Genomic DNA, 576,716 nt, shown 5'->3' with positions numbered 1-576,716 from the left:
CACGCCTGGGTTCAAGTCTCCCCAGCAAGTCTGCTGAGAATAAGTTAGACAGGCTTGGGCAAGGCAAGCTCTTCAGGCTTCATCCTGAAATGCGAGTGACAACAGCTGCTTCCCGGAGTCATGGTGAGATGAGGTGGCGTCACGTGAGTGCAAATGCCAGCACCTAGTAGGTGCTCAGGAAACTGCACCCCAGACCGTCCTGTTTCCTCCCTGAGAAATCAGTGTGATGGGTGAGGCTGCCAATCAGGTCCACACTGGACACTTTCCATGACAGTGGTTTGTTGACCTTCTCCTCTTGGTAAAACGTTACATAGTTGTTAGGCCACGTGTCACACCTCTCTGGACTGAGATAACGTGTGGTGAAGGGTGACCGGGTTCCCATCGTCCAGCTGGGGACACTGGTCCCGCCTTCCCTGCCCAGGGGAGCTGTCAGGAGGAAGGGGGAAGGGAGAGAGAGCTGCATTCTTGTCACAAGCAAAGCCTGGCGGGAGGGACAAGTGTGTAAGTGCCTACCTGGGCCCCCAGCACTGTGCACACCTAACACGGCCTCTCCTCGGCTCCACCCCGCAGCCTAAGTAAGATTTCCCCGTCGTTCACTTGAGAAAATCGCGGCCCAGGAGGATAAGTGACTTGCCCGAGATCACACCCTGACTGAGGGGCAGAGCCAGGGTCCAGACCGTGCTCTCGGTGCCCCGCAAGCCTGTCACCACGTGTGGCCCCTGCGGCCAGAATCCCAGCTCGAGTTGGCAACGGCCTGACACACCGTCTTGCCCAATCTCCCAGCTTGAGGCTGAGGAAACAGGTGCTCAGAGAACTCAGGGCAGCAGTGTAGAGCAGCTGGAATCAAGGGCCTGCGCCCCGCCCGGGGTGGGGTGGCCTGGGAGGCGAGCGGGTGACCCTGGGCCGCTGACCACAGGCGCCCGCCGGCCCTGACTCAGGCACCAGCATCACTGTGAGTGGGAGGTGAGGCTCAGGCGGCTTCTCCAGTCAGAGCAGATCGGCCATCCGGCCAGCAAAGCACCTACTGTGTGCCAGGCCCTGGGGGCACAGACCAGAACAGCACACACCCGGGCCCTCTGCGTGGCGGGTGACAGTAGCCCCACAGCGGGGGACACAGAAGCTCAGGGGGTGGCTTGTCCAAGGCCACACTGGGCTTGGCGGCAGAGCTGGGGCCGGAACCCAGCCTACCGTTGGTGGAGGGAAGAGGGACTCCAGCATTTAGGAGAGGGAACAGACCACGGCTGTGTCATTTAGCGTCCAAACGGGGACACTTTTGAGAGTAAAAGGAACGGCTATTAGTAATGACACTAGGACAACGGGCATAAACGCGGCTGCCCCAGGCAAACTGGGACACGTGGTCACACGAGCCATGAGCCTCCGATGTGAGAGGAGATTTAGTCACTGGATCGTCACGTCAGCCCTGAAAGGTGGTTGTTAGTATTACATGTCCATCTGTCAGGTTCAGAAACTGAGGCTCAGCGGGTGCTAATACCTGTTCAGAATCCCCCGGCCAACAGGCAGCTGCAAAACAGGGTGAGCAGATAGAATCTGGGTACCGAGAAAAGAAAGGAAAAAGCAGGCGAATAGTCAGCTGGTCCGGTCACCTCCGGCGGGTTTGGGGTGGTTTCCGTCCATTGCGATTGGGCAAGCTGGGGACTATTACAGACGTTTAATATTCCCTGCAGAGAAGGAGCCCGGGGCAGCCCAGGACAGCAGAGGGCTCCGTGGGATGGGGACAGGGCAGAGGAGGGGTGTTGCACAGCCAGGAGGCCCCCCATTCCTGGAGTTTCAGGGACGCTAGAAGGAGCCACTGCATGCGGCTTGGCCTCGCTGTGTGGTGGCCCCTCTGGCAGGGAAGCCCTCAGCTTCCTTCCTTTTTTGTCTAAGTAGGTTCGAAAGCAGCCAGTCCAGGGTCTGAGGGCCAGGAGGGCGCCAAAGGGAAGCAGCACCCTCAGTCAAGGCAGAGAAAGGCAGTGCCCCAAACTGGATGGGACCAGGACAGGGACAGGTAGAGGTCTGCAGGCCAACCTGGGCAGAGCTGGCCAGACCCGGTCAGACCCGGCCACGGGAGGCCATGCCAGCCCCTCCCGCTACAGGGCCGTGAGGGGCCTGGGCATCTGCTGAGGCCCGTCCACAGTCCCCCCCTCAATTCTGGGGCCCGGGTTCCCTGCTCCCCTTGCTTCACCTCCCAGCCCTCTGCTTTCTAACAGGAAGTGCCTTCCTCTTTCTATGTTTCCCCCCTTGGCCGGTACCCAGCAATCCCCAGCCCAGAGTCAGGGTGACTTTCAGGAAACTGTCATTGTGAAAAACCCAAACCACTCCCAACTGGCTGTCTCTAACCACCTGGGGTGAGGTGTCTGTGATCTGGGTAGGCGAGGCGGCCGAGCTGTCAGGAGGGCCCTGACTACCCCAGGAGTAAGAGCCTGCAGACATTGCAGCTACCTCCCCGGACTGCCACCCTCACACACACACACACACACACACACACACACACACACACACACACACACACAGACACAGCTGAAGGAGCTCCAGGGCAGGGTGCAAAGACTCCCTGCTGAAGTGAGATTAAGTACGAATAACAGTTTCCATTTATTCACCTGTTGAGCGTTTAGGACTTTCCAGGCATTTTATATATATTGTCATTAACTGAATTGCAACTCTGTAAAATAGGCCTCACTTGGTAGAGGGTATGTATATGTATACCCATTTTATAGATGGTAAAAATGAGGCTCAGAGACATGAACTGAGGTGCCCAAGGCCACACAGCCGGTACAAAAGCCAGCATGCTTTCACAACTGTGAGGTCTGTTTGGATCAAAGAGAACTTCCCACCTGTGTTCAGACCCCAAGCACTCTTACACGCACCCAGCGGTGTCTTCTCTAAAGGCACGAGGATAACTTGCAGCTTTCAGATGCCGCATTACTCCTCAGACTGTCACAGTCCACACAGTGTCTCTGGTCACAAAAACTGCCTTCACTTGACCTGCCAGATTTCAGACCCTCACAAGAAACAGCCCCTCAGTGGTTTTCTGGTTCAGCCCCTCAGCTTGAGTCCAGCAGGTAGTGTTTGAGAGGGTATTTCATAACTGGGGATCCGACCTGGATTGGGAGAAGTCAGGGAATGCTTCCTGGAAGAAGTCGCATTGGCTCCAAGAGCTGAGGGATGCTCAGGTATGGCCAGGCAAAGAGGTGGGATAACGTTTCAGGCAGAGGACACAACACATGGGAAGGGCTTGAGGAGCAGAGAGAAGATCAGTGTGTCCAGGGCGGGCTTGGAGAGAGGGAGGAGTAGCTGGGGGTAAAGTTCAAAGAGTGTTCGGAAACCAGCAACATAAGGAGTGTAACCAGGCTGTAACCGGAAACCTCTGAAGACTTTTAGGATGGGAGGCAAGGGAGTGGCTCTATCAGATTTGACATTTTAAAGATCGTTCAGGCAGCTGTGGAGGAAAGAAGTAGAGCAGTGGTTCTCAGCTGGGGTGATTTTGTCCCCAGGGAACATAGGGCATGTGTGCAAGACATTGTTGGTTGTCAAAACTGGGGGTGGAGGTGCTACAGGCATCTGTCACCCATCCTGGGTAAAAGCCAGGATGCCGCCAAACACTCTACAGGGCACAGGACAGCCCACCCCCTGCAACAAAGAGTTGTTTGACCCAAAATGTTGATAGTGCTCAGCTTGAGACACCCTAGATTAGAGGAAAGCAAAAAGGAAGCAAGGAGGGTGGTAAGCCTGGCAGGAGAAGCAGGAAACGTGAAGTAGGGCATCAGCTATGAAAATGGAGAGATCCGTGCCAGCAGGATTGGTGATGGATTAGACGTGGGGAGAAATGGAATCAGCCTTCAAGTTCCATCCGTTCTGCTCCCATGATGCCTGTCACTTCCATTCTCTCCTTTTCGCTCCCACTGCCCTCTTACATGGATGATTGCATTAGCTTCCCAACTTGTCTCTCAGCCTCCAGGGACACCCTTCTTCACTCCATGACAATGCCAGAGTGATCTCTCTAAAGCTCAGCTTTGGTCAGGTCACACCCTCGCTCTACAACCTTCCATGGCTCCCCAAACCCAGGAAAATGAACTGACAATGCCCACTTGGCATTTAAGTCCTCCCCATCCTCCCTCACTCATCCCCAATTCCACAGCCCTGGTGGCACACACTTTTGGTTGCTTATCCGAAATGCATCTCCCCATCTTCCTAGCTAACAGAAACCAAATGTTGTTTGATAATCTATTGTCTTCTACACACATGCTTCCCTAGACTTCCCTAGTTCTCTTGCCGGTAAGCAGGAGATAAAATTCTGGCCTTGGAAACATGCAGAGGAAAAGAGGAGTGGGAACTTCTAGGGAAGGTTTCTTTGCTGATCAGTAGACATTCATGTGAAGAAACAGTCCCCCGTCCTCTGCTAGACACTTTCATGTCTGTACTAGGTCCCTGAATTACCAGCAGCCCTCCTGCGGTGAAGAGTCGTGGCCAAGGCAAACCCTGTGAGATGAGGGTGGCAGAACATGGGAGGGAAAGAACAGGGGTCCCTGGCCAGGTAGTCGAGGCACCATATCGTCCAACCTGGACACTCCCTACTTCGGGGCTTCTTCTGTATGAAAGGACTTGAGGTTGTCTGTTGCTTATAGCCAGACACCCTGATAGAAAATCACTGACTCCAAACCCAACTCTGCCCTGGGTTCTAAATTCATACTCTGCTTTTCCACTTCTGTGCCATCATTCGTGCTGTTCCCTCTGCCCATTTGTGGGAATCTTATCCTTCCCTTAAAGACCGACTCAAATGTCACCTCTGATAGGAATCCTCCCAGGAAGTCACTGACCAGAAGCCGCGTCTCTGTCACCTGCACTTGATCTGCAGCTTCACTCTAGCGCTCATCACTCTGCGCCTCTCACTGGAGTCCTTTGCCTTAAGTCTGGTTCCCACTCCTAGACTGTAAGCTCCTAGATGGTAGAATCCATGCCTTATTTATACTAGGACATCTCCCTGCATCCTGAGGGGTATCTGCCTACCACTTTCTCAGCTTCCGACAGTCCTTATTCCCAACTATATTTGTTTCCTATTTTTACTGTAACAAATCACCACAGACTTACCAGCTTAAAACAACACAAATTTATTATATTACAGTTCCGGGAGTCAGAAGTCCAAAATGGGTTTCAAGGGGCTAAATGAGCTGGATAGTCTTCCTTCCTGGAAATTCTAGGAGAGAATCCATTTGCTTGCCTTTTCCAGCTTCGGAGGCCACCTGCACTCCTTGGCCCATGGCCTCTTCCTCCATCTTCAAAGCCAGCAATCACATCCTCTGCATCCATCATCACCTCTCCTTCTCTGCCTCTGGCCCTCCTCCTTCCCTATTCTAAGGACACTTGTGGTCATGTCAGGCCCTCCGGATAATCCAGGATAATCTCCCATCCCAAGAGCCTTCACTTAATCACATCTGCGAAGTCCCTTTCGCCAGGTGAGGCAACATATTGACAAATTCCAGGAATTAGGGTGTGGACATTTGGGAGAGGGAGTGTTACTATGTCAAATGCACCCACTAGGGGCCTTAATGAAGCCACCAGGAATTCATTAGCAGGGCAGTAGGTAAACAGCATCATCGGGATGAGGATGGAGATCTCAGGGCCAACACAAGCTCCCAGGTATCATCCTACAAGTTTCCGATTTGACATTTCTTGGTATTTAGGCAAGTAGAGCCTCATTAGGTGGAGGTCAGAAAAGACTTGAACCAGAATTGGGAAAAATAAGACAAAAGGCAGCTGAGGGACGGGAGAAGGATATTAAGTCCCTGGTGCTTAGACTTAAAGATTTGAGACCCATCATCTCCAGAACAGAAGTGGTCCTAACCCCAGGGCTGGGTCTCAGGGGCCCCAGGAGAAGGAAAAGCCAAGACATAGAGGCTGGAAACTCGAGAGGGCCTGTGACATTTAAAACTTACCTGTCCTCCATCTCATAACCCCAAAGCAAGGCTTTCTGTTATCAAATAAATAAGGCCACCATGAGGCATTCGTTGGCTGGTGACAAGTTATTCATACTTTGGTAGAAGTTTTCTGGTAAGTAAGAACCATAGCCCAGGGCTTCCCTGGTAGTGCAGTGGTTAAGAATCTGCCTGCCAATGCAGGGGACACGGGTTCAAGCCCTGGTCCGGGAAGATCCCACATGCTGCGGAGCAACTAAGCCCACGCGCCACAACTACTGAGCCTGCGCTCTAGAGCCCGTGAGCCACAACTACTGAGTGTGTGTGCCACAACTACTGAAGCCCACGCACCTAGAGCCCGTGCTCCGCAACAAGAGAAGCCACCGCAATGAGAAGCCCGTGCACAGCAACGAAGAGTAGCCCCCGCTGACCGCAGCTAGAGAAAGCCCACGTGCAGCAACGAAGACCCAGTGCAGCCAAAAATAAATAAATTAAATTAATTAATTAAAAAAAAAAAAAAGAACCATAGCCCAAAGAAGAAATCTCATGTGGCGGAAATTCAGTACCATGACAGGCTGGTGGCAGGGCCATTTTGCTGCCCCAAGATGGCATGTATGGTCGTGAAGCCCCACCTCAGTTGCCTGGTCAGGACTAACGCCTGGTCCCCCCTTGGCGCTCTTGGGCCTTTGGACTTCTCTGAAGCCACTTCCAGGGCTGTGTGCCCGGCAGACATGGTGGTCACCTCCCCTGAATGGACCCCAGCAAGGGCAGGTAGCTGCACCCTGAGAAGGCCTCTCTGTCCATTGAAAAGAGAGGGAGAGACCGTAAGTAACAGTTTACAAAGCTCAACAGTAGTTACCATCAAAATAATCAAAGGCAAAACACATTGCCTCCAACTCCCCTTTGAAGCTATTTCACAAACTGAATTCCTTTCCTTTGATCACCTTTCCCAATCCTCACATATTTACCTTGCAGGGGAGACTGGTACCCACCCCCCCCTGGTGGCGTCCACTCAACGCCTCCCCCTTGAGCACCTCAACACGACCCTCAGCTCACCTCCAGGACCAGTAGCACCTTCAACAGACCACGGGTTCCAGCACGTGAGCCGAAATTCTCACAATCACCCTCTGAGGAGGCCATTGGGCTCCCATTTTACAGATGAGAAAACTGAAGCTCCAAAAATTTAAGGGACTTGCCCAAAGTTCACAACCAGCTAATGAAGAACCAGGCTGGTATTGAAGTCCAGGCCTCCAAGCCCAGGGTTCTGTCACCACGTGAGGAGTCCCCAGACTTTTGGCCTCAGGCCCTCTTTACTGTCTTAACAATCACCGTGGCCCCCAGTGAGCTTTCATTTTTGTGGGTTCTATCTACTGATATCTGCTCCATTAGAAATTAAAATTTTAAAAATTTTCATCTTTATTAATTCACCTAAAATAACAAGAAACCCATTTCACTTTAACATAAATAATACCTTTTCATGAAAAATAACCCTATTTTCCAAAACAAGACAAGAATTACTGAGAAGGGTGCCACTGTTTTACATCTGGTAAACCTCCTTAATGCTGAGCTTAAGAGAAGACAGCTGAGCTTCCGCCTCTGCTTCTACATTCAGGATTGTGCAATACGCTGTTTGGATTAAAGTCTATAGGGAGAATCCTAGGATCTTACAGAACCCCTGCAAGGGTCCCGAACCAGACTTTGAGAATCACCACGCTACATCGTACTACCTCATTTCTGATGCTCCAAACCCAAGTTTCTAAACGTGTGCTTTGCACAAAACAGATGCTTAATGTGTTTGTTGAGTGAATAAAGGAGCAAGTCCAGGGCAAAGCTGGGGGAGGAAAAGGTCGAGTCTTAGGTCAAAAGTCATCCGTGAGCTTCCATTATTGAGGCTCTGCCTTCATGGGGTGGAAGGGGAGAAAGAGAGTTTGCAAAACGTTCCACTTTGGGGCTGCTGTGAAAGGTTGTATAGATTGTGGACTCTTCAAGAGCCTCTGAGAGGGTGTGTGGAGGCAGGAATCCAGCCTAGGTTCTGTTCGCCAAGCCTTGTGCCCTGTAACAGGGCTAAGGAAGGGGTGCATTTTCCTAATCTGTCCAGTGCTGCGGGGTGTGCTAGCAGCAGCCGAGGCCTCACCCCGTAAGTATGAGCCTCCCAAACACATCTGGGTGCAGCGAGGGACAGGCAAACCCCAAATTCTTAGAAAGGGTGCCAGGAGATGCTGCAGCCACCCATGGGTTGAGGCAGAGACTGGACACAAATCCTCATTTCTGTGCCTCTTACACAGCCTGGACCTGCCTTTGGACCAACCACAAACCCAGACAGCAAGGGGCCCTAGCAGTCAGCCCCATGGATTGGCACCTACTGTATATATGCCGCCCTAAACCCTGGGAAAGGACATCAAAGAAGCAGGCAGCACGGTCTGCTAGTCTTTACTGTATTGCGGTGGTTCTCAGTGCTGGGATGTTTTGTCCCTTGGAGGACATTTGCCGATGTCTGGAAACATGTTGAGTTGTCACAGTGGGTGGGGGTGAGAGCGCTACTGGCATTTAGCAGGTGGAACCCAGGAATGCTACTCAGGATCTTACAACGCACAGGACAACACCACACAGCCAAGAATATCCAGCCCCAAATGGGAATAGTGCTGAGTTTGAGAAACCCTAGTGCAATGAAAAAACTGTGGGCTCTAAACTCAGAGGTCCTAGGTTCAAATCTCAGCTCGGCCACTTTGTAATTCTGAAATTCTGGGCAGGAAAGCGACTTTCCTCTTCTGTAAGATGAAGGGAATAACACCTAACCTGCCAGATTGTGGTGAGGATCGAATGAGGGAGGGGGTTGCTTCAGCTTTCCAAAGGAGGGCAGTGATCTCAACCTCTGACTCAACCAAGCTAGGAGTGATAGCGACAGTAACAATAACCCTTGTATCCTGTGTCTGCCACCGGCTGGCACTCTGCTGGCGGTCAGGTGAATGACATCGGTCTCTGCTTCCTTTCAGGAAGCTCAGAGCCCAGCAGTCAAGTCAAAGTTCCATGGTTGCAGCTATTTAAGTTGACATGCATGTGAACAGAGACTGGAATGTTCAAAAATAAGAGGGCTGATGGGTGGAGAGGTTTTTTTCTCTATTTTCCAAAAAAAGAAATCTTTGGTGTTATTTTTATGTTGTTTTCCCATCAAAAGGAGAAAGCGGGAGGGGAAGTGAATTCAACTGGTTTTGAAAAAATAAAACATGTAAATGATTGAATCTGAACACATGTGCCCTTCATTGTAGGCCTTAGTAGTAGCCTGGGCTTAAATCTAATTTCCTCACATCGAATCATTTTCTAGTGTATGATTGATATTTGACTGGCTCGTTTGTAAAGTGAAGAACAATCCTCCCCTTTATTTGTCTTCTCTGAGCATCTGCACCTTCCTACTGTGTAAAGCAGGACCCACCTGCAGAAACCAAGTGCCCTCTAAGCGCTGATGGGTAGCAGGTGTGTGTGGTGGGTGGGGGCAATCAGAGAAGGCTTCCTGGAGGAGGCAAGGTTTGGGCCACTTTTGTGAAAGCAGCCATCAGTGGGGAGGAGGGAAGGCGAGCTGAGAGCCAGAATGACATATGCAAAGGCTCAAGGACAAAAGCCCCACAATGACCAGCCCTGGTGGGGGGAGGGGGAGGCCTTGGAAAGATACTCAGAGCCCCCCAACCCTCACACCCCCGGGGCTGCTTGGCCTCCAGAGCGCTCAGGTGGAAAAGTCAGTGGGCCAGGTAGAAATGAGTCACAAAGCTTTCATCACCGCAGTGCCCTTCAGTCTCTCCCTGGCCTGCTGCTGGGAAGCTGGGAGCCCACCTTCTCACACTCACAGTCTCCCACACCCACCCGCACCAGGAGGCCCAGCCCTGGCTGATTCTCCACCCACCCCCACCCCCCCAGGACGCCCTGGGTTTCCTCTGCCCCCCAGGTCCCACATAAACCCCAAACTGGGGCATCCTGAACAACGAACTTCCCCTCTCTGAGTCTCAGCTTCCTCGTGTTGAGAATGGGGTTGATGACATCCACCTTCTAGGGTTCCTCGATGGAACCATGAGGAAAGTGCCAGACAGCCTGCCTCACACCCACTTCTTCTTGAGGAGGGGTGCATCCAGCCCCAACTCCCATACCCCACCCCTCCCGGCTGTCTCCTCTGTGGGCCTCTGCCCTGAAGGGGCCAAACGCCACCCCCTACCCCACAAGCTCTCTTGAGAGACCCTGCCTGAAACACAAACACAGAGGGACCTGCGACTTAAAGCTGAATACGAGAGCAAGTTTTTGATCAAGACAGGGATGGGGGAGCAGACATTGAACATCCCTCCCCTCCTTGCTAAACCCCACTCCCCATATACATTCACACAGGTTATAACAAAAATCCCCTTGGCTAGGCACCAACTAAGTGTTGGGTGCTGTGCTGGGCATTTACACACAGCAGTGCACGTGTCCTGAAAGGACGAAGCAGACGCACATGGAAACCAGAGCTTAGAAAAGGTAAGCAGCTTGCCAAGAGCTCCGTGGCTAGCAGAGTTGGACTGCATGATGTCTGAATAAAAAGGTCGTGTTCCTTCTGCTGGACCACCTTCCCAACTACCCTCTTACCTACCCTGCAACCCATCCCCACATCATTTCAGTCTCCCATTTGGGGAAGCGGTGGGGTTGGACCGATCCACACCCACACCCACCTCCTTCTCCCATGCCCTCCTCTAGTAGATAGGTGGGAAAACCAAATAATCAACTTCTCCATCTCCCTTGCTGTTAAGGGGTTACCATATGGCACGGTTGTGACGGGTAAAATATAAGCAGAAGTTTGCTGGGAAGTGAGGATGCATCTGGGAAAGTTTATGACTTTCCTAATAAAAAGTAAACAGCCCCAGCTGGTGTGATCTCTTGCTCCTTCCTCCTGCCTGGCCGATGGGCATGATGCCCACCTCATAACCAGAAGGCTGAAAGTCAACACACCGAGATGGCAGAGCGCGAAGATCAAAAAAGCCTGGACCTGGATGACGCCGTTGAGCTTCTGCACCACCTCTTGCCCACCCACCTCCAGACTTCTTGTTTTGTGAGAAAAATAATCCCCTTATTATTGAAGCTGCTATGGGTTGAGTTTTCTGTTACCTGTTGCCCAACACACTGTTAATACACTATTCAAGTCATAATCCTACACTCCAGCCAAAACACATACATACCCCCAAGCCCCACCCTAGCACCATCCCTTAATACTACTGACCCATATAATCACTCTCCCACTTCCCACAATACACCAAGCAGCCCACCCTAACCCCAGCACCCAGTACACGTGCACACCCTTAAATCACATGCCTGTCTCCACAGGGAGCTGAACAGTTCATCCCATCATCCACTCCCCTCATCCACCTTCCCACCATTCAGCCTGCGCTAATCACCTCTTCCCTCACCATCCCCAGCCCCCAAGCTTTATAAACTGCCTCAGCCATCATTCAGCTGCTCTGGGAAGAAAAATGCTTTCTCCCAAAGGCCAATGGAGAGTCTAGTCACGTTTGTATTTTCTGAGTTAGGACAGGTTTCTTTATCTATCTGAGATCATGCACCCCTCCCACAGTGCAGAGAAATTCTCCTCTGTGGGGAAAAACACAAGAAACAAACAAACAAAAAAAACTTCTGCCTTCTCTTTAAGAACTTTATTTCAAAACACCGGACCATGTCGATCATTTGACAAACATGGTGTTGGGCAATGCCTCCAGGGGCCAAGAGAGACTCTCAGGGAACATCCCTCCATCAGGGTGAGCAACCTGAGTTGCAAAGGGCTTCGAAGTAGCTGAGTGGCTCACTCACTTTGATGAGGAACGGAGGAATGGGAGAAAGAGGAGGCAGAGTCCAGACACCCAGACACAGCACCCTGCTTTGTAAGGCCACCGCACTGAAGACGGCAGGACTTGTTACTGCCCTTGGGGTGCAATGGCAAGAGGTTGGTGGCAACCCCACCTGCCCACAGCATTTCACCACTGGACACCCCATCCCTTCCGATCCAGATCCTGAACTTCTACGCACCTACAGCACAGTCTTGTCACCCACCCACAGCTCTGACTGCTAAGAGAGAACTGGCCTGCAGGCACAGACCCAGGCCAGAAAGCCCCAAAGAGGGGACTGGAGACCAGGGCAGCACCAGGGCAGAATCCCTGTGCCATCGCTTCCGAGTTACATGATCTTGGACAAGTTACTAACTTCCCTGTCTCAGCTGTATCACTGTAAAATCTGGATACTAATAGTATCTACCTCCTAAGACTGCTTTGCAAATTCAAAGAGATTATATAAAACACTGAGAAGAGCACCTGGTGCATGTGGGCATTTAGGTACGGTGACAGGGGACAGGCATTCAGCGGCAGAAATGTCTCACCTCCCCAGGAGACATCTGCCTTCACCCTCCTGAAAGCTGAGATAGGCAAATAGCTGGGGAGCTGGAGACCCCAGGTTAAAAGGTCTTGCCCAGTTATAATCTCAATCCGTGGATTAAAGACAGAAAAAGTGTATAAATGAAAGCTGACACCAGGATTTCTCTGAAGGAGAGAGCTGTTTTTGTTTGGGGTGTGTGAGGAGGGGGGAATTATAAATACCTTGATGGGTACTTGCGAGGCAGGGTGAGCCCGGGAGGGGATTTGCAGGGGAAGACCAGTAAGAGCGAGGTGTTTTGCCTTAGAAATAGTAAGACTTGGGAGCGAGCAAGGGATGGGGAGGGTGGGGGACAGGGGAGAAGACGGGGCTCCTCCCTGTGAGCCCCAGAAGACCTTCAAGAGCATCTCCTAAAGTTTCAAAATCTTGGGGGTTTGGGGGTACCGAGCAAAGAGATGGTCTAAGACTCACACTGAGGATGATGAGGTGCAGGATGGAGGCTCCATCTGGAAGCAAGAGAAGTTGGGGGGAAGCTTTGCGTTTCCACCGGCAGAGGGAACGGAGGATTTGTGAACTGGAAGACCAAAACAGCAAGGTGTGTGCGATTGGCTCTCAGGAAGGAAAACTGCATTTGGAAATTGGAGAAACGGAGGCAGAATCCAAGGGGCTGAGGAGATGGACCATGAAGAAGCATGAAGCTTTCTTCCCCAGGGCACCCATCCTTAAAAGGACCATTCCACATCCACGTGGGATTGCCCAATCACCCTTTTTCTCTGCTCTTTGCCAGAAACCCAGGCCCCAAGGATTCCAAAAACAGAGAGATGGCCCCAAATTTGGCCTGGGGGAAGGGATCAGCCCCTTCCTGAGACCATCACCCAGGACCATCCCTGTTGCAATGGTGGTCTCGTAACAATAGCTTACAAACACGGTTAGGCAAGTTGCTTTTGCGTGATGGGACTATCTTGAGTAAATAGCATCCTATGTCCCCTGCCAGTCACTTGCTCAAGACATTGCTGGACATTGCATTAGAGTCACTGACACACGGAGTTTTGAAAATGAAAACAGGCCCTCTGGTTTCTGATCAGATAGCATTTAACTCATTCATGATTGCGCCAGGGTTTCCCAAGGCTCTGGGGCCACAGAATGGATATTGCTACAACGCAGTCAGAGGTTGGTGGGGACAGTTGGAGCCTCAGGCCACCTACAGGATGAGGCTTCCAAAGGTGAACAGGCCAGTTGGGGTCTGCATCACCTTGGCCCCAGTAGCCCCCATGTGGCCCTTCTCTGGGCTGTTTAGCATGTTGGGCTAAACCTGGGAGCCAGGTTCAAACCCCAGGGGGTTAGGGGTAAGTTTTGTTCCAGTCCATCAATTTTGCCCCTTATTCTGGGGACCTGTCCTGATGATAGAAATCCCGAGTTGAAAGGGGTGGATAAGATGTATCTCAGGCATCTATTGCTATGCAGCAAATCAGGCCAAAACATAGTAGCTTGAAACAATGACTGATGATTTCTCACAGTTCTGCTGGTCAGCTAGACAGTTCCTCTGTTGGTTTTGTCTGGGTCCGCTGAACGGTCAGTGGAGTGGAAGGTCCAAGATGGTCTTCCTCATGAGTCTGCAAGATGGTGCTGGCTGTTGTCTGGGGCACCTCAGTTCTCCTCCATGCGACCTCCCATCCTCCAGTCGGTGAATTGGCTGCCTTACATGGGGATTCTCAGGGGAGCATCCCAAGGGGCAAAGGTGAAAGCCACAAAGCATCCGGATGCCTGGGCTCCAGAACTCACACAACCTCACTTCCACCACGCTCTGCTGGTCAAATCGACTCCCCAAAACCAGCTCAGGTTCAAGGAATCGCGAAATAGACTCCTCCTCTTGATGGGAGTTGCTGCAAAATATGTTTTTCAATCTACCACAAGGTAAGAAAATATTGGGTTGGCCAAAAAGTTCATTTGGGTTTTTCCATACGATGGTACGGAAAAACCCAAATGAACTTTTAGGCCAACCCAATATAAACGGCTCCATGGAAAAATTTCCTCACCATTAGTAAATAGTTTGGCAAAGTTATATTTTCTGAATCAAAAATCCAGATTCCCAGACTGACAACTTTCCTCTGGTCCGTGAGTGCGCATACAGAGGTAAGTCAACAAGCTCACATCAAGTCACATCAAGGACGACGTTTCTCTGTCCTGGCTGAACGTGAAAGTCCCTTGAGAGGCGTTTCCAAATCCCAAATTCCTGGTACGCACCCAAGACCTGCTAAATAAGAACTTATTAGGGGCGGGGCAGTGGGAGGATTTGGCCTGGTGATCTGCATTTTCAAAAGTTCTCCCATTGATTCTGATCCGCAGTCAGGGTAAAGAGCTGCCGAATTAGCTAACAAGCTTTAAGGGAAAAAAGATCAAGGAAGGAACTCTAGAAATATGGGCTATGAGCCTATCATTTATAGAGAGGCTTCCGGTTAACCCAACCTAACAGGTCACTGCTGGGGCTACTGGACCCTAACACGAGGGTCTGGAGTGAACAAGACTCAGCCCCTGCTCCCAAATTAGAGCCATCATGCACTGCGCGCCAAGCCCTATTCTGTAGACCTTCCGTGCATTACCTCCTTCAGTCTCCACAGCTCCATGAGGTGGGTCTTGTCATAAGCCCCAGCTTACAAATTGGGAAACTGAGGCTCAGAGCAGTCGCATAATTTGAACCCAGTCACACAGCCAATGAAGAGGTAGAGTTGGAATTCACCAGCCCACCTGGCTTCAGAGTCCTTGCCCTTAACCTCTAGACCACCTGCCTCACTCAGAGCACACCATCCGGGGGGAGCACTCCATCCAGGGGGAGCACCCCGGGCAGGGAAAGGAAGGGGCCGGGAGGTAGGAGGTCTCTGTTTCTCCGGTCCACTGGCCCTTTTTAAACCAGTGGCTCTCAACTCGAGCTGCACATTAGAACCACCTGGGAGGCTCTTTTACAATAGGGAGGTCCTGCCCCCAAATATTGTATTCTCTGCTCTCGGTGGTGCCCAGTTATGGAAGTTTTTGAAAAACTCCACGAGGACATTCTAGTGCACAGCCAGAGTTGAGGTGAAGACAGAGGCTCTGCAGCTGGGCTAGAATCCCTGCTTCTCAGCAGGGAGGATGGCGGCCCCAGTGTTGGTGACACTTGTGACCACCATATCTCACCAACTTCCAAGAAATCGAACAAGCTTAAGCCAAAAGGGGCCCCTCCCGATCAACCAGATAGATGGTCCCAACCTTGGCCGAGCACTGGCAACAAATGGGTAGCTTGGAAATGATCCTGATGCCCCATGCAGATATTCTGATTGAGTTAGTCTGGGACGGGGTGGGACGTCTGTGTCTTTATACCCATCCCCCGAGTGGATTCTAATGTGTAGCTGGTTTGGAACTACTGATCCAGCCCCAGAGGCTCAGTTCATAGATGAAGAAAACAAGGCTCAGAGAGAAGTGACTTGCCCAAAGTCACACGGCATGCTTGCTCCAGAGGACGGACTAGAGCCCAAAGGTCTGGCCAGCACTATTTCTATGCTGTAGCCCATAGAGTTTGCAAAAGTATTTCACATACATTACCTAGTCGGTCTACAGCTTGCCACACTGTGTTGCTTCCTGCCACCATCCTCTCATTTCACAGAAGATGAAACCAGGGCCCAGAGAAGGAAAGTGACCTGCCAAAGCCCCGCAGTGACAGAAACCAGATAAGAACTCTTATCTCAGGTCGGGAATGTGACCGCACCTCTAGTGCCCACAGCCGGTCTCCTGCCGACCAAGCTCCACAAGCATGTGGGGTTCTCCTGAGACTCTACACCATTAGCTGAGTTTGGACACCCCCCCTCCCCGCGCCCAGGACAGGCTGTGCAGGAATCTCCTGGTGGAAGTTGCCAGACGCACTGGCAGCTCTACTCAATGATAATCCCTTACCCACTGTTCTGGACACACTGAGCTTCCCTATTTACAACACACATTTGCATCTATTGTCTCTGAGGTGTATTCATGACAATCCCTATTCTACCAAAGGGCAGACTGAAGCTCAGGGAACTTTTAAGACTTTGCCCCAGAACCAAAGCTACACCCGGACCCAGAACCAGATCTGTGGGCTCCAAGTCCAGTGCTCTGTCCACCTGAGGCCAGTCCGGGGGGTCTGGGCATGGGATTTCCTACTTTGTGCTTTATGGAAGTGTTTTCCGCCTGCCTGGACAGAGGGCCAGCGGAGCTTATAACCAGGGGTCAGGAGGAGAAGGGGGGAAGGGGGATGCAGGAGAGGTGCCCTGGTTTGACCAGTTCTGGTTTCTGGTTACCTGTTGCCAAAAGACAGATGTTCACCAAAGTGGTAGGTGCAGAAAGCAGACCTCACTTCTCACTTTAGATGAAGCCCAAAGCAGGCAGGTGATTTTGACCTTCCTCCTTTCTTCTCACCTAATCATTTGAGGATGAGGAAGATCGAAGCCTGCTTTCTCCCTGTCCTCACTTCCTGACAGTGGCCAGACACAGCGGGTCAGGGCTTCAGGAAGGGCACAGGATAGGTGGTAATTTATTTTACTTATAAACACTGATGTGACCCTACTCTAAGTGCTCTGAAATTAACTCATTTCAATCCTCAAAATAACTCAAGTAGAGGATACTGCTATCATCCCCACTTCAGAGATTAGGAAATAAGGTACAGAGAGGTTCACTCACTTGCCCAACAGCACACAGCTAGGAAGAGAAGGAGCTGGGATTTGAACCCAAGCAGCCTGGCTCCAGATGCATCTTAACTGACTATGGTTTACTGTACAACGTCGACCTGGGTTTCTGGCCTAGGCCAGTCTCTCCAGGAAGGTTCTAAGCACAGCGCAAAGCAAGACCTTACACCCTGCTGGCTCTTCAATCTGTATGAAGACAGCGCGAGGACTCCCCATTTCCCGGGGGGTGTTGTAGAGCATGCAAGCCCACACGGATGCCCATTTCAGGCCCTGGCCATGCCCTCCACCCTCCTTCTCACGTGACTGCTGTGATTAGAGTCTGCAACTCCAGTGGTTGGTATGATAATTCCCATTGTACAGGAAGGAGCCCTGAGGCTGGGGGAGGATATAAGTGACTTGCTCAAAGGTACAAAGTTAATAAATGGCAGAGCTTGGAGTTCGACCTTCACCTTCTGCCCCTCACTCCATTTGATTCTTTCCAAGACCCCTCAGAAGGATTCAGCAGGAACTGTGCTCACCATAATGGGAAAACTAAGTTGCAAAGTTATGTGATCGGTATGAAATTCCAGGCCTCTTAGCTTCTGAGAGGGTCCTCTGCCACCTCCCGCTGCCACCATTGGTCTGTGTGTGTTGTTGCCATTTCAGTAACCCCATTTCTGGGATGTGGGAACACACGTTAACCTGCTTGGTGTACGGTTCAGCAAATGGCCCAGTGGACACTTGGTCTTAAAGGGAACAGGTCAGGTCTTGCCTGGCAGCTAGGTTAGGGCCCGAGAGCCCTTCCTGCCCCTCTCAGGATGTCCAGAGGACCCATTCCACCCTCCTGGGTGGATGGTGGGACCAGTCACCAAGGGAAGAGGCAGGGTGCAGAGGGCCATGTTCTAGTGGAGCCAGAGCCTAGCAACGCCGGGCACAGGGTTCTGAGTAATCACAACAGCTAACAAGGGTTGAACACTACGTGCCAGGTGTCACTCTAGGTGTGTTAAGCCTGGCATGACCTGGGCTGTGGGCTCTACCGAGCACTTAGACGTCGGCTGCCCTTGGAAGCAGTGGGACCTGAGGATCACCTGTCACTGCAGCTGGCAGGGCACCTGGCTGTTTCTGGAGGGTCTGCCGGTGTCCAACCACAGCCCTGAGATCCTGGGCCCTGCCCCCCACTCACCCTTTCCCAATCTCCATTTTGCAATCAGTCAGCCTGACCCAGTAAACATCCGCGGCCTGAGGAGAACCCATCTTCCTGACCCTTTTCTATGTGTTTCAAAAAAGAGTCCAGGGGTGTGGCGGAGAGGGCCCCAGCCATCCGTCGGGAGGCCAGGAGAAGGCCCCTGGGTCCTGGCCGGCCACACTGCCAGAGCATCCCGACCAGCCCCGAACCCAGCGTGGAAAAGGGAATCACTGGAGAGGAAACTGGGCAGTGGTCTTAGATAGGTATCATTTGCCGTGCCTCTAGGGCACCTTAAGTGAATAACAGTAACCGAAAAACAAATAATTCTATTGAGAAATGGGCAGAGGACTTGAAGAGACAACTGTCCAAAGAAATCGTACAAACGGTCAAGAGGTCTCACTGTTACTAATTAGGGAAATGCAAATAAAACCACAATGAGATACAACCTCATATGTGTTAGAATGGCTCTTATGAAAAAGACACGAGATGACGGATGCTGGTGAAGATGTGGAGAAAAGGAAGCCCTCGTACACTGTTGGTGGAAATGTAAATTGGTACAGCCAGTATGGAAAACAGTGTGGAGGTTCCTCAAGAAATTAAAAACAGAACTACCATAGGATCCAACAATTCCACTGCTGACTAAATTTTCACTGCTGAGATGAAATCATTAACTCGAAGAGATATCTGCACTCCCATTTCACTGCAGTACTATTTAGAATAGACAAGGCATAGAAACAACCTAAGCGTCCATCAATGGATGAATGAATAAAGATGTGGTATATATATTCAATGGAATATATTTAGCCATTAAAGAAGGAAATCCTTCCATTTGCCACATGGGTGAAACTTGAGGGTATTATAATAAGTGAAACAAGTCCAAGAAAGACAAATACTGCCATGATCTCACTCACATGTGGAATCTAAGAAAACCCAAGTCATAGAAACAGAACAGACTGATGGTTGCTGGGACAGGGAGGTGGGGAAAAGAGGTGAAAGTGATCAAAAGGTACAAACTTCCAGTTAGAAGATGAATAAGTTCTGGGGATCTAATGCATAACATGGTGACTGTAGTTAACAATATAGTACTGTACACTTGAAAGTTGCTATGAGAGAGGTCCTAAAAGTTCTTACCATAAAAAAGGTAATTATGTGAGGTGAAGGATGTGTTTACTAACCTTATTCTGGTAAATTTCACATTAGATACATGTATCAAACCACCACATTGTACACCTTAAACTTACACAATGTTACTTGTCAATTATATCATAATAACAGTGGGGAAATTTTCCTTTTGAGAGAGAGAAAGAGAGAGAGAGAGTGTGTGTGTGTGTGTGTGTGTGTGTGTGTGTGAGAGAGAGAGAGAGAGAGAGAGAGAGAGAGAGAGAGAAAGTGTATCCTGGAAGCCAAAGGAAGAAAGCATCTCCCGATGGCAGATGTGGTCAGCTTCATCAAACGCTGCCAAGTGCCTTGACCCTGTGCCTCTTTTTCTGAGCCGTGTTGCTCCTGAGTCCGTTCAGGTAAGCTAGTGACTCCCTTCAATTCTAAGATTCGCTTTTTGTTTTCAAATGCTAACACTGAAGGAATCAGGGTACCCCTTGCAATCAATATTTGTCCGCACCACACACACCAACCTTGCCAATAAATAAATAAAGAGATAGATAAATAAATAAAGGCTGTTACTAAATCAATACAGCATCTTATAATGAATGGGGGTAGGGATATGTTGTCATGACAACCAGGAGAGAAAGGTGCTAAAAGAGAGCCAGAAAGAGATCTACCATTTACTAGATGTCTACTGTGGACCAAGAACTGTGCTTGAATTACATTTTGTCTCATCAAACAGCAAGAGAGGGAAGAATCTACAAGGGAAGGAGAAACACTTTTCCAGTTTAGCATGATAAAGAATCAGAGCCTTATTCCTGAAAAGCAACAGGCTCTCCAGCTCAAAAAGAGGAAATGCCAAGGTCACATCGGTTTGCCCATCCCTCACCCTCACTCCCATCCCCCCAAAACACCACTAAGAAGTGGCAGTCTCACCAAATTCAGTGTTCTCTCAGAACTTGTAAAAAGCTTTTAATACATAAACACAGCAAATGTTTCGCAAAGTCATAGGTGTTCACAAAAACCAGGGGACACATTTTTAAAATAGGTAGGAGATACACCACTTGGTTTCCTGAGAGCTGTGCTTAAGACTCTTCCCAAAGTTTTGGTTCATTTCCACTTGACTAACTAAGTCACACTGACTTGCTCTTGGGCTGGGTTTGCTCAGATCTTCAAACTGCTATCTTTAAGTAGAAGACTCTCTGGAGTTGGAGTACCTACGATGAGGGCAGAGATACAGGGAAGTGGACTGGGTTTGTTTTGCCAATTTGTAGTTGCTTACTCACTGTAAAGTGAAGTCAGTAGCTTTGTGAATGACACTGATCTTTGGTTTTCTCTATCTTTTTTTTTTTTAAAGCTCCAGCATAAGCTGGTGTGTCACTAGTCTTGACAGAACTTTACAGGTGTGGCCAATTCCAGCCATAGAGAACAGGAAATAGAGCCTACACTTTTATTCTCTTCAGAGCTAGAAATAAGATCAAGCCAAGATCAATAGTGAAAACACACTTGCCCTTCTCTGGGATCAAATACCCTACAAGGACTTGTCCTTGGCAAGTTTCTTCTTTTCCCTACTTCCAGGGGGCGGCATTTCCCTCCTGACCTGGGAGGTGTACCTTTTGATCATTATCAAGCCATCTGTCAGCGCCACTCTGCCTGGCCCCAGAGTTTCTCCTTCCCGCAGGGCCCATCTCTGCCTCTGCAGCTATGCCAAGATCATCCTGGAGACGCAGACTGTCACAGAGAGCAGCTGTGGGGGTCAGCCACCTCAGGAACTGGCTGGGGCACCCCAGTTTTCCCAAGCAGCACATCGATGAGCACACCAAGGGCTGGGTCCCACAAGGGCTGCCTTCCCACTGCGACTCCCAGGGCCCCATCATCTCTCCCATCTCCCAGTGAAGCAATCTACATAATTAGCCACATTAATACCCAGGCCACCCGAGGCCACCTGTCTCAACCTGGGGCCCAGGTGCCTGTCACAACGAGCACGTAAATGATTATTCAGCTCCCTTCCAACCAGCTGCACAAAGATAAATGGGGTCTCACTCTGGGATGGCTGCCTAACACCTTGTTCCCCTGGGCTGGGCTCTGTCCCCAGAACAGGTTTTTCCGGAAAGCCGACCCCTGTGCACCACAAGGGTACTGTTCTGACATGGCAGTTGAAATGCCAAAACAGCCCCAGGGATTCTGGACTTTGCTTTGGCTCCGGACATTCTTTGAAAGGCCGTTTTGTTAACCAACATCTTTTGAGCGTTTTTGTATGGGCAAGACACTCTCAGGGTTACTGAAATGCTCTAAGCAAGATCCTCTGACCTCTAGTTTCCTACCACTTCAGAAAAGTGGTAGGAAACTCTTCGTAAATCTGCAAAGACAAAGGGGTGGGTGGGGAGTAGGGCTAATTTCTACATTGACTGAGCACGGAGGGAAATGCCACCCCTGAAGGTATCACTCTCCCCATTTTAAAGACTCAGATTGGTTAAGCAGAACCAGGAAGGGAATTCTCTAATTCTCTAATAATTCTCCACGTGACCTAAGGAGATTTACTCTCCCTCTCTGAACCTTTAATCCTGGGCAAATCCAGGGCTAGCTAAGTCACTAGCTTAATTCCTCTACCATTGTCAGTGCAGGTGGGTCCACCTCCACAGCCCAGATATTACCCAGGACTCAGCTGGCCCTTCAAGAATGATGTGGATAAAGGTGCCCACAGCCTGCTGGCTCTGCCCCGGGGAGGGAGGGAGGGCATACCACTGTCACAAGCAGTGGGGGACCTTAAAGGGCAGACGAGGACTGGAGGGGCAGGGGGAGGGGAGAGTAAGTTTCACAGGCAACAGAAAAGGCTCAGAGGTGGAGAAACAGGCAAGGTAAATTGAGGCTAGAGGGAGAAAATGGAAGGGACTCTCAGATCTGCGGCTCTGCCAAACTCCCAGATCCTCCTTTTCCAGATTTTTCCATTCCCCAAGAGATGAAGCTGCGTTGCTCAACTATTGCACTCAGTTTCTCATGGGTGTTCCAAGCCGTTCTCAGAGATGTTATCAGCCCTGGGTCGTGGATTACCATATGAACTGACTTCGAGGTGGGACGGGTTTGCTGGATACTTACTCATTGGTACCCAGCTGCATGCATCTCCCCTTGACCTTTTCTCTTTCAAAGCCCATGCCAAATGCTACCCGCAGCATGACTGCACCCTGCAAAGCTGCATGGGGTAATAGCTCTGCGCGCAAATGCAGGCTCAACCATTTAAGAGCTATGCGTCCTTATGCAAGCTATAAACCTCAGTTTCCTGAGCTGTAAAATGGGGATTAACCCTAGCACCTATCACAAAGGTTCCCTGTGAGAATTAAATAAGTCTAACACGTGCACGGTCTCTAGAATAGCACATAACACACAGTAAATACCTCATCAATGTTAGCGATGGCCAGTGATTGTGTGTAGCTTTCCTTTATTCCCTCCTCTGGGAATCACTGCATCTCTGTATTAGCATAACGCCTTTGCCAGGAGGTGCCTGGGAGAGATGTGCTGAGTAACTGATGTTACTTGGGTTGGAAAGCCTGGGACAGCATTGCACAGAGGGTATGTGTGGGCTTCAGGTCCCACGGCCTGTGCTTGAATTCCAGCCCTGCTACTTACAAAGAGTGACTTCAGCAAGTTACTTAACCTCAGTTTCCTCATCTGTAAAATGGAGATTAAAATAGTTCCAACCCAAAAGGATCTCTGGGCAGATAAACAAGAGAATGCCATGGAGAGTTTGTCAGAACACAGGGACCAGGGCATGGTGAGGGCTGGTATTGCTCTAACGCATGTGAACTTGCTCTCCCAGGGTTTGCTGTCTCAGACACGAGCTGCAGAGAACAAAATAAAGAAAGTGGCGGGTCTGGTGCCTTCTTTGTCCCCTCTCCTTCCCACTCCAAAACAAAACACCTCCTTCCCTTAGTCAATCAGGTGGCCGTGGGGAGGTAACCTTCAAGCACAGAGGACAAAAGTCCTTGTTCTGTCAAACACCGTCTGCACGGCCTCGGGCAGGTCCCTGCATATCTTCAAAGCACAGATGCTGGTAACCACTCCGCCAAAGAAGTCAGTCACATCATTAGTCTACAGGGCCTTCCCTGAAAAGAGCCAGAGAAGCTCCTAGGTGTTGGCTTCTGCACAGCCTTTAGTGATCACTGCTGTGTCCTGCCCTGGGCTAGATGCTGGAGATACAGCGCTATGTGGGGCCTTCAAGTCCTTTCTAATCTCCTGCAGGAAGCAGATGCTTAAGGAGAGAACTACACTAAAGAGTGCCGAGTGGTTGACAGGCTGAGCGCGTCCTCTGAGCAAGGCACTACGCCGAGAGCTCCACGGAGATGACCTCTCTCCACCTCTCAACATCTCTGTGTTGTCCATGCAATTCCTATCACAGCCATTTTACAGCTGCAGAAACTGAGACTCAGATAGATTACACAATATACACGGGGCCACACAGCCAATCAACTGCTCTGAGAGAGCACAGAGCAGGAGCATGTAACCCAGCAGGAGCAGAGGGTTTTCTGGGAGAGAGGGCTGCCTGGAGGAGGTGATGTCTGCATCTTGCAACATAAGGAAGAGTCAGCAAAGGGAAGGGGGTTTGGGAAGAGTGGACAGCCAGGGCAGGAGCCAAGGGAACAAAGAGCTGTTCTTTGTTCACACTGTTCCCTGTGAACAGTACAAGAAGCATATGATGACGGGTGAGGCTAGGAAATAGGGGTCAGGTGACTGAAGTCTTGATTGCCAAGCTGGTAAGAATTGGGGGTTTTATCTGGAAGGCCATGAGGGCCTGCTGAAGGGTTGTAAACAAGAGAACGACATGATCAGGTTTACAATTTTGGAAGCTCTGCTCACCTGCCCTCATAAACATCCAGGCTTCCTGAGCTCCCATCTCCAAGAGGGAGTCTGCAAAAGGTTAAGGGCACCTCGCAGCCAGTACAAGGCCCATTTCCTTTATACCACCACGGTTTGAGCCCATTCCTTCAACTCCACACCATGTATTGACCAAGCTACTTTATCTCTCTGAACCACAATTTCTTCATCTGCAATGTAAAGTAACAGCAGTTCTGTGGTCAGAACCTGGGATTACATCTGTAAATGCCTAGTCCAGCACCTGGCCCATTAGACAGGCTCAGTAAAGGAGTTTCCTTCCCCTTTCCTTTTCCTGAGATGCATTCTTCTTGTTCCTAAGCTGAAAATAAACAATTTCTAAACATGTTCTTTGATTGATTGACTGATTGATTGGATGTTTGATATTTTCCACAATCAGTAGTTTTGACTCTCCATGAGCAACTCCAAAGGCCTCTGACATGGTAGTGACTTTGAATTTAGCTGAAGTCTGGATTAGAATTACAGAAACAATAAAGCTGGTGAGACAGGCAAGGCACTTAGCAAATGGGTCTGACCATATCAATCAGGTGAAGACTGGGCTGCTGTAACAAAGAAGTCCAAAAATGCAATGGCTTAAATAATACGGAGGCTTCTCTTTCATGAAACAGTCCTGAGATGAGCTGTCCGGGTCAGCAATGAGGCTCTGCTCCACTTGGTCATTCAGGGACCCAGGCTCCTATGTCCTATTGTTCCACCATCCCCTAGACTAGACTATCACTGCTGTCTGCCTGGTCCAAGTTGGGTCACCATCACAGCTGGGTTCCAGTTGCCAGAGTAAAGAAGAGTTTTGTCCAGTAACTCAAGTCTCAGATGCACAAGTGGCACACATCACTTCCACTGGCAACCACTCAGGCCCATGGCCACACCTAACTGCTAAGAATGCTGGGAAATGCAATCTAGCTGTCCATCTATGTGCCCAGCCACGATTCTAACAACAGGACAAATGGAAGAATGGATTTTGGAAGCCGACTCACAAACAGAATCTGCCTCCCTGGCTGACCATCGAGCATCTGCAGAATACGAGACTTTGTTGTAAGTCACTATAGGTACTTTACAGATGCATTTTGTTCACCCAACACAGGGGTTTACGGTTTGGGGGAGTCGATAGGCCATTAGACAGGATATTGTCTCTCCAGCTCAGCTCTAGACCTCACCACTCCCTATTTTTATAACCCAGTCCAAATTCACAATTATTTTATATTCTTGGCCCTGTGGGCATTTGAGTCTGGGGCCCCTGTTCTATAACATAAATTATAATTATTATTGAGGCTGGGATAATATTATGGAGATGTTATGACTGAGATTCATACCACCCATCTTGCCACTTATTGTGCTGTTATGTGCCATATCCTTTTATCCCAGTCTGCTTGCTGCTCACCAAAACCCATGTTCTCCTCTTCACCCTGGGCACACAGCTAGACTACATTTCCCAGCAGCTAGGTGTGGCCATGTGACTGAGTTCTCTCCACTGTAACATGAATAGAAGTATTACTCAGGCCTGGCCCATGAGACTTCCATGTACTCTTTAACTTCTGGTTGAATGGGTGGTTAAAATGACCCCCAGGGTGACCTTAGAAGCTACATCTGTAAGATGACAAAACCACTGGAAGCCAGCATCCCCAGGTGACTGCATGGAGCACAGCCAGCACCAACTTGGAACCACCTTAGACTGTAATGTAACCAAAAACCCTTTCTTGAGCTATGATACATTTGGGGTCTATTTGTTACAGCAGTTAGCCTATCCTGACCAATACACTCCATTTTATAAATGTAACAATGGACACACGAAGAGGTCAAGACATCTGTTCAGTGTCACAAAGATAACGTGGGAATGCAGGAGTTCAAACCCAGACCCACCAATTTTAAAGCCGGTGTTCAAAATAACTTTTATGCCTCATTTTCAGCCAGGTTTATTGAGGTATTAGTTACATGCAACAAAATTGATCTTTTTTAAGAGTACAGTGACTTCCCTGGTGGTTAGGAGTCTGCCTGCCAACGCAGGGGACATGGGTTTGATCCCTGGTCTGGGAAGATCCCACTTGCCGCGGAGCAACTAAGCCCGTGCACCAAAACTACTGAGCCTGCGCTCTAGAGCCCACAAGACACAACTACTGAGCCCGCATGCTGCAACTACTGAAGCCTGCGCGCCTAGAGCCCGTGCTCTGCAACAAGAGAAACCACCGCAATGAGAAGCCCGCGCACCGCAACAAGGAGTAGCCCCCACTCGCCACAACTAGAGAAAGCCTGCACGCAGCAACAAAGACCCAACACAGCCAAAAAAAGAAAAAGACTATAGCTTCATGAGTTTTGACAAATGCAGTCATGTACCCATTAACACAATCAAGATATAGAATATTTCTGTCATTCCCAGAAGGCTTCCTGGGCTTTTTGGCAGTCAATCCCTTTCTCGTCCCTCTTCCCCCAGCCCCTGACAACGATTCATCTGATTTCTGTCTCTGTACTTTTGGAATCACATGTGTGGCCTTTGAAGTCTGGCTTCTTTCACTAATTGTAATGATTTTCAGATCTACCCGTGTTGTTGCTTACATCAGGAGTTTATTCCTTTGCTGGCTTCTTTCACTAATTGTAATGATTTTCAGATCTACCCGTGTTGTTGCTTACATCAGGAGTTTATTCCTTTGCTGAGTAGTATTCTGATGCATGGAGGTACCACTATTTGTTTGTCTATTCACCAGCTAATGAAGATCTGGGTTGTTTCCAGGTTAGGGCTGTTACAAGTACAGCTGCTATGAATATTCACATACAGGTATATGTGTGGACTTATATTTTCATTTCTCTAAGGACTGATGGATCAGACAGAAAGTATATGTTTACTTGCATAAGAAAGTGCCAAAGTGTTTTCCAAAGTTGTTTCCCAGATTTTTACAAAGATGGCACCAAAAGTGAAAAAAGAAGCCGTTGTTTCTACCAAAACCCAATCCAAAGCAAAGGCTTTGACGACCAGGAAGACAGTGCTGAAATATGTCCAAAGCCACCAAAACAATGAAGAGCCATATGTCACTTACCTTCCAGCGGCCCAAGACACTGTGGCTCCAGAGGCAGCCCAGCTAACTAAGGAAGAGCATCCCCAGGAGAAACAAGCTTGACCATTTGCCATCATCAGGCACCCTGACCATGAAGTTGGCCAAGAAGATCAAGTTCACACTGGTGTTCATCATGGATATCAAGGTCAATAACCATGAGACCAAACAACGCTGTAAAGAAGCTCTACTACCTGGGCTGGCCAAAGCCAACACTCTGACCAGGTCTCATGGTGAGAAGACAGTGTGCATTTTATCCCTCCCTACAATATTTTGGATGTTGCAAAAAAAATTGGGATCATCTAAGCTGAGTCCAGTTGGCTAATTCTAAATATAGCACGCTTTTTTTTTTACCATCTTAAAAATAAAATGCAGTCATTCCATTTTGCATTCTTACCAGCAATGTGCAAGAATTCCAGTTGGCATTGTCAGTCTTTTTAGCTTTAGTCATTCCAGTGTCTGTGTATTAGTGTTTCATTTTGGTTTTTATTCACATTTCGCTGATGACGAACAGAGCAGAGCATCTTTTTATGGACCTACTGGCCATTTGTACATGATCTTTGGTAAAGTGTTTATTAAAAATTTTTTTGACCATTTCTTAATTAGATTGTTCGTCTTGCAAATATTTTCTCCCAGATTGTGGCTTATCATCTCATTTCCTTAATACTGTCTTTCAAAGGGCATATGTTTTCATTTTGATGAAGTAGAATTTATCATTTTTTTTCTTTTATGGTTTGTGTTTTCTGTGCTGTCATTTTTTTTTTTTTTTTATGATTTAAAATTGCGTTTACACCTCATCCAGAGAGCTTTCTCTGCAAGATGAAATTGGATGTTTTTAGAAGGTTAAATTTACACATCAGATTTACTTTGACGGGGGAGTGAGGGAGTGGCTGGGTTTTCATTTGGTGTGTTGTGACTTTCTGAAATTTGTGTTTATGACAGTAACCACCAAATGAGAAAGAAAAAATTAGGGCAATTTGAAAAGGCAGTTCAGAAGTTTTGTGAGCACAAGACTCTCTCAGCAGAAGCCTGATTCAGGAGGTAACAGAGGAGGGAGTCTTGCTAAATGAGCAGAACGCAGCAGACAAGATCCACGGGCCTGGCACCAACTATTTTAAACCTGTGGGCAGGTCTCCAACCCCCGACCTGCACTTGACCAAGAGAAAATGATTTCTACTGCTTAAGGAGGCTCCCTCCTGGAAGGGCCATTTATTCCCTCCCACGCTGGGCAGACTTTAATAAGCAAAGCACACAGCTTCTTGCGAACAGCCCAGACAGGAGGATTAACTCATTCTTTCCCCTGCAGTTACAACCAGCCAGATAGTTCTGGAACAATTTGAGTCCCAGTTTAACAGGAAGGGCCGACAGTAGACAGCAGATTTCCCATGGCTCTCGCAGTGTCCTGCTGGCTGTGGAGCCCACTGGAGCCTGTCCAAGGAATTTCAGGGTTGACATTACGTGGCTGCCAAGACTGCAACTGCTGACCCGGGCTAATTCGAGACAGTGTCTGTGCCTGCTGCTGTGTATGGGTCCATTCTGCAGCCATTCCCATCAGGGCCTCATCCCAAAAGATGGCATAAAAGGTCACATGGTCTGGACTCATTGGAACTAAAAGGCCATCTGTCTAAATCTGGATTTTTAAAGAAAGAGATACACAGGGTAATGAAAAAGAGAGTGCCCGAACTTTGGTGTCAGGAGGCTTGAGTTAAAGCTGCCCTACTTACCAGCTGTGTGACCGAGGCAATGCTTTCCACCTCCCTGGTCCTCCAGTTCCTCACCCATAAAACATGGATTGACGAAATCACAGAAGAGTCCATGCAATGACCAAAAGCTACCCAGCTCAGTCAGTCCCTGGCACACAGTGAGTCCTCAATAAATGTGAGTCCCCTTGCTGTACCTTGTCTCTTCTTTCCCCTACAGATAGTTTGTGAGCAAGTCGGTGAAATAAACAGCTGGAGTTAATACTCAGCCCCTTCGAATGTACATTGGTGCAGCCACTATGGAAAACAGTATGGGGGTTCCTTTAAAAACTAAACATAGAGCTACCATATGATCCAGCAATCCCACTCTTGGGTATGTATCCGGAAAAGATGAAAACTCTAATTCCAAAAAATACATGCATCCCAGGGTTCATAGCAGCATTATTTACAATAGCCAAGACATGAAAACAGCCTAAGTGTCCATCAGCAGACGATTGGTTTAAGAAGATGTGGTGTATATACACACTGGAATACTACTCAGCCATAAAAAGAATGAAATATTGCCATTTGCAGCAACATGGATGGACCTAGAGATGATCATACTAAGTGAAGTAAGTCAGACAAAGAAAGACAAATATTGTATGATATCACTTATATGTGGAATCTAAAAAAAAAATGATAAAAATGAACTTATTTATGAAACAGAAACAGACTCACAGACATAGAAAATAAAGTTATGGTTACCAAAGGGGAAAGGGAGGAGGGGGAGGGATAAATTAGGAGTGTGGGATTAACAGATACAAACTACTATATATAAAATAGATAAACAACAAGGATTTACTGTTTAACACAGGGAACAATATTCAATATCTTACAATAACCCGTAATGGGAAATAATCTGAAAAAAATATATATGTATAAATAACTGAATCACTTTTCTGTACACCTGAAAGTAACACAGTATTGTAAATCAACTACACCTCAATAAAAAAGAAAGAAAAGAAAAAATACTCATCCCCTTCATAGTTGTGAACATGGACATATTACTTAACCTCTGTGTGTTTCAGCTTCCATATTGGTAAAGAGTGTTCTGAAGTGAGTGACCTGGGCTGGAAATATTGATCTGGGCAACATCAACAGTGGAAGGAGAAGAAACTGTTTAGGTGGCATGTGTTTCAAGAAGAGGAACAAGGTGAGGTCAGAACAGGGGATACACCAGCACTCAAGGGTCAGCTGGAGGATGGGGTGGAAGTTGAAGAAGCCAAGAAGAACGACAAGAAGTGTCCGGGGAAATGTGGATGCCACAAAGAGCGCCAGGAAGAGAAAATCTAACACATCTCCAGGGCGCTTGGCTCTCGGGAGCTTATTTATTTCAGGGAAGTGATGGGGGTAAAGGTAGTGGATTGAGGTGGGTGGATATACGAGTTGAGAATGAGGGGAAAGAAAAGGAACTACAATTAAAAAGCTAAAGCCAGGGGACTGGGACTTCCCTGGTGGCACAGTGGCTGGGACTCCGTGCTCCCAATGCAGGGGGCCTGGGTTCAATCTCTGGTCAGGGAACTAGATCCCACATGCATGCCGCAACTAAGAGTTCTCATGCTGCAACTAAGGAGCCCACGTGCCGCAACTAAGGAGCCCACCTGCGGCAACTAAGACCCAGTGCAACCAAATAAATAAATAAATATTTTTTAGAAATAAATAAACAAAAATAAAACTGAGGGACTTCCCCTGGTGGCGCAGTGGTTAAGACTCCATGCTCCCAATGCAGGGGGCCTGGGTTCAATACCCAATCAGGGAACGAGATCCCACATGCATGTGGCAACTAAGAGTTCTCATGCCACAACTAAGGAGCTGGCAAGCCACAACTAAGGAGCCCTCAAGCCGCAACTAAGGAGCCCACCTGCTGCAACTAAGACCCAGTGCAACCAAATTAATTAACTAACTTAAAAAAAAAAAAAAAGAAGCTAAAGCCGGTAGGGTTAAGTCGTAATGTCAAGACAGGAAGAGCTTGATGCATTAAAATGTCACAGGAAGGAAAAGGAGAAGATAAGGACAGAAAGTTACAGAAAGACGTCAGGAGCGAAGAGTTTGTTGGGTCAGCATGGGAAGCCAACGTCCAGGTCACTGCGGTATTTGATGAAACCCTTCATGGCGGGGGGGCGGGGGGGACGTGGTGTTGTATGAACTTGCACAACATTGACTCCTGAGTGATAGGGAGCAAGGTCAGGGTAGTAAACAGCCCTGGTGACCCTGTGACCTGGCACGGGCCCAAGGAGTGAGTGCATACATGGGGATTCCACCTGAAGCTCCAGTCTCCAGAAGGTGCTAAGAGCAGGGGGAAGATTGGAGAGCCGCTGTATTTGTCCATGGACTGCTCAGAAGGCAGCAAGGATGAAGTCCAGTCATGACGGTGGGCACTCTCTCCATTCCCCCCCCTGGAATTTGAGAAACCTCATGCGCCGTCAGGTACAGCAGGGCAAGGGGAGGAGCAGAGAATCTGAGACTTGAGGAGAAGGCTCAATCTTCTGGGGTTCCACAGTAGTAGTGGTTTTGACTCATATCTGTCTTGTCCTTTGCAAAGTGATTTCACTGGCATTATCTTAATTTTGGAAGAATGAGTCCCATTTTACAGAAATGGGAAATAGTTTTGGGAAAGTTCAGTGGCTTGCTCAAGATCACAGAGTGGGGAATGGCAGGGCTGGGATGGAGACCCCTGTTTCTGTGATTCATGGTCCAACTCTCCCCACCAGGGTGCTTCTGAAATCAACCCAACCAAACACACATTTCTTAGGCACCCTTGTGTGCTAGGCACCACATGAAGGCATTGATGATGAATTTCATGAGTGGCAGACATGCTAGTTGTTGCCCAATACCCACTCCACACTCCTTGCTGCTACCGAGCTCTGATTTCACTTGAGGTAACAAAGTGTCTTTGACTGGACCAAACCACACATGACAATCCTGCTCCTCGGTTTCCTGCAACTTAAGGGTGGTAACATGACCCATTTCTGGCCAATGAGGTATAAGGAGAAATCCCCCAGGTGGGGTTTCTGGGAAGATTCTACTTTCTCCCTCTCTTTTTTTTTTTTGGCTGTGTCATCTTAGATCCCTGACCAGGGATTTAACCCGGGCCACAGCAGTGAAAGCACCGAGTCCTAACTACTGGACAGCCAGGGAAACTCCCCTCTACTTTCTTCAGAAGAGGGGACAGACTCAGCTGTGTCTCCCAGTCCTTCTGCTTCCCTAGTCCCCTTTCCCCAGCCTTGCTTGTAACCTGAGGCCTCAGGATGGCCACCTTGCATCCTGCAACCATAAGACCACAGCAGGATGTGGAAGATGAAGAGGAGAAACAACTCAGATCTCTGGTGGCACCATCAAACAGCTGAACCAATGCCAGCATCCCCCACCTCCAAACTTCTTGCCATATGAGGAGAAAAAAATATCTGTTTACTCCAGCCATTGGTATTGGATTCCTATTACCTGCAGATGAATGTATTCTAATTGATAAACAGGCCCACTCAGGGAGGCAAGCCCTGAAGCCAAAATCAATAATCCTATTGGATTATGTTTATTTCTGTGTTTACTGATTCCAGCTGTGATGGCTGATTTTATATGTCACCTTGATTGGACCACACATATTAGTCAAACATTATTCTGGTTGTTTCTGTGAGGATGTTGTTGGATACAATTAACATTTAAATCGGTAGACTGAATAAAACAGATTGCTCTCCCTAATGCTGGTGGGCCTCATCCAATCAGTTGAAGGCCTGAATAGAACAAAACCTTGACCATTCCCCCAGTGAGAGGGAATTCCTCCTGCCTGACTGCCTTTGATCTAGGACATCAACTTTTTTTACTGCCTTCAGACTCAAACTGAAACATCAGCTTTCCTGGGTCTCCAATTTGCCAGCTGCAGATCTAGGAACTTGAGAGCTTAGATAATTATGTGAGCCAATTTCAATAAATAAATAATAGATGATAGATAGACGGATAGATAGGTGAGAGATAAATCCTATTGGCTCTGTTTCTCTGGAGGACCTTGAATAATACATCAGCTGTCTTTTATTTTCTACATACAAACTTGTATATAAATAGAGCAGTTATATTCATAATAGCCCAGAAATGGAAATAGCTCACATGTCTATCAACAGGAGAATGAACAAATTATTATATATCCATACAATGGAACACTACTAAGCAATAAAAAGGAACCACTGCTGGTATACATAAAATCATGGAAGCATCTCAAAAGCATTACGCCAAGTGAACAAAGCCAGGCACAGAAGACCACATACTGTATGGTTCCATTTATATGAAACTCTAGGAAAAGGTGAATCTGATATACAGTGGTTGTAAGCTGATCAGTGGTAGCTGGGACCAGGTACAAGGGAATGTTGTGTGATAGAAATGTGTTCCCTGTCATTATTGTAGTGGTGGTACATGGGTGTATACATTTGTCAAACTCATCAAACTATATACTTAAAGTGGATACATTTTATTTATGTAAATTATACCTCATTTAAGTAGATAGCGCAAAACAATGTTTTTTAATTTGAAGTGGGTCACATAGATGGAGATAATCCAAATATATATAAACAAAGAAATGCAGGAAAGAAAGTCTGAATGTAAGATAAAGCCAGGGAGAAAGTCAATTCACAAAGTACGTACACATCAATCCCTTGACCAAGTGAAGCTACAAATTGGGATTTGAGCTTCCCAGAAGCCAAAGCAAAAAGAGAAAAAGAAATACTCTCAAGCTCTCACATGTCCATAGGAGAAAAATCACAGTGTGTGTAAAATAAAATTGGACCACAGAGATATGGTGCCTTCTGAGTGTGGTGGGAACACAGAGAAGGAAGTGACTAATTCTGTTTGGGAGAACCAGGAAATGCTACAGAGATGAGGGTAGGAAAAAAAAATAGCTAATGCTGACTATTTGGGGAGCGTGGATGTGAGAGGGGTGGGATTGGGCTTCTGGATGGGAAACAATCAGCTTAACTCATTTCCTAGATGTCCTTCAACTCTGAAGTTGGGGGATCAGAGGTTTCATTCTCAGGAAGCAGGAAGAAGGCTGGGGCCCGAGCCTATGTCTCTGCAAGGCCTGAGGAAGGAACTGCTACCCCACAGCCAGGAGGGGTGTGTAATTTATTTACCCACCAGTTTGCCACAGATCCAGCCAAATGAGGTGCAGACCCCAGCTGGACCTTGTCTGGAAGGCCTTTGCCAGGTCAGCACTAACCCTTTTGCTGCTGGATTGTGGGGTGGCGGGGGTCCCTGAGGAGGGTCGGAGCCGTGAGGGAGGCAAAGGGCTCAGCAGCCCATACAGAGCACTTTAGTATTTTAGCAGGCGCAGCCAGAGTCATGCCTGATTATCACCAGCTAATGAGAATTCCTGAGCTTGGTCAACGGCCCACGTTCAGGAATTTGCTATTCATGAGAAATGTCAACTTTATGAAAACACGCCCTGTGTGTCAGCTCTTTTTCCCACATTCAGGGTTTACAGCTGACGAGAGTTGGTTTCACATGATTTGCTGATGGGGGAAGAGGTCGTAATCCAGGAAACTGCTCTGGCAAATCATCCCTGAGCCAGCAGAGCCTTCTGGAACATTCTTTTTATTTTTCCCCTTAGAACCCACTTGGAAAGGGAAGTGTTGGGATTTAAGCAAGGCTAGAGTGGAAGACTTGGTGCCCAAAGGGATACTAGAGCAGACCGATGAGGCCACCAAAACCTGAATTCATTTTTCCCAGTGTACATACGAAATGACTACCAGATTGAGAGGAATACTGGAAACTTCGCAGGAATCCCACGGTGAGGAGAATTGTTATTCAGGAATATGATGTTTCATGATATGACATTACTTTCTTCATTTATAGGATTGAAAGTATAAAGTCTGCTCTGTATAATATGCGACATTTCTGGCCCTGGGTACATAACGGGACTCATTTCAACAAAGCACCAGCCCCTTGGAGAGCACTGCCCCACATCTGGTCCCTTGACTTTCTTTTTTTTTTTTTTTTTTTTTTTGGGGGGGGGTGAGTGGGAGAGAATTTTAATACATTCACCAAATTAAAGGACAAGAACATACTGTAGACACAACTTAAGACAATTTAGAATCATAAAATGTGAGGTAGACTGACTAGTGAAATTCACCAAATTTTGGTTAAGAAAATTTTACAGTAATAAAGTAACACAGGTGCTTCCTTTTCTAAAAATCACAAAAAGCATTTGCATAAGTTACAGCCAAAAAAATTGAATACAACAATTCTCATTGTAATTTTAGTTTACATTCAGTATTAACCTGTGTGAACTGTCATATGTGGCAAAGTTCAACAGGTCTATAGGTCAGTTATTATGCAGGCCTAGTGAACACATTCACACCACAATATTCTTAAGGGATGGCAAAGCTTGAAGTGTAACATACCAAGGTACGTATTAACCAATCATGGTGTCCTGTGCTTGTGCAGTTTTATCCTTGCAGGAGAATGACCTAACATTCCCTGAAGAATTATACTGATAAGGTGATTTTAAAAGATCCAAACCTTAGTAAGATAGGCATTGAAAAGAACAGGCAGGTCAATTTGAATTCTCCATCATTGTGGTGATGGTCTTTTGGCTTTATTCTGGCATTTCTCTTCCCCAGAGTTAAATAGTATTTAAGAGATCATAATCATTTGATTTTTCAGAGTGCAGCCCTAACTAATATGGGGTCCCCTCAGGTCAAGTAACTACTTTAAAAAATTTTCCTTAGAATATGAAGCCATAAAGCCTGAAGAAACCCTGAGAGGCCATCTGCCCCAGGTACAACTGTTTTAGGATTATTTCAAGTATTTTATTTGCCCTATATAGTAAATATTTTTGGAATATTGCACAAATAGTGGGTTTCTTGATATCATCTGCGTTAGGCCCTTTCAACAAAACAGGAACAATTGAAATACATTCATATCTAAATCAGCCTGCTTCAGAACGTACCTCTTTGCCAAAAATTCTGCTGTACTAAAATTGAGTATTTTTAAAGCATCTATAAGGCAGGTCCTCTTTCAAGGTCAGTTAAACATGGAGTTTAAAGGAATTGTTCATTTCAAGATACATTTAAAGCATCATAAGTAGCTATATTAAAACCAAAGAGATCTGAAACCATTTTCAGATTAGTACATGCCATCTTTTCACTAGCTGTAAACTCCTTGTTATCACAAACTAATAAAGCTGGTCAGTTAACACTATTTGTTCTAAGTAAATGCAGGCTTCAGGCCGTAAATATGACATCGATTCAAGTTAAAAATGGCCATTTAAAGTGGGAATAAAGTGGTACATATGGGCTAATGAGAAAAATGCCCTTGACTTTCTTTTTTGCTCCTAATCTGACTTCTGAACCAACAGATAATTACCTTCATAAGGATAACAATGCCATCCTATGGAATTCCAGCAGGGCCTGTCCAGAGGATATATATTCTAGGCCACAGGCTGGGAAGGGATATTTCTGAAGGTGAACTTCCTTACATGCAGAGACCCTGGATTTTCAAGGTTTGGAGTGATAACTCTGGATGGAGCCAAGCACAGGAAATACTAAAGCTCTACAAGCACTCAGAGAGAACAGGAAGGGCTGGACTCCCACTGCCCCAGCCCTCCTCGAGGGCCCGGCCAGCCCCTGCCAGGTTCCCAAAGGACCGCGACAGCATAGAGCCAACTAAATCCTAATGACTGGGTTTGTATGGCACCCCAAGGTTTTCAAGGGCTCTCAGCCAACCTCCCACAGCCCAACAAGGAAGGTTCAGAAGGCTTTACTGAGATTGGGAAACTGAGGCCCAGAAAATTGCCCCGCGTCACACAGCTAGTCAAGGGGGAGATCGCCTAGTTATAAACAGCTTGGTCTTTGCAGTCAGAGGAATCTCGCTGAAACCTTGGCTGGCTGCCCTCAGCTTATTACCTCACTCCCTGGAGCTGGTTTCCTCCCCTGCAGTATGGCGCACGCTCCAGGAGCAGGGTTCTGGGGCCACACTGCCAGGGGTCACAGCTCCACCGCGTAACAGTTGTGTGATCGTGGGCAGGCTACTTACCCTCTCTGTGCCTTGGTTTCCTCATCTCTAATGCGGGGATGATACCGGTACCCATGGCACACACAGCACAGTGGCTCTCACAAACATATGTGGGGAGAAAGAAGCCAAACCCAAAAGGCCATAGGGCGTGATTCATTATATTTGGTATTCAAAAACGAGCCAACTGCTTAATGAGCGTAGGGTTTCCTTGTGGAGTGCTGAAAATGTTTTGGAACTAGATAGAGCTGTTGGTTGCACAACCGTGTGAATGTACTAAATGGCCCTGGATTGTGCACTTTAAGGTGGTGAATTTTCTTATATGAATTTCACCTTTAATAAAAATAATTTTTTAAATGGGCCAAACTCGTCTTCAGTGCTACAAGTCAAAAGAGTGGTCACTTGGGGGTGAGGAGAAGATGGGAGGGGACATGAGGGAGCCTGCTGGGAAATGTCCTGTATCTTAATCTAGGTGCTGGATGATCACAGAGGTAAAAACTGATCGAACGCCATGCTTGAGATGTATGCATTTAGAGGGTTGTTGTGAAAATGAAATGAGGTCATCCGCAGCAAGCCCTTTAAACAGCCCTAGCACATCATAAATGCTCAATAATTTGTAACTCCCATTAGTATGATTATCTCATACTGTTAGGAGGATTGGATGACACAATACACACAGCTTCTTTAGTATTAGAAGCTGGCTTTTCATATGGCCCCCAAATAGAGGCAATTTTCATTAATTTTAATTTGAACCCAAACCTTCTGGCTCAAGATTCATAGCATTTTGCAAAGCAGTGTGCTGCCCACTCCCGGGGGTTGTTTTGACATTAGCTTTGTGGAAAAGAGCCAAGGACTTAAGGATTAGGGGTTGGTACAACATAGCGCTGCCTCTGGATAAACTAGGTTACCTCCCCCAGGCCAGCTTGGGTACAAAGCAAACTGTTTGCCATCACACAGGCAGAACTTGGAAGGGAAATGCATCTCTCGCTCGCCCAAAGTCTGATGGTGTGCAGGGAGAGACTGTCCTTGCTAACTCCTGCTTCCATTGGCCCCTGGCAAGCAGAGCCCACCCTGCTCGTTAACATGCTCATTTTATTTGCTTCCTATGCTGCCCGATTTCTTTTGATTGGCAAGCTTTATACAAAGCCCAAAGAATGACACCCCCCGTCCACTGGGTCACCAAGTCCCCGTTACATCCTTACTTCCCCAGGACCTGAAAGGTGTGACAGCTTTCATTCATTGTGTGTCTCTCCTTCCAAACCCAGCTCTCTGCAGGCATCAGTGCTGCTAGGGCTTGGTCATCTTTTCAGCCCAAGCATAGCTCCTGGAACTTAATAACAGGAACTTAATAAATGTGTGAGGAAGGAAGGGAGAAAGTAAGGGGCTCCCTGGCTGGGCAGACCTTTGAGAACAGAATGATTTCCTTACCTTCTGATCCCAAGAAGATTCATTCAGAAACAAAACCCTGAAGCAGAAAGAGCTTGATCTCAGGTGGGAAAGGCAATGGCTTCCTGGTTTATTCTGAGTCCATTTAGAAAAAGTTATCAAGATCCAGAAATTGCAGTAATTGTTGCTTTGGGGGTGGGGAGTTGGGGGGGTGAAATTAGGTGCAAAACAAAATGTGTAATTTTTTTGTTTTGTTTTCATTTGGGGTTCAGGTTCTCATCTCTTATCAGCATGGTGATTTCGTGAGCATATAATGTCAACCACAACACATTTTCATCTAAACTTAACTGAATTTAGATCTTAAAAATAAGTGCAACCCTTTACCTCTGTGGTCTTCCTCCCAAAAACCCATAACTCCAGACTGATCATGAGAAAAGCATCAGGCAAATCCCAATCGAGGAACGTTCTACAAAATACCAGACTGTTACGCCTCAAACCTCGTTAAAAGGTCAAACTCAAAAGGTCATCAAAAACAAAGAAGGTTTGAGAAACTATCACAGCCAAGAGGAGCCTTAGGAGACACACACAAAAAATGGAATGTGCTCTCTTAGATGGAATCCTGGAACAGGAAAAGGACATTAGATGAAAAACTAAGGAGATCTAAATAAACTTTGGATTTTTAGTTACTAACAATATATCAATATCGGTTCATTAATTGTACAAAAAAGAAAAAGAAAAGAGTCCCATTCTAATTTAAGACATTACTAATAGAGAAAACTAGGTGTAGAATATATGTGAACTCTCTGTGCTATCATTGCAATTCTTCTGTAACTCTAAAACTATCCTTAAAAAATGAAATTCTTTTTTAAAAATGTTCTACAGAGCATTGTCCAAAATGTCAGTAACCCAGTCCCACTCACGACTCCCCTCCAAAATGTACCTGGTCATCAAGACTTTAACACCTCAGAGACGCCATCTCTCTTGTGTTTCTTACCCCCAAAGCGCCAGACCACCATTTAAGGTTAAAGACAATTGGGGGTAGGATGGAGAGATGACCCCTGCCTGGGCTGCCCCCCATTCCAGAAATTAAAATGACTCTAATATGTTTAGCTACAAACTATCAATTTGCTTATTCCAGGTATCCAAACTTGACAATTTAGTCATTTAGGAGAGCTGTTGCAATTTTATTGCATGCCAAGCATCGAGAACTATCCATGAGAAAGGCAGATAAGGTCCCTTCCCTCCTGGGGATTCTGGTTACATTCCAGGATGCATGACAGACAGCTGGGCCAGGGAGGGGATGAGGGTGTGACGGTGACCGAGAGACCCTCTGCTCAGGGTTTGCTCCAGGTGCAGTGATGTGTGCTCAGGCCCCATCCCCACCCTCTGCTCTCACCTCTCTTCAGACCAGAGAGCTGGTTAACTGAGGTTTGATACAGCCTGCAGCATTTGGGTCAGAGATTTTTCCAGCCCAAGTGACTGGGGGCTTGAATATGATCCTGAAGGCAAGGAAAGGTTTCTTCAGGTGGCTCCATTACTTTGGCAAGTCATTACCAGCTCTTCCTTAGACAAACACTCCTTGTGTGTCCAGTGAGTATGAGTCACTGTGCTAAGTGATGGTGATCGTGCAAGATAAGTCTCCGGGAGCTCAGAGTCTAATGTGAGACACAAAACAGAAAAAGGGATGTGAGTCTGAAAACAGGCTGAGAAAATACAGCGTGAGGAGGGTTTGCGTATAGAGATAGAGATCTGCAAGGCTTCCCCAGGCCAGACCCCATGAATAAAGTTTTTTTTTTTAAATCAACTTTATTAAGGTGTCATTTACATAAGTAAAATAATCTGTTTTAACTGTTCTATGAGTCTGACAAATGTATACACCTGTGTAACCACCACCACAAGCATGATCTAGAATAATTTTATCACCTTAAAAATTTCCTTTGTTAGTTCTAGGAGTCCTTTTGCAGATTGCATAAGGTTTTCTATATAAGTGGTCATTATCTGTGAATAAAGAGCGTTTTACTTCCTTCTTTCCAAAAAAACCAAAAATTTCCTATGTGCATCTTTGTACCCAATCCCTGTCCTCTCCACCCCAACCCCTGGAAACCACTGATGAGTTTTGTTATTATAGTATTGCCTTTCCTAGCACTTCCTGGAATCATACAGTCTTTTGTTTCTGGTCCCTTTCATTTAGTCTCATGTCTCTGAGAGTCATCCACGTTGTTGTGTATGAGTACAGTCCTTTTTGTTGCTCAGCAGTACTCTGTCATATGGATGTACCACGGGTTGTTTATCCATTCACCAACTGATGGACACTTGGGCTGCTTCCAGTTTGGGGCTATCCTAAGTAAAGCTGCTATTGACCTCAGTCTTAAAGGACCGTGAGGGTTAGTCTAGAATATTCTAGAAAAGAAGATCAGCAAAGGGAGGAGGAAAAAGAAAGACTGGAGAAAGAGACAGAGGAACAGCCATGGCACCAATACGAAGGGAAGACGTTGAAAAGACACGGCATGATTTTCAGCAGGAGGATCCCTTGATACAGCTTGCTGATTGGAGCCTGAAGATGACCTACGAGGACTGGATCTAGTTGTTTGTGATATGCACCAAACATCCAGGAAGGAAGGTTCAATGAGAAGTGGGAAAAGATCTGTCTGAGTACACAGTTGGCATACAATGGCTGAAGCCATGGGTGTTGGTGAGATCACCCAGGCAAAGCACATAGAGTGAGGAGTTATTTGAGGGCTCCTCTGTCTCCCCCATGGGCATAGAAGAACCAGGCTGAGCATAGTACAGTGGTTAAGAACATGGACTCTAGGGCCAGACTTCTGGGCTTCAAATGCCAGCTGTGTGACATGGGGTAAGTCACTTGGTCTCAGTTTCCTTGTCTATAAAATGGTTTATAATACACCTACTCATGGGGCTGATATAAGGATTAACTGAGTTCATTCATGCATAGCTTTTAGAACACCATCAGACACTTGCACATGAGAGGTGCTACTATTATTAATGTGTATTAAGGTGTTAGCTATTATTAATCCAAAAAAGAAAAAAAGTCCAGGGTGTAGGTAGCAGGGAGACCTAAATTTGAATGCCATCTCCATGCAAGGCAAGCTGAATGACACTGAGAAATCTAACATCTCTGAGCTGAAAATTCCTTACCTGAAAAATGAGGATAATACTTCCTACCTCACTAAGTTTTGGAAGGAGTAAATGAGTACCAGATCAAAAGAAGAAACAATCAAAGACTTCTCCCTACAGGGTTAATCTCTGTTCCCTCCTCTGCTCCTTTATGTTCCCCTGGAACACTATGTTTTTCATTTCCAGCACTACCCTCACCACTATAGTGGACTGTTTCCTGGTTTATTAGTCAGGATGGTCTAGGTTATGCTGCAGTAACAAAGAGCACCGGATTCTCAGTGGCTTACAACAGCCCAGGTTTACTTCTCACTCACCCTATGTGTCCAGCACAGATTGGTTGCCCCTCTGTTCAGCTTCACTCAAGAACTCAATTGGACAGTACATCCCATTTTGTGGACATTGCTGGTCATCATGAGAGAGAGAAAAGAAAAACACGTTAAAGAAGGTGTTGACTTTTAAAACTTCCACCTAGAAGTAAAACACATTTATTCTTTTGACATTTCATTATTCAAAGCAAGTTAAACCACCACACGGGTGTTTAACGTGGCAATGATGTGCAATCCTACTCAAAGGGGACAGGAATACTCTATCACACCTGGGCCGCTAAACTGAGAGCCTCGGGAAGACAAGAACCGGGCACTAGTCACAGCCACACCCCCACCCTGGCATAGTGCCCTTGAGGGTTGGTGAATTAAGACTGAGAGCGCTTCCATTTGGCCTAGGTTTACTCTGCTCCAAGGTGGAAAGCCCTGCTCCAGTCACTGCTCCTGTAGAAAGGGGAGTGAGCCTGCTGTCATCAGAGGGCAAAGCAGTCCCCCTTCCAGGTCACCAGAAGCCAGTGCGTTTGCTGACCAGTGAAGCAACTCCCACAGCCACCAGCTGCTCCCCAGTTCCCCAGGGGACCAAGCTCCTTTTGTATGTGGGCACAAGATAATAATTCACCACGTGCTTTATAAGCATTGTTTCATTTGGCCTTCAAAACACGCCTAGGAACCCTCTGATGCAGGCAGGTAGCAGCAACCCCAGTGGGCAGATGAGTCCATCAGGACAGTGGAAACCCTTGTGCATGGCTTCCTCCTTCCGTCTGTCCATCCTCTGGGGAGACCCCCCTCTGTCCTCTGCCCTGAAGCTGCCTTCAGCCAGCCCAGCCCACAGGGGTCTGACCTCCAGGCCCAAGATTCCGATGGCATTTGCACGAACACCACACAGCACAGCCTTTCATGCCACACTGCTCTTCATCGTGGTCTGAGCACATGTCGCAGCTCATCCATCTCCGACTGAGCGCCCGCTGCATAAGAGGCCAGGCCTGCATCTGGGCAAGTCCTCTCCCCCTGCCACCCACCCCCACCTCCCCAACCCTCATACAGACTGCTGCCATCCATGCTCCCCGGGGTAAGGACAGCAACCTCCCAACCCCTCTCCAACCTACGATCTTGCTTCCTCTCGGGCATCCCCTTCTACCAGAGTCACCTGCCTGAACACAGGTTGCTGACATCACTCCCCTACCTCCCAGAGGTCACCAAGGTCACAGGACAAAGGCTGGATTCCCCAGCCTGGCATGTGAACTCTCTGGGAGCCAGCCCCAGCCTACCTTTTCAATCTGACCCTCCGTCCTGCTGCCCCTGCAAATATGACACTCCTGGCTGACTTCACTTCCCCCTCCAGAGCCTGGGTTTAATATCTGCTCTATCATCTACCAGCTGTGTGACCACCGGCAAGTTATTTAACCTTTCTGACCTACCGTAAAATAAAGATAATAATAGTATCTACCTCCTAGGACTGATGTAAGGATTTAATGAGTTTGGATTTGCAAAGCATGACAGGTCTTGGCACAGAATAATGCTGGGTGTGCTGTTATTATTCCTACCACTGTTCTCTCCCTCCAGGGTCTTCTTCCCCAGCCCCACATCTGCAGAGTACAGGCCTCTGTCTTTCAAGACCCCTCCGACATGCCACCTCCTCCACAAATGCTACCCAGACCCCCCAGAGCCCCATGGTACTGTCTGCATTACCTCAATATCATAGTTATTTCTGTTCACCCTTCACCAGACATCAAGGGCCTGTAGTTAGACACTGAGGCTCCTTCCCCTCTGTGATCCCCACAGGCCCCAGAGGAGTTCTTGGTACATAGTGTGGCACCATGATTAGTGAAAGTACACAGGCTCTGGGGTCTGACGGTCTTGAGTGCACACCCTGGCTCTGACTCTACTAGCTGTGCAATCTTGGGTAAATTACTTAACCTCTCTGAGCTCCAATTTTCACCTTAGGAATGAGGATGACCATCTCGGTCTCATAGAGTTGCTGTGGGAATAAATCCGATAACCTCTGGACACCCTGGCATGGTGTCTGGCACAGAGGAGACCCTCAGCGAAGATTAGTTTCCTTTTTACCTTTAATCATGTGAATTCATATCTTCCACAGCTTGAGCGTAAGCACCTAGAGGGCAGGGATCATGCCTTCATCTTATAAGATGAAGGGAGAATTTGTGAGCTCGTACAAGATGCTCCCCAAATATTTGAGCATCAAACATCTGAGTGGTCCTGAGGGAGGTCAGCAATGCGGGGACTGGGGCAGGGGGCGGTGCAAGCAGGAGGACTGGAATGAATTTTTATTTGTCGCTAACTTTCCCCTAGGCAAAGCTTCTGCACCATACCTCCTTCTTTTTTTTTTTAATAGATAATTTTAATAAGTCTATATTCATTTTTAAAATTGAGTCAATAATCAAAACCTTCCAAAAAAGACATCACCAGGCCTAGATGGTTTCACCAGCAAATTACACCAAATATTAAAGGGAAGAAAGGCTACAGATTCTCCATAATTTTTCCAGAAAATAAAAGCAGAGGAACACTTCCTAATTCATTATATGAGGCTAGTATCACCATAATATTAATCAGATCAGTTTGCTGGATCGTGCTGTTTAGAGTATCTGTGTTCATATGATTTTTTGCCGGCTTGATCTATCAGTGACAGAGAGATGCTAATGACTCCAACCGTATTGGTCCATTTGTCCATTTCTCTTAAATTTCTCAATATTTTCCTCGCTTCCTTCTTAAAGTGGAATGAGTTACGCAGCTCCCAGGGCCTTCCTGTCCCACAGTCACCTCCTGAGGCTGTGAGACACTGAGGCTCCAGAGACCAGCCGGACCCAGCAGAAGCTCCCTTCTGGCTGCAGGAGGGAGAGGGGAAGTCATCCCATCCAGGTTCCAGCTCTGTTTGACTTGCTGAGCATGGCCGTCCCCGTAGGCTGCATTCTGTGGCCTCACGCCAGCCTGGTGTGTAATACGCTCCAGCCACCCTCTCATTACCTAATGCCTTCCTAGTCTGCAGTTTACACAAGATGAGTGCAAATCTCTGAGAAACACTAAGAGAAACACCCGACCAGGCACTTCCCCGGCTGGCCTGCACCCTGCTTTGGGGCTGGTGGTTTCATCGTGGAGATGAAACCGCCAGATGCTGTTCGTTACCATGTGGGCCACTTGGTACATGACTTGGAGCTCCACTTCTCACACGACGCTCCCCCCATCTGTACCTTCACCCTTTCTCTGTCATCACTCACACTGGACTAAAAAGTCTATTCTACATGGAATGGTGGGCAAAGCCTAATATCTTTCAGTAAAGCAGATCTTTCAACCAATGGTGCTGAAACTATTGGCCGATCAGTATGGGAAAAAAGAAAAAAAAAAAGCCTTGACCTTTAGTTCATATATGAAAGTTCACTCAAAGTCTCAAGATAGATCACTGACCCAGATATAAAACCTAAAACGATAAAACTTTTACAAGAAAATAAATGTGGGATAGAATCTTTGTAACATTGAGCTAGGCAAAACTTTTCTTAGAAAGCACATGAACCATAAAAGAAAAAAGTGGTAAACTGGGCTTTAAAAAAACGTAAAACTTTACCTCCTCAAAAAGCATTCTTTAAGAACATGAAAAGACAAGTTATGTTCAGGGAGGAACTATGTATTTGCAAAACATGTATTGGATAAAGGACTTGCATCTGGAATATGAAAAGAATTCCTACAACTCAATAAGAAAACAAACATCCCAACTGAATAATAGGCAAAATACTTGAGCAGATAGTTCACCAAAGAAGAGAGGCAGAGGGCAAATAAGCACTGGAAAAGATGCCAGACCTCACTAGACATTAGGGAAGTGCAATTTAGAACCACAGCAAGCTACCACTGCACGTCTACTAGGATGGCTAAAATATTAATGAATTGATTAATTAACTAATTAACTGACAATACAAAATCTTGGTGAAGATGTGGAGCAACTGGAACACTCCTACATTGCTGATGGGGATGCAAAATAGTACGGCCACTCTGAAAAGCAATTCAGTGATTTCTTATCAAGTCAAACATATGAGCCAGCAATTTCACTTCTAGGTATTCACCCAAGAGAAATGAAAACATACATTCACACAAAGACATGTACATGAATGTTGATGGCAACTTTTCTCATAATAAGCCCAAACTGCAAACAACCCAGACGTCCTTCAATTGGTGAGGGGGTAAACAATAGGTTTCCATCCACACAATGGAATACTACTTAGCAATAAAAAAGAACGAACTAGCATACATACAACAGCATAGAGAAATCTCAGAAGCATTTTGCCAAGTGAAAGAAGGTAGACATAAAAGTTTATATCTGTATGATTCCAAATCTCTAGAGACAGAAATCAGATTAATGATTGCTAGGGGCTATGGATAAACAAGGAGAGTGACTACAAAAGGCACAGGCGAACTTTTGTGGTGACAGAAATGTTTGAAATCTTGATTGTGGTGGGACTCACACAGGTGGAAGCATTTGTCAAGTCTCATCCACGTGTACACTAGACAAGGGTCAATTTTACTGTAGGGAAATTATACCTCAATGAATCTGACTTTTAAATAACAGAAAGTGGAATAAAATAAAATGCAAATCTGATGGAACCTGTCCTCATCATGAAGATAAAATGGCACCAGTAATTGTAACAGTCAATGTGCAGCAGGCACTATCCTAAGAAATTTACACCCATCGTTTCATTTAAGCCTCAGACAATCCTTGCAGGTTCTCAAACACAGCAAGCACTTTCCTGTCTCAGGCCCTTTGCACTTGCTGTTCCCTTTATCTGGAATGTTCTTCCACTAGATGACTCCATCTCCCACATTCCTTGGGTCTCTATTCAAAGTCACCTGCTCAGAAGAGACCTTCTGTCCCCATTCTATCTAGAATAGTCCCTCAACCTATCACTCTGTATCCCTTACCTAGTTTTACTTTCTTCCCAGATCTTAGTACTACCCGCCATTACATTGCACATGTTTTGTTTCTATCTCTCCATAAGAATGTCATTTTTTCATTCGCTCCTTCTTCCATTCCAACACCCACTGCGTGCCTACCCTGCGGTATGTGTGGGCAGAGCAAAACTCCCCAAGGCAGAAAGTTCCCACAAGGCCGAGGTAGTGTTGATCGGTCCTGTCTCCCTCCCAGCACCCCCTCTGGTAACCTGGGAGGGGTCTCTGCAAGGGCCTCGCCTGTTTAAGAGTCACAGAAGTTGCAGCATGAAAAGATCACTGGTCTTGGAGTTAAGACACCTCTACGCCAGCCTGGGAGACCCTGAGCCAGGCACGTCACCTAACAAGGTCTCAACTTCCCCACTTGTAAAATGATTAGAAGCGTGTTCTTTGGATGTTAGCATGAATAGGAATCCCCTAAGAAATTGATTTAAAATGCATGTCCTTTCCCAAGAAAATGAGATTCAGCAGATCATTGGTGGAGTCAGGAAATCAGCACTCTTAACCCTCACCCAGGGCAATCTGACAGTCTAGGGACCAAATGTTGGATATTGATAGTTTCAAATAATTTTTGAGCTGCAAAAGTCTTCCTCCAAATATCATTTTATGTAGAAACCATATATCCAGCACATAAATCGGAGAAGCTCTGGGCGGGCGAAAGGAACAGGATGATGCTGACTCCTTCTCAAGTGTTTCTCCCTCACACTCCCGCCAACTCACTATGCAGTGGCCCCAGGCACCCCAGCGTTCCTTGGAACACAGCTTGAAAACCACACTCTAGAGCTCTCTGATTCAATCATTGCACAGATATTCACGAGCATCCACCACTCTAGTCATTCTTCCAGGTACTAGGTATCCAACAACAAGAAGAGATAAGTCCCTGCTCTGACAGATTTCACATTTTATGGAGATGGCCTGCATGCTTGCCATGTGCCAGCCACTGTTCTAAGGGCTATTCGTGTATTAACTCATTCAATTCTCACCACATCCCTACCAGACAACTACTACCGTTAGCCCCATTTTACAGAAGAGGAAACGGAGGCCTAGGGAGATTAAATAAGTTGCCCAAGGACACACACTAGAAAGTGGCAGAGTCAGGATTTGAACCCAGAGATTTTAGCTCTGGCCAACATGTCCTTCTGAAATCCTGCCCAGTTCTCAGAACCTCTGCTCTATGAGCCCAGGAGATATGCGTGAGCCCACCTGAGGCATGTAGGTGCCTCTGCCTGCCTCACTAAGTGTGGGTTCAGACAGAACCCTTTAGCACCCAGGCCCTGCGGGGTTAAGACTCCAAGACTGGGCTCCAGGTGAAACCGGACCCCACATGACTTCCAGTTGACGCAAGTGGCCTTCTCTACCTGCAGGGACGCTGAAAGTCTCATCTCTGGGGTGTGGAAGAATGTTCTCTTTGGCCCGGGTGCTGAGTTTATTCTGGTCACCACTGCACCGCTTGGCCAGCTCTTGGGAAGATGACGGGGTCCAGCAGCTCTGCTGGTGTTCCCAACTTGACAGGATGACATTGATGCATCTGCAACCAGAACGTCAGCACCAAATTAGGAAGCAGCATGGGGACACAGCCAAGTGAATGCTGAGTAAGAGTAGAGAGCACACGGACTGGCAAACTCTTCCAACAGGAGGCTGGGGAGGGAGCTTAGAGGTCATTTACACACAGGCCACTCATTCTGCCAACTGGGAAACCAAGGTCTTATTTCAGCTGTGTTCTCAGGCTCTTGCCGTTGCCTCTGAGGTTGAGAAAGGTGATGGGACTGGAGGCAGGCAGACAAGTCCATATCCCAGTCCTGTCTTTAGTGAGCTCTGTGACCTTGAGCACTTAACATCTGAGTCTCCGTTCCCCATCTGTACAAAGGAGATGATAATATCCCTCAGAGATGCTGTGCGGATTGCAGGAGATAATTCATTCAACACACCCAATGCCCAGCAGCTACTCAGTAATATTAGTTCCTCGCCACTCCCCTCTCCTGGATTTACCCAAAATATACCCATTTTCAGGAATGACCTCACCTTAACTGAGACTTAACAGGTCTCTGTTTGAAAATGGGTGGCAATCTCATGTTACCCTAATTGGTCAACAACAGCAGCTTCAGCCAGGAGCTGGTTGAAAATGCAGAGTCTCCGGCCCCACCCAGCCCTGATGAAAGAATCTGCATGTTAACAAGATCCCCAGCCCTACTCATGAGAAGCACCACTAAGCATATTTTTTTAATGAGTTGACTTACTGCTTTTGACCATCATTGACCCCAGTTGTTGGTAGCCAACATTTGTTGAGACTTTGATACATGGCAGGCATGTGGGAAATGTTTTACGGGCATGATCTTATCTAAACTGCACAATCTCCGGAAGTGAGAATGCTCACTAACCCCACCCATTTCACAGATAAGACAACCGAAGCTGAGGTGGGTGAGTTCCCTCCGCGGTGAGTTCTAGAGCCACACTTCAAACCCTGGGCCTCTGCAACTCCATGCTCCTCACTTTGCCACCCTGCTGGCTAGAACTAAGCTACCTCTGCCTCTGCAGAAACTGGGCATGGGTTAATTTTTTAAATCCCTGTTCTCCTGTGGGATCCCAGTGAGTCCTCTTGGGTATCTGTGAAATGGCAGTTTCAAGTCCCCCCGGGCTCCCAAGGTGGGTTTTTGAGACCCTGGAGGAGCCGGCCAGCTGGACAAAGTCAGAGAAGCCAGACTGCTCTCTGCTCACTTGAACTGACTAAGGCCAAGGTCAACAGGCCCCCGGGGGAAGCAGGTAGTGGGAAGGCTAATGCTCTGGGCACCGCCCTGCTCCCCGAGACTGGCCCTCCCATCTAAGCTGCCCCCTAGAACAGTCAACACTTTGACCTGGCAAGCCTGCAAGCCAGAAGGAAAAGAACAGTTATGACAAAGGAGAGAGGGGGACGTGTAATAATGACAATGGGAACACTAATCTCTGACCGAAATCCCAGGCCAGGCCCTTTGTGTGTTTTATCACCAATCCTGCCTGCAGCCCTGCAGCTCTGCAAAACACTTATTTTTATGTACCCATTTTACGGATGAGGAAATGATGGGTCAGAAAGATTTTGCAACTTGCTGAAGGTCACAGAGCAAGTAAAGAGGGAGGCTGGGATCCAAATCCAGGTCCGTCTGACTTCCCAGCCTGGATTCTTTCTACTTTGAAGGGATTTGCCTGAATTTCAAGCCACCTACGAGGCACCTTGGCCTAGACACTGAACAGGTTTCCTTCATGTAACCCTCACCGCCACAGCCTTGGGGATAGGTGGCATTATTATTGCAACTGAGGCAGTGAGCAGTCACGTGACTTGTCTGGGTCATACAGCTAATTAGCTATGGAGCTGGTATTTGCTACCAGGTCTCTCTCACCCTGAAGTTCAAGCTCTTTCCTCTTTGCTGCCAGCTCGGGGAAGTGTAAAGTGTTTTACCCCAAGAGAGCTCAGGGTCTACTGACATGATAGGACTTTAGTTGTGGGAATAAATATAAAAGATGAACATCTGCCAAAATGGGGGAGCAGGTCACTCACATGTTAAGAGCATATTCATTAGCGTGAGACTCCCTATGTTCAGATCCCATTTACTAGCTGTGTGACCTTGAGGAAGTTACTTACCCTCTCTGGGTTTTCATGTACCCACCTGTAAAATGGGACAAATAAGAGTGCCTTCCTCACAGAGTTGTTATAAGAATGAAATGAGGCCTTGCCTGTAAAATGCTCCGGCAGCGCTGGGCGGATACCGAGTACTCCGTACACGTGGGTTCCTATCATCACAGTTATTCTAATTATTCCCTTTCTGTGTTCATAACTGGCACAGGGCATCCAGCAGTGTGTCGAAAGCATATTGAGTGTTCAGGGGCTGTCCGTGAAATGTCCTCCACAAATTCGCTTCCCCAGTGAAAAGTGAGAAAGATGCTCGTCAGCAGGAACTTGGAAACCAACTCTAACTGCAGCTACTGAGAAAGAAACTTTCGGATACAAGACGAGCGTTGGCTGTGAATTGGTTGTTCTTTCCCCTCTCTCAGCCTTGGCTTCCCCATCCATAAAATGGGGGGAGTGTGGGTGAACCTGCCTCCCGGCTGCTGGCAGCTATGGCTCCACAGGGAGCAGGTGTGATGGCTCTTCACCTCCCAAAGGCCTCCTCGCGTGTAACGGGGATGGGAAGTCCGTGTGGAGTGTACTTGAACCCTGACCCCACGGGCCCTCGTATTCCAGCCTTCTACTGGGTATGTGCCTGCTGCCTTCTAGCTAACGAGGCATGGAGTTGAGGTCATGACTGAGCTGCACAGCCACGGGCCTGGCTCGCCGGGCTGTGCTGACCACGTGCGACGGCCAGGTGAGGAAACTGCTGGGGACACTCAGGGAGTCACTGTCTGAAAGGACAGACCTCAGAACCGATGTCTTCAAAATGCTGTGTCCTCCGTACAAAATTTTTCTGGCTCATTCCATGGAAGTGCCTGACATTGATCTCATTTGGGTCCGGACTCATTCTAGAAGGTCACGCACAGCACACCAGCTGGCACCCAGGAAGCTGAGCTGCAGGGGGCGGGCACGGGGGTGGGAGCTTGGTCAGGAGTGTTCTGGCCGCTGTTTGGCTGTGGCTTCCCCGGTCTCAGCCTTGGTGCCCCCTCCTAAAATGGGGGAAGTGTGGACTAAATCGTGTTTTTTATAATAAACTTTTTATTTTGGAATAATGTTAGATTTACAGAGAAGTTGCAGAAATAGTACAGATAGTTGCCGAATATCCCTCACTCAGTTTCCCCCGATGATATCATTTTACATTTCCGTGGTACATTTGTCCCAATTAAGAAACCAACAGTGGCACATTATTACTAATTAAAATCCAGACTTTATTTGGATTTCACTCATTTTCTCTCTAACGTCCTTTTCCTGTTCCAGGATGCCACATTGCATTTAGGACTAAATCGTTTACAAAGTCTCCCAGTTCTAAAAACCAAGAGGCAGTAAGCCCTCATGGTTAAGGGCTCTGGATGAATGCTGTGCTGTGTGACTTTGGATAAATCCCTCACCCTCTCTGAACCTCAGTCTCTTTATCTATAAAAAGGGGATGAGGGCTTCCCTGGTGGCGCAGTGGTTGAGAATCTGTCTGCTAATGCAGGGGACACGGGTTCGAGCCCTGCTCTGGGAAGATCCCACATGCCGCGGAGCGACTAAGCCCGTGAGCCACAATTGCTGAGCCTGCGCGTCTGGAGCCTGTGCTCCGCAACAAGAGAGGCCGCGATAGTGAGAGGCCCGCGCACCGCGATGAAGAGTGGCCCCCGCTTGCCGCAGCTAGAGAAAGCCCTCGCACAGAAACGAAGACCCAACACAGCCAAAAAAAAAATAAACAAACGTGGGGTTAAAAATAAATAAATAAATTAAATTAAATACAACTTTAAGAAAAAAAAAAAGGGGGGGGGTGATGATACCAGTACTGCTCTATAGGGGTGCTGTGAGGTAATCATTCATTAATTCACGTGAAGCACTTAGCACAGCTCTTAGTACACCATGAGCGCTCTGCTGATAAGTCTCAGCAAGTAGAAATCATAGACTAAAACAAGGAGTAACCCAGCATATGGTACACTTCCTGGCAAAAAATCTCCTAGCACAATGGCTGCTCCAAAAAGAAGATATCATGTTGCTGGTCTAGCACATCAAACCCAAAGTGTAAAGCACAGAACTGGAAAAGGCAAAGATCTGGAGTCAAACAGGCCCAGGTTGGAGTCCCATCCACCTGCTGCATGAACTTGGACACACTGTTCAGCCTCTAGGTCTCGGCATCCATATCTGCTAAATGGGAACAAATCATTCACTTCACAGGGTTGCTGAGAAGATAAAATGAGACGCGTGCTGTAAAGCATCTAGCAGGATTGAGGTGTGATATTTGTGAAAGGGACCATCTTTCTCTTTTCCTACCTTTTCTAGGAACCGTAAGTCATTGACTGCTACCGGGATCTTTAAAGAATCCACTGAGATCTCACTACCAACCCCTGGGAAGTTCCCAGGGGTTGGTAGTGAGATCCTACTCCTCTTTTTTTTTTTTTTTGGAGGGGAGCCAAAGTCATATTGAAAAGCCAGTTCCATAATCTTCATTGCTACAATGCCTTCTCTCATCCAGAATGAAATTTTCATTCTAATTTCACGCTGCCTGTGCCTAGTTTTAAAAGGAAGCATAAAGCTATTCTGATGGTCCCTCTGATGAAGATTATTGTAGGGCCCGTTTTCACAGAATCAGTCTGTTTTCACAGAATAGCAGCTGAAGAGGCCGAAGAAGTCAAAGAGTATCACTCCTGTTTAAAGATGAGCAAATGAGAACCAGAGAGGCAGATCTGCTTGTTCAAGGTCAAATAGTGGAAGGGCTTCAGAGCTAGGAAGAGACCCCAGTCACAAGATTCCTGCTTCTGTGCTCTCGGCTCTCTGACTTGGAGGCCCATTAGGCTCTGAGCTGCTGGAGGACATCCCTCCATTTCTCCATCCACACACGCACCCACCCACTCATCCATCCATGTATCCATTCACCCAACCACCCATCCTTCCACTCATCCACTCACCCACCCACTCATCCACCCATGTTGGCATTGGACACCTTCCTGTGATAGGCACTGAGCTGAGTGCTGGGAGTCAAGGGTGACAAAGACGGTCACAAGTCCCCGACTTCATGGAGCTTTCTATTCACTGAGCTAGGACTGAGTCTTGGTCATCTGTTTCCCAAGGGTCTACCACAGTGCCTGGCACATGGTAGGTGAACAGTAAATGTTTTTTGAATAATGGATCTCTCATCTTCAGTAATGCTCCCACCTTTATAACTGACGTACTGAATTGTTGTGAAGATGTTGAGGGGGCTAAAATCTCAGTATCTGTATTTGTCTTGAACCATCTTCTCCAGTCGTCATTCTTACCAGACGAATTTAAACAGCCGTGTGCAGACATAGCCACAACATTAGACAAGGAGTAAAAGAGCTGAGTTTATGTCCCAGCCCTGAGCTGCTTACTTCTAAGTAGCTCCTGAAAGACATTCGAGCCTGTTTTCTCATCTATCAAATGGAGCAAATAATATTTGACTTGCCTATTTCACTTGGCTGCTGTGAATATAAAAGGAGAGAGAGAAGGAGAGGGAGAAGGAAAAGGGGAGAAAAAGAGTGAAAACTTCTAGAAAGTACAACATGAATAAACAGTCATTGAGATGTTACTTGAATGATTTATGTTGAGGGTACAAGAGAAAATAAAAGTGATCAGCTTTTTAACCAGTGCTCGGTACACTCTCCTTCCAACCTTCTATGATGTAACTGGTTGTGATTGCCCCAGATTTGTTCCAACCTTTGAAGAGATTAAATTTATGGATCTGTGGCATCACGTGTCATCCCAGCCAATCCTGACCCATATTTCTCTCCACTTCGTTCATGCAACGACAGTACAAAAAGGTGCTGTAACCTTAATTGCTTGCAAAGTATTTTGAAATCCTTAGATTAAAAAGCTCTGTGAAGTACAAAGTATTAGCCTTCTGTGTGCCCAAGGAGTTGTGCTGAGCCTCGCCTGGGTTCGTCAGGGCAGGGAGAAATTGCAGTGTATGTTCTGAGGACCCAGGAACTTTGGGGTTTAAGGGTCTTCTTCATGGAATGGCCCTAGATCCACTCCCAGCTTCCTAGTCTCTTAGCTACTCAGGCATCTGACCGTTCTTTGTGTTGCTTCGTGCTTTTTCCATTTCTTAAGTTCCTGGGTCACGAGGCCTGAGTTGCACTTACTTTGGTGTCATAGGTCTCTTTCCTGAGTGATCTCAGCCTAAGTCCTAGAAAAGGGCAATTGTGTCATCTGTAATTTCTGTATGCCTTTTCGTTTAAGCCCAGAGTGATGACTTAATCTTCATTCTAACTTTTACCTTTAGAACTTACAGTTAAAATTCTGTCCCATGCTGGTAACCCTTGGAGGAGGTGTCAGGTAGGGACTGAAATGGGTAGGAGGGGGCTCCTGGGGTCCTGGCAGTGTTCTGTTTCCTTGCCCTGACTGTAGGTTAGGCCAGTTTGTTTTGTGAAAATTCAGAGCCACACACTTCTACGTGCATTTTCCTATATATTTGTTACACATAAAATACAAAGATTTTTTAAAAAATCACTCTGGATGCTAACTGACTTCATATAGAATAAATTCTGATGTGATAGTGAAGCTATACACCTAATCAAATCAAAATCCTTTCTCTTTCTCTGCCTTTGTAATTCAAAATAATGTTGCTTTCAGTTTTCCTTCCTTTAGTTCCATTTTCACACTTACAGGAAAAAGGGAAAAAAAGGAAGAGCCTCAATTAGCCGTTTTAATTAAGTCTAATGGGGGAGGTAAGGGGGGAGGTTGGTTCTCAACAGAAGTCCTGTGATACCTCCAGGGATGTATGTGGACCTCTGAAACTACAACAAAATTCTGTTGGATACACATGTACATTTTTCTGAGAAGTGTCCGCAATTTTCATCAAATTCTCAAGGGTCCCTGAACTAAAAAGGACCATAAGTCAGAGGGACTCGTACAACTCAAGACTTTTTTATGTATGCTCCTCTTGAAATGTTTCTCGACTCTAAATTCAACCCATAGCCCTCACCAACCTGATTCACCAAATTGGTTTCACCCATCAAAATGAATTTGCCCACTTCAATGGAAAAAGTGAATGGGCTCAGCTGTCAAAGGTCATACATAATAATCATCATCTGTTTACTTCTCCATCTCCTCCTCGAGATTCCAGGCCCTGATGCCAGAGACCTTTGCACCCTCAGCATGAAATTGCACCAGGCAATGGCGGATTGGACTCCAAAGAAAGTCACTGCACCTATTTACGAAACCAGATTTATTAAAATTTCTCTACAAGTCAGAAACAGCCGTCTCACATATATACACATGTACAGGAAGGATCTAGTGTTTCGAAGCCCCAGCCAGCCCAGAGTCCTTAGCCGGGTCATGTATCACAGATACAACATTCAAGCAACCACGAGAGCGTTAGTGGGACAGAGGCTTCTGTCCTCCCTCTTCTCCAAGTCCCATGATTCTGTCAAGGTAATATTGCCAATGATCATTCACATTTCACGTGGTCTTAGACACGCAGGTTATTCAGACAGACACAGACAACAGAACAAGCGTCAGAGCCAAAACAACAACAACAAAAATCGGACATATGTATAAAAGGTACACTATATGTACAAAGTACACAGTACGTGAGGTATACACGGTATTCTCACAATGCATGTTAGTAGTTTGCCTAGGCGTAGCCCTTAAAAGTGACTGCCTGTTTTTGTGCCATTTCTCAAAATACAGTATGTTTGGTTTACCCGTTTAATCACCTGATTTCAGTACTGTCTGAGACATTTACTGATATTTCATCTGTACTTGTTTTTTTAATGCAAGTTGTAGTTTCTTTGTTAAGCTCTATCTTTTGTAGGTAGTGCGTTCCCATCTCTGGAAGCATTCAAACAGAGGTTGCAGACCCATCTGTGAAAGAAGCTGTGTGGTGGGGGGGTGGATTTCTGCATTGGGAGGTGGCAGAGAAACAAAAGAAGTTGGACCAGATGACTTTTAACGTCCCTTTCAAGTTTAAAGATTTGGGGCTTGCTATTTCATCCCAGATACTAATGATACAGATGTATTCATAAACCACACCACATCTGAAATATTAACCACCTGTCATGCAAAACTGCAGACCATACCCACGGGGGTGGTTAAAGTATAATTCTGGAAGTTCGTCTGAGAACCATCTAAGACTACCCAAAATTCACTTTCTCTGAAGCACAAAGATGTTTAACATTTGCTCTTGGGAGAGGGAGTGGAGAGCCTTCTTATCTTCTCCTCCTAGACAAAATGCTCCACCCTGAGATGGTCTTGGGGAAAAAAGTAAAGGATAAATGCTAACATATTTGAGGGGAACCAAGAAAGCTAATGGTTTCCAAGTGCTCAAATCCTTGTTAAAAGTCTCCAGTCTCTCTGTCTGAGCTCAGAGTTCTAAAATAGCCAGGAGTTTGAATCTTTTATGATACTTTTCCACAGTTAGCTGGTAAGTGCTTTTATAGTGAAGGGGTGGGAGGGCGCATTTCAAGGTCAGAAAGAAGGCATTAGTGCAAATGAGGCCTTGGCAGGGAATGGAGGAGAAATTCTGGGTTCATGGTTCAGGCAGGCTCCTAGGCCCCGGAAACAGTCTGCTCCAAAAAGATGAAGAAAGGGTGAGTGTTAAACCAAACCAGAAAAAAACCGCTTTCCGATCAGAGAAGCTAGGGTAGCAAAAGTCTGGCTACCAAAGACAAGTTCAAAGATGGCAGGTTTATTGGCCCAAATTATTTGTCACCCTGTTAAAAATATGGTTATCGCCCAAAATGCCATTGTGCAATTCATTTCCTCTCCCTTTAGAATGTTCATTTCACTTGATCACATGCTGTAGGACATCCATACTCCTTGCCACCTATAAAAGATGCGGAACCCCCAAATCTGACAGAGGGACAGTTGGCGAAGGTTCGTTAAGGGCAACAACTCTGCAGGGCAGCCAATCAGAGTGTATGCTGCTCTCCTCCATAGTCACTCATCAGGACAGATAAGAAAGAGGGCGCCATGTTGAATTCAGCAGCGACAGTCTTTATGCCATCACGTGTCTGGCTGGCCAGACGCCGAAAGGCCTGTCCATCTTTAGAAATGGAAATGCCATGTGTGAGAATTATGAGGTTTCTGAGGTTTGGGGATTAGCAGAAGAAGGAACTGATGTCACTGTCCTCCTGGTACTCTGGAACAATCTGGTCGGAAGTTCCTATTTCTGAGTCGACGTAGCCAGGTTCCAAGACAGACTCGAACCAGGGATGAAGTAAGATCTCTGGAGCAGTGAGTCTTTCTGAAGGCTCCCGTCTCAGGAGGCTGCGAATGAGGCACCTGGCTTTGGGGGAAATGTGGTCAGGAATGCAGAACTGTCCACGTCGGATTTTGGAGAAAAGGGCACTGGGGTCTGAGTCATGGAAGGGGTAGCGTCCCACCAAAAGGGTGTAGAGCATCACCCCGAGGCTCCAAACATCCGCCGCCTTTCCGGAGTAGGTCCCTGTGGTGTTGAGGATCTCGGGGCTCACGTAGGCTGGGCAGCCGTGTTTGTCTGACAAAGCATCATCTTCTCCCTTAATTATGTGTGTATCTTCTAGACTTTCCAGTCTGAGCTGGGTTCTGTAGGAGAGAGGAAACAAGCCATTACTTCCAGATCAGCTACTATGAAAAACAAGGCCTTCCCAATAATAGCGCCCACAAGTACCCATCGCAAAGGCCCGAGGAATGCTAGTTACCCCTTCATCCAGTTAGCAGTGCCTTGCATCACCCAGGAGGACTCAGGATTTCACAAACCAATACAAATTGCAATAAACATTAGCAAAGTATTGAGAGAGAGCCTGGGGTGGAGGGTATGATGCAAAGCCCCAAATACTATTCATTATGCTACAGCTTATAAGACATATCCTAATAGGGGTTACACAATTTACAAAGTTCACATTGCAGCAGTGGGAGCCTGTCTCAGGGGAATGCTGACATTTCTCCAAAAGCTATCAGGGAAGAGCAGTTTATCCTACTGCTTCAGGGAGAGCCTGGGCATCCTACAAGCCGATCTTATCTCTTATCATGCCACTGACTGCCAGGGCTACTTGGACCCATTGCTTGGCATTACAGAACACGGAGCCCAAGGTCACTGTTACTGTGCACAGGTTGTTAGCACTCCTGCTCACATCGACATATATACGCACAGAGGGAATTCTGTCCACCTGAGCCCAAGCCATGATGGTCATGATGGGAAAAGTACAAGGAATGTTAATTACATTTACTGGGATGTTTAATTGCAAAGAATGCTTAGCCTGGACAGAGAGGACAAAGCAAAGCAGCTGGTGGATTTGAAAGATGCAGGAGCCCTAAAACGCCCACGTATGTGTGCACATGCACATACAAACACACACACACACACACACCCCCTAGGATGGCACATCAACACCTGAGCTCATTTACTCAGGTAAGGGTTTATCTGTTCAGGTAACAACTAAGGTTTAAAACATCTTTAGTTAAGGCTCTCTGATGAAGCTGCAGGTGCCTCCTTGTTCAGATCCAGCCACTCAAGCCTCTTGGCTCCCCCAAAGCCCAGAACCATGTGGGGAGTCTCCAATATCTGGTGGCCACTTATGCTCTTCCCAGCTTCTCTGAAATAGCCCTGTTTCAGTAAGTCACTCATTGCGAAGTTAGACGCAAACATTTGGTACAGGCTACTGGGTCAATTCCTTTTCCTCTCAAAGGTCTAGTTTCTTTTTGTTTTTTTTTCTTCTTCTTCCTGCCTTCCTGTTCCCTGGAGTGTAGTATACATGTGCTAACTTCAGTATGTCCTCAGCCTGACCTCCCCCCCCACCCCCCCACCCCCCGCCCGTCGTTACGTAAAATACCCATTGGTTCTGTAAACGGAAAATATGACTCAACCCACACTGTCTGCCACTGATTGGCTGCTGTAGTACTAAAACCCTGCACCTGTGCTGGTTACACGAATAGCGTCAGCTTGCCATTGCTTAACCCTCGGGTTGCCAAACTCCACGCACATGACATTGGCCTGTGCAATGGCAGATTACAACAGTAAGCAAGGAGGTGTGTAAGGTGTGTTTCAGAAAATACATCACCATATCAAAGGAGTGTGTTCCAGGAATTGGAAACTTCTTCACTGTCAACACTTTGCTTTTCTTTGCTAATCAGTACGATCCAATGACTCTTGCAAGGTCAGACACAAAGCCATGCTTTCTGGCAACTCAACCCTGTACTTTTTCATAGGATCTGAAGTTAAGGGTAAAAAAAGCACAGGTGGGGTGAGCCCTGCATGAATACCTACAACAAAGTAACACACACCCACCTGTGCAATTCTACAACGGTACTGCTTTTAATCTTTCCACAAGGGATGTGGCCCACCTCTTAAAATCAGGTAAGGTTTATCTCCTGTGGCTTCCTGAATTCTCAACTGAAACCTCAACTCTGAATCTTAATGTCACATTATTGTCTTATCAAGCTCATCTTGTTCTTTATGAAGTAAGCCATGATCTATATTTAGCAACCAATTCTAGCCAGCTTCCATTTCTCATTCAACTGTGGCTATCTTCTGAAGATGTATCCAAACAAGATGTCTAAACAGTCACCGGAGAATGGGGAGAAAATACTGGGGGCCAAGCCTGACACATAATAGGTGTGGTGTGAAGGAAAGGGATAGGTTTCTGCAAATACTACAGTCTGACCAGCTCTGTGATACTTACTAGGTACAATAAATAAATAAATAAACGGGAAAAAAAAACAAGGAAAAAACCCCACTCGGTATAAACAAGGATTTGAAGACATCCTCTAGGAATGGATGTTGTGAAGGGCAGACTGACATTTGTACCCCAGAAGAAATGACCTTTCTGACAACGATGGGGAATAAACCTGATCCTGGGGTGGAAGTGGGGAGGGCATCCTGTCCTCACGTGACATCCCATAGATGCACCAAGGTGTCCCCAGGCCACATCCACAAGGGTGCAGGATAACCAACTTTGGCCTCGGCTCCTCTGGAGAGAGGATTTCTAAAGACTAACTCTGGGACAACTGAGCCCTTGGTGTTGTTTTGAACCAACACCCTGCACCTAACTGCTCGACCTGCACCCTCGTTTTGGTGTCAAAAGGCACAGGAGGGGCTGTGGAGGCCGCTCACCTCTCCTCCGTGGAGAAGACAAATTTCCTAAGCTTTAGGTCCCCCAGCACGATGGCTGACTGGTGGCAGTGGGCAACGGCAGAGACGATCTGCTTGAAGAGCCGGGCAGCCTCCTCTTCCCGCAGCCTCTTCCGGCTGCGCACGTAGGAGTGCATGTCCCCAAAGTCCCTCTCAAAGAAGACATAGGCTTTGGTTTCCCCAAGGATCACTTCCACAATGCCAGTGATGTTCCTGTGTGAGGGCAGCTGGATGTAAGGCCGGATTCTGTCCTGGTAGTGTTTAATGGGAAACACCTGCAGAGAGAAGGGGACTCACTTAGGAGGCTAGAAAAGCAGAGGCCGCCTCCCAGATCCTGGGCTGGGCTGCAGTTCTCAATCTTTGGGCTTTGGATGAAAGTAAGGCTCCGTTCACTTACCCCAACCTCCTGCAACCCCTGTTAGTTCTGCAACCCCACCTTATGCAGCCTGGGCTACTCCTAACACCCAAAAGCAGTAGCATCTAGGGCTAGCAAATCTCCAAAGAGCTACCACATGGATGGTTTGAAAGAAGTCTTCTATGTATGGCCTTCCGGCTCCAGAGAGCTAAGCTCCTAAGTCCCCACCCTCTGTGGCCCTTTCTCGTTGGCAGGTAATGCTGTGCAAAGTGGCTGATAGAGGTCCCCCTGGGATCTCCAGGAGCAGCCCCTGGAAATGCATGACCTCCTGCAGACCAGAGAGAGCACAGGACATGGTGACTGTGCAGCCTCCAAGTGGAAGAACATACAGCTGGAGACCGTACAGCTCTGTCATTACTCAGAAGGAACAGATGACTCCAAGAGCAAGACTGTCAACACAGCCCTAAGCAACCTACCTAGGCTGACTCAGGTATAAGCAGTCTTGAGTTAAAATTCCCACAGGAGGGATACGGGATCCTCTGGGGGGGGGGGGGAGTTCATTTGTTTATTTATCTCCCCCCCCCCACCAACTCCCATCCCCACTGTCACTCAGGACAAGGGTAGCATCTTCTCTAAGAAGCTGGCTGGTCTCTTTAAGGGCCTTTTGTTTAGTCCGGTTACTCATATCCTAGACTCAACTGGAAACGGTGACACACGGGCTGTCACCATCTGGATTCAGCTATTATCTGCTCGGAGGAACTGGAAGGGGTTGCACAATGACCAGACCCACCCCACCTCTGACGCTGGGTTGCTCTGGCACCAGCTCGAAAAACCTTTCCGCTGCCCCCCTCCTCCCACCCCAGCCGACATTCACACTCTCTGAGCTCTGCTCCCCAGCCACCCCGAAGAAAAGATTTTTTCCCCCCTTTAAACTGGGCTTGATCACACATGTGAAGTTTCGTTCGGGTCGGACAGTAGGTGGCAGCAGCGAGCCCAGGGAAGGGAAGCTCGGGGGGTCAGGTGAGTTGCGGAAAACCAAAGAGCGACTTAAACTGAGGGGTGACCCTATCTTTCGGGTGAAAACGAGCAGCCCGGAGGGTTCTCAGGGATGTCTGAGGCCCGGGTGTCCAGCTCGCAAAGGGTGCATGGCCTGTGGGAATGTTCTGCGTCTATGGGCGCTGGAGGAGAGCGCGGAGGATCCTGTTTCCACGAGTTGTATCCCCTCCTGGATGGAGCCCCTTAGGTTCAAAGGAAAATCGCGGGCCGGAAAAGCAAGACATGAATGGAAGCGAGGGTTCCTAGTCGGTGTGGGCTTTCCAACATTTCTATTCCGGCCAAATCCCCCCGCCCTCGCTGGAAGACCCTCTCAGACTACTCTCTGGGGAGGACAGGGTTCCGGTTCCAGCGCGGGTTCCAGCCGGAATCCCCAAGACCGGAGACCAACACGGACTTCCCGCCCCCTTACCACCCACGGCTGAGCCCGGGTGCCTCGCAGCCCCAGCAAGAGAGTTGCCAGCTGCTCCAAGCTCCAAGGAGGCACCCACAGCAGGGCGCCCTTCCAGAACGAGGGGCGGGGGAAGCGAGGAGAATGGGAAAAGGGGAATGGCATGGCCCTGGAATCCATTTCAATTCCACAACTTATGTGGAACGCCTCGCACTATAAACTAGGCGCTAAGGAAATAATACAGATGTAAAGCAACTGAGCACCGCACTTCCTCTCGACCGCCAAGCCCCCACTATACCACTCCATCCGAACCCCTCAATCCCCCAATAGGGTGACCCTGGTCAAATGCTGCCTTACCGGGCTCAAATCCCCTTATCCGCCTTGCCCCAAACCCAAGCCCTGATGGCACCTTCGGCCCCCGGGCGACGGCGGGCGAGACCCCAAACACCTTTGCCTGCCACCGTGTCCCCTCACCCCGCGACCCCCGCCAGGTCCCGGCCCCCTGAGTGCCTACCTTGCAGCGCAGCTCGCGGCCGGTGTGGAGGCACAGCGCCCGGGACACATGCTCGCGCTCGGCCAGGGGCAGCAGCAGGTAGTCGGCGATGCGGCTGGGCCCCGGCGCGCTCCCGGAGCCGCCGCCAGCCCCCGGAGCGGCGGGCGGAGGCTGCGGGCTGCAGGGAGAGCCAGGGGGGCTGAGGTAGTCCGGGGGGCTAGAGCACTCGGAGAGACGTGGGCACTTGGCCGCCACGGCCGCCGCGTCGTCCGCGTCCAGCAGGCGTTTGGCCGGGGCGCCCCGGCCGACCGGGAGCAGCAAGGCCGGAGCGCGGGGCTGCGAGACACCGCTCATAGCAGAGCGCACGGGACCGACCCGCATCCCGTCCTCGGCCGGGGCGGCCCCGGCTTTGTACGTCCTCGGATCGGCGCGGGAAGGCGCAATGTGGTCGGCGCCGGCGCCGCGACTTACTCCAGCCCGCGGGATGGAGGTTGCAGACGGAGCTTGGTTCTGCCCCCACGGGGGGCAAAGCTGGAGCCGCTCCCGGGCGCTCGCGGTACACGCGAGGACCACGGTGGCCCTGCGTCCGGGGCAAGGAGGTCGGTTCGGGTCCCCGGATCCCCGTGGGTACCGGCTCGGGGCGCCTCGCTATTGTTGTAGAGGCTGCCGACAGTCGGGGAAGCAGAGGCGGCGGCGGCCTCCGAGGTCCGGAGCAGCGAGAACAGGATTCCGCAGGCTCGGCGGAGCCACGGAGCAAATGCACTTCCCGAAGCAAGCAGTGTCGGAGCGAAAGCCGGACCAACTTTTCCGCGGCGCTCGGGATCCTACGCGCTCCGGGCTCCCGGCGTGAGTGTGCGCGAGACAGACGCGCTCGGAGAGGGTGACTGAGTGTGAGTGAGTGAGTGTGTGCGCCGCACCGATCCCGGCCAGTGCACTCCTCCTTCTCCTTTTCCTCCACCTCCTCCGCCTCCCGGTGACTCACGCTGTATACACATACACTCACAGGCCGGGCTGTGTAAACAGTTGGGAAGCCGGGTTGTGCAATGAGGTGGCTGCGACGACTCAGGCCCTGCCGCCGGGCGAGCAGTCACCGGAGCGGAGGGGAGGTGGAGCTGGGTCGGCGGAGGAGACGGGGGTGGCCCGACGGCTGGGGATGCTTCGGGCTGAGCGCGCTCCGGCGCAGGTGGCGTGTCCTGAGCCCGCTGGGGCGCGCGCACACGCCCCCCGGGATGGTCTAGGCGGGAGGAGGCGCGCGCCCTCCCGCAGGCCGCGGGCTCAGCGCGAGAAGCCGGAGGAGGGGGCGGAGGAAAAGTTCCCGTGACGTCAGGGTCCCGGGGAAGTGGGCGGGAGGGGAGGGGCCGTGGGGGGCGAAGCGACCGTTGATTGGTGCGCGCTCCCCATTCACACCGAGCACAATGGACTGCGGGCGCGCGCACCAGGGCTCTCAGCACCCGCCGCTCGCTGCAGCCGCGGGGTGACACCTTTTGCCCCGGGGATCCCCCCAATTCCCCGCGCCTTGGGACCTCCGGTTGGAGCCGTGGGCGTCGCCGAGGCCCGGCGGTAGTCGGAGGAAGGGAGGAGAGAGAAGGTGATGCATTCCAGAATCACTCATTCACCCCCACGCGGTGGTTCCGGGGAAGACCTGCGCGTGGTAGTGGATGTGGCTTTTTTTTTTCCTTTTCCCGCCCCCTCCCAGCTCTAATCCCCAGCGTCTGTTCGCTTCCACAAATAGAACCTTCTGTTGGATGAAATAAGAGCAAACACTGGGCCTTCTGCGCTGCCTCCACCTCCACGCCCCTCCCGCGCCTGCCGCCCGCCCGGATTGCACGGAAATAGCTCCTCCGGGCTCCCGGGCCGCCCCTTCGCGGTGACTCGCAGAAAGAGCTTCCTGAGCCGGGGCCGGTGGGAAACAAAGGATGTGGGGAGAGGGCGGAAGGGGCCCACGTGGCCGTCGCCGAATTCCTGCCCTCTCCCCAGACTCCACACGCGCAGCAGGGTCTAGGACGCCGGGGCCAGCCCGGTTCCGTGGTGGCCGGGTAGCGGAGTGTAAGTCATTCTGGCCACCGACAGAGGTGCTGCCTACACCCGGGCAACCCTGCCAGGGCGTGTGCATGCACTCGTGCAGCGTGATTTGGGTGAGCTCGAGATGTGTGTCAGACCCTGCACAAAGGTCCGTGAAAAAACAACCTAGAATCTGTCGGTTTTCTTACTTTCGAGAACCAGGTCAATTTGGAGTCCCTGGACACCCAACATAGATAACTGTTATCAGACAGTCCCTTCTGTACTTCTGCTAAATACTTCATTTTCTAAAACCAGGTCGAGCCCCAAGGATAAATCCTTTTCCATATCAAATCTCCATTCGTTCAACAAATACTAATGAAGCATCTGCTAAACTAGACGCTAGGGATGAGAAGATGAAAACTAGTAATAAGAGCTAACATTAATTGAGGTCTGTAAGGTGCACTTTACACACACTGCAGTTTTACAGCCACCCAGTGGGGTTATTTTTTGCCATTTTTCACACAGAGGAAGCCTGCAAATATTAAGTTACTTGCTGTGGTCAAATAGCTACTGAATGCACTCAAGCTCTTAAGCATTTGTGGGAACTCAGGGGAGATTACAATTTGTACAGAGAAAAGAGGAGTTAGGGAGGATTCCCCCCAGAAGGCATTTGACCTGGGGGGATGTGTGGGATTGTAAACGAGTTGCTGGGGGGGGGGGCGGGGGAGGGTTGGGGGGGAGGGCAGGGATGTGGGGAAGGGTAGGGTCAGCTTAAAGAGGCCAGGGTGGCTGCAAGGCTGGAGCGGAGCTGAGCCTGCACGTGTCATTGGGGAAAATGTGAAAAGCTCCAATGCCTGCCTGCTGAGAAGGCTGCACTTAATCCCGTAACCAGGCGAGAGCCCACCAGAGGTTTTCCTTCTTTCAAGTTCATTTTGTGCTTTTTATTTAAGATCCATTGAGCTGCCAGCTGGGCATCAGCACTTGGATGGCAAACTCAGCATGGGCCACCAGCATCTTCCTCCAAGGTGTGCACCTCCCTCACTGCCTCTTCTGAGAGAAAGTCATCACCACCACCCATCCCCAGGGCCAGAATCTCTGGCAGTCATTTCCCCTTGAATCCACCCTTTTCCTATCCCCCACTCAGTTGTCACTGGGTCCATCCTAGACCTGCTAGCTCTCACAGCCACCCCCTGCCGTCCCCTCCTCAGCTTCCTGGAGCTGCCCCTTGCAGACTATTTCTCATGCTCCCTTGCCCACTGGCTTACAGCCCATTTTGCCCAGAGGGAGGCCCTGGAGGGAGAGGGGAGGGTGCTGCTTTGGGCACTGGCTGCACCTCCTCTGTGGCCCAGGCCCCACTAGCCAGCCCCTCTGTGTAGCTGTTGCCATGTGCTGCCAGATCTCCCTACAGGAATGAAGGATTTATCCACCCATACCCACCCACCCTCCACCCCGGGGCTGCTAGGAGTGCCTTTTGGGAGTTTTGGAAACTGCCTCAACTGAGAAGGGCTACCTTGCCCCAAGTTCACACTCCCTTCCCAGGAGGTCCACATCCAATGACAGGTGATTGTGAAGTCCAGCCTCCTCGCCCGAACTTGAGCCAACTCTGAAGGGCAACCCAGCTTCAGCCCGCCCATTTAGGGTCAACTGAGTTCTTCCTTGAGATTGCCTCCAGCCCAGCTCTTCTCTCCACCCAGTCCTATTCCTTCCCTCCCCTTCCACAGGCACTCCCTGATAAACCTCCTGCATGCTCATGTCCATCTCGAGTTGGCTTCCTGGGGGACCCGACCAAGGCACCGCCTCCCTCTTCCTGGCCCTAGCTTGCTCTAGGCACTCTGGCTCCTGGGATCAAGTGACACAACTTTCATCCCTCCTCCCCTAGGGTGGAAGCAGCTTCACAATGTTGATAACCTCTGGGTGTTGTTTTGTTCTATGTTTGTTTCTGCTCTTCCAATACCTTCATAACTAGTTCCTCGCTTTAATTTTTTTCCACTGAACTTCCTGGCCTGGGTTCCATTTTCCTGACTGATACAAGCCCTGTACCTTTCCCATGTCAATCCACTCTTCTCTACTCTCGTGATCTTAGTTCAGAACCTTCTCCTGGCTTTCTGCAGTAAGCTGCTAACTGGATCACTCATTCACCCTTTCAACATACAAGGGCACCTACTCTGCCAGTGCACCTACTAGGCGCTGGAGATATAATGGTGCACAAAACAAAATGTATCCTTGAGCTCTTTAATCCATTCCCCACTATCAGAGTACTTTTTCTAAAATTTAAATTTGATCACATCAGGCCCTGGCCTAAAAACCTGGCAGGGACCCTCAGATGATAAAATCCAAACACCCTCTTTCCTGGCCCTACTTCCCATTCCAGTCTCACCTTTCTTGTCTCCTCACTAACAACATACCCATGCCAGCTCCTGGTAGGGCCCTAAACAGATCTTGCTAATTCATACCTCTGCATTTTTGCCTGTGCTCTTTCCTCCCGCTGGAATTCCCTCCCCTCCCACTGCCAAGCTGATGAACTCCTATTCATCCTTCAAAACCCCACACAGATTTCCCCTGCACAGCAGTCAAATTTAAATGTCCTGCCAAGTGCTGTTGAGTCCTCCATCTAGCTTTTTCTCATGGCACTGTCCACTCAGCTGTGTTCCAGAGGGCAGAGGCCATTTCTTATTCAGCCGTGTGTCTCCAGTCCCCAGCCCAGTGTCTGTTATACAGGAGGGGCTTAGTAAGTGACAACCAAACAAATGTACTCAAGGGCAGAGGGTCACCCACAGGGAGGGCCTGAGATGAGAGACAGGGATGGAGAACAGGCATTTGGGCCAAGACAGGGGACTGGAGAATAGGGCACAGATTTCAGAGTTGAATGTCTAGCCCTGGAAGGCAACAGGATATGGAAAAAGAAAGGGCTGAAGCTTTGGGGGCCTCCAGCCTGCATGCCTGGGAGGACAGACATGTACTCTTGACAGGTCCTGAGATCAAGTCAGCCAAGCGGACAAGTGAGCTAAAAATTTCCTTACTTCATTGCTGGGGCTTTCCCTGCTGGCAAAGTCTGGACTGAACTTCCATCAGACTTTTCAGATATTTACTTGAGGAAGTCAGTTACTCTTTATAGGCCTCAGTTGCCTCACCTGTGAAATGGGCATAACAAAGGCCTGTTTTTCCTCCCCTGCAAGATTCTTATGGGAACAAATAGCTATAAACTATTTGTCCTTATGAGTTATCTACCCATACACAAATATGATTATCAAATATGGGCATGCCTTGATTTTGAACTAAGTTCACTTAGTCAACAAATATTCGTTATCGGCTTACCATATGCTGGAGTTGGAAAAGGCCTTTACCATGAAAATCCAAATTGACAAATACAAATATATAAGTAAATAGGATGTGAATTAGATAGTAATTCTTCCTGTGTTAAAAGGGTTCTTTGCTTTATAAAAGGGTCTACCACGTGATGCCATTTAGCAGGCTCCTTTGGCACATTTATGGTGTGGTTCGGTAAAAATATAGGAAACTTGAAAGCAAGAATCACAGATGGTTGTGCGTGTGTGTGTATGTGTGTGTCCCCTTTGTAGCCTCAGCACAATGCTCACTGGATGACATGTTGAACTGGGGAAAAAATTGATTTACCTCCAACGTCTCAGGAAAGCACATATTACATAATGTGGGGAAACCTGTATTGACTTTCTGGGGACAAAGTTGGGCTACTGATGAGCTCAGGCTTGATTCATTTTCATTCATGCCCAGGTAGGTGCCTGGCAGCGCCATTAGGAAGGTTCTGAACATCCTACCCATTCCAAAAATATTGGGACATATTTAAGAAAAACAATATTAGTGTTTACGATAAGGTTCCAAAAACTGGAAAAGAGATGAACATTTACTGAGTTCCTCCCATATGGTAGAACCTTGTCTATTTTCTTGTTTAACGTTCGAAATTATCTCATAAACTAGTTATTACCACCATTTTACAGATTCACAAGAAGGCTCAGAGAAGTCGATTAGCTTGTCTAAGATCACGCAGCTGGAAGGTGGCCTGTTAGAATCGGAACCCTGATCCAGCTGACCTCAAGTCCGGCTCTTTTTGCTTTATATGCCACCCAGTCTCCCAATGAAGAGAAAGTTTATCCATATATTTCTCCTCCTGTATCTTTTTTTTTTTTAGTTCAGTAAAAATCTTTATCTTTTAAGAACTTACCCTTCCCCCACCAAACATTCACATACACAGATAGAAAATTAACATTCATAGAGCCTCAAATCTGACCTTAACATGATGATTTCATATTACTTCTTTTTTTTTAATTTTCTTTTTTTTAACTATTAATTTTAAGAGCACAGGAAGCCTTAGGTCTTCCAGGCCTCCCCCTAACATCTGTGGGGGGCTGGATGGAAGTGAAAATGAGAGTCTGTGACCTGATGCCCCTTCTCTCCCCACCGCCCCAGCTCCTGCCTTCCCCCTGTAAGGTCTCCAGGGCACACCTTGGCCATGCCAACATCTACATCCATGGTGCTGCCCTTGGCCCTTCCTTGACCACCCACAGTCCTAGAGGTGCCCACAGCAGGTCACGTTGGGAAAATAGACGCAGGAAAGGACTCTTGGACTCTTGGACCCTAGAAGCATGTTCTGGGCATTGGGGCAGAGGATTCCCCAGTCCTGGGTACCTGGAATTTGGTCTAGGCCAGCAGGTACAGGCTCTATGTAGGCACACCCCCTGGCCATCTGGGGACAGATGCAGTGGGCAGAGGGCCAGGTCAGGGCTGGATCGCCCAGGTCTAAGAGAGAGGCACTGGTCCCCATGACGGATTCCTGGGATCTCCACCAAGACCTTCTCTCCCACCTCCTCATATGCTCATTTCTGCCTTTTGCCTTTAAAATGCTCTTCCAGTGACCTGATCCGTAATTAGCATAATCCCTGCCCTTCCGGAATGAGCCTTAGTGGAAAAGGCAGAGTAAACAGAAATATAAACAAATGGCTGCAGTCTATTGCCTAGAAGGCAGAGAATAATTTGGCAGGGAGAGGAAGGAAGGATCAGGGCAGACTTCACAGAACAGGTGGCCTTGGAACACCATGGACGATCTATTACTTATCTCCACGGATGGCATGTCCAGGGTTTACATGCACTTGTCAGGGTGGCTGGACCGGAAGCCTCTCGGGGACAGCGGCTGGAAGTTTCCTGGATCCAGGGGCGAGCACAACTCCACAGCCGCCTGAGATGACGTGGTGGAACAGCCCTCACTTTCTTCAGAGTTACTTGCTGCACCTTTCGTCTGTGAGTTGTCCCTGCCCACTGGCTCTTGGTTCATTTTTGCTTTAATTCTTACAGCACATGGACAATGGCTAACCCTCTCTACCGCTTGGCTGGGGAATCACCTCCCTCCCCCGGCCCAGCCCTTCACTGCTGACCTGGTGAGTCACTTGCCCTCACCAAGATCACCTGTAGGCTGGGAAGGGGTTGGGGGACAGACACAAGGCAGCATGTTGTCCTAATACAGGTGAAAACGCTTTGTCAACTATTAAGCTTCGTGCACATGTAAGGCATTCATTGTATTGCCTGTGGAAAGGGCATAGGTCTTCGTGTCAGAAAAGACCTGGGTTCAAGGCCTGGCTTTGCCGTTAGCTCACAGTGTGAATTTGGACAGGTCACTTCCCCAGTTTGGGCCTCACTTTTCTCCTTTTTTGCACGAAGATGTTAAACGGGTGGTTCTCGGGCTGGGTTCCTTGGAACCCTGGGCTTCATGGCGGTACCTTAAGAAGAGAGTGGGAGGACTTCCCTGGTGGCGCAGTGGTTAAGAATCCGCCTGCCAATGTAGGGGACACAGGTTCAAGCCCTGGTCCGGGAAGATCCCACATGCCGCAGAGCAACTAAGCCCATGCACCACAACTACTGAGCCTGCACTCTAGAGCCCGCGAGCCACAACTACTGAAGCCTATGCGCCTAGAGCCCATGCTCCGCAACAAGAGAAGCCACCGCAATGAGAAGCCCGCGCACCGCAACAAAGAGTAGTCCCCACTCGCCGCAACTAGAGAAAGCCGGCACGCAGCAATGAAGACCCAACACAGCCAAAAATAAATAAACAAATAAATAAATAAATAAATTTATTTAAAAAAAAAGAAGAGAGCAGGAAACTGATGTGGGATTCTGGGCTGCCCATTCCAGTTTCCATCACATGTTCCATGTCATGCCGCTTCTGTAAGATCATGTTTGAGAAAAGGCTTCCACTGCTTTGGAGAAAAAGAGTGTGAAAACCAGTGGCCTTTGTATCTCTGAGGCCCCATCTCTGCTACTGATTCTTTTATTTAATGTCAAGGGTTACAAATCAGAAGCCCAGAGGCCAGATCCAATCTGCAGCATGTTTTGTAGGTCGTTGCAGTGATTATGCACCGTCTAGTTTACCACAGTCCCCACTGTTCCTTATTGTCTAACACTTGCCACCTCACATATACATTAGCAGCATGGCCCCTGGAGCTCTTTGAGCTTGCATCCTCAAAAGTGCTCCCTTGAGATCCTCTTTTCCCAAGAGACGCTCCAGATGGCAAAAAAGAGAAGGGTCCATAGCCTGGAAACAGATGTTCCCCACCAGAGGGACTGGGGTAGTCTAGGTATAAGGGGTGCCCCTCTTTCCTCCTGTCTGCCCAGCCCAGAAGACCACTGTGATAGGTATAAAAACATAGCTGCAACTTCTTTGCCACTTTTTTCATTGAGAGGCAGAGTCTCTCGAATCTGGACAGGCTCAGGACTGCTTTGACCAATCAGGTACAATGAAAGTGCCACTCTGAGGCTTCCAAGGTTGGGTCACAAAAGTCCATGCAGCTTCTGTCTTGTTCTGCAGGACACTTGCAGTTGGAACCCTGTGTGGCTAGGTAAGAAGTCCGTCTCCCCTGAGAACACTGTGCTGGAGAGGCCACAGGTAGACCCTCCAGAAGAAAGACCCAGCTGAGACTGTCCTGCAGCTATCCCAGCCCAGGCGCCAGACAGGTGAGTGAGGAAGCCATACTAGGGGTAAATCCTCCAGCCTCAGCTACCTGCTTCTTCCCAGCTGAGGCCCCAGACATCACAGTGCAGACAAGAGCCATCCTCACCTTGCCCTTTCTGAATTCCTACCCCACAGAATCATTTACCCCCTAAGTTTTAGGGTGATTTGTTACACAGCAATGGATGACCAGTATACCATTCTGAATCTGTTCTGGATAAATTAGGAGGTCTGACAGGCAGGGCCTCACCAGCCCATAGGACACCTTTAGATGCTGACTAGAAAAGGGAGCTCCCTCCTCCGGATGGTCACAACCCCACACCTGGCAGAGGGCTTGGCCAGCAGAGTGCAGGCTGGATTTCACAACCAGGTGGCCCTACTGCCTAGAGACACTTTCTTCTCTTCTGCTGGGATCAGCATGGCTGAGCTGACAGGAAGGAAGGCATTTTCTCAAAACTCAGATAATTGCCCCATGAGCTCCTTGAGCATCTCCCAGGATTTGGGGAGGCCCCTAGCAAGGCCTCAGACCTTGCTAGCACTGCCTCACAGTGAGTCATCTTGACATATAAAGCATTCATCAAACACACACACACACACACACACACACACACACATATCCTACGGGCTTCTTTTTCCCTTTTCTCATTAAAAAAAACTCCACCCTACCGTGATCTGATCTGAGATCTTCAGGCTATTTTGAAGTAATTCATCTTGCCTCTTCAAACATACCATTTTCCCTCACTCAGCTTGAATGAGGCCCTGGTGGCAGCCAGCCAAGCCCATCTACCTTCATTCTCAAAGAAAGCCTGGCCCCGTGTGCAGGACTGTTTGGTTTCTGGGATTTCCATTTAAAAAACTCGAGGCCTGTGGCTCTTCTGCAGTATTCCTGAGGAAGGCTGCAGGCAAGAACTGAAGGGCGGAGGGGGCTGGGGCACATCACGTGGGGTCACGGGAATTGCAGGGGGTGGGAGGGCCATCTCAGCAGTGTGGCAGAGAGGCCTGCCGGCTCCCTGCCATGGCTCTGGCCTCCCGGCTCCCAGCGTGGAGGTCTTTTCCCCTTTGGTCTAACTGGCAGCTGCAAATTCAGTAGGGGCAGATGTCAAGGGGTTTGCAGACTTTATAACTCATCTTATGCAAACCTGGTGGACAAAAGTCTGGTTTTCTGAGAAAGACTGCAGAGGGGTAGTCGTCCACATAGCCTGTGGGTTCAGGCCACCTCCTTCCCTGGGAGACTGTCCAGTCAAAGATGATTTGCCTTTATTGGGGAAGAAGACCCACCTCTGCTGGATACCCACTCTATGTGCTTTGCATATGTTATGTCGTTTATCCTCACAACAGCCCTACAGATTGATATGATCATCTTCACTTGTCAGCTGTGGAAAGAGAGGCCCAGAGAGGCTAAGTAACTTGCTTAAAGTCACAGCTAGAAAGATTGGGAGCCAGAGTTCAAACCCAAGGTTGGACCATCTCCAGGCACTTGTCCTTCCCTTGTTCCTCTGCTCCATTCCCTGATCTCTCTCTCTCTCTCTCTCTCTCTTTCTCTCTCACTCTCCCTCCCTCCCTCACAGTCTCTCTCTCTCCATTTCTCTTGAGGAAACCATAGAGTAAGTGCCTCTGCTTAACCTATGGGTATGGGGTGAGACTACACGTAGCTTCACCTGTGGGCTTGAGGGAGGGCTTACCTAGTGCATGTAAAACACAATTCAACTTATCAAAACTTGTTTCAAGACCTTTGGAGAATATTCCTACTTTGTATATTGGGGTGAACCTGGGCTGGGGCTCGGGAAGGGGTCTTTGTCCTTGGCCAAAGTCAGCCTTCAATGGGCCCATACTTACCGAGCTCCTCCTGTGCACTAGGCATCATGATAGACACCAGTAGTGGAGGGCAGCCCTGTCCTCGGTGAGCTCCCAGCGGAATGGGAAGGAAGTCAGTGGCACGGAGCACTGTGGTCTGAGCAAAACGAAATAGATAATAGAAGAGGGACACACAGGAAGGAGAGATTAGTTCTGCCAGAAGGCTCCTCATGGGCCAGGCTCTGGAACCTGACATTGTCCTTGTAGAGTCTGGATACACGTCAGAAGCAGATTCACTTGAACCGGGTTCTGTGAACTCGACACATAGTGAGAACTACATTGATAAAGGCAGGCATCCGGCAGAGCAGGATGTACGCATCAGCAGATCAATGAAAGCATTCCCTTTGCCTGGACAAGCCGCCCACAGGAAGCCACATTATCGGAAAGTTACTTGCACAAATGGAATCCACAAAGGGGACTTGGCAGTATTAAGAAGTCTATGTCAGCCAGGGTAGCTCGAAGCCATCTCTGACCCTAAAGGGAAAGAAAGTCTTCTGCAGGAAACATTTGCCATCAAGTTTGCTCTGGCAAAACTCTCTCCACCTTAGAATAAAGATGATGTATTAGTTAAAGCAAAGCTCTACTGCTTTACCAAAGATAGCCAGAAAGAAGCTGTGCGAAGACTACAGAGACTGTTTCTCTCCCCTGTAACTTTCCGAGGTGACCATTAGTGATGGACAGATTTTTAGGGACCTAGGTTCCCTCCATGTTGGGGCTCTAGCACATCATCCACATGGTCAAGGCCAGGTCTCAACCACATCAGGTCCTCTCTGGCTAGGGGGGAAGGGTGGGTGAAGGAGGCCCACCCACTACAGCCTGGAGAGGGCACATGTGTCCTGCGTTCATATTCACATTCCATTGGTGAGAACTTGGTCACATGGTCCCACCCAACTCCAAAGGAAGCTGAGAAATGACATGTGTCCTGCCATGAGCCCAGGAAGATGGAGAGAGTAGGTGTAGGTGGACCCCTGACTATCTCTGCTTCAAATGGCAGTTAGGGTGTTTTTCAGATGTAACCAAAACCTTAATTTAAACCAGCTTAAAGCCAGAGGACAACTTTGGGCTGGTTCCAGGGTTGGCTGATTCACCGACTCAACCCTGGAGGGTGCCAGGTACCACCCTCATTGTCGGCTCCAGCAGGCCTGGGTATCACATCCCAACATGACAGTTTTCAAAGGAAGAAGAGAGCATCTCTCCCTGTGCTCTCCCATAGGAGAGATGAGGGTTTCCCCAGAGACCCCCACTCCACCCCCAGCAGACATCCCCTCGTATACCATTGGCCTGAATTGGGCCATATGCCCATTTCTGAACCAATTACTGCTGCTGTAAGCTAAATTGTGGTCACCCTCCCGCAACACCCACCAATTCACATGTTGAAGTCCTTGATCCCCAGTACCGAAGACTGTGACCATATTTGGAGATGGGGCCTTAAAAGAGGTAATTAAGTGAAAATGAGGTCATATGGGTGGGCCCTAATCCAATATGCCTGATGTCCTTATAAGAAAAGAAGATTAGGACACAGATAACACGCATTCCAAGGGATGACCATGTGAGGACGTGGTGGCCATCTGTAGGCCAAGGAGAGGGGTCTCAAAACAAACCAAACTTGCCAACACCTTGATCTTGGACTTTGAGCTCCAGAACAGTGAGAAAATACGATTCTGTTGTTTAAGCCACCTGGGCCATGGTGTTTTGTCACAGTAGCTCTAGCTAACTGGTACAACTGGCAATCAGAATGGATCAATCCAGTTCACTCCCGGGGTGCAGTCGGTGTGAGACACAGCTCATGGGAGAGGGAGGTCCGGGCTCTGAAGAAGGAAGCTGATGGGGGGGACGCTGGGTGAACAGAGGGCGATGCCACTGATAGCCAGCATGGCCGCCGTGCACCCCACGGGTGCTGCTTGACCCCTGTCCTCGGACCAGCTCCCTTTCTGTGCACTCCAGCCCCCTGCCATCCTTCTCCAAACAGGCATCAGGACAACTGTCTCATTAGATTTCTGCTTCCCAAACTACCATCACTCTCCAGTTCTCTTTCTAGAAGTTAATGCAGTTGACCTTGCTAGGAGTTTGGCAGGGAAGGGGGCGAAGGTCCCCCAACTCTTCTCTCACACCTGTATGGTCTGCCCCCTGGTTTCCTCCGCTGAAGACCAATCCCACTTTAACTCCGACGACAACCTCATTTCCAAGTTGCTGGGGAACAGAGGGGTGTGGTGAATGTTTAATAAGCTGTGCAGCGCTGTAGTATTTGCTGATTTCCATGGTGTAAATACTCCCCTGTGGCCCATTCTAAAGGACCCACATGAGGCCACTGAGCACAGAATTGGGAAGAGACGTGCACAGTGGCAGCCCCAGCCCGCTGGTGCTTAGGAAGACCTCCCCATTGCCTTCCGGGATGACTTTTATCATCTGAAAGTCCAGTCCCTCATGATGTTTGTGGGAAAATGGTTCCTGGGGGAGGAGAGGGTTAAAAACGTTTTATGAGCCCGCGAGTGGGAACCTGTGAGCAAACAGAGGGCATGGGAAAATCCTGAGGGTGTCCGGTGGGGCATCCTGGAAGGGCTCCCTCCCTCGCTGTTCCCAGGCTGCGAGGATGAATGCCACCGTAGAGAATGAAGTGGAAGTAGGGCTCAGCCGGGCCCAGGCAGCCCAGGACTGTCACTACCCGCCCCCGGGGAGGCTCCCTCCCCCACTCACCTCTGTACAATCGCTTCCTCTGTTCCCCAGCTCCGCTTCCCTCAGGGTCCCATCCAAGCCGGACTCATGATAAAGGCCACCATTGACGGGCACTTCCTCTGCGCCAGGCACTGGGCCGGGCCCTCCAGACCCATTTTCTCGTTGAATTCATACCACTGACCCACAGACTTGGTGGGTATAGTCCCGTCCCAAAAATAAGGTTCACGGAGGTCAGAGGAACGGTCTCAAGGTCATGGTGGCAGGGCCGAGGTGACTGAAACTGCGGGTTTTCCATGGTGCTGCTAGGGTCAAACAGGCCAGGCAGAGTCATAGAGTAATAATAACAATGACTGTGGCTAGAGCTTACTGAGGACTTAATTTAAAAAGTGAGGGTGAAAATACACATTGATCTCCTTATGCGATCAGGGTGAATTTGTCTCCCGTTCTGCAGATGAGGAACCCAAGGCTCAGAGAGGGTGTGCAGCTTGCCCTGTGTCACAGCTGATTAGTGGCAGGGCAGGACTGAGGACCCTTTGAGGTGGGGTGGGGCAGGGGGCTGCTGCCCAGTCCATCCATGTCCCCCACCCCACTTCCCAGGCTGGCTTTGGTGTCCTCGTTCTCGTCCTATCCCCCCAGAGGACCAGCACTTTTCTGGGGGTGTTTGGGTTAGATCCAAGGTCCAGCTGGTCCTGCTGCAGGCGCTGTCTGGGTGGTGGGAGAGGAAACACCTATCCTTCCCCGCAATGCCCCACCTCCGGCTGGCTGAGCCAGCACCTGGGTGGGAAAGAGGGTAAAATGGCGCCACTGAGAGAGTCTTCCTGATGCAGTAACTGATTGCAAAGCCCTTGCATCCCTGAGTGTTTTATGGAGGGTGGTAATTTCCCACAGCAGCAGGAAACCCCAAACTCACCTGGCTGCCAGAACAAGGCCCTGCAGGTCAAACGCTAGTTCAGAAATACAGTTACCCCAGGCTGGGGCCTTAGAAAAACAGCAAGAACACCACCACCAACCCCACAGTTGATCCAATTCTTCCACACCCCTAATCACGTTTAATCAACAAAGTCCACTCAGGTGGGAGGGGCAAACCCAAGTCTCAATTTACAGCCAGCAACATCGGTTTGCGCAAGGTCAGCGGATGAGGAAAGGGCAGAAGTAAGGCTCAAATCTGACTTCCACACTCTGGGTCTAGTGCTCATTTCTCCACAGTTGGGGGTGATGGGTGATGCTGTCAGGAGGGTTCAGAGGCAAACAGAGGTGTCAGGGTGAGAACAAGTACAGGAACCAGACTGACCCAAGTGCAAATCTTGGCTCTGCAACATCAGGCAGGTTACTTAACCTCTCTGAGCCTTACTTTCCTCCTCTGCAGGTGAGAGAGTGTTGCGGTTAAGAGTCTGAACTCTGGAATCAGAATGCCTGGATTTTGATCCTGGCTGTGCTACTTACAGCCTGTGTGACCTTGGACAAGTCACTTAACCTCACTATGCTCATTTCCTTATCTGTCAAATGAGCAATTTTAAACCCACCTACAGGCTTGCTGTGAGGATTTGCTTAGCTAATACCAATAAGGCTCTTAGCACAGGCCTGGCTTATGGTAAGCAGTCATTAATGAGTAACCATTGTTGTTATCTACAAAATGGAGAAGAAAAGAGCTTTTGGAGATGAAAGGAGAGAAAGCACATTTCCTGTGTGTGTGTATGTATGTGTGTGTGTGTGTGAGTGTGTGTGTGTTTGGAAGGAAGTTCAGGAAGGTTCTTCACAGATGGAATTGGAACCTTCTAGAAAGGAGGAAGAAGCAGAAGGGGACCTGGGCTGGCCCTGGTCCTGCTTTGGGATGTTTCCTGCTGAAACAACCACCTGGCCTTCACCTGTGTGCTCCATTGACTCTTTGCTATGAGTCAAGTGCAGCTTCTTTCCAGCCACTCCCCAGTCCCAGCAACAATTCCTTTGGGAGAACAACCTAAGGCTAGAAATCTTCCTGCCCAGAGTAGTGAAAGGGTCCAAGTGTAAATACACACGGGCCTCAGAGTTTTGTAAGTGTCCTGAGTACGTCTCTTCAAGAAGACACGGCCAAGGGACAAGAGCTCCAAGTCTCATCAGTGAGTCTGAACCCAGGTGTCTTTCAGACATTCCTCATTCGGGTCCTTTCCAAGTTCTCTCCACTGGGAGGAGGTTCTCCGGATGTTTATGCTGATGGCAGGTCAAGATTCAGAAGAAGAAACCGAACACGACTGGGACCCAGGTTTCGAAATTCCCCCATCAAACATCATTTCTGCCTTCTTAATTCTTAGCTATCCCTGACTCTTTCCTAGTTGCCTCAGAGGCCTGACAACTTGCCATATATTAGTTAGATGTTATTTAGTTTGCAAGTAGCTGGAATTATAGTATTACATAAGTACAGGTTTATTTTCTCACATAAAAAGAAATTCAAAACTGAACAAGGACTGTTGTTATTTTGGCAGCACAGTGATGTCAAAGCCATACACACCATGATTCTGTTGGTCTTTCCCTCAAGTTGCAAGATGGCTGCTGCAGCTCCAGATATCACACCTACCCTCAAGGCTGAAAAAGGAGGGAAGGGCACAAAACAGTGGCACTATTGGTGTCAAATATTTCTGTATCAGTCATTTATTGTCACTTAAAATACCACTGTAAAACTTAGTAGCTGGAAACAACAATTATTTATTAGCTCATGTTTCTGAGGGTCAGAGTTTGGGCTGGGACCAGCTGGCAGTTCTCCTACTGGTCTATTGGGCTCACTCATGTGACAGCTGTCAGTTGATGGCTCAGTAGGAGCTATATTGTCCAAGATAGCCTAACTCAAATATCTGGTATTTGATGCTGGCTATTGGATATGTGATTACAGAAGCAGAGATCAGAGTGATGCCATTGCTGAAAGGCGACCACTACCCAAGGAATGTGGGTGGCCTCTACAAGCTGGAAAAGGCAAGGAGCGGATTCTTCCCTGAAACTTCCAGAAAGAACAAACACTGCCAACACCTTGATTTTACCCCAGTAAGACCAATTTTGGACTTCGAACCTCCAGAACTGTATGATAGTAAATTTGTGTTACATCACTTATTACAGCAGCAGTAAGAAACTGTCTCCCTCCACTGCTCTCTCATTCTCTAAGGTAGAGGTTAGCCAACTATGCCCCTGCTGCCTGATTTTGTAAATAAGGTTGTTTGGAACATACATTCCTTTCCGTATTATCTGCTTTCACGCTACAACAGCACAGTAGTTGTGACCGAGACTGAATGGCCCACAAAGTCTAAAGTATTTACTATCTGGGGGCTTCCCTGGCAGTCCAGTAGTTAAGACTCTGCGCTTCCAATGCAGGGGGCATGGGTTCGATCTCTGGTCGGGGAACTAAGATCGTACATGCCAAGGTGCTGCCAAAAAAAAAAAGTAAAATATTTACTGTCTGGCCCTTTATAAGAATAGTTTGCCAGCCCCTGTCTGCTCTAGGAGGCTTGCTGAGGCTTCCTTGTATGGTGGTTTCAGAATAGCAAGAGAACAAGAGTTTGCTTCAAAGTTCTTGGAAATTCAAAGCCTTGGAAGTCCCACAATGTTATGCCCTTTACATTTTGGTCAAACAAAGCAAGTCACAAGGCCAGCCACAGGGGTGAGAAATAAACTCCACCTCTTGATGGAGGAGCAGCAAAGTCACATTGCAAAGCAGTGTGGGTCCAGGAGCAGGAGATATTGTCCTGGCCATCTTCAGCCAAGGGCCTCAGAGCCCCCTTTCACCAGGAAAGCAAAGCCTTCCCACAGACTGCCATCCAGACATCCTTTCAATCTCATGGGCCAGAACTGGGTCACGTGGCCACTCCCAGCCACTAGGGGAGCTGGAAAGCAGGAACAGGATTCTCATGATTGGTTTAGGCAAATGGCAATCCACTACTTGGCTGGCATGCTCTGTTAACGAGGAAAAGGGAAGGGATTTAGAGAGGCAGATAGCAAAGTTTGCCCTATGTGTGCTGTCTGGGTGGCCTTGAACTTCTTGAATTCACTCATTCAACACATAAACATCCAGGGCTTCCCTGGTGACACAGTGGTTAAGAATCCGCCTGCCAGTGCAGGGGACACGGGTTCGAGCCCTGGTCTGGGAAGATCCCACATGCCGCGGAGCAACTAAGCCCGTGCGCCACAACTACTGAAGCCTGCGCGCCTAGAGCCCATGCTCCGCGACAAGAGAAGCCACTGCATTGAGAAGCCCACGCACTGCAACGAAGAGTTGCCCCCGCTCACCGCAACTAGAGAAAGCCCGCGCAGCAATGAAGACCCAATGCAGCCAAAAATAAATAAATAAATTTATGAAACAAGCATCCAAATATCAGAACCTGCTATGTGCCCATTTCGAGACAGGGCTGGGGGAGGGGAGGGCTATAATCCCTGTGCTCAAGGAGGCTGAAAGACCCTGGAGAAACTCTTACCCGTAGACAGGAGAAGGTGTGCACAAAGATTTTCACTGCAGCCCTATTTTTAAAGGGAGTAAGTAGAAGCAACAATGCCTCCATCAAGGGTGGATAAAGAAACTCTAGTTATATGATGGGTGCATTTATAGCAGATAAAATAAATGAAATAAGTCCTCACACGTAAACCGAAATAATTCACGAACACGTTAAGTAAAAAAAAGCAAAGTGCAAAATAATGTGTGGTGTATAATGTCATTGATGTGAACTGCAAAACATAAAACAATGGTATAAATCGTTTATGGATAAATACTGTATAGTAAAAGAAGATAAACATGGGAGGGGGAAGGGAGAAAGAATGGGTATATAGCTGAAACTCTAACATTTTATTTCCTTAAAAAATAGATAAAATCCAAGAGAGAGGGAGGTCATATAGGTATACATATAGCTGATTCACTTCATTGAATAGCAAAAACTAATACAACATTGTAAAGCAATTATACTCCAATAAAAAAAAAGATTAAAGTAAAATTAAAAAATAAATTTAAATAGCAAGGGACTTCCCTGGTGGCACAGTGGATAAGAATCCACCTGCCAATGCAGGGGACATGGGTTTGAGCCCTGGTCCGGGAAGATCCACCGTGCTGCGGAGCAACTAAGCCTGTTGCGGCACAGCCACTGAGCCCATGTGCCGCAACTACTGAGCCCGCAGTGCTGCAATTATTGAAGCCCACGTGCCTAGAGCCCGTGCTCCGCAACAAGAGAAGCCACTGCAATGAGAAGCCCGTGCACTGCAATGAAGAGTAGCCCACGCTCGCCGCAAATAAAGCCTGTGCGCAGCAATGAAGACCCAACGCAGCCAAAAAATTTTTTAAAATAAAAAAATAAAATATGGTGAATGAACTGACAATGATCCTTAAATATAAAATAAATATGAAGAGTATGTTTATTAAAAAAATTTAATAGCAAAGCAAAAAATAAAATCTGAAAAAGTTTTTTAAAAAGTAAAAAAGAAAGACATACAGATGGCAAACAGGCACATGAAAAGGTGCTCAACGTCACTAATCATCAGGGAAATGCAAATCAAAACCACAATGAGAAACCACCTCACACCTGTCAGAATGGTGATTATCCAAAAAACAACAAATAACAAGTGTTGGTGAGAATGTGAAGAAAAGGGAACCCTAGTAATGTAATGTGGTAATGTAAATTGGTACAGCTGCTATGGAAAAGAATATGGAGATCCCTCAAAAAATTAAAAATAAAACTACTATACAATCCAGCAATTCAGCAATTCTACTCTTGGGTATTTACCTGAAGAAAATGATAACACTAATTTGTAAAGATATATGCTCCCCTATGTTCATTGCAGCATTATTTACAATAGCCAAGATATGGGAGGGACTTAAGTGTCCATTAGTAGGTAAATGGATAAAGAAGATGTGGTATGTACATACAGTGGAATATTAGCCATAAAAAAGAATAAAATCTTGCCATTCATGACAACATAGAAGGACGCTGAGGATATTATGCTGAGTGAAATAAGTCAGACAGAGAAAGACAAATACTGTATGATTTCACTTATATGTGAAATCTGAAAAACAAAACAAATGAACAAACATAACTAAACAGAAACAGAGTCATAGATACAGAGAACAAACAGGTGGTTGCCAGAGGAGAGTGGGGTGGGAGGAAGTGAGAAATAGGTGAGGGAGATTAGGAGGTACAAACTTACAGTTACAAAATAAATGAGTCACGGGTATGAAATGTGCAATGTGGGGAATATAGCCACTACTAATGTAATATCTTTGTATGGTGACAGATGGCAACTAGAATTATCATGGTGATCATTTTGAAATGTATAGAAATATGGAATCACTCTGCTGTATACCAGGAATTAACATAGTGTCGCAGGTCAGTTATGCTTCAGAAACAAACAAACTCACTCATAGGAAAAGAGGCAGATTTGTCTCTACCAGAGGTGGGAGGTGGGGGAGGGGAGATTGGAGGAAGGTGGTCAAAAGGTGCAACCTTCCAGTTGTAAGAGAAACAAGTACTAGGGATGCAATGTACAACATGAGAAAGATAATTCACACTGCAGTCCGTTATAACTGAAAGTTGTTAGGAGAGTAAAACCTGAGAGTTCTCATCACAAGGAAAAGAAATTTTTTTTCTATTTATTTAATGTTGTATCTTCATGAGATGACAAATGTTCACTAAACCTACTGTGGTGTCATTCCATGATGTATGTAAGTCAAGTCATTATGTTATAGACCTCAAACTTATACAGTGTTGTATATCAATCATGTCTCAATAAAGGAAAAAACATAATTTTTTTTAATCTTTAAGAAAATTTTAAAAATAAAAATAAAATTGTATTTAGTAAAAAAAAAAAAAAAAATACTGGGAATTCAAGAGGACAGCTCCAATGAATATGAGGGTGTTTTTGTTTTGTTTTCTGAATTTTTTTTTCTGTCATTTCACTGAGAGTTAAGCTAGAGCTCAATTTTGCCATCAACATTAGAGTAGGACGAGCCAGAGGTCAGCCCATGTTCTGTCACTGGTTCAAATCCTTACTTCTAAGCCTCAGTTTCCTCTTCTGTAAAATGGGCTTGTGGCAGAGTTGTCCAAATGAGAAACGGACACAATAAACATTTTGGACTGAGCTGCTCAAAAATGTACCTTGCCCACCTTCTTGCCAATTTCTCTTTCCTTCTCCATGCCTGGAACCTAAGATCAGGGGCAGGGAACCCTGAGGTAGACCATGGCATCTCCCATCTTCAACCAAAATACACCGTCTGAGAGGAGATTCAACTGTCATTGCCCCAGGGAGGGTGTCCCCAGAATAAGTGACACCACCAGGGCCAGTGGATGCTTCGGTGGGAATTGGGGGAGATTATGGACCACCTCCTAGATAGCGAGGGGGCACCCCTGCACCTTCTCTTTTGGGGCTGCAGCAGGGATTTCCCTCGAGAAGACGCTCTTTCCTCCTTCCCTTCTGACCAGCCCGTGGAGTCCACTTGCCTGGCGTTTCACATCCCCGAGGCAGCTTCTACCCCTTTCAAGCGCAGTGCCCAGGAGGCCCAAGTCACCTACCCCAGAGCAGCCATTGTTTCCATGGTGTCCCCTGAGCCTGGGCAGAAGCCAGATTTGGGGGGAGGCATCGAGAACATTCCCAGAGGTCCCTAGGCCATCGGTGGCCTCCCACATCCACAGAGCATGGCTCCAAACACCACCATCGTCATCGTATCAGCCATCGTCATCCTTGCCAACGTCTGCACAGCCTTCCTGTCATGAGCACCCTCAAAGTGGCAGATCATTTGTGGGCATGAGGACACTCAGACTTCACCAAGCCCTGTGAGGTGGGCTCTGCAGTCTCTCCCTCCTGAGCGGCTTCAGAGTAGTTAAGCTAAATGGCCAAGGTCACACAGCTAGTAAGAACAGAGTTAGGACTTGCCCTAGGGCATCAGTATCCATCAGGCTGCAAAGCCAGCACTTTTACCTCTTACAGTCCTCACACCGTATTGCCTCTCTTCCCCGGGGAGAGGCAGGATGTGGGGTCTGAACACGCTTCCCCCTGGGGAGGCAGGGGAGGCTGAGCCTTCTCTGGCACTGTCCTGAGGGTGACTCACAGCCCTCAGCCAACTCCTCTCAGGAAGCACTAGGTTAATTGCGGTCCATTGTTGCTCTCTCTGCATAAGAATAAGTGTGAGTAACTGCGGAACAGAAAGGAAGCAGTTCCTGAGTAGGGGACACAGATAGAGGAGGGGGAATTCTTGGCAAAAGGAGGTGTCCCTTTCCGGAGCCGGGAGGCCTGAGCTCCACCTCACCCGGGGCAGAGAGAAGAAGAGAGCCAGGGGGCCTCTGCCCCGCACTCAGGGATGCCCTGAAAGTATATTCCGAACACCCTCCATGTGCCAGGCATGGGGAGACGTGCAAGAGTGGGGACTGGGGCCGAGGCAATTCTGAAGCCCGATGGCCAGGAGAGAAGTTTGAAATCGCTTCTGTGGGCAGAAGAGAGGGTACTTGGGAAACCAAGGAGGTTGCCGGGCAGGGTTGAGAAGCAGGAGTGATGGAGAACACAGATCTGTGGAGCAAGGGAGGGCCTGCGGGCACGGACAATGCGACTGCACTGGGGAAGGAAGACATGAGTCCAGATTTACAGAGGCTCTCGACGCCCTGCCAGCCTGCTCCCACAAGGCGGGACACATACGTGAGTGGCCACTGGAATTAAATGAGGCGGCCTGGTTTCCAGAGCAGGTGCTGCCACTTGCCTGGAGTGGGGGAACTTGAATGAATCAGTGCACCCTCTGTGGGCACAAAAAACACAGACATCAAGGACAGCACGCCTGGCTGGACCCCAATGGTCAATGGCTCAGAGTGAAGCCAGAGGGAGGGAAAGCAGATGGTCAATGGGGTGGCCTAATGCTACTTCTCAGAGCATTCACCAAAAGTCTTTGTCAAATATAATAAAGTCTGGACCCCTCCATGCCCTGCCTACTCTAACTTCATCTCCTAGTCATGTTCCAGACACACCTTCTCTATATAAATGAGGCAGCCACTTTCTGTCTCAGGGCCTTTGCACATGCTGAGTCTGCTTCTAAAAGCCTCTTCCTCACCACCTGCCATTTCTCCTCCCCACCAACTCCCACTCATCCTTTAGGTTTTAGCTGAGATGTCCCTTCCCCAGAGAGACCTCTCTGAACCCCCAAACTAAATTAGCTAAGTCACTCTGTTACTCCTGCTCCCAGCATCCAATGATTACAGTTCCTCTATGTCACTGACCATCATAGGAAAATTATCTGTGCAATTGTTTGATTAGTGCCTGCCCCTACTCCCCACCGCCCCAGACTACAAGTGCCATCAGGCCAGCAACCACATCTATTTCACCTACCAGTGTCTCCTCAGTTACCCTTTGTTGATAGGAAGAAAGGAAGGGAGGGAGGGAGGGAGGCTAACTGGAATGGTGGTGGAAAGAAGGAAGCAGGGAGAGACGAGGGAGGGGTCCCTGGCCCGAGGCAGCAGAATGGGGCCAGCCCTCCGTGGGGACAGCACAGGCCACCTACAGCACATATACCCCGTTGCTCTCTGCCCTCCCTAGCAGTGTTCAGCCATGGCTGGGTGCCTCAGGTGGGAAGGAGGAGACAGAGAAGGGCAGGCCAGAGTCCACCTCCCTCAGAGCCTCACCTAGAGCCCCTGGCCTGTGTAGCCCCTTCAGAGGCAGCCTCTGAGCTCTGCCCCACAGCAGCTCAGTATGGAGAACAAGATCTTTAACTTCTGGGAGCCTCACCTGTCTCTTCTGTAAAGCGAGATAAAGCACCAACCTCCCACTGACTCTGAGCTCTGGGAGACGGAATGAGATGGTGGCCCTAAGGCACCCAGCACCTTACCTGGCCCAGCACGTGTTCAGCAACTGTGAAGCCCCCCTGGTCCTGGCTCTTCGCTCTCCTCTGGCCCGCTTCTCAGCCCTCCCGACAGCCACCGCCTCCTGCCGATGAGTGTCTGTACTCAGGGCCCAAAAGGGAGAGAAGAAGGTAAGAAAGAATGTGGGTAGCTTTAGGGAACACTTGACAGTCAGGATTCCAGAGTCCTGCCTATCTTGAAGTCATGACTGCCCCTCTCCAGCTGTGTGACCTTGGCAAGTGAATTAACCACACTGTGATTCAGTTTCCCCATCTATAAAGTAAGGATCATAATAGTGCTCATCTCAGCTTTAAATCAGGGAGTGCCACCCACTTTTCCCTTTGCTCATTCCCCTGGCCTTGAGTTCAGCTGCTGGCTCCCTTAGAGTTACTGCTCTGTAAACCCAGGGAAGCCCTCAGCCCCCGTTCCTTTTCCTGGTTCAGTGAGGAAGGGTCTGGGAAACAAAGCTTTGGTCTGGGGGCTGGGGAGCCCTGGGCCTCCTCCTAGCTTTTGTACTAAGTCACTTCCCTTCTCTTGGCCTCAGTTGGCCCCATCTCTCAAAGAAAGGGGTTCAACTTGGGGGTGGTTCGAAACCTAAACTAAAAATTAGAATTACTCGGGGGGGAGAATTTTTAAATAGCTATGGCTTCCTTCTGTTTAATAACCTGCCTTTTCCACTATTGTATAGACATCTTTCCATTTGAATAAATGTAGTTCTATGTAACTAAAAAATAAAATACAAATGAATAATAAAATTAATCTCCCTGTTTCTTTGTACTTTTAACAATATGTCACCTAGACAATTTAAAATTACACACATGCTGGAATCTAAAAAAACAATATACATGAACTTATTAACAAAACAGATACAGACTCACAGACATAGAAAAACAGACTTACGTTTACCAAAGGGGAAAGGGGGTGGGGGAGGGATAAATTAGGGGTTTGGGATGAACAGATACACACTATTATATATAAAATAGATAACCAACAAGGACCTATAGAGCACAGGGAACTATATTCAATCTCTTGTAGTAACCTATAATGGAAAAGAATCTGAATAACCTATTATGGAAAGAAAACTGAATCACTTTGCTGTACACCTGAAACTAACACAACATTGTAAATCAACTATCCTTCTATTAAAAAAAGAGCCCCCCACCAAAAAAATAAAATAAAATAGAATTACACACACGCTCACATCTGTGGCTTACATTGCACTTCCTTTGGACAACACTGGTCTAGTTGACTCCTTAGGCTTTGTCCCACTTAGATTAGAGGATGGGATGACAGCCCGTCCCTTCTCGTTCAAAAGTTCTTCCTCGGGGCAGAAGGCAGCTGCATTAATTAGGCTTTTGTTGCATAACAAACCATCCCAAAATATAGTGGCTTAAAAGGAGCATCTATTTAGCTACCAGCTCTGTGAGCCTGCAATTTGGGCCAAGCTCAGCTAGACGGTTCTTCTGTCGATCTCAGCTGGTCATACTCAGTGTCCAGAGTCAGCTGGGCAGCTCTGATTCCAGGGATTAGCTGGCTGTGGCCAGAGTGACAAAGAAGCTGAGTCTGTGTCTCTCATCACCCATCAGGCTAGCCCAGGATTATTCCCACAGTGGTCCTGAGGTTCCAAAAGCTAGAGAATAGGAAGCTGCAGGACCTCTGGAGGCCTAGGCTCAGAACTCACTCCATGGCACTTGTGCCACAGCTACTGTCCAAAGCAACTGAGAGTGCCAGCCTAGATTCAAGGGCTGGAAAAACAGACTGCCTCTGTAGTGAGAAGAATTGGGACCATTTTTGCAAACCACTTTCACAAGCTGAGTGGCCCCAAACTAGGAAAGGACTCGCCTTGTTCCCCAGACACTGCTCTCTGCCAGGACCTCGTTGTGACTTTCATGGCCCTTAGGCAGTTTGCCTCCATGGGCCCCTTCCTCCATAAAATAAATTAACAATTAACGTTATATTTTATGACTACATTGGTATAATGATGGACATATTCATTTTTTCTTCTGATTTTAAAAGAAATGAAAATTGAACCATTTGCGTGGGCCCCTAGAAGTATACTGGGCCCTAGGTATTGGGTGTCCTGTGCCAGACAGACAAGTCGGTCTTGCTCTTGGTGGCCGAGCTGGCACAGGGCACCCCAGGCCTGAGTGGCTCAGAGGCCCAGCAATTGCTCAGCTACCTGGGTGACGGAGGAGGGGGCAGGTGTCCTCTGAATGAGTTACATATTTCCCCAATTAACTGTGTTTCTAACACCTTATGAGAACATCAGTACTTTGTCCTTCCTTCACTTAAGTGATGAGCCACTGTTAGACTCCCAGGGAACCTCCTGGAAGCCAGGTGGAACGAGGAAGTGCATTCAGGGCCTCAACCGGTGATAATGACATCAGTACCCCTCCCTTCTTGTCAATCACTTTGCAGTCTGCAAAGGGCTTTCCCACACTTCCCTGCCTTTGAACCTCACACCATTTCTGCAGAAACTGAGGCTAGGAGATGTAACAGGACTTACCCATGTAGAGGTAGAGTCACCAAGTAGCCCAGGTTCCCAGCCAGAGCACGCTGGGCTTGTTCCCTGACACCGATGAATCCCAGGTGATGTGACCCTGGTGGTAACTAGTATGGCCCACGGCCCTGGTAACCGGAGCTTCCTGTCACACGTGAAAGGGGGCCGGCCACAGAGCTCAGGCCTCCACTGAGTGACTCGTGAGAAGATTCCCTGATGGGCCAAGGGTGTAGGCCACGTGAATTTGGGGTGGGGGAGGGCTGGGTGATTCTTTCTTGAGGGAATAATTTATGGCAGCTCTTCAAAATCCAAACTTGCTTTTTGTTTCTTCCCAGATATGTATACTAGTCTGTTTTTTAACAAGGCTATATTATCACTATTCCTATTTATTTTAAAATAATTTTATAAATTTATTTATTTATTTTGGGCTGTGTTGGATCTTCGTTGCTGTGCGCGGGCTTTCTCTAGTTGCAGTGAGCAGGGGCTACTCTTCATTGCGGTGCACAAACTTCTCATTGCGGTGGCTTCTCTTGTTGCGCAGCACGGGCTCTAGGCATGCGGGCTTCAGTAGTTGTGGCACGCAGGCTCAGTAGTTGTAGCTCACGGGCTCTAGAGCGCAGGCTCAGCAGTTGTGCCTCTCGGGCTTAGTTGCTCCGTGGCACATGGGATCTTCTCGGACCAGGGCTCAAACCCGTGTCCCCTGCGTTGGCAGGCGGATTCTTAACCACTGCGCCACCAGGGAAGTCCTATTCCTATTTATTTAAAAAGCGTATTAAAAAGGACAGAGCTTGAAAGGCAGATGGCCCTGTCTTTTCTGCTCTCTTCCAGCGGGGCAGCTGATTTAACCTCTCTGACCCAGTTTCCTGAACCTGAAATGATCACCCAACGCCTAGGGCTCCTTTGTGAGGATTAATGAGGAAAGATGTGGCAAGTCCCTAGCCCAGACCTCAAAGGCCAGCGGCAGGGTCCGGACTCTCTTGTCTCCGTTTAATTTGCCCAGGCCGCCCATCCAGCATCCATGGGGGCTGAGATTACCCCAGAGCAGGGTAGTCTCAAAACCCCTCCCCACTGCCCTGTGCCCAGCCATGCCCACGTGGCCTCAGTTCATCACCTCGGACCAAGGTAGAATAGGCATTCTAAGCATCGAGGACATTCTTCTGTGACAACATAAAAAATGGGGATTCTTGCCCCTCAGAGTGCCTGGCAGGGAGAGTGGGGTCCAGCCCTGCCCCCCAGGGCCAGACCTGTGTAAACTGAGATGCAGGGGGAGGGTGGAGGGCGGGAGCAGCTTGGAGCCTGCATACCAGTCATACTTCCCACAGGCGCCTGCCCGCCCAGAGCCATTCCAGCTAGCTGCTATGGACGTGAGAAGGTCCCCCTCTCCACCACCCCGCCTCCCCTCCCTCCAAGAAACCACTCTCTTCCTGGCTGGCCCCAGTGTCCCTCAGGCCGTGGTGACAACCTGTTTCCTGCCATGGCAGCTTTGGAGCCTTACGTAAGGTCAGATCCCAGAGCAGAGGAGAGGGCTTCAGCTCAATTCAGTGCTGCTGCCGACCTGCCAGACTCAGGGGTATAGAGACAGACTGGACAGCCAGGCCCCTGGAGTCATCTGCAGATGAGCTCAGTAGAGCGTGGAGAGGAGCAGTGGGCCCTGGAGGCTCAGAGCAGGGCCACCTAATAAACGCAGCTGAGATGGGCTTAGGCAGGGTGAGATCAGGGAAGGCTTCCTGGAGAAGGTGATAGCTGAGCTGCATTCTGGTTATCACACAGAAACTGGGACGGGCATTCCAGGCAAAGGGCTCAGCCTGAGCAGAGCCTTGGAGGCAGCATGGCTGGCTTGGTGAGGGGGAGGGGAGCAGGAGAAAATGGGGAGGGGGTAGGGATACACTTGGAGGGGCCTGAGTGTCAGAATAAGTTGTAGACTTTGTCCCAGGGGCCCTGGGAAACAGGCAGGGAGGGTTGGATGGCCATATCTGTGATTCTAGGTCTAACTCTGGCTGCCTCGAGGGAATGGACAGAAAGGGGTAGGAGTCTTGGAAGCAGGGAGGTCCCTTAGGAGCTGCTGTCAGAGGCCAGCCAGCAGGAGAGGGCAAGGATCCCATGAAGGCAGTGGCACTGGCCAGGGGGTAGTCAGAGAGGAGGGGACCCGGATCTGGGTGCCTCGTGTGGGGAGGGGCGAGTGAGGAGCAGGGGACCCAGGGGAGCACAGCTCCTGACTGGCTGGGCTGAGAGACTGGCTCCCCACCTGGAGGGCAAGCCCATTTTCCAGACTGCGTCGGGAGGTGGGGCTGGAGATGAAAATCTCCTTGAGGTACCAGCATGCCTCATTTTATTGCACTTTGCTTTATCGTCCTCGCAGATACTGTGTTTTTACAAATTGAAGACTTGTGGCAACCCTGCATCAAGCAAGTCTATCGGCGCCATTTTTCCAACAGCGTTTGCTCTCTTTGTGTCTCTGTGTCACGTTTTGGTAATTCTTGCAATATTTCATCTTCTTCCTTGTTATTATCTTTGTCATGGTGATCTGGAATCAGTGATCTTTGATGTGACTGTTATTGTTTTTTTGTTTTGTATTTTTAAATTAAGGTATGTACGTTGCTTTTTTTAGACATAATGCTATTGCACACCTAATAGCATTACACAGTACAGTGTAAACATAACTTTTATATGCACTGGGAAACCAAAAAGTTCGTGTGACCCGCTTTATTGAGATATTCTTTTTACTGCGATCTGGAATCGAAACCACAATACCTCCGAGGTCTGCCTGTGTTTGTACAGGACTATGCCGGCAGCTCCTGGGTGTCTGCTGTGAGAGCCAGAGCTCAGGAAAGCCTGAGCTGAGGACGGGGCTGACGGCGGAGCTGGGGGTTGTGCAGAGCCCCCAGGGTGCCTTGCACACGGTAGGTGCTCCCTGCAGCCTGGGAGTGGATGAGACTCAGGGAGACCCTGAGGATGGAGCAGATAAGGGACGGCCTGGGAGGGGCAGGTCCTCAGAAGGGATACAGGTGTCCCTCCAGGGCTGCACCACCTGATTCGAGGTGGCGCTTGAATGCAGCCTTTTCATTTTCATATTTATGTGTCAGTTTTCATGAACATTAGAAAATAGAGAACATCATGCCTTTTAAAAGTCGCCTCTTAGAATTGTTTAAGTGAAAGGGAGGATTAATATCATCAAGTGCTGGGACTTCCCTGGGGGTCCAGTGGTTAAGACTCCGTGCTCCCAATGCAGGGGGCACGGGTTCGATCCCTGGTCGGGAAACTAAGATCCCACATGCTGCATGGAGCGGCCTAAAAAATATGTGTGTGTGTGTGTGTGTGTGTGTGTGTGTGTGCACACGCGCGGATCATCAAACACTGATGAGGATGTGGGGCAGGGTGGACGTGCATCCATTGGAGAAAGGGGACAACCACTCAGGAAAACCTTTGACATCTACTGATGTCAAGCTCAGCTCAGCCTGTGGTGGGCGCCCAACAAACGAAGAGCTGGTGAATGAATGAAGCAAGCGAGGGGCCCTGGCATTCACGGGGCAGGCAGGGGAGGAGGGATCAGAGAGGTGGGTAGACACCCATTGGACATATTATATGATTTTTATTCCTTCTTTTGATCCTCTTTGCCACAGTCATTCATGTTTTCTTCTACTCACAAGTATTTCTGCAGCACCTCCTGTGTGCAGGCACCATGCCAGGCACTGGGCATCCGTTAATGACCAAAAAAGGCCCAGTCCTCGCCCTCATGGAGCCGACAGATTGGAGTAGAGATAGAGAAACAAGTAGACAGGTACACGGAGCTGTCACGTTCCCGCTCAGATGTCTTCCTGGGTACTTCCCTGGAAAGTGGAGTCATATCAAAAATGGTAATTACAGGCCCTAAAGCCCTTTCACTCTGCGATCCCATCCACCTGTCACCACCTCCCTGAGGGTTGAGGCAGCTATGATTATTCCCATTTTACAAATGAGGAAGTAGATGGCAGGAGAGGGAGGTGACCTGCCCGAGGTGACACAGGCTCTCCGTTACACCTGCTGTAGCCCAACCCTGGGCCCCTTATGTAGGTTGGTAAAACCTTCGGGGAAAAGTATATAAGGAAGCTGTAGGGGAGCAGGCCCTGGCTCTATAGATTTGCTTATTCTGGACATTTCAAGTGAATGGAATCATATCAGACGTGGTCTTTTGTAGCTGGGTTTTTTCTTTTTTTTTTTAATTATAAATTTATTTATTTATTTATTTATTTATTTATGGCTGCGTTGGGTCTTGCTCGCGGGCTTTCTCTAGTTGCAGCGAGCGTGGGCTACTCTTCGTTGAGGTGCACGGGCTTCAGTAGTTGTGGCACGTGGGCTCAGTAGTTGTGGCGCACGGGCTTAGTTGCTCTGCAGCATGTGGGATCTTCCCGCACCAGGCTCGAACCCATGTCCCCTGCATTGGCAGGCGGAACCCACTGGAGTTATGCAGCCAATAAGCCAAGAATACCTGGAGCCACCAGAAGCTGGAAGAGCCGAGGAAGGATTCTTAGAGCCCTGCTGGAACTTTGACTTTGGATTTCTGGCCTCCAGAACCGTGAGAGAATCAATCTCTGTTGTTTTAAGCCACCACATTTGTAGTAATTTGTTACAGCAGCCCTAGGGAACTAATACATGGGGTGATGCAGGTTCCCAGGGTTTGGGAAGGAGGAAGCACCCTGCTTTCAGCCTGCAGACCCAGACGGGGCAACGCTGCAGGGAGAAAGCTCTTACTCGGGCTGGGCCCTGCCTCTGGCTAAAAAAACAGTCGCCGGTGTGTTGCCACATGAGGATTAGTCAAATAATGATGAGCTTTGACTTCCCCTGAGTAATTTTCGGTCGGGCTGGAGACTGAGGCCTCCAGAGGGGGGAGTGGAGTCGTTGCCCGGTCAGCCATCAAGGAAGAGAGCATCAGATACCTCCCAGAAGAAGCTGAGCTCTGTGGGAACCTGCGAGAAACCCAACCAGGCTCACGGGTGGCACACCCCAAACACGAACCAGTCCGGCCACCAGCCTTACACACTGCACTCCACACGGTGAGCTCACCCCCTCTCCGGCCACAAAGCTCTCTAAGGGGCAACCCCGCTGGGGGCAAGGTGAGCCTTGCCAAGCACTCTCTAGACTGTCTCATGGGTCCAGCCGGTGGGGGTGGGGGGAAAGGCAGGCAGGGTCGTCCCCTCCTCAGAGGCTGGGGGAGCTCCGTGTGGCAGCAAACTCAGGAGCTTTGGAGTCTAATGAGCCAGGGTTCAAATTCCAGCACCACCTCTTAATAGCCCTGTGTCTCTGGATAACTTCAGTCCTTTCACTCAGCCTCAGTTTTCTCATCTCTAAAGTGGGGACGATGAGACCCACATTGCAGGATTGTTTAGAAAATTAAATGAGCTGTCATATGCCAAGTGCCTAGCACAGAGCGGCTGTTTCGATCACTTGGCAAACACGGGTTGAGCACCAACTGTGTGCCAGCTGCTGGTGAACAAGCAGGTCGCTGCCATGATGGAGCAACCCGATAACAAGGCAGACACAGCCCAGCGTGGGAAGGCTCTGGTGGGAGGGTCAGGGGGTCAAGAGGAATCCCAGAGGAAGTTGAGTTAGAATCACATTTCTGTTGTGACAGAAAGATTCAGGGATCAGCTCGAGGTCATAGGGCAAGTAGCGGCCAGGTCAGCACTCAGACCCATGCTTCAGACTTCCACCAGCTGCCACCTCTGCTCTGGGCCTGGCAGTCTCTGAGGTCCAGGTGTGCGGGATTGGGCCAGCTCTACGTCAGAGAGTCAGCCCACCTGGAATATCACCCTCAGGCCTCCACCCTGAGCGCTGGGCATCTGACCCACTGACGCCCCACTGTCCCCTGACCAAGGCCCTGGTACTCCGTGTGATAGAGACACCCCAGTTTGTTTATCCATTCACCTGTGGATGGAGAGTTGGGTTGTTTCCAGTTTGTGGTGATTACTAGTAGAGTTGCTATGAATGTTTGTGGACAAGTCTCTGTGTGGGCCTATGTTTTCATTTCCCTTGAGCAAATTCCTAGGAGGAGAAAGACTGGATAGCGGTAGGTATGATTGAACTTTGTAAGAAATGGCTAAACTGTTTTCCAGAGTGGTTGCACCATTTATATTCTCACGTGTATGAAAGGTCTAGCTGCTCCACTTGCCTGACAACCCTTAGTCAGTCTTTTTAATTTTAGCTACTGTCTTGGTCCACTCAGGCTGCCATAACAAAATACCACAGACTGGGTGTCTTAAACAACAGAAGTTTATTTTCTTACACTTCTGGAGGTTGGAAGTCTGAGATCAAGGTGCCAGCATGGACCAGTTCTGGTAAGGACTCTCTTCTTGGCTTGCAGACAGCTGCCTTCTCACTGTGTCCTCAAACATCAGAGAGAGAGTGAGAGAGAGAGAGAGCAACAGAGCGAGCCCTGGTCTCTTCATCCCTTTAAAAGGGCCCCAATCCCATCATGGGGGCTCCACCCTCAAGACTTCATCTAACTTTAATCACCTCTCGAAGGCCCCATCTCCAAATACCATCACACTGGAGGTTAGGACTTCAACATATGAATTTGTGGGAGATGCAAACATTAGTCCATGACAACCATTCTAATATATGAGTCATGGTATCTTACTGTGGTTTTAACTTGCATTTCTCTGATGATTAATGATATTGTGCATCTTTCAAACCTGCTCACTTGTCATCTGTTTATTGTATTTGGCGATAAAAGATCTGTTCAAATCTTTTGCCCATTTTTTATACTTGTTTGTTTTCTTATTACTGAGTTTTGAGAGTTCTTTATATATTCCGGATACAAGTCCTTTATCAGATACATGATTTGCAAATATTTTTTCCAAGTCTGTGGCTTAGCTTACCATTCTCTTAATAGTGTCTTTTAAAAAGCAGAAGTTTTAAAATTTTGATGAAGTTCAATTTATCCACTTATTTAATGGGTTATACTTTTGAGGTCGCAATTAAGAAATCTTTGCCTCACACAAGGACACAAAGGTTTTCTCCCATGTTTTTTATTCTAAAAATTTTATTGTTTTAGGTTTCACATTTAGACCTATGATCCATTCCGAGTTAAATTTTGTATATGGCACAAGGTATGGTCCGAAGTTCATTTTTTAGCATATGGACATCCAATTGTCTTAGAACCATTTATTTAAAAGACTATCCTTTCTCCACAGAACTGCACTTGCACCCTTGTTTTTTTAAAAAAACTTAGTTATTCATCTATGTGTAGGTCTGTTTTTGGATTCTCTTTTTGTTCCATTGATGTATTTGTCTATCATTAGGCCAATACCACCCTGTCCTGACTACTGTAGCTTTATAACAGGACTTGAAATCAGGGAGTATTAGTCCTCCAACTTTGCTCTTTTTCAAAATTGTTCGGGTCTTCTAGGTCCTTTGCGTTTCCATACGAATTTTAGTTTGTCAATTTCTCAAAAAGAAGAAAGATGTGGTGGGACTTTGTACCAAGTCATTGCTCAAGAAATTGTTCAGGATTTCAGTCTTGACTCTTCACACTACAATAGTGCTTCCTGGTTTACTGGGCTCTTTCATGCCCTAAACTTAACTCTCTCAACAAGCCTGTGACCCAGGCAGGTGTAGCTGGTGTACAATAAGGAAAACTGAGGCTCAAAGGCAAAGAGCCTTTCCCACGGTCACATTGCTAGCAGGTGGCAAATAGGCAAATATGGCAAATAGGCTTTTTTAAAAAAATAAATTTATTTATTTTTGGCTGCGTTGGGTCTTCGTTGCTGCGCATGGGCTTTCTCTAGTTGCAGCGAGCAGGGGCTACTCTTCATTGCGGTGCGCGGGCTTCTCACTGCGGTGGCTTTTTTTATCGCGGAGCACGGGCTCTAGGCGCACGGACTTCAGTAGTTGTGGCTCACGGGCTCTTAAGAGCGCAGGCTCAGTAGTTGTGGCAAACGGGCTTAGTTGCTCCGCAGCATGTGGGGTCTTCCCGGACCAGGGCTCGAACCCGTGCCCCCTGCATTGGCAGGCGGATTCTTAACCACTGCACCACCAGGGAAGTCTGGCAAATAGGCTTTTAATGCATAATGTCAAACTGCAAATCCACAGCTCTCTGTACCAAGCCACCTCTGAGTAGAGTCTCCAATATATTCTTAGTACTCCAGAGTTTAATAAACTGGACAAAAAGGAGCACTCACTGTTTTGGTTACTTTTAAAAAAAATGAGTTTCAGATGTTGGTGCCATCCATGCAAATGTATTTCTGTTGCCCTATTCTGAACTCTTTCCTCTGACTCTCCTAAACTGTGGGTGTCAGTCTGAATAGGAAAACCATATGTCTTTATTCCCTTTTAACTTTCTTTCTTGGCAAGAACACAGCTGCATAAAGGAAAAGGGAGAGGAAATGGGGATACATCACAGAAGGAGGGATTCCAATTTGAAGTAAGGAAGAACTTCCAGATGGTGAAGGCTGCCGATCACTGGATAGAAATGCCAAAAAAAAAAAGAGAGAGAGAGAGAGAACGTTTCCAGCTTGGAAATCCTAGGGTCCACATGTTCCCAGGGAGTAGTGATGGCCTGGACCCTCTCTGTCCTCAAAAGCCATTAAAAGTCAGTTGTGTGGCCCTCTGAACGCCTTCTCCCAGGTATACAATGACAGTCCCACGGGTTCCCAGGCCAGCCCACACTGCCGGTGGGACCCCTCATGGAATTGACGCACCGGGGACCCCTCATGGAATTGACGCACCGTGTACATAACAGTTCAGAGATGCAGGTTTTGCTTTATGTCAGGTTCCCTGCAGTTTCTGAGACAGAGATTTGCATATGGGGAGGCTGCGGGGAGCACTCTTGGGAAGCACATCTGTGGGGCGGGGGGCAAAGGAAGCACATTGGGCAGAGGGAGATGAGTAATGCACCTGCAACAGAGGCTCTGGAGTTGGGGTGGCCTTAAAAAGTTGGCCCCTTTGTGATCCCCTGTCAACCAGCTGCCCCGGGGAAGGCAGAGGGCCTCAGCTCTGCAGCTCGAGCTCTGGCAGCTGGGGAAACAAATGCCTTGGTCCTGGAGGGGCCTGTGGTTGGTGTACCACACAGTCACCAAGGTCTAAGTTTGTTCTGGAACCCATCCTCCTTGGTTCTTCAGCATTTCGTGGAATAAGACCTCGGATGTTCCAACTTAGAATAGCAGGGACACCTCTCCAGAAGCCCTTTCTGAGGCCGCAAGTCCATCATTGCCCCCTCCCCCCAGGAAGGGTGGAGTAAAAATTACATCAATGCCTAAATATCACCACCTAGACACTCTCCTTCTGGGCCCTTCACAAGACTCATTTGCACCCACTTGGATGCATGCCTCACCCCCCCTGCTAGGACAGGGACCTTTCAAGCTGTGCCTCCTCAGGACCTCGGCAGGCGCTGCCCTGAGGCAGGTCCGAAGTAAAGCTCAGTTCTCGGCTCACAGAGCTACTCCCCATGGCTTAGTTTCTTCTCTCTCTCACTGTTTTTTCACTAGATTTTTTCTGAGCTTTTGCTTCCATTTTCACTAATCTCAGGGCTCCTCTTGATATTGATGAAAGACAAGATAATTCTGAACTCTGTAATTTCCTTCATGTCACCCATAGCGATTAAGAAAATCCCTTGGCTGGTTTGTGGACCAGATACAGTACCCACGGGCTCTGTATCTGTGGATGCAACCAACCAAAGATTGAAAATATTTGGGGAAAAAAAGTTCTAGAAAGTTCTAAAATGCAAAACTTGAATTTGCCACACTGGCAACTATTTACATGGCATTTACATGGTATTTACAACTATTTACATCGTATTTATATTTACCTTGTATTAGGTATTGTAAGTAATCTAGAGATGATTGAAAGTACACGGAAGGATGTGCGTAGGTTATATGCAAGTACTGTACCATTCTATATAAGAGACTTGAGCATCCTCAGATTCTGGTATTCCTGGGGGTCCTGGAACCAGTCCTCCCTGCCCCCCGCCCCCCATACTGAGGGAATGTAATTGATGAACCACCCCAGAAGGACCTGCTCCCTCTCCACTCCCCCCCCCCCCCCCACTGGAGAAGATTGTGCTTCTTCTTCCACCCACACTATCAGGAAGCTTCTGGAGGAAAAAGGAGATGCCCCCCCAAAGTATGCTACCCCAAAGGGCTAAGTTTTACCTGAGACCTAGAGGGGGTTGGTCCTGATAGAGCTCCCAAGAGAGGCTGGAGGCCCTGGGGGAGGAGACATTTTCCTGCTTTCCTGTGCTCCTTTCACAAATACCCCGCCATATGGCAGCGCGAGACCCTGCTCTGAAGGAACCCACAGTCTAGCGCATCCCTGTGTCCAAGCTGGGATGGGGACCGCACAGGATGCAGGGGGAAACCAAAGACAAAGTACCGCACGCAGACTCTGGTGGGGCGGGGGTGGGGGGCGGTTTACAGGGGCAGAGAGTCTTCGTGGAGGAGAGAACAGCTAGGCTGAGAGCTGGAGGAGGAGGAGGAGCTAGCAGGTGAAAAGGAGAGGCGGTGAGGGCACAAGGAAGGGTCCAGGCTAACAGAGCAGCACCTGCACAGGCCACAGCCAGGTGAGGGCCTCGGAGCTTCGGGGAAGGCGGAACATTCTGTTTGGCAGAGTGATGGGGAAAGCCATAGACTGATGGGGCAGAATAGATGGAATGGGCCTGAGGGAAACAACTGGCGCTGAGACAAAGCCTTCCGGGGAGAGTCCCGAGCAGCACGCAGCTCCCCCGCACAAACCCCAGTGGGCATGGAGGCCCAGGGCTGCAGCAACAGCGGCATTGCTGCAGGGGTGGGGGGTCTCCCTCGCTGGACCACGCTTCCCTCACACCCGCATCCGTGTGGCTAGGGCTTCCTCACCTCTCCCCTGTCTTTGCCTAAACAGCACGTTCTCCTGCGGCCTGTCCTAATTACCGTATTTGCAACTTCTACACTTTCCCTGGTCCTGCTCTGTATTTCTCCTCGGCCCTTGTCATCATTCACACACTATGCATTTTGCTCCTCTGCCTGTTTATTGCCCAGCTCCCTCACTTCTTGTCTGTTTTGTTCAGAGCCTAGATGTTGGGCACGTAGAAGGTACTCAGTAAAGATTTATGGGATGAAAACTGCTCATAATAGCTCCTATTTATCAAGCACTTATAACGTGCCAGGCTCCACCTTCACACTTTACATGCATTCCCTTATTTATCCTCACAAACACCTCTCCCCCATTTTACAGATGTGCAAACTGAGGCCGAGGGCCATAAAGAAACTTGCTCCAAGCACACATCTAGTCAGTGGCAGAGCTGGGATTCAGACTCTTAGATCGGGCATCTGCAATTGCTACTGCTGGCTTCCCTCGGTAGACGGCTTTAGCATTTCCAAGAACAGACGATATCTAAGAAGGGTGTGTGTTTTTACATCCCTCCTCATTGTGTGCACACACACATAGTTCAGAAAACAAATTTCGACAACTGCATGTTCAAATTCAGAGGGCAGATTTGCAAATCCAAAGCAGTAGCGTTGGCTAAGTCCTTGGCATGAACCTCCAACCCGCGGACGTTGGTCAAGAATTTTTCGGTAAATCTGTTGGGTGGAACTCCTGTGTGGGGTGGTTCCCAGGCTACCCCCGGGAGCTTGTTAACTCCTGCATCCCTCCCAGAGTTTCAGGCTTTGCCTCAGCGCCAAGAGTCCAAACGGGAGGCTGCCTGTGGGGGAACTGACAGCAAAAGCGTTCTTTCTCCCTAAGAAACAGTCTCACAGCCATGGCCATGCCCAAGTGTCTTATCTGAGCTGTGAATAAACAACAAGGACAGAGAACAGTACCCTGACTCATTTCACCCTTTCAACCTCTGCTCAAGGGTGTGAGGGGTTCTTGTCCTGTTATCTCACAGGTGGAGGCTGAGAGGTCAGGGACTCTTGCCAAATCCCAAGGCCAGGCTTGGGGCCCTGGATGGGGACTCAGCCCAGGACATAAGCCCCCAACCCCCTGTGTGTCCCCTGGAAGGTGTCGGCCAAGCTGGCATCCGTTGTGAGGTCCAAGCGCATCTCCTGCAAAGCTCCTGGGTCTGAGAGGGGAGGGGTCAGATTTTATCTGTGCTCCCTCACCACTTCCCCCATCAGCCAAAGCCCAAGCTTTGAGTGGCTCTCAGTTGGTTTCCCTGGGAGAGAAAAGGATGACACAAATGACTGTTTTTCATTTCCCAGACCCCACCCAATGCACTTTTAAGATGTGGAAATTTTATTAAATCCCTGGGCACAGCTTCTTTTTACATGTTCTGTGGTTTAACTGTCCCTGGGTCTTTTTGCTTATGGTTTGAACTTTTTTCCCTCCCTCTTTTTTTTTTTTTTTTAAACTTTGGGTTTATTTATTTATTTATTTATGGCTGTGTTGGGTCTTCGTTTCTGTGCGAGGGCTTTCTCTAGTTGCGGCAAGTGGGGGCCACTCTTCATCGCGGTGCGCGGGCCTCTCACTATCGCGGCCTCTCTTGTTGCGGAGCACAGGCTCCAGACGCACAGGCTCAGTAATTGTGGCTCACGGGCCTAGTTGCTCCGCGGCATGTGGGATCTTCCCAGACCAGGGCTCGAACCCGTGTCCCCTGCATTGGCAGGCAGATTCTCAACAACTGCGCCACCAGGGAAGCCCCCTTCCCTCCCTCTTTAAACCTGAGAGTTTTCTTTCTCCACTGTCTCTTAACTGCACCAAGTGCTAACATGCCTAGTATTTGCTACAGGCCTTGCACACTCGGACAGTCAATACGTATTGACCCGCGTCCAGTGGCTCCCTCTGTGGGCTCGAGTCCCCAGTAGGAGTCTGGGCTCTCATCCGCCCGACCTCCCCTCACTCCTGCCCCACTGGGACCACACGGGGCATTTGCTTCTGCTGGTGCCCATGACCTTTGCTCCCTCCCGTCCATCCAAATTTGTCCCTTTCTCATGGCCCAAGGTGAGTCTCCCCGGTCCACAAAGTCTTTTCTGACCACTGATGCCCACAGGGCTTTGTCACTCCTCTTACATCCTGAAGGATTGTGTCTGCCTCACCGAGCTGGTGGCACAATTCGACTCTAGGATTATCCTTGAAAAAGATGTAATGAATTATAAAGACGTGAATGTTTATTTTAGAAAAATGAACTACCCCACCCTCAAACCTGGTCCAAACCCCCCAATCCCAGCCCCCAAGGTAACCCATTATAAATTTGGTTGATACTTTGCATTATTTAATTTTCATGCATTCACACACATTCAAATGAACTGTCTTGAAAGCAGGAACAGGAGCTGAGGCAGGCTTCCCTGGTTCCCCAAGCATCCAGCCAGGCTTCGGCCATTAGTGCTTAATTCCTTCTACATGCACTGTCTCCCTGGCTCTGGACAGCCAGCCCCAAGAGCAGGGGGTAACACCTTCTTTTCACAGGTGAAGCTACAGAGACACAGCAGACTTCATGGAGTCACCTGAGGTCACAGAGCTAGCGAGAAAGAGAGTGAAATTGGAACTGGCGTCTTCTGACAAGCCCAGCTGTTCTGGGAAAAACTCTGAAGGATGCTTGACTTCCCTACACCTCACTCCCCGAGTGCCCTGCTCTGCAGAGCTGAGGTTAGCAAAAAACATGTTGCAATCCCTCTTCGCTCCAGGGGCAGCCAAGCCGGGGTTCTCATCTATGACTTGATACGGGCCCTGGGTGGCAGTCCCTTTCATGCCTCTGGTTCAGCGTCCACCTGGGTGAATCATCAACCATCAGCCAGCTGTCGCCTCACCTTTAGCTCGGTGCGGTGTGAAGCTTGTTTTCTTTTGCTGGTATTAAACAGTCACCTCTGACATGTGGTGAGATGCAGGACGTTGCCTCCAAGGCAAACACGGATCCACAGGAAAAACAGATTTGTAGAATACAAGTGCTCTAGGGTGCCAAGAGCTGGCTTCTCCCTACGAAGCTTCCACGGCTGGCAGGGATGTCACCTGCCCTCAGGAAACAGATGGGACGTGTGGGTAAGCTCCTCGTTACTGACTCTGGGGAGAAGCAGGAATGCCTGGCTGAGCGCTGGGGGCGTGAACCAGACCAGGCAGCCCCAGGGGCTCAGAAAGCCCTGTTCCTGGGCTCACGCTTCTCATGTGAAACTCAGATCTGTGGGTCAGCACAAACCTGGTCTCGGGCCATCTTTCTGCAGTGCCTGCTGAAATCCCAACCACAGTGGGTGGGCGGGTACCTCTTGATGATTAATTGCCAGAGCTTCATAGTGGTGTCAATGTCCTCTCAAGGGACTTGATTTCAACGCTGGCAGCCTGTGGAGGGTGGTTCTTAAGAGAACCCTGGTGAGTGTGGGAAGGCTCTGGGCCCTGGCCTGGACCCCTAGCCCCACTCTGTGCAAGAGTTTCCCAAAGGGCCACTCGGGATGATTGTAACTGCTTCAAGATACCTATTTCTTTTATTTTAAGAATTACCTATTTATTTTAATGTGTTTTAAAAGATACTTAGCACATCAAACCCGCAATTTCATGTATACTATTACTTAGGAGGAGGCTAAACGTTTTTTTTAAGTTGGCTTGATTAAAGTAAAAAATTAAGCAAATGATAGTACAGGTTATGAGAGTGTGGCAAAACTAATGGAGGAGCTTGAACTATTGGCGTTTGGGAAACACTACTTTCTTGGAGAATCCAATATTCATGCCAAACATATGGACCAAGCCTAGATCCAGATGAGGGGAGGGTTAGAGATTTCTCTCTCTGGAACCACATTAGTCCATTTCCAAGCTTTCAACGTGTATGAAAGCTAGATTGGTAAGGGAAAGCGAGTAAGATGGTTTTTTTGTTTGTTTTAGTTTAATTGAGACTTTACAGTATATGGGGCCCTGGGGGATAGAGATGAACAGATGCCACCAAGTGGGGCAATTAAAAAGAGTCTGTGTAGTGAAATCTGAAATGGCAGGGAGGGTGTGACGCATAGAATCAGGAAGAAGTGGGTCATCAAGCTTTCAACTCAGCAGATGATTTTTTTTTTTTTTTAAAGTAAAGAAAGAAAAAGATGTACAACTCTTTGTATTTACCTATGGTCTTTTTTTGAGCTTTTGACGTAAGAATGTGGTATTGAGATAGCTGTAGCTCTACTGTGTATACATATGTCATTCTGTTTGGCTTTATTAACCCAACATGAATTCATTTGGGCCTTTCCTTATAGATCAGATGCCTACAGTCCTCACGTGAAGTGTGAATCACAATCAGCTGGAGAATTCGTTAAAACGCGGATTCCTGGACCTGCCTCCCAGGATTCTGACTCAGTCGTCATCTGCATTTTTAACAAGCTCTTCAAATCCCTGGATAAAGGTGTTCCTGGGCCTCCCTTTGAGAAACCTTGAAGCTTGGGGAATATACATGGTCCAGATGTGGAGTCCACCCTCAGAACGCAGTCGAGGGAGGGAGATGAGACACCACAATAAGTCACAAGGTAGAAGGTACCCAGTGCAGCTGGAGAGCATGAGATAAAGTGCAAGGAAGCTCTCACCACCATCTCCGACACCCAGGGGTGCTGAAGCTTGACCCTCTGTTCTGAGAAGTTTCCACACTTTTGCTGGATTGTATTCCAACCAACCTTGAATTACATATTCATATTATTACTTCTACCTCTAGCAGAAGAATCATTTCAGTGATGTAGGAGCTCATCTTTCATTTTGGTGAAGGGTAGTGGGGAGGCCAACACTTACTGCGTCTTTGATAGAAACCAGATTCGGGTGGCAAGACCTGGGTGCTCTTCCGAAGCTGTATGGAGGTGACATGCAGCCTGAAACAAATACAGCCTCCAATACCCCACCCTCTACTGCTTACCAACAGAATCAAGAAAGGGGTCCTGAAGGCTCCTTTGAAGGAAGTTAGAGATCTTGTGAGAAGCTGAGGCAAGACCAAGAGCTGGGACCTCCTCTCACAATATCTGATTCATCACCACCCACCGCCCCTCCTTGAGGGCCCATGGCCTAAGAAAAGGGAGTTAGACCCAAGTGTTAGAAGACTCTGGGGACTCCATCTGAGAGGATCTGAACCACTAAGGCTGGTTCCCTCAGGGACTTCACACACTTACTTCATGGTTTGGCCCAGGACTTGGTCTGCCTTCACCCAGCAGTTCTTTCCTGTCAAACCACAGCCCTGACACAGGAGAATGTGCTTTGGAGGTTCTGGTTCCAACCCCGGCCCCATCACTCACAAGCTCAGAGACCTGGGAAAAGATTTCATCTTTGGTCATCAGTTTCCTTATCTGAATCCAGGGCAGTTGGGAGGATTAATGGGATAATGTATGTGAAATGTGTCAGATGAACTCTGACAGACGCTAACTACCATGGGTCTGGGAGAAAATTTATCTTCATTAATTTATGCATACTCCTTCTTATTTAATCTTCCAAGGACATAGAGAACATTCTTTTTTTTCCCATGTCCTCTTTACTAATCAGTGAGCATCTGTGAGGTGCCAAGGCTCTGTGTTAGGGGCTGGAGATGTGTGAATACAGCACACCCCACCAGAGGATGCCCCAGAACTGTGGGAGAGGGCCACAACAGAGACAGGTACAAGTGTCCACAGGGCTGTAGACCTTCAACGTGCCCTGGACTCCTGGGTGGTTGAGTGAAGTGTTCCAACCCTGTTTAGAACAATGCTTTTAAAAGCATAAGATTACAAAGGAAACCAATAATACTGAAATATAGTTATGGAACCATTTTGAAAAATGAATTTGTGATCTAGTAGATATGGTTCTCTTTTAACACAGTAAATGAGATCTAGCAGATTTAGTAAGTACTGTGTTTTATTTCTTCACTTTTTCTGCTTCCTATCTGTCTTCCTTCCTTTGGGGGCTCCAAATACGTGTGTGCTAGTTTGCTTGACGCTGTCCCTCAGCTCACTGATGCCCTGTTTACTGTTTTCTGTGACCTTTTTCTCCCTGTGTTTCCATTGAATAGTTTCTATTGCTGTATCTTCAACCCCACTAATCTTTTCTACTACAGTGTCTAATCTGCTGTTAATCCCACCCAGTGTAATTTTCACTGCAGATATATTCTTTTATTTCTAGGAATTTGATTTAGTCATTTTTATATCTTCCATGTCTCTCCACAACATTCTGTGCTTTCCTCTACCTTTTTAAAACACATGGAGTATATTTTTCGATAGCTCTTTTAATGCCCTTGTCTACTAATTCTATTATCTGTGTCATTTCTGGGTCTATTTCTATTGAATAATTTCTCTCCTCATTATGGATCATATTTTGCTGCTTCATTCCATGCCTGGAGCTTTTTCACTGGATACCAGACATTGTGAATTTAACATTGCTGGGTGCTGGCTTTTTTATTTCTTTTATATTCTTTTAAATATCTTTGAGCCTTTTTCTGGACACTGTTAATCAGAGACAGTTCAATCTTTTTGATCAAAGGTCAACAACCGGCAGTCCAGGGACCAAATCTGGCTTCCCTTTCTGTTTTTGTATGGCTCATGAGCTAAGAATGGTTTTTATGTTTTGAAATGGTTGAAAAAAATCAAAAGAATATTTTGTGATGTGAAAATTTTATTAAATTTTCAGTGTCTATAAATAAAGTTTTATTGGCACACAGCCACTAGCATTCATTTCCGTACTGTCTGTGGCTGCTTTCGTGCTACCATGGCAGAGTTGAGTGATTGCAACAGAGACCAAGTGATCTGCAAAGCTGAGAATATTTACTGTCTGGCCCTTCACACAAAAAGTTGCCTACCCTTGCTTTTGAGGCTTGCTTATAAGCACTGTTAAGCAGATAAATGCATCCTTTAGTCCAGGGCTAACTTTGCCCCACTTTGGCTGGTGGGAGAAGGAACATCTTGGGCCTGTGTGAGCTCTGGTTTTTGTTCCCGCTGATCCTCTGGGAGGTTCTTTCCCAGCCTCAGGTAGTTTCCTCACAGCCACGAGCTGATGATGACTCAGCTGAAGACTCCAGGGGGACCCTCTGCAGGTCTCCAGAGCTCAATCTCTGAGCAGCTCTCTGCTCTGCAAATTCTAGCTACTTGGCCTCCCTGATCTTCAACTCTGTCTCCTCAACTCAGACAGACCTCCAGGCTCCAGCTAGGTCCCTCTCCCTCTATGGTAGCCTGGGAACTCTTTAGGCAGGAAGCAAGGGCAGCATCCAATGTCTGAAAACCACAATTTCATACATACTTTGTTCAGGTTTTTAGTTGTTAAAGGTGGGAGGTAAATCCAATTTCTGTTAGTCCATCATTGCCAGAAGGAAACTAAGTACTGTATTTTAAAAGAAGAGATGAGTATAAATTTATCTTTACAGCAGCAAGAATGCTATGTGAAAATGTCATTTTTATTGGTGATGAAGTCACAGATACTGTTAATTCTACTGGAGTTCATTGCCTGCATTCATAATTGTAGGGAATCAAATTCCGACTAGAGGTTAGTAAAAGTAAAGATGTCCTTTTTCTCCCCGTACTAATTCGTAAACCTTCTGAATTTTATTCACAGTCTCCTGGCGATCCATGGTTTCCTGGATAAGGGCTCTTGTACTGAGATGCTAACAGTAATTTTTTTCTTCTGATTACCAAAGAACTTTTAGTTGGCCCTCTTATGGAGCTTATTGTCAATTGTCTTGCAATATTTCAAAAAGTCCCATGTTTTGTGTAAAACAGAAGCCTCAGTCTTTTTTCTCTGTGGGCAAAAACATCCCAGTGCCTTCCAGCATAGCATCCATGTTTCATCATCCTGAGCCTTGTTTGTGCTGATCTCTGGACTCATCAGCGTCGCCGCATTCCTTGTGAACCGTGGGGGCCGTTATCAGCTCAGGGCCCATGCAAAGCCTGACGGCCAGAGTCTTCCCTGACTCTGAACGACAGCTTTTCCCGTACATTCCAGCAGCCTTCTGACTTCTTTCTTAACAGCACTGCACTTCTGGTTTGTATTCTGGTTATGACGGAGGATGGTCCTTGGGCTGCGCTTCCTTTCGTAAGTGTGTCTTGCTTTTTCTTTTTGTTTTAAAACAAATTCTGTATTTGTTCATGAAAAAAAATCCCCACTAAACGTTCCTTTCTGTGGTCATAAATGTTTATGGTCTTGTTATAAGTTTGGGTCATTCTGCCAACCACTAAATGATTACAGGGTCGTTTTTGGGGACTCAGTTTCATCCTTCCCAATGGCAGGATGAACAGAGAAAGGAACTAGCCAGGGTTTTCACTCCATTATACTTAAAAAAAATAATAAAAGTAGCTAATTAGAACTATTGATTACTATTAGTGATCACTGCGGTAAAATGAATCTACAATTGGGAGATTAAGACATAGAAATAGGTAAAATCAAGTTCCTTATTGTTATCAATCCTATTTAATCTTACCCTCTCATTAACCCTTAACAGATTTTTTTTTTTTTAAGAAATTCACGTTCTTTTATTTATTTATTTATTTATTTATTTATTTATTTATGACTGTGTTGAGTCTTCGTTTCTGTGCGCGGGCCTCTCACCATCGCGGCCTCTCTTGTCGCGGAGCACAGGCTCCAGACGCGCAGGCTCAGTAATTGTGGCTCACGGGCCCAGTTGCTCCGTGGCATGTGGGATCTTCCCAGACCAGGGCTCAAACCCATGTCCCCTGCATTGGCAGGCAGATTCTCAACCACTGCGCCACCAGGGAAGCCCCAGATTTTTTTGTTTAAGTAATTGCTTCTTTTTTCTTGGATTTCTTGAGGCTTGAATAGAACTCTTTTTTATTTCACGTTAATCTTTAAGATGCAAAATCGCTTCTCAGAATATTGATAGAGATGTGGTTACCAGCTGAACTGGGGAAATCAATGGCTGTTATAGCTGTCCTGTCTTTTCAAATGACCAGGAGGAAAGGCCTCCCCTCCCTCTCCTGTAAAGCAGTGCGCCCCTCAGCTGATTTATATCATTTATACCCCATAAAATTCACCTGTTTTAAGTGTTGGATTCAATGACTTTTAATAAATCTAGAGTTGTGTAATCCTCACCACAATCCAGTTTTAGAACATTTCCTTCACCCCAAAGCAATTCCATCCTCACCTCCAGCCTCAGGCCACCAATAATCTACTTTCTGTCTTTATAGAGCTATCTTTTCTGGACATTTCATGTAAGTGGATTCATACAACATTTGATCTTTGTGACTGGCTCCTTTCACCAGCATCATGTTCAACCATGTTATAAGCATTGATACTTTATTCCTTTTTATAACCACATAGTATTCCGTTTGTATGGACCCACCGCTTCTGTTTAGCCACTTACCAGTTGGATATCTGTATCGTTTCCACATTTTTGCTATTATAAAGCATGTTCCTTATGAACATTTACACACAAGTCTTTGTGTGAACATAGTTTTGACTTCTCTCGGGTAGATACCCAGGACTGGAACTGATGGGTTGTGTGGTGAATTCATGTTTAACATTTTTTTTTAAAGCCAAACTTTTCAGTGACTGCACCAATTTGCATTTCCACCAGCAATATATGACAGTTCCTGTTCCCACTCAGCTTTAACTGCCTTCTTTTCAGAATAGTTACTCCCTTCCACAAAATTTGACACAAGATAGAAGGCAGATTTCCAAAACATAACAGATTTCCAGTACCACTGGGTCATCCACCCTCAGGATTTATCCCCCATATCCCAATCAGAAGGTTTCACAAACTTTTGATTAACTTCTTTTGAATCTTGTGACCTGATTTGCTAAAACCCAATTTTTACTTACTCAATAATTTTCCTGTATTTCCTTTCTTTGTGCTACTGTCCCCCATACATGGCACTCACATAACCCTTTATGCAATTTATTTTTTTACATATCTGTCTACCCCAACTAGACAAGAAGCGCTCTGGAAGGAATATTTTTGTATCCAAAGTGACTAACACAAAACATGGCATAAAGTGGGCCTTAAAAAGTGTTTGCTGAATAAATACTTAAAGATGCAACATACACATTGGGTTCAAATATACTCTAATTTCCAAGTCAGCTTGTTTTCCTTCAAAAGGGCCATATACTTTGCATAGGACTGATTCATTGAAGAGGAATCTTAGGGTTTAAGAAAACCTTGGCAAGAAGTCCAAATCTTTTAGTTTATGTGACAAATCTGAGGCCTGGATCAGTAAAGTGACTTGCCCAAGGTCATCTGCATGTGCTGGTTAGGAATATGCCATTACTTCTGGAAGAAACCCTGCCATGAAGAGAGCAGGTGAACGGAAGTGTGGGGGAGACAGAAGTGGGGCTGGTCTGTGGGTAGAATCCTGAAGGCCAGGCCTGAAGTTCATTCGGTAGGAAAGGATATAGAATTACCCAATCAGTATTCTAGTAGATTAACATGGGAGGGGGCAGATGTGAGGTGGGAGACCAGCTGGAAGGCTAGAAAACAGTCTAAGTGTGAAGCCAGGAGGGAGGGCCTGGACTTGGTGGGGTGTTTGCAGAGGGGAGGAGGGGAGGAGCACTGGGCTATGCAAAATGCACCGATGACTGGAAAACGGTGCCCCCTCCCCTGGAAATGGCGGTCTCAGGAGCAGAAGTAAGGAAGATGGGATAGAAGTGCAGGTCTGCTGATCATTTATGCATCCTCTACGGCCCTGTGGCAGGGAGCCCAGCGGGAGCCCAGTGGGTGAGAGCACTCCCTCTGCACTCACGGTTCCATCCCAGTATAAGCTCTACCACCACCACTCACAAGCCAGTGACCTCAGGCCAATGACTTAATGACGCCAAGCCTCAGTTTCCTCATCTGTAAAATGGGGCGATAACGCTTCCCTCTAGGGTTGTAGGGAGGATTCACTTAGGTGATATGTTTAAGGCACTTAGACCTGAGCCTGGTGTGTGGCCAGCGATCAGTTCCCAGTGGCCTCGGTTCCCCCAGTCCTGTAATCTCTCTGTCCTCACAGAAAACTTGAATTGGGGCATGTTCAGTTGGGAGCAGTGCTCCCAGCAGGAGTTGCTTCAAACTGGACACTCCATGTTTGAACTTCTATATAAGGTGAGAGAGAAATCATCTTATTGTTTGGAGTTTGTGGTAATGTTTTAAACTTACTCAATTGGAAATTTCTTAAAGGAACTAGCAATTTTTTTAAAATGCCATGTTCACACAATTATCCAAGTCCTAAACCAGTCATCCGAAAGAAATGATTTAGCTACAACATCTGGTGCGGTTTTCAAATGTCACTCATGGGGACTTGGGTGATCTCAGATAAGACTGGGGCTGCCCTGGGGAAAAGGGGATGGAACTCCCACCTCCTCTTTGACTAGAACTGCTCCCCTTTCAGCTGTCATATTATTATTGGGTTTCTCAGTAAGACAAATACGATTTCATTTGAAAAAAAGGTTTCACTTTTTTGGAAAACTCTTGTAATAGCAATTTAACAAATATACCAGATTGATAATGACAACCAAATGGTGAATCTTCAAAGATAAAAATAAGTTTTATATAAAACTTCAAATTCGTTAATTGGCTGGACAAGTATATGTTTCTGGAGACTAAAGAAGGAAAAATGTCACAGGATACAAATACCTTTTCCGTAGTAGAATGGTGTTTGCATTTTTCTAACCGATATCAGTGTCCACACCAATATTCCAGAATTCTCTTTAGAAAGAGTAGGGGAAAATGCAAATCCAACCTTGGGCAAGCATTTCATGCTTGTCCCTATCTGTTTAGGAAACAAATTATTTCACAAAAGAACCACATTCCATGAAAAGTATGTTTGTTCTGGCTTAAACATAATCATTTCCTCTGGAAGTCTGATTCAGGTAAAGCATCTTAAGAAATGCAAAATTACTTAGTTTGTAGACAACTGAATGTCATACTCCTTTCTGAATTTCATGAAAGTGTTTTCCAAATTAATTGTGCCATTTTAGACTATGCTTTGAAACTCAAGTGTGTTATTATTTCATGGCCTTTACTGCCTATTAGATATCAAATCCAGTTACTTCCTGCATTTTAGTGAACTTTTTTTTTTGCACAAACATGTATATGCTTGTTTATTTACAAAAGGTTCCATTTTTAAATGTGGACTTGGAGTATATTTTTAGATTCTAAATAAATCGATAGGGAGGAGGAGAGCATACGATTAAGAATCCAGACCCTGGGACCAGATGATCTAAGTTCCCATCCCAGCTCAGCCATTTACTGGCTCTGTGACTTTCCACGGGTCACTTCACTTCTCTGTGCCTCATTTTACTTATCTGTAAAGTGGGAATAATAACATCAGGCTGTGAAAATGATAGGAGTTAATATATATGTAAAGTGCTTCGAATAGCACCCGGTATACAGTAAGTGCTCAATAAATGTTAGCCATTATTAGTTATTCTTGGTTTCCTAGTGTAGTCAGGGTATGCTTCGTTAGGTTTAATTGATTATTCTAGTTGATAAAAGGCTGCTATGGAGACTATGAATCGATTAGCACTTTTTATACAAATGGAACATAAATCAATGTTATTCAATTTAAAGACCCTGCTGGTCATAAGTCTACAGACTTTTGGGGCTGAAGGGACAGTACAGAACATCTTATTCAATATCTTTATTTCGTGGCTGAAGACCCCCCAGCCCCAGGGGGCTGAAGCCACTTACCGAAAGCCACGGAGCAAGGCAGAGAACAGCCAGGACGTGGTTGCTTCCGATGACGCTTCAGGATCTCAGAAGGCTGCAGCAGAGTTTCCATTATGGCATCAATTATCATCGCACTGATAAGCCAGCTACTGGAGCATTCTGTGCCCATCAGAATGACAAAAGCATTTACATATTTGGAACTGTCAATATACAAAGTAAATATAGGTAAGGGAGCTGGCTTTGCTTTACACCCTCATGCTATTCTTTACTATCCTGATAGAAAATGCTTGCAGTTGGAGGTGTTTCTATGTGTTTGCATTTCAAACATGCCTTCCAAGACATTTTTTCTGTTAAAACTATAATAAAAAACAGTCTGAAGGATTAGAAATAGAGAAGTCTGGCACCACCCAGGCTTTACCACTGGAAGCATTTACACCTCGGGAGGCGCACAGATAGGACACACACAGATAATCAAAGTTTTATTTAAAATTGCAGAACACTTAAAAATAAACAATATAATACGCTTGAATGTTTACTGTAACATAGAAAAAGGCTTCCTTCAGTTTTACCCCAAAGTATGCTATGCAGCCAGTCGAAGTGCTCTGACAAGCATCGCTCTCTACAGATGGCTGGGGTAGGAGGTAGGCTGCGGAGTTCCCTGCAGGCAGGGGGCTCTTCCTAGTTGGACTGACGATGTTTTTTCTTGTTGTGACTCTCAATCGCCCTTCTCAGCGCCTCATCCTGGATGAGATCAGACATTCTCACGTCTGTGTGGCTACAGCCAATTTTCGGGCAACTGTGAGGGATGAGAAAATCAAGTCAGGCCACTTCACCTTAATGCCTTCAGCATAAACTTCTCTCACACGCAAGAATTTAAGCGAAGGCATTTTTTTTTTTAAGTGAATGAAAGATTCTTTAAATTCTATAGTGTTTTACAATTTTCAAAAGTTTCACACAGGTGATTTCATATGATCCCATAATAACCCCTTTTTTTTCTTCTCACCCCTATCTTGCCCCTCCCCCCTCCCTCTCCCCACCGATAGCCACGAGTTTGTTCTCTGTATCTGTGAGTTGGCTTCTTTTTTGTTTTATTTGTTTGTTGTATTTTTTAGATTCCACAGATAAGTGATATCATACAGTATTTGTTTTTCTCTGACTTATTTCACTTAGCATAACGTCCTCCAAGTCCATCCATGTTGCTACAAATGGCAAAATTTCATTCTTTTTTATGGTTGAGTAGTGTTTAAGGGAGGACATTTTACCAAAAAAGGAGCACACTTAAAAAATCAGGACCGATGTGCACTCATTCATTTGTTCACCGGGTGCCCACCTGCGCCAGGGCCTGTCCAGCACCGGGGGCAGGGCAATGCCCACTTCACAGCGCTCACTTTCCAGTGGGGGAGACAGATCTTCGCTAACTCAACCGCATAGATGCTTGCTGTGAGTTCATGCGGCATTAAGTGCTGCAAAGGCTAAAGAGCAGGGTCAAGGGAGAGGGTGTGAGCTAAGGGGCTTATCTAGAGGGGGTCAGGGCAAGGCTCACTGGAAGGTCTTATCTAGAACAAGGGCTGCATGAGGCTCGGGCTGGGGCAGCAGCACGTGTAGAGGTCGAGGAGATAGCCGCTTGGTGCCCGAGAGTAAAAGCAAGGTCAGTGTGGCTGGAATGCCCAGGGCAAGAGGGAGGGCATTTGGACATTTGGTTGGAGGGCGTGTGGGGCTTTGGATTTTATTTTAAATATGGAAACAATGGAGGGGTGGAGATAGGGGAGGGATGGGATTTGGCTTACATTTAGAATACATGAATCTGGCTGTTTAATACAGAACACAGGCAGAGGGGAAGCAGGGAAGAGAGGGGGATTGTGCAGCAGCCAGCAGAGAGAGGGCGGCTTGGATGAGGGTGTAGCGGTGAGCAGCTTTGGGATACAGCCGAAAATAGAACCTATGGGACTTGCTGATGGACCCGATGTGGAGGGTAAAGGAAAGAGCTGAGCTTTGTGCAGAGTCTGGCCCGAGCCAAAGGGGACTGGTGGTACCCTTCATCTCCATGGCAACAACTGGAAAACCGGGTTGGGATGGAGTCAGGCAGGAGTCCTGGTTGCTACATGTTCCCTCTGAAATCCCCACTAGTCCTCGCAGTGGAGAGGCTGAGTGGGCTGATGGGGACTCAGGGGAAAAGCTGTGGCTGAAGAAATCAGTGGGTGAGTCACGGTTCTGTTTGGATGTGGTCTCCTCTGAAGGCAGTGGGCTGGATGAAGTCACCTGATTTCTTCTCAACATGAACCAGACTCTGGTAGAGTAGAGTGCCCAGTTTTGGAGTCAAGCCAACCTAGGTCTGAATTCTAACTCCACTGCCTACTTGCTTATTATGAGACCACCGGCAACTCACTTTACCTTTTGGAGCCTCTGTGTCCTCAGATTTACAAAAGGGGCAGAATCCCAATTTCCCAGGGCTCCAGGCAACACAGAGCTCAATAACTTTCATTCCCTTCACCATCTCCTAGGACTATCACCCGTCTCCTGATGAAAGCTGCTGATCTGTCTATAGATTGCATACCTCCAACACAGACGGGCGCACATTTGTGCATTCATTTGACCCTTTTATGTGATTGACCCTGTGCTAGTTCTAAGCACCCAGCTGTAAAATACAAATATAGGTTCCTGCCCCACACAGAGCTCTGGCCCAGTGATCTGAGACAACCCTCCAAAAAGCACAGATCAAAAATAACAAATTCAAGACAAAAGCTATAAACCAGAAGGGGAAGAAAGCAGATCATGGGAGCTCTAATTTGTCCAGCAGTAGAAAGCTCAAGAGTTCAACACAAAAGTGAAACTTTTTCTTGGTCTTGATTTCTGGACCAAGGCATCTTTATATTAGAGGAGCATTAATCAATGTAATGAATAATATGCTTGCTAACAATATTTATATTTAAAATACTGAAATGTGTCCTGTATGGTTGGGGACATGTGTTAAAATGTGATTAAAGAAAGGCAATCATATGAAAGATGATAGGGGTGATTTGGCCCAGGTATGATGATTTGGCTTTGCGTTAGGGGAAGGATTGGAGGTGCTTGAGAAATGCTTTACACTGGTTTAAAACACCCTGCTGTCTCAAAGTGAATTCTTTCTTTCAGTATGAAAGTAAATAAGGTGAGATTATGAAAAGGATATGGACACTTTCCTGACTTCAGCAAAGGCATTTTTCATCACTTCAACTTCCATGACATGGAAATGCAACCTGAAGGCGGTGGCTGGGATGCCCCTCAGTTAGCGCTTGTCAACCCGCTGATCATTCGCACTGACTGCCAGGCTGTAGTCCCCCAGCTTCACAGAACAAAGTCTTTAGCACCAATAGTCAGACAGTGAATAAGCTGTTTTAGGGAAGTGGAGAGTGGGGTGGGGAGGACTTCCTGATGACATCAGTGGTTTTAGTCAGTAAATGAGAGCATTCTGAGAATGTGTGGTGGGATTAACCACACCAGTCAGCTGCAGAGCTGCATGCACATTATCCCAGGGCCACCCGTGTCACACAAAGAGGTCTGAGCTCACTTAGGGTATCAGCCCAGGGGACAGAGGCATTAACCAAAAAGCCCTCCCAATGGGAGCCAGAAGGCCTAAAGACACAACTACAGGCTCAAGGGTGAAAAAGACCTGGGCTCAAGCCTCCTGGCTGTGACACTCTGGGCAACTGATGTCATTAATGGGCCTCAGTTTCTTCCTCTAGGAAGGCAGAGCATAGGGTTGTTGTGAGAATGAGTAGGATGCGTGCGACAACGGTCCAGGAATTCACTCAGGTGCTCAATAAGCTGGTTCCTGCTCTAGGACACAACTTCCGTTCTCTAGAACCTTGTGGAGAAGAACCGGGCCCACCTACAATGCTGGCAGGAGGCAGGCGTCGTGGGAGCACAGGGGTGGGGCACCTTGCGCAGCACAAATGGGGGTTCCAGGAAGGCTTCCCGGAGGAGAGGTCGATGCAGGAGAACCTTGTTTCTCACCCCGTCTCAAATAAACAAACACAAGTCTCTAAAGAGGATAAGACAAGGTCATAATGACATGATACTGAATCAGGGCACTCCTCCCCTGGAGAAAGAACACTCTATAAGCATTAGTGCATTCATCCCCACGACATCCTGGTGAACAAGATAGGCATGGCAACACCCAGTCTTAAGCTCTCGCGTCATTGCTGTGCAAGAGTCAGACCTACAGGCCTGGAAGGAGAGGCTGGGTCCTGAACTGGGGTCACTGACAGGGCAGAACATTCCACTGCAGCAGTGGGCAAGCGTGTAAGTGTCTGCTGAACAAAGGGACCAAGTCGTAGGGGGTCCCAGAGGCTGTGGGGACCCTTGGCCTCAGCATCAGCTGAAAAGTACAGGATTCTGGGTCTTACGAGCTCCTGGATCTGGGCCCCAAGAATTCCAAAGTCCAGCCCAGCTCTAGAAAGCAGGTCTGGAAATGTGAGTGGGATGGATTCCCATCATACCTAAACACAGAGTGTAACTCTATCCTACATCCTCTGAGTCTAAAATAATGTGTCACTGAGCAGTGAGGTAAGTAATACAAACATGAACAGTCTTGACCTCAATAACCCGACTGCTATTTGTTCAGCACGCTGTAGTCCAAAAAGAGCTTTCTCCTAAGTGCTTTGCTTCTCCACTGCCAAGAAATTTTCTGGTCCAGACCTGGACTGGAATTCCCCACTGTTCCTTTGATCCTGAAATTCTGTGAGATGTCGCTATTTCCATTTTACAGATGAAGACACTGAGGCTCTGAGAGGTTAATGGACTTGTTGGTAAATGGTTAAAATAGGGCCTCCAAGCGCAATGCTGGAGTTCTGTTATTCAACGACACATTTCTGTTCAACTTAATTGTACTCTCCGTGCTCTTAAATGTGACTGTTTGTTAATACAGCCTCTGTTCTTAAACAAAAAAGGAAAGAAATGACTATGGATAATAGGAAATGTCTTATTAATATGAAAATCATAAGGCAGCTTTATTAGTAAGATAATAAACAGCCTGATTATTAAGAGATGTGTTTTAAGAAACTATTCTAGGGCTTCCCTGGTGGCGCAGTGGTTGAGAATCTGCCTACCAATGCAGGGGACACGGGTTCGAGCCCTGGTCTGGGAAGATCCCACATGCCGCGGAGCAACTGGGCCCGTGAGCCACAACTACTGAGCCTGCCCGTCTGGAGTCTGTGCTCCGCAGCAAGAGAGGCCGCGATAGTGAGAGGCCCGCGCACCGCAATGAAGAGTGGCCCCCGCTCGCCGCAACTAGAGAAAGCCCTCGCACAGAAACGGAGACCCAACACAGCTAAAAAATAAATAAAGAAAGAAAGAAATTTATTAAAAAAAAAAAAAAAGAAAGAAACTATTCTGACTATTGTATTTAGTTACGGCTAAAGTCTCAACACTGTTGACTTTAAAATGGAGTCAGTGCCAGTAACACAATGTACCTGGAACTCCTGTCTGACAAAACATAGTTGGAACCAACAAGGAGGAAAAACTGAGATTCCTCAGACTGGATGTGTCACAGACACTTTTAAACAAAGGGAACCCGGAACTGCTCATTGCCCTAACATGCGTCCTGGGAAACAACACTAATTCGTGTTTAATCAGGAACCTCTGGAGTAGGCTTTGAAGAGGCCCTGGATTCTAACCTGTTGCCAAATACAATGTATCTCATCCTCAAGATCCTGTCACTCCAGCACTGGCTCCTGTGATACTCAACTCGCTTATCTCTCATCCCTTCTCTCCTGGCTACGTCTCAGACTGCTTTGTTGGAGTCTTCTTCCTTTGATTGCCCTTTCAAAATGGCAGAATGCTTTTTTGTGGGTCTATGTTAGGTGCTGGGGGAACACGGTAAGCAGAGCAGAGCTAGATCCTGGCCTCGCGTTGCTCAGAGCCAGGCCAAGGTCCCGTCCTTGGGGGTTCTCAGCTGGCTGTCACATCTGGTCCAGAGCTGTACCTGTGCTGGTCTGACTCTTCTGTATCAATAACCTTACAGTCAACATCTCACACTCAGAGCTCTCTCCCGAGCTCAAACACCCACATTTTCTGTGCCTCCTGGATACTTTCCAGATGGCTGTATTGCTAGGACCTCAAACTCAGCATGACCCAAACTGTGCCTCTTATAATCCTTCCTAAATGTGTTCCCCTTACGACCTCTCTGTTGGCTAATGACATTGCCATCCTTCTAGACATCCTTCCAGTTTAGAAATGTCAGTCATCCTTCCACTTGTTCCCTTCAACTTCCGGCTACCAAATTCCGTCCATCATACCTCCACGATCATGTGCCTCCTCACTTCCTTCCACCTATGACTCCTGCCTCAATCCCAGCTCTCATTATCTATAACTTACTCTACTGCAAAAGCATCTAAATTGACATCTCCACCTCATGCCTTTATTCATCCATCTCTTGAACTGCTACTGGAGTAACTTCCTAAAACCCAGGTTGACTCGCCTTATTCCCTCAAAACCCTGCAATGTTCTCTCATGCCCACAGAATAATGGTGGCAAGAATGATGATGAGGATAATGATGATGGGATAAAGTTTACTGACCATGTGACAGGTACTTTAAGTGCTCTACATATATCTTATTCAAATTTCAAACATACCAATGAGGCAATTACAACTATTATCATCAATTTACAGATGAGGAAACTAATGAAATCATGACATTTAACACCCTCTACAATGAGTATAGAATAGAGAGAGAATTTACATACACCACTCCCCTATTGCTATTGTCCAGAACATCCTTCTAATCACCGGCTAACATGCAATAACTGTCGCTGTACCTACCCTCCCCCAAGTGGAACAGACTCTGAATAGGGCGAGCCTCTTGGCTAGAAAGAGTCTTCTTCACCATTCTCTGAAATCCTTCTCATTTTTCAAGGCCCAGCAAAAATAGTACCTTCGCTGTAGTCCTTCCAGACTTCCTCCACTTGGACTTAACTGTTCTTACTAAGCTATGAGAACCTGCAGAGTTTGTGGAATCTGCACCCAAGTTATAGAAGTATGACAGAAAAATACCCACCTTTTCCAAATGACGGGTGTTACTCAAGTGCTTCCAAACATCATTTACAATTCAAAAAAGGCAAAGGACATTAGAAAGTCAAAGTATGTAATCAAGAAGATGCATTTAAATGTGAGCCTGCTCTGGGAGTTGCTCCCAGCCATCCTGTGACTTGGGAGAAATGTGCTTTTGTATCAGTGCCTGCCCTTTTCAAATCTGACTCGAGGAGAATGTCACGAACTTTAAGGAAGAAGAGCTGTGACGTAGAACTATCTGGGAATACCTATTCTTAGCAATTATGTCAACAAATTAAAATTTTGTTTTTCAGAGAATAAACATAGAAAAAAGTTAGGAGAAAAAGAAGGCTTAGAAGTCCAGAAACAAAGAAAATTACACTCACAAGGGAAAATGAAAGGTTCCTTAGGGAAATATGATATCTCAGTTGTAAGCTGGAAAGTCAAAACAGATAAAAATGTGCTCAAACAATCTCGATTTTGTAATCATTAGGCAGTTCTTCTAGAATAAATAGGGCAAACTACTTGACTGAATGACCATCAAGATATCTGCAGTCTCAAATGCCCTATCTTTAAGTCCACACCCAGATGAGGAGTGGTGGGGAATTCCAGTTCTAGGTCTGGACCAGCAAATTTCTGGGTGATGGAGAAGCAAGCCACACATCAAAGGGACTGTTATCACAAGTCCATTGAGAACTGGTCACACCTGCAATTCCATTCCTTCCACAAATCTGTGATAAAAGCACAAGAAATGCCAACCAAGTCAAAGCTAGGCTAGCCAACCCAGGCTTCTATTTAATTATAGAAACAGAGCCATGGTCCTCCAGGGTTGGAGCATGTGTGCATGTGTGTGTGTGCGTGTGTGTGTATGTGTAAGAGAAAGGGGTAGAAATATATATATAAAAGAAGGATTCTCTAAACATTCCAATTAAACATTTTTTTCTCAGTGCAGTCATCCATGAATTTACTTAAACCATTTGGGAAGTTATTTACGTAATTAAAGATACGAAAAGTTTTCCTGGACAATCAAATCTTGATCATCAAGACCAACTGGATACGAATTCTTATCTTAGAATGATGACTTAATATATTTTTTAAACAAACTACCTGTATTGCAGGATGCAAAAAAAAAAAAAAAAAAAATTTTTTTTTAACCATTCCTTCTTGTTTGGGTAAGTGCATATAGAAAGGGGAAAAGAAATCTCTCGGTATGACAGTTCTCTACTTTTTTCAGGCTCCAGCACAAATTCATAAAAATTCCTGTTATCTAATGATTAACATTACATCCAATTCCTTTTTCTCGTGTTCTGAAGGTGTGGTTGAAGCTCCTTCAGTTTCTTCCTGAACAGATTACTAATTTGTTCCCTCATGTCCTGTTTTTCCATGTTGACACTATCCCTCCAGCTGAATGGACTTCACGGGAGAAGTTTAAGTGCCTTTTCCTCCAGCGTGAACGCACCGCCTCGGACTGACCACCCCCTGGGAAGGTGTCACTTCCCTTCCTGAGGCAACTCACCAGGCCTTTTTCTTCCGCTTGTGCTTGGACTCAATCATGCGAACAATGGCTTCTTCTTCATAGGTGTGGCCACACACTTTATTTTTCACTGGCTTCTTCATTTCCAACTGCAATCAAGGAGACATCAGGCTTTCAGGAATGATAGTGATCAGCTTCCAGTAACTTCTCCAAGCCAACAATTATTTGGCGCTATGTTTGCCTAGACCTGGGGCTTCCGAGGTTTAACCTCCCCATCTCATGGCTCTAGATAACTCTTAGGGCAGGTGACCACATCAGAAAATGCAGGGAGACCAGTGGCACCAATGACACTTGGCCTGTGGGCCAGGAATTTATTCCTAGATCCCTAAGGGCATCATTGACTGAAAACTCCTTCCCAGGTATACTCTTCAACTCTCATCCCTGTCCTTTCCTCCCTCCTCAACTCTAGACATGAAACGAAGTCAGAAAGCAAACAGGAACACTTTGCCTCTATGAAGTGAATCGCTTTTTCTTTCAGGGGAAGGAGGAGAAAACAGTACCTGTGTAATGGGGCAGATGAAGTTGGTCTGACTTTGGGTCACAATCATATCTTCATCAACTCCTTCTGTGCCGTCAGCCTCTCTGTCTGCTTGAAGACCATCTAGAGGGAAAAAGGGAAGTTGCTGAGTCTTGTTGGTCTAACATGTCAAGGACAGGAAGGGATGGAAGGGTCTCTTTGGTGTTAGCCCCTGTGCTAGGCGCTTGGATGCATATTAACTCTTCTGCAGGGGAGGCAGGACTCTGCCCATGTTTGGTAAGGAAACAGATTTGGAGCAGCGAAATAACTTTTTCAAAGTTACAGAGAGTGAATTTGTGAGGGAGTACTGTTCACTAATCAAGAATGTGGCTTTGGAGTCAGAAGGACGTGGTTATCTTTGTCACTTCCAGCTGTGAGACCTAGTGCTAGCAAGGTCTGTTTTTAACGTCTCTATTAACTTTACTGCAAAGATTAAGAGGTGAAGAATTTAGTGTGCTCTGCACAGCTCCTGGCACGAAGACACATTCAATAAATGATAGTTACTGTTGGACAGTACAGGGATTCTCAGACTTTTTGGTCTTAGAACCTTTTTGTACTTTTAGAAATTATTGAGGATGCCAATAAACTTTTAAAATGTGGTTTATATTTATCAAGATTTGCCATGTTAGACACTACGACTTAGGAATTTAAAAATATGTATTTATTAATTCATTTAAAAAGAACAATCCCATGACATGTGAACATAAATGACATTTAAAAAATTAAAAGTAATTATATTTTCCAGAACAAAAAAAAGTTAGAGATAAGAGTAGCATTGTTTTACATTTGTGAAAATATCTTTAATGTGTGGCTTAATAGAAGATAGTAGGATTTTGATATCTGTGTATGCGTCCAGTCTGTCATGATATCACATCACATAGCCTCTGGAAAAATTCACTTATGAAAAGAAACAGAGTGAAAAGGGCAAATGACATCTTAGTATTATTATAAAGATAGTTTTGACGTTGTGGGTACCCTGAAAGGCTCTCAGAGTACCCTAGGGGTTCCTGGCCCACACTTTGAGAACCGCTGAGTAAATGAGTGGTAGGGCTAGCTTTGAATATAACTTATTTGATTCTGATATCTGTGTTCTTTTCATGGTCCTTGTCCCTCACCAAGGGAAACTAGATAATAGATGGCTTCTGAATGGGGTACTGAGAGAATCTCATATGAAAGCCTTTCTTTCTGGAGAAGGCAGACTTGTCATTCTGCACTGAAATCAAAGATCAGTAGTGTTTTAAACACAAGTGTGACAGTGCAGTGACAGTGTAGTCCTTCCTCCTCCTTTTTCCCCTCCCTTTCTCTCTTCTCTCTTCCCTTCCTTCTTTCATTTTGGCAAAATATTGAATATAGACATTAAAAAGTGCCTCGCTTTTAATGTGTGAGGGAAACCCTTTCCTTAAGTTGAGATGGTTCTGCACATCTTTTAGTTCCTACAACTGCTGGCCCTGGCCTTCCCCCTTGGCCAGATGAAGTATATGCTGGAAAAGTACTACTGGGGGCAGGAAAAGGGCCACAGAGCACTTGTTCAAGGTCACCCAGTGAACTTATGGCTGAAACCCAGGGATTCTGACCCCAATTACTCTGTTTTTTTGGTAGGGGTTTCTCTTTGTTTTAGCAACTAGTGCTATTTATATGCCAGCTTGTTGTATTTTCTTAGAGAAATGTCCCCCAAACAGCGCTTATTCCTTGAAGAAGGCAAGAGTGAAGCCCTCAGAGCTTAAGATTTCCCAGACAGAGCATTTTCTAACCATTGGTCATTAAGGTACAATGCCTGGGGCCTTTCAGCTTTTCAAGGGTCGATAAAAAGGTCTGAGACCTTGAAAACCATTTACTGGTTTCAAAACAGGATAACTACAAAATGGAAAATAATCAATTTTAAAGGTCTATAAAATGTAATGTTGGGTTAACTTCATTAATTGTTGATTTGGTAATCAAAAGTATTTCCTTTGGAAGCAATATATACGCTGGATTTAGGTTTTAATTTAATAATTCCCAAGTATGCTAAGATAATTGCTGAGAAATTAATAGCCAATTAGAGGTTAAATCACTTACTTGTAGCCAACCGTTTTCCAAAGCAAAATTGTAAAAATATCTTCAAAAATTTTTGCCAGCAATAGAATTATATTTAATGTGGAAGTTGCCATAGTTCAGTATGTTTGCTATGATGTGAGTTGGGGCTTCTGAAATAATTTTCCTTCGATCTATGAAGAGTCTCTGTGCTTCCCAGGACCTGTCTTTGGTATGAATAGCGCAAGAGTCAGACTCTTAAAAGAGTCCTCTTATCAACCCAATGATTCTTCACAATGGTTCAGGAAAGTTGGACAGGTAAGGAGAAAAGTCAAGGAGCAGAGCTGAGAGCTATTCTGATTCTTTGATTCACTTTCCAAAGCCTCCTCTTGCGGGCTGCTGCCGCCCATTTCTGATTGTGCGTTTGACAGTCAAAATAAAAGTATCTCTTTGTCCATTTCTTACAGGGCTTACTCTGAACTGATAGATTTCTGACTGTATATGTTATACTGTGGAATTCACCAGAAAATCTGTTGGATGAATAACAGGGTTCAGCCAATGTGAAAGACTGTGGGTTTTTCTTTTTTTTTAATTTTCTATTTTTAAATTTCAAAAAGTAGAGGAAGCAAGAAAGCACAACTCAAATGCAATGCCAACCACTAGGGAAAGCTGAGTGGGGAACTTAGAAGCTGTAGGTGGCTATCAACAGCAGCGATCACGAAAGAAGAAGGTGACATAAGTAAGACTGGGAAAGAATGCCAACAGTGAGTAATAGCCCAAGGACCGAGAGTCTAAAAAGAGAAAGAGCCTCAATAGCTAAACTTCTCTTGAGCTAGAACATTTCCTCACCCGAAATCTATATTTATAGAAAGTGATATTAACGTTGGGATTCTACAGTGTGCTAAAACAAAAGGTCACATCTGGCAATAAATACCACTTACACTAATCTATACAGAAAGACAAAACTTTTTGATAAGCCCGCTGAAAGGAAGACTGGAGAGAAAAAATCCAGATCGTCTACTAGAATCACAAAAGTTTTAAACTGAGGCTATTTATCCTTATTCTCTCATTTCCTGGAGAAAACGGAGATCCAAAGACATTATAGGTTTTGTCCAAAGTCATGCAGGGAGTTAGTACAGAAAATCAATGTATAGCTCTACTTTCTTGGCCTGCTTAATTTGAATACTAAAACCAGTGTATAGTTTCTGGGAGCCATCCCTCCCTCCCCCAGATTATTATTTTATTAATAATAATACCTCAAGTTTACTGACTGCTACATAGCAGCTACTATGCTAAGCACTTTATATACATTATTTCATTTAATCTGCACAAAACACCCATGAAGAACAACTCTATTGTTATTCCTACTGAATAGACAAGAAAGCTGAAGCCTCCACAATATTTTTAAGGCAAAAGTAGAAAATATCAGCACTATAATAAAGAAATAAGCGGATTAAATCTGTTTGGTATTCAAGAGATCTCAAAAAAATTTCTGATTAAAAAAGGAAAAACAAGATGATGAGTCACACTGTTTTCCATATACATAAACAAGGCATGTTGTCAGAAGTATACGCGCCAGCTGTCAGCTTCCGCCCAGATGGGCAGATCTCAGACCCACACCTAACATCCATGCCGGGGCCCAGGGCACCCAAGCAAAGTGCTGAGGAGGGAAACCTGGGCATGAACTAATATCTACAGAGCACCCAGGAGGGATGTATCAGGACTGAGTTAGTAACTTGAATGGGATTTTTTTGATGTCATAAAATAAAAACCAAAAGGAGAAGACATGAAAATGCTTGTAGTAGTAATTAAGTAAACAATCAAGGATTTCCAAAAGTCTACGAATATTCCCCAGTGATGTAAGATTAGGAGGTCGGTGAGGGCAGTTATTGGATCCCAAGATGTGGGTTCATGGTTAGTCAGTGATGACCGCCAGTGAACAGCTAAATCCTCATCTCAGTCGTCCTCCTCCTAGGTGCTCAAGCCCAAACCTTTGGAATCAATCTATCTATCTATCTATCTATCTATCTATCTATCTATCTATCTATCTATCTATCTATCTATCTATCTTATTTATTTTGGCCGTGCCGTGCTGCATGCGGGATCTTAGTTCCCCAACCAGGGATCGAACCAGTGTCCCCTGCATTGAGAGCGTGGAGTCTTAACCACTGGACCGCCAGGGAGGTCCCTGGAATCATTCTTGATTATTCCTTTCCCTTCATTCCTCACATCCAAACCACTGTCAAGTTCTGTTGACTGGTTCTCAACTATATTCCCTAAATCGAAATCTAGCCTCTTCTCTCGATTTCTACTGCATCTTAGTCCAAACCACTACGGCCTTCTGCCCAGACCTCTTCAGGCGCCTCCTAACTGGAATCCCTGCTTCTTACAGGGGTCACCACCTCCTCCCCTCCACCCCCGCCTGCTTCTTACAGGGGCCTACATAGACAGCTCCTCTGACCAGTCCCCCTCTCACCCACCGTGCTCGAGTCCCACTGGTCTTTCCTCTGCTTCTGGAACATGCCAAGCTCTTTCTCATCTTTGGCTGCTATACTAACCTGCCTGGAATGTTCTGCCCTCCGGATCTTTGCTTGTCCTACTCCTTCTTGTCATTTTAAAATGTCGGTTTAAATGTTGTCGCCTTGGAGAGGCCTTCTCTGACCTCGTAAGCTAAGGAAGACACCAGCCCTCCTCTACCCCGTCACTCTGTTGTGACTGCACAGCGCATCTCTTTAAGTGCTACTTTCTTGTCTGTCTCCCTCTCTTCTACTTTCCCCTACTCCTGTTCTCTTCCAGGAAAGCAGGGACTTCGTTGTCTTGTTCATTGCTGTTTCCTAGATTCTAAAATGTCCTTGGCATGTAGTGGTAGGCGTACAATAAGCATCCCATTAATAAAGTGCTTCATCCAACAAGGCAGGAGTGGGCATACTTTTCACAAGGATATACTTAACATATTTAACAGATGCGGCAACACAGACACACACAGACACAGACACACACATGTCTCACACAATGATGATTTTATAGGTTTTAGGCAAATAACACAGAGGACTTCACTCTAGCTTGGGGTACAGCCTTGGACCCTGAATTCCATGTCAAAGGCAGCAAGTAAATGTTACAATTATAGCAGGCCGTGTGGTAATTACAAAGGAGAATCCAGACACGGTTTTGTGGTCAGAAAATACACTTGGGCCTGGCCACACACAGCCCTAATATTAGTCACTTGTCTGTCTTCAGGCAACCCAAATTTGGCTGACAGACAGTTTTACGCCAGCTGGGAATAAAAAGTTGATCGCTATGTGCTTTTTCAATTAAGCCTCGACATTTTTCTCTTAAAAGTTAGTAGCAAATATTTTACAAATATTTGTTGCCCACCTGAAATGCTTATTGGACTGCCTGGATTATTTTACTTGCACTGTTCTGGGATGGCGTATTTGGAGCGGCTGAGCTGGTACATGGGAGATCCCCTCCCTAACCTGCAAAAGAAGGTTGATTCTAAGTTGGAAGCTCTGCAGTCACAGTGTCTGCATATGTGTCTGTGCCAACTCCCGACTTGTTGCCCCACCAAGCAGCCCACAGGCGGGGTTATGAGGGGCCTCATCTGTGAACTCGGACATGTCTTAGACTCCAAACAGAAAAAGAAGTGGGTCAGCAGGCTCAGTCTCTTTGGCTTGGAATTAACAGGATTGTGTGTGTGCGCGTGCGCGTTGTTTTGGGGTCTACTCTACTACTAATGGGTACCTAGCTTTGTTCTTACTTTCTTCCTGGGATGAGTGGCCTGTCCTGAATGCTTCTTAGTTTCTTCCTGGGTTGAGTGGCCTGTCCTGAATGCTAGCACTTTGGTTGGGTCAAGTTACCATTGAGGGAATCCTAGTTTTGAAATTCTCTGGCACTGGCTAAGAGCTAAGACTCTTCTGTGTGTGAACAGCTTTTGCAGAATTAAAATGCAGATCATGTCCAGAAAGGCCCTACAGAATTAAAAATTTCCTAGGTGTTATAATCTTCATAGGATAGCAAAATTCAACAGACACAATTTCAACAAAAAATATTCAGCAAAGGTAGACTGACTTAATAATCAGAACAATGGATAGAACACAGTAAGGATCCGATAAACGTTATTTATCATGTATACATTTTATTATAAACCAATGCTATATAACCGTAAATTGTTTCTGCTATTGTTATTTTTATCATTACTTTGTGCCAGGTTGTATGCTTGGTATTGGCAAAAAATAATCCTTGCCCTCAGGGAGTTCAGTCACACAGGACAGATATATACAACACAAAGCAGTCTTGTGAGGGCTATGCACATACAAGATACTGTGGAAGGAAGCTCCCAGGAACGAACAGGGTCAGCCTCTCTGAGGAGCTCATAATTGATCTGTGACAATGAGGAGGATCTTTCAGCTCACATTGTCTGAAACAACTCTGCTGCCCCCTTAAACATGAGCATTGAATTCGCAGCTACCTCAGGTCAACACTTTGATCAGTATTCTTCCTTCTTCGGTTAGCTATAATCTATATTCATCTCAGATTCTACACATTTGGAAGAAGCTATATATATCCAATACAATTCAATCCAACCCAATCCAATCCAATCCAGTCCAACCAAACACAATCCAACCCAACCAAACTCAACCTAACGCAATCCCTGCAGCTAATCTCCTTCCTTTGAAATCCTATAACACCTACTGTATATACCATACTCTTTTAGCTTAAATTTCTTCATTATTCAGTTGTTTCATGTGGATGGAACTTCTTTTCTAGGTAGATTGAAAGCTCCTTGAGGACAAGCATTGTGTGCTCAAGCCAAAACAACTCAACTCAAGTTGTATTCATTGAACACCTGCTCTGTGCCAAACACTACACAAATGCCCGTGGATATGAAGAGGATTAAAATCAAAATCACGTCTGGTGGGAGAGACAGATACAAACACTTATATTCTGTGCAATGAGTGAAATAACAAACATGTTTTGTACAAAGAAGAAAAGTAACCTAGAAGATCTCGGAAGGTGGGGTGAGGAATCAAGGTGAACCTCCCTGAGAAAGTGATGACTAAGCCAGGCTCTCCAGGGAGGTGTGATAAGAAGAGGGAAGGACACTCAGGCAGTGAGGATTAGAGTGTTTAGGAACATGGGCTCGGAGACAGCTTGCCCGGGTTTAAATCCTGGTCCCAACACTTTATCAGCTGGGTGCTCTTGGGTGAGTTACTTTACCTTTTTCTGTTTCCATCTTCTCAGCTGTAAAATGGAGTTTACAATGTACTTCACAGAGAATGAACCTACTTCATAGAGCTGTATGAGGATTAAATGAATTAATGTATGAAAGATTCTTAGAAGGGTGTCTGGCAAATAGCAGGGGGTCGATAAATATTGTTATGATTATTAATATTATTACTCAGAATTCCCACGGAGCTAGCATAGAGTGGGTACCTGCAACATATATGCTCTATTAAATAAAAACGATGTGCTATGGACTCACCCGAAGAGAAACCACAAGATTGCTCGACCCAGGATTCTGAATGGGATGAGCCCTTCCATGCCCAGGGCAGAGGGAGGCCTCAATTAGTCCAGTTGTAGTTAGCTGACCGGGCACTATCAACATCTTTAGTTTCCTGGCCGCTTTCACTTCCACAGCTCTTTCAACAAACTCCTCTAAAGATCTTGAAAGTAAACTGAATGAAGAGTTTCAGCTTATAACCTCCAAGTGAGCTGAGATTTTCATAAGATGTACCCTGTCACATTATCATGCACTTGTTAATTTATCTGCTGTTGTTTTAGACACGGTCTTTGTCCTCAGCTGACATCATGTATTAATTTGCCTCCATTTCTTTAAATACTGTCAAAATACGTCATATGTCAAAATACGAGGGTTTTAAAGTAATCAGAACCTGGTGCATTCTACTGGTGGGACAAAAACCAATCCTTTGAGATCTGGTCATACAATATCCACTTTAAGTCAATAAATACTGAAAATATCCCCAAATTCAGTACATGCATTTAGTACTTGTTATGCAAGTACAGAGAAGGTTTGATGCCCATCTCTAGGTTTCTAAGCAAAAGCAGACCACCGAATGCACACATTCTATTTCTTTGCTTTGGGCAGTTAACTAGAAAACCACATGATAGGAAAACTGATTTGCCAGCATCAAGAAGGTATACAACTCTCAATTGTTTAGAACCATGGAAGAGTATGAAGCAAGCAAAGATCAGAAGATGAGAAATCCCATTTGGGTCCATCTTATGTTTCCTTATTTTAGAGGGCTGCAAATACCACCTATCCAGGTACCCAACACAGTAGATGCAACTTATTCCTATACGCTTTCCAATCTCTATCTTTAAACTACCTTGACTCTGTCTCCTTCTTTTCATGCTCACTGCTGCTGTCCTAATTCAAGTCCCCAGCCTTCCTATTTAGAATATTACAAAAGTTCTTTATTTATCTCTCTGCCTCAGTCTCTCCCCAACCTCCTTCTACACCCTAGCTCATCTTTCTAAAGCCATGGCCTCCTAAGCACAACAACAAGACTTTCCATTAGTTGGCCCAGAGCATCTTCATCTCCCTCCTCAATCCCATTCCCCATATCCATTCCCAACTCATTACAGTTTGCTCACACTTGCCAGGCTATTCTGCACCTCTGCTAGCCCTTCCCCTAGCAACCTGTGACCACACTTCAAGACTAAATTAGTTCAAGTATTTCCTCCGTGAAGCCCCAAAGCAGAGGTAATACCTCCTTCAGCCCCCAGGATATCTTTGTAGATGCTGTAATCATTTGTTTACTTCTCTATCTTCCCTACTAGACTATGAATTCCTTGAGGGAAGGAACTCTGCCTTATTTATCTTCATATTCTCAGGGAGCCAGGCAAGGTGCTGGAACTTAATAAATGTCCACTGAGTGACTGGGTGCCAAAACAAGAGAATGCTTTGATTATTGTTATATATAAACTGACAGTGATAATAAGATGAAAACGGTAAAGAAGACTGTTCTGTAGGCAAATATTTTAGAATAAGACAAGCTGGTCTTTGATCTAATTACTTTTTTCCATAAAGGGAGCCATTTTACACCGTCTAGGTCATTCCACTCTCCATTCTCTGTTCCAAAAGAGAATGCAAAATCAAACTACCAAAAAGCAAGATGATAGAGGTCGTATTCCAAGAAATAAACTATTCCACACTATGTCTTTATATCATCTCTGATTCTATTCCCTTGCCCAGAGGAAAGTACAATAATCATCAGTTACGAAAAATGTGTAAATCATCTTAAGTTTATTGAGTTTAGCCAGAGTGTACATGTAGTGACATTCAAGTACAGCAGTTTTTATAACAGAGAAAAACACTGGGGAAATCTAGATATTTGACAGACTGAGAGTTTCAATGAACTGTGACATCACCACTCAAACTCTGACAGAAATTAAGAACAATCTTTATCATCAGAAAATGCTTATAACAAGAGGTGGAAAAAAATGAAATTAAAACTATATATGTAGTGTGATTAATTTATCTTAAATATGGTGTACAGAAAAAAGACTGAAAGAAAATATGACAAAATATTGCAGTCCACTGTGTCCTGGTGGCATAACTACTGTATATGTGAACTGGCAGTAGGACATTTTTTAATTTTTGAAGAATAATTATTTCATTTGTACTTTTTGTAACCGGTACTGTTTATGAGACCAAGTAATATTTAAGAAGAAAGTAGGACTGATGGCAATGGGGATGGATGGATTTGTTTATTCAGTTTGTCAAACTGAAACAGATAACGAAATCAAGTCTAGAGTTCATAATATTTTAAAAATGAACTTTACAATTTTTAATTGCTCAACTTTAAAACTGCAACACTTCAGCTTTGGGTAAGACAGGGACTGTGACACCATTTCCATCCCTGATACATTCGAGATTTATTATCCTAATGACAGCTGTAATATTTCAAACTTATCTGCTCCCCTCACAATGTAATTTATATAACATCTTCTCTTCTATCTCCTCTAATTTCGAAGCTCTAGACAAAACAAAAATGAAATTGCTGTGTAGAATGCAAGACTTTAATAACAGAATAAAGCCAGCACCAATATCATACTTTGTTTTGTAAAGCTTCTCGAAATAAATGATAAATTTTGATCTTCAGACGATAAAAGGTAAAGAGGCACTGAAGACGTCCATTGTGGGATAAAGCTCAGTGAAGGGGGAATTATTTGTCTTACTAAGTGAGGGCAGGCCTCAATTCTAATCAGGCATGTTACTCGGTAGGATTTACCCAGCATGGTAGTTACAAAATGCCTCAGAATCTGGCATTAATTAAATATGCTTATTTTTCCTTTCTACATGCATCTGATAAAGAGTATCAAGGTTTATTTTTGATCCATTTAAAAATCCTTCTTTATGGTGGCACAGTGTAATCATTTTTAAACAAGAAAAAAAAAAAAAAAAAAGAATAGGACAAAGAAAGGGGAATAATCCCCAAAGTGCATTCCATATGGAAGAAATTTAAAAAGGTGAGAGCCCGAGAGACCAGATCTAGTGAGGCTCAACGATCCTGTCAGCCGCAAAGTCAGCGAAGCCACCCAAAACGCAGCCCGGCTCCCAGCCTGCAAAGTGCGCAGAGCCAATCGGGGCTTCCGAGAGCGAGGAACCCACAGACGCTCTGGGCCACCTCGGCATCTGTTTTCAGTTTTCAGGGTCTTGTCTGAAGTTAGCCTAACAGAAAACATACCAAAGGGGGAAAAAAATCCCTGCCAACTGGAAGGAAGAAGAAAAATGACAGAGAGAGAGAGAGAGAGATGGAGAAAGAGAAGGAGAGTGGGGAGGAGGAGGAGGGGAAGGAGGAGGGGGAGGGAGGGAGGGAGAGAGAGAGAAAGAAGAAAGGAAGCAGGGGGTGAGGGCTACGGGGCACCTTCCACACCACAGAGCCCGAGGAAAGGCCCTGGCGGCGCTCACACACCTAGGACCAAGTCCTGTGGCCAAGCCTTCTTTCTGCTCCCCCCGCCCCCGCCTCCTCCACTTTCCACCCTCTATAAAACCTTCCGCACATGCAAAGGAAGAAGACACATGACTTCAAAATCGGGAGCAGCTTAGGACACAGCTCTTGTGAATGCGTACAATAGATCTGAGTCATTTGTTCGTTTTGTAAACATGGAGAAATCACACTTTTAAAGCTTCCTCGTCTGTGACATTCACAGCACTTGACGATATGCTTAGCATGGAACATTTACTCTTTTCCTTATCCACACCTAAAGATGTCAGGAGGGATAAATTTTCTTTCTCACTGAGAGCTCACATACTCCAGGGCAGGTGGCAATTAGGAGCGAGCTCGCTAAGGGAGGCAGAAGTGGGCCTGACAGTGGCTGAGGTGGCTATGAACTTGGGCTGGGCCACGCAGAAACACAGAGAACTGAGCAGCAGCCCAGGAGAGCATCTCACCAAGGCCACTGCCTTCCTCTGGGAAAGCTTCTCACTCAGGGGCTCCCTCATCCCTCCCAAACTTAAATCCTCAGTAATTACCTGTTTCTGCCACTGTCTCCCTGCCTAATCCGTAAGCCGCTCAAGGACAGGGACCACCTTTGCTCATCATCTCTGCATCACAGTGCGTGGCGCATGATAGGGGCTCAGGGTTGATACCTGGCATCCAATCTCAAGGGCGGCTTAAAAATTACACCATTCACCCCCTAGCTCTTCTGCAGAAAAGCGGTTCTGCGCAAGACCCAGAGAAGAGCTCTGTAAGGCATGGACTTCCGTGGGGTGGGTTAAGTCTAGATCTAGGTACCACGTGGCTCTACCATAAATTGGGGGATAGGTGTTGAAGTTCCTTCAGGCGAACACTGTCTCTTCTCAACTATTTCAGTAGGATACAGTGAAGATGAGATGAAATGTTTTGCCCTCTCTAGAAAAAAGGACCTAACAAATACATCCAGGCAGTAACAAGAACATCATGAGGAAGGAGAACCCTGGAGACAGTTTCTGAAAGGGCAAATCAGGGCGACTAGCTGATCTTGTTCATTTTCAAAGACTTTGGGGGGGGTCCAAGTTCTAGTGCTACAGTGTACGGTCTACGGACATTCACGAGCTCCAAAAGGTAGCACTAATGGGAGTGAAAGATGGTAAGGAGGGACGAAACAAAGGAAGGAAGGAAGGAAGGAAGGAAAGAAGCAAAAAGGCTCTCAGAACTTGCTTTACAAACTCTATAGGCAGATGGAAAGATCTCAGCTAACTACCTTTCTGAGCTTCTAATGAGGGTGATGCTGTTTGAGCCACAGTCTCCAGCCTAGAGTGTGGACCTGATCTGGATTGTGCAGGAAGTAGTGAGAGAGCATCAACTCATTAGCACACATACCCCAACATTGCAGAAGGACAAGGCTGTACAATAGCTCTCTGGTTTCCCTGAGGACAATTCTCTTCCTTAGCTAAAAATTGAGACAAAAGCCAAACGTGGTGAGACAGCTGGTTAAGTGACTGCAGAAGACTCACCCTGAGTCCCTCAACCAGCAGCCCCGTGAGGGAAAAGGTAGCAGGGAATTCAGGGGCTGAGAGAGGAGGAGCCTAAAAATACATAAAGGGTGAACATCAAGGAGGAAGAGACTTTGTGCAGGGGAGGTAATCGGCACACTAATTACAGGGGTCATAATTAGGAGCGATGGAATGAAATTAAGAAAAGGAAAATTTTAATTGTCAGGAAAAACTTGGTTGGGCTCATCGTGAGGGAGAGATGAGTTCTCTCATAATCTTCACACAGTCTGAAGGCCATTCATCTGTACAGAGTTGGTTCAGAATGAGCTAGAAATTATTTAAAGGGAATTTTATTTTTGTTACCAAAAGTAGACGAGGTTACTTGATGACACACAGAGGGCCTCTCGTATTTAATTTTATCATTCTGTTCCCTCTTCTAAATTAAATTGTAAAATAGCTAATGATAAAAAAGCCTATGACTATTTCATTCCAAAAATATGATTCAACATGTAAGGAGATTGAAACCGGCAAAGTGAGAACAAGTGAGGAGAATGGAATACAGTCAAACGTGCTTCAATTGACAACAGACTTACAGATGATGGCAAACTAGAAAGGAATAAGTACTAAAAATATGATTGGTTTCTCTTATTTTTCAGAACGAATTCAGTTACTTTTTCAGAATTAATACAAAAATGGCAATTAAACTTAATTAATCATTGTCAGGACACGGTAAAGAGCTTTCAAATTTTAACCCAGTTTCAGGATGACAGTCTGGTAGCAGTCTCACAGCTGTCAGATAACTGAAACTTGTAGCCCTAAATAGGGTTAAACCTTAGGTTGTAAGAAGAGACTACAGTATTGAAAGCTTATGTATTGGGAATAAAATGTCAAGAAAATCTATTTTCTCTTCCTCATTTGGGGGCTCAAGGAATGATTCATGTAACTTTCACTGAGTAAATGTCTGCCGACCACTCCTGTTTCCTAGGCGAGGAGGATGCAAAGGCCAGGGGTTGAAATGGACCAGAAAACACATGACTCTATCCTGGTGGCCTGAGTACCAGGATGGACGTGAGCTTAGGGGGTCCGGGGGAGCTTACCGGGAGGCTTCTAAACACGACTGCAGGAGGGACAGTGATGCTGGGAAGAATCTTGAAGGAAGAGGAGGTAAGATGAGCAAAGGCAAAAAGGTGAGAGAAAGCAATGCTTGCCATTCCATCATCCTCAGCGGATGGGTTTAAGAGCAGCAGCTCCAGTGATATGTACAGATACCCTATTATGTATATTACACTAAAGGAAGCAATATTAAAGTCAGGTTTTCTGATATTACTGATATTTCCCCAGTATTATTATTATTTTTTAAGTGCATCCTAAAATGTAAGCTACCCAGGAGGTTGTCTGCTTGCTTCTTCCTCTTCCACCCACCCACCCACCACCATGAACTGAGGGCCTGTCATCTTGGTGGGTCCTGTGTTCACCAACATCAGTAAGGCCGAGCAGAGCTCCTGACCTAAATGACTCACTGTCTAGTGTCAGGGGAGAGAGTGCCGTTAAAATACAGTGGAATAAGTTCTACGAGCTTCAGCAATGGCTTCCAGAGGAGAAAGGGGATTCCAAGCGGGGTGGGGCGCTCCTGCAAGGCCTACAGGCAAGAGAGGTCCAGGTACATTTGGAGAACTCTAAGTGCTTGGCTCAGGGATGCTGGGGGAGAGGAAGTTGGGAGTGGATGGGACATGAGGCAGACCTGGATGACACCAGACACTGCTAAGCAGTGAGCCTTCCAGAGCAGCAAGGTGTCAGGGCGCCTGTTAGAAATTTTCCTCTCTGTATGTGAATTATCAACATGTAACATTTTGGACAAGATTTCTCGGGATAAGTTATGTCTTGTGATGAGGTACTCTGTGTTCTCCCCAGTTGTCTGCTCACCCTTGCCCCTTCAGGTCAACTGCAAATTCAGGGCTAGAGCTATACATAAGTTTTCAGAGACTCTCTTAAAAACCTCTGGTCTGATTTCATGTCCAAAGATGTCTTGAGCATTGTGATGGCCTGATTCAGTCCTTATCAAAAAACCTTTTCCATAAACATTCAATTTCACCGTACACACTGTATTTATTACTCCTGTAATGAATTTCATTTCAAATCCTACTTCTGCCAACAGGCACCACATTTTGAAAGGACAGACAGCCTGAAGGCAGATTCAAAAGTAGAGTTTACAGCACTCAGGATTTTCTAATGCAGGCTTTCATCTTGTATAATGTTAACTATATAATTGCTAACTTGATTTTTCTTTTCTTCTCTGTGTTGCTTCTGAGGTTCTGATGAAATGTTTGCTGCCATTGCTAATGAAATTCAGAAAAGGACTGTTGGTTTTTTTACTCTGCTTGGGAATTTTGATGCAATAGATGTTTGCATACTGTTGTCAGAACAAATAAGATTCGTTATTCCTAAGTGCAAAGGGAACACGGCTTTTCAAAAGAAAAGTGAGAAGAAAATTCAAGCAGAGAGGACTTGGGGAAATTTGGCAGGAAGAAACTTTTGTGTTCTGCTGATCTGATGTATGAGAAACATTTTCAAGAGCTTTTATGTAAAAGGCAGTTTCTTTTTTTTTTCCAACCCAACATCTAGGGTAGAAAAACACAGTGCCTTCAAGTGAACTGTTTGCCAATTAGAGGAAAACAGTACTTTGGTGGATAGTAAACGGGAATGACTGAAAGTTCTGGGTTCTGCCACTTGGCAGGTCATGCCACTTAAGCTATTGTTCTTGACCTTGTTCTTTCTCCAACCTGAAAAATAAAGGAATGAGAATAGGAAGGAAGGTGGACTCTATAGTTCTAAAAACCCATTCCAGTTTTAAATCCTTTATCCTTATAATCACTATCAAAGTTTACCAGTATCTGAAAACCAAAAAAACAAAGATTTTCATGAATATTCAGGTAGTCAACTCAAATGACTCCTCATACTAATTCCAAGGCAAACTTGTTGCCTTCAAGAGTCAACCTATTTGCAAACCAAACTTGCACAACATCCTAATTTATGTTACAGAAATAAGTGGCCATTACTAACCTAGCAAATAAAATTTGGATTTCAAGTGATGAAAACATGTTTCACTATGACCGATGTTAAGTATAAATTGAGCAACAGAGATGGTTACCCAAGTATAGCAGATAGGTACAATGCGGTTATTACTAACATTTTGAAAACAGTATTCAGGAAGCCTTATAATCACAGCATTATTTTCCAAGAGTCAATGGACTACAAAGAAGAATTATGTTCAGACCTGACACATACTTAGAGGAGGAGCAGGGCTGTAAGTCAGCAACAATAACAGAAATTAAGTCAGTAGCTGAAATACATTTTCCCACACTTCTTACTATGCCACAGACACTTAGGTATTTTTAAAACAAAACATTTGTCCATTCTTCTTTTCATACTCCAGATTACAAAGTCCTCATATAGACAAACCTCATTTCCCCAAATTATAATTATTTTTTCACCAATTAGTTGCAATTCACACAAACCCATAATCTCACAAACATTAAGTAGCCCACCGGTCATTGAAAAGGGCAAGGAGGTCAGACCTGGGGACATTACTGAAGATAGATGGCCAAATCACTGTATTAGTTGGGGGAAAGGATTCCCATAACTTCCAGATGTCTTGCTGGTGTGAATGTCTAGGTAGCCAACAGGACCATCAGTTTAAAAATGTGAAAACCACACATTGGAGCCAGTATTTTTCTTGGAACTATTATTTGAAGAGGTACCGATCTGGAAGCCCAAAGACTAAAATGTGGCTTGCAAAGAATTTTCAAACAAGGAACTCACATTCTCCAAAAGCACAAATTGGATGCAGCTAATATTTACTCTTCCATGTTCCAGACAGTAAAATGCCACACATGGCAAATGAACCGTGAACCTGACCACGTGAATTTCCCTGCGGTCAACATCTCCCATTTCTGTTCCGCAGCAGTTTCACTCAGTGAGACCACCAGCCTCGTCGTCACTTCTCTGCATCCATTCTGATCCTCATCATCCTTTCATAGCTTCCGACTCTGCACATAACCAGTCCCACCCACCGTCTCCTAGCCAACTTGTGACTGGGGCAGTGAGGAAGGAGCAAGGGCTTCAGAGGCATATCTAGGTGGATCCTGCCTCCCCTAGCTGTCTGATCGCTGGAAAGGCACCACCTCTCAGAGCCTTAGTTTCCTCATCTGTAAAATGGGACAACATTCAACTGGCAGGACTGTTGTGAGGACTGAGAATTTAACTGAATACCTTATTTAATTTGAGTAAATTGATTATTTAATGTACGCAGCACATAATAAAGCACCCATCAGGTCTTCTCTCCCTTTCTTTTCCCTTGGATTCCAGGAGACTGGATGTGTTTGCTTTTGTTTTCTGCCTCAATTCTTTCGTATCTTCTTCAAAACCACTTCAATGATCCCCTCTTCCTGGCACTGAGGTCCTGTCAGAGCTTAACTTTCCCTGTTCTTCTCCCTCCACTACAAGGTGCTGTGTGATAATATACGGCCCCTCCTAGTTTGTTATTTTCCTAGTCCTGACTATTCACTTCCTTGTTATAGTGTCTTAGTACAGCGCCATATGCACACAGGGCCATAAATGATGTTTTCTGAGGATTTAGCTCACCCAGTGCCACTATATTATTTGTTTAGAGGATACATCAACCAACCTATTCACTTTGAACTTTCCCCTTCAGTTGAGCAATGCTTAGTCCTCAATCTGAAACACCCTAAATCATCAGTAACTCTTATTTTATATGACATCTGCTTATCTTTCTTCTCTGAGTCTTCCTCTCCTCTATCTCATTGTATCATGTCCCATGTTAATGATCTGACAAATAAGTAACCTCTAGTCATGTTCCACTTGTCCTCTCTGGGGCATGATTCAGACTACTCCAAGAGCTGGTGTTGGTTTCCCACCTCTCAGCCTGTGCAATATCCCCTCTATTGTTCCTTTCTTTGTTTACAGACAAAAAGGGACAATTTTAATTACCTCCTGGCTGGATGTCTATAACTTTCCTCTCAGTGTTCTCAGAGAGACCTCATGGAAGGAGACAACATGAGCTTAAATCTTGCCTCCCTCAGTACTTTGGTGTTTTTGAGCGAGTTACCCAATCCTTCTGAGTGTGTTTCCTCATCTGTAAATGGGAAAACAACACCTGTGTGGTAGGGTGGCTCTGAGGATAAAAACATTTTGCGTAAAATGCTAGATATGGGCCTTGACATATGACAGCTGTCAAGAAATGGGGGAAAAGATTTTTCTTGAACTTCCAGAGCTGCTTCCCATCACCCAACCACTCCATCCCACCCCATCCCAGACCTTTTAGTGGCAGTAATTTTGAGTGTTTGACCTTCCTCTCATGGTCACACTGTGACTTCCCTCTGTGGTACAAAACAGGCCCATGAACCTCACCTACTGCTTCAAGACTTCTTTCTAGGTTGTTTCAAGTTATTTCATAATCCTTTTTGGCCCAATCCTTCTCACACACACTCTGCCCACCATCCCCTATGCCCACATTCTGAGCTCTCTCATCTCCAGATGTCCTTGAAATGCCAGCTCCCAACTTTCCTGATTAAATATAATGGACACTGTTACCTTCCAACCCTTGAGAAAAACAATTCTGCTCCAGCATGGGGAGGTGGAGAGAATGCTGGTCAGATCGGTAACCTGCTCCCAACCTGCTATGTGACCTGGGCTAAGGCACTTCACTTGTCTAAGCCAGGGAGGCAGACTGGATGTCTCCAAGCTCCCTCTAGGCTCGAAGATTAGATTCTCTGAATTCGGTATATTCGGATGCCCAGTCTTGTCTGCCTATCTGTGTTGTTCTGCTGCTGTGTGAATAAACTTTAGGCCCCTTAGCCTCAGCACTGTTCTCAAGGGCAGAGACCATTATCTGGGTAACTCACTTAGCACAGCCTGGAGCGAGGTGCCACAGACAGTACTTAACACATGCATTTAGATGACAATGATCAAAGCACCTCCAGTGAGGCACAGACAGCTGCCACTAGATGACTCAGACCTCTCTGCAAAATGGCTTAATTTAGCACTCTTTCAGTCTAAAGAACAGGCTCTGAGTGAAGAGCGAAGTGAACTGAATACCCTTTAACTAATTTAACCTCCCAGTGGCCCTGTAAGGTCAGGAGTTTTTATCTCTGTAACACAGATGAGAAAGTACAGACGCAGACAGCTCCATCCACTCCTCCTGAGTCACCAGTGGACCCAGGGGTCCGAGTGAGTAGTGGAAAAACCCTAGACTGACTGGGAGGGAGACCTGAGTTCCAGGCAGGCTTCTGCCATTAGCCATGTGTGTGATCTTGGAGGTGGCAGTTTTGGGGCCTTACTTTCCTCATCTGGAAAATGGCCTTGAGCAGTGGTTCTCAAGCCTGGAAGGGTATCAGGACCACAAAGAAAACAATATTAGAAACAAATCTAGACTCCCGGGTCCACTCTTGGAGATTCTTATTCCATGGATCTGGAGTGGGGCTCAGTACACTTTATTTTCTGCATGTGCCCCGCTATGGGAACAAAGATCACTGGCAGCTATAAATGCCTATGACACTGGAGTCACAGCTTAGCGTTCCATTCAGACAACTTTGTCTCTTCCAAGTTCCAAGGCCCATTAGATCATCTAATCCTTCTCTTTGTCTCTTGAGGAGAGCCCAAACTGGACTATTTCCAAGCATATTACATGGGAGCTTACCACATGCAAGAAAACCCAAAGAATTTTGAAATCAAATGTTGGTTCATGAGACTCACAGGGTCAGTAAAGAGGTAACCTTGTTTTGATAGAAATCCAAGCTAAAGTGCAGCAAGTCCTGCGTAACCAGCCTGAAAGGCTGAAGAGGAACGGGTAAAGGCAACAGGCTTGCTGTAGCAGCCTAAGAAGCTTCTTTTCAAAACAAAAACCTGTAATACATCTGGATCTGCTTGACGAAAGCTTAAAGATTCAGTGAAAGTCTTATTAACAAGGGAAGAACGAACCCAAGAATCAGTTTGCTTTGTAGTCTGAGCGCTCTTATCTACTGAAGGATTACTATGTGTGCCAGGCCCCGTGCTAAGCATCTTACACACATTACTCCATCTCACTGAACCAACTCTGATGCAAGTATTCACATTTTGTTGAAAACTGAAGTTCACAGAGCTAGCCAAACCCAGGTAGATTTGACTCCATAAACCACGTACTACTACAAACATGACCTTAGTATCTAATAAGCTTTAGGTCAAAATTTCTAGAATATCCAACACTGAATAGGAAAGCTCAGCAAATCTGCCAGGTTTCTAGGAATCTATGAATTGGAGACAAAAGTATGTCTTTTATGGAATTCTCAGATGTGCTTCACTTAGAGGAATTTGGACAAATGGAAAGAAGGTAATAAATATAATTCAGAAAATTTGAATCCACCTCCCATTCTTGATGTTGGTTTGATGGTGTGAGTGCGCTTGAAAAGGCAGTTTTCATATCTGGCTGTGGGTTCCATATCAGCAGAGTGAGGGTGATAGGAGCTACTTACATGGCAGGGATGTTGTGAGAATTAAATAGATTTAAGTCCACAAAGCAGCTTTGATCTCTTTAGAGAAAGGTGACAAATAAATGAATTAGGGAACTATTATTTGTCCTTCTAAAGGCCATAGCTGACTGAAGCTTATAAGAAGCACCCTAGAGACCAGACATCCTCCATCATTTTCTAAACTTTCCAAATTTTACCCCTGCAAATAAATCTGTGATTGCAAGAGGTGGACCAGACTGTAGGCTGCAACTTCATTATTGATTGGAATTTGAAATACAGTAACAAACTAGTGGTTACCAGTGGGGAGAGGGAAGGGGGAGGGGCACGGTAGGGGTGCGGGATGAAAACTATTGTGGATAAAATAAGCTACAAGGATATACTGTACAACACGGGGAATATAGCCAATATTTTATAATAACTATAAGTGGAGTATAACCTTTAAAAACTGTGAATCACTATATTGTACACCTGTAACTTACATAATACTGTACACCAAGTATACTTCCAAAAAAAAAAAGTACAATAAGCCTGTCTTAAATTCTTTCCAAGGGGATTTCGGTTCTGAAACTCAATTTGGACTCCGTTGAAGTAACTTCTTAGAACACGGTCTGATTTTTGAAGGTCGGCCCCCAAACTGTGCTATTAGAAAGTATTCATAGAAAAGTGTACAAAAAGCATTGTTGTTTTCTGTTAAAAAGCAAAGCGGAAAATACGTATTTTTTAAACTTCAGGAAGAAGAAAATTTATAGTTTTCGTCTTTCGCATGCTGTTTTCCTACCCTATTTGAGGTTACTCTTTCCCATTACACGGCTCTTGACATTTACACAGCGTTTTACAATCTTTTTATTATCTCATGTTCACAGGCACCCTATGAGGGAGAGCCCTGGGTACTGATAACCCTTTTACAGGTGAGGAAACAGTCATAGAAGCCTAATGACTTGTTCAAAATTATGAGAAACCTTTCTTCCTTTATATATAAGACATTTTACCACCTCCTTGAGAGTGTCAGCACAAACTCAAAGACAGAACACATAAAGGGAACAAGGTTTGGGTTTCTCTTTTAGTGGACTCAGTATTACATTAAAACTGAAAGGAGCCTGTGGTCATCTAGTTCAAACCCCGCACTTTACAGATGGGACCTGGAGAGAGGTGAGCGCTCAAGGCCTCATGCTCTTCAGAGCCAGTGTCAGGACGCCCACCGCTCATCCAAATCCCAGACCCGCAGGCTTCCCATGTGGACTGCCCCTTCTTGTTGGGATGTGAAACTCTAAAGGGTTAGATCTAAACTGTTTTCTTTAGCACCTAGTATACATTCAAGGCTGAAGAAATGAATGTCATTAGATGTGGAATTAAATCTAGAGTCCTCCAGGTGCCAGCTTATCACTGGTCCGTGAAGTACTCAAACCTCTGGAGCAGATCTGTGTTCCTCTGAGACTAGCCTTCTTTCCCGAGGTTGGAGATTATCAAAAGGGCAGTGAAGCAGATTGCCGTACTTCTCATGGTGGGTCACAGAACGAGTTCTGCTTTTCCCTAGCAAGAGAGCAGCTTTATTTCCACCCCTCTGAAAGCTACATGCTCCAAATCCTTAAAGCAACCCATCCACTCCTGTTCCTACGTCATCATTCCTCCCGGTTCAGCTTACCCACTTTTGACTAACTCCTAACCTCATTGGCCCCAAAGTCAACAGTTTAGGTAACGGTGGTTCTTTTGTAGGGGTCTGGAGAGAAGTGCTAATGATGACCATTCTTACTACTAATATCACCACCATCACTACCTCTACCCCCCATCATTTTATTGAGTGTTCACTGAGTTCCATGCCCTGTGCTAAGTGAACACTCTGTGTGAATTAACCCAATTCATTATGTGTCTCACTACAACTCTATGAGGCTGGTTACAAATATACCCATTTTACAGACAAGGAAACTGAGGCACAGAGCGGTAAAGTTGCCCAATGTCCCACCGCTAATTCTGGTCCAAGAGGCCACACTCGTTACCACTCTCTATACTGTGATGGGGTCACAAGATAAGGAAGAGCCTCCAGACTCTGAGTTTGTCCAGTGGTATTGGAACAAGCCGGACAGGTGTGCTGCTGGAGAATAAGATCATCTGGCAATGAAGTTGTCTATAATCAAAGGTTGATGTGGATTCCAAGTGGAAATCCACATAAACACCTAACTCCAAACTAAACAAAGCGCAGTATTTGTTCAAAAGGAAATGTTCTTGTTAACTAAAAAGAAAGGAAACAGGATATTAAAAGACAATGGCAATTCAAAGGGGTTGTGGCAGCTTTGAAGGAAGAGCCAAGCTGAATAGCCCTGCTCACAGCCTAGGGTTCCTGCAGTGCTGAGCTACTGCAGTTCCCGGGGCTGAACAAACGCGGGGTGCAACAGCAAGGCTGCGCTGGGCTTTCAAACACTTCCAAGAACATCTTTATTGTCTCACCGAGAGAACCTATTAAGAAAGGATGCCCTGATGTGGACTGAGGTCAGCCTGGTCTTGCTACACTTCAGACTTGGTTTCCCAGGTGGCGATGTTACTGAGAACATCCTTGATGCTGCAACACGATTCAAGAGTGGTTTTCTCTGCATCTAAGCTCACAGCTCAATCTTGGGTGAGTCTGAACAATGCTCTTCACTTTTCTTTGGCCTGCAGACTGTTTGTCTGAGGGGACAGGCACGACATAGGTAGCAGAGAAGGCACTGAGCTGGGGTCAGGAGATCTGACTTCAGGTCCTGCTGACGCAGTAACCAGACATTTCCTCATCTATGAGAGCATTAGAACTAGATGACCTGGAATACTATTTCTAACTATAACATTTGAAGACTGTAACTCCCCCGCCACTAAAAAGAAAGAGGAAAACCACAAGAAAATGGAAACCCAACTGACTGGAATTAATGGAAAGACTGATACTGTTTCGGATGAAACAGTGATGATGGGTATCCTATCACTGATTCACGCAAGAAAACAAACAGTAAGGTTGAGATTCTGTGCACCAGCCTCTGAATCATATGGAGGATCCTCAAGACCACATTTTGAAAATCCCTGAGTTGGGCTTTCAGGAGAGAACTACTCATCACCACTTCTGGCCTGGCAGCTAATCAGGTTCCCAAACCAACAGGGCTCAAGCATCCCGAATTTCTCCAAGGAAAATGTGCGTCAAGATACCCCTTTGCCGGGCACAGAACCCAGTCCCGGCTCTCGAGGTGCTCAGTCATTCACAGGTTCATAGCTCTCCATGTGCTTTTATACATGTTTACTTTAATTTCTTTTCACTAGAAGCTGATGTGACAGGCATGGAAATTGATCTTTAAATGGGGAATATCATTATTATACTTAGCTCCACTTCACCCTTGCATTAATGCATGATCTTATAAACAGTTTAGGAATCACTTGTAAAGACAGATGCATCACGAAGGTCTCTACCATTGGGTTTAGAACATGCTACTTGCAGACATGATTCTGACAGTCAATTTCAACGTGAGAATTTTTAAAAAGATCAAAAGAATCTGTAGAAAAGGGCCAGTGAAGGGTCTTTGGGGGATGCCTGCCTCTTAAAAGTGACTAACAAACTTGAAAAAATGACCAGTGCTATTTCCTTAAAAGTTAGTTTCACTAAAGCAAACAGTTTTTAAAAATGTATTTCCTTGTGCTGGAACACCTCACCCATAATTAGAACATTTCACAAATACGGCAATCTTTTATTGAGGAGGAGCTCTTTAATACATACTAATCTCAAAAGATTCAAAGGGAGTTCCCAGATTACCTATTTATAATCCATTCAGACACATTTAGAGATGTTGAGAACCTTTGTTAAACCCATTTGTAATAATCCCTATGATAATTAGTTACCTAATACAGTTTTGCCTTTAAATCCTTTGACAATTATATACATATATTTCGTGGTTACTTATCCATACTGGAGAAATGAGTCCTTCAGGTCAAACGTTCCAATCTATAATATTCCTAAAGAAATATTACTTTCAACACCTTTTATTTCTGGACATTCTGTGCCCAATACTTGTATAAAAAATACCCCCAACCTCCTTACTTCTGCACCTGCTTTCTTGTAATATAGCTGTCCCTCGCACACAATACTAAGACGTTTGTTTTTTAGCTCAATGTAAAGGGCCTTTTGAAAAATAATACTCTCTCGCTTCAACTTGACCAAGAAATGAGGCATAAAATATTTATTTCGGACAAACCCATAAAATCAATTTCTTAACCCGGAATAATCTTTAAAGTCTCCTTTAAAGGCAACATTCTGTAATGGTTCAAAGGAATAAAAAACAAGTATTTTTCAGTTGGTAATTATATTCATTTGGTGATTATATTTTAATCAATAATTCCCAATTGTTGTTTTTCCCTTTCCTTTCTCTTTCGCTCTTTTAAACCAGAGTTTTCTTTTTAGACTTATTTTAAAAAATTATGCATGCATATGGTTAAAAACTCAACAGAAGTGAATAAAATGAGAAGTAAAAGACTCCCTCCCTGTCCACAGCCCACAATTCCAATCCTCAGAAATAACTACTGTTAGGTTTTTGTGTATACTTCAAGAAATCCCTTACACACACACACACACACACACACACACACGTCTAGTGTTCATTCAAAAGAGAACCTATGTTAATATATATTGTTTTGCACCTTGATTTTTACATCTAATAATATATTTGGGGGATCATTTCATATTGGCACATGCAAGTTGACTTCATTTTTAAAAATAGCTGCTTAATATTTTCTTTTATAGGTATCTAGAATTCACTTAATGAATCCCCTAATAAATAACATTTAAGTAGCTTCCTGTCCCCCTCTTTTACTGAGGTATAACTGACATGCAACGAACTAATATTTAAAGTGTATAATTTGGTAAGTTTGACATAGGTATGTATCCGTGAAACCATCACCACAATCAAGATAGTGAATCAATCATTCCCCAAATTTCCTTTTGCCCTGGGTTATCCCTTCCTTCCACCCCTTCCCACTCCCCACTCCCAGGCAACAGCTGATCCATTTTCTGCCATTTTAGATCAATTTGCACTGCAAAGAATTTTATATAAAGAATCATATAGTATGTGCTTTTTTTGTTTTCCCTGGCTCCTTGATGCATATATCAAAAGTTTGTTCCTGCTTTTTTGCTGAGCAGTCTTACATTCTATGGATATACCATAGAATGTTTATCCATTCATCAGTTGATGGACATTTAGATTGTTTCCAGTTTTGAATGACTACAAATAAAGCTGTTATGAACATCTGTGTACTAGAAGTCTTTGTATGGACATATGCTTCCAATGCTTTTGTATAATACCTAGGAATGGGATGGCTGGATCATATGGTAGGTATACATTAACTAAACTGTTGAATTGTTTTCCAAAGTGGTTGTATCATTTTACAGTCCCACCAGCTGTGTAAGAGACTGACATACTCCATATCCTTGCTACCACTTGGTCAGTTGTGTCTTGTTTTGTTTTTAAATTTTAGCCATCCTAATAGGTTTGTGGTGGTATCTCATTATGATTTTAATCTGTATTTCCCTAATGACTAAAGAGACTTTACATGTACTTACTTGTCACCAGCATATTTTAAGTGTCTGTTCACTTCAATACTTTCTGTCCATTTCAATATCTTTTCAAAGTTTTTTTTTTAAACATATGGATAGTCAATTGCTACAGGACCACTTGTTGAAAAAGACTATCCTTTCTTCACTGAATTGTTTTTCCATGTTTGTGGAGAATTAATTGGTTGCTTGTATATGGGTCTACTTCTGGACCCTATTCTGTTCCATTAATTTGTTTAACTGTGTCTATCTTACTAGATTTTCTTGATTACTATAGCTTTAAAAGTCTTGAAGTCAGACAGAATAACTTCTCTAACTTTGTTCCTCATTTTCCAAGTTATTTTGGCTGCTCTAGGTCCTTCGCATTTCCAAATGAATTTCAGAACACGCTTGTCAATATCCACGCCCTCTCCCTCCTCCCCCACCAAAAAAAACCCTTGGGATTTTCATTGGGGTTGCTTGAATCAACAGATCAATTTGGTGAGAAACGACTTCTTAAGTAAATTGAGTTTTCCAGCTTATTTACATGGTGTATCTCTCCATTTATTTAGGTCTTCTTTGACTTCTCTCGGCAGTGTTTTGTAGTATTTAGTGTACAGCTCTTGCACACTTTTGTCAGATACATTTATAGGTACTTCATATTTTTTGATGATACTATAAATGGCATTTAATAATTTTCAATTTCTGATAGTTTATTGCTGGTATTTAGAAATATAATTTCTATTTATTGATCCTGTATCCTGCAAATTTGCTAAACTCACTTATTGGTTCTAGTAGCTTTTTTGGAGATTCCATTGGCTCTCCTGCACAGATGATCATGTCATCTTCAAATAAAGAGTTTTACTACTTTCTTTCCAATCTAGATGCTTTTTATGCTTTTTCTCACTTTATTGCACTTGTTAGAATACCCAGTACAATGCTGAATAGAAGTGGTGAGTAGACATCCTTGCTTGTTTCCTGAGAGGACAAGCTTTCAGTTATTTTTTTACCACAAACTATGATTTTAGCTACAGGTTTTTCATAAACACCATTCTTAGGTTTAAGAAGGTCCCTTCTATTCTTAGTTTGCTGAGAGCTTTTTTATCAAGAATCAATATTGGATTTTGTCAAATGCTTTTTCCGCATCTATTGATCCGTTAATATGGTAAATTACACTGATCAATTTTCAAATGTTAAACTAAATTTGCATTTCTGAAATAAATCCTATTTGGTCATGATGTATTATCTTTTTAATATATATTTGGATTCCATTTGCTAAAAATTTGTTTAGAATTTTTGCATCTATGTTTATGAGGAACATTGGATTTGTAGCTTTCTTGTAATAACTGTTTTTGGTATCTGGGTAATGCTGACCTCAAAGAATGTGTTGGGTAGTATTTTTTTTTTTTAATTAATTAATTAATTATTTTTTTTTTTGGCTGTGTTGGGTCTTTGTTGCTGCACGCAGGCTTTCTCTAGTTGCGGTGAGCGGGGGCTACTCTTCGTTGCGGTGCATGGGTTTCTCACGCGGTGGCTTCTCTTGTTGCGGAGCACGGGCTCTAGGCGCGCGGGCTTCAATAGTTGTGGCACACAGGCTCAGTAGTTGTGGCTCGAGAGCTCTAGAGTGCAGGCTCAGTAGTCGTGGTGCACGGGCTTAGTTGCTCCGCGGCATGTGGGATCTTCCCGGACCAGGGCTTGAACCCATGTCCCCTGCATTGGCAGGCAAGATTCTTAACCACTGCGCCACCAGGGAAGTCCCAGTATTTTCTTTTTTGATTTTCTGTAAAAGTTTGTGTAGAATTGGTATTATTTCTTCCTTAAATATTTGGTAAAATTCATCATGAAGCCATCTTGGCCTGGAGCTTTCTTTGTGGAAATTTTTTTTTTTAACTGCAATTAAATTTCTGTAATAGATGCAGCACTATTTAAGTTATCTATTTCTTCATAAGTGAGCTTTGGTAGTTTGAGGCTTTAAATGAATTTGTCCATTTCATCTATGGTGTTGGATTAATCGGCATAAAGTTGTTCATAATATTCACTTATCCTTCTAATACGTGTAATGCTTATGCTGATGTAACATCTCTCATTCCAGATACTAGTAATTAACATAATCTTTCTGTTTCGCTTTGTTTTTTCCTCCTTGGTCTGGCTAGAGGTATATCAATTGTGTCGATCTTCTCAAACAAACTGCTTTGAGTTTCACTGAGTTTTTCTACTGATTATCTAATTTCTATTTGACTAATTTCCACTCTGATCTTTATTTTTTCTTTCATCTGCTTACCTTTGATTTCATTTGCTCTTCTTTTCCAGTTTTTAACATGGAAACTGAGGTGAATGATTTGAGAACTCCCTTCTTTTCTAATATGAGCAGGTGTTTAATGCTACAAATTTCTCTCTATTGCTTTAGCTGCACTCCATATATTTTGATATGTTACATTTTCATTTCATTTAGTTCAAAATACTTTTAAATTTCCCTTTGATCTCTTTGACTACAGGTTATTTAGAAGTATTTAGTTTCCAAATATTTAGAAACTTTCCAGATACCTTTCTGTTACTGATTTCTAACTTATTCCACGGTGGTCAGAGAACATACTTTTGTAACTTGAATCCTTTAATTTTATTGAGACATGGTCTCTTTTAGTAAATACCACATAGGCACTTGAAAAGAATGTATATTCTGCTGTTGTTAGGTGGAAAGTTCTATAAATGTCAATTAGGTGAAGTTTGGTGATAGTTTTCTGTATCCTTACCTATTTTTGGAGTACTTGCCAATCAGTTGTTGTGAAATCTCAGACTATAATTGCGAATTCACCTATTTTTCCCTGAGGTTCTATCAGTTTTTGTTTCAATAATTTTGAAGATTTTTTATTAGATGCATCAATGTATGCCCTCTTGAACTGACCTGTTTCACATTATAAAATGACTCTCTTTATCCCTGGTAATATTCTTTGCTGTGAAATCTACTTTCTCTAATTAATATAGTCACATCAGTTTTCTCTTGATTAGTGTCAGCATGTGCTTCCATTCTTTTACTTTTAGTCTATTTGTGTCTTTAAAGTGATTTTCTTTTTGTTTTTTTTTAAAGTGAGTCTCTTATAGATAGCATATAGTTGGAGTCTACTTCTATATCTAGTCTGATAATCCCTGTCTATTGACTGCTATGCTTAGACCACTTATATTTAATGAGTATTGATATGATTGAGTTCAAACCCACCATCTTGCTATTTGTTTTCTATTTGTCTTATCCGTTCTTTATTACTTCTTTCCTCTTTTTCTTTTTTTTTGGGGGGGAGGGGGATGGGTGCTAGTAACTTTTGGATTAATTGAGTATTCCCTATGATTCCACCTTATCTTCTTTGTAGGCTTATTAGCTATAATCCTTTGTTGTGGTATTTTAGCGGTTGCTTTATAGTACATATCTTTAACTTATCACAGTCTACCTTCAAATGATACTACTATACTACTCCATCTATATTATAAGAGAATTAAAACAGTATACTTCCATCTCTCCCCTCCTGGCCTTTGTGCTATTGTCATATATTCTATATTTTATTTCTACATCTGATATAAACATTGTTGTTATTTCTGCTTTAAAAAGTTAATGATTAGGGACTTCCCTGGTGGCACAGTGGTTAAGAATCCGCTTGCCAATGCAGGGGACATGGGTTCGAGCCCTGGTCTAGGAAGATCCCACATGCTGCAGATTAAGCTGAGTACAACTCAACTCAACTAAGCCCGTGCGCCACAACAACTGAGACTGCGTGCCACAACTACTGAAGCCTGCACAACTACAGCCTGGGCTCCACAACAAGAGAAGCCACTGCAATGAGAGGCCCATGTACTGCAACAAAGAGTAGCCCCCTCTCGCCGCAACTAGAGAAAGGCCGCACGCAGCAATGAAGACCCAACGCAGCCAAAGATAAAAATAAAAAAATTTATTTAAAAAAAAGTTAATGATTAAAGAGGTTAAAATAATAAGGAAAAAAATGTTGATATATACCTATATAGCTATCATTTATGGTGCTCTTTATTTTTTTGTGTGTAGAACCAGCTTTACATTTGGTATCATTTTCTTTTCCCCTGAAGGATTTCCTTTAACATTTCTTGTAATGCAGGTCCTGCTGATGAATTTTCACATTTTGTGTCTGAAAAAGTCTTTATCTCATCATTTTTTAAAGATATTTTAAGATATTTTTAAGAATTTTAGATTGACAGTCTTTTTCCTTGCAGTACTTTAAATATTTTGCTCCACTGTTTTTTAGCTTGTATTTTTTTTTTTTTAATGAGAAATGTGCTGTCATCTTTATATTTGTTGTTTTGTATGTAATGCATCCTTTCCTGCTCTTGTTGCTTTTAAGATTTTTCTCTTTATCACTTGTTTTAAGCAATTTGATTACAATATGCCTTGGTGTAGTTTCTTTCATGTATTCTTGTGCTCGGGGTTTGTTGAATTTGGATCTATGAGTTTATAGCGTTCAACAAATTTGGAAAAATTTCAGTCATTATTTCTTTAAATATTTTTTTAGTCTTCCAATCTCTCTCCTTTCATTTGGGAACCTCAATGACACATATATATGACTCCTTGAAATTTTCCCATAGTTCACTGGTGCCTTTTTCACTTTTTTAAAGTCTGTGTGTGTGTGTGTGTGTGTGTGTGCATGTTTGATTTTGGATAGTTTTCATTGCTATGTCATCCAGTTCATTAGTCTTTTCTTCTGCAATGTCTGTGTTGTTGTTAATCCCATCTGTGTCTTTTAAAAGATGTAAAAAAAAATATCTCCTTACTTCATATGGGCAATCTTTCCTCTAGCCTTCTGAACATATGGAATGCAGTCATAACAATTATTTTAATACCCTTGCCTACCTATTTTTATATCTATGTTATTTCTGGATCAGTTTCAATGGACTGATTTTTTTTCCCCCTCATTATGGGTTGTTTTTTTTTGCTACTATGCTTGCCTGCTAATTTTTGACTGGATGCCAAGCATTGTGGGGTGACATTTATTTTTGTCTTCTAATAAACGTTCTTGAGTTTTGCTCTGGGATGCAAGTTAAATTAACTGGAAACAGTTTTGTCCTCTGGGATCTTGCTTTTGAGATTTGTTCAGGGCGACCAGAGCTGTGTTTAATCTATGGTTAATTTTTGCTCCACTACTGAGGCAAGACTTTAACAATACCCCTGAAATATGAAATTTTGTCCTTTCTGCCTGTTGAGAACAGACATTATTCCCATCCCTCTGTGAGTTCCAGGCACTGTTCTCTCTGATCCTTTAGATTGTTCTTTCTCTGGCCTTGGGTCATTTCCTCATATGCATGCACTCCTCTGTACTCAATACTCAAGGGAGACCTCCTCAGCTCTCCAAGTTTCTGTCTTTGCGCAGCTCTCTACTCTAGACTAACTATCTTGGCTTCCTTGGACTTTTAGCTACATCTCCTCCAATAAGGGAGACAACAGGGATCTGCCTATGTTCTGCTTCTTGTACTATGGCCTGGAGACTCTCTCCAGGCAGTAAGCTGGAGCAATCAGTGGTTCATTTTCTTTTCCTGTCTTCAAAGATCATTGCTTTCTGATGTGTGATGTACAATGTCTTAGGAGTTATTGTTTCATATAATTTGTCCTTTTTTTTTTTCTTTTTTTTTCTTTTTTAAAGTTTCAGGTGGAGGTAAATGTGGTCTGTGTTACCTCATCTTGATCAGAAGCTGAAGTCTTACTTCTAGTTTTTGGCTGATATAATAGATGTGGCAATATACATCACTGCATACATACCTTTGGTTCTGTGAGTGGATTTATTTGTTGAATAAATTATCTAAGGTGTCTTTGTTAGGTTAAACGGTAGGTGCATTTTAAGTGCAAATGATTTTGCCAAACTGCCCTCCACAAAGGTTTTACAATCAATACTCTTACTGACAGTTTTTGAGAATGCCTACTTTCCCATATACTCTACGACACTGAGTATTATCTAATGTGTACATCTTTACCACTCTGATAGGCAAAAAAGTGATTTTATTTTCATTTCTTTTGCAAGGTTAAACATCTTATTATATGCTTACTGGTGACCAGTACTGCTTTTTCTGGAACTATTTATGTCCTTTGAATTTTTAGAAAATTGATTTTTCATTTTCCTATTGATTTGTAAGAACTTGTGCAGGAAATTAACCTTCTACCATATGAATTACAATTTTCCCCTTCAGTCAGTTGATGGTTTCTCTTTGACTTTCCTCAGGTTGTTGTTGCTATTGTTTTTTTGCCATGAGTAATTTTCAATTTTTTTTTTATGTAGTCCAAGTTATCAATCTTTTCCTGTATGGTTTCTGGAATTTTCATAGCTCTTGGATATACACATGTACATGACAGTAACAGGAGTTTATATCCTAAACTCATAATTAATAAGTGAGACAGTTTAGTTCCTTTTTTTTTTTTTTCAGTAAACTGAAATTAGATATCAGTTTGCTATACTGAGTTCATGTTTCTTATGCTGATTAAGATCTCTGTTGGGCAACTGTCTTTGATTAATAAAACACAGAAAATACAGATGATTACTTATAAATACAGTTTGGTAAACAAGAATTTCAAAGCATGGAGGAGAGTAGAGGTATAAAAAAGGGATCTTTTGGGGAATCACTGGCTTTAAATCATAGTCTTATTTTTCCCAGGATGGATGCATCTTTAGGGTTTGCTGGGAAGCTGGAGGGATGATATGAAACCAAAACTGATGGTTATTTTCAGACATGTTGGTTGGTTATAAGATAGTTCCTAAAGCCTGGTGCCTCCCCTAAAAACTCCAGCAACTTCTCCCCCGCTGTCCCCACCCTGCCTCCCATGACCAATGTACTTACTGCCAGTGTCATAAACATATTTAGAATAGACTTTGTACCTTGTCATACTTTCTTCATAAAATTGCCTAATTGTTTTCTGTAAGTTCTATTTTCCCAACCAGGCAGTCAGCCACTTGAAAGCAGGGCCTTGGGCCATATGCTTACCACAATATTGAGCTTAGATATACATAGCTGAGTTGTACTCAGCTTAAGCATGTGCTGTTAAAGGTAGTAAAACTGTGTAGAAACTACCAAACCAGGAGAACAGAATCTGAGAAGAAAGTATGCTATTTATTGCCTGGGGATGACACTTGTCACCATCAGGCATTTGGCAAAAATGAGGCTACTGTCCAACAAAGGAAAATGAATGCAGTGAGGCCTGAAAGGAAGACCCCTTCCAAGGAAATATAATTGCTAAATAGGCCAAGTTCTCTCTTAGCATAGTTAGAGTGAATAAATTACCAAGGGACTGAAAACTGCAAACCATTATACTTCCATAGGGAAAATGAGCTAACCTTTGTGAGGGTCTATGACATGTGGTGGTGAAGGAGGAGGAGAGCTAACATTGAATGCTTATCGTGTAGCCAGCACTGTCCTAATAAGCACTTTCCATGAATTAGCTAATTGAATCCTCTTAAGTCCATGAGGAGGATACTATTATTCCCATTGTACAGGTGAGAAAACTGAGGGTCAGGGACATGCACAATTACTTAGGTAACACAAGAAGGCAGCGTGATTTGAACACAGGTCTTTCTGACTCCAAGTCCAGCCCTTGATTATGCTACGGATTATGCTATAGACCATGCACCTCATTTCATCCTCAGAGGAACCCAGATAGAAGCTTTCCCACATTGTTGATGTGGCAACTGGAGTTCTGAGGTAAGGGAACCGCCTACGGGCCATCCAGGTCTTTCTGACTCTAAACCTCATATATTCCTCGTATGTGGAGCCTCCTGACCCCTACACTCCTCCACTCTGCTTGTCCCAGTCCCTCTATCCCTGTAACTCTCCTTCTACCTGCTCCCAACGCACACTCTAAAAGGAAAAAGGAAAAAGGTCTAGTCACATGAGAAAAGTCAATGATGAAGGAACATGCTATGCATGGTCATTCTTGTGTGTCTGTCTTGGCTCATGTGATTTCCTGTGCCTAATTATATCTTCTTCCTTTAAACCCATCCATGTGAGTCTACTTACTCCTTTGAGGCCCTCCTTGATTCTCACCTCCCTTCTTGAATCAGTTGCTCTCACTCTGCCCTTACATACCACTTTGCTTGCACCTCTGCTCCTATAGTACTTCTCACACTCTGCCCGTTTCTCCATCTAGACCCCATCTAGCATCTTATTTAATCGCGGTATCACCAATAGTTAGCACAGTGCTCAGGCATGGTGCACAATGAAGGAACTCAGTAGCTTAAAAGAAAGCCCACAGGTCCCTATACAGCACTTGCTACTGAAAAGAAAGCAACTGCCAGGATCACAGCCCCACTTCCAAAGGCATAAGAAAGACAACTGGCAGACAACCACTACCTGGGCTGGGTTATTTTCAGGGAGGGATTGAGTGTCTAAAAATGCAAGTCTCCTTGAAAGGAAACTGCAAGCTTAGAAAGGCACCTTACTGATTTATGGACTCTGTATGAGCTTTTAATGGCACAGAAGAGTTGGCCTGCTGCTCCGATATCCACTCAGGCATTAAAAGCTTTGCTTCTAGTTGCTAAAGTATTTTGAACAAATCATCTCCTACATCCATCCAGCTCAAATCTCTGTATGTTTGCTACCTTATTCAAATACCAGTCTTTGAATACCCCATGCCTTTGAATACCACATGCCAATCTTTTTCACTTTCCGCTATTCTAAATAACTAGAAATGTGGTATAGTAAGTTGCTCACACAGGGCTCCCCAGGAGGTATTTGTTGGAAGATGAGAGTAAGAAAGCATCAGTCGCTTTCTGCCACTATTTGGTATTGGTAATTGCTGGTAAATTGAATCTTGGGTCTATCATTTTGGGTCTCTTGGATTTTTCATTTTCTCCTGCAAAACCAGTATCTCTTACCTGTCGAGAGAAGGAAAGTAAAGTTGTGGGGTTTCCCCTTTCTTTGTCGTCACACTTAGCCGTGACCCACTTTGTCTGTGAAGGAACAGGGGGCGTTAGGAAACTACTCCTAACTACAGGGGGCACATGTAGCACAAATGCTGGGGTTTAGGGTGAATGCAGAAGAGCAGTCACAAAGCAAAACTGATTTTGAGGATTTGCTTCAGTGTCCTTAGTTTACGTGGAAGTTGACAACACGAGAGGTGTAGCTGGCAAGTCACGAGGTCCTGCTCTTTACAGCTAAGAGTACAGCCTATCTGTCATCAAACACAAATTTGGAAGTTGCAGCTGGCTCAGAGTTGGCATACAGGCTTTTACTATTTCTTCACAGTGTTTTTCACATGCCATACTTAGAGTTGGGATAATTCTGAAACACACTAGTAAGAAGCTTTCATAAAATGAACACAACTGCTAATTCTTTTCTCCCAGTGATGGACTTTTATCAGAGCTGCCCCTTCCTACCTTTCAGGTCCTACCTCACCCCTCCTGCCTTATGCTCCAGCTACATCTGCCTCCTCATTGTTTCTGGAACAATTCATTCCAGCCCCAGGGCCTTTGTACATGCTGTTTCCTCTTCCTTTCTACCTGCTGAGTTCTTCCCTGTGCTCTATCCCTGACAATTCCTTCTGTTTCAGCTCGAGTCACTTCCTCTGAGAGGCTTTCCCTAACCACTCTTCTCAAACAGGCCCCCTACTCTTTATCACACCAACCAGCTGTCTCCTACTCACCCCACCCCATCCTGTCACTGGGCAGAAATCTCATTACATAACCCTTGTGCCTGAAATAGATCTGTTTCCTTTTGTCCTGTCTAGTATATTTAATACTACCCCAGTCACCATCCTTGTTCTGGTGGCACTATGGATGCAACATGGATTGACACTTCAGAAAGTTTTCTAACAATGTCTTAAAACAAAAAAGGTTTCTGTTAACTCCAAGTAAATCAAGAAATTAAATTAAGAAACCACTTTCCAAGCATCTGAAATTTTATTTTAATGTTTCTATTTCAGTATAGCTCCTAGAGTGTAATAAGTACATCTTTTGAAAAGCACAGAACAGAGATATTAGTTTATTAAATGTTTTAAAGACTTGATTATTTCTAAAGTTTTTCTAATTCCTTCTGTAACTCTATCTTATTTTCAAGAAAAACAATCCTCTCTTGATTCTATTTCACCATTGAGATTCACACAAACCATTCCAAATTTCTTAATTTCCAAGCAACACATTAAATTCTTCAGACTTCTTTCAAAACAGCTAAGGGGAAATCCCTGATGATTTCAGCTGACAATTCCTTAATCAGGAAAAGACTTTAAATGCCAATCACCAGAAAAGTTACAATTTACAGGAAAGAAAGGGGAAATGCTGACATATTACACAACAAAGCACGAATAAAGCATGGTTTATGAATTGAATGGCATACTCATGCTGACAGTTTTATCAAGAATTTCTGGTGACATCATAAACTATGTTGGAGCAATGAACTGGTTCTATTGTCCATGTTTCTGAGAGTCTAAGGTGAAAATAAGATTCCCTTCTTTGGAGATTTTATGGGAAAAATGAAATAACAATTTGTGTACTTTTTTTCCCCCTAGACTTCTACAAAGACTCTGGGTTTTAAATGAAGCAAAGAACTGAGCTGAAGGGAATTCTTATTTGATGCCTAATTTCATCCAGAATTGAGGAGTGCCCTTTTCGTCAAGGTTTCTATTAGTTGGTAGAGGAAAGGAATGATCTGCTTCTGCCTCGAGCTGTGGGTGTTCAGATCAAAGTTCTCTGCAAGGGCAAATGCTGCAGCAGTAGGGTCCCCAGCACAAATCCTCCCCCAAGTTACACAAAGAAGATAGTTTGAAGGTAATAACTACCAGGATGTAACTCTGACCCCCCAGTGAATCTGGTAAAATCAATTACTTTCAGTTGTAGTAATTATGTAACATATTAGAGATGAGAACACCATGAGCAATGGGTTTTCCCCCTTGTAGTCTATATAAATTCATCAAAAAACTATACTCTCTATTAATGCTTTATTGTAAGTGATTACAAACACAAGGCATTTCATAAACATTTTGTCATTTGCTACACTGTAATTCAGCAGAAGGAATGACACAAAAATTATAATCTTCAGTAAATGAACAGGAAACAAAAAAAGAAAAGCTCCTGAAGGCTGAAATAGATCAGTGACTCAGTCCCAGAGTCAGCCTGAACCTCCATTCAGATTGGGTCTTAAGCATTTACTCATTAGAATGGTATTGGCCGAGAGTGAAAAATGACTGGAGAATGAACGAGATACTGGTAAGTATACAGAAAACTAAGGAAAGGGGCTGAGAGCGACTGGGGATTTAAACATAATTATGGAAAACTTAGAAATAAACTATGATATCAGCCTTTATTTCGAAAACCATATTGAACATCCAAAATAAAAAGTGATTTGCGAATTTCCATGTAACCAAATAGCAATTGCTGTCACTTATTGGGCACTCAGCATTTACTAGGTACTGCCCCAGTAAGTCTCCACACATTATCTCTTTTAATCCCCATGACAATTCTATAATGTTCCAATTCCCATTTTAGGGATTAAAAAAAATTGAGGAGCAAAAAGGTTAAATAACTTGCCTCAAATCTCACAGTGGAGGCCTGGGAATGGAACTCGCTTCTGACTCCAATCTGAGTTATTAACCAGTGATGTATCTCCTCTATTTGGGCATTTTGGAGCTAGCCTCTCTGAGTATCCTTTGGGGCTCTAACAAAATGTTTCAAGCATTTTCTGATGCTTCATCCTACTGATTACACAATTAGAGTTTCCCAATAGAAAGATACTATCTATTGTTTCTGTTTAATCACACTTCAGTCCACTGCAGTTGCTGCTGCTTAAATAGGGCGATGTCCCACCTATCAGAGTAGAAATGAAAAAGAAACTGGCTTCCAACCTGTTTTATTATCTTTCTGAGGTTCTCACAGCAGAGCTTTAACATTTTCTTCTTAAAAACCTTGTAATCACAGACTGGTGCTTCTTGTTTTGACAGTCCAATCTTATTAGATCATGTTCTAGCTCAGTGTAGGCCTTGCTCAATACTCCGAAATTTCAGACCTACCAAAGCTACTAAAAACTTTTCAGTTGAGGAGACCCCGACCTCATGTGAAACTGGAGTCACGGGAATTTAAAGGAACTAATAAAACATCTCTATGGTAAACTGAAACAGTGATGACAATGGAATGAATGACTAATATTCACATATGACTTTTTTATCCAAAGCCCCCAGCGTTCAATGCATTTTTGAAAACTGATTAAGCTTCTGCACGGTAATAACAATGCTTTGTACTTCCATGACACAGTTCTTTCATGGACTGCCGTGCGCTGGCCTCATGTTAGCACGCTCTAATTGCCCTCAGGTGGCTGGCAGGTGGTACAAGAAATGCACTCTTCGTTTGTTCCATCTTCAGAATAAAGAAGTGGTACAAAGGAAGAAGAATTCGAGCTGGGGCAGATTTCAGCAACTGACGTATGCACACTCGCCTGAATGGGGGGCCTGCAGAACCATGCGGGAGGGGCTAGCCATGCAGCTCAGAAAGAGAGAGAGGCAAATGACTTCCCAGTAAAAGCAATTTACAAATACTTCGGCATACATCACCTTTGTGTTATGTGGCCCCATGACTCAGTGGAAGTGAAACGTGTACCTTATTTCCCCTCTAGATCTCCACGTTCTCTTCCCCAGAGCCAGCCTATAACCTCAAATCTCTCAGCAGCCAAAAGGAGATGACTAAGGACAAGGCCAGAGGGTTCAACTTTGGGTTGTTGTTTAGCCTGTATTACTGGTAGTAACCAGAACAGCATAAAATGCTACCATGAAAAAGGTTAGAGGACAAAAAGACTGTTCTCTGACTCAGGGAAAACATCAGGCAAGGATAATTGTCAACTGTGTGATTTTTAAATAAATGACACAATGAATGGTTTACTTGTGATTCTTCGTCTTAAATCAGAGAGCAAAGGCCCGAGACTCAGTGTTTAGCATCTTGTTACATTTGGGTCATGGAATGTAATGAGAAGATTTTTCACTTTTCATTTGGGATTATATTGTGAAGAAAATGGCACCAGGCTCTAAGAGATTTATAAACGTCAACGCCTCTGGGGCTAGGAAATGAGCACGAGTAAAGGATGTGGGCCAGGTGGGGACCATGCAAAGTGGAGGGGCCGACGAGGGGCAGCTCTCCCACTCAGGCAAACTGTTCCCCATGGGAAGAAGGGAAGACCCAGCATTGTCAGACCTGGCATATTTAAAATAAAAAGTTGGAAATGCAGATTGTTATGTGAAATCTCCCAATTTTTGTATGTTGCAACTAACTGTTATATGTATATACAACTATGTGGGCCAAAACAAACACATCTGTGGGCTGGATCCAGCTCACAGACTCTGCTGTCTGACCCCTGTGACCACAGTAATGGTTTTTAACCCTTAAGCAATTAAAAGGAAACAAGATCTGACACATCCTCCAGGGAGTAAACTACACTGTTGCTTGGTCAAAAGGCCCTTTATAACTCCACTGTGTGGGGTTTTAGAAATAAGTCCAAGAAGTTGATGATTCTATTCTACTAACTGTATCAAGTGTACAACTTTGCAGCTTCCTGTTGTAAGGAGGTCAGTATCAGAGGATCTTAGGGCAAGTTAGGGAAGTGGTTTAGCAGGGAGATGTTCTGTGGCATCACAGTATGAGGTCTGAAGCTGACTCCAAGCTGGAGCTCATACCACCTATTTAAAAATCTAGGATTTGTTCTCTGCTGCTCTGAGACAAAGGAGCCCAAGAACTGTGTCAACCAGGGGCTTTCAGTTGGCAGCTCAGTAGGACTGACAGAAAAGTTCAGCTAGAGAGAAAAGAGTCGTATCCCCCTTCTGATCTGACAACACACTACGGAACAGAGACAGCACGATGGCTGGTTGGCTGGCTGCCCATCTTCCTTATACACGAGGCACCACGCCATATACCATGCCTTCAGCTATCTTCCCATCCTGCTCCTGGAAGATTGCTAAACATAGCCATTGCACATGTGTTTGGAAGGGAGGAGGTTTCTATTTTAAAGGAGAGAAAGTTCCTTGTCTCTGGCTACGGGGCTTGAAATTGACTACCCGCTCAGTTAGTTCTATCATGGACCATTGATCCTCAATGTTAAAAGAGAATAAGAGGAGATAAATGCTGGACTCTTCCCTCCACACTAAATGAAAGGAGAGCTGACCTATGACTGATTTGCAATGGGTTGGGGAAATCTATCCTCAGTGGCCTGGCTACCATCTTAACATGCTGTTTTATCCACTAGCATAATATAGTAATAACACTAACACCAAACCTTTATGGATTGCTCACTACATATGCCAGGTACACGTGCTTACTATGTATATGCCAGGTACAGTTCTAAGTGCTTTATGTATATTAACTTATATTCCTCACATAACCCTAAGGATGTAGGTACTATTATTACCCTCATTTTACACATGTGGAAACGGAAGCACAGAGAGGTTAAGTAGCTTGCCCAAGGTCACAAAGTCAGTGACTGGTGGGCTAGGAATTCAAACCTAGACAGTCTGGCTCCAGGGCTGTGCTCTTAACCATTATGCTAGATAACCTCTCAAAAGGAGGAATGAATATCAAGGTAAAGGCTGTAATTTGAGACTGAGCTACTTAACGGTACAATATGAAGGCTTGGTAATTTCCTGTTCTGATGGAAAACAAATTTTCTATTTCCACATTTTATGCAGGTGTCAGAGCAATTATACATCCAGGAAAAAAAAAAATCTAAGAAATTTCAGTGTGCCCATTTGACTCTCAATATTTGTTACAGTGGAGTGCATCGTATCATTTTATATGCAGAGATTCAGGCATTGTGGGGAGGAGAAAGAGACCGAGAGACAGGATCTAGATTGGACAGTGGGGTCCCAGAAGGGGCATGGGGTGGGCGGCAGCAGCCAGCTCTCTCTCCGTGGTGCTAGCTCCCCGTGTGCCTCCCTTACTGTGCAGGTCTTGTTGTGTGGCGTGCAAGTCTGTGATTAAAAGATAAGTGTTTTCTAGTATAACATGGCTCCTCATGGCAAGCCAACGACTTCATCTGGTGCTCAACTGAAAAAAAATTGCAACCCTTGAGAAAAAACTGTCTGTGGGAGACTGACTTAGCGATGGTGACTCAGCCTGCCTCAAAGACTTGCAGAAGTCATCTTTTGTAGATTTAATTTTTGCCTTACACACCTAAAAAACCCAGCTTCCTGTATAACCTGTAAGCAAAATAATTTCAGTACATATTATCTCAAATTTTCTTGTAATCATTCTCAAGTATTTCTCCAGAGATATAATCTTTAGTTATTTTTAGGTCCAGCAATTGTTTCTTAATTATAAACTTATTCCATATCACGACCTGTGATCCTAATTCCCTGGCTATTGACCCCCAAGTCTAGCTTTGGAGCCAATCTTTCACAGGACCCTAAAAGAGCATTCTATAATAACACAGAAACCTATACTGTAATTGATAATGACTTGTTACTCTTTAATTGCTTTTTCATTTATGGCTCTCAACTAGACTACAAGCTCTGTGAAGGCAGGGACCAACCTCTAATAATGACTGACACGTAGTGGCACTCGATATCTAACTAATGAAAAATAAAAGGCAGTCAAATTTATACACCAGAGCACAGTGCTATACTTTGGCCAGAAAAAATTCCACTGCAAATAGGTATATGAGTGCTTCTAAACTCCTCAACTAGGTGAGCATTCAACGTCTCACCTTCATTTCCTCAGGGTCTGTTTCTCTTTAACCATACATCCCTTGCTGGGTGACCTCATTCACTCCCCCATGCCAACCATATGCCAACAACGCACAAATTTCTTTATCTCCCCCCCACCCCCTCCCCTGAGCTACAGGCCTGATTTTCCAACTGCCCTCAAGATATCTCTGCCTGACATAAGTGACTCAAGGTTAACGTTTCCAGAACTAAGTTTTATCTTCACCCTCCCAACCCTACTCCATTTCCCCTTCTCTGGAGTAAAGGCTTATTTCTTGCTGCAGTTTCAAGCGAGGCTTTGGTGTCAGAAAAACCCATGTTCAAATCCTAGGGAGACATTGACTGGTTGTACAGCATCGGGCTTCTCTGAGTCTAAATTTTTACAACAGTCAAATCGCCCGATATTACCTACTCCATAAAGTTGGCATGATGACTAAATCAAATGATGTATTAAATTCCTTAGCTCAGTGCCAAGTGTATAGCTTCAGTCTGCAAGAAAATAGTGCCTTTTATTCTTCTCTACACTAGTTAATTCAGTATCTCCATAAGCTAGAAAACTTCAAAGGCATCCTTTACTTCCGATGAGGCTTCTACTCCCTCTTGATTCAAATAGTCCCCAGGTTCTCTCCATTTTATGTTTAAAACCTCTCCAATCTGGGTTCGTCCTGCATCTCCGCTGACACAGCCTTCACCCAGGCCCTTGTCTTTGTCACCATTTATTCGCTCATTCATTTCCTTGCTTTAAGTCTCTCTACATTTAGCTCACACATCACAGTGACACCAAAGTCATCTTCCTTAAAACCTACATGAATCATGTCACTCCCCAGCCTAAAAACCTTTACTGGCTCCCAGAGGTACAATCCACATCCATCTACACTTCTTACGAACGGGGTGGGACTATCACTTACACAAAATGACTTGTCGAGATCTTTATATATATTTTTCACTTACTCATCACAACAATGCCAGTTTTTAATGAAAAAAATAAATTTGGAAAATGAGGCTATTCACTAGCCACTAATGGAAGTCAAACAACTTGCCTGTGTCTAAATCTTGTCAGAGATTGGAATTCACAATCAGGTTTGATTCTAGCCTGTATATCTGTCAGTACAATGAATTCACAACTTATCTAGAGAATGAACTCTAAAGTCAAATATAAAATAAAAATCTCATATGACTCAAAGCCAACTTGACCATCTCTTAGAAAAGCAGATCAATATCTCTTTCCGTGTTGGAAAGAGTGCTGTTTCTTTGGCTGATATAAGATTAAGTAGTTGATGGGCATCTCCTGTACTATTTCACTGTAGCCCTTGTCTCTCTCCATTTTTGCTGAGTGTGAACAGCTGAATCTACGTACAGCAATTGAAATATAGGGCTAACAGAACACCTAGATAGAGTGCACCATAACTGAACATTATCTGTCCCTCCCAAACAGCTGGAGGCGGGCAGAGACCACTTAATTTGCACATATTAGGTGGCTAATTCATACACTTGGAGAAAATTAATCCCCTCTTCTTTATCTTACAGTTCAGCTCCTTCAAGAATCATCACCGATTTCAAAATAGCTGAATATGAATTAAGAAGCTGATTGTGTAGGTCATTATTTGGTCTCACAAATTGCAAAAGAAATGATCTCATTCCCAACAAGACTTCTGTCTGTCCTTTACGTTCTGCACTGCAGTTTGGTCTTGAACACTCAACCTGACTTTGGGGGTGTCCATTCAGTTGAGAACAACTTCTTTCAGAGTGAGCAGTCTGAGTTCCCACAGGCTCCTGTGAGTCAAAGCTGAACTGCAGGTTCATGGGTGGGGACACCTGCTCTGAAAGCTGCCTCATTTTCTGGTCTAATGTGGTTAGGAACAGGAAGTTGAATCTTTGGTATTTTGGGTTTTCATTCTACCCTGCCCTGCCCTTAAAAAGCATTCACCCACACCAGGGTCTTTAAATGTGGAGTGACCACATTTACATTATCCATTGGAAAAACCAAAGACGCTGGGAAGTGTGAGGCTGGAGCTTCGACACTGCGTCCTACTGCTTGGTGTCCCAGAAAAGCACTTCTGTGGGGTGAGCGCCGTGCACTCCGATTCTCCGTCCCTGATTTCTGGAGTCCTTTGAAAGCACGGACACCGAGTTTCTACCCAGTTCCTGGGCCCTGGTCTTGTGGAGTGGTCAAGTAGATTCTGAAATCAGTCTTGCTACAACCAATCTGGTGGCAAACACATCCATACGCTCATTCAGTTACAGTAGAGCATCATGAAGTCACACAGATTTGGGTTCCAATACTGCTCCAGGCAGCCTCCCTAACCCCACTTAGCTCAGTTTCCTCCCTGGGGACAGTGTCGTTTGCCTTACATCATCATTCTAATCTGTTCTCTCTCTCTGAGCGAATCAGATAACACAGGTGAAGCACTTCTACAAGCTCCATAAACAGTAGTAGTTGTTAGAATTCCTCCTAGTTCTCACTCCATATTGACCTCAAAGTAAAAGTCAAAGTCTCCACAATGGTCTATGAGGCTCTGTGAGATCTGCCCCTTGTTGCCACTCTGATTTCATTTCCTATATTTCTTCTCCTTGCTCATTCCACATGGCCCTCTTGGCCATTCCTGGAACATTCTAGGACTATTCCTTTGCATGGACTGATGCCTCTCATTTTTCCCCAGGTGCTCAGAGCAGTGCCTGGCAGCTAGGAAACATCCAGTAGATATGTGCTGAATGAATGATGAATGAATAAATTGCCTTGGATGGTCAACCAATACCTCATAGAGAATTCAAGCTCAGCACTAAATACCTCACTAAACTGCACAGGTATCGATATGTTTAGGTCCCCTTCAGAGAGAACTGGACTCTGTCCGCTAACAGTTGACAAGAAACTGTTCCAAGTGCTTTCTATGAATTAGTTCATTTAATCCTCACCCCCATTACTAGTCCTTACTTGAGCGAAAACAAAGCACTGAGAGGCGAAGGAATTTGCTGAAGGTCACCAAGTTAATAAGGGATGTAGGCTGGCTGTCTATTGCCTACTATTACTTTTGGCCAAGGGACCAACCTTCAGGGCTGATGACTACTTTGAATGGTGCTTACTGTCCGACTCTGGCTGATTCTACAATTCCCTTGGGCTGCCAGCCATACAGACGGGTGATCTCCCCCAGGGCCCCCTTTCCACCAGCCCGTGCCGCTGGAGTTCCAGCACGCTCCCCAGCCAATCCTGCTCAAGTTACGATGGAGGAGGTCAGGCCAAATGGGTAAGGCAGACTGTTCATTTCAGGGACAAAAAGGCCCAAATGGTTTTGTTTGTTTTTTTCTTATAACTTATACTTCACAAAATCAGCTAATCATTGAGACACAGAAATGAATTTTTTCTTTAACAGTCAAATAAAGATAGGATTTGAAGTCAGTGAGTCAGGACATTATTTGGAGTTGACGCTGCTGGTTAGGTAGGATGACTAAGAACTGCTCAAGAGGCTACAGAAGCCAGCGGGAAGGTCCTCTTCCTCTTCACCTGGCACATGCTAATCCATCCTTATGACTCATCTCAGCACTCCATGCCCCAGGAAGCCTTCTTGGATGAGCCCCATCCTCACGCCCACGCCCCCTCCCCCAGGCTAGATTAGGTGGCCCTCCCCTCTACTCTCAAAGCACCCAGTATCTCCCTCCACCATAAGGTTTGCTGAACTGTACTGAAACCACCTGTTCCCGCCTTCCCCACAGACTGGACACTTGAGTGTGGGGACAGCGTCCACTGCATGCTTGTCTCCGCAGTGCCTAATGACTAAATTCAACAGACGACTGTTGAACAGAACAGTGTCACTCTACTGAGATACCACGACCTCTGACGTCTCCGAATCTGCCTTGTTATCTTCGATCTGGCTTGGAGTGAGATCTGAATGACAAAGCCCTTGAAGTGACCCAGTTACAGTTCAAGAAAGGCATGACTATGGGGTCAGAGTAACAGTCTTCAAACCACATGGCATTCTCTTGCCATACACTCAAAAGTTCTCCAGCTGTTCTCGATGAAATTAATTAGCCCCTCATTCTCCTTAAATAAATGCATAAAAGGAGTTGTGACATTTTCTCTAGGGGTCTTCCTTTCTCTTTCAAAAAGGCAGCACAAGGATAAATTATCTCCTCGTGATTCAGCCAACACTTACGATGATAACCCACATCAACCAAAATATTTATAACCTCCTGAGTCTCACCGTGTACAGATTTAAAAATTCAAAATGTTTGCAGGTGATGCTATTCATATTTTTAAAGGTTTGCTTTCAGAATAGTTCACTGGGTCAGAGTAAAGGAGCTATGAAATAGAGGGAAAAATAATGACACACTCCTCGTTACTAGCATCAGCTATTCATGAAATGTGCTGCTTTGAGTATCCATGCAGATAAATATTTCAGCGATAAATGGAGCAAGGAAGTGCATTTTAAGTATCCGAGGAACAACCCCCTTGGGATTATGAAGTCAGACTCTTTAATATCACCCCAAACTTAATCCTACCCATGCTGACTAATTCTGTAATGAATTCTGTAGTTATCAAGAAGATTAATTAAAAAAAAAAAAACCCACCCTGCTTATTCTGAAGCAACGTTGACATGAGTCTCAAACCGGTGACAGCAAACCACATACCACTAAGTATTTTAAAAAAAAAAAAAGCAAAACCAAACCCACAGATGTTAAGAACCACTGGTCATGTTCAATGGTATTCCATTTAATTCTTCTTCCATTTAATTCTTATCTTGCTCATTTTTAGAGATGAGGAAACTAAAGTGAAGGCGGCTTAAGGAAACTCCGGGCATCGCCTGGCTTATAAGGTACAGCCGCAGGACTAGATGCTCTGGCTGAGTCAGCAGAGCCTAGGGGCTGAGAGTGGGGTTTCTGCAGCCAGAATGCCTGATTTCAAATGCCGGCTCTCACACTTACTGGCCCGGTGACTTTGAGCAAGTTCCTTAACTCTGTGTCTCAATCTTCTCATCTGTAGAAACGGGGACATCAGTAGTACGTATTTCAGAGGGCTGCGGTCGGGATTAACTGAGCTAACTTACAGAACGTGCTTGCAACAGTGCCTACAGTCAGCATCATTTCTGCTCTTATCTGACTGCAAAGCCCGTGCTTTTTCTCCCACATCGACGGTTAACGTTACAAAGCACACATATTACTATTTTGAAACATTTCATAATTGCCTATTGTAAATAATAAATAAATGTTTGTTAATTAAGATATTCCACCCTAGTTTGCACCTTGTTTCATTCCAGAAAGGTCAGTGGTGAGAAAGGCAGGTATCACAGAACACAACATTTGGCTCAACAAAGGAAATCATTTTCACCACTTAGAACTGCCTGAAAATGGAAGGAGCTGACTGTCCCAGGAGGTACCTCAATCAAAGATGACTACTTAGTGGAGATTTTATAGAGCAGATTAAAAAAGGGCTACCTTCGCAGGAGAGGGGAAGGGCTGGGGGAGATAAAACTCTGGGGAGTCTGTTTTACACTGGAGAAGATTATTGGCTTAAAGAGCTGCCTTTTGGCAAGCCATTTTTATAGGAATCTTACTTCAGCTACTTTATACTCAGACACACCTTGAGTAAAAAGCATGAATGGTATGAAATAGAGGCTGTTAAAAATGGGTGTGTAGGAAGCGTGTGTGTGTGTATGCGTGTGTGTGTGTGTGAGAGAGAGTGTGAATGTGAGATGTTAATTAATTCATTGATTTTAGGATATCACAGTAAAATGGCCCAGCAAAGTGATCATAGTAATTTAATTAAATAAGTGACTATAAATAACTTTATGCTTGCAAAGACAAAGAAAATACTTCCTGAATTTTTAAATATACCCTATATTTTCTATGCAAAATAGGTAATCAGAGGTGCGTGGCTTTCTCAAGGAAAACCAGTATAATATTCTTTTTTATTCTAATTTCTTAACAGAAAAGAGCAAGCAAAATCTCGGATCCATTTTTGTTCCATGAAAGATACACCTTGCCTTTTCCTATAGGAATAACCAGCCTTGGGTTTGCCTCTCCTAAGCAGTTATTGCTTCACGTTTGTGTGCAAGAATGTAAAAGATGGAAAAGAAATCTTAGAAGCTTTATTACAGTGGAGGATTACTGGACTGAATTTCAACATTATGACATAGTATGAGTGTGTTTCGTGTTTGGAAATTGCAATCATTGTTGCTTTTGTTGTGGTCATCCATTTACAATGCTTGGTGTCAGTCTATTTATCTCTTGTAAAACTAAAATACAGTGTGTGTGTGTGGAAAAAAAAAAAAAGAAATCTTAAAAACTTTAATAAAAACTACCATGACAGGGACTTCCCTGGTGGTGCAGTGGTTAGGAATCCGCCTGCCAATGCAGGGGACATGGGTTCGAGCCCCGGTCCGGGAGGATCCCGCATGCCACGGAGCGGCTAGGCCCGTGCGCCACAACTGCTGAGCCTGCGCTCTAGAGCCCGCGAGCCACAACTGCTGAGCCCGAGTGCCACAACTACTGAAGTTGTGGCGTGCCTAGTTGTGAAGCCTGCGTGCCTAGAGCCAGTGCTCAGCAGTGAGGGAGGCCACCGCAATGAGAAGCCCGCACTCCCTGCAACTAAAAGGAAGGCCCGTGCGCAGCGACGAAGACCCAACGCAGCCAACATATAAATAAGTGAATTAATTAAAAAAAAAAATAGGTTCTTAAAAAAAAAAAACAACAAAAAACACAAAAAAACTACCATGACAAAAATAAAAACAAAAAAACAAACTCTACTACAGCAAAACTCATCAATTTTCTTCCCTATTTGAGGTCTGCTATCCCATTCATTCATTCATTCATTCATTCATATTCTCTCTCACATTTCTCCATTGCCCACCCCTCTACCCACCTTCTGCTATTTCTAGTATGTGATTTGGTTGAGGAAAGGGGAGGCTATAGTACTCATTAATATGGCATGTACACAGGGGAAGTTGTTTGTTGGAGAGCTCAGGGTGAGAGCTCTGGATAAGGCAGGCACTAAATTTCATTAAACCTCAGTTTGTAAAATGGGGATATAATAACAGCACCTATTTCAGAGGGCTATGGAAGGAATTAAATGAGATAATCTATGTAAAGCTATTAGTATACACTAGCACATAAACCAATGCTCAGTGAGTGCTAGCCAGTATTATTTTTTATTACTCAAGGGCTAATCATTTGCAAAAATAAGACTCTAAACTATAATTCTTACTTTAATAAACACTCTTTAGTTCTTCTTCGATAGTTCTAAAGGCACGTCGGCAGGGATACGGGGTAGTTTAAGATCTTCATTAGAGGCAACAATTATCATTGGGTCATCATATGCTTGAGTTTTAGTCAAAATAATATTTTAATTAATAGAATGCTCAAAACGGAATTTACTAAAGCTTCAACAAACAAACATACCCAGCTCTATAAATGTATAAAGTTATTACTTCCCTTTACTTTGGGGGGGAGACAAAATTCAAGCTCTGCCCATAAGCCTGGCTGATACTTCCAATCTCCCCTCCTCCACCCCAAACCAAGCTACAAAAATGCATATTAAAAGTTAAGGAACAAATAAGGCAGAACATATGATGATATATTATGAAGGGATTAATTATCCACTCTTAGTTCTTTTTCTTTCCTTCCCTCCTTTGTTCCTCCCAGACCTTCTCCAAGATGTGCTAACTGGAAACAGGCATGTAGAGCCTAACGGGGAGAATCTGGATCTATGTGGTCATTCTCTCTATGGGTCAGGGAGGATGACCAGGATACCATTAGGATCTCTTTTTTGGGGGATGCTTTCTGAGGGATCCTGAGACCTTCTCTGAAGAAGGCATCCTCTCATTCTGATCAACTTTCTATTTTTTTTCTTTTCTCACCAAATGGCCTTTGGGGATGTTCTTTTTACATATCTGCTAACTGGCGAAATCAAGATGGTGAAACCCTGATACCTTCTAAGCCCCTCATTTTTTTTTTTCTTTGACAGAAAGACAAAGATAACCACAGTAGGAGCCTCAGTAGGCAAAGAGATGAAAGGTACAACTGGTACAGAGTAAAGTCTAGGCATGTAAGCAAAGGCTAAAAATCACAGTGCTTTTACTGGAAACAAGGGATATGGAAGCAACCGAAAGTCATAAAACAGTGCTTCCCCTCTTCTGCAGCCAAACCCCAATGTCATCACAGCAACATGACACATTCAAGAAAGTCCAACCTATTTTAAGTAGTTTCAGGTGACAGATTATTGGCCCACAATGAGAGACAGACTGATGGATCACAGAGGAGAAAAGTTCACTGTGCTGTGAACCACACTGCTAATCTAGACTGATAAAACCGGTGGAGACATGCATCTCCACTTTCAAGCGTTTACTGGATGACATCACACTGTGGATTTAACCAAAGTGCTGTCTAGATTACCCAGCAAATGTCACATAAGAGTACTTGAGTAGCTTAGATAAAGGTCTCAAAACACTGTGAATGAATTCATCCTGCAAAACAAATTTCCCATATGAGTTCATAATCTGAATTCCATGTCATTTCACTTTGTATTCTTTCAGGTATAACTCAAACCCCATAAATGACATTCGTCTTGCATAGAACAATGGTTTTGTTTTAGAAAGTCAAGCCAGTAATGTAAGGCAGTTTCCATTATGTGCATAAGAAAGCATAAGGTTGAAGCTTTTGCCTTAGGTTGGTAAAATAAATATTACAATATTAATCCATCAGGGAAACACACATCAAAACAATGAGATACCAATTCGCAACCACGAGGATGGCTACAATCAAAGAGACAGATAATAACAAGTGTCGGCGAGGACGTGAAGCGATTGGAACCCTCACACATTGCTGGTGGGAGTGTAAAATGGCGTAGTCGCTTTGGAAAACAGTCTGGAAGTTCCTAAAAAGGATAAACATAGAGTTACCATATGACCCAGCATTTACACTCCCAAATATCACGAGAAATGAAAATGAAAACATATGTCCACTTGTACACGAATGTTCATAGCAGCATTATTCATAACAGCCAAAAAATAGATACAACTCAAATGACCACCAATTGATGAATGGATAAATAAAATGTGTTCTATCCATACAATGGAATGTTATTCAGCACTAAAAAGAATGAAGTTCTGATTCATGCTACAGCATGGATGAACCTTGAAAACATTATGCTAAGTGAAAGAAGCCAGTCACAAAAGACCACATATGCATATTTATATGAAATGTCCAGAAGAAGTAAATCTATTAAAGACAGAAAGTAGATTAGTGGTTGCCTAGAGCTGAGGGGGTCGGAGGAAAATGGGAAGTGAATGCTAATGGATACAGGGCTTCTTTTTGAAAATGTTCTAAAATTGATTGTGCTTGGTGCTTGGTTTCACAACTCTGTGAATATATTCTAAAAGCCACTGCATTGTGTACTTTAAATGGGTGAACTGTATGATAGGTGAATTATATCCAATAAAGCTGTTAAAAAAAGGAATATTAACACATCAGACAGAAGGAAATATGGTCATCCAACTACAGCAAGGGTAACTTCTGTCACAACAGTCAACGTGTAACCTATCAGCTAAAGGCTCAAGACCTAAATAATGGCCTTCATAGTTTCAGGGACCTCACTAATGTTTAAGGTAATCCTGCTACCTCTACAAACCAGTATCCTTGATGATTAAGCATCCCTCCTGTTTGTATTCCCTGCAATAATTAGCATAAAGCTTTCTACATAGTGGATGCTCAACTATGATTTATTGAATGGAATTCAAATACATTTAAAAATAACCAACTGGAGTTGGTAAATAAAAATCAAACCAAGAATGCTTTCCCCTACACGGGGAAAGCTGATCAGCACCAATACAGCTATATGCCAAATTAAATCTGGGGCATCTAAAATGCAATCTTGTCTCCCAAATTTTAGTCAGTCATTCCTGGTTACAAAAAGATTCATGCTCTTCATTTGCCTGGGTTGCATTTCCCTGAATAAAATCTGGAACTTCCTGGGCAGGGGTTACTTCCAACGTGGATTAACAGACAAGGCCCCTGAGGGTACAAGGTGGGACAGTACTCTTATTTCCTATTTATTGTCAGGGAACCCTCAGGTGGTCTTTTGTGGTTGTTATTTTGGGTTTTTCCTATACTCTAGCCTGATGTTTAAGAGGATGAGCTCTGGAGCTAGTCTGCTTGGATTTAAATTCGAGTTCTGCTCCTCATTGACATCTCTGTACCTCAGTTTCACTCTTTGCAAAATGAGAATAATTATAGTACAGGCCACAGGAATTTCTGTGAAGATGTAAAGTACTTCAAATGACGCCTGGAATATAGTAAATCTCAATAGTGTAAGCTATTATTGTAATAGAGTTTAGATTTGCAGAATCCTTGAAACAGAACTCAGGCATAGCTACTGTTATCATAGAGAGGAGCATATGGTATCAGATATAAGCCAGCCCCACTGGGACAGGTCAAAGTAAAACTATGGAATCTCATTCTTTCCCAGATTTCTGGTTGGGAAATGCTACCCCAGGTTTTCAGCAAGTATGACCTGCCAACAGTTAAATTTTGTTTTTCATGTTGTAAAACCCTCCTGGAGGAGATGATATTCTTTGATGGGTATGTCACTATCATAACTGTGCTTTGGGCGGAAAGACGAGAACTACCACACTGTGATTAGATATGGTACTCTTCAGAATCTGTATGCTCTTAATTTTCTTCTGGATCTTCCATCACTGACAGGGAAGCACATAAGTGGCCTATAGAAGCCAACGATAATACCAGTGGTATGAGGCTTCTGAGTGACAGTTCCTAAATTCCTTTTTTTTTTTTTTTTAAGACAACTTGTTTGAAAAAATTTAAAATTTTATCAACAAAATTCTTTTGGAGATACAAAGGGCTTTTTAAAAAAATTTATTTTTATTTATTTATTATTTTTGGCTGTGTTGGGTCTTCATTGCTGCACACGGGCTTTCTCTAGTTGCGGTGCGCGGGCTACTCATTGCGGTGGCTTCTCTTGTTGCAGAGCATGGGCTCTAGGGCGCGCGGGCTTCAGTAGTTGCGGCACGCGGGCTCAGTAGTTGTGGCTTGTGGGCTCTAGAGCGCAGGCTCAGTAGTTGTGGAGCACGGGCTTAGTTGCTCTGCGGCATGTAGGATCTTCCTGGACCAGGGCTCAAACCCCGTCCCCTGCCTTGACAGGCTGATTCTTAACCACTGCTCCAAGAGGGAAGCCCCAAAGGGCTTTTTCATGACATTTTTTTTTCCACGTTTCCACAGCTTCTTGAATCTACATATTGCTAGTGTGGTAGACACTGGGAATGTTCACCTATATCCACATTCTCCTCTTCCTCTTCGGTCCCTAACTGTATGTTTTTCCAGCCTTTCCATAGGTAGGTGTGGTACATGTGATGCAGTCCTACTCAATGAAATGTGAGTGGAAGTGATCTGCACTTCCTTGTCTAGATCTGGCCCAATCTCACTCTTTCTCCATGGACCAGCCTGAATGGAGGGGACTCAGAAGGAGCCACAAGGTGGAAAGAGCCTGGGTCCTTGAGTAACTTTATGGACCAGACCCATTCTGTCCCAATCCAATCTGCATTGAGCTTTACATAGGGAAAAATATACAATAATAAGCCACTGGGGTTCTGTAGCTGTTTATACAGAAGCACCTGTTACTCTAATTAATATAGCTAGGTAAAGGCTTAGTTATTGTTTAGGGGAGCTGGTTTGCTTCCAGAATAGTTCTTTCTCTGTTAGATACTGGCAACAAGCATACTAATAAAACACATTTCCTACATCCCTTCTCCTTTAGTCTCTTTTACTATCACTAAAATCACTGGATACAATCTTTCAGTCATATCCACAAAACACATCCTGGTGTTTTGTGGATATGATTGAAAGATCATCATCTGATCCTGCCACATTCTTCTTTAGAGAACATGTCTTTTGCATTGGATTATTTGTAATCTTAATCCAGATCTCTTTGCAGAGCTGGCCAACGTATATCTCTAATTGTGCACTCGATTAATCACTCACCATCTCAGAGAATTGTTTTATAATTATATCAAGTTCTGAGTTAGGAGTTGAACAATCACAAATTGTCAGATAAAAATTAAAAGATATCAGCAAACATTAACCACATTTATTTATAATTCTTCACGTAGTTCTTTATAGCAATCTTTTAGTAGCCCATGTATTTAATGTAAACCACAATTTCTTTGTGTGTATTAAAGTTACAAATGGAATGAAATGTAAATGGAATCTTTTATGATTACTGTCTCCAGCCTCTTGGGATGAATAAACAAAGTTGGTATAGCTACCTTGGGTTTTAACAACATCAACGACCTTCTGAAAGTTTCTATTCTTGCTCGCTAACTACTCCTTTCTCTCTCTCCCCTTTTAAAAACGTTTTTAATGCTTACTACCATATAGCTTTTTAAAAAAGTTAATTAATTAATTTATTTATTTATTTATTTATTTTTGGCTGTGTTGGGTCTTCGTTTCTGTGCGAGGGCTTTCTCTAGTTGTGGCAAGTGGGGGCCACTCTTCATCGCGGTGCGCGGGCCTCTCACTGTCGTGGCCTCTCTTGTTGCGGAGCACAGGCTCCAGACACGCAGGCTCACGGGCCTAGTTGCTCCGCGGCATGTGGGATCTTCCCAGACCAGGGCTCGAACCCGTGTCCCCTGCATTGGCAGACAGACTCTCAACCACTGCGCCACCAGGGAAGCCCCTAGCTTTTTATTTGCTTGTTTGCTTACTGCCCGCTTTCATTACCAGACTGTAATTCCCGTGAAGGCAGAACTTATATCTGTTTCTGTTCATCCAGTAAATATTAACTGAATGCCTATTGTCAGGCATTGCTTCAGGTACTAGGATTAAACATAACTGAAGATTAAGATTAAACATAATTAAGATATAGTACCTGGCCTCAAGGGTCATACAGTTTGGTGGAGGAAACAGGCAATAAGCTTAAAAATGATATATACTGGGATGAGTGCTACTATGTTGTACTTTTCACTTCATGCTTCCTTGGTTTTGGGCGGTAGTCAGGGTTGTCTGTCTAGCTCGTAATGGCCCATCCTGCCTGAGAACTGCCTCTTTTGCATTCATACGGGTGCCAAGGTAACCACGTATGTATCACATGGCTCTGTCCCCTTGACCACAGTGAACTTCTGGCCTATGCTATATAGAGCAACATCTCTCTTCTGAGAGGTTGGAATTGGAACTGAGAGATTCTAATTCAGTCTGTGCTCTTCAGCTGAAATGAAAGAGGATATATAACTTAGAAGGCTATGCCGTGGCCGTCTTCCACCAGATGGCCAGGGAAACTGAGAAAGCTAGTCTAGAGAGAGAGAGAAAAAAGAAGCAAGTCACGTAAAGAAGTAGAGATGGGAGATTTTATGGTCTGAGGAAGACCTAAAGAGCCCACTTCATATTTTGGTTCTCATCCCTTTTCCCATGAAACACCCTTCCTTCCTTGTAGCTTTTTTTTTTTTTTGCTGAAGCTATCTTGTGTTAGGGTCTTTTGCTTTCAATCATGTCTTAACTGAGACATTTCTATTTAATATGAAATACTAATAGATTCTATTTAATCTCATTCATTTTCATAGCATAAGACATAGGAGCTATTCTCCAAAAAAAGTAGCTTTTCCCCTATGTTATAAACAATGCATCTGTTGGATTTTAATACTTACAAATGCTAACAGTGCTTCTAAGGTGTTTGCCTAGAAGTTTCCCATTTTCCTCACCAGTGATTTTAAAAAGTAGGCTCATTTCCATTCAAGGGCAGAACATCAAAGGCCAACATTCTTTAAACTCTGTGAAAAACACTATCACATGTGTACACCAGCTTTTGTGGCTAGTTAACATTCAGGGCAGAAAATAATTCTTCTTATAAACATCAATGGTGTATTTGTACTCATAAACAAAAAGGCTTTGATAATGAATGTTTTGATTTAAGCTCAGTAGTTGATCAGCTAGTCTGATTAACAACTGTTAACTGGAGACACCAGAATTTGAACACACCTAAAATACATGGCTTTAAGGTCTTACTCAAGAAAAGAAACTTAAGCTTTATATTTGGGGGAGGGGGATGGGCAGGGAAAGGGATGGATATACTTGAGAGATTTCAAAACAGCACACCCACAAACATCTGCTACTTTTAAAGTGTATTCTCGCATTATTCCTCAGAGATACGTCAGGCACTGTGAACGTAAGGAGTAAGACTTGGTCTCTGTCCTAAATGAGCTCACCGTTTACTGGGAAAGACGGACAAGGAAACAGGAAACCGTAATGCCCTCTGGCTAAGCGCCACGCTAGACATACCAGCACAGATGAGAGGCATCTAATCCATCCTGAGGTCGGCCTTTGAGCTGAGCCCAAGAGAATAAGCAGGAGTCAGGCAGACTACGAGTAGAGGCAGAGACAGATGTGCTAAGAGAAAGGAGCGTATAAAGTTCATGTACAAGGCAAAGATGGGGGAGAGAAGAGGGTCTACATGTTAATATCCAGTAGTCTTGTAAGAGCTGCACGAACAAGGTGCTTGGGATAATTGTCTATATTTTCCTCCAAAGCTCCTGTTCCCAATGCTGTTCACGTGTTCTGATTACTCTAGAAAGCTTGATTCAGTTCAACAAATATTTATTGAGGCCTTAGTAAGTTTTAGGTTGTAGCCTCTGGGAGCATGATGATGAATAAGACTAGGGCATAGTATTTGTACTAAAGAAGCTCAGCCTAGTGGGGAAGGCAGATAAACGGTATCTGGAGAGTGTTAAGACAGATATGTGCATAAAGTAAAGGGGCAATAAAGCTTATAATGGGTCTTTAAGAATGAATAGGAAGACACTAACCACGTTAACAATAATAAAAACAAAAGTGAGAGAAGTATTTCGGACACAAGGAAGAACATAAGACAAATGCCAGGAGAAAGGACCAGGGCATAGGGAGACAGCAGATTTGAGAAATTATCTAGGAGGCAAAATAATTGAGATATAATTACTGGGGGTGAAGGAGGGGAGTTGGTCTATTAAGACTCTAGGTTTTTTACTTGAATTAATGACCCATTAATTGAGGCAGGGATTGCAGGAGGAAAAGCTGATTTTTGAAGATAAAAGGCCATGTTGAAGCTGCAGTGCTGCGTCACCCAAGTGGAGAGAAGGGTAATAGGGCAGGACCTTGGCTGGAGATGTCACCCAGCAGCATAAAGGTGGGGGGGGGGGGCGACAATAACTGAAATGACACAAGGGAAGTCAGTAGAGAGGACGGCAAGCGGCCAGAGGCACAATCCTAAAAAATATTTTAGTTGAAGGCAGAGGGGTCAGGAAGCTCAACAAAGGAGATGAAGTAAGGAGCAATGCACTTCTAGCAGCATTAAGTCGTCAAAGATTTGAAACAAAGCAAAGAAACTCAGTAAGATACAGACTAAAAATCGGTGCAATCTGCAGGTTGCTGGAGATTTGTTCCAGAGAGGTTTCACTGGCGCGGTGGAGGAGACCAGGTTGTCGTGATGGAGGAGTGAAAGAAGAGAGGAAGTGGTCCCTGGGTATTCAGACCACTCTTTTAAGCAGCTCGCTGGAGAAGGGGAAGCAAGGAAAGATGCATCAGCAAATGCAGGATGATCTCAGCCTCTCTCTATTATCTATCAATCATTGTAAAGGTAAAGATGGAGAGACTCGAGTGGGTCTCCAGGCTGAGAGGAAAGCCGGCAGAGATGGAGAGACTAATGATACTGGGGAAGAGACATAACTGGGGAAGGAAAAGGTCCCAGAGGAGAAAGTTGTCCTAATTACGTAATCCATGTTAACAAATTTTAGCTTCTAACTGTCTCTAGCCAGGAGAGTTGTCAAGCAGTATGTCGTAGGGTCAGGCATCTGTGGGAAGCAACAGAGCAGGCATGAAACAGTGACACTGGGCTTGAAGCAACATCAGAGAGCAAGAGACAAACTCTGTATCTTATCAATCTGAAAGTTTCTTACACGCTCAATAAAGCCCTATAGAGAAGCACTCAGGTAGTGAGATGAGAGAAAGTTTACCTCCTCATCGGTGTCTCCTGAAGTTCTGGGATAAACAATGAAAACTATCCCTCCATCCAGGGGATTACGGTCACTACACAAACATGATTTTGTTAGGAGGTAAAGGAGTCAGATCTGAGTTGGAGTCTCAGCTTTGCTAGAAACTAGTGACTTTGGAGCAATTTCTGTGCTCTAGGCCAGGGTGATGCTGTAGCCCAGAATGTGAGGCTTAAGCAAGTTCTTAGACATGGAAGTGTCTTGTAAAACATAATGCTCTACGCAAATATACGGTGCATGAGGCACATATAATGACGTTATTTGGAGTCTCTGAAAATTGGGCAAACCTGGAAGAGATTGCCCATTGAATAGTTTTTGTCGTTACCACTGTGAAGTCATGTATCAATACAAAGGAAAGTAACTGTTAAAGCAAAGACCTTCAACTTTTGCTGATGATTAATTCCTTTTGATTTTCTGGTAGCCCTGTGATTCTGAGAAGCCAGAAGCTTAGGTATTGATAGGGAAGTACAAATTAGTTACTCCAGGCACTGGAGGGTGGGGAAACTAGTGCTACTAGTGGCAGGGTGTCTGGGGTCAGTGTGCAGCAACAGGCAATGGAGACTGTACAAATAAGACTTCAAAGTGCATCCTAATGGTTAACGGCTCAAGTTGTAGTCAAGACAGAGCTGGGTTTGAATCCTGGCTCAGTCACTTATTAACCATATAATCTTGGACAATCCAACCTCACTGAGCTTCAGTTTCCTCATCTGTAAATTGGGATAATAACATCTACCCTTAGAACGTTGTAATAATTAAACACAACACTGGGTAAGTATCTATGTAAGGGTGTGTGTGTGTGTGTTTGTATGTGTGTGTGTATAGAATTCCTGGCATATTATAAGTGTTCCATAAATAGTAGCTATTATATTGGACCTGTTGTTACAGGTTTCGTAGACTCTTGCATTCTTTTCACATATAGCTGTTATTTATTGATACTTACTAAGAGCTTTACAAGTACAGTGTTATCTAAGCCTCCATCTTTAAAGTATAAAATCTACTATGTCACTTAAAAACTCTGTTGAGAGTAAAAACTGTATCTATCTTTTTTTTCCTCTGGCTCCTCAGGGTGTAATAAATTACTAAGCACAGAGTGGGTATTTAAGAAATATTTGTTGAAGGAAGGAAGGAAAAAAGGAAAGAAAGGGAGGGAGAGAGAAAGAGAGGGAAGGAAGTAAGGATGTCGAGAGTTGCTAACTCAGGTGCTATAAAATTCAAGGGCTGAGAAAAATAGAAACAAGGCATTCTTGAGCTATCAAATGTGATGAAAAATAGCTTATAAAAAGCTATTTTCTTGGGCTGATGTGATTATTTTTACTCCTCTAAGCTCTGGTATTTCTCTCCATCTGGCAAGTGGGAATGGACCAGTTATATTTCAAGTTTGCTACCTTAAGCAAAGATTGCTTAAGATAAATATTTGGTGCTTTCCAGAGCAAATCATACCATTTTAGTTTTAGGTTATTTTAATGATAAGCTCCTTCAGATCTAGTTCCATTGATACTCTGTAGTACAGCATAGACGTACATTTGACTCCAATTCCAACTATATTTAGAATCCTTTTCACATGGCATCATTCAAGCAGATGTGAGGCCAGCTGTTGCTATTCTTTCCTAGAATCTTACCGAGATGGAGATTTCAGTAAGATTTTTAAAAATAAATTACACAGGTGTTATCTCCGAGCCCATTAGCACATTAGCTATAAATAGAATATGTACAAATGAGGCTCTCTTTCCACAAGCTCCAAGACGGGAACAGGGTTTTCACTGTTCTGTTCTATCTATCTTCATTTGGTTGTATTAAGCTATTTTTTATTTTTCACAAAACAAAAAGAAAGTGCTCCCTGGACTGTGGTACTACACTTTTTGTTGCTGTTGTTGTTAGTAGTTACACTAATATTATCACAGAATAAAGTGATGCCGTAAAGTCCTCTCTTTAGATTCAGACTCAAGTCACATCCACTGAGCATGGCACAGAAGCTCTGTAGGTGCCCCCATATCCACTATGTCATTTTTTCCCCAAGACATTTAAAGACACCAAAACAAACTTGAAAGCTGTCTTCAAAAACGTGGGAAGTCAGAGAGACAGCTGAAATCCTAAAAACAACTGAATCTAAGTATCTTGGGGGTGGTACAAAGATCACTGGTTCAACAGTCCTGGATATGGGTGGAATCTCTAATCCTGTTTCCTCATTTCCGAGACAAGGATTAATGGATTGGTTGGTCTCAATATACTGAGCCTCCGCCAGATCTCTCATGCCCTCATGTGGATTATAGCCTTAGCTCTGTATCTGCACGTCATCCTAAGTCTTAGGCACAGTTTGGACTCTTCTAAAGCAAGTTGAATAAAGGAGTTGTGAGGGTTGGGGAAATATTCTCTCCTTAAGGGGTATTTTTTTTACAAGTGGAAGTACCCCAAAGTAAACAAAAATTTTTTTTTTGAAAAATAGGCAAAATCGGCCTTGGGTTCCCCTATGATCTACACATTGATTGTGCTGTGTCCCCTCCCCATGCTGTTATGTTGACGGCCCTTTCCCACTATGAAATAATACTTTTCATCTGTGTATCTCTTTATGTGTTATAATACATAATTACATTTAATCTTCACATTATCCTTATCTTACTGATATTCACAGAGGTTGATTGATTTCTAGTTGGTCACACCTACTGAAAGAGGCAGAGTGGGTGCCTAAACCCAGTTCTCTTGATTCTGAGTTCAGTGCTTTTTAAATTAAATACAACAATAGTAGCGGTAGTTAATAACTTACTACGTGTCAGGCATTGTGCTAAGAGCTTTACATATAACATTACCTTATTTCTTCATCATAATAACTTTGTGATATAGATATTATTACTATCCCCACTTACAGATGTGCAAAGTGAGACCACAGAGAGATTACAGAATATGCCCAAGGTCACACAACTATCAAGATGCACAACCAAGATTCTAATTCAGGTAGTTTGCTTTATGACTTGCTCTTTCAACAGCTATGCTAGATGGCCTTCCTACAATGGCATAGCTGCCCTCATCAAAAGTGTTCTCATAATTTCCATCCAGAATGTAGGTAAAAATTTTGCAAGAAGGAGAGTCCAGGGCTGCCTAATATGGTTCTACACTGGAGCTCCAAGTCCTACGTAACACAGGTCATCCTGCTCTTGCACGGTGGACAGACACTTTGAAGGCGTGGGCTGTAGAGCATCACTGGCATCACTGTCGGTGCCTGAGCACAATGTATGATCCATACATGATGCATAGTAACTGCGTGCTGAGTGGAATTCAACGGAAATTACCAAGTCTCCATTGACATACTCAAGTGCTGACTTTCTCAGAGTTATATCTGTGTTTTAAAATTAAGAGACAAAAGCCCAAAATCAAAAGGATAAGTTCTGACTCAAATCAAGGAAATTAGTGAAGCAGAGGTAATATGCACCAATCACATACTGCCTGCAGACAAGTTTTGTTCGGCTACATATTGCTTTTAAATTTCCAATCAACAGCCAGTATTTAAAAATTAAGAGATTTCATTCAAAAGTCCCAATTTTCAAGTGCTCTAGAAAAACTGCAAATTCTGCCACTAGACTGGGCATCTATTCTCTAGCTCGCCAATTTCAATGGGACCAGCTCTACCCATTTGCTTTCCTCCTTGGCCCCTATAGGGTCCTGAGTTTGTAAACTATGAGCTAGACAGAGTGTAAAGGAAGATTTGGAAGGGCATCAGAGCCTTCTAAGATTCTAAATCACCATTTTGATATACCCAACAGACTACTCTGCCAGCCTTGCTGTAAAGTACATTGAAATTTTAGTCATTTAGTGACTGAGATTTCATCTTTGCTGCAGATAAACCGACAGGTCTCTCTCAACTCGGTTTAGTTGTCTACAAAACTAGAATGTCTCCAGCATTACGGCACCATCACAAAAGTTACAAATTGGGCCAGCATCCTTTCATTGGCTCCAGGTCAAATGGCCCATGCTGTTGTTTTGCAGCGCTCTGCACAGTGTGGGCAAATAGCTAACTATATCTCACTCACGCGTTTTAAGGAAGAAAGGCTGTCACTGGTCAAAACTCTGATTAAGGCCACCTTAATCTGCTTATAACTGTCACATGGGTTATAGGCAAAATGTTGACATTTGCACTCACTGACCCCTTCTGGGTGGGCAGGATTTTCTTCCTGAAAAATTCTGTGGTCTCTGCAGTTGTGCTACTATTTAGGAAGACTGGAGCTTAGTAGAGCAGCAGCCAGGGAGGCAAGTATGCATTTGAGAAAGTCTTAAATTAAACATGTCTATTCAATCCAAATATAGTTACAGATAAACTACACCAGGATAAAATGAGATTTCCCTTACCAAATTTTGGATTTTATAATGTAGTAAAAATATTTCCTCAATTAGTCAGTGAATTACTATTGAATTCTGTGCCTTAGTTAAAGAATCTACAGGACTTCCCTGGTGGCGCAGTGGTTAAGAATCTGCCTGCCAATGCAGGGGACACAGGTTCGAGCCCTGGTCCGGGAAGATCCCGCATGCCGCGGAGCAACTAAGCCCATGCGCCACAACTACTGAGCCTGAGCTCTACAGCCCGCGAGCCACAATTACTGAAACCCGCGCGCCAAGAGCCCATGCTCCGCAACAAGAGAAGCCACCGCAATGAGAAGCCCACGCACTGCAATGAAGAGCAGCCCCTGCTCGCTGCAACTACAGAAAGGCTGCGCTCAGCAACGAAGACCCAACGCAGCCAAAAATAAATAAATAAATTTATTAAAAAAAAAAGAATCTACAGACATTTAAGTGCTTTCTCCTGTCTAGGTCCCAAACAAAAACCTAAAAAAACATTTCAGGAGCCAAAAGCACTGCTAGAATTACATATTCGGTAACATTTTATATTATAATCAGCTAGACTTCAAATAGAGACCTTCTTTTTCTTAAGGAGGTTAACAGAATCCTTTCTGAATAGGATTTTTTGTTTTAATACCATGTATAATGATAGGGAATATGTAGTTTCTTTCACTGTTAAAAAAAAAACCCTGCTTGTTAGAAAGTCTGCAGTCAACTCTGCTTTATTGCTTAGAATAAGCAGTTTGCACACAGAACAATAAAACTGTTTAATAAAAGAACATAATAGGCTTAGCAGATGTTGCAATCAGAACAGTTTAGGTAAATGGTTTTAAAAGGACATTTCATCAGTTTAGAAATACTCTTTCGAAAATCAAATTCAGTCGCTGAATTTATGCAGGCTCTCTCTGAGGGAATGTTTGGACTTATTTTTCTCCAACAGAAACACAAGACTAAGTTTACAATGAACCAACTTCCAGCAAAGGTAGACTGGAAGAAGGCTGACTCCTTTAACTAACTCACACGACCCATGTTCCTGCTTGTGTTGCTAATAAAGACACCTTGGTTTTTCTTGGTTTCTTCAAAAAAATCATCTTTACCATTTGTTTCCCGGATAGCTTTTTCAGGTATTCAAGAAAACTGTCACTTTCTTAGCAGTAAGTCCTTCAACATTTATTCAACCACCTCTACATGAGGACATAAAGACAGTTCCTGCACTCAAGGAACTTATACTCCAGGAGGAAAACAAAAAGTGACAAATGAAATACATGCTCGTTGGTACAGAGTTCGAGCCATTGCTTGCTAATTTATGAAGAGTATAGAAGACTGTGCTGGGTGTACTATGTCATTTCTCTGCAGATAAACAATGCCACCTTCACAAGGGCAAATTTTTTTAAGGCTGATGAAAGCCAAGACTTTAGCTCAAAGGAAAAACGAAGTGTTAACAATTTAAAAATGTCACTTCACGCAACTGATTTACTGCGAAGATAGGCAAGCAGCCAACATTTTATCTTAAGATTTTTAAAAAATATTTATTTATTTATATGGTTGCGTCGGGTCTTAGTTGCACTTTAGTTGTAGCACGCGGGACCTAGTTCCCTGACCAGGGATTGAACCCAGGCCCCCTGCTTGGGAGCACGGAGTCTTAGCCACTGGACCACCACGGAAGTCCCCAAGCAGCCAACATTTTAAATGTGCATGTTTATTTGCTAACAACAAAGTTGGATGACGTACTTGATTATTTTAATAAATTATAAATTATGATTTAACCCTGCTTAGTGTTTCAACTCTAAGCTTCAAAAAAAAAAAAAAAGAAAAATCAAAGTAGCAATCTTCCCCTCTTAATGCATCTTTCTGCCCTTACAGCTTGGTAAACGTTCCAACCTTAAACACTTAGGTTGTATCTGGTACAAGTTTAGCAGACTTTACTCATTCCAGTCTAGTAACTTGATTCTAATTAGGCCTCTTACTTAACAAAATGCTTGAATTGTCATATACTCCGAGAAAATTTATTTGAGAGAAGTCTTAGCATGGTCATTATCATTCTTAAATAATAAGACCATTTTTCACAAGGAAACCACTCTTCTGACAGTGGCAAAGAAAATGTTTAACGTTCACGCTGCCACAATCAACCATTTGCAATATGTACGGGGAGAAAAAAAACAACCCTTGATCTATCTCAGCAATGCATCTGTGCTCCCTGCCTCGGGCTCAGTCATGGCTCCCTCGGCTCCCAGGTGCACTGAACCACATCTATCAAAATATTTACCCAGAAAATAGTTTTGTAAAAAGAGTGGAATGTCCTTTTTGATGATTTCCTTTGAAAAATACATATGTATTTAACTGGCAACTATAAACTTTCAGTGAGTAGATCACATGAATCCACTTATTTAAAAAAAAAAAAAACAAACTCCCTTCATGGTGGTTACAGTTGATGTATTCTAATAACTATACCAACTACTCAATGCATGTAATAGGCTTTACATTTTCACCTTGGACTATGGCTCTGACCTCCAGCTGACTGTTCCTCAATTCCAATCACAGCCTGGTTCTCACTGTGAGTTGAATCCTTACTAGAGATTTAGCAGGGAGGTAATATTAGGTATGAACCTCCAGCTTAATAACATACGAACATTAGGCATAGCTAGTGAAAGCTATGAAGGTCTACAGCAGTTTTTGAACAAGTTAAAGCGAGTATCAGCTTCTCGGATGGCAATTTATATTACGGAATGAAAAACAAAAGAACATCCAAAAAAAAAAAAAAGAAAAAGAAAAAGAAAAAAACCCCTCCTGGTCTAAGCAAAAGCATGTCAAAAATCTACCTAACTTTTAAATATTCAACACTCATGTTGCCGACCAGGGTTCTTGGCCTTCCTCCAATCAACAGAAATTGACTAGAGGCCAGACAAGAAATTCAGGCAAGGCTTTATTGGGGCCCCTGCTGCAGCAGCAGGAGTGAGAACAAACAACAGGTTCCCTCGCTTGCTTGCTCCCTGAGGGGGTAGCGAGCTTGTTCCTTATACAGGGTGAGGGTAGGGGTGGTTTGCTCACCCCTTTGGTGGTGGTGTGTGCAGGGGGGCATGCGCAGTACCCTGCTTTTGCTCCTGATGCCCTGGTTTTGCTACAGGCTCTTCAAAAGCGGCAGTTGGGTTTTTTGGTCTTTTTGTATCTTTTGGGTCCAGAATTTGTCCCAACTGTGCATGCATGCAGTTATTTTTAGTCCCATACAGTTTCTCTGTATTTTGGGGCTTGAGAAGAGTTGTGTCTGGGTGCAAGCACTGCAGCACTGCAGCAAAGGGTCCCAGGTCCCAGCCTGTCTCACTCATTGCTGACGAAATGCCTCTACCATACTGTCCACAGGGTCGCTGCATAATCAGCATCTACAACAATGGTTCAGGTCAGCACTTTGAGTCACCCTGACAGTGACGGGCAAGGGGAGAGGTCAGTCCCCACATGTGTGAGCATGGCGTGTGCCTCTGCTCCCCAGTTGCTCCCACATCCTGGCCTCACCAGCCCTTTGCTTCATTAACTCCAGCCTTCTGCCCTCAAGACTTCTGTGTCGCCCTGGACTTCCTATCCTCACAAGGAACCAGACAGGATGGCAAGTAACCCTGAGAGCAGGGCCAGGACAGAGCATTCAGGAAGCTCTTACTGGTACCACCTGAGAGCCCCAAAGATTGCTGAGTATCTACATAGGAATGTGGCACTCATTCTGCATAAGACGGGAGAATTCCCTTCACTTTTTTTTCTTTTCATCAATAAGATAAAGTAGAACAAAACAGAATAAAAGTAAGATAACAAAATATTCATGCTTCCTTCCCTCCATAACAACAAAACCACCATCATTTAACTGCAATCAATTAAAATCCAGCAAATACTTCTAGGGCTATGTGCGTAGCATCGTAAACCCAGACGATTTATTTTTAAGATCTCAAGTATGTTTAATTTTTGGAACCCTCTCCCTCCCCGCCAAAACATTGTATCAACCATACTAAAAGCTGTATTCATAACCCAAATTAAAAATAATTTTATTGCCAAAATAGTTTTGCAAGAATTTTTGTAGTCTTGTTTTTTAAATTATTTGGCCATCGGCTTACTCATTTAATTTATAGTTTGCTATGACTTCTCAGTAATCACTGCTAAATTTAACATTTTATGAGGATGACAAAATATTTGGTTTTATATTTGTTTGCTTTAACACTTATTTTTGATCCTGTACTTTTTTGTGTTTTAGAGCCAATAATTTTTCTTTCGAGATCGCCAACATTTTTGAGGTTCTTGAAAAGTACAATAGCATTTAGTCATTGTGCCCCTAGCGGTTAATGAATACTGTGATGGCCTTGACCGTAATAGCTAGAGAGAGGCCATCTGAGGAGGAGACGCCTTCCTCGGGAACTGGCAGGAAAGATACAGGGTGAGCATAGAGGGAGGGAGCACAGAGGGAGGAAGAGGATGGCTGATAGAGCTCATGTCACAGAAGTTCAAATTCAGTAAACCAGCAGACAGGATGTCCGACCATTCAACAGTCACTTTGCGGACGTCCAACAGGAGACACAGATGCAGAAAGCACTTTCCCGCCCCTCAAGGAATTCATCGCCTAGTAGGGGAAACAGGACTTTAATACAGGATGTAAGGCAGAGTGTGAAAACTGTTGTTAGAAAGACCTCAAGTACCATGAAAACAAAGAGGAGGGAGCTATCACCAGAGCCACCAAATGGCACAACTCCAGGGGCTGCCATTCACAGTGTCATCTATGTGAATGGGGTCCCCTACATGTGTGTAGAGCTGTGGCCGTGGCTGAAGGGATAATAAAAGGCATTCCAGAAGAGACGGCATTTGGGCAGGTCTGTGAAAGATATTTCACAGGCTCTTCCATTTATTAGCAGAGTCACTTCTATGCGCTTCCATCTTCTCATCTGGAATAGAGCTAATAATACTGACTTCTCTGGGTCATTAAAGGAAATGAAAAGATACATGTGCAGTACACTACCTGTGCCAAATCCATCCTTCCTTCCGTTTTTCTTTCCTTCTTTCTTTATTCAGATGCTCGTTGAGTTTCTACCATGTGTATTCTATCAGGCACCGTATAGACAATGAAGAACAATACACGAGTTTGCCTTCATGAAACTTACAATAAAACGGGGCTACTCTGTTACTAATTATACTACTGACAGTGATAGGAGGAAGGTGGGCCACATAGAAGAAGCAGTGAGAGCAAAAGCAAGGAAAAGGTGTGTCCAGAAAACAATCAGGCACCCAGTTTTTCAGGAGTAAGGAGGAGGGTTTTATGGTGTTAAGTTCCTTCGTTAGTGGTAAGACTCATAGAGAAGAGTGGGAAAATGACTCAGCAGCAGCAAGTCAGGGAGTGGATCAGAGTGACAAATAGGTTTTATTTCCTACCTCAATTCTCATCCATTGGTAATGGCTTCCTGGAAGGTTGTATCGAGAATGTGCTCATGACTGTCAATGTCCGCCGCAGGTACTGCAGGGGCTGGGGGTGGGTTGCACATTCTCTGTCTAAATAACCTGGGCAGCCTGTCTTTGGAAAAAGCCATGTCTGGAAGAATCTGTGTGATTTCTTTAGCAGAGATCTAGAGCACTAGAGCAGGACAGGAGACCCAGAGGGGGAGGGAGACCTCTGGCTGACTGAGAGCACAGCAGAAGACCAAGAGATCAAAGGAATATAGGGTGGTGGTGACTGCTTTAATGAATTGGCTTAGTGTGGAATTCATGTTGGGCCGAGTCACCAAAACGGAGCCAATGGATTAGAAAAAGTGAAAGAGGTTGGGTTTTGGAGACAGAGAGTCCTGTGTTCAAATACTAGGTCTTCTAGGGGCAGGACAGGAATAAAGACGCAGACGTAAGAGAATGGACTTGAGGACATGGGGATGGGGAAGGGTAAGCTGGGACGAAGTGAGAGCGTAGCACTGACATATATACACTACCAAATGTAAAGTAGATAGCTAGTGGGAAGCAGCCGCATAGCACAGGGAGATCAGCTCGCTGCTTTGTGACCACCTAGAGCCGTGGGATAGGGAGGGTGGGAGGGAGTCACAAGAGGGAGGGGATATGGGGATATATGTATACATATAGCTGATTCACTTTGTTATACAGCAGAAACTAACACAACATTGTGAAGCAATTATGCTCCAATAAAGATGTTAAAAAAAAATACTAGGTCTTCCAATAAAATGAAGCTAATTCATTGGCTGGCTGTCCATGGGCATGGTCTTACATGTCAGATACCATGAGAAGATACAGGGAGGAATAAGGAGTGGTTTACCTCTGGGGGAGTTTGTTTTTAACCCAAAGTTATAATGTACGATATGAAGTATGCCCCAAGAATTAGGTACAAATGACATGGGAGAGTCAGGGGACAGGGAACAGGGTGGGAGAGAAATAGGGGAAAGTGTCACAGAAGCTGCAATGAGAGTTGCATCAAAGGACATCAAAATTTTTTTCTAAATGGAATGAAAAATATTATTCTTTGAGGAAGGAAGCATATGTGAAAGAGAAGAGAGGTGTGAAGAGTCCTTCCAGCGTAGATGCCAAAATCATACAGGATAAAAGCAAAAATGGGAAAGATGGGGGAAAAAAAAGAAGTGAGTCAGGTGCTGAAGCCACCTGGGATAACTTATCATTCATTTATTATTTTTATTGTCCTCAGACTGGCCAAAAAAATTTCAGGACCAACCAAGCACAAGCAGATTCTTATCATTAGAATTCTAACCCTAGTCAGTGATAAACTGAAGATGCATTTATCCTATATAGAAATCAAACTAATTAGGCAATTAAATATGCACAGAACTGGAAATGTCATGGCCCCTGAAACATTTGCCCAATGGAAAACTGGTAGGTGACATCCAGTTAATTGAGAGAAGAGCTTGCCTCACAACTCAAAAAGCAACTAGTTTTTAAAAGCTAGTCTTGTCTTTAAAAAATTAACTGAACTAAAAATAAAATCACTAAGTTGACAGGAATTAAAATGAAATTAATACAAGGAACTTTCACTGAATTTTTAAAAACCCTAAATTTACTTTGGAACCCTCTCAATTTTAGTAAATAAGTTAAAACATTTTTTGGTTTCATTTTCATTATTTTTGTTTTGAAATGTTGAAAGCTTGAAGCTTTCCTTTGTGCTCAGGATCTCTCACCTGCCAAAAAGTATGGGTTATGCTTTGCCTGTATATTGGGGGTGAGTGGGGAGGGGTGTAGATACGCCTTTCTTGAACACAGTTTGAGAGGCCCTGGTCTCAAGAGCTCTGGAAGTCCTCTGAGAATGACATCATCATTTCGGTGACTCATCTGCGGTACAATCCATCTTGCAGAAGGAGAGGAACCTGAATGCAGCATGAGTTATGCTAGTCAGGGCAGCAGAGGCACTTGGGGCCGGGGTGGGGGGGTGTACCTGAGAACACCTGGGCCCCTACTAGCTCCAGGTAGGTGGTCAGAGGACCAGCAGGTTACCAAGAAATGGCCACATTCATGAGATCTCAGGATTCTAACACTTAAAATGCAGCAACCCAATTTCACAGGTATAGAAACTAAGTCATGGGAAGGGCACCAGCTGACCCCGATCCACAATGAGTCAGAAACAGGGCCTGAATTCAGAAACTGGTCTCCTAACTTCACCACGCATTTCCTAGCCCACTCTACTAAACTGAAAGACACACTTCAGAGGATAAGCTGATGAATCACGATCATACTGTGGTATAAATAAAGAATTAAATAAAAACCAGTTGCAACCTCAAGTATGTCCATAAACTGTAAGTCGGAAAGGTAGTTTTAACATACACTTTCCAATTCTTTTGAACTAAAATCAAATTTAGGATGCTGTAGAAAGGCAGTTCAAACAAAAGCTAATTTTGTTTAATGAACTAACCAGGAAGGCATTGTGAAAGTATTGTGCAACTAAATGCTTAGCCAATTACTGTGAGATCAAATAACTGTTACCATAGTTACTGCACACTGTTTTCCATAATAACTTTTATCACTTCAATAAATCTTTGTGACGCAACAAATATAAAGTTTACTGTAACATGACTATAATGTTTTGGAAGGCACACACTGATGACTGACCTACCGAAATTACCTTCCCATATTTGTCAGTGAACAAGGGGTGATACTGTGTCTAGTTGACTCAATATCAAAATGTTTCACTGGCTTCTTTAAGAGGCTGTCATTCCTCAAGAGTTGAATTTACCTGGTCCAGTCATTCAACAGAAAAATCAAAAGGCCCTTAGAGCATTACATCTTGTCTCTGAATGAGAATAAAAATAACAGCAGCCATTAATGAAGCCCTAATTGTCAGGTTCCATGCCAGGCAGTTGACATACATCATCATCTAATCCTTCTTACACTGCTGTGGGATAAGGATCTGGCCCAGTGTCATCCAGCACCGTCTTGGAAGAGATTTCAACCCAGGTCTGTCTAGCTCTAGCTGAAAAGTCAGTTTTCTTTCCACCACACCACACGGTTTTTTGTTTTTTTTCTTTTTTAAAAAATTTATTTATTTTATTTATTTTTGGCTGTGTTGGGTCTTCGTTGCCGTGCGTGGGCTTTCTGTAGTTGTGGCGAGCGGGGGCTACTCTTCGTTACGGTGAGCAGGCTTCTCATTGCAGTGGCTACTCTTGTTGCGGAGCACGGGCTCTAGGCGCGCGGGCTTCAGTAGTTGTGGCACGTGGGCTCAGAAGTTGTGGCTCGCGGGCTCTAGAGCGCAGGCTCAGTAGTTGTGGCGCACGGGCTTAGTTGCTCCGTGGCATGTGGGATCTTCCCGGACCAGGGCTCGAACCCGTGTGCCCTGCACTGGCAGGCAGATTCTTAACCACAGTGCCACCAGGGAAGCCCAACAGTTTTATATTTATATAAAAAACACAATTTCTATAATAACTGTTTTCTTGCTGCTGTGTATAGTGTTACACCAAAGTGCCACAGGAGATTCCCTGACACAATGCCTGGCTGGTCTGTTAGCTGTAATGATGTCGCTTCACTGCATGTCATTGGAAAATGGAAATTCTTTCCCTGGCTACACTGGAGTTGAGACTTGGTTATAATGACTATTTCCAGTAACCCCTGCCCTCCCACCACCCACATGCAGGGCTTAGTCATTTTGCCACTTTCACTCTTTCCTGTATCCTGCCCTTTTCTAGATTTAAATGCTGAGATTTTTGAATAAGTGAAGTGACAAACATAGTCTAATAAGTTAAGACTGACAATAAACTTGTAGTATGAGTACGATAAGATAAAGGCAGCTGAAGACTCAAATATCAGTTCTGTCAATGTGAGACTATATAGCCTTGGGCAAGTCACTGAGTATCTCTCTGGGTTTTCCCATCTGGAAAATGGGGGAATAATCCCCACCTACTAACTCACAGGGATATTATGCAGATTAATTATTCAATGTGGTTGAATTCTTTGAAGATACAAAGTGCTAAGTGTAATAATCATTATCAGGGTGAAACGTAAAACGTACATACGATTACAGAGTATTAAGAAGCAGGACCGAAAGCCACTATCAGAAGGGTATCCCACTGCAGTAAAAGCAAGCACTTTTATACATTCTCCAGAACCCTGATGTAGGAACTCTAAGGCTCCTACCTTTGAAACTTGATTCATACCTATTCAGCACTGTTCCAAAGGTCTCAGTTTTAAGAGGCCAAAGTCATTTCATCGTTGGTTTCAACGGAACAGGTAGGATTAATGTCAGGGACTGACTCAGCCTTGGATGACGCATTGGCTGTAATCTCCCTCCTGTTAGAGATAGCCAAAGGCTGACACCTCTGTCTTTTGTCCCCCCACATTGCCTGGGGAATTTAAGTTGGAGACTTGTCCTTGACTCTACCCTGTCTCCCCATTTCTTCCATCCAACCGGTTACTGCCATCTCCCAAATCTCTCCCCAATTCAATTACTTCCCTCTTGGCCCATCTTGATAGTGCCTTAAATGAGACCCTCCTCACTTACCACAATGACTACAACAGTCTTAGATCCGTTTTCCTGCCTCCAGTTTTCCCTCTCCCTTCAACTGATTGGTCATCCTACCCTGCAGGTAACACAATGCTAATCAGGACTTGCTTCTGTATAAAACAATTCAACACACACCATTGCTTTCAGGATAAAATTCAGATTCTTTTGCAAGTGATAAAAGAATTTTCCTACACTGTCTCTAACTTCATTTTTTTACCTCTCTCCTATGATCCTCTAGTCACTCTCTCCCTTATAGCTAGCTCGCTGCTTACTGCTACTACATCTACTACACTATGATGATACTCTTGTTACTTGTAAAGATACTAGTCCTGAAGAACCCTAAGGGCAGTGGCTGGCCTTTACCTCAGCCTGCCATAAACTACATATGTACCCAATAAATGTTAAATGAATGACGGACTGAAAGGCTTCCAGAGGACATGGTAACCAGTTATGTCAACTTTTTTTGTTACGCTCTCAGCTTGGTGAAAGGCTCTTGAGCAACGAATTTGACTGATGTTTTTAAATACAGATGATGATGATGATAACTTATACAGAATATCTTGTTATTAAGACTCAATTGAACGAAGTTATCCTTTGCAAGACAGACCTCAATGATTCAAGTTTGCCCTTTAAGCTTTCAGATTTGGTCAGATTCCATGAACTACTGCCAAGAAGCAAACACTCAAAGCATAATACAAGACCCTTAATGATTTTGCAGGAAGCTGTGATCATAGAATGTTCACACCTATCAGAACCCCCGCTGTAAAAAAAAAAAAAAAAAACTCTTCATCAAAGTTTTGACAGGGACAGGAAATACATTAACCAAATAGTGAGTGGCATACAGAGGAGTATAATTTTAAAGTGGTATGGTTTTGTTTGCTCCCCAGATATAGGAGAAAAAGTGAATGAAAAACAGCATCTTACTTCCCGGCTCTGGAATGCTACTGGACACATAAAACCAAATCAGTCATACATAAACCAGCTTCTCTTACTTAAAGTAAGAGCACCAAATCTTAATGGATCTTAATCCATTTTGGAGAATGAGCAAAGACAGCTGTGCACAAGAAGCTCATATTTTGTGGAAATAAAAAAGAGAATTATGAAACTTAAAAATACATAAAAAATAAGACATGCTCTCTCTCCCCAATATCTGCCAATTTTTAAAAAGTCTTTGAAATTGATCGAATATGAGCGATTTACATGTCCACCAGTCATCCAGGAACAGTGTCATCTATCGAGTTAACGTCAGTTAAAGTTCACGCAATGGTCATCCAAGAGAATCACCTCTTATTTTAGCTTCCTACTTTTTGACACTCTTCCTCCTCCTGGATCTCAATTTTCATCTTCTAAGCTCAAGATGACTCCTGTGATTACTCATTAGTTTTGATCTGCAGGCTCTGGCACTGCTGGCCACATCATTCTTCCTGAAATTACTTCCTCCCTTGGCTCCTGCAAGACTATGGGACCTTGCACCTCCTCCATCTCAGACCATTCCTCCTATGACATTTCTTCCTCTTTTTAGCCAGTGGATGTGTGTCCATCTCAGCCCTCTGTGTTGTTCCTGCTAAAACACCAACATTATAACTGGATACACAACTTCTAAATAATTCACTTTTAGCCTTGACCTGCTTTCCCAGTTCCAAGTCTGTACCCTCAACAACCTAAGGGATATTTTAATTGCTCATCACACCACTGCTTCAAAGAAAACATGCTTGAAACTGAATATATCATCTTTTCCTTCACACCCCAAACAGTTCCTTTTGCATTTTTTGGTAATAGATTGACCATTCTTTATGGCACTCATGCTAAAAACTTGGGGTCCTTTTTTTTAAACTCTTCCTCCTTCTAACAACCAATGTTAAGTCCCAGTGCCTAATTCCAGTGTCCTCTGTCACATACCTCACAGCCACCCTTTACTTGCTTTTCTAATCTTACCAACCAAAAATACTGCTCAAAGATACTTGTTGTTTTAACACACAAGTAAGTACTCTTCCTGTCTCCAGTTTCTTCTCTTTCCTCCATAATGCCACCAGGTTAAACTTCTAAAAATATTAACTTGACTAGGCCCTTCCCCACTCAAAAGTTCTTCTGTAGTTCAATATCACCTTTATAAGATAAAGTATTGACTTCTTAGCCTAGCTTTCAACTCCCTCAGCAGTTTGCTCCTGAACTTCTGGCCTCATTTTTCACAATCTTCCATTAAAATACCATAAGAATAAAAGCCCCTATACAGATCTATACTCATTAAAGTAAATCAATAAAAACAACATATGCTTAGGAAAGGGACCCCTTTCTGCTTCTGTGTCTCTTCTTCAAAGCAAATATTCAATGTCTTTATTTATGAATCAGAGGTTTTTATCCTATGATATTCCCAGAGACATCTCTCCTCATCCTTCTGAATAAACACTGGAGTATAATTCCAAGGTCTGTTTCCTTGCCCTCAACTCCCTTTACCTCTGCTAAGACTTAACTGGAAAGAAAAACAAGTCTATTGCTGCTCTGTCTTTCATTTTTCCTTCTATTTCTAATCTTAAACTCCCAGCACTTTCTTTTTTTGTGTACCCTAACAGGTATACTGGACCTGAAATTCTCTAGGATGCCCATAAATTGTTCAGAAGTAAGGCCAAGTGTAAGGAAAACGATCAGGGACTTCCCTGGTGGTGCAGTGGCTAAGAATCTGCCTGCCAATGCAGGGGACACGGGTGTGAGCCCTGGTCCGGGAAGATCCCACATGCCGCGGAGCAACTAAGCCCGTGTGCCACAACTACTGAGCCTGCGCTCTAGAGCCCGGGAGCCACAACTACTGAGCCCACGTGCCACAACTACTGAAGCCCGCACGCCTGGAGCCTGTGCTTGGCAACAAGAGAAGCCACCGCAATGAGAGGTCTTTGCACTGCAAAGAAGAGTAGCCCCAGCTCACCGCAACTAGAGAAAGCCCACGCGCAGCAATGAAGACCCAACACAGCCAAAAATAAAACAAAAATAAAAATAAAAATAAAAATTCTGTCTGGAAAAAGTTGATAAAAGAAAAAAAAAAGGAAAATGATCAGATGGAAAGAGTTTTCTTTTTCTGTTCTTCCCAACTATATAGGAGGACCCTCTGATACACACTTCAGAAAAACAAAATCTTTAAAGAAAAAGATCATTTACACCTCCATATAGTCCTATGCACTCTCCTCCCATAGATGGAGAACATGGATGGTACTGTTTGTCCTTATGATCATACACCATTTTCATTATTTAAGAAACTTCACTAAAGAACAAAGTCTGCACAGAACATGAATGGAATAAAAAGTCTACAGTGAACATAAAATGAAGATTAAAAAAAAAACTTCAGTGAAATTTCACAGTTGTAGCAGGCCACTGGGCTATGCCTCAGACTTGCCGGGACTAAGTCCCATTCTTGCTTTCAGGGCTTACGCAAGGGAGAGACTGGGAAGTCCTGATCTTGGGGCATCCATCATGGTCCTGGGTTATATTTGTCCGTGTGTTCATTTGACCAGCATCTAAACATCAAATATGTGCCAGACACTGGAAATCCAGAGACAAAGTATAGCCCTTGCCTTCAAAAAACCATCTAGCTGGGGGTATCAGAGTACCAGAACACTACATGGTAGGTAGACTGAGGCTTTCATTCATTAAGAATAACTTTAGTGAGTGTGAGTTGTTAAGCACTGTTCTAGGCACTGGGGAGACAGCAGTGAGTAAAACACAAAAATCTCTCCATACTCTAGAGCTAATATTTGAGAGGGATTCTTGAGTGCACCTAGGATTGGGTTTGCTCCAGGAAAGATCAGACCTCTTATTGCATTCCAGAACATAAACATGGTAGACGTAAAACCTAACAGTAAATCAAACATGTAGCTAGAAGTAATTTTTTAGTTTCCTCATATGATGATTTATTCCATGATCCAACAGGGATAAATGGGCATTCCAATGTCTAAGAGAAAAGACCTCCCAAAACATTATAGGACCAAGTGGACATTTCTGTACAAATCCTTGGAAAACTGCAATTAAGGTAATGATTTATATTTGGCCACTTTAAAATTTTAAATACAGTATATGGATTGAATAATATTTGCAAATAAGCTTTACTAGCTGTAGATACCATTCCTCCAGTTACCTCATTATGATGTCTCCGCCCCATGGACAGAAAATAGGGTAGTTGTCTGTGTATAGTAAATTGCTAAGGCTGACCATCATAAACATACAGATCTAGTTCCGGAGAACAACAAATACGTACTTATCCTCAGCCCTTTTCAAAGAGGCAACAAAATGATCACAGCCACTACCACGGTCTCAAAATTACTACTTGTCTTTATATAATGCCTGATATTTTTTTTCAAAGCTCTTTCAAAATCACTATTTTATTTGACTCTTTCATCAAAGCTATAAAATAAATAGGGTGAGCATTATCACTTCAGAGATGAGGAAACGGACACAGAATGGGCCCTACCTAAAGTCATACAGCTTACCAGTAAGTTTAGGAAAACAACTGGATTCTCAGTAAATGGCTCATCCATTACACCAGACTGTGGAGCTATAAGCATTGAGTCCCCAGGCTTCAAAGTACCTGGCACAGAACTGGCACATAGTAAACCCTGGCTGTCTTATTTATCTGTTACCCCAGGTGTCTAGAGCAATATTTGGTGAATGAAAGAATAAACAACGGATGGATGGGACTTCCCTGGCGGTCCAGTGGTTAAGACTCCATGCTTCCAATGCAGGGGGCATGGGTTCAATCCCTGGTCGGGGAATTAAGATCCCACATGCTGTGCAGCGTGACGTGGCCAAAAATAAATAATAATAAAAGGATGGATGAATAATAATAAATGGATGGAGGAGGAGTGGCCAGACTAAGTGAGGGTCTGACTCATACATCAGCTATACAGACAGCAGCTTTCATAAAATTACATAAAATTGATTTCACAAATGCTTTTCAAAAGCTTCTAAACTGCTTTTTTTAACTTCCGTACCTGATTAGTTTTAAACCAAAGTAGATGGTTTTCCCTGACCTATTTTCAAAGCTAATCTCTAAATCCCTTGGTTACAAAATCGTACGGATTAAATATTTGTTCTGTGAAAATGTATAATGGGTCAGGCAAGAAAAAATTCAAAAGTGTAAGTATACAGATTAAATTTCCAGAATTCAAGATAATAACAGAAGAGTTGCATTCAAAGGCCTTCAGTGTGAGGAATCTCCAATGAGAGTTTAGTTGCCAATATTTCAAAAGCTACTCGTCATAAACCCAGTTACATGAAAATAGTTAACAGCAGAGCACAGCAGCCAAACTGAAAAAGGGAAAAACAGATGCTTGCAGAAACAATGAAGGCTTTATGATGTTGGATCTAGACTACATTTGAACACCTAACATGGTTTTCTGATAGAAAACCAGAAGTGCAGCATTTCCAACCTTGTGAACTGGATCACCCTTGCATGCTCTCCCCAGATTAACAAAGCTGGGGTGCAGCTTACATACACTCGCTCTGCACAGTATCCAGCACAACGGTGACTGTCAATAAACGTCAAACAACTAATTGGGATAATTCCACAAAAAACTGCAGGTAAGACCATAATTCTGCGATGACTGTGGAGTACTTGGGTTGACCCACAAAACAGAGATTTTTCTCCCCTTCTTCACTAAAATGTAAATATTAGGATTTCTTTGCCAGCGCTTTTGTCTGCAGGCATCCTCAGCACCTTGTGCTCCCCTGCACCTGCGGAGTAAGATCATTCATCTACGGGCTAATAGCAGCCGTGCTTTGACTTGACTTAACGTATCTGTGCTGTGTGGTATACTTGGAAGTAAAGAACTAAACCATGAGAGAATAGGATGGGGCTCTCCTAGATCCAAATCCTCATTTCATACAGGAAACTCAAGCCCAGAGAGGGAGAGTGTATTATCCCTGGTCCAGAAGCCAGTAAGTGAGGGAGCCCACAGGACTGGAATCCAGATCTGCTGGGGGGATGCACAAAAATGGCATATATATATATATATATATATATATATATATATATACACACACACACACACACACACACTATATACATATACACACACACACATGTATGGCATATATATATACTATATATATATACTATATGTATACATATATATGGCATATATATATACTATTAGATATTATTATATTTAGCCCCAGTGAATCAAAGTAACCACACTGTAATCATCTTTTTGCCACACTGCTGTTTTGGTGAGGCGCTGCTACTCAGATGACTTCATCTTTAATTTTACCCTCTTGGTTCCATTCTGAAAAACACATCTGCACGCTGGGCTACCACCAGTGACTTAGCCAAAGCAATGACTCTCTCAGGTAAAGTCACATTCAAGGGCCCACTTCCTTCCACAGTCACACTCTGATTCACCATAGAGGTATCTCCTCCCATATTCCCAGATTTGAAGCCTAAAGTCGAGAGTAGTGTAGTATGATGCATTCCAGCTCTGACTTTGGCCTCTAGGAAGTCACTGAGTCTTTCTGGAACATTTTTAAATAAAATATTTAAGGAGCAACTTTCATGGCAAGTATTATGTATCTGGCACCGAACTACGGTGTGATAATAACAACTAATTTTCTAAAAGTGACAGGTACTCTGGTAACTTTATGATCTCATTGGATCCTATTAACAACTCTCCCCCAAAGGGTGGTTCAATTATCTTCCTGTTTCACAAATAAGGAAATCAAGGCTTAGTGAGTTCTCACATTATTTTTTTCTATTTTACAGGAGAGGACCCTGAGGGTTAAAGAAGCTTACCCAGAAACTGCCTAACATTAACTAGCTAACAGAGCTGCTAGGAAGCAGCAGAGACAGGATTCAAACTCATGGGTGGCTGACTCCCAAGTTGCTCCTTAGGAATGAGGCAGCCAGGAGTAACGCTGGCAGAAAGCTCTCTGCTCTCAGTCTCCTTTGGGGACCACTTTAGCTGAAGAGAGTCACCTTGCCCAAGATTATGCCCCCTATCTGGGGTGACCAGCATCCAATGGCCGGTCAATAAGGTATAAAGGCCTGGCCCCATTTCCCCCACTCAGGACAGCTCTGAAGGGTCATCCATCTTCAGAACTCCCTGCAGGTCGGCGGAAGCTTCTGCTGAGGCTGTATCATCACAGCCTGCCTGTTCCCTCTGCCCAGTCCTGCTTCCTTCGTTTCCCTTCCAGGGGTGCTGATCCCCAGAGCAGTCCCTGACAAACTCCTCCATGCTCATCTCCACCTCAGAGTTGGCTTCCCAGAAAACCTGACCCGCAATATCCACATTCTTTTCACTTTACCAGGCTGCTGCCTCAGTTGTTTCATCTGTAAAAGGGGAGGTTGGATTCGATGAACCCAATTTAGTTTTAGCTTCAAAACAGCAGTGTGGCATAGGTGAAAAAGGTTAGGAGTCAGAGAATCTGATTTCTATTATCATCTCAGCCACTAACTAGCAGCATGACCTTAACCCCTGAGATTCCCACTTTCTAGTCTGTAAACTGGAATGACATGATCCATCTTTCTTTCACAGCTGTTGAGAGTACCAATTTATAAACTACAAAGCCCATATTAACAGAAGCTACTATTTTCATGATAATTATTACCGTTAAATTTGTGGGAGCTGCTGTAACAGGAGTAGACCAGCAAGGACTAAAATGCTGCTGTTCTACAATTCTCTGGGGACACCCAACCAAGGTCCTTGGCACCCCACCGCAAAGCTTGTGGCAGCCCTGTCCAACTCATATAACACCATGTACATCTACGCTTATGGTATTCCTCCAGTCTCAAAGGACTGTCCTTGACCCTGTGCCCCTTTATCTCCAACTGGATGTTACTGCATGAATCACGCCTTCTTCTTCTTTTTTTTTTTTTTAATATTTTTATTGGAGTATAGTTGATTTACAATGTTGTGTTAGCTTCTGCTGTACAGCAAAGTGAATCAGTTATACATATACATATATCCGCTCTTTTTTAGATTCTTTTCCCATATAGGTCATTACAGAGTATTGAGAAGAGTTCCCTGTGCTATACAGCAGGTCCCTATAGTTACCTATTTTATGTGTAGTAGTGTGTATATGTCCATCCCAATCTCCCGATTCATCCCTCACGCTTTCTTCTTCTTCTCTCTTCAACTTCCTTCCCTTTACTGGCATGAACCCCTTGGAAATTTACCTATTTTCTATCCCCGTAAAACCACCAGTCGCAGCAGCAGCACCACCAAACGCTCTCATGTCCTTGTGTTCTTCTCCAATTACGCTTCATCCCTTGGCTGTACCATGTGTGACTTTTTTTTACTTCCCATTCACTTAATCATTGATACATGGCTTTGCCCTGCCTGGTTAAAGTCATCAATGACTTCTCATCTATCCTCATCTTACTGGACTGGCTGATGACATTTGACACACAAGATAATCCCCTCCTTGAAACTCTACTCATCTGGTTTCTGAGACAACTCTTTCTTGGTTCTCCTGGAACTTCTTGGATTTTTTTTCCCCTCAAATCTGTTGTGAGCTCCTTTTCCTTTGACCATCTTTTAAACCTCAGGGTACTCCTAGGGCTTCATCCCTAGGAGCTCATCCATTTAATAATTTCAACTACCATATTTGTGACAGTGACTGTCAAATCTTTATAGTTTAAATCTCTGAATTTTTGACTTGTATAGTCTTCCTTATGCTCTCCTTTGCTCCCTTCTGTGGCACTGGCATCTAGCTGGTCACCTAATTTAGAAATCTAAGTCTTCCTTTGCTCTTTCTCTCCATGGTTACTAAGTATTATCCTTTCTGTCTCCTAAATACTTCTTTTCTTTTTAACCCCCTAAAAATTTCTTTTTTTTAAAAAAATTAATTAATTAATTAATTAATTTATGGCTGTGTTTGGTCTTCGTTTCTGTGCGAGGGCTTTCTCTAGTTGTGGCAAGCGGGGGCCACTCTTCATCGCGGTGCGCGGGCCTCTCACTATCGTGGCCTCTCTTTTTGCGGAGCACAGGCTCCAGACGCGCAGGCTCAGTAATTGTGGCTCACGGGCCCAGTTGCTCCGCGGCATGTGGGATCTTCCCAGACCAGGGCTCGAACCCGTGTCCCCTGCACTGGCAGGCAGATTCTCAACCACTGCGCCACCAGGGAAGCCCAAACCCCCTAAATATTTCTTGAATCTATTTTCTCTTCCCCATCCCCACCACTATAGTGTTAATTCAGGCCCTCACTGTCCTTGTCTACACTTCTGCAGTGACCACCTAACTGATCTTCCTGCTCCCAGTTTCAAAACCCTCTAATCTATTTTCTCCATGGTCGTAGAAGGATCTGTCTAAAACACAAATTCTGATCAGATTGCTCTGGTATTACCTAGAACAATAACAGAAACACCAAATTGTCTGGTTACAGTATGCCTTCATTGGCAGCCTGCCATGATTCAAACTTTACCAACCTCCCTGGCTACTTCATGCGTACTTCCCATCCCCAGCTTTATGCTCCAGCAACACTCAATGCTCATAACTCCTCATGCACACCACACTGCTTCGTGCCTCTACTTCTCGTCACACTGTTTTCCCTTCTGCCCAGAACACCCCACCCTTTCTTCCCTGACCTGGCTAACCCTTCCTCACTCAAGACTCAGTTGACTTGTCATCTCCCTGAGGAAGTCTTCCTTGATAGAAGGATTAGGTGTCTCTCCTCAGTGTTCCTGTGATACCCAGTGCACGTTGCCATCACTGTAACTCTACTTTGCTTCAAAATTGCTTGCACGTCTACCTCCTTGTTCTGACAAAAAAAACTTGGTGGCTTAACACATTAGTCATGTATTTTGCTCACAAATCTTCAATTTGGGTAGGGCTTGGTGAGAATGGCTTGTCTTTGCTCCACGCAACGTCAGCCAGGGCAGCCCTCCCGAAGCCGGAGGATCTACTCCCAAGATGATTCATTCATAGAACTGACAAGCAGGTGCTGCCTGTTAGTTCCTCTCCACCTGGGTCTTTCCACAGGGCCATTTAGGCTTCTTCACAGCATGGTAGCTGGGTTCCAAGAGTGAGTGTTCCAAGAGACAGGAAGTGGAAGCTGCTAGTGTCTTAAGGCCTGGGCCCAGAAACTGATATAGTTTCTGAGTAGAAACAGAATAGACTTCTGCTATAATCTATCTTCAGGCAGTCACAGGGCCCAGATTCAAGGGGGGTGGGGGTGGGGGTAGGGGGTAGGCAGAGCTCTAACTTTTGACAGGAGGAGTGTCAAAGAACTTGGGGGGGCCATGTTTTAAAACCACCATACTCTTCTATTGGACCATGAGCTCTTTTAGGACTCACGGTCATGCCATGTGTCTGTTGAATGAATATATTCATTCCTGGACCAAACTACCTTCACAGAACTTCACAATAACTTGCACCAAGGAGGCTGATTCCAGACCACTCAACAACATCAATTAGCAAGAGGAATAAGGCTCAAAGGAAATTAGTCCTACAGCATTTTAGAAGTTGGAGGGATTTATAAGCTAGTCAAGTTATAGTCTTTCATTTTACCCAACCAAATCAAACCAAAACAAACAAAAAACCTGAGGTGCATAGACAAAAGAATATGGCAAAGATTCTGTGTGGGTCAGTTATATAAAAAATAGCAATGCTTCATAATTTATTATTTGTGGGAAGTACATGCTATTTATTTGCTCACTTTCTTTCTTTTAGCAAGTCAGAGTTCATTAAACCTCGGAGTCCGAGTGATGAGCATTGTTAGTTTTCTTTCTTTTAAAGGAGGACACTATTTACTTTTGCAAATTGGGTCCCATTTACAGCTATCAGTGTAATTCAATCATTTGATGATGCACTATGTGTCTTGGTAAAATGTTTTGTGGCACACCGATGACTCAAATACTATGCACTGACATGCATCTAGACACTAAACAGAATAGGCAAGAATGCATAAACCCTAGTTATTAGGCATCTTTAAACATGACTGATTCAAACACAAATGTGAACTGAGGTATTCGAGTTTGAATTATTAAATGTAATTATTAAAGTCAAAGGAAATGAAATAATTTGATATTAATAAGGTTCAAATTACAAGCCTAATTCTAAAAGTTGAATTTTGAGCAAATTAAAAAAAGAATTAATTTGTTGAATACAGAGAGATAACTAATTATAGCTTTAGAAACACACAGTTAGACCTGAAAAGATTTAATTTCTTCTAGGCTGAGAAGCTTCCAAAACACTAGATAATCTTATACAAGTTACAATGACTAAAACTACCAAAAAAAAAAAAATGGTGGGAATTGTCAATTCACTGAATACATAGAAGCATTTTACCAAGAAAGTAGTATCAGTTTTCCCCAAAGGAATGAATTTTTTTTTTCCCTCGGAGTTCTTTTCCTGCCTAGCAGAACATTTAGGAAATGTAACTTCCTAAATGCAATTACCTTGTAAATCAGACTGCCTATATGACTGCATTTTAAGCAATGTGGAGGAAGGGCGCAATGCTAATTTAGCAATAAATAAATAATAAAGATAAGTCACATGGGATGCTGGTTTACTACACAAACTAAGAGGTATATTTATAACATTATCTGCACTCCCTACCCAATGTTTATGCAGTGACTACATCTTGCCCAATACAACATCTGAGAAACAACAAGATCCCCAGGAACAGATCAGAGATAAACTGGAAAAAAAAAAAAAAAAGAAAAACATAAAACTCTTGCAATCCATCTGAGACATACTGCAGGAATTCCCAAACACCCATCCACAAAGGCTGCGTCTTTTTTGTTTAGAGCAAAAAGAAAGGCTGCCCCTCGGGGTTAATCATTATCACAGTATTTTATGTACCAACTATAAGCAAGGCTTTGGGTTGGGCACAAAATGGTTCAGAATCTGTGTACACCTGCTAATTTAAATTCTCTAGCAGGTAACAGTTGAACATTCTTCAAGACAAGGCAACACGGAGCTTACATAAGCTTCCAACATATTTGCCTATTTCAGATGGAACCTAACTTTACTTAAAGAGACGTGACAGTACCCTGGGGTGGGAACAGAAGGACAGTTATTTCTTTGCAATCTGAAATAGCAATACAGAATACAGTAATGATAGCTACAGTTGACTGACAGCTTACTCATTTGCCAGGCACAGTGTTAAGCGCTTTATGTGTATTTTTCATTTACTCCTCACAACAATCTTTAGAAACAGGTATCATTTGTGAATCCTTGCTTTACAGGTAAGAAAAGCAAGGCTTAAGGCAGTAAAGAGATTTGCCCAAGGGATAGGTGAGGATGATCTGAACAGCCCTGCTCTGCTCCAGGGCTTGAGTCCTGAACTTCTGAACTGCTCACTCCACGTGTAACTATCCATTTAATCTAATTTATGCACTGCTTATATAAGCTATACAGGTGAAACATATGCTTTCATTATAAAATAATTTAGAAATGGATAAACACAATTGATTTTTAATTGATTGTTAAGTTAACTACCACATTAAAATACAGTTGACCCTTGAACAATGTCGGGGTTGGGGGCACCGACCCCCTGTCCAGGTGAAAATCCAAGTGTAAGTGGACCCATTCAGCTCAAACCTGTGCTGTTCAAGAGTCAACTGTATTCCTTCAGTTATAAAATGTCCCATTATTTTATACAGTAAGCAAAAAATAAAAAAAATAAAAATCCATCAATTATAAGATGATAATAAGACATATGCCAATCTTAGAGATATTAAAATACAAAAACACTTGTCTTAAAACTGATGAAGTACAGTGTGTTTATTTTACCCGCTTGTTCCTCTTTCTTCTATCCCTTTCCAGTTTCATACATTAGCTTCTCTTTACTTGCTTTTTAAAGGTTGGTGTTCCCAGAATTAGTTCCATCCTCTCTTTTGCTGACTACTCCCTCCCCCTGGGCAATCTCAGCTATCTGCAAGGGTTCAACCACCTCCTGGTAAGGATATCTGTAGCTGAGTCTTTCCCCAGACTCCAGACCATATTTCCAATGGTTTCCCTCCAAACTGATAGTGTGTTAATCTCTTAAGCTCAGTATGTTAAAAAACCAAACTCATGGTCCTAACCCAAAGCCTGCTTCTCCTTCTGGGTTCTGTCTGGTGGTTAAGGCATAGTGGAGTATACTGTAGGAAGAAAAGACTTTAGACTATAGGTCCAAGTTCAGATCTCAGCTCTGACACTTAGCCTTCTGTCAGACCTCAGGCGACTGATCTATCATTGCTCAAAAAGTCTGCTTCTTTATTTAAAGAGTGGGGTTAATAACTTTCAGATGGTGGTAAAGATTAAATCAGCTAACTTATGAAAACAACTATCACATTGTCTAATACATAATAAGCCCTCAATAAATGGTTGCTATTCAGCTGTTATTAGTTAATGAGATCCTCTTCTGCCTAGGAACCTAAGTTAGAAATTTGGAAATATCACTACCTCCTAGCTTTTATTCAAGGTCCCTGTCTACTCAGGCACCAAATGCTACTGATCCTACTTGAAGAAATATCATTCCTTCCCTTGTGTGAAAAATTTAAGTTTCTTCTTTTTTGCATTAGAATTTAAACATATTCAAGTCTCTTCCATTTAAAAAACACTGTCTTGGGGCTTCCCTGGTGGCGCAGTGGTTGGGAATCCGCCTGACAATGCAGGGGACACGGGTTCAAGCCCTGGTCCAGGAAGATCCCACGTGCCGCGGAGCAACTAAGCCCATGCGCCACAACTACTGAGCCTGTGCTCTAGAGCCCGCGTGCCACAACTACTGAAGCCTGCGCGCCTAGAGCCCATGCTCTGCAGCAAGTGAAGACACCGCAATGAGAAGCCCACGCACCACAACGAAGAGCAGCCCCCGCTCGTCGCAACTAGAGAAAGCCCATGCACAGCAATGAAGACCCAACGCATCCAAAAATAAATAAATAAATAAATATTTTAAATAAAATAAATAAAAAATAAAAAACACTGTCTTCCTATTGAGGCCTGTGATATAATTTCCCATTGTTCCAAGTACCTCAGAAAAATTTAAGTTTGCTTTTTGAAAAGATCTACATATTTCTTAAGCTCATTTCTGGGCATTTTATATTATTATTGAGAATTGGATTCTCTGCTTGTTAATTTTGTCCCTCCCTTCCATTATACTTTCTAATGGGTATGGCTGGAATATAAGATAGCTGTTGACGTTTGTCTTTGTCCTATAGTTTACTGTCTTACTCCCTTATTAAACTTTTTAAAATTAGGAAACAAAACCTTTTTACCACAAAAACTTTGAACATATATATAAATAAAAATTTAAACCACTTGTAGTTTCAACATCGAAGATAACCACTTTTAATAGCTGTGGAGTGAGATTCTTTTCCATATGGCGTATCAGAGATTTAAGTTTATTTTATAAAAATGGGGATCATATTGTATATACTTTTATTATAATATACATAAACATTTAGTATATGTAGGCTAATATTGATGTTATAAATAACATTGTTGTCAACTGTCAACGTAAACCTCACTATTTAAAGATCAAGATTCAGACTGATTTAAAAGATAAAAACTAATAAATGTTTGGAAGTGACATGACAAATAAGTGATAATCAGAAGAAATTATAGCTATAATAATTTCAGATAAACCTCAATTCATGAGAATAAAAGTGAAAAAAGTAAAAGAGAGTTATTTTTAATTAATAAATGTTCATCCACAATAAGGAAATAATAGACTTATGCTATAAACATTTCAACAGCAATCTATCAATAGAGATACACTACACTTATTTTTAAAAAGAGAAGGATAAATAGAAATTCAATAGTATCATGAGATTCCAACAGCATCTCAGTCCTTTTCAGATTAGTTAGAGGGCTAGAAAAATCTGAGAGGATGTAGAAGGCTTGCTGTTTTTGAAAAATCCATTGTGAGCATCTTCACATTTCCATAGCAATAAGCATACATATAAAATAGTTTCTCAATGTTTTTTAAAAGTCCATGCCACCTTTAACTAAACTTAAAAATCTCAATCCTGCCTTTAATGTTTAAAATATATGTTTTTTAATCCCAAACTTAAAATATTAAAACAATGGCAGATTTGGGGGAAATATTTTTTTAAATTGAAGTAGAATTGACCTACAATACTATGTTAGTTCCAGGTGTACAACATAGTGATTCACTATTTCTATACATTACAAAAGGATCACCACAATAAGTCTAGTTACCATCTGTCACAATACAAAGTTATTACAATATTATTGACTGTATTCCTTATGCTGTACATTTCATCCCTGTGACTCATTTATTTTGTAACTGGAATTCTGTACCTCTAAATCTCCCTCACCTATTTAATTCATCCCCCCACACCCCAACCCTCTAGCAACCACCTGTTTGTTCTCTGTATCTGAGTCTGTTTCTGTTTAGTTATGTTTGTTCATTGGTTTTCTTAGATTCTACATGTAAGTGAAATCATACAGCATTTGTCTTTCTCTGTCTGACTTACTTCACTTGGTCCATTCATGTTGTTGCAAATGGCAAGATTTCATTCTTTTTATGGCTGATTAACATTCCATTATACGTGTGTGCGTATGTAATTTATCCATTCATCTACTAATGGACACTTAGGTCGCTTCCATATTTTGGCAATTGTAAAGAATGCTGCAATAAACATAGGGGTGCATATATCTTTTCGAACTAGTGTTTTTGTTTTCTTCAGAAGAATATCCAGAAGTGGAATTGCTGGATCATACGGTAGTTTGATTCTAATTTTATGAAGAACCTCCATACTGTTCTCCGTAGTGGTTGCACCAGTTTACAACCCCACCAACAGTGCACAGGCTTCTCTTTTCTCCACATCCTCTCCAGCATTTGTTGTCTTTTTGATAACAGCCATTCTGACGGGTGTGAGGGGATGTCTCATTGTGGTTTTGATTTGTATTTCTCTGATGATTAGTGATGAGCATATTTTCATGTGCCTCTTGTCCATCTGTATGTCTTCTTTGGAAAAATGTCTACTCAGTCCTGCCCATTTTTTAGTTGGGTTGGGTGTTTGTTTGATGTTGAGGGAAAAAAATTTTTGCTTAAAAGCTCTGATCAACATAAGCACTGAGTATTCCAGCCTGATGAAAATGTTTGCCTTCTAACCTAAGTGGTGTGGGAAAGAGAATTCTACGTGGGCCATGCTGATCAAACCACTTTGCTTTCATAGTCACGGATGGAGAAAAACCAGCCTTGCAAATATATGTGGATGAAATGAGTGACATTCAAAGTCCACTAATTTGTTTTGGAGTAAACAGGGAAATATTTTACTCAAAAATTCTTCAGAGTGATTTTTCTGGAAGTTATTTTGGCAACTGAATAAAACTTCAGTTCTAAACACTTGCCACAAAGACCTTCCAGCACAGACTGCATATATGTGAGAAAAGTATTCCTCACAAGCTCCCAGTGGATTTTCAGCTGTGAGTTGAAAAGCTGTCATCCAAATTTATTCTTCACACAGATTAAGTTAAATTTATCTCCTCCCTGAATCTGTTTTTTTGGATAATGTTAATAAATCAGAAAATTAAGAGACGTGTTTGGTACAACATAATGGTTAGGAAAGTAGACGCTGGCCCTAGACTGGGTTGCAAAGCTGATTCTGCCAATTATTAGCTGGGTGCTCTAGGGCAAGCTACTAAGACCTTCCTGTGTCTCTGCATCCATACCTGTAAAATATGTAAAATACTACCTGTACCTATTTCAGATGACTGTTGTGAGCACTACATAAGATAATACACGTAAAGCATCAGAACAACATCTAGCTTGCAAGAAGCACTTGAAAAATGTTCGTGAGTCTTATTAGTACAGCTGGACTTTGGCTGCAAAAACTTAATGTATTAAGTAATAATGTTGGGTTTTACCCCTTGAACTTTCAGTTTTTTGTATATAAAACTTTCAAATACATCTTCCAAATGTTATGCTTTGCTGAATGTTTGCAAGTTTGAAGCAGTTGCTTTTGTCCTTATCGTCTCAGAAACAGAGAGACATTATCCTTCTGTTCATTAATCTTTCCAAGCACTTTTCCTTCTGACATGATTGAAAAGGTCTAACAGAACATGAGGCAATATAAATATTCATTGATTACTTCTTCTGATAGTTTGGCTTCAATTTTTAACATTAAAACCTTCAATTCAGCTGGAATGTATTTTAATGTAAAATATAAACTTTGGATTTAAAGTAGTGTCATTAAAACATTATCAGTGGTTCCAAATGTTTTTCTTAAATAAGCCAACTTTCCCCCACTGATTTGAAAATCTATCGCACACCAATATTTTACATGTGCTTATTACAATATTTGTCTGTTTATTTCTTATTGTTCCCTCAGCGGAACTTATGTTTCACAGAGAAAGGGGCTTGGTTACTTCGGTTCACTGCTGGATCACCAGAGCAATGCTTGGCTCATAGAAATAAATGGCTGGAAGAGGCTTTCCTCTTTTGACCTCAACATGATTACTAATTAATTGATTTTCTAATGATAAATGCTACATTACTGAAACAAATCCAACTTTATCATGTGTACAGTTCTTTCAATATGCTGCCAGATTTTATTTGCTAATATTTGACTTAAGATTTCATATATCTAGTTTTATGTGAAAGTGTTCTTAACTTTTAAGAAAAAGACAAAACACGGAATTCGGTCATAAGTCATCCTAGTTTCCTAAAATAAACTGGGAAATGTTCCGCATTTTCCCATGCTTTAAAATAGATTAACTAGCACAGAAAATATCCGTTCCTTTAAGATCTGACAGAATTTAACGATAAATATGTCTAGGATTTGCACATTTGGGGAGCAAAGAATCTTTCTTTTAATCTTCTTTTTGTAAACGTCATTCACAATTTTGGCCATTTTGAGTCAATTTTGGTTATTTTTTGTTTTAAATCTATTTTCAGTCATTCATTTTGCAGATTTAATTCATTGTCATAAGGTTAAACATATTACTCCTTTCAAATCTATTTTTTAAAAATTCCCTTTGCATCTATGGTTATAGACCTCTCATTTTTCCTTTTAAAGGTGTGCCTCAGGATCATATTATGGTTGGATTTTTTTTAAAAAGCGAATCCTTGTCTTTTAACAGAACAGCGTAGTCACTGTGTGGTAGTAAGTTCAGTTTTAATTTAAAACTATATTGTTTTTTATGCTTCCAAAACTTCTGCTTTCCCCCTCATTTTTAGCCAGTTGATTCGGAAGTTATTCATCCTCTTTCTACTCAAGTACTGCTTGACTTTACTTTCTTTATCCTGTATTTCTTCCGTTTTAAAAAATATTTATTTATTTATTTGGTTGTGTTGGGTCTTAGTTGCAGCTCGCCGGCTCCTTAGTTGTGGTATGCGAACTCTTAGTTGAGGCATGCGTGTGGGATCTAGTTCCTGGACCAGGGATCGAACCCGGGCCCCCTGTATTGGGAGCACGGAGTCTTAACCACTGCACCACCATATCCTGTACTTCTTAATAGATGCCAATAAGAAAGTAAGTTTCTGAAATCTCCTTGCACTCTTCCATCTTCCTTCTGCTTGCCAAATTGTTGAAACACTTTATAATAGCAGATCCCCATTATTATCAGTCTGTTACATTATTCTTTTCTGAGGACTCCTTTATCATTAGTACTATGGCTTACTACTATATTAACAACTCTTATTCACAATTAATTCCCTACCACTTTAAAAAAAAAAAAAAACACCCTGCTATCATTTCTTCCCCTTATCAGGTTCTTTATTCTTGCTAATTACTTATTTGGTGCTTGCATGTCTTCGCATAATTTTCTTTTTTCCAGGGCAAGTACATGAGTGGGATATTCCGCAAATCATTCAATGTCAAAGATGACCTTTCTGATGCCCTTTCAAGAAAAGATGCCTCAGCTGGCTGTAAAATTTGAGTAACAACCCTTTCCCCTGGGTGTCTAAGGTGATGCTCTGTTGCTTTTTGCATATAGTGTTACCAGGTAACTGGATACAAATGTATTCTCCTTCTTCTGTGGATAACATCTTCTCCCTCACTCCACTCTACCCCGCCCGCACACATGTGATGCTTATAGTTTATTCTTTTTTTAAATACAACAATTTTGTTAGAATATATTTAAAGATTGAATTCTTCATCATTATTATTCTCTTCACTTAATAACAGCTTTCTTGAGATATAATTCACGTAGCATAAAATTTCATTATTTTTTGCTGGCTACCTGTGATGTGAAGATTCATGATTCCCTCTAGCTAAGGCGGTGGTGAACGTGTGAAATGTAATTTGTAAGCTCAGGTCATCATCTTGAACCAGAAGCCTACCCTGCTGCTGACTGCTGCTGCCATACTGCTCCTCCTCCTCCCATCTGTTCCACTGGCTCCATCTTGGAACACACTTCACATACCCCTGGCTTTCTCACTGGGTTCCTCTTCTTTCTCCATTGTTTTGCCAGGTCCAATCCTCACCCTTCCTCTCCTCTCATTCAATACACTCTTCCTGGGTAATCTCATCCACTTCCTGACTCCAACTGTCATCTCTATCAGTGGTTCTCAAGCCTCTCCCCGAACACTGTTCATATGGAAACATTCTACCGTCAGTTACATCTCTCATTAGACACAGCAATTCACAACTGCAGGGACATCCTGGGATCTCAGCAGGTGCACTTATAGCTTGAAGAAGCAACTTCTCCTGTCTAGGGACCTTCAGTCGGAGACACGTCTATTCCATCTCTGGAGGACAGCATCAACATCCACTGAGCTGTCCAATCTAGAAGCCTGGAGGTCATGACTACTAGACTTGAAGACAGAGATGGTGTCTCTACAGCTCACCACCATACCTCACAGAGTGTCCAACACACAGCAGCACAACAAATATTTGTTGAAGGAATGAATTCAATCACTAAATTCTGTGGTTTCTAATTCATATCCTTTCAACTCATCCTCTTCTTTTCACCGGCACTGTTAAGGTCACTATTATTGGCTACTGGTTACTACTGAAGTCTCCTAGCCTCCAGTCCTGCTTCCCCCAACCCATTCTCCATGCTACAGTCAGTTATCTTTTTCAGTTATAGCAGTACTTACCATCCCTCAACTTAAGGCCCTTTAAAATCAAACGCAAAGTTCTCAACAGGCATATAAGTCTATAATTCTCTTGACTTTGTACATAGCATTCCTTCTACTTAGAAGAACTCAGGTATCATTGTAAAGAGAATTTCTTGATGCCCCAAAACTGAATTAAACATTCATCTTACGTGCTCTCTGAAGTATCCTGTACTTTCCCTGCTGCTGCACCTATTCTGTATTGTAGTTGTCTGTTTACTTGTCTGTCTCCTCAACTACACTGTAAATTTTGATGGGTGCGCCAATGTCCTATTCACTGTACCTCAATGCCCTGCAGAGTTCCTGGCACAGAGTAGGCATTCGATGAGTATCTGGTGAATGAATATATTTTCAAATATCACCAGTGACCATGCAAGTAGATAACTTTGGAATTTCATCATGGGACAGGGATTCTGAACCCAGTTGGGATCCATAAATAGGTACGAAGAGGGCATGAACACCATGAAATTGTACCCAACATTCTACGTGTATGTACATTTTTGAGGGTAACTTTCAGACTGCCTAAAGAGTCAATAATCCTAGAAACTTAAGAAATATTACCATTGGAGTTTATTTGGTTAGAAAGGAATATTCTAAAGTATATTACAAACGAACAAAAACAAAATGTAGATACATACACACAACACAGACAAATATACACAGAGACTGACTTAATGATATCAAGGCTTATGGTGAACCTTTTACTGAAAAGGGACAAGAATCAGAGAAGTTAGACAGCTGCAGGAGGACTGAAGAAAACCAGAGGATGCCAGAAAAAGAATTTAGAAAGGTAGAACAGAGAATGAAAAAGAAATTCTGTCTACTCTGCCATTTTATACAGGGTCCTTACGCAGCCAGCGTGTGAAAGGTCAGGGCTTCATCACAAAGGATGTCAAAGTCTGAAGATATCTGTAGAGTTCTGAAAATTGCATCTTCAGTTTGCCATAATGCTGCCTAACTTCAGGAGAGTTCTGTCCCACCACTCTAGTTGTCTTTGCAGTTCTGTCCAGTGGATTCCTGTCTAGACACTGACCTTCAACAGAAGGAAAGAAAGAAAAAAGGAAGGCAGCGGCCTGGGCTTATGAGAAAAGAGGGGCAGGGAGAGGAGTAGGTCAAACGCTCATTACTATTCAGGTGACCATCTTTCTCTGACTCACTCTATTCCTTTGTCTTTATTTAGGATAAAGTTTATGCACTTCAAAATTTGCAAGAATCTTGACAAGATATTATGCACTTTGCTGATTTCCACATATCAGCATATAACATACTATACTGCCTATTTTGCTTTAGAAAATGCAAACTTTCATATCATAAGATGTTGTTACTAATCTACTAAAGTAGGACAAGTACTTCAGAGGTGATGATAGGCTTGATTTTGAGTGTTCCGATGTTACCCAGCCTAACTTCCGATACCGTAGGGTCCACAGCGTAAACCTGATCTTTCATTCACAGCTGTCTCTGGCTGTGAAACAAACTTTGCTCACATGGGTATGAAAAATGGACCCTTTCCTCGTTAGCATCATCTTGCATCCAAAGAAAATGAAAGCCAGAGGATGGTGAATTTGGTCAAAAGGCCTGAAGAGTTCATTGACTGGTTAATCAGCATCTAAATAATCAGGAATGGCCCACAAACCTATAAAGCAATTCATCCCCATACTATTTAACATCAGTCTACAAGAACAGCTCTGAGTAATATACAGATACAGGAGCCTCAAGAATTTAACACAATAATCCAATAGTGTCTTATTTTGCTGCAGAACTCCATTGTATAAAATGGACAAAACTGTGATTGTCAAAACAATAGTTTCAAAGAACCAAGTTTGTACAAAATAAGTCTTTTAAAGATTCTATATTTACCTGTGCTATCTGAAATCTTTGTGAGGTCCTAATCTACTAATAAAAGATATATTATTTTGAATCAAATTGATAACTGAGGATTGCTCTGGGTACATTCCTGATAAATTTATGGTGAAATTTAGTGATCAATTATTCTGGCTGGAAGTTGGGGTGAAAGGGGAGGAATAGGAAAGAAAGGGGGAAAATTACCATTTATCAAAGTCCCACCTAACCGTGTACTTATTTGATGCAAGAATCAATTAAAAAAAAATTCCAGGATTCACTTAAGAGTTGTAGTTGAGTTTTGCCCTGTTATCTACTCTGATATCCTTTTTGGCAAGACACTGCTGTTAATGATTTATTGAAATCTGGTTTACATTCCATTATACTCATAGGTAAGCGGAACATGGCACTGAGAAGTTGTGCTTCATTTTTTCCATAGCAGTGTGTGGGATTCTGAAACCCTTTCAAATGCTACTGGGACTATTTTGAGGAAAGAGGGAAAGATGAGAATGGAAGAAAAAAATTCTATAACCTCGTTCATTGCCTGCTCTACTTGCATCCTTATCCTTAATCTGGTCGAAATCATTGTGTCCTCCATCTTCTTTAGGTTTCACTGCTGCAAGAGAGACCCAGGTTAGGAAGTGACTTGAGTATGACGCCAGGATCAATGTTGACAATGAGATGAGAGCCAGAAGTGAAGCCAGAAGAGGCTGTGAAGCCAGAACTGGAAATGAGTGTTGGGGGTCCTCACCATGTGGCATCTACAATATACATTCCATTCGTCCATACAGGTGTGAAATTTACAAAACCAAACAAATAATACTCACTCAGAGGATAAGGGTCTACTGTCATTGACATAGTATTATTTGGTACACTCTAGCTGAAATGTGTACATTATTAAGATGTTCTTAACATGTTACTTCCGGGACGACTTTTTCTGGTGAAGTGTGGAATGGAAAGGGAACATAAAGCAAGACGACACGGATGGGCATCACCTGGGAAATCCAGCAGTCCGCTCCATCAGATGCCCACAAGGTAGTATTTACCTTGATGGGCCTTGCAGACTCTGATACCCGATTCTCATTGACTGGACCCAGGAATGCAGACTCATGCTAACAAAACTCACAAGACACTGATGTATTAAAAAAAGAAGGCGACTTTATTATTTACAGTGAACAACAGAAGAATCAGGCGTACTGAATCTGCATCAGTTTGTACCAGCCTGATAGTGAATTATCTCCTTGGGAAGGCAAATTACCAGAGGGAAGCTCGGTGCGCATGGAAGCAGAGCAAGTGGAGTTAATTATGCAGGATTCCAGTGCAAAACGGCATGAGGCTCTGCAGCTCTGTACCACAGGGTTATCCACCTGCCAGGCAGGTTGGATGCTTGCCTCAACCTGGCAGGTGCTACTGGTCAGACAGTGCTTTGTTAGGTATCATGACAATTACATTAATAGCTTTTCTTTTTCTCTGTTTTGGAGACAGAGAAAATGCTCTTCTGATGGACATTTTATATGTTTGTGTGTTTTAAAGATGTCAATACCCTCAATTAGGTTGCAGTCAAATCTTTCTGCCCAAGGAGTCATTATGTCTCGTAAGATCACATTGCCTCTCTTGGCTTTAATCTATTAGCTGTTCATTTCTTAGTTTAATTTTCAGAGAGTATTTTCATTTTCCAGCTTTCTGGGATCAAGAGGGGCACCACATGGCAGACTCCACATTTGCCTACAGGTTCCACAAAGTGTCAGTTAAATTCAAATCGACCTGTATTCACTGTGCCAACTTTACGCCCACTGCTGTGCCAGATGCAAAATAATATTCAAAAGTATAACAAGAGCCTCTAAGGAAACATATCTACTAGACACCTACAGTCCTAAGTTCTTCTTAAGGTACACTTTTCATTCATTTTTCACTAGCGTTTATAGATCCTCTCCTATATACCAGGAGTAACTAGATATAAGAAATACAAAGATAAAAATTGTCTTGTTCCCTTTAAGAGCTTACAGTCTAGCAAAGGAACAAGACATTAAAAAAAAAAAAAAAAAAAAAAAAGGTACTTTGTCAAGTGGTATGGAGCCTGGTGGAAAGCATACTTTTATATATAAGGGCAGAGACAGAAGCCATAGTTTTTAAAAAATCTATTTCTAAGAAATACTAAATAATGATTATTTTAAAAATGTAACAACAGTGGTTTGAAGCACAAAGTGTAATAAGTTCCTTTCTCGCTTCTTCCCCACCCCTATTCTACCTCTCAAGGTTGTCTTCAGTAGTTGGAGAATACTCTTTCACATCTTTTTCTCTGTATTTGAAAAGCGTACACACACACAAACTTTTGCATCCCCCAAACACACATATTTTTACACATAAACATAAATTTCTATATTTTATCAATGCGTGAAATTTATATATTACACATTCTATTTATATAATATACACACACATGCACATATGCATTTATGTAATATACACACATGTGAGATCATATTATTGTTTTATAACTTGTTCTTTTATGTTTAATTTTTTGTTATAAATTATAACATGTATACAGAAAAGTACACAAAACAAATACGCTAAGTTTGAAAAATAAATTACCCCACAGAGCTCCCACCAGCTCAATAAACAGAGAATTCTGAGTACCCCAGAAACTCTGCACTGCCCCCAAAATCATTACGCTAAATTTTATGTTAGCCATTTACAAGCTTTCTGTGTAGTTTTACTACCCACGAGGCAGGCAAAGTCCAAATTTGCCTGGATCAGCAAATGTCCTCAGGGTAAAAGCAGCTTTAGTTCTCTAAAGAACTCTCGCTGAACTCTTGCTTTTCCTTATGGTTCCTTAGATTTTCAGGCCTTTGCTGCTCTGAGGATGTTTTCTTATACATATTCAACAGTTTCAATAATTTTCAGCAAGATAATTGTTCAAATAACTTAGCCATATTTCCAGTAACAAAAATTGGTGTCACTTCTCAATTTCTTCCTGTGTTACAGGTTCTATGTATAAATGTAGATTCTTATCTACTAGATCCTAACTCCTTAGGGGTTATGAGAAGTAAACATCTTGGATTTCCCACAGCATGAATAGTGAAATATGCAATAAATGCACAAAGACCAAAGAGTAAAGGAATGGAAAAGAGAATGGATGTGTAATTACTCCTGCCCTTGAGGAGTTTCCATTTTCTTTTTGCGAGGGAAGATGAGATGTATATGTATAAAACAATTTGACATGAAACAATTTGAGGCAATAAAGAGATATGTTTAAATGAAATCACTTATATTCACTGACATGAAGAGATTTCCAAGATATATTGTTAAGTGGGAAAAAAAAGCTGTAGGATGGTGTAGGTGCATAAAATGTATCTAAATCTATAGCTATCTCCATGTGTGTAATTAGGGGTGTGTGTGTGTGTGTGTGTGTGTGTGTGTGTGTGTGTATGTGCCTGTGCATATTCTTGCTTATACACAGAAATACGACCGTAAAGACACATTACAGTGGTTACTTCTACAGACTGGAATTGGGAAGCCAGGAGTGATCTTTTCACTTTCAAATATCCTATATAATATTTTTACGTGAAGCATATATTACTTTTATAGTTAGGGGGAAATTTTAGAATTCTATTCAAGGGCAAACATATCCGACAAAGGATATCAAGAACTAAAAACAGCCAGGAAGACAGACATTATTGGGGAAGGCTTCTTTGAAAAGGTAGGACTTGAAATAGGTCCTGCAGGACTGGTAGAGTTTAAGTTAGAGGGCAGGAGTGGGGGGGAAAGTGGGCTTGGTGAACAAGAGTTGTGCTGTGAGCAGACATCAGGGGAGAAATTACAATGGTACCCAGAGAGGACCGTAAGGAAGTGCATTCACCTGGCTAAAGCTAACTCCAGTTTACACTGAGAGGTAGGATTAAATGGATGTAGAGCCAGGGCATAAAATGTGGAACGTCATTAATATTAAGAGTTTAAAATTGGCTTGATGGGAAACAGAAGTCATTACAGGTTACTTTATGAAGTAGTAATATGAGATACTATTAACCTCATGGAGTAGTTTGTGTAGAGGGAAATCAAATGTGAAACATCCCTGGTAATTTGTAAAGTGCTAGATCAGTAACTATTGGTTTTACTAAGTAAGTTATTAAATTAAGAGTCCCATTTTAGGGAGACCATCTTGGTATTCCTGCACAGAATGCATTACAGGGGGAGAAAGACTCAGAGCAAGGAGATTGCTTAGCAGTATCATATACTTGAAAGAGCTTACCCAGTTTACACAATCTGAAAAATGCAGATAACTGTCCTACCTCACAGGACTGTTTTAAGAATTAAATGTACATACAATGGCATGGTCAAAATGGATCAGTTCATTTCTTCTCAAATGCTATTATTGTCCAGATGTACATTGATAAAGATCAGAACTGATGCCCTGGTCGTGGGAATGGAAAAGATAAAGCCAGGAGATTTTTCTAAATAAGTAATCAATAACGATCTATTTATTGGATGTAGAGAATGAAAGAGGAAAAGATAAAGACTTCTTCTTGGTTTCCATCAGGGAAGACTGGCAGAATGGTGATGTCCCTGATAGAAACTGACCTAGATCTGCCATCTACAACATTTTTGGAGTTGTGACACTCTTACCATGTGAGTTTCACCTCCTCCATCTCTCTGTCACTCTCAACCCACAACCCTCCCCACTTGGGTGTAAGGGAACCTCCCTGTATTAGTACAAATATGGCTTGAAATACTTTAAAATAAAAGTGCATTTATATTCATTTTATTTTGGAAAAATTTTTTCAAGAACACATAAAAACCTCAAAACAATTGAGACATGCGAAGTTTCTGACTATTCAATGGTTGCAGTGGGCAAAACTTAGCAATACCTTGTTCAAAATCAAAACAAACTCTACATTTGACTTTAAGGAAGAAAAATTCTACGCAAATAAAATTTGACAGAATTAAATATCTTTAGGGTTTAAAATTACGTGGATTTGTATTTTTATCATATTAAGTCCCAAATCACAAAATTATGAAAATCAAAAAAAGATCAATATAAACTAATATAAGTGATGCTTTAAAAATTCTTTTCTTCCAAGTGGATTTTAACTGCTGAGCAGCATGTTATAACCCTGGGCTGTAGTCTCAAAGCAGAGTTTATTATAGTTTTAACAGTATTCCAAAAGTTTCAGCTGGATACTTTTTGTTGCCTAGCTAGAGGTCAAAAGCTTGAGGATTATTACATGATAGAAAACAAAACTTCAAAAAACTTAAAAAGTGACCTGTCATACTTCAGACTCTTTACTTTGCTGTAAGGTCACATTTCTGAGGAAGATGACAGAGTTGGTGATTGTGTAACTAAGCCTCCAGAACTACTTACAACTCTGGAATGTGATCATTGTTTTGCAATGGAGTTGGTCACCATCGTATGAAAATCTTGGGAAATAAAATATCTTGTTTACCTGCTAGTTCCTGTCAGAGAATAGCTCATTCACACACGGTACCACAGTACTTTAGTCTAAACTCCCAACCTGCATTGCTTGGTACTAATGATTCTATTTTAAAAGAATGTTAAGAATATTTCTACATACTTGAAAAGGTAAACAAAAGAGGGAGGAGGGTGGGGGAAGAGAGAGGAATGGGAGAGAAGAAAAGAAATGCATCTTTGCTTCACAGTAACGTGGCAAGGGGGAGATAGGAGAGGATGCAGATGAAACGAAATTGGCTCAAGCTGCTACCGCTTGGTTGAAGGTAGAACTGAGTGCACAGAAGCCCATCTTCTGTGTCTACTTTGTATGTTGAACAGTTCCATAATAAATAGTTTAAAAAAAAAAAAGAAAAGGCACATACTTAATTTTTGAAGATTGTCTCCTAACTTTTTACCTAAAAAGGGATAATACAGTACTATTAATAGTACTGCAATAAATATGTCATCTTTAGAACACTGATTTAAGATTTCAAGAGTTCCTGAGGCTTATCTGCCCAACAATAACAAAATTTATGCCAGATAATAATCCTTGTTCTGCACATCGTACTCACATAAAGCACTCTCACATCCATTATCTCAGCTGCTCTTCACACTAACACTCTGAGATCTGGCGGGTAACATTCTAATTTATGAAAAATACAAGGCTCAGAGAAGTTAAGTGAATTTCGTTTCTTTCTTTAATTCATTCCACAAACATTTACTAAACACCTGTGTCAGGCAGATCTGTCCTAGGTATTAGGAATTAAAAGACAAAGAAAATGCGATTCCTTTTTTCAAGCGGACAGATTTATAAAACAATTAAATGACGATGTGATTCACGCTACAATGAAGTGTTTTTCAAAACAGGATTTTAACTATGACCTACAGTAAGAAATACATTTTACATTACAAACCCAGGACACACAAACATGTTTAAGTGAAACAGAAGTTTTATGAAACACTACTCTTCCTATACATGATTCACACTGTGGTATTTTTTAATCTACCCTATTCAGTATCTTTTCTTTTTAAATAAAATCCTGGTCACGACCTTTTACAATTGGGTTGCTGCTTAGAACATTTCATTATTCATTAGTGGGTGTGTCCTACAGTGTGCAAAAGTGTCAGGATGAGTATGATCAGAGTTCTGTGGCAACACAAAAAGAAACAAAACTGTTCTAGGGAAAGAAAAGGGCCTGAAAGAGGTTAGTCTCTGAGTACTTATCAATATTAAAATGGCAGAACCAGAACAAAGGTCTTAAGAGGCTTTAATCACTTTGCTCTTACAATAATTGTGCTGTTGCACGCTGGCCAAATACAAAGCAGCAACAGACTGTGAACTCACTGAAAAGCTACAGAAACAAGTTGTTTTCTTGAAGGGATGTCAGCAATCATTCATTCATATTTACTAACTCTTCATTATGTGGCACAGCACCTCCTGTCTACTGGATCATCCTGCTACGACCTGTAAAACAACTATAAACATCCTGAGACTGTAAGGTTTACTCTGTGACTAACAGTCCTAAATATTTGTTTTCTCAAAAATTCTCTGGAAGAAAGACTTAAAAACAAGAGACCAGGATAATATGTGTGAGATGTAAAATCAGATACTGTAATTTTTATCAACCACAAATCTATACTGTGATTTTGTTCAAGGCCTTAATCTTGCATCTCAGAGTCTCAAAAATTTGCTGTCCGTACAGGCAGTTGTGTAGCTGCTGTGTACAGAGCTCAGGGAAGAGAAGAGGCAGCAAGAGCACTAATATCTCATGCAGCTGCCCCCTGCTGTCTAACAGAGACAGGGTCAAGATCAGGGAGACCCATCGATTTGATTTTGCTTTGTCATTTCCTCCAATAGGAAGGTTTCCATTTTCAGGTACTTGTTCTGAGAATCTATTTTGCCCAAATGCACCAAAGACTCATTTTGTGAACTTGACCTAGTCTGGCAAGTCCTTTGTGCCTTTTATCCAATAAGCAATAAAAGAGAAAAGGTGCTTTTCCACATCAGCATGTGCTCAGCTTACAGGAGTGCTACTATTCCTCGGGCAGTCAATAAATATTCATCAAGGATACTGATATTGACACTGAGCAGAAAATAGACAAAAGGAAGAAAGTTAATTGGATTTCATGAAATGTAGACGAACTACAGCTGTTTCTCATCCCTACTTCCCCAAAGGGAAACATGGTTTGAATATCAATGATAAAAGATTTTGTTGGCTGACGTATTCGTAATTAAAATCAAACCAAACTGAACCAAACCAAAAACATCAACCAGCATTTGTGCCTTTAATCATATAATTGGAGGGTCTTAGTAAATTGAAAGTATTCTGGGTTAGGCCTTATAGGTATTAACTCAGTAACAGAGCGATGGCCAGAAGGAAATGAGAATTATAGTTTTGAGAAAGTCACTGAAAAGCGTAAGCCGTTTGTAAAGACATTCTGAGCTTTGGATGAATCTCTCTGTTTGGAAGACACGCTTAGGGTTGATACCTTTGAATATTCTAAGAAGTCTAAATAGGTGAATGAACTACAGTCTAAAAGACCTTCATGTTTTAGACTACACAAAAGATTTATTTTAAGAATACTCTTTAATTTAGACCACCAAGTATAAGAGTTTCAAAACTCTGTAAAAATTTAGTTGAGAATCCAATGATAAAACACTAAAACAATCAACCACCAGAACATAAGCTTGGTATTGTTCTCCTTCTATAATCTTTAGGACTCACTTCCAACTTTGTATGAAGCCTCTTCAAGGGACTGCACTACTTCAGGCATCTTGAACCCATCATGTCCAAAACCAAACTCTAATTCGCTTCTACCCTTTCTTTCCTCCTGCCAACCTCCCAGAACACCCATTCTTCTTAATTAATTCCAGTGATCCCTGAAATGAGTATGCACAAGAAAAATCCACAGGAGAGGGGGTTAAATACTAAAACTTTCATACTGGATTCATGCTCAAAAGTATTTAATTATTTAGAGTATGTGATTTTTAAAAAGTTGAGACAACTAATCTAATCTAGGCCTCCTCACTGCCTTCAGACCATCAGTCTACTAAGGGCTTACATTCTTTCTCAAAATCTCTTCCACTTCTTTTCCTTCCATTTCCACCACCTCTTCAGTAGCTCAGCTTCTCCATGTCTTGCTTGGATTTCTGCAGGAGTCTTCCATCTTGCCTCACTTCTTGCAATATCTTTTTCCAACTCATTCTTCACTCTGCCACTAGAAGTATCTTCACTAGTCAGATAATATCACTCATTAAAAAAAGAAAAGAAAAAAAGCACTACCTACACAATATTCCAAACACTGGAATGTGGTTTTTACAACTTTCTATACTCTTAGCTCAACCTAGGAAAGTAGTGGGGAAAAAAGCATGACTTTCCGGCCTAGGTTTGAGTTTTGGCCCTGCCTCTTACGAGCTTTGTGACTTTGGGGGAAATCACTTAGGCTTCCTGACCTTTTATTTCCATTTTCGAATGGTGATATTAATAGCTCACAAAACTGTTACGTAAATCAAATGAGATCATCTATATATGAGAAGGAACGTAACACAGAGCCAGACACACACTAATCGATCATCAATTGTTTGATCCCTTCGTGCTCTAGGTTCGCTGCTTCTACTGCCCTCTGCCTCGCTCCCATTATACCTGACCCCACGACCCTGGCACATTACACACCAACCCATGTGCAAGACATGTTTCCCTCAAATATGACATGCGCTCTCAGGCCCCTGTGGTTCTGATGATATTTTACACCCTCTGCCTCATATGTCCTTTACTGCCGTCTCAAGTGAAATTCTACCCATGCCTCAAGGCCCAGCTCAAATGTCAACTCTTCCAGGAAGTCTTCCGTTTATTCCACTGATCAGAATTAACCACTTTTCCTTCATGTTCTCCCTGCACACTGCTTACAGCTTTACTTTCGTATTTATTTCTTTGCATTAAAATATTACTATTATATTTGTATTAAATATAAAATTATGTTTACATATGTTACCTGCATGAATTATAAGCTTCTTGAAGGCAGAAAGCATGATTTTCTTCTTTTAATTCTCAGCAATTAACACCTTGTACTGGAAGGGATTTAATAAAGGTCTGCCGATTGAATAAATAAATGTATCACAACATTTCCAAAAGGAGTAAATTTTTACCAGAACAAAACACCAATCACTTGTCTCAACTTTTGAAGTAATTTTTAGAAAACAACTTCTACCTGAAAAATATACTATTATTTAATCTTTACAATACGTAAATTAAAAACAAGAAAGAAATGACTTTAAAATGGTAAATTTTTGACATTTCAGACTCAAAGAACAAGATATTATTTTTAAACTATTAAACTGATAATATCAATTGTCATCCACTGACAGCCTACTAGTGAGTGAATATTAACAGAGGGTAATGATTCAAAGAGGAAAATCATGATACACACATAAATGGAATATTAGACATCAATTAAAAATCATATTTTCAAATACTTAATGAACTCACACTGTACTGAGTGAAATAATCAGAACACAAAACGGATCCCAATCTTGCAAGGACATATTTTATAAGAAAAAAAGACTAAGGAAATACAGAAGACATTAATATGTGGTTATCTCCAAGTGGTGGGACTACAGGCAATTTTTAGTCTTTCATATTATCTAAATTTTCTACAACCCATACATTTGTATAGTTAGAAAAGTAGTTTTCAAAAGGATTGAACATCAAGAAATTCTAATTAAAGCTTAACCAGATTTGCAAATACTAAAAAAGTTATTAGCCCAGTAAAAGACCTCCTGCTTCTTAATATTAATTGCAACATATTTGTGTAGACATGATCAAACACCGAGAGTTAATGCTGTAGTTTAGAAAAAGATATTAAGAAAAGTTTTCCTTAATTCTAAACAGAAAGCAGAGTAAGTAAACATTTGACTAGTCATTCAGTAGACAGCAAAGCACCAGCTCTGGAGGGGGAGAGACTTGGCTGGCTCCAGCTCAGCAGCTTGTCAGCCGTGCTACTTGCTTTGTCTGAGCTGTAGTCACCCTCTCCACAGATGAGAGAAAATCCCCATGCTTCCTCACGGTTACCTGCAGAACCCATGCGGACACCGTTAAGGAGACCTCTACCTCAATGTCTAGGACATGGAAGGTCCTCTCCTATCTCGCGTCTCACAGATCTGGAGACTGTCCAACCCGATTGGAAGACGGACGAGGATGAGTACAGGGGTTCATTCTGACGTGAAGGGAACCTGAAAGGTTGGTTAGGCTTGCTGGGTAGTAAAGGCTGATTCTAAAAGAGACCCTGAGTGATTTTGGCGGCACCAGCTGTGGCTCTGAATGCGGCACTCCCTGGTGGACCCCTCTGCAAAGTGGGAGGGGGCCACTAAAAGGAAGTTGATAGAGGTGGGTGAGCGGGTGAAGACAGGGGACTGGGAAGGACACAAATAGATGAGAGAGAGGGAGGAGAGAACAAGTTTTGGAGGGCAGTGCCACTGAAAGTGCAGGGAAAAGAGGAAGCTAAGGGAGAAAGTGGAAATTACCAGATTGTTGAAGAGGGAGGAGGAAGGGGGAGAGAGAAAGTTGTCTCTTCCTCTCCACTGTCTTCCTCCCTAAAGTTTCTCCCCCATTCGTGTTTATTCCTCTGCTTCTCCCTCTTTTCTACGCCCCCCTCAACTTCACTTCCAAAACCACACTTTTATTCTCAAGAGTCACTCCTACTCCCTCTCCGACAAGTGGTATTCCTTTCTCCAGGAGCCAGGAAGTGAAAACCTAGAAAAACACTAGAGTGCACTGCAATGCCCCAACTGGCTTCCCAAACCCTCAAGGTCCCCAAGCATCGAGGATAACATCTAGAACTGACCCCGGCTGCAGGTATGAGGGGGCACACAGCATAGAGAGAGCAGCTGTTCACCTCCCTACTTTCTGTTCCTGGCCACCCCGTGTCCTCATTTGCACTATCTTCAATCACAAAGGATGCACTGTCTTCAATTACAAATGACCCACGCGAATGTCCCATGATTAGAATTTACTCTCTGATAATTGTATGGTCACCTTCTTTTCCTGGCAACTTTATAAAATGTTATTTTAAAACGTCAGGATCGGACATGTTTCAAACAAAGAACACACAAAGACTGGGCCACGAGAACATTTAGTCAAAAATCATAATGTCCTCAGGGTAGGAATGCATTTATTTCCAAAGTACATCACCTCGACTCCCAATATGTCAGTTTAATGTGCCAAGGAAAAGCTCAAGACAAAATGCTTGATCCTGGTTTTCTTGAAGAAAATTTTATGTATTCTTTTTTACAAATAAATATAAAGGTTGTACTGAATCAAAAGTGTAAATAAAGTGTTACATATGTGGGTGCTGAGTGGGGGCAACTTCAGAGACTGAAGGATATACTTTGATAAAACTGGAACAAGTCTATGAAAAAATCATCTTTTGGAAATCATTACTTGAAAAATAAGAAAACGCTAATATTGTACCAGGAAATGCATTCAATCCCTAGTTAAGGTGTGTTATTTTATACCTCACCAAACAGTATGATAACCTGTTTACAACTGCCAAAGGCTGTGCCCTCTCTAGTGAAAACTCAAGTGTCCTTGCAAACAGCTCTGTTCAGCAAATACGTATGATATGCTCCCATGTTAAGAGAACACTTCCTTGTAAAATGTACCAAGAAATAAGAAAGGGAGCATCTTACTAAATAAAAACAAATGTACCCCAAAGCACAATATGAAACAAATATTAACTATCGGGGACCTCCCTGGAGAAACTTCTTCCCTCACTGTACCTTTAGACCCTGCATTGTAGGGGATGCGGGCAAACTACTGGTTATTGAGAACAGGGTGGGCCGGTGGTTTTTACTTCTTCCACTTCTCTGGCAGCTCTCAGGAACTGAGACAAAGCCGAGGCAGAAACAAGAGCTGCAGGGCTCTGAATAACTGGTTAGTAGTGTTGACTATAAAAAAGGAATTGTTGGGTTTGAGGTGAATGGAGTTGGAGGGACAGAAGGAGGCTGTCAGAGAGCTTAAAAGAGCCGCAAGATGAGAAGCAGCACTGTCTTCCATTGAAGGAAAAGGCTTTCCTGTTAGCTGAGTTTTTTCCAGGCACTGCCCCACGGTGCCTCTCTGAACGGCAGAAACCAACACTGGTTTAAGAGCTGATTTTAGTCTCTGAGGTAATGTGAAAGAACATTAGGTTCTCAGACTCAGCTCATTTTAGGGATTAGCACATATAGCCTAAGAAAGGTAATGCTGGGTAAGCAGTCAACCTCTCTCAGATGTAGCCCACTTATGAAGCCACTTCGTTCTAGCAATAGATTTTAGCAAAAGTACTCCAAAACAATCACTAATTAAAAAAAAAAAAAAATCTCACAAAAGAGATCATATTATCACTGGTGTGCTGACTTCCCGTTTTCTCCTACTTCTAAAGAGTTCTTTCTTTTTCCTCAACAAAGCCAGTCAACAAGAGGCAGTTTACGTAATGGCTAAGGGCATGGACTCTGAAGCCAGATTTTCTGGGTTTGAATCACGAATATGAAGTTGGGCAAATTGCTCAACTCAATATCCTCAATATCCTACTCTGTAAAATGGAGATGATACCACCACCCAACTCACAGCACCTTGAACAGGGCTGGCTACACAGGGAATACTCAAAGAAGGTCAATGATTGTCACTAGTTTAAAAAAAAATGTTACTACTGCAAGGTAACAACATCCTTGTACCTAGACTTTAAAAAAAAAAAAAAAAGCATATGACTAATGTATTTAATAACTTGTACACCTGCCTTTCCAAGTTAAGAATGTACTTCTTGAAGGCTTACTAATTTTTTGTGTCAAATATCTCACAGTTTCCGGCATATAATAAGAGATCATAAATGTCTGAGTACAGGAATGAATGAAAGAAAAGGAACAAAGCTCTGTGGATCAAATAAGGCTGTAATATTTGCCGTATAAATAAATTCAGATCTAGTGAGCTTTTAGTAAGTGCCTACTTTATGCTAGACCCTGAGCGAAGTCTTTATGTTGTTTTAATTAATACATTTCTATGGAAAAAGACACATCTATGTAACTGCATAATAACAGAGTGGCTACTGGGCTGTGCTGAGACTCATTTAGACTAGGCCCTTTCAGTTTACAACCCAGAAAGGGCTGGTTACCTAAACCTTGCTGAATTAATTTTCAAGCCATACAAATCACTAACTCATTTATATGCCGCCAAAATGTAGCAGCAGAGGGACCACATGACCAAGACACAAGGGAAGGCTATAGCAGGCCTGGCATTCTCTCCTCTAGATCTAGGGCAGGGCGATGGTACGCCTTTGGGGTACAAAAAGCACCTTGGGGATATTTTTAGCACCCATAAGGCCCAAGTCAGAAAGCCCTGCTTTAAAGGATCTCTTTAACCACAGAATAAGGAACTACATTATTACATTCAGGACTTGGCAGCAACTCCATTTCCAAATGTTAGTTCTTCATGAAATCGTTACGTATCTCAGGGAAATTTCATATCGATCTCAGCTCTTTTACGTTTTACTTTACTTGGAAGAAAATTCTAAGCCAGCATAAATGAATAAGTGGATTTCAGTCTTCTGAAAGGGCTTTTTGGGTGTGGCTGAGATAGCTAACTTTGCAAACTTAGCAACACAGGATACATTATGAGTAAGTCCTTTCCTTTTTTTTTTTTTTTTTTCCTAAATAATGATGCTAACTCACCAGATCCTTCTGAAAGAGGTCCTTTTATTAATTTCAATGAAGTCAAGTACAGAACAAGCTGTAATATGAAGCACCATTTATGCAACTATGTTGAAATTCTCTGCCAGAGTTACATCTCCTCATGTAAGAATTTTATGGTAAAACAATTTCAAATATCAATCATTAGCTTAGGCTCATTTTGGTTTTAGGCTGTCTTTCTATACAAATCATTGAAATCCTAAGGCATGGTGATAGTGCCCTTAAATAGAAAAAAAAAAAAAAATCCTGTTCCCCACAGTTTATAATAAAAGAGCTGAAACCAAGCCTCAATTGAAATTATATTGTTAGGCAACTCCAGAAACTAAACACAAAAACATGTTAAAGTAAAGATTGCAACATCAAGGGAAAACCATCCTCATACATATAGTTTTAGATTCCCAGCCATTCCTAACCCCAGCCCACATGAGATCAACTGAACCTTCAGAGGCTTTCCTGCAGTGAGCCAACAAGCCAGTCACTCCTTTCTCAACCACACGGGTTACCCAGGGAAAGGCATGCAATGCATTTAAAGGGCCAATAGAAATCCTGTGGGTGGGTTTGGTCTGCCTTTCAAAACCAATGAACTTCCCATTATATAACCTTTAATAACAAGAGAGAAGTTTACAGTCATACACCCAACTCAACTCCAAGGCTGCATGCCTCACCGTACTTTTTTTTTTTTTAGAAGAAGCAGTAAGAAAAAGTAAAAGAAAAAGCTTTCTGAATGGCACAATCCATCTTGTCAAGTAATGTCGGAAAATTAATGAATCCGACTTGGTACAACTTAAGCTTGTTTTTTTGCAATGATTTTCATGGCAGTCTGATGTTTTCAATCAGAAAAGCCCAAGCATCTAAAACAAAACCTCCATGACATTTTATTAATTCTTTATAAAATAAAGTAAGTCCTTAACCACAGGAGAATTCTGAGAATCTGGCTTTTCCAGAAAGCCCAAGAAAAATACTTTAGTTTCACCATTCTCAAATTCATTTGACTTTGAAACAAAATAAACATATTACTCTATTTAATATCTTGCACAAGCGAATTCACAAGAATGAAATGTGTTCAGAGTTCCTAGAAAAAAATGTAGCAATACAGGCTGCCAACTTGTTCAATGTCAAGCTCTAGGCAGTATAGCCGCACTAGCAGTAAATGACTCAGAGTGAGTCACGCTTAAGCTATTTTTGCTTTTAAAGTACTGCCAGGCACTGTGTTAATATTCAACCCAGAGTAAATTTAGCCCAACAAGAAAACAAGTGTTTCCATGGTTGCTTCTTCACAGTGTTTATGGTATATATGCAGCCATTAGGCACAGGAATCTAGCCAGATAAATTAAGTAGGAATGCTCATCTTTCTTTTATATCCAGGCTTTGGAACACTGGAAACACTAAATGCAACTTAGGCGTTTCTTTCATCTCCTTCTGTCTATCTGCCCCTCCAGACCCCTAATAGCCAACTACACAGAAAGGATACTATTCATGATTCATTTAAAAGTTTGTACCATTAAAGTACCTTTAGTGGATTGTTGTTCATGGATTTTATTTGGCTCCTTGTTGTTTATAAATAAACAACAAGGACCTACTGCATAGCACAGGGAACTATATTCAATATCTTGTAATATTTTATTTTATTTTATTTTATTTGAGTCACAACCACTTACACTTCTCTGATGGTGCAGCCACAGGGGACTAAAGTGCTTAAAAAGTATCTAGCAAAACCAGCAGGAAATGCGGACTATGGATACCAAATGGAATCATTATACAGTATCATGTACAGTGAATGGTCAGAGTCTGGTAATATGAACACTCACAGGGTGTTTAAAGAATACTGGTTGTTCTAATTCGAAAAGATACATGCACCCCAATGTTCATAGCAGCGCTATTAACAATAGTCAAGATATGGAAGCAACCTACGTGTCCATCGACAGATGAATGGATAAAGAAGCTGTGGTATATATACACAACGTAATATTACTCAGCCATAAAAAAGAATGAAATAATGTCATTTGAAGCAACATGAATGGACCTGGAGATTATCATAGTAAGTGAAGGAAATCAGAGAGAGAGAGAGACAAATGTCATATGATATCACTTATGTGTGGAATCTTAAAAAATGATACAAATGAACTTATTTACAAACAGAAACAGACTCACAGATATAGAAAACAAACTTATGGTTACCAAAGGGGAGAGCGGGGGGAGGGATAAATTAGGAGTTTAGGATTAACAGATATGCACCACAGCATATGATATCAATAAACAACAAGGACCTACTGCATAGCACAGGGAACCATATTCAATATCTTGTAATAACCTATAATGGAAAGAATCTGAAATTCTCACTCTGAGAAATGAATGGCTAATATCTGACTGATCTAAAAAAAATCTCAGTTTTTCAGAATATGCTATTTCTATTGCAAATGCACATGGAGTTCTTACACTTGAGTAGCACAGTGACTACGAAATAGACGCCAGGACCTTCCCCTAATTAAATCCACCTGTCTATTTACAGCTGTTAGAATCCTCAGCTTTATCTACAGAATCCATGTTGCAGTCGTATACCATGGTTAGCTATTCGGCTCAGCAAAGAAATATTACAGCTAGCTATCCCAGCCCAGGTTTTCAAAGTAGGATGCATGCACCCCAGTACGCAAACTCTTAGAACTTTTATTTAAAATTAACTTTTGTCTAAAAAATGAGGGGAAAAATAACTTTGTTTCACTAATAATGTATATACTGACATTATGCAGACCGTGTATTAAAAATGAATGAACAAAATATCAGGAGGTATATGCTCCTCCCGATGGGGGAGAACAATCAGAAATATGTGGAGACCACTGTTTTCATGAACACAGCCGCCTGAAGGACACAGTCTTCTCCTCTTCACGTTATATCCCTGTAGATGTTTGTTTGTTTGTTATATTTAAATGGTCACTGGCACAAAGAAAGTATAGTGGAAAAGCTTAGGTCAGAAAGCAACTGGAGAAGATAGAGAAATGGTAATCCGAGCAAGGCTAGTCTGGAAAACAGCCACACAAAGCACCCAGTAATGACAGCACTGGGCACAACGATGGTCCCTTTGAGTCAAAAAGCTGACCAGTTAGTTCTGGCGTGCATGAGTGGCATCTTAATTCCCACAGAAAGCATCTAGCGCAAGGCTTGACATATAGTAGATGCTTAATAAATCTCTGTGGAATAAACAGATAAATTACAAAACTGTATCCCTACAAAACATCTCATTTGAAACCCATGTATTCTAAAGCTCTGTATTTGTTACCTCTCTGTTTACTGTACAGGTAACTTTCACAATCTAAAAGCCTAAGGGCCGAAAAACAATTTATCAGAATTTCTTGCTTCCTGACAACCTTGATCACCGATTTCACTAACTCTACCAATACCAGGGATCCTACTTATCTGTACTTGAAAGTTCCATATTAAGAGGAATATAAACAGTAACTAAATCTTCACAGAAGGAGCATATTAAAATTTAAGCAGAGGCAAAGACGGGGAGGGATGAAGAGTTGAAGCATGAGATTTTCGGGGCAGTGAAACTATTCTTTATGATATTATAATGGTGGATACAAGACATTATGCATTAGTCAAAAACCCACCGACCATTTGATCCAGTAGTTCTACTTCTAGGTGTAAAGACTTGAAAGCAGGAATTATAAATAGATATTTGTATACCAACATTCATTAGTAGCATTGCAGCCCTACGGTGGAAACGACCCCAGTGTTTATTGACGGATGAATGGATAAACAAAATGTGGTATATACAGGCAATGGAATCTTAATTCAGCCTTAAAAAGGAATGAAATTCTGTTACATACTACAACATGGACCTTGAAGACACTGTGCTAAGTGAAATAAGCCAGGCACAAAAAAGACAAGTATTACATAATTCTACTTATACGAGGTACCTAAAACAGTCAAATACACAGAGACAGAAAGCAGAACAGTGGCTACCAGTGGTTAGGGGTGGGGACGGTAACATTTAATGGCTATAGTTTCATTATGGGGTAGTGACAAGGTGCCAGAGATGGATAGTTGTGATGGCTGCACAACAAGGTGAATGCACTTAACGCCATTGAACTGTATGCGGAAAAAATGTTGGAATGATAGATTTCATGTTATACATATTCTACCACTGAAGCCCCCCACAGAACAATATAATACAAAGAGTGAATTCTAATGTAAATGGTGGACTTTAGCTGACAGTAATGTATTAACATTGGTTCATCAACTGTAACTGACAGACCACACAAATATGCAAGACGTTAAAAATCGTAGCTGCGGGGGCGAGGCAAAAATCTCTGTACTATGTGCTCAGTTTCTCTGTAACCCTAAATCTGTTCTTTAAAAAAATAAAAAGTCTATTAATTAAAAAGAAAAATCTAAACAAATGAGGTTGCTCTGTGGCAAACTCCTTTCTTTCATGTTGTGCCCTGCACTGACTCCCCAGTGATCTGTTTCCTTACCCAGGACCCTTAGTCCCTTTGTCTGGACCCTGGGCCCCCCGCCACTCAGCCTCTTTGCCTGGTTCCAGCGTCCTTTTCTGCCAATTCTGATCTCATCCCTTTAATGTTGATGTATTTCCTGGTGTCCTAGAGGCCCAGATTCTGGGTTCTCTTGTTCCCATGGGCCCTGGATGCTAATACGATTTCCCAGTTTGTCTACCTTGCTCTGACCTATGACTTGTCTTGACCTCACTGTCTGTGTATATTCTGGCTGGAAGTGACCGGGCTACTACTGACCCTTGGTACTCTAAACCTTGATATAGTTCCCTAATTCTGTCTACCAACCTTGTGCTTATCTTGCTATCAAGCCCAGCCCAGCCTAACGGTAATTAAATATGAAGAGTGCTCGAGGGTATGATATTGGTACGAAATGAAAATATTCAAAAACATTTCTTAAAACTAGAAATAAAAATGTTCTTTATTCAGCGTAAAATGCTTCTCTATTAAACTCTTAGGGGCAGATTTTTATTCTACCTTCTAATTTCCTGCTTTAATTCTATGATCACAGGGTATCCTAAATATAAAGCAAGAATTGCAAACTTAAAGGGCTACCAAGGAAACACAGTTAAAGTGTACCAGAGATAAGACAAAAGGGAATGGTCAGAATAGTGACTGAGAAGCACAGAGACAGAGACAGAGACAGAGAAAAGAAAGGGGGCAGCATGAGTGCCTTATGTAGACTCTACTGTTTAAGACATTGAGTTTGAGCCAAACCAGTCCATGAAATGTTTATTTATCAAAATACCAGAGAGAAGCTTAGGCCTAGGAAGGATATGGGCATTCAAATCACATTTCAGAATGGTGAACCCTTTGGCCAAGTGAGGATGCAATTAATAACAGGACTAGTTTCATTACATTGTTGGGATGGAGATAACCCTATGAAGGCTGATGAGACTTTCTTCTAAGGCCTGATGCATTTTGCTTCCAGTGCTCTCAAAAAAGAAAATTGTATGGATGAGAATAAAGGCTTAAAAAGAAAAAAGAGCACAAATGTCTCAGATTTCTTTTTCATAAAGGGGTTTACTCTTTTAAAGCCAAATACTTAAGTTCTCTTCTTTCCTATCCTCATTTTATGAAAGGGAACTGAACTATGACCAGTTGTTATCATTTACTGCTAAAAGCAATTTTTGGATCAGAAAATATTATTACACTTTGATCCCAGAAGTTTTAAAAACAGATTAGAGAATGTTCTTCACTTTGAGTCCATGACATGAGACAAATGGAACAAAGTCTCTGCTTGCCTACCCTGAGCATTTGAAATGAGCAGATGAATGAGAAAAAGGCACACATTCCTCCGGGCACATGGGGTACATGCCTTGGAGATTAGAACACAGACCGGTATTTAGTCACCCCTTGGCACCTCAGCCAGGTGCTTCTGTGTAGTGTGTAATAAACGGTACAACTGTATACAACAAACCTCTCCCATCCCACCGTTAGAAATGTTATTTTAATAAAGGAATTAGTTTGATTCTGTGAGTCAGTACTTTCTAGCCCGCTGTGTCTCTTTATCTGATCAACAATCCCAAATTTCCAAACTATCTAAGCTGTCAAAATAATTCATTCCCTGGCAACGACTTTCAATGGTTTGATACTGAACCACTTACCCGAATCCTTCCCTGCCTCAAACTTCAGCCTGGCTAACAACTTCACTGCCCGCTCTACTCTTTTCACCTTGCTGCCTGGAGGGGTGCACGTGATAACCTCGTTAAGAACTAGGCCTCCCTGCCCAGCTATCCGGCTCTTGTGGCCTCGGCTCTGCAGCGGCACCCCATTAGCTCAGCCAAGTCCCTGAGCTTCTCCATTACCCAAGAAAGGCATCTTTTATGAGATTCTTCCCACCTACCTCACCTAGCTCTGCAGAGTAGACCCAGAAAGGCTCTCTCTAGGGCTACTAGGAAATAAGTCATGAAATCTTATTGGTATCTTTAAGTGAATTTGTGTTAGCATCTCTGACAAGGTAAAAGCCAGTACTAGTAAATAGGCTGGGTTTGAGTACTGAGAATGAGTTGTATATATAGTAACGGACACCTGTCATGTTAATTAGAATATTTAACACAAAGGCAGGAAATAGTATAAAATAAATTACATAAATAGATAGATTCTGCCCACTTAGGATAACATTCACAGAGCACTATGACATGTAACTAACTGGGGGGGGGGGGGGGGGGAACAATGCAAAGATGCATGAAAGAATGAGTGTATTTTTCATGCCAAAACTTGGGATACGTGGTCTGACAAGTATATGTCAATGGAATAGAACATCAGAAAGTAGAACTCTCCTAAAAGTTAAGGAACATAGTCAATGAAAATATAAGATTATTCAAAATTGCAAAGAGTTGCTAACGTATGGGAGATAGACAGAAATGTTCTAAAGGATAACAAACAATATGAAGCAGAATAAGAGCAGTTTCCCTGGGTAATGTACATGGCAAAGACCAAAAGGTTTAATAACACCTGAGTTGGCCAGTATGTTGGAAATGGGCTCTCCCATACATTTTTGATGGGAATTTAAATTAATATAATCTTTATGAAGGGAAATTTGTCCTCCAAAGTAAAATTTTTTTAATTTATATATCCTTTGACTCAGCAACTTCGCAGGATTTATCTTACAGATACAGACCTACTTGTGTGGAATTTTGTATATATAAGAATATCCACTGCAGTAATGTCGGTAACAAAGAACAATTATCCCCACCATCAGGGGACTGGTTAGAAATTACGAGCTGCTATGTAGCCATTAAAAAGAATGAGGAAGCCCTAATGTACTGATATGGAAGAATATCCAAAATCTATTAAGTGAAAAAAAAAAAAAGCAAACTAGAACAGCGTGTCTAATATGCTACCATCAATATACACTCACACAGATACACACACTTCTAACAGGGATAACAAAAGAAAGCGGCAACAGTAACTGCCTCTCAGGAAGGCAAAGACCCTTCTTTTCACCACACAGTCTTTTGTACTTTGTCTATTTTACACTATGTGCATATATCACCTAATCAAAAGATAAAAAACAGTCAAAAAGGCCAGGAATATATATGTATATAGTGCATAGAAAAAAAGACACAATCTCGGGCAGCAGTGGTCATCAAAGCTTTCCCACAGAAGGCACTGTAGTGAAATCAGCCTGACGGGGAGTAGCTACGTGAGGCTGGGGAGGTTTCCAGGAGGACAGACTGGAGAGACAGAAAGAAACAAGAGGAAACCATTTTTTCTCTGCAAAGAGAAGGTGGATCAGAAAGAGAGACTAACAGTACACAGACACCGAATGCTACCCCCTTTCCCACACTCCTTCTATAGTACTTCTCTCTGATAGGTCATGTGTGTGATTATATAATATAATCCATTCAGTTACTGAATGTCTACTATGAGCCAGGAACTATGCTAGATGCTGAGGACACGAAAATTGATGAGACTCAGTCCTTGATCTCAGTAAGCTCTCGATCTGATGAAACTGCAAGTCATAGAGTAGAAGAATTCCACAGAGAAAAACCTGATTAGCATGTATCTACGAGCAATTATCTATCCATTCTACATCATGTGGTGATGATAATGCTGGCGATGAAAACAACAGCTAACACATATAACATTTACTGTGTGCAAAACACTGTTCTAAGTGACTTTCATATATTAATTCATTTAATCTTCACAACAACCCTATGAAGTGGATATACTCTTATTATACCATTTTAAAAGACAGAGAAACTGAGGCACAAAGAGTTTTTTTTTTGTTTTTAACTTATCCATAGTTACACAGTTAGTGAGGGGCTAAACCCAGACTTGAACTCAAAAAGTGTGACTCTAGAACTAAGCTATGAACTACTATTAGCGAACCTGAAAGAATAAGTGCCGATCTCAGAATAATAATACGATCTCACATATATGTGCATAGGACTTTGCAGTTTACAAAATACTTTCATGTGTTATCTCATTTTCAATATATAGCAGCCCTGTGATACATTCTCTTTGAAATGAACACATATTCCAGCTATTAAAATAAATGAAATAATAAAAGCTATTATAAATTCTCAAAATTCTCATCACTGAAAATAACTGTGGTAGTAGAAAAGTTTCAAAGAATTCTATACGAATTCATCACATGGTAAGGCTCAAGTTAGTATTAGTCAAGCATCACTGCTTTCATAGGACAAGGCAATGAGAGACTAGACAATGGGATTTATGTATTTTAAATGCCATTTAAACAGTGAAATACTGGCTCTGATTTACTAAAATAAAATTATGATTCTTAGAGTCTATTATTAATTATACAGTTATGTTGACCACTCTGGCAATTAGTATATGTTTAGATATTGTACTATTCAATTAGCATTAAATAAAATGCATTTTTTAACATGGCGGGATTCTGACTTAGAGGCCTTCAGTCATAACCCCAATAAAATGCATTTTAATCAGTCCTCCTCAAAATTGTTTAAATTGTTTAAATAGAACAAAATAGAACAGAAAGTTTGAGAAGCAAATTTACTTGTCAAATTTAGGAAAGGAAATTCCCCAATTAATTTCTACCAACTTAGCTCTTAAATAGATCCAGACATGCTTGTAGGAAGTACCCGTCCACTTTACTCAATGGGGGTTTCCTTACTTTTGTTAATTTTGGATTTCCTTGTCAGCAGAGACACACGATATTTATTTCTACTTTTCCAATCAATATATAAGTAAAGTGAGCACTACTCAGTGAAAATGAAGTGTGCATAGCCCTTATAAAGTAAAATAAATATTCTCTACTCAGTTTTCCAACCAAGGTACACAAATATCAGATGAAAGAAAATTAAGCCTCGGCACAATTGGAGGGGAAAAAAAAAATTGCCAGCCATCTTCCCAGCACAATGTCTTCTACAGTATTATCGCACGCTCTTTAATATTTGCCACTTTAAAAGGCTCTCTTTAATTAAATAATTACTTTCTTGGGAAAACACAACTCAATCCTAAATTGAATAGGATTCTCACCTCTCCACTTAAATTCTACCGCTTCTTCAAAGTCTTGTTCAAAACTCATTTTCTCTATGAAGCCATCACCCTCTGGTTTCAAAGCTCTCTCCCTCCTCAGGTGTTAATTATATGAATCACATATCCTGGCAGTTGATCATTTGCCTCCTCCTATTCTTTTTCTAACTCGGCAGCACTCAGTTTATATTTCTCTCATGGCACTTATTACTTCGCTTTGAATCACAGTGACTTTAAGTATCTGTTTCTTTGCTCCACCAAAAGGACAAAGTCACAGCCAGCTGTGTGCACTATCTTTGATTAAAGCCCAGTCCTCGACACATCAATAATAAATGCTTGTTGGATTGAAGGGATATAAATTTTGCCCATTTTGTAAGAATACAAACTTCTTGAAACAAAAGAATACACCACATTTCTTTTTTCTCTATTCCTAGATACCTGGCCTAATGCCCGGCACTAAATAGCCATTTTCGAATATAAATTTGTTGAATGTATAATCAACATATACCACGAAAGTAAACCAGTTGTAATTTAATTTTACTTATGCTAAATTATCTCTTCAGTTGCTTTGATATCTGAATAAACACGTCCCTGATCAAAGGGATGACTCAAAAAAGTGAGGTTACTTCAATTACCCCTTATTTTGAGGGTTGCATATTGAGAAGAGAGGTTAGTAACACACACACACGGTGAAAACCTGGCCACAGTACTTTCTATCTCCTCCCATTAAGAAGCAGTTGTCAAAAAAAAAAAAAAAAAGAAGCAGTGTCCACTCTCCCATCCCTTGAATCTGGGCTGCCTGGCGATTGCTTTGACTAATAGCCTAGCAAAAGTTACACTGTGCAGTTTCCAAGCGGAGACCTCAAGAGATCTTCTGCTTCTGCTCTTATCTCCCTTCTACCACTCTGTGGACAAACCTGAACTAATCTGCTGGAGGATGAGACTGCATGGAGCAGGGACAAGCTGTCCTAACTGAGGGTGCCCTAGACCAAGAAGCCCCAAGTCAACCAGGCAGCTGGCCGCAGCTGTGTGAGTGAGCCCAGCCAGACCAGCAGCAGAGTCACCTAGATAAGCCCAGTCCAAATGGCCAATCCACAGTATCAGGATCCAAATAAATGGTCTGTCAAGTCACTAAGTTCTGGGGTGGCTTGTTCCACAACAAAAGCTGACTGACAGCTGGAAACCCAACACCATTTTTTAAAACTGAACACTTACGTGGTGTCACAATGCCGATTGCTATTCCACAGCAGTTTTGAACTTTAGAGCCAATGCAAATCATTTCTATATGTTTAATTGTAATTGAATAAAATATTCCAATTATGACTAAAGCACAATTTCTAAATAAAAAGTAATTGCTAGCTTTTTGATTGATTTAAAAAATATATTATCTAGGGGGCTTCCCTGGTGGCACAGTGGTTGAGAATCTGTCTGCTAATGCAGGGGACACGGGTTCGAGCCCTGGTCTGGGAAGATCCCACGTGCCGCGGAGCAACTGGGCCCGTGAGCCACAACTACTGAGCCTGCGCGTCTGGAGCCTGTGCTCCGCAAGAAGAGAGGCCATGATAGTGAGAGGCCCGCGCACCGCGATGAAGAGTGGCCCCCGCTCGCCGCAACTAGAGAAAGCCCTCGCACAGAAACGAAGACCCAACACAGCCAAAAATAAATAAATAAATAAATTTATTTAAAAATATATATATATATTATCTAATAAATGAATACAACTCATCTCTATCCCCTCATGTACCATGAGAATTTTTTTTAAAACTACACACTGTGTTTCTTGCTTCAAAATTGGATAAAAATCTTTATTTTTAAACACCCCTATCTGGGAGGGGCAAAAGAAGCAGTGAAGCAAACTCTTAATCAATACTACCAACAAGAAGGAAAAACACAGAAAATCAAAGGCAATGGCTAATTCTGTCCCCCAATCTTATTAGATTATGGAATTTAGTTTATGAATTTTGAAATACGAAAAATATGAATAATTTTTGGTTTAGGACTGAGAAGTTTGTGCATCCTTGGTAACAGGAAATTCAACTAAAGTAAGAAAATGATACTAAGAAGAGAAACTCCTTCTCCCTTTAATGTCTTTGGCCCATATGCCCCTTGGTCCTCCCTTCAGCCACCGGGCATCCCTTGCTGGCTCCTCCTTTCCTTCCTCTCCTTGGCTCTCTGGGACTCCTCCCCCTGCATGGGTCACCTACTCCCACAGCTCCAGCTGTTGCTCAGGAACGTGTGAAGAGCCTCTCTCCTCCTCTCCTTAGCTCTGGTCTAACACCAGCGCCTTCCTCATTTCCAACCATTTGTTGAAGATCTATGCCAAAACCCAGGCCCTTAAACTCAATATACTTGACATTTGAGTCTTCCTCCCCACCTGAAGACCAGCTCTTCCATGAGACATCTTGCTGCTTTTCATGGTATTATCTCTTCCCCAGTTACCCAAACCAGAAACCTCAGAGCCATCTTCAACTCCTTATTCTCTTACGTCTATTATTGTTTTAAACGAGTGGACAAGTCCTACAGATTTTACTTCCACTACACCTCCTGCATTTGTCATCTTTTCCAATTGCCCCACTGTAATTCAGAATGTCATCAGGGGGCTTCCCTGGTGGCTCAGTGGTTAAGAATCCGCCTGCCAATGCAGGGGACACGGGTTCAGGCCCTGGTCCGGGAAGATCCTAAATGCCGCGGAGCAACTAAGCCCATGCGCCACAACTACTGAGCCTGCGCTCTAGAGCCCATACCACTGAAGCCCGCACTCCGTAACAAGAGAAGCCACCACAATGAGAAGCCCGCGCACCGCAACAAAGAGTAGCCCCCACTCACCACAACTAGAGAAAGCTCGTGCACAGCAATGAAGACCCAACGCAGCCAAAAAAAAAAAGAAAGAAAAAAGAATGTCATCAGTACTGAACTGGACCACTGTTAACAAGACCTCTTCCCACCCCAATTTATCCTATATACCACAACCAGACTTATCTTCTTACCGTTTGAATATAATCAGATGGTTCACCTAATGAAAAACTTAATGCGCCTAACCCTAACCCTAACCCATGACTTACTAATTAAACTATCCTATTTAAGGCAACAAGTAACTCCATAAATCAGTCCCAACTTACCCTTGTAATCTTATGTCCCAGGTACTTATGCTCTAACTGGATTACTTGCTGGTAATCATGTCCTGTGCCTTTTTCCACTTCTGTTCATGGCTTCCAGTATTCTCCTACCCAGTAATGGTAATCACAATACATATGCAATATTTATACTGCTTTAAAATTTAATATTACATTATAAAGCATTTTCTTAACGTTTCATTTTTTAGATAAGTGATTTCCCCAAATCTCTTGATTGTTTCCAAGTTTTCCTATTGAATATCACTGAGAAATATCTTTGTATAAAAGAATTTGCTTTTGGGGTTATTTTATTAGAATTAACTCCCCAAAGTACAATTACCAGAAAAACATTTTAAAGAGTCTCACTATATATTCTGTACCTTTAATATTCAGTTGATTATAGTTATCTTAAATTATTACTGTATTACCAAAGCTTAAGCTTGATCCTCAGATACAGTTGGTATATCTTATAACTACATTGTTGGAATTTATAACCTATAATTTTAACACGCTTCTCCCAACGCTCTGCCCCTTTGGGGCCTCCACCTCTCCTCCAACTTCAAACTCTAGTCTCCAGCTCATGCAATTACCAGAATTCAGCTGTAGGCCAACAGCCATCATAGCAAAACCAGAATAGCTTACTGCTTCTCAAAGCTTGGAATTCTGAAAACATAATAATATACTTTCTATTTTTAGAGGTGGGGTCCTGGGGGAACTTGCTATTCAAGTCAAATGAGTCAGTCAAGATGAGAAAGTTAATATATTTCAGTCAGTTTGTCTGTGCTGGCATGCACCATCGCCTAAAGCAGTGAACACAGAATATTTTATTTTAAAGGACAGTATGCATACATGTTCAAATATCAGAGTAGAAACAGGATACTTCAGTACTGGTTTCCATTTTGCACACTATTTGAACAAAACAATCAGCCTATTTCAAAGCCGCTATAAACTTTACTTCAAATTCCTCTCTTGCCAAATAATCTCATATGCTAACCTTCCTAATCTTTGCTATTAGATATCCCTCTCCAGATTAAAGCTTCTTTAAAGGTCTCACATGATACCTGTGCGCTTACTCTACCGTGGGGAAGACCCCAAGAAGTCAGTGATGTCTGTATTAAGGCAGAAGGGTAGACTTCGCTGTAACCAAGTGAAGGGAGAGGTGGATAATAAGCAGAATATTCCATGAAGAGATCTGGTAAATGTGAAAGTCTGGAGGTGAAAGAGAACACAATACTTTCTGGGAACTGCAAGTGTTTGGATCAAAGGGCTATGGAGGAAAGTGGTGAAAAAGTAGAAAAAAACAAAACAAAACAAAAAAACCTGGTTGCAAAAAGGGCCTTTATTCTAGGAGGGTCGGGGGAGCCTCTGAAAGACCACAGGGTGGACAACCACGGCCAGATCTATACTTTAGAACGATCCATCACTCTGGCAGAAACTGACAAGAGGCCAGTCTGGAGCAGGGAGTGCATAGGCTGAGAGTAAAATGGGAAATTGAGCAGTAGTAGCGGTGGCAGCAGGAAGAAACGGAGAAGGGCTTGGCAGAGGTTTCTAGCAATGGGACTAGATAGCACATCTTGTTAAATTGGCTGAAAATTCTTACTCATCTCTTTGTAGGAATAATTTTCTGCTTCTGCTTTTCGTTAATGTAAAATAAAACCACTGTCCTCTAAAGCAGAAGGAAAATATACCTAAATAAGCAACTACTATATTTTCTTGACTCTATACTACTATCAAACGTAAGAAGCATCATCAACTTAATGTTTTATGTGTGGGTGGAAAAATCAATGCTATCACGTGAACAGGAGAGATGGAGGTTACTAAGCCTGATGGTTGGGGGAAGGAATTAAAAATTCTTGAGTCTAACTTGAAAGTTTCCTGCTTTATGCAGTTGAAGTCAATGAATAGTATCCCCCCTAGGGAAAGAGGAAGGAAGTACCTTCCACCAGTAAGCAGCCAATGGTCAAACTGGGCAAGGAAGGTTGCCAGAAAGTCTGGGAACACCTCCAGCCAATTGGCAGCCACACTTAGTACTCAGAGCACGGTTATTGCCCAGATCTACCAAAGCAACCTTGATGAAAAGGGACACAATGCCTTACTCTATCCTCTCGTTCCCAGGACTAGTGTGCATCAAAGGATCTGTCGTGGAATATCTGTCCCACGGAGGGGAAAAAAGCTTCCATAAACTAAGTTTTAACCCCCCTTTGCAATCCTTCAATCATTCCCCAAATATACATGAAGCACTGGTTCCATGCCAGGTGCTGTCCTAGGTGCTGCGGACAGTACCAATCACCGCGGACAAGTGCTGCTCTCGCTCAGGTGACATTCCAACCAAATGCAAACTGCATGATGAAGACTAAGCACCCCATACTAAAGAAAATTGATTAATTTATCTGACCTGGAAAACTTTATTATTTTATTTTAAAAAATAAAGTGACTACATTTATTTTGGAAAGCTCTACTCAGTACCTTTCATCAACCCCTTCCACCCCACTCTCATTCCCTCTCCAAGTTCTTTGAGTCAAGTCCTAGGACCCTGTGATCTCAAGTGACCAGTATGCTTTTTCTCTCACTCCCCAAGACATTAATTACTTGCCTGTGGTCCTGGTGCCTAGCCCAGTGTTCTGCGTAACAGAGGTGCTAGTTCACTAAAAAATATAATTTGAAATAAGTCACCAGGTGATTTAAGAAAAAAAAAGCTAAATAGCCAGGTTCAAACACAAAGCAGATCCTCTGCAGTTAAATGTACAGTATATCTGTAAGAGAAGCCCTAATATAGTAAAGACTCACGCAGGACACAGTCATAATAGCTGCAGCTCCTTTTCATCTGCTCCATTATGTCCACTCATGATGAATATATTTCACCAGACGCAGCGTGGTTCATTATGTGACTAGGGCTGTTCCTAACACTTCACTCCCTGCCTCCCTAACAAGAAAAGGTTGCCAAAACCAATATTGTACTGAAAAATGATTTGTTACCTTATCAACATTTTTTTTGTTCACACCCTTGTCAGTGACAGAACATTCCTTAACTACTTGACAACCTATTTTATCCTTCATTAAAATCTCTTAACACTTTTACGAAATGACTAAAACACTCTGAGCTTGTTTCCTTGCACGTGAGGGTTTATGCCAACTGCTAATGATGTATAAAATGTAAAACTTTGGAAATAAAAATTATTAAAGTTATGCCTTTAAGCAAGTTAAAAAAAGATTAGGAAATTAATATTTGGGAGAGTATATTACAGTTTATAAAACACTTTCACTTTTCATTTTAAAATATCTGGTTTAATCCCTATACAACTCTGTGGGCTAGGAAGCATTATTATTATTATATGACCTACACTTTACAGAAATGTAAAATTCTATTGATTTGATCAAAAATACAAACTGTTATTTGGTTGAGCCAGAATCTGAATGTATATTTTCTGATTCCAAATTCCAGGATCTTTCTATGGGTTGGACAGTCTCTGCCCTTAACATTGTTATCAATGGCGCTGATTAAATACATGACTTTAAATAGTTATCAAGAAAAAAGGATTTCATGACTAATATTAACAAATACAAGGCAAATAACTCTGAAGGACAATTCTTGAATATAACAAAAATATGAAAATATGATCGTTAAGGCTATCAATTATGCATATGAATCGACAACTTCGTTTTAGAGCTATTAAGATGTGTACCGTATTCCACCTAAACACTGTAAAGTGAGTAGATGCTAACTAGGTGCCGAAGACCAGAATGTAAGCTCCATAAGCACAGGGACTTGTCTATTTCCTTCGCTCTTACATTCCCATCACACTCAATAAACACTGGTTGAACGAATGAATGCGAAGTACAACATGGAGAACAAAAATGAGGCTCTGAGATATAGAATTATAAAGTTAGTTTCCATTCAAACCCAAGACACCAAGTACAATTTAATTTATTAGATAAGTACTGAGTAATTTATATGTGCCTATATCTATGCTGTGTATTTTTGGATCTTCCCTTTTAGATAACAAGCTACATGAGATCTGGAATTAGAAGTCAGATTTGTGTCCTCTACAATGCCTAGCTAAACAACCTTTGGTAGATCATTTTCAACCTTGATTGTACATTAGCATCGCCTGGAGAACTTAAAAAAAAAAAAATGCCTGGAGTCCCATCAGACACCAACGAAATCTGTATCTCTGGGGGGTGGGGACTGAGCTCTAATTTTATTTTTAAGGTGCACAGCTGATACCGATATCCAGTGATGGGTAAGTGCCACTACTGCAAACTAATGGTCCTCAAACTCTGGCTTAGTGGAGAATCACCTGGAGGGCTTGTTAAAATTCAGCCCCATCCCCAGAGTTTCCAATTCAGTAGCTCTTGAGTGCACCTGAAAATCTGTGTTTTTAGTAAGTTTCCAGGTGATGCTGACGCTGCTGGTGTGGGAACGGACTTTGAGAACCACTGCCACAAACTATAATGATTCTTGAATGAATTAAGGGATAAATGTTCGAGATACATGAATAGAAAAACATGAACGTTATATGAAAAATTTAAATATAAAAAATGATCTTCATGCTCAATATCATTGGTCGTTAGAAAAACGTAAATTACATTCACAATGAGATAACATTACATACTTATTAGAATGGCTAAAATTAAAAACAAAACCAAAGTAACCCAAGTGCTGGTGAGGGTGCACAGCAGCTACAACTCTCATACGCTGCGAGAGGAACGCAGGAGGGGACCGTATTGGAAAACAGTCTGTCAGTTTCTTTTTTAAAGTTTCTAAAACTTTATTAAGTGAGAGCTGAAGTCTAATGAAGATGAGATACAGTAAGTCATCCTTAGATACTTTAAAATGTGTTTAAGTAAAATATATTGAGTGAACTTTCAGATACAATTGAAGAAATATTGTCAGTAATCTTTGTGTTAAAAAACATCCTGGATATAGAGAGAAGTGCTGGGTGACTTTAGATTTACCAATGTCACCATAATATTTTTTCAAAAGGGGATGAAAAAAAAGTTGTGGTATTAAATATTGCCAAATTTCACATCAGTCCCCAGGAAAATTCTACAAAGGACTGTGAAAAAGATGATTTAATAAATCACTTAAGAAGCTGATCATCAATATAAACAAACATACAGGCATAAGGAATAAATTCTCATGGACTAACGTAATAAGAGGATTATTGACTAGATCAAAAGAAACTTACAAATACTGGGAAAGTATCTTAATTTTCAGTAATTCATGTAAGTACTGTAGGGGAGGAAAACTTTTCTTCTTCCCTTCTAGGTTCTTTGACTGGTCTAATAACTAAGTTGACATAAGACAGATTAGCAGGAGAAAAACAAATTTAATTTTGTATGTACGGAACCTATAAAAATAAGACTCAAAGAAGTGACCCAAGCAGGCAGCTTTTATACCTTTTAGACAAGGAAACAATAAATCTGTGAGAAATGGACAAGTAAAAGGGGTTTGGGCTTGGGGTAGCAAGTTAGTGAAGGAGTAACAAGGTGTTTTTTGTTTTGTTTTTTTTTAAGGAATTCCTTTATTTTTTTTTAATTATTTATTTATTTATTTATTTTTTAGCCATGTTGGGTCCTCGCTTCCGTGCAAGGGCCCTTTCCAGCAGCGGCAAGCGGGGGCCACCCCGCATCGCGGTGCGCGGGCCTCCCACCACCACGCACCGCCCCCGCCCCGCTGCGGAGCACAGGCTCCAGACGCGCAGGCCCAGCAGCTGTGGCCCACGGGCCCAGTCGCTCCGCGGCACGTGGGATCCTCCCAGACCAGGGCTCGAGCCCGCGTCCCCCGCATCGGCAGGCAGACTCCCAACCACTGCGCCACCAGGGAAGCCCTAACGAGGTGTTTTTACACAACTTTCTCGGCCCTAAATTCCCTATCTCTGGTGAGAAGGATGCCTTCTACCTCTGGTATAGGGAGGGTACCCTTCAAGTGGGAGATTTATTTCCTGCTTCCAGGGAGGGGCAAAGGAAGTCAGCGTGTCCGTCTTCCCTTGGTTGTTTCTTAAGTAACTTTAATTTAAAATAATCAATGGAATATTACTCAGCCACAAAAAAGAACAAAATAATGCCACCTGCAGCAACATGGATGGACCCAGACATCTTCATACTAAGTAAAACAAGTCAGACAGTGAAAGACAAACATCATATAATACCACTCATATGTGGAATCTACTTTTTAAAAAAATTATACAAATGAACTTATTTACAAAACAGAAACAGTCTGTCAGTTTCTTATAAGTTAAATGCATACTCACCATAAAAGCCAGCAGTCCCATGCCTGAATATTTAAGAGAAATTAAAACTTATATTCACATAAAAGCCTGTACATGAATGCTTATAACGGCTTTATTCATAATGGCCCCAAGCTGGAAACCACTGAAATGTCCTTGAACTGATGACTGGATAGATGAACAGATAAACTATGGTACATCTATACGATGGAATACTACTCAGCAACGCAATGCAACAACAAACTGTGGACGAAACTCAAATGCATTCTGCTCGGTGAAAAAAAGCCACTTACAAGGCTACACCCTGTATGATTCCATGTATGCAACATTCTGGAAAAGTAAAAACTATATGGAGAAAAAAAAAAACACAGTGGTTGCCAGGGGCTGGGATGGGGTGGGTGTCAACTACAGATGGGTACACATTACATACTAATCGAACGACTATAACACGTCAATCTTCCAGCCTCAGGGACTAATAACTTGACGGGACAAGACAATTCTTTTCTTAAGCATTATGTGCATTGTCCCCAGGACATTTACTCCTATTCTCGGTTCGGGCTGCTTTCTGGGCACGGATGGCATCACACTCTCTCAAAATAAGCCACCAGCAGAGAAACACCCATAGTTCAGTCTGTTTAAACTTGCTGCTGACTCATTTCTCCCTTGATAACTGAACCTTTCTTCCCTAATAACTTTAATTATAGCCATCTCTCATTCTAAAGCTTCCCGTTTCCTCGGAGATGTATTTGTTATCCATGTGACCTCCTGACTGTGAGACACTGGGTAAATATGCCACCTCCAGGATTCAGCCTGCTAAAAACAGAACCTGCATTTTTCACACATTCCTCTCCCGCACGTGGATGTCGCAAAGATTAAAAGGGATGATGTATGTGCATGGGATTATTGCCGTTATGCTTGAAATACATTTCATGGAATTTGTTCTAAACTTGTGGTGCAATAAATATCCTATTCCTCTCTCCCTAGCACGGCAACTGTTCACACCGGAAATGGCATTCTTAGGCACTATTTACTGGGATCTGGAAAAGGAGGGCTTAGTTTCAAGTCTCACTCTGTAACTTACTTTGTGACCTTGACCAAACCACTTGCCATTTGAGTCACACTTCTTTATCTATAAAATGGGCTTCAGCTACTTCGTGTTTCTCTAGGGGCTACCTTGAAGGCAATATCAAGCACATACAAAGTTCTATATAATGCCTGAGATGATTCCTACTCCTTGATCTCTAAATGGAAGTGACTAAGCAAGAGATTCTCTCTCAGCCAGATGAAACAGATTCCATCAGTGTCATCAGAGGACATCAATGTAGATCTATAACCTGGGAGACCCAAACAAACTCTTCACTACTCAGGAGTCCTAGGACACATCAATTTTTAGAGATGCATGAAATGCTTGAATTGAGAAAAGAGAAAAAACATGGAAGTGTTTTCAAGAGTTGGTGTGGTATATAAGGGAAAGAACATGAACTTTGGTGTCACCCAAACCTGGGTTTGAATTTCAGCACTTATGATCTTAGGGAAGTTATATTACCTCTCTTTGCATATTTTCTAATCTACAAAATGGGTACAGTTCTCTCATAGAGTTGTGAGAAATAAACAATAATGTATATAAAGCGTGCAAATACCATACCCCTTGTGAGAAATAATAATGTATATAAAAGTATGCAAATTCCATACACCTTCCATAGGTAGGCCCTCAAACAATGCCTGTACGTTATTAATTCAACAAGCACTGATTAAATACCGTATGTAGTAGGCACTATACAAAGCCTGGTTATTACTTCTAATATTACTATTTTCCAAAAGGACCAGGGAAAATCTAGAGTGAAGGCGGAGCAGATGGGCATCTTTATTGTTTATTACAATGCACACGTAGAAAAGCCAATTTTTCACTACCAAAGAGCTCCCTGATAGCTTAATGCCTAAAACTGACTAAAACTCTACCACAACAGAATCAATCTAATTTGAATTAATTTTTTTCTTCACTAATTATCTGGTACCTCAAATCTGCTTTAAAATGTAAAAATTCCTAGGAAATAACAACTTTATGAAACAGAAGAGAGAGGATAGTTACACCTCTTCCTAATACTCTCTCTCTACCCTTGGCATCTCCTGTCTTCTGGTTCTACTGTTTACTAGCTTTGTAACCTTGGGCATATCACTTAATCTCTCTGAAGCTGCTTCATCATTAAGATGGGAATGGTAGCACTTAGCTACCACTTACATAAGTAAAGACCTACAGGAAAGAGAAACCGTATGGGGTGGGAAACACAAAGAAAGCAGAAGGGAGGAGAGAGCCACAAAAGAATCAGACCGAATGACTCAAAGAGGAAGAGGGAGAGAGGCAAATACACAAAGAATGAAACATCAGCACAGGGATAAATTTCACTCAATGAGCATGAGTCCTCAGGCCAGGGATGCAATCCAGCCTGAAAGAGTCAATCTCTGTTGTGAAACTTATGACTTTTAGCATTTCTCAGCAATTAATGGTCACCCAGCAAATGAATGGTGATGGTGTCATCAACATCAAAGAAAAAAATGAAGATCAACTGAGGGCCACAGAGATGATAAAAATGTCTACAGAAGAGCCAGCAAACTTAAATTTTTATAAATTTGCTTAAATGTTCTAAGCAATCACACGAAAAGTGAGCATCAATTCCTGAGCATCATGCTGCTATGGTATTAAAATCTATGTATTACTACATATACTATACATTTACACCAACATATCACTATAATGGGTTATAAGCACAAAGTCATGTATGTTGTCTTTTCTGAGTAATTTAAAAAATAAAGAATTTTCGAAGACAATAAAAGTTGTTAACCTTTGCTGCTGATTTTAGATCCCAACTCTATACATGCTAATTTTCTTCCTCTTCTTTTCTTCTTTGCTGATGACACAGTATTGAAGGGAAAAGAAGTTTTATCATCAGACTACCTTAACTAGGTTCTGACCCTCTCTTTCTAGTTGAATAATTCTGTTCTGTAAATATTACCTGAGCTCTGATTAGATGAGGAACAAAAGAAACATAGAGGTGAATAAGAAACTGTTCCTGCCTTAAAGGGTCTTGGGCTTTGGTTAACTGCCGGCCAGCAACACACGTTGTTTGGATAGACAGTTATACTGTACAACAAAGAAATTTACAGGTTGAAGGGGATCAGGATTAAGTCAGGTTGATCAACACCTGGCGTAGTTTAAATGCATCCAACGGATTTCTAGGCACAACCATTTTCCCTGTTGGCACCACCTTTGTTTCTTCCTCATCTCTTTCCTTCCAGGCTTCAAAACTCACACACAACTTCCCAATCTTCAAAGATGCTAATCTTCTCTTACCTCCACTGCTCACCTGCAACTGGGTTAGGGACTCCCATACCTGGCCCTTCACCATAAAATCTCCACCTGCTTTTCAAGAGAATCCACTGGGTTTCTACTCCACATTCCCAAATGACGTCAAATGCACATTCTGGCCTTACTTTGAAGTGTGTTGAAGCAAAACCATCCCTTTCTCTGAAGAAATCATAATCTACTGTTAATTGGCCAAATTAATGCTGATGTCCCTCGTTAAGTGCATAAAATGGCACTGAAAAATGGTATTATGAGAAGGCAAAATCAAAGATCGCAAACTGATTTTGCACAGTGTTTTTAAAACTTAGTAACTGAAAAATAATCAGCTAAGCTTCTGGGTTTTCCAAAAGAACCTGAAGATCTGGCAACACTGGGTCCACCCTTACTCATAGCAACAAGGGACTGGCACAGGTGGCAGGGGTCTCCTTTAAATACAGCATAAGCTCTCAAGTATATGACGGTTCTCCTGAAGACTCTTGTGACCATCAAGGATCCGTGCTATACATACCATGTGCCTAGACCTCAAGGAATACAGCAGTAGGCAAAACACGGAAGTGCCTACCCGATGGAACTACACTGCAGCTTTGAATAGATGCTGAAGGGGTAAGCAACCCATAAGGAGCAGTAAAGTAAAGGTATTCTGTTGTTCCTAAGAACTCCCTATCTAACGGGTTCCTTGAGTGAATCCTTTTGTGAAGTGAATGGCCACTCCCTATTCTATCAGTTTTGAGAGCTATAATGAGCATGTTTCAAGTGAAGGTACATAGTTATTCTGTGAACCCATATAATCACAAGATTACAGTGTAAATTCCTATGTCTGTATAGATATATCCGGATACAAATATCATTATCACTGAAATTGATTTCTGAGTTTCACTCATGGATTCAAGTATCTCTGTATCTTATATTCTGCATATCTCCTATATGACCTAAATATACTGTTAAATTTGTGGTGAACATCTTCAGATTAGCAAATTTGCATTAAAAAAGACATGCTCTTATAACATTTAAAGGTACCATCAAAATTACATTTCATATTAATTTATTTTAATACTAAAGATCTCAGATTCACAGTAAATTCTATTTTGAACACAAAGTGAAGCCCTTAAACTGTAAGGGTTTCTAACTATGAATTATTGTCAAATGCCCTCAATGTCTGCCTTGATGACCTACACTAAAGCTTCTGATGCCTGCTAATCATATAATGGGTAAATGAATAAAGGACGCCAAAAAGATTACTTGATGACTTGAGAAAGTGTCTGTATAGAGGTGTCTGCACATCCTAATTAAGTTCTCCTGATGTTAAAAATTGCAGGAGACCATGAGTTGTAATAGTGTAAACTGTTTAGGTAAAAGAGGCAAGGAAGAGAGAACATTATGTGAACACACTGGTCAGATAAATGAAAATAATTTCATGTAACAAAGTCTGGTTCTGTCTGCCCTAAACCAAGTCATATTGTTCATTTTACAACTTGGGTTAGTAAGAACATGATTACCACTTAGGGAAATAGTTTTCTGTGAAATTATCCCCTAGCTCATGTATCATCACCACCGCCAAGTATAAAAACTATCTTCAATCACAATCTTGATTTACATGACTCCAAGAATTAGAACTAAGAAAAATGGGTGGCATTGGTAGGGAGACCAGGCTACTTACTTATTAAGTGACTCAAACCCAGGTCTTCTGGCTGCTAAACTCATATTCTTTCCACTATGCTGTACTAGCTCTTTCTCAATAATAACTTAAGTCTAAAGTAAGCTTTCAGAGTTTGCAAAGATCTACTATCTCATTTAATCTTGGTAATAATCCTGTGAGGTTGGGGCAACATAATATCTCTAATACAGAGGACACTGGGTACCCAGGGATAAAATAATTTATCCATAGAAGATGGACTGAATGGCTGGCAATATCCATAAGACGGAAATAACTACTAAAAAACCTTATTGTGTGCAACTGAAGTATGTGACCTTTAGAGTAAGCATATTCTTAAATGAGTACAATGTATCTGTTACCCTTATATTCTAGGGATGGTAAATACCAGATATCTGTACTGTTCCTCTTCTTTTCCACCGTAATCCTCCAGCACACTCTTTTCTGCTAGGCCCGAACACAGCCTCAGAATCTTTTTGAACACACAGTTCCAGGCAGCCCCTATCAACCGACACAGATAAAATCTGCATTCCTATTCTGACTCTCTCCATTTAGGGCCCACATTATATAATATTGTGGAATATATAATATTCTCTAACATCTTATGGAAAAACCCAAAGGAACTTTTTGGCCAACCCAATATTTGTTTTTGACATTTTGTCTCTGCTTTTGATTGGATATTTGTTTTCATGGCTCTCACATTATTTCACATCTGTATATATTGTCTTCTCCAGGTACCAGGACTCTGCCTTATTTTGATCTCAGAGCACCAGCTGCAATGATTCATACACAGCAGGCACACAAGGTGTTCTGAACACACCTGAGACAAATGCATGGTATTTATGAAAAAAATCTGAAGTTAAAACAACGACAACAACAACAAAACAACAACAACAAAAACCTTCCCTTGTTTCTGATTTTAATTTAGGCCAGGAGTTGGTAAACTTTTTCAGTGAAGAGCCAGACAGTAAATATAAGTTTTGTGGGCCAAATGGTCTCTGATGTAACAACTCACCTCTGCCATTATAGTGTAAAGTACCCACAGACAACATGTGAATGACTGTGTCTACATTCCAACAAAAAGTTATTTATGAACACTGAAATCTGAATTTTATATAATTTTCACATGTCACATATTATTCTTCCCTTGACGTTTTCCCCCAACAATTAAAAAATATTAAAAAAAAAAAACATTCTTAGGTAGCAGGCCATAGAAAAAGAGGGGGTAGGCTGGATTTGGCCGATGGGCCATAATTTACTGATCCTTGGCCTAAATCTGTGGTTTTCAAAGTGAGAACTTCAGGTGGTCTGCAAGATCCTTTCAGCAAGTCCAACAACCTGTATGTGAAGCCAGATTTTCTTTGTATGCTTCAACCAAAACAGTGTACAACAGACTGACTGCAGAAGCAAATATGAGGATCCAGCTGCCTTCCATTAAGCCAGAAATTGACGAGATTTGCAAAAATGGAAAACAATGCCAACCTTCTCACTAATTTTTCTTTGTTTGGAAAATATATGAACGTTATGTCATAACGTTCTTTGTATTAACATGTAATGGGCTTATGACTGATTTTTTGAAGTGGATTAATATTTTTTAAATTCCTCAGTTTTGATTTCGAATTAGATGCCAACAGCTATAACCCATGGAAACAAAAGCTGTCTGGGGGGCCCTCAGTAAACTGTCAGATGTAAGGGGATCTTGAGACCAGACAGTCTGAGAACCGGCTGCTGAGCTACAGCGGGGTGAACGGATTGCTGCCGGCAGGGCAGCCTAGGCCGAGTGGGAGCACGTCCTCAGGTCAGGGCACCTGGCAGACGGCCTCATTTCAATCTCCTTCTCGACTTCCCCCACCTGAGAGTTTCCTGGCATTTCTTTCATTAAATCCTGATTTGGTAAAATTTAATCCCATGCAATTTATGTCTTTGTAGAACAAATCTGGTGAAAATGTGGGGTGATTTTCATGAAAGAACTCCTCTGCTATGTGCAGACCATAAAAACGCTTTAGCCTTTGTCAAAATAGACAACTAGATGCAAGTATCTCTCCCTGGCTTGTCTTTTCCAATCTTTAATAAAATAAAAATTACTATTCTAATTCTTTGCCTTCAGAACATCTCTCAAAATAAACAGATTCACTGGCTTCTTTATAAATCATAGTCCCTTTGACTTGGCTCCACAAAAATTGTAGAAGCCCGGTGCTAATCAGCATCCTCACTGGCGTTAAATCTAAAGAAATGAAATCCAGTAGGCATGGTGCAAGTTTAAATGATAGCGCTAATAATAATGCACAAAAAAATCACATTTTGCAAGTAAAGTATACGCATCTTATAGGGCATCTTAAGAGAGTATTAATATTTTGCTTGTTCTACCATTTGAGACTTTAAAACTTTTTAAAAGACTACTTTAGAAGAAATAAAAGGGAAAGCTGTCTTAATTCTAGTGTTATCATATGTAAGGAAACCTTACATAATGGAGCTCTTCTTTCAATATAAGTTTACTTTGTCGTAAGTTTTAACTGTCTAGACAAATGATGTATACTGCTGGCCTGGGGAAACCTCTCCCTCACCCCCCATTTTAGAGAGAATTAAAGAAACAGTAACTATAATTCCAATAATAATCATTTTGTTGAATTATATATATATTTTTTAATATATTCTTAATTAGAAAGTGTTTCCACATGAGTATATGATTCTAAAGCCCTTTATACTTTTCTCTTATGGAATAGTAACTTTGTAAACAATAACAAAGTGGGAAGAAATTTCTGTTTTGGGGTATTTGTCCTTTAATCTGTATTATAAAATATCTAAAAAAATCAAGAATTATGATCAGATGGATGCTAAATCTGCCATAATTTGTGATTACTGGCTCAAAGTAGAAAAATAAAATACATTTGGCTATTTTGACCAAGACCAAAACTTTAATTCCCTAGCATCTTAAGATCAGAAAGGCACTAACAAATTATTACCTGTTTGGGGGATTATTACCCATTTGGGGGAACAGTGCAAATTATATTAGGGAGATTTTGGTAGCTGTGTTGTTCAATGAAGAACAAAAAAACGGATTTAAAATGTGGGAAAAAGTGCTTACTGTTTAAATCTACAGTAAAAGCAAAAGTCTCATCATGATTGCAAAACATTCCAAATTGTGAAACTTAAGTTATTTGTAAAATAGACAAAAGTAAAGCAGCTTCCTCAGTCATTTTTTGAGATCTCAGCATCAATTTAAAGAAAATGCTTATATTTAAAAGAAAGCCTATTTCAACATATGAATCCCTATACTAAGTACAAATATGAACACGAAGTAAATTTATATCTTATATCATGCATTCCTGTTCCACATGTATGCACAAATGAAGGTGATATGAAACGAAAGTTTTAAAAACTTTATTTGCCTCAATTCTTTAAGGAATAAAAGAGCCTCAAACCTAAAAGAAAGAACAACAGTTGATGCTAGTATAAAAACAATAAAATTTACATAAAATTGTTACGTGGACTATATGGAAAAAGGGGGGGAAAAAAGGACATATGTACTTCACTGTATAGAAAATATGTATTTCTGCCAACACTGTCTACAAGATTTTTTGGGTACAACTAATAATTTTTTCCACTCTCATTTTTTTTTTTTTTTTAAATAATTCTCCATTATCATTTACTGGTTCAGGTACTCTTTATTAATTAATTAATTAATTAATTTTATTTTTTTTGGCTGTGTTGGGTCTTCATTTCTGTGCAAGGGCTTCCTCTAGTTGTGGCAAGCGGGGGCCGCTCTTCATCGCGGTGCGCGGGCCTCTCACTATCGCGGCCTCTCTTGTGGCGGAGCACAGGCTCCAGACGCGGAGGCTCAGTAATTGTGGCTCACGGGCCCAGTCGCTCCGCGGCATGTGGGATCTTCCCAGACCAGGGCTCGAACCCGTGTCCCCTGCATTGGCAGGCAGATTCTCAACCACTGCGCCACCAGGGAAGCCCCCACTCTCATTTTAAAATCAAAATTATGTTCATTAAAAACCTGAGTATAATAAAGTTTCTTAGGAAGGCAACAAATTCTAAAACTCACGTGGAATTTATACTACCACCAAGATAGAAGGGATCAGGAGAATTCTGGTCTCATATTTGAGAAGACACCTGCTCCTGCTACTCTAAAACAGCAAAACTAGAATCAAGGTATGGTTGTTTTAAAGCTTGGCACAGCAGTTTAAAATTTGAAAAAACACCACCGTTATTTTAATAAAATAGCTTTCAGTTTTATTGTCCCAATTCCCCTCCCCAGCAGTGGGACAATAACAGTGCACCTTTCTCTACCTGCTGGGGAATTTTCTTAGCACTTTGTGGAAACTGTTGCTTTTCAGAAATGGACAGGCTGATGTGAACCAAAGTTAGACAAAATACAGAATTGCAACAACAATAAAAAAGCAATTTAGAAAGAGGATCAAGCCAAGCAGATAAGCGAACTCTATAAAATCAGATTTCTGGGACTGGTCATCCAGTCAGTTCCCTAATTTCAAAAAGCCAAACCAAAGCAAAGCATGCTGACTTACATTGCTTCTTCAGTTCTTTCAGCTGTTGTTTAAATTGTGCAAATTTCTCATTATTTTGAAAGTCTGCATCAGAATTCTTATTCTGTAAAGCCAAAAACTTCTTCTCCACTAATAATTTTAGATCGGGTATTTTTTCTGGACGTTCTTCTCTTACCTGAGGAAGACAATAAAATTACTTTAGTTAAATGTTAACAATGACACAGTCTTGTAACAGTATTTTTCTCTCATTTCATTCAAATAAAACTACAGTGAGGTAGAAAACAGAATTCCCCCCAACAGAGAACCAGAGAGGCTGGGACTTGTTCCAGAACAGACTGCTAGTGAACAGCAGAGGGAATCATTCATCCCATCCCATAGTTTGCTTTCTTAAGCTATGCCTTCACTGCCCTGCTAGCTTGCTGTGTCCAGACAACTACTGGGGAAAAATTTCACACCAGTGCAACTGTGTCCTCCACCTTCACCAGAACCTGAACATCATGGCTCCTTCCTTTTACTTAGGTCTGTTCAGTCCCCTCTCCTTCCTCCCGAGGGCTCATTCCATCCTCCATTCTCTTCAGCACTCCTCTTCTCTGGTCCCTGGTCCCAGCAGGTGAGAGTGGCTCCTACTTCACAAAACAGGTAAGATTTCAACCTTAAACTTCCACCACCTGCTGCCACAAGGAAAAAGTGCCCCTATTCTGTTCAAGGCTAAACTCTCAATCTTTATTCTTTTTTACCCCTCACAATATTTTATTATAAATTTTTCAAACAGGCAAAAACGTTGAAAGAATTGTGCTTTACCATTCAAAGTCAAAAGACTATCTGCAAGTCCTCTGCTTCGATTAGCTTTTGTCATGGAGGAAAGAATTAGACAATCTTCTTTTGTTCAATTGCTATGCATTTTAATTAGCTGAATCGAAAATGAAAATTAAGCATGAAACCAAAATGCCTAAATCCATATTTAAAGTACAGAGTGTAGGAAATGACTGTCTACTCATTGTACTGATGAAACTCAACCAGTGCTGGATCCACCATCAAAGAGAGGTGTGAAAAAACATGGAGAGGCCTTAATGACAAGTTATACGTAATTAAAAATCTAAACCAAGTCCTGTAAGGCTAAAAAAACAAATAAAGCTCAGTTTGGCTAGAGAAGGTAGAAAGACAATTTAATAATGCCTTATATCTCAAGAATAAGAGCTATTATACGTGGTGACTGGCTATCCTCTGCCTCTACACTGGATAGAACAAGTTCAAGATAGTAGCATGAAGAGGTCAGAGTAGATAGATAATAGAAAATAAATTATGAGTTTTTAGAAAAGAATTATGGGCTCTCTTTCTGGATTTATAAAATAAAGTCAACTCACATCCACCTGAGATGTTAAGGGGAACATTACAGGCAGGCATACAGGTGAACCTTCTCAAGGCCTTTGATCAGTATGAAATTATTATTTAAGCTGCAATGGTCAGAGAAGATCTGATCTGAGCAGATTATCAACAAATGTGGATGTTCTCTTCCAACAAAGTCTCTAACCCACTCAGCATACTTCATTTCCTTCGTTCAACTACACCACAAGCTGAGGAGCTGGGTAGAAGAGTGCGGGGGTGAGGGATGGAGAGGGTAGGCATTTTGAGGTTGACAACACAGCAACCTGAAGTATGACTAGGAAAACCTGAACACACCAAATTTAGCAATTCAGAGTACTTTCTCCCCCCACAGCGGAACCTCAAGAGAACTGCTCTAAAGCACATAAATTCACCGCGGCAAATATCTTCTCTGGAAACTTGATGCTGCAGTTGGCGTAGCTATCCATTGCAAAGAGAACTTACTGTACTCTAGCTATCAAAATGAGAGCCTGGAAAATACTAAGCTCATTACCTGTTTAAATCAATGCAATAAATGGGGATTAAACTATATTTTTAATGGTTTCCTGCTTTGTCTGTATCTTCAAGATAAACAGATACATAATCCCAAAAGGGGAAAGAAAAAAGCCATTCTTTGAGTAGTTAGTTGATTCTAAGTGTTACCTAGTCTGAAAAAGGTAAGGATGGCCCTCTTCTCCTAGGACAAATGTAAAATACCTCAAAGAAATTTGAGGTGGGAGGAGAGGATCTATTAGATCCTCAGTCCATTCCCTTTCCTACGGATAAAGCTCCTAGATACAAGACACAAAACCTCAGTTTTAAGTCACTGGGTGTATTAGTTTGGTAGGGCTGTCATAACAAAGTACCACAGACCAGGTGGCTTAGACAACAGAAATTTATTTTCTCATAGTTCTGGAGGCTAGAAATCTGAGACCAAGGTGACAGCAGGGTTGGCTTCTCCTGAGGTTTCTTTCTTTGGCTTGCAGATGGCCATCTTCTCCCTGTGACATAGTCTTCCCTCTGTATGTGTCTGTGTCCAAATATTCTCTTCTTAAAAGGACCAGTCATTGGATTAAAATGAGGCACCCCAATGACCTCATTTTAACTTTCATTATCTCTTTAAAGACCCTATGTCCAAACACATTCTGAGATATTAGGGGTTAGGACTTCAACATAATGAATGTTGGGGGAACACAGTTCAGTTCATACACTGGGTTAAAGAATTTTGAAAACAGAATTTTAAAAATAGCTTATAACATCTTATGGAAAAACCCAAATGAACTTTTTGGCCAACCCAATAGATTGTTAATCTTTACACCATTATAATTTTTAAATGATAGACACTACTGAGAAGTAAACTTATCAGACACCATACTTACAGAATGAGAATTTAATACTGCCCTGGGGAGAGAAAAGGTCAGGTTTTTAAGTACCACCTACCTACCCAGTGAGTGCCCTCTCTGTGCTAAGCTTTGTAGCTAAACAGGAGAGAGGACCAGAAAAGTTGATTGGGAGTAGGGTGGTGAATAGCTTTGGGAGCCAGGCTATGGAAGTGAGGCCTGACCTGAGAGGCAGCAGGGAAAGACATTAAAATATTCTAAGGAATAAAGTAATAATACCATGAGAACTTTTCTTTCTTTTTTTTAATGACGGCTGTAGTTAAAGCATAGAGGATGCACTAAGGAAGGGAGAAAGAAGTTATTGGACTATGTTAACTAATGGTAGAGGGGCTGGCAACTTGAACCAAATTGTAACACTATTTTTGAAGCAGAATCGCTGAGTCATTTTGTGAGAGGAAGAAACTGATAATGACTTCAAGATTTTTAACATTTAATATGGGCAACTAATTAAATTTAAAATGAGAGCATGTGAAAAAAGAGAAGAGAAATGCAAAAGGACCTCTTAAGGAAAGAAAAAAAGAAAAAAAAAAAGCAAAGAAGAAAACCAGGAGTAAGGCACGTCCAAGAAGAAAGGAAAAGAGAAAATTCCTTAAGAGACGCTTGTCTCTTGGAAAAAATGGCTTGGAAAAAATGATGCCAGAGAGCTTAAGTAAGATAAGGGCTAAAAAAGAAACCACTGGATTTAATTACCAGGTACTTGGTACACTGCACTGGAACTATTTATCTGTTTCAACCTACTAGCTTGCGAAGCTTCTCTCGGGCAAGGATTATTTCACTGGTGCCCAGTGTACTATCTGTTGTACAGTAGGTGCTCAAATGACCTTGATGAACTAGTGAATTACAGGGATGCCAAATTCTACTGTAGTGACACGAGAAGAGGGACTAACGGAGTTCCGTGTGAGCAAGTGAACAAAGTCTGGCAGCAAGGGAAGGAGAAAGAGATGGGAAGCAGATCGTGGGAAAGAGACAGCAAAAGACACTTGTTTATTTGTACAGAGGTCAACAGTAGCTTGGAGTGAAGCTGACATGATGGAGGAGAAAGAACATGGACCTCAGGATCAGGCAGGTCTGGGTCCCTAAGTTGTGGATTTGGGGACAGTCCTTCTAGGCCTTGGGTTTCTCTCACTTCTTCATTAGGAATCAGGAACACCCATGTCAGTGCCATGGAGACTTAATTACACAACGTTTGTGTTTAACTCGGCACACAGTAGATGTTAAATTTTCTTACTCTTTCCTTCCAACTTTAGCAAAGAGCTTTCAACATGTCTGTGGACTGAGAAGAAGCCAGTGGGGAAACACAAATCAGAAACACTAAGAGAAAGCAAATAACAGATTTCATTTGAGAAAATCCTTCAAGTACTAGGGCAAAAACTAGAGAGGGGAGAAGACCAGCTGCGAAAGCACAACAATAGTCTTTACCAGAGGTCATAAATGCCCACGGGGCTGGACAAGCAAGGATCTGAGGAAACCCCCAAGAAGTGTAGGACAACAGGCAGTGGTGAGGACGGTGTCAAAGTAGCCGGCAACAGCCCCAGGTGAGAGGAAGCCGCTGCACAGCTCCGGGTGACGGCTGCCACGTGAGAGAGCAAGCCCAGGTTTCTAAAGAAAAGTTACAAATCTAGGTTTCTGTGAGACCTTTGTTTTTTTTTTTTTTTTTGGTTTCTAAAACAATGTATAGTCCAAACAATACATCAGCCTGAAGTCAGGAGTTTGAAACCTCTGTTTAGTGCAAACAAGATATTTTGGACATAAAAAGCAAAGTAGTATTGTGATGCGCAATCTTTGGAGGTTTAGTGCAATTCCCAGACTTCTACTTTAGGAATGAAATATGGTCCTTTCAAATAGGACAGAGAATAATGGGAAGGATGGGTGTGGGGAAGAAAGGGGAAAGTAAAGGATTCCATTCTGACATGCTAATCCCAAGTATTAATGAAAAACTTGGGCTCTAGACTTGAGATTAAAAATTAGGCTCTTCTGCTAACTGAATGACCTTAGAAGAGTTACTAAATGCATCTAACCTTAATTTCCTCACTTGTAGATAGAAAATAATGACAGTATTTCCCTCACAGTGTTGTGGAGAGGAATAGATGGGATGAAACAATACAGCACTGATGAGCTATCTGTCACAGAGAACAGTCAATGAGGAGTAAGTGTTATTGTTGTGTTTATCATTATATGTATCTCCAGGGTGGCTGGATATCCAGGCCCGCAGCTCTGTGGACTGACATGAACACCCAGGTGGAGAAATCAGGGTATGGATTTTAATGGACACCATGGAAATGAATGGGATTACCAAGGAGATGAAATAAACGGAAACAAACAAAAAAAAAGAAGTAAGGAGAGAACTCTGGAGAATACCACATTTATGGGATAGCTAGAAGAGTCTAGAAAGAAAAAGTGCAAGAGTTAAGAAGACAACCAAAAGAAAGTGTCCCAAAAGTCTAGGACGTTTCAAGATCGGTCAAATGCTGCACTGAAGTCAAGCTAAATAAGGATTGAGAAGTGTCCGCTGGACTCTCTGATTGGCTCACTGAGGACTTTAGCAAGAGCCCAGATGCACACGCACAAAGTGCTGACTCCAAAATATGCAGATTTTTGTTGAATGAATTGTTTCAAAAACATGGAGCAGTGATAGGACAGAACACATAAATCGCCAAATGTTCCAGAGACTCTCCAACTAACTGCTCAGTTTGAGCTCAAAATCACTTGTGAATGTTTAGCTACATTTAATTGGAACCCAACACTCCTGTGACTACAGTATTTCTCTGATGTCAGCAAAGGAAGGCAATCACAGAGCTGACTGTAACAATGAAGTCAGACCTCTGGTGGCTCTGTCCCTATGAACAGAGGCTCAATGTTTTAGGAAAAGAAATAATGGTAGGAACAAAAGGCAAACTTGGTCCTTACCCATACTGAAACTATGTATTATTTTCAACATGCTTTAAAATAAGATTTTTAATATTTATATGATGATAATACACTTCATTTCTTTCAAACAATATTGTACACATATGCAATTACTCGAAGTGTACCATTTTATTGCCACAGGGCAAAGTCAAGGTCTCCTCCTCCATTATCGTTATTGCCTGATAGCTATTATTTCACTGGGAGGGGAGATCACAGGAGCTAAGGATATTAATGGGCTGAGTCATTCATACACTTTTGAATCATATGAGAATCTAGTATAAAATTAGTCACTCTTGTAACTGAACCAAGACTCAGATGGATTTACTCTCTCCAAAACAGCCACTGTTAGATGTTTAGCTCCCAAAATAACATATACCTGATGATTTACATTTTGGAAATCACACAGCCTTTAGAAGTTTATTATAGGTACATAAAAGTGATTAAGCACTATGCTTTGTACGCTAAGTATGCCAAGTTCTAATTCATAGTCAGCCTGATCTAAGGCTATGGGACCTACTTTCATGGGAATCCAGAGAGAATTGCCTCAACTGGTCCTAGAACATTCATTCAACAAATATTTAGAGGCCCAACTGGGTACCAGGCATTATGCTAAGCAATGAGACATTTATGGAGGTTGGCCCACATTTACGACACACCATCAACCCAACTGGTCATGCACAGGGTAAATTTATATAGGCCAACACTGTCTCCACCTTTATATAGCAAAAAAGCTTGGAAAAGTTTTCAATGAAAGACATGTCCAGGCTAAGAATCATTATGCTTTCACTGACTATAACCTAATTGCAATGGAGACACATTATATTTTCTACAGAGTTTACTATACTGCCTTTGCCCTGTTAAAAAAAAAATACATATATCACACACGCTAATGATGACCAGCATGGATTATACCCTTCATCTCATGCCCGTTTCTGTTGTCAGTTGCACAATCTGCACTGAACTCTGTTGGACCCAGTTATTTGTAGTTGAGTGAGTTTCCTAGTGCCATTATATAGTTTGACTTCTGACAAAAACACTAAAGAGGGAACACTTCCTTGTTGAACATTATGACACATTGAATGGACTTCTCAGTTTGCCAAGGTGTTGTAATACACCATTACTGGGCAGCGGCCAACCAGACATGGAAACATCTTTCCTCTTTCAAGCCCTTCAGAAAAAAATTGAAAACGAATAAACTTAAACCTGTGAGAGAGTGCCATTGGTCTAGTTCTAATGGGTTGTCTAACAGATGGCAGTTGAATGAGGCAACCTGCCATCTATGTGCATCTGTTACTAAACATTTATGCTGTTGAAAATTACTCCAATAATTTCTCATGGCACCAATCCCACTGTAAGATTATGACCAACAGGAGTCACATATTTATACAGTACAGTAACAAGATTCCCATATTGGGGGGGGGGTGGGCTGGGGGCAAAGGAACCAAACTTCTGATATGTCTCTCTGGGCTTTGTTGCTGTTGTTGTTTGCTCGCTCTTTCTTTCCTTCTCTGGGCAGAATTCATAGAAATATGCATTATTTATTTATTCATTTATTCATCCATTCAATAAATATTTACCAAATGCCTACCACATGCAGGCATTGTGCTAGGCATTGGAGATTCAATAGTAAACAGCCTAACCTGGTCCCTGTTGGTCTCATGGGGTTTGGGGTATAGTGGAGGAAAACAGTACTATTCAAAGAGTCAAACAAATACACTATCACCAGCTGTGAGAAGTGCTGTGAAGGAAACGTATTAGATGGTAGGAGAGCATGTAACCACAGAAATATAGAGGACATCATTTCATAGGCAATCTTTTTATGCACTGCTCCATTTAAACACAGGTCATGCTGAGGGGAGGGCGAGATGAGGATTTTCATTGTTGTTATTAACAAACACTTTGCAATTGCACAAAATCTTTCATCTGAGTGGTTCAAAGTCTTATATACCCAAGTGTCATTATCCCAATTTGACAGATGTGAGCAACGGGCAGCTCACAGGTTAAGCGTCTTGCCCAAGGTCATACTGAGTCAGTGACAGATGGCTGCAACTCATTCAAACCCCCTTTCTTTTTCTCCCTTGGGACTTGCACATTTGGGACCTGTCTAGAGTGGGGGGAGTGAGGGAGGGGGAGGGGCAGGGGACTGTTTGAAGAGAATGAAAGAATGAATAGGGGCAGTCAAGCTCTAAGGGGGGGCTCTGAATTAGCTAACTGATTTTACCACATTTCCTTACAAACAATAGTGCAGTCACAGGGGATTGGTTCCAGGAGACCCCACATATACCAAGATCTAAGGATGCTCAAGTCCCTTGGATAAAATGGCACAGTATGGTTGGTCCTCCCATTCCGCAGGCTTCCTTTCCGCAGATTTAACCAACTGCAGATGGAAATTTTGATCCACGGTTGATTGGATCCAGGTTGCGAAACCAGTGAATACAGAGAACCAACTGTGTGTTTACTGAAAAAGATCTGTGTATAAGTGGACTCTTGCATTTCCAACCCCTGTTGTTCAAAGGTCAACTGTACATTTCCTGAATGCTTACTAGGACAGGCACCTGCTAAGCCTGACATCATCATCTCAGTTGCTAATCCCAACACCCCTTGGAAGTTTGTTAGAAATTGTTAGAAACCCCCTTTCAACTTAACTTTGCTTTGCATGTGCCTCCAAGTACCAACTCAGAATGAACTTTTATACCTCATCTTAATTTTATGAAAACATACTTGACTTCAGGCAGATATCCTCAACCTTTAGTGGTCATTTGTTAGCTCTCACGTGAAAAGACACTTATTCTGAATTTGAAATTGCCTTTCCTGTCCACCAAGCCTCTGTCATCTACAGAATTACTCAATGCCTTATTTATCATTATGGTATCTCACTCAAGATTTTAGAATAAAAAGTACAGCAATGGGTTGATGCTAATGGGATATACTGGTCTCACCAAGTACCCCATTACCCAGAAAGATGATCTCCTAAAATGCTAAATCATCTACTGAAGATTCAGTTCCAGTGCTGCCTGGGAGACAGCACCTCATGAGGTTAATGTCCCACAGGATGCCTGTAACCAGTAAATAATATGTGACATTGTTTCTCTGATAGTCAGAACACATGGACCCAGGAACCAAGGGATGAAAGTAGAATTAGCTGTAAATCTTCTCCCCCTCATCAAACCTAATGACCAACTTGCATTTTTTCTCCCATGGCTGCAACTTGAGTTCTGCTGGTCTAATAGTCTTAGTACCCAAGAGAAGAATGATTTCACCAAGGGACTCAACAATGCCTTCACTGATTTGGAAACTTAAATAGCAACCTAGTAATTTTGAGCTTCTCATGACACTGACCAGACAGACAAAAAGTGAGGTTACAGACCTGGTTGGGGCACTGAATCTGAATTATCAAGGGCAAACAGGATTGCTGCTACAGAGTGAGGAAAAGGAGGTGTGCATCTGGAACCTGGACTGTCTCCTGGTTTTGCCATGTCTAGTGGTAAAAAATAATGAAAGTCCTTAACAACTCCATACAGGTAGAACCATCAAGAACACAGATATCTCAGGAATGAAAGCCTAGGTGTTATAGCCAGATAAAAACCTACCTCATTCGGGAGTTGGTTGAGGGTGAACATGAAATGGGTATTGGAGAAGGGAGTTAAAATGCCAACTACGGTTCAGGACCAATAGGAAAAGCTAAGTATCCCGTCATATTTCTTCCTTGGTCTGACATGTACATATTTATGTTTTTAACTAATTTCTCCCTTTCCTTTCCTCCTAACATTTTATAAAAAGTAAGCTGGTGGCTCACTAGTTACAGAGTACCATAATGGAACAGTATGGACATAAAGGAGTAAGTGTGGCCCAAATATCCTAGACTTGGAAACATTAACTTAAGACATTATATCTTTCCCCCTTTGGGGGGAAGACAGAGCATATTTTTCACTTTTATGAGAGAGGGCTGCAATATGTTAGTAGGAAGCATTTTCTTGTTGCACGGTTTGCAAGATTAAGTCTGGAAGGAAATCGTATACAGAGGCTGAGCAGCCATACTGGTCTAGAATCTTTTGAACCTTTCCTCTGTTTGGGGAATTTCCCACCTTATGAGTGGTACCTCACTGGGGCAGGAACCAGAAATTCACTTTCTCAGCTTCCCTGAAACAAGAACACAGACATGTCAACTTGGCCCTTGGCCTGTGGGACTTCAATTCTTGAGAATGACATGAAGGAGGTGCCTTGGAACCAGATTACCTAAGGATTTAACCTTTAAATCCCAGCTCTGCCTCATACCAGCTGTGAAATCTTGGGCAACCTCTCAGAAACTTGATCTCCCCATCTATAGCTCCACCAAAGTCTTTGCATTGTCATGAATGCTAAATGGATTAATGCATTTAAAGAATTTAGAGCTTTGAAACGCAAATACAGTAGCCACTAGCCACATGTGGTTATTCAAACCTAAATTAATTAAAATTAAATAAAATTTAAAATTTCGTTTCTCACACGGTCACATTCCAAGGGCTCAAAAGCCACACGTCGCTAGCAGCCACCTTTTTACAGTGCAGATACAGAACATCTCCATTACTGCAGAAAGTTCTACTGACAAGTGTTGACTTACAGAATACTTCCTGGCACTCAGTAAGCACTCAAATGATAATTGCTCCTATTATTAATAACTAGTATTGCTATCATTATTATTATTTTACATTACATCCCCAGAACTTATTTATCTTACATCTGAAAGTCTGAGCACTTCTGAGCACTTTCACCCAATCCCCCTCCTTCGTCCCCTCCCCTCGCCTCTGGCAACCACACTATCATTATTATCACAATAGCAAGTTTAAGATACAGCTGAATTTAAAATCTAATGGACAAGCAGTTAAATGTGGTCTTCTAATAAGAATTAGCAGAGTATCAGTAGCAACAACTGCTCTCAATTTATAGTTTATTATGGGCAAGGTACTGAGCTAAGCACTTCACAGGGATATTTTATTTAATCTTCCCCAAACAAACAAACAAACAACCTGAGTGGTAAGAACATCCCGATGTTACAGATTAGGAAACTGAGGAAAGGAGTGGTGTAACTACAAGCACTGAAAATGCTCATCAGTATGGGATCTGGGACTCACTGGATTGGCAGGTCTGCAAAACTACTAAATCCATGACAACTTCTTCTTAGACTTCACTACAGAGTTACTGAGTGCCCACTAGGGGTCATGCACTGCGCTAGATGCTGGGAATACAGTGGTAAACAGAGACCAAGGCTCTGCCCTCACAGACTTTTAGTTCTAGTTGAGAAGAACGGTCAGAAAAGAAAAGATATAATTAGCTGGATGGTAATAAGTGCTATCGAGAACAGTTAAACAGGGTGGGGTAGGTGAGCTCCTGTATGATGGATGGTTAGGGAAGGCTTCACTGAAAAGATGACATTTGAACAGAGACCTGAAGAAAATTAAAAAGGGCAGGGTGGAGTGGTAGGAGATGAGGTCAGAAGTGACGATGGAGTAAGGGGGGCCAGACCAGGGAGGCCAACGTGGGGCCTTTAGCCTCTAGGCTAAGAGAGATGGGAAGGTTTTGAGCAGAGGAGTGAGAAGACCTGGTTTTCTTTTTTAGAGGATCACTCTGGCTATTATGATGAGAACAGATTTTAGGGGAGGAAGGGCAGAAGCAGGAGACCGGTTAGAAGCAGACCAGTTAGTAGGCTACTGCAGTCATCTAGGCAAAAGGAGACAATGGCCCACATTAGGGTAGCAAGAGGTAGCAAGTAGCAAGAGGTGGTCAGATTCTAACTATATTCTGAAGGTAGAAACAATGGGCTTTATTGATGAACTGGATATGGGCTGTGATACATTAAGGAACTTAGGACAACTTTGGGTTTGGCCTCTCTAGATGAAATGGTACAGTTGCCACTTCCTGAGATGGGGAAGTCTGGAGGAACAGCTGGTTTTGGAAGGTTAAAAGTGAAATGCCTATGGGAATGAAATGAAGTGGGAATGAAAAGAAGACGGCTGTATATCTGAGACATGGTTTTGGAGAGAAGATAGGGTTATAGTTACAAACGCTATGAAAAACATAGCATTTTTCATAGTGTATGGTGTGTTTTTCAAAAGTGTATGGTGTATGGTGTGTTTTCATAGTGTATGGTGTGTTTCTCAAAAGCGTATGGTGTTATGAGAGCACAAGATACATTTGGTGGACAGAGACCGGGTGATGTCAGGGAGGGCTGTTGAAAAGGAGCTAGACTAAGTTTATGAAGGGCAGGAAGGAGTTAGCTATTTGAAAGTGAGAGAAGAGCACTCCCAGCAGAAAGAATCATGTGTACTAAGCCCAGAAGCAAGAGAACATGCCAAGAACTAGCATAAAAGAATGGCAAAAAAATGAGGCTACCAAGTTAAGCAGGGTTACAGACCAGGTAAAGACGTTTGAATTTAATCCTGAAAGTAATAAGGAATAAGTGAAGAGGGCAGAGTTGTGAAAAAGGCAGGCAAAATAATCAAATTTCCAATTTAGAAACAGTTTTTGGGCTACTAGCTAGAAAACATACTAGAAGAAAGCAAAACTTTATGCAGCAAACTATTCACGGGAGACTGGAGATTGTGAAAATGGGGATGAGGTAGGCAAACTCATTTGAGAATCAGTAAAATTTGGTGACGCAATGCGAGCTATGAGGAGCCAGGAGAAGTGGGATAATAACCAGGTTTCTGATGTGGGCAACTGCGGGGAGGATGTTGCCATTTCCTAAGTTACAGAATCTCAGAAGAAAATCAAGGGCAAAACCCTCTGAGCCATGCTGAATTTAAGGAGCACACTGAAGCGAGAGATCAAATAGATGATTGAATTCATGTGTGTGATTCTCAGATGCATGCTCTGGAATGGAAATAAGGATTTGGGACTCGGCCGCACAAAGACAGTAATGCAAGTTAAAAGCTCAGGAAGAGAGCGCAAAGAAGACAAAAGAGTCAAACAGGTAGGAATACCAAGATTTTATGGCTGGAGAGGTGAAGTAGGGTCCCCCGGCAGACTCTGCAGAAGTGGCCGGAAGCAAGAAGAAAAGTCAGACATGTGTTGTCATGAAAGTTAAGGGAACATAACAATTCAAAAAGGAGGGAGTCCTCCATAGTGGCAAAGTCAAATAAGAGAATGACTGAACGATGTCCTCTGGATTTTTCACCAGGTGTGTAACCTAGGGCCATTCCCTCAACTCTTTCAGCCTCAGCTTCCTCATCTACACAAGAATGTTATGGTACCCGCCGTACCCAGTTGTTGTGAGGATACATGGTGATGCATACAAGGTACCTAGTACAGTGTTAAACACACTAGGCACTTAAAAGAAAAAAAAAGCTCTATTCTCAGTGCCCCACATCTTATGTGATGTCAGACAGGCAGGTCGAGGTAACAAGGAGAAAGGGGGTTGAAAGCATGAAGCCACATGGAACCAACGGCCTCGGAGTGCACTATGCATTTTGAAAAACAGGAACGGGGAGAAAAGAACTACAGTCTTTTTCCTTTTCTTCCTCTCCTCTCCCAATGTTTCCTTTCTCCGCACTAAATGCAGTTTATAACGCAGAAATTCCTGACAGCCTGTCAAAGGGACCTTTTAAGCATACCTTAGTATTTACACAAAGAACTGTGTTCAGTGTAGATATTTACCACAATCATCATGAGTTTGTGACACAGATGTTATATTCTTAAGAAGGGTGGCTTAAACTCAGGGGCAGTCCCCAAATAAATAAATGAATAAATGCTCTGTAGAAACTAAATCTATCGATTAGTGATTTCAAAATTTCTTCCAACAGTTTTTGACATGATAAGCCAGGTAATGTTTATCAAATGAAACATTCTAAGTACATGATTAAGGAGACCTTTGGACAACCAAACTGACTTTCAGGTTAGTTTCGACACTGACAAAATGATAGTCAAGGAGAAGTTTCCCAGATGGCGTATACTTTCCTGTCAAGGATTAAGGTTCTACCCTTTCTTGCTCTCACCTCCTCAAGGACATGGAACTGGGAAAACTGTCCCAATGTTTGCTTCTCTAATGGAAAAAACATGTGCTTCACAAAAATGAATTTCACTGATTTTTTTTTTTTCATATCTAAACTATTCCCATCCTTCTAGCATGATTTCTTTCAAAACCTCTTTGCTTTAGGACTGACTTAGCAATTCTCTCAATACAGCTCTCAATGCACAAAGCCTGTATTGTATAGCCCCTCCCCTACCTGCTTATTTTCTGTTACATCCATCAAAATCAAGGCTCCTAAGGAAAGTCCTAAAGACCGGGGATCTTGATTTTCTTATACTCATTTAGATAAACTTTTCCATTCAGCTCAGCAGTGGTTGGTGACACTGAAGCTTATTTTGCTTTAGAATCTGAACAATGAAAGAAGTATCTCTTGCTCCAGTCTGTGTGTGTGTGAGTGTGTGTGGAGGGGAGACGACAGGGGAAGGGATATACACACTTGGTGCTCTCTCTCCTGAAGAAAGCTAAAGACCTGGGAGGAGAATGGGGCAGCAGTGCTCAGTTTCGTGGAGCATTCGAGACCAGAAGACCAGCCTTTGGCACCTGGGCCATTGAGGAGTACCCCAGCCATTACACGCTTGCCGAGGTGAGGAGAGGAAGAACTTCTCTCTCACGTTCCATGTCTTTCCTGGGTCCTCCAGTAACTCCCTCCATGAACTAGAGGATCTGAATAACCAAAGGAACAAATTCACCATTTCTGTTGTAACCAAAGAGAAATGCTAATTGTTTTCTTCCTTCTGTTCTTGCCAAGTTTCCATCAGAAAACCCATTTAATGTGACTATAGGGCCTGAAAAAGAAATAAGCAAAATATCTATTTTTGCTTGTATCTATTTGCTTACATCTATTTTGCTTATAACTATCTATATCTAAATGTAAAAATATCTATTTTTACGTTTTTAAAAAATCCATAAGTTATCTTCTAACATTCTGATAAACAGTAAGTTTGATTTCAAATCCCTTGTCTTTATATCATACCACATATCCATAGCACAGAATGAGGGCAATCCAAGGATACAAGGCCGGATCCTTCTCTCAGTTATCACATCTCACCCAACACAGTAAAGACTGACTGTGGAATTACTAATAATCCAGCGGTTTATTAATGCTCCTTATCCTTTATCTACTCCATTCATTCCCATCTAGCCACCTATCAAATTCTCTGATGTTGCCTTCTCTATAATTCATATGGCTTCCTTTCATTTGAAATTATTTCCCACTACGAAAGCTATCAAACTGACTTTCACCTTCCATTTTGTCACCTATGAGAAAAATTTCCTGAGTAAATGAATTCTCTCCATCTTATCTAATCGAAAGCCACTGTACCACAAGAAAAAAACAATAAACAGGTGCTTCATAGTACGTAGAGCACTTTTGAGAATAATTTATATAATTTGATTCTCACTGCCCACAGAGAGTAAATAATTTCCTTGAACCGAACACCGAACAGATAACAAAGCTAAAACTACAAGGTGGCCACCAAGTCTGAAAGCATAGACAATACGATTTCATAATGGGCTATAATATTATATCATTAAGCCATTTATTGCATATTCACCTATGTTTCCAGACTTGGTGGCCACCCTGTAAAACCCAGATCTTCTAGCCATAACCTGTTGTCCTTGGTCCCCTGCACGTTCACTCTGAAGCACTAAAGAAGGCAGCAGTCAAAGGAAAATACCATCTTTAAATTGGATGATATTTAAAAATTTATAAACCAGGTTTCACAGTCTGTTCTCCAACTTAACTTCACAAACGCATTGTGCACGGAGATTAAAAGAAGCAATTAATATTCTCTCAATGCCTACTATATAAAACCTCACTTCCTGTGAGGGCACACGTAGTTAAGAACTCTACCTACATTATCACACTTAATCCTCACAATAGTCCCGTGAGGTATCATTATCCTCTTTTTACAAATAAGGAAACTGAAGATTCTAAGAGGACAGGTCACTAGCCCAATGTCACACAGTTAGGCAGTGGAGGAGCAAGGATGAAGCTATGTTTTCTGATTCCAACTGCAGTATTATTTCCACTACCCCAGTGAAACATCCTTTACATGTTCCATAAAATGCCACTTACTGACCATTTCACCGCCTTCTTCCACAGAGAGACTTCTTCCTCACTGCTTCTAAAAACTAATGATGAGCAAATCTGTAGTCTAAGCTGGCAAGAAGAAAAAAGTTCCTCAACATTGCCTGGCACATAGCAAGCACTAGAGAAATGTTAGCTAGGCTTACTATTATTATGGAAAGACTGACTATTCCATCTTTCAATATAACAGTTCCATATAACAATATTCTTTTCCTCAAGCAGTTCTTTAATACTAACAGAATCCCTCCCTATGCATGTCAAGTCAGTGTGAAGAGTCATCTTCATTCAGACTAAACTTTTACCTTTGGGAAATTTACAGTTAGATATGTATAAGATCATAAGCATATTTTATAACCAAGACCACAAAAAAACACTCTTTCTCCCAACTAAAACTACAATTCAAAGTGAATTCAACGAACTACATCTTTTTTTATATATATATTTTTTTTTTTTTTAAGATTTTTTTTTTTTTGATGTGGACCATTTTTAAAGTCTTTATTGAATTTGTTGCAATATTGCTTCTGTTTTATGTTTTGGTTTTTTGGCCCTGAGTCATGTGGGATCTTAGCTCCCCGACTAGGGATCGAACCTGCAGCCCCTGCATTGGAAGGCGAAGTCTTAACCACTGGACTGCCAGGGGAGTCCCACTACATCTGTCTTGAGGCATGGAGATGTCATGAAAAGAGCCTTGAATGACATATCAAAAAACCAAGATTTAATCTCACCTCTTAAGACTAAGCATGTGACCTGCACATGACCCTTAACCTTCCTGAGGCTCAGAGCCCATCATCCACCTTACCTAGCTTGGAAGGTTACTGTGATCATTAAAGAGGCTCAGTAGTTGTGGCGCAGGGGCTGAGTTGCTCCGCGGCATGTGGGATTTTCCTGGACCAGGGATCAAACCCGTGTCCCCTGCATTGGCAGATGGATTCTTAACCACTGCGCCACCAGGGAAGTCCCATCCTTTTTTTTTTTAAAGGGAAATTTGTGTCACATAATATAGGATTCTTTAAAATAGTGAAAATAGTGAAAATCCTTATGTGCTGTCCTCACCATATCAATTTAATTATTTCTTCTCTTCTTTATTTCATCTTAAAATAATCATTCAATTATCTTCTAATAGAAAATGATATTTTGGACTTCCCTGGTAGTCCAGCGGTTAAGAATCCGCCTGGCAATGCAGGGGACACGGGTTCGATTCCTGGTCCGGGAAGATCCTACATGCCGTGGAGCAACTAAGCCCACGTGCCACAGCTACTGAGCCCGCGTGCCGCAACTACTGAGCCCACGTGCTGCAACTACCGAGTCCGCATGCTGCAACTACTGAAGCCCCCATGCCTAGAGCCCGTGCTCCACAATGAGAGAAGCCACCGCAATGAGAAGCCTGTGCAGCACAACGAAGAGTAGCCCCCGCTCGCCGCAACTAGAGAAAGCCCGCGCACAGCAGCGAAGACCCAGCACAGCCCCCCAAAACTTAATTAATGAATTAATTTTAGAAAAAAGGAAATGATATTTAGAAAGACCAAGTCATTGTTACTTAAAATTGAAAACAGTAACCAGGAATAGTTTAATATGATTGCATCACGTGACACTTTTTTTTGGGGGGGGGCAGTATCACAACACATTCCTATTTATAATCTCATTTTATCTACAATTGCCCAGTGAGGTAGGTAGGGCAAATACCATTATTCCTCATTTTAGAAATGAGGAAGCTGAAGCACAGAAGTTTCCGTGACTTGTCCAAGGTCATAGCCTGGCAGAACAAGGATTAGAAGTCAGATCTTTATTTCCCAGCCCAACGCTCTTATCAATGAAACATGAACTGCTGAGAAAAGGGGAGAAGGAAGTGAAGGGGATTGTGATTTACTGAGATTTCTTGACTAATTTCGTCTGGCTTTGTGAATTTTCATTAATTTCCTTCTTCATTGTTGCCTGATGAGTTAGTCACTAAAACCATAAGATCAGAAAGTATAAATTGTTTTATATTATTTCCTCATTGTTACAGATAGATGTTCAAGTTTAAGTGTTTCATAATAAAGTGACTCAGAGACGAAGCAAGCCCAATCTACATTAGTCACTTGTTGAACTGTTACATGAGATTTCTGCAAAACTCTTGGGGCCGGGGCAGGGGTGGGGGCAGAAATAAGCATTTACCAAAAGGATGACTAAATTAAGGACAAAAGGTGAGTGTAAAACTTACACATTTTTTCCTTCCAGTTTAAGCTGTGGCATGAGAAAATAAACGCGAGGAAACAAAACACAAGTCACCTATTACCATTTATTCTGAATTTAGGAGGTTTAGAAGAGTTCACCAGTTTAAATCAGCATGTGGTGGACATTTTCGAGACAAGAGAAAGAAGTTAAAAGTTAACAGGACAGAACACTGAGCCTTTGCCTTTATATAGCACTTCTACCTCTCAAGTGCTTTCACATAGGTTATCTCATTTCTTAATCAAGAACTTGCTCTGTCATAGGTAGATGCAGATATTACTAGGTTCATTTTGCAAACGTGCTTAAGGTCAACACAGCTTTTCAGTAGATAGGTGTAGAAAAAAACACAATAATTAAACTGAACAGTAACACCAAACAATTTACTACGGTAATGGGATCATACACACTTTACCTTACAAAGCCAAAACATTTTCATTCCACATTCTGGCAGAGCAATACCATTACTATTATAGAAAATGTGGCATGACATATTCTAATTTCATCTATATTATTTATAGGTGCTTTAAGTAATACGTTAAGTATTTCCTCTAAGAAAAAATTGAGCATATGATATTTTTGCTTAGGCTTTTTAAAACACTGTGTAACTACACCTCATGAGCCATATTTAATTTCTGATTTTGTAAGAGGGATGCTCTGAATACACCCAGCATTTAGTCCATTTAGAGCTCTGATTTAGCATTTCATGTGGTTTTACTGGCTTCTGTGTCATGGTAGGGGCTAAAATAAACCTCAGGGTGACAGAGAGTAACCTGATGGGTGGAGAGGGTTTGCTCCTCACTACCAGTAACATTCCAAGAATCACAAATAGATGAGACAATTGGAAGGCATTGAAGCACGTGAGACCCCAGCGGGTCAGCCAAGGGGAAAGTAAAAAGCAAGCAAGTCAGGACGGCTGGAAATCAGTCACGTGATGCAATCATATTAAACTATTCCTGGTTACTGTTTTCAATTTTAAGTAACAATGACTTGGTCTTTCTAAATATCATTTCCTTTTTTCTAAAATTAATTCATTAATTAAGTTTTGGGGGGCTGTGCTGGGTCTTCGCTGCTGTGCGCGGGCTTTCTCTAGTTGCGGCGAGCGGGGGCTACTCTTCGTTGTGCTGCACAGGCTTCTCATTGCGGTGGCTTCTCTCATTGTGGAGCACGGGCTCTAGGCATGGGGGCTTCAGTAGTTGCAGCATGCGGACTCGGTAGTTGCAGCACGTGGGCTCAGTAGTTGCGGCACGCGGGCTCAGTAGCTGTGGCACGTGGGCTTAGTTGCTCCACGGCATGTAGGATCTTCCCGGACCAGGAATCGAACCCGTGTCCCCTGCATTGCCAGGCGGATTCTTAACCGCTGGACTACCAGGGAAGTCCAAAATATCATTTTCTATTAGAAGATAATTGAATGATTATTTTAAGATGAAATAAAGGAGAGAAGAAATAATTAAATTGATATGGTGAGGACAGCACATAAGGATTTTCACTATTTTAAAGAATCCTATATTATGTGACACAAATTTCCCTTTAAAAAAAAAAAAAGAGGATGGGACTTCCCTGGTGGCGCAGTGGTTAAGAATCCATCTGCCAATGCAGGGGACACGGGTTTGATCCCTGGTCCAGGAAAATCCCACATGCCGCGGAGCAACTCAGCCCCTGCGCCACAACTACTGAGCCTGTGCTCTAGGGCCCGCGAGCCACAACTACTGAAGCCCCCGCGCTTAGAGCCCGTGCTCCGCAACAAGAGAAGCCACCGCAATGAGAAGCCTGCGCACCGCCAGGAAGAGCAATCCCCGCTCGCCGCAGCTAGAGAAAGCCTGCACGCGCAGCAACGAAGACCCAATGCAGCCATAAATAAATAAATAAATAAATAAGGAAAAAAAAAAAAAAGCCCAAAAAGAAATGAAATTTCAGAAAGTTCAAGTGGTTAAAACATCAGGTTGGCCATGACACAAAAGAATGAAAGTCACTATTGCTAGAAGCTTGATGCTTTAAGGGAGAAACAGAATAAAAAGAAATCCTCACCATTCTCTCAATGACAGTTCACTGGGCACTGGCTCCACTTCAGAATGGAAGAGCTTTCCTTACCAGTACAACTGCAAACTCACACAGGGCTTGAAAAATTAAATCCATTTACAGTCTCTCCATTTATACACTTTCTTTTCTTTCATTTGTCAACGATTCATACAGATTACACATTTGAAACAGAGTTGACAACTTGCATATGATACATTTTTCTCTCCCAATATTTGTTCAAATGGGTGCTACTAATAAACAAATATTATTTAAAGATGGAAACGTAAGTGAAGAAATATTTCTCTCTGTGCACTTGGGTATATAATTATGCTACTTATTGAACTATCTTGTTTACATCTTTAAGTAATTTTTGTTTACTTTAGAAAACATCAGATGTTATTCGTGAATTACCAAAGTTTTCACTTAGTTGTCTGGTCCGTATCTCTAGTGTGGCTCCCCCTCCACTGCCATTAACTACCATATGTTAAAGGGAGCAATCTCTTTCTCATTGCTACAGACAGAAGTAGACTTATTGATCAGGGGACTTCACATCCAACTGGCCAAATGCCATGCATCTCACTGGCCTGCTCCCCCGTATTCTGCCCAATCCTTTCGGCTTACAACACTATGAGCACCAAGTTCCCCCCAACATCCCGCCCCCATTACCAGAAGACTCCTTCTAAGGAAAGAAGCCCTTCCTTCAACCTCTCAAGGACATAATCATCTCTGCCCTTTCCCAGTGGTTTCCTGCAGCCTACTCTACTCTCTAAATTTTAACTCAAATTTCCTCTTCAGATACTATTTAAATTTGATCAAAGGAAATGACTTCTCCTTTACAGAACTCTCTGGGCAACTTTATAAATGAGTCTTGACAGAACTGTTTTAGGTGCTTTCATGCTATCACTTTTCATCCTTTCCAGACCTCTCTGACCTATATTCTATCACCCCCACTTTAAGAAGAAATTGAGGCTCAGAGTTAGAGGGTAGAAAAGCCGGAATTTAAGCAAAGGCTCTTCTCCCTTACTCTGAATTTCTTAAGCATGTTTTTATTGTCTGTGTCAAACTATTTCACTGTTAGTACTATTTTGTAGCTATTTTATATACACATGTCAAGAGGCTTTTGTATCTTCATTAGACTAAGCATACTATTGGCACTAACTGAACAACTTAATTATGAGATTAATAAACAAGCAACTGCTTTCAACTCCACACTTTGCAAATGCATTCATTTTACAGTGAATCTTAACATTTGGTGATCCATTCCGTGGTTCAAACTATTTTCCCATCTCTCTTCTGCAGTTAGCCTACACTCTTTCACTGCCCATGAGCACCACTGCCAGATGGTGGGGGAAGGCCAACATCTCAAGATCTTTAATACTTATCAAGTACAGTGAAAAGTTTGACATGGAAGGAGGATCAAGTGATTATCTAAAATAAGGGTTTGATGCTACATACGGACTATGCCCAACGTCAGAAATAAGCAGGAGTTTGCCATATTAAAGAACATTCACATCATTTAAATAATTCAAGTGGGACTTCCCTGGCGGTCCAGTGGTTGAGACTCCGAGCTCCCACTGCAGGGGGTGTGGGTTCGATCCCTGGTCGGGGAACTAAGATCCCACGTGTCGCGTGGCACAGCCAAAAAAAAAAAAAAAAAAAAAAAATTCAAGGAGTTACCTGCCAGAATTGCCCGGTACCACTGAGGCCAAGGTGTTCAATAAGCATTGAGTGTTGTGCTGAACCAGGTCTTTCAAAGTCTGTATGCTTTTTTCTGTCCACACTGCTGCTGTGTCCTTTCTACCTAAACTATCCCCTCCTCTCTTCATTTCCTTGAAAACTTTTCCTTCTCTCCACTTTCCTGAACCAATACCCCACACGGGGGGTCTTGTTTGCTTCAAAGAGAGATAGCCAAGCAACCACTGAACGTTTTTAAAAACTTTTCCTTCCTCTCTTTCACTGTTGGAATAACACAGAGTCTTTTCAGAGGCCTGGCCCTTTCCCTGATCTTCTGCATAGAAACATCTTGTAGGTCCATTTCAGGTAGGGGGTTTGATATACTCCCCAGTTCCCTGGATGCCACAAAATCTCTACCACAAACTGCTGAATCCATCTTTTAGCCTCTACTGTAAGGTACGGGGATTGAGACTATAGAAGCACTTTCCAAACTGGGTTCTGTAGAGTGCCAGTGCTTCCCCCAAAGAGGTTTTCAAATAAGGTTAGGAAATTACTAAATATCCCTCCTTTGGAGAATCACAATGCATAAAAGCATATTAAAGGCTTTGGAGTCTTTAAGGAAATTCTTTTAATCAAGCACTCCCCAAACTTATTTGACCACAAAATCCTTTTTTCCTATTATACTTACTCACATCCTGATTAATTAGTATTACAGAGCAAACTTCTGAAAATGCTGCATTAGAGGCACATTAAGACCCAGTAGACTGTAAATGTTTTTATAATTATGAATAAAATCCAACACTTAGTACCTACAAAACACGAAGATGGATTTCTATAAACTACCCATGATAAGGAGTCTTAATATGGCACGAGACCAGAATGTTCACCTATTAGTAGCTACTTCACTTGGTAACCTAAGAGATTTATATCTGGATTCTTTTCTATAGAGACAACTCAATTAGTGAAATACTATATCCAGACTTAACTCTCTCTGTTAGCATTAGAAAAAATGCTACCAAACACAACCTTGATTTCGGAATAACTACAGAGGGAGTTCTAAAGGAACGGAATAGAAATTAATTACCAGTAATCACACATTCCAGGGCCAAGAGGCTGAAGAGTGAATACCTACGTGAACTTTTTTTCCCCTGGTTAATTTCCACATCTGGGCAATATTCCTAGAGATGAAAAGGCTTATATGTGGAGCATCTGTTAACTTTAACAGGAAAGGTGTTAAGAGACCACACACCATCATGGAGGGCGGGCAGTGGAGAAGAGGGGGACTCCGCAGTACTTTCCCACTTGGCTCCAAGAGATTCTCACTAATTCCACTGTCCTCTCTCACCTTCTTGCTATTCTGCTGACAACAGTCATTTCTCTCATGCTCAGGAATCTTCTGTCCTCAAATGTCATAATCCCAAACAAATTCACCCTCCTTCCTCTTTTGTCAATGATTCACAATGTGAGGTACATTCTTAGATGCAGTCAGAAGATGGTGATAGCCAATAAATCACATCCTCTGCCCTGGAACTTTCTTCCGATACTATAAATTTTTAGCTTTTTAAGTGAGAAATGCTCCCCAAAATCTGGTATAACTAAAATAGTTAACTCCCAACTTACAAGATAGCTCATAAGATTTCAAGTTAAAGCAGAAGATGTTAAGGTAACTTTAAAATAAGCTTTACAAAAGGCAAAGCTTACCAGCTGATGAAGGGTAAAGGGTGAAGAGGCATAGGGAAGTGATATATTAAAAACATTCTAAACTACTTGCATAATGTCAAGGCTGAGGTAAGCTATACCTTTGACCCACCTTGTTCTTTTATTATATCTAAGATTGTGTTGGTTTCAACAACTTATGTGACGTATATTTCCACTCTTCTAACTCTCAACATACTAGTTTTAAAATGCAGATTAAATGTTCAGGTTAGCTTAGCAAGTAAAAGTCACAGTACACAGGAGATATCCATGAACAGATTTATAAGAAACAACACAAGTAAACCAATCCAGCAACTAATTGCCCCTGTTAGGTTAAGAAGAAAAATATCCTCCCTCCCTACGCTTTTGGTAGGAACTGTTATAAAAAACTGATTTAAAAAACTGCAACAGGGACTTCCCTGGTGGCACAGTGGTTAAGAGTCCGCCTGCCAATGCAGGGGACACGGGTTCGAGCCCTGGTCCAGGAAGATCCCACATGCCGCGGAGCAACTAAGCCCGTGCACCACCACTACTGAGCCTGTGCTCTAGAGCCCGTGAGCCACAACTACTAAGCCTGCGTGCCACAACTACTGAAGCCCATGCGCCTAGAGCCCATGCTCTGCAACAAGAGAAGCCACCGCAATGAGAAGCCCACACACCGCAATGAAGAGTAGCCCCCGTTCACCGCAACTAGAGAAAGCCCGTGCAGCAACAAAGACCCAACGCAGCCAAAAATAAAAATAAATAAATAAATTTATTTAAAAAACACGCACACACACAAATATGTGGCAGCAATCTGATTTAAATGCTTTCAAATCTTAGATAATCTATAAGATGCATGTAGCCCAAAAAGAGTAGTAGAAGAAGGTGAAGAAAATACAACACTCTGGATTTTCCATAAAGTAACATGCTGAAGTAGCACCTACTAAAAGAACCATATACAGGTAAAATCTGACAATTCTTTTAAGATTTGAAGTTTGTTGCAGTAAAATTGCACAATTAAGTATCATGATAAAAAAAACGCAAAGTATAATGTGAATCCTAAGCTTCAGTTATTTTTGCTAAACTCTAGGCCTAGACTGCTCATCAAAAAGCACAGAAAATATATATTTTACCACTGACTGCTAATAATATCTGCAACTAATCTGAACCTGTTAGGCCATTTGTCATTTAGCTTCAGGGGACCCATCCTTTCTCACTATGAGAATTAACACTATAAAAAAGTTGCGAAGACCACCCCAACAATAGTGGTGGACCCTTTATCATCTCTTATTTGAAAAAACACATACCTGAGAATAGATTTGAGGATTCCTCGAATTAAGCTGGTGCCCACCCTCTGGAATCTGAAGCCCACGATGGACTCCACGTATAGTTTAAAACCATCACATAAATCCAGAACCAGAAATACACGGTACACAGTATTACCACTGTTTATTCAATACATGATAAAGAGTCTCACTTCAAGAGGGATAACCCATTTGACCAGTGAAATGGCTTTAGAAGCAGAATATTGGTAATGAAATTATTCTTAAATCAACTACTGCCATAACTTGCTTTACTAAGCACAGTTCCTGGCACATGGTAGCCGCTCACATCTATGGATGAATGAATCCTCGACCAACCTTAGGTAGGTTACTCAACTACTCTACTCTATAGACTTTAAACTTTCTATGTATAAAAGTCGGCTTTCTCTGGCTTAATTTTCTCAAATTAAGTCTTTGGATTGATCAAGGCACTCTGAAACTGATGAAAAAAAAAAAAAAGATGCTTCCATTTCATGCAAAAGTCACATAGACAGGGAAGTTATATATCACGATCCCCATGTTGAGGCTCATTTGACTTTCATCTTAGATTCAATTAGATTCAATATCACTTCATCAGGAAGGAGTCCCGTAACCACCAACCTACTCCCCCCGCCAGCAGAAATGCCCCGAGTTATTAACTCCTTGAAAACTTTATTTTCCCTTTGTAGTACACAGCACAACAATCATTAAATAACATCTGTATTGTTCTTTGTTAAATGTTTGTCTCCATCTCTAGGCTTCAGACATTCTGAAGGTGAGATCATATGGGCTTTGCTGATTGACCTCCTCTTTCTTGCACCTAGAAGTATATGGCACACGGATGTTTAGAAAATATTTGTTCAGTGAATGTTTGAGAGCAAAAAGCCAGCCAATTGTGCCCCTTCAAGATACTCAAATAATAAAAGCTTAGAAATCAAGGAAGGGAACGTTAGGTCATCAAAAGCTAATGTTCAGAACATCACTCTGTTCTCAACATGAAACTGAGAGAAGTTTTTCCTCAGCAGTAACAGCAATAAAAGAAGTAAGTGTATCATAGCATATCTATGTGCCATTTTATAGCTTTCAAAACACTTTCATCACGTGTGGTCTCATGACTGAAAGTCTCCAAAGAGTTCATACAGACTTTCTGTTTACGGTTCTACATGCTTTAAAGAGTTGTGACAGGTATATAACACATTTATCCTGAAAGTTTTTATAAATAACTTATAGACTGTCTGGGAATTTTTTTCTTCCCCCTTAGGTGCTCACTGCATAATATTCCCTCTACAAAACAGCTGGGACAAAGTCCCATTTTTTTTTTTTTTTTAAGTTTCAGAGCACTGAAATAAATACTGATTCCAAATAAAGTCTTCAGACATTGTAGAAAATAGCAGCTCTATTTTCTTAAAGGACAAAGAAAGGCAATCTGAGAGCTTCTGTTGGACGCCAAAGGGACTTCCCGGGGATTGTTGGTAAATTGAACCACACCTAAGGTTCCAAAGTAAACTTCTAAAACCTTTTCAGCGGTGTATAACCTTCAGAATTCTGTGAAGGTGAGAGCAGGAGCGAGATCTTTATTTAAATGATAAACTTTAATGCTCTTTGATGATGAAAAAAAATTTTTTAACTTTCTATGACTATATGAAAATTCATAAACAGGAAGACCACGGGGTGGATGAGAATCTTGGCAAATGACATAGGAATGGAAGTACTGCAGCTCTTAAAAATCTATGACAGAGCAGAAGTGAAATGAGACTCAACAGGGGTTCCTACTTTCTGTATTCTTTCCTAATAATCTGACTTGAAACAATTTCTTTGTTTTAGAGATCATAAACACCTCATACTGTAAACTTTACCAGCTTATATCTAATCCTATATGATTCCTGAACTCCAGAGGAGGACAGGTCAAAGCCAATAAAAGTTTTATTTCAAAGCCCCGAAATAAAGTGAGCAAAGTACTTGTTAAGAAAGATCCCGTTCCACCTTCCTCAGGAGTATGTTTGGAAATCTGGGTTTGTAATAACATAATATCTTTATCGCCATCAAATTTTATGAATGTCAAAGTGTTTGATACACAATATCTAATCTGATTCACATAATAATCTTGTGAAATAGGCAGGCCAAGAATCTTATAGATGAAGAACACGAGATTCCAAGAGGTGAAGTTTCTTGACCCAGGATCATAACTTAGAAAATGGAAGCACCAGGGTTGGAAGAATTTCTGATCCCTAGACCATTGTTATTTCTATAGCATAGAACAGCTATACCATTCTGGCCTCTCTGAATCGGCTGTTCATTCTCTACTCCTCATCAAAACAGGCAATAAGATAGCAATGTCCAGAAATGTCCATACTATGTAAAGACTACATAGTATATAAAGAGAGTAAAATATTCCCCTTAAAATAATGGTCATATCCCCACTATGTCCCTATATGGTTTTAGGTTTTAGAAATCTTATTAAACTATGATTTGCTATTCTTGGTCTCATATCAAGCTTATACAGAGAGCACAACTTTGCATGAGAAAAAAACACAATAAACATGTGTTCTCTTACTAAAGACCAGGGACCTTCCCGACAAGCATTAGAATCACTAAATCCAAGTTACTCCATAGTCTAGCATAAGGTTAGGGCTGAAAAGCTGGATAAAACTCCAACTATATTCTTTCCTGATTAGTAGGGTGGGTGTAATGGGATGAGGCCTCAGGATGAAAGAAATGCTATTAACTACTGAATGTGCGTGAGGGTGAGGGTTGCTTTTTCTTTTCTTTTTTTATGAGTGACTCAGTTTTTTGAAGGGGGAAAAGTCCAATTCTTCACGTAAAAATACCTTACGTATCTGTGAATCCTAGGGTTTAATAGAAAAAAAAAAATCCACATTAAGTTCTTCAACTTCCAAAATCTGTTTTCTTATCTATAATGTACATTGTGCTGTTATATTTGCAAAACATCAAGGTTAAAGATAGGAAAGCCTATCAAATAACCTCCATAGAATGTAAGGGTCAAGGCAGGATTGATCTATACAATAAGCCTAACTCTGATCTTTGGTAACGAACACACTTTATTCTATAAAGTCAGCCTCGTTCTTTTAAGGCAGTGGTTTCCAACCTTGGATACATAACAGAATGGGTTTTTAAAAAATACTGGTGCCCCAATCCTTCTCCAGATCAATGAAATCAGAATCTCTTTAGTGTAGGGTAGGGACCGGCTGGTTCTAGGGGTCAGCTGGAGTTGAAAACCTCTGGTCTAAGTGCTTTGCTATCTAGTTTAAAGAATCTAACATGACATCATTTTCATATTTTCCTATGGAAGGAATACTCACAGTCCCAAGACAGTCACAATGGTTAGAAACACCAGAATTGTACAAGTTGAATGAGTGTATTACTTGGATATAAGCAGACATTCTTAAGTTAGTCACAAATGCTACACTTAATAAATATTAACCATTAAAAAAAAAAAAAAACCAGAAAAAAAATTTTAAAGAAAGAAAAAAAACAGAAAAACTGCATATAACCATGAACATATATACTCATTTAACTATAGCTTAAGTATTAAACCATATTCAAAAATTTATCTCCCACTGAATAGTAGCCACTCTTGTAAAACATTTTATTTTTGGAATTTTCCCATAGATATAAGTAAGAAAAAGCAAATAAAGAAACCAGAAGTACAAGACATCCTATTACACAGGTATATGAAATCAGTTCAAAGGGGAGTTTCCACTGCTCAGAGGACAAAGCACTTCTCAGAAACATTACTGCAATCATACTGCTCATTTCTTGCTCAACACAGTACTGCTGAAAAGGATGTTGCTATGTTCCCACCTTAACTGCCTTATGTGTTGTTTCTGTGACATGCTGGAGCCAACAAAGACAAGTTTGGCTTCTGGAAAAACCAAAAGGCCACGCTTCTTTATTTGTAACCTTGCTCTAAAACCTCTCCCTATTACCTGATTCTATGAATTTTGCAATAGCTGTATATTAGTTAAAGCTGGAGAATGAGTAACTAAACCTGGTCTAAATTGTATGCTTAAGCAAATATAACAATAAAAACAAGTCCTACGCAATTTGTAGCATTTTATAAAAAACTACTCACATTTGAAGGAGGCTTGGACTAAAAAATTCGAGACCAAAAAATGCAAGGAAATCTAAAACAGATTTAATATCCTAATTAAACCTAGGTGACCTATCCGGGAAAATATTTAAGATTCCTATTCTATGAACTTCCTGATTAAGAAGAGATTAATAGCTACTACAGTAAGGATAAGAAATTATTAAAGGTTAGAAAAGAATTTTGATTTGTGTTTCTAAGTCAGTGAGCTGTAACCAAATATAACCAGGTGAGTGGTATAAACTTACATGTTTTATTGTAGATTGAACAGCCTTTAAATAATGGTTTAGTTCCCGATCCATCATTGCAAATTCAACCATTGCCTTATCCATACTGTATTCACTACTCACTTCAGCTGAAAAAGAAAGGAAAGCAGTGATCATTTTCCATTTAAAATGCCGTATTTGGAAAAAGCTGTACCAACATAATTTATCAGTCAATGGTCTATCTAAATGATTTTGTAAAGGTATTGCATATTTTTAAAAATGCCTTCAATATATGCCTGCTTCATTCAAAATTCGAAGAAGACGCCCAGTAGAAAAAGTCTCAAAGGTGGAAATGTAGACTCAGACTCAGGAGTTCCAGGCTGTGCCACCTACCTGGACAATCTTAAGTCAACCACTATACTTTTCTCAGCCTCAGTTCCCTCATCCATTAAAGCAGCCCACTTATATATCTGCACATGAACCTCGTAGTATTGTTAAAGATCAAATAAGGAAGATTTCCACTTCTAGTAACGGTAGGTTGGGTTATGTGGACCAATCCTCCTACTGAAGACAACTAAAATGACTGGAGGGCTTCCCTGGTGGCTCAGTGGTTAAGAATCCGCCTGCCAATGCAGGGGACACGGGTTCGGGACCTAGTCGGGGAAGATCCCACATACCGCAGAGCAACTAAGCCCGTGCGCCACGACTACTGAGCCTGCGCTCTAGAGCCTGTGAGCCACAACTACTGAGCCCACGTGCCACAACTACTGAAGCCCGTGCACCTAGAGCCCGTGCTCCGCAACAAGAGAAGCCACCGCAATGAGAAGCCGGCACACCGCAGTGAAGAGCAGCCCCCCGCTCACCGCAACTAGAGAAAGCCCGCACGCAGCAACTAAGACCCAACACAGCCAGAAATAAATGAATAAATAAATTTATAAAAATAAATAAATAAGTAAAATGATTGGATAAAATAGGAAAAAGAGTAATCTCCTTAATCACAAGATAGTAAGAAACAACCAGGGCAAAATTAGGGAAAACCAAAAAAGAGAAGCTGAACGCAGGACATCAAAGTTGCATACCCTCCCCCAGTAAGCTGGGTCCCCACTCGTCAGAATAAAGATGAACCGGAAGTAATCCCACTCTGCTCCTCCAGGCTGCAGGGAGGTTGGCCTTGGCCACTGAGCAGAACAAAGGGAAGAGAGAGAGAGAAAACAAACATGTTTCTGAAAAACTATATCAGCAAGCCACAGCCTGGGTTTGCAGCCTGGGTTCCCCTCACCTGAGTGGTGCTGGGAACCTGAGCTCTGATGTTGGTGGGAGGTGGTCTCACAATGAAAGTACCCACACGTACTCCCCTCTGGAAAAGACACTTTTACCTGAGGCCTCAAATAACCCTACAAATGATTGTTAAGGATAATGAGTAGATTACAGGGGAAAAAAAATAAAAATAAAAACAAAACAAAAAACCTTACAAGGAAAAACACAAGAAAACAAGCCAAAAAGAGTAAAAATCAGCAGAAACAGATCCCCAAATGTTTCAGGTATCAGTCAGAGCATGAAACAACTATACTTACTATATTTAAAAATTAAAAGACCCTCAGGGAACAGGAGACTATAGAAAGCGACTAGTAGATTGGAAAAGCAAGATAATATTCTTCAAAATGTTTTTAAACTTTTTTTTTTTAAGCTCTAGACACAATTTAATAATAGATCAGGAAAAGATAGAGAACACAGGATAATAAAAACGTTAACATTAAAAAAGCTGAAAGAAATGAAAATAAAACTGGAGTCCTTAAATCATATTTGGGGATGCACACACTCAAAGACTCTTCATTCAAATAACTTAGCTCAGACAAATGGCAGTATTTCTTGTCTACTCTGAAGAACAATACAACAGTTCATCTCTAAGTCATGAAATAATATAAAACCCACTTACATTTGGCTTTTAAAAAATGATTTTCCTGGACTTCTAAATTATGCTTTAGTTTTACAATAGTCAATTATAAGCACACTCCATAAAATATCTTCTGGGTTAACACGCTTCTGGTAGACTATCTCTTGGCTTGTAACACCCAGACTTCACAGAATATACATATACCTCAATATAAGCTTTTTTTTTTTTTTTTTTTTTGAGGAGTGGGAAGGGGCAGTGTTTATATAAGAAAAATTTGTATTTATATTCCCCAAATTAAATACATTTTTAACAAAGCGGTATATGAGAAAGGTCTCAAGTCATATTCCATATAATATTGTTAGACTGTTTGAAAATGTCCAAACATCAATGAAAGAGACATGTTGCTTAGCTGTTGCTGGTACCAACGTGTATCTATTGCCATATATACAACAACTGTTTGTTAAAAATCCTATTAATTGCTTGATGATCAGGTAGAGAATTTTAAACAATTTATATCATAATAATGATGGGTTGTGACTTACACAGGCATTTTACTGTATATAGTTACATTTCAGTAAATTGGTTAGGGGTTTGGGGTTGGCCTGTAATTTAATTTTTTCCCATTTAAAATAATGAAAAAAAGAAAATTAAAAAAAAAAAGTAGAAAGAAAGAAAAATAGGTCCCTGGTTTCACACAAGCCTTATCTAGTTAAAGGAAATGATGACGTGTGTGTGTGTTTTTTTTTCCTTTTCTTAGTGGAATCAGTATATTTTATGTGTAATGGATTCTGATACTGGGACCATTGAAAAAGTGGGTCAAGCTGGTAACCTGAGCAAAGACTAAGAGCATAAACTGCTTTTTCAAAAGTACAATAATTAGTGGCAACTTCAACCTAAATAGAAACTCACTGAAGGATGTATCAGCGGCAAAAGTCTTTGAAGTATGAGAAATAAAAATTTGTCAGGGGCTTAAATCAGTAGGAATTGACATAATGTTGGCAACCTCCCTCTGGAATTAAATGAGTTAATTTTTTAAAGCACTTAGAAATACGCCTTCGACATTAAAGTTTTCAAAGTAAGCAGGATGAGGGTTCTCATTATCAAGGTCCCAGAGACAACAGCAAGACTTGAACCAGGTAACAATTTTAAATACAAGGCCAAGGAGACCTTCCCTGCAAAGGAGAACGTGAGCGATGGCTGTCAGTATTTGATGGCATGAAGCCTAAGGGAAGTGCCTGAGGAGGCCAACTGTGGACATGCAGCCTCAGCTAAGGCTCCAGGGCCCAAGAATGTTGGGACAAGCTAAAGAACCTAAGTGATGAATAGTGCGGCCTGAGGCGACAAAGGGAAAACACCAGAGGAGAGCAGGAAGCTACTCCCGAGAAGAACTGAGAGCCACACCGCACCGCACCACACCTGGAAGTGATGCTCAGTCAGATAACTTCAGGCTCAAGCCAGTGTTTTCATCTGCTGGGGAAAAGGGCTTGGAGAGATTAGAGATGGAAGACAAGAGACTCCCACAATGGCATCTGGAAGAGAGGTCATGAGAACATCCATATCAAGCAGTCGTTAACCCCTGTCTCCCTTATTATTACAATAAAGCCTCTTTCTAAGTATGTTATTTGTGTTCATGTTTCAGAAATACCAGGCAAAGGAAGGCACAGGGAATGTGTCCTGTTCCACTAAAGAACTGAGGTGGGGAAAGAGCATAGTGTTGCATCAAAGAGGCTAAATAAAGCCCTGAGGAACTCAGGAGGAAAAGAGGATAAACACCTAAAACAGGGAGTTGTCTGTTGACTAAAAAGTGGCTGGGGCGCTGGGGAGGTGCAGAGAGACTGACCAGCTAGACGTTCCCTGCTCCTTCACTCCACAGTATATAACCCCACTACCAAAATTCTCCCACTCTCACAGGGAAAGCCCTTCCTAAAAATCCATACCAACCAAATCCTACACACCCTTCAAGGGCTGAGCTCAGGCCCTACCTGCTTTTAAACTCTGCCAGCCTAGAAGGATCTCACTTAATTTATCTTAACAACTATACTTGATACTTTGGCACTTTGAACCATAAACAATCTTGTTCTCTTATATGAATTTGTCTCATTTTTCCAAACAGACTTTAATCCATTTGAGGGCAAGAATGATGGATCCAACAAAGAACTATACCAACTCTTCCTTCAATATTCTTATATGGCCATCATATAATAAATTTGAAAATTAAACTTTCACCAAACTAAAAATTGTCCTGCCTCTGATATTCAATTGAATTAAAATGTAAAGAAGACATGTAATATAAACTTATTTGCTTATTCTATTTTCAGTGTGATTTTTCCACAGGAAAAAGGTTGGCACCAGCGCTGAGTGGTGGTGGGGGGGAGATTACAAAAATGATGTTAAAATTCACAGAATGACAATCTCAGAGAGGCAAATATTACTGTAGCACACCTCTGCAAGCCAAAAAGTAACTTCAATGATAAAATATATATACATAATAATAATAGCTGTACCTAACAATTAGTAAGCACTTTATTATGAGCCAAGACTACTTAGCATACCGTGTTTACATTAAACCTCACAGCAGCATTAAGAGAAAGGTAGTTTTAGCTCCACTTTATATATGAGAAAACCGAAACACCAAGCAGTTGAAGTAACCTGCTCAAGGACACAACGGTAGTGAGTGGCTGAGCTAGGCCTCCAACTCAGACCTTCTAGCTGCAAAGTATGTATACTAGCCTCCTGCGCTAAAAGGTGCTTCAACGTGAGAAGGACCAGCACCTCCAACTCCTCCATGGATATCCAGGGAACAAACCCTTGGGGTGGGGGGGACGACTGGGGGGGAAAGTCATGGCCCTGAGCTTCATCTCAGCTCCTGGTGGTCTGTTCCAAGTAGGACACTGGCCAACGCCACTCAAATGCGATCGGGCCCAGTCCGGGAAAAGCTTTCCCAAATTCCTTAGTAGAGGAAAGCGATAACAAAAAGAAAATGATCTTCCCCTTTTAGAAGATTGCTAAGTTTTTTTTTGTTTTTTTTTTTTTTTAAAGATTTATTGATTAATTGATTGATTGATTGATTGCTATGTTGGGTCTTCGTTTCTGTGCTAGGGCTTTCTATAGTTGCGGCAAGCAGGGGCCACTCTTCATTGCGGTGCGCGGGCCTCTCACTATCATGGCCTCTCTTGTTGCGGAGCACAGGCTCCAGATGCGCAGGCTCAGTAGTTGTGGCTCACGGGCCTAGTTGCTCCGCGGCATGTGGGATCCTCCCAGACCAGGGCGCGAACCCGTGTCCCCTGCATTAGCAGGCAGATTCTCAACCACTGCGCCACCGGGGAAGCCCCGATTGCTAAGTTTTAACATTGGTGAAGAGAGTGATCTTTCCCATCAGCAAGGCTAATTGGAGGGGCTATAAAAGTAACCAAGTCACCCACTGAATGCAATGCTAGGAGAATAACTAAGTCAGCTCTAGCAGCTGTTAAGTCAACCTGTACCAGGCCAAGAGCACCAGCAACAACAGAGATGGAAGTAGCAGCCACGCAAGGGCAGCAGCAGAGAACTGTTTCAGGGCAAGGGAAGAGCCCTGGACGGCTTCACACGCAGAGGTACTTCTGAGTGGAGCCCAGAGTCAAAACCATTTCTACTATCCGTGTCTTTGACTGTCCTCCCCTGGCCAAGCGGGGTCTGAGAGTCTAGGAATATTCTTGTTTCTTCAATGTGCCATTCAATGAGCATTAATTTATTACAATCAACCCTTGTTTGTGTTAATCAAATGAACCGAAGTGATACACTTGAACATTCATTTACAAGCCAATAAGTATGTGGGGAGGTCTCCTGGGGAGAGCTCGGAGACTCAGTGAGACCGGTGTGACACATCTGGCACTCTGATTAAGAAACTGCTCCAAGAAGTTAGTTCAATAACTAGCTGAAATACGTCCCCCTAACCCCTGCCCCAGCAAATTAAGTCCTGTAATTATGCTATCTAGGCAGCCACGCTAATCATTAGACATGTCATCTGTTATTCAATGTCAGAACGCACTAACAGCAATATTAGAACTATTACTATTCTTTCATTTTGAAGTGCTGAATAAGGCATTAAAGGTACCTGTTATATAAAGAACATTAAGCAGAAATGGGTGATTTAGTGTTGCAATCAAATTCAACTTAAAATTCATGAGACTTCAATGAGAGGAAGATAATGGCTGAGGCAGGAACACGTACGAAAGCAAAACAATTATATGGAAACTAGCAATCAATGCGGGTTGTCTCAAAAGTGAAAGACTGGGGCAAAATGAGGGAGAAGAGAGAGGGCTGAGAGAGGAGAGGAAGGGAGGAGACTAGCTATTTTTACAGATGTAGGCAGACTCAGGTGAGACAAATTTCAGGTCCCCTGTGGCTAAACAAGGTATCAATAGGTAGTTAAGCCTTTAACAATATGGTAATTCTTATGTAGCACAGTTCAGACTCATGAGAGTTTATCCAGGGTGAGTTCCAAGATTGTCTAGTGTCTATTCCCACCTTATTTGCTCCACATAATGCCACTTTCTTGGCCACTAGTTAAAAAATGGGGATAAAGAAGATTCTTTATCTTGGCTTCCCCAAGTCCAGATGGGCATGGTCAACAGACCAGTCAAGCTTTCCTTCCATACCAGCAACCAGTTCAGCAAGAATGGAAGATAACTGATGCCACTAAGAGATGCAGCTTCTTGACCAACTATTCTAAGGCCCCTCCCAAGCCACAGCTGTCCTAAGGAGCAGCCTAAGCCATGCACTGGAGAGAAATAAATTCTCTTCCCTGAGGCCTAGCCCTAAGGTTTGGGAAGCACAGCTGAAGCAGGTCCGGGAGCACACAGGACCCAGAGCCAAATAAGTTCCCTCAACGTCCTTCAAGTCTTCAGTAGAACTGCCTTCAGTGAAACAAACATGAAGATGAAGACATCTACCCTCCTCCTTCCCCTAGCATGTCCATCCCAGCTTTATCTCTAGGCTCCCTCTCTACACTACTGGATGTCTTTTTCCTTTGCTCTGCTGTTGCCTATGATTTCAGCCACAGGGTCCTTTTCCAGAATTCTCCCTAAGCTCCAGAACAGGACCAGATGCTTCATGCCTTCTTGGTCCATAAGACCTCTTTACCTTTACAACGAGGACACGTGTGCAGGTGTATGTGTTCAGGCGGCACACCCTCAAGACAAATTTCACCTACTTATCCTCTCCAACTTTCTGTCCCTGATTCAACTGCAGTTTTGCCCATGGTCAAGTTGTTTCCTGAAATTTTGTCCTAACCAAACAAAAACCGCAGAAGCAGGTGTTTTTTATTCTACAAAGTCATGTATAGGCATGTCTGAACAGGAACAATACCAATTATATATAGCTGAATAAATTCAACACCATGCATTTTATTAGTAATATACCAAACCTTTCAGACAAAGCAGTCATTTAGTGTTCTTCAGGGGTTGTGACTCCAATTCCACATGAATCACACACTCAGAAGGATCTGATAAATTCTCAGTGCCATAAAGTACATGTGTCCGTTTTGGAAAGGAGGAAGGAAGGAGAGGAGGCCAGAAATCGCCTGATTTATGTTTTAAATTTCCTAGAATAGGTGGCACACAGGGAGATTTTTACTTTCTGAAACAGGGAATAAGTATTTCCTAAACTCTTCAAATTAAAACTTGATTCTTCTATATTTTGTAAGCAAGAAATTTCTTCTTTTTGGATGAACTCAAATAAATGGCAGTATAAACCATATTGCCTCTCCCTCCCTCTGTGGAAAAAAACCCCTTCTTCTTTTAAAATATAGCTCCAACTATCTCAAGCAACATATATTACACACACACCTTCCTCTATAAGTGGGTGTGTGTATGTTTTTCCTGGCAGCCTAGTATTAAGCAATCATTATATATTCATCAGAAGTCAAATTTAATGACTTATTCACTGCTTGAGCAATATTTAAAAGAAACTTGCTTACTTCTCACTACTCTGTACTTTAGTCACCATTATTCCTCCACACAGATATTAGTGTGGTAAAATTAAAATTGAATCCACATTACATAACTGCCTCCCACCAGAAACAGTAGTGAAGAGTGTAACAGTTTATGACACAAACTAGGAAGCAACTGGCTCTTTTATAAGCTCAGTGAATATGGGGGAAATCTTTGTGAAATATTGACCTTTATAATCATCTTTACCCCCCTATACAATTTTCTTATCATAGTCATACAGAAGAGGGAAGTTGTATAATACAGTAACTCAAAAAGCCAGCTCTGGAGTCCATTTACATTCAAATCTAGGTTATGTTACTTGCTAGCTGCGTAGTCTTTGGCACGTAACCTTGAGTCTCAGTTTCCTCTTCTGTATAATGGGTGCAATAACAGTATCTAACTCACAACATGACTAAGTGAGAAAATGTAGCTAAAATGATCAGCACAGGGCCTGGGCCACAGTATGCACTGACAAAATATTATCTGCCATTATAATTATTACAGAATGGATAACTACTCTGCAAATGTAGTTAGTCTAAATGCTGAAAGCACTTTGCCCTTAGAACCAAAAAGAATCAAGTGAAGATCATCTCTTTAACTCTCTCAGCTGTTTCTACTAACTAGAGACCAAAGGATGAAGTTAAACTCACAAGACTGCAACGCTCTATGAGAAGCTTTGTCAACAATCCACTATCCTACCCACCCACACACTACTGTCCATAAACTCACTTACCTAGCAAATGCTTACTGAGCACTTACTACAGGCCAGGCAGAGGGGAAAATGCTTAGAAGCAAGAAGGAGCAGCTAAGCCTGCCCACAGAAGGTTTAACAGGTTTAACAAGTGAGGGGGTGAATGTGTCTGGAAGGGTAGCGTGCATCAGATGTTTACTGGCTTGTGCAGAGTCTAAATAAATGCCCTCGGTCCTCTCCACCTAGGCTGATTTACAGTTTAAACGGTCAAACAAAAACCCTGGGGATGAACAGAGAAGGCATAGATTAAATCTTCACTGAACACTGACTACGTGCCAGGCACTATGAACACACTACTCATCCTTTGTCACAACAGTGTGAAGTCGGTATTAGTAAACATCATTTCAAGATAAGGAAACCGATGCTCACTAGGGCTAAATCATTTGTCCCAAGTCACATGGTTAATAAATGGTAGTCTTAGGAACTGCCCTCAGGTCTGCCCTGAAGCATGGAAGGCATGTGCAGTAGTGTCTGAACTACTGCATAGAAATAAGTAAAACGCACTTCATGCAAAAGTCATGGAGTAATGAATAATCGGTTCTCTGGCTAAAGAAATTCTCCTAAATATTACCTTCTTTTAAGAGTGAGAGAAAGTGAAGGAGAGACTGACTGACTGACTTAAATAATTCTACCCCAAAGCAATGGAGACCATCTTTCATTATATAGATAGATATTTCCTTAGAATGTGTAGTTAATATTCTATAAACCACCATGGTAAAGGTATAACTCAAAATATTGATTGAAGTAAATTCTATGAAGAATTAAACTTAGAACTCAATCTCTGGATACAATCTAGTCTCTACCAGTCACCAAAAGCACTACGAATCTCAGGCTATGGGCATGTATCATTGTAAAACATATCCACAGACCTCTTTTGGCTAGCTATTATAAGCCCCTTGGATCTTCAAGGTCATGTCTGTCTTTTACATGATTTAAATCCTTTTTCTATACCTTTCCTGTCCATTTGTTCCTATCTAATCCCTGGCAGACGGGAAAGAAACAGTGAATTCAAGGCAGCAAGCAGTATTTACAGCAGCATCCCAGCCAACATATTTAATTTCAATGACAACCATTTCTCTCTGGTTTTCAAATCCTTGACTATGCCCAAGTTTTAGTTACAGTGGGAGGGCTGAAGGCCCAGGAGGCTTAAGAAACAAAGCCTGGCTTTGACTTCTGGTTCAACATCAAAGCTCTGGCATGAATTTATGGCAGCAAAGACCAAAGGAAGTGAGGCTTAAACCTCATGTGAACACTGAACACATTAAATGAGAATGTAGGTAAAGCACCCAACAGGATGTCTTAAACATAGTGGACCCTGAATAAAAGAAGGCTATTTTACTGTTAACTATGTGTACTTTGCAATATTCCCCAATACAAACCTTCTATTTCACTTAAGCTAGTATCTATTAAAAAAAATAAAAAACAAAAAAACACAGTGGGGCAAGAAAAAGACAAACTGCCCAATGAAAAACTTAGCAAAGAGATATAAGCGTAAATTCTCTGAAAAGCTTATTCAAATGGTCCAGTATCTATTGAATTATGGAGTCATCGAGTCACCTCACTTTTGCAAAGTAATAGAGCATATAGTTAAGAAAGTAATTAAGCACATGGTTGAAAAATTCAAACAGAACAATAATGTGGTGTCTCCAATCCCCAAATTCTCTCCCTAGAGACAATCATTGTCATGAGGTGCTTGGGAATGCAATCCCATGGAAATATTCTACGTATAAGGCATCCTCTCTTAAAAAGGTCTACAGAAATTAAGATACTTACAGAAGCAGAGAAATAAGAAACTTAAAATGGCCATACTTGGAGAAAGACAAATCTCACAATGCCTGACATTGAAAATCATATCAGTATTCTCCCTGTGCCCTAGTCACCAGTAAATGTGCCTGAATAGAAAGCACCATGAGTGGCTGCTTCAGTTTAGTGTCAAAATAGCCATTCTAAAACAACATAAAGGCAAACAAAAACTTCTGGGAAAAGAACACAAACATATTAAATGCAAGGAAAGAGTAATGCTAAACAAAGAATACAATATGAGTGTTAATGGGGGAACTTCCATTCACTCATTGAACAAATACCTACGAAACACAGATCATGTGCCTGGCGCTGTGTTGGGTGCCCTGGAGAGAGCAGTGAACAAGATAAACACTGTATCTTCCCTCAAGGAACTCTTACAAATTTCCACTCTACACAAAAATTTCTAAAAAGCCCCGATATAACTATGTGGCCTTTGTTTGGCTCTTGGTATTATGGGAAAGCTTATTCCTCTGCTGAGCAGTTCTAATTATTAGAGTTGGTCCAAAGAGAGAGCTGATTCAGGGCCTCCCTAGAATAATTCTAGGCAATGACAACAATAAATCTGAATTGCTCTTTCACACATATTCACTCATTTACACCTCATAACCTCCGTGTAGTTATTTTACTTTCTGTTTTATACGGTTGAGGAAATTGAGGCTCAGAGAAGTTAAGTGATGCCACTGAAGTCATGCCTCAATGTCAGTAGGACTTGAACCCCCGCCCTCAACTCCAGAGCTACAGAAGAGCCACCTGCTGGGCCACACCGAGTCAACTTTTCCAGCTCACAGCCCTTCAAAGATATGAAGGACTATTGAAGGTGGCTATTAAACATCTCCTACTCTGCGAGTCTTTGCTTCATCAGAATAATGATCATCAAGTTCCTTCAAGTTCCTGCCTTCATTTAAACATGCTTCATGTACCAGTGTCCCTTTTTAAAGATGGATTCCAGAACAAAAAAAACAATAATTACAGCCACAGGCTAACCAATTAAGACTATGATAATACTATTATTACATGTGTACCACTCTGATCCTGGGTTGACCTTGTCAGTTAAAAACAAAACAAAACAAAACAAAAAACTCAACAGGAACTGCTATTAAGCCAGACCTCTCCCTTCCTATATTAGTACCACTGAATTTTTCAATTTAAGATTCAAAACTTAAGATTGTCAAATTTCATGTTTCTGAAAGCTGTTACTCCATTTTATTCAGGAGGCGGAGGTCTTTCTGAATTTCAAAATGTCATCTAAATATCAGGTAGCCTCCCCTATTTTCTGTGATCCATAAATTTGACAACCTTACCTTAGTTTTTTTTCCAAGAAGTTAAATAAAATAATAGCTAACATTTACTGAGCATTTACTATGTGTCAGACATTATGCTAAGCAATTTACATGCATCATTTCATTCAATCCTTGCAATAACTGTGGCTAAGACACTGTCATTCCTTTGATGGAAGAAAAAAATGGGCTCAGAGAGGTTAAGTACCTTGAAGCAACATCATACAAATAACAAGCTGCAGAGGGAAGATGCAAATCAGGGTCGATTAAATAACAGAGTCCATTCCCCTAACTGCAGTTATCATCAGTAATCATCATCCTTTTGGCATAACCCATTTCCATGTCATAAGACTTTGCCGAATGCCTTCCTAAGATCTATGCAGAAAGCATCCCTACTGTATCAGGGCAGTCGCTCTGGTCAAAAACAAACAAACAAACAAAACCAAACAACAACAACAAAACAGGGGATGGGGGAGTGGAGAGAAACTAGGATGATCAAGAACAAAACCATCAAGTAAGTTCATAAAATGAGATGGCTACTCAAAATAAGGTTAATGAATAGCAACTACCTTAGACCAGCATATCACCGTACTCATTTCAAATAAATTTAAACCAAGAAAAAAATTACAAATGGGGTCAGCCTACTTCAAAATAGAAAGTTAATTAAGGAACACTTTAATTAAACAGAAATTAAGTCCTCAAAAACTATAAATTTAAGTTCAAGGAGATATGATAAGAAGTTTATTAGATCATAAGACCTATGGTGACAGGGACTGTCATCTCTGTCATTTACCTAACGGTCTAAATGAGAAGTATTTTGTTCTGAGAAACATTTCTTTAAGAGTGGAAGGGCCACAATCACAAAAGGAGGGAACTGTATTCCACATTCCTATCTGTTGGAGGATAATTTCTATGTTAATTACTTTGGGGAAGTAACATATATCTGATTTCATGAAAACAATGGCAAATCAATCTTAAATCACTGACAGCTCCAGAAATAAGTCTATCATAATTTACTACAAGCATTATAGTAACTGTCCCATCTAATCAGCGTTTTTCCTTATGTTTGTACCTCCGCGTAGTACAAGATCCTGAAAAGATGTCTCAGAGATTTTATAAGGTCATTCTTATTTTTCTCATTACTTATCTCATCATTTCTAAGATGTTTTATTTTCACTTTGCCTGACTTAAATCAGTAGTGACTCCAAATACTGTTTCTGTCTTGCCTTCTTTAAAAGCCTACAGATGTAGAGAACAAACGTATGGACCCCAAGGGGGGAAAGTGGCGGGAGTGGTGGTGGTGGGATGAATTGGGAGATTGGGATTGGCATGTATACACTGATGTGTATAAAATGGATAACTAATAAGAACCTGCTGTATAAAAAATAAATAAAATTCAAGAGTTCAAAAAAAAGCCTCTTTATCAAAGAAATAATAATCTATAAACACCTAAACTGACTAGAAATGACTCAGAGAACTCTTTGCTGGATGAAGTAAACTACTTCTGTAATGGGAAGTATCTCCCACTAATGTATCGGTTTCTGGATGACAATTACAGTGAACTGCAAAGTAAGAAATAAAGAACTATTAATATTAAATGAGTAACTAAGTGGCTCTGGAACACTGCAGTAGTATTTATAAAATGGGAGGGTCCAATCAATCACATCCCACATACAGGCACTCAGTCTCTGCATCCAAACACAAATAAACCATATACAAGACCTAATCCCTGAAGTCATCTTGACTCCTCTCTTTAGCACATAATACATTTAACTAGTTCCCTGGTTCGACCAATTCTGCCTGCTCAAGTCAACTATTATCTCCTTTCCAACTACAGCTGCCTTAATTTCAATCTTTATTGTTTCTTTCTCATATTATTGGTTTGCTTCCTTAATGATTTCCTTTTCCAATATCTTTTCCCCTCTAATCCTTTTCCCATGTTGTTAAATTCTCAAGTACAAGTGACGTTACTCTTGTTTATCAAAAGTCTACCATAGTATTTCCACTTCTGGCCAAGACAGAATAATGGGAACCAAGTTTATTCTCCTGCCTGAAACACCCAAAAAATTCAAAATAAAAATAAATGAAAAGTGGTTTGCAAGACAACAGACTTATGCAAGGAAGAAGGAAGGAGAGTGATTGGAACCATATGAGGTGAGACCTATAATTGGCCCATCTTACTATCTTGAGGGAGTTTCCAGGCTGCAGGGCACACAATATCAATCAAAATCTCAGCAGACCTTTTTGTAGAAATTGACAAACTAATTCTAAAATCTATATGGAAATGCAAAGGACCTAGAATAGCCAAAAGAACCTTGAAAACGACAAAGTTGGAGGACTAACACTATCCAATTTCCAGACTTGTTATAAAGCTTTAGTAATCCAGATAGCATGGTACTGGGATAAAGATAGACCAATAGAATAAAACAAAGTCCAGAAATACAAACATACAACATATATGGACAACTGATCTGACAAAGAAGCAAATGCAATTCAGTGGAGAAAGGATAGTCTTTTCAACAAATGATGCAGGGACAACTGGCTATCATATGCAAAAAGAAAAAAACCAGGAACAGAACCTTTGATCTATACCCCCTACCTTACACCATATACAAAAATTTAGTCAGAATGGATCACAGACTTAAATGTAAAATGTAAAACGATAAACCCTGTAGAAAAATTATAAAGAAAATCTTTGGGAACTTGGGTTAGGCAAAGATTTCTTAGATACAAAACCAAAAGCACAATCCATACGACAGCAAATTGATAAACTGGATGCCATCAAAATGTAAAACTTCTGCTCTTCAAAATAATCTGTTAAGAGCTCAGACTGGGAGAAGGTATCACAAATCATATATCTGATAAAGAACTGTATTCAGAATATAAAAAGAACTCTCAAAACTCAAAAAAAAATAAAAAATAAAAAATAGCCCCAAACAACTGGAAACAAGATTTGAATAGACGCTTCACCAGAGATGAACGCCAAATAAGCACACGAAAAGGCACTTAACAGTATCAGTCACCCGGGAAATGCAAATTAAAACACTGTAAGATACCACTGCGTATCTAACAGAATGGCTAAAGAGTACCCAGACCAAGTGTTGGTGAGCATATGGAGTGACTAAAGTATTCCCTTAATATACTCCACACACAGATTCCTAATTTTCAGACAACTATATAAGCAAAAAAGTACATTTAACCATATAATTTAAACCACATTTAATATAATTTAATTTTATCATAGTGACTCAGAAGGGACCTCATAACATTATAATGTCTCTCAGTGTCATCGTTATGGTTTTACTAGTAAAAGATAGAAACATGAATCAACAGAAATCTTTTATGTAACAGATAACAAAGAGACCAGCTTTTAGTCTGTAATTACTTCACCAGAGTATGATTGCTTTTTATTGTAAATCATTTTCTTGACTTCAGTGTTCTCAAAGAGTGGTTGCCTGACATCAGCATCAACATCTCCCCGGAACTTGTCAGAAATGCAAACTCTCAGGTCTGACACCAGACAACTGAATTGGAAACTCTGAGGAGGGGACCAGCAATCTGTATTTTAACAAGTCCTCCAGGTGATGCTGAAGCCTGGTAAAATTTGAGATGCATTGTTCTAACGTATGTTTTAAAGTTAAAATGATAAATTGCTTTTCTCTGAGATTCTTTCTGAATTCAAAGAATTTTAAGACAAAAAAGGAAATGTTACTTCAAATCCATGTTTCCAACAAATCTATAACTCAGCCAGCTGTTTTCCTGTTTTTATACTCCTGAATTATTTTTGGCCCTTTATTAAGCTAGAAGACCAGAACTGAATGTAAGATCCCATAAATAATGCATTCTACAAAACCCTTTGTTTTAAAACAAACTTTTCTACTTAAATATCGCAGTCATTTATTCACATCTATTTTTGCAACTGCATCCAACATTCCTTGCAAATTTACTGGATTTGCTTCTAATTTCAGCCACAAATTGTCACCCCCAGTGAACACCTGTGCAACTTTTAACTAGGTTCATCTAAATGGAATGGACTTGAAAAATAATTCTAGTTATAAAATTTTTAATTGTTTCATAAAGATACTCAAGAAACAGAATGAAAGTGGAGATGGTCTTGAACTGAATCAGGACAACTGGGGCTGTCGATAATTTGCTCAGAGACTTTGAGTTAATAACTTCATCTTTCTGGGTCTCAGTTCCCTCACTGTAAGAGGGAGTTCATGACCTGAAAGTCCATTTCAGGTCTAAGAGTCTATACATCTGTGATCTTACTCTTATGCTCCATGTACTGTACTTTTACATTCATGTGACATTGTCAAATTATTTTAAGTATTTTTAAACAGTTTTAAAATTGTTTTAGGATACATGCCTCTTCTCAGGATTCAGGAATATAACTCTAACACCGCTTCCTTGAGAGCTGAATATGAACAGTAACATATGAACACATGCAAACTTTTAGTTGTTGAAGCACCAAAATGGCAGTGTGACTTTAACAGTCTCTTATTCTTTCTTAGATGGGTTAATTTATCTCTGAAACTATGGGGATGGCTGGCATGAACTCCTAAAAGCAGAGATTTCAAACATCATTAACAACATGGACTCTGGAGGCAGAATGCCTGGGTTTGAATTCCGAATCTACCACTTAAGAATTATTTGTCATCTTGGGGAGGTTATTCAAACTTTCTAAACCTTAATTTTATCAATCTTCTGTTAAGAGGATAATAATAGTATCTTCTCCATACAAATTAAATGAGCTAATCTTCTAAAAGCACTTAGCACAGAATGAACACTCAATAAGCATTAGGTATTTCTATTAACATTACTTGCCAAGTTGGCTCTCTGATCAGAAGGCATCAGAACTCATCTGCAATTCACTTTGTAAACACAAGTATACAGCTACTTTGTGCAAGGCATCTCACCCTCACTACAGGAGGAGAGGTTCTCAAACTTCAGGATGTATCAGAATTGCTTGGGATGCTTTTTTAAAATACAGATTCCTGTGCTCTGCTTCCAGAAGCTCCAATTCTGCAATTTTGAATAAGCATCCCAGTTGTTTCTAAGACAGGCTGCTGAGGACTACAGTTTGAGAAACATTTCTGTACGGGTTTCAAAGAGAAAGAATGTCTCCCTTCAAGTACTTACAATCTCCAAGCATTTTTTCCATTTCAGAACTCACTGCAGCTACCACAGCGCTGCTCCTGTTGGCTGTGTACCACATACACCTAATATGGTCCTTTCATGTAGATTCCACTTGCCATCACTTTAAGTTCCAATATCCGTGTCCTGATTCAATGACATAACATAACTCTTTACCTTGTATTTGAGATATGCCTAATCCTCTAAACCCTACCACCTCCAAACCTGTGACTACTGAGGGCTCCTGATATATAGGCTATTCCTGACCTCTGAACACGGTAGATTCATTAACCCTGGCTGCTGACCTATAAACGTGACTATGGTCTCATTCGTAGTCCTGGTCTCAGAATAACACTTCCAACAATGCTGTCAGCAAACATGTCTTCAGTATAGTACACATTTTCAGACAGAGACTGCAGTGTCAAAACCTATATGAATTTAACTCACAAAACCTTAATGCATACAAAAACAACAAGAACAACAACAAAGCAACAATCAGGGATCGGAAGGATCCTGGGATGGAATGTAGACTATGACAAAGGAATTTTACTGTATTACAGATGTTTGACATAATAAGCTCACTGAAGGAAGTGGGGGGAAAAAGGAGCTGACCCAAGTAACCTTGAATGGTGTTTTGACTGAAAACTGTTAATACTAAAGACAAAAAGAACTGTACATAAGCATTGTATGCTAGCTGATGAAGCTGTCCATCATGGAGGTATGGGTTAATAATTCGGAAACAGCTTTACATGTATATTGGGGTAAACAAATAAGTAAACGGTGGTGGATAGTGGGAACCAGATCTCTTAACATTGAAGAAGGAAGTTACAGATAAACAAGGGAAGAAGACTACTACAATTTAAGCATGTGGTACTAGGTCAGAGTTGAAGACATCAGTATGAACACATGGTTACCTTAATATAAATGCAGATGGACAGATACAGAAATAATGACAGTTATGTGTGTACACATATGTTAGTATACATACATATACTTCCTAACTCTGCTGCTGAAAGGACCTAGAAGCAGTGACATTCTGGTAGCAACAAGCATACCCAGAGCCCAGATCTTAGTTTCTAAATACTATTTTCTGATAAAAGGAACCAGAACTCCTTGGAGAAACAGCTGATTTGGGGGCTGGGACAGGGAAAATACAATTCTTTATAAGAGAATTCCAAATAATTTAGGTTGCTACTTGTCCCTCTAGGAGGTGGAGCTTAACTCTCCCCGCTTGAGTGTGGGCAGAGTTAGACTTGCTTCCAACAAACAGTATGTAGAAGGAGAAAAAAAAAAAGTAACTTTGCGGTAAAGAAACCTGATAAACACTACTGGGGCCAGGTGATGAAGGTCAGTATCACCAGTAAATCATGTTGATGACATGTATCCCCTGGTATCATGTGATGAGAAGGGCACTAGACTTCTGTGGTCTTCTTGCCAAAAACACATAACCCAGATCTAATCATGACAAACCCAAATTGAGGGACATTCTACAGAAAATCTAACCAGGATTCCTCAAAATTGTCAAGGTTATAAAAACCAAGAAAAAATGGAAAAAAAAAAAAAATAAGAAACAGATTAAGAAGTGACTAAGGAGATGGTGACTAAATGCAAATGGTGACTAAATGCAATATGATAGCCAGGACTGGATCCTGGACAATGTCTTGAAAAAAGACATTAGTGAAATCCAGAAAGTCTGGAATTTCCTATTTGGTTTAGTCAATAGTAATGTACCAATGTTGTTTCTTAGTTTTGACAAACGTACCATGGAAATGTAAGATCTTAACAACTGGGAGACCTGGATGAGTGTATATGGGAACTCTCTGCGCTATCTGCAACTTCTTGTAAACCTGAAATTATTCCAAAATAAAAAGTTTATATTTAGAGAGAGCGAGCACGTACACACAAAATGAGGTGAAAGAGAGACAGCCAAAAGAGGTGAAGCTACACTGAGAAAAGTCTACATGATTAAAAAAATAATTCTTAACTGTTGTTATTTGGTATAAAGAATTTACTTGCATTATAATTAAGGCATTAGCTAGATAACATTATTACTGCAACTTTCTCTCTTGGTATTCAGAATCCCAACGAAACACATACACACACACACACACACACACACACACACACACAGGCGAAATCTTTTCTCAACACCATCTTCAAAATAAAAAGATTAAACAGACTCAGGTTGCAGTGTGGCAAACATACTGAAGCAGGAATCAAGAAGCAAATTGTCAACTAGTTCAACTATCTTAGACAAGTTATTTCCTCTCTCTGGGCCTCAGTTTCCTGATCTGTAATAGAAGTAGGTTAAAAAAGATGTTTAAGGATCCTTTCCAGGCAAAGATACAACAACCTCCTTGAAACCAAATCCTGCTAGGTTTGCTCCTACCCTCCAGTAGCTCCTCCTCAATCTCCTCTGTCCGCACCAACCCCCCCAGAATGCTGGCCCAGGCCCTCTTTTCATTTAACATGTTCTCAGAAACAAATATGTATTTCACAGCTTCAAATCCCACATGTAGGCTACTTCCAAATCCTACCTTTACCTTGAACTCAAAGACCAACTGCTTATTGGTCATCTCCACTTGGAGACATGTCTAAAACTGAATTCATTTCCCCCCCAAAATTTGTCTTCCAGTTCCCATTTGTCAGAGGCAGAATAACAGCCCCCCAAAGATGTCCATTTCCTAATCCCCAGAACCTGTCAGTATGTATGTTACGTGCAAAGAGAGAATTAAGGTTACTAATCAACTGACCTTGAGATGGGGAGATACATTGTCCTGGGTTACTCTGGGTGCACCTAATATAATCAAAGGGGCCCCTATTAGTGAAAGAGAAAAGCAGGAGAGTCAATGTCACAGTGATGCGGGATGAGAAAGACCTGACTGGCCATTGCTAACCTGGAAGATGGAAGGAATGTGAGGAGCCTCTAGAAACTGAAAAAGACAAGAAAATGATTCTCCCCTACAGCCTCCACTAAGGAACACAGCCCTTCCGACACCTGGATTTTAGCCCAGGGAGACCCATTTCAGACTTCTAACCTCCAGCTCTGTGAGATAATAAATTTGTGTTGTTTTAAGCCACTAAGTTTGTGGTAAGTTGTTCCCACAGCAATAGCAAAATAATGGCCACCAGGCTAGGAAACCGGGCCTTTCTTAATGGGGATGCTTCAGTCAGAAACTTGAGTATCACTGTTGACTCCTTCCTTTCCCTTAATCTCCATATTCAGTGGATCACTGAATTTCATCAATTATCCCTCCTTTGTCTCTTATGAATCTGCCCAGACCCCACGCCACCTTCCTAGTCCAAGTCACTACTATCTAATGCCTGGGACCGCAACAGCCTCCTGACTGGTTGGTCTACCTCTATGCTCATTCCTAGGAAGCCATTTCCCACATTATAGCCAGAGAATTAATGCAAAATACAAATTATCTTATTCCGATTTTAAAAACTTTTTAATAGCTTCTCACTGCCCGAAAGATAAAGTCCAAACTCTTTAATTTGACTTATGAGAGCCTTCTATCCCTGTTCTGGCCCTTTCCTATTCTCTCCAGCCTCTGCTCAGTACACAAATGCCATGTCTATTTTAGTCACTGCTATATTGCCAACACCTAGCACAGGAAGTATTAATCCTTTTGGTCCTCACACGAATGCTACCCCCTAACTGAGAGGTAGAGTTTATTTTCTCTATCCATAAATTGAGGCTGGTCCTGTGACTGCTTTGACTAATTAGACACAGTAGAAGGGATGTTCTGGAACTTCTGAGCCCACATCTTAACAGGTCTGGCAGCTTCTGCTTCCTTCCCCTGGGAACGGCTACTGTGCTGGGAGAAACCCAAACCATGTGGAGAGGCTACATGAAGGAGAATCCTAAGGCTCTGGTCAATAACTCCAGCTGAGCATCCAGTCAACAGTCAGCACCAACTGCCAGCCATGTTAAGGGAGCCACCTTGCAAATTTTAACCCAGTCGAGTCCCCAAATGGCTGCCATCTTAACTGACCTCACATGGAGTGGAAGAACCTCCCAGCCCAGTTCAGTCAACCCACTGAATCATGAGACATTAACAAAAGAAAGTTTACAGTTTTAACACATTAAGTTTCAAGGTAGTTTGCTTTACAGCAATAAGGGCATATGCCAACGTGGGTTTATACTGTACTCCTGGTACCAATTTCATCTCTTGCTCCTTAACAAATTACCCCAGTAAGCTCCATCTCTTGATATGAGGAATAGCATGCAAGCACAACGATGGGAAGACTTGCTGGGGGCCATCATTGGAGAGCAGTTATACAGCACATGAGAAATACTCAATACCTCTAATAAATGTATGAGTGCCTGTCCTATCTCTTAAAACCTCATTTCTTTTCCAGATCCAGAGTTAAAATGTACTCTTAATGAAAAAGAGAAGTTAAATCAGTCACCTGTTTAACTCTAACTGATAAATTCAAATCTGGGCAAATATATTTTCTGAAGGTTCTTTTGAGAAATCTACTCCCATGGTGCTCAATTGCGACCAATTAAAAGCATTAAATAAATATAGAACAAAAGTATATTAAAATCCCTATTCACATGGCAGTCATCTGCTCCACTTGTGCTATAACTGTACTAAAATGTGAGGGACAGATTATGTGAAGGATTTTGATTATGTTTTGAGAGGTTCCCCCACCGGTGATATTGCCAAGAATGGTAAGGATGAGAAGCAAAAACAATATCATTGGAGTGAAAATGCAAACATTCGTTAAATACCTGAATGAGAGGTAAATTAATGGAACATACAATCAGTTAACCAAAAAATAAAACAGTAAAGAAAAGAAAGTGCTTCACAGTTGAGCATGTGAAACATCTCTTAGACCTGCATGGTAATCTCTGACACCCATCTGGGTCTATGAGAAGCCTTCTGGGTATTATAGGAATTTGATATGTGAATCTGGTAGGATTCGTTACCGGACTAGCATTGGTATTTCGCTTCCCAATTAGTAAGTATCTAAACACAAGTGCATAGTGCTCTTTGGAAAGATAAGGCAGATATAGGGTAATTCTTTCAAATTCAACAAACTCCAAAACTACCTAAGGACTCTGGAAGGCTCCATTCTAAGGGAGTAGAGAGCACTAACAAAAACTGCATCCTCTAGGTAACAGATTACATAATCTTTCTTTGTAACTGGTTTAAATGTCTATTTTAGTCTGTCCCAAAGGAGCTCTGATCCTTTTTGCTTGAAATTAAATCCCATACTAATTTTTCTGAAACTAGAACACATTTCTGCTTCCGAAACCATCATAGATGTCACTTTTTTCCTACTAAGAAGGTAATGCCCATACTCCCTCTCCCCCTCCCGCTCACAAACACACTTGGCCCTCACTCAACACACGCTCTCAGTGCCATTCTCCATCCCAATAGGAAGGTATATACTTTAAAGTCATTTTTTCACTCATTCTCTTTATAGTTGAAGTAAGTGTTTACAGGCTGACCAGCCAAGGTGAGAAGTAAATCCGGCATGACAAAGGATATAAACTGTTTCAAACTAGGAACAACCGTGAAAAGGAGATATTGGCCATATTTTACACACAAAGAAAAGGAAGCTCAAAGAAGTGAAGTAACTGGTTCAAACTTACACAGCTAGTAGATAAGAGAACTTGCATTTTTAACTCAGGGCTATTTGTACAATATTAAATTTGTACAATACTAGTTTTATACAATACTAAATCTCAACCAAGAGCTCCAAAGGATCCACCTTTCTACTCTGCAAAGGGCCCAAATAACTACTAACAAAAACATTTTTTTGTTTTTATTTGTATTGGTCAAAAAGTAATTGACCCAAAACTAACACAACGCTGTAAATCAACTACACCTCAGTTAAAAAAAAAAAAAAAAAGATCTAATAAAAATAGCTCTTTGGACTCTTTGGAGACTGAATAAAAACTATAGCTGATAGTAAGAAATAAATAAATACATAAAAATAAGAGTTAGTATGTGTTTAATAAAAAAAGGTAATTGACCAATAAAATGTGAGTGTTATGTGCCAAGCATTGTGGAGAGCATTTTAAACACATTATTCAATTCTCACATCAACCCTAAATAAGGTGGGAATAAGGGAGATGTTTGTGGGCACACAATTAAATATTCATTAGATATCAGTTCCTATTTTACAATATTATCCCCTATTTTACAGATGAGGAAACCAAAACCTAAAGTCACTATGTTATTAACTAGCATAGCTGAGTCTGAACCCAGTTTACTTGATTCCAGAACTGGTCCTTAAAGTCCTAAATTATTCCGCCTAGCCAACCAAAGTATTTTGCTGCCCAATAGGGAAAAAAGGGAAAGAAGAAACGGAAAGAAGAAAGGAACCTGGCAGTAACCAAGGCCTTATTACTATACTGTGAGATGTACTACATCTTCTCGATGTAATAGTACTAAAGCTATAACACATGGTGGTAAAAATCTTAGAAAGGCCCAAACTGAAGATAATCTTCAATCTGAACTACTTGTATCTCCCTGAATCTGCCAGGCATTGGGAAACAATTCCTCATGGGTCTCACACCTCTCTGCACATCTTGCAGAAGCATGAATTGCCCTTTTGTTCCAGACTATCTTTTCAAGGATGTTTGCATAATGAACAAAGCTTTGGAAGACTAGATAGTGTCTCCCTCCAAAGCAGAGGGCAGTATAATAAAGATAATGTCTTCCTCCAGAGCAAAAGTCAGGCAGGTTTACTGCCCATTATAAAAATCTGGGTTCCCCAAGCTCAAGGTTCCTCAGCTCCAACCCAAGCCCACCGCAGTATTGCCCTGGGCTCTTCCATATCACCCCTGTAAGGACTCGGATTGGGAGTGAACCTACAGGACCATAATACTCACATGGCTTGATGTACAACAAGAAAGGCCTTTGTCTCTTACCTAGGAGTCTCCTGTCTTCCGCCAGCATCCATGAAACTGTGGCAGGCTAACTTGATAGCGTCCAAGTAGGGTAAAAACCCCAGATCCATCACAGATCTTGATACCAAGTTCTCTGGACTACTTCTCACCTTTGCTTTCCTCAGAGATACCCTCTCCCATTCTATAGGAGGCACTATTCATCTTTTGTCATCATCTTCTGCATGAAATTTCTCCTAAAGGTCCTCAGCTAGAATCTACTATTAACTCCATGATGCCGCCATTGATTCCTGCACACAGGTTTCTATCACAGCACTTCTAAAGCTTTATTCCGCTTGCTTATTTGTGTGCTGTGCCAGTTAATCAATTTATTGCCTCTCAGCTCAAAATTTATCTTTTTATACATGCTCTGTGATAATGAATGAAATTGTTTTAAGTACTTCTCCTTACAGTGAGCGTAATGTTAAGCTTTCTCAATAGAGGGTGCTGCAAGGACACTGCAGGGCTCTCCAGAGAACATTACACTTAATGATGAAAGACTGAACGCTTTTGCCCTAAGATTAGGAACAAGATAAGGATGTCTGTTCCTGCCACTTGTATTCAGTATTAAGTAAATAACTTACTGCAGGTTCTAGCGCCAGGCAAGAAACAGAAATAAAAAGCAAATAGATTGGAAAGGAAAAAATAAAACTATCTCTATTCACAGATGACATGACCTTGCATAAAGAAAATCCTAAGGAATCCACTAAAAAAAATACACACACACACACACACACACACACACGAGTTCAGCAAGGTTGCAGGATACAAGCTCAAAACACAAAACTCAATTGTATTTTTATACACTTGCAATGAACAATATGAAAATGAAATTAAGAAAATAATTCCATTTACAACTGCATCAAAAAGAATAAAATGTTTTAGAATAAATTAACAGAAGAAATGTACAACTAATATTCTGAAAACATTGTTGAAAGAAATTAAATAAGATCTAAATAAATGCAATCTCATCAGAATCCCAGCTGGCTTCTTTTTAGAAGCTGATAGGCTGATCCTAAAATTCATACAGAATTACAAGAGACCCCAAAGACCCAAAACAATTTTTAAAAAGAAGAGCAAAGTTGGAGGACTATACTTCTCAACTTCAAAACTTACTACAAAGCAACAGCTACAAGACAGTGTGGTACAGGCATAAGGATAGGCATACAGAATTCTATCAACGGAATAAAATTAATGGAGAGTCCAAAGATAAACTTGTGTGTCAATGGTCATCTGATTTTCAACAAGGAGGTACCAAGACTATTCAGTGGGGAAGGAATGGTGCTGGGACAACTGCACAGCCACATGAAAAAGAATGAAATTGGACCACTAACTCAAACCATATACAAAATTAATTCAAAATGATCTAAATATAATAGCTAGAGCTATAAAACTCCCAGGAAAAAATTAGGAATAAATTTGCATGACGTCAGATTTGGCAATGGATTCTTAGGTATGACATCAAAAACAGAGGGAACAAAAGGAAAAACAGATGACTGGACTTCCTCAAATAAAAAACTTCTATGCTTCAAAGAACACTAGCAAGAAAGTAAAAAGACAACTCACAGAAGGGGAAAAAATTACAAATCATATATTTGATAATGGACTTGTATCTAGAATATATAAAGACTCTTATAACTCAAAAATAGAAACAGAAATAACTCAATTCGAAAATGGGCAAAGGATCTGAATAGACATTTCTCCAAAGAAGATACACAAATGTCCAGTAAGCACATGAAAAGAAGCTTCACATCATTGTCCATTAGGGAAATGCAAATCAAAACCACAACGAGATTCCAATTTGTACACAAATGTTCAGAGTAGCATTTCTTAATAATATCCAAAAAATAATTTATTAATAATAACAATCCAGCGTCTATCAACTGATGAATGCATATACAAAATGTGGTATATCCAAAGAGTGGAATATTATTTAGCCATAAAAAATGGAACAATTAACTGGGAGGGATTAAAAAGAAAGCTAGGTTAGTTATCATAAGTAAAATCCCATCAAGGGATATAATGAAATAGTAATGGAATCATTTTTAATCAACCTCATTATGGCAGATGGTGCTAGAATGCAGGGGAAGGGTAGATCCAAATGTCAATGAAGCTTCCTCTCAATTTCTGTCTAGGCATAAGTGCCGACTGTAAAAGGTCTTCAAAGAAATTCATGCAAGGAATGCCTCTTGCAACTTGGTCACATGCAGAAGTGAAGCAAGAAGCACATCTGTTTGGAGCTTGCCCCAAGGGCCTCTAGTTCTTCTCCAAACTGGGTTCATAACTCCCACCCACAGAGGGAAAGGCAGTGCCTGAAGCAGAACCCAGGGATAAGCAAATTAGCATTTCCAAGGTCAACTGCTGACAGGCCTAATTGTGTACAGCAACCAGTATATTCTGGCTGAAGTTAAGAGGCTTAGCCTCTCTAGCTTGCTCAACACTAGCAAGAAACTAACTTACCACATCAGTTACAAAATATGGAAGTACTGTAGGTATGGAGTCAAATTAGGATGTGACATTTCGAAAAGAGGCAAATATTAATAGGCTCTGGAGAAGTAAGTGATTTTAAGGGGGTTAAACAATTTTGGGAAAAACCTAAAATACCAATCATGCCAGTGGTAAAGGACTGACAAGTACAAAAAAAAAAAAAAAAAAGGAAAAGAAATCAATAGATAGTATTATCTTGTTTTACCAACTGGTTCAATGTTTCAATGTGAATATTCACCAAAATGGCTAAAAAGCTGCAAAACTAAACGATCTAACTACCATTACAATTTTTTGCCCTCCTCTGATAGTCACTGAAAAGTGAAATGCCCTCTGCCATTTCCCACTGTAGCTATTAAGCATATGAAATGAGGTTAGTCAGGACTGAGAAAAGAACGTAAGTATAAAAATAACTCAATTTTCATAACGATTACAAGTCGAGATAATATTTTAGACACATTAGATTAAATAATATATTACTAAAATTAATTCCTCCTCTTTTTTCTTACCTTTTGTAATGAGGATAGTGGAAAATTTTAAATTACGCATGCCGGCTCACATTATATTTTTATTGGACAGTGCTGCTACATACAAATAACACTTTACACATTTAGTTTCAGGTGTAAAGTACAGAAAGAAAGAGGGAGAAATAGGTCTGGATAATTAAAAAATCTTCTCTGGAATAATCAAATTGGTTTCACCTGTTAATCACCAGCCTAATAAAAGCTCCTTTCTGCTTAGGCAAAGACAAACTTTTATGTCTTTTAAAAAGGACCTGATGTTTCAAAAACGATCCTAAAGCCTGTTCTACTTCTGCCATGAATTGTTATCTTTGCCTAGAATTAAACTAGTCTTAATTCTTCTCAGTGATCAAAGATATATGATAAAGTGCTAGTCTAATTTTAAAATCTGATCGAGTGACTCCACTTCGGTTTTTCCTGTAGTAGTCATTTTCATACCTATTAGGGTCATTGAAACCTAACCCATGCCTCTGCTCCAAAGGTTTAAAAAAAAAAAAAAAAAAAAGAAAAAGAAAAAGAAAAGAAAAAATAGAATCAACACAAAGATTATTCTCAAGCATCTAGAAAAACCCAGGCAGTATTTAGGTACTATACGTATTCTGTTTTAAAAACTAAAATATGACTCATTTACTATTTCAAAACGTGACATCCCAATGTGGATGGGAGAGCTTAGCAAGCAATTATTTCCACACATTCCATCATGTGTAGAAACCAAGCCAACCTTCAGGTTTTTACAGTCTGGGGAAGAAAGAAAATCTGGAGGTGTGGGAATGGCTGGAAATTTACGGAGTGATTGAGACTGCATCATAACACGAGGTGAGGTGAGGCCAACCACAGCTCAAACTTTCCTCTCCATAGCTCTCAAAAAGGAAACTACTCGACTTTCTGACTAAGGAATTCAATAGGAGAGGAAAACACATTTCACACTTTTTAATGTCCCCAAACTGTGCCCCATACATTTGGCCCACTGATAGAATTTAAAGTGGTTTTTAAATGTTACCAACAACAAAATCAAGATCACTAACTCAGAATAATAAATAATAAATATGAGATGTTTCTTTCTCTTTTGTGACAGGGCCTGCATCTATCGCTGGTAAATGAACTGAGTAACCTGGATAACTAGAAATAAAGCCAGCGGAAATGAGCAGTCTAGTCCTCATTCCTGGAAGAGCTGATCTTAAAATGTTGTGATCCTAATAGCCCTACAGTTTTTCTGGTCTGATAGAAACAGCACAATTTTTGTATTTTTAGATATATGGAATAATTCAGGCTCCAAGCTACTAGATTCCAATAATTTAGTGATTGTACTTCTTACACAATCCTGAACCCTGCAATCAACACACACAGATCAGTAAGGCCCCAATGGCTACCTCATAAGAAGTGTTTTGGTGCCACCTAGTGGCACAGGTTTCTCCTGTCAAAGGGGAAATAATGATTAGACCAGGGTTCTCAAAGTGTGGTCCCTGAACCAGCAGCATTGGCATCACCAGAGAACTCGTTAGAAGTGCAAATTTTTGGCCTCATTCTAGACCTATTGAAACTTTAGCAGTGGGGCCCAGCAATCTGTTTCAACAAGCCCTCTAAGTGGTTCCCTCCCATGTTTAAGAACCACTGGGTTAATCAGTCCTTACACAAAAATTAAGTGCAAAGTCTTAAAAAATTAGGTTCATCAATGAACAAAAGTGCTCAATTTCTAATTTCTAAAGACCAAACACATTAACAAAACAAAAATACAATAAAAAAGCAAAAAGCCCCGTGAAACAAAGAAAAGGCATTTATTGGTATCAGGATATCAGGTTACGGCATCTTAAGGGGGCTCACTGAAAAGGGGGAACACATGAAAAGCCAAGGAGGTAGAACACCAGTGATTTTTAAATTGAGTCACCTACCCTAATGATAATAGGGTCCAATGTTTACATTTGCTCCTGTGCAACTATGTTATAAAGTAATCAAGAGAAAAGAGAAAAACCTTTCTCTTGATTACTTGCTAAACTGTTTATTTTCTATTTAGGTCTTAGAGGAGAACTTGGTTACTTTAAATAACAACTTAAACTGGGGTTGAGTAAGAGAAGTCCCATAATGCACCTAGATGTTTGCATTCCTTTAAATTCAACTTGAAATCATGCTCTTCCTCAGAAAACAAAAAAACCCTTTTAATAAATACCTATTTATTCATAATTAAAAAGTTATATGCTTGAAGTAAGAAAACTGGGTCAAGAGATATATGCCCCGTATGGCCACTGGTCCACACAGTCACAATTAAGTATATACCATCCCTTACTCCATGGCTTAAACAGCAAACTTACCAGTTAAGAGAAAAAAATCAACTCTGAGAGGCTAACCATGCCAAACCAAGCCTCCAATACGACAGGTAACATCACAGACATTGATATCGGCGGCATAAAATATAAAGAAATTTCAAAGACTTGCTCTATTGATTAATTTTGATTTTGTCCTTTCAAGATACAAATTTAGATATCCACAGAGACCAACTATTTAATTCTAACATTTTAAGAGCAAATGCCTGTAATAGGATGAGTTTCTGACAAAACTCTTCTTTCCTTTTTCTCTTCAAAACTTCCCTCTACCCACAAGTGAGTTCATAAAAATATGTCACAGAAAGATGGGTCAAAAGTAAAATGTAAATAATAATAATAATTTTTTAAACACGAGAAAAAGATCTTTGAACTGATTTTTTAAAAAGAACTTTCCTCGTTGTCGCTATCATTGCAAAGACGAATCTGTGTTGAGCCACTGTATGGGGCTAAGTGCCATACTACTTTGCCAGTTCAAATTCTCTACTGTTCACTAATTAATTTTTTGAATTTAAAATTTTCTCATTTGTAAAAAAGATGTAAAACCTCATATAATTGCAAGAAGAAGTAGAGAAAATATACCCAAAAAATGCCTCTCACATCACTAACAGCTAGAAAGGATTACTGCCATCAACTGAGGGCCATCAGAAAGAGAAAGGGGCGCCAGATTAATCTAGGTCAAGGGGCTGAAATCAGGCCAAACTGGTTTCAAATTCAAATTCCCTGGCTGCCACTTCGGTGCGTGCCCTATGGTAAGTTACTTCAATTCAATGAGCCTCATTTTCCCACCTGTAGAGTGAGGACAAGACGACCCCTTTCAGTGATTTTCACCGCATGCACCTTTATTTAATAGTATCTGCCTATAGTCAGCTCTGGCGGCGCTCTTTTCCTCACCCACTTCAACACTTTGGGAAACGGTTACATCAGAAGGTGAGGCATGTTCCCAGGTCAAGACTAAATACAATTATGGTAGTGATACATTTAATAGCAACATCTCACACGTATTTCGAAGACACAAGTCAACAGTACCAGGAATCTCACCAGCTGAGGAAAAGGCTGACCCTGAAGTTCCCCCAGCATTCAGGCTTTGTAACCTTTAGAGTCTTTTACCAACCATATCTACCAAATGCAAATACGTTCCAATGTGAGAAATGCGCCGTGGCATGCTGGTAACCTGAAAGACCAGCTCTCCAGTTGATGAGAACAGCTTGATTTGTGGCATTTGCCCATTTCTGTGAGTGGGGTTAATTCTCCTACTATGGCTGCTTCAACCCAACACCCAAATTCCTGCATTACTTGATTGATTGATTGATTGATTCACTCAATAAGCATCTGCAGACGACCTAAAATGTACAAAGCCCTCTGCCAGGCTCTGAAGGTGGGGTATGAGGATGACTACAGATGAATCCTACCCTCAAGGACCTTACAGACCAGACAGGGAAATACAATAAACACAAAAAAGAAATATAAAATATAAGGAGAACATGAAGAACCTCTGAAAACAGGGAAAAATCCCTAACTGATAGCAAGCAGTACATACAATAAAAGTTCAGGTATTATTTATCTAAAGAACCCCTAGTATTGCCTATGCTTTCTACTAGGCAAATTTCAAAACCTCGCTGGACGAAAAACAATATTTTCCTTTTACCAGAGTTAATGAATATGTATGTGCATATGTGTATATCACAGTTCCTCTGCCTCAGCACTGCTGACATTTTAGGCTGGATGTTGCCCAGGGGCTGTCCTATGCATTGTAGGATATTTAGCGACACCTAAACACCTAGAGGCTGGTAGAGACCAGTAGCACACTCACCACCTGCCTCTAAGTTGTGACAACCAGAAATGTCTCCAGCCGTTGCCAAAGGTGCCCTGAGGGCAAAACCACCCACTGCTGTATATACACTACGCGTATACGGCTATATAGATGGGGTCTATACAGGGATGGAGTGGATCTATGGATCCATGGATATGAACCTATGTGCATATATAAATGAGCTAGATACTCAATTAGAGGAAATTTTTATATTAATTTGCCTACTAGGTTTTAAATATATTCATTCACTTCTTGAGTGCTTCCTATATACCAAGTGCTGATAGAGGCAACAGCAGGGGCGAGGGCGGGGGAGTTAGAGGCACCTGGCAAAAATCCCTGCAGTCACCGTTGCTTACGTACAGGTCAGACAGGCAACAAACCAAATAACTATACCAATGATATAGTATGTGAGAAGGTGTGGTGACGTAAGTAGTAGGGAGAAAAATCAAGCAGGGCAAAGGGTTAGAGATTCTGAGAAGAGGACATGTTGCCCTTCTAAATTTCAAGGACCTAATCATGCCAGACAAAACACATGCTCAGATTTTCAGATCATGTGCTTATAGGCAACTTCCTGAGCACACAATCTGAAAGCAAGTCTAAATTTTATTAATGTTAAGAAGAGAGGGAATGTACTCATTTTGTACTCATAACCAGTAGGGGAGTAGAATGGAGGGCTGTCACACCCCCCCATTTCCTCATTCCTACTCTCTGCCCAACCCTAGAGGCTGACAAACCTCACTCATTCTGAAAAGCTCCCATTCCCTGAAGTAAGAACCAGTGAGTAAAAGCATCAGAGATCACCTAACCGCTAAGGTTCCTTTCAGCCTCAAAATGGCATTAACGGATTATCAATATGAATACTGCTGATGACAAAGGAGAGGGATTGAGGAAAAGGAACAGGAAATTTTATTCTGGTAAATCTTTTTGTGGACCTTAATTGATGTTACAAGGCTGTTTTCTCACTTTATTGCACTGCCATAATAGGAAGAAATACATATTTGGTTTCTGCCCCTAAAACCCTTGGAATCATCAAAGTGATAAAAGTCTTTTTGTATTCTAATGAGATGACTGGTGGCTAGGGGTACCTGGATAGCCTCAAGATGGGGGCTGGCTGCCATGGGAACCAACCACACGATTAGAGGGCTGGAGATTGACTCAATCACTAATGGCCAATGATTTAATTGCTCATGCGTGGGTACTTAATGAAGCCTCCATAAAAACCCAAAAGGGCAGGGTTCAGAGAGCTTCCAGGTTGGTGAACACACGGAGGTGCTTGGAGCGAGGCAAGCCTGGAGAGGGCATGGAAGCTCTGCGCCCCTTCCCACTTACCTTGCCCTTTGCATCTCTTCCATCTGGCTGTTCCTGTGATGCACCTTTTTATAATAAATCGGTAATCTAGTAAATAAACTGTTTTCCTGAGTTCTGTGAGCTGCTCTAGCAAATTATAGAACCCAAGGGCAGTAGGGGCAGTCTTATAGGACTGAGCGCTTAACCTGTGAGATCTGACACTAACTCCAGGTAAACAGTCTCAGAACTGAATTGAATTGTAGGACACCCAGTTGGAGAACTGGAGAATTGGAGAATTGCTTGGAGTGGGAAGTGGAGCTAGAAGTGTCACAAGCGCTGTGAGTAGCAGAGTAGAAACAGTGCAGTTTTTCCTTACACCTGGGAAATAAGAAGATATAGGCAAAACAACTGAGCTTTTTGAGAGAGCTGGATTTTTACTATTCTGTAGGCAATGCCTTTATACTTTTAACACTACAGATACCATAATTTTCAATGGCCTTCATTTATTTAAGTTATAATAATATTTTGCTTTTATAATTGACTCCAGTTTTAAAAGCTATATAAGAAATACAAACATTGGCTTCTTATGGTTGTTATTTTTATTGTCTTTGTGGCCACCACCCCACTATTATTACTTTCTTCTAATTTCTGCTTCTACTCAATAACATAATTATGGAATAAAGTATAAGAGCAAGGCCAAAAAGAAACCTTCCCACTTAACTAGAGTCCTGGCTATAAGAAGCAGTTCTCTAGATGGAGAAATTTATTACAGCATAATGAAAATCCATAATGTGGATCTTCCTAAGAAAATAGGTCTTGAGAATGTGAGGTCAGTACGTGCTGGCTTCTCAAACCATTAAGTAATTTTCAAAATAAATTTAACATAAAAGATTTAAGTAAAATAATTACTCCTTTTTCATAAAATTAGGTGATGGGTGATAGGGTTATGGGTGTTCGTAATTTTCTTTTTCTTTTTCTCTCTATCCCTCAAATTTTTAGATTTTTAGAATGCCTTATATCAGGGGGGAAAACTAGAATATTACCCACCTAAGCATCCAGATTCAGAAGTATGCACTCAACTGAATGCTTAAGGTTTGCAAATCTGAAAGTTCAGTTATTCATAAGAAGCACAAATTTCTAAGGCCATGTAATTTTTAACTCTGATGGCTGTTCTTTATTCATCATTAACTCTAAAGTAACTGTCACAAAGTGAAAGTTCTGTTTATTGCCAAGGTGGAGATCAAGGTGAGAAAAAAAGGAATCAGGTTTAAAAAGATGATGACTCTTAATGAGAGTACAAATTCTGGATACACGAAAGAACAGACTATCATTCAATCAATTCACGGTATCACTTCTATCAGTCAGGACTGCAACTCGCTGCATGGAGAGGAAACCTGACCGCCATCACTTAACCAAAAAGGAACTGATTTTCCTGCCATTACAACAAGTCCAGAAATAGACAGACTAGGGTCAGTACAGTGACCCCAAAAGGTCCCAGCTTCTTCCTTCCACGACCAGACTCAACTCTGCCTTTACAAGAAGACACTAAAGTCCAGGGAACGCGTGAATGTCCAAGGCAAGTCATTGAGAACCTCACTAGCAGAATAGGACAAAAGCTGATGGGCTGTTTAAGAAAAAGCATGCAACCTCATTTCGGAATTCAAAAGCGAGAAGGAAAGGAAGAAGAAGAGGGAGAAAAAAGAAAAATCAGATAATGTTAACCTCAACAAAATAACCAAAATTTTCTGAGCTAAATACCACTAAATGTTATTTCAATAGTATCCAACTGCTGCAAATGCCATCAGACGAACACAATCAATTTTCAATAAAGTGTAATGGTTAAGGGCAGAAACTGCAATCAAATCCCTTATGCTCAAATCTCAACTCCCACCACTTAGTAACTGTGTGACCTTTGGAGAGCACTTAACTTCGCTAAGCCTCAGTGGCTCATGTACCCAGTGGGGATAACAACAGTCCTTACTTTGAAGGATTAGTTAGGACCAAGTGAGATATCACTTGTGAAAACAGCACAGTGCCTGCATACCTTAGACGTGTGTAACCAATCAAGCTATTATCATCTTTTGATCATTATGGCCATCATTATCATCACCGTACCTCAGAATAGTTCAACAAACATCCAGTTACCTGACTGACCATAATAACTGAAGTCTTTCTGCTCTGTTTCTTTCAGCAAGTCACAGAAGGAAAAGCAATATAGAGAGTAAAATCCAGAAGCTCTCCAACAAAGTTTTCTCATCTACTGGACCCTTGGGCAATTTAAATATACATCCTTTTACTCTTTTCTTCCAAACGTTCCTCACAAATACTCAGCGAGAATCTGATAAGAACTGTCAATCCTCAGGCACATACATTTTCCACGGAATCGCAGAACATTAACCAAACCTCTGAAGGCCATCTGAAGACACACCCTGACACAGGGGCAGGAAGAGAGAGGACGCAACCTGAGGTACACTAACATTTTAGGGAAGGGCCATTCCTCAAGTTTACTTGACTAAACTTAAAGGGCTTATGAAAATTCAGTTGCTTAAAGATGATGTTGATACCTACAGCTCTGGTAAATTAGGTCAGTACATTCTGCTTAAGAAGACAGAAAAGTACGTAATAAACTTTAAAATCTGAAAAATAAGCTCCGGTTATCTGAAAAATCTCCTAACGTAACAAATTTCATTTCCCAGTTAGTTCAAATAAAGAATTACTACAATACCAATAAATTTAGAGAAAAATTCATAGATAGGGTGGCAGCAAGAGCCTAATTGCCCAGACACCATATGCTGTAACGTAACACGGGGAAAGGTGATAATTTCAAATATGTTAGAAAGTTGAATAGGGGCAAGCACCTGTATAGGAATATGCAACCAACAGGAAACAAAACAAAACACATCACCACCCAAGTTCTTGGCAGCAGGAATCCCCTCCACCAATAATTTAATAATATAGTGACAAGAGAATTGCAGTGCAAAGTGAGAAAATGATCCCTAAGTGATTGTTACCACCTATTTTGTCAAAATTCATTCTAATTTGTGATGAAACTGGGCAACCCAAAAGGTCAACAGAAAGTGTGTCTAATCTTATAAAGCTAAGAAGAAAAGGGAATATTTCTGCTCTGAAGATAGTTCATGGACTTTCCCACTTGCTCTTCTGCACTTTAATTTCTCTCAGTCCATGGACATATTGCCCAAGAAAATAGTCAACTCAAATGCAAACCAAATGACGAGATGATAGCTAACATTTACTGAGCACTTATTAAGTATTAATGACTGCTCTATGTAATTTGTATTATCTCATTTAATCCCCACAATAATGCCATTTACAAATCAGAAATCTAAAACAGAGGTTACAAAACTTGTCCAAGGACACAAAAATAATAAGTGATGGAGCTTCGACAAGAACCCAGGCATTCTGTACACAAAGCTCTGCACTCTTACATTACACTATCCTGCCTATATCACAATGTAGGGGCATAATATAAGACACAAAGCACACAAATCGAATCCTCTTCACCTCAACTATAATATCTTAGTTGAACTTACTTTTTCCACCTGAGCTACTGAAATAACTTCATTAGCTACTTGAGGTATCTCCATCCTCTATAGCAGCCTCAGTATTGCCATGAGGTTATCTTTCTAGACCTGGATCTTGCCACATTCCTCCTCTACTTTAAACCATCCAATAATAAAGTCCTAACTTCTTTTAGGCCCTTAATGTTCAATGTTTAGGCCCTCAGTGTTCACTTAATGTTCGAATAGCATGTATATGTCTTGCTTCCCAGCTAAACTGTAAACAACCTGAAGGAAGAAACCTTTATTAATCATTGTAGTGTTGGCTAACATGAATTACTGATTTAGCAGCATGCAAACCAAAAGCCTTAAATAGACTAAAAACTCATCCACCTTTGCTCCCCTCTTCACATCACAGGCCCTTCTTCTAAGCTCTGACCCTTAAATTTCTAATTGCTGGCTATACTTTTTGATAGTTATTGAATAAACACTACACTAAGAGCACTTTGCATATACTATCTTATTTAACTCCAACAACCTTACAAAATGGGCATTTTTATCTCTATTTCACAGATAAAAAATTAGAAGTTCAAAGAAATTACCTATCTTTGAGCAAGTTATAGAACTAAAGCTGGAACTGGGACTAGAGCCCATATCAGGCTGATTCCAAGTCCTGCAATTAAGTAGCAATATTGGCTCTGTCTCCTAAAAGTCTTTCATCTACTGTTAGAGGCTGAGTTACTTTCAAATTTACTTAAATACCCGGTGTTTTTCTACTCTCTGGGTCCTCAGACGGCACCTCAGTCGGGCGTCACGTGAAAACTGCTCTCCTAACAAGCTCTTGCTCTATTACTCCAGTGGGGGTCATCCTAGGCATCCTCTCTGTAGGGAGTTTCTCCTGTCACCAAAGTCCTGCTCATAAGCACTCCAATTCAGGTTCATAAGCAGCAGTCCTCAGGATGTGGTCCCCAAGGCCCTTCTACAAGGTCCACAGGGTCAAAACTATTTTTATAATAATTGTCAGACCTGCAACAGAGGAGTTGCAACAGAGACCACATGGCTCACAAAACTGAAAACATTTGCTATCTGACCCCTTATGGAAAAACTTTGCCAATCCCTGCTTTAGAGCATGAATCTTTCAAAAAACGATGCTTATATTTCTTTTTAAATGAAACAGATGTTGCATTTTGCATCAAAATGTACTTCTTATTTTAAAAAAATAAAACAAAAACAAACAAAAATGAACTCTGTATCAAAAATACTAAGAAGGCTTCAAAGCAAATCCTGAAAAAAACTGACTACAATCCTCCAGGAGGTTATGTACCAGCTCTTCTCTCTTATGATTTAAGATCTTATTATGAGTTCACCCAGGCCTACCTACCAAAGCCAAATATCCATCACCATCAAAAGGAGACTACAAATCAGGCTGGACAGAGGTAAGACCTTTAGAGGCCACCCACTAAAGATGATGGGTGACTTCTGCTGCCAGCTGTGAATGAATATCTAGTATGGAACTGACCTTCCTGCCATGAGTGACTATAAGGCTGGACAAAATATATGAAGCAACTGCTTTCAGGCAGTGGGACAATAGGCAGAGCAGAATTGGGATGCCTGCGAAAAGGAAAGCAAGCGAGGTAAGTCCTCCAATTGCCCTCTTCCCTGCACAAGGGAGGAGGAATCCAAGCGGAGCACAGCAGTCTTAAAGGACTGAGAAGACAGAGGCTGGAGTTCAGAGAGGGTGAGCAGCAGGTGTTTTGCGAGACAGAGCACTGGAGGGGGGCACGCAGAGAAAGCCCTTGAGGAATCTACACACAGATCCCCTCGAGTCTGATGCTGAATCCTAAACTGAAGAGGAACAATTGCTGTGAGCTGTGAGGTGAACCATTCCCAGAATTCACGCAGGACTGGAAGACATTCAAATTCCATCCAGCAGAGTAGAGCTTTTTCATTGAACTCTCTGGGCAATCAACAGAGACTCCAGAAAGACCAAGCTTTGTAACAAGGCTAAATTAGCCCTAAAGTAAAGCTACACTAGACCTGCCCTAACAAAGTGTAACAACAAGCCTGGGAGGGATCAGCCTAATCCACAAATTACTTAGCTGCCAACCAAAACAAAGGTCAATACTCTTTAAAGGAAGATGACAAAATCCAAAAACTCAACAACATGATACACACAAGTGGCAACAGACAGAGATGACAGAATTAGCAGACAAGGATATTAAAATAGCTATTATAAATACGCTCCATGCGATCAAGCATACAGAGGAAAACATGAGCATAATGAAGAGAGAAATAAGATTCCATTTAATTCTTCTTCATGTCTTCTAAAGCTGAAAAATACAGTCTCTGAAATTAAAAATTCCCTGGATAGATTTAGTCAATTAGACACTTGAGAAGACAGGACTAATGAACTTGAAGACACAGCAAAAGAAACTATTCATACTAAAGTCAGAGAGAAAAAAAGACTTGAAAAAAATCACCAGAGCCTCAGTGACTTATGAGACATTACCAAGCAGCCTAACGTACATGTAACTGGAGCCCCAGAAGGAGAAGAGAGGGGAGAGAAATAGCAGCAGAATTTTTTTTCCAAATTTGATCAAAACTGTACGCCCACAAATCCATAAAGCTCGAAGAACACTGGACAGAATAAACAAAGAAAATCACACCAAGGCACATCACAATCAAATTGCTGAAAAACAGTGATATTAAAAGGAAAACAAAAAGATTATGGTGCTCCCCTGCTTCCATATATAATATAAAATAAAAACAAATTTAATCCAAACAAAGCAAATAACATCTTTCTAGATCTTCTCATCAAAAAATTGTGGTCAAGTTCAGCAAAACTGAACTTCTCTCATTTTTTGTAGAGGCCTTCCTTTACCAGTACCCCTAGCATCAGCTTAGTCTGTCTACTGAGTAATTAAGCATGAACAAAATATAGTTAAATTACTGGAAAATAACTATCATAATGCTGTATACTGTACAGTTCACAAATGTCACATACTTTTTTTTTTTTTTGGCTGTGTTGGGTCTTTGTTGCTGGACGTAGGCTTTCTCTAGTTGCGGTGAGCAGGGGCTACTCTTCGTTGCAGTGCATGGGCTTCTCATTGCGGTGGCTTCTCTTATTGCGGAGCACGGGCTATAGGCACTCAGGCTTCAGCAGTTGCGGTGTGTGGGCTCAGTAGTTGTGGCTCGCAGGCTCTAGAGCGCAGGCTCAGTAGTTGTGAAGCACGGGCTTAGTTGCTCCGCAGCATGTGGGATCTTCCCGGACCAGGGATCGAACCCGTGTCTCCCGCATTGGCAGGCGAATTCTTAACCACTGTGCCACCAGGGGAGTCCCACAAATGTCACATACTTTTGATTGTATGTTCCTTGAGGTCAGATACCTTCATGTTTCAGCCCATAAATTTCTAGTGCAGTCTCTAGTGGCTCATGGGGGTTTGAACACATATGAATGAGTCAATCTCATCTCATCCGCAGTACATCACTATGTGGTATGTAAAACAAGATGAGAAAACAGATGTCCAGACGGATTAAATGATTGTCCCAAGGTTACCCAAAAGGTGAGCGGTATCTTGCATCCCTAGAGCAATGCCACCACTCAGGGTTACGTCAAAATAGACACAAAAGAAATAAGTTTTAATTATTACTTACTCTGAGTTTCCACAAGATTCAAAGCAACAGTAGAAGCTGTGTCCATTCCAGAGCTGATGCAGGACTGGAAGTTTTTCAAGGAGGAGAGTGCAGATTCTACACCACTGAAGGATATAAAACCAGTTGAACCTGAACTTGAAGTGGAACGCCCTGGCATCTTGAAATTATTACCTAAGTTTTCAAACACAATGAAACAAAATTTATGAATAAGAATAATAACTGCATAGGAAAACAGAACCACTATAAACATCTATATGAATGTATCCAATACCCCACAAGTGCTACACAATTATCTACATTCTATATCACTTGAAACGATATCAAAGCATTGTCCCATCATCTGGGCCACCAAACATAATAGATGCATTTCAATATATAAAGAAGATGTACTTCAATATATAAAGGAGGGGGAACACCGTCTTCCAAAGGATTCCCTGATTCTTTAAAGAATTCAACAACAGCACAGTTCCTACATAAGTGTGTCGTAAGTGTGTCAGAAAAAGTACACTGCTCATATAAAGAAAAACATAAAGTGTGTCAGAAAAAGCACACTGCTCATATAAAGCATTCTTCCAAAAAATGAAAATAGTAGCAATAAAATAGTTCAATAAGGGAGAATTTTGAAAACCTGTAATTTTTAACTTATCTGACACATATACATATTGAATTCTGAAAATTATAAGAAAACTTTTATTTCTGACAGTTCCTCTGGGTTCTAAGATTTATAGACTTGGTGAGACCCCAGATTGTTTCAGAAAAAAACAGAATTTGTCTGTAAATTCTTATCTTCTGGTAGCTCACCCACTGTAACAGTTTCAATTATTATCTTCATATTAAAACACTCCCTAATCTGTATCTTCAACCACCAACTCTTTAAGCTTTGGACTACTTACGTAAAGCTCCCTACAAAAAGACATCTTTGCTTAATTCACAAACCACCTGAAATTCAGTCCACTGAAACCATCCAGAAAAGTGGAGAGAATTTACACAGGCTTAGAGGAAAGGCTGTACTGTAGCAAAAAAGGTATTTTCTCAGAATCATACTGATACAGCGTGAATTCAGGTTCTGCCACTGTACTGCTGAGTGACCATGGACAGATTGCTTAACTGTCTCTGAGCTGTCTAGTATCTGTGGCCCTTCCAATCCTCTCCACTGTCACCATGTTTACCTCACAACTGGATTACTACAGTAGTTTCTCAATTATTGGTCCCTTTTCATTAAATTCATCCATTCATTCAACAAATAGGCCTGTCAATCATTAGATTCATTAAAAACGACACAGGGTATAAAAAGGGAAGGTCACAGAGAGGACACTTAAGATGTTAATTTCTATTTTTTGAGGTGTTAGTCTACTACAAACATCCACAATACAACTCATCATCAATTCAAATCATTCAACTAACAAATATTCAGTAAGTATTTTTTGGAACATAGCATAGACAGTCTTAATGAAGGATAAAGGTCCAGGTAGACCTGGGGACTTTAACTTTATCTGTTTTTTTTCTTTAAATGATCTTAAAAATCAAGACCTGAAGCAAATATGGCAAAATGTTAGAGATGTTAAAATCCAGATGATGGAACAAGGGTTCTCATTATGTTATCTTCTGGGAGTTTCTGTGGTGGTAAAATTTCACACTGAGAGAGAGAAGACATGACCGTGTATATGAATGAAAAACCAATAATGACAAAGGAGTCGGGGGTGGGATGAACTGGGAGATTGGGATTGACATATATACACTAATATGTATAAAGTAGATAACTAATGAGAACCTGCTGTATAGCACAGGGAACTCTACTTTACTTCACTGTACAGTAGAAACTATCATGACATTGTAAAACAACTATACCCCAATAAAAAAAAATTTAAAAAAAAACAACAATAATGGTGTTTTGAATATGTGTGTTTTGGTGAAAGACAGTATTTATTTACAATCTCACTTTATTACACCAAACAAGTTGGGGTGGTTAACACAATATAAACACAAACATATGCAATAAGATGGAAAATATGTAAATTCATAAAAATCAGGATCAAAAAACAGATTAAAGGGAAAACCAAGTACATGAGAAAATTTAGGATGTAATCATATAAGCTTTAGGATTCTTTGATTCTACACAGCACTATATTTGTAAATACAAATTTGGCTATGAGATTTCCTGACGAGCAAAACAAAAAGTGAAAATTACAGGATTCTCTTTCTCCATAAAGTACACTAAGAACTCGAGAAAAACAAGGCTTTTTCCATGGCAATCAAGGCAGCATGGATCATTACGTATGAGATAATAAGAGTCATACTGAAAAATGTCCTCAATAATATTCTTATGATACAGCAATAGTAAGCTTCTGAGGACTGCTTCTTAGATTATGTCTCAGGGTAAGCTAAGGACAGGACACTTGTGGCAGATTCCAGCTCAGTGCCCACCAAACCCACTTCCTTTTCAACCTGCTTGTACAGCTAGACCACAGTTTGCAGGCTTCCTTGCAGTTAGGTGTGGCCGTATGATTGAATTCAAGGCAGTGAAAGAGAAGCCATTTCCAGGCCCCGTCCATGAAAACGGCACTCTATCTCCACACTCTTTCCCATTTGTCAGCTTGAAACAGACAAGCAATGACCTTAGAAGCCACATACTGAAGACAGAGCACCACCAAATGGAAGAAGCCTAGGTTCCTACTTCACTGCTTGGAGGAAAACTGCCCACCAATCAGGCTCCATGCATGAAAGAAATAAAAAACTTCAATTGTGCAAAGCCATTTAGATTTGGGGGTATACCTATTATAACACCAACTGTTACTCAAAAAACACAATCCTGCAAAGATCAAACGATATGGTTCAAGTATTCAGTTTTCTAGTCAATCTTGATTCTAGTGTAAGTCTAAATTGTCCAGAGCAGCACTGTCTAATAGAACTTTCTGCCATGACAAAAATGTTCTATAATCTGCATTGTCCAATACAGAAGCTATTAGGCACGTGTGACTATTGATTAGCAGTGATTACTGAGAGTCATAATAGCATGACTATTGATGTGATTAGCGTGACTGAGGAATTGAGTTTTAAATTTTATTTAATTTTAATCAATTTAAATTTAAGTAGCCATATTGGAAGTCAACTACACTTTTAAAAAATAATAGTAACATACATCTACATGCATTAAAACAAGATTTAGAAATCGTTTTATATTGATTACCAAAACTTTAAAAAAAAAGAAACTGTTATTCTTGGTACATATTTACATTAATCAGTTTATTAGCCATATCTGTCTTAAATACTATGACACCAGTATTTTTCTGAAGATATATTACCTCAATGTGGTCTTATTATTTTAATTTTTCAGAGAATTTCCTGCGATTCTCTTCAAAATTGCATGTCATGCTTATGAATGTGAAACTGTTGACACCTTCAAATGACTCTTCTCTGAAGACCATGATTTTTTTTTTTTAATAACTTTTATTTATTTATTTATTTATTTATTTATTTTTGGCTGTGTTGGGTCTTCGTTTCTGTGCGAGGGCTTTCTCTAGTTGCGGCAAGCGGGGGCCACTCTTCATCGCGGTGCGCGGGCCTCTCACTATCGCGGCCTCTCTTGTTGCGGAGCACAGGCTCCAGACGCGCAGGCTCAGCAATTGTGGCTCACGGGCCCAGCTGCTCCGCAGCACGTGGGATCCTCCCAAACCAGGGCTCGAACCCGTGTGCCCTGCATTGGCAGGCAGACTCTCAACCACTGCGCCACCAGGGAAGCCCAACAAATATTTTTATAAAACCAAATTTATCAAATAAGTTGCCTATTATTCCTGTCAATGCTTTGCTATATTAAAATAATGCAAAATCAAAACAAATTTTAAATAGCCACATGTGCCTAATGGCTACTGCATTGGATAGCACTGTTCTGGAAACACAATTATCAAAGTGTATACACACACACACATATACACACACCAGGGGGTAAGCCAGACGGAGTAAAGCCACAGTATGAACATGATATATCTTCCTGGAATGTTAATTTTACTTAAAGATAACATGAAACACATTTATATTAAAAATAAACATCAGTTACGTTATAGAGTAGAATATGGAGGTGATACTAGTAGGGGTTAATGACTAAAAACTCTAGTAGGGGTTAAACACTGTAGCCTCTGGAGCCAGACTACATGAGTTCGAAGACTGATTTTGCCAATTAAGTAGCTGAATAACTTTAGGCAAGTTATTTAACCTCTCAATGCTTCACTTTTCCTTTCTGCAACATGGGCATGATCCAGTGCTGACTTCAAGGATTACTGGGAGGACTGAATGAGTTCATATGTATAACAAAACACTCAGAATAATGTCTGGCATATAATCTTTTAAAATGAGAGCAAATATTACCATCAAGTTACTCATACAATACTGTGAGCAGCAATACAGAATAGCGCATAAGTGAACGGACCTTGGACATGAATGCCTGGAAATTCCACCTTGTCCACCCCACTTAAAACTGCATCACTCTGGTTGAGTTGCTTAACTTCTCTATCTTCAGTTTGCTCCCGTGTAAAAAGGAGATAATCACATCTATCTCACATTGGGTCTTCGTCGCTGTGCGCAGGCTTTCCCTAGTTGCGGTGAGTGGGGGCTACTCTTCGTTGTGGTGCGCGGGCTTCTCATTGCGGTGGCTTCTCTTGTTGCGGAGCACAGGCTCTAGAGCGCAGGCTCAGCAGTTGTGGCACTCGGGCTCAGTAGTTGTGGAGGAGGGGCTTAGTTGCTCCGCGGCATGTGGGATCTTCCTGGACCAGGGCTCGAACCCGCGTCCCCTGCATTGGCAGGCTGATTCTTAATCACTGCGCCACCAGGGAAGTCCCCTAAATTAAATTTTGTAGTTCTCTCAAACTTGTCTGATCTTAAGAATCAGTTGAAATACTTACTAAAAATATAGTTATTAATGGATACTATCTCAGACCTATTGAATCAGTCTCTAGTGGACACTGAGGAAACTACATTTTTATGAAGCACCCCAAATAATTCAAGTATGGAGAACACTGAGGTAACTTTGTCCCCCCATATTTATGTTTACCTTAACTCCCAATGTGATGATATATAGAGATGGAGCCTTTGGGAGTTAATCGATTAAGCTTAAGTGAGGGGGGAGCCCTCATGATGGGATTAGTGTCATTAGAAGAGGAAGAGACACCAGGGTTTGCTCTCTCTGTCCAGCATGTAAAGATACAGTAAGGTGGCTGTCTACGAACCAGGAAGAGAGCCCTCACCAGCATCCAAACATACCAGCACTATGGTCCCCAACTTCCAGTCTCCAAATCTGTGAGAAATAAATTTCTGTTGTTTAAGCCACCAGTCTATGGTATTTTTTTAATAGCAGCCTGAGCTGACTAAGACACAACGTATATAAGGATTAATATAATCCAGGATAAATGGAAAGTGTCTACTGCATGGTAGCCATCCTTATTATATGAATGCAAAATTCACATTACTCCAATGAAACTTTACACTTGCAGAGAGGTGGGGAAAACGTCCGTCTGTTAATTCTGCACTATCAAGAGGAACGATTCAGATCGAGAAGCAAAGAGAATGGCTGGAGGCGAAAGATGGACTAAACGCACTTCTCCCTATTTCTCCCACTAAGTACAGCTAAGTACATAATTCACAGGACAGCCCCCCACAGCAAAGAATTATTTGGCACCAAATGTCAACAGTGCAGTGGTTGAGAAACACTGGTTTAAACTAACCCCCTTTGGAGCCTTCCCCAGGGAACTGTGACTGTTTTGTTCTCTGTACCTATGGTCTCAAAGAAAGTTTAAAACAAGGTTATGCACTTCCTGAGCTTTTCCCTAGCATGTTATGTTGCCTTCCCTAACAGGCCTTGCCTTTGTCTGTTGGTGCTGCTGTAACAAAATACCAGACACAATAACGTATAAACAACAGAAACATTTCTCACAGTTCTGGAGGTTGGGAAGTCCAAGGTCAAGGCACCAGCATAGTCGCATTCTGGTGAAGGCCCTCATCCGGTGATTCATGGCCAGGGCCTTCTAGTTCTGTGTCTTCACATGGTAGAAGGGGCAAGGGAGCTCTCTGGAGCCTCTTTTATAAAGGTATTAAGCCTACTAGGAGGGCTCCATCCTCGTGACCTAAGCTCTTCCCAAAGGCTCTACCTCTTAATACCATCACACTGGCTTTAGGAATTCAACATATGAATTGGGGGGTGGGGATAGGAGGAGGACACAAACATTCAGACCAGAGCAGGTCTATAAGATTCTCTGTAGGTGAGGCCAATTATTAGCTAATGTAAAAATAAAAATACTCCTTTCATCCTTCCGTACAACAAGTGGTAAGCATAGAGCAAATAATTTAGATACTGTGCTGACCTCCTTTAAATCCACAGGGCCCTATACAAGTTCAGCCATAGCTGTATCTTCTTTTTCAATACGCAAGGTTACATCTTTATGAAGCCCTCTCAGTTGCTTGTTCTCTCCTTCATGCTACCACTATCCCCCTCTTTCTCTCTCTCCCTCTCCCTCCCCCTTTCTATTTTAAAAACCATCATAACTACTTGCTCCCATCTCTGCCACTCTTTCACCCTGGGAGCAACTTAAACTAGAATTCTGACAGATTCCACATAACATAAGACAGCTCCTCACACGAAATAGGTGACCAATAAAGATTTAGGAGAGTTACATCAATAACAGAAACCACCATTTCTAGGTTCCCTATAGCACGCCATAAACTGGTGCCCCTACAATTCGTTCTCATTATCCTTAATCTTCACAACCATTTCTAGGAGAGAAAAGGAAACTGACGCCCAGAGAGTTTATTTAAAGGATCTGCCCAAGGCCCTGCTTTGAAAGCCGGCTCAAACCAGATTTATTTAGATCAAGAATTCGTGATCTCACACTACTATATATAAAATAGACAAAACAAGGTCCTACTGTATAGCACGGGAAACTATATTCAATATCTTAATAAGCTACAAAGGAAAAGAATCTGAAAAGGAATATATATATATATACATTTACCTGAATCACTCTCTCTCTATATATATATAATTATACATATATATTTACCTGAATCACTTTGCTGTACACCTAAAATTAACACATTGTAAATCAACTGTATTTCAATAAAAAATCAAAAAAGAATTCGTGATCTTTGCCCCACACACATAGAGCCCAAGGATGGAGAGATGGCGTCTTGGAGAGGGAGGTAAACCGCCCCAGCCTCATTGCTGTGGCGTGAAAAGAACCAGGACCATAACACAGGTCCACAGACCGTAGCTCGGGGCACCGGCGGAGAGCCCGAGAGGGAGGCAACACCCCCCATCACCCTCCCCATCGCCACGCCCCGCTCTTGCCTTACCTGGCTGCCCGATGTAGCTCCGTTTGGCTGCGCCTGGACTCCCCACACCAAGACCCCCAACTACTTCCTTAACTCCCTAATCCTGTCGCTGAAACGGCGAGCGCGGGCTCAGGCGTCATCAGTCGTCGCCGGCGAGTGGTCACGTGACGCCCCGCCCCGCTCTCCGCCCCTTTGTCATGTGACGGCCGAGGGAGCTCGGGGCGGAAGCCGGGGTCCGGCCGGCTCTCGATAAGGCCTGGGGGTGGAAGAGGACCCCTGCGGAGACGGAGGGGTGGGGGCCGGGGTGCTGACTCCGCGCGCGACCGCCGGCCCTGCGCGTGCGCCCTGGCGCGGCCCGGGTGACAGGTGAGTAGGGGCGGTGTGCGCGCGCCCCCTCCTTCGCGTCCCCCGTCCCCTCCCCCGCCCCAGGGCTGGGCCGCGCTGGCCGTGGTGGGGGCTTCTGCGGCATGGGGTGGGGTCTGGATGGGGGAGCCTGGCGTGGAGGACTAAGGGTTTTCCTGGAGCTCCTGCTGCAGTCCAGGCTCTGCATCTCCACTCAGGTGGAAACAATTTTCCACGCCTCTTTGGCGCTTTAGGAAGTGATGTTCAGCTGCTTAGTCCGCATCTGATCCTTCCGAGTTTCCGGGAGCAATGCTCTGTGGACGTCGTGATTTCTCCATTTACTCTCCAGAAACCTGAGTGGTTGGTGGAAGCTTTTACGGTCTGACGGACCCGGGTTTGAATTCCAGTTCTACCACGGGCTGTGAGTTTGGGCAAGTCATTGCTCCTCTCTGCACCTTAACTCCCTCACCTATGACATGCCAAAGTCCTTTGGATTTCAAAAAATAGTTTCGAGGGTCCTAATTTGTCTGTGGTCGTACAGTTAAAAAAACAAAAAAACACAGAGCCGGTAATGGAACCGGGTCTCCTGATTGATTCCAAGTGCGTGGAGCTTCCTCCAGCCTAGGTGATGGCTGGGAGAAGGGGGAGGGAGAGGCTTTACTGCCTTTGCCCACAACAAGGAACACCTTCCGGTTTTTCTTCTTTCTTTTTCGGGATTCTCAGACTAGAGTGATTAGGCTCATTTTAGAACTTTTCTGGAAGAGATATGCCGGTCACTTTTGATCAACAACCGCTATAGTTTGTTCCTGATAACGGATTGGTGGAGACCAGTGCTTCCTTCTTTATGGAACTGAGGTTTTATAAAAGGATTAAAATAGATCAGTCTTCTTTTGTCCTCTGGGTAGGATAAAGAGTGGTTCTTCCCAGGGCAATTTAATTTTCAGAATTCAGTTCTGTACTCATTGGGTAATTGGTATGATGTTGCCATGCTTTATTCTTGAAAGCATGTTGTCTTTTGTCTAGGATTACTTTCCAAACTAAAGATCATAATTCCGTACCAAATTCTTGAAAATGAAGTTACAACCACTTTTCTGGGTGCCTTGTAAAAACAAAATTAGGAAATTGAGTGGGATCTCTTAGTTTCATTTCATGTCAAATAGTAAGAGAGGCTATACTGAAAAAGCTGGTCTCTATGAGTTGTCTTCATCCCTAGCACCAGGAGAACCTCTAAAAGGAAGATTTGTTGGGGACGGGGGAGAGATGAACTGGGAGATTCGGATTGACATATATACACTAATATGTATAACATAGATAACAAATGAGAACCTGCTGTATAGTACAGGGAACTCTACTCAGTGCTCTGTGGTGACCTAAATGGGAAGGAAATCCAAAAAAGAGGGAATAGGGGATATATGTATACGTATAGCTGAGTCACTTCTCTGAACAGCAGAAACTAACACAACATTGTAAAGCAACTATACCCCAATTTAAAAAAAAAAACAAGGAAGATTTAATATAGCTTCTTCTACCATGTTTATTTGCATCTCATTCTAGAGTGATTTTTTTTTTTAATCTCAACTAAGTCTTAACATCTTCTATAAAGCCACCTACCTCTGAGTTCACTGCAACATGATTAGGCATCTTTAATTATGCTTCTTAGATTCTGTTCTTTAGGACCAGTTTTTCAGCCAACAGTGAGGCTATTTACCAAAGACTTTAGCCAAATAATATTTTGAAAGTTGCCTACAGTGTAACTCTTAGGTAAAAAGGATTAAAATAAGACTTGGACACACAAGAATTTTGACTTAAGTCATTATCCCAGGCCTAAGCCTCCCTGACCACGTGCGTGCAGGCGCCGAGTATATCTGTCTGTTTGTTGGGAAAGAAGGCAGGTCATGTTGCCTTGCTTTAAGCTGTTTTCTCTTTGGCCACATTGTCTGTCCTATCTTGGTATCCAAATGGTAGCAGTTAGAGCTGTTCATCATAGCCTGCCCTCCTCTGAATTGAGTCTAAAGTTTCATCCTGCTGAGACCTGGGTTAGTTTAGTGGTCTTCAGAGGACTTCAGGTGACTTTTGTTCTCATTTTCCTTTATTTTCTCACTTGTCTTATTTTCCAAGGCAGGCCGTTTCAATGGGAAAATGGAATGAAATAATCTGAAATTCAGTCTGTTAGAGATCAACGTGGCTTAACAAGCAAGCATCACAGAGAAAACTGAACAGACTTGTTACTAATTTATGCCTTAATGTGTGTTATACACAACTCTCATGAGAGAGAGTTCTGGACAACTGTAGTGGCTTCTCAGTAATCTCTGCTATGGGACCCAACTCCATCTACCCTACCTCTGCTTCTGCCCCTTAGTACTTACTTGTAACCCCTTCCTGGAATGCCCTTCTCTTAGATCACTATCGGTAAACTAACAAATTACCCTCAAACCTAGTGGCTATAAAACAATAAGCATTTATTGTCTTATTAACGTTTGTGGTCAAGAATCAGCTATGTGGCTTAGCTGGGTGCCTTTGGCTCAGGGGCTCTTGGGAGGTTGCTGTGCTGTGAACACAAACTGGGGTTGGGGGGATCCATTTTCCAGCTCATTCAAGTGGTGGTTGGCAGACTTCTCCATCGTCCCAAGGGCTCCTCCACAGGGCTGTCTCACAACCTGACAACTTGCTTCTCCCAAGACACACATGCTGGAAAGGGCTCCCAAGCCAGAAGTCACAGTCTTTTTTGCAATCTCATTTCAGAAATGGTATCTTTCACATCTACCATATTCCCTTCTTTAGATGGGAGACAGTAAGTCGCACTCAGGGAATGAATAGGAAGGTGGAGGTCATTGGGGACCATCTTAGAGGCTATAGATACCCTTACTGCTTGGTCCCTCACTTGCTTCTGGTCTCTGCTCAAATATCATCTTACCAGAGAGGCTTTTACAAACTCCTGTATGTAAAATAACACACGCTCCATCCCTTTGTCATGCTTTTCTTTACAGCGTTATCAAAGCCTGATATGTAATACATTTATTTGTTTATCTCTTTCCCACTCCCAATAGTATGTAGGCTTCATGAGAGCAGGAACTTAGTTATGTTCACTACGGTAGCCTCAGGTCCTAAAACAGTGCTTGGCACATAGTAGGCACTGGGTAGATATTTGCTGAATAAGTGAATCTGTATCATTGGAAATGCTTTCACCTGCATATAATCCAGAACCCAATTAACATTAGGTAAACCATAAAAGCAGTCCATTTAACAAGGATTACAGAGGTAGGTAGTGCCACAGTTGAATCAAGGAATCAGTAACATCAATAAGAATTTAGATTTCTTCCGCACCACAGTCTGCAGGTTCTTGGCGTTTTTTCTCTTAGGCCTGTTACCTCATGGTCTCAAGGTAGCTACTGCAGCTTCAGGCACCAAATAGTCACTGGACCACACTCAAAGGCAAGAAGAAGGGATAGCCAGAGCAACAAGAGAAATTTCTCTTGACGTGCCTCTCTCCTTGTAGCTGGAGAAAAAAAAAATTTCCTAGAAGTTCTACCATAGACTTCTTCTATCTCATTGGTCAAAAGTGAGTCACATGTCTAACCTGGCTTCAAGGGAGGGAAACTGAGGATCTGACTGTTTTGTCCTCTAGAATAAGAAAGGAGTAGGTGAGTGGGAAGTACTGTTGAGGAGCCAACAGTTGCTGCCACACATCCCAGTAAATTAAGACATTTCTAAATTTTGAATCAATGATAGAAACTTCCAAAAGGAAAAAAGAAAACCCTTAAGGGTTATACAAAGCTTCCAGGTAATAGATAACTACAGTAGGTAGCTCATCACGTGGGTGAACTTTAAAAATGTGTGACAGGCATTGAGGAATGTTTTGCTGTGGCTAAAGAGGAAGTCAGAAGTCTTTCCACATTCTGGTTTCATGTACAATGAGGGCTTCATTATTTGAGTCTCTAAACTTAGACCACGTATGAGAATAAAAGTTGGCATCTTAATAAACTGACCACTTGTAACATTAGTCCTCATTCAGATATCCTTGTCCAAAACTGTCTATTCGGTCAGTAAATTCTTACTTTTCTTACTTTTTGGTCAGTCTTCCTTTTTTTTTTTGGCCAGGCCATGCAGCATGTGGGGATCTTAGTTCCCCAAGCAGGGATCGAACCCGTGCCTCCTGCGCTGGGAGCACGGAGTCTTAACCACGGGGCTACCAGGGAAGTCCCTTGGTCAGTTTTCTTAATTGTTGACATCATGTTGATAGAGCAGGATCCCAAAGCCAAGTGAAAGTGCAAATGTTGGGAAGCCACAGGCCTTTATGAAGTTGAAAAATAATTCAGGCTTCCATGAAGTTCACAAATGATGACCTAGCTAAATTAACAATTAGAGGAGAGAAATGCAACAAAGATTATGACACAATTAACACTTCAAAAGATAATGAGGTGAAAAAGAATTGGGAGAGCCCTTTGGAAAAATGAATGATGCCTTGGAAATTTTTTGCAAAAATTACCCATTTAAAGATCATACTATGAAAGACAACTGTGGAGTACAAAACACTGTATTATCGAAATCACGATTTGATGAAGTCAGCTTTTGACTCGTTCTTGATTTGTCCACTGAATACAGAGTTTCTGCAATTTTACTCTCAATTTTGTTAAGCATAAAACTTACTGTCAGAAGTTTTGATGGTATCATTTGAAGATACATTCCTAATCAGAACTTCTCCACTGCTTAGTATGAAATAGTTGTCCTTACTTTTAGAATCACCCTGTCACATTTCTCAGGCATATATTAGTCTCAATAACAGGACCTCCCATACTTGACATATGAAAAAAACTTTTTTCTCTTTTTTTGGCTGTGCCACGCAGCTTGTGGGATCTAGTTTCCCAACCAGGGATTGAACCCAGGCCCTCAGCAGTGAGAGCACGGAGTCCTAACCACTGGACTGCCAGGGAATTCCCTGAAAAAACATTTTTAAAGGTTGTTCCCTCATCTAATTCTAGTAGATTTTAGGACATAGTTATCTTTTCCCAAAGGTAAAAGAAGTGGTACAATTCCTATAAGGAAAATTTAATAATCTGTTCCCAATTTAGGGCACCTTGGAACCTTCTCCCAAGCTCAGGGATCAGCTACATCAGGTCTTTTCTCATGGAGAGAAGTGAATAAAGCGTTGAGAAAGAGGCCAGAAGTAGCAATTTAGCAAAGTCCCTCTACAAGGAAAACATGAAGGGTGGAAAATAAATGCCTCCCTCCATATCAGAACTCACGTGTTATAATTTTTTTTCAGTGAGTTTGGAAGAAAAATATTGTGTGTGTGTTTCACACGGTTCCTTAAAAAAATGGAGATTTTCATACTTTTTTTTTTTGGATGCAGGTCCTTTAATGGAGCGGCCTGTGTTTCTGCAGACCTGGTTTCATCTGATTTACAGACCCCTGCTCTGAAGCCAGTTACACATTTCCCTGTGGCTGGGCACAGAGTAGTTGATTATCCTCACGATGCTGGACTTTTTGGCTGAGAATAACCTCTGTGGCCAAGCAATCCTAAGGATTGTTTCCTGTGGCAATGCCATCATTGCTGAACTTCTGAGGCTCTCTGAGTTTATTCCTGCTGTATTCAGGTTAAAAGACCGAGCTGATCAACAGAAATATGGAGATATTATATTTGATTTCAGCTATTTTAAGGTAATCTTCCTCAACAGCTTTTCTTACCAGTCTTTTCTACAAAAAGCATGCTTTCTTTGGAAACCAGGAGACTCTGAGAGGTTAAATAATTATGGAGGAGGAGTTAAAAAGAAAAGCTTTTCAACCAAATTTAGTATCAGCTAACTTTAAAATAATATAAACATACTGTGTGGAAGCCCTAACACAATATAATCAAATTTTAAAAAGATAACTTTGGTATAATGTATTTCACATTGAAGTACCCCACACTTAAAAGCATGTCAATTGTGGTTGCAATTCAAGTCCATTTCTTTAAAAGGGATTTTATATCTATGCTTCTGATATCTTCATTACTTTCTGTTCCTCTTCTTTCAATTTTTGATATCCCTTTTGAGGCATAGGAACAAATTTTTTTTTTGAGATGCATTAACTTTTATTGGTATAAGTACAGAATATAATAAAAAATTTATACAATTTCCTGTGTTCAAATATTTCAAAAATAAAGTTTTCTTTAAGTCCAGAATAACTTGTAAGCCTCAGACCATTGGTAGATTCCATTTAGACCATGCCCCAAGAGTATGAAATTTGCAGGTAGATTTAGCTATAAAATGAGAATATGATTTCATATAAGCTGCTGAAAATTATACTTCAATTTCCCCTTTCCCAAAATCCACTATGCTAATAACCTGCTGAAGTTCAAAACTATGAGGAACAAATTTTTAAAAGACTATTTTGAAATTGTTACCAATAATTCTATTGGTTTGTGACTCTTTTCCTGATGTTTCACATAAATGTGTCTTTCTTCTTAGGGTCCAGAATTATGGGAAAGCAAACTGGAAGCTAAGCCAGAGCTACAGGATTTAGATGAAGAGTTTCGGGAAAACAACACAGAAATTGTGACCAGATTTTATTTAGCATTTCAAAGTGTGCATAAATATATTGTAGACTTAAACAGGTATTGACTAATTTAGTCATAGCTTATTTTGATAGTAAATAGTGGAGAGGGAGAAGGGATGGACTAGAACGTGTATGTCTTTCTGAGTTACTAAGAAATTTACTAGCTTATACCGTGGATAATTGTCTTTTCCTTCCTGTGGCACTGGTCATCTTAAGTATTTTAGAGTTTTAATATAATTTCCTGCTCTTGTTAAGTATTATAATCATCTTGCTTTGTACCAAGTCAGTTGGCTTTCGATCTTGATCCTAATTTAGTTTATTATATATGAGAAGTGAAAAAAAAAAGGAACTTATTTTTGTAGCGTTGGTAACCATAGCCTTCCTTCTTATCCCTGACCAGACAATATTGTCTTCCTTCTAGCCCTTAAGAATTCATTACTCATTAGCTTTTAAACTAACTAGTCCATGTTTTTATGCCATTATTCCCAAGATATCTGTAATTCATAAATCAAGACTATGGAATATTCCTTTTACTTGGAGTGGCCATAAATAATCTGTGGCCCTGATCACTATGAGTTCCTGCTCACAAATCTGTTCCTAAGAGCATGAATGGCCACAAACTATTTGAAGGCCAGAATGCCTGATATCTTGCCTAATCTTTTAAAATCTTTACTGTCCTTCTTCAAAGGTGTTAACATTTTTATTATCAATGAATAACTTGCTCTGGGGTTTCATTTCTAGATATCTAGATGATCTCAATGAAGGTGTTTATATTCAGCAAACCTTAGAAACGGTGCTTCTCAATGAAGATGGAAAACAACTTCTAGTAAGTAGTAGTGACCATTTAAAATTTAAAAATCAAGAATGTCAAACTTAGCGTTACTTTTTTTCCTGTAAGTCACAAATACATACAGTGTATCCTTCTTTAAGGAGAAGCAAAATAAACTGATAATTATCTTCTAACTGGCAGGTCTTTGTCTGAATTTAGAACATAGTAGACTTTGAGCAGAGCTACAAGTGAATAAAGATTATGTGCAGGTTATGAGCTTCCTTAGTGTAACAGTACTATCTTCTTTATCTTTTGCATCCCAGACATCTAGCCTGGTACCTAGTACATCATGATCACTTAAGAAATGTTTGTTAAATAAGTGAATGACTTATTATGTATTCATAATATTGGGATTCCATTTTGGTATCCCAAGCAAAATATGAAAAATAGACCAACTGAAAGATAGTCATTGTAAATTAAACTTTATCTTGCATAAACTTTTCAAAGCTCATTCTGTACAGAAGGTGAGAACCCTTTGGGGGGAACCTGCATTCTCCTTGTAATATAAAGTTTTTAGGAGGAACCAGAGCAGAGTTCTCCTTTTACACATTATCAGCTTCACTCCATAAGCATGTGTACTCCTGTGAACTTGGCTGTTGTCTTTTTCTCGTCATAGTGTGAAGCACTGTACTTATATGGAGTTATGCTCCTGGTCATCGACCAAAAGATTGAAGGAGAAATCAGAGAGAGAATGCTCGTTTCTTACTATCGATACAGGTATCCCTGGGCTAAGACTACACCCTCCAAAAGCACTGCCATTGGTAAAGTACAGTGTAGGTTTCCATCCTCCTTTTATTGTGAACAGCAGCAATATGATCTAGAATGCAAAAGTGTAAGATTCTTATCACTTCTAAGTATAATACATAATGTAGAAATATAACAATCTGTGTTTTATATCATCATTATAACAGATTATATGTCATATAATCTAGTATATATAGAGTAATTTATTATAGATTATTAGAGATATATAGCTTATCATGTCCGTCATGATACCTCAGTTTTTTTTAAAAGGAATGTGAATTTTCCTTACCTGAAAGATAAATTTGGGAATTTTGGAAGTCTAATGAATTTTGTTTTTAAGTTTTCAAATACTACTCCTTGGCAGATGTAAGGAAATGAATGAGTTTTCTGTTATCATTTTCAGGTTGATACATTTTGAAAAGTTATCATTCAGGGCCAGGTTGAAAGTGAGTTCTTACCCATGTATATGTAGAACCAACAACAGAACAAACAGTAACACACATCCCAACCATGTGTTACATGTGTCTTTACAGAGCTATGACTTCAAGAAGCAGGGTCTTAAAAACAGGACCCACCTTAACCAACTGTGATTTCAGTCCCTAACGTACAGTTTTCAGTTTGTTAAATAAATGAGTCAGAATCTGGATACAAGGTCAATGTCAGAAATAGTCAAGATTCGGGGAAGAAACAGTCAATAAGCAGGAGTCAGGAACTTGGGCTAAAGATGTGCAGGCTAGAATTAACATTTTCAAACTTACAAATTAGGACAAAATAAATAGGGCAAAGAGGCAGATCCTCAACAGAGAGGGATTGTTTGGGGATGTTGTATTTTCAGCCACACTTGGTACTGCTGCCTTCTCAGCAGTAAATTAGGCTGCTCAGCTAGCCTGTTCCTTTAGCTTTATCAGGATGTGAGGAGAGTATTCACCAGCATGTGTAATTCATTCACATCAGTTTGACCATGAGCTGTTTTACCATCCATGTTTTTTAAAATGGGCTATGAATGGTCTTGCCTCTATTTCTGAAAGTACCTGGAAAAACAAAAACAGTAAACAACATGAAGAAGAAGAAAAAAATTTGCTAATCAAGCCCAGCTTTGACAATCCGGCTTTGTCCCTTAGGGTATAATGGCTAATTCATTAGAATGTGAGGATCCACTACTGAAGAGACACTGAACAATTACAAGTCAGAGCAGTAGTAAAGGAGATTCTTACATCAGATAGGAGGTCATCTTCGAGTCTAAGATTGAGTCTCTTTGGGGGATTACTACTTCAAGCCACCAGAAAAATCACAGATGTTCTGCTTAAATCTCTGTAGAAGGTACATCTTGCCAAGGAAAACCAGTTAGTATATCCCACTTGAAATTGATAGAATTTTTTTAAATTATTGTTTAAGTTTATGGAAATTGGTGCAGGTTCACATTCTTTATCCACAATTTTGAAATCCAAAGAACTCTGGCAAAAATACATGAACATACACACATGCACAACATGCATACAGAGTAACTACGTTGGCAGCAAAACCTGACCTAACTTGAAATCTTTTGGAGTCAGCACCTGACTGGAGCAGACATGAGGCTATAGACAGTCTTTGTTTATCTCACTTGTGTGAATGTTCATAAATTTTACTGTAGAAATATTAATATATCTTGATCATGGAATGCCATCTAAGACCCTGCTGGAGTATTATATCGTACATGATATATGTATCATATTACTTTCTTATATTTGAAAAGTGCTGTACTCTGAAACAAATCCAGCCCCAAGGATTTTGGGAAATGGATCATGGACCTTCACATAAAACTGTACATACATACAGGAACCTATCTTATCAGTTTGGTATATTACAACAGGCTTTTTGAGAATATAATTTTGAATTTTAGGGATATAAATTGACCTACAGTCGTATCTAAAATTATATAAAGTCAAGTTATACTGAAATTCTTCTGCTTTGCTGGACTTTGCATTTCTAATATATGCGGTTTGTTTGGCCCTTTATTTCCCATTGTGAACATGGCTCAGTGCTGCTCGATCTTCTGCTGATTCGAATATGGATGATATTTGTAAGCTGCTTCGAAGTACAGGTTATTCGGGCCAACCAGGAGCCAAAAGACCACCCAACTATCCTGAGAGTTACTTCCAGAGGGTGCCTATCAACGAGACCTTCATCAGCATGGTCATCGGTCGGCTAAGATCTGATGATATTTACAACCAGGTGGGGATTAAGTCTATTATTAAATCTATCTTAATAGTTTAAAAGACTGATTTCGCCTTCCTCCTCAATTGCTCCTTTCTTTTCTCCTTCCTCAAAAGAGTAAAAGCAGCTAGAAACGATTTAAAACTTTCTGAGTTGTGCCTTGCAATTGTTAAGGAAAGAGGGATATTAATTAGGGCAGAATTAGAGATTTCAAGGAGGAGATGAGATTTGAGCTATATTTGGAAAGAAGATGCATTCTTTTAGGCATTCAGTTAAGAAATGATTGCTGAGTGTGCAGTATGTGGCTGTCCGTGTGCTTGGTGCTGGGGATCCATTGCTGAAGAAGGCAGGCCCTGGTCCCTACTCATAATGAGCTTGTAGCTGAAGAAAGAAGACAGACAAAAGAATTCCAGTAAACCAAGATGGGTATTATCTTAGGGGAAGCGCAGAGTGTCGTGAAGCATGTGACAGGGGCAGCAATATTGCAACAGGTGACAAAGGGGATGTCCGGGCAGCCCAGGCAAATGAGGCAGCATGAGCAGGGTTGGAAAGGCTCACTTTCCTCTCCAGTATGTGTATCATTCACTCACTCAAAATGGTACCAGAGAAAGTTACCATTTGACTTCATTTTCCTAAAGAAAACATAATTTTATGTATTATATATATTTTTTCTTACTAAAAGAGAGTAAAGAGTTGGACCTATGATAACTGGATATCATTTATTACAGAGCACACCTGTTCTGTACAGTTCTTAGGTAGCCTGCTAGTTTTTTGTATGAACATGTTAAGTGTAAATAAAGAGTTTTTGGTTGTTATTTGTTTTGTTTGGTTTTTTAAGACAACTCAAAATGAGGAGCTACCTGCAGATTCCAGGTCTCCATAATATTTGTTTCCATTTATTGAGAATTCAACATGAACCAGAATCATAGGAGGTTTTTTTCGAATACTGTTTTCTCTATTTTTCACAATAATCTTTCAAAATAGACAGCACTATCCTCATGTTGCTGTTGAGAAAAACAAGGCTTAGAGAGCTTACATAATTTTCACAACATCACGTAAGTAGGCAGCAGAACCATAATTTGAATGCAGGCCTGTATGATTTCAAAGCCCACGCTGTTTCTTTACTGCCTCTCGTTAACTCTTCTATTAACCCTTCTGCCTCTTAGGCGGTCCATTTTGTCCATGTCTCAAGGCAATGTGTTTCAGTTTTCTCCTTGCCCCGTGACCTCTATTAGCACAGGGGTTGAGCTGTGGTTGTGCTGTTTGTCCACCCCCTCTCTGCCCTCCACCTCCCCTGTTCCTAGCTGATTGGACCAGGGCCAGTCACTTGACCCAAGATGGATCAGATTCCCTGTCACCAGGTAATTTGGAATTGGGCCTGAGAAACAATTTCTGGACAGGGGTTTACCCACAACATGCAAGACTTGGAGTTTGGGCAGCCTCATTCTGCCATGTGATGGAGAACAGTCTGGAGAGAGACAAAAGTTGAGCAAACACATCCAGGGGAGAAACAGTGAAGCCTTTCTGGTTCGAAGCTCCAGGCGCTTCCCAAGACCTGACCACATTCCTGCCTGTGGGCTCCATGAGACATTGCTGTGTCTGTCCTTGTAATAATTTCCTCCCTCTCTGCTCGTGGTCCTCGAGGCGCTGTGTACTATGTGGAGCCAGAGATTCCTAATACGTAAGGCAATGGAGCCCTGGGACTCAGCAGCATGTAAAAGACAGAGAGAAGCAGAACACAAAGCAAGCAGACTGAGAAGAGAGAGTGGTGTCTGGGAAACCAAAGGAGGAGAGAATTTCATTCCTCAGAGAATTTAAGTGAGAGTGCTAAAAAGAGTCCATTGAACTAGCTGACTGTGAGGTTATGAGTGGCCTTAGGGAGTTCCATTGAGGTGATGGTGGAGATCAAATGTCAGTGAGTTGAAGAATAAACAGGAAGTGAGAGCACCAGTGAGTGTGGAATCTGCCAGTTCTAAGAGCTTGTCTGTGATGGGAGAGACACAGAAATAGACAACTAGTGGGAGACGCAGGGTTAAATTTTTTTTCTTTTTTTAGGGAAAAGAGTTAGAATTGCAGCAGAGTCAGGGATAGTCAAGAGAATGTCATGTGGCTAGAGATAAGAAAGAAGGTCCTGGTTCCCAATGCCATAATCTGAGAATTGTTTCCAGTGCCCGGGATCCTCAAAGGAGACAGACTTTTGAGAGGCTGATGTGTCCTAGAACTAGGTCATTTATTTGGCACATGTAAGTTCAGCTGTTCCTAACATCTGCCTCTCCTGGTCTGGTCTCTGTCTTGCAGGTCTCAGCGTATCCATTGCCAGAACATCGGAGCACAGCTCTGGCAAATCAGGCCGCCATGTTGTATGTAATTCTCTACTTTGAGCCTTCCATTCTTCATACCCATCAAGCAAAAATGAGAGAGATAGTGGATAAATACTTTCCAGATAATTGGGCAAGTATTGCTATTAGTCTTTTTTTTTCTCTATGATAAACTTGCTGGAGAACTGATTTTTCCATTCTTTTGGCCTGTAATCCAAAGGTCATAATGTTGAAATAATGAAACATAAACTCACTTAAGTAAAATTACTTTAAGTCTGTTGAGTATTTCATAAATCAGGAAGGAATAAATCAGTCAGTAAAATTTCCTGAAGCTCCCATTTGTGTTTTTTTTTTTCTTTAAATGGATAGTCTCAAGGTAAAACCTCGTGTTAAAATGTATCTCGCTTTAGCTACTGAGATTGCAACGAAGTTACGTAAGCATTTCTTTATTCTTTTCTATTTTATGAATCTAAGCTAGCAGAATTTATCTAATTTGTCACTTTGTGAATAGGAATTGCACATTTATAGTAAGTTATATCTATAAGCTAATGTTGACGGGGCCAAGGTTTACATTACTGCAAGGATGTGCTTGTAACTTTTTAAACATTATTTCACTTAAAAATATTAATTCTTAAAGGTTTAAAACTGACATTGTACTTAATATGTATGAAATGTTTTCTTTGCACATAGAGGTTTTAACAAAGTACAGTGAATTGGATCACATTCTCAGGGAGCAGATTTTATTTCACTTCTTACCAGCTATTATGAGGGACCTGAATGAGGAGCTTTACTGGTGAGAAGAGCAGCCTACAATTAGGAGGTGATGCTTCCTATCCACAGATGAATCATACCCATGTGCTGGGAGTTGAGTAGCCAAGAGGAAAGTTCTGAGAGTCTGGCTTCATTTGCCTAAGCTTAACAAAGAGGTTCTGTCCATAATGCTGTACTCAGAAACACGTTTAGTATTAAGGAAGGTCAAAGTCCAATTACATGATACTTACAAGATACATTCCTGAAAAAGCACCCTGGCACACTGAAAATAAAGGAATTTAAAAAAATAAATAAAATAAATGATATGCCAGACAAATGCCAACCAATAAAAAGCTAGTGAGAAAATATTAGACCACAAAGAGTTTTATTTTTTAAATATATTTTTTAAAGGAATTCCTTTTTATTTTTATTATTTATTTATTTATCCTTGGCTGTGCTGGGTCTTCGTCTCTGTGCGAGGGCTTCCTCTAGTTGCGGCAAGCGGGGGCCACTCTTCATCGCGGTGCACAGGCCTCTCACTATCGCGGCCTCTCTTGCTGCGGAGCACAGGCTCCAGACGCGCAGGCTCAGTAGTTGTGGCTCATGGGCCCAGTTGCTCCGCGGCATGTGGGATCCTCCCAGACCAGGGCTCGAACCCGTGTCCCCTGCATTGGCAGGCAGATTCTCAACCGCTGCGCCACCAGGGAAGCCCTAGACCACAAAGAGTTTTAAAGGAAAATATTAATAGGGATAAAGAGGGATTGCATATAATTTTAAAAAGAATAAATGTGAAACACAATGCCACTCTGCTCACAAAAATTTGGGGGACAAGTTTAGTTTGATTTTAAGAGTATAAAGGTGAGATGAAAATGTTTGGGAAAACCACTACTCCAGTCAAAGTGTCTACTTTTCTTTCCCCTTTCATTTTTCTTCATCTAGGAATCTTACACACAGCAGTTTGAAAGGAAAACCTTGTTTTAGTTATTTTCCCATGAATAGCAACATTTAATAGTCACTCTTTTTCCCAAGTGCTCATAAGAAAAACACTTCCCTGAATATTTGGAAAATGTTGGTTTTTCACTGGAATGGCATTTAAACTTGAAGGAGTGGGTGATGTCTTCTATAACTTTGTATTTTCCCAGCCCCTTGCCTTGAAGTGAGTAGATATTTAACAAATACTGAACGATTGTCTCCTCTTTCAGGTAATTAGTATTTACATGGGGATCACAGTTAATCTAGCAGATGCTTGGGAACCCTACAAAGCTGCAAAAACTGCTTTAAACAATACCCTGGACCTTTCAAACGTCAGAGAACAGGTAGGTTCTGGCTAATTGGGAGGATTCTCAAACAACTGCACACCTGCTTTAATGGCATAGGAAATGAGCCAAGTAGATTTCCTAATCGATTTGGAAGATGCCCACATAGACATTTTAGTGCAAGGATTAATGAAACGTGAATTTTGCACATTGGAATAAGAGAGGTAATTGTAGATTTTTAACTTATGTGGGCTGTATAAATTGGAGCCTTGGATCCTGAGGAAGATTCGACACCCTAAAATGAACCAGTGTGACATCTGGCCCCAGGTGACTTCATTTACTCCTGCTTAAAGACTGTGTCCTCATGGACAGAGCTCCCTTCACTAGTAGCTAGAATTTTAATGTTTCCATCAGTAGGATGAGTGTTGAAGATGGTAACTGGATGTGGACAATATACCCTTTCACTGTAATTGAAGCTCATCATTTCTGGTGTGTGAAGTAAGCAACAAGACTAAAGACGGGCATCTCCTTAAAGTTGAAATGGCTATATTCTGTCTCTCTGATGAGAACCCAGGGCAGAAGGAAATAAATACCTGAGTAAACAGAAGAATCAAAATAAAATCTTTTTATTGGGGAGCATACTTGATATTTCTAAACAGTGATTATCTTCCTCAACCTGTCTGTCTGAGTTTTTGAGTTTCCAAATGTGCATAGAATAACACTCACTCAAGGAACTTCAGCATGTTTTATTCAAACAAATTGAATTTCATAAATAATGCACAAAATAATTTCAATTTTGGCACGTCCCCTAGAAATATATTAGAGAAAGTGGCGCTTCCATACTTACTGGCCTCAGAGCATTAATTTTTCATGACTAAAATTCCTTTCCAAAATCACATCTTCTCGTTCATGACATTGCAAGAAGTTCTTCAGAGGCTTCCAATGCCACATCTTGTGGTTGTTTTAAACTAACCTGACTAGGTTAATGATGTTTACCATTTAACTCTTGCTTTAGGTAAAGCAGAATGACCAAATTTCCAAAAAGGCTGGTCAGTTTTGATATGCTGAGATGTATTTCTTTTGTTAAGCTTTTATACGTAGAAACTCACTTTTTGAGTATTTCTGCTCTTCTCTGCCTCGTTTGTCGATATTAACAGGAAGAACGGTCAATTTAGCTTCTGCCTTTGTGTCTCTTTCCATCCAAGTTACGAATAGAAGCGACACCAGGAACCACCCACTCCAGTTCTCCAGTTTACATTTGAAGAGACCAATACTCAGAGGTTAAATCCAAAGTCACACCAATATTTCTAGATGTTAGTCTCTCAGTTCTAAGTCCAGTGCTCTTTTCAAAAATGTCCGATAAGCCACTTGCCTTTGAGCCTTATCAACTACAGTCTGTGTGCTATTTGTCTCATACAGAAATGTTATTATTTGTCGAGGGATTCTTTTGAGTGTGATTCACTTTCAAGATAAGTGATTCTCTCTTTCTTTGAAATGTAATTCAGGTTTTTTATTCTTTTCACAGGCAAGCAGATACGCGACTGTCAGCGAAAGGGCACACGCACAAGCGCAGCAGTTCCTGAAAGAAGGTTGTCTGAGGGAGGATCTGGTTCTGGATAACATCCCAAGGCTTCTGAACTGCCTGAGAGACTGCAACGTCACCATTCGATGGCTGATGCTTCACACCGCAGACTCAGGTAACGCACGAAAAGGTGTGACCATCTGTACTCATCCATATAAAGGCGTTCCGAACCCAGATCTGTTGCGTGATGTAAAGTGGTTTAGCCCTTGGATGAGAATCAAGCTGCTTTTCTAAGTTAGTCATTTTTGTGTCAATTTGGATAAAGCAGTGGCCCACCTGAACAGCCCCTGTGTCAGGTCCTGTTAGGTGCTTGGGAATATGAGGAAATTTACCTCCCAAGTTTGAGGAGCTTGTCACTGGTCAGACTGAGGAGATCAGATGTCTACATGTGAAAAAGTATAGCTGCAGATCTGTAGTAGGCAGAATAATGGCTTCCCACCCCACCCTCCCAAAGATGTCCATGGCCTAGTCCCTGGAACCTGTGGGCATGTTATATTACATGGCAAAGGGGGAGTCAAGTTGCAGATGGAATTCATGTTGCTAATCAGCTGATCTTAAAGTAAGGAGATTATCCCAGTGGGCCCAGCATAGTTACAAGTATCCTTAAACTGGGAAGAGGGAAGCAGAAGAGTCAGAACTAGACAGATGGCATCATGAAAAAGACTCAGTAGACCATTGCTGGCTTTAAAGATGGAAAGGGCCACAAGCAAAGGAGTACAGGCAGCTTCTAGATGCTGGAAACGACAAAAAAACTGTTTTCCCCTGGAGCCTCCAAAAAAGAACACAGCCCTGCTGCTACCTTGATTTTAGCCTAGTGAAACCCATTCTGATTTCTCACCTCTGGAACTATGAGAGGATAAATTTGTGTCATTTTTAAGCCACTGAGTTTATGGTAATTTGTTACAGCTGCAATAGGAAACTAATACAAGGGCCAAGGCAGCACCTAACAGCCAGATGTGTAAAATAGTTGGTAGGATTTGAGTCCGGAGCCCAGAGCAGAAGAGAAACATTGCTTGGGGTAGAAGGGCAGAGGTGGTCTAACAAGGCTCCACAGAGGAGACAGGAGCTGATTAGCCCTTGGTAGGATTTTATAGTAAAAAGCAGAAGAAATTCTAGTCTGGGGAAATGATGGAAGAAAAGTATGATTTTGGAAGGACAGAAAAACATGGCTCCACTTTGCTGAGGAACTGGCTAGACCCTGGTGCTTAATTATGGTAGATGGGGTCTTAATCTTTTCTGGGTCATGATCCTCTCTGAGACCCTATTGGCCATCAGGCTCAGGAGCTTTTCTGCCACACAGCTTTCAGAATCTTAGTTCCCCAACCAGGGATTGAACCTGGGCCTATGGCAGTGAAATTGCAGAGTCCTAACCACTGGACCACCAGGGAATTCCCTAAGCCCATGAGTTTAAAACCCCTGGATTAATAGTAGAAGATTAAGTAGGTTGGACTAATACCTGAGCTTATTTGGAGCTGACGCAGTCCTCATACTTAGTAAATGCTTGATCAATATTAATTACTAAAGAGTTCCCTCATCCAGAGCTGCATACTCCTTCCCCTAAGAGTGGTGTCATTCAGCAGCTCTGGAAAGCCAAGCCTCTGCTTTTTGTTTTTCACTCAACTAACTTTTCTTGAGCACCTACCCTGGTCCCACTTTCAACACCTCCTTGTTCTTTCAAGTAAGACTGTGTCTCTCAAAGAAAAACTGTCCACGCCGGATAATCCTGCAGCCTCCCTCGGTAACACAGTAGCCCCGTCTCCCAAACCCTCCAGGCAAGATGCCCTTGACGCTTCCTCTAGCTGCCCCCTGTCTCCGCATCCTGTGAGAGGTCAGCAGTGAGAACAGCAGGTGGACTTCCTCATCCTTCATCTCTTTGAAAACGTGGAGTTGCTCTTCAGCCTTCCCTCTTCACGCCAGAAATCTCCAGCTTCTTAAATCTTTCCCACAAATGCTGCTTTCCAGTTTTGTTTTGTTTTGTTGTTTTCATCATTTCGATTCTGGGCCTAGATCTCTCTCCAATTTACAGTTTACTCTCAGCATGAATACAGAGCCGAATCATCTAATGGACTAGTCTTTAATTAGCCGAGTTTATGTTTAACATAAAATCCAGTCCTAATTTGAGGATTTTACTACATTGACTCAGCTTGTAATCTTCTTTACCAAAAGTCTTACATTCTGAAGCATATAAACAACTCGAGCCCTCTCTTTATCCTATCATAAAGGCAACTGTGGGTTTCTAGTGACTCAGCCTCCTCTTCGTCTTCTGGACGACTGTGCTTGACAGCCGTGCCTACGTTCTGGAAGCCAGTGGTCTCCTGGATTTGTGCCCCTGCCAGGGACAGCCTCGGCTTGCCAGGGTTCTCTGCTTCTCTCTTCGGCCACATCTGTTTCCATTTCTGAGCTGGCAATTGTCTGACCTGATCGCACAAGGTCAGAATTTACAAGAATCAAATGATTTGCCTATCTGGTTGTGAGTCATATGTGGGAAAAGTAACTGCTTATTTAGCTTTTATGGTGTTTTGGCCATGGCGTGCAGAAAGGAAGGCACAGATTTCTCATTTTCCCTCCTGTTAACTTGCTGGAGCTAATTGTTAATGCACAGTGATGTCTCCTATCCAAAAATGAAAGCAAATTAATATCAGAAGATTTCTTGTTGAATTAGAGTTAACATAAAGACAAGTGGAACTCCTTCCAAGTTCGTTTTTTTTTCTGGTTTTTTTTTTTAAGTTAGGCAATCATGAAGCTGAAAAATTGTCTCTGTGTGATCAATGTCATCAGTGCCAATATATTTCTTCCTAGGGAGTTCTGGAGAACGCATGGTAATTCAGAACTCTGCAGTTCCCCATGAAAACTGAGCCCTCCTCCAGGTTGTCATGAGTCTCCTTCTGATGGAGTAACTTGGAAATCAATATGTAAAATAGCCTTGCTCAGGCTTCACCGTAACTGAAGCACCAAAAACACCACTGACATGTGCTTGTAAAGCATGGTCATTCTGTACATGCCGGACTTCCTAAGATGCTGATGGGAGGGCTTGGAAAGCAGGAGTGAACACGGGTGATACTAGAGCAACTATCAGGGTCCTTGTACCTTATCAGCTGTGAACTTTCTGACAACGTTTATTGTCTTAAAGTTTTTATTTTGACTTTATTTGCAGTCTAAGTAGCTTTTACTTGTAAACATTTTACCTTATCCTATTTTCTTTTTCTTTCTTACATAAATAATTGACCCCGTAAACCAATTTCAGCAAATATCAGAATTTTTTATCCTATATACGTTTTTAACATAATGTTTATTTTACTTGAAATGATTTAGCTTGGCAACTGAGAGGCTGACCAGGGAATCAAGACATCTGATGTCTTATCCCTGGGTCATCACTGCCTAATGTTGTGAACTTGGCCTTGTAGCCATAACCTCTCTGGGTCTAGGTGGTGGATAATCCAGAAAGCTCTGAGTGCCAGTCATGCCTTTACAAAGAGCAGAATGGTCTCAGGTCTGGTTCTTCCTCTTTGGAGGTGCCACATCTTTGTGTGGGTAGCCTTGCTTCCCTGTTGTATCAGTGGTCCCAAGACCACCCCAGGTTCAGTGCTTTACTAGACTCGGCATATAGTAGTATTTATGGCTATGATTTGTAACAGGAAAAAGATAGAAAGCAAAATCAGCAGAGGGAAAAGGTGCCCGAGGTGAAGTCTAGAGGAAACCAGGCACAAGCTTTTAAGAGTTCTCTCCTGATAAGTCACACAGGATGCATTTAATTCCCCTAGCAATGAGTTGTGGCTGTATGTGTGAAATGTTGTCAACCAGGGAAGCTCATTAGAAACTCAGTGCCCAGGATTTTATTGGGGGCTCATCAAGGCAGCCTCTACCTGGCAGGTAACAAAATTCCAAACTCCCAGAGGAAAGCAGGTGTTCATAATAAACCACATTGTACAAAGAGTTAAAGCATGGTGGGCCATTCTTACCAGTTCTCAAAATGGTGGGAACTCTTCCAAAATCCAAATTCCCTAATGCCAGCCAAGAGCCGGCCTTGCAAACAAGGCTTTTTGAAGATGGCAGTCTCGGGCCTGCTGTGTTAAATCTTTTCTGCACCCCTGTCCATAGTTGAATGGCAGAGATCAATGCTTAAAACAAAAGCAGCTTCAAGCAGGACACAAGGAGGCCACACACTTAGGAGATGGTGCCGAAAGGCTCGACCCATCATACTGGACAGTCGGTAACAAACCACCCACACGACGCTTACAAAATTTGGAAACACTGTTCTCAGTTTGCTTTTTTCATTCAACAGTACATCACGATGACATTCCATGTCAGATTCAGTGTCATATTTAACAGCTCAATTGTGCGTACTCCATAGCATGGGTGTAATATAATTTATTTTACTGCCTATTATTGATATACATTTTGCTTATTACTTTTTAAATGCTTAAAAGGGAAATGAAAGTATTTAAGAATTCATCTTATTTATTATAGATATTTTCTACACATTTAATAAATTGGAAACTCTTTTCTCCCATGTCTAGCCTGTGACCCAAACAACAAACGCCTTCGTCAAATCAAGGACCAGATTCTAACAGACTCTAGGTACAATCCCAAGATCCTCTTTCAATTGCTGCTGGATACTGCACAATTTGAGTTTATACTCAAAGAGGTAAAAATATTGAATGAATGATCACCAAAGTCTTAGTTTTTTTATGCTTAAAATTTTTTTTAAAGATTAGGGTTTTGTAGGTGTGTCTCTGATTCAGGCTACAGATTCTAGCTGTCTGAGATCATTCTTATAGGAAAAGGACAGGATTAAACAACAAGCATTTAGTGCCTACTGTCATTAGGGATACAGTGATAGAAAAAATGCACCAGATGGTGGCAGTTACAGTCTAATGAGGCATGCAGACAGTAATCAGAGAATTACACAAATGAAAATGAATAAAAACAGGTATACGCTGTATAGGAGAGGAGCATAGTTCTCTGGGTACCTAAAATAAAGGGTCCTGTCCTAGCTTTGACGACTTCCCTGAGAAGAGAAGCAAGAGTTTCAGAAGGGAGCTGAGGAAGGAACCTGTCAGAGTTAGCTAAGACAAAGATGGGGGAGCGTGATGGAGAACATTCCAGCGAGAGAACAGAATATGTCTAAGTCCTCTTGGGTAGGGAAGAGCCTGGCCAGTTCAAGGATCTGAAAGCCCAGTTGGCTGCAGGGTAGAGAATGCAAGAGAAAGGTGGTAGGAAGTAAGGTTGACAGATGGGCAGCCTGCGCTGGGCCTTGCAGGGTGTTAGTCTTCATCTTAAAAGCCATGAGAACCTATTGAAAAGGGCCTAAGTAGGGTGGTAGTTTGCATTTTAACAAGGTTGACCTAAGGACCTTGAGGATTTGAGTTCAGTCAAGGAAATTCTGGGCTTGGTCTTACTCCTAAAAAAGCCTCTATGGACATAATAAAAATCACAGATGCCTGGGAATGTCCAGGTTCTGTAAAAGTAACTTTGGGGGTTTGGATCAGGTGGCCTCAGGAACTAGCCCCAGACATTAATGCCAGTTCAGAACCAACACTCGCCTTGCCTCAGTTGGTCTGAGAGCCACTGTCTTAGAGATGGTCTAGCTTTTGCCCCCCAATTTGTGTAAAGTAGTAATGCTTAAGAGGTGGCATCAGACTGATGTTAGGCACCTATTTTTATAATAAATTGGGTTTCGCGCAGGCTTTCTTAGTAAACTGCCTAAGCTGGATTTTCTCTTAAATCAGTAAATCTCTTCTGTCTCTTCAACAGATGTTCAAGCAAATGCTTTCAGAAAAGCAGGCCAAATGGGAATATTACAAGAAGGAGGGCTCAGAGCGGATGACGGAGCTTGCTGATGTCTTTTCAGGAGTGAAACCCCTAACCAGAGTGGAGAAAAATGGTAATTGCTGAAGAGGAATTATTGGTGTGTTTGAAAAGTATACACGGATTATTAGAAACCAGCAGAGTAAAAAGTCATTACCGTGTCCTCATTGTATGCTGGGATGTTGCTAATGAAGATCAGAAGTTTAGTTTTGGCTGCTCTAGCCTTGTGCTCCCTTGGGCAATCTCATATTCTCTCTGGACTTCAGGTTTCTTATCTTTGAAGTAGGAGGTTGGGCTAAATCATGGGTTCTTGTACTCCGGCTCATAAATACAATAGTATTTTATAGTCATATCCTCCCCCCACCGCCATAGTATGCAAAACTGGTGTGTCATTAGTGTGTAATTTTATGTGCATGGGGATGGGGGCATAACTTTCATGATCTTCTCAGAAGGATACTTCACCCAAGAATATTAATGACTGCTAACATAAATGATATCTAAGAGTCTTGTGTTCCAGTCCTATTTGGTTCTTCTTCACTGGCGCATCTGCCATCTAGTGGCACAAGAGGGGACCTGCAGACTGTTTTGAAACAACATAGCTCAAGTTTTACTTTAACAATTTTAATCTTGCTACTTTTAGGAAATTTTATCTATAGGAAAATTGTGGTATCACTTAAAATTTTTGAAGGATCCTGTCCTATAGATAGGATCCTTTCAAATTGCCCCTGAAAGACCATTCTGAATTTTAAGATGACAAATTAAACTATTTTTTTTTGATGCTTAATATTTGTTTTAACTGTCAAATTTATTTCTGATAAAGTTAATTATATAGTAGAATTGATGAATAATATAGCTTTTTATTTAAAAAAGCTTCACTATTGTTAATCAATACAAGCTTATGACTATTGTATTTGATTTATTTGTTGCTGGTCAAAAAATATTTCCAAATTACATTAATATTCCTATTGGAAAAACTAGAGCAGTTTCTAATGGTGTGCTATAAATTGGCAACATGTTTTGCAGGTCAGCATATTGTATCTAAAAAACAAAGAACCACCAGGACCAATCTAACCAGATTAGTTGTCTAATCAGACACATTAATCTGTATTCTAGTCTCTTTTAAGTTCTTATAAATACCAGCAATGTTTCAAAGGTTATTCAAAACAATATCTTATACTTTTTTGGCTCTATAGCATATTTCAGTTAGGAAGTACTTTCACAGATATTTCTCATTTGATCCTTACAACCCTGTGAGATAAACATCTTTATTATTTTATAATCACTTGCCGAGGGTAACGAAGGTCCAGAGCCTGTATCTCACTCATTACCTCATGTGTTCTTTCAGCTACTCCGTAGCTGTCCCTCGGTCCTACAAAAAATCTTTAAAATTATAGCTAGTTCTTTATGTCAATTCTTAAAATAGCTTAGATTATAAGCCCTTATGTGCTTTTATTAAAGTGAAATCATTCCATTGATAAAACAAAAAACCTTTACAGAATCAACTTGGTGAGGTGAAAATAGCGAAGCCTTTGACGGTTTGCACGTCCTGGCTCTTCCATTTAGTAACTGTGTGACGCAGCAGAGGGGTCTTAATATCTCTGGGCATCAGCTTCCTCATCTGAGAAATGGCTTTTAATTCCTACTCCATAGATTTTTGTGAAAATTAAATGAGACTAAGCTTAAAACTTGGCCTGATTCACTGAGGGTCCTCAGAGCATGTTAATGGCCTTCCCCATCTCTGTCTTGAGAAATGCCTGGCTGGTTTGTGAGCGCAAATGGCGCCACCTAATCCATTCAGACTCCCCACAACTCACCACTCACACTTCACCCTCCTGCATGTTGGTCCCTCTTTGCCCCCCAAGACGCGCCATTGTCATTTTGCCCCAAAGCCTCTGCTCATGTCTGTCTGTTCGTCTAGGGACAGATATTCCCTCTCCCTCCCTCTGCCTGTCCAGACCTCTACCCATCCTCTTAACTCTGTGTCACATCCTTCAGTTCCTTCCTGACTCCTCCCCACCTGCACTACCATCTTTGCACACATCAGTTTACAACATTTATTGGGTGGGCCAAAAGGTTTGTTCAGTTTTTTCCGTAAGGTGGCTCTAGTAGCACTTAGTTGTCTTTAACTTCATTCGAAACAATTTTGTTAGATTGTATGTGACACCTGTCACATCAGCATGCATTTAAAAAAAACTTATAAAAATTGATGAATTTTTGAATAGCCATTTTAATATTGAAGATGGAAGAAAAAAAGCAACATTTTCGGCATATTACGTTTCAAGAAAGGTAAAAAACGCAACTGAAACACACAAAAAGATTTGTGCAGTTATGGAGAAGGTACTGTGACTGATCGAACGTGTCAAAAGTGGTTTGTGAAGTTTCGTGCTGGGGATTTCTCTCTGGATGATGCGCCACAGTCAGGTAGACCAGTTGAATTCGATAGCAATCAAATTGAAACAATAAATGAGAACAGTCAATGTTTTACCACATGGGAGATAGCCGACATACTCAAAATATCCAAATCAAGAGTTGAAAGTCTGGGCTTCCCTGGTGGCACAGTGGTTAAGAATCCACCTGCCAATGCAGGGGACATGGGTTCAAGCCCTGGTCCGGGAAGATCCCACATGCCGTGGAGCACCTAAGCCCGTGCGCCACAACTGCTGAGCCTGCACTCTAGAGCCCCCTAGCCACAACTGCTGAGCCCGTGTGTCACAGCTACTGACGCCCGTGCTCCTAGAGCCCATGCTCTGCAACAAGAGAAGCCACAGCAATGAGAAGCCCGTGCACCACAACGAAGAGTAGCCCCCGCTCACCGCAACTAGAGAAAGCCCACGCACAGCAACGAAGACTCAAGGCAGCCAAAAATAAATAAAATAAATCAATTAAAAAAAAAAAAGGTTGAAAGTCATTTGCACCAGCTCGGTTATGTGAATCGCTTTGATGTTTGGGTTCCACATAAGTGAAGCAAAAAAAACCTTCTTGACTGTATTTCCACATATGATTCTCTACTGAAACGTAATGAAAACGTTCCGTTTTTAAAACAAATTGTGATGGGCAATGAAAAGTGGATACTGTACAATAATGTGGAATGGAAGAGATCGTGGGGCAAGCGAAATGAACCACCACCAACCACACCAAAGGCCGGTCTTCATCCAAAGAAGGTGATGTTGTGTATATGGTGGGATTGGAAGGGAGTCTTCTATTATGAGCTCCTTCTGGAAAACCAAATGATTAATGCCAAGTACTGCTCCCAATTAGAGTAACTGAAAGTGGCACTCGACGAAAAGCGTCCAGAATTAGTCAACAGAAAGCGCATAATCTTCCATCAGGATAACTCAAGACTACATGTTTCTTTGATGACCAGGCAAAAACTTACAGCTTGGCTGGGAAGTTCTGATTCATCTGCCATATTCACCTGGCATTGCACCTTTGGATTTCCCTTTATTTCGGTCTTTACAAAATTCTCTTAATGGAAAAAATTTCAGTTCCCTGGAAGACTGTAAAAGGCACCTGGAACAGTTCTTTGCTCAAAAACATAAAAAGTTCTGGGAAGATGGAATTATGAAGTTGCCTGAAAATTGGCAGAAAGTAGTGGAACAAAAGTGTGATTACGTTGTTCAATAAAGTTCTCAGTGAAAATGAAAAATGTGTCTTTTATTTTTACTTAAAAAACCAACGGTACTTTTTGGCGCACCCAAAACTTGGGCCTTTAACCCTTTTCTGCCAGGTGTTATAAACTAAGCTATTTATATAGAAAGTTTCATCTCTTCTACTAGGTCACATGCCCGAGGCATTTTTGTTGTTGTTGTTTGGAAAATACCTAAGACCAATGTTAGGTACATAGTAAAAGCTCTGTGACTAAGAGCTAGATTTGTAAAGGATTACTTAATTAAATTCAAAGCCACCACTGCAGGAATTCTGGGATTTCAGTAGAAATTTCAGTCTTTTCTTGTTTCTGTATTAATAGAAAATCTTCAAGCTTGGTTCAGAGAGATCTCAAAACAAATATTGTCTTTAAATTATGATGATTCTACTGCTGCGGGCAGAAAAACTGTGCAACTAATACAGGCTTTGGAAGAGGTAAGGAAAGTCTTTTTAAATGACAGTTCTCGGATCATGAATCATACTTTTTGACCAACCCAGCAGTCTGCTCCTGGAAATATATTTCAGAGAATATTTTATCAGAAACAAAAGCAATATAAATTAATGTGTTCACTGTAATATTATATACAGTGCCCTAAAATTGAGAAAATAATTAAATGACAGTAATAAAGAGAATGGTAGTAAAAATTATGATACTTCAAGTTGCAGGAACATGTAGTCTTGGAAAAAAAATTATGAAGACAGTATAGAAACATTGGGAAAACTGTGGTAAGGAGATAAAAGCAAAAACAAAATTGCATTGTATGTGCTACTTTTAAGTTTGTAAAAAGTGTGTGCCTTGGGGAGAAAACCTGGAAAGGGATGGATACACAAAAATGAGAATAGTTGTATAATGATCATATGCTTTAAAGTGATGTACTTTTTCTGAAAAAAAGTTTTCTTTTATCTACTTAAAAATGATTGTACAAAAAAAAGGAATTATACCTCCACACTCCTTTTTTTTAATAATATCCTTTTTTTTATTTTTAATTTTTTTAATTTTGACCACACCACGCGGCTTGCGGGATCTCAGTTCCCCGACCTGGGATTGAACCCAGGCCACGGCAGTAAAAGCGCCAAATCCTAACCACTAGACCACCAGGGAATTCCTATACCTCCACACTCTTAAAAGTTTAATTGTATGTTTAACCAGGAAAATAAACAAAAGCATCAGAACAATAAACATATATGAAACATCATCCATCCTCATCTGGAACCCTTTCCAATTGATATAAGTGTACATTAAGATTTTTTTCACTTGCAAGACTTTCTTATAGGCTCTTTCTTATTTTTGCAAAGATTTTAGGATGGCCACTATTATAGCAACACAGTATAATGCTCCAGTGTTAGCATGCCAGTTTCCCTAGCTATTCCAGAACAATTGCTCACTTGTGCTATTTCTATTTTGGTTGTTTTTTGGATTTTCTAGTCTATAGTACCACTATAAGCAACTTTGTAAATCTCTGATACTTTTTCTCTTTTGCATTGTTTCTTTTGGCATATAGCCCAGGCCCCTTGAGTTATGTACTTAAAATGTCAAAACGCTGTGGAATCATTATTTTGTTTAAAGAGCCCATCAAAAGAACTTAAAAATGTGCAAGGGCCAGCACCTTGGTTGTGATGTGACTTATTTTGTTTTTTAACAATCCTGCAAATCTTCAGAATTAGAAGGATTTTCCAATACATGTTTATTGATAATGAAATGGAAAATGGGAGTATTCGCTTATTACGTCATATATGTGCAGGATAAGAAATAGTGGAACATTTTCTAATCTCAGAAATTATGCATTGTTTTCTGACTTGGCTTATACATTTCTGAAATTATAATTTGAAATTAAAATTTTGCCAAGACATTCTTAGTAAGTAGTGCGCTTTATTGGAAGTGTTTTCAAGGAAAAGTGAACAGTATACAGGCCATTCAGAATTTTAAAATCCAGTGTGTTTATGTAACTCAGGTTCAAGAATTTCACCAGTTGGAATCAAATCTGCAAGTATGTCAATTTCTTGCTGATACTCGCAAGTTTCTCCACCAAATGATCCGAACCATTAACATTAAAGAGGAGGTCCTGATCACAATGCAGATCGTTGGGGACCTTTCTTTTGCTTGGCAGTTAATTGACAGGTAATGTGGACAGCCTGGCATTTGTCCTCAATGAAGGCCATTATGAATGTTTCCTTACCATTTATCTCTTTTTACAGTTTCACATCTATCATGCAAGAGAGCATAAGGGTAAACCCATCCATGGTCACTAAACTCAGAGCTACATTCCTAAAGGTAAGCAGATAACAGTAAGATTGCATTCTCAGTTACTAGGGAAGAGTTGGACTTCATTATTACCTCATTCATTAATTCAGTTCAAGATTTCACCCTTATAGAAAGTTGGTTAATTTAAGTATTTTCATAGACTGAAAATTGTTAGCAAGTTTTTCATGAGAGCATAGTTGCAAAAGATGCCGGAAATGAAGTTTGAATTAATAATAGAAGTTGGAGTGTCTTAGAGAAAATTGTTTTTACATGAAGAAATAGATTTTTTTAAAGTTTTACAGGATACTAAAAATGTGTGTCCTATGGGTCCTTTATTCCCTAGACATGAATAAAATCCTTTTACTTATTCATTTAAAAAAAATTCTTGTTGAGCCTCTGCTACAATCTAGGATCTCCTCTAAAGGTTAGGGAATAATGTTAAACAACACGGGCATAGATTGGCCCTTCTCTCAAGGTAATTTCATTTCGCGATAAATGAACAAATAATTTACTCAATGTCTTCTGATGGAATTACCATATATATCAATTCTGAGGTGCACTTTCATATTTTAACATCTCTGTAATTGGGATGTGTTGTATAATTGATGGCATATCATAGTTTAGTTGTCAGCATGTTTTTCCTTTTTGAGCAGTGCATAAAATAATGGCACTTCTTACAAGCCATGTCATCTTAGTTTAGACTCAATATGGTAGTCCGTCAATCAGAATGTCTGATTTCCATAGAGGAGTAGCTGCCTTCTGTAGCTCAGTGGCTCTCATTTGAGCATGCAGGAGAATCACCTGGAAGGCTTGTCACAGCCCAGATTGCTGGGCCCCAGCCCCGGCGTTTCTGATTAAGTGAATCTGCGCGGGGCAGAGAATCAGCATCTCTGACAAGGTTTCAGGCAATGCTGTTGCTGCTGGTCCAGGGACCACAATTTGAGAACCACTGCCATAGCAGGTGACTGTCATTTTAAAAAACTGTATCTTGTCAGAAACTGTGAATGACACTGATGAAGTTCAGTAGTTGTTGCTCTCTTTTGGGCAAAGCCCAAGAGTTTTGTTGTATGTTACTATTTCTGGAAAAAGAGAGATTTCTAGGACTTTCTGAAACAGAGAAACAGATATATCTTATTTTCCTTCCAGCTTGCCTCTGCCCTTGACCTGCCCCTTCTCCGTATTAATCAAGCAAATAGCCCTGACCTTCTCAGTGTATCTCAATATTATTCTGGTGAATTGGTGTCCTATGTGAGAAAGGTAAGAAATGCATCAAGGTGATGTTTATTTTAATGGCAAACTGACTGCTGTTTTAAATACAAACGATGTGCTTGGGACCCTGAAAAAAGTACACCTGTGTTCCTTTCCCTTATCCTTTTTTTTTTTTTTTTAATTTACAATGTTGTGTTAGCCTCAGGTGTACAGGAAAGTGCTTCAGTTTTACATATATGTAGGTTATTCAAGACATTGAATACAGTTCCCTGCAGCAGGTCCTTGTTATTTATCTATTTTATACATAGTAGTGTTGTATACCTTTCCCTTATTCTTTTTTTTTTAATTTTTTTTTTAATCTTCTTCTTTTTTTTAAATTTTTATATTTTTATTCTTGGCTGTGTTGGGTCTTCGTTTCTGTGCAACGGCCTTCTCCAGTTGCAGCAAGCGGGGGCCACTCTTCATCGCGGTACGCGGGCCTCTTCACTATCGCGGCCTCTCTTGCTGAGGAGCACAGGCTCCAGACGCGCAGGCTCAGTAGTTGTGGCTCACGGGCCTAGTTGCTCCGCAGCATGTGGGATCGTCCCAGACCAGGGCCCGAACCCGTGTCCCCTGCATTAGCAGGCAGATTCTCAACCACTGCGCCACCAGGGAAGCCCCCTTTCCCTATTCTTAATTTAATTCCAGAAATTTGCAATACCTGAAAATAAACTTATTCTTACCGGTACTGTGGGTGTGCAGCTGTGTTTTTACTTTCAAAGAACGTTCATACCTATTTTTTAAATGCTGATGGTATTAACCCCCATTTTATAGGTGTAGAGATTGAGAAACAGAGATCTTGGTGACTTCTTCGAAGTCATAGTTGGTAAAAGAGCCAGATCTAGATCCAGCACATTCTAGTTGGAACTTAATCAAAGTTTTCAGGAGGATTTTGGTCCTTGTTTCAACAACTTATGGTGTAGCACAGAGCCAGACAGGCCTGGATTCAAAATTTTCCCATGTCACATACTAGCTGAGGGCTCTACAGCCATGTTACTTAATAACATCTCTGAACCTCAGCCTTTTAGAAATTTGTAATGTGGAAATGATACATCTTCTGCATCATTTCTACGAGAATTAGCTCTCTGTCCTGTGAGCAATTAATGTTTGAAGGAAAGTAGCCCTGTGCCTGAGAGCAGTTGTTAAAATAGCTCTCGTGAGGCCCTTAGCATCCCTTCCTGCAGACGAAGGGCTGTTCATAGACACGGGCACCGTGCCTACTGTCACCATACCATTTACCAGCTAAGAAATAAAATAGAGGTTCATTTGTTTTTTTCCTCTTTTCCCTTTCATTAAAGGTTTTGCAGATCATTCCGGAAAGCATGTTTACTTCCCTTCTAAAGATCATAAAGCTTCAGACCCACGATATCATTGAAGTGCCGACCCGGCTGGACAAAGACAAGCTGAGGGACTATGCCCAGCTCGGCCCACGATACGAGGTGCTGTGTCCCTTTGACTTCTGCCTTTTGATGTTTAAACCCCCAAACCATGAAATAGCACAGCTCTGTGTCACCTGCCATATCCCCAGGACCACCGGATCAATTCTGATTTATTGATATTTTTCCACACTCTCAGCAATAACCAGGTTTTGCCATTTCAGCGCAATTATACCTTCATTGGTTAACTTGTCCTGGTGTCATTCACGGCCTCGCCTGCCAGAATGTTCTCAGAGGGAGTAGAGCTCAGCGGGTTACTTTTCTTTTGAATAGTCTCAGCACATCAACCTTTTTTCTCTTTGGGCTACATTGCCTAGACTTTTCCCATTCAAGTTCCTCCTTTGTACACAAAATCAGTGGTTCAAAATGATCCATATTCCATGAACCACTTCCTGCAGCCAGACTTTTAAGGCCACTCCACAATTAAGCAGCCTTAGAAATTGTTCTTCCCAAAACACCTCTGCTTTTCTTTTTCCCTGAACTTAAAGATGTGAAAAATAAAATCAAGTGAAATTTGAAAATGTGATAACAAGCATCAATTTCATATCCTCTGACACAACTCCAAACGTTACATCAGGAATTGAGATTGTCAAGCTCAGAATTTCTACATTGATTCTAACTCAAAAGTATAGCCTCAGTCAACCTTACCAATGTCTCCTGGTGTTGTTTGAAAAGAATGTAGATGCCAGCAGAAGGAGATTACCTTCTCAGAATCTCCTTGAGCCTTTTCTTTCTGGAAGGGATCATCCGTATCACTGAGTCCTGCTTTCATCTTATGCATGAAATGCTGAGGCCCAAAGAAGGGGAAATGATTGGTCAAAGGGTAAAGAACGATTTAACATCTTCTGACTCAGTCACCCAGTACATCTAACAGTGGTCAACACCGCAGAACCTCATTTCTGACCAGGACGTGTATACACAGGTGTCCTAAAGCTGCACGATTGTTCTCTTGTCTTTGCCCATTCCAGAACTGTTAGTCAATTATTTTAGCTTCCCATAGAAGTGATGGGTCGTTTATGAGAAGTACTTCATTAACCTCTTTTTCTTTGTTAAAGGTTGCCAAGCTTACTCATGCTATTTCCATTTTTACTGAAGGCATCTTAATGATGAAAACAACTTTGGTCGGCATCATCAAGGTAATGGTCTTAATGCTGGCCTTTGTGGCCCTGTAGTAAGAGTCTTCGTCCTTTGGATTATTGCAGAATTTATCCTGTGGGGTAGTGTTACCGTCTTATGCCTCTCGCTGTTTCACATGCAGCTTTCACATCTTCACTTTACTCATTTATTGACAGAGGAAGAGACAGCATTATAATCCTTATTTTTCATAACACCCAGGAGTTCCTTAACTCTAATAAAAATCTGTTTTATTGAATTTTTGTAATAACAAAGAAAACAAAATAGTTCAATTCCCTTAGGCAAAGTAGCTGGCTCAGTCACTGTTTCTCCCCTCCCTGCCTGCAACCTTTCTCTCTTTTTAGTATTTTTATACCGCACCCCAGGTGCAGAGAGCTGAGATCATTGTACCCCTCTGACCACAGGCCGTTGCCATCACTGATGAATGCAAGCTACTCTCTTATTTTTTTTCTTTCTCTTCTCCTGGATGCCCACGCCCATCCCCATGCCCCATAGCATCCACTCTGTATGTTTGATTTCTGTCCATAAATATGCAAGTATCCTTATTTTTAGCAAGTGGTGTTATTTTATGTATGCACATGGTTTTGATTTATCTAAGTCATTTTCTTCTCTAAGTCTCATTCTTTTTACAACTTTTCTCACTAGTTACTGCTTTGAAGTTAATTTATGTTGCTGTGGATCTGGTAGTTGGTTACTTCTTACTGCTGCAGAGAATTCCACATTTTACTTAACTGTTCCCCAGGGCACAGACACCTATGCCACTCATTTTCACACCTGTGCTTCCTGTTATCATAAACAGTGTCAAGATGAGCATCTCTGAACATGTTCCTAGCACAGACCTGTGTAAGAGTTGCTCTGAAATCTGCTTGCCCAGGAGTGGGTCACTGAGTCTTAGGGCACATTTGTACTTAATTTGTCTAAATAATGCCAGAGTGCCTCCTCACATGACTTGTTTCCTGTGTATCTTCCCCCATTTTTGCCAATACTTGGCCATTATCCACTTTCAAATTTTTGTTCTCCAAAGGGGTCTAAGGTGGTATCTCATTGTGGTTTTAATTTGTAATCCTAAAATGACTAGTGATGTGCCCACTCACACAGTTCATGGTGCTTTTATTTATTTTTCCATTTGTCTGATATCAGCAAAATCTTAACATTTCTGATTTTTTAAAAAATTTTCATCGATATAACATTTGTGTTAATGAAATCCAAGAAAATATAGGAAATGAACCTAAATAGAAACAGAACGTTACCATGTGGTTTCTGGAAATGTGTTAAAGAAATACCATTGTAGCCCTGGAATATTAATAGAATCTATTAAACATGCTTTAGGCCTGGTGCCAGTTTAATTCAGTTGATACTCAGAGAGTACACACACAGGTTATCACTCCTAACTCACCCTTAAATGATGATAAATCCTAGGACCCGGTTAGTCTTAAATGCAGAGTGACCAGTAGGATGTAATAAAACCTAGTAACTAGCAAGAATTATCAAAGAAAGGATTGCTTAAGAAAAATGTGAGTCTTTTGCCAGAATCTTTCAGATAATAAGAGCAGAGGGAATATCATCTTGACCTCATTCAAACTTAGTAGACTGTCTCTGGCAGTTAAACAACTCAGGGCTTTTTGTGGGATCCTGTGGCTTTCACTAATCTTTAACCTTTGAATGTTGAGGATCTATTTCAAACCCTTACAAAGAGTTTAAATTCACTTGAGTTAATATGACTTAAAACAAGTGAGATATACACAGGGATATGCATATAACGTTCATTGTTAGATGTAGCCAAAAAAATAGAAATAACCTAGACATTTTATGAGTAAGAGAATGGCTAAATATATCATGGTGCATTCATACCGTGGATTGCTTTGCTGCCATTCAAAAGTAACTTGTCACTAGGAGATTTCCAAAACGTAAAGTGAAAAAAGCAATTGCAGAACAGTGTGTGTATGTATATGTATGTATTATGATCCCATATAGTTTTTTTAATTAAATATATTTAAGGACAAATACGTATATAAATTAATAGAGGAAGGTCTGGAGGATCCATATGAAAACTATTAACTGTTGTTAACCACAGGGGGTGTGGACAGAACTGCGAGGAAGGGGCTGTGTGAAGGGGTCTTTCCCTTCCCTGGGAGCACTCCACAGATTGGTGGAAGTCTAGGAAGAATTGGGTAGAGCCATTTAAGACCGTGAGATTCATAAAACATTTAACTCTTTTCCACTAAATCTGTTTTTATAAGGAATATTTCTTTGGAAACTTCATGTTACTTCTTTGATTTTGTTCTCATTGACTATGTTTATTTATAATTTACCTTTCTCTTGTAAAATAGAGCACAGATGCTGAAAACTACAGAAACGATTATGTAGCTTGATTGGTTATTATAAGGTAAAGACCACTCATTCTCACCACCGCTCAAGCCCAGAGATATAATTCAGCCAGCTCCCACCACAGGATCCTCCTCATGGGCCTTGACCTAATCCCAGTCTCTCTGTTTAGTTTTATTATCCAAAAATAAATTTCTAGACACTCTAGTTCAGACTTGCCATTCAAAAAATATACGTCTTTTAAGGCTGATTTACTCCTCAGATTTCTCCCTCATTCCTTTCTTTCCTTACAATTTGTCTATTGAAGAACCCAAGGCCTTTGACCTGTTATTTCTACACAGTCTGGCTCTTACTGATTGCATGGTCACGCTGTAGTGCAACAGGTTCCCCTGGCTTTTATATTTTCAGCAACTTTTTCATTCCAATTATCTTCCTTGAAATTTAAATATCATCAAACCCAGATGGAACACATCAATTGTCTTTATAACTTTTAAAATAATAGCTCTTGACAAATTTAAAAGTAAAAGAAACAAGTCTCAGGGAATTCAAAGGAGTGTGTTAAAACTATTTGATGTTTTATGGATTTGACAGGAGACTGTTTTTTAGGGAATAACAAAAGCTTTCTCATTACAGAAAAAAAGAATCAGCAAAATAAGCTATGTATGTAGTTAGATAGCAGAGTTGCCTTCCTATTTTATCTCCCTAATTACAAACAGCATCCCAAGAATGCTGAAAGAAAAGAGAATTGTTAAATCTTCCTAGTGGTCCAACCCCAAACTTGATTTTGCTCATATGACTATAGATGCCCTTAGATAACTTCCACAGGAGACATGTGCACTGAATTCAGATGCAGGCCCTTCAATCTACCACCTCCTCCTGGTGATGAGAAGAGGCACTTTTAACTTTTAATGAAATGATTAAAATGTGAGGCAGTTTAAAACTTTCCATACCCACCATCTTTGAAATGTCATGTTGTAAAATTATCATGAGTTTTACTGAGATAAACCAAGTCCTACAGAGGTGACAGGTTTTAATAGTTCTATCCAAGCTGCACAAAATCAAAAAAGAAATCCTAATTGTCAAGTAATGAGATAGGAAAGTGCTCCCCTACGGATTCTGGAAACTGTCTTTCCTCTGGATTTCTTCAGGACTGAGCTTTTCCTTCCTGGCATTTATTGCTTTTCGATTTGCACTTAGGTGGACCCAAAACAACTGCTGGAGGACGGAATAAGGAAGGAGCTAGTTAAGCGTGTGGCTTTTGCTCTTCATAGGGGATTGATCTTCAACCCTCGAGCCAAGGTACCAGATCACCAAAGTGGGTCTGTCCTTTCCCTCTACTCGGCTTGCAAAATGTTCTAGAACACCATTTTTAACTGTTATGAACAAGACCTTTCCTACCTTCTAACATATATCTACTATATCATGTTCAGTACAATCAATTGATATGCTTTTTGATCCTATATTATAATCCATTCATATTATAAGAAAATCCTTTTTAAAACCAGTCCTTTCCTTCACCTGTTGATCCCCAAGTTTAAGAATTAAACTGATGTTTATGATTCCAGGTTCCTTCTCATAGCGAAAAGATTTTGTTAAACCTAAAACAGATTGGCACTATAAAGGCTGTAGTTTTTTCTTTTGCTTTATCTTTTTGGGAATATGGTCATTTTTCTCAAGAGAAAAAGAATAGGCCTGAAATTTACATCTAGAGTACTTTTCACGTCAGTAAATTCAATTTAAAATGTTTTAACTCTTAAGATTAGAGTCATCAAATGATATGAGAGAAATCACTGACATTCAGTTTTTATATATTCTTTTATATGAGGCTTTCTTTCCAAATGAATGAAATCTTTTCTTTGCTGGATGTCTGGCATAAATTACCATTACTCCTAGATGAGGTAGGAAATGAGTATTTCCAGAGCTGTCCCAAACCGTCACTGCGGTCTCTCACTTGGGGTATCCTTTAAAGTCTAATGTAGGTATTAGGGGTTGACAGTCTATGCCAATGTAATAGGTTTCTGTTTCTTATTTTGCACAGCCAAGTGAATTGATGCCAAAGCTGAAAGAGCTGGGAGCTACCATGGATGGGTTCCATCGTTCTTTTGAATACATTCAGGACTATGTCAACATTTACGGTCTGAAGATTTGGCAGGAAGAAGTATCTCGTATTATAAATTACAATGTGGAACAAGAGTGTAATAACTTCTTAAGAACAAAGGTATCTAAATAGATTTTAATATTCTTGACTCTATTTGTTACTTCTGACATGCCCCATACATGCCCCAAACCTCAGAAATGCCAACAACAAAGTTTATTTAAATAGTTACTAAAAATCAGTAACCACTACACAGTCACGAATACCTTCAGAGTACCTTCAGGAGCTGTGAGGGTCACAGAAAAGTTTATATGACACCTAACCTCTCGGAATTTACTGTCCTAAGGAGAAAGCAGACTTAATTAAATGGCTACAGAATGAAGATGTCTGGTGTAGTCGTTATAACTCGAGTGATCAGGAGTTCCAAAGACTTAGGAGGTCAGCTGGGTTTGATCAGAGTGTATACCTAAGAGCAGAATTGCTGGGTCATTTAGTAATTCTGCATTTAACTTATAAACCACCAAGCTGTTTCCCACAGTACCTGCACCATTTGTTCATTCCCACCAGTAGTGTCTGAGGGTTCTAGTTTTTCCACATCCTCGCCAACACTTGTTAATTTCCTTTTTTTTTTTTTTTTTTAATTATAGCCATCCCAGTGTGTGTAAATGGTATCTCATTGCGGTTTTGATCTGCATTTCCCTCATGACTAATGATGTTGAGCATCTTTTCATTGTGCTTATTGACTATTTATACATCTTCTTTGGAGAAATGTCTACTCGTCCTTTGCCTATTTTTTTGTTGGGTTATTTGAGCACCAAATTCTTAAGTGTCACAGCTGAGAAGATTGATTTTAGTTGATAGTTAACAAGGAGCCACTCTGCAATTTTTTAATTAGGTGACTGACATGATTTAGGTGACATTTTCAAAAGATAATGTATCTTCCAGCCTTATATTTTTAATTTTATTATTACATTGATACATGTTAACTTACAAGACAGAAAGCCAGAACTTCTTGTCTTTTTCCACTTCTCCTCAATCACTTCACTTTTTCACAGATATTTCTTTTTATATATATATTATATGTGGCATTTCTGAGAGGCTATTAATACAATTTTTAAAATTTCTTCTTCAAAATCAAGGAACATTTATATTCACTGTTCATGCAACATTGTCTTTGTAAAACTATGTGGGAAAAGGATAAGTAGGTTACCTTATCAAAGATGTACTAAATATTTATGGTATTGGGGTTCTTTTTTCTTTTTTTTCTAGATTCAAGACTGGCAAAGTATGTACCAGTCCACACATATTCCAATACCAAAGTTTACCCCTGTGGATGAGTCCGTAACATTTATTGGTAGACTCTGCAGAGAAATCTTGAGGATCACGGACCCAAAGTAGGTGTACCTGAATTCCACTGGGCTTTGAACGCCACGGACAGTGTCTCTAAACGTATATCACATCTACTTAGATCACACCCTTGTTCCTGCCACAATTGGAGCCTTTCTAATGGGTTTATTAACTTCACTTTTTCTGAGACTGCATATTTGCCTCAGTGTGACTGAGGAGACCCCAGTCCAAAGACATATAGATGAAAACAATTATAAGGTCTGTTCGGCCACCTCTTATTTTAGTCTATGCTTCTCTTGCTTTCCAGCTAACATTTTACTCACTTGGGTCTGTGGACTCTCTGGTTTATTAAAACTTTTAAAATTCCAAATTGCTCCTCTGTGCCTGTGTAGCTATGACACACTCCTGCATTGCAGTCACTGGCTCTTGCACTTGCCAGCTCAGACCCTGACCTTTTAAGATGACCTCCATGTTTCTTAGCCCCACCCAGGCACTTTTGCGTAAGGACCAGAATTTTTTTTTAATATTTATTTATTTGGTTGCACCAGGTCTTAGTTGTGGCATGTGGGCTCTTAGTTGCGGCTCACCAGCTCCTTAGTTTCGGCATGTGAACTCTTAGTTGCGGTGCATGTAGGATCTAGTTCCCTGACGAGGGATCGACCCTGGGCCCCCTGCATTGGGATCACAGAGTCTTATCCACTGCGCCACCAGGGAAGTCCCAGGACCAGCATTTCTTGAGCACTCACCTTGTGCACTCTTCCTAGCCCCTGGCACACATCCCTTCACTTACTCATCACAACAGTCTTAAGGGGGGGTAGGCATTGTTATTCGTCCTATGTTAAAGACAAAGTAACTGAGGCACAGAAAAGCTCAATCACTTGCCCAGAAGTTAATAAACAGTGGACCCAGAATACACATCAGGTGCTCTGACTCCGGAGTCCAACTGTTAAAGCATGTGTCATTCAAGGGCAGACTTGCAGCAGTGACTCCCAGTTTATATACAGTCACGTGGGTGAAAATCTCATATAATCAAAACAGCCCTGAGAATATTTCAGGTGGGCACCACAGTGGAGGCTTGACGCTGCCTGTCTCAGAAGTCCAGCTGAGCTAGTTTTCCTCATGTTTTTTCAGTTGAGCCTCTGATGAAGCAGTTGGTACTAAGCCCAACCAAGGGGAAAGCAGGCTCCTGCCTGCTGTCTTATGTTCACCCCTGGGCCGTGCTTGCTCAGTCATTCCGCCTGGTGTGGTTACCCAGGGAAAGATGATTTCTCTTCTTTTTCAGTTCAGCTGTGTGTGCATAGTTGACTTTGTGTTAGTTAAATGCCCTTATCACATGTCTTCTTTTATACTACCTTCAAATTCAGGCTGATTTTGTCTCTCGAAACTTATGAAGCTTGACAAACCAGATGTCACCTTCAGCAGAAATGAGTTCTGTCTATGCCTCATGGGCCAGAAAGTGTAAATGATCCGAAACGCTTTGTGACTCCTCTTGGGCACCCATGGGTTGATCACCGAAGCCCTCCTAGAAACTGTCTGCCTAACTCACTTAGTGCCGTGTTAATACTGGCAGAAAGGATTAAGCATGATTGGGATTTCCATGTCATATATGATTTCATCATCAAAATTGGGAGCCTCTCAATGGACGCATTCAAAGTGCCAGCCCTGAGTGGTGGAAGCAGGACACTTGGAAGCCTGAAAGTAGGCTGTGGCTCTGGAAGTCATCTTGTTCTTCCATTGACTTCCAAATTTAAAATCCCCTAGCTCCCGAGCCCCTTTTAATTCCCTCCCAAGCCTCATTTCAGTAAAGATATGTATTGGCTCTTAGGATTGGGGACATATCATTTTGTGGAGGCTGTTGAAGGTAGAGGCTGGGACTCCACCCCAGACCTACCCAATCCAACTCTCCAGAAACGGGATCTGGGCGTCTGTTTTTTGATTACTGTAGCTTTGTAGTATAGTCTGAAGTCAGGGAGTCTGATTCCTCCAGCTCCATTTTTTTGCCTCAAGACTGCTTTGGCTATTCGGGGTCTTTTGTGTCTCCATACAAATTTTAAGATGATTTGTTCTAGCTCCGTAAAAAATGCCATTGGTAATTTGATAGGGATTGCATTGAATCTGTAGATTGCTTTGGGTAGTATACTCATTTTCACAATGTTGATTCTTCCAATCCAAGAACATGGCATATCTCTCCATCTGTTGGTATCATCTTTAATTTCTTTCATCAGTGTCTTATAGTTTTCTGCATACAGGTCTTTTGTCTCCCTAGGTAGGTTTATTCCTAGGTATTTTATTCTTTTTGTTGCAATGGTAAATGGGAGTGTTTCCATAATTTCTCTTTCAGATTTTTCATCATTAGTGTATAGGAATGCAAGAGATTTCTGTGCATTCATTTTGTATCCTGCAACTTTACCATATTCATTAATTAGCTCTAGCAGTTTTCTGCTGGCAGTTTTAGGATTCTCTATGTATAGTATCATGTCATCCGCAAACAGTGACAGTTTTACTTCTTCTTTTCCAATTTGTATTCCTTTTATTTCTTTTTCTTCTCTGATTGCTGTGGCTAGGACTTCCAGAACTATGTTGAATAATAGTGGTGAGAGTGGACATCCTTGTCTCGTTCCTGATCTTAGAGGAAATGCTTTCAGTTTTTCACCATTGAGAATGATGTTTGCTGTGGGTTTGTCATGTATGGCCTTTATTATGTTGAGGTAGGTTCCCTCTACGCCCACTTTCTGGAGAGTTTTTATCATAAATGGGTGTTGAATTTTGTCAAAAGCTTTTTCTGCATCTATTGAGATGATCATATGGTTTTTATTCTTCAATTTGTTAATATGGTGTATCACATTGATTGATTTGCGTATATTGAAGAATCCTTGCATCCCTGGGATAAATCCCACTTGATCGTGGTGTATGATCCTTTTAATGTGTTGTTGGATTCTGTTTGCTAGTATTTTGTTGAGGATTTTTGCATCTATATTCATCAGTGATATTGGTCTGTAATTTTCTTTTTTTGTAGTGTCTTTGTCTGGTTTTGGTATCAGGGTGATGGTGGCCTCATAGAATGAGTTTGGGAGTGTTCCTTCCTCTGCAATTTTTTGGAAGAGTTTGAGAAGGATGGGTGTTAGCTCTTCTCTAAATGTTTGATAGAATTCACCTGTGAAGCCATCTGGTCCTGGACTTTTGTTTGTTGGAAGATTTTTAATCACAGTTTCAATTTCATTACTTGTGATTGGTCTGTTCATATTTTCTGTTTCTTCCTGGTTCAGTCTTGGAAGGTTATACCTTTCTAAGAATTTGTCCATTTCTTCCAGGTTGTCCATTTTATTGGCATAAAGTTGCTTGTAGTAGTCTCTTAGGATGCTTTGTATTTCTGCGGTGTCTGTTGTAACTTCTCCTTTTTCATTTCTGATTTTATTGATTTGAGTCCTCTCCCTCTTTTTCTTGGTGAGTCTGGCTAATGACTTATCAATTTTGTTTATCTTCTCAAAGAAGCAACTTTTAGTTTTATTGATCTTTGCTATTGTTTTCTTTGTTTCTATTTCATTTATTTCTGCTCTGATCTTTATGATTTCTTTCCTTCTGCTAACTTTGGGTTTTGTTTGTTCTTCTTTCTCTAGTTTCTTTAGGTGTAAGGTTAGATTGTTTACTTGAGATTTTTCTTGTTTCTTTAGGTAGGCTTGTATAGCTGTAAACTTCCCTCTTAGAACTGCTTTCGCTGCATCCCATAGGTTTTGGGTCGTCGTGTTTTCATTGTCATTTGTCTCTAGGTATTTTTTGACTTCCTCTTTGATTTCTTCAGTGATCTCTTGGTTATTTAGTAACGTATTGTTTAGCCTCCATGTGTTTGTCTTTTTTACGTTTTTTTCCCTGTAATTCATTTCTAATCTCATAGCGTTGTGGTCAGAAAAGATGCTTGATATGATTTCAATTTTCTTAAATTTACTGAGGCTTGATTTGTGACCCAAGATGTGATCTATCCTGGAGAATGTTCCGTGCGCACTTGAGAAGAACGTGTAATCTGCTGTTTTTGGATGGAATGTCCTATATATATCAATTAAATCTATCTGGTCTATTGTGTCATTTAAAGCTTCTGTTTCCTTATTTATTTTCATTTTGGATGATCTGTCCATTGGTGTAAGTGAGGTGTTAAAGTCCCCCACTATGATTGTGTTACTGTCAATTTCCTCTTTTATAGCTGTTAGCAGTTGCCTTATGTATTGAGGTGCTCCTATGTTGGGTGCATATATATTTATAATTGTTATATCTTCTTCTTGGATTGATCCCTTGATCATTATGTAGTGTCGTTCCTTGTCTCTTGTAACATTCTTTATTTTAAAGTCTATTTTATGTGATATGAGTATAGCTACTCCAGCTTTCTTTTGATTTCCATTTGCATGGAATGTCTTTTTCCATCCCCTCACTTTCAGTCTGTATGTGTCCCTAGGTCTAAAGTGGGTCTCTTGTAGACAGCATATATATGGGTCTTGTTTTTGTATCCATTCAGCCAGTCTATGTCTTTTGGTTGGGGCATTTAATCCATTCACGTTTAAGGTAATTATCGATATGTATGTTCCTATGACCATTTTCTTAATTGTTTTGGGTTTGTTTTTGTAGGTCCTTTTCTTCTCTTGTGTTTCCCACTTAGAGAAGTTCCTTTAGCATTTGTTGTAGAGCTGGTTTGGTGGTGCTGAATTCTCTTAGCTTTTGCTTGTCTGTAAAGCTTTTGATTTCTCCATCAAATCTAAATGAGATCCTTGCCGGGTAGAGTAATCTTGGTTGTAGGTTCTTCCCTTTCATTACTTTAAGTATATCATGCCACTCCCTTCTGGCTTGCAGAGTTTCTGCTGAGAAATCAGCTGTTAACCTTATGGGAGTTCCCTTGTATGTTATTTGTCGTTTTTCCCTTGCTGCTTTCAATAATTTTTCTTTGTCTTTAATTTTTGCCACTTTGATTACTATGTGTCTCGGCGTGTTTCTCCTTGGGTTTATCCTGTATGGGACTCTCTGCACTTCCTGGACTTGGGTGGCTATTTCCTTTCCCATGTTAGGGAAGTTTTCGACTATAATCTCTTCAAATATTTTCTCGGGTCCTTTCTCTCTCTCTTCACCTTCTGGGACCCCTATAATGCGAATGTTGTTGCGCTTAATGTTGTCCCAGAGGTCTCTTAGGCTGTCTTCATTTCTTTTCATTCTTTTTTCTTTAGTCTGTTCCGCAGCAGTGAATTCCACCATTTTATCTTCCAGGTCACTTATCCGTTCTTCTGCCTCAGTTATTCTGCTATTGATTCCTTCTAGTGTAGTTTTCATTTCAGTTATTGTATTGGTCATCTCTGTTTGTTTGTTCTTTAATTCTTCTAGGTCTTTGTTAATCACTTCTTGCATCTTCTCAATCTTTGCCTCCATTCTTATTCCGAGGTCCTGGATCATCTTCACTATCATTATTCTGAATTCTTTTTCTGGAAGGTTGCCTATCTCCCCTTCATTTAGTTGTTTTTCTGGGGTTTTTTCTTGTTCCTTCATCTGGTACATAGCCCCTCTGCCTTTTCATCTTGTCTATCTTTCTGTAACTGTGGTTTTTGGTCCACAGGCTGCAGGATTGTAGTTTTTCTTGCTTCTGCTGTCTGCCCTCTGGTGGTTGAGGCTATCTAAGAGGCTTGATGGGAGGCTCTGGTGTTGAGTAGAGCTGACTGTTGCTGTGGTGGTCAGAGCTCAGTAAAACTTCAATCCACTTGACTGTTGATGGGTGGGGCTGAGTTCCCTCCCTGTTGGTTGTTTTGCCTGAGGCAACCCAACACTGGAGCCTACCTGGGCTCTTTGGTGGGGTTAATGGCAGACTCTGGGAGGGCTTACGCCAAGGAGCACTTCCCAGAACCTCCGCTGCCAGAGTCCTTGTCCCCACAGTGAAACAGAGCCACCCCCCGCCTCTGCAGGAGACCCCCCAACACCAGCAGGTAGGTCTGGTTCAGTCTCCCCCAGGGTCACTGCTCCTTCCCCTTGGTCCCGATGCGCACACTACTTTGTGCGTGCCCTCCAAGAGTGGGGTCTCAGTTTCCCCCAGTCCTGTTGAAGTCCTGCAATCAATTCCCACTAGGCTTCAAAGTCTGATTCTCTAGGAATTCCTCCTCCCGTTGCCGGACCCCCAGGTTGGGAAGCCTGACGTGGGGCTCAGAACCTTCACTCCAGTGGGTGGATTTCTGTGGTATAAGTGTTCGCCAGTCTGTGAGTCACCCACCCAGCAGTTATGGGATTAGATTTTACTCTGATTGCGCCCCTCCTACCGTCTCTCTGTGGCTTCTCCTCTGTCCTTGGACGTGGGGTATCCTCCTTGGTGAAGTCCAGGGTCTTCCTGTCAATGATTGTCCAGCAGCCAGTTGTGATTCTGGTGCTCTCGCAAGAGGGAGTGAGAACACGTCCTTCTACTCCGCCATCTTGGTTAATCCTCTGGGCGTCTGTTTTTTAACATGCTCTACCAGTGATTTAAGGTCCCTATGCCAACATTTGAGAACCATTAAAATGGTGGTTATGGGCATGGTGTTGGAAGCCTCGGTTATTTCATCTATAAAATGAAGGTCAGACAGCTCGTACATCACAGCTATTCTGAGGATGAAGAGTGAGCGCACGGAAAGGCCTTGGCCCAGCGCCTGACACATAGGAAACGCTCGGTACATGATTTTGGTTGTTATCATTGCCACCGTCACACTCCTGGGTCTAAAAGGGAATCGCTGGTCAATGACCAGAACTGGGAGGAAAGAGGAAGTGGCTTTGTCATCATATATGTCTCAGATGTGAGGACACAGGGATTCAAAGTTCCTTTCTTACCAAATTGGAAATGACACAAGACTCTGTTTTGTCCCTAGTCTCTGGATATTTAAAGAAAGACCCTCCAGAGAGACAATGGGGCTCTAAAGCCTTCCAGCCTGATGGCTGAATCTAGGCTTGTCCTCAAGACATGACTCCAAACAACAGCCCAACCCAGTGGAAATGAAGCGGTCAAGCTGGTGACATAGCAAGGGCAGGAAGAGGTGATTTAACTGAATTTTGCCTTCCTGGCCCAGCGAACGTTCACTGTGAGATGTCTTGGGTGCCTAGATGCAGAGGTTATTAAAGCGCAAATCATGAAACCATCGTTCTTCCCATCCAGTGCCCCTAATCCTATTGCATCCCACATCCCTTCAGGATGAATTCTGAGCTGCTTTTGGGTTTTGAGTTTGTTTTGTTTTTGTTTTAGAACGACATGCCACATTGACCAGCTGAACACTTGGTATGATATGAAAACCCATCAAGAGGTGACCAGCAGCCGCCTCTTCTCAGAAATCCAGAACACCTTGGGGACTTTCGGTCTGAACGGGTTAGACAGGCTTCTGTGCTTTATGATTGTCAAAGAGTTACAGGTGAGCCTTTTGGCATTCATGCGTGTTTTCTTCTACCCCAGCGGAGAAGAGAGTAGATGGTTTAACCTTTCTTTTGTGCTTTCCTAGACTGATATCAGGCATGTATATATGACTCCTGTTAAATAGATAAGAACTGAGAATAAACTGGAGTTTCTTTGGCCAGCACAGTATTTTTATGGGTGGACTGTTCTTGTGAATTTCATCTTGGGAACCAGCAGCCCCTCCTAACGGGGTGTTTCTGATGGGAACCGGAAGTTGCTGCTTCCCCGTCATCCTATTTGTAGCATTGTGTGAATGAGGCTAGTTTGTGTTCTACATAGCATTTTAGTTAACTGGAGTATTTATTCATTATGTTTTGCTCTTCGATCATGCCTTCTTGTTTTAGAATTTCCTCAGCATGTTTCAGAAAATTATCTTGCGAGACAGAACTGTGCAGGATACTTTAAAAACCCTCATGAATGCCCTCAGCCCCCTAAAAAGCATTGTAGGTAAGTGTTCTAAAACGAGGCTGAGGTAGAGAGAACTCTGTAGCCTTTCCAAAGTTACTAAATAGAAAAAATCATATTTTAACCTTTCAGCAAATTCGAATAAAATTTATTTGTCCGCCATTGCCAAAACACAGAAGATATGGACCGCTTATCTGGAAGCTATCATGAAGGTATGTTGTGGGAGAGAGGGGAGAAGCAAGGCTATGGTTTTTTAATTATTATTTTCTTGTAACTTGGTTGCCCAAAGAAAGCCACACTTCTTTCTTTGGCCATCAAAACAAAAACACAACACTTCAGTTTGTCATTATTTCTAAGTTCTTTTGATCTTTGGCTATTCTTGACTGTGCTTTTCATTGGCCTATTTATTGTTTTTCTTTCACTGAAGAAAACTTTCATTTTGAAGTGACTTTTGGCAAGAGGTGCTTTCACAGAAGGAAATAGAAGTTTTCCTCCCTCAGCTATACTCCATCCTTATGTAACAAGTTCATTAATGAGCTGCTGTCAGTTTGCCACCCTAGTCTGGACTGGCCTGAGTCTCACCTCTGTAGGAAGCCAAGAGAGATTACAGAGATGCTTAGAAGAGGCTTCGGAGGTTTCCCAGTGACTATTATGGACCACTGTTAGTTGTATCAATAATTGCTGGTAATTCAGTAGTAGCCAAGTCTTGTGTCTAAATCACTGATCTTTACATAAAACCCCCAAGGACCAATTTGTCTTTTTGTCTTGAATTAGGGAACCTGCAGTCACTAAATGGGCATAATAATCTGGAACAGCATGGAAATACTTGTGCTGTTCAACAGTGACAGCAGCCACTATCCACATGGAGCTGTTGGGCGCTTAGAACGTGGCTTGTGGGGAGTGAGGACCTGAATTTCAAATTTTATTTCATTTTAATCGTTTAAATTTAAACAACCACAGGCAGCCAGTGGCTGCTGTCTTGGTCAGTGCAGCTCTAGAGAAATCACAGAGAAAGAGTGACAGTCCAAAGCTCTCCAATAGGCGAACAAATAGGTAGAATGAGCTTATCACCTCCCAGGCTCCTTAACCTCTCCAGGATCTTATTTAAATAAGAACAAGTTACATAAAACTGCCTTTATTTCTGTTTCCATTTCCAGATTGGTATTTTCTAGGGAATCCTTGACATAGAGTATCTAGAATTAAGCAAGGAATTATATGGGCAGATACAAGGTTGGAGGGACATTTTTGAGTGGCCTGGAAGAACCCACTCTTTTCGTGGCCTTGCCCTATTCCGATTTTTAAATAATAGTAGTTTTCTATTAATAAAAGGTTTCTTACTTACAAATAACATTTTTTTGGATTGACTTTTATTTTCTTGACATAAGTAGAATAGCCTCGTAAGAACAGTGGTCGAAGGTAGTACATTCGAGGTCGTTTGACACTTTTAACTGTTATAAGCTCCATTTATCTAAATGATACCTTTTCTTCGCTCTTAGAGAAGACCACTTTTTATTTTTCCTTTCTCTGCTCCCAACAACTCAGAGGAAATGTGTTCGTATCTTCTTTATTGTTGCCGTCATTAATAAACAACCTCCCTTGCTATTCCTCCTCTCCCCTTTGCTAATCTTTTAGGGATAGCTTTTCTAGAAAAGAAAAGGAATTTACTGTATAAAAAGTTAGGGTATACTGTTGACTTTATGATACCAACAAATTGAACTTGTCAGAGCCAGCTGAACTCTTACCTCAAACTGACCCAAAGATAGTTCCCTAACACCTGACAGTCGCCATGGATACCTCCAAATATCCTTTATGCTCATCACTACTTGGAAATTACAATGGTTGATCCACCATGTTAGCATAACTCCAGGTCACAAATCCATTCTTTTAATAGCTTGCGAATTACATTTTGTTACAATTGGCTTCCATTGTTATCCTGTATGTTTTATTTCGTACATTCAAAAGAATTATTCTGAGACAATGTCCATAGTCTTCACTAGATTCCTTAAGAGGTCCAAGGTGCCAACAAAAGGTTAAGAACCTCTGGATTCGGGGTTATCATTGTTAGAAGGGCCTTCCTGGAAGATTGTATGTAGATTATTTTATTACCTAGACTATTTCTTGATCTGTAATCCTGAGTGATGTAGACAGGCTTATATTGACCGAATATTAGAGTTGAAAGGACATCCTTGGGACTTGAGAAATTTCAGTTTAGGACAAATAAAGGAAGTAGGGCTTCTCATTAGTGGCTACTGAACATGGAGAATTTATTCCAAAAGATCAAAAATAGAGCTTCAAAACACACACCTTTAATCCATGGACAACTGAGCATTAATGGATCACTTTGTAAACTGTTAGATGTCAGGGCTATTTTGAAGTTGGTGTACAGGAATCTCTCCAGACATTTCTTGAAGGGTCCTCTGCTCCGTTAGGGATGATGCTGGCCTTAGCCATAAAGCCAGTCCAGGAAATCCTTGAATTTTTCTTGAGAACGTTGTGATCCTTCCAATAAAAAATTGTCATCTTTTTGTCTCCTCACTATCACTTTGAAATGCTTATGTATTTTACCTGTTCTTTCTCTTGCTTGTTCACAGGTTGGGCAGATGCAGATTCTGAGACAGCAGATTGCCAATGAATTAAATTATTCGTGTCGGTTTGACTCCAAACATCTGGCAGCTGCTTTGGAGAATCTCAATAAGTAAGTGCCAGCATTTGAAACAGCCAGCTGTGGGCCTGGATTGTTCATCATCAATTAACATTCCAGTTTCTTGTTCAATACCTACTCTTTTAAGTTCTTCTTGAGTGAGAAGGCTCTCTGAATTTATAGGCTTTCTTCCCACAGGTAATCAAATCTGTCTTGGTCTGTCTCTTTCTCACTTTTTTTTTTTTTTTTTTTTGAGAGATTCGTTTATTCAGCCAACATATATTGATCACTTAATACACACCAGACACCATGCTAGGTACTTGCACAGATTGAGAAGGCAGTTATTACCAAAATCCACACCTGGCTTTCCACAGGACTGAGTCACTAGTTCTCCTGAGGGCGGGTGGAAGCTCACTGATGCCCAGGTGTGGCTGTGAGAATGCGTCCTGGTGCACAGCCGCACCCTTTGCCTCTGCAGCAGCTTGCTCTCATTTTGAGCCTCCTGCTTAAAGATAAATAACCTGTGCTTCTTGGTCACAAAGTCAGTGCTTCTGACAAAGTAGGTAGTGAAAATAGTTCAGTCAATTCATGAAACTTGGAATGGTGAAAGCATTTGATTTGGGTGAACTCCAAAAGCTAATGTAATTCTAGGTCAAATTTTCCATTTATAACCAATCACAGGTATGGAAATTGAGAATTAGAAGGATCAAGCCCTTGTTTTACAGATGAGGACACTGAATCCCTGGAAGATCATAGCTTGTATTAACTGTTGTCTAGATTCATTTTATCTCTAATGTTTATCACTGTTGTTTTGGTTTTTGTTTTTTTTTCCCTTCATCTAGGGCTCTCCTAGCAGATATTGAAGCCCACTATCAGGACCCTTCACTTCCTTACCCCAAAGAAGATAACACACTCTTATATGAAATCACAGCCTACCTGGAGGCAGCTGGCATCCACAACCCACTGAACAAGGTTAGCGATTAAAATGTATGATGGTGCGTTGGGGGACAGGGTGTACCTAAGGCGATCTGGCCCAGATCACTGTGCTCAGGTACTGGGAGGACCTGGTTCCCATCCTGGAGCCTCCCTTCTCTTGTGTTCCCACCCTTTCTGGGTTCCCGTTTCCCACGTGTAACACGAGGATGATCACACCTTCCCTGCCTGACTCGGGGCTGTGGGAATCAAGTGATACAGTGTTTGTCAGAACTCGTTGAAAAGTGAAAAGTGCTATATCTATAGGAGATTCGTTTTAGGTTTCTCTGCGATTTGGTATTTGAATTGCAACTAAATGGTGGCATTGATCCTTCTTGCCCAAAGATACTTCCCTCTGTGGCTGACAGTAATCACAATCACGGTCTGGGGCCACAAGTTCTTTTCTGCAATTCTGATCTCCATAAACCTCTGAGAACTGACAGTTTTTTCCACAAGTTGGTGCCAGATCTCACTTGGTGCCAAAACCTGTCCCAAACTGACTTGAGGCTGTTTATACTCCTGTGAATTTTCATGTTTTGATGCCGAAATACTGATAACTTTCATTACAGGTTGTTACCCTAGACTCTATATTACCTTTCTAAAATCTTTATTGTAATATGAAATTGTGAAATCTATACAGTCCCCTGGGTTTGGGGTAAAAAATTATGAACCTAAATAGCAGCTAACGTTTTGTAATTATGTGCCAAGCACTGTGTTAACCCCACCGTGGGTGCTGTCACTTGATCTCAAAGCGGTCCCATTAAATGTGCCCTTGTTGGGGGAGGGTCCTGAGGCTCAGAGGTTGATAGCTTCCCAGGGCTCCACACTAGCCAGCGATGGAGCCAGGCAGTCTGACCAGAGCTGGCGCTCCTGGCCAGGATGCCACCCCACCTCCCAGGGAACCAGTCCGACTGGGAGGAGGGAGACGGCTGGGAGTGTTCTGACTGTGCTTCCTGCCCCGTGAACGGGGATGATGCTGTGTCCAGAGACTGCTGTGCGGCCTTGCCTGGGGGAGAGCCGCCGGCCAGAGAGACACCTGCGTGCTCTCTGCTTACGCGCTGCCACGCGCTGCTATGTGGCTCTTTCCTTCTTTCTTTCTCCCGCTTTCTCTTCCCCTCCCTCTGCCCTCCTTCCAGCTTTGCCTTGACTTTCTTCTCATCGCCTTTTTTTCCCCTCCTTTTGTTGCTGACATGAACAGGATTCAGGGGGGAGGTAACTGCTAATCTCTAAGCAAAATTGTTCCCATCCCAAAAGGGCTAATTGTCAAGTGGGTATCTGTGTTTGGTGAGGGAACGGTCAGTGGTGTTAAATAAAACTCTGAAGGCAGCAAGTTAATGGAACCATCCTAGTTTTCAGTAGTCAGAAGAGCAAACTGAAATAAAATGGCAGCTTTCCATTTGAAAATGTGTTCTGTGGTATTGTGTGATGTGAAGAAACCATCTCTTCCCTTTCTCTTTCCAGATATACATAACAACAAAGCGCTTACCCTACTTCCCGGTTGTCAACTTTCTATTTTTGATCGCCCAGTTGCCAAAACTTCAGTACAACAAAAACCTAGGTACTGTATGACATTTATTCTTTGCAATAAGAAACAATAACGGTAGATTAACATCTAACCAAACAACTCTTGGTATAGAATGCTATGTCACACATGAGGTCTTTCATAGTTAATTGCGTGTTTATAAAATCCATGTCTTTGGGCCTCTGAAATATGATGCAGACGGTGGATTTAATATCAACCAAGTATAATCCACCTTTAATTTACAGTGGCTGATTATCCAACTTGTAAAATGTGTGGGACCTTTGCTTCTCTCTTTTCTTTAAGGAGCTGATTATGGTGGGAAAGAAACTTCTTTTTGGTTAATGTCCTATTCTTTCAACAAGTGTCATGTGCCTACTGTGTATCTGGAACTTTGGTATGAAGAGTAAAAATATAGTTACATACAGGAGACTAATCCAGGGATATCTAGTACTTTATTTTTGAAAATACTTGATACAAACAATAGATACCAAAGGCTATCAGTATATTCGTCCTGTCCAAGAATATAACCCAATGTTTTTTTGTCATTGACTTTATCTTGAACATTTTTATAAGATTCCCGGGTATTTCCTCTGTCTCCAAACTTTATATCTAAGTAGAATTTTTTAGAGTCTGCTGTAGAGTTTAATTTACTTTAAAAGTATTGTAAGAGCTTTTCCATGAATGTAACCATATACTTTTTTAAACCAGCAATTCCAAAATATATTTCTTCCTTCAAGTATTTCCCTTCCTATTCCAAAAGGTTTTTTTTAGGATAAAGATGTGGATTCTCTATAAGGTTTTTATTCCCTCATTCAAAAAGATTCCTTGATTCCAGACACAGCCCCAATAACAATACCTGTTACAGCCACAGAATGCAGGGCATGGTGGCGCCCAGAAGTCCTTGCCATAAGAGGGAGGGAACACATGTGTGTTTGGATTCTGGCTTCATGACTTATCACCTGTGTGACTTTGGCCAAGTTACTTAACCTCTCAGGCCAATCAGATTTCAAAAATACCTATGACAGTACCTCTCACAGAGCAGGTGCTTATCTGATGCTGGATCCTTTTCTGTATGTTGGTCAAAATCAATGTAAAGAACCATCCCAAGATGGACTTAAAAGTTCATCTCAAGATTCAGAGATTCATGACCTCCCTCTCTTGTCCCTGTGTTATTACAAAATAAGAGTATATGCTTCTTTATAATGGTGAATTGTCAGTGCATGAAGATACCTTGTTTTCATTAAGATGGTTTGTTCAGTGGTCTCGTTCTTAGGTAATATTTCTTTCATTGCATGTATGGTTAAGGTCAGGCTCCTTGATTATACAACTGCTTATGGGAAGGAAACATGTCACTATTCCAATGGGATAGTGATAGTGGAAGATCAGAATTCCCAGATCTTTAAACAAAACAAAACAAAACTGTTAAGTGTCTTAGAAATGTATCTATATCTGACTACAGTTTTTTTTTTTTTTAATATTTATTTATTTATTTTATTTATTTTGGCCGTTCTGGGTCTTAGTTGCAGCACATGGGATCTTCATTGTGGCATGTGGGAACTTTTTAGTTGCGGCATGCAGACTCTAGTTGTGGCATGCTGACTTCTTAGTTGCGGCATGTGTGCGGGATCTAGTTCCCTGACCAGGGGTCAAACCTGGGCCCCCTGCATTGGGAGCGTGGAGTCTTACCCACTCTACCACCAGGGAAGTCCCCTGGCTACAGTTCTTTTCATGAATTAGGCTGATGTGTTAAGTCGGGGATCAAATTAAAGAAAAGGACTGAGGAAGGAACATCAGCATGTTTGTGGACCCTAAAAACATTTATTTAACCTTGTAAGCATTGTTCTCAAGACTGATCTAAGAAACGCACGCCTGCTTTGGTCTGTCTTTTAAGGGAGAATCTCTGTGGTGCTCATTCAGAGGAAGTTTTTGTTGTAAACATCACTTTTGTTCTCCACCTGGAAAGGACTATTTCTCCATGTTCTGAGTATGGCTAGAGTCTTTTACAGTGGGCACTGAGTAATTTGGAATTGCCAAGGCCTGGGTTAGGTAAATCAAGATAACTTGTTTTGGCATCTTAAGTAAGTTTTTCCAGTCTTCACAAAAACCCAAATATGGGATCTGTGTGTCTGTCTGACCAGTTTAACTTTCTAATCAACTGCCAATCCTTTTCGCAAAGTGGTTGTACCATTTTACAACCCATCAGCACTTGGCCATCTCAGTCTTTTTAATTTTAACCATTCTAATGGGTGTGTATGATATCTCATTATAGTTTTAACTTGCCTTTCCCTGATGATTAATGATGTTGAGCACTTTTTCAAGTGCTTTTTGGCTGTTCTTTATATCTTTTTTGTTTGTTTGTTTCTTTATATTTTTCTTTGTTAAGTGTCTGTTCAAGTCTTTTGCCTATTTTTAAATTGGGTTGATTGCTTTTTTAAAAAATTAATTAATTAATTAATTTTTATTTTTGGCTGTGTTGGGTCTTTGTTGCTGCGCGTGGGCTTTCTCTAGTTGTGGCGAGCAGGGGCTACACTTGGTTGTGGTGCACGGGCTTCTCACTGCGGTGGCTTCTATTGTTGCAGAGCACGGGCTCTAGGCACGCAGACTTCAGTAGTTGTGGCATGCGGGCTCGCTAGTTGTGGCTCGCGGGCGCTAGAGCACAGGCTCAGTAGTTGTAGTGCACGAGCTCAGCTGCTCCGCAGCATGTGGGATCTTCCAGGACCAGGGCTCGAACCCACGTCCCCTGCATTGGCAGGCAGATTTTTGACCACTGTGCCACTAGGGAAGTCCCTGATTGCTTTTTTATCGCTGAGTTGTAGGAGTTATTTATGTATTATGGATACAAGTCCTTTTTTGATATACATGTTGTGAATTTTTTTCTCACAAAATGACTTACCTATTCATTTTCTTACTGGTGACCTTAATGAGCAGAAATTTTTAATGCTGATTATGTCCAATTTATCCGTTTTTTTTCTTTATGATTAGTCCTTTCTGTATTCTAAGAAATCTTTGCCTACCCCAAAGGCACAGAGATATTGTCCTATGTTTTTTTCTAGAAACTTTGTACTTGTAGCTTTTACAGTTGAGGTCTGTGGTCTGTTTCAAATTACTTTTTATGTATAGTGTGAAGTAGGGGTCAAGGTTCATTTTTTTCCCCCATAAGGATATCCATTTTTAGCATCATTTCTTGAAAAGATTTCTCCTTCTCCATTAAATTGTTTGGATATTCATGGAAATTCAATTGATCCTTTAAGGGTGCGACTATTTCTGGATTTTCTAGTCTGTTCCATTGATCTATTTATCTATCCTTATGCCAATACTGTCTTGATTACTGTAACTTTATAATAAGTCTTGAAATCTAGCAATGTAAGTCTTCCAACTTTTTTTTTTTTTTTTTTTTTTTAACATTGTGGTCTGTCTCCTGTTCCCCATACAACCATTCAGGCAGAGGGTCAAGGTCTCCAGATTTGGGCAGAAATCCTTAGTGAAAAGGCCAGCTTTGGCACTCACTCACTCACTTGACATATTTCCTTCTTCGACTGTCCTGATTTCTGCACATTCTTTTCTTGTGTAACATTTAACCTTGTATTTAAAGATACTTTTAAAATTTTATCCAGCATTTTGAATGTTTTCATTTAAGAGAGTAGTTCAAGGTATTTAGTATGCCATGCTGCCATTAACAGAAGCCGATTCTAGGTAATTTTTATTTCCTCATTTACATTTACCTATATCTTTAAATTTTTCTACAGTTGCATCCATTAATTATATAATCCAAAAGAAACAGTGATGGTAATTATAAAAATTAGTACCCATTTTAGGGTGTTGAATCCTTCAGACCACTAGAAACCTCCACCAAATCCTGGGCCTAATTCAAAATGTAATCCTGGATTATCATTCCCTCACATAATCATCTGCCAGTGATGACGTGGGCCCCAGACATTTTGACATTCACGAACATTCATACTAAATGAATGTTGCCAAAGGCAAGCAGTTCACTTGGTGGTAATTTGTAATTTGTTGGTCCTTGCAGGCATGGTCTGCCGAAAACCTGCCGACCCCGTGGATTGGCCTCCACTCGTGCTGGGACTGCTCACCCTGCTGAAGCAGTTTCATTCCCGGTACACAGAACAGTTCCTGGCGTTGATCGGCCAGTTTATCCGCTCCACAGTGGAGCAGTGTACAAGGTACAGAAGGCCAACCAGGAAAAAATGGAATTGATGTTACAGAGTGGGCTGGGAACCTCGCATGGCAGATTCCTCTTATTATCCCCCTAGTAGAGACAGGAACTGACTGCTCACCTTGCTCTGTAAAGCAGGTCGGGGCACATCTTGCTTGGGGCAATTAAAGGTGTGCCCATCCTTAGTCACTCTGCCGAGGAGCCCCGGGAGCACGCACTGTGAATGAGTCATAACCACCGTCAGCAAGCTCCGTGGGGAAGGAAGTACAGGCCTGCCCCTCTGCCATCCTGGGCGCTGTGCTCAGACCTCAGTGAGCCCGTGTCCTGCCGCTGGGCCGCTGCCCAGGGACGGCTCCACCCTTCAGTGGAGTGTCAGGGGGCACCTCGTGGGCAACATAGCCTGAGTTCCTGGTGTATAATGGAACAAATTGCACGGAAGTTCCTACATGATATAAAGCTTGTAAACCTTTAGTTCTCCCCTCCCCCACCCCAATGGTGGCTTTTCTGGGATAGAAACGAGTTATTTGCATGAGGTGCTGGGCCCTGAGTCTCCTTCTCTGCTACCCTAAAGGGTCAGCAGGCACCATGTGGTGAAGGCCCGTGTAGGCCGTTCAAAGAAGTTTAGATTCCATCCTCCGGGCTGTGTTCTGAAGATAGGCCAGCAATATCTGGCTTGCTGTGACTCAGGAAGGGGTGCTGTAGATTTGTCTCTTCTTTGGCTTCATTTAGTCATCTGTCGTTTTTTTAGTCTTTCAGTATTTTGACTGAGGGTCCACTGTGTACAAAGCAGTTGATCGATCCAGACTGTTCTCTGTTGCAGCCAGAAGATACCAGAAATGCCTGCAGACGTTGTGGGTGCCCTTCTGTTTCTGGAGGATTATGTTCGGTACACAAAGCTACCCAGGAGGGTAAGCAGTAGATAAAGAACAATATTAATGCCCTTTTTGTAGAAAGATGGTATGAAGCATGGCCCTGGGCCCATGAGGAGTGAAGTCCAGGGGCTCATTCCCAGTGGACACCTCTGAGCCCCTCGCCCTGCTCTACCCCCGGCTCGGCTCTAAGATGTTCCCCCTGCTCCACGTGTTCAGTGCTCTGCGAGAAGACAGGGTTGAACACAGCTTCCTTCCTCTTCTCACCCGCTACCACACCCTCCTCCGGTCTGCAACTCATCCTGTTCAGGAGGAGCTAAGATGGGCTCTCCAGGGGAGAATTCCTTAAGGGGTCAGGGTAGAGAATGATTGTGTGGTTTGTTTTTTCATCTCCACAATAACCTGGTTCCCACAGCAAGTTTGGCTAAGTTCACACCGTGGTTGAAGTGCTCTACAACCACCGTTTCCAAAAATGACAGATTACTTTCTACCTCCTAAGATACTCTTTTCTTTTCTCACTAGTAATTCCACTTTGGTAAGTTTTAGCTGAGAGTGGAGAGCTTGACCCTGAAATATAAAAAAACCTTCAATAGATGCTGAAAAGCCATTCTGATTTTGAAAAATTAGTAGGTTAGGAATCAAAGTTACTTTTTTATAACAAAAACCAAAGATGATGCTTTTAAAATTAACTAGCAAGGTCAGACTTAATTCTAAATGCTACTGGCATTCTCATCAAGGTCAGGACTATAGTAGTTACGTGGTGATGCTGACTCTCACTGCTCCTTTTGTTGTGCAGGTTCCAGACAACAGAATAGGAAATGCAAGATTTAAAACGCACAATGAAGAGAAGACAGATTTGTTTTATTGAGAATGAATTTGTCTTCCTTGAATACCCGATAGAAACTTGTGGAAAACTATTAAAACAATAAGAATTCAGAAAGTAAGCTGATTACATAATATACTAAGTAAATACACTAATCACCAATTCAAAAGTGTAATGTGAAAAAGATCCTATTGACAGAATTAGCAAGGAAATAACATAGCCAGGAATAATAAACTCTGTAAGAAATATGAAAGAATATTTAGGAAAAAACTGTAAAATTTTGAAGTCCATGTTTCTGAATGAGGAAACTCAAGTATTAGTTCTTTCTAGTTTATAATCTTATTGCAGTTATAATCAAAATCCCAGATAATGTTTATAACTTGGGGGGGCGTGGTGAGAATTTTTTAAGATTTCATAGAACTTAGGCTAAAGTGGAATTTTTTTTAAAGATGATACTAAAACATATTATACTGTATATTAAAATACTTTTCTAAAACTACAAAAATCAAAATAGTGTGGTCCTGGTATGAAACTCAGTAGATCTTCTGTTGACTAGAATGTGTAGCCTAGAAACAAACCCTAACACATACAACAGTGTATAAGGAAAAGTGGCATCTCAAATTAGGGGAGACAGGAAATATTAGTCAGTGGTGCTGGGACAGTTAGTTCATTATGTTGTTAAAAAATAGCAAGTTAGTCTCTTCACATCTTCCTTGTATCAAAATTGATTACAAATAGTTACCATGAAAAATGAAACCAATAAATCAGCAGAAGTTTTAGACAAATATGTATCACCTCTTAGAACATCCTATATGTAACACCAAAGGAGGAAGCCACAAAGGATTTAGAGATTTCATCTCTTATAAGTGCTGAATGTAATGAAACAATTCTCTGTCAGATGTCTCAAAAAAATTTTTTTTTAATTGGGAAAACTATTAACAAAAGAACTTTTTTTTTTTCTAACTTATAGTGTGCTCTTCTAGATCAATAAGAAAAAGATAACCAATCCAACAGAAAAAAAAAAAAATGGGAGTTTTCGGGAAACAGGCAGTTTTCAGGAAAAAGGAATACAAGTGGCCGGTAAACATTTGTGAAGATGTTCAACCTTACATTAAAGGGACATGAATCAAAATAACAGTAAAATTACTGTTTCCACCCATCATATGGGTAAAAAGTAAAATGTTGGGCCCCCAGTGCTTGGGAAAGTTTCAAAGAAATGGGACTTCTCAGCACTGTCAATGGGAATGTAAATTGCTTATCTGTGGAGAGGGCAATTTGACTTTATCTATTTAAAAAAACTTTTGTAATATCTTACTGATCCCAGCAATTCCACTGCTAGAAATTTACCTGCTGGGTATATATGCAAAAGTTCACCAAGATGTACATGTAAAGATGTTCAGAACATAAAATTTAGCAGAGGTAAAGGACACAAGATTATGTGATTCTAGTTTTGAGTGTGTGTGTGTGAGTGTGTGTGTGTGTGTAAACTGGAAGAATTTGATACAAAATAATTAGCAGTTTTAGTTTTCTCTTAAGGAATTGAGATTAGAGATTATTCTTTTTTTATACTTCTCTACATTTGCTAAATTTCCTCTAATTAGCAGGTGATAACTTTATAGTCAGAAAAAAATTAAACACTGCTCTTAAAGACTACCAATTTCCAGCAGTTGGAGATCACCTAGTTCTACATTCCACCCCATTTACCCAGTCCCACCCCTCTGAGGGCTTCCCCAGCACAGTTAAGGAATGCTTGCCTTTGAGGGTCTTCCTCCTCTTCCTCCTCTGGCCTCAGTCACTTGCCAGATGTCCCGTTCTGGCAAGTGACTGAGGTTGGCCATCAGTTAATTATGAGGTGACCTGAGACTACTTCTTAGTACTTCCCAGAGGCATGTGCATCCTTGCAGATCCAAGTGCTTTTAAGAGCCAAGGAGCTCACGTCTGGGGCGGGGTTGGGGGGACAGGGAGCTGTATAGCATCCCTTCAGATGTCAGCAGTGCCAAGAAATTAGACGTCAGCAGTGCCAAGAAATTAGACACCAGCAGTAGGACACCAGAAGCAGAAGATGGCGGTTTCAATTAGTGGTCCAGTATTTCCCTGTGATTCACCTTGCTCCAAAGGATGTCTTCATGTCTTTAATTTTCATATGGAAAAATTTGAATTGCTTCTTATAACACTATGAAACAGTTAACTCTTATTTTTTTTAGGTTGCTGAAGCACACGTGCCTAATTTCATTTTTGATGAGTTCAGAACAGTCCTGTGACTTTTTTTGACTTCTGCGTCTTCAGTGAAAGGATTATCCTTAAATCTTCCCACCGTCACTAAAATGAACTTGGAAATGAAAAGAAACCCAACTGCTCCAAGAACTGTATTTTTTCCCTTTATTGTGGGAAACATCAGACGTTCTGAGTAAGATGTATTTCACAGAACTAATTAATATAATTAATATTGTTTAAATCATGGTATTATATGCAACTTATATCATGTAGAAGCAGAACACATTTTGTACTGCCTCTTATAAATGCTGAGTGTAATTGTTGTGTATAAATCCATTTAGTTTTATGTTCTAAAGAACTATTTGTGCAACTCCAGATTTTCAGTAAAATAGTACTGCCAGTACCCAAAGTCATCCCTCGGCCTATGATTCAAACACCACATATTCACCCTGCAAAAACCTTGTCTGGAAGGTAAGAGAGGAGCCTGGTAGGTCCAGTGTTGTGTCCATGGTGACGTCCACGACAGGCTGGCAGGCACATGCTGACAGACACACTAGTAGCAGATGCAGAAACCATGCAATCCGTGGACCACATACCATGGAAGTTTGTTAATGTCTGAGGCTCAATGTCCTCTTCCAATCCAGATACCTTGGGGGTTCCCTGCAGCCCTTCTGTAGGACTCCCCAACTTCAGCTGCTCCTTCCTCAGCAAGCACTGAGCCCCACCCCAAGTCCCCACCCCCTTTTTTTTTTTTAACAGCTTAGCCATATAGCTTTTAACTCCTTCAAAATCCTAAATCACTTCTGAATGAAAATTACCCTGAAAGAGGGGCTGCCATCCTCTTGTGGCAATTTGGATAAGAGTAAGAAAGGTGTTTTAACTCTGACCGTATAGCTATGTCCTCTGGAGAGGAGAGGAACAAGCGAAACAAACAAAACACGCAGTATCTGAAATGTGCTTGACAGTCAGTTAGCAAGTAGTAAGAAAAGCAGCATTAATTTGTAGTCAGGAGGCAAAGCTTGAGTCTTGATTCTGCCACTAGTTAAACTTTGTCCCAAGGCAGCCTATTGGCATCATCTATAAAATCAGGGCTAATGATTTCTCTGGTTCCCTTCAGTTTTCTGATTTTATGATAAGTTATTTCTTTTGTCAGAAGGTCTCAAATCCTAAGATACTGGAGGAGAAAAAAAATGACTTTATATGCTTCATTTCACCATCATTGTAGAAAGGATTTTTAGAAGCATCTAGTCAGCAGAGGGAAGCAGAAGGCTTATCAGCCCAGCTTGGTGGAAACCCAGGGAGGAATTTTAAAAGTGAACTGAAAGTTGCCTGGCATGTAAGGAGTTTGGGAGTCTCACCCACCGAAGCTGACACATGAACTCAGCCGGTAAGTCTGTGGCCATCGTACGTCCACTTCTCAAAACTATCTTGCTGTTTCTCATTTGTAATCAGATGCACTGCAGTAAGTGCATCAAGTGAGAGCTTTAGTTCTCTGTGAAAATGTCCCCCGCAAAGAAAGCCAGCTGCTAATAAAAAGGCCAGATCTAAGAAAGTGTATTTTTAACCAGACAATTGAAGTGTACCATTTATCAGAGGGGAATTTCACAAAACCAAGCAAATGAGTCCACATACACTGTGCTAAAACAAGGCAAAGTGATCTGGCTAGTGAAAAATTTCCTCAACTGAAAAAATTTCAACTTAAAAGTTGAACAAGAGAAATGTTAATTATAAAAGCTTTATTTTATAAATAAAATTTTAGCCCTGATCATTAGAATCTGAAATAGTTACTTAAAATTCCCGGTCGTACTTTACTGCTCTTTTAATGGAAGCAATTTACTTTAGTGATATTTGGGGATTTACTTAAGTCTCATGATACCCTTCTGAATGTCCGTAATCTCTTCAAATGTACTGTAAACTCAGTAAAGTCTAACTGATTTTAAGGCATTATGCCAGATATTGCAAGTGCTTATTTGTTCATTCACTGTTTCTTGAAATAAGCCTAGCCTGGCTTATTAATGTTACACAGTGGAATTTATATAAAGCCCTCGATTGCCTTTCCATATAAATGTGATATTTTCCAAGAACTCAGAAGAGAACCTTATCCAATTGGATAAGTGAGGAAAGACAGGTGGATAGATGAGGAAAATAAGGTCCAGAGATATTAAGGCAACTTCCCCAACGTCAGGAGTTATTTAACAGAATAGGTTTCCCTCCGCATTTTCCATCCCACTTTGGTTTCTTTTTCATGAAGTTACGTAAAGAAGTCCACAGCACGAGACAAAAAGACATGAGAGTTCGTTCTTCATTTTATTTGCATGTCCCATAATAACTCATCCCAAATACTGAATTCAAAAGACAAACTGCAGTTCCTCAGTGTTAGCACTAATTTATGGTAACAATCATTTCTTTTACATATCTATCTTATTTTACCCTTCATTTGAAATTGCAAATTAAAGTATATATTTACATGTTTATGTACAAATAACTTCAAAAACAAATTAATCCCAATCTTGGTCCAAGAGTTCCCCACTTTAGAAGCGGTATAGTACTGTGCTATGTACATCTCTTCCAAGTCTCTTCAGACTTGGCAAATTCCCAGTATTCATTCACAGATGGTTCCCCTTTAAGCTTAATGAACCAAGTACTTCATTTCTGAGTAAATTAGAGGAAATATTACAGAACATGCTCTGTACAATACAGCACCGCTACTGAAAATGGCTCGGGGTTTTGTAATCCAAGGTTCTGATTTAAAGCAAAAATATGTGGCATAGGCTGCAACGGCAAAGAAGTGTCCGATTAAAACCAGAGGATTAGGAGACAATCTGTAATAGGAAAGATAAAAAGTATATATACATATATATTAGTAAGACCTGGAAATGAAAGTTGACTCGTAAAGAGGTTCCAATTATATATCATCTGTAAAGGTAAACACACACTCTATATTTTAGGAGACTTGACAAGCTTGTATCTGCCAGCTAAGGGACAAATTAAAATTTTTTTTTTCTTACAAGAAACTACTTAGACTTCACCCCTGTCAGAGAAGCCAGTAACTCCTCCTAGTTTATTAAATTGTATGTTTTGAGCTGTTTTCTTTCACTAATCTTGAGATCTCAGTCTGAAATAGCTGGATGGCCTGGCTTGTTGAGTCTAGATTTTTCAAAAGATAACAGTGTTGACATTAAGATAGCAGATGAGGGAGAAAAATCTTAAAGAATTTCATTTTGCAGACTTTCCAAGAATAATTCTACATATGTCTGCACCATCAGAACTGTTACTGAGTTTCATGAGTCCCAACAAAATTAAATTCTAAATATAAACTTCTATTAATCATGGTTCCCATAGAATCAACCCTGTTTCCTAGAACAAAAATGCAGCACTAAATATTGCCTTTTTTCATTTCTCTGGGCTGCGTTTTGTTTGGGATACTACTGAATGATAAAATGGCAAAAGGCATAAGGGAGAGAGACTTGCAGTCATTCATAAACCCAACTGTCCTAAGAAAACCTGGAACATCCGTTTCCTCTGTGTCATTGAAACAACTTACACAGAAAGCAGCCCAACTGGACCAGCAACACATTCTCCACCAAGTTTGAAATAAAGAAAACACGCTTTTCTTAGTTGATGTAGGGAATCTAAAATAAAAGTTAAAAATTACTCCCGATCAAATTATCCACACATTTATGTTGGGTATTAATGAAATGTCAGAAAAAAATGAATGTGTAACATTTATTACACCTTACAGATAATTTCTAAAAAATCTAGTTGCATTTCAGCAACCCAAGACTTCCTTTAAATTTCATAAGTAACATTACACATAGTAATTTAAGTGTGAATAAACTTTTTCTGCTAGTAAATAATTACTAAACCTGTAGGTCTTAGAGTTATTTAAAAGCTATTTCCTTGACTGTGTTGTGAATTCATTAAATGATGCAAACTACTTTGTAAACTTTTCTTATAAAAACACAGTTCTAGAAACCAGATCCCCAGTCTCTTAAGATTCCTGATCCGTATCTCTGAGCAGTAAATTATCAAGTAAAAAGAACAGCTGTGAAGAGTAAATAATAATGCCTTATATGTGTACATTTTTTATACTTTTCGAAATAATTCATTAAACCCTCACAACATAATATAATCAATCAATAACCTTTTTAACAGTACAGAACCAATGTTCTTCTCAAGTATGCCTAGATTGTTCTTTACAAAAGATGAAAAAGGATACGACAGGTAACCTTTTACTCCAATAAAGCTCATTCCTCCTCCACTATTCCGTAACTTTTTTAATGTTGTTCTGTCGGCAGATTCAAACTCATCATGTAAGAAACTCAAGAGCTTAGAAAAGCTTAGAAAGAAGAGCTTAGAAACATCCAAATTTAGTTCTTTTCTTGCCCAACCAGCCATTGTAACTTCCATGCTCAACTAGCAAGAGAGGTTTGCTTGGCAAATCACAATAAGTTGTCTTTGCTCTTAGCAAGAATGATGGCTAGAGACGCTGCAGGAAGTATTTGTACTGTATCATCCTTTGTAATCAGATCACCAAAGTATGGATCACTAGGGTCTCAGCCAGGTCATAGAAGTAGCTTTGTTGTAAACACCTGAGGTGATGAGATTCAAGTTATATTTATTCTTGAAAACCTAAAGGTCTAGTTTTACTAACCTACCGCTCACTGATTTGTACACGGCCATGGTTGGGAGGTGGCACAGATGCCTTTTCCTCCATTTCTGCCACTGTTTCTGCTAAGTCATGTTTTCCTTAATGTATAGATTGACCATCACCTCATATGGAAACAAAAACAAAAGTGTGGGAACATTTCTGCTTGTGCACTTTAACAGGAGACAAAATCTATAGGCTTGATATGAAGCGCATATTCATTTTACAAAATACGACTTTGAAAAGAAATTGAAACTAGTGTTCGGGAAGAAAAAGATTAACAACTATATTGCCTTTTAATTCATGGCCAGAAAGATCTTCCATCACAGTCTCATGCATTTACATAAGATTTGCATCACAATCTTATGCATCTGATTTGGACCAGAGGGGTGAATGACGACACATTATTGAGGTATTGCTATTAAGGCTGTCTACGGAAGCAACAGCCTTCCACACAAAGTGATGGATACATGATGATTAGAAAAAGTCTTGCTCAAGGGTTGAGTTAAAAAGGACTACCAACTTGGAAGTTAGCAAAGTCAGGAAACATTTCTATTTCTGGCCTAATCACTAACTTTTTTGTAATTAAGTTCCCTTCCTGTGCTAAAAATCTGCACTGCAGCAATATTCTTTTAAAAATATCTGCACTTACCATCTGTGGCAGAAAATAATTCATAAAGAGCCTGAGCAAGGATATTCACAACAAAGGAATGAGACGTTTTTCTTGTCCAATAGAATGATTTTTTGGCCTAAAAAGAAAAAAGATCACTTATTATATGGTAAAGGGAAGGAAGGAAGGGAGGGAGGGAGGGAGGGAAGAAGGAAGGAAGGGGAAGGGGGTAGAGGGAAAGAGAAAGAAAGAGCACAGACTAATGTTTATAATCCCCTAAACTGATAGGTATCCTGAGGACTATTGTACAAGTAATTATGCCTTGTTCAACATTTACACACCCACCAAAAAAAAACATCTCCAGAGCAATGAGTTACATCTCTGAAGCTAAGTGGCCCATGTAATCCAATGTTATATAATATCCAAGTACAGAAATTCTAAAAGATTCATAGGTGACAAGTCAAGTTCTTAATCCTGAACAAGACTGCTTAAGAATCACTACTAAGGACCAGGCTCCTAGGTACAGACCTCCCCTTCAAAGCCCCATTCCTCTTAGGCCCCAGAAAGAAATCTGTTTTGTGACATTTTTGTCAAAGGATAATATCTTACCTGGAAAACAGCTGCATCATCATAAAGGTCAGGGATACCCTTTAGCAATTTTCTCCATAGTTTTATATCATTAAAAACAACAGTCATTCCTCCTCCAGTAAGAGGATGCCTCATGTTATATGCATCTCCCAAAAGAAGAACACCTATAAAAAGAGAGAAAGTAGATGATGGCATCATCCTGGAGCATCCTTTAAGACAAACAAAAAGACTACTCTGTTAATTTATAAACATTTTGAATGTGAGCTAGTAAATGAGAATGTGAAAATACAAGGGACTAAATCATGACTAAAATTTATTCAGGCAAAAATTCAAGAGTTGATTCAATTAATATTTACTGGGTAACTAATATGTGCCAGACCCTGGGGATACAGTGAGAACAAGAACATGGTCCCTGCCCTCAAGAAGCTCACATGTGACCCTAAGATTAAGTCAAACAATGTCAAAATATTTATAAGGCCTCTTCCATGAAAAAACAGAAGGTACAGGCATCCATGCATAAAAAGCAAGCTTTCCACGAGGGAAAAAAATCGAGAGGTCGTTGACGTTTCACAGTAATATTTGCTGCCAGCATGTTATAGAGAGATGTCTGTATGGTTCTAAGGGGATAGGCAGATATTCCAAAACCATCAGAAGTTAATTTAAGAGAATAAGCCTTGATTGAATCTTAGCTGAAAATTAGGCCCCCTTAAAACAAAACTACAGAAGCAGAAAGCTCCGCACTTTGACTCGAGATACACCTCCTGACCAAGCTCCTGACTAAGGTTCCCATCAGTTGTCAGCCTGGCAAATGACCTATGACTTAGAGGGACAGTTAAACAAAGCATTTATTTAATTTTGTCTCTGAGAGCAATAGCCAACCATAATAATAGTGGCGAGGTGGCAGAATTATGGATAATTTTTTTCTGTAATGTCACAATATACTACATTTATAACTAATTATAGAATACACATATATTTATGAAAAGGTATATTCTAAATATTAATCCAAGTTTTTTATGTATTAGTCTAATACCTTCACTAAAAACCACAAACTATAACCAGCTTTTATTCCTCTTTCTCCATGGAACATTCCCAATCCCACCAACTAGGATATGTTCCCACAGCATGCTGTTTATATCGATTTGGCACTAGCTTTCATTCTGCTTTGCAGTATAGTTTGTTCATATGATTGGTAGTTTATGATGCATGTTTTTCCATAGCAAACGATAGCTGTTTATGTTCAGGAACCACAGTATAGCGACAGCTCCCGTTCACACCTCTCCTCAGGGCTCCACACTCCTGTTTTCAATGGGGCTCCACCCGGCCACTCAAATGACCTCCCAGCCCTTCACACTATGTCCAAAAGTGAACTCATCATCTCTCCACACTTCCCTAAACTTACACACTTTTCCCTGTATTTCCAATGTCAGCAAATAGGTGGCAAAATTATCTAAGCCTGAAACCTGGGACCCATCAAGAGACCTCACTCTTTCTTACTACCGTTAATCACTGAGTTTCATGCATTCTTCACCTTAGATGTTACCCAAATCCATTCTTTACCTTCCATTTTTATTGCCACACCTTAGTTCAGGCCTTTCATCATCATTTACATGGAATAATTAAATAGCCTTACTATAGGCTTTAGTCTGAACTTTCCTCCAAACCACCTTCCACAACATATCAGAGTAATATCTTTGAAACAAAACTCTAATCATGCCACTACCTTGTTTAAAACTTTTCAGTGAACTATTAGAACTAATAAATGAGTTCAGCAAGGTTTCAAGATACAAGTTAAATATGCAAACGTCAATTTTTTTCTATACACTAGCAATGAAGAATCTTAAAATGAAAATAAGTCCACTTACAATAGCATGAAAAGGAGTAAAATACTTAGGAATAAAGTTAACAAAAGAAATGTGAAACTTACCCTCTGAAAACTACAAAATACTGTTGAAAGAAATAAACTCTTACATTTACAGTCAAATTTTGACAAGACTGCCAAGGCAGTTCAATGAGGAATAGTCTTTTCATCATGTGGGGCTGGTGCAACTGGATATCCACATACAAAAGAAGCTGAACCCCTTCCTCATACCATACATAAAATTTAACTCAAATGAATCAAAACACCTACATGTAAAAGCTAAAGCTATAAAACTCTTAGAAGAAAATATAGGAGTAAATCTTCATGACTTTGGGTTGAGCAAAGACTTTACATATGACATCAAAAGTGACACAAGAGGGGCTTCCCTGGTGGCGCAGTGGTTGAGAATCTGCCTGCCAATGCAGGGGACACGGGTTCGAGCCCCAGTCTGGGAAGATCCCACATGCCACGGAGCAACTGGGCCCGTGAGCCACAACTACTGAGCCTGCACATCTGGAGCCTGTGCTCTGCAACAAGAGAGGCCGCAATAGTGAGAGGCCCGCGCACCGCAATGAAGAGTGGCCCCCGCTTGCCACAACTAGAGAAAGCCCTCGCACAGAAACGAAGACCCAACACAGCTAAAAAATTAAATAAATAAATAATAAAAATTAAAAAAAAAAAAAGTGACACAAGAAAAAACCAGATAAACTGGACTTCATGAAAATTAAAAACTTCAAAGAACACCATCAAGGAAACCAAAATGACAATCCATGGAGTGAGAGAAAAACGTTGCAAATCATATATCTAATAAGGGATTTATATCTAGAATAAAGAATTCTTAGAACTTAATAAATTTTTTTTTAATTTACCCACTTAAAAAATGTACAAAGTCTGAACAGACATTTCTCCAAAGAAGATACACAAATGGCTAATAAGCACATGAAAATATGTTCAACATCATTATCCATCAGAGAAATACAAATCAAAATCACAGTGAGATATCCCTTCACATCTACTAGGATGCTATGAGCAAAAAGACAGATAATAACATGTCAAGGATGTGGAGAAATCGGAACCCTCATACATTGTTAATGGAAATGTAAGATGGGTCAGCCACTTCGGAAAACAGTTTGGCGGTTGCTCAAAGCGTTAAACAGAGTTACCATAAGACCCAGCAATTCAATTCCTAGGTATATACCCAAGAAAAAATGAAAATAAATGTCCACACAACAACTCATACACAGGTATGAACCAAAAGTAGAAACAACCCAAATGTCCATCAATTGATGAATGGATAGTCAAAATGTAGTACTGACATATCCATACATGGAATATTATTTGGCCATAAAAGCAAATGAAGGACTGATACATGTTACAAAATGGATGAACCTCAAAGAAGCCAGTTACAAAGGATCACATTGTATGATTCCATTTATAGGAAATATCCAGAAGAGGCAAACCTATAGAGACAGAAGGTAAATTAATGGTTGCCTGGGGACTGGGAGGAAATGAGGAGTGACTGCTAATGGGTACAGGGTTTCTTTCTGGTGTGATAAAAATGTTCTAAAACTAATTGTGGTGATGGTTGCATAGACCTATGAATACACTAAAAACTAGTGAACTGTACACTTTAAATGGGTGAACTATATGATTTGTGAATTATATCTCAATAAAGCTATTATAAAAAAGAACTTTTCAATGACTTTCCATCGTCTATAGGATTAAAACTAAACTTTAAATAAATATCTTACCTTTCTACCACTCTGACACCTATCCTATGCTCCAGCCATAGGAAGCTACTTGAGTTCACTTAAGTGCCACCATTTCTCGGCCATCCTAGCTTTTGCCTACTTAGAAGTCCCTCATCTCTCGGGACCTCCCTGGTGGCACAATGGTTAAGAATCCACCTGCCAGTGCAGGGGACGTGGGTTCAATCCCTGGTCCGGGAAGATCCCACATGCCGCGGAGCAACTAAGCCCGTGTGCCACAACTACTGAGCCTGTGCACCGCAACTACTGAAGCCTGCATGCTCTAGGGCCCACGTGCCGCAACTACTGAGCCCACGTGCTGCAACTACTGAAGCCCGTGCACCTAGAGCCCGTGCTCCACAACAAGAGAAGCCACCGCGGTGAGAAGCCCGTGCACCGCAACAAAGAGTAGCTCCCAGTCGCCACAACTAGCGAAAGCCCACGGGCAGCAATGAAGACCCAACGCAGCCAAAAAAAAAAAAAAGCCCCTCATCTCACTGTCCACCTGATGAGCTCCCACTCACCCTCCGTGCCCCAAGTCCAGCTCTGTTTCCAGAGCAATGTCTTCCCTAATCACCCTTCCCAGTTCACAGGCTCCCCTCCCTGCCTTGTACACCCCACCCCTTCGCAGTGAATCGGGGATACCATGAGTGGGCTTTCATTACGGCATTTATCAGCAGTGTTCTGAAATTATCTGTCTATATCTCTCACTAGAAAACTGCCTTATCTAGATTAAGGACTGTATTTAATTAACTGTTGTATCTCCAATAACTAGAACAGTGACCTATATGTACTCAATATTAAATAATAGATATAAAACTAATTTTGGTATTACTAATGCATTACTCCACAGTAATCAAGTTTCCGTACCACATGTTACAAACTGTACCACATACATGTCATTTGGAGTAATGAATTTGAATATTTGGAATATCTTTTATAAAATCAGTCCAATAAAATAATACCTTGTTTGTTTACTGGTGAAGAAGGGAGGAAGCTTGCTGGCATCGACCTCAAACGAGAATTCTGAGTGGCTTCTAGGAATGGTTCTTTCAGGTGATCTGCAGTAAAGCCCACCCCACCAAATAAATGGTTTATAACATTCCAATTTCAAGTTATCACATTTTCTTATCAAGAATAAACAAATACCTACTACACATCTGTTATGGTTGTTACATATATCCCTTGCAAAAATTCAAGAACTAATTATTAATAAAATCGTTCATTAAGCACCTAGTTATTCAAGCTAAGGAATTACTAAGGAATCTAAGAGAAAATTAATGTAAATAGATAAACATAGAGCTGGGTGAACCAGAAAACTTGAGGAAAAATGAAGCAAATCCAGATGAGATGAGACAGGGAGAAAAACCACCCACCTCTCTTCCAAATGTTAAATGCTAGGTATCATATATTTAACACCTAATTTATTGTCACCACCATATTCTATAAGATCAGATGAAATATACCACCAATTCACAAACAGCAGGAGGTATGTACAGTAGAAAAAGGGTAAGATGTATAGAGCACTACCTTTCTGAGCTTTAGTTTCTTCATCTAGAAATGAAACAGCTGGATTAGCTTATCTCTGAGATACTTCCCAGTTTTAAAGTTTTGTGCTTCTACTTGTATAGAAAATAAACTTTCTTTTCACACAATTCGTAATCTGGGAATATAGGAGCAGAATGCCTATGCTGAAACTATTCCTTCCTACAATGAGTAGAATTTCCATAACTTAACTAATATGAGCATAAAACTACACAGGGCAGTCTGCTGCAACTAAGTTTCGGATTGGGGAAAAAAAAATCTACATAAAAAAAGAATGCTAAAAATATCACATTATGAACTATCCTTTTCCTAAATATGCATAACTCATTCTTTCCATCTGAAAGCTTCAAAAATGGCTTAACTGAGTGAAAATGTATTGAAGTGCTGAAAATGTCATTGTTAAAAATCTAAATTGGTCCATGTATACCTTAATTTCTGTTAATATTCTGTTAATTATTAAATAGAGTGCTTTCCACTTATTTTAAAAAATAACTTTGCTTAATTTAAAAAATAACTTAAAAAACAATATTAAAACAAAACGTACTCATACCAAGGATAATGTGCTATTACTATAATCATATCATAACTGGCAAGCAGGGTTTCCCTTCAATTTTATCAATATTTTTAATAATTTGTTTATATTTCTTTCTTACATCTTCCTATTCTCAAAAAATAATAATTTTAATGAGTGTTTTACAAAGATGTCTGAAAGACCCCTATAGCCCTCATGTTCTGAGGGCAGAGATGTATGAGGCAGACAGACCTGCTTTCGACCTTGGCTCTGCCACTTACTAAAGGTTTATATTTGGAGAAGCTAAGTAACCTCTCTGAATCTTAGTTTCCTCATCTGTAAAATGGGGATCATGATAATGACTGCCTCATAGGGTAGTAGTGTAGACATTCAATTATGTTAGTAAAACACCTCTTACATGGTAGACATTCAATATATGGTAGCTGTCATTTCTACAAAAACCAAGCACAAGAAGTAATTAAGTATAAGAGCTATTTCAAGAATTCACATACCTAGACTGCTATCCAGATTACCTTAAAAAATACCATATATGCCACTATTAATGATTATTCAGAAAACTATAATTATTACTAAGAAAAAATACATTGAAACTTTTTTTTTTACTTGGAGATTTTTTTTATGTGCTAGTTTAAATAGTTCATTCAGCTCCAGTGTAGCTGACTGACTGGATGAATTTTTCACCTGCCATCCTTATCTTTGGCCTAATTTAGACAAAGCTTCAGTGAGAACTGGAAATGAAGGGCCTTTTGTGAGACTTGCTTGCAGACAGTAGATTACAATAGCAGTGAAATACTATTTCTTACCAGGTAATTGTGGGTAAATGTTTTCAGTCATGTATTCTCTTAAATTCCTTGGCATTTCTCCTCGGATGTCAACAAGTACTCGAGTTTCATTAGGTGAAATCTGGTAGATGAGAACTGGACTCGGATTAGCTAAAATAAGTTCAGCATGATTTGCTTTAAACTGTGGTGCATTCTAGAAAAATAAATAAAATATTTTAATAATTTTCAAGTTTCAAGTTGCTTTTATTTCCTACAATTGCATTCCTATGGTACCTTCATAAGGAAGCCAACAAAATGTGAAGAAACGGAAACTTTATTGGCAATCAGGTTTTTCCTGAACTTGGAAAAAAGTCCATCTGCAACAACGGTCAATGGAGCATGGAGTTCCTACAACAAAAACAAAGAATACTCAGCTAAATGGTTAGAAATACACAGTGAAAAGGACATTCTTTTAAAAGGTACATGAACAAATTTAAATACATTATGGGGCATTACAGAGTATTTGAAGATAATGCTATTGAAGGAGCTGTTACATGGGCTGAAGGTAATGCACAACCAATCTTTAGAGACCTTTCCCCTTGAGTCCCTGAGGATCACCTTCCTCCAAAGCCCTACAATCCAAACCATCTGGGATTAAGCTACTTTCATGGACACTGGGGGAAACTGCTACAAAGCAAGCACAGCCCATAGAGGACTGAATCTCATTACAAATTCCAAGGACGAACCACATTCTTTTATTCTAGAATTTTCTACCTTCACATAGTGCTTTCAGTTAGTGGCTAGGGCTTAGAAGAATTTTTGTACACGTGGATGTATGTATTTATATTATCTTGTAATTGCCCCCATTAGAGTATAATTCCTAGGACGTGGTTACCCTATGGAGCAGCCGGGAAGAATCAACAGATAAGCCTTTGACTTTCTCTTCTTTACTAAACCAACAGGAGCAAACTATTTTATTCTGCTATTTCCCCAGACATTCTCTTACTTTTTGCCTTTCTTACTTAAACAATAGTTTATTTTATTCTAATTATTTATTTTATGCTGAATCCTTCCTTTTTGCATCTTCCAGTTCCCCTCTGCTTCTCTCCTAGGGTACATTTCTCATTTCAGTTTCTAATACAGTTAAAATCATGGTGTTTGTTTCTGAAGTTATTTGAACAGCATTCTGAAGTGCTCTACAGAACAATGTGTTCAATTTGGTGCAGAGGGCTTAGAGAGATCTCGGTCCCTTTGATGAATAATAAATTGGTGAGCCTACTTTTTTAAAGGAGTAGGAGAAAAAGAAAATAAAAATCTCTTAGGAAGAGCTAATATTTGATATATCTCACCTTGATGTCTCCAGTCTCCTTATCCCGGTACTGAACTCCCATCACAGCATCATCTTCTTCTAGTAACTGCAGCACAGTGCCCTCAATAAACTTTGTGCTAAAAGATAAATAAACAAATTCTCTGGTAGCACAACTGAACAATTTAAATAAGGAATGAAAAATTCCCTTTTCTTTATCTCCAGTTTACCCATGTAATATGGACACACATGTACATAGAAAAAGGTCTGGAATGACAAAAAGCAAGGAGATCATTAATGGATTTTAGAACTGGTGTGGTTTTAATTTTCTAATTTCTTTCTTTTTTTTGTTTAATTTATTTTAATTTTGGCTGTGTTGGGTCTTCGTTGCTGTGCATGGGCTTTCTGTAGTTGCGGCGAGCGGGGGCTACTCTTGGTTGCGGTGCGTGGGCTTCTCACTGCGGTGGCTTCTCGTTGCTGAGCACGGGCTCTAGGCGTGCGGGCTTCAGTAGTTGTGGTACGCAGGCTCAGTAGCTGTGGCGCACGGGCTTAGTTGCTCCGTGGCATGTGGGATCTTCCCAGACCAGGGCTTGAATCCGTGTCCCCTGCATTGGCAGGCGGATTCTTAACCACTGTGCCACCAGGGAAGCCCTTAATTTTCTAATTTCTTAAAATGGAATACATATTACTAATGTAATGATATTTTTAAAAGCATTTTAAAAAGTAACAGGTTTTGTCTCATTCATTAAAAAATAAAATACATGCAGAAAAATTTTACATACCCACACAAATTCATACACGGAATTGGAATTTATCTACCAAATTATTCAGAGTAGTTACTTCTAGTTAGAAGGATCATGGATAATTTTTACAATCTTCTTTATATTTTTGAGTATTTTTCCATTTTTCTACAATGAACATATTCTACTTCCATAGATATCAAATTCATTCAGTTCTAAGAATAATCCACTCACTTCACTTGCTTTGTCAACACTTAAGCCTTTGCCAATGACATGAGGGTTCTCATGTTTAAAACTTAAACCTCAATTATAATGCATAGGGCTAGAGACAAATATAAGTTAATAATTACGAGGAGAAGCCCTTTAAAAATTGTGAATCATTATACTATACACCTGTAACTTACATAATATTGTACATCAACTATAACTCAATAAAAAGAGAGAGAGAAGCAGCCAGTTTTGTCAGTCTAGGTCCTTAATATGAATGGAACAGGGATCTTCTCTTGAAGTTCTCTAACCTGACTTTTAATAAAAAGTACCATAACCACAAACCCCAACTCCCAAATGGGCACATATGAACTTAAACCTTAATTACAACAACCATACCCTCTAAATTCCAACCACATAAAAGATCACATATATTTAGTCAAAGGAAAATTCTCAATAGTTCTATGTCATTCAAAGGAAAGTTATCTATATGATATTCTTAACAAAGGCATTGAAGTGCTAACATTCTTCTAACTTATGGTTTATTTTAATATAATAGCTATGTTCTAACCCATACCCAAACACTTATGAAAATGTATAAAATAGTATTTGTACGAAGGCCAAGTTTAAATGTGTTTCTTTAACATCATGTATTTGAAGCTGTAGTCTTACTTGGGCTCTGCCATAGCTGCTTTCCGGAGACTCATGATGAACCTTCCATGATGGAAAGCTCTTCCACTCTGCACATGACTGTTTTCTGACAGAGGGAAAGGAATCTGAACCTCTGATTTGCTCTCCTGATCATGAATTATGTAGCCATTTACAACCTGGGCATCAATACCTTCCACTGCATCTGCAAAACAATTCAGGTCGAAAAAATCAATTTTGTAATATGCCCAGAGTTACACCAGGCACCAAGAGGACATGGACCACTGAAAATGAGTTTCTGTGTTCATAAAGCTATGATACCATTTGGAGAACTGGACATGAATATAACTATTTCAGAAATCTTAATGTTTCTGGAAGACAAGGCTTAGCAAATTCGTAATATCACAAAAGGTAAATATTTACATATAAAATTTACTCATTAAAATTCATAGGAAAAATATTAAGACCCTAACAATAATGGGCAAAAGTGTATAGATGATTCACACTAAGTAGTACAGAAACATTGAACGTATCAGGAAAAATGTTCAAAACTTGATTTAAAAAAATCAATGAAATAAAACTGAAACAATAAGACACCAAATCTCTCAAAATTGCTAGTGAGATAAAGATAAAATGGATAAATTTATATATTACTGGTCATATTATAAAGTAATAACATTTTAGAAAATAAGTACAGCAATAATTATCAAGAACCACGAAGAAGTTAGCATCCTAATTTTAGTCTTGTAATCCATCTAAGATATTCATCCTAAAGATATAATTCATATTTTTAATAATTATTAAAGGTGTATACAAAAACAGGTTCACTACAGTGTTACCTCTAATAAGAATAACTGTAAATAACCTAAATATGAATCTAAGTTAGGTAAAGTATATTATTAAGTATGAACCGAGAAATTACTATGTACAGGCTTAAAATTATGATAAAGAATGGTTAACAGTATTGGAAATACGTTTCTGTGAAAAAGTGGACTTTAGCATGTATATTAGTCACATAATATATATTTAAATACATTAAAATATATTAGGGATTAAGTACATTAAAATAACTTCATTTCTGATGATAGGAAAACTTCATAATAAACAATTTTTATCACATATCTATGCTAAGATCAAAATAAATAGTTTCTGATATGCTTTTTAGTCACACTTAAAGTCCAGTCAGGGACAAGCTGGATGAATACTTGTCACACATCTGACCTAGGACCAAAGTAAGTTAGTTTTTTGGTATGGTTTCTAAATTATTCCAGTTAAAATTCATTCAGAGAAAAGTACACATATATCCTAAAAGCTGCCAATTAGCAGTGTATTCACTTTGGATCTCTTTGCCAGTCTTTACTGACCTAAATGTTTAAAGCCCATCTAGTATTTCTACTTTTGTTTTGTCAGCTACTGAGATAGCTTGTTTTTCTTAAGCCATAATTATATTATGGAAGAACTTTAAATGCTAAAACAGTCCAATTTAGAACACAACAGACAATGTGAAAAGTATATAGACGATGTGAAAAGCATATAGTAGCACAGTAAAATTTTTCCTCAGGTAAATTATCCTAAGTCAAGTATATAAATAAGGTCTAATTTAAGATTTCTTGAAAAATCTTTCTTTCTACTTTATTGATGAAATCGAATATGACAGACTTTGGCACTTTTACTTTCTTAAGCAGGCAGGAAGATGGCACCCTGAACCTTAATGAAATTCAGGCTTCACAAATACTAGTTAATAACTTTGAAGACAGTGATGGGACTTAGAGCTGTCACTAACTATTAACCATATAGCTCCAATATTAGACTACTACTATCAACATATCAGATAAACTGGCATGGAAAACTCTTCCACATTGAAAAATGCAGAATTGCTTTCTATAAAAAGGCAAGCTAAAAAACAAAACCAACAAAAAAACTGCATATGCTAAAAATGAAAAGCAACTTAAAAGTCAAACCAGTGAGCAAGTTTTAAAGGCAACAGCATAAGGGTATCAGAATCACAAGCCTAAAAGGCTGGAGTTATAAGGGCCACTCCTGGATAGGAGGTAGGGGCCCCCACGTGCAATGGACGTTGGAACTTGGCACCATACGTAAATTTCTTGTCAATACGACAGAGACCAGAAAAACTCAATTCAACGCCCTGAGACATGGCATGGAAGTAAGCCATCTACCATAGGCCATGGGTGGAGTCATCCATAAGAAAAACAATCATAACTTTGTACCATGACCTGGTGTGAAGTCTGAACCTCAAAATAAGTATACAGTGCATAATAAAATAGGTATCGCTTATGGAAGTCCACATATAAATATCAGAATCAAGGAATAAATATAACAAAAGACAAACAAGATTTATGACATTTTATTTAAATACACTCAAGACCTAACTGAATGGACAGTATACCACATTCATGGATAGGAAGTCCAAGACAATTTTTCTAAACCTGAGCTAGACATTTAGTGCTATTTCAGTCATAATCTTGACAGGGTTTGTTTTCATGGGAATTGAGACCTGATTCTAAATTTTATATATAGAAAAGCAAAAAGGCCAAGAAAAGTCAAGATAATCCTAAAGAAAGTGAGGTGAGGAGGAGGTTCCCCACTGGATAATGAGACTTATTATAAAGTTATAGCATTTAAATTATAATGTATTCATTTGAAGAGTTCTAGATATTAAGCTTAAGCCAAAGGGCAATCAATTCACTTATTAAAAACCCACACACCAGGATGGGTCAGTCGGTATTATATTAAAAGTCTACACTCCAAAAAGTAACTATTTCAAGGGCTTCTATTACCCATAGCTCATCACACCTGAGGGGGAACTGACAGCATAATGAATGTTAAAAAGGACTCTTGCTATGATATTAAAGGTATGCATGATGCGTGGACTGGCTAAAATACCTCAGTGGCTCCCCTCCCTCTTGCATGGCTCTCCTCACCCTTACATGAACTACCTATAAGAACCCATTGAGGTTTGTTGCCACAACCTTGGACATATCCCCTGAGGCTAGATTTCTAAATGATTCTATATCCAGTCATTAGTCTGAGGGCATTTCCAGTTGCCTGATGTTCAACGATAAAGGTAACAAAATCCTGTCTCAGGATACTGTCACATCTGCCTCAAGTGACCCTCTCATGGAGGGTGATGGTTAGGAAACTTAAAAGGACAGAGGCGGACCTCCCTTCTTCACAATGCACTCTCTCCACGTGGGTCCAGAGCCCTGCAGTCTTTTGCTTGTCCTCCTCATCTGCTCCTTCTCGGTCCTCTTTTTTGGCTCCTGCTGACCTCACTGACCCCAGGGGTCGTCCTGGACCTCTTCCGGGCAATGTTGTCTCGTCTCATTTAAATACCATGACTCCTCTCTTTCTCTCATCCCTCACATCTGATCCATCAGCCGGTCCTACTGACTCTTCCTTCCAAACATCAGTATATTCCCAGAATGTGGCCACTTCCCCCACCTCTACGGCTACGACCCTGGTCCAAGCCAACAACTCTCACTGATTCTGCAATAATCCTCTAACAGGTCTCCCTGCTTCTGATTTGCCACTTTATGATCTACTCTTTTGTCTACACAATAACAAGAATATTTTAAAATAATATTTCTAATCATACTTCTAAAATGTGAAATCTAATAACTCCTCTTCTTAATATTCTCCAGTGGCTTCCCTTTGGAGTAAAAGCCAAATCCATATAGTGGGCCACAATGGAATCCAGCCCCCATTGCCCATCTGACCTTTTCTCTATAACTCACACCACTCAAGTCAACACAATTCTCCTTCCTCGCTCTTCAAAGAGGCCAGGCTCACTCCTCCCACCAGGCTTTTCCCCTTGATTCTCTCTCTGCCTGGAGAGAGAGTCCTTTCCTCCAGATAGCCCTAGGGCTACTCCTTCACCACCTTCAGTCCTTTACTCAAATGTCATCTTCTCAGTGAGGCTTTCCCTTCTCCCACTTCATTATTTAAAAATTACACACCACCCTCAACTCCCTATCTCCCTTTTCTGATTCTTCTCTAAAGCCCTTATAACCATAACATATACTCTAATTTTTATTTATTCATCTTTTATCACCACCCTCTACACTAGCAACTAGAACGTATGCTCTATGAGGGCTGGAATCTTTGTTTTGTTCACTACTGTAGCCTCAGCACCCAGAACAGTACTTACAATACGGCCAATGCTTAATAAATATTTGTTAAATGAAGGAATGAATGTAACCCCTTTAGTCACCTCCCTCTCAACTTTATCTTCTCTGTCACCACACAAACATGCTCTATCTAGTATCAGAATACCCCTCCTTTGGGGACTTCCCTGGTGGCACAGTGGCTAAGAATCCACCTGCCAGTGCAGGGGACACAGGTTCGTGCCCTGGTCCAGGAAGATCCCACATGCCACGGAGCAACTAAACCCATGCGCCACAACTACTGAGCCTGTGCTCTCGAGCCCGAGAGCCACAATACTGAGCCCACGCACCACAACTACTGAAGCCCATGTGCCTAGAGCCTGTGCTCTGCAACAAGAGAAGCCACCACAACAAGAAGCCCACGCACCACAACAAAGACCCAATGCAGCCAAAAATAAATAAATAAATTTATTAAAAAAAAAAAAAACCACCCTCCTTTATCCTCACATCTGCATCTCACCTCTGCCATTTCTGTTTTCTGTTAGAGAAAAACTCCTCGAGAGTAGTTTTCTAGTCTCAAATTTTTTAATCTCCCACTCACTTCAGTCTAGGTTTCATCTACACAACTCCACTGAAACATCGTCAATGTCACAAGCAACCTCCAAATGGCCAAATCCAATGGCCCTTTCTCTACCTGAGGGTCATCTTACCTGACCCTTCATTAGCAAACCATGACATGGCTCCTTTCCTTTCCTGATACGTACCCGTTCCCTCCAGCTAGAAACATTTTCCTCTCTTGGATTAAGGACACCAAACTCTCCTGGCTCTTTTCTGCCATTCTGCCGGCTCCTGCTCAGTCTCCCTGGCAAGCTCATCTTCTTTTGCCCAATCTCTAAACATCAGTTTCCCAGGACTTGGTTTATTCTGTCTTCTCTTTTCTCCCTGCACACTCTCCTTAGCTGGTCTCCATCACTGCTGTGGCTTTTAAGTATTACCAATATGCTGACATCTCTGAAATGTCTACTCCAGCCAGCTCAAATCACTCACTCCTCTGCACTCGAGATTCATATATTCAACTTAACATCTCCACTTGGATATCTCAACAGGTCTCCCAACTTCCTCCCAGGGCCTGTTCCTCTCTAGGTCTTCTTATCAGCAAACAGCACCGCCATCTACCAGTTGTTCAAATCAAAACCTAGGAATCATTTTTTAACACCCCCTCTCTCATACCTCACATCAATCCTTTAGTAAGTCATGCCATTCCTGCCTCTTAATTTGGTCATGAATCTGTCCACTTCTCTTTACATCCTCTCTACCATACTAGTCCAAACACCATCATCTGTCATTTGAACTTAGCAATGAGCTCCCACTAGACTCCTTGAGTTGACTCTTGCTACCCCACCACCACAGTCTTGGAGGCTATTCACCACACCATATCCACACATTCTTTTAAAACAGCATTCTACAAACCGCAGGATGTGACTCAATGGTAAATTGTGAAATGACTTTCGAGCTGTGAATTGTATACTTGGGTAAAATCATGACAAGTATTTAAAAAGTAAAATTGCAGTCAGATTTAGGTATGTTTGTAGGTACTGAGTCAGGATATAAGATGTGTTTGTCATTGTGAGTAGCTGTCAAAGGTCTGAAGCCTTTATAGAGGCGTAAACAGGATCCTGTCATATTCCTGCTCCACTGCCTTCAAAGCCCTGCATGATCTGGCAGCTGCCTACCTCTCCAACCTTAATCTCAAGCCACTCTCCTTTCCCCATTACCCAATACTTTCTGGCTACACTGGTCTCCTTTTCAGTTCATTGAACAAAATAGCAAACATTTACATAGTGCTTCCTACACACCAGGAACTGTTCTGAATGCTTTGTCTTTATGAATTCAATTAATCCTCTTAAACTATGAGACAAGGACTCTTTTAAGTGTGCCAGTTTTACAGATGAGGAAACTAATACACAGGAGGTTAAGTAACTTAGCCAAGATCACACAGCTTTTTATGTATCTGAGGTGGTAGTCAAACCCAGGCAATCTAGTGCCAGAATCAGTGCTGGTAATTACTACAACATACTGCCTACCCTACATGCCAAGCAAGCTCTTTCTCAATTCACAGCCTGGGCCTATATTTTATACTTTGATTCCCAAGAGTAGATAGCTGATCTGTCTTGTTCACTAGTATAGCCTTGGCACCCAGTACAGCACCTCATACAAAGCATACAGCAAATGTAAGTATTTCCTAAATGAGTAGTATTTAAAAAGCACTGGGTTAATGGATGAATGATGCTTTAAAAAAAGGTTCTATAACAGGTACACCATATGCACTCTACAAATGATAGTTCCCTTCACCTTTCACTAAATTTCATGCCCTCATTCTGGTTTTCCAGTCTTCAATTTTGACCATTACAATTTTTTAGCCACTTCATTTATCTCACTAAGGCTACTTCATATCTCATGTTTATTTTCTCCTTTGCTCTCATTTTCATGCAAATTTGTTGCTAAATGAATAGAGTAACTTTTATACATGAAAATAAAATGGAATACCTTTTTACCAGTCATAGCAAAGAGTGCTTGCTTATGCCACATAACTCCTAAAAATCACTATGAACCTACCTTCAAGACCCAGGTCTTTAAGGACATGATAACCACCTGGCTGCAGAAATTCTCCAAGTATCCTGTCGGGCTCTTTTAAATCTCTCTCAATTACTGTCACCTTTCTTCCATCTCTGGAAAGCACTGCCGCCAAAGCAGAGCCGAGTACACCAGATCCCACGATGATAATTTCTGGATCATTTTGAGAAGATATCAACGTAGAGGCAGTTGCTCCTATTAAGGTTGTTTCTGAAATACTGGTTCCTTTTTTGCACTGTTTTTTTAAAAAAAAGTGAATTATGTAGCCACATTTGTTATCTTTAAATCATACTACTACTATATAGACACACTGGACATTTGCATCTTAGGTAAAAACTATACCCTAAACATTATCAAACCAAATGAACTGTTACATTTTTAAATCCAGATCATATATAAAAAACAATGATATCAAAATATTGGTTAAACAAAAACATATAGTAATATCCCAATAAAATTAAATTATATTCCATCATTCAAACATATTTAGAAAATGCTGTCACATATTTATAAATCCATAATAGGCCAAATATAAAAAATGTTTACAAGGGGCTTCAAAGACTTACAGGGAAAATTCTATCATTAATTATTCAATGCTTCAAATATATACTGAGCATCTACCAGATGCAAATCATGTACAACTTTTTTTTTAATTAATTAATTTATTTATTTTATTTTATTTTTGGCTGAGTTGGGTCTTCATTGCTGCACGCAGGCTTTCTCTAGCTGTGGCGAGTGGGGCTACTCTTTGTTGAGGTGCGCGGGCTTCTCATTGCGGTGGTTTCTCTTGTTGCGGAGCACAGGCTCTAGGCACGCGGGCTTCAGTAGTTGTGGCACACGGGCTCAGTAGTTATGGCTCGCAGGCTCTAGAGCGCAGGCTCAGTAGTTGTGGCGCACGGGCTTAGTTGCTCCGCGGCATGTGGGATATTCCCGGGCCAGGGCTCAAACCCGTGTCCCATTGGCAGGTGGATTCTTAACCACTGTGCTACCAGGGAAGTCTCATGCACAATTTCTGATATGACTTCATGTTGCAAATTATTCAGCACCCTGTAGATATTTCAACTATTCATCTTTATTTTCTCCCTCTGGGTTTTCATCTGAAAAATCTACCTTAATCTAAAATCACTTTTATATAACAAAAAACTGTCAAATCCTGGCTATTGATCTATTAATTGAGAATATTTAACTTAAAATTCCAAGAGAATAACTCATTCTGTCCCTTGGGATTCGACCTGTTCACAATTTTAGTCCTTACATATAAGAATGTATTTAATTTACCTCCCTTTTCCCCTATCCTGATACTCTTAAGAGAGCCTAGTCAAACAAGTGGCCCTCCAGTTTAGGAATAAGGACAAACATTAAACCTATCACTCATTGGGCTGACAGTAAAAACCTTAACTTTGATTATAAGAAGATGAAAAAGGCCTGTTTTGAGAGATTTATGCCCACTGAGCATAACAGTGCCTGTTACTTTTTTTTTTTAATGAATAACTCAATATTGTTTGTTTCTTTTGTTTTGATTTTAGCCGTGTGTGCTGCGTGGCATGTGTGATCTTAGTTCCTGCACCAGGGATTGAACCCTCGTCCCCTGCATTGGAAGCACAGAGTCTTAACCACTGGACCGCCAGGGTAGTTAGTACCAATTCAATACTGTAATAAGTACTTTTTCTTGGTATGTGGATTCACAAATATGAATACATTTCAGATACAGAGTTGCAAGGAACCATCTTCCTTGAGTTCTCTGACCTTATCGATTAAGACTAAAAGCCATTTTGACAGGGTTTTAATGCCATTTTGACAGGGTTTTAATAAAAAAGGAAGGAGATAAAACCTAAAATCCTTTAGAATTTTAATTCTCTGTGATTCTAATATTCATTCAGCTTCTATAATGGACTGGGGCCTTCCTGTCCATTCTATTTTTTTCTAATTTCTCTTAGAGAAATTATCTTTTCACAATAGAGTCAACTCTTACTCTCAGTATTTCTTAACGGCCAGAGCAACTGTCTATATTTAAATTACTGTTCTGAGAGCAAGAAAAGCCCCTTTTGTCATCTTACCCATTTGTTATTAGTTTTTCTTCCTAAATTTTCCCTGTTAAACACACACACACACAATCCTGGAAGGGGAACTCTGGAGAAAGTTACGCCTTTCAGAGCCTGGTCGGTAGATTCGTAGTTCCCACTAATGGGAACTTAGTACTCATTACAGTCTACCAACTCCCAGGTATTTAGGAAATAAGCAGAAAGCCTGAGGTATTCACAAAGTGGAACCAACAGTGACTGCTGGTAATCCAATTTCCTACCCCCAAATTTCTCTACGGTATGACGACATTCCAGCCACCTGGACCAGTGCTCAGTGACCTTGAGGGACATTATCTCAGACAAAGATACCAAAGACGTCAATTTGAGGATTAAAGATTCCCTCTCCCTCCCCTCCCATTCCTCCAACCCACACCCACCCTATCACTGAATTCAGCACCACTCCAAAGGTTCCTAACAGATGGAGACTACCTTTAGACTAATGTTAATAGCTACTATTTATCACAGTTATGAACCAGGCATTTTGCAAACATTAAATCATTCAATTCGCTAACTACCAGCCAGGTTAGTGCTGTTCCCACCTAAAAGAGGCAACGGATCCTTACAGAAACTAAGCAATTTGCCAAAGGTCTCACAGTCAGCAGTGGTGAAGCAAAACTCCTAAACCAAGCCCCCACCTCTTCTGCAAACCGTGCTGATCTGTACTGCAGATACAGGAAAATGATGGGGATCCAGAACCCTCAAAGAGTGAATTATTTTGTAGGCCACACACCCTAACGTCAAGTCACTGTCGTCCCTTACTTGGCCTACTGCTGGAGTCTCTTACCCCACATCCCTGCTTCCACTCTTATACTCCTACAATCCATTCTCCACACAGAAACTGGAATGTGCTTCTTAAAAAGTAAAAATCAAATAGCATTACTCCCACACTTAGAATCCTCCAGTGCTCTTGGGAAAAAGTATAAACACCCAAGGGCAACAAACCAGAAATGTTCTGGCCTCGACAACCTTTCCCCCCTCATCTCCCACCATTGTCCTCCTCTGCTGTCTTTGCAGGGATCATCATAACTTCACGTGTATTTGAAGACCCACCTTTGATTTAGGAACATGGCTGAACTGCACACATTAATTAGTCTCTTGATTTAGGACCTTGATTTACTGAAGGCTCCGCCGACGTGGGGAGAGCAGGGTGTTTTGCCCAAGACTTTAAAACACTGAGCATTTTACTCTGCCAGCTCTTCCGACTGATCTGTGACTTTCCCCAGGCAGCTGTCCCTTCTTATAAGCCGCAGACTTAACCTGCAGCAGGTTTCTTTCTTCCCAGGTTCAAACATAATCCTTACCAAAGGATTTAAATTAAAAAAAAATTTTTTTTCCATCACAGATGGTGATTCTGTCCTAGTGATGCAAACATTTCAACTTTCATAATCAAATCAACATCCATAATCAAACCAATTTTATTTAGCATTGGCACCACCAACACTAAATGAAACAAAGGTTTTTCAATCATTCCTAAGAGCCTCAAGGATTTAGCCAAGGAACAGTCAAGAGCTTTTAAAACAAACAAACAAACAAAAAACCCAGCTATATGAGAATTCCTACCACAGTATCTAACCTGCAGCCTCTCACCCTTTAAATTAGAATATTTACATTTGAGTAACCCCAGTCCTAATTTTAATATAAGACACTCATTCATTTGCCCACTTTGAATTCAACCTACCCTCCTAGACCCGAGCTGCTCTTTATTTTCTGATCCAGGGGGGGATTTAGCCCAGAAGAAGCCAATGAAAGGCAAGGCTGAGAGAATATCCGAGAAGACCGCGAACTGGGAGCCGCTCTGCCGGCGCCCGAGGAGGGCCCCGTTCCGGTAGCGACAGCGATAGGACAGCACCAGCCCCAGCGACAGGAACACCAGCACGCACAGCAAGAGCTCCTTGTTGGCCAGAGAGACGAAGTCTCCGCATTTCTTATAAAAATAGGTGAAAGTGGCAATGCCAAGAAAAGTCCACATGGTTTAAAGGCTTCTTCGGTGACACGGGGTCAATGTTCAGATCCGATCTTTTCTGGTAGGGTTTTGGTGTTTAGATGTTCTCCCCAAAATGTGTTGCCAAAAGTAGCACGGGGGACCGGCCAAAGTCCAGTAAACACCGTCACAGGATTACAATTCAAATCGGACTAATTTACAAAATCATATAAAGTTAGTATAAAAGTATCAGAAGAGGGGAACGTTCTCCAGGATTTAAAAAACAGTATTTAAAAATTTCCTGCTCCAACAGCTCCCGACCAGACTCTCCCCTTTCAAGCAATCCATGTATTTCCCACCCCCCCCTTTTATTTTTGTAAGGCGAGGAGGGTCCTGGGGGCTATTCCGGATGATGTTTTAAATTTTGTTGCTGGCTCGTCGTGCAGTAAAATTGCTCTTCTCTCTCACCAGCAGCAGGTGCCCTTTCAGAAGAGGAACAGGGGGAGAAACATCAAAGAAATATCTCGCGCTGGGAAAAATGCGGCTTCGCCTCGTCCGACAGCGATGGCCCAGCCGGGTCGGAAAGCGCAAGAGTTGCGGCGGTGAGGAGTGAGCTTCCTCTCTCGCCGAGACCGCCTTCGCCCACCAAAGATGGCCTCGGACTGGAGACTGCGGCTCTAGGGCAGGGAAGCGCAGCCCCTACCTCGAGACCTCCACCTCACCGCGGCTCCCGAGGAACCAGCCCCCGAACCTTCCAGCCGCTACACGGCAGTTTCCACAGCGCTACCCTTAGAGGGCAGAGGCGGCGGCGGCGGGAGCTCCCGACCGACTCCTCAGCAGCATCCCTCGCGGGCGGCGGCGGCCTTCCAGCGCGGCGCTTCGGCAGTAACCAGAGTAACCGCCGGGAGCCCTAGTTGCTGGCCAGGCCCCGTGCGCCTCCGCGGAGGATGGGCTAGGCCTGGGCCAGGGACCAGAGGACGGGGCCCCGCCCATCGTCACCGCCCCCCACCTCCGCCAACCAATGAAGGCGCGCACCGCGCCGTAGGCCGAGATGGCGCTATGCCGTGTTTGGCCAATCGTAGGCGGCGCGGCCCGCGAGGTGCCGCCCAGAGAGGAGCTGGGACGAGGTTGCGTGGAGTGGGGTGGGGGCGTGGGGATGGGGGCCCGCCGCCCGTTGGGCGGATGGGAAGACATTGGCTGGTTCGGGAGGGAGTGTGGCTGGAGGGGGTCATGTCCTGAGTGCCGCGGTCCCAGCCGCTGGGATTCTACCCGGAGAGAGGTGGAACTGGTTCCAAGGAAACCCCGCCATAGATCCGCCGCCTAATGTCGGAAGGTCTCCATTCATCCGGCGAGCATTTGTGGAACGCTTACTACGTGCCAGGCCCAGGTGTCACAGAGAGGAATCAGACACAGGCTTTCTGTCCCGTACCTACTGTGTGCTGGGAGGCGGTAGAAACAGCTACAGGTGCATGGAGAACGTGACGTTCACAGCTGAATCTGGAAGGAGTAGGCAGGCGTTTGCTGGAGGAAGAGAGGAGAGGATATGCCAGGTGTTCCCTTCCTTCACCCCAAATTGTCAGGCAGCTGTGCACTTCTCACTGTACTCAGGCTGAGGATACACTGTGCGCGTACCCCTTGTTCTCTCAAGATCAGAAACAGGGAGGAGGGTGCGGGGCAAAGAAGTAAAATAAATAGAGATGTGTCATAAGTGCCCTGAGAAAGTGGGTGGGCAGGGAACCATGGAAACGGGAAGCAGCCCTTCACTGGGCCTGGAGTGAATCAAGCAAGGCCACCAGGCAAGTTACATGAATTGTTTCCAGGACAAGCATTCTGGAGGGAACAATACAATCTACAAGATTCGCAGGGTGAGAGGTGGCCCTTGTTATGAAAAAATGAAACTTCCTAGAATTTACTGAGGCCTTTGCTCACCTTACTGTAACCCTGGACTGCCTATTTTAAACCCTAAGACTTATGTACAAATCCTTTGTGCCATTTGGAGCACGGCTGAATTGTCACCTCTTGTACCAAGTCTCCATTGATCCTCACCAGGTCACATAATAGTTTATTCATACCTTATCATCCCAATCTCTGACTATACACTTACGGTTATTACCCCACTAGTTCCTATGTTTTATCTGCTAATGAAATAATTATGTGTCAAAACGCTTTCACAGGCATCATTTGACACTCAAAACCACTTTGACTTAAAAAATAACAAATATGAAACAAAGAGGTTAAGTGGCTTGGCCAAATCACAGTTTATAAGTGATGAAACCACAAGTTAAACTCCTGGTCTCCAAATCTTGTGTTTCCCCAATACTCTTAATCAATAACTTCTTTAACTTTTCTCCATTATAAAACCAAGACTTTGATTCTTTCCTTGACATTCCTCACTGGTATCAACAAATTCAGCTGCTTGAAATACACATCAAATTAAAAACAACTCAAGAAAAGAAAATCAATTTAACGTGTGGGAAATCGTTTTCCTGAAGATAATTCTTCAATAAACTGCTTGTTGGTATCTGTGAGTTCCTATACTGCTAAAATGACAGACGACTTGGTCAGCTGACTCTTGTAGAAGAGAATACAACTATCACCAGGATGATTGTTACTTGATTACCGTGTACTAGAGATTATCATAAGAGGATTTTTTTCATATTAAGTAGGTAACATTTTTTTTTTTTGTCCACGGCACGCAGGATCTTAGTTCCCTGACCAGGGATCCAACCCGTGCCCCCTGCAGTGGAAGTGCAGAGTCCTAACCACTGGACCACCAGGGAATTCCCTAAGTAGATAACTTTTTAATCCTTTGAAAGTCACTTTCTTCATGTGTGTACAGTCCAAGATCCACTTCCAAACTGGGGGCAAGAAGAGCATTTGTGATACCTAGCATAAGGCACGTTCTGAATGCCTATACTTTCTGAACTGAATTAAATGCTATAAAACCATCACTTAAGTATGTTTGAATGTTGGCCTGGCTGCACTTATTCAAAAACAAAAATCTGTCACTCAAGCCTGAAGCGAAGGTAATGAAATATGACACAAAATCACCCACTTACTGGCAGAAAGTAATAATACTTTCGTAATCATGACAAGAGCTGACACTTTTATAGTATGCGCAGCATTCTAAAACTTTTTTTCGTACATTAGCTAATTTTGTCCTCACAACCACACTATCAGGCAGGTACTATTTTTAGCCCCATTTTACAAACAAGGAAACTGAGGTAACTGGTAACACAGCTAATACATAGCAGAGCCCAGGAAATCTGGCTCAGGAATTTAGGAATGTTTGACTAGAATGCATTTTTTTTCTCCTTTAAGGTAAATATTCAGTTAACCTTTAAAACAAACAAAAAGCACATTTGGTCTTTTCATTCCATCATTTAATCACCTCAGTAGTCTCCGTTGGTCTCATTTGGCCTGACAGGCTTAAACTTGTGCCTCTTGAAGTGCTATTCTTGATGCAGGGAAAAGGCTTTCCCTCCTCTCTTCAACTGTCCATTAAGACCCAGGTTAATCATCATCTCTTTCTCTTCAAGGTTTCATAACTCCACCTCTTTGTCACAGCAGCCACCAATTGTATTATAATCATCGACTTACATACACCTTTTCCAAGAGATTCAACTCTTAAGGCAAGGACCATGTCTTATTCACAGTTGTACACTCAGCACTTGGTATATAGTACACATTTTTCAATGTATTGAATACAACCTTTCCTTACTTCATTTTTTTTTTCTTGGTTACCAAACTGAGCAATTCCCTTTTCACTGATGTTTTGATTTGTAACACATAGAAACACATTAGATCAAAACTTTCTTGCTCACCATTCACCTTGTCCAAAAAGACTTTACACCACTCATTTAATTGTTCTACATCCCCTCAGCACTTAGGTAATCTTTTGCAAATTCTAGTTGCAAGTGATGGAGCCAATTATATGAATTTGGAACTTCGTTTTCATTTTCTTTCTCTCCTTGAATATTGCTCATAAAGCCATTAGAATACAGGTGATTCAATATTTTTATAACTATGAAATGAGCACCATAATAAGTCTAGTTATCATCTGTCACCATACAAAGTTACTACAATATTATTGACTATATTCCCTACACTGCACATTGCATCCCCATGACTTATTTTATAGCTGGAAGTTTGTACCTCTTAATCCTCTTCACCTATTTCATCTGTCCTTCACCTCCCAACCCCCAGCAACCACCAGATCTTTCTCTATATCTATGAGTCTATTTATGTTTTATTTTGTGTGTTTGTTAGATTCCACATATAAATGAAATCATATAGTATTTGTTTTTCTCTAACTTACGGGCATACCTTGGAGATATTGTGGGTTTAGCTTGAGACCCCCAAGATAAAGCAAATATCGCCATAAAGTGAGTCACATGAACTTTCTGGTTTCCCAGTGCATATGAAAGTTATGTTTACACTATACTATAGTCTGCTATGTGTGCAATTGCATTGTCTAAAAAAAAAAAGTACATACCTTAATTTAAAAATACTTCATTGCTAAAAAATGCTAACCATCATCAGAGCCTTCAGCAAGTCATAATCTTTTTGCAACAGTAACATCAAAGATCACAGGTGACCAAAATAAATATATTAATAGTGAAAAAGTTTGAAATATTGTGAGAATTACCAAAATGTGACACAGTGACATAAAGGGAGAAAATGCTGTTGAAATAATGGTGATGATAGATTTGCTTGATGAAGGGTTGCCACAAATATTCAATTAGTAAAAAATGCAATTATCTGTGAAGCACAATAAAGTGAAGCACAATAAAATGAAGTATGCCTGAATTTCACTTAGCATAATACCCTCCAGATCCATCCAGAAAATGAAAATACTAATTTGAAAAGATATATGTACCCCTATGTTCACTGCAGCACTATTTACAATAGCCAAGATATGGAAGCAACCTAAGGGTCCATTGATAGGTGAATGGATAAAGATGTGGTACATATGCAATGGAATATTACTCAGCCATAAAAAAGAATGAAATCTTGTCATTTGCAGCAAATCCAAGGACTTGGTGAAACTCTTGATCTTCTGCACAGACTTGCCCAGCTTCTGGGCAACCTCTTTGACTGGTTGCTTACGCAAACCAAAATGGCTTCAATAAAGGTTCAAGCAGTTCTCCTGTTCAGGCAAATCAAAGTCCCTGAAGAAAATCTTTTCATTTTCTTGGGATAAATACCCAGAAGTTGAATTGCTGGATTACATGGTAGTTCTATTTTCAGTTTATTGAGGAACTTCCACACTATTTTCCACAGTGGCTGCACCAATTTACACTCCCACCAACAGTGCACAAGTGTTCCTTTTTCTCCACATCCTCACCAACACTTGTTTCTTGTCTTTTTGATAATAGCCATTCTAACAGGTGTGAGGAGATATCTCATTGTGGTTTTGATTCGCATTACCCTAATGATTAGTGATACTGAGCATCTTTTCTTGTGCCTGCTGGCTATCTGTATGTCTTCTTCAGAAGAAATGTCTATTCAGGTCCTGTGCCCGTTTTTTTTTTAATCGGGTTGTTGTTTTTTTGATGTTGAGATGTATGAGTTCTTTGTATACTTTGGATATCAACCCCTTATCAAATATATCATTTGCAAATATCTTCTCCCATTCAGGAGTTTGCCTTTTTGTTTTGTTGGTGGTTTCCTTTTCTGTGCTAAAGCTTTTTAGTTTGCTGTAGTCCCATTTTTAAATTTTTACTTTGTTGCCCTTGCCTGAGGCATATTTTTTAAAAATATATTGCTAAGACCAAGGTCAAAGAGATTACTATGTTTTCTTCATGGAGTTTCATGGGTTTAGTTTGTACCTTTAAGTCTTTAATCCATGTTTTTTTCTTTTTCTTTTTTTTTTTTTTGTATATGGTGTAACAAGGAGGTCCAATTTCATTCTTTTGCATGTAGCTGTCTTGTTTTCCTAACACTATTTATCAAAGAGACTGTCTTTTCCCCATTGTATATTCTTGCTTCCTTTGTCATAGATTAATTGACCATATGAGTGTGGGTTTATTTCTGGGCTCTCTATTCTGTTTCATTGATCTATGCGCCTGTTCTAGTGCCAGTACCATCCTGTTTTGATTACTATAGATTTGTGGTATAGTTTCAAGTCTGGGAGCATGATACCTCCAACTTTGCTCTTCTTTCTCAGGATTGCTTGGCTATTTGGGGTCTTTTGTGGTTCCACAGAAATTTTAGGATTATTTGTTCTACTACTGTGAAAAATGCCATTGGTATTTTGATAGGGATTGCATTGAATTTGTAGATTGCTTTGGGTAGTATGGACATTTTATTGATATTAATTCTTCCAATACATGAGCATGGTATATCTTTCCATTTATTTGTGTTACCTTTCTTTCCTCATTTCTTGTAATTTTGAGAGCATAGGTCTTTCACCTCCTTGGTTAAATTTATTCCTAGGTATTTTATTCTTTTTGATGCAATTATAAATGGGATTATTTTCTTAATTTCTCTTTCTGATAGTTTGTTATTAGTGCATAGAAATGCAATAGATTTCAGTATGTTAATACTGTATCCTGCAACTTTACAGAATTCATTTACTAGTTCTAATAGTTTTTTTTGGTGGGGGTCTTTGGGGTTTTCTGTATATAGTATTATGTCTTCTGCAAATAGTGACAGTTTTACTTTTTCCTTTCCAATCTGGATGCCTTTTTTTTTTTTTTCTTGACTAATTGCTGTGGCTAGGACTTCTAACACTATGTTTAATAAAAAGTGATGTGCATGGGCATTCTTGTCTCATTCCTGCTCTTGAAGCTTTCAGCTTTTCACTGTTGAGTATGATGTTAGCTGTGGGTCTGTCACATATGGCCTTTATGTTGAGGTATGTTCCCTCCATATCCACTTTGTTTTTATCATAAATGGATGTTAAGTTTTTTCAAATGCTTTTTCTGCATCTACTGAGGTGATCACATGATTTTTATCCTTTGTTTTGTTAATGTGATGTATCATGTTGACTGACTTGTGGATGTTAAACCACTTTTGCATCACTGGAATGAATCCCGCTTGATCGTGGTGTATGATCTTTTTAAAGTATTGTTGAATTCGGTTTGCTAATATTTTGTAGAGGATTTTTAAAAATTATTTATTTTATTTATTTATTTCTTAGTTGCAGCAGGCGGTCTCCTTAGTTGCGGCTCACCAGCTGCTTCACTGTGGTACGTGTGCGCCTTAATTGAGGCCGGTGGGCTCCTTAGTTGTGGCTTGCCAACTCTTAGTTGTGGCATGCATGTGGGATCTAGTTCCCTGACCAGGGATCAAACCCACATCCCTTGCATTGGAAGGTGGATTCTTAACCACTGCACCACCAGGGAAGTCCCTTTGTCAAGGATTTTTGCATCTATGTTCATCAGGGATATTACCCTGTAATTTTCTTTTTTTTGTTGTGTCTTTGTCTGGTTTTGGTATCAGGGTAATGCTGGCCTTGTACTATGAGTTTGGAAATATTCCTTCCTCTTCAATTTTTTGTAATAATTTGAGAAGGATAGGTAATAGCTCTTCTTTAAATGTTTGGTAGAATTCACCTTTGAAGCCATCTGGACCTGGACTTTTGCTTGTTGGAAGTTTTTATATTACTGATTCAATTTCATTACTAGTAATTGGTCTATTAAGATTTTCTATTTCTTCATGAGTCAGTCTTGGAAGATTATATATTTCCAGAAATTTATCCATTTCTTCTTTGTTGTCTAATTTGTTGGCATATAATTGTTCAAGGAATTCTGTTATGATCCTTTGTATTTCTGTGGTTCTGGTTGTAATTTCTCCTCGTTCATTTCTGATTTTATTTATTTAGGCTCTCTCTTTTTCTTGATGAGCCTCGCTAAAGACATTTCAAGTTTGTTTCTTTACAAAGAACCGACTCTTAGTTTCATTGATCTTTTCTATTGTTTTATTAGTCTCTATTTCATCTATTTCCACTCTGATCTTTATTATTTCCTTCCTTCTACTAACTTTAGGCTTTGCTTACTCTTCTTCTTCTAGTTCCTTTAATGTTAATTTAGATTGTTTGAGATTTTTCTTGTTTCTTGAGGTAGACCTGTATCATTATGAACTTCTCCCTTAGAACTGCCTTTGCTGTGTCCCATAGATTTCAGAAAGTTGTGTTTCCATTTTCATCTGTCTCTTTGATTTCTTTGTTGACCCACTGATTGTTTAGTGGCATGTTTCTAGTCTCCATGTGTTTGTGAGGTGGTTTTTTTTTTTCCAGTTTTCTTCTTGTAATTGATTTCCAGTTTCATACTGCCAAGCAGTTCTTAAAGTGTTTCAACCCAAAGTGACTCTCAGCTGATCCTAACCCAAGACAGGGTAAGAGGGATGAGAAAAAAAAAAAAGGAAAAAGATTATCCATATCCAAAGAAGCTGCCTTAAAAAAAGGTTTTCATCAATTAGATGTATTTGTCCTGAATTACATGTTTATCTCCCCCATTACCTCCATAAGATGTTTAACAAAATTATTTTATTGGGGCAATTTAAATTGATACACATTTCTGAAAAGCAATTAAGTAATATACCTTTAAAAAATTTATGCCCTTTGACTCCATATCTCACTTCTAGGAATTACTCTAAGAAAAGAGAGATGGACAGTAAGATTTGTACACCAACAAAAAGCAAAAAAGCAAAACCAAACAATCACAACCACAATACCAAAACAAAACAACAACAGCCAAAAAAAACCCTATTCAAAAAAGTGTTATTTTTAATAGCAAATTACAGGGAACAATATAAACATCCAATGTCAGAACACTTAAATTGTTATGGTACATCATTCAGTGTAACATTATCAAGCCATTAAAAAACCTCATAACTAATTTAAAACAATTAGTTGGAAAATGATATGATTAGGGAAAAATCAAGACAATACTATATACATACTCCATATTATCCATTTAAAAAAAATATTTATTCAGATACATGCTCAGAAAAGAGGTTATTGGGAAAGATCCCAGAACTTCCATGGTGAGTGATCTCTGGAGAAAATGATTATGGGTCATTTTTATTTTGGTCTTCATACTTTTATGTATTTCCTACATTAATACTTGCTAATTGTAAAATATACAAAGAAGTACAATTTAATGATCAGAAAGTAAGCTATTTTTAAGGGGAAATTTTTTTCACCTGTGTTTGTCAGTCTAGTCAATATTTTCTTTAATCTGACCATTTATCCATACGACTTAGCATGGGTCAAAATTAATCATGATCCCTTTTCAACCCAAGCTTCCACTTCATGCCTCACTGTGTCAGATCCTAAAAGATCTACTGATTTTACCAATTAAGCAATGTTAGATCAGCAAGCTAGCTATCTTAGCACCCATAAGCTACCTCTGCTTGTAAGTGACTATGTGTCCACGATGTCATGATTACCAAGATTCTGTCTCCATCTGTTATCTTTACAAGCAAGCATTCGGACCATCCTTAGCCTTGACTAGATTGTCTCTGAGGTTAACTTCAAAGATAACCCAAAGACCCATTGTGGTCTCGAGCCACTTTATGATGGTAACAATAGCTAATATTGAGTGATTACTACGTATCAGCAATGCTAAGCATATTATATACATTATCTCACTGACCCTCATAACAAAGCCATGAACTAAATGTTCTTAATATCTTTATTTTAGAAACCTAGAAACAATCAATCCAAAAAACGATTAAACATTTCCATGCCTAGAGCCTATACTTGGCAAAATTATGAGCAAATGAGGGTGAACAGGGAAGAAAAATATTTCCTTAACACCTATTCTATGTCAGGTTCCTCACCTCATTCACTGCTTACCAAATCTTACAAGGTGAGTACACAGTACAAAGCTAGTTAAGTGACTGAAACATGAATTTGAAACAAGTTTTAAACCTCTCCTGGACAATCTGAATCAAAAGCCCAGGGTCTTACTTCCATAGGATTCTGAACAATTGGGACATTTTAGGGTCCTCTAGGGTTAGTGTAAGGATAGGCCCAGCTTCCTAGGACAGTCACTTTCATTTCCAAGTCAGCCCCAGCCTCTGTGGACTGGGCAAGCAATGGTGTTATAGGGCCCAGGGGGACACTGAGACTATACAGCCTAATCCAGTAGATTTTATCCATTGGTGAATACCCCTCAACCAAAACCAACAAACACTTCACATGCCAGGCTTTGTGTCAGGCTCTGGGATTACAAAAAATGAAATCCATTCTTTGACTCAAGGAGTTGACAGTCTAGTAGAAACATACATCCTGGAAGGACATACTCTTGGACGTTACCATAAAACATATAAGCACATGACACCCACTCAGTAACTATTGAGCACCACTATGTGCAAAGAAAGTATTGTGTCAAACTTCACCAAGCTTGCATTTTCAGAGCAAACCTAACCCACTTTAATCTACAGTTACCTCTAGCTCCTCAGATTATCAAATTATTAAATCTGAAGATGGAGGGTTCAGCATAATAAATATAATTTAGGAGTTGGCAAGGAGAAAGGAGTCATCTGAAAAGCTGCACATTTTCCTACTATTAATCTATCTTTACATCTGTCCCTCCTACTGTCATTTGAGCTCTGCTAGACACATATTAGGCATCAGGTAAATTTTTGTTGAATGAATGATTATGCTGCTTGAAAGGAATTACACAAACTCAAATACAGAATAAAAAGCAATGAGTTTTATCACTACAATGATTACCAGAAACTGAGAGATGGGCAAAGGTGAATATGTGGGACTAATGTATAAGGAGCAATTGTCACATACCATACTCTAGTACCTCTCACCATCAATAAGGAAACTTCTACAGCACCAAGGAGAAGACCATTTGGTAGATCAAACTTGAATGGCTTAGAATGATGGAAGCAAATTTTTATCTCAGGTACTTAATAGAGACATACGTTTGCATACCTCCTTGTAGGCTATAAAGCAGCTGGGGAGTGAGTTCCCTGCTACATTTGTGAATATATGCATTAACATGAATTTCCCCACTCCACTGTAGGGAAAAAACATATAAGCCCTCACTTTGAGTAGGAAAAAATGAATACAGGAAGGAGTCTTCTCTTTAATTAAAAAGAAACTATGAAACACATCACTTGTAAAAAAGAATGCTTTATTTAATCAGATGTTGAATCCTCTGTGCTGGCAAGAAAAATAGAGAATACAGAATATTTACTTCTTCGGGAGCTAAACAAAGAACGTATTCGCTGATTAATGAAAGTGAGGCAAAGGCATCTAATAGGATTAAATTTGACTATGTTAAATTCTCCATTGTAGGTGACAAATCTCTCTTCCGTTTTCCTAATTTCTAATCCAAAGAGACAATGATTCTTGTAAGAATCATTGTTTTACTAATAAAGCCCATCTTAACCCATCTAAAATGTGAATGTCTATGCTCCTGCAGACATTGAGGTTTGTGCAGTAGGTTTTATATAATTGTGGGCAGTCATAAAACATAGTGTAGGGATGGTGATAAGACATAAATTGTACCAATTGTTAATCTCTTTCAGATGCAAATGAACTGAAATTGAACTTGCTGTTTTGTTCTTTCCTGACTTAAAGAGAATCCTTTGTTTCATGAACAACAACAAAAAAAATTCAATTAGCTGAATCAAATAAAAGTGTTTTCAACAGTCTGCAAACTTAAAACACAATATAGTCTTCTGTTTTTATACTACCTTTTCCTCAGAGTTCCTGAGGTTTGTCATAAAGAATCCCCAAGTAGGAAAGCTTGGGGCTGTATTGCTGCTTCTGAAAATGTGTGGAGGATATTTTTCAATTTGTTTCCATTAATAATAACCAATTACCATTTATTTAGACCCATTATATTTTAAGCACTGTGCTAGCTGCTTTACATTTATTTAACCCTTACCGAAACCCCACAAGGTAGGCATTATCTCTGCTTTACAGTTGAGGAAACAGGTTCAGAGTGGTTACTTGCCACACATAATGGGATCGATGATTGCACACCACCTCATCAGCTACTGCCTTGCAACTGATCGTTAATCAAACTCTTATCAAACATGAATCAAACTCTCAGTTGTCTGTGGTAAAAAATACTATGAACACTTATCCTCAGATATTACAGTTTAAGACAATTTGGGTAATACTATGTAACATACATAGGTAAAAGTATGCTTAGGTAAAGGGTCACATTAAAGCCAATGATGCCCAATAATGTTCTCCCCCTTTCTGAAAGCAGAAAATCACCCCCTAAGACTTCTTGAATACCTTTAATTGTTAGCTTTTGCTTCATTTTTAAATCCTATCACAATATAGAAAGACACAGTTGCCTCGCCAGTATCAGGGGCACCACAATCACGAAAGAAATAATCCCCATGCAATTCAGCTACCCACCAGTGATCTACAGCCCTTTTGCAGCAGCTGTAATTGGCCCCTTCTGGCTCCACATTCCAAATATGCATCTCTACCTATTCTTCATAAAATATATTTTTGACTCCAAAAAAAAGATGAAATCCTAGGCAAGTCCTGACCTTCCTGTACATCTACCTTTTGTGCTGCAGGAAGAACTGGAGGTGGGGGCATAGGGAATGTCTTAATACTTTACAAAGCACCATTCCCGTTGGACAGACGAGCAGGGAGGATTATGTCTCAGTTACCAGATCCACACACCACATAAGCCAAAGGGCAAAAGAAAATTATCAAGGCCGGAACTAAGGAATTTGGGGCTCCAATGGCAAACTGTCCCTGGACACTGGCTCAGACTCAGTGAGTTAATTATTAGAAAAAGAACCCAGTTTCTGATCTGACGAGGACTTACAGAATAGTAAAACTGAGGGGAAAGGACCATTTGACAGAAAACCTTAAAAAAGAACTCAAGAATCCTACGTCCTAATCTGGCTTTGGCCAAGACAATGAGATCATGTCACTAGATGACTGAGACGGCCGAATATAAAACCTACAATCATCAGAATAGCCAACTGTTGGACTGTGTGCCTTCAAAACTCTATCCCAGGGAATCCCCTGGCGGTCCAGTGGTTAGGATTCCATGCTTTCACTGCCAAGGAGGCAGGTTCAATCCCTGGTCAGGGAACTAACATCCCACAAGCCACATAGCGTGGCCAAAATTTAAAAAATAAAAACAACTCTATACCATTTCTATTCTATATTGAAATTCCTCTTGGAGAGCAGAAACCCCAGAGCACATTTCTTACAGTCTTATAGGAACTAGATCTGTCAAGAATGATGATCTTGAAAGAACTATTTGTGATATTTAATACAGCAGCCACCAGTCATGTGTGGCTACTGAGCACTCAGCAAGTGGTTTGTGTGACTACAGAAGTCAATGTTAAATTTCATTTCATCTTAATTTAAACTTAAATATCCACACGTGGCTAATGGCTATTGTACCAGACAGTGCAGTTCCAGATACTGTAAAAGTTAATTTTCAGCAAATAAAAACACATTTGAAAAAAAAAATTAGTCTTTTCTTCCTTAAGACCCAACAAAATAGCCAGGAAATCACATTATTTGTTCAAAAGGAATCTATCTCTGGGTAAATCCCCGAGGACAGTAATGATTTGTTGCCACCCAATCAGGCAACAGGAAATAAGGAAATTCAATGACAATCTCATCTTCAGTCTCCCAGGATTTCTCTCCATGTTTTTCTTTGGAGCTATTCCTATCTTACCTTGAATAAAAAATATTCTTCTTTCTCTCCAACATTGACAGTATCTCTCACTGGGCAGATCTGATGACCTGATGATCTGGGTCTTCCCAACCTCTAAGCTGGGAGGTTGACTTTTCCCAAATGTTTTGGCAAACAAACCAAAGAAATTTTATAACCCTGTGATCAGAGAACACCTTAATTGTAATGCTCCGATAAGAAAAGAAAGGAAAAAAAAAAACAAAATAGACTTTGGGACTCAGGAGGGAGATGAATTTGGGACTGAAAATGAAGAGATAAGAGCCATTTCCCCAGAACAGTTTTTCCAAGTCCATTCATGAGGAAAATCTTCAACTTCAGGAGACGCAAAAGACTTTTCTATATGAATTTTCTGATGCTGAATGAGGTAGGCACTTCTGCTGAAGCATTTCTCACAGTCAGTACATTTGTAAGGTTTTTCTCCTATGTGGGTCCTCCGATGCCTGATAAGGTTAAAGCTTTGACTGAAGCACTCACCACAGTCAGGACATTTATAAGGTTTCTCTCCTGTGTGCGTCCTTTGGTGAATCACCAGGGTGGAACTCTGACTAAAAGTTTTCCAACACTGAGAACATCTGTAAGGTTTTTCTCCTGTATGTGTTCTCTGATGTCTTATGAGGTGGGAGCTAAGGCCAAAACTCTTTCCACATTCACAACATTTATATGGTTTCTCTCCTGGCTGGATTCTGCATTCGTCTATCACACTGCAGTTCTGACTCAAACTTTCTTCATATTCAGACCTTTCATAGGATTTCTCACCTGTGTGCATCTTCCGGTGTGTAATAAGGTTTGAACTTCGACTGAAATTCTTCCCACATTCTGTACACTGATAAGGTTTTTCTCCTGTATGTATTCTCTGATGCTTTATTAGAGTAGAATTGCAACCAAAGCTTTTTCCACACTCAGGACATTTGTAGGGCTTCTCACCTGTGTGTGTCCGCTGGTGGCGAATCAGACTAGAACTCTGACTAAAACTCTTCCCACAGTCGGGGCAGTTATAAGGTTTTTCTCCAGTGTGGGTCCTCTGATGTTCTACTAGGACATAACTGTGGCTGAAGCATTTCCCACAAACTGGACATTCATATGGTTTTTCACCTGTATGTGATCTGTGATGCTGAATAAGGTGAGAGCTGCTACTGAAACTCTTCCCACACTCAGGACATTTATAGGGTTTCTCTCCCGTGTGAGTTCTTTCATGGATAATAAGATGGGAGGTGTTGCTGAAGCTTTTCCCACATTCGCCACACTGGTAGGGCTTCTCGCCTGTGTGTGTTCTCAGATGCTGAATCAGGTGAGAGCTGTTACTGAAGCATTTCCCACACTCAGAACATTTATAAGGTTTTTCTCCTGAGTGGGTCCTTTGGTGAGTTCGAAGGTGAGAACTATTATTGAAGCTTTTCCAACATTCAGAACATTTGTAGGGTTTGTCCCCGAAGGATGAATTCTGCTGGACGGCAGCCCTGGTATGCTGTCCTGGGTCCCATCCCCAGTGATTGGGTTTTTCCTCCTCTTTTCCTGTAGAATTTCCCTGATTCTCCAAGTTGCCATCATTCTCACAGGAATCATCACACTCAGTTTCACGTCCCTGGGACCATGTCAATGGCATTTTTTGTGTGTCCTCATGCTTACAATTTTGTGGGCCATCACTTTTAGACCATTTTGAGGCTCTCTCTTTATCTGCCTTAGAGTTACTGTGTTGAACAGTTTCCAAATTATTCTTACTTTCATCTCCTGCAAGAATAAACAAATAGTCTAAACACATTCGCTAGTCTCTGCCAGGGCAAAGAAATTCTGAATCACGGTGAAAGAGAGGGAATAACAAACTCAAACCTCGTAAACTATTTTATATGAAAAAAAAGTTTTTATAGCTAGTTTTAATTCTTTTACTCTACGTGTTCATCAGGTAGACGAACGTTTTGTACTTACAACAACACTAATAAGGTATCTGAACAGTTCTCACCAAGTGCCACAGGGGATATCAAGCTAAAAATAAAGACTTAAAAGAAAAAAGTAAGGGAGAAGATGAATAGAACACTATCTGAGGTGAAAACTAGATAAAACCTTAGTTAAAATCTGAGCAAACAGGGGCTTCCCTGGTGGCACAGTGGTTAAGAATCCACCTGCCAATGTAGGGGACAGGGGTTCGAGCCCTGGTCCGGGAAGATTCCACATGCCATGGAGCAACTAAGCCTGTGCGCCACAACTACTGAAGCCCGCACGCCTAGAGCCCGTGCTCTGCAACGAGAAGCCACCATAATGAGAAGCCCGTGCAATGCAACGAAGAGTAGCCCCCGCTCGCCGCAACTAGAGAAAGCCCGTGCGCAGAAACGAAGACCCAATGCAGCCAAAAATAATTAATTTAAAAAAAATTTTTTTAAATCTGAGCAAACATAGAAATAACAATGATACCCACTACTTAGCAAGAACAGTAGCTTTACATATAGTGTATCATTAATCCTAAAAAATATGTGAAACAGATATTATTATTCACTTTTCTTAAAGATGAGAAAACTGAGGCTGTAGGAGTTTTCATAGCTTGTAAGTGACAGAGTAGGGAATCAAATTAAAGTCTGTCTCATTTTAATGCCCTGATCTTTCTACACATTCTACAGCACACTGTATAACGAATTTCCAAAGGATTCAGATCTTCTTGATCCCTCACCTGTAAAAGTGCTTTTCAAACTCTCCCTCTCTGTGAAGCCATTAGAATCTGAGACCAACAGTTTTTGCTCTTGTTCCATCACAATGGTCATAGTCAGGTTAGGGATCAGAAATCCTGTGGAAGGAAACAGGTTATGCTTGAAGGCATTTGTTAACATTTCTCCTTCTTCCTTCCTCTCCAACCACTGCAACATAACAACTATTAAGCATAGAATGTTCTGTGGACCATACTAAAAATAAGAAACATGGGCCTTAGAAATCCTTTTAGACAATCTTATCTCAGATGCAAGTATTCAGAATTACGAGCTTACCTGATTTACCTTTCCTAGGGAAATAATTTAAAAATTAAACCTTCACATTAAAGTCTGAGGATCAAGCTTCAAAAACAGAATGAATACTAATACTCACTGTCCACTTGGAATTTAGAAACACTTTTAATTGAAAAAATGAAGTAGTTTTTTGGAAAAGGCACCAATAATAAGACATTAAGGAATCAATATGCAGGTATAAGAAGCAGCTAAAGAGAAATCACCCTGTTTAATTTACAAAGAATAAGTGGGTCCTTGACAGAAGGATGAAACCTTTGAAGTCAATTTCAAAAGAAAGTTAGGATTTACTTAACTAGTAACCAGAAATTAAGACAAGGTAGGGCTAGAGTAACTATAGCCAATAATCTCTAAACATAAAAGGGAGGCCAATGAGGAAACTCTTCCTTGCCTCTTCCTCTCTATCATAATCACAATATCCTTTTCAGCCTAAACTTTATCTTCTGGACCCAACTACAATCCCTGAGCTACTTTATGGGACTGGAAATGTGACCTTTCACTGGAAGGCAGTTATATATGGACTTGGCCTTTCAGGATATAAAGAATAGCACAATTCAGGAAAAATGGTAGCTTAACAGAAGGCACACATATGGAAAACAAAAGATGGTGTACTTATAATTTTCACCCTATTACTGCCTATTATGTGGCATGCAGTGAACTAAATACCTTATACGTGTCTCATTTAATTCTTACAATAGCCCTCTGAAGTGTATAAACAGATACCAGCATGCTGTAGGTGAACAAAATAGACATTAAGAAACTTTCCCAAGGGCACACAACCAGAAAGTAGTAGAGCAGGATTCAGTCCCAAACCTGTTTGGACACTGACTTCAACATTCTTACCTGATACAGTAAACAACTAGAGCAGAAAGCAGAGCTGGGCATAACCCCAACCTGCAAATGATCAGGACCCTTATTTTGGAATATACTGATTTCCACCACCACTCTCCACACCCGGCCCCAGCAGTGAAATCGCCAAGCCCTAACCACTGGACCACCGGGAATTCCTATATTGACTGTGTTTTTAGGAGGCCAATTCACATCCCTAGACCTTATGCCAAAGGAAGCTGGCATTCTCTAAGCACTCTCAGTCTAAATTACAAATATGCCCAGTGTTTAAGTGGGGGGAAGAAAACATATACCTGAATGCAAAAAAAAAAAAAAAAAAAAGGAAAGTTGTTCAAATGGAGTAATATGTCTTGCCGTCTGAGATACGTATTTCTATCTAAGTCTTTACAAAAGAAGCAAGAGTCTGGGTAACAGATACCCATGTTACCATTTTTCCTGCTAAGAAACTATTAATTTTGGTAACAGGAGCCCTCAGGTTCCTCTCAGCAAAAGGGTAGCAAACTCAAGGCCATAAATGGTATTAAGAGGCTGTCCTTAATATGTTATTCCAGGGACTTCCCTGGTGGCTCAGTGGTTAAGAATCCACCTGCCAATGCAGGGGACACGGGTTCAAGCCCTGGTCCGTGAAGATCCCACATGCTGCGGAGCAACTGAGCCCGCGAGCCACAACTACTGAGCCTGCGAGCCACAACTACTGAGCCCACGTGCTGCAACTCCTGAAGCCCACGCGCCCAGAGCCCGTGCTCCGCAACAAGAGAAGCCAACGCAATGAGAAGCCCGCACGCTGCAATTAAGAGTAGCCCCCACTGGCCGCAACTAGAGAAAGCCCGCGCTCAGCAATGAAGACCCAACACAGCCCAAAAAAATTAAAATAAATTAATTTTTTAAAAAATGTCACTCCACAGAGAAAGGCTGTTTTCACTGTCCTAGAGCAAAGAGGTGATTACGATGGGGCGGTACTTTGGATTAAAAAGACTTCCAAAGAAAATGCACTGTCTGAAGCTTAGCTTTAAGAAGCGCTGGCAGGGAGCACGGGATGGGGTGCACTACGGGGTGAGCTCCAGGGGAGCAGATCATCTCCAGTCGACACGGTCCGTCAAAGGACCCCGCAGGCGAGGTTGGTGCAGTGGCCCGTGCAGCGAGAAATGCTGGCTGGGCCTTCGCCCCTCACAGCAGCGGCATCCCTCTCCGGGACTGACATCCCTCTCCTGGGCGGCGCAGCTTCGCTCCTCTTGCCCGCAGCCCTCGGCTCCCTTCCACCCGAGAAGGAACTCACTGTGCTGGGGGCTACACACAAGGCGCCCCGCACCCCCAGCAAGCCCAGCCGTCCCGGAATTAAGGGCCCCCTGTGCTTCTGACCCCACCAAACCACGTTCCTAACCTCTCAAACCCGGAAGATAGAAACAGGAAGCGACCCCATCTCCCCCAGAGGGCTCTCCGGGGCCTCTCTAGGAAACAGTGATGGCCCGTTCTCGTTGATCTTAACCCTTAGGGTACCGGACAAGAAGGAGCGTCCTGGTGGATTTCTCTTCCTTGTGGCCTTAGTCTTTTGCCAACTCTGATTCTCATCCCTCACGCTTATCAGGCGCCTTATCATAGGGGCACAACTGGGGCTTATACTTTTCTTTGCCATCATTAGATTTCTCATCATCATTAGAATTAAAATGAAGCGAATTTCAAGCGCCTTCTGGGTGTTCCCACTGCTGTGAACTGGGAGGTATATTTAGCTATCTGTGAAACAGTGAGAGAGCTAAGGCATCCATCCACATATAAAACAATTAGTTTACGAGGCAACGTTATGAATAACACTTAAGAGAAGCAGTTAAACTCTCCTCTTTCATTACAGAGAAAACGGAAGCCTTCATCTCCCACACATCAAACATGCAAATCTACTAAGTCTGCACCGCAACCATCTCTTCCTTCCTATTACAACAGAGCACTGGTGCTTGGCACTGAAAATGAGTCCTCTACTACCAGTCACTTTACTTCCCACCTTCATGGGATCCTTACACCAGTGGTCCCCAGCCCTTTGGGCCCCAGGGACTGGTTTCGTGGAAGACAATTTTTCCATGGGGTCGGGGGAGGGATGGTTCAGGCGATAATGGCAGCGATGCGGAGCAGCGGAGGAAGCTTGCTTGCTTGCTTGCCCGCCCTCCTCTCACCTGTTGTACCGCCCAGTTCCTAACAGGCCACTGACCGGTACCCGTCTGCAGCCCGGGGGTTGGGGACCCCTGCCTGACACTATCAACAAAACTCTTGACTCTCCCACCTCCATACCAAAACAGTCCTTCAGTTTTCCTTTTTTTTTAACGCACGACGTTTCCATTTTATCATTTCCCACTCATCTTTTAACTCATTTCTCCTGCAGTAAAAACAATAAATCACTAAGATCATCAATGACTTCTGTGTTCTCAGCACATTAGTATTTTTTAGTTCCCAAGTCCTTTTTCAGATTTGACACTGCTGACTTTCTTCTAGAAACACTCTTTTGAGGGAACACTGCACTCTCCTCATTTTCCTCCAACATCTCCAGTCAGTCCTGTTCGTGTTTTTTACAAGTCTGCTCTTCACTAAATGTTGAGGTTCCTCAAGGCCATCCTAGACCCTCTCCTCTTTCTGGAATGTTCTCTGCTTAGGCAATCTCATTCATTCTCACATTTTATAATCCCCCTACACAAACAACTCACAAATGTCTGTCTCCAGGCTACATTTCTGAGCTCTTCACACTTATAACCAATGGCCCACTTGACATCTCGTGTTACACGTCTCAGTAATATCTCTAAACCAAAATATCAAAACCCAAAATCTTTTCTCTCACTTTCTTCTCGCACACGTACATACAAATCCAAAATAAAATAAAATAAACCTGTTTCTCTTCTAATATTCTCTCAACCACCCATCTATTTATACAGAAGTCCATAACTAAGCTTCATCCATTGTGTACTTCACACGTAACTCTCAAATCCAGACACTCCTCCCAGCCACCAGGGCCACCCTCAGTTGGGGCAACCATTACCCCTCAGCTGAAGGATTTCTGTAGCCTCCTAACAGTCCTACAGGGGTCCATCCTTGCCCTTTCTCCTCCAATCTGCTCAGTGAATCCAGAGTAATCTTTCAAAACATAAATCTGATTCTGTCACCTTCCTTTACCCTGTCAAAGCCTATGCATCCTTCAGATTTCAGCTCATACACCACTTCTTCACAAAAGCTTTCTACACCCTTCCTGACAGGGTCAGATACCTATTTTGTGCTCTTCTAGCACCATATTCCTCTCCGTGGTAGCCTATCCTATGACTGCAACTTTATTTGCATGATTGATTTCTTATTTTGCCTCCCCAACAAATGTCAAGCTCTGTTAGGGCAGAGTTCATCTCTGTTTCTGCTCACCATTCTGTCTTAGAACATGGCACAGTGTCGACTCTAACAAATATTTGTTGAGTGCCTACTATGAGCCTGTTACTGTATTATCTTAGGCCCTGAGGATGCAACAATACACAAAATAGTGTGGGGGAGACCATCAGTGAATGACAACAACAACAACTGTACATATAATTTATTCGTATAGACCTTGACTGACGGACACAGAGATGCATCACTCAGATCCCCTTTTAAGGAAGGACTTGTTGCCCAACCCCTGTAAGTGCTATGAGCAGAAAGCTTACAGCTGTGAGGCCCCCTCAGGGATTGCTTCCGTTGCAGAGAACAGCCTCTCTCAAGCTCACAATCCTCCCAGGGCAGCCACATCCAATGACTGATCAAGGCAAAAGAACAAAAGACTGGCTCTTTTGGCCCAAACCAGACAACTCTTATGAACAATTTCAGCTCCGAGGTTCTTGGTAGAGCGGGTAGAAGAAGCTATTGTCAGCCTCCGATCACAATTCAACCACCTCCTCGGCTCATTCCTGATTCCTTTCCTTCCCTTCACAGGTGTAGATTCCAGAGGCACTCCATAAGCAACGCCCTGGATGCTAAACACTACCTCAGAATCTGCTTTCTCAAAAAAACAAAACAAAGCACACAATGAAATGTCCTCTCCCATCCTGGACCCCAGCCATCCAATTCTCTCCACTGGCACCCAGTGTTGTCTGTTTCGTGTTCATCATCCGTAGATATTTTATGCATATGAGCAAATATGTACCTACATACATACATACATACACACATAGGTAATAAATGAGAACAGATAGATAAATATTCATGTATATATACATGATTTTATATATATATAATTATATATATAAAATCATGTAGATATATAAAATTGTGTGTGTGTGTGTGTGTGTGTGTATATATATGTAATTCCACGTTGGCATAAACTATTTACTTTGTTCTAAGCTTTGTTTTTTCACTTAACAACATGTCATACAGAGTTTTCTATTCCAGATATTCATCATAGAGCTCCCTTATTCTTTCTTACAGTTGCTTAGTATTCCATTGTCTGAATATACCATTATGTGTTTACTTCGTTCCCTATTCATGGGCCTTTATGTCGCTTCAAACTTTTGCTACTACATATAATGCTGCAATAAATCACTTAGCCTTTATTTTTTTTTAAGTTGTGGTGAATAACATGAATTTGGTGCTCAATATCCATTCCAACTTTCTTTGATCACAGCTCCCTGTAGAGGAGAGTTGATGTTATGAACTGAATTGTGTCCACTCAAAATTCATATTTTGAAGTTCTAACCTCCAGTTGACTTTTTTTTTTTTTTTTGGAGATAGGGCCGTTAGGGAGGTAATTAAGTTTAAATGGGGTTGTGAGGGTGGGACCATAATTGAATAGGACTAGTGTCCTTATAAGAAGAGAGAGAAACACCAGAGATCTCTCTATCCCCATGTGTACAGAGGAAAGGCCATGTGAGGACACAGCAAGAAGGTGGCCATCTGCAAGCCAAGAAAAGAGACCTCACCAGAAACCAACACTGACTGTACCTTGATCTTGAACTATGAGAAAACAGATTTCTGTTGTTTATACCATCCAGCCTATGGTATTTTTTTTATGGCAGCCCAAGCAAACTAATACAGTCAGAAAGCTAAAATTACATTTACCAGACTTATCTGAAGTAATGGCAGTAGCTGAAACAGCAGGGTTTTGTTTTTGTTTTTGTTTGATGTGGACCATTTTTCAAGTCTTTTTTGAATTTGTTACAATATTGCTTCTGTTTTATGTTTTGGTTTTTTGGCCACAAGGCATGTGGGAGCTTAGCTCCTTGACCGGGGATCGAAGCTGCACCCCCTGCATTGGAAGGGGGAGTCTTAACCACCGGACCACCAGGGAAGTCCCGAAGCAGCAGTTTTGAGAGGCATTCCTGAAAGCTCAGCCCCCAATCTGTTTCTTCAGCCCTCCCAAGGATTCCAAAAGCCATTTAATGGTTATAGCAAATCTTCTTCTCCTTATGTCAAATCAAGGAGATTCTGTTCTCTGCAATGGAAACTAACTAAGAATGAAAGCTACTATTAAGGAAGCTACAGAGATGGATTTAAGGTTGGGGACACATGGACAAAGTTTGTAGAAGTTCCCTTGAGTGGCAGAGACCTTTGGCTAGCTTGCAGACAGAATTCCCAATGGGAGGATGGCTGAGTGATACAAGTAAGGTGGCTGGGACCAGCACCACAGTCCGAGTTCAGTGCTGAATGAATAGTGCTGCTTGCCTTCAAATTGAATACTCTGGCCATGGGCAAACTGTCAAACACCAACCACTGGACAGAAAAAGACTTTACTCAAAATTTCGGGTTTGTACAAAGACTCAGAGCTCTAGTTTAACTCCAAGGGAAGACAAGAACAGGAGTGAATTTGAACTTTCCACCAACCCTTGTCAGTGGGGTGCACCAAGGCAAACCACGATTTGGAAAAGTAGAGAAATATGACATTTCTTATAGATGAGTGGCAGGGTGTGTAGCACTGTATTTTCCCAAGATGGTCACCACAGTGTATCCCAATCTACATGTTATTTTTGCAAGGTGATGTTGACACTCCTTATGTCCAGTGATGGCTTCCGTGTCTCCTCTCCTTGAACTGAGTAATCTTGTACAACTGTCTCAAACTGTAGAGTCTGAGGGAAGTGACGAAATGTGACTCATTCTTATTCTCTTGTGATGCCTGCTCTTAGAACCCAGCCACCATGCTGCAAGGAAGCCCAGGTCACTTGGAGAAGCCATGTGAAGCTATTCTGGCTTAAGTGAGAAAGCCTTTAAATGACTTCAGCTCCAACCAACATCATACTGCAACTACATGAGACCCCAAGTGAGAACAGCCAGCAGAGTCCAGTCTTCCCCCAGAACTATGAGAGGAAATCATAAAATGATTATTTTTACTCAAAGCTCCTAGGTTTTGGAATGAATTGTTATGCAACTATAGACAATCAGAATATATTTAGTACATTGAAGAGTGGTACTACTTTAACAAAAACCTAAAACATGCGATATTGCCTATGGAAACAGGTGGCAAGCAGAAAAGGGAAGGTTCTTGAGCAGTGTCAGTGGAAGCCTAAGGATCTTGAGGAGATTGTCAGTGAGGGTTTAAAGGAAAGTGAGGAGACGTGGAAGATGGAGGAAAGAGGTCCTTGTTATGTAGTGGAAGAAATTTGGCAACACTGTCATCTGCGCCAACATCGAAAATAAGAAATATACCTAGTGGACTAAACAATCTTGGTCAGGAGTCAGCAAACTCGTTTTGTAAAGGGCCAGATAGTAATTATTTCATGTCCAAGGAGCTACTCAACTCTGCCATAATTGCATGAAGGCACGAGTCTACAAAATTGGCAAATAGGCACCAGTGTGTTCCAATAATACTGTAGTTACAAAGAAATGGACAGCCTACCCATCAGTAGTATTTTGCTGACCCTTGTTCTAGCTAAAGAGATTTCAAGATAAAATATTAAAAGTGCCACATGGCCTCTTCTTGCTGCCTATGATAAAATGTGAGAGAAGAGAGGTAAATTAAAGTACCAGCCCTTGAATATATAGGAGTTAGAACCTGCTGTATTTGAAAAAAATTTATTTTCTCATCTCAGCCTTTCCAGATGGAGAACATGTTAAAATTAAGAAATAGCTTCTGGGAAACGTTCAAATATCACGTGCTCCTAGGGAAAAAAAATGGTCTAAATAAGGGTCAGCAAATTACAAAAGACCTTTTAAGGATCTTAAGGGTTTGTATGGAAGAGCTTCTCTCAAAGAGTCTCTAGGGCCTTGCCCACAGCAACCATCAAAGAGGCCAAGGTGGAAACAGGTTATCTCATGATTTGTGGGTGTTGCTTTTGTCTAATAGTGTGAGCGAAATATATATTGACATAACAAAAGCCTCAAGATTTCTGAAAGTATTATGTCAGCCGGGACTGAAAGGCACAGAGTCAGAGGAGGCTGAACCTGGGAGATGAAACTTGAGCTGAAATGAGGAGTGGACATTTTCTGCACAGACAGATGGGAGTTGGGGAGTGATGAGGGTAGGGATGCCAGGAGCAGTGACATTGTGGGGGAGAGTAAGGCACATGGGTGTGAAAGAACAAGCTGTGCTCTGAGAACCACAAACAGTTTGGCATCCAGTAGGAAGAGCATGGTGGCCAGAAATAAGACTGAACAGAAAGGTCCTAAAATTTAGATATTATCTTGTTGCCAGTGTAGGAGAGGGGAAGAAAATATTTTTCTTCTCCCCTTCTAAGTTCTCAGCTGGGGCCTCTGTAACAAAAACAAAAATGAAACAAAACAAAAAAGCAAACAGATTAACAAAATAAAAATAAATAGAAGTTTATTAATATGTACATTTCATACATACATGGGAGAGACTCAGGGAAAGAGTAACTCAAAGAGATGGCGTAGATCTCTGGCTTACATAGCATCTTCAACAAAGCACAATAAATCAGTAGAGAAATGATAAGACAAAGGAAAGCAGTTTAGGCTTCGAAGGGCAGCGAACTGTGAAAAAGTAAATATATGGGAGGAACCTAATGAAGTAAGGTTTGTTTGTAGATTCCTCTGGTACTGGTAAGAGTCTAGAGTCATCTCCAGTGAAGGAGAATTTATATCCTGCCTTTCAGCAGAAAAGGAGGAGGGTAGAGAGAGCTTTTCCTACCTTTGCTCTTTCTCAATTGCCTTCAGCTTAAAACAATTTTTATGTCAAAGAGGCATATTTTGGGGTGTCATATTCTGGTTCCCTTCAACAGTAGCCCATGTTTGTGGCTGAGGAGTTTTCATAGCCTGTTTCCTGCCAGTAAAATTTGGGGATTCCCAAGACCTCTTATCATGTACTTTCTTGGACCCAAGACTTTGGCCTTGGGTCCAAGGTTTTCTATGTCTTCCCATGCATTAGATGGGCTTACTCTCCCAGTTGCAGGGCAGAAAAACCCTGCCCAGAAATGTAGATCAGTAGATCATATGCACAAGAAGCAGAGAGCAAGTGGAAAATGAACAGGAAAATCTTAGCCCATGGTGGGTTGAACCACACACACATGTTCAGTCTTTTCTGCCCTATCTCACCTCTCAAATAAGTTGCTTTTCCTGACCCCATAGATGAGTAAGGGGTAAGGATTGAGGCAGGGGAATAAAGAGCAGAAGATACTTTCTGCTATTTCCACAAAAAATGGAAGTTCTTATTTTATGGGGCTGCAGGAAGGTGGGGAGGAGAAAAGAATGGCTTTTCTTCTATATCTACAAGCTTCTTGAGGATGGCATCCAGTAAACATCTTTAAATGGATTCAAGAATGAATAAATGAATGAATTTGCCTACCATATTGTCTTATGATGCAGCAGGCTGTGTAGATATCTTTACCCAGGTGAACAGGTGAGCTCTCTGAGCACAGGAATCCTGTCTGATTCTTATATTCCAAGCACACAGCACATAGTAGGAGGCAGGGAATATTGAATGGTTAAATGAACTCCTTAGGATACAAGATCTGGAAGGCACTGAGGGCATATCCTATTTTGAAGCTTGGAAAACTCATCCAGTTCTTTTATTTCTCCTCTCATTTATTTCTCTTATTTCCTTTGTTCTTTCACTCATTTATTCAACAAATATTTAGTGTTACCTGCTGTTGACTTCCTGAGAGGGTCAACTTGAACAGGAGTTTGAATAGATTGCCCTGACCCTTGGCTGGCTGATACAGGGGACTAGTCAAGTGAGCTTCTGCCTTTCTTCAGCTGTGGCTGTTTCCAGGCACCAGAACCAATGAGAATAACAGTTAAAACTGTCTGCCATGAACATGGAAGTACTGATATGTCTTCAAGATAGTGATTTCATTGACTTTGGATATATACCCAGAAGTGGAGTTGCTGGATCAAATGGTAGTTCTATTTTTAATTTCTTGAGGAACCTACATACTGTTTTCCACGAGTTTTCATTCCCATCAACAAAGTAAAAAGGTCCCCTTTTTTTCACATCCTTGTGAACATTTGTTATCTCTTGTTGTTTGATAGGGAATCCACTAACACCACAGTCGCCAACACATTGTAACCTAGCAGTGGAGGGTGAAAGTAGTGGAGGCATGGGGTAGGGGAAAGGGTAACCCCTTTGCCCATATCTTCCCTTTTTTCTTCTTATCAAATTTTTCCTCTCCCATTGGGTGTGATGCAGAGTTGGAGAGGAAAGGGAAAGGGAAAATGACTAACCTGAGAAGCAGACTGGGGAAGGAGGCTCTCTTAGGGGAGTTTGACGTTTATGGCCAGGTGTGGTCAATGGCACCTTTGAGTTTCACCCAGGCTCATTTCCAGTGAAACACCTGTCCCATTGAGGCCTTCAGCAAAATTGCAAAATTGGCCATTGTTTGCTTGGGGAGTTGCAATACTGACACTTGTAATACACAGAATATAATTACAAGTCAGGCCAAAGTTCACAGGTAAAGGGCTTAGTCATCCACAAAACTGCCTTTATTTCAGACACCAGTCCCAAATTAGGGGGTCACCAGCACTTCTGACTAAATTTAGGGTTCCCACTATCCCCTCAGCTTCAATAATACACTAGAATGACTTATAGAACTCAGGAAAGAGCTATACTTGCTATTACAGTTTTATTATAGCAAAAGGACACAAATCAGAACCTGCCAAAAGCAGAGATGCATAAGGTGAGGTTCTGGGAGGCCCCAGACATGCAGCTTCTGTGTTCTCTCCCCGTGGAGTCAGGACACATCCCTCTCCTGACACATCAGTGTGTAAAAATACACAGAGTATTGTTAACCAAGGAAGCTTGTCTGAGCTTCAGTGTCCAGATGTTTTACTGGCATCTCATTATGTAGGCATGACTGATTAAATTAGTGCACATGTGGTTAAACTCAATCTTCAGCCCCCTTCCCCTCTCTGAGGTTGTACTGATATCATGTTGTTAAAAGCCCTACCCCTCTAATCACATAGTTGGTCTTCCTCAGTGTGCCAAACCCCATCCTGAATCATCTCATTTACATAAGCTCTCTAGGGTCCCACCAGGAGTTTCCTCATTAGCATAAACCCAGGTGTGGTCCAAGGGGACACTCCTATCACTTGGGAAATTCCAAGTATTTAGAGGCTCCCTCCCAGGACCTGGGGACAAAGACCAGCCAAATTCTTTGTTATACAACAGGAACCTTCCTGCCTACCAATCCCACCCTCTTTCCCTGCATCCTCCTGCTTGCCTAAGATGGTGAAAAGTGTCCCACCACTGCTGATTCTCCACCACTATCACCATCACCACCACCAGGGGAAAAAAATCCTCTCTCCTCTTTTCCAAAGCCCACGAATAATCCTGTGCCTGACAGATAAACTTGGTACTTGCTATGGAGTGAATTGTGCCCCCCCCCACCCCCGCTTCATTCATATGTTGAAGCCATAACCCCCAATGTGATGGTATTTGGCCACGGGGCCTTCAGGAAGTAACTAGGTTTAGATGAGGTCATGAGAATGGGACCTTCATGATGGGATTAATGACCTTATAAGACACCAAAGATTGATATCTCTCTCTCCCCCCACCCCACTCCCTCTCTCTCCACACCATGTGAGGACACAGTCAGAAGGCAGCCGCCTGCAAGCCAAGAAGAAAGCTCTCACCAGAACTGGACCACGCTGGCACCCTGATCTCAGACTTTCAACCTCCAGGACCATAACCACTCAGTATATGGTATTTTGTTGAGTAATACAGTGCTGATCTGATTGTATGATCTAAATTGTCCACTGCCAGGTTTTAGCTTTTGCAGGGATATTTGCATTTTAAAAGAGAAGGTGGTTTAAATGATGGAATCACTGATTGGTAGATGGTACACAGCCATGTGGTGAGTAGCAGTGTGACGTCCTAATCATTAAATTCTTTGCCTCACATACAAGATTTGTGACTCTTTATTAAGAAATTGAACTACTCTAAGCCGAAGTAACTTGGGTACCATCTTCTCCATTCTGAGGATTATCCTCATTACTTTTAGTGGTGGGCTTTCTGGTGCTTTCAGCAGATCTTTGGCTCCTTTTCTTTGTCATTCCCCTTCCCACTTCTCCTGGCATTATTTGGCCTGGGAATATGTGCAGAGAATTTCTACTGAAACAATCACTGCTCCAAGTACCTGTGACACAGCACCTCCGAGGTGGAGTCTAATGGAGTAGAGACTCAGCTTAGGGAAGGAGTAGGAGCTGGCACAGAGCACCAAAGATATCAGAAGCCCAAGAACCATAGATTCCCAATACAGACGATTGCCTTATTGAAATAGATACCAAGGAAACTGCAACATCTTTTCTGAAGGTGGGTGGGAGGGTTGGGTGTGTGGGTTGCGAGGGGAAAGAAATGTCTGTATGGATTTGCTTCTGGTGTTACAGTAAGTCAAGGGGATCAACAGAGCAGGGTGTAGATTGTGCCTTTCTCATATAAGCCTCGATGACTCTTTCCTTAGTCACATTAAATGCTCCGATCCTAAACTGTGTCAGCAGGTGGCTCCAGAGGCAGCTGTTTGGTGAGACTGCCACAAAATATAAATTATGCTGCAGATTAACCCATCCCTGTATAACCTCAAAGAATATTTGTGCAAACATAAGGTGCTATTTGTAACAATTAGATTTAACAAAAATAAACCTGAGTGGATTATGAGCATGGATACTCTCTAATATGAACCATTTGGAATTAAATACTGGAGACAGAGAGAGACAGACAGAGACAGACAGAGACAGAGGGAGAGGCAGAGAGAGAGAGACAGAGAGGGAGAGAGTCTCCAGAATATTAAGGGTCACCTCTCCTCTTTGGCCAGATTTTCTCTAAGGTTAGTTGTCTCCAGTGTTCTCATCTTGGCACCTACCCTACTGCAAACCAATCTTCCTCCAGAAGACAGAAGATCAAGATGAAGCAGGCCTCATTCCTGGCTATGGAGGAGGATGCTAGTTCTTAGGGCCAGTTCTATGTCTTAGAGCCACAGAGCTGTACAATGTAGAAAGCTGAAAACTGGTCTCAAATTATGCAGGAAGCCAGAAGAGAAGGACACCGTTTGGAAATCTGAGGTGTGAGTACACATTATGCAACCTGGTCTGTGGCTAAGGGTACTTCATTCATTCCTAAATACACCAAATTCTGGAAAGCAGAGTGGTTACCAGTCAGAACTGTGAAAGCAGCATCATTTCTTTGGGACATTTTCCCACTTGCTCTTTTTGGATACCAGCCTCCTATCTCCAACTCTTCACCTGAACTCTAATTTCAGATTTGATCTACCAATATACCAGATGTTACCTCATCCAGCCTCTGCATTTTACCCTTTGTCTCTCAGCCCATCCCTACAGATGCTGATGTACTCGAGGGTATCTGTAGAATCACAGACCCAGAGTTGGCAGGAAGAAAGAAGGTGAAGAAGAATATTTGATCAATGCCTTCTGTGCCCCAGACATTGTCACGTATGTTCTCTCACCTCATCCTCACAACCATCCTGTATGATGTAGGAATGAGTATTCCAGCTTTTCGCATTTTGAGGAAACTGACACAAAGAGCTTAAGATAATTACAAAGCCCCTAGGAAGCAGAGGGAGTGAAGGCCCTCAACAAAACCTTTCCTGCCCAATGGCAGCCCTATAGATAGATCTCTTTTGAATTCCTGAACCCATTCCTTCTCCTGTATTTTAGTCTGCAGTGAATGCCATCCCCTGGCAAAAAGTTGCCCCGGGCACCATCTTTGACTATTCATTTTCCCTTAGCCCGTAATCAACCCAAAGTCACTAAATTCTGCTGATCCCACCTCTTAAATAATTCTCAAATATGTCCACTTCTCAGCTCTCCCACTGTCACTTTCCTAGGCCAGTGCACCATCATTCTCATTCACGGTATCTCTGTCTCCAAATTGGATCAAGAGGTGTGTGTATGGAGGGGGAAGGGGGACGTTGAGGAAGAGTGAAGAGCTGCAGAAATATCCTTATATTTTAATTGGCTTTTAACAATATTAAATCAAATAATAGCATATATGGAACGTTCATATTACCATGCTTGGCACTATAACTACTCGATACATGGGGCTGGTATTAATATGGAAATCACATGCAAAAGACTTCCTGGTTACCGTGTTTAATGTGTTAACTTCAGCTGGCTGGAGGGTCATGCTTTGTCTTCTCCTTCTATCTAGAACTCACCTTTTATTCCCCTAAGACTCTTCCTCCCTCTACACTCCTCATTAAATACTTTTTGCTTTAGATCTCAAAACAGATGCTATTGACTTTTATGATATTCATTTGTCAAAAAATATGTATTCAGTCTAGGGAGGCACTATATAAATAACACTTTAAGTCTATCTGCCTGTGTTTAATAGTATATTAATTTAGGGCTAGCAAACTCTGAAAGAGAGTTGATATTATCAGCTTTACCTAATGATATAAGTACTGCATTGCATTTCTACTGGAGTTTAAGAAAGCACTTTTCTCGGAGAACCATCTCCCAGTCATCAGAAAATGATAGCCAAAATTGGCAGGCAAACGGGTATTTGTAACCTTGTAAAGTAGATGTGGAAATTCTCAGCATTGTAGAACATAGAACAGGAATTCCTCTTAGGAGTCTAGAAAACATTTGAGAACATGTGAGAATATATTTGGTTATCTTTGGTTGGGGCTACCAGTAGTTAGTTGGCCAATTGCTATGAACTGAATTGTGTCCCCTCAAATTTCATGCTTTGAAACCCTAACCCCCCTGATGTGACTGTATTTGGAAACAGGGCTTTATGGAGGTAATTTGGGTTAAATGAGGTCATAAAGGTGGGGCCCTAATCCTAATGTCCTTATAAGAAGAAGGGACAAATACCAGGGATGCAAGTGTACAAAGAAAAGGCCATGGGAGGACACAGCAAGAAGACGGCCATCTGCAAGCCAAGGAGAGGGGCCTCAGGAGAAATCAAACCTGTTGACACCTTGGTCTTGGACTTGCAGACTCCAGAACGGTGAGAAATAAATTTCTGATGTTTAAGCCGTCCAGTCTGTGGTATTTTGTTACGGCAGCCCTAGCAAACTAAGACTGCAAGGAATAGGAATGCTAAATGCCCTACACAGTACAGGATGGTAGATGCTACACACCAAAAAATTGTCCTGTCCCAAATGCAAAAGCATCCTGTTCAGAAACACTGATCTGGTCCCAGCTCTTCATCTTATAGATGACTCCATTAGACTTGTCTTTGAGGCAAAGCACCGTATCTTATTTACATTGTGCTGTCAGGAGCTGGCATGGTGTCTGTGGCTCAGTAGGAGCTTAGTAATTATGAGGGTGCTTATGCAAATTATTCATGTGCTTATGCACTTTACCTTTTTTTTCAGTTCACCTGAGCCATTCATCTGCTTGGGGGGGATATCACAACTTATTATTGAGGGACTACAAAGAGACAGACTGGGGTAATGTTTAGCTTTTGACATTCAAAAATAAGATTTTGCTGCAAGACAATAATTGCATTCTTTACCAAGCTCTTGTCTTGAGACAGGATTATTTAAAGTTCTTTAGCATATCAAGGGTCTGGTTTGGGACTCAGTCAAAGAGCTCTTCCTAAGGGAGTTGCAGAAAGATGAGGCCCTTTGGATGAAGGCAAAGGTAACACTGGAAGCAGGGAGCTATCACCCACTCTGTCCTTCCCTGGCACCCCTGTCTAATAACTGCACTCCAGTCACTTATGGTTACCTGACATTCTGTTTTGTACTTGTTTCTTTGCTTTTCCCCTTTCTCTTTGACTAGAATGTTAACTGCATGAGGCAGTTCTTTGTCTATTTAATTACTACTGTATTCCCAGCATCGAAAACGTACCTGGAAGCTCCGTGAATATTTATTGAATGAATGAGTGCGTTTTCTTTCCTCTTCATCTCTCTTTCACATCTAAAGAAGGAGAAGAAGAAATACTTCAATTTGAGAGGCTATCTTTAAAGCTTTTGAATTCATTCACTGGATTTCTCTACTTGTAGATGAAATCCTGAGAACTGACTTCGTTAAATCGCATCCTGAAAGATCTAAGGAAGGAGCATCTCCGACTTACTGTTCATTGTTCTGCTCTCCATGTTTGCTTCCTTTGTGTTCTTTTGCAAAGTTTATAGTGTGACAAATGACATCTCTAATGGCACTGGGCCACTAATTGTTCAGAAAGTACAGATAAAATAAAGCTGATGCCCTGGGTGCCTGCCTGCTTCTGGCAACCAAAGCTGGGGATATATTCCATGAATGGTGACCCCTTCTCAGTAGTGGAACCTCATGGGTCCTAAGTCATAGTGGAGCTGCCCAGACAAGACTGTCATGCCCCTGAAGGAAGTCATACCTCTTTGTCCACCATCTCTGTGGGAAGCGCATACAGGTGAAAAGGTGAAGATAGGATTCTGCACTAGAAAACAATTCTATCAGGAAATCTTGTGTATTCAGATCACCAACGTTTGGCAATCAGTGTTGAGATTTTTCTTTGCCACAAAAGAATAAATGTCTTAGGAAACATCAGGCCAAATGACCAAGAATGTGAATTTTCACAAAGGATTGGGACCATCAAGTTCTTTGTTTATTAGTATCCAGAAAGATCAACCATGTTCCTTTGGGATGAATTACATGGAGACTCTTTATTAGGGTGGGAGAGGAAAGGGGGGAGGGGAAATCCACAAAGGGTGTGGCACTTTACAATGTGACACCTGCATAATGTCAAGTTCATGTGCAGAACAAGTCAGTTGTTACCTATGACAGTCCCTATTCTAAAATGGATTCTCTTCATCTGCATGAAGGAGAAAACTCCTAGTGAGGTATTAGATAATAGGATGAAATAATCTGATCTCTATTGTCATCACAAAAAGAACTTTCAGCTGTGTGGTAGTGCAAAGCTGATCAAGTGCTTTCATACCAAAATGCCACCTATTCCTCATCGCAAGTTTGTGAAGAGAACAGAGCGGGAACCATGCCCATTTTGCAGACCGGAAAACTGAGGTTCTGCGAGGGTAAGTGAGTTGCCCAAGCCCATGGCCCAGTGGTGTAGGTGGGTCTAGAGCCCTGGTCTTCCAGCCCCTACTCTTAGCGTGTCTTGCGCTACATCAGGATGCAGCACTCCACGGTGGTTCATAAATAAAGTAACCATATGATTTATTGCCCAAACCAGTACACTTCAGAAAGTGAGAGAAGCTCTATGAATAATTATTCTGAGACAATAACTGGAAACCAGGACTGTCTCAGCAATACTTGGATGAATGTTGACCTTAATCAGTGGGAAGAGGCAGAGGAGACAGGTACACTGCACACTGCCTTGCTCATTTTTTTCTTCAGCAAGAGACATAAATCTTCATCTCTTTTTTTGAAAGTTACTGCCTTTTCAGTTCTGAGTAACACAGTTCAAAAAACAGACCTGGTTGGGTCAATGAGGAACCAGTTCTCTCTTTGTTTTGTGCCACTGTGTCTGATCAGTTAGGACCCCAAAGCTCAAGAAAGATGACCAGTACTTGGAAGATGCAATGAAGAATAAAGAAAGGAAAGATGACATGGCTTCCACAGGACAGAGAGTAAGAGCTGGTGAAAACAGAAAGGACAACCTGGACAATGTATGGTCTGACAGCTGGGCAGCAAGCAGCTTGGGTATTACCAGTGTCCATGCCCTTCTGCTGGGAAAGGCAGACTCTAGCATGTGGTTAAGGCCATGAGGCTTCCTAGAGTGAGGATAGGCTGCCACATCTGGCTGGCTAGATCATTTTGTTTCCTGGTCACCATTACTATCTCAGTGGTCACTGCAATATTTGTTATGGCAAGAACTTGCTTCTGGATATAGTTACTTATGCAAAAGTGCAAGATAACACTGATTAGTAATTATGTTTCTAATACTAACCACATTACTTTTGCAGAATGCTTTTATAATTTTTAATTCTTTACTACTGTTATAAGTTCATACATGTAAAAGTGCTTAAAACAGTGCCTGGGATGTAATAAGTACTATGTAAGTATTTTCTATTATCATTGTTATCATTATTTCATTTGATTCTCACAAACACCCTACAAAATAGGTTGCCCAGATTTGACAGAGAAGAAAATTAAGCATGGGTTGGCTACGTTTATTTTCCATTGTTACCCAGCCTGTTTCAACAGCATGACCCTGGTCAGAATTCTTTGGGTTCAGCTAAAAACAATATCTTCAGTCCTATGATCCCATAATTTTAGCATATAAGTACAGACTTTGGAACCATATCCCATAGGGTTAACAGAAGCTGGTGCCTTAACAGAAGTCCTCAAGTGTGTCTTACAGAGCAGCAGATAATGGAACAGCTTGTTAAAAACTACTCTGCTTGTAACCTGCCTTTACTCATTAAGCCTGCTTTAGTTGTTTTTTCTTTTCTTTAAGTGCATACCCTCCGAGCTTCATGAAGCCTAGGTAATATATCATCAGACTTCTTGAGTTTATCCTTCCTTTTTTTTTTTAATATCTTTATTGGAGTATAATTGCTTTACAATGTTGTGTTAGTTTCTGTTGTACAACAAAGTGAATCAGCTATAAGTATACATATATCCCCATATCCCCTCCCTCTTGAGCCTCCCTCCCATTCTCCCTATCCCACCCCTCTAGGTGGTCACAAAGCACTGAGCTGATCTCCCTGTGCTATGTGGCTGCTTCCCACTAGCTATCCATTTTACATTTGGTGGTGTATATATGTCAATGCTACTCTCTCACTTCGTCCAAGCTTCCTCTTCCCCCACAGTGTCCTCAAGTCCGTTCTCTACGTCTGTGTCTTTATTCCTGACCTGCCACTAGGTTCATCAGTACCCTTTTTTTAGATTCCATATATGTACGTTAGCATACGGTATTTGTTTTTCTCTTCCTGACTTACTTCACTCTGTATGACAGACTCTAGGTCCATCCACCTCACTACAAATAACTCAATTTAGTTCCTTTTTATGGCTGAGTAATATTCCATTGTATATATGTGCCACATCTTCTTTATCCATTCATCTGTCGATGGATATTTAGGTTGCTTCCATGTCCTGGCAATTGTAAATAGTGCTGCAGTGAACACTGTGGTACATGTCTCTTTTTGAATTATGGTTTTCTCAGGGTATATGCCCAGTAGTGGGAATGCTGGGTCATATGGTAGTTCTATTTTTAGTTTTTTAAGGAACCTCCATACTGTTCTCCATAGTGGCTGTATCAACTTACATTCCCACCAACAGTGCAGGAGGGTTCCCTTTTCTCCACACCCTCTCAGCATTTATTGTTTGTAGATTTTTTGATGATGGCTGTTCTGACTGGTGTGAGGTGATACCTCACTGAGGTTTTGATTTGCATTTCTCTAATGATTAGTAATGTTGAGCATTTTTTCATGTGTTTATTGGCAATCTGTATATCTTCTTTGGAGAAATGTCTATTTAGGTCTTCTGCCCACTTTTGGATTGGGTTGTTTTTTTGTTTTTTTTTTGATATTGAACTGCATGAGCTGCTTGTATATTTTGGAGATTAATCCTTTTTCAGTTGCTTCATTTGCAAATATTTTCTCCCATTCTGAGGGTTGTCTTTTTGTCTTGTTTATGGTTTCCTTTGCTGTGGAAAAGATTTTAAGTTTCATTAGGTCCCATTTGTTTATTTTTTATTTTATTTCCATTACTCCAGGAGGTGGGTCAAAAAAGATCTTGCTGTGATTTATGTCAAAGAGGTCACCAGACTTCTTAACCACCCTTATAGACAATGCCTCTGATGTATGGGTCACTATAGTAACGGGGTGGGAGGAGGCTTAAGTTGTTTTCCAGGAACCTGGAATCAGCTGCTGCCCAGTTCCAGCCAGCCAACACTGCTTGGGCCCACTGACCACAAAACTGGCCCTGTGCAGCTGTCCAATGAATGACCTTTTGAAGTCAGAGGGCTGAAAACTTCACCCTCAGATCATGCTAAGTGCCTCTAATTTTGAACATGTGTCCCATGTAGAAGTATGTAACCCAGGTATGTCTGCTTAGGACACCAGTTACCTTACCTTTTCCCTACCTCCAATCCCCTTTCCCTGTGCCTAAGACCAGCCTGCTTCTTTATTCCATAAATATCTCAAGTTCCTCACCAGGGAGGTGGATATGAGACTTGTTCTCCTGTCTCGTCTCTTGGCTGCCTTGTGAATAAACTCTTTCTCAGCTATGAATTTCAGTATCTCAGCGTTTGGCTTGCTGTGAGGTGGGCAAAGGAGACTGGTTGGTAACAACTCCCTCCTGTGTCACAAAGTAACATAGTCTGGGAACACTTAGATATATGGAAACTTGAAGCAAGTTTGCCTGCCTCCAAAAGCTCATGGGCATCCTAAGGCCACAATTGTGACTGGGTGATTGTTGTGTCAGTGTATGCTGTGTCCTGTCTAACTCATTCTCCATCACCAGTGCAGTTAAAGCAACATCCTGTCACTTTTTTGAGCCTACTCTATATAGCTGTGTTTGCAAAGGGAGCCAAAGGCATCTGTCAGAATACATTTTTGCTGCATTTCTAAAAAAAAAAAAAAGCTCAATGGGCTAGGAAAGAATTGTCCTCTCTCAGTCACGTAGCAGGGCATTGCTGTCTCTTGCTGATTTCCGATTTCCATCATTTTCCAACACTGAAAATGGAGAAGTGAAATCAATACAAAAGCAAGTTGAAGTTGTTTCTAGGGTATATGTAGACAGTTTGCCAAAATCATGTCTTTAGAGTAAAAGAAGAAGCAAAGGGAAAGGTCACCTTTCCCCTTGAGCACAAAGGCTTAGTGTGGGTTCATCCATTGAGAAAGGTCAGATCTGAGTAGTGATAAGCAACATGGTGGGCCAGCCCAAGGTCAGAGCCTTTTTTTAAAATTAATTAATTAATTAATTAATTTTTGGCTGCGTTGGGTCTTTGTTGCTGCGTGCGGGCTTTCTCTAGTTGTGGCGAGAAGGGGCTACTCTTCATTGCGGTGTGTGGGCTTCTCATTGCGGTGGCTTCTCTTGTTGTGGAGCACGGGCTCTAGGCATGCAAGCCTCAGTAGTTGCGGCATGCGGGCTCAGTAGTTGTGGCTCGTGGGCTGTAGAGTGCAGGCTCTGTAGCTGTGGCGCATGGGCTTCGTTGCTCTGTGGCATGTGGGATCTTCCTGGACCAGGGCTCAAACCCATGTCCCCTGCATTGGCAGGCGGATTCTTAACCACTGCACCACCAGGGAAATCCCCCAAGGTCAAAGCCTTTTGAGAATTAGACATGGAAACCAGACTAGTGGGGGCTCGTGTTTGATTCTGATGAATTTACAAGGCTGGTGACATCTTGTTTGGACTTCTCTGGAAAGGCCCAGTTTGGACCTGGAGGTGAAACTTTGCTGGTGTATTAGTCAGGGTTCTCCAGAGAAACAGGACAAATAGTATGTAAATAAATAAATAAAACAAATAAATTCCTTATATTATAACAAATCTATCTATCTATCTATCTATCTAACTATCTATCTATCTCTGTAACTATCTCCTGCTGATCCTGGAGGCTGACAAGTCCCAAGATCTGCAGACGGATTCAGCAAGCTGGAGACCCAGAAGAGCCAATGGTTTAGTTCCAATCTCAGTTCAAAGGCCTGGAACCTAGGAAGACCCAAGTTTGTGTCCAAGTTTCAGTTTGGGTCTAAGATGGGAAAGACACCAATGTCCTAGTTCAAGGCTGTCAGGTAGGAGAATTCTCTCTTACTCAGGTGAGGGTCAGCCTTTTTGTTCAATTCAGGCCTTCAACTGATTGCATGAGGTCCACACACATTATAGAGAGAAATCTGATTCACTCAGTCTATTGATTTAAATGTTAATCTCATCCAAAATTACCCTCACAGAAACACCCAGAAAAATGTTTGGCCAAATATCTAGGCACCCTGTAGCCCAACTGAGTTGACACAAAACTAACCATCACAGCTGGTATCAAAGGTGCACCAGAAATTATAGACCAAGTCATCTGGGAACTGCTATAAGCAGAAATCGGTCCTGATACACACATGTAGGGAGATGCACAGCTAGCCAAAGGCACTTTGCGGAGTGCTAGAACTCAGAGGATACATAAGGGAAATTAAGACCACACATCCACCCACCAAGGTGAATTGGCACTGCCACCGAGTACCGCTGCTGTTCCTGGACTGAAAGCTCTTCCTAAATCTGTTCAAAAGGCACATCTTAAAAATCGGCTGTATCTACTGCTAAAATAATTAGAAAATCTGAGAAAAGAAATTATAACCAGAATTCCATCAATAATCACAGCAAATATTATTCTCTCATTGTTTCTTCCACTTTTTTTTCATTTACATATAGGTTTTTATATAGTTGTAGACAAAACTATATATGGAAAATTGTGTTATATGTTGAATATGTATTGTACTTGATCAAAGGCAAATTTGCTCCCCAGGAGACATTTGGCACTGTGTGGAGACATTTTTGGTTGTCAAAGCTAAGCAGGAGGGTGTGCTACTGACCCACAGGTAGAGGCCAGGGATGTTGCTAAACAACCTGCAATGCACAGGACAAACCCACACCCATCAACAAAGAATTATCTGATCCAAAATGTTGAGAAGCTCTCTTATACTTTTTACAACTAGTTTTACTGCATATACAGTGTTCAACATTACTACATTGTCTTTGAACTAATTTAGTCTATGTGGTAGGTTGTTGGCACGTTGTGGGTACTGAATGAAACTTATTAATGAATGCATAATATTCCATTGAGCTAATACGAAGAAATTTCCATAACTATCCCCCTATTATTGGACATTAAGGTTAAGAGATTTTGTTACTAAAAATTATACTGCAGTAAACATTATGAAAATATCTTAATTTGAAATATGTCTTTTGGATTAATTTCCAGTTATGAGATCAAAGGTCCACTTGCAGAAAAGGAGACTGGTAATGTTTTGTGATCAATAGTACATGTTTTAGGTTCTTGAAAGCAGAAACTTGTCTTATTTAATGATTTAGTCCCTAAAACTTAATGCACTGTACTATATCTCAGTAAGTGTTCATTTAATATTAATTTTTATGATGTTAAGGAAGTATTCCTCAAGATACAGTTTACTAAGAATTTTTTTTTAAATTAGGATGATATTTTTCTCCTTTGATCTATGAAACATACTCATTAATATTAACCAATTTTCTAATGTTATGTTATCCTTGTATTCTTGAAATTAATCCTACTTGATCATAAGTATTAGTCTGTTTATATATTGATTGAATTGAGCTGTTGGTATTTCATCTAAGTTTTATTCCTAGAAGAGATTGGTTTATAATTTTATTTTTTTGTGCTTCCTTTTCTTAGACATGTACAAAGGGAGAGGTATGGTGGCAAAATGTCCACATAGAGTAGAAGTTACAGAAGGAAGCAGAGGAGAAAATCACATGGAGATATAAATGTATAGGGGGAAAAGACGATAAATCATACCTTAAACACATGGCCTCACTTTTTGGTGTCTTTAAGCTCCTTTAAAGAGATCTTTTAAAGAGAGCATCGAATTAGTTGTAAAAAAAAAAAAAAAAAAAAAAAAGCATGATGCCAGACTAACATAAATCTCTCTAAGTAAATAAATGGATGAATAAATAAACAGCCTTTTATCCTGAAGGAATTTATTCAGTGTGCTCCCCATACATCAATTATTCAACAAATATGAAGCATCTGCTGTATCCATCCATTGTGTTAGATGCTATGGATGTCACGGTGAGTAATTCATTCTGCCTAGTGGATACAGCCATATCTTGGGAGGTACACTAGGTAATGCTAATCTTAACCCAAAGTGCTAGGGGAAAAATAAGTGTTTTCTTTAATTACAAATTTAATATATGCTTAATGCAAAAAAAAAAAAAAGAAAGAAAAGAGAGAGAGAGAAACAAGAAGCTTATATATATCATAGTTCCATTACCATTCAAATATAACCATTGTTCTTGTTATATACAAATGTGTAACAAACCCAAAACATAGTGGTTAAAACAAGTTATTATTATCTTTCAGAGTCCTGGGCCTGATGGGCTCAGTGGGGCAGTTCTTACTTCATATGCCTCAGATGGTGACAGTCAGAGGGCATCTTTTTCTACCTGATCCTTCCATGTGACTAGCTTGGGCTTCCTCACAGCATGGTGGTTTCAGGGTACTCACACTTCTTACATAGCAGTTGGCTTCCCTCAGAGCAAGCATTCTGAGAGACACAGGCAGAAGCTGCAAGACTCCTTGGGACCTAGCCTCAGAAGTCACACAGCCTGACTTCAGTAGTATTCTGTTGATCAAAGCAGTCATAAGTCAGGACACATTTAAGGGAGCAGGCTGCAACTCTGGCTTGCGTGTATAGGGGAGAAAGAATTCGTGGTGGTCAGCCATGCTGGAGACAAGCTACCGCAATCACCTCTCTTTGTCAGTATGACTTTTCAGTAATTTTTCTACATAACCAAAATATAGGCGTTAACATCAGGACATTAACATTGATAATGACTACTATCTAATTCTCAGAACTCTACTCAAGTTATGTCAGTGATGCCAACAAAAGAATCCAGTTCAGAATCACACATTGCATTTAGCTGTCTCAGCTGAGACCCACAGATGAGAAGGAATCATCCTTACAGATTGGGGGTGTTCTAGGAGCAAGGACTAGCCTGTGCAAAGCTCCTGCGGTGGAGAGGCGTGGAGGTGTTCAAAGCACAGCAAGAGGACCAGATCGGGTGGAGTACAGGATGAAGAGGAGAGTGGTAAAGATGAGGCTGGAGGAACAGAGTCCAAAACCTGAAGGGCCTGGAGGCCCAGGTAAAGGAGCGCAGAGCTTGCTCTAAGCACCGGGAAGCCTGGGGAGAGTTTCCAGCAGGGGGAGTAAGACATTCTGATTTGGATGTTGAAATCCCAGGGTGGGAGTCAGGCCAGGAGAGTGACTGTGAGTGAGCCCCACCTTCAGAGCTGAGTCCTGGTCCAATTGGGCTTCCAATCAACATTTGTGAGGGAGCCAAGAGCTAATGACAAGAGGCCATGTCCATAAGAAATTTGTGAGATTTTTAACTTCCCTATGTTTGCTGTTTTTGTAACCTCATGTTCTATAAAATCCTAAGATTCATGGATTTCTCTTTGGGGAATGAGGCAATAAGGTGGAGCCAGAGATAAGACACCTTGAGGAGTAGGGTAGGAGGCCTACAGCAAAAAAAAAAACAAACAAAAAAAAACAAAAAAGGAAGAAACACCAGAACCAGCAGGTTTGGGCTTGAGAAACAGAAAGGAGAGAAAAAGGGAGCTTTTACATCTAATTACACCCATTTAGTTGTATAGGCAGCCCCTCTGTCCTAGCATCTTATAGCTCAGCTCTTCCAACAGTATCCAATCACATTGCCAAATTCACACCTCTATATCACTTACCAATACTCTTTGACTCACTCTTTGATTTTGGCAGCAGGACCCGGCAGGGACAGTGGGTTTTATTGGCAATGCGAAAACAGCTTGACGTACTTAAGATGCAATGCTGAAAAGCAGGGTCGAAAAAAATTTTAACCTAATAGGTTGTGGAAATTTCTGGATGCAGAGGAATCAGCTGAAAAGCGGGTCTAGCAATCCAGGCCCCCAATCGCCAATGATCTGGGTCAGATGTTGTAAAAAGGAAGCCAACCTGAATGCAAGGGAAAGGGAAGGTCCAAGAATCTTCTTAATTTTCCTTCTGATTTTTCTACCTGGTTTGAGAATATTGCTCTGTATCATTTGAAGGTACATTTTTTTTTTCATCTCCAAGTTAACGAATGCTATGCTCAGCATGTGATAGTTACTCAGCGAAGGTTATGAAATAATTCTTCAGGAAAGAAATAGGCCAGAGAGCTAAGTGGGTGAGCAAAAATAGGTCATGGCGTGAAGAGAGACAGGCTGCTGGCCAAGGCTCTGGAATCGGAGGGCAGCCATCTGCTGGGACACTGGGCAGTGCCCACCCTCACTGTCCAGGCTCATTCCCACTTCTGGCCACAAGCCTGTCCTAGAACAATTGTACAGAAAACAGTCACTGCTTCTCATCTCCTTGGGAAAGTAGTATCTTTCTGTTGTTTAGCCACCTTAAAAGGTGGAATTCCATCTCAGCATTCAAATCCTGGCTTGCCAAAATAAGTCAGAAAGAGAAACACAAATACCATATGATATTATTTATATGTGGAATCTGAAATATGACACAAATGAACATACCTACAAAACAGATTCAGACATAGAGAACAGAATTGTGGTTGTCAAGGGGTGGGGTAGGGGGGTGGGGAAGGGAAAGACTGGGAGTTTGGGGTTAGTAGATGCAAACTAGTATATATAGGATGGATAAACAACAAGGTCCTACTGTATAGCACAGGGCATTATATTCAATATCCTGTGATAAACCATAATGGAAAAGAATATGAAAAAGAACATATACATGTATAACTGAGTCACATTGCTATACAGCAGAAATTAACACAACATTGTAAATCAACTATACTTCAATAAAATTTTTTTTAAAAAGTAGAAACCACATACTTCCCTGGTGGTGCAGTGGTTAAGAATCCACCTGCCAATGCAGGGGACACAGGTTCCAACAATGGTCCGGGAAGATCCCACATGCCACAGACCAACTAAGCCCGTGTGCCACAACTATTGAGCCTGCACGCCACAACTACTGAGCCCACGCACTCTAGTGCCCACGCACTGCAACTACTGAGCCTACACACCTAGAGCCCATGCTCTGCGACAAGAGAAGCCACCACGGTGAGAAGCTGGCGCACCGCAACGAAGAGTAGCCCCCCGCTCACCACAACTAGAGAAAGCCCGTGTGCAGCAACGAAGACCCAATGCAGCCAAAAATTTTTAAAAATAAAAAATAAATAAAAAGTAGAAACCCAAAACAAACAAACAAAAAGAAACAAATCCTGGCTTGCTAGCTCTGTGACATTGGTAGTCACTAAATTTTTTTTTTTGAGTCTCAGTTTTCTTATCTGTAAAACAGAAGTTGATAATACTTACCTAGGATTTTTGAGAGTTTCATTAGAGAATTAGAGGATTGAATACCTAGGTACTCAATGGACATTACTTTGCATACAGAAAAATAGTGATATCATATGACACCCAGCTTTGCCACTCTGTAACCACCTGGCAAACTTGCCACCTGGGCAAGCTATTTAACACCTGTATCCCTCAGTTTCCTCATCAGTCATGTGGGGATGATCGTAATAGAACCTATCTCATAGGGTGTTAGGAGGTTTAAAGGAATTAACATGGGGGAAGTGCTGAGAACAGGGTCTGGCATACAGTAAATACATTAGGTTTTCTTCCTACTGTCCCCAGAATGCTGGACACAGCATCCATGTTGGGACTTCCCCATGTTTCTAAGCATGAAATCACATGAAAATATTCATGTAGAAAAAAGTCATGGAATTCCCTTCCTGAGAATTGCCTTTTGCACTTGTGTTTCTGTTTCCTTAGAAAACCACTGTCGTCATCAGAATTTCTAATGAAGTTACTGGAAATTTAAGTTGAATAAGCTTTATACGAACAGACTTGTGTTAGGCCACCAGCCATACCTTCTGTGCTCTCCTACTTTTCACCAACCCATCCCTCCTGCCACTTCCCAACCTGTGGCATCACTCCTCACGGCTCCTAGGGAGGGTGGTGTTTGCTGGTGAGGCACTGAGCCCCTCCCCAGCTGCTAGAATGTCCGTCCACGGTGGATGTAGCCTGTGAGAGGGGTCAGGACAGAGCCAGAGGGAGACAGGCTCCAGTAGGGGGCAGCCTATTAGGGGCTCTGCAGGAAGAGCTTCCGAGTACATTAGCAGCTTGGTGGAACCGTCCTAGAAAAGAGGCAAAATCTGAGAAAGTTAACGCAAACTTTAGGTCAAGGTGTCAAACCGCAAAGAACACCTAGTCATTGTGCTGTTAGGGTGCATCATCTTGTATGTATTCTGTCAACAGGATTCCTCAGAGGAAGGGAGTGGTTGAACCCACAGTTGCTGGCTGTGACCTGGAACAAAGCTCCAGAGGAGAAAAAGGGGCTGGAAGTTGATCATTTGGGGGCAGGAAGGAAAAGAATGGGATGAATGGCTGCTTCTCCTTCCGCTGTGAACAGCAGACAGAGTTGTTTGGGTCATGATTTAGGAGGCAGGTGCCAGGGAAGAAAAGTTCCTGATAACTCTGAAGGACTTTTATGATATAGCAGGTGACATCTGACATGTCCTGACAGCTTCAGGTAAGGTTTTTCATGGCAGATTCTGGAGAAATGCATTGATCTATTGTCAGAACTGGAGAAGAAGCAAGAAGAGAAGTCTCCTAAAAAATTCTTTCAACTTGCATATTCCTGCTCCCAGACTATGGTCCCGCCACATTCCTGAGCTCAGGGTCACAGCAAACAGGCTGAACGGCTGTAAATGTGATGGGAATTTGGAGATGGAAAAAAGGGTTCAAGAAATGGATCTCTCTACACTGGCCTGTTCATCTTGGCTGAACTTGGGACAATCCTGAAGGACCATTCTATTGATGGTTCCAGAGTTCCAAACGGCGTCAATGCTATGTGAATAGCGTAATTAAGGTTTGATCAAGGTCTTTCCAACTCTATCAAGACTGTTCTCTGGGCTTCCCTGGTGGCGCAGTGGTTGAGAATCTGCCTGCCAATGCAGGGGACACGGGTTCGAACCCTGGTCTGGGAAGATCCCACATGCCGCGGAGCAACTGGGCCCGTGAGCCACAACTACTGAGCCTGCGCGTCTGGAGCCTGTGCTCCGCAACAAGAGGCCGTGATAGTGAGAGGCCCGCGCACCGCGATGAAGAGTGGCCCCCACTTGCCGCAACTAGAGAAAGCCCTCGCACAGAAACGAAGACCCAACACAGCCATAAAAAAAAAAAAAAAAAAAAAATTAAAGACAACCTTGGCCAAGAACTAATATAGTGGAGAGAAGGTACTGGAATGAGTGTTACTCAGTGTTTCTATTTTAGCAAACGGGAAAACAGCTTTCATGACCACCCTATGTGGTCCACAGATGTTGCTATCAGTTGGGGCTATTTTTATGGAAAAGCCATTGTGCTTAAAGTCAGACTTACCTGGGTCCGAGTCCTGCCCTGCTACTTACTAGCTGTGAGATTTTGAGGAGTCATTTGACCTCTCTGAGTTTTAGTTCATCTATAAAACACGGGTAATTGTGAGAAAGGGAAGTTGCTCTGTAAACAGTGAAGCACTATTCAAATGTTCAACCTTTGTAAAAATTTGATGGAAAATGTCAGAAGTGGGCAGTTCTGTTCTCTTCCATTGCTGTGGGAAGCTAGTGCACAGAATAAGAAGTTTACTGACAGCAGCCAAGACGTGCTGAAGCTGGTCACGAGACCGGCTGAGTTTTGATTGTGAGTGTGCCTGGCAAACCTATCAATGAGCCATATGCCTTGATGAAATGCTGACAGTCTATTTACACAGAGGCAGCTGTGATATTATAAAAGAATGAAAGGCATGCTGGAGGTGTAAGTTGTTGTGGAGGATCTGACTTCCATGTATCTGTGTGGTTGATTGTTCTGGGATGGTAAAAATCTGGTATAAACATGAGCAAAAGAGTTCCTGAATTTTAATAATAATCCAGTATCTTAGAGATGGATGAAACCTTAGCAATGATGGAGTCCAACCCCTTGCCTGTATAGATAAGGAAACTGAAATTCAAAAGTTAATAAACTAGATTTTATAACACCTAATCTTGGCTAGGCATAGCATTAATGTCTGAGTGGCTATTAATAGAGAGAAAAATTCACCTGTCTTTTATTTAATGCATATACTAACTCATTAACCTCTAAAACAACATTTCTTGTAATATTTAGCATTCACATTTCTAAATATTTATTCACTATTTATACATAATCGACTAAAGCATTAAAAATTAACATTAGGGCTTCCCTGGTGGCGCAGTGGTTGAGAATCTGCCTGCCAATGCAGGGGACACGGGTTCGAGCCCTGGTCTGGGAAGATCCCACATGCCACGGAGCAACTAGGCCCGTGAGCCACAATTACTGAGCCTGCGCGTCTGGAGCCTGTGGTCCGCAACAAGAGAGGCCGCGATGGTGAGAGGCCCGCGCACCGCGATGAGGAGTGGCCCCCGCTTGCCGCAACTGGAGAAAGCCCTCGCACAGAAACGAAGACCCAATGCAGCCATAAATAAATAAATCAATAAATAAATAAAATTAAAGTTGCAAGAAGGCTGGGACTACTTTAAAAAAAAAAAAATTAACATTAAATTTCCCCCGACTTTTAAACATTGATTACAAATTTGTAATCAAGCTGTTATATAAACAAATAATTAAAACTACGAATCTAATAAATCAGATTCTTTTATGTGCTCTAAACACCTTATGAAGGAGACAGCACACGCACAGCATGTCACTTTGATTACAGAAATGATTATACTCCAGGGAAATGTTTTCTGAGACACTGGAAAGCCAGAGGGGAGATACCACTCATAGATGTGAGGGAAACTACTGTTTCCTCCTCCTCTTGTACGAGGAGGGGACTTGCTGCTGATATATGGCTCAAAAACTAAGAGGAGGTCTATGAGCATATTTTCAACTGAGTGCATGGACTGTTGGTATAAATTCTTCTTGAAATGATGATATAATCCCATAGCAAAATACTCCCACAGCAGAGGCTGTGGTGCCTTGGAAATGAGCTCCTTAACTCTGTCAGTCTCCTACCCTGGAGATAGTACTTCCGGAGGGACACATTTCTTTTGGGAGTTCTGGGGGTAAGAGCTGCACTACAGATGTGTTTAGCTACATATCCAGCTCTTTATGGCCCCAGACTTCCGATAACATTCAGTATATTTGGCTAATTCTATGAGGAATGTTACAGAGAGATGGAAAGCAAGAGTGAGAACGAGAAAGGTATCTTACTGGTGGCCCATAGGTAGCCCATCTGAAAAGCTGCATACACTTGCATTATTAAAACCAGTAGTAAAAGAGCTAATACCAGGAATTTAAATTTGTTTATTTTCTTCATTGTAATCTTTACTTTTAACTTTATAGCTTCCCAAGGCTAACACTTTTATACCTTTCCAGTATTACAGTAATTTTTATAGGATATGATTTCTATACTTTCCCAGAGTTGCTGAATTTATAAAAGCCTCAAAAATGAAAAGATTGTGTTCTGGTCAGCTGAGTTTTTATAGGTTCTGAAATTTTGACACAGAATCAGCTGTTCCTAGGATCACCCTTACTCTGCATGGTCCAAAATGGTTCCCAGGTACATGTGAATTCCAGCAGCACGGTGGGGTAAGGGAAGGGGAAGGGAGATACGCCTCTTCCTTTTAAGGGCATGACCCAGAAGTTGTTTTTATCATTTCCGCTCATTTTCATTTGGGAACTTGACCACACCTAGCAGCAAGGGAGGCTGGAAATATGCTGGCCAGGCACCCAAGAATCAAGAGTCTTATGAGTCTAAAAGAAGGGAAGAACTAGCACGGCGTGGTGCCTAAGGGTTCTGCCACCACCCACGCTTTTGGCCACCAAGTGTTTGCAGGCACTCCTCACACACAGACACATCTACCCCTTGTCTAAGGGAGACAAGCACCAAATCCCAAGTGTTTTGATTCAGCTCAAAGACCAGGAGCTCCTGAGTGATAAGCAGTCAGGGCCAGGTGTAGCTCCTGGTGTCACAACAACTTGAAGAGACAAGTGATCTCCCTGCAACTCTTCCACACCCAATATACAATGGCTGCAGAGGAAGAGGAAAACTGCAATAATAAGTCCCACTCAGAAGGGGGATGAAAAGAAAACACACGAGTTGCTGGGCCATAGCAATGATCAAATCATACCAGGCAGGGACTGGAAAGACTGTCATCCCTGCCAGTGAGTGAGTCGCTTGGTGGGTCCATCTGGCAACCCTGGTTCTGCTCTTCAGGGGAAACTCCCTTGGCTGACACGCTCCGTGGCCTCTGACTTTTCCCTTTGGAAGCGTCTGCCTGGTTCATGTGAAACAGCATTCAAGGTCATGTCCCTCTTGGGGACACAGTTCCTTCCTGCAGGTGTGGGGTTGGAGCCTAGACCTGCTTCTGGGTCAAGAGCTTTGTAAGGGCAGAATGGTAGTTTCCCAGGCAATAAAATTCCCCAAGAAACCCCAAGTAGGCTTTAGTCTATTTCCTTCCAATTCACTTCATGTGCAAATAACTATAGCCATGATCTGGTTTAGCATAGGTTTAGCCTGAAAACTTCGTTTACTGACCCCTATGCTCTGCCTAGCCCCCGTGTCTCAATCTAAGTGCAACTGTCCTGAATCCAGCAGAACAAAGAAGCTTAAGTGGAAAGGCAACATCCTTAGTTCTGGCAGAGAACTCTGGATAGTGGTGCTTGAGAAAGGCTTGGGACAAAGTCTTAGTTTTCTGCTAAAGCTCCTTAGAGTCCCCACTGGGACACACATGTGTCGTCAGATTCCTCTCCCTCTCTCACTCTCCCATCTCTCAGCTGTGCAGTCCTCTGGGTTTATTCTCACTCGGGCAAGCTTCACCAACTTTCCTAAGCTTACAGAGTCCTGACAGCTTTTGGAGGAGGACGCACATGATCTCTTCCAGCATCCATGCATAAAATCTTAGGGTAGTTCCTGATTGACCCAGATTATGTCACATGCCCACACGGAAGCAGTCATTATGCCCAGGAGATGGAGCTCTTTGGTTAGCCTGAGTCATTTATGTACCATAGCGTAAAGCATCATGATTAGGGGACCTGGCTAGGACAACATAAAGGGCAAAATAGTCAGCTTCCCAAAAGAAACTGAGGGAGGTGCTATCAGGTGCAAAGGGGAAGGTATAGTTGGCAAGCAAAAAATGAAAGATACCCGGGACATCTGGCCACAAGCTGAGGCAACAGTGCTCTTCAGGACCTGGGTGGGTGGAACTACTACTTTTAGTTTCACTTAATAATATTTGTTAAAACCCAGGCTATAACTCTTCAACTTCCCCTTACCAAGAGTTCACAGTTCACTGTTACTACAGAGAACCAGAGAAGGCCAGGGTGGAAACCATATGGAGACAAAAGAGCATCATTCACTCTCCAAAACTGACGCTGGTCCAGTTCTGTGTGCTATGTTCCTGCCCATGGTCCTGCCCCTGGTCCTGCCCCCGAGCTGGACAAAGCTCAGACTGAAGCTCCTCTCTCTTCCTCATCTGCTTTCTCTTTGCCTCCCTCTCCAAAAGAGTCTCTCACGCTCTTGTGCTTACTCTGATCGGGGCCAGGGCTGAGCCTCTGAGTGTGGGGCTGGAAGAGAGGTGCTGGGCTTGGCAGGAAATAAGCACGGTTAAAGCTAAATCTTTTAGCCCTGGAGGGAGGTGAATACACGGGTGAAGGGCAGAGGCCGGCCATCTTCCACACCAGCCCCACTGGGGAGTGTTCGGCCTGCACCCCACTCCTGTCGACAGTCCCTCCGCTCCCCCAAATGATCCCACTTTCTCCAGCTGCCTCTTCCCTTCACCCATATATTCATCCCTAGAAGTTTCCCAGCATGAGCACTACACAGGCAAAGCTGCTGGTCTCCACGGGTTTGAGTGGCTGCCGGGATGATAAAGCACTTGGACAACATTGTTCCTTTAAAGTTGCATCCGTCCATCCCACCATCCTTCCTGCACCCACCTTTCCTGAGTTCCCCGAGTACCCATCTTGCTCCAGTTTTCCAGTGTTTTGTCTTCTCTCCCCACTCCCACCGGCAGGATGATTGAGAGGCAGATGTGGGCCAGAAGGCAGAGTGGAGCAGGGGCGGTACAGTCGCTGAGTGATTTTGAGAGATGGTTTTCTGTCCCCGCCCCTTCCCCCTCATCAGCAGCCTGCAGGCAGCATTCACCGTTAGGATTCAGATCAGGAAGAAAACCTGGTTTGGGGATTTCCTGGTTTGGGATTTCCAAGCTCAGCATCCTCCAGTGCACAGGCTGCTGTGGATTTCCTCTCTCAGGTCCCCGACACTGCCCTCAGAGGAAATGGAGTTGTGTCTGGAAATCAGGAGTAACTCAGAGTTCTGGGTCTTTGTTGCTGCACGCAGGCTTTCTCTAGTTGTGGTGAGCGGGGGCTACTCTTCGTTGCGGTGCGTGGGCTTCTCATTGCAGTGGCTTCTCTTGTTGCGGAGCACGGGCTCTAGGCGCACAGGCTTCAGTAGTTGTGGCTTGCAGGCTCTAGAGCACAGGCTCAGTAGTGGTGGCGCACGGGCTTAGTTGCTCCACGGCATGCGGGATCTTCCTGGACCAGGGCTCAAACCCGTGTTCCTTGCATTGGCAGGCAGATTCTTAACCACTGCGCCACCAGGGAAGCCTGAGGAAGATTCTTGATGAATCTGAAAGGGCTGATAAGCTAATGTCAGGTAGATTGGAAATTGGTCAGGTGGGCTGGGAGTTTGCCATTCCTTGAGGTGCCTGGATTCAGAAGCCCTGTTTGTAGCCACCAGTGGGGAGGCTGGGCCCTGCCTCGTCATCATTGATCGTGTGTTTTTAAAGTTGGCCACACAGTATCTCCCATCCTGCACACTCTTCTGTGCCACGACCTTGCCGCCCTTCCATCAAGAGATGGAGCGTGTTTCACCACCTCCTTGAAACCAGGAAGCCTTGGGGCTGCTTTGACTAATAGAACTCAGTGCAAGAGAAGCTGCGGCACGCCCAGGCATAGTCTTAACTGGCCTGGGGGCTTTGCTGTCTGCCTCTTGGATGCCAGCCACTTTGTAAGAAGTTTGTCTACACCCTGAGACCGCTCTGCTGTGAACCCAAAACCCACTCTGGAGGGGGGCCCTGGAGGATGAGCTGCCCAGTGGAGAGAGAAAGGCCAAGGACCACTGAGGCACCAGGCATAGGAACATTTAAGATTATAGCATTTTAACTTAATATCTCTGATTTTGTACCTGTATCTCTTTCTTTTATGCTCAAAATCTTGAAACCTAATGACAATGACATAATCACTTACGTGCTTTATCTTACAGTGTACCTATAAACATTTCGACACCTATATTGTTAGTAGAACATGGATATGGTGATCTTGAAAAGACAACTTTTAGTTCTTTTTGCCTTTACAATGTATTCTTTATCTTTATTTAGAATATCCCTGTGCATCATAACCCCTACCCTCTACCCACTTAGAGGCCAGTAGCAACCCTTCAGTTGTGACAACCAAAAATGTCCCCAGACATTGCCAAATATCCACTGGACAGGGAGGAGCAAAAGTGCCCCAAGCTAAAGACTACGGCGCAACAGATATACAGCCAAAGCACTGAGTTTAAAGTCTTCTGAAGTTATTCTTTTCTCTGTGTGACTATGACACCAACTTGATATATAGTAAGGTTTGTTTATTTCAGTGGTTTTCAGCTTTTAGAGATTGCTTTTTACTTGTTTAATAGTTTTTAAACTTATGTAAAACATTTACATCATTCCAAAGTCAAAACAGGTAGCTGGGGTTTTTTTTAATTTCAATTTTGTTTTTTAATCATGTAAAACATAACACTGAAACTGGTACTGCCAAAGAAGTTTCAATTTCATCTCTCTACCCTGTTCCCTCCCCTTCCTCTGTGATAACCGTTTTCATTAGTTTGGGGGTTATCCTTTCATTGTTTCTTTTTGGAAATATAAATAAATAAGTAAATATGTGTTTATACATGTTTACATGCATATTTACTTATATTTATTACCCCCTTTCTTATACAAAAGTTACCATACTATGAACACTGTTATGTATACCTAAAATCAAGAACTTCTATCTGTAGTAACTGAAGTATCTGAATGACTATTACATGCAAAGCTCTGTCCCAGGCACTAAGAGTCTCTGCAGTCAATGGAGAAGAAAGACTGACGCAGGACATGACTCATTGCCAAGTTTTCAAGGTCTCCAACCCTATGGCTGACTTCTCCCATGTGATTGAGGGCCAACCTAAATTTGACTTCTGATGAAGGGGTCATCTCTGGGGATAAACGTGCCTGCCAAGAAGCCTTCATGTCACCGTGAATGAGGATGTCCTTGATAAGGAAATAACTGGGGTGAGGCAGTTTGCTTGGGACAAAGTTCCTTTAGAGAATGTTCCCTAACCTGCTTGGGATGTGTGCATAAAACACCTCAAGTGAGGCTTAAGCAAGTGTAGAAATGAGTGTAGGAGTGACCTAGACCCGGACCTCTGCCTTTACACATGTGTTGGCCACTGGATTCTATTAAATGAATCATCAAGAAATCTCAGAGTCAAATTTAGCCCCCTGACTTCTGTATTCCTTAATTCAAAATATCTATGGGTAAAAATGACACATGAATAAATTTCCTTTTTATTATAAAAATTTCCAAACATAAAAATAGAGACTACAATGCACTACGTAGTCATCACCCAGTTTCAACAACCATCAACCTTTTGCCACACTTGTTTTATCTAGCCCAACCGATTTTTTTGGAAGTATTTTAAAGTAAACTCTACATAATAAGTCATTTCACTCTTAAATAGATCTTTAAAAAAACAGTAGGTGGTGGGAGTGGGACAGAGCATTTTCCTGCATAACTGCAATGTCAGTATCACACCTATTAAAAAATAACATGAATTTGTTAATATCACCCAATATCATTTCCAAATTTATATTTCTCTGGTTATCTAAAACAAAAACAAACAAAAAAATCCCAATGACTGTCTTTATTGTTAGTTCAAAATCAAGGTCTAAACAAAGTCTGCTCATTGTATTTGGGGAGCCTGCTATGGAACCTGAAGGGATCAAGCATGACCCAAAACACTCCAGGTGGCTGAGGGCAAACCGTCAAGCATCGGGAGATATCCAGACTCCTGCTTGGTTTGACCCCAGATCCTTGGTGTTGTTGAAAACATCTGTGTTCCCCCTCGGATTTCTCCAAGTTGAACATTCTCAATTCCTCCCATTGTTCCTCTGTGACATGGGTTCTCCTCTTAACAGGCTCCAGATGGTTAATGTCTCTGGTAGGCATATTACAAGGAGTTGCTAGCCTCAGTGACCAAGCCTCAGATCAGCACTGATGTCCCCATTGTAGAGATAAAGAAAGCTAATGACTTGATGGGTGGGTGCCTTGGTCTCCAGCTCAGTATTAGTTGGAAATTCCAGAGCTCAGCCAACAGCTCATAGCTTTGCCTAATTCTTCTCTTTGGAACATAAACAAGCCATTTTGGTTCTAACCACCCTTTGGTTCCTACTAAAATCCTGTTTTACCACTTGATCATTTGTGAATATCCAGGTGCCCACCCAGCAGAGTATGGTTAAGAGCATGGGTCCTTCCTGGAGTCTCAGAAGCACTACTGAGTGGTTGGACGCACAAACTTTGCAGCCAGGCTTTCCAAGTTCAAATTCCAAGTCTGCAGACTATGAGCTGGAAGACTTGGGCAAATTATTTAATCTCTATTTCTCCATTTGTTTCTCTATAAAATGGGGATGGTGATAATACTCTACCTCATTAGGTTGTTGTAAAGATTAAATAAATCATTACATGTAAAGCCCATTATATGGTTCCTGACACAGTAAGTGTTAACTTGTGTTTGCTACTGTTATTACATATTCGGCCTCCACCACTTATAACCAGACCTTGGAGCAAGTCATCCAGCTAGACTATGTCATCAATTCCTCATCCCTAAATTGGTGATTATAGTGGAACCTCCTAATAGGAATATTGTGAAAATTAAAAGAGACAATTCACTAAAACCTGAAAGAACAGTGTCTGGTACATAATAAGCATTCAATAAATATTAGCCATTACTAATTTGGCACTCCATACTTAACCATGGTACAAATCTCAAGCCCGAAAGTCCTGTGTGCCAGAAATACTGGCATCTCTCTGTTTTCAATAAATCAACTTGATTTCATCTCCAGCTTCATACTGCCTCAGTCATTCTTGGCGTTTCTCTTCCCTGAGTCCTCCAGAGTTTGTGCCAGGGATCTGAGATCTTACATAGTGCCCAGGTTTCCAGAGGGTCCTGCTGGTCACCAGTACCCCTACCTCCACTCAGATGCCTATTATCTCAGGCCAGGTGGTCTCTGCCGCTTCTGTGCTGCACTTGGGATCCAAGGTCTTGGCCAAGCCGTGGGCCTCTGCCCAAGATCATGTCTCCTGGTACATCATTTCCAGCCACAGCCTCGGGACACACTGACTTTTCTCTTACCTCTTGCCCAAGTCTCTGGAAATCTCTTCTTAATCCAGAGGAAATCATTTTGTTCTCAAAGCCTGTTCACCTTCATGGATTTTTGGTAACAAGTTTGGGCACAAGTCATTCCAGAGACAAAGAAGCACAGGGCCTGCTACATACTTGCATGGGAGGAGGAGAGACAATAGAGGGAAACTCTCACAAAGCTCTCCATCCCCCGCATCTACAAACATGAACCATCACAAAGAAAGTTCATCTCACAGTCACCGAGCAAACACCAACGGAGTGCCAGGCACTGTGCGAAGCACTGGAAGAAATAAGGAGCCGAACTAGACATGAAACCCGCCCTCAGAGAGTTCTTCCCCTAGAGCAGTGGGTCACAAGCAAAGGAGATTTTGGCTGTGCAGGGGACATTTGGCAATGGTGGGAGGTATTTCTGGTGTTGCAACTGGAGGGGGTGGGACCACCGGCATCTAGTGGGTGGAGGCCAGGGATGCTGCTAAACGGCCCCACACAGCAAAGAATGATCCGGCCCCAAATGTCAATAGTGACAAGGGTGGGACATGAAAACTGCCAGCAAGGCAGAAGGAAGTGCCAGAGGCTCATCTGACAAAGATCCCTGGAGGGAAACTCTAGCCAGAAAGAAGATTCCTGGGAGGTTTGCATCACAGCAGGATGTGATCTGGGATAAGGAGGAGCTGAGACTTGAGCTCATAGCCCTTTCCATGTAATTTCAGACATCAGTGGTCTAGAAAAGATGAGGAGAGCTAACACGAGCCACCTCCATCCGGCCTGACAAATGGAGCTAGAGCGAGCTGCTATCACTGAGGGCCTGCCACATAGAGAAGTGGCTTCTCCGTGAGCCTTGGGACTGGGGTGTGCAGTGGGGCTGCCCTTCTTCACCCAGGTCTGTGGTGCTGTTATCTCCCCAGTGATCAGTGACCATGCTAGTCAGTCAAGGAAAAAGGGGCCCTGGTAGCTCTCCATCCTGGCCTCACAGCAAGTCTACTCAGGGATGCTGATAGCTCCAGGAAAGGGCCCAGACAGGGTTTTTCGTTTTGTTTTTGTTTTTTAACTCCACAGGTAATTTTAATGTGCAGGCAGAGTTGAGAGATTTGTTTTACCAAAAATCACATCTCACTGCTTTTGCTGTGGAACGTAATTCAGAACTATTTCCACGTTGGCTGCCTTGGGCGGGAGAGGAAGAATGGCATGTGTGTCGGGTTTAGAAAGACAGGTGGGCTCTGGCTCAGCAGAGTAGGGAAGCACTTCTCTCATGACCTTGACCACAGAGGGCATGGGGTTAAAACCATGGGATGTGGTAATGCCCCATTTCAAATTTCAAATATTAGAGGGGTCCTGTTCCCCAAGATATGAAGATCTGTATGTGGAAAATAGACCACATTAAAAGTTCGTGATTCACTTTTATTTTCAACCACTTCTAGGGCCTGGAAAATAAACTTTAATTTGCAGAAAACCCAGCATTCTTAATGGCCGATACAGCCAAGGACTTCAAGCATCTCTTTAGTTCCCACTCTGGTTGTGGGTGAGAAGAGGCGTCAGCCCACCTCCTCAAAGATTTTGGCAAGCTTCTCTCCAAGGCTACACACAGTCCCTGAGCCATCTTGTCTTCTCTGGTCGCTTCAGATGCCAGCTCTGTGTTGCCTACTCTCAGTTCTGTTCCCTGGGTGACCTTCCTCCAGCTGAGGTCTCCCAGTGAGTCAACATCCTCAAACTCAACACACCAACAACCACTATCCCGCTCCCCTTCCTGGTCTCCCAAGCTGTATTTTCTACCTCGGTGACTAGCAGGCAAATCCACATCCACATCTCTCCTTCACCACCAAGAGCCACACGTTCCAGAAGGTTCTCAACATCTCCCATTCCAGCTCATTGTGGTCTTTCCCCAGTGCCTCTGTGTTAGCTCAGACCATCATCACTTCACACCTGGGCTGTAGCAAGAGCCTCCTATGTGGTCCCCCTGGTCCATCCTTGCTCTTTTCTACTTCGTTCTCCACCTGGAAACTAGAGTGACCTTTCAAAAATGTATCAATGATAAGAGTTTATGACTCCTGGAGCGTTTACTGTATGTTAATCACCGTGCTGAGCTCTATACATGTATAATCTCTTTACATGTATAATCTCTTTTAAAACCTAAAACCCTATGAAAAAGATACTCTCATTATCCCTATTTCACAGATATGGAAGCTGAGGCACAGAGAGGTTAAGCATCTTGTCTGGGGTCACACAGCCTTTAAAAGGGAAAGCCTGCTCCAATGTTACTCTCTGGTTTAGAACCCTTCAATGACTCCCCAAATCTTGACCTTCAGGGCAAAGTGCACACTTTCAACTTGGTCACAGGGTCCTTTGTGACTCAAGCTCTGCCTCTCTCCAGATTTATCACTCCCCGTGCCCCATTCTGACACCCCCCCCCCAGTGGAGCCTCCTACAGCTACTCAAAGGTGCCAGTGTGTCTTGCTGCTCTTTGTTCAAGCTGTTTCCTTCCCTAAGACCCTTCCGCATCCAGTCTGTTTGGCAGACACATCTCCCAAGGTTCAACTTAAAGGACGCCTCCTCCATGAAGCCTTTCCAGAGTGCATCCTGCCCCCACCCCTTGGAGAACTGACCTCTTCCTCCCTTGGGCTTTGCTGTAGCCGGGCCCACATATCATGACCTCATTTGTCACCATGGGTGAGGGCAGGGACAGAGTGTGCCCGTGCTCCATGGAGATTATTACTGTGGGAACTGTGGCTTGACTGATTCATGCCGCCTGGAGAGGGGGGTTTCTCACTGTCTCAGTGGTGTGGGCGACAGTGACCGGGGTGAAGTTGATGTCCCTTAGTGTAAAGAAGAGTTCACGGGGGGTCAGCTGATATCCTTAGGCTGCGCTATGGGGGGCGGTGCTGGGGGCCCTCAGAGCCTGGGGAGTGGTTGCCCTGAGACCACAGGGAGCTCAGGAGAGGTGGGAGGAACTGGCCTTTGTCCTTTGGGTTCTAAATTCCTTGACTCCTCAAGGAGTCTTGTGAGACCAGAGTCCATCCACGATGGGGTGGGACGTACCAGGTGGGACTGCGGCCCAGGCTCTGCCAGGCTCTCCTCTAACGCCCCGCAGCCTCGGCCGGTCCCCTCCTTGTGGGGCAGGCGTCTGCTCCTCCAGGCCCTCCTCGGGCTCCTCCTTCGGGACTCTGTTCCCAGGCCATCTCCCGGGCCTTTCCTCACCCTGGCTTTGGTGCACGGAAGCCCTGCCTCCCTCCCCAGCTCACTGCTTGAACAAGTCTGCTATTGCCTCCTGGCTTCAATGCACTTCACTTTAAAATGAAGCAACTGCTTGCTCCTGCACTTGCTGTACTTGGCAATGGGTGCCAGGGGAGAACATGTGAGAAGGACTTTCATTTCCTTAGGACGAAGGATGCAGAGGAAGCCCCAGAGAGAATGAATATGAAGTCATCATTTTAGCCCAAGATGTTGGGAGCTGGGGCTCGGGGAGCCCGGCTGCTGCCGTTCCTATTTTCCTCCTCACACGTCTCCACCCCTTGGGCAACATCTGACACTGCTGAAGAAGACCAGCAAACCGGAGGGGCGTCCAGACCCCATGTAACTCCTCTGCCACTACCCCCCGACCCTAGGTCAGGGGCTCTCCCCTGAGCCCCTTGCGGGTGAGGGGTGATGAAGGCATGCAGGAAAGGTGTTGCAAAAGACTGAATCCGTCTAGAAAAAAAACTGTACCATTGTTGACAATGGATCAGGTTGGTCTGAGATTTTCTCAGCTGGTTCTTCCTCCAAGTGTCTGCAATAGCGCCCTCTTTTGGCTCTCTGAGTCCTTGCCATATGCCTCTCAGGGAATATATATTACAGTATTCTGAAACGCATCACAATACTTACAAACTATTGTACTTACAAAGGCATGTGCCTTTGTCCTATCCTTTCATATTCTTAGCTGCTTACAAACCAAAGCCATCCACGTTATTAATCTCTGCATTCCCTGCACTTAGCATAGAGCCTGGCCCCTGGTAGGTGCTCCACACGTGTTGACTAGACACAATTGCGAGATAGTGAAACAAGACGTCATTCCGTCATTTGCTTTCAACTCTTCCCTCATTATTGTTTATTATTATTATAGTATCTATTATTATATTCTTATTATGACTCTCTCTATAATGCTATTATTACTATAGGCAAGGGCACTAATGAAAGTCTGATGGATATAAAAGGGGAATAAACACAACTCTGATGATACATCTCTCTCTCTCTCCTTTTCACCCTCCCTCTGTCTCTCTTTCTTTCTTTGGACCTGTGCATCTGCTCTCCCCCTTCTTTGGAACTTCCTTCCTTTCATTCCTCCCCTGGATACTTCAACTCACCCTTCAGAACCCTGCCCACATCACCCATTTCAGGAACTCTTCCCTCATCCTGCCCTGCAGCAGACTGAAGACACCTCCCTGGAATTTTTAGATCATCTTCCACTGTGGGACACAGAGCTATAAATATCTCTATGTATTTATCTCTTCCACTAGAAGGCCAGCTCCTTGAAGGCATGGCCTGAGTTCCTTGCAATGCCTAGCATGGCAACAGAAGTGTCCATTCACAGATTCAACACATGCTTTTTGAATGCCGAGCATGTATCAGGCACTGGCGTCACATTGACAAACTATCCTTGTGGTAGCCAATCTCCAAGATGGCTCCCAATGGTCCTCACCTCCTGGGATTCACGCCCTCATATGGTTTCCTCCCAACTGAACTGAGATTGGATTGTGTGACTGGTAGAGCATGGTGGGATGACATGTGACTCTAATGCCCTGTAGCATAAGATTCTATCATAAAGGCATTTTCAGCTTCCTTCATGGTCTCTTGGATTGTTTGCTCTAGGGGAAGCCAGCTGCCACGTCAGGAAGACAGTCAGTGCAGCCCTGACAAATGTCCACGGGGAAAGGAACCAACTTGGCAGAAACCGTCAGCCGCGTGCGTGAGCCTCCTTGGAGATGGATCCTCCAGGCTCTGTGAAGCCTTCAGATGACTATAAGCCCACTGGCATCTGAGGTTCAACCTCAGGAGAGACCCTGAGCTGAACCACCCTACTGAGCCCCTCCCAAATTCCTGGTCCACAGATATAATGATTCTCATTGTTTTAAAGTTTTTATATCACTAAGTTTTGGGGTGATTTGTTTTACAGCAATAAATAACTGATATAATCCTGTTGTCAGGGAGTTTACATTCTAGTGGAAGAGATTAAATGAATAGAATTTATTTGTTCATTTATTCAGCACCACCAGACACTGCTGGGGTGCTAGAATTACAGTGGCAAACAAGACACTGGACAAAGTCCCTGCTTTCCTGGGGTTTATGTTCTATTGCAAACAGAAAAGAAAATAAACAAGTAAATCCTATGAAATAGTAGATCAGAGTGCTAAGAATAAAAGAAAACTGAGCAAGTTGGATGAGAGGGAGGGAACTGCAATTTAGACTATTTTATACTAAACATTTTCCATCTTTATCTCAATACCCCTAAACCTTTCGAAGTAGGTAGTTTATCCCCATTTTACAGATGAGAAAATTGAAGGTCAGAAGAGTTAGATGATGAAGCCAATGTCACACGGCTAGTATTAGGCTCACCCAGAGTGTAACCCAGGCCACTAGGACTCCAAAGCCAGTGCTCTTTGCAGTACCCCAAGCTGACCATTGTGGATTTCCCTTTCAGCGCTCACCCTGGCGCTCACCCTTCAGCGCGGCAGTGCTGAACATCAGCTAGGTGCTTGTGATGTCTTGGTGGAAGGAAGGCAGGGAAATGGCCTTTAGATAGGATTACCTCAAGTTGGAGGTGAGCCTCAGCCTCTACTTCTTCTAACTCTGAAAAATGCCACGGTGCACTCAGATCCACCGGCAGGCTGGGAATATCCACCCGGTCCCCTCAATGTCAGCTGCTCTGGTTGTTTATAAAAGGTGACATCCACTCCCTCAAGCTGCTTTCTGCCCACTTCCCTTCCTGCTCTTCAGACCAAGCTCGCCCTGTCCACTCTTCCTCATCCATCCTCACTTCCCTGGCGCCTCTTGATCCTCTTTCTTTTTCTTTTTTTTTTTTGGCCTTCTTTTCTTGTGCCAAGACCACTAGAGGGAGGTATACTAATACTCACTGGATGCTCACTACGTGCCAAGCTCCATATTCTCTGTGCTTTTCCTGCATGATTTCATTCGATGCTCATGACAACACTTTGTAGAAGCCCCATTATTTTCCTCATTGAGGTGAAGGCTCAAGGTCATTTGGCTACTAGATGGCAGAGTTGGGATTCAATCCCATGTCTCTTTGAAGCCAGACTTCATTCTCTGGCCAAGATCACCCACTGAGCTGTAGGAGCTCTGAAAATGGGTGATTTTTGTGTTTAACATTCTTGTTAATGTCTAACACAAATGATTAATTTGATAAACATTTATTAAGTGCCTGTGTTAAGTGTGTTAAGCCCTGTGCCCATGGGTTATCATGGAAGTACAGAGAGGGATGTTGAACAGACTGGCAAGTCAGGGCTGCCACCAGGTGATGCTAAGCTGAGCCCTGACAGTCTCAGAGGTGCCAGGCAGCAAGAGAGATGGAACAACATGTGCAAAGTCAGGGAGAGGGGGCTGAGAATGGCTCATTTCAGCATGTGGCTGGAGCTTACAGGAAGTATTAGGGAGCGATGAGCAACAGAACTAAGAGATGAGCAGGGGCCAAGGCTTCCCTGGTGGCACAGTGGTTAAGAATTCACCTGCCAATGCAGGGGACATGGGTTCGAGCCCTGGTCCATGAAGATCCCACATGCCACGGAGCAACTGAGCCCATGCACCACAACTACTGAGCCTGCGCTCTAGAGCCCATGAGCCACAACTACTGAGCCCGTGTGCCACAACTACTGAAGCCTGCACGCCTAGAGCCCGTGCTCCGCAACAAGAGAAGCCACCGCAATGAGAAGCCCACGCACTGCAACAAAGAGTAGCCCCCACTCGCCACAACTAGAGAAAGCCTGTGTGCAGCAGCGAAGACCCAACGCAGCCAAAAATAAATAAATAAAATAAATAAATTTATTTAAAAAAAAGAGATGAGCAGGGGCCAGATCTGTGCCAAGGTAAGGAATCTGCTCTCTATCCGCAAAGCGATGGAGAATGATTTAAGTGTTTTAGGTAAGGTACTGATATAATCAGATTTGCATAGTAGAAAAATTATTTCATCAGTGGTATGGATGATACGGGGAAGACCAATTAGGGAGGATATTGCAATGGTTTAGGCAAGAGATGCTGACTGAAGAAGAGACAGACAGAGGTGGAGGAACTGTGGGAGAGATTTATGAGAAGACTAGTTAAGACTTGGCACCTGCTTGGGTGTGGGGCAGTGGAGAAGGAAGGCACAGAGACTGAGTCATCCAGCTTCCTGGTTTGGGCACATGGGTGGATGGTGGTCCCATGTGCTGAGATGGGAATCAGGAGGAGGAGCAGGTTTAGGAAAGAGATACTGACATCTATTATCCCCAGGCTCCTTAGGGCAATCCTTATTCCAGGTGAGGAAAGCAGACTCCAAAGGCTGAGGTGATTTGCTCAAATTCACATGGCCACCCTAGTGTCAGAGATGAGACTCAAACCCAGGTCTTTCTATTTATGGAAAAATTAGTGTCCCAGGCCTCAGCAGATTTGCTTTGCAAGGAATGCAAGGAGAGCTTAGTACAGAATAATGTGTGGCAAAGCAAACATTTACCTATGTCAACTCACCATTTTTATATTTATTCATTCATTTGACAGATTTATTGAGCACCTCCCATGTGCCATGCCTGTAGGGTTGCAGTGGGAAATATAATAGGCAAGGACTCTACCCACATGGAGGCTACAGTCTAGTTAGGGAGACAGGCAGTATACAAGTTAGCAAATACATATATAATAAACTGTCAGAGTAACATGAGAGAGAGAGAGAGAGAGAATATGGGTGTTATTTTGGATAGAGTAGTTGAGAAAGGATTTTCTAAGGCACGCTATTGGGTATCCGATCAAGATCGGAGTGGTGAGGGAAAATCATGCAAAGATCTGGGGAAAGTGGGCTCCCAGTACAGGAAACTTCACATTCAAAGGCCCTGAGGTAGGAATAAGCTTGGAAACTCAAAGGATCACAAGAAAGCCTGTGTTCCAAGAAAAGAGTGAGTTAAGGAAGAGAATGGTAGCAGATGAAATTCAAGGTAGGGGCCAGACCCTATTGGACTTGTTAGACATGATCAGTAGTTTGGATTTTTTCCAGTGTGACAGGAAACTCTTCGAGGTCTGGAGCAGGGCTGTGACATCATCTATCTATTCATTTTTAAATTATACTTTTTATTTCAAGATACTTATACATTCACATGCAGTTGTAAGAAATAACACAGAGAGATCCTGTGGACCCTCTTCCCATTTTCCCTCAGTTGTAACATCTTGCCAAACTATAGCACAACATCACAACCAAGGTATCTCATTGTGGTTTTAATTTGTGTTTTCCTGCTGGTAATGACGATGAACATCTTTTCATGTTCCTGTTAGCCATCTATCTATCCTCTTCAGTGAAATGTTTGTTTAGGGTCTTTTGCTCATTTTCTGTTTTATTTTCTAACACTTTTATTGTTCTTTTTTTAAAAAAAAATAAATTTATTTATTATTTATTTTTGGCTGCATTGGGTCTTTGTTGCTGCGCGCAGCTTTCTCTAGTTGTGTCAAGCGGGGGCTACTCTTCGTTGCGCAGCTCGGGCTCTAGGTGCGTGGGCTTCAGTACTTGTGGCTCGTGGGCTCTAGAGTGCAGGCTCAGTAATTGTGGCACATGGGCTTAGTTGCTCCGCGGCATGTGTGATCTTCCCGGACCAGGGCTCGAACCCATGTCCCCTGCATTGGCGGACGGATTCTTAACCACTGCGCCACCAGGGAAGCCCTACTGTTCATTTTTTAAAGTTCTTTATATATTCTAGATACAAGTCTTTTGTCAGATAAGTGACTTGCAAATATTTTCTCCCAGGGTACAGATTGTCTTTTCATTCTAACAGGGTCTTTCACAGAGCAAACTCTTTTAATTTTGATGAGGTCCAAATGATCAATTTTTCCTTTTATGGATTGTGCTTTTTGGTGTCAAGTCTAAGAACTCTTTGCTTAGCCCTAGAGCCCATAGTTTTTCTCCTGTGGTTGTCTTGGACAGTGGAAGAGTAAACTGATGAAATAAATGTAGGGTTGCTGGGTAGAACTGAGGGCCCACTTGAGATTCAAGCGTGGGGGGCAAAGGAGTGAGAGAGGGAAGAGGCTTCAAGGTACTTTCTATTCCCTGGAGAGTACACTATGGGGTAGAAGTTCCTTTCCCTTCTAGCTTGACTGACGTAAGCACAGCAGAGGCCATCTTGGCAACATGACCCAAGGCCTGGGCTTCTCCCTTCCCTAAGGATACTCATAGACTCTGAAAGAATCTAGTTCTTTTTATTCACAACAATGTACTTTCATTACATCATCATGACTTACTTCTCACAACAACTCTGTAAGGAAGATATTATTACCCCCTTTTACAGAAGATACAACTGAGACCCAGAGAAGGGCTGGGACTAAACACAAATCTCCTGATATCAAGAGGAATGATTATTCTCCTCTACCATCTGACTCTAAATTTCTACTGCTAGTTACTGCTTGAGGTCAGTGGTTCTTAACCATCAAGTGATGGTTCATGGACCCTCAGCATCCCCAAGACCTTTTTCAGAGGGTCTTCAAGGTCAAAGCTATTTCCCTAATAAAACTAAGATGTTACTTGCTTTTTGCTGTGTTGACACTTTAACTGATGGTGCAAAAGCAAAGGCGGGGTGGGGGACAGTGAAACTGCTGGTATCTTAGGACGAACCAAGGCAGTGGCACCAACCTATACTGGTTGTCATTGTATTCTTCACCCCCATGCACTCACAGGGGAGAAAACAGCCAGTTTCACACTAATGTGTAATTAAATGGGAACTACACAAGAGCATTTCTGCTGCATACCAAAATAAGATGGTTGTCTTAAGGAAAAATCTTCTGCAAATATATGAGTTGCAAGCTAACTTGTTCTCTCTTTTTTCCCCCATGGAATACAATTTTGTACTTGAGAGAATGACTGACAAACTATAGTTATTCAGACTTAGGTATCTGGCGGACATTTTCTTAACAAACGAACAAAGTAAGCCCATCACACAAAGGAAAGCAACTGACAATATTTGTTGCTAATGATAAAACTTGAGCTTTTGAGTGAAAATCAGAATTTTGGGGGAAAAAATTCACTTGCTGCTATGAGCCTGACAGCTTTCCAATACTTAAAGACTTTTTTTATGATATCAGCGGTAATATTAATAAATGTGATTTGTTTGATATTGTGTAAAGAAATGTGCTTACACGTAGAGGAGTTGTATAACTCAGTACACTAATAGCTTCCAAGTGACCAATGCATGATGGCACAAATCAGCACGGGTCAAAGATCCATTCAAAGTGTAAGATCAATCAATGGGTTTTAATATGACAGAATATGAACAATTCATTGATATAATTTCAGACTCCACATTGCAACTAATCTTTAGGAAACTTCCACTTGTCGAGTTTTGTGGGTATCAAAGAGGAATGTCCACAGTTATCTGAAGAGGCTGTTAAAATACTCCTCCCTTCCCACTACCTAGCTGTGAGAGGTTGGACATCTTACATGCATTTCAAGTAAAAAAAAAAAAAAAAAAAAACATGTTGGAAGAGACTAAACGCAGAGGCAGGTTGGAGAATCCAGCTGTCTTCCATTAAGCCAGACAGTGTAACGGACAGCTGAGCCCCAGCCAGCGCTGGCTTCCCCTCACTCGCAGCTCTTGTCTGGTGGGGCTCTCAGTTTCCTCAATCTCTTAACAACTCCCTCCCCAAACTGGGGTTCCAGTTTGACCCCGCTGACCCCAGCAAATCTCTAACATTTCCTAGGGGTGAGGATCAGCCTTCCCTAATCGCTACTGGCTCCCAGGGGGTCAGGGGTGCCTCCAAACTTCTGTCTTAGGACAGGGGTCCCAGGGTCCTGCAGCCAAGAAGACGAAATCTAACCTACCCTGGGGGACGGGTATGGGCCCTTCAAATATATCTCACACCCAGTGGGGGAGTCTGAGCTTGAGGACCTCCCAAGTCTCTGCCTCCAACTCCCAAAGTGGGTTCTGGGCCCCTTCACTTGGGACTCATTTCCCATCGGGGACAGGAAGATGATGTTTGTTGGAGACAAAAAACAGAAAAACAACTAACAACAATGACAAAAGCATCTTTTACATTAAAGATATAAAACTGTAAAATGATCTTTACACTAAATTTTAATTTTTAAATTAATAAATATTTTAAAAATTCCTCAGCTTCAATTTTTATTATTGCAAATATAGATAGACACAACCCATATAAACAAAAGCTCTCTTAGGTCTTCAGTAATTTTTAAGAACGTAAAGGGGACCAAACAGTTGGAGAAGAACTGCTTTATGCTAAATTGGTGAAGGCTCTTATTAGCCACTGTGACCAAGTGATGCATTATTCAGCATGAGCATCCTTTTCTAGATTATTCTCTGACCACAGGCTTCAATCTGACCCTGAAATAAGGGACTTTATTTCAAAGGACAGCTGAGCATGCTAACAGGGGACCCAGGGTTCCGATAATGGCCCATACCCTTTCTGTCTCCCTTTCCTGCTCACTCTCCTACTGGAAAGAACGTGGGTCTTGAAGCAAGCAGACCTTGGTCTCAGTCTCAGCCCTGCTTTCAGCCGACAAGGGGACCCTAGGCAAGTCTCTTAATTCTCTGTTCTCCATCAAGTAAGAATAGTGCCCACCTTTCCTTACTGAGATTGTTTTGAGGATTAAACAAAGTAATGGAGACAAATCTGGAAAGTGCTTATAAATATAAGTGATGACCACTTTCCAACAAAGAACTGTCATGTAGATTTATGGCCATTCATTTAATATTTAGCAAAAATGTGGCCTAACGCAGGCCCTGAATGCAAAAACAACAATGCACAGTTCTAGCCTGCATCCTGCATCTTTCGGTCTAGCGGTGAAGATGAGCATAAACAATAGCGAAACAGTGTGATGAGGTAGAAGATCTTTGACATCTTAACCCATATTTCCCCCCAAGCATCCACTCAAGCTTCTTGCTGCCTTGTGACCACTTTTCCTTTCTAAAACGGATGGGGCTGCATCTGTGCCTCAGCACAGGGATGATACAGAAGAACTAGAGAGAAAGGTTCTGAGTGTTTTGTCAAAAGCCTGTCCTTGAGGAAACTGGAGGTTTAGAAATCCAAAGGGAAACAGGGTAAAGCTTCCCCCTCCTCCTCCCAGCCTAGAAACGAGTCTTTGGGGGCACCCTGAAAGGGAGATGTCAGTGGAGCCTGTGGGGCCCAAGATGAAAGCTCTCAACCAAGAGGCACCATATAAAGGAGCCAGCGTTCTAGACCCAGCTGGTCTCCATCCAGCAAACAGCACCCAACATCAGAACCAGGGAGTTCCTGGAAACTTGAGCAGTATCTGTAGCCTGTGCCCTTTCTGTTCCTCAGAGCACCACAGATGGCCAGTGCTGGGGATCGATACTCTTTGTCCCTCTCCTTGGCCTTTGAACTTCTTACTAGCAACCAGCATACTGTCCTCTGTTAATCAGCAAAAGTGGTGCCCATGTGTGCCCTCAAGACTTTGCTCGATCGCATTCTGATAATCTTGTAGAGACAACCTTCTTTTTAATGGCCAAAGGCTCTGAATAGTTGAGGGTAGAAGGACAAGCCTCATAGGCTTGTGCCTCGGTGATACCAAATGGAAGCAGCCCAAGCTCTCTCCATTTCCAGTGGGATAAAAGCTCAAACAGAAATGGGCAGGGAGCAGCAAGAGTACAGAGGAAGTGATTCATTCTTCCAGGCCTTCCTGGGCAGGAAGCGAGTGGGAGGAAGAGGGTCAGGGAAGCCTTCACAGAAGAGGTGACATTTGAACTGGGTGTGGATGCTGGGCTCTGAAAATCAGCCACCGGTCATCTCACAGATGTCAGCCTGTCCAATCCAAGAAGAAGAGGCTGTTTCCTGGGAAAGAGGAGCCTGTGGAGAAGGCACCAGTAGGAACCAGAAGTCGGAAGAAGATCCAGCAGACACCAGTTCTTCTTTAGAAAATGTTGTGTGGCTTTTTCAGAGCATAGATACTTCCCTATTTATGTAGCTATCCACTAACAAATAGTGACTGACACTACTTGCGCTGGGTTCTAGGACAGGTACGGGGTGACACAGCAGTATAAGGGCCACAGGTGATTTACTGGATGCTCAATATACGTCAGGCACTGTGCTCCAGCCCTGAAAGGAAAGGGTGTCACTGCCCCTTCCCCTTCTGTCCCCTCCACTGGCAGCAATGAGGATATGGCTATGAGCTATTTTGGTCCATATAAATGAGGTGACACTTAGGGATGGCAAAATAGGTGACTCTGTGGAGCAGAGACACTATACGAACTTCAAGTTTTACCTGAGAGAAAAATAAACTTCTGTTATGTCATTTGGAGTTTCTCATATATAATATATCTCTATATCCTAATATAGCCTAAAAAATATAGGGGAAGAAAACATTGAACAAATCCTCACTCAAGTATATAATTTGTATACATACAAATTATAATAAATGCAATGAAAAAGACACACATAGACTATTTCCTGAGAGAATATAATTGAAGGGGGGCTAATAATTGTCACCCAAGGAAAGCTTTTGTCTTAGTTCAGGCTACTATAACAAAATACCATAGACTGGCTGGCCTAACCAACAAACATTGCTTTCTCACAGTTCTGGAGTCTGGGAAGTCCACAAAGTGCTGGCAGATTTGTTGCCTGATGAGGGCCCTCTTCCTGGCTTGCAGGCAGCTGCCTTCTCACTGTGTCCTCACATGACAGAGGGAAAGAGGGCTCTTGTCTCTTCCTCTTCTTATAAGGGCGCTAATCCCATCACATGGGCCCCACCCTTGTGACCTCACCTAAACCTAATTACCTCCCGAAGGCCCCACCCCCAAATAACACCACCTTCTGGGTTAGGGCTTCAAGATATGAATTTGGGGGCAGGGGAAACAAATATTCATTCATAGCAGCTTCTCGGAGAAAGGGATTTTGCTGAGACCGATGGCATGGGTAGGGTTTTGGTCAGGGAAAAATAGAAGAACAAGGAGAGAGCATCTGAGCCACAGAGAATTTGACCACTGCTGGGACCCCAAGAAGGGTCATGTGAGCAGAGCCCCTCTGTGCTGAACCTTCAGTCCGTCCTCCATCTCACAATCCTCCATCTCACCATGGGTGTCCCCCACCCATGGGTGATGTAGCCTGGGCACCTCAGAACCTAGACGGGAGGCAGCACAGCTGATTCCGGTCCAAATACCTCTTGAAGGGATGGCTGAGGTATACAATACAAACGAATACAAACCCTCTTCCAGGAGGGAGCCCCAAGTCCAGCCAAGAAGCTGGATCTGCAGCTGGGGCCCAGGAACGAGTATGAGCCCAGCAGGAAGAGGAATGGGTCAGGAGGTGAGGAGCCAGACAGGTGTGCAAACTGAGGCTCCAAGGCTGACTTCAGACGTGACCTGGCTGGACACCAGGATGGCTTTGTACTGGGGGCTCGATGTGTGAGCGTGGCTTGTGGGTTCACTGCCATTTCTAAGTGTGGGCCGGACGCAGCAGCAAATGCTCTCAGTACAGAATCTCACCTCATCCTCACGCACTGAGTTTATGAGGTGGGCATTGTCTTCATTTTACAAATAAAAAGACTGAGGCTCAGAGAGGAGAAGATAATTGTCCAAAGTCACTGAGTGGGTAGTGGGGCCTGGGGTGGGGGTGGATCGAGGGCTTGTCTGATCCCCCCATAACTCAAGGCCATGCAGGGGAACACAACACATCCAATCTGTCCAGAAGAGCACTTGGGCAGAGTGTTGCAGACTCTTGGCCTAGTAACCAAAGATGGGTTGCAGCTGTGTTCGATTTCTCCGGCCAATGATTTAAACAAACAAACCACTGAATGTGAAGCCTGTAGGCAGGGAACGGTCTGCATCTGTCATAATCTCCCCCACTACTCTCTCGTTCACTGGCTGCCTGGTCCCAAAGGCAGTTGAGTGTCAATGTGGCCTCCATTCTAGAAAAACCTTTCTTTAGCCCCAGAAGTCAGTTGAGCAAGTTTTCCTGAGCCCTTCTCCAGTCACTTTGGGATGCATCAGAGACTGGGAGCCTAAGTACTGATTTAAGCTTTTAGATATCTGCCATCTAATATGCACAGACCTTTCTCCTACCCAAGAGGGTAATGCTTGTAGGCAAGGACTCTGCTTTGTGAATTAGCCATGATGTGCACCCTGCAAGCAAGTTAAGAAAGACCAAACAGGCTGGGTTCTTTCCTGGAGTCCTTCAGGAACAGGAGGCAGTCGCATTTCCCAGAGCTAGAAGGCTGCAGGTCCAGCAACTGAGACATGTTGAGGTGGAAGGTTCGAGGGAGTGGGCTGAGAATCTTCTCTGTGTCTTCTTCCTGTGCTTTGCCAAGCTTGCTAGCTCCCCAGTGGCCAAGCACTTGGGTTTCCATTGTAGACCCCATCTGTCTGGTCTGGAGTTTAATCAGACACCACCATCAGGCCCACAGTTTCCTTTGCAAAGCTTTGGCCTCTGAATCCCTGGAGTGTTTGGAGGCACAATTTGCAGACCCCATCTTGTCATCTAGGGTAGCAGCCACCTAGCCCACATGATAGTTAAAGAACTTTGAGTTCTTCTGCTTGCAAGATGCCATGGGCAAGGGAAGTCATTTTCCTGAACTCAAAATAGCTGTCTGCGTGTTAACTACTTTTTTTTTTTTTTTTAGATGAAAGCATCTACTTTAAAAAAAAAAAACAAAAACAAAATAAATGTGTCAGTGGTATGTCTAATGAAAGGCTGGAATTGAGGGTTTCATGTTCCATGAATGCCTTGAAAATTAAAGTTTAGCAAAAAAGATTAGATGGGGGGGTGGAGTCCTCGAGAAGAAAGACAGCACTTGCCTCTGTGAATTTGGGCTTACGATGAGGGGACAGCACTCATCCTTAACCCAAGCCTCACCCCTTGAAAAATAGTTTATGCTCCAACGAAATAGGCAGGAAGGGGTGGGGCTCCCAGGCTTATGAAATTTCAACTCATTCAAACAATAACAGCAAAGCGAAGCATGATTTGCCCTGGGTCATAGTCTAACTGCCTCTGAGTAAGCAGGTCCTGAATATGCTATTTTTCAAAATCTCGAATCTGTTTCCCTGTGTCTCTTTTGAATTTCCTCTTCTATAACATGTATTTATATCCTGCCTGTTATAAGCTGACAAGAACAATCACTAGCATTATCTGTTTCCTCTCAGATCCTGGTGTAATTCACTTACCTTCTTCCCACGGTTGTTTTTTTTTTTTTCTCCTTGCCGTCAGACTAAACTGTCTTATGATGATGAAGGGAGGAGAGAGGTGGCACCTTTGGACTTTATTAAACAAACAAACACGAAGCTATTTGGTCCTGAGTACCTGGAAGGAGTTGAGTAAATTCATTCACTCATTTGTTCATCCCATCGAGAACTTACTTAGAGGTTACTACACATAGGCCATTTGCCAGGCAGTAGGAATGAAACAGAAAACAAGATATAGTCTCTTTCCCTTAAGAAACTCACACTCTAGTGGAACGTGCAGACAAAACAAATACTCCAGGTATTTACAAGACAGGGTGGTGTGAATAAGCTTGACTGTTACTGTTGGTTTTAGTTAAAGAAAGAAGTGGGATGATTTCTGTTGATTTGATTGAAGTTGTCAAGGCATTTTCATTACTAACAATAATGTATTAAGGACCCTCTAAAGGCAAAGCAAGGCTTTGATGTATAGTCACGATTTGCCCAAAGATCACCAGTGCCTTCAGTTTTAGCTCTAGGGATATGATCTTTGTTTGACTCCTTCTACTAACACTAGGAGGAAGGGAGAGGAGGAAAAAGCACAGTAAAGTTAGGAAGTGAGTGCAAGGTGGGAAACTTCTTAGGCCGTCAGCCATTAGAAGCACCCTCTCTCTTACATGTTCTGCGTGCACTGCAGTGGAGTGCAGTGCAATCGCCCACCTGGGAGATACTGAAGGAGAAGAGTTGGTCTGCGATGGTGATGCACCAAATCCTGAAGGCAGGGAAGCAGGGATGGCAAATTCACGGCACCCACGCTATTACTCCCCTCGCCAGCACCCATGGCGAACAACAGCAACTGGTCAGGCCACCTGATCTCAACCAGAGCTACTCATCAGAACCAACTGTTCTCTGATTCTGATGAGGATTCTCATCAGAGTCTCCTAAGTATGTTACACAACTCGTCCCACTGTAGATGCACAAGAAAGAAGTGAATCCATTACAATTAGTGCCTTGGGGCATCGGGGCTTAATTCTCTGAGGAACCCCAAATGCAACTGGGCAATCCTTCTCAAAGGGCAGCATTCGGCACCAGCTGTCTATCCCAGCAGCTGAAGTTTATTCACCACCTTGGACACCTGGCTCTCCGAGGGAAATGTAGGAAAGGCTACAAAAAGAGTGAGAAATAAGTTTTCCACTAGGGGCATCTGAGAGTCATTTTGGATACTCAGTGCTCAGGTGGAGGAGGAAGACACAAAAGGAAAGTCTCCTCATCACACTGCCATATTTCCTAGACTTTTAGATGCTGTGGTAGAATTCTAAGATGGCCCCCAGGATTCCTGCCCCCAGGTGTCCGCACTAGGGATAATCCCCTCCCCTTGAGGGTGGCCGGGACTTGACAGTATGAAGCATTTCACTCCTGTGATTAGGTCATGCTGCTGCATGGCAACCGTGAAGGGACTTTGCAGATGTCCCTGATTAGTTGACTTTGAGCTAATCGAAAGGGAGATTATCCTGGTGGGCCTGACCCAATCAGGTAAACCCTTTAAGTGAGGGTTTACAGGCAGAAGAGTTCAGAGAGGTTCGAAGCAGCAGACACCCTCTCCATGGTCCTTGAAGAAGCAAATTACCATGTTTGAAGAGGGTCGCATGGCAGGGGACTGTGGGCGGCCTCAAGACGCTGAGGGACTCAGCCCTACAGCTGCAAGGAACTGAGTTCTGCCAACAACTGGTGAGCTTAGAAAAGGACCCCCGCCCTCAGGGGAAACAGCAGCCCTGGCTGCAAACACTTGGATTTCAGTTTTGTGAGACTCTGAGTTGAGAAACCCAGGCGAGCCCACAGGAACTGTGAGAGGACAAATGGGCATTGTTTTAAACTGCTAAATTGTGGTCCACAGTGATAGAAAACTAACAGAGACTGTATTTACTGTAAGACATGCCATTGATTCTAAGACGTACCATTGACTTTATAACATTTGGGGAAACAACAAAACTACAGCATTAAATGTTACAATCAATTATAAGGCATAAATTGAAAGATATTCTGATTTAAAAGTAATAAAATGAAAAAATGTGTATCTTGGTATTAAAGAAACATGTCAGTATTATTACATTTGTGAAGTACCAAAATATTTTCCAATCCTTTTCACATATGACTTTACTTAGTCCTCCTGACAACTCTGTGATTGTTGAGAGGGGAGGTATCATGATGAGAAAGCTGAGGTACAGAGAAGTTAATGACATTCAGAGTGGCAACACTAGACAAGAGCCTGGACCAGAATCCAGGCTTGCACTTTCCATTATACCGGGACCAGACCATCACGTCTCACTTTGCCAACATCTAACACCACTTCAAGGAGAATCTGTGCCACCAACAGGCTTGCTCAGGGGAGAGCCACCGAGGCCAAATTTTCCTCCAACTGAGCCTGTCACTTCTGAATGAACCTGATTAGATTAGAAGTATGTACCAGACCCAAGGCAGCCAAACTGTAGTGTAAGTTATCACATATGGAATGGGTCAACTCAAAAAGATGAGCTGGGCTCATCAGATTCCCCCTCGTGAGGCATTAATTCAGTAGTAGAGCAGGACCGTCATGTGAGCCATGGGCGAACAGAAGCAATGTGGGAGCAGATGCCAGGTGTAACGAGAGGCTACCCAAAGGCATGAGGAAAACAGAACAATGAAGGAAGCAGAGGAGCCATATGAATGAGACAATGGAGCCCATGAGAAGATCATCCCTGGAACTGCTTCTGTTTCAGACATGCCCCAATCCCAATCACAGCCCTTCTGTGTCCTTAAAATCCTCTCCGCAACTTTTCTGAGAAACTTGGGCAAGTCTCTGTTCATTGCAACTGTATCACTTATAAATTCATGATCCATATGGTCCAGTTCAGTAGAGTTATGGTTAAAGAAACATAGTTCATGCAAAAAATGAATGTCAAAATAACCTGTATTTATCACTTTTCTCCCCTAATGCCCACTGTCTTCACACACTACAGCTGCACATGTTCTCAATAATCCCCCATGAACGACTCCTAGCTCTGCTTCCCGTGTGCATCTTACCGTCTTCCTGTCTTCTCCATCGTCTTATGATTACCCATCACAAAAGCCCAAGAGCTGGTCTAGCGAGACCAGGTCCTCCGTGGAGGGTGGAGGCGGACAAGGACCTAAGTAGTCCAAGTCAGAATCTTCTTTAATGAGCAGAGGGTGGGAAAACATATGAGAACACTCATATTTCAATCATTATTTACCCTGTCATCACACAGCCAAGGGAAAAAAACCATAACTAAAACAATCTAATTTTGAAATCATGGCCCCTGTAAGCATATGCCATGAATATTAGGGACTGTGTTTACGGGTTGCACATAGACTTATTCTGAATTTTCTGGGGGTAACACTTGTCAAATGATCTGGTGAAATGACATAGATGATCATGTTATCCAAATAAAACAACTAGTGAATATGCAACAGGATTGGGGTGGGTGGGAGAGGGTGTGGCTGAGTGTGAGTTCCTGTTTGTCTTTAGGAGGCTCAGAATATCAATTCAAATGCTACCACCAATAACATGGTCACTGGAAGCAGCTAAAACATTTTTTTGAAGCTTTTTCTGTCCTTAGAGTATATCTCACTAGTGATGTAGAGTCAAATCAGTGAGTTTTAAAGAACTAGTTCCTTTCTGAGTGATTACAACACCAGCCAGATGCACAATTAGGTTCATTTATTTCATTTCACTTTTGACATTTATACACTGCTTTTTAAATTTAGTTTTCTATGAAATGAAATTTCAAATTTTAATTCTTTAATAATATAAAATATTTACATGGTTCCAAAGTCAAATGTGCAAAACTGATTTTTCATTTATTTAATCTCAGTTTTATGTGACCACCTTGGGGCTTTTAACAGCTTCCTTCCACCCAGCAGTGTGGTTACAGATGTCTTATAAAAAGCCTCTTTAGCTACTCACACTTCAGTGCTTCTGCTATGCTCTCCAGCTGCTATCCCCCTACATCTGGTTCAAACACTCTTCTTGTAAAAGGCGGAAGAGGAGGAGGAGTGATAATGAGAATAGTAGTAGTAATAATAGCAAACACTTAAGGAAGTGCTTCCTGTTTGCTGGCTACTATGCTAAGTTTTTCCTTGAATTAATCCTATTTACTTTATGCGTTGGATAGTGTTATTGTCCCTGTTTTACAGAGGAGAACACTGAGGACTGCAAAGGTTTAGGAAGTTGCCTAAGGAAATGGAGGTAATAAGTGGCAGTATCAGGATGAAGCCCAGGTCTCCAAGGACTTCCATTTTTTAGAAAAGACCTGATTTGTTATATCTCAAGTTATAAAAGCAATATATTAAAGTTTGCATACTTCTTGTAACCAGTAAAACAAAACAGATGCAGCCATTCTGACAGGTGTGAGGTGATATCTCATTGTGTGTTTTTTAAAAATAAATTTATTTATTTTTGGCTGCGTTGGGTCTTCGTTGCTGCGCGCGGGCTTTCTCTAGTTGCGGCGAGCGGGAGCTACTCTTCGTTGCGGTCCGTGGGCTTCTCATTGCGGTGGCTTTTCTTGTTGCAGAGCACGGGTTCTAGGCACGCGGGCTTCAGTAGTTGTGGCATGCGGGCTCAGTAGTTGTGGCTCGCAGGCTCTAGAGCGCAGGCTCAGTAGTTGTGGTGCACGGGCTTAGTTGCTCCGTGGCATGTGGGATTTTCCCGCACCAGGGCTCGAACCGCGTCCCCTGCATTGCAGGCGGATTCTTAACCACTGCGCCACCAGGGAAGCCCTCTCACTGAGGTTTTGCTTTGCATTTCCCTGATGATTAGCAATGTTGAGCATCTTTTCATGTGCCTGTTGGCCATCTGCATTTCCTCTTTGGAAAGATGTCTACTCAGTTATTCTGCCCATTTTTTAATCAGGTTGTTTTTTTGATGTTGAGTCATATGTGCTGTTCATATACGTTGGATATTAATCCCTTACGGGTCATATCATTTGCAAATATTTTCTCCCATTCAGTAGGTTGTCTTTTCGTTTTGTCGATGGTTTCCTTTGCTATGCAAAAGCTTTTAAGTTTAATTGAGTACCAAGTGTTTATTTTTGCTTTTATTTCCTTTGCTTTAGGAGACAGATCCCAAAAAATACTGCTGCAATTTATGTCAAAGAGTGTTCTGCCTATGTTTTCCTTTAGGAGTTTTGTAGTATCCAGTCTTACGTTTAGGTCTTTCTTTCATTTTGAGTTTCTTTTTTAATTTTTTTGGCCACACCGCACGGCATGTGGGATCTTAGTTCCCTGACCAGGGATCGAACCCGTGACCCCTGCAGTGGAAGCACGGAGTCTTAAGCACTGGACTGCCAGGCAAGTCCCATTTTTAGTTTATTTTTGCATATGGTGTTAGACAATGCTCTAATTTCATTCTTTTACATGTAGCTGTCCAGTTTTCCCAGCACCATTTACTGAAGAGACTGTATTTTCTCTATTGTATATTCTTGCCTCCTTTGTGGTAGATTAATTGAACATAGGTGTGTGGGTTTATTTCTGGGCTCTCTATCCTCTTCCATTGATCAAATAACAAATGTTGGCGAGAATGCAGAGAAAAGGGAACCCTTGTACACTGTTAGTGGGAATGTAAATTGGTTCAGCCACTGTAGAAAACATTATGGAGATTGCTCAGAAAACTAAAAACTACCATATGACCAGCAATTCCACTCCTGGGTATATATCTAAAAAAACCAAAAACACTAATTTGAAACGATACATGCACCCCAACGTTCATAGCAGCATTATTTACAATTCCCAAGATATGGAAGCGGCCTAAGTGTCCAACAACAGATGAAAGGATAAAGAAGTAGTTCCATATATATATATATATATATATATATATATATATAAAATGGAATACTACTCAGCCATAAAAAAGAATGAAATTTTGCCATCTGCAGCAACATGGATGGACTTGGAGGGCATTATGCTAAGTGAAATAAGTAAGACAGAGAAAGACAAATACTGTATGATACCACTTATCTATGGACTCTAAAGAACACAACAAACTAGTGAATATAACAAAAAAGCAGACTCACAGATATAGAGAACAAACTAGTGGTTAGCAGTGGTGAGAGGGAAAGGGGGAGGGGCAATATAGGAGTAGGGGATTAAGAGATACAAACTATTAGGTATAAAATGAGCTACAAGGATATACTGTAAAACATGGGGGATATAGCCAATATTTTATAATAACTATAAATGGAGTATAACCTTTAAAAATTGTGAATCACTATATTGTACACCTGTAACATACTGTACAGCAACTATACTTCAATAAACAAACAAACAAAAGAAAAACACACAAAAAAACAGATGTATGAAGAAAAAACTATCTTTCTCCCACTCCACCCTTTATTCCAGTCCCTAGTACATATACCATGGCCTGGTACATGTCTTTCGACATCTCTCTCCTTGTTCATCCACCTAAAAGCACAGACACATATAGACAGGGTTTTTACTTTGTTTATTTGCTATGAATGAAATAGAAGGATGGCTCAGTATTTTCTGGACAATTACATATCTATTATACCTCCATATCAGTAAATATAGATGTAAAAATTTCCCCCAATATCCTATCTTCCGTACACACACATACAGCATATTGAACAACTGAGATCAAATCAAGCATGGAGTATTCTTTTTAGCCAGATTTTACGTTTTCTTTTCATATCTGCTTCTCTTCTACACCTGCATCATCACCCCCTCCAACACACACGTATAGAAAATCCAGGTTAACAATTAATGTGGTTCCTTCTATATTCTTCTCCATTTTCAAGTAAACCATATATAAATATGTAAAAATACACATACACACATAGCTTTCTGTCACTGTCTATTTATAGAAATGAGATGAATTATTCACATTTCTTTACATATGGCTTTCCTTGGGAATATCTCATGGAAATCCCTCCAAGTCAACTGATATGACTCATTTATTTCTTTAAGTGGCTGCATAATGTGTTCAGCTATGCCAAAATTTATTCAACCATTCCCATAGTGATGGGCCCATTTGTTTCTATTTTTGTCACTGTAAACCACTAACTGCAATAAGCTGCTGCTGCACATAATATTCTTGTACATAGGACTTTATATATTTGTGCTTCTCTAAGTTGAAATTAATTTCTATATAAAAAGATCTAAAAACTTCAGTGATCCAAGGAAGGTTATGCAATCTGCCATTACTGTCAACAGAACATATATTATGTGAAAGACTTGATTATAACAAACAAACAAAAAACCCCAGTGCTTTTGCTGAAATGAAGGCAAGAAAAGTAAACGGTATAGACCAGCTGTATAAGAATTTATGAATTATGTATATGCTTGTATTATTTATCTCAACACCATCAGCTCCTCAACAAAATATCTAAACATTTGCAATATTAATTATAGTTAGGACATCTTTGATATTTTGCCTACTTTTAGTCACACAAAATGCATAACTTTTCATGTATCTTTTGACTTGTCATTGTAAAGATGTATTTACCAAGGTAGGAGGAAGGGAGCATTTTATTTAAGTTTGTTAGTCAGCTTGTTTTCTGAAATTATTTAGACATATGGTATGTGGGCCTCAACTTGTCCTCTTGCCCAGGCCCTGCAAATGCTTGTGAGGGACAGATCTGCTTTCAGCCCAGACTATGTTCATTTATCAATTTGTTCCTTCTTCATTCATTCAGCATGTGTTTGCTTAACATTTTCTATGAGCTGGGCATTGTACTAACTTCATTCATTCTACAAACATCTACTGAGTGTCATTAGAGTTCTGAGGACTTAGGACTTGGTACTAAGGATCATCTGATCGAAATGATACAACTGTAATTGGAAAGAGTTTGGTCCAGTGATAAAAAGATAGAAAAATAAGGAAGTGATTCAAAGACTGAGATAAGTGTTCAGGAAGGTACACACAAGGTGCACTGAGCACACAGAGGGGAGGATACATCAGTCTGGGGGTGTTGGGGGACATCTTCATGGAGGAGGAAGTGACATTTTGGGTGGGACTTAATGGGTGAGTTCAGCTCTGAGTGTTGTCACTGGGTCCCCAATAAATACATGATAAATAAATATATGATATATAATATATAGATATTTATTTGTTACATATTATTTACATGTAATATATATTTGTACTGTAATAAAATATAATTTATATGTATTTAAAATTATGATCTAATATTATATAAATATGTTTAATATAGAATCATGTTATGCTCTAATAGTATATAAATATGTTTAACATATCTATCATAAATATATAATAAATGTGTGTAATACATATTATATATAAATGTGGGGTCATAGAAAAACTGTAAGTAGAAAATTAAGCCTAACATGGGGAAGCACTTCCTCTTAGAGTCTCGTCACTCTCTTAAATGTTGCTGAGATCTGTAGAGAAGGGCAGGGTTTTGCGAGGGTGAAGGAAGGATAGAGCCTAAGAAGTCAACAGCTTGAGGAAAGGGACAGTGGCTGGTGGGACTGATTGTGGTAGGACCTCAGATCTCTTGGGTGAAAGGCAAAGTTCCATCCATGCTGGCAAGATGCAGATGAAGACGGAGCAATCAGCTGGTGAACTTGGCTTTACTTGCTTGTTCCGGCCATTGAGATGATTCACCCCAAAGCCAACCTCAAGAGCAGGCTGATGAGATCAACCTGTCATGGAACAGCATCAGTGTCCTGCTGCGCCAGCGGAGGCTTTCCAAGCTCCACCCGACCACCGGAGGGTTTGAGATGCTATCAGTACATGCATGACAGGGCGTTTACCCACAGGTGTCTTTCTGACCCCGTTACCTCAATCCAGGATATTCTCCAAAGCTCTTATTGCCCAGAGCACCTACATCCCTCGCCCCCACTGTTCAGTAATCTCACCTCTCCAAGATGGCAGCCAAGATGACCAGGGAAACCCCTGCTCTGGGGAATCCAAACTGAGTCAATGCTGAGAACCCAAATAGAAAATCCCAGCCAACAACTGGATTGTCCTCAACTGCAATGAGGAATCCTCCCCATTCTGGCTTTAACTATTTTCCACCGTTTGCATTTGCAAATGTGACTGACCTTAAACAATTTCAAAGCAAATTAATGGGGACAGTGTTGGGCAGGGTTGATGGCCCTGGCCTGAGAATCAGGAGGTGTGGGTCCTGGTTCACACCTGCAATCAACTCATTTTGTGACCTTTGTCACGTAATGTTGCACCCTTGAGACTCAGTTTCCTTTTCTATAAAATGAGAGGGTTGAACCAGCAATCCTCTGTGACACTGAAGTTACCTTTTTATGGCCAGTGTCTCCCACCAGATCCAAACAAAGCACCTCCAGAGCTGAGATGTAGCTTTTTCACTTTTAAATCCACAGTGACCCAATAAGCATTAGTGCAAGTAAATGAACCTGGATGCCCCATCCAGTTGAGAACCTATCCAGTTCCACATTTCACAGATTTGCTCAATATGCCACCCAATCCTCAGCACATTCAGTAAACACTACGCCATGATGCACTATCCTGATCTCCCTTAGGGACTGAGACCCTCACTCCCAGAGATACTGGGAGTGTTGAGAGCCCCTCCTCCATAAAGAGGGTCACCTTTCTGGTGGCAACTTGCATCCTGCGACTGGTCAATGCATGGGGATAAATGCCTGTCTCCCTTGCCCCAGTGCAAGACCATCTCGGCTCCTGCGAGTCCTGTGGGATTTGCTGAGGCATGTGCTGTGACTGCAACACAGACCAACGCCTCCCTTTGCCCGCTGCCACTTTCTTCTCTTCCCTTTGGAAGCCCTTGACCCCGAGAGCCCTCTTCAATTAGTTTCCAATTCAGAGTCTGCTTCCCATGGAACTGAACATGTGGCAACCTGTGCCAGAATAGTCTGAGGAATGGTCTTAGGAAACAGGCTCTGAGAACTCCATCCTGGGGGTGGGTGGAGCCATGACCCCCCGGCACATGTGCACCAGTGCAACTATTAACACAGTCCCAGCTGTGAACTGGGATGGTTCACCACATGGGGACAATATATCAGGCTGAGAAATATGTGGACAATTATATTTTATATAAGTATAATAAAACAGAATTGGATAGCTATTGATGGAGAAAATGGATGCTTTAGAAAAGAAAAAAAAATGATAAAACACTAGTGGTGGTTTATTAGCAATTAAAGGCTAAGTGTGAAAGCCAGAGAGCCTCTTGCCAGCAAATAAGAAACTCTCATCTCTCACAGCCAGGAGAGAATATGGAGCTGAAGATGAGGACCAGGGCTTAATCATAAGAGGAGTCAAGCTCCCAAGAAGGTTAAACTCCCAAATAAGGCAGGTCTGCTATGCCCAAGTCAGGCTCTGATAAGAAAGAATGGGACCCTGAGACGAGACAGGGACACTGATGTTGATGCATTTGAAAATCTGGAATCCTCAGATACCCCGGAGCCCTCTGGCCTGCAGAAGTTGCCCACTCCTCCCTGTTAAAGGCTATCCCCCCAACCTAGGAGATGACTCAGAGGCCTCCCCGTCTTGTAACTCACCCTCCTCGGGATCTACCTCCACCTTCCTCCTAGCACTAGACCAGTAGCTGTTAGGGTTAAGTCACAACATAAACCAGACAGGGGAGTCCTGAGTCTACTAGGGGAGAAATGGAATTATCCACTCAATGAACTGACTGCATGATGCAGCCAACATGTACAGGCAGAAGCAAGAGCGTGGGGCCTGGATCCTGAGGGTCCTGGATCCAGGGGGTCAGAATATCAGGTTGGGTAAGGTGGAGTTTATCAATGTGAGAGCACTCTATCATGATACAGGATTTAATATCCTGGCAAGGACTATAAAAGATGGTGCTAGCATACCACTAGAATAGCCCTTGGAAGCTTGGAAAAAGCAATAGCCAACACCAAGTGACAGAGAAATACCAAATCACCATGGCAGGTATGGAAGAAGGAATCAAAATTTCAAGAAGTGGGCATGTTAGAAGGGACCTACTCTTAAGGTCTGAAAACCTCCTGAGGAGAGGAAACTCTAGCAAAGTGATAGGAAATGTTCTGGCGTAAGGGTCACTGGCATTTCTGAGAAGCTCGGTGGTGACCTTATTCTGACGACCCAAGCTGACCACAGGAGATGCAGTAACAGAACTGGGCTCCCTGGGGGTGAGCGATTCTAAAATAATAGAGGCCAGGTAATGTTTAACCAACAAAGGAAGGTGGATGCAGTTGTTATAATGAGTGGCAAGGTGGTAGCTCATCCTCGGGAATTGGGGGAGTCTAGGGTGACGAACTATTTTGTTTTGCACAGGGACTAAGGGATTTCCAGGGATGCAGGATGTTGTTCAGTGTTTAAACAGGGACAGCCCTGGGAAAACCAGGATGGTTGACCATACGAGGGGTGACCCATATAGAGCTATGGAGACCTATGGCCATTTACTCAAGTAATCCTACCTTGGGGAAAGGCAGATATCCAAATATTTCAAGGACTGTTGGACACAGGTCTAAGTTATTGGTATCTGAGAACTGAAGTGTCAACTGGCCCCTCAGGATATTAGGGGCTTATGGGGACCAGGTAATAAATTGAGTCTGGCTCACTGTGAGTCCAGTATGTCCATGGACAAACCTAGTGGTCAGTCCCCAAATATGTAATTTTAATAGCTATACTTGGCAGTTCACTGAGCATCCATGTTGGTTCCTTGGTTTGTGGGGTAAGAGCTATTATAATGGGAAAGATCCAGTGGAAGCTTTTGAAATTGGCCTTCCCCACAGCAAACATGGTTAATCCAAAATAATCCAAAATATCGTAGTATCCTTGGGAGGACAGCAGAGATTAGTGCCTCCCTTAAAGACCCAAAGGCTGAGCGGCAGTGATTCCTACCATGACACCTCCAAAGCCAGATGCATCCCGGAGGATGCCAGTGGCCTTCTGCAAAACAGTGGCCTCAACTGCAACTGCCATGTCAGAAATAGGATCTTAATTAGATTAGACTACATGCTCTCAGGCACACAGTATGTTGCCATTGATCTAGTGAATGCGTTCTTTTTGATCCCTACTAGAAAGGAGAATGAAAAGCAGTCTGCATTCACTTGGAATGGACAGCAGTATCCATTTACAATCTGGCCTCATAGGGAGGAATGAGACTATATGCCAAATGAGCATCAGGACTGAGCTAATATACGCCAAAGTGACCTGGACCGTCTAGACGTTTCAAAGTGTGTCACACTGGTTCACGGTACTGATGACATCGTGTTAATCAGACCAGATGAGTAAGAAGTGGCAAATACATGGGAGATGTTGGTAAGCCGCAAGTGGTCAAGAAGGCAGGAAATAAGTTCTGTGAAGATTCAGGGGCCTATCCCGTCAGTGAAGACTTCCCAATTTAGAAGGCACGTGGACAAATACAACAGTCACAGAGAAGGGCAGGGTGTCCAGGGGCTCAGACCACTTGCACGAGGGTCCGTCACTCCACCAGGTAAGCCAACTGGATCAGCAGAGATGTTAGCTGAGGGCGAGGGCGATTCGGGATGGGTAGTGGAGAAAGGGAACTATGAGTGTTAAGTGCTACCTTGGGACAGGCGACAGTAGTAGGGCCTGAAGTTCACCCCAGTCACTTCTCCTTTATATTAAATAAGAGTCTAAGTGGCACAGGGTGGATTTTAGGGGACTCTGAGTTACACCATCCAGACCCTCTCCTTCGGGACTGAAGCATCATTTCTCTGGTGGCTGAAAGTGTTAATAACAGACAGCTCCACTGGGCTCCCCACTCCACCCCCCGACTGCCACAATGGTCCTTAGGTGGAAAGAGCTCCTCACCCGAGGTCACAGCTCCTTCCCCGAGCGGCCTGCATGACGTGACTGCTTAACACAGGGCTATAATTGCTGGGTCCTTTGCCCCAACTGAGGACAGCTCCTCAGTGCCACCCTCAGCTGCGGAGTCTCCCTGGCTGGGCGGAGGTCTCTGTTTTGACTGGATCACAGACCCACTTTCCCCTCTGCCCAATCCTGCTCCTTTCACTCTTCCACAGCCATTGATCCCCATAGCATCCCACATGCAAATCTCCATCTCAGACTCTGCTTCCCATGGAACCCAACCTCCAACACAATAACCTCACACATCTAGTTTTTTGTAAGAAAAGATATATTAAAAAAAATCTGAAACTTCAGCTTTTCAAAACCCCAAACATCACATATGAATGAGAAGCCTCTAATGCCCATCACATGGTAATACAGTATACCATTACTGGCACTTAAAGAACAAAGAAAAAGCAGGGGTGGGGAGAGTGCAGGGAGTTATGTCATTGCCAGCATGTTACCAGGCATGAGAGACCTTTCTGTTACCCCTGAAAAGAGGGAAAGGAATGCATGACTGATATGATCCTGGAATCATAAAAGTGCTTCAAAGGAAAATTACAGCAACACAGGCGCTATATGGAAAACAACCAATTGCTGAGGGCTAGGCCCTGAACAAGGCTCTTTCCCGAATCATCTCACTTAGTCTTTGCAATTACTCTTGGAAGTGGGTAAGACAGTCACTGTCACTTTGCAGATGAGAAAACTGAGGCTTAGCAAGGTTAAGCCATTTGTCGAAAATCACACAACCAATCAATGGTGGAGTCCGTGAACCCCAGACTTTGATTTCTGAGCCTGTGGGCTACAAGAGGCTCTCCTGCCTCCACACAGGTAAACGCCAGGACACCTGGGCACTAAGCATTACATTGTCTAATTCCTTTCCAAGCCAAACTCTTCTATCTGAATTATTTACACCCTAGGAACACATACTTTATTTTTATTAGATACTACTAATAGGAAAAGAAAAGGATTCCATTACAGAAGTTACTTTACATTCTTGTTTACTGGAACATACCAATTCTGTGTAAAAAATGCTATTTCTATGAATCTGGCTCAACTACTCAAACTCTGGCTTGATAGAGAGGTAACACCCGTGATGGGCTTTAATATTATCCCGTTCAATAACTATCCACATGGTGAAGCTCTGGTGTTCAGGAGCTACTGGCTTACAGTGTTTTATTATGTTTAAAGAAAATGTCTTATTGCATTTTTTTAAAAACTTGTAGCAATTTACACTCTCATCAAAAGTAGGTATTTATAGGGATTGTAATTAAAGAAGGAAAAATTGATGCAGATAATAGCAATGCCCAGGGACTCATGAGATTTGTCATCGTCTTATTGTCTTCTAAGCAAAAGTTTTCTACCAAATTATTTCTCCTTAAAACATATACTTTAGGAGGCAAGCATATACAGTGGAGAAAAGACAGCCTCTTCAATAAGTGGTGCTGGGAAAATTGGACAGGTACATGTAAAAGTATGAAATTAGAACACTCCCTGACACCATACACAAAAATAAACTCAAAGTGGATTAAAGACCTAAGTGTAAGGCCAGACACTATCAAACTCTTAGAGGAAAACATAGGCAGAACACTCTATGACATAAATCGCAGCAAGATCCTTTTTGACCCAGCTCCTAGAGAAATGGAAATAAAAACACAAATAAACAAATGGGACCTAATGAAACTTCAAAGCTTTTGCACAGCAAAGGAAACCATAAACAAGACCAAAAGACAACCCTCAGAATGGGAGAAAATATTTGCAAATGAAGCAACTGACAAAGGATTAATCTCCAAGATTTACAAGCAGGTCATGCAGCTCAATAACAAAAAAACAAACAACCCAATCCAAAAATGGGCAGAAGACCTAAACAGACATTTCTCCAAAGAAGCTATACAGACTGCCAACAGACACATGAAAGAAGGCTCAACATCACTAATCATTAGAGAAATGCAAATCAAAACTACAATGAGATATCATCTCACACTGGTCAGAATGGCCATCATCAAAAAATCTATAAACAATAAATGCTGGAGAGGGTGTGGAGAAAAGGGAACACTCTTGCACTGTTGGTGGGAATGTAAATTGATACAGCCACTATGGAGAACAGTATGGAGGTTCCTTAAAAAACTAAAAATAGAACTACCATATGACCCAGCAATCCCACTACTGGGCATATACCCTGAGAAAACCATAATTCAAAAAGAGTCATGTACCAAAACGTTCATTGCAGCTCTATTCACAATAGCCAGGACATGGAAGCAACCTAAGTGTCCAGCATCGGATGAATGGATAAAGAAGATGTGGCACATATATACAATGGAATATTACTCAGCCATAAAAAGAAATGAAATGGAGGTATTTGTAGTGAGGTGGATGGAGTTAGAGTCTGTCATACAGAGTGAAGTAAGTCAGAAAGAGAAAAACAAATAGAGTATGCTAACACATATATATGGAATCTAAGGGGAAAAAAAAAGGTCATGAAGAACCTAGTGGCAAGACAGGAATAAAGACACAGACCTACTAGAGAATGGACTTGAGGATATGGGGAGGGGGAGGGGTGAGATGTGACAGGGTGAGAGAGTGGCATGGACATATATACACTACCAAATGTAAAATAGATAGCTAGTGGGAAGCAGCCGCATAGCACAGGGAGATCAGCTCGGTGCTTTGTGACCACCTAGAGGGGTGGGATAGGGAGGGTGGGAGGGAGGGAGATGCAAGAGGGAAGAGATATGGGAACATATGTATATGTATAACTGATTCACTTTGTTATAAAGCAGAAACTAACACACCATTGTAAAGCAATTATACTCCAATAAAGATGTTTAAAACAAAAACAGAAACAAAAACAAAAACATACTTTATTTTTTTGTAATGGAAGCTGATTTTAAAAAGGATTTACTGGGTATTCCCTGGTGGCGCAGTGGTTAAGACTTTGCGCTCCCATTGCAGGGGGCCCAGGTTCATTCCCTGGTCGGGGAACTAGATCCCACATGCATGCCACAACCAAGGTGTCTGCCTGCCACAACTAAGACCCGGCACAACCCAATAATAAATAAACTAATTAATTAATTTTTTTTAAAAAAGGATTTACTTCACAGAAATGTACTTTGTACAAATATATGTAGAACATATAAATTTTGCATGATAAATATTTCAATTAACACAGCCTTAAAATTAATATGTAATCTACATATAAATATATAAACATTATATAATATATACATATGCTTTAACATTTATTGAGTGTTTACTGTGTGCCAGGCACTGTTCCAAAGTGTGTTAACTCATTTAATCCTCACTCTCAAATAACTCATAAATAAACTCATAACTCAAAAGATAATAACTCATAAATCCTATGAGAAGAGAATGTATTACATTTTATAGATACAAAGAATATAGGGCTTTGTACACAGGAGGAAACTGAGGCACAGCAAAGTTGATGAACATGACCAAGAGCATACAGGCAATGACTGGCAAAGCTGGGTTTCAAAGTCAGGCACTCTGACCCCAGAGGTCTCTCTTCTTTGGCTGTAGAGTTACACAACCAAAGGAAGACAAGGGCATCATTTTTCTAGTTGTTCTTCTCCTCACGTCCTTCACTTCTGCTTCCAGCTCAAAGATGTTTACTAGTGTGAGTGTTAAGGATGAAGCCCCCGCCCCCCCCCCCACCCCCAGGATTTTGAACTTGTCTCTTCATAGCTCCAGGGAATTATTTTACCAACAGTAGTGAAATTAACTCACAAGCAGGTGTTCAGCCAAAGCTAAGGGTCAGGGAGAATTTGCGATACTTCCAGTGAATCCTATGCTTACAGGTGAGACGGGCAGGTGACCTAAGTGAATACAGCAGCTGGGGGAGGCTGGGGCAGACTGGGGTGCTCATACCATCTAAAGCGGGAGCTGCTCCTCAACCCAGCCTAGAGCTGCCGGCAGCAAAATGCGTCCAGGGCGCACAGACCTTCCCGTTTTTTTTCAAGGGAATCCAGAAATGTAAAATCTCCTGACTTTTAAACACTGGTGAACTTTTGTGCGTGTGTGTGCGGTATTTTGCAAGCCAAACAATCCATCTGTAGGCCAGCTATGGTTCATAGGCCGCCATTGTGTAACTTCTGACCTGAATGAAAATTGAGAGGGTGGTCTCCCAAGTGTTATACATTGAGGAGCACATTGAGGGTGGTCTCCCAAGTGTTATACATTGAGGAGCATTGAGGAGGTCATTGACGTGACCTCATTTCTCTAAATATCTCCCCCAGCGTGGCCTGAATTTCCACTATTATTAACTTATCCTCTATGTTGACATTGAGTTTTCCATGTTCATTAAAAAACTACGGCAGGGCTTCTCTGGTGGCGCAGCGGTTGAGAATCTGCCTGCCAATGCAGGGGACACGGGTTCGAGCCCTGGTCTGGGAAGATCCCACATGCCGCGGAGCAACTGGGCCCGTGAGCCACAATTACTGAGCCTGCATGTCTGGAGCCTGTGCTCCGCAACAAGAGAGGCCGCAATAGTGAGAGGTCCGCGCACCGCGATGAAGAGTGGCCCCCGCTTGCCACAACTAGAGAAAGTCCTCGCACAGAAACGAAGACCCAACACAGCCATAAATAAATAAGTAAATAAATAAATTAAAAACAAACAAACAAAAAAACTACGGCAGAGAGAGAGAACCTGCCAAGTCCCATCACCATACTATGAAAAAAAGCGATCAGATACTTCAAGCACCCCCTTTTGAAGGTGACATAGTCCATTTTTAAAACTATCTAAATGCGCTGGACTGAGGGGCCAAAGGAACCAGACGCTGCCTTTGGCTATGGTGCCTCAGACGTCTCTCGGCAAAGACCTCTCCTGCGCCCAACTAGTCCTCAGGCCTCCCTCCTTTACTCACCTGACTCCACCCCTTTTTTGTGAGAGAGAATTTTATGAGTTCAGATTTTTTTTTAGTTGCAAGTAACAAAAGCAACGCAAAGTGGCCTCACTGAGAAAGGAGAGAACGAAAGGAGGAGGAGCTAGAAAGAACGTGTTCGTTCCAGAAACTGAAGACTGATCTCCGGGAAATCTAGGTCAGATACGGCTGGATCCAGAACCCCAGCACTCTCTCTCTCTCCATCCCAGCTCCACGCTCCTCCGCATTGGCATCATTATCTGGCAGAGTCTCCCAATGAGGCGGGCCTGGCGGCCTGCAGCAGCTCCACTGTTAACTTACACCCACTTAGCAACTCTGCAGAAAGAGGTGCCCTCTTTCCCAACGCGCCCCAAATTACTGCCGCTGACATGGTGGCCTTAGGACATGTGTCTATACCTAAGCCAATCACTATGGCGGGGGTGGGGGTGGGGGGATACTCTGATTGGCTAAAGCTGGGTTACATGCCCCTCCTCCCCCCAAGCCAGAACATAGGGCCAACTCCTAAAAATTCACGCACTTAGAGTCTGATGGGTGGGGGCTTCCGCAGGCTGCGCTGCTTCGTTTCCTTCCCTCAAAGTTCTCCCGTAGTTTTCGCTGCTGTCGTTACAGTGCACTCAGCACGGTGCAAGCGCGCAGAGAAAACAGATGAGAAACACAGCCTCAAACTAATCTTCTCTCCCAGGCATGTCTTATTTTCTCAAAAGACTTCTGCCCCTGCGCTTGACTACAGCATAAGGTCTCGACTTTTAATCGTGGCATTTGTAAGACCTTCTGTGATTTGGGCGCAACCTATCTGCCTTTGTCTTTCAATGTAACTCTTACCGCATTGCGCCACAGCCTGACGGCCCTGAAGTGCCTCCCATGAACTTTATTCCTCCCTTACCTTTGCAGATTCTGTTCCGTTCCCGGCCTGCCTCTGCTGCCCGGCCACTTACTGTTGGAATCCTGCCTCCCATAAAGGACGGTTGTCTTTTTTTGCTGTCTGGTTCCCGGCATCACTTACATTCAGAATACTGATTCTCTCTGATTTTGTTTACCTTTAAAGAAGTTTTGTTTATTAAAAAAAAAAAAAAAAAAAATAGATATATATATACACACACACACACACACACACACACACACACACACACACACACACACACACACACACACACACTGATCCCCCCAGGGGAATTCTCCACGTGGATGGTCTCGATGGAAAAGAACTGGCAACTCCCACTAAAAAGCCTTCTCTACCCCTACCCTGGCTTGGCCAGCGGCTGATCATGTGACTTTGCTCAGCCTGTCATACATGCTGTCCTGGGACTCTGACCTTGGGAGAGTGATAAAGGATCTTCTCAGCAGCATCAAAGCCAAATTAGCCCATTCCTTCTGTGTGATCTCTGCTGGGGGTCGTATTCTTCATCTTCCACAGCTCCCTTGATTCTGCTTGTTTTCCAAATCTGGTCATTTCAGCCTCCTGACAATTCCGTGAGTCCCTGGTCTCCTTCCCACACTTTCCTCTTTTTTGTTTGAGAAGGTAGAGAAGCTAGAGAAGCTTTCTGTTGCTTGCAACCAACAACTCTGACTGACATACTCCCCTTAAGGCCCAATTTAAACCTCAATTTCCCACACAAAGCTTTCCTTCAAGATAGCCCTTCTTCTACATTCCCATAAATTCTCTAACATAAAAGCAAATCCTTGGAATTGGCTCTGATTTTGAGTTATTCACTTACATGTCTGTCTCCACACCAGACCGGGAGCTCCTTGACGACAGGAACTATGTCTTAGGTGGCTCTGTTAACTCCACACCTAGCTCAGTACCTGGCACATAGTATAGGTACTTTGTAATTGTGCACTGAATGAGTAAATATGGTTTTAGTTGAATTTAGGCATTTGTTTCTTTCAGGACATTGCACTGCTGCAGATATTTTTCTCCCATTTCTGTTTATTTAGGAAGGAACTGAAGACTGCAAGGGAAAAGAAAATTCATTATTATGGTGCTCTCATTTTGACCAGTCATCTTCACTTTATACTCCTTCACCCTTTTTCCAGAGTGTTAAGAAACATATCAGAGATTGCTGTTTCCTTTTCTTTTTCCTGGTGTTGCCAGCCAGGCCATGGAGATAATGATGACAACAGTCACGTTTATACAGCTTTTACTGTCAACCAAGCCCTAGGCCAGCTGCCTTACATGCAGTGTCAGGTCACTAAGTATAATTATGACCTAACCAAGATTCAGGAAGCTCAAGTGACTTTCCGAAAGTCACAGAACTGGCAAGAATGGAGATGCTATGACTCGATGTGTTTTCATTACTCTCTATCTACTTATGGGTGATTCTCTCATGTCATAAAATGTCTAAAAGGTTGGAAGAAATGGAAGGAAAAGTACGACACTGAGTAATCCTCAAAAGAAAATACCGAGCTCTCGGATGGATAAGAATTATGCATTTTTTTTGTGCTTAAGTTAAACTTTTTATGGAAGCATCTCACCAAGACTGTCTTCAAGAGTTTAGTTGTTATGGGACCTTCTAATTCGCTAAATTTCAGTTCATTTTAGCCCACATGTATTTCACATCTCCAGTGTTTAAAAAAGACTTGGAAAGGATCTGGAAGTGAAAATGCCATGGATATACAGATGGACACACCAAATTCCAGTCCTTGCAAAGCTCTCTGCTGGTAGGGGACCAAGGCTAATGAAAACCCTGCCAAAGACAAAGGAATCCTTGAGGGACCAACAAAGTGCTCTGGAAGCACAAAGCAGGATGTGGACAATTCCCAAAACACATATCAGGGTGACTTCACAGGGCAGGAGGCTAAAAGCATCTATAGGAGAGTGACAAAGCAGGGGGGTTAAGAGAGCGGACTATGGAGCCCGCTGCCTGGATTCAAATCCTTCCTCCAGCACCAGCTAGCTCTAGGCTCTTGAGCAAGTTTCTGTGCCTCAGTTTCTTAATCTGTAAAATGGGCTAATAATCATGGTATCAGCATGGTATCAGTATCAGTTCCTGTGAGGAGTCAACATTTGTCAAGTCTTAGAACAGCAACCTGACACCGAGCGAGCACTCTGTAAGTGAGAAGCTAAAATGTAGGATGAACAGGTAGAGAAGAACCCAGGATGGTATCCCAGCCGTGGAACCACCACTCGGTGTTAGGAGGTGTGCATGGCAAGTGGGGACAGTGCAGGATCCAGGGAGCTAGAGCACTGAGTGCACGGAGGAGGGAATGAGTGACAGCAGTGGTCTGAGGTGGGAATGGGGCAGGGGGCGCATAGGATGGAGATGAGCTAAACCACTGGGGGAGGGCTCACCACACCCCCAGAATGCGAAACCTCCCCCATGTACACAATGTAGCAACTTTTCTAGGCAGTAATCCCAATTTGGAGCCAGAGACATTTGCAGGCACATGAGAATCTAGCTTTCTGAGTTAGGGCATAGACAGGAATAGACTCTAGGAGAGAACTTGAGTGTTTCTAAAAGGAAAAACCCGGAGAAAATTATTTTGACATGACTTTTTAAAATACGCTCACAGGGGGCTTCCCTGGTGGTGCAGTGGTTAAGAATCCGCCTGCCAATGCAGGGGACACGGGTTCGAGCCCTGGTCCGGGAAGATCCCACATGCTGCGGAGCAACTAAGCCCTGTGAGCCACAACTACTGAGCCTGCACTCTAGAGCCCGCGAGACACAACTACTGAGCCCACGTGCCGCAACTACTGAAGCCTGCACGCCTAGAGCCCGTGCTTTGCAACAAGAGAAGCCACTGCAATGAGAAGCCTGCGTGCCGCAACGAAGAGTAGCCCCAGCTCGCCACAACTAGAGAAAGCCTGTGTGCAGCAACAAAGACCCAACTCAGCCAAAAATAAATAAATAAATAAATAAAATAATTTAAAAAAAAAAAACGCTCACAGGGGAATTCACTGGAGGTCCAGCAGTTAAGACTCCTCGCTTCCACTGCAGGGGGCACGGTTTCCATCCCTGGTCTGGGAACTAAGATCCTGCATGCCATGTGGTGTGACCAAAAAAAAAAATATATGCTCACAGAAGGGGAGGGAGGCCTGTCCTGCGCATGTCTGAAGCAGCCCGTAAAGAAAATGATTGGCACCCAGATAGGGCACGGAGTCAAGAACCCTAAATCACAACTCAGTTCTTGCTGTGCACCCCTCAATGAGTCACTTAAGATTTCTAGGTCCCGAGCATCTCCACCCTCAAAGTGTGAGCAAAACTATCTTTCTCTGCTAGGAAACTGATGACATACAACATTTAGCAGTGAAGAGGCTGCAGCGTGCATGCCGGATAATAATACCACATGTAAATATTCCCATGGTCCCGCCCACCACCACACACAATTCCCAAAGCCACGATTAATCCCTTTGGAAAGCTCTATACACATATCACTCTGTTTGCCCTTTTCCCAAGAGGGCACAGTTGATTAATTCTGATTTCTCAACTGCCCCAAGACCATTTAAACTTGTAAATGGTGCTTCTGTGATTCTCATCAGTTCAAGGTTATAAGGCCTGGCACACCTAGGAGCCACGAAACCACAGAACAGGTTCACCTAGTCCCAGACACCCTCAAGGATCCTGAGAGAGGCCCCTAGGAAAGACAGAATTTAATGCTCTGATTACAGGTGTGGCAAGGAAGGGCTGTTTTTTTTTCTCATTTGGGAAACTTCCTTTTAAAATATTGAACCAATAATCTATGGACATTGTTAAAACATTAGATAATACAGGCAAAAAAGAAGAGAAAATACAAATTATCTACAGTCCCACCACCCACAGAAATCCAGAGTTAAGCTATGTAGCATATATAACTGTTAACATAGATATCTTTTGCTAACCTATTGTCATAGAGCCTTCCAGACTTCTTTGTATAGTTACATATTTTTTATAAAATGGAATCTCCTTGATTCTCATTCTTATTGATATCTTATTATTCTCTAAGTTGTTTTTTTTCAATTAAAAATATTTAATAAGCATCTCTGTGTGTCCCAGTACGGCTTTATATCATCATTTTTGATGGCAGACTAGTATTTCCCTATAAAATCTAACAGTCATAACTCTGGGTGAGATAGAAGCCCAGTTCACACTGGCTTAAGCACCATGGAAAGGATTTATTGCCCCGTGTAACTGCAAATCCAGAGGCAGATTTTAAACATGGCTGTACACAAGGACTCAGATCTCAGCCTCCCTCAGTCCCTCTCTTCCACATGCCTCTGTGTTGGCTGCTCTCAGGTGGGCTTTGCTTAGGTCCTACCAGCCCCACATCCAGTGGAGGACCTCTCTGTGCCAACTGTTCCAACAAAAAGCCCCTGAAGAGACTCTCATGGACCCAGCTTAGTTATGTGCCCATCCCTGAATCAGTCACTATTCACTATGGTCAGGGGTTGGAATGCTCCCACTGGCCAGGACTGGCTTCCTGTGACTTCCTGTGGAGTAGGGTTAGGGATTAGCCCCTTCCAACGCCAGGAAAAGAGCTGATTCTCAAGTAAAGTTGGGGTGCTATTCCTGTATGAAAAAGAATGATTGCTAGACTGACCAAAACATGTGATGTTTACCACATAATCACTCTCTTCTACTAAGAATTCCATATAGGTCCAGCACTATGCTAGTCACTTTACAGTATCTCATAATAATCCTCAAACAATCTTATGAGTCTGCGGCCATTGTTGTCGTCACTGTTTCATAGGAATCTGAAGCTTATCAAGGTTAAATAGTTATCCCAAGGTCACAGAGCTAGTAGTGGGCGGGAGTAAGTAAGATCCCAGGTTGTCTGGCCCTGGAGTCAATCTTTGCAAGTGCTGTACTTTTCAGCAGACCATGGTTTATTTGACCAATCCCTATCCTGACAATGCTGAAAATGCTGAAAAGTTGCTGACATTGGATACCAGACAGAGTGAGCTGGAAAAGTCAGAGGTGGTGATCAGGAAGAGGGATGGATAAAATTAAGATTGTAGTCAGGTTGCAAATACTGATGATGACAAGGTATAGGGTATGAGCATGGCAGTGGGTAGCTAAGATATAAGGTCCTTGGAGGAGAGGAAATCAAGAAACTGAGAGGCCAAGGGCATTGGAAGCATTATTTATCTACATGGACACTGAAATCACCAAAAGTTAGGTTAGGAGTAGTGATGGAGAGAATGACAGTGGGTTAAGAACTAGAATCCTCAGGAAATTATGGGAAGTCACTTGGGTCTGGTGAAGACTGCAACCAGGAGGGTGGTGAACGGTATTATCTCCTCACATGACCTGCAGAGTTGCTGGTCCTCAGGGAATCACCAGGTCATGGTTAGAGCAAGAGCATAATGAAAACAGAGAGAAGAGGTTCAGTGATAAAAAGATTTTGCTGATTATGATCAATGGATTTCAGAAGATGCACTGGGAAGCGGGAAGATGGGAGATGGGGCAAAATCCAGGACTGTACAGAGTCTGGGTGATGACCTGGGAATTTGGACCTTTGTGCAGGGCCTCTAATAGGCAGGGCTAAGAACATGATGGGTGAGTCCTGATGATCCTAAGACCATGGGGCTGAGGCTGTGAGTGTTGCTGGGGAGGAGATGATGAGAGCTCTGGGTCCCCTGTTCACTCCCTCCAATGAAGGTGTCTTATTTTTCTTATTTATGGACAACTAAACAGTGCCTCGTTCCAGTTTCCTCCCTGACACTTTCCTAGGCCTAACACATATTCAGTCTGGCAAGGCTGCATTAGAGAGTCTTGACCAAAAGTCAAAATTCTAGCATCAAGCTCCAGTCAAAATAGGAAATGATATGAGAGTCTATATAGAATACAAAAAATATAAAGTGTCAGACTTTTACCCTTAAGATCTTTAAAAAACTGAGGCATGACTCACATATAATAAAATTCAGTCTTTAAAGCATATGATTAAGTGGGTTTAGTATTCTTGCAAGGTTGGGTAACCATCACTACTATCTAATTCCAGAGCATTTTCATCACCCCAAAGAGAAAACCCATACTCATTAATAATCACTCCTCATTTCTGCTCCTCTTAGCCCCTAGCAACCACTAATCTACTTTCTGTCTCTATGGATTTGTCTATTCTGGACATTTTATAAAAATAGAATCATATAACATATGGTCCTTTGTGACTGGCTTCTTTCACCTAGCATCACGTTTTCAAGGTTCATCCATGTTGTAGCATGCATTAGTACTTCATTCCTTTTATGCTGAATAATATTACATGGTATAGACATACCACATTTTGTTCATCCACTCATCAGTTCATGGCCATTGGGCTGCTTCCACTTTGGGGCTGTTGTGAATAAAGGTGCTATGAACATTCACGTGCAAGTTTTTACATGGGCATATGTTTTCAATTCTCTTGGATATATATACCTACCCTTGAGAACTTGGTGCCTAGCTGGAGAAGGATTCTGAGGAACTAAACTCAGGTCTCATAAATAATGAGATTACCTCCCCTCAAAAATTATACTTTCACGATGATGTCTGCCCATTATGGATGGAAGTGCAAAGTTCCAGTCCGTTACCAGAAAGAAAGTCTCACCTTGAGCTGATCACTTGTCTACGCAGAGTACAGAGGAGGATGAGGCAGTTCCTTCTTTTACTACTGAATCACGTATCTGTCCATGCAAAGTCCACCTTGGATGGGCCTCTGGGAGCTCACCTGGTAGTTCGTACCCCTCTACTCTCCTCCACAGACCTGCCCTTCAATTAATTTAGGTGTTGGAGAGACAGTGGAGAACAAAATAAATATAGTTCCTGCACTCATGGAGCTTACAGTCTAGTGGAGAAGAGAAAGAATAACCACATGCTTACATGTAATGAAGGCTCATGGGGTGGCTCATGGAATAGAAAGGAGTATTGAGCAAACAGGCTTGGCATCAGCCTGGAAACCAGAGCCAGGGTGTTCAGGGCTGTGTGGAGGACTTGCTCCCAGTATCTTGTTTCTACTTGTCTCTCTGAGTTGGTTTCTTTATCTTCACAGGGTGTAAAATGGCAATTCTGAGCTCTAAACCTCTCATTCAACTCCACTTTGAAAATCTCAGGAAAGGCTATCATTGGACTGGGCTCTGGGGAAGAGAGTGAAATCCTCTAACTAGTCAGCATAGGTCACATGCCATCTATGTTCTTAGAAGGGTAGGATATGTTACCCAAAGAAGGAGAGAAGGAGTGAGCAGACAAAAACAATAAATGCCCAACACATGGCTGGTCCTATTTTCCTAAGTAGGGTTGGGACAGAATGTATGACCAGAAAAAGTACAGATTCTGAGAGGCATCAAGACAGCAGAAAATGGGCAAGGCTAGCTTATGCAGAACGCTTTATGTCATGAAAGAAGCTTGGACTTTATCTCACTGCCGTTTGGAAGCTACTGAAAAGTTTTAAGCCGAGGGAGGGATATGTATTTTAGAGTTACCAGCCTTGAAGACAGGAAGAGGTATTAGGGGGCTTTTGTAATTGCCCATGTGAGAGATGGTGGAGTCTGAGCCAAGGGAGTAGAAGTTATGAAGAGAGAATAGATGTAGGATACGTTGGGAGGAGATGCTTGAAGAGCTTGTAGATGTGATGCGTGAAGGAGAGGGAGGAGCCAGGCATACACTTGCTCCCATTTGATATGAAGTCAAGTTCACCTGTGATGAACTTCAGGCTCAAGGCAATTCAAACCTTGCCAGAAAGAGTTGGGTGCTGCAAATAACAAAGCAAAGTAAGGCATGGTCTTTGCCCCCAAGGAGCTCCTAAATGTTAGGAAGCTAAACTAAGTATATGAGAAATGCACAGTGTAAGGTCAATTAAGTCAAATGCAATCAGTGAGATTGGAAGGAAAGGATACTCTCATTTCATTGGCTGATGGGGCCGGACATTATAAAAGAAAGACAGCTGAGATGAGGTTTAAAGCATGAGAAGCATTCCTACAGGTGGGGAGTTGGTGGGGGGCATTTTTAACAGAGGAACTAGCATGAGCAAAGACATGGTAATGGAAAAACACATGGCATATTTGGAGAGCACAGAATGACTCATTTGACTGGATGTCAAGAAGTTGTGAAAGATAAACCAATAGGATGAGGGTACAGGGTGGGGTGAAAGATTGTTAGATTTTTTTTTCAGTCGTCCACACATGGTTAAGCTATTCGTGGAAAGAGGAATTTAAGTAAAGGAGACCATTTAGGGGAAAGATGATAAGTTTCATTTAGAGCATACTGCATTTGAGGTAACTGTAGGACATCCAGTGGAGACACCCAGTGATAAATTACTTCTGAGAAATGAAGTAATAGTATTTCTTCTGAGAGATGAGCGCTGAACTATTGTATGGATGTGTGGTAGGTGTATATGCATGCATTTGTTTTTACCCTGGTTCATTCAAATAATGATCTGAGTGGCATACACAAATTTACACAACAAAATTTTTAAAAATACTATAGTAGACAAAGGAAAACACAAGGACATGAAATAAAATTAAATTTAAGCCATAAGGTTAACATATAACCTTTATGCCATAGTTCCTGTTAAATTGCTAGAGGTGGACAGCAAATTTGGCTTTGAACTTCCTAGCAGCCAAAGCAAAGAAGGAAGCATGATTAGTTGTAAGATTTCTAATGAACAAAAAAATACATATTTGTAAATCTTCTAGACAGAGGCAGAGTTGAGGACTCTGATGTGTTTATAAGACGGCTCCAAAAGAGATACCCAATGCTCTCCTCACCTGGGGTTCCTCTCATTCAAGAGTACATCCATCTTGAAGTTAGATATGGACCAGTGATTTGCTCTGTCCAATGAAATGTGAGCACAAGTGGTGTGTCATCCAAGTGGAAGATTAAAAGGCCAGAGTGAAGTCTCTCTTTGCTCTTTCCCATGCCACAGTGACTGAGACTGCCAAGGAGAAGGGAATATAGACAAAAAGGAAAGAAAAGAGGAAGGAAAATGGACTGTTTGACAACATCCAATGTATGAGACAAGAAGAGAAGCCAACAAAGAAAGAAGAGAAAGAACAGTATCCAGAAGGGAGACCCTGAGAATCACAGTATCCCAAGAACTAAGATGAAGACTTTTTCCAAAGGGAGAGCCTTACAGAGATTAAAAGCTTGCCCAGAGCCACACAATCAAAAAGTGATGGAACTAGAATTTGATGGAACCAGTTCTTAACAACATGAAGAACTGTCCTCTTAATTGCTACATTTAGCTTCCTTCTGAGGAGAAGGGAACTACAACCTCTACCACTTTCCAGCTGTATAACCTCAGGCACAGTTAACCCACAGTTTTCTCACCTGTAGGTACCCCTCACGCAGTACTGCGAGGATAGGATCAGATATTGCCCACAATGTACAAGGTTTATGGTTCTGTGCTTTGAAGACCTGGGATTTGCAAATGTGACTTGAATATTCACGTTTACCTTTTGAACTCTAGGAAAGGGGAACGGAGGTTCAGGCATCCCTTCCCAGAAACCACACATCTCCAGACTCTGCAGTCCACAGAAGGCCTGGGACCTCGGCCTCTGGCAACGCTCACTTAACCTGCATGAGGAAGATGGAATGAAATCACAGGGCTTGCCAAGATCCACTCTTGCAAGAGCCAAAGGACAATCTCTTGGCAGGAGAGGAAAATAATCTTTTATTCCTCAACCCCTCAGATACCAGTTTGACCAAAAGCCCTGGTTTATGAAATAAAAGCAATGATCTGGCAAAAAACAATTTTAAAAAATTGAGCGCCCAATAAGAAAAAATCTACCACCTATTGAATGCTGAATCTAGGCAGTGTCCCAGCGGCTCACAACCACCTCTTCTGTCTAAGGCCATGGTTTGAAAGTCATTTGATATTCAGGTGGTGGCTGTCTTTCCTAATGTCTGTCATGCTGTCTGGCTTCCTTCAGTGGCTACCAGCTCACCCTTCTACCCTCATTCAACTTAGGTTTCCACTTAGGTAAGAGGCTTTGGGAACTGGTGAATTTGGAGTGCTTGTTTGCAAGAATACTTTATATTAGATAAGCCCCAGAACGGAAATATGTAAGAAAGATAATTTAGACCTACTGCATTTTCAGAGGTAGGCAAAGTGTTCAGCCTGTCTGCACTTCAGTACCTTCTAATGACCAAAGAGCTCACTACCTATCAAAGAAGAGAATTCTTTCAAGCAGCATCCTCACTCAAGCCAAGCACCCCCTGTAGTCTTTGCCACTGAAATTTCTTCTTCCTGAAACCCTTCCCTCTCTACCCGCTGCTGATATACAATCTAGCCATGCTTCTCCCCTACACATGGGAGCCTTTCTTCCCCCTCAATACAATTTTATTCAGTTTAGCGTTTATATAACAGCATTTATCGACATCTACTACATGCCAGGAATAGTTTAGGCTTTAGATACAAAGACAGTTCTGCCCTCAGGGTTAAGAGCCCAGGCACTGCAGTTAAAGCTGAATTTAAATCCTGCTTATAAGATATGTGACCTTTCATCGGTTAATGGACCACTCTGAGTCCTACTTTCCAAATCTGTAGAATGGACCAAACAATTTCTATTTCAAAGGGTTGAGGTGATATCTAGATGAAATAACAACATAAAGTTATTATCAGAGTGCCTGACACAAAAGTCAGTGCTTTGTAAATGATAGTTAATGGATGTTAGGACATTGCTTGGAACTCTCCTAACTTCCTAGTTAACACACATGCATTTGAGACCTGGCTCAAGCGTCACTTGCTCAGGGAAGCTCCACCCCAGACCAGGGTGTTGCCTAATTTCACAGGCTTACAGCACTGTATGCTTTTCTTGATAGTACCACCACAGCTGTGACTTCACCTGCATCCATCCCATTATTATAACTGACCTCTGTCCCACACCCGCTCCCCCCACCCCATCCCGATTAGACTGTCAGCTCTGTGAGGACAAGGATCCGGCCTATTTTTACTGACCATTCTATCCCTTGGACATCAATTTCTAAGGACCAAGTAGGTGTCCAGTAAGTATCTGAATGAATGAAGAAACAAATGAACAAATAAATAATATGTAATATTAAACATATTCTAATGACACTGAGGTATTATTCTGGAAAAAAATAAAAGCTTTTAGCCCCCGAGAAGTCAATTAACAGCTATTAAGGAGCAGGAACGGAATTTGGATGGGATAAATAACTTCGTCCTGACCTCCTAGAAGAGAGAGCTCACAGCAATGCATAGAGCAGAAAGAAGCTTATAGCTCATTAGGGTAGGCCTTTTAAGAAAAGATAATAATAGCTAATATCTATGTAGCACTGTGCTAAGAGCTTTATATATATTAACTTATTTAATATTTATAATCCAATAAGATGGTAACTATGCAGAGGGGTTAAGTAATCTGCCCTAGGTTTGTGTGACAGGATTATTTATGCTCCCTTCGAGGGTCTCGTTGCTAGTACTTGGGTCCTCTTCTCTGTGACCTTCCAGATTCTGACCATTAGTGGTTTCATTTCCAATGCTCATGAGGGCATCAGTCCTCAGATGGCCCTGGAATATTTCTATCTCATTGTTACTCACATCCTAGTGGGGGAGACCTCAAATATCCTTCTCTCACTCAAAGACCCTTTTCTAACTTTTAACAGAGTTGCTTCAATCACTCCACTGTCATTCCTTACAGATACTCGTGGAATTGGATGGTGTCTTCAAGGTCATTTAAGGTAACCTCCTCTCCTCCCACCAGCCCCGCTGCAACTGAATTCAGTAGTTTACTGAACAGTATCCCAGAAGAGCAGTTATCAGTCTCTATTTGTATACTGCCATTGATGGATAATTCATCAAACCCAAGATAATACATTCCATTATCACCTGTTGGAAAGATCTTTCTTTACCAAAGTTGAAACTTAACTCCCTATAATTTCTCCTCATTGGCAGTAGTGAATCAAGCCAGTAGAGGGGCAGTGGGAGCTGTCTGTCCTGGGGCAAGAGAATGTTTTATCACTAAAGTTTCTTAGAATTTCTACTGTGCGATGCTAATAAAAGCATATCAACTTTTCATGAGTTTTACCGTTGTTTTAAGCTCATTGCCTGTGCCAGGAGGCCCTATCCCCACCTCCTGGGGCCACACCGTAAGTCTGCTCCCCCTTCCTCATGACAGCTCTTTACACGTTGAAGGTAGCCTGTGTGGCCCCCTAAATCTTTCTTTTTCTTGGTTCTTCCTGGTAGGTGGTAATCCGGGCTCCCCTGCTTAGGAGCTGGGCAAACTCAGCAAGTTGTTTAATCGTTCTTGGCCTTGGTTTCCTCATTTAAAAAGGAGCCACGGGTCAAATCAGCCATGTGCTGCGTGGAAAATGGGAAAGTGCTGTGCACACGCTTGTGACTGTCCTTGTGCTGACCATCTGGGGCTCCAACAGGAAGTGGCTTTGGAGCGCCAGCAATGAGGGTGGGTGCCCAACGCAGAGCCGGAGGGTGAAAATAGCAGGGGCTGATCAGGAAATTATAAACCCAAGAATCAGGGGGCTGTAAACAAGGGCGGGATCTGACTCACGAGGACTTTTTTATGCCCATGGCCACACTAGCCAACATGCACTCAGCACTATGCTCTAAGCACTTTGCATGCATTAGTTCACTAATGCCTCACAACAGCTAAGAGAGAACGTGATTGTTATCCCATTAGGCAGATGAGGAAACAGAGGCACAGAGATTCTAAGTGCTTTGCCAGGTTGCACACTCTGTGTTAGGGTAAGGATTGGAACCCAGGCGGTCTGGCTCCAGAACCTGGGCTCTTAAGCACTCTGCTCTGATGCTTCCGGGGAGCAAGGCCAAGGTGAGATAGCAACTAGGCAGTGGATGGGATCAGGTGGGAGGTCCTGAGACTTTACCTGACCAGGCTTTGGAGAGGCCGTGGAGCCAGTGGGTTTCCTAGAAGGGAAAGGAGGAAGTTCCCAGCAGGGGGAGGGGAACACCAAGAGCAGAAACAGAGGCACTGGATCTCAGGTTGACTAGCGCCAGAATTTCCACAGTAAAATCCTCTCAGAAGAGCATCTGCTGCATCCAGACATCACAATTCTTAACACGCACTGGGCCCTGTGCTAAACACTGTTCACATTATCTTGTCTACCCTGCACAACATCCCTGTGAAAGAGATATGAGTGTCCCCACTTTACAGCTGAGAAACTGTCAAATAATTTGCCCTTGGTCACAAAGGTAGACACAGAGCTGGGACATGAATATAATTTAGTCCTATGCTACCTGCCCCAGATCCCTTTGACTCCCTATTACAGTTTCTGAGAACCGATCCGCAGCTTCTATCCTATTTTGCTGTGGACTGTCTGTACTGGAGGCTCTCATCCCAGGCCTGCCCTTGGGCTACGAGTCTACTCTGCCCACAGGAAGTGCTTGGGAGTTTATGTCCTGAGGCAGCCCTTAGCCAATGCCTAAGTGTGGGAGTGTGAGGGCCCTGCTTCTCCTGTGGGACAAACTCTGAAAGTATAACTTATTCTCCAGAGCTCTCTTTCTGGGATCAGGAGGAGGCTGGGACTTTGCGGGAAATCATTCCATCCTTCCAAAGGATGAAGGTTCTTTGGGTTCAAGGTCAGCCTCTCCTTGTTTAGCTTATTCCTCTTCCCTGTCCCATGTCTTTCATTCCCATTCTGGTTTTTCCTGGGAGCACTTCCTTAATGAGTCTCCTGCCCTTGAACCCTCTTCTCAAGGTCTACTTTGGAGACCCTCACCCAGGACACCCCTTAGCTTCTTAACCACCAGCCTGGGCACCATGTTTTTGCTCAGCACCCTCACTTTCTAAGAGCTGCTCACACTCGCCCAGGGAGCTGAGACGAACTTTCCTTTCCCGCCCCTCTCCGGCTGCCTGCACGCTCCACAGGGCTTCTCCTCTGGAAATTCCGGGGTCCACCTCCCAGCCAGAGCCCAATGTCCGAGGCTTGTGCCCAACTCTGAGCAGGGTTTGAACTGGGCCAGCTCCATCCACCCAGATCTTGCAGTTCCCAGACTTGAGCGAGCCCAGACGCAGCCCATCTCCCAGGGCGTGGGACACTGGGCCGTGAAGTCAGACGTGGTTTGCAGGGCCTTGTTCAGACTTGTGGGTGGTGCTGAGCCAGATGTGTGAGGGATCAACCCTGGTGTGTCTGGGGCGAGAGAACCAGCCAGAGCACTCCCCAGGGAAGGGAGCCAAACCAGTAAATAAAGGCCCTGCACGAAAGAATAGGTCTTGGGCTGACAAGTTTCCCGAGGAATATGTAACATGAAATTAGGCACAGCCACCTAAGATTGAGTCAAATTTTTCCCGTCATTTGGCTGCAGTTCACGGAAGAAAAATGCTAGGAACCTAGTGGCCCCTTTAAGACGGCTGACCCAATGGTTCCCATATATTGGTCTGAGTGGAATAACGATTCAAGACTTTAAGTCACCAGGCACTGTTTGCAACCACCATGTTTGACTGCCTAACTGATCTACTTTCTTTCTTTCCTTTTTTTAAAAAAATGTTTAATTTTTAATTTTTAAAAATTTTTTCCTCTAGTCTTACTGAGATATAAGGTGTAGAGCAGAATAATCTGACTTATATACATCATGAAATGATTATCACAATCAGCTCAGTGAACATCCATCATCTCGTATACATACAAAATTGAAGAAATAAAAAAATATTTTTTCCTTGTGATGAGAACTCTTATAATAACTTTCACAAATAACACACAGCAGTGTTAATTATATTTATCATGTTGTACATGACATCCCTAGTCTTAACGTATCTTAAAACTGAAAGTTTGTACCTTTTGACTGCCTTCATCCAATCCCCAAGCCTACCCTCTGCCTCTGTTAACCACAAATCTGATCTCTTTTTCTGAGTTTGTTTGTTTGTTTGTTTTTGAAGAAGTACAACTGACCTACAACAGTACGTTAGTTCCTGTTACACAACATAGTGTTTTGATATTTCTGCACATTTCAAAATGATCACCACATTAAGTCTAGTTACCATCTAAGTGGTTTACTTTCAACTCAAATGGGAAAGGGTGGGGTTAAGGGCAGCTTGACCTGGGAACTGAAGGGTGGCCAGTATCCATCTCTGTTGGACCTCAGTTTTCTCATCTATAAAATGGGTCTCTCTCTCTCTCTTTCTCTTCCCCGTCCCCATACTCTCCCTCAAAAACTTCTTTTTTTATCTATCTTTTCCCCTACGCTCCCTTGCTTTTTCCCTATGCCCTCCTCCCAGAGCACGAAGACTTGTTTTTACTGTCCAAGGTCAACCGGCTCCCTGATTTTGCCTGATTATATCCTATTCATCTTTTTAGTCTCAGTTCAGACCACATCTCACCTGGAAATCTTTTCTGATCTTTTGCCCACCACTTGGTTGGGTTGGGTGCCCCTTCTCAGGGCTCCCACATCATCTTGTATATATTTCATTAATTGCGTACCTGTTTGTGTGTTGGTTGGTCTCTGTGACTAGACTAGACCTTTTAGATACCATGGCCGTCTCATTTTATCTCTGAAACACCAGGACCTAGCACAGCACCTTGGACATGATGGGTGCTCAGTAAGTGATGAATAAATACCTAACTTACAGGGGTGTTGGAAAATCAAATGAGATAAAGAATGTGAAAACAAACAAATTTACTACTATGTTTGTAATTATTTTCCATGGATATACAGTATTTATGAATTTTATACAAACTCATATCGTGTGTATATATTATTATAATAGTAATGTGTGCCAAAACCTAGGCAAAAAGATGTGTACAAAGTCAAATGTTGAGAAAACAATCAGAAATATGCATCTATATATACAACTTTGTATTCATCTCCAAATTCATACCATCAATGACAAGAAATTATTCTAACTCCTGGACAACAGTCAGATCTCTATGTTATTCATCCAAGAGGGCAGAGGGGTGCTGGTCTGGGGAATGAATATCACCATGTCTGCCTTTCCTGTGCTTAAGACTTTGTTTCCAGGAAATGTTGTACCCTTGGCTCTTACATTTGCCATGTAAATGAGTTTAAGAAATCAGACAATGAAAGGGGAAAACATGGCAACAGGCTCCTCCTTTTCTGTCTGTGCTCTTTTCTCAGGAGAGAAGGAGTGTCAACAGGCTAAGCCTGTGTTGTCCTCTCTGGGAGTGGCGGGGACCCCAGAAGGGGGCCACGAGTGTGGGAGCAGCTGCTGAAAAGAAGGGCGAGCCGCAGCCCTTTCTGTCATACCCCTGTTGAAAGACAGCCTGCCTGAAGGGCTGCCAGACTTCTCCCAGTGCCAGGTTCTATTTGGTAAGTGAGCGTCCCCTTCCTTATCATAATCAACATTCAGGCTCAGCCAGATGCGGTGAACTGCGATGCTCGGCACGTCCGGCCCCTCCTTGGCTGGGCAGGCCTGCTCTTCTCCTGTCCTATCTGATGACTCCACTCCGCCCAGGATGCTGGGAACAAATTCCTCTCCCTCCTTCCCTCTCTCACCCTCATCCCCCTCCTTCCCTCCCACCCTCCCTTCCTCCCTGCCTCCCCCTTTCTTCTTTCCTTAATAAAATTTCACTCTACTTAATTTTTTGAATAGTTAATACATTCTCAAGGTTACAAGAATAATTATAAGAAGATACAGTGAAAATTCTCCCTCTTCTTAACTATCTCTCAGGAACTCAGTGCCTGCTGTGTAGTTTTCCACAGATTTTTTTTTAATGCATAAACAAGCATTTATGTGCTTATATGATGATATACCTCCCCTCCTTTTTATGCAAGTGACAAGCCTTGTATAGTGGTACACAGTGTTCTGCTCCTTAATTTTCTCAACTAATATATCTTAGAAATCTTTTCATATTAGAACATGAAGAGTTTCCTCTATCACTTTCATAGCTGTATAGTTTTCCAACCTATAACTTATTTTAGTCAGCTCTCAACTGGGGAACATTTGCAATCAGTGCTGCAATGGATAACTTTGGACATATATCATTTCCTGACTATTTCGTGCAATTGGAAGTGGTGTTGCTCGGTCGAGGGGCAAATGGACTTCTAGTTTTGAAAGCTGTTGCTAAATCATCCTTCAGAGGTGTTACATGAATTTACATGCTTCCCAACAATCTATGAGAAGAAACAGGTTTCTAAAACTTTAAAATAGGAATAATTCTACCACCAATATCCATTGACTAAGCCCTCACTATGTGCCAGGCACTGTGCTGGGAGAATTACAGTTATGATCTCATTTAATCCCCATCACAACCTTTTGAGATAGATTATGGTTGTTCCTGCTGCCACGGGGAAACCCGAGGTTCACAGGTGAGGGACCTTTGGCTCCACCACACCCCTTCTGACTACCCTTGGCCTCTCATCTAGAAGTCAAGAAGCCAATAAGCATTTGTTCCCATAATCATAAGAGGAAACTAACAGCCAGCATTTAGTGGGCACTTAGTTATGCCAGGCACGTACTCTCACCTAATCCTCACAGCAGCCCATGACGCAAGCTCTGCTCTTATGCTCCGTTTTTAGTCAAGAGAAAACCAAGTCTGGAGAGGTAACAAGACCCGGGTTCAAGGTTACACAGCGAGAAGCCAGCAGTCCCGGGGTTTGAGCCCAGACAGTCTGACCGCTCAACCCAAAGCCTTCACAACACCACACTGAGGTCACAGCTTAGACATTTCCAGAACACGCCGACCATGGCAATCATCACCTGTAAAACCTTGATCTATGAGTGAGGAAATAGAGGCCCAGAGGGGAGGGGAAGGGGTCTGCTTAGTGGCCACGCTGCGTTAGGACCCCCTTCTCCTGACTCCCAGACACTGCTTTCTTTTTTGTACCTGTTGTCACGCAAGTGCCGTGACATCCTCAGCCCTGGGCTGGTACAGGGTGCGGGTGGCAGGTCCAGGCTGCAGACCTGTCCTGTCCCAGGTGCGAGGTAACAAAGGTAGTCTAAGCACAACTCACAGCCAGGCTGGCAAGAGCTGGCATCTGGCCAGGAATGCAGCCCACCTGGCAGGTTCTAGCCAAGGGATCAGAGGGTGCGGGTTCTTGGGTTAGCTCTCCTGCATACTTGCTACGTGTTGTTACAGTGATAACAAAAGCCAATATTTATTCCGCACCTACTGTGTGACAGCATTATTATTAGCAAATCACTTCACGTCATCCTTACAACAGTATCCTTACAATTTAGCTCAGAGAGGCTAAGTGACTTGCCCAATGTCACAATCAGTTCATGGCAGAGCTGGGATGTGAACTCAGATATTTTTAACGTTAAAATCCATGTTTTTTAGAGGCATTATGGTTCAATGGTTAGGAACCCTGTCTCTGGTTCTCCCACTTATTATTCATGAACCAGGAGCAATTACTTAATATTACTTAACATCTTGGAGCCTCAGTTTCCCCTTCTGGAAAAAGGGGATTCATAATATCTGTTTTCTTGAAGAGATATTTGTACACCCACGTTCATAGCAGCATTATTCACAATAGCCAAAAAGTGGAAGCAACCTAAGTGTCCATCAATTGATGAATGGATAAACAAAATGTAGTGTATGTATATACAGAGGAATACTATTCAGCCTTAGAAAGGAAAGTAATTCAGACACATGCTACAACATAAATGGACCTTGAGGCCATTATGCTAAGTAAAATAAGCCAGTCACAAAAAGATAAAAACTGGGAGGAGGGAGGGTTGACAGTTGTTGAATGGATATAGAATTTCAGTTTTGCAAGATAAAGAGTTCTGTGGATCGATGTGGTGATGATAGCACAACAGCGTGAATGTACTTAATGCCATTTAAAGATGGTTAAAATGGTGAATTTTATGGTAGGTGTATTTTATTGCAATTTTTTTTTTTTTTAAAGAAAAAAGACCTGTTTTGCAGAATTGTGAGAATTAAAAGAGATCGTGTTTGTCAAGGGCTCAGCACAGGCCTGGCCCGGGGGAAGTAGTTAATCGATGGACGTGTTGCTCATTACATGACTATCAGTAACCGCTGTGCGTCTGCCATGGGAACCATCCCTGGTGAGACTTCAGCCTCCCCACGTATCAAGTGGAGAAAGTCGCTGCTGCTGTGCCGTCTGTTTCCCCAAGTGCTTGTGAGGAACAAGTGAGCTCTTTTGTGTGAAAAAGCTTCATAAACTGCTGCAGAAAAAACATTGGGAAATGATGTCTCTTACTGAGGCTGCATGTGGGATAGACAGCTGGGTCAGGAATCGTGTCTGGCTCTGGGTCTGTACACACTTCTTAGCTGAGCCTTTTGTCTGCCTTCTCTTTGCACTTTGTGTTTATCCCATCACATCACTCGTCACCTTCCACGGGAGCAGATTCCTCAGAGGCCTCTCTGCCTCCCCTGACTGGGACCCTCGGGCAGGAACTCTGTCCTCCTACATTCACGTCCCAGCACCCAGCCCAAGACCCACACCCAGAGGTAGCTTTGTTAATTTCTGCTGACCTCAACTGAGTTTGGGAGGCTTGAAGCAACCCTTTGGAGAATTTTAGCCAGGAGACCTGCTTCTGAGGTCAGAAGCTAGCGGTTTGGTCCTGCTTTATAAAGAGGTGTCCTCTCCCCAGTGCAGTTTCACACAAGGGTCTGATTGTCCATCCCTGTGCCAACACGCGCTCTGCAGACCAGGGGCATGGCCCTGTGGGGACGGCAGGGAAGTAGAATTCAGGGAAAGTAGAAAGGATGCTCCTGGACCTCCCAGGAAGAGGTGACTTCAGGACACAGGCTGCCTAGTTGTTTTTGATGGTTTTCATTACTTGGTTTGAGCTCCCATGGAGTAAAGGTTTCTCAGGCATATTTGGGGGATCTAATTCTGGATTCCTTAAGCACAAAAGAATGCAATAAAATACCTGCTCCAAGGAAGTGGAGACGGCTGCCCAGCAGGCTGCCTGGGCTGCCTGTATTCACCCTTTGCAGACAGGGAGGCCCCCAAGCGGGTAAGTGACGGGCCCAAGGTCTCACAAGAAGATGTCAGGACAGGAACAACAGCTCAGTTCCTGGCCAGGATGGATCCTACAGACCCCTGCGGACTGAAAAGGCTGAAGGTTGAGGTAAACTGAGGAACAAAGGCAGTTTCTCTGGGGCAGGCAGGCAGTTTTCATATTAAAAGACCAAGTGTTTTCAGCTAAGAGCCTCTTCACCTTTCAAGGGTTGGAATAGCTCACTTTTGAGTTGAACTTTCTCTCTGAATACCAGACCAGAAAAATAACTTTTTGGTCATTCTTCCTTTTGACTCATAATCATTCCTCAGCATGTCCTACAGAAGGGAGTGTTGGTAAGCCGCAGAGAAGAGGAAGAAAATATGATGAGATAGCAAGAGGGGCTTTCTCAGTCATCAAATGCCAAGGAACAAGCTTACTCAGATTGTCTCCATGATTAACAAGGGACTTTCTCCCCAAGGAAGGAGAGAAAATGGCAGCCACAGGGCTTCCCACTTACAGAGCACAACTTGCCAACGAGTTCCAAGTGTCTCCATAGAAACGCCATCCTGTTTCTTCTGGTAGGGTTTGGTGGGGGTCGAGGGGGATGGTAACTCAAGTTAGATGGACATAATGAAGTGAGGCCTGGAAAGGTTATGCAAGTTGTTCAAGGGCACGTGGCAAATCCGTGAAGTCAAACTCAAGCAGCCTTGCACAGAGCTCAGGCTCCTTCCTGCTTCTAGAAGATTTCACAAGGCCAGGAAGCCAGCAGTCCTGGGGTCAAGGGAAGGTGAGGCAGCTCCAGGACACACCCGAGAGCAGTTTCTGGTCAGGCATTCCTGTCAGCATGAGTTACCTTGGCCTGCCCACACCCTCAGTATGAAAGCTGATAGGTCAGGCCCACCAAATGCTGGGGCAGGGCAGTGCCTCCAGCGTGGTTTAGGGGCACTGAGAGGTCTCCCTGCTAAAAATATCTCCCCCCCCACCCCTTTCCTGCGGTACAAGCTGAAATGGCCACATGGAAGTCTTACTCCCTTGGTTTGAGGCATCACATTCCTAGTAGATCTGATTTAAAAATTAAGTACCATTATGTGCAGAACAATCTGAGGTCTGACCATGCCGTGACACCTTGTTTGGCATTTACATATGCCTGCATAAATCCAGAGAAGGATCTGAGAGCATCACAAATCTACTTCTCAGATTAGCCAGCGGGGGGAACCAGAACTTGTTCCGGTGAATCCATGGAGCTGCTAGAGAGAACATCAGCTCTGCCTTGTACATTTCATTTTTCTGCTCAAAACACTCCAAGAGTGTCCCACTGCACTTTAAGAAGAACCCTCGCCCCATACCATTCACCATCTTGCTCATGCATCCCACTTCACTCAAATGTACCGAGCTCTTTCATGCCCCAGACTTCCTACCAGCTGCCCCTTCTGCTGGTTGATCTTTCCCTCCTCTCCTGGCTCCCCTCTACCTTCAGGCCTCGGCTTAAAATGCCACCACTTATCTGACTATACCAGCTAAGTGTTCCCTCGTCTCTCAAATACTCTATTCTTTTCCTTCCCAGTGTTTCTTATAATTTGAATGTGTGTGTGTGTGTGTGTGTATGTCCACAGTCCATCCTCACTATTGCAGATTCTGTATTTGTAAATTTGCCTTCTCCCTAAAATATATTTGTAACCTCCAGATCAATACTCCCAGTGCTTTTGAAGTCATTTGTGGGTATGTGCAGAGCAGTAAAAAGTTTGAGTCCCCCAACACACACTTTCCCAGCTGAGGTCCAACAAGGTGGCACTCTGCTTCTTGTTTCAGACTCTAAGTATTGGTCCTTTCTGCAGTCAGTTTTGCGCCATGTTTTTTGCATTTGGGAGCTATCAGTTGGTGGTTTCCCGGTTGAAAATGGCCTCCAAGCACAATGCCAAAGTGCTGTCTAGTGTCCTAAGGACAGAAGGCCATGACGTGCCTTAGGGAGAAAAGATGCATGTTAGATAAGATTCATTCAGGTAAGAGTTGTGTTGCTGTTGGTATGAGTTCAATGTCAATGACTCAACAGTACTTATTAAATAAGACGTCTTTGAACAGAAGCACACATAGAATAAGGTTATGTATTGATTGGTTGATGAAAATGTTGTGACTAGAGGCTCACAGGAACCTAACCCTGTATCTCCCCTAAGAGCAGTGGTTCAATATTCACAATTTGGTGCTTGTGGAGACTTTATAAAATATAACTACCGCAAACAGTAAGAATCAACTGTATCTTTATTAGTTTCTTCAGGGCTGTTATAACAAATCCCACAAACTTGGTGGCTTAAAACAACAGAATTTTATTCTCTTATAGTTCTGGAGGCCAGATGTCCAAAATCAAGGTGTCAGCAGGCCACACTTCCTCCCAGGCTCTAGGGAAGAGTCCTTCTTGCCTCCTCCTAGTTTCTTAGTTGCCAACTATCCTTGGCATCCCTTGGCTTGCAGCTGCATCTCTGCCTTGGTCACCACACGGCATTCCCTCGTGTGTCTCCATCCGTGTCTCCTCTCCTCTTCTTATAAGGACACCAACCATATTGGATTTGCGGCTCAGCCTACTTCAGTATGATCTCCTCTTAACCAATTCCATCTGCAAAGACTTTATTTCCAAATATGATCACATTCTGAGGTTCTGGGAAGGACGTCAGTTTTGGGGAGAGGACACCACTCAACCCAGATACATATTTATTCTGTATATTACATATATTTATATACATAACCTAAATATATATATATTTAATCAATATCAGTATTGAATAAATTATTTATTTAACCAAGATCTAAACTCCCTAACTAGATTGCAAGCTTCATGAGGAAGAGCAATGGCTTTCTTACTCATCTTTTTATCCCCAACACCAAGTCCAGCCTGATATGTGGTAGGAGCTCCATAAATATGTGTGGAGGATGAATGAATGAATGAATGAACAAATTTCAAAGCTTAGAATATTAGACACCACCAAGCCAGCAATGGTCAAACTCTCGTGGAGCCCTAAACTCCTGGACATCCTTCATCCATCATGTCAGACTGAGAAGGAGGCCAAGCCAGTGGGCTTCCAGTCTCAACCCCCGTACCCCCTCCACTTCAACCAGTTACCCTGCTTGTATCTGTTTTATATACTCCACTTCTATGCAATATTGTTTTATAAATGAGCTTTAATTAAAAGTGTGAAAAAACACCAAGCCCAGCCCCCTATTTTATAGATGAGGAAACCAAGGTCCAGAGACATGAAGGGCTTTGCTTCGGGTCACCAGGCAGTCATGGGAGAGGTAGGACTAGGAATCAGGTCTTTTGAGCCCCATTCCAGAAGTTTTGCCTCTACACTCGCTCTCCTGCCAAGACATACAATGGGAGTGCTTTGGAATTTGCTCTCCCTGGGACCCTGTTTTTCTATCTGGAGCAAATTCTGGGAGAAGGAAGCAGAGCCCGTGGCATGTGCCCCTTCCCCAAAGCTCTGAAAGGCCCTTTGTGCCAAGTTCCATGGACATTCCACAGGCCTGTTCTAGGCAAATCCATCTGCCAGTGGGTCACAATCCTTGCCTTCATCTCTGAGCTGAGGTATTTTGGCCTTTCTGCTTTTAAATGCACTCCTTGCTTTCTTGGAAACTGAAGCTGAGAAAGGGAGGCCAGGCTGGGGGCGCCCAGGGCAGGTGGGGTGGGTGGGCTACCGAAGGAGACGGGTCTGTTTTGCAGACCTGGCTTGAGAAGAAAACTGTGCTGATTATCTCCCAGGCCCAGCTGCAAAAATGCCTTAGCTCGGCAGCAGATTATAAATAGCCCAGAATGCCCTCCCAGCCGCTTGAAAACAAGGATATTTTTTTCCTGTGTTGGAAGAACAGCTCTTCACAGCTATCCTGGGGCCCCTCCTCAACCCCACCTGCAAAGAGCTGTGATTTCTGTCTTAGCACCATTACTAGGACCAAGGATCACACAGCCCAGATGAACAATGATTAATTCATTACCAAGTTCTATGAAAAAAGGAGGCATTCCTTTGGAAGTCCTCTCTTTCATTTGGGCAGAGACATGCTGACCCAGGAGACCCGAGGGGCAGTTTTGCTGCGGTTTATTGCCCTGGGCTTCATCTGGCTCTCTCTGCCCTTGCACGCGGTGGGGGCCAGGGAAAGTCTGATGGGTCACTGACCTGAGGGCAGGACGAGGCAGAGGAGAGCTGCTCTGAACTTGACTGTTTGCTGAGATGCTCCAAAATAAAAAATCCAGGGATGCTGGCCTGGTCCGTTTATATTCTAGCCCCTCTCTAGAGGGAAATCTATCTCTATGTGAAGGAAATCGGGTCTCAATGCAAATCTCTTAGATATCTTTGTACCCATCATCACACTCACTGGGACTTTAAGACTGAGCAGCAGCTCCCAACACACAAAGCACTGTTCAGGTTCTGCTCTTATCTGACCTTTACGACAACTGTTTTATTTGCTCATTTGTTTTATTGGTATCAAAGATAATGCCTGCCTATTGTTGAAAAGTTTAAAAATTTCAGAAAAGCATAAAGAAGAAAAAAGTCCCACCCAGATCCCACCACACTAAGACAACAATGTTTTCATGGAGGTTTTCCTTTCAAACCTCCCTTATTGGATTATAGGTGGATATACTTTTACCTACATGGGATTGTATTATTGTGTTAGTTGGGCTCTTGGTAGAAATAGATGGAACATCCATGTGAGTAATTGAAGAGAGTTTAATAAAGGGACACAGGTTAGGAACACCAGCAAGGAACAGTGCAGTACATCAGGCCCAACAACCGGGGAGAGCCACTGTCACCCCTAGGTCTGAAGGCCAAGGGAAGGGAGTGGTTACTGCAAACGAGAGCTGTATGGAGAGGGTTGCCAGTTAGGAACTGCACCCGTCAGGAGAGACAGTCAGCTCCGGAAAACCAACAGACATGGAGCAAGAGGAATAAATACTCTGACCTCACTCCCCACCAGCCTCCAACTGTCGGTGGCTCCCATTGGCCAACCCAGCCAGAGTTAGAAGGCATGGAAGCCCATTGACAGCAGTCCAGACAGGCCGATACTCCAGGACACAAAGCAGGGTGGAGACTGGTGGAGAGTAGATAGGAGAAGCAAGGAGAAAATATCTATTACATCCACTATAATGCTGCTTTTATTCACTCCATGGTAAGTCAAGACGTTTCTAACTCAACAAATATATTTGATAGATTGACATCATACTTTTTAATGGACCTTGTTTGGATGTACCAAATTTATTTAACCAATCCCTTATTGATGGACATGCAATTAGTTTCTAATTTCTCAAGAGCATAGACAATGCTGCAAAAAGATCTGTGGATACAAACTCCATGCACTCCGGATACATATTTTTGATCCCCTTTGACACTTTCTAGAAACTGAGGCTCATTGCCAATGAGGCTTGCCCTCAGTCACATAGTGGCAAAGTGGCTTTTCTGAATCTTCTAACTTTTTCAACAATGAAATCGAGCACTTGTAATAGAAAAAAAAATAAAGTCAATTTTTAGTTTAAAAAAAAAACATGCTTATTCCCTTGAAAGTCCTATCACCCACATGGCTCTGAAAGGAAGGGGACTATTAGGTCCCAGTGAGACAGGAAGGAAGTGGGCAGGTCACAACCCTTAAAGGATGACATAGCCGTTGAGAAAAACTGGATATGACAAAAACTGGTTAGAACCGATTAGGCCCAAGATGGCAGAAGATTCGATTTCCAGTAGACCTTGAGCCTCATTACACACTCAGTGTAATGCACTAGCATATGCTACATGACACACCCACAGGCGCCATGACAGTTCGGAGGCTGACCATAAAAGGCCAAAAAGTCGGCGGTGGCCCAGTTCCCAGACATCTTCACCCCTTCTCCAAAATAGTTCGAATAATCCTCCCACTCATTAGCCTATGAAATTACCCAGCCCATAAAAACAGACCACGCCATATTTCAGGGCCGCTCTTGTCTTCTGAGACGAACCACATTCTGCCTATGGAATGTGTATCTCTCTCAGTCAACCTGCTTCCACTGTACCACGGCTCGCCCTTGAATGCTTTCCTCACTTGGCGGCCCATCCCAGAAACTCACCCGAGACCTGGGACATGAGCGTCCTCTCGCACCCCGTTTTCCTGCAACATCTTTACAGAGGAAGAGGAAGAAGGTGCTCTTCTCCCCCTCCGCACGTTTCCTTTGATTATAAAAATGTAGCCCATGGGGCTTCCCTGGTGGCGCAGTGGTTGAGAGTCTGCCTGCCAATGCAGGGGACACGGGTTCGAGCCCTGGTCAGGGAAGATCCCACATGCCACGGAGCAACTGGGCCCGTGTGCCACAACTACTGAGCCTGTGCGTCTGGAGCCTGTGCTCCGCAACAAGAGAGGCCGCGACAGTGACAGGCTCGCGCACCGCGATGAAGAGTGGCCCCCGCTCGCCGCAGCTAGAGAAAGCCCTCGCACGGAAACGAAGACCCAACACAGCCAAAAATAAATAAATAAATAAAAAAATTTTAAAAAAACGTAGCCCACTTAGTTCTCAGGGCAGAGCACTCTAGCCTGTCCAGTTATTATGTCCTTCGCAAGTGTCCTATATTAATAAATCTACTTCTTACCTATCACTTTGCCTCTTGCTGAATTCCTTCTGTGCGGAGACTTAACGAACCCGAGCTTCATTAAGTCCTGAGAGGAGTTGTGCGGTTTCACCAGGAGATCAGGGTCCTGGCGGGTCATGGGGGACAAGGGAAGGGGGCAAGAGGAAGTGCTCAGAAGGAAGAGGCAGTGATGTCACAGGACACCCCTCCGCTGGCTTCACAGTTGTCACCTCAAGAGGTGGAAGCATCTCCAGAGGCCTTACTGTGGTAAACGGGGGAGGAAATGGGTTCAGAAGCTGGACAGAAGGGAGTGGGATGCGTAACTCTGCACTTCCGGTTTGCGCCTCCGTCTCGCGACAGGAAAGCGGTGACGCTGCTCACCACGCAGGCGTGTCCTGAGGTTTGATTGACGTGCACACGTGGAAGGGCGTGGCTCGGAGCTGGAGCCCCGCAAAGACGCGTTTCTTTTTTCCGTCTTTCTTTCGCAAAAGCTAGGAGGCACGCTAGAGGAAATCTTTAATTTTTAAGGACTCAACAAATATTTATTGCCAAGTGGATAAACACAAAGGTAAACGAGACTTTTTTCTTACCTCCAAGGAGCCTACAAACCATCGTGTATATGAAGCCACTCGGTACTTTCAGGCCTGCGTGCGTTTGTCTGGACTTTTCGTCCCTCTCTTGAATGTCCTTGTCTCTTCTACCTGGAGGAATCCCTCACATCCTTCATTTTCCACTCACGTGGGAACCTTGTGTTACCTCGTGTCCCTTCTCTTCACCCCTACAGCCCTGTGTCCGTTCCTCTCCTTCTCAGACCTTATCGCTTGATGGAGTCGGGTGGGTTTGGTTTGTCTCAGCTCTGTCACTCAGTAACCTGGTGCGTCTCAGTCTCCTCATCTGAAAAATGGGGACAAGGACATTTTCTACCCCAGAGGGTCGTTGTGAGAACTGAGAGGGTATGCACGTGCAGAGCGCATAGAACAGAGCCGGGCACAGAGGAAACGCTTCTCAGTAAGCATTGGAGTTATTATTCATCGCTGCCCACCTGGCACAGAGCGGGGTCACCGGGGACGTTTGTCAAAAGAATTAATGACGTGTATTCATTACCAAAATAGCAACCAAAATATGATTCCAAAATGGCCCGGAATCAACAACACACAAGGGACAAGACACCAAGTGGAACACACTGCATGAGAAAAAATGGTTTCTCTGATAAGCCGCCTGAGAAGAGGGTGCAGGTGGGGCCCCGTGCCTGATTACCCCGCAGGGATTCGCGTGCTGGGCACGAAAGAGGGACAGGAGGAGCAGGGGCACTGAGTCCCAGTTCCAGCACTTCTGGACCGTGTGACTTTGGATAAGCCCCTCCACCTCTCTGGCCTGCAGGTCCCGTTTTTAAAATGAGGATAAATAGCCCCTTCCTCGCAGAGTTGCTGTTGTAGGATGAGGTGGGGTAAGCTAAGTAATGCTCCTGGCACGCAGTGAGAGGCCGGCTGGCCACTCTGATTTGACTATTCTTGTTACTGCTCTAGGCTGCATAATTATTGCACGCTCACCTACAGCCCAGCTGCAGGGCTGCCCTCTAGCTGGTGGGGTTCCTCTGAGCTTTACTATCCAGGATTCCATGATTCTGGACGCCTGTGTTGGCTGGAGAGCAGAAGCCTGGGCAGTTGTCCTGCACGGGCAGAGCCTGTGCCCGCTGATACACAGGTCCCTGCCGGGAGGCCATCTGCTGGGTTTGCCAAGGCCAGGGCGATGAGGTGGAAGGGAAAGGAGCCCCAGTGTCTGAGCTGGATGCCAGCCTGGGCACCGACTTACTGCTTCCCCTGGGGGTCCCCCCACCCCAACTCCATCAGCTCGCCTGCCTCCTCTGGCCTTCCCCCAAGAGCAGCCTCTGGCCCGCCTCTGTTGCCATGAACACGACCTCCCTCAGAAGCCTTGTCTCCATCTCTGACTCCTGCATATTCTTCTTGACAGGGAGCCTTCCCCACTCAGGCTGACTTACTCCTCCCCAAGGGAAGTCTCCCTGTTCATTCATTCATTCATTCATTCACTCAGGTAACAAACATATATTGGGTGCCTACTATTATGTCAGGTTCTGTTTTAGGTGCTGCAGGTACAGAATTGAACAGGAGAATGGAGTGGCTGTCTTCATGGAGGTTATATTCTAGTGGGGAAGAGAGAGAGTAAACGTATGATACAAAGAAATTAAGGCAGGAAAGGCCTCTCACAGGAGATGATGTTTGAGCAGAGGCCTGAATGCAATGAGGGAACAGCTACATGGGTATGTGGGAAAAGAGGCTTCCAAACAAAGGAACAGCCATGTGAAGACTTAGCATCAATAACACACACGATGGTGTGTGAAGAGGTTGGGATGCAGAAAATGAGGGGCTCATGGGTGTGAGAAGAGATTGGATTGTTGTCAGGGGTCAGATGTCATACAGACTAGGAGGTGATGCCAGAGATGTTGCATTTTATTTGAAGGGATGGCAAGCTGTTGCCATCGGAGGATTCAAGCAAGGAAAAGGGATGCCGATTCCATTTTATGAGTTTCACCCTGGATGCTGTGTGGGGAATAGGTGGTGAGGGTGGCAGGGAGGGGGGCACAGGTGGAAGCAGGGTTCTTAGAAGGTTGTTGCAGTAATCCAGGTGAGAAGAGATGGCTTGGACCAGCGTGCTGATGGTGACACTGATGACAGATGGGTGGCCTCCAACCTTATTTTGAAGAAATAGTCAACAGGACTTGCTGTTACCTAGGAAGTGGAGTGCAAGAAAGTGTACTTTCTCAAGAATGGCTCCTGGCTTTTGACCTGAGCTAAATGGTGATGCCTTTTCTTAAGGTGAGGAAGCTAAGGAGGGAGAAGAAACTTAAGTAGAATTCAGAGTTCAGTTTGGGATATATTAGGCTTGAGGCATCTGTGAGCCAGGAAAGGAGATGTCAAGCAGGTGTCTTGATAGTCTTCGAATCTGGAACTCAGGAGAGAGATTGGGATTGGAGACAAGAGGCCAAGGACATATGGAGGGCAAGTAGCCTGACTGAGATTACTGGAAAGTGAGTACAGAGGTCTGAGGACTGAGCCCTGGGCTCCTTGGGCATTTAAAAGTTGAGATGAGGATGAAGATCCAGTAAAGGAGGCTGAAACCACTTCAATAGGGGAGAAACAAGGAAAGAGTGAAGTTCTAGAAGCTAAGTGAAGATAATTTCTAAGAATCAGTGTAGTAGGTAGGATAATGGCCCTGGACAGACATCCACATCCTAATCCCTGGACCCTGTGAATATGGTACCTAACCTGGCAAAGAGACATCACAGAGGTGATGAAGGTTTGGCCCTTAATGGGGAAATTATGCTATATTATCCAGGTGGGTCTTAAAAGCAGAGAACCCTTCCTGACTGAGGTCAGAGGGAGCTGTGGCTACAGAAGAATGGTTGGTGAAGAATGGTTGATGAAGAATGGTTGGTGAAATTCAGTGTTGCTGGTTTTGGAGATGGAAGAAGGGGGCCACAAACCAAGGAATGTGAGCAGCCTCTAGAAGCCTCTAGAGTCTGGAAAAGGCAAGGAAGTGGATTCTGCCTTAAAGCTTTCAGACAGGTGCACAGCCCTGCCTGCATTTTAGCCTAGTGAGACCCCCCCTGCAACTTCTAACCTACAGAGCTGTTTTGTTTTCAGCCACTAAAATTGTGGCGATTTGCTACGGTAGTCATAGAAAACTAGTACAATGAGGAAGCGGTCAGGTGGTCAAATCACAATCCAAGCTTTAGTAAAATGGGAATGAAAATTTTCCAGTGGTTTGAGCAAAATGGAGATCATGGGGACCTTGATCATGTTAGTTTAGTGGGGCTGAAAGGAGATTGGAGAGGACCAAGGAGAGCATGGGAGGAGAAGAGGTAGAGTCTGGGGACAGGCTAGTCTTTGGAGGAAATTTTCTAGAAAAGGAAGCTGAGGCAGGGGGTAGAGATGGGTGTGGCCTCAACGAAAAGTTTCTGTTCTTGGTTTGTTTGTTTGTTTTTAGTCTATGAATTATAGAAGTATAGTTGATTTTCGGTGTTTTAGGTATACAGCAAAGTGATTCAGTTAAACGTGTATATATATATATATATATATATATATATATATATTCTTTTTTCAGATTCTTTTCCATTTTAGGTTGTTACAATATACTGAATATAGTTCCTTGTGCTATACAGTAGGACCTTGTTGTTTATTTATATATAGTTATGTGTATCTGTTAATCCTAACTCCCTAATTTATCCCTCCCCCCTGCTTTCCCATTTGGTAACCGTAAGTTTGTTTTCTATGTCTGTGAGTCTATTTCTGTTTTGTAAATAAGTTCATTTGTGTCATTTTTTTAGATTTCACATGAGTGATATATGATATTTGTCTTTCTCTGTCTGACTTACTTCACTTAGTATGATAATCTCTAGGTCCATCCATGCTGCAGCAAATGGCATTATTTCATCCTCCCACCACCTGTATTCCAGGGGCTGCGAAGTCTCGCAGGTTCCTGTTTTGCGTGTTTCCCTGAGCAGCACGGCTGCATCTCTCTTGTTCTGCTTTGTGTCTCCCCAGCCAAGCCTAGATACCGATACGCAGAGGGCATTGGGTCCATGTTTTGTTGCATGATGGTAAGAGCCATGTCTACTAAGTGCTCACCAGTGCCAGGGGCTTCACTGACCACAGTAAAGTCACATCATCCTGACAGCAGCCCAGTCATCCCCATTTCATAGGCGAGTAAGCTGAGGCCCGGGAAGGGTAAATGACAAGGTCACACAGCTGGTAAGCGACAGGGCTGGGAGTTGACCCAAGAGACCCCTTTTGCAACCAGCACACTGCATCACCCATGGCATTAACAGCTGAAGTGAGTCAACTCCCCAGGTGCTACAGGAGCACAGAGGAAGGAGCCTGGTGAAAACTATGCAGAGTGCCAGGGCACGCCTGACGGGGCTGTGGTCCAGGTTTGGGCACGTGCTAGAGTGGGGAGCCAGAGGCGGCAGCATCCCAAAGCCAAAGCCGGTCCGTCACCCTCAGAGCTAACCGTAGTGTCTCCAAGTCTACCGAGGATTCAAGTTCATTTCAGAAAAGCAGTGGCCAGGCTCCAAAGCCTGAAGGGGGCTGGGGCAGTGTCAGAGAAGAGAGCAGAGACCAAGCCTCTGTGTTCCCGCAGACAAGGGGAGAAAGCAGGCTGAGAGATGGGGATAGCATGTGACACCTGGGCCACAGGCCTGGGCAGCAGCCGCGGCAGCCCTGGGGATAATGGCTCCTTTTGTCCTGCACATAAATTCTCCGGAAAAGAAAGGATTCCAGGACCCTGCTTCTCCTACTTGCACAATGCTGGCCGCTGGGGCCCCACTGTGAGGGCCTGCCGTGGCATTCAGGGAGCATTCGGCCCCTGCACTGCCTCTTTCCTCCCAGGCATGCAGAAGCAAGAAGTTGAAGCTGTGTGCCAGACGTTCTGCAGGGAGTTGGGAGTCTGGCCTGAGCCACAAACTTTGTTTCACAGCCAGGAGGAAATCAAAGTGTCTTGAAGCTCTGAATTAGAGTCTTAGAGGGCATCTGTGCCAGTACCTCCTATGTTTGCCCTCCCCCACTCTTACCTCCCTGCCCTCCCTCTTCCACCTTCAGCAGACTTAGAATGGTACCACGCACAGGCTGTGGAGACAGAGAAAGCTGGGTTCAAGTTCTGACATTGCCACGTGGCAAGCTATTTAATCTCAACGAGCCTCAGTTTCCCCATCAGTAAAATGGACGTAATAATGCCTAATTCATAAGATTGCAAAAAGGAATAAGTGAGAAAATGCATATAACATGCTTCGCTTGGAACACAGCCTTCCAGAAGGGCTTGATGAGGATAGTCCAGGGGGTCATCCAGCCTGTGCTTGGATTCCTCCAAGGACAAGGCACTCACTGCCTGTATTACGTATTCAGACCAAATGCAAATCTGCCTCTTATACCCTCATTGGTGCTGAGGGTAAAGAGGCAGGGGGCCTGTGCTTATTAAGCATTTCCTATGTGCCAAGTGTTATCATAAGTGACTCAGAGAAACTAGGGCCCTTGCCCAGGGTCACATAGAGGAAGTGAACAGGATTTGAACCTGAGTCTGTCCAACCGTCTGTACTATGACACCACAAGAGAATTCTTCACATATGTGGAAACAGCTTCCATGGCCCCCTCAGTGTCTTCTCCTCTCCAGGGAAAACATCCCCTACACCTCAGGGAATATGCTTTATGTTCTTTTTGTGTTCCCCCACCATCTTGGCCTCTCTCCTCTGGGCATGTTTAATTTTGTCACTGTCCCTCTTTAAAAAACTAGCCTGTAGACATAATATTCTACCGTCTTCTGATCAGTACAGAATAGAAATACACTCTCATCTCCTTTATTCTAGGTGCTATGTTTATGCCAGTAAAGCCTAAGATGGTGTGGCACTGGGGTCATCACATTACCCTGATGTCTCCCTCATACTCATTATAGTCAGCCTACAAGAAAGATACATCCCCTGCCCTTTGAACTGTTTGTAACAGTCATTGCAGGTAGTAGAGCGCTCTCCAACTAGTTCAACAGTCAAGCATATTAGGTCGCTCACAGAATCTCCAGCAGGGCCGAAGAGTCTGGCTTGGAAGCGACAGAGCCAGGAACAATTCATGAACCACCCCTGACCGGGCTTCTCCACTGGCGACATTGCTGCCATTAGACAGGAAGGCACCATGCTGGCGGTGCTGGCGTGGAGCACTGCCTCTAGGACCTCTGAAATATGGGTCTCCTCCACACAGCACCTCCTTCTTCACCTGTCTCTTCTAATTAACTAAGCCTCCCTGAGCATGTTTCGGGGGTTAAATGAGTTAATACATGCATGGCCAACCTCCAAGATGACCTCAGTGATCCTTGCCTCCTGGTATCCATGTCCTTGTCTAGTCTCCTCCAACACTGGATGGGGCTGACTTGTGCAACCAACAGGATCCTGCAGAAATGACAGAGTGTGACATCCAACACTAGGTCATAAAAGACATTGCAGCTTCCAGCTCTCTTGAAGCACTCGCTCTAGGGGAAGCCAGCTGTCGTGTCATAAGGACACGTAAGCAGAACTCTGGAGAGGTCTACATGGCAAGGAACAAAGGCCTCCTTTCAACAACCACCACAAACAAGTCAGAGGTGTGAGGGAGCCATCTTAGAAACAGATCCTCCAGCCCCAGTCAAGCCCTCAGATGATCCTCCAGCCCCAGTCAAGCCCTCAGATGATCCTCCAGCCCCAGTCAAGCCCTCAGATGATCCTCCGGCCCCAGTCAAGCCCTCAGATGATCCTCCGGCCCCAGCTGACATCCTGGCTGCAACCTCACAAGAGACCCTGAGCCAGAACCACCCAGCTATGCTGCTCCCAGACACCTGATCCACAAAAACTGTATGAGTAAAATAAAATAAAATAATGTTTAACATCTATTACTTAAGTTTGGGGGGAATTTGTTACAGAGCAATAGATAGCTAATACAAGCCATGTGAAGACTTAGAACTCTGCCTAGCGTGTGGTCAGCATCCCTCCAATGCTGTCATTATTTTTATCCTCACTCACCTCCATGCCAAATGTCAGAAGCCATCACCTCAGCAAACTGGGGAGTCTGGAAAATGCAACAAAATGATGATTTCACCTAACCTGCACAGCAATCCTGTGACCAGGTTTATTGGTGTCTTCATTTTGTGGATGATGAGAGGTTGAGTCTCTTGCCTTAGGTTCCAAAGGCAAAGGTCCAGGATTTGAGCCCTGGCTGTCTGACTTCAGCCCCCCCATCCGACACTGCACAGCATATGGAGGCTGAATTTCACTGTGGGAAGCCCCCAACTTCGTGCATTGTCACTTCAAGTCTCCATGAAGATGGTGTGTGGAAGCCTGGGCGGGAGGAGGGGACGAGCAGAAAGGGAGAGAAGCCAGGAAGTATAACTGAATCCCATGGGACTCAAGAAAAATGCTATTGACACCAGCGCTCCATTTTCTCATCACCACCCCTTTGGGCAGAGATGTCAGAAGGACCCCAGGTAATTCAGCTAATAGGAAGGATGCGGAGCTGAGAACCCCTTATCAAAGATTTGTCTGGATGAAAGTGCAGGCCGTCTGGGCACTTTCCAGTTGTTCTCCCAGGAAGCCTCCAGGGCTCCCTCTTAGGCTGAGCTGCTGTGCTCGCACCTCAGAAACTCAGCCTTTCTTCATCGTATTTAAGCTACCGCCCCAGCTCTTGTCTTGGGGAGTTGCCATGTCCCCCTCCCCGTGCCAACCCTAGAGTGGAACTCCAGCCCTCCCACCCCTGACCCACTTCTTTTCTGTCTCCCAAACAGGTACCTTTCATTGTAAGTTTTTTTCTTGCTGGTTGCTCTGGGGTGAGGGAGCAAAAAATAAACATCAGAGGGTCACAATGGAAATATCTTCGGGAATTTATAGCATAGAGTGATGGAGAGAAGAGAGGTTTGAAGACTGACCTGCCTAGACTCAAATTCTGGCAAAATCTTACCATTGATATGGTCCGGGGCAAGTGACACAGCTTCTCTGCAACTCACTTTAGTCGTTCAAATAATAAAGAGGACCCTTGGGGAGGGCAATTCAGTAAAAGCTCTCACAATCTGAAGTACACTCTTCCACCACCAACACCCTGCCCTGCAGAAGTTCTCTTACCTGTGCTCAAGGTCCAGTGCACCAAGAGTTCCATGGCAACAGTGTTTATAACAAAAATTTGCAAATGTTCAGGAAATTCATCAGGAAATAGGTAAATAAATTACGGAGCACTCATAGGATGGAATTGTTTGGCAGCTGTCAAAAAGAATGAAGGAGAAAAAAAGAGAATATCTCAATAGCTCATTGCTTCTCCTCCAGCAAGACTTCGTGTGCGGTGTTGCCGTAACCCCTGCTGCCTTCCTCACTACCGGTGATCATGCCTTCTCACTATTTGCCCCACACCTGGAGGAGAACCTTGAGATGAGTGGATATTCTACAAAGAGCTGGGAATTCGTGGAGTGATGCAAAGCTGGGTTCATGCAGTTTGAGAGGTGGTCTTCTGACCCTTCTGAAAGCAGCTTCCTTTATAGGCAAGCTAGTGGCAGAGTGAGAAGAGGAGCCCAGCTCTTCCGACCCCAGCCCAGTGCTCTCCTCAATAACTCAGGCTCTCCATCTCTCACCTTTGCTATTTTGCAACAGCCTTCACTGCCTCTGTCTCTTCCCCTCCAACATGTCCTCCACGCTGCTGCCAGAATCATCTTCCTAAAGCACAGCTCTGCCCTACCCTAGCTCCCTGGTGGTTACAGAGCAAAGTCCACATGCATTAGCACAGCAGACACATACCACTATCCCAATCCCATATTATCTCCCTCTGATCGCCTTTTAGAAGCACCTTTGCTCCAGCCACCCTCATGCCAGCCTTACGCTACCGCCTTTGTCTTTGTACCATTTTCTCCTCCTGTGAAGTTCTCCCTTCCCTCACTCTGCTTCCCTACTGGGACCCTTTCTGCATCTTTCCATACCCAACCTGCTGATCCTCTAATGCTGCCTCTGGGAGGACTTCCCAGATCACAGCCTCTCCCACCATTCTTTCCACCCTGCTGGCTCAGAATTCCTGGGGCACCATTTACAGGACTGATGTCCCCATTAGGCAGGAAGAATAGTCACCACAGCAGATTTCCCTGAGTTCCCCAGGGGATCTGGCATTTCATAGGCAGCAGATGCTCAATAACTACTTGAAAAAATGATTAATGAGTAAACCAGAGCAATGGATTACTACAGAAATAATTTCCAAGTGAATGAAAGAGTAAATAAATGAATTGCCCTGAATTAATGAAGGAATGATTACAACTGACCTCTGAGTCTTACGGTCACTGGTCCCTTTTTCCCAGACAGTTGAAAGCCAACAATGTGAAGATCTCTGTCTTGGTAATACAAGCAAAGGTTATAATTTCCTCAAGATCCTGTGAGTACACCCCAGGAGAAAAACAATATCACCAGCAACTACAGAAAAATACAGATAGCCAAAAAAAGAAAGAAAGAAAATATGGTCAAACTCATTCATGATTTTTTTAAATGTAATTTAAAATACGACATAAATGTACAATGTACAGTGCTTAGGAGGCAGAGGAGGGGAAGCAGGTCGTCTCAAATAGTGTTGGTGGGTATGTTACCACATCTAACACTTACAGAGGTCAACCTGGAAATACACACATACACATCAAAATTTTTATTTTAAATATGTTTATCCTTTGACCCAGCAACTCCACTTTTTTAAAAATTGAAGTATAGTTGATTTACAATATTAGTTTCAGGTATACAGCAAAGTGATTCGGATATATATGTATTCTTTTTCAGATTCTTTTTCATTATAGGTTATTACAAGATACTGAATATAGTTCCCTGTGCTATACAGTAGGTCTTTGCTGTTTATCTATTTTTTTACGATAGTGTGTATCTGTTAATCCCAAACTCCTAATTTATCCCTCCCCCTTCCTTTCCCCTTTGGTAACCATAAGTTTGTTTTCTATGTCTGTGAGTCTGTTTCTGTTTTTTAAATAAATTCATTTGTATCATTTTTTTAGATTCCACATGTAAGTGATATCATATGATATTTGTCTTTCTCTGGCTTACTTCACTTAGTTTGATAATCTCTAGGTTCATCCATGTTGCTGCAAATGGCATTTGCACCGGATCTTCTTTATCTGTTCATCTGTCGATGGACATTTAGGTTGCTTCCATGTCTTGGCTATTATAAATAGTGCTGCTATGAACATTGGGGTCCACTTATCTTTTAAAATTAGAGTTTTCATTTTTTCCCGATACACAGCAACTCCACTTTTAAGACTTAATCCTAAAGGAATAACTGGTCAAGAAGACAAAGACTTATATACAAGAATTTTTATTTCAATATTGTAAGAGTCACGAATAGGAAACAATATAAAAGTCTGTAAATTCCAGTTAAATAAATTGTGCTTTTTCCACACAATGAAACAATCAAACTCTGTACAGCCAGTAAATAGAACTGCATTCTGTATAGACAGAACATGATGTGCCCATATCGTTAAGTGGCAAAAGCAGATGAAGAGTGATATGATCCTTCTTATTGACTATATGTGTATATAATTTTTATTTCTGAACAGAATAATTGTGGAAACCTGTGGCTAGGATTGTGAGGAGAACTGTTGCTTTTTATTTTATATACTTTTGTAGGTTTTAGAAAATAATAATTGATAAAATTACTTTTATAATCAGAAAGACATTTGGAGAGCCCAAGAGGCAGCCAGAGGGCCCTGGCTTGGGTTCCTCCAGCCCTGGCCCTGCTTCTGCTGCTCCCCAGCCTCTGCTCTGTCTCTGACCAAGGACTCAGCCCCTGGGAAAGTCTGTCCCAGCCCACTTTCTGGAACAATTAAAACAATGGTGTTTTCTTCAGCAACGTCAAGAGCAACCTCCAGAATAAAACCTTGGGCTCACTTCACTCCTGCGCTGGGAGCGGAGTGTGTAAAGGTCCCACAGCTCAGGGAAAACTGCCCTGGGTGGGCCCTTGTGGGCAGGTTTCCTCTTCCCTGGCCCTGCCCAGCTTTGTTCCAAAGGCACATAGCCTGTGGCTACTGTCTTTGTAACTCACCAGCTTCATCCACAGCCCCAGGGTATGAACTAATCAGGCCCAGGCAGGGATCCAAATCAACCAGAATAGAGGGAAGGGGAAAAGGGTATTATTCTAACCCAAAAGCTCCATGGGAAAGGAGGCCATGTAGTAAAATAATATTTACTAATGTTTCATAATTGTTAAATGCCAGACACCATGTTGGTTAAGCCTCGGGGTCAGTTTTTTTGAACAAGAACCTAATCTCTATGAATCTAGGCTTCTTCATCTAGGAAATGAAAAGGTAATATCTATCTGTTCGGGTTGCTGTGCAGAATAAATAGATGATGCATGCAAACTACCTTACTCAGTGCCTGGAGTACAATAATTCATCAATCAGTAACCATTGTTTTCTCATTCTTGTTGCAGTTACACTTTGATTCGCAGAAGGTGACCTGTCGCCTTCTCTGCCTGCCCTCCTGTCATGCCAGCTGGTCCATTCCAATGGGGAGAGTGGCTGGCACCACCGGGACTTTCCTCTCCAGCACGGAACAGCTTCTTCCTCTCAGCCCGCCAAAGAAACCAACCCCACTGACACCTTGATCTTGGACTTCCGGCCTCCAGAACTGTGAGACAACAAATATCTGTTGTTTAAGTGACCCATCTGTAGTACTTTGTAAAGGCAGCCCCAGCAAATGGATACAGTAGGGTATGATGAGAGAGGACAGACTTCTGCCTCTTGCCAGCTATGTGACCCTTGAGAAGTTACTTAGTCTCACTGAGACTAGTTCCTTTATCTGTGAAATGGGTTTAACACTAGTGACTGCCTCATGAGGCCGAGTGGGTTCCTGCATGGAATGCTGTAGATCCTGTCCCTGGCACACAAATGCTCAGCACTTATCACAGATATGCAAATTGGTCACCACTGGGGATCATAGGAGGAGGACTTGAAATTTACTTTAAGTTGCTTCACAAGTATGTGCTTTTCCTTCCCTTTAAAATTCTAAACTTGTGGGCGGGAAATGGGTCATCACATTGAATCCCCAATGACACCAGGACAGTTCTCTGAATTCCGTAAATGCTCAACAAATATTTCTTACTAAGTAAAGTGTGTTCTATGGTAGGATTGTATCAGAGTAAATTCTAGAGTAAGATCTTGATGTCTTTGCATCCTCAGTCTGGGATGCCACCCCTAAGACGTTCAAAGAATATTGATTGATTGGTAACAAATGAATGAATGAACTTTACGGGGTATGTGATTTGGCCTGTGGTATAATTGAATCTCTGGTAGGTAAGGTGTGATGTTTTTATCTAGCGACAATTTTAGCTAATATCTGCTATGATCTTGGCACCATAATAGACTAGAGAAATTAAAAATAATAAGCTAAGGATTATTGAACATTTACTGAGTTGGGTCCTGAGCTCCATGGGGACTCTCGCTTGCATTCTTCATGATATGGAGTAACCACAATTCTTACCTTCACTTTGCCAGTGTGGAAACTGAGGCTCAGAGAGATTGAAAACCTTGCTGCCAGAGTCACAGTGTGGAAAGGAGAGTCAGGATTTAAACTCGGGAAGTCTGATCCCAGGGTCCCCACGCTTCAGCATTGTGGCTCACTCCCTTTGTCTTACTAAGGAAGCAGAACCCTGTCAAGGCTCTTACAGTCTAGATCTAGAGTCACTGGTAGGCCTGGCAGAGACCTTGAAAAGTAGCTAATCCAATACCCCATAAGAAAATGAAACTGAGAACCAGGGAAGGCATGTGACTAGCCTTGCAATGAGAAAGTGACCCAACTGGGACATGAAGCCAGGTCTCCTGACCGCCAGACTGGTGTGCCCTGGTGGGAGTGGGGACTTGGACTCTATCTGGTCATTCACCCAGGTCCCTAGCTCTCCATACCACAGATGGGCAGCAAAAGTCAGGGAGGTGTGAAACTCTGGCTTCTGCTCATGGAGAAGACTTGGGCTGGGAAGGAATCCTACTGAGTGGCCCTGCACATCTGTCTTTCCCTCCTCCGGGACTCCAGTCCCTCTATCCCCACCTCCTCTGAGTTTTGGGTCAGTCTGGGCCAAATGTGAGTAGCATCCCATGAGCGCAAGGCCCAGGCTTTATTCTGAGTGATAAGCTGCTAGTTATAACTCAGGACATGGACAGGACAGTCCCGGGGCGCTAATGATGCAGAGAACTGTGGGGTATCCAGCCCTGCTCCTAAAGGAGACAAAACGATCCTTATCACGCCAGTTCCAGTCAGAGGAGGCTGCAGCCAAGTCCACAGAAGTCGAGATGGCGCCTTGCAGAGCCGGGGAAGGACACCGATGAGCCTTCCTCATATTTCACAATGCGGTGTGTGTTGCACCTGACCTCTCCTCTTGCCGCCACCTTTTCTCCAGTGGCCTTGTCTTCCTGCTGCCATCCCAAAGCCATAGCTCTGGGTCAGGGGCTGAAGCTGGGGCTGGAGGATCTGAGCACTTGATTCCTCTGAAAAACAGCCATGGATGGTTTTTCCAAAGACCTGGGGTCCTTACAGAACTCTCTAGAAACAGCAATGGTCTCCTTGGAGCCCAAGCGTTTCCCTGAGCTATCAGACAGCTGCCAGGCTGTGGGCTTAACACTCAGGGAAACATTTTGCTAGTGCAACTTGTTACACGTGAGCTCTCGGTCACTTCAGATCTCCCAGTTATTTTCCACTCACTTGAGAGGCAGTACAGCTCTGGCTGGTAGATTTGGTTCCTTGCCTTCAACTAGAGTCAGAAAATGTCAGCCCTGATAATGGATCTGGGGCACAAATGGTTGGGTTGTTGACACACTTTCTTGTCGGGTTGTTTCATATTTTGGTCTTCTGCACACAAAAATGCATTTGCAAAGAGAGGCCCGATGCTTGGAAGTTAATAATATAAATGCTTATCAACGGGTACTGTAGCTCAGCCGCCTCATTACAAGAGGAAACTAGGGCCCGGGGAGAGAAGGTGATTTGTCCAAAATCACACGGCTAGTGTCAGAGGCAGCAATAGAACCAACAGAACCCAGGGACCCTGGGTCCCAGTGAATATGGACCAATCTATTTACTGGTGCCTGAAATTTCACCATTAGGAGTCGTTACTTATTTTTTTCACACTATTTGATAGTCTTATTTGGGTATACAAGTAGTAAACAAATATATCATCATCATAAAACTTATTTTTGTTTTTTTTGGCCACACCACGTGGCTTGCAGTATCTTAGTTCCCCAAGCGGGGATCGAACCCACGCCCTTGGCAGTGAAAGCGAGGAATTCTAACCACTGGACCACCAGGGAATTCCCTATAAAACATTTTTAAGGACGAAATATATTTACAGAGTCTATGAAAGTTCTCTTTTGCCCCTCGTTGTTCTCTCCCCAATCCCATTGCCTGCCCCAGGGGCACCCAGTGTTAGCAAATAGGTGTCACATCCATCCAGGCCTTGTTCAATGCAGTTAGGAATACATTTTCAATATGAGATTGGGTTTTAAAACACGCACTTATTATTATATATTGTAAATGTAGGTATATATTTTAAAATCCAATTTATATATCAGCCCATTCATAAATATAAGATCAAATTATACCGTTTTGAGACTTCTTCTGTTCACTTAACCTTGCATCTTGGAACTCTTTTCCTGTTGGTCTTTCTAGAACCTTGCTTGGCATTTTGTCAATGGCTCCATAGTATTCCATTGTATGGAGGTACCACAATGTGTATTTAGCCATTTGCCTATCCTGGGGCATTCAGGTTATTTCCCATCTTTTTCTATTGCAGTCACAACTGCAATGAACTTCCTCATATGTAAACCTCTGGGCCATGAGCCAATGTTTCTGCAGAAGAGATATCTGGAAGTGAAAAATACAAGATCATTTGTCTAGAGAAGACATCGCTTCAAGTTGTAATGAGTCACCTTAGTGTTGTCCAAAGGTTTCTCTTCTGCACCTTCTTCGAGAACCTTCAACAGCTATAAATGTTCATCCGGAATCATCACAGCAACCCTGTGAAAACAAAGTATGCTCCCTATTTTACAACATGAGATTTCAGCCAGGATTTTACTAAATCCAGGTCACAGCTCTTGTCATCATGCCAAACTGGCTGTGCTGGGAGATGTCCCCTCAGCCTGGGTCAGTCCTCTTACGGCCTGGCTGAGTCACCAGAACAGTGAGACTGAAGGAGTGAGGGACCACAGCCCACTGTCCACAATGTGGGCCAAGAGGCAGATGCTCACCCAGGGGCCCTGGGGAGAGAGTCCCACCACCGGAACAATGGAGAGGTTAAGGACACAAACTCTGCAGCTGGGGACTTGGATTCAAATTGCAGCTCTATGGGGCTTCCCTGGTGGCGCAGTGGTTGAGAATCTGCCTGCCAATGCAGGGGACACGGGTTCGAGCCCTGGTCTGGGAAGATCCCACATGCCGCGGAGCAACTAGGCCCGTGAGCCACACTACTGAGCCTGCGCGTCTGGAGCCTGTGCTCCTCAACAAGAGAGGCCGTGATAGTGAGAGACCCGCGCACCACAATGAAGAGTGGCCCCCGCTTGCCGCAACTAGAGAAAGCCCTCGCACAGAAATGAAGACCCAACACAGCCATAAATAAATAAATAAATAACTTTAAAAAACCAAAACAAAACAAATTGCAGCTCTATGACTTTCCAAAGGCGTTTTCTTGGAAATTTAAGGTTTCAGGTTTCTCGTCTGTAAGATGGAGACAATAATAACATTTACCTCCTAGTGTAATAAGGATGAGTTGATTCAAAGTGTAATTATGCGAGAGCAGTTGGTCACTGACGCTTAGCGACCTGGTGTTTCCAACCAGGTTCTAAATAGCAAGATTGAGAATGAAAAGATGTGCCTTAAAATTATTAGAATTGTTCCCTTTTCTTTTGTTCCCTTTTCATTACCTTCCCACCTCCAACAAATCAATCCCACACAGATATTTAGTTGAAATATCAAGTCAATGCTTTGAGGAGGGGACCTGGAGCCCTGGGTCCCTGAAGATCAATACTGTAGTTTCATGACAGGACAGGTGTTACAGAATGAGAACATCTTAGGCTGTGTAGCAGAAAAAGTATGGGCCTCAGCGTCAAGCAAACCTGGAGAGAAGACAAGTGCCTCTGCTGATTAGCTGTGTGACTTTGTCAAGTTTCTTAACTTCTCTGAATCTCCATTCTCTCCATCTGGGAAATGAGGATTTAAAAAAAAAGATAGCTACTTTGCTAGCTAACTGTGAAGCTTACAGATAATGAAGCAACAATGCTGCGAGCATAGTGTTCAGCTCTCAAAGTTGGTAGCTATTATTATGTATTACTTTCAGTTGACAGTCTTGCTTTCTAGTCCACTGAGAACATTGGCGTAACCAGAGAACGGCCACAAATGCCAGCCACCAGTCTATTGCCTCTCCTGCACCTGTTTCCACAGACTCTGCCTTCCCACCTTTGGCCCCAAAGGAGCCAGCCATTGCATTTGTGCACAAGATCCAGTCCCCTTCACCTACCCAAGAACACGGCTCCAGCAATTCATTTTCAATTTTTCTCTCTCTACTGGATCAGTGCCATCAAGTGAAAACATGCTGCTATTTCTCCCATATTAAAAAAAACAACAACAAAAAAACCTTCTCGTGACCCTACTTCTGCTGTCAGCTACACACCCCCACCCCTTTTTTTTTTTTTTTTTTAAAGGAATTCCTTTTATTTATTTATTTATCTATTTAGTTAGTTAGTTAGTTTTTTTTGGCTGTGTTGGGTCTTCGTTTCTGTGCGAGGGCTCTCTCCAGCCGCGGCAAGCGGGGGCCACTCTTCATCGCGGTGCGCGGGCCTCTCACCATCGCGGCCTCTCCCGTTGCGGAGCACAGGCTCCAGACGCGCAGGCTCAGCAATTGTGCCTCACAGGCCCAGTTGCTCCGCGGCACGTGGGATCCTCCCAGACCAGGGCTCGAACCCGTGTCCCCTGCATTGGCAGGCAGACTCTCAAACACTGCGCCACCAGGGAAGCCCCCCCACCCCTTTTTTATGCTTCCCTTTGCAGCAGAACTTTTCTCTGCCTCATTCAGCATTTCTACTTCTGGGTATATACCCAAAACAATTGAAAGCAGGGTCTCAAAGAGATATTTGCACGCTCGTGTTCATAGCAGCATTATTCACAGTAGCCAAAAAGTGGAAGCAACCCAAATGTCCATTGATGAATGAATGGATAAACAAAACGTGGTGTATACATCCAACGGAATATTATTCAGCCTTAAAAAGGAAAGAAATTTTGATTCATGCTACAACATGGCTGAACCTTGAGGAGATTATGCTAAGTGAAAGAAGCAAATACTGTATGATTCCAAAGACAAATACTGTATGAGGTATCTAAAGTGGTGAATTCTTAGAGAAAGTGGAATGGTGGTTGCCAGGGGCTGGGGGAAGGGGAGAATGGGAAGTTGTTGTTTAACGGGTGTACAGTTTTAGTTTTGTGAGTTGAAAAGAGTTCTGGAGATTGGCTGCACAACAATGTGAATGTACTTAACACTCCTGAGTTGTACACTTAAACGTGGTTAAGATGGTAAATTTTGGGGGACTTCCCGGGCGGTCCAGTGTTTGGGACTCCACGCTTTCACTGCCAAGGGCGCGGGTTCCGTCCCCAGTTAGGGAACTCAGATCCTGCAAGCTGCAAGGCGCGGCCAAAAAAAAAGGTAAATTTTATGTTTTGTGTATTTTGTCACAGTTAAAAGTTAAAAAAAATTTTTTAAACCTTTCTCTCCTCCCATTCTTCCTTCAAGCCACTCCAGTCAGCTTTCATGCCCACCACTCCACTGAGACAGCCCTTGTCAAGGTCACCGGCGACCTCCACATTGCCAGGTCTTACGGGCAGTCACTGCCCTGGCCAGACTGACCTGTCCGTAGTATTTGCCACGCGTGACCACTGCCTCCTTCCTGACCCCCTTTCTCCACCCCTTTCTCCACTTGGATTATTCACACACTCTGGCTTGTCCACCTAGCTCATCTCATCCCACTGGCTCTTTCTTCAAAATGTGTACAGAAGGCGACACTTCCGACCTCACTTCTGGATTACTGGAAGAGCCTGCTAGCTAGTCTCATATCCCCACTTCTACCATTACCACCTAACATCCCTCCTCAATTCAGCAGCCAGAGTAATCCCTTTGCAACAAGCCGGTCTATGTCACTCGTCTGAGTCAAACCCTCCAGGGGCGCCCACTTCTTTCAGAGTGAAAGTCCACATCCATACAAGACCCTAAAGCGTCCCCCTCCCACCCCCCCCATCAAGTCCCTAATCTCCTCTCCCACCACTTTCCCCTGGCTCCCTTGCTCTTGGGCACCAGGCCCGCTGGCCTGGGACACCTTAGACATAACTCTGCTTTACCACCCGTCACATTCTTCACCCGGGAGTCTGCAGAGCTAACACCTTCACCTTAAAATGTCAACACAATGTCACCTTTCAGCAAGGTCTACTCTGAACACCTGATTTTAAATTGCAACTTGTCCTTACCCCAATCACCCCTACCCCTCTCTACTTTTCCTTTTTTCCATAGCTCTTATCACCTACGTGTATATATCATTAGAGCCTACTTTAGAATTTTTATCTACTTACTAGATTTCCTCTTTACTTTCCATCTCTCCCTGATAGAACATGAGCAGGGACTTTGCTTACTTGGTGCACTGATGTATCGCCAGCACCTAGAACAGTGCCTGCCACATAGTAAGTGCTCACTAACCATTGGTTGAGTTAACTGCTGAACGATTTTCCAGGGTATTAATCTACTTCCAGTTAGCCCATTATCCCATTTGATCTTTCCACAGAAGTTTTGTGAAGGCTGCCAAAAGATATTATTACATCCATTTTACAGATGAAGAATTGGAGTCTCAAAGAGGCTCAGGGTCTTTGTTCATCTATTTAAAATGCAGTCATTCATTTACTCAGCAAACATTTATTGAGTGGTATCGTGGTAGAGCTGATGCTTAGAATAGAGATTTGTTCATGTTAATTCTTGGCTTTTTTTTTTTTTTTTTTTTTTGGCTGCATCACGGGCCATGTGCGATCTTAGTTCCCCCACCAGGGATCGAACCCACCGCCCCTGCAGTGGTAGCACGGAGTCTTAACCACTGGACTCCAGGGAAGTCCCAGTTTTTTCTTCTTTTAAACAACCATGCTCCCTTTTGAGAAACTTTAAAATCTCATGCACCCCCAGTTAAAAGACAATCTAGAGCAATAACTAAGAGCGGGGGCTTTGGAGTCTGTGCTGCAACCCCACCTCCCTGACTCCCTGGCTCTGTGACCAGGAGCAGGTCCCTCAACCATTCCCTTCCTCAGTTTTCACACCTGCAAGGTGGGAATGACGATAACACCACCTCCAGAGAGACTGCCGGGAAAGCACTGTTATCAGTCAATGCATTTTCTGCCTACCCCTATTGGCCAAGAGGATTTTATCCCATCTGCTTCCTATAATTTACATGACAAAACCAATAGGCTTCTTTGTGTTTTCATTTCCAAATATAAAGATATATCATAATATTGAATAGGCTTTTTCAAACCCAAGAGTTTGGTACGCCCACTCTCCATTACCCCAGCGCCTCTTAGCATTCACAGATGCCAAGTGTGACCCCAAGTCAAGAGAGGGTCCTGGCCCATTCCTTCCTCTTTTTGCATCTGTTCCCAGCAGAGGAAGAGCTACCGGTTTCCAGCTGCAAGGTTGAAATGGAAACCGGCAAAAGTGCAAGCAAAGGGCTCAATTTCCCGATAGCTGCAGCTGTGTAGTGCCCTGAGCTATTTTTAAACCCCTTTTCAGAAGCCCCAGTGCTTGCAATGGATCTATTTTCTTAACTGCCAAGAGATAATGCTTAAAAGGGATAGCTTGAAAATATTCCACAGCACTCATAAAAATGACTGAAATAGATGGTGCATAAGACGGCCTTTGTCTGGAGCCGCGGAGGAAAGCGAGATGAAGTCTTTCAGACCCCAGGGCGGCCGCGCTGCTGGATCTGCTGCTGACAACCATGGCTTTGTGCCTTGAATGTGCACTACAGCCAGAAAAGGCAAGAAAACCAAGCAGTAATTGTAGAGAACATCAGAGACCTGGCATTTAAATTGGTCATCAATTCCAGGTAACGGGACCCCAAAATAACTCCCCAAGAATCCCCTTCAGTTTGAGTGCCACCTTATCTGGTAAACCTGTCCGCACTGTCTAAAACTAAACTAGTCTTCTGCCCTGGCCCTGAACTCCTGAATGCTCCCTGCCTCGTTTGGTGGAACCACCAGCCATGCAGTCATTTGTGTTACAAATTTAGGAATCATCCTCAAGTCTACTTTTTTCACCTCCTACATTCAATAAAGGCTTACTAATATTGTCTCCTAAATAGTGCTGAAGTCTATTCTCTTTGTATCCCCGCAACCACTGCCCTGATTCAATCCTTCATCATCTCTCATCTGGATTTTTCAAGAGCATCTTAACTAGTCTCCCTGCACCTATTTTTGTCCCTCTTTGCCAATTGACATTAGAATTTTTTTTTTAATTCCAAATCTTATATGTCACTTCTTGCTTAGAATCTTTCAGCGTCTAACTGACCTCAGAAGACCGTCCACACTCTTTAGCAGGGCACACAAGGCCTTCCATGAGCTGCCACTGTGACATCTTCCCCAAGCCCTGCTATAACCTACCTCACATTTTATGCTCCAGCAACATCCAGCCACCTGTAATTTTCCACACACCATATTATTTATTCCTCTGTGCCTTTGCTTATGCTATCTCTCCTGCCTGGAATGTCATTCATCCCCATTTTTTAATAGGTAACATTTTATTGACATATGCTATGAATATAGCAAAGTGGACAAGTTCTAAATTTACAGCTTGATGCATTTTTAGAACTGACAAACTCAAGTAATGACTATGCATAAAAAAGATTAGAATATCATCAGCAGTCCAGAAGCCTCCTTCCTGGCCTCTCCCAGATACCATTCCCTAAAAGGTAGCCAATATTCTGACTTCATTCCAAATGGATTTGTTTTGCCCAATTTTGAACTTTATTTAAACAGGATCATACAGTATATGCTTTTTTATCTGGGCTTCTTTCATTTAATATTATTTTGTGAGATTCACCCATGTTGTTGCATATGGCAGCCATTTGTTCTTTTTTCTTTTCTTATAGTATTCTATCACATAAATATACCACCATTTATTTATTCAGTCTAATATTGAAAAAAATATGAGTAGTTTCCAGGTTTTAGCTATTACAAAAGTCCTGCTATGAACATTCTTTTACTTTTTTTTTTTTTTTTTTTTGGGAACATATGTATGCATTTCTGCTGAGTAGAATTGCTGGATTGCATGACATACATACATTTAGCTTTAATGGGTATTGCCAACCAGTTTTCCAAAGTGGTTGTACCACTTTACACCCCCACTAACAATATATGAGAGTTCTAGCTGCTCCATATTTTTGCCTATACTTGGGATTGTCAGGTTTTTAAAATTTCACCCATTTTACTGGATTTTTAAAACTATGTCTGAAAATATCTGCCTTTGAATTAGAGTGTTTAGACCATTTACACTTAAGGTAATTATTGATGTAGTTGGGTTTAAGTCAACCATTTATTTATACTCCATTTATCCCATCTGTTCTGTTCTTTGTTCCTTTTTTCGTCCTTTCTTGCCTTCTTTTGGATTACTGAATGTATTTTGTGTGGTCGGTCTAGGTTTTATATTATGTATCTTTGACTTACATTCTGTCTTTAAATAGTATTATAAAACTTCATGTGTAACGTAAGGAGCTGATAAGAATACACTTTCATTCTCTCCCTTCTGTCTTTTGTGCTTTTATTGTCATATTTAAGCTCCCACATATAAGATCTACAATTTTTTGCTTAAACAGTTGAATATTTTTTAATTAAAAATAAGAAAAACTCATTGATACTTACTCCCATATTTATTATTTCCAATGCTCTTTATTGCTTTGCTTAACAAGTTTGCAACTGATGCCAGTCAATAAATGTTTGCTGAGTAAATGAATGACTTCATTTTAAACAAATGAATGAAGATCCTTAGCCTCTCTGAGATATAATAATAAATGTAAAATGTATATAATAATATCTTTTGTTAGCCTTCACAAAATTGCCATGAAGATCAAATGGGATAATGGACTTAAGGTAGTTTACTTCTCCAGAAAATCATTCAGCCTATATATCTTCAAATATTTCTTTGCCCTTTTCTCTCCCTTCTTCTTATGGTACTTCAATTGCTTACATTTTAGATTTTTTACCACATTTTATATGTTTCTCTCTTTTCTGTAGTTCATGTAGTTTTTCTTTGTGCTTACATCTGGGTATTTCCTATTATCTCTTCAAGTTTACTAATCTATTCTTCTGTCATGCCAAATCTGCCGTTAAACCCATCTATTAAGTTCTTAATTTCAGTTATTGGACTTTTCAGTTCTGTATTTTCTATTTGCTTTTTTCTATATATCCAATTCTTTACCTTGTCATCATTCTCTTGAAATAATTTCACAGTTATTTTAAAAACTATGCTTGTTAATCTCAAAGTCTGGATCATCTGTGGGTCTATTTCTATTGTCTGATTTTTTTTCCTTTGGGTTTTGATCTTTTGATTCTCTTTTATGGGAACATCTAGTAACTTTTTTATTAAAGGCTGGGCATTCTCTTGAAAACTTGTAGAGAATCTGGATGTTATATTTCTCCAGGGAGGCTTTACTACTCTTCCTCTTGGATGCAGTTAGTACAGAACAATCACCTTAATCAGATCGGAAATTGAGATGGTTTGAGTGTGAGTTTGTTTTTGTAAGGCTTGATCTATTTCCAATTGCCCTTACTCTTAGGACATGGACTTTCAGTGGTCTCATTAAAAATCTGGCCTATTTACCAGGACCTTTCCTTTTTGGCAGAACTCGAATTCCCTCAGTGCCTTGAGATGGACAAAAATTTTGCTTAGATTTTTAGACTTCTAGCTCTTAAAAAAAAAGTCTTCTAATTGACCTTCCTGATGAACTGCAAATGCCTTAAGGGGAAAAGTGGTGTAGAATATCACTCATTTCTCTATGATCTTGTTCTTTCAAGTCCTGGTTACCTTGGTTGCTTGCCAATCATTTCAAACAGCTGTTTTAGTTTGACTGATTGTTTGATTTGTAATCTAGCCTTTCCAGTTATTCTTGGCAGGAGACTTGATACATCATAAGCTAAATCTAATGCATGGAAGCAGATGTCCCTCCACCCACTTCTTGACTGGCAAACTCACCCTTTTAGCCTTAGTACCACTTCACTAGAAAATCTCCCCTTAGTGTGTTCACCCAACTCCACCCTTCTCTCTTGGTTCCTCACACCTCCTCAGCTATTATCTCATAGTATCTTCATGTCGTTTCCACTCAACATGTAAATCATTGTCAATAATTACCTGATTTTTTTCTCTCTCTCTTCCCCACTAAACCATGAGCATCGTGAAGGCAGGGACTAGGATTTATTCATCTCAGTACCCTCCATGCCTAGTACAACGCCTAGCTTAAAAAACATGTGCATTAGTGTGAACTTAATTGGTTCTCAATACATGCTCAGAAAAGCATTAAAATGTCAGCCAAATGAACAAGAAATGGGATTTCCTTGACCCTGGAAGTTACCACCAGGACTTCCAGACCCACTCTCATGACGCTCTTCAACCTCTCAGGCATTTCCCCATTGGCCTCAAGAACACGGCCACTAAAATTCAGATGATGTGCCCTATACATCCCAAGTCACCACCTTAAAAATGCAGCAGTGACTCACCAAGACAAGTCACTTCACCTCTTTCATCTTCAGATCCCTCATATGTAAGGTAGGAATATTAAAATCTACCTTCCTGGGTTGATAGGAGTCAGTTACAGCTTTGTCATTAAACACAGACTTTGAAACTAGGTTGCCTGGGTGCCAATCCTGGTTAAGCCCCTCACAAGCTGTGTGACTGTGGGCAAGTTAATTAACCTCCCTGTGTCGGTATGGAATTAACATACATAAAAGTCATAAAGCAGTGCCTGGCACAAAGTAACTAACTATTAGCCATTAGTATTCTATGAGGCTCAAATGAAATACAATATAAATAACCTATAAAATACCATGTTGGTTGGTTGGTAATACCATGTTGGTTATTACCGTAATGACTTAGTATCATTATAATAACACCCTGAGGTGTTGGTGGGTGCTACCAACTGACTAAAATACTAACATCCAGTCTTTTACTGTTGGCTTCTTTAACTTGTTTAAAAAAAAAAGGTATTTTCAGCCTTAACACTTACTCTGAGTGATTCACATATGAGAATTGAGGTTTCCCCTGTAGTTCCTAAAATCTATAAACCAGAAACCCAGAGCATTACAGGTCTCCGTGACCACAGGCTGTGGGCAGGAGGCCTGGGCCAGAGACAGCAAAGAAAACGTACCAGGGACGGGGGATGCTGAGAGACCTCCCCGGCCAGTATGGTATTCTCTGCCACAGCTCTTGTGCCCCTGGGCATCCACACTCAGGACCAAGGTGCACTCTGAGGGTGTCACAGAGACGGGGACTGTAAGATGGAGGGTCTCTGTGGCCAGGACATTGACCAGGCCAGAGGGGACTTGGAAATGAAGTTCCAGAGGAGTTACCAGGATCCAAAGGCTTAGGCAAGAGTCAGGGTTCCGAGCAGCCAGCCAAGGCCTGCGGTGGGCCGGGATCTGCATCTCCCCAGAGCCAGGTGCCACCCAAGGCAGCACAGAGCCGCAAAGGTGCCAGCTGAGTGGAGAGTCCCAGAAGGAAAACCAGGCTTCTGACACAGGCCAGACTGAACACCCACCAAACATGGAGGACAGAAGAGGCCACAGAAGTGTCAGGGACAGAGCCCAGCATTAGTGTGGAATTGGGCAGCCATGGGCTCAGAGCCAGAGCAGAGCAGTCAGCAGGAAGCAAGGAAGAAATCTGCTAGAAGGCAGAGAAGTGCTCTGGGGTACTTGTTAAAACACAGATTATCAAGCCCCACGCTCAGAGAGACTCTGTACAGCATTCAGATCCAGGTCTAGAAATCTGCATTTTTAACAATCCCCCAGATTATTCCTACATAGATGGTTCTCGGGCTACATTCTGAGAAACCAGTGGGGTCCATTTTGGCCTAAGAGTCAAGGGTGTGGCCTCTTGATAGTTGTGCCTGCTGGGTGTGGGTGGCTCCGGGCACCCAAGGGTTGGCAGTAACCAGTAGGAAGTCAAAGACAAGCAAAACCAACCATAGGCCCCTCCATACCCTGCCTGTCTGTTCAGTGCCTTTGTGTGAATCCAGAAAAGACATCCCTTGTGGGCAGATGAGCTTGATAAAAGCACCCATTCTTCTGGGTGGAGAAGCCAGACCAAGGCCTGGGGAGCAGAGCACAGGGTGGGATTTGGTCTGCACTTGTCCCCTTGGCTAGGTGGCTTCATAAGACATGAGACAAAGGGGTTGGGTGTCCCCTGGTCCTCTTAATAGTGCACACAGGAGAGCTGGAGGCCAGCAGGGGACGTTCATAGGACTGGAGGAGCACAGAGGCTAGAGTTCATGTTCTACTGGGTTGGCCAAAAGGTTCAGTCGGGTTTTCCCATAACATCTTACAGAAAAACCGGAATGAACCTTTTGGCCAACCCGATAAGATCAGGACTGAGCTCAAGTTTTTGCCCCGCTATTTGCTGCTCATATGACCAGGGATAAATTTCCTAACCTCTTAATCATGCCTCACAAACTTAGTCTGTAAAACAGAATAGCACTATTGCCCACCAGTGAGACGTGTTCAAAGCCAAGGTAGCCGTGCTGCATCATCAGGAACTTTTGGTGAACGTCAGCAGCCCCCAGTGATTACAGGAGGGTAGGTGCTCTACATGGTTCCCCCACAAGCTCACCACCAGCAGGGATGTTACAAGGAAAGCCAATAAGAGACAACATTCTGCTGTAGACAAACGTAATTAGCAGACAGGCGCAAACTACAGCTCTTACTGTAAGTTCAGTGAAGACCCAGCTCTCCATCCTTAGGCGTTCCACCAATCCTAGGCAAGAAAGTTCTCTCCAAGGTACCTAAGGCCTGGTCCAAAGATGCCAAAGGCAATAAAAGAAGAAAAGCCAGAAGCCCAGGGGATTCAAAATGAGTTGCCTACTTATACATACACAATTATGTGAAAGGAAATTCAAACCATTGCTGTTGCAGGACTTCCCTGGCGGTCCAGTGGGTAAGACTCCGTGCTCCCAAGGCAGGGGGGCCAGGTTCAATCCCTGGTTGGGGAACTAGATCCCACAGGCATGCCGCAACTAAGAAGTCCGCATGCCACAACTAAAACGATCCCGCGTGCCGCAACTAAGGCCCTGCGCAGCCAAAATAAATAAATAAATATTAAAAAAAAAAAAGTAATGCTGTTGCTAAAACCTTTTCATTTTTCTTTAGTAACTTTGGTATTAAGAAATTCAATGATGTGTTAGATGTATCAATGATCTGGTCTGAAGCTCCCTCCGAAAACTGCTGGGGGAAGACTTCATGTCTCTAGAATAAAAGGGAAGCCTCAGACTCGCCAGGAAGGTTTTGTTTAGAAAGAAAGAACGGTGATAAGCAGTGACTATCCCTTCTAGACAGGGCCAGCTGCAGAGTTCGCGGGACCCCGTGCGAAACGGAAACGCTAGGCCCTCCTGTTCAAAAAGCAAGAGAAAAAGGTTTTAGCTTTCTTCCACTGTCTCTCCCTCAACCTGTCATGGTGTCTTAGTCTGCTCAGGCTGCTATAACAAAATATCATAGACTGGGTGCCTTCAACAATAGAAGTAGATTTTCTCACAGTTTTGGAAGCTGGGAAATCCAAGATCAAGGTGCCAGCAGATTTGCTTCCTGGTGAGAACCCCCTTACTGGTTTGCAGACAGCCACTTTTTTGCTGTTTCCTCACGTGGCAGAGAGAGAAAGTGAGCTCTGCTCCCTCTTCCTCTTTTTATAAGGACACTAATCCCATCGTGGGGGCCCCATCCTCATGACCTCATCAAAACTTAATTACCTCCCGAAGACCCCACCTCCAAATACCATGACGTTGGGGAATTAGGGCTTCGGCATGCGAATTTTGGGGAGACACCAATATTCAGTCCATAACACATGGTGCTTTTTATTTGCTATTTAACGTCACACTCCCTTGGCCATGGGGTTACTTCTGGGGCATTGCAGACCCTCACAGGCTCCTCGGAAATGCCCCTGGCTTAGTGCATGGAGTACACACACCCCACTCAACTCCATGCACTCTCATCCCCTGTCAGGGGCAAAGGGCAGCAGTGTCACTGGGTGGGAGCGGAAGAGTGGGCAACCAGGCAGGTGCAAGGTAACAGGACCCTGTGGGAACTGAGGCTCCAAGCCTGGGACATACATCATTGTCCCATCAGACGTTGCTATCAAAACACGAATTCAAAGACAAAAGTATTAAGAATTTCAAGACCACTACTGCAGAGCATTAAGCTCCAAGCATGGGACCTCCTACTGAGTGCAGGGCCCTGATGCTGGAACTCAGAAAACTCAGATGGAGGGCATTCAACATCCCTAAGTGAATCATTATTTTCCTAATTCAGTAATACCACAAAAGTCAATACGAGAGCACCTGGGACAGCGTTTTACCCTTAACTGGTGCTCAAAACTATTCAAACACTGGGATTTGGGAAGTTCAGATGACTGAAAATAGGCCTAGATAGAGAGAATCAATGTAAAATTCACACGAAATAAAACAGTCCGGATCAGGGTTTCTCAGCCTCAGCACTAGTGACATTTGGGTAGTTCTCAGTCGTGGTGGCCGTTCTGTGCATTGTTCAGCCTCATCACTGGTCTCTGTCCATTCAATGCCAGCAGCACACCCCTCCCCCACCTTTATGACAACCAAAACTGTCTCCAGGTGTTGCCAAGTATCCCCTGGGGGGCAGAATTGCCCCGGCTGTAAAACCACTGGTCTAAAATTTGGCACTTTGGGGTTATTTTATGTTTGATGAGTAAATTATAGATTGTACTCCCACACTGAAAAGTTAAATTTGATGGGCTATTTATATGGCATTTAAAAATTTTTAACCTGAAAGTTGTCCATGCCTAAACTGTGCCTTCTTTAGCATCCTGCATCAGCTGTTGATAGTAAGTAGAGAGAGGGTATATTTTTGAGGAGGAAGTGTGGAGTACCTTTCAAAATACTCAACAAAGACTCACTGATGGGACCGTCATATAATGAGCACTTGATTACCAAGGTTTGGAGGCAAGCAGATGTGTTGATATCCAGAAAAAAAAAGAACAGATTATGCAAAAAATCATTTCTATTTGGCTTAGGGAAGCATGCTGTGCTTTTGTGTTGGTTTGTTTTTGCTGCGGATCAATCTAGCTGGGTTTTGTTTAGGCCGATATTGAAATGAAAGAGGAAACCATCTGGGCCGGTCAGAATCTGGAATTCAGAAGGAATACAGGAGGTCAACAATTTGGATTTGACCAAAGAAACATTAGTGAACTAAAGTCTCCTCTCTCCTACTTTTTGAAGCCTTCTTGGTGATCACTCTTGGAATGAGAGATTACTAGAGTTGACTCCGTGATGGACACTGTTGGTGCCCCACCCAGAACCCCCAGGTCCCTTGGACCAGCGGACTGTCTGTGCCTATCCCTCACCGCTGTAGGCAAACTGATCACACCTGTGACTTTCCTTACAGCACTGCCCTCAGGTAATGGGCAGGCAACACTGGGGCACAAGGGTACAGTTCCTTTGACTGGAGCTGGGACAAATTCTGAGGTGTAATTTATGCTCGAGTTCCCCCAGGGGATATGGGTGAGGCTGGGACGTTAGCTGAAATCACACCCTTTCCTACCTTCTTCCTCTTTTCCTGTCCTGCTTCCTCCACTCCTTTTCTCGTTTCTCCTGGGAGGTCTTCTTTGATGAATTAGTTACACGCAAATCTTTGGCTCAGGGTCTGCTTCTGGGAAAAACTGACCTAAGATATGGTCCTTTTACCCACAAGACCATGAGGGAAATGTGACCTGTGCAGGCCCACCCAGATGGGTCTGGGCCACACAACGAAACCAAGAAGATGTGCTTTGGTTGCAGGGCACCAATAAGACCTTACAGTTTTGAAATATCTCCCCATTTTTCAGGTACTGTCCATGTAGGGCCAGAGCCAGAGAAGGGGCCTGAGGCAGACCCAAAGGCACTGCCCAAAGAAGGATGTTGGGGTCAAACTGAAGAATCAGATTACATGAAGTTCAGTCTGAAGTTCATGATGAGGGCAGAAGACAAGCTTGAGCCGGTAAAACCGTGCCACTCAGATTGGGACTTGAACCCACGGTCTTTTAACTGAGATCACACACCTGGTCTCAGGACTTGATGTCTCGTCACAGAAAGAATTCAGTGAAAGACAAAGTGATAGGTAAGAAGTGGATTTATTTAGAGAGAAACGCACTCCACAGACAGAGTGTGGGCCATGTCAGACGGCAAGAGCGGCCCTAGGGTATGGGGTTGTCAGTTTTTATAGGGGTGGATAATTTCATAGGCTAATGAGTATTCCAGCTATTTTGGGGAAGGGGTGGGGATTTCCAGGAATTGGGCCCCCGCTCACTTTTTGACCTTTATGGTTGGCCTTGGAACTGTCATGGCACCTGTGGGTGTGTCATTTAGCGTACTGATGTGTTACAATGAGGGTATACTGAGGCTCAAGGTCTAGTGGAAGTCTGACATCTTGGACCTATTTGGTTCTAATCAGTTTATGTTGTGTCCTCAAGCTATGTCATTCTTTAAAAGGTTGTGCCCTGCCCTCTTCCCTCCTGTTTCACAGAGAGCCAAGGAAACTGTCAAAGTTGAGCCCAAACTGAGGAGGCTGGTTGGTGGCCGAGCCAGCCTGAAAGCCTAGTCTTCTAACCTCAAGTTCAGTGCTCTTTCCCTTATGTCCCCATCTGCCTGCTCTTCTGTACTATTACCTTTCCTTTACTTGGTTTCCCCTAATAAATGAACTTCAAGCCTCTTTGAAAGCAGAGACAAGAGGTGCCCATAGGCCCTGGGGCAGACTCTCAAAACGTCCATTTTGGTGGATGGATGACTGACTTTGCAGTGCTTTTCTGGCCTCCATGTTTCTGTGAGGCAGATATTGGGCTGCCATTCACAGTCAAAAGAATACTGTTCACACATCCTACAAAGCGGATGGTCTGCACCGGAGCCTGCAGTGGATGATATGCTTGACTCTACGTGGAGCCTTGAGCAGAGGCTCTGTCTGCTGCAAGAATCTGGAACTTCCTCTCTCTAAACAGCCCCACCTGATCCTCCAGGGAGCTCTGGCACATAAAATTACATGTCAGAATCTATCCCGTCTTCGGGCAAAGGAGATGAACTTTGGCACTCCCACACAGTGCTTGGTGTATAGTGGCTGCCTGAAGAAGATCAGTTGCTCGGATGAGTATATCACAGACTGCATGGCAGTGTGGTGCAGTGGAGGAAAAGTACAGGCTTTAGGTTTTTGCAATCAGCTAGACCTTGGGCTGAGACCTGGCACTTCCTACCTGGGTGACTGTGAGTGAGTTGTTTCCCACATACCGCTCTCTACCTCACCTTTAATCCTCACCACCCCAAAACACACAAAGAATTGTTGGTGGGAAAGAAGATACAAACAGCTGAGAACCGCTATCCAATAGACAATCTTTGTTAAGATGACAAGAACAGTACAGCATCACTTGAAAAACACCAGCTTAGGAGTCAGACACGTGGTTTTGAACCCAGACTCTGCTTGGGCAACAACAGACAAGATACTTACGTGATCTATACCCCTAATCATTCAGATGTGACCATGGAGATTGTAATAGCACCTACCGTGACATGTGGTTGTTGGGAGAGCTGAGGTCATACATGTATGGTGCTTAGCACTGGATTGGCACAAAATAAGTGTTGAAGGAATCAATGTATGAACAAAAAAAGGCCATGGGGTAATTGGCTGTATGTCACAGAATATCCAGGTTCAAAGAAGGTGGACAGCTAACTCTCATTCCTCAGCCCAGCTGGCGACTAGTGAATGATGTTTACTGTCCAAGTCACCATCCATTTTTCTCCTCATGTGTTGTGTGGTCCAGAGGAGGTGGAGAAGGGAAGTGGCCCTAGTGAGTAATCACAGGATGACAGATGACACAACATGGGAATTTGCTTCCTGTGTCCCTGTTCAAGCCAACTCTTGGAAACATTTGCTCTTCCCAGCCTGACAACCATATTGAGCTTCTTTCTGAGTACTCCATATATGGGTCAGACTCTGGGTAGAAATATAGAAACCATACCAGGTATTTCAACCAGAGGGAATGTAATGCAGGGAGGTGGTTGTACAGGTGTTACAGGACTGAAAGAGCAAAAAGAGATGTTGAGGCAGCCCAGGGGAAAAAAGTGGCAGGAAGCAATTGCCAACCTTAGGACTAGGGAACAAAGGGAAGAGGTGAATTTCCCAGAACCTAGATCCATGGAGCTACTGCTGGAACATCTGAAGAGGCACTGCAGGCTGGTTCTGGGGATGGGAGCCATCTGCTGCTGCAGTGGAGTCGGGGCTCTGCAGAGCTGGTGCTCAGTCCTCTGAGAGGGGGGCACCCCCCAGATGCAAAGATTGGCAAGAACAAGAGAACACAGGAAGTGAGTTCCTTCTCCATCCCCTCTGCCTTTCAGTTTCCTTCTAGTGCCTCTTATTAGCAGAACCTAGCAAAAAGACAGTGGGCAAGGGCACCTGGGAAATGTAGTTAGCAGAGTGCCAGCCCCAGCATCTTAGAGCAAAACATAGAAGGATGGTTGTGGAGCTGAGAGACAATAGGTAAATTACTAGAACTTTTCAGTCATATTTACTCATAACTCTATACTTCTGACACACAATGCTAATTATAATCTTAATTGTATTTTGTGTGCATGATTGTTTAGTATGTGTCTCCTACCACTAGACCATATAAGCTCATTGAGGGCAAAGCCACGTTTATTTGGTTCACAACTGTGTTCCCTGCACATACAAACATATCTATAACATGGCTCAATACATTGTTTACAGAAATAAATTAATGAAAGAAGGGTGTCTGAGCTCAGGTTTTCTAGACGTAGAACCTAACATGGGGATTCTTCTGCATGAGACTTGTAAAGGAAGCACCTTCAGAAGAATGGGAGTGAGAGAAGCAGGAGAGGCCAGAGAAAGAGCTGACTAAGGGTGTGGACTCAGTGAGCCTAGCCTCAGCCTGACCCCACGGGGGGCTCTGGGGCATGAACTGATCCACAGACTTGGCGCCTCCTTGAGACCCTGTGTCAGTCACTGACTACAAGTGGCTGGGAGTGTGGGGGACTGGAGGAGGGTCACCTCCAGGGGAAGATGGTTTCTGACGGCTGAGGGCAATTCTGCGGAGAAGGGGGCAGCTGTGAGCATTAGCAGCCAACACTCACAGCAACGGAGAGATGGCTGCACCCACCCTGCGACAGAGATCGGGGCAGGGCATCCATCACAAACAGTGACTGTGTACTAAGTGGGGAGTTCGAAGAGGAGAATTCTAGTGTGTGTGTGAAAAAAAAATTTTTTTTAAAAATAAAGTTAAAAGCAGAAAAAAAAGAAAAAAAAAAAAGAAGAGGAGAATTCTAAAGTAGGATATCTTTTCCCACTAGAGAGGTCTGTGAACTCAGGTTTTTTTATAAGAAACCTGTCAAGGAAGGAATGGATTTCTTTTCTCTTGTTGGGATTTTATTCAGACGTAACAAAGGCTGAAAAATGAATAGTCCATGTCTCTGGGCAGTGGAAGTCTGGGTCTCGGCTTCTCTTCTCAAGCCTGAAGCACCTGCTGGCATGGCCTCAGCACCCCGGGGGCCCCCGAACAGCAGATTCCTACCCCCAGGCTCTCTCCTCTCTGGAAGAAAGGTGGGCCTCTCACTCCTTCCCTCCCTGGCCCACAGGTGCCCCTCTCAGCAGTGGCCTGGCAGCCTCCACCAAAGAATGTCACTCTGGCCTGGGGCCCAGCCTCAGACAAAAACCCTTTTGGAGCTGGGCCTGCATCCTCTGGCTGACAGGACCCTGCCTGCCTCCCCGCTGCCAACTAGGGAGGGCAGCTAAATACATCCCCCTCGAATTGATGGTTTCCACAGAGCTAGGCCACTTCCCTGTTCAGGAAGTAAAATGAGTCCGAGCCCTTGATATCCTGTCCTTGGCTCCAGGACAGATAGGTGACTGTCCTCACACAGAGGAGGGAAGGAAGATGAGACACCCCCACTGTTGGAGACCAGAGGCAGGGAGGCCTACAGACACGTGTGCATGGGGGGCGGGCAGGAGGGAGCCCAATGCCCCAAACAAAGAAAACCCTGAGCCCCAACCAAAGCTTTACACCCAGCCTTGACTCTGCCCAGGGCTGCAAATTGGTCCGACCTGAGTTTGAATTCCTGGCTCTGTTATTTACTAACAGTACAACCCCCAGCCAGTCATTCCCTGAACGTCAGTTTTCACAACTTCTAAATGGGGAAATAAAAGGATGACCAGATAGATAGAAATCGTATGAGTTTTCTGATCATAAAAAGAAATACATGGAGAGAATTTAGAAAATGAAAAGATGTAAGGAAAATAAAATTTAAATGGTTAAAATTATGCTAATAATTGTATAATTTTGGTATATTCCTTTCCAGTCTTTTTTGCATTCATGCACATAAGTGTGAATGTTGGAAGTCACGAACATGAAGCCCCTCAGAGTGTTTTGTTTGAATTCATGTTCAATGTGTACATACATACATAAGGAGAATAAGACTTACATTGTAATTTCTTGTTTTGAAGATTAAATGAGATAATATAAGGTCCTAGTACAATGCCTACCACTTTCTTGGCAAGCCCACCTTCTAATGTCACGCTATCACATTGCACGTCTAAAGCCTCTTGTTGGGGTCCAGCATTTAACTTATTTGGAATCTTCCAAATGTACCCATATACCTTCCTTAACCAAGACCACTTGTGCTGCTCATTCTTACTCTTCTACCTCAGGCCAAGTCTCAATCTCTTTCAGATTCTAACTATTCCTTTTGAAGATTTTCCTGGTTGTTTCTGGGAGGCCATCAGCTATGGTCTCATCTGGACCAAGAACAACACGTCCCACCCATTGCCCATCAGATGTAGCCACGGAAAATACTGGCATGCTGTTGGAGGAGCTGTTTTTTTATCGCAGACTTATCTAGAATGGGAGACCTGTCATTACGGGAATTTGTTGGTACATTGTCTGCCAGACCACTGTGGCCCTTCGTGGCCCCCAACCCTGCTTGCTTCCTCCTCTAGGAAATGAGAGAAATTAGAGGTGGACATGGCCATAAAGATCAACCCTGTCATCTTATGGATAAAAAGATGGAATTCTAAAGGCAGCAAGAGAAAGAGAGTCATATACGAGGAATCCCCCATAAGGCTATCAACTGATTTTTCTGCAGAAACTTTGCAGCCAGCAGGGAGTGTCATGATATATTCAAAGTGCTGAAATGGGAAAACCTGCAACCTAGGATACTCTATGCAGCAAGATTATCATTTAGAATTGAAGGAGAGATAAAGAACTTCTCAGACAGGCAATATCTAAAAGAGTTCATCAATACTAAACCTACCCTAAAAGAAATAGTAAAAGGTCTTCTCTAAGTGGAAGAGAAAAGGCTATAACAAGAAGCAAGAATCTATAGGAAAAGAAAAATCCACTAAAAAAAGGCAGATGTATAGTAAGGATTGAGGATCAACCACTTAAATAAGCTAGTACAAAGATTAAAAGATGAAAAAATTATAAAAGCAACTATAACTACAATAAACAGTGAAGGGATAAACATGAAGATGTAAAATATGGCATCAAAAACATAAAATGTTGGGGAGGGGAATAAAAAATGTAGATCTTTTAGAATGTGAACTTAATGACTACCAGTTTAAAACAAGTAGCTATAGTTATAGGTCAACATACATGAACCCCATGGGAACCACAAATCAAAAACCTACAACAGATACACAAAAACTAGAAAGAAAGGAACACAGGCATACCACTAAAGAAGATTATCAAACCACAAAGGAAGAAACAAAAAGAGGAATGAACGGAGAACTACAAAAACAACCAGAAAACAAGTATAATAAAATGGCAATAAGTACACACCTATCAATAACTACTTTAAATGTCAGTGGACTAAATGCTCTGATCAAAAGACATAGGGTGGCTGATTGGATAAAACAACAAGACCCATCTATATGCTGCTTACAAGAAACTCACTTCAGAGCTAAAGACACACACAGACTGAAAGTGAGGGGATAGAAGAAGATATTTCAAGCACATGGAAACGACAAGAAAGTGGGGGGTAGCAATATACATATAAGAGAAAATAAACTTTAAAACAAAGTTTATAACAAAAGGGAAAGAAAGTCATTGTATAATGATAAAGGGATCAATAAAGAAGAGGATATCATAGTAGTTAATATTAACAGATGTAAAGGGAGTAATTGACAATAATACAATAATAGTAGGAGACTTTAACACCCCACTTACATCAATGTACAGATCATCCAGACATAAATCAATAAGGAAACAGTGGTCTTTTTTTTTTTTTAATAAATTTATTTATTTATTTATTTATTTTTGGTTATGTTGGGTCTTCGTTGCTGCACGCGGGCTTTCTCTAGTTGCAGCGAGGGGGGCCTACTCTTCGTTGCAGTGTGTGGGCTTCTCATTGTGGTGGCTTCTCTTGTTGTGAAGCACAGGCTCTAGGCACATGGGCTCAGCAGTTGTGGCTCGCAGGCTCTAGAGCGCAGGCTCAGTAGTTGTGGTACACAGGCTTAGTTGCTCCGTGGAATGTGGGATCCTCCTGGACCAGCACTCGAACCCGTGTCCCCTGCATTGGCAGGTGGATTCTTAATGACTGTGCCACCAGGGAAGTCCCCCTAGTTATATGTTTATCTTAGTTTAGTATTTAGAGCTTATTATCATTGGTAGATTTGCTTATTGATTTGGTTGCTTGCTTCCTTTTTCTTTATATATATATATATATATATTTTTCTTCCTTTTTCTCTTTTTGTGAGTGTGTATGTGTATGCTTCTTTGTGTGACTTTGTCTGTATAGGTTTGCTTTTACCATTTCTCCTAGGGTTCTGTCTGTCCATTTTTTTTTTATTATAGTTTTTAGCAGTTGTTATCATTGGTAGATTTCTTTTTTGTTTGTTTGTTTATTTATTTATTTATGGCTGTGTTGGGTCTTCGTTTCTGTGCCAGGGCTTTCTCTAGTTGTGGCAAGTGGGGGGCCACTCTTCATCGCGGTGCGCGGGCCTCTCTTGTTGCGGAGCACAGGCTCCAGACACGCAGGCTCAGTAATTGTGGCTCACGGGCCTAGTTGCTCCGTGGCATGTGGGATCTTCCCAGACCAGGGCTCGAACCCATGTCCCCTGCATTGGCAGGCAGATTCTCAACCACTGCGCCACCAGGGAAGCCCTGGTAGATTTCTTTATTGGTTTGCTTGCTCTCTTATTTTTTTATTTTAATAATTTTTAAATTTTAATAACCTTATTTATTTTACTTATTTTTTCTTTCTTTCTTTTGTTTTTTTCTTTTCTCCCTTTTCTTCTGAGCCATGTGGCTGACAGGGTATTGGTGCTCCAGCCAGGTGTCAGGCCTGAGCCTCTGAGGTGGGAGAGCCAGTTAAGGACATTGGTCCACCAGAGACCTCCTGGCCACTCGTAACATCAATCTGCGAGACATCTCCCAGAGATCTCCATCTCAATGCTAAGACCCAACTCCACTCAATGATCAGCAAGCTCCAGTGCTGGACACCCCATGCCAAACAACTAGCAAGGCAGGAACACAACCCCACCCATTAGCAGAGAGGCTGCCTAAAATCATAATAAGTTCACAGACACCCCAAAACACACCACTGGACATGGTCCTGCCCACCAGAAAGACAAGATCCAGCCTCACCCACCAGAACACAGTCACCAGTCCCCTCCACCAGGAAGCCTACACAACCCACTGAACCAATCTTACCCAGTGGGGGCAGACACCAAAAACAATGGGAACTATGAACCTGCAGCCTGTGAAAAGGAGACCCCAAACACAGTAAGTTAAGCAAAATGAGAAGACAGAGAAACACAGAGCAGATGAAGTAGCAAGGCAAAAACCCACCAGACCAAACAAATGAAGAGGAAATAGGCAGTCTACCTGAGAAAGAATTCAGAGTAATGATAGTAAAGATGATCCAAAACCTTGGAAGTAGAATGGAGAAAATACAAGAAACGTTTAACAAGGACCTAGAAGAACTAAAGAGCAAACAAACAATGATGAACAACACAATAAATGAAATTAAAAATTCTCTAGAAGGAATCAATAGCAGAATAACAGAGGCAGAAGAACGGATAAGTGACCTGGAAGATAAAAGAGTGGAAATAACTACTGCAGAGCAGAATAAAGAAAAAAGAATGAAAAGAACTGAGGACAGTCTCAAAGACCTCTGGGACAACATTAAACTAACCAACATTCGAATTATAGGGGTCCCAGAAGAAGAAGAGAAAAAGAAAGGGACTGAGAAAATATTTGAAGAGATTATAGTTGAAAACTTCCCTAATATGGGAAAGAAAATAGTCAATCAAGTCCAGGAAGCACAGAGAGTCCCATACAGGATAAATCCAAGGAGAAACACGCCAAGACACATATTAATCGAACTATCAAAAATTAAATACAAAGAAAAAATATTAAAAGCAGCAAGGGAAAAGCAACAAATAAAATACAAGGGAATCCCCATAAGGTTAACAGCTGATCTTTCAGCAGAAACTCTGCAAGCCAGAAGGGAGTGGGAGGACATATTTACAGTGATAAAAGGGAAAAACCTACCACCAAGGTTACTCTAGCCAGCAAGGATCTCATTCAGATTCGATGGAGAAATTAAAAACTTTACAGACAAGCAAAAGCTAAGAGAATTCAGCACCACCAAACCAGCTTTACAACAAATGCTAAAGGAACTTCTGTATGCAGGAAACACAAGAGAAGGAAAAGACCTACAAAACAGACCCAAAACAATTAAGAAAATGGTAATAGGAACATACATATCGATAATTACCTTAAATGTAAATGGATTAAATGTTCCAACCAAAAGACATAGACTGGCTGAATGGATACAAAAACAAGACCTGTATATATGCTGTCTCCAAGAGACCCACTTCAGACCTAGGGACACATACAGACTGAAAGTGAGGGGATGGAAAAGGATATTCCATGCAAATGGAAATCAAAAGAAAGCTGTAGTAGCAATTGTCATATCAGACAAAATAGACTTTAAAATAAAGACAATTACAAGAGACAAAGAAGGACACTACATAATGATCAAGGGATCAATCCAAGAAGAAGATATAACAATTGTAAATATTTATGCACCCAACATAGGAGCACCTCAATACATAAGGCAAATGCTAACAGCCATAAAAGGGGAAATCGACAGTAACACAATAATAGTAGGGGACTTTAACACCCCACTTTCACCAATGGACAGATCAACCAAAATGAAAATAAATAAGGAAACACAAGCTTTAAATGACACATTAAACAAGATGGACTTAATTGATATTTATAGGACATTCCATCCAAAAACAACAGAATACACTTGCTTCTCAAGTGCTCATGGAACATTCTCCAGGATAAGTTATATCTTGGGTCACAAATCAAGCCTTGGTAAACTTAAGAAAATTGAAATCGTATCAAGTATCTTTTCTGGCCATAATGCTATAAGACTAGATATCAATTACAGGAAAAAACTGTAAAAAATACAAACACATGGAGGCTAAGCAATACACTACTAAATAGCCAAGAGATCACTGAAGAAATCAAAGAGGAAATCAAAAGTTACCTAGAAACAAATGACAATGAAAACACAACGACCCAAAACCTATGGGATGCAACAAAAGCAGTTCTAAGAGAGAAGTTTATAGCAATACAATCCTACCTCAAGAAACAAGAAAAATCTCAAATAAACAACCTAACCTTACACCTAAAGCACTTAGAGAAAGAAGAACAAAAAAACCCCAAAGTTAGCAGAAGGAAAGAAATCATAAAGATCAGATCAGAAATAAATGAAAAAGAAATGAAGGAAATGATAGCAAAGATCAATAAAACTAAAGCTAGTTCTTTGAGAAGATAAACAAAATTGATAAGCCATTACCCAGACTCATCAAGAAAAAAAGGGAGAAGACTCAAATCAATAGAATTAGAAATGAAAAAGAAGAAGTAACAACTGACACTGCAGAAATACAAAGGCTCATGAGAGATTACTACAAACAACTCTATGCCAATAAAATGGACAACCTGGAAGAAATGGACAAATTCTTAGAAAACCACAACCTTCTGAGACTGAACCAGGAAGAAATAGAAAATATGAACAGACCAATCACAAGCACTGAAATTGAAACTGTGATTAAAAGTCTTCCAACAAACAAAAACCCAGGACCAGATGGCTTCACAGGTGAATTCTATCAAACATTTAGAGAAGAGCTAACACCTATCCTTCTCAAACTCTTCCAAATATAGCAGAGGGAGGAACACTCCCAAACTCATCTTACGAGGCCACCATCACCCTGATACCAAAACCAGACAAAGATGTCACAAAAAAAGAAAACTACAGGCCAATATCACTGATGAACATAGATGTAAAAATCCTCAACAAAATACTAGCAAACAGAATCCAACAGCACATGAAAAGGATCATACACCATGATCAAGTGGGGTTTATCCCAGGAATGCAAGGATTCTTCAATATATGCAAATCAATCAATGTGATAAACCACATTAACAAATTAAAGGAGAAAAACCATATGATCGTCTCAATAGATGCAGAAAAAGCTTTCGACAAAATTCAACACCCATTTATGATAAAAGCCCTCCAGAAAGTAGGCACAGAGGGAACTTACCTCAACATAATAAAGGCCATATATGACAAACTCACAGCCATCATCGTTCTCAGTGGTAAAAAACGGAAACCATTTCCACTAAGATCAGGAACAAGACAAGGTTGCCCACTCTCACCACTATTATTCAACATAGTTTTGGAAGTTTTAGCCATAGGAATCAGGGAAGAAAAAGAAATAAAAGGAATCCAAATTGGAAAAAAAGAAGTAAAACTGTCACTGTTTACAGATGACATGATAGTATACATAGAGAATCCTAAAGATGCTACCAGAAAACTACTAGAGCTAATCAATGAATTTGGTAAAGTAGCAGGATACAAAATTAATGCACAGAAATCTCTTGCATTCCTATACACTAATGATGAAAAATCTGAAACACTTCCATTTACCATTGCAACAAAAAGAATAAAATACATAGGAATAAACCTACCAAAGGAGACAAAAGACCTGTATGCAGAAAACTATAAGACACTGATGAAAGAAATTCAAGATGATACAAACAGATGGAGAGATATACCATGTTCTTGGATTGGAAGAATCAACATTGTGAAAATGACTATACTACCCAAAGCAATCTACAGATTCAATGCAATCCCTATCAAACTACCAATGGCATTTTTCACAGAACTAGAACAAAAACTTTCACAATTTTTATGGAAATACAAAAGACCTCAAATAGTCAAAGCAATCTTGAGAAAGAAAAATGGATCTGGAGGAATCAGGCTCCCTGACTTCAGACTATATTACAAAGCTACAGTAATCAGGACAGTATGGTACTGGGACAAAAACAGAAATATAGATCAATGGAACAGGATAGAAAGCCCAGAGATAAACCCACGCACATATGGTCACCTTATCTTTGATAAAGGAGGCAAGAATATACAATGGAGAAAAGACAGCCTTTTCAATAAGTGGTGCTGGGAAAACTGGACAGCTTCATGTAAAAGTATGAAATTAGAACACTCCCTAACACCGTATACAAAAATAAACTCAAAATGGATCAAAGACCTAAATGTAAGGCCAAACACTATAAAACTCCTAGAGGAAAATGTAGGCAGAACACTCTATGACATAAATCACAGCAAGACCCTTTTTGACCCACCTCCTAGAGAAATGGAAATAAAAACAAAAATAAATAAATGGGACCTAATGAAACTTAAAAGGTTTTGCACAGCAAAGGAAACCATAAACAAGACGAAAAGACAACCCTCAGAATGGCAGAAAATGTTTGCAAATGAAGCAACTGACAAAGGATTAATCTCCAAAATATACAAGCAGCTCATGCAGCTCAATATCAAAAAAACAAATAACTCAGTCCAAAAATGGGCAGAAGACCTAAATCGACATTTCTCCAGAGAAGATATACAGATTGCCATCAAACACATGAAAGGATGCTCAACATCACTAATCATTAGAGAAATGCAAATCAAAACTACAGTGAGGTATCACCTCACACCAGTCAGAATGGCCATCATCAAAAAAGCTACAAAGAATAAATGCCGGAGAGGGTGTGGAGAAAAGGGAACCCTCTTGCACTGTTGGTGGGAACGTAAATTGATACAGCCACTATGGAAAACAGTATAGAGGTTCCTTAAAAAACTAAAAATAGAACTACCATATGACCCATCAATCCCACTACTAGGCATATAATGCCCTGAGAAAACCATAATTCAAAAGGAGACATGTACCACAATGTTCATTGCAGCACTATTTACAATTACCAGGACATGGAAGCAACCTAAGTGTCCATCAACAGATGAATGGATAAAGAAGATGTGGCACATATATACAATGGAATATTACTCAGCCATAAAAAGAAACAAAACTGAGTTATTTGTCGTGAGGTGGATGGACCTAGAGTCTGTCATACAGAGTGAAGTCAGTCAGAAAGAGAAAAACAAATACCATATGCTAACATATATATATGGAATCTAAAAAAAAAAAAAATGGTTCTGAAGAATCTAGGGGCAGGACAGGAATAAAGACGCAGATGTAGGGAATGGACTTGAGGACACAGGGAGCAGGAGGGGTAAGCTGGGATGAAGTGGCATGGACGTATATACACTACCAAATGTAAAATAGATAGCTAGTGGGAAGCAGCGCATAGCACAGGGAGATCAGCTCGGTGCTTTGTGACCACCTAGAAGGGTGGGATAGGGAGGGTGGGAGGGAGACGCAAGAGGGAGGGGATATGGAGATGTATGTATACACATAGCTGACTGACTTTGTTATACAGCAGAAATTAACACACCATTGTAAAGCAATTATACTCCAATAAAGATGTTAAAAAAGAAAAATTTAAGAGGATAGAAATTATATTAAGCATTTTTTCCAATCAACAGTATGAAACTAGAAATCAATTACAGAAAGAAAAATGGGAAAAAAAGAAACATGTGGAGACTAAACAACATGCTACTAAAAAACTAAGGGGTCAGTAAAGAAATCAAAGAGGAAATCAGAAAATACCTCAAGCAAATGAAAATGGAAACATAATACTCCAAAATCTATGGGATGCAGCAAAAGTTGTTCTAAGAGAGAAGTTTATAGCAATATAGGCCTTCCTCAAGAAAGAAGAAAAATCTCAAATAAACAACCTAACCTACCATCTAAAGGAATTTTAAAAAGAAGAACAAGCAAAGCCCAAAGTCAGCAGAAGGAAGGAAATAATAAAGATCACAGAGGAAATAAATAAAATAGAGATAAAAAACAATAGAAAAGATTGATGAAACCAAGA

General features: G+C 42.3%; 5 protein-coding genes across 8 annotated transcripts; 1 reads left to right on the top strand and 4 right to left on the bottom strand.

The window, feature by feature from the left end:
• Positions 1-55,498: 55,498 nt before the first annotated feature.
• TRIB1 (tribbles pseudokinase 1) lies at positions 55,499-63,957 on the bottom strand. The gene is made up of 3 exons (XM_068525672.1): positions 62,711-63,957; positions 60,380-60,672; positions 55,499-57,852 (listed from the first exon to the last, which is right to left on the bottom strand). Exons 1-3 carry the CDS (start codon positions 63,068-63,070, stop codon positions 57,387-57,389), a joined length of 1,119 nt encoding a protein of 372 aa, XP_068381773.1. The 5' UTR covers positions 63,071-63,957; the 3' UTR covers positions 55,499-57,386.
• A 48,496-nt stretch (positions 63,958-112,453) lies between these two features.
• NSMCE2 (NSE2 (MMS21) homolog, SMC5-SMC6 complex SUMO ligase) lies at positions 112,454-332,584 on the bottom strand. Of its 2 annotated transcripts, none has more exons than XM_068525444.1 (7): positions 332,462-332,582; positions 325,124-325,294; positions 285,837-285,943; positions 256,860-257,013; positions 121,016-121,116; positions 120,498-120,604; positions 112,454-112,750 (listed from the first exon to the last, which is right to left on the bottom strand). In XM_068525444.1, the coding sequence occupies exons 2-7, from the start codon at positions 325,278-325,280 to the stop codon at positions 112,633-112,635; spliced, it is 744 nt and encodes a 247-aa protein (XP_068381545.1). In that variant the 5' UTR covers positions 325,281-325,294; positions 332,462-332,582; the 3' UTR covers positions 112,454-112,632. The 2 variants fall into 2 exon arrangements, with proteins under 2 accessions (XP_068381545.1, XP_068381546.1); XM_068525445.1 differs by lacking the exon at positions 112,454-112,750 and adding an exon at positions 114,899-115,975 and having other exon boundaries at positions 332,462-332,584.
• Positions 332,585-332,645: 61 nt separating this feature from the next.
• WASHC5 (WASH complex subunit 5) lies at positions 332,646-391,564 on the top strand. 3 transcript variants are annotated; one of them, XM_068525442.1, is made up of 29 exons: positions 332,646-332,806; positions 338,133-338,440; positions 339,229-339,374; positions 340,058-340,142; positions 340,762-340,862; positions 342,911-343,103; positions 345,384-345,536; positions 347,356-347,469; positions 348,935-349,106; positions 353,509-353,636; positions 354,746-354,875; positions 358,767-358,879; positions 360,397-360,563; positions 360,641-360,716; positions 361,833-361,943; positions 363,233-363,373; positions 364,426-364,506; positions 368,027-368,128; positions 368,868-369,047; positions 370,194-370,318; positions 377,500-377,662; positions 378,048-378,150; positions 378,241-378,320; positions 380,700-380,803; positions 381,592-381,721; positions 383,183-383,279; positions 387,271-387,424; positions 388,238-388,325; positions 391,314-391,564. In XM_068525442.1, the coding sequence occupies exons 2-29, from the start codon at positions 338,255-338,257 to the stop codon at positions 391,368-391,370; spliced, it is 3,480 nt and encodes a 1,159-aa protein (XP_068381543.1). In that variant the 5' UTR covers positions 332,646-332,806; positions 338,133-338,254; the 3' UTR covers positions 391,371-391,564. The 3 variants fall into 3 exon arrangements, with proteins under 3 accessions (XP_068381543.1, XP_068381542.1, XP_068381544.1); XM_068525441.1 differs by lacking the exon at positions 391,314-391,564 and adding an exon at positions 389,083-389,212; XM_068525443.1 differs by lacking the exons at positions 338,133-338,440; positions 339,229-339,374; positions 391,314-391,564 and adding an exon at positions 389,083-389,212.
• Positions 391,565-393,607: 2,043 nt separating this feature from the next.
• SQLE (squalene epoxidase) lies at positions 393,608-418,210 on the bottom strand. Its single transcript, XM_068525861.1, has 11 exons — positions 417,035-418,210; positions 413,258-413,510; positions 406,542-406,722; positions 404,966-405,062; positions 403,911-404,024; positions 403,659-403,830; positions 401,744-401,839; positions 397,191-397,333; positions 396,624-396,720; positions 394,868-394,955; positions 393,608-394,145 (listed from the first exon to the last, which is right to left on the bottom strand). Exons 1-11 carry the CDS (start codon positions 417,323-417,325, stop codon positions 393,953-393,955), a joined length of 1,725 nt encoding a protein of 574 aa, XP_068381962.1. The 5' UTR covers positions 417,326-418,210; the 3' UTR covers positions 393,608-393,952.
• A 10,149-nt stretch (positions 418,211-428,359) lies between these two features.
• On the bottom strand, positions 428,360-433,954 carry ZNF572 (zinc finger protein 572). The gene is made up of 2 exons (XM_068525978.1): positions 433,592-433,954; positions 428,360-432,660 (listed from the first exon to the last, which is right to left on the bottom strand). The coding sequence occupies exons 1-2, from the start codon at positions 433,782-433,784 to the stop codon at positions 431,150-431,152; spliced, it is 1,704 nt and encodes a 567-aa protein (XP_068382079.1). The 5' UTR covers positions 433,785-433,954; the 3' UTR covers positions 428,360-431,149.
• Between the last annotated feature and the right edge of the window lie 142,762 nt (positions 433,955-576,716).

Source organism: Eschrichtius robustus, chromosome 17, assembly GCF_028021215.1.
Source record: "Eschrichtius robustus isolate mEscRob2 chromosome 17, mEscRob2.pri, whole genome shotgun sequence".
In the NCBI taxonomy this organism is placed as follows: Eukaryota; Metazoa; Chordata; class Mammalia; order Artiodactyla; family Eschrichtiidae; genus Eschrichtius; species Eschrichtius robustus.
The sequence above is the reverse complement of the archived record's forward strand: the minus strand, read 5'-3'. Positions and strand labels throughout refer to the sequence as shown.

Bases quoted from the DNA above. Each gene is read 5' to 3' on its own strand.
- TRIB1 (XM_068525672.1), bottom strand. From the start codon at position 63,070: ATGCGGGTCGGTCCCGTGCGCTCTGCTATGAGCGGTGTCTCGCAGCCC. The intron at 60,673-62,710 runs GTAGGCACTCAG...TTCTCTCTGCAG, and splicing joins GCCGCGAGCTGCGCTGCAAG to GTGTTTCCCATTAAACACTA. The intron at 57,853-60,379 runs GTGAGCGGCCTC...TCTCTCCTACAG, and splicing joins GTCTTCTCCACGGAGGAGAG to AACCCAGCTCAGACTGGAAA.
- NSMCE2 (XM_068525444.1), bottom strand. From the start codon at position 325,280: ATGCCAGGGCGTTCCACTTCAAGTTCAGGTTCAACTGGTTTTATATCC. The intron at 121,117-256,859 runs GTAAGTCAGCAT...TTTTCCCTCTAG, and splicing joins GAAAGAACTGAAGAAGCAAT to ATGGTCTTCAAGCAGACAGA. The intron at 120,605-121,015 runs GTACTGTTTTCT...CCTTGATTGCAG, and splicing joins TCATCTGCCCCATTACACAG to TTGGAAATGAAGAAGCCAGT.
- WASHC5 (XM_068525441.1), top strand. From the start codon at position 338,255: ATGCTGGACTTTTTGGCTGAGAATAACCTCTGTGGCCAAGCAATCCTA. The intron at 345,537-347,355 runs GCAAGTATTGCT...CTCCTCTTTCAG, and splicing joins AATACTTTCCAGATAATTGG to GTAATTAGTATTTACATGGG. The intron at 360,564-360,640 runs GTAATGTGGACA...CTCTTTTTACAG, and splicing joins GCTTGGCAGTTAATTGACAG to TTTCACATCTATCATGCAAG.
- SQLE (XM_068525861.1), bottom strand. From the start codon at position 417,325: ATGTGGACTTTTCTTGGCATTGCCACTTTCACCTATTTTTATAAGAAA. The intron at 401,840-403,658 runs GTAAGAAATAGT...GCTTTACTGCAG, and splicing joins CATTTACCCACAATTACCTG to ATCACCTGAAAGAACCATTC. The intron at 397,334-401,743 runs GTATTATTTTAT...CTCTTTTTATAG, and splicing joins TTCACCAGTAAACAAACAAG to GTGTTCTTCTTTTGGGAGAT.
- ZNF572 (XM_068525978.1), bottom strand. From the start codon at position 433,784: ATGTTGCAGTGGTTGGAGAGGAAGGAAGAAGGAGAAATGTTAACAAAT. The intron at 432,661-433,591 runs GTGAGGGATCAA...TTATTCTTGCAG, and splicing joins TTTGAAAAGCACTTTTACAG to GAGATGAAAGTAAGAATAAT.